The sequence below is a fragment of the Halichoerus grypus genome, chromosome 1, assembly GCF_964656455.1.
Source record: "Halichoerus grypus chromosome 1, mHalGry1.hap1.1, whole genome shotgun sequence".
Taxonomy (NCBI): Eukaryota; Metazoa; Chordata; class Mammalia; order Carnivora; family Phocidae; genus Halichoerus; species Halichoerus grypus.
Window position 1 is genome coordinate 135,711,197 of NC_135712.1, and position 576,716 is coordinate 136,287,912.

Consider the following 576,716-nt stretch of genomic DNA (forward strand, 5'->3'; position numbering starts at 1 on the left):
AGTATTTTATAGGTTTTATTATTGTAATTAGAATCATTACATTTTCTCTCTGGTTATTATCAGTTTGTGGGAAAATTATTGATTTTTTATGATTCTCTTGATTTTTAAAAGATTTTTGGTTGATTCTTTGGGAACAGTAATCAAATCATTATCAAAGAATAATCTGGCCTATGCTTCTTATTTCTTTTTCAACTCTAGTGGCATTGGCTAAATATTCCAGAAGAATGTTAAATGAAAATGGTGCTAGTGAGGATCCTTTTTTTTTACTCTGATTTTGACAGCAATGCCCTGTGTGGTAGCCATTAAATATCACACAAACCAGGGCGCCTGGGTGGCTCAGTTGGTTGAGCGACTGCCTTCGGCTCAGGTCATGATCCTGGAGTCCCGGGATCGAGTCCCGCATCGGGCTCCCTGCTCGGCGGGGGGTCTGCTTCTCCCTCTGACCCTCCTCCCTCTCATGTGCTCTCTCTCTCTCTCAAATAAATAAATAAAATCTTTAAAAAAAAAAAAAAAATCACACAAACCAGTAGTTTGAAATAAGCATTCCAAGATGTTGATAAGGAAAGTTTTCTATCCCAATTTTGATAAAAGTCTTTAAAAAAATAGATGTTGAGTTTCACCAAGTCCTTTTTAGCATTTGATTGTTTTTCTCCCTCCAACTACTAATATGATTAATTCCATCAATATACTTTCTCATATCAAGTCATCTCTGAATTCTTGTAAGTTATTAGCTAATTATATATTGTTATTTTAATATAATGCTGTATTTGATTTGCTACTGTTTTATTCAAAAATTCTACATCTGTGTTTATAGGAGAAATTAGCCCATGGTCTTTGAGTTTTAATACTTTGTTAGGTTTTGGTATTAATGTTACATTAGCTTCATAAAATGATTTAGGAAGTTAAATCTAATATCATGATTTTAATAAAGCATATGCTCCCAGGGTAAATTGCAAACACAGTTCATAATCAGCAAATGATGAAATATTCCATTTACATCGATGAAACATGGTTTCCCTGGGAAGGTTCAGCAATAAGAGATCTTACAATGTTGGTAAAGACTTTGAATACAGCCAATGGAGAAACTTACAGGTGACTTCTACCATTAAAAACAAATATTGAATTCCAGTATTCAGTGCTCGAGTTGATACAATTTGCAGGGCTAGCATGCTTAAAAGAGTCATAGTGGTAAGACCCTTTAAAACAGACAAATAGAGTTCCCTGAAAATATAAAAACACAAATCACTGTAAAACAAAATAACAAAATGGAAATAAACAAATTAAATTCCATTCAGCAAATATTTATTGAGTATGAGTACAGCTGTTTTACTAGACACTCTCCTAAATGCTATAGGATATTCTCAAAATCCCACTTAGGATGTTTGTTAAAAGTAAAACTCCTAAAAAAAAAAAAAAAAGTAAAACTCCTGAGCCCCCACCCCCAGACTCACTGAATCCAAATTATAGGAGAGGCATCAAACTTGTTTGTTTTTTAATAAGCATTCAGGTTATTCTTATCATCAGGAAAGCTTAGGAGACGCAAAAATCAGTGGGTGTTCCAGTGGCCTCATTAATTGTACTGCTGAGCCCTGGTCCCTGGGACATGTGGTGAGCACCCAAGAACGAGAGACTCAAAAGTCTCAGCCTCCATATAGGCCGGAGGGGACATCCCTAAGCCACAGACAGGTCAGTAGCAGCTCCCAAATTTCTCCCTAAAAGGACTTAGGGATGCAGTCTGGTTATAAGTTGGGGCAAAAGAATTTGTCTTAAAACTTTTTTGGGTAGCAAGCTCACTCTATGTACTTGATTGTATGTTTAAGTGGGTGGCTTTGGGAGGCTGATGGAAATTACAAAGAAGCTAAAGCCATCCTAAGTCATCATTTGGCACCCTCCCTACTGGAGGAGTTGGACTTGTCTCCCAGAACAGAATTAGATGAAAACAGTCAGATCCTTGCTGTCATGAAAAAAAAACAAAGAAAAGAAAGTAAGCCTTCCCCATGGGACAATTTTGATGGAAACAGGAAGATGCAAGTGAAAGCAATAGCTTGAGAGGTTCACAGGGAATTTGATTATTTCGGATGGGAGGATTGAACGTGTGCCTAGGTAGAGGAGGGGGTGAGGGAGGCCAGTCAAGAGAGCAAATGTTTAAAGCTGTGAAAGTGGGAGGAAGAATACGAGGTTGAGCAGAGGAACCAGGAAAAGAGTGAAGGTAGCCATTGTTAGGAGCAGGGGTAGGTGAAAGCTAGCAAGACAGGAGGGTTGAAGTATAAGTGTGGTCAAGCTGCTCTGACCCTTCTCAGCAATGGAGACTTTGCTCACTCTCTTTTCTAATCACCTGACCTAATCCCAACTGAGCGCTGAAGAGTATTAACAACTTTAGATCCAATCAGGATGCCTAGAGCTACTCGTTTGGATGTAGTTCTGCTCTGCAGTATGCCCCGTGTGAATACTAGATATCCAAATGACCACCAAGCTGTAACCTTCCATTAACCAGACTGACTAACCAGTCTCATGCTCATCCTGGCAAGTCCAAATGAGGAAGCAGCTATTTACACTTGATTGGGGGAGGGATAACCAACGACATCTTCTGGAGGTTTCAGCTGCTCTCCATAAGGCATCATCCTTAAGAACACACTTAGAACTGAGCAGAGCTTCCAGAGTGTTGTACTGAGGTCGGTGGCACCAATATCACCTGGGGACTTGTTAGAAATGCAAATAGTTGACCCTATCCTAGAACTACCGAATTAGGAATTCTGCCGAGGGGGGGAGTCATAGCAATATGGGGTCAACAAAGCCTTCAGGTGATTTTGATGTGCACTGAAGTTTGAGAACCAGTGTCCTATAGGAAGGCCAGACTGTTGCTAGGTTGTTCTTTCTCTGGCCCTTTGGGGTATCGTCTTGAGGTAATCACCCTTGTGTCCCACTGATTCACTTGGTCCTGCTCACCCCATTCCTATTCACTGGTTCTGTTTCCTCCTCTGAAGGAAGCAGTGCTCTAGTCCTCCACAGTCAAGCAAGAATGCCCTTACTTGTCTCGAGCCTTCATCAGCAGGGTCAGATGGGAACTCCTGGACCCTGTGTATTCCTGGCAAGATTCCTCCCTCAAAATTCACAGCCTCAAACTATTATCTTCACTGTGACTGTCGATGCTAACTTTATGCCTTTATTCCTTCAAACCAATGACTTTAGTCCCGATGCAGACCTGCAAACCCCATTTTCTGACACTACCTTCCACCACACCCAACTCCTGACAACACCTCTGCAAGGCCCTCTGGAATTCATGATTTATCAGCAAAATCCCCTGAAACCTCAGTCTCCTCTCTCAACATTTGCTTCACCTTGTTGTTGCAATTGAAGGCTCTAGCTTTAGGATTTTTAGGTGGGGAGCCAGGTATCACTGGCCTGAAGTTGGAATAGGTGTCCTTCGTGCTCCTCATTGCCACTTCCAGCCCATTCTCTTGCCTTCCTCCTGAAAACTCCCAGCTTTGGATCTCATTGCACTCCAGCATCCACTTTCTCTCCACATCCTAGTCATCTACCACCTCCAAATTATGCCTACCCACTCCTTGAAGATTTTAGCTTTTTTTCACAGTACAACTGTTATAGTTCTTCAGGACCTTTGCAATAACCTGATCTCTCAGTTCTTTGACCTCTTTTCTGCTGTTGATCTTTTCATCCACCTTACACTGACCATTCACATCCACGGTCATAGCCTAGATCTTGTGATTGCCCACAACTTCTCCCCACTGTGATCTTAGTTCCAAGCATCCCACTCTGGTCATTTTTAGTCTATCTTTCCAAAGCTCACTTTTAGTCCAGTTCAAACAGGGCTTTGACTCCACCAGAACACCATCTGCCTCATGCTGTCATTCTTTAACCAGTCCAAGATTCATGGTCTGTCATCTTAAGCACTCCTTTGAATATACCCTTAACTCTCTTGTCCCTCTCACGTCAGGCTTGCAGTGGGGAAAACTGCAACACTGTTTAAACCCAGCTCTCTACACCCATGGTAACTAATCTCACTAGAAATACATGGGCTCTGAGAAACAAACTGAGGGTTCTAGAGGGGAGGGGGGTGGGGGGATGGGTTAGCCTGGTGATGGGTATTAAAGAGGGCACGTACTGAATGGAGCACTGGGTGTTATACGCACACGATGAATCATGGAACACTACATCAAAAACTAATGATGTAAGGTATGGTGATTAACATAACATAATAAAAAAAAAGAAAAGGAAAAAAGAAATACATGGCCTCTTAATGCTACCCATAAGTTCTATTGTATGTCTCCTGTTTCTTCTCTCCTCCACCCTCCCATGAACCTGTTTCACACTTTATTATCACTCTTCAAATCTCCAGCACTTCTGCCATCTTCCTCACTCTCAGTCAATGCCGTTGCTTCCCATTTCATAGAAAAACAGAAGCAGGGGCGCCTGGGTGGCTCAGTTGGTTAAGCATCTGCTTTCGGCTCAGGTCATGATCCCGGGATCCTGGGATCCAGTCCCGCATCGGGCTCCCTGCTCAGTGAGGAGTCTGCTTCTCCCTCTCCCTCTGCCTGCCGCTCCCCCTGCTTGTGCTCTCTCTCTCTCTGTCAAATAAATATATAAAATCTTACAAAAAAAAAAAAAAAAGCTGAGGTAAAATATTAACAAAAAAAAGAAAAAGAAAGAAAAACAGAAGCAGTCAGAAGAGAATTTCTGAAGCCCCCCACCACCACATCTACTTGCCTTCTTGCGTCTGTGTGCATATGTTCAACATTCTCTCTCATTGCTTTGGAGAGGGACTACTGGTGCTCCAGGGGAAGGCTCTTCCCACCATGTGCACAGTAGATCCTATCTCCTCGCACTAATCAAGCACACTCCCTCCTCTCTATCCACATCCGCAGCTTTTCTCCGTCTCCTGGATTTTTCCCATTAGCATTCCAAAACACTCTCATTTTTTCAAAACCTGCTCTTAACTCTACTCACCCTTCTAGCCACTGCTCTATTTCTTTCCTGCTCCTTACAGCTAACCTGTTTAGAAGAGTTACCCATCCTCATTGTGCCCAATTCTTCCATTTCCTGTCCAATTCACTCCAGCCATACTTCTACCTTGATTGCTCTACTAAAAATGCTCCTGTCAACGTCCACATCGATCTATCTGCCCTCCTTTTACCCAGCTGGTCAGGCTTTCCTCACTAAAACACTTTCTTCCCTTGGCTCTAGAACATTCTCCCTCTTGGATTTCATTCTACCTCACTGGTATTTCTTTTTGGTCTCTGTTACTAGTTCCACCTAAGACTCAATCCATGGCTTGGTCTACAGATTCACCCCTAGCTACTCATCAAATGCCTAGCTAAGGCAGGTCTCAGTTTCCCACACCCACCATGTCTCTTGATTATTCAAGGGCAGGCAACCTTCCTCAGTAGATTCTGCATCCAAGTGGTTCCTACAAACTCTGTCCTGCCCGATAGGTTAGTCTTTCTCTGATTTTCTAAGATCCTAAACTGTTGAGGTCCCAGAATGCCTGGAGGCTCCTTCACCCATGGTATGACAAGAAGAGGGAAGGAATACTGTGCAAGTGTAAAGTGAGGATGTTAGCCAAATGTCAAAAGGCCAAAGAAGATAGAAAAGACCACTTACTTGGTTTTTGTAATTATACAGACAAATTGGCATCTTTGTGACTTCTTCCATACCTACCGATGAGCCAAAGTCAGTAAAGTTTAAGTCAATAAAGACTTAACATCTCTCCCACAAAATACCCAAGGCTGCCTAAAGAGAACATAGTCTTTGTTTGGGGAATTAAGTCCAGGTTGTCTCCCATTTGTCCATCCCTTGTCTAATTTCCAGTCGCGCTGTTCTCAATGGTCAGTTATGGACAGCCTCCTCTCTCGTCTAATGCTGATGACCCCTTTCTCTTCATTCTCTTGAGCATCTCTCCTCATTTCAGACACCTGGGGCAAACACACTGACCTTGGACTCTGGCTGGGCCTTTGCCTTTTCCACACCTCCAGTTCTCCCTCGGCCAGTTTTAATAATAACACAAATCTCGTCCTGTGGAATGACACCAGAAACTGTCCCACTAAATACCTACCACTCATCATGGCATCCTCAGTTTTTTTTAATGCCCTCCCTTTATTTAAAGTGTGTCTTCTCGTGGGGCGCCTGGGTAGTGCAGTCAGTTAAGCATCAAACTCTTGATTTCAGCTCAGGTCATGATCTCAGGGTTGGGGGATACAGCCGCATGTTAGGCTCCGTGCTGAGCAAGGAGACTGCTTGAGATTCTCTCTCTCCCTCTGCCCTTTCCCCTCGCCCCCACCCCATGCGCTCTCTCTCTCGAAAGTAAATAAATAAATCTTTAAAAAAAAAATAAAGTTTGTCTTCTCTTTAGTAGTGAATGTTCGTTAAAGATTAAGGATCCAGAGAATTGTTTAAATGCTGTTTGAATTAAGAATCACAGGACCGTTTGCCTGGAGGCCAGACTGGAGAACAGCAGTTGGAAAAGGAAAACAAAATGAGGAAATGTGTATCTACAAATATATTTTAAAACTATGTAGCAATGTAATAGCTATGAAATTGAATCTTCTTCCTTAGGGTAAGTAGGGAACACAGTATCAGGAGGCCTTGGCAGGCAGAATAACCCCCTTATCCAAGTTGGAAGATACCGTCCTTTGATCAAAAACGTAAGATCCTTTCATTTTCCCCACTACAGTCAGTGTTTCAATTTCAAAGGCCACTCGCTGTTTCTGATCTGTTATCAGTCAGGCAAACTGAACACACAGAGAGAAAGCCACTTTAGTATAAGCTGCTGTCTCCTTTATCACAAATGCAGACTTAAGGGTCCTGTTCTGCTAAAACTGTGCAGCTCAAGACGGAAAGTGGAAGTAAGGGCAGAGGCGGGCCAGCTTCGTGATGGGAAGTCGTAGACTCGAGAGAAGTAGACGGTCAAATGTAGGTGAAATATGGCAAGTTACCTACGTGGCTAGATAAGTCCCTTTGTTTCTGAGCTAGTTGCACTCCTAAGATCAGAATTGCCAAAAGAAAAATATCGGGCTGTTGCTGGGCAGGTATAAATATGACCGTGCAACTAGAAAAGAAGGCACATTAATCTGTTCGAGTACCTAATACGTGCCAGGCACTGCGCTGTCTTTTTAAATACAGCAAACTTCACGGTCACCTCTGATGAGGAAAGAGAGACGCAGAGGAGTTAGATGCTTGTCTGTCAGCATGCTTTTAAGTGAAGGAGCCATTATTCAAACCCCTGCCTCTCTTACCGTAAAGCCTGAGCTCTTTCTTTTATTTTCTTTCTTTGTTTCTTTCTTCCTTTTTTAAAATTCTCTTTCTCCTACAGCACGCTGCCCCCACGGAAACAGAGAGAGGCTTGGATGTGTTGGTCTGTGGACTGGTTTAGCCAGAAGGACAAGCCTGACCGCACAAACATTTGTTTTCATTTTGTCCATTCTGTGTACATCATAATTGTGCATCCCTCAAAAAAAGGTTTGGTCAAATAAATACAAGACACATGAAAACATCTCTGCCTCATCCCCACAACATAAATCGTTATTGGCCAAAAGTTGTCAAATTTGCTAACTTGGTGGTTCACCAGTCTAACCAGTCTGCTGATTCACTCACATGCTTAACCTCAATGGGAACACAACTTAATGTTCTCTGATTTCTTTTACTGGAGCTCTTTATATCACTTATTCATATTATTCATTCAACAGTGTTATTCAACAAAAGACATTTGGACAAAGGACAGAAAGGCAAATGACAGCTGGGATGGAATGACAACTGGAATTGAGCCAAACATGACCTATGTCTTCAGCCCCAACTAGTTTTATTTCTTATATATTTACTTCTGTTTCCTTGCATATATTTTTGTGACTGAACTCACTTTGGTGTTTTTTGGTTTTGGGTTTTTTTTTTTAGTTATAAAAATACGTACAAACAGCAGAAACACATACTAGTTTCTCTGTGTTAAATCTGGTGTGGATTCTTTTATACCTTTCTCCATATGCTCCATAAACATTTATAATTATGTGAAAGTTTTTCCTACTTTTATAAAAATAATGTACTATACACTCTATTCAACAATTTGTATTTTGTTAAAAATATGTCATGCACATCCCTCCAGATTAGTACATTTAGATTGTACTTATTTTTTAAGTAGTTACTTCATTTTTATTTATACCTATATCAAAATATATTTATTCCTTTAGAGACAAACATTTAGGATGTTTCCAAGTTTTTGGTTGTTTTTGGTTTTTGCTGTGTTACTATAATAAATACCATTACAACAAACTTCCTTGTGAACATACCCTTACATATATGTGCTTCTTTTGTAATAAAATGTAGCTCCAAAACAGAGCAATTAGCTCCAGGGCTATGCACATTTTTTAAATTAACAAAATAATTGAGACACAGACCTTAAGTGTATGGTTCAATCAATTTTTTTACAAGTGCATATACCCACGGAACTGACACGCCTATCAAGATAAAGAACATTTCCATCATCCTAGAAAGTTCCCTGTGCCCCTTCCTAGTCCAACCTGCCCTCCCCATGCCAATAAACCATGATATGATTTTGCCTGTTTCATAATTTCCTATAATCAAATCCAAAAGTTTGCACCCTTTTGTGTTTGGTTTCTTTTGTTCAGCATAGTAGCTATGCCTTCATTCCATTTTACTGTATGGATGTTCCAAAATGTTCATTCCTTTTTGATTGTACGCATATTCCATAATCAACTATTCTTCTGCGGAGGAACATTTAAATTGTTTCTGGTATTTTTTTAATTACAATAAATAGTGTCCAATAAACTTCCCTGCACTCATGACTTTATGTACTAGTCCTTGGTTTATCACAAGATATAGCCCCCAAAATAGGACTTTTTAAACTTAAATTTTTAATTTTGCTAGATACTGCCCGATTACCTTCCCATGAGGCCATAGCAATTCACACGCCTACCAGACAACCCATGTCCTCACACTTCTATTAATATGAGGAGCTCTTTGGATATCAGGGGCATTGACCCCTAAATGTTAAACACTCATTCGTGGGAGCACACCTATTAAAATATCAAAAATACACATACTGAGCACAAACTTCGTGTTGAGTGCTTTTCTGGCCACTGGTGATAAAAAGTTAATGTCTTATCCTCATCCTTGAGTGGCTTACAAATCAAATAAGAACAGCAGTGTGATTAATGCAAGAATGAAGGTTTTCATATGGTGCAACAGGGGAGGAGATTTGGGGAAATCAGATTGGGCGGTCATGTAAAACATGTCTGGGCAAGTGCTGGTAAGTGCTAGTTTGACGAAGTAAGAGTCTGTTGGGTAATGAGGGAAAGAGTATTCTAGAAAGACCGATGAGACTGGAAGCAGCTGCAGATGCATAAGAAACTGCCACATTGAAGAAGACTACAGGGACAGGGCAGTTACATGCAAAGAGTGGCCCCGAGAAGGACAAAACAAAAGTGCTATAAAAGTTGGTGAAATGTTATCTTGTACACGTGAAACTAATCTTGACATTGTGTGTTGACTATACTTCAAAAAAATTTTTTAACAATTGGCAAAGTTTGAACGAGGTCTATAGATTAGGTGATTCTATTTTGTTGATGTTAAACTTCTTGAATTTGATAACTGCCCTGTGTTTCTGCAAGTGAATGCCTTTGTACTTAGGAAATACACACTTGGATAAAAGGAGCTTAAGGTCTACAATTTACTCTCAAATGACTCAGAAAACAATACTATGTAGATAGGTAGATTAGAGAAAGAGAGAGAGATGATAGAATGATAAAGCAAATGTGTTAAAATGTTAACAATTGGTGAACCTAGGTAAAGAATATATGGGAGGTTTTTGTTCTAGTCTTGCATTTTTTTCTCTGTTTGAAGCTACTTCAAAATGAAGAGGTTTTTGTATTAATATTTAAAATACAATAGTGCCTCAGTGACCTTCAGTTGGTTCTACATGACTAGAGTGAACGATATAAAATGGAAAGTGGTGAGCTCTGAGGGCAGAGAGGCAAGCAAAGGCAAATTCTTGAAGGGCCCAGTTCTTGGCTGAGAAATTTTAATTTTATTCTGAAAGCCATGTGGAGTAAAGCCATGAAATCCAATTTGCATTTTTAAAAGAGTACTTTAGCAGCTTTACGGCGATGGGTCCACAGTGGGACCAAATGAGGCAGGAAGACCAGCTGGGAGGCCACCATGATGATTCAGATGAGTCAGGGCCCAGCAGAGACCATGGCTGAGGGAACAGAGAGAAGGGCACAGCAACTAAATCTATTCAGATTCTGCATGACCTAGGAAGTGAAGGCTGCGGGAGGATTCCAGCTTAGGAAACTGGATAGATGGTAGCGTTAGTCACCAAAACAGAAAATAGAGGCACAGAGGAGAGCTTGGGAAGAAAGATGATGGGCTCTGCATTGACTATGACAAGCTTGAAGTATGTATGGAAGATTCTGAGACCTCCAGAGCTCAGAGAAATCTGGACATGAGATACTGACTTCAAAGTCATCCGCACGTAGGCATTTTGGGCTCTTAAAAAGGACTGGTTCTTAAAGCCTTTGCTTATTTCACCACTACCAAATTAACATCTTCTGAGGGCATACTATTTTTAAAAGGAGGCTAAAAGCGGTAAGTTGTTATCCTACTATACCCGGAATGTCTTCTTCCAAGTACCTGTGGAAATAGACCCACTCAAAAAATATATTAACAACTGCTCTAGATTGAAAGATTATGTGTCACCATCTAGAGATATTTCCATGCAATGGGGCTGTGGTGAGCTATTATGCAAAAGACAGTCATTGTTCGTTGCACCATCTGAGCTAGAAGAGCACGGCAGCTCTGAAAAAGGGAAAAAATCTGACTCCTCTATACTCTTACCCCTCACTTGGTCAGGGGTTTCAAAGACACAAGATGCATCCAGCCATGCCCCCAACACCCTTCACCGCCACCATCAGGCAAAATGCTTCAGGAAGCTGCCTGTGTTATACCATACTCTCTGATAGCAATTAGGAGGGAAAGTGAGAACCTGGGAACTTCCTAGAAATGCAAATTACTGGGCCCCACATCAGCCCTACTGAACCAGAAATTTCAGGTGATCCCAGTCATCTGTGTTTTAACAAGCGCCCCAGGTGATTCTGGCGCACACCAAAGGATGAGAAATCCCCTAACAGAGGGAAGTGAGGAAGACAAGCCCATTATCATGTCAATCCAGTGAGTGATACCCTCCCACAATTTGGAAATTATGAGCTTCTCAAGGATGCAAGCCCTGTCTTTTAATCTTTTAAGTCCCTGTACATCCAAAGTCTAATGTATTAATTCAATAAACATTTACTGAGTACGAGTCTGGCTCTTAATTAATGTCAGGGAAGGAAGGAAGGAAGGAAGGAAGGAAGGAAGGAAGGAAGGAAGGAAGGAAGGAAGGAAAGAAGGAAGGATGGAGGCAAGGAGGGGAGTTTGGTTATACATCTGTGGTTTCAAAGTTATCCCGAACTTTTAAAAGTCCATATTTTTCTCTCATTCTTCCAACATTAGCCAAGATAAAATACGCACATGGGAGTGCACGAAAATGAGCCAAGATTCTGTGGGTGGTAAAGGAAAGGAGAAGGGGGGGCTACAAAAAAAGTATTTCTCTATGTTCTCAAGTACTTCTCTTCCTTCATATCCTTAATTCCTTGTTTTTCTCCCCTCTCATGATCTTCTGTTTCCTGACACATGGAGAAATTTCACTTAAACAGACGGCATTCTTACACTACCAGGGGCACACACACACCAACACCCAAAGTGAATCCTATTAGATTTTTCATCCTCCTCCTTTCCCATTGGCCTCTCATCTCCATCCACTTGGCTGTCTCTCTCTGCAGCTTCTCCCCATGGGTACGTTGTATTGCTTACCGTCTAGGGTAAGCTCTGTTAACACTATGCAGCCTGGAACCAGGTGTATCACAGGCCAGATAAAATCCCATGACTTAGCCTCTAACTTAGGATTCACTCTCCTTTCTTCAAAATCAGCATTTCAAGGAGAAACCAGGTGGCCAGAGAGAAAATAATAGCTAGGATTTATTGAGCACGATTTGCAGGTCTATGTGTTAAGTGCTTTCATAACACAAATCATATTTTTTTTTTTACAAAAACCCTAGGAAGCAACTGTACCCACTAAATCTGTAAAGTTATATGCCACATAACTGTGCCTGTTTCATAGACGAAATTACGATTAAGGAAATACTTAAGAAATTAAAGATTAAAGTGATTCAGTGATTTACCTAAGATCCAACTGTTGTAAGGAAAAAGCAGCTAATTCCAGAGTTTGTACTCATAACTAGTACAGAATAAGAAATCTCAATATCGGGGCGCCTGGGTGGCTCAGTCATTTGGGCATCTGCCTTCGGCTCAGGTCATGATCCCGGGGTCCTGGGATCGAGCCCCACATCAGATTCCCTGCTCGGAGGGAGGCCTGCTTCTCTCTCTCCCACTTCTCCTGCTTGTGTTCCCTCTTTCTGTCAAATAAATGAATCAAATCTTTAAAAACAAAATCTCAGTATCAGAATATTAAGATGTTTTTTAAATTTATTTATTTAGTTAGAAAGAGCAAGCAAGTGGGGGGAGGGGCAAAGGGGGAGGGAAAGAGAGAATCTCAAGCAGACTCCATGCTTAGTGCAGAGCCTGACGCAGGGCTCCATCTCATGACCCTGAGATCATGACCTGAGCCAAAATCAAGAGTGGACACCCAGTTGACTGAGCCACCAGGTGCCCCTCAATATCATATAATATTAGATGGAAGGTATCTTAAAAATCATGTAGGCCAGTGGTTTTTAACCTTGGGTGCACATTAGCATCATGGGTAGTTTTTTAAGATCCTGAAAACCAGGTCATACCCTGGATCAATTAAATAATCGTCTCTGGGGGGATGACCCAGATGTCTGTAGTTTTTTAAGCTTCATGGTGATTCCAGTGTACAGAAAATGTTGAGATCCACTGATTTAAGTTCAGTTCTTATATTTTGTTGGTAAGACAGTTAGTAGCAATAGGAGCAAAAATTACAGTAGTAGGGAAAGTGCCTGCTACCCTCTGACTCACAATGAACAAGGGAAGTCTTCCACCCACCATGGGGCAAGCATGGAGTGCATTGCTATTCTCCTACAAAGATTTCATGTTCAAATCATCCATGTCTAAGATTGATAGGAAGAGGTATAATTGTTTTCCTTTGAATTTTTAGGCTGGGTGTGATATCCTAAAAAAGAACAGGGTTAGTGGTCACATGATCTAGAACCAGCTCTGACACTTACTAACCACAATCTTGGGACACTCACCCTCTCTTGAGACTCAATTCCTTATCTGCAAAATTAGTGTAATAATAGTCAATGCCTTACTGACTTCACAGATACGCCTAAAAATCAAATGAGACAATTTATACAATGTATACCTCTGAAGCAGTAAGAGTGATGTAACATTGTTTTTTAACAGGTAGTAAACATAAAGAAAGTGCACAATTGATGACACACAGAACAGGATCTGAGTCCCACTCTTGCTGTTCATTAACTATTCTTAGGGAAAGAAGATAAGCTCCCCCCGAGCCACCCCAGCCCTCCCACCCCCCACCACTCTAGCAACCCTCAGTTTGTTTCCTGAGATTAAGAATTCCTGTGTAAGACTGTTGAATCACAGACCTGTACCTCTGAAACAGATAATACATTATATGTTTAAAAAAAAAGAAGAAGAAGATAGTAGGAAGGGAAAAATGAAGGGGGGGAACTCGGAAGGGGAGACGAACCATGAGAGACTACGGACTCTGAGAAACAAACTGAAGGTTCTAGAGGGGCGAGGGTGGGGGGATGGGTTAGCCTGGTGATGGGTATTAAAGAGGGCATGTATTGAATGGAGCACTGGGCGTTATACACAAACAATGAATCATGGAACACTACATCAAAAACTAATGATGTAATGTATGGGGATTAACATAACATAATAAAATAAAAAAAAAAGAAAGAGTACTCCCCTAAACAATATGTAAAAAGCAAAATCAGTAACATCATGATTGTTTTGAGAATTAAATAACATTTTGTAAAGTGTGTCGCACCTAGAAGGTATGCAAAGTGTTACTTTCCCTTTCCCACAGACATTTAAATTTCTTATTTATTCTATCATATATTTTAGTTTGAAGCATACTAGAAAAAAAATTAGTACCTAACATCATTATTCACTTTGATTAGGAATGGGCTGTCCAATTGTGGAAATTAGAATACGAACAGGATGTTAGATAAAATGTCCATAGGTTTTTGGACACAAAAAGTTGGAGATTGTTAACTGAAAAAAACAACTAACCAGCCAAAATGGACAGTATGATCTCCTAGATAAAAGGTTTGGAAGAATATACACTAAGAATTTAATAGTTATCATGAATGGGCGATGGAATGGTATCTTTTAATAGTTTTATTTTTGGCTTCTCTGCATTTTCTAATTTTCTACAATGTACACATACTGCTTTTGTTACAATAAAAGCTTATTTTTTTAAGAGTGGGGAGAAAAGAATGGGCTGTCCAAAGGAGATGAGCAAATGCAAAGACATCTCTTATTCTTAGGACATCTCAACATCATCAATGTACCAGTTCTAAGTGAATTTATCAATTTAATGGGATTCCAATTGAAATACCAACAAGCTACTTATGGAGTTAGACAAATTCATCCTAAAATTCACATAGGGGGAAAAAACATAAAGAACAGCTAGAAAACACTAAAAGGGAAGAATTTTAAGAAGGACTGCTCTCTCAGCTGTTAATTAAAGCCTTGATAATTAAAACAGGGCAATACTGGTGCATGAATAGACAGGCATACCAGAAGAATAAAACAGAGTTCAGAAATATGCCCAACAAAATGCAGAAGTCTAGTATATGATCAAAGTGGCATCTCAGATCACTGAGGCGAAGTTAGTCTTCTTAATAAATAATGTTGGGGCGCCTGGGTGGCTCAGTCAGTTAAGCATCTGCCTTTGGCTCAGGTCATAGTCTCGGGATCCTGGGATCGAGCCCGACGTCAGGCTCGCTGCTCAGCAGGGAGTCTACTTCTCGCTCTCCCTCTGCTCCCTCCCTGCTCATGCTCTCCCGCTCTCTCCCTCCCAAATAAAGAAATAAAATCTTTAAATAAATAAATAAATAAATAGTATTGAGATAACTGGATGACCATTTGGAAAAAGAAAAAGATAAAATTAGATTAATTCCTCAAAATATACACAAGCATACACTCCAAATGTATCTGAGAACTTAATATAAAAAATAATATTATACAGGGGCACCTAGGTGGCTCAGTTGGTTAAGCAACTGCTTTCGGCTCAGGTCATGGTCCCAGGGTCCTGGGATCGAGCCCCTGGTTGGGCTCCCTATTCAGCGGGGAGCCTGCCTCTCCCTCTCCCTCTCCCCCTGCTTGTGCACGCTCTCTCTCTGTCAAATAAATAAATAAAATCTTTTTTAAAAGTAAAAAATAATAATATTATACAAATACTAGAGGAAAACAAGTGAATTCCTCTTTTACCTGGGTGGAGGGAGAGGCTTCTATGACTAAAAACAGTAAGTAAATACAAGAAAATAAGCCTGATAAATGTGACTGTATAAAAATAAAGAATGTTTGCATGGCCAATAAAAAGACAACCATAAATAAAGTCAAAAGACAAATGATAAACTGGGAGAAAACAATTGCCACATATTACGTTGATAAGAAGCTAATAAACCTACTCTCCAAAAAATGCTTTAAAACTGAGAGGAAAAAGACCATAAATCCTAAAGAAAAATTGATAAAGACATAGACAAAAATGTTTAGGATATAAAAGTGGCTTTTATATAAATGAAAGATGTACAGTATTACTCACAATAAGGAAAATGCAAATTAAAACCATAGCGAGATACTATTTCTCATCTGTTAGATTGGCAAACATTAAAAAGCTTGACAACATACTCCATTGGCTGGTGAGGCTGTGGGGAAACAGGCATGTTCCTACACAGCTGCTGGAAATGCAAAATGAAGGAGAGTTCCCATTTGGAGGTGATGGCAATATTTCACAAAAACTACATATGCAACCCCACTTCTAGAAATTTATCCTGAAGATTATACCTCCAATAATATGAAAACACACATGCACAAGTTTAATCATTGCAACATTATTTGTAATTGCAAAATATCAGAAATTACCTAAAGGCCCAAGCATAGAAGATTGGTTTATTACCACAAATGAGTACCATGAAGCTGTAAAAAGAAAGAAAATGGTATCTACGAACTGATATAAATTTATTTCCAGGGGCGCCTGGGTGGCTCAGTCAGTTAAGCAGGTGACTCATGGTTTCGGCTCAGGTCATGATCTCAGGGTCTTGGGATCAAGCCCCGCTTCTGGCTCCCCTCTCAGTGGGGAGTCTGCTTGAGATTCCCTCTCCCTCTCTCTCTGCCCCTCCCCCTGCTCTCCAGCGCAGGCGTGCTCTCTCTCTCAAATAAATAAAATCTATAAATAAATAAATAAATAAATTTATTTCCAGGAGACAATTAAGTAAAGAAAAAAAATTTTAAGTAAAATGCAATAAAGTAGATAGATAGATAGATAAGGAAAAAGGAAGGGGAAATAAGATAGCATACATTTATCTGTTATCTTTACCAAAGAAACACAGGAAGAATAAGAGCACAAAACAAGGGTAGGAGGGGGTGAGGTAGAAGGGATGTAGGAGAGAATGACGCTTCTATTTTTTCATATAGTTTTGAACTTTGGAAGTATGTTACTGTTCTAGACATTCAAAAAATTAAATAAAATTCAATCAACAAAGATGGGAAGGGAAAAATTTTTAAATCTAAAACTGAAAGCAAACCAAAATAATGAATCCAATTATATTTCAAGTGTATCCTGTATTCGTAGTAAATAGGGAAAGAAAAAAATTTAATCTCAGAAACATATGAGCAGAATATCTGACTTCAAATCTATATCTTCAGCCTTATGCAGTTTGTGGAGCGGGGGTGAAACTGCACACACAACCTAAGTTTTTTTTTTGTTCATTGCACTGGTATGGGCTACATACTTCCGAAACCAACTAGGATAAACTATAGCAATGAAGGAATAAATGTGTCATTATTGTTGGGAGCCAGGTTCTCACTATGAAAAAAGAAACATACAAATAGAGAATGGAGGAAGGTGAGAAAAACCCCTTTGGTGATAGATTGGACTTGGAGGAATGGGTGAATCTATGATTTTTAAAATATGTATGTGTCGGGGCATCTGGATGGCCAGTTGGTGAAGTGTCTGACTCTTGGTTTTGACTCAGGTTGTGATCTCAGGGTCATGAGATCAAGCCTCACATTGAGTTCTGCACTCAGTGCAGAGTCTGCTTGAGATTCTCTCTCTCCCTCTGCCCCTCCCTGCACCCCCCACCTGCTTGCGTTCTCTCTCTTTCTAAAATAAAATAAATAACATCTTTTTAAAAAATAAAATATGTAGGTGTCTCTGCATGTATCCACATGTGTGTATGTATATATGTGTGTGTTTGCACATGTATACATACATGCAGGTATTTATCAGCTTTGTCTGCTGAAAAGCCACAGAAACAAAGATACCTCAGCAGCAATGAACACGCCTAACACCCAGATCTTCCGTTTTAAATGCCATTCCCAACTACCAGGAAATAAGTTTCTCAGAAAAAAAAGAAAAAGAAAGAAAAAAAAGGCCAAGTCTGGGGCTGGAAGGATAAACAAAAGATGGGCTTGGAACATAAGACAAGGAAATCCTCACAAAAAGAAGTCAAGTCATAAAGACATGGCAGTCACTTTGAAGGGGTTCCACTGGCCAAATCTGGGACAATTTGAGCACAAAATCCTTAAGGGCAGTAATGAATTATAAACCATTGAGAGAAAAACGGAATCCATAAGTCCTCACCACTAATAAATACTTAAAGAGGGAAAAAGGAGGGATCTTACCGTGGTAGAATGTCAAGTGCCAACTGATAAATGTGGAATACAGGAGTTTTGCACATTTTACAACCACCACAGAGAAAATTAGTTCAAGCAAGAATTGTCAATGGATGTTAAATCTAGGAGAAAGTTTGATGAGGGGCAGAATACTTGCATGATCTTAATATGCTTCCCACAGTTTGCTTACTAGTTGCAAGAGAAAAAAATATAACTCTGCAGTGGAAACATAGAACAACACTGGACTTGATGATGAAAATTAACATCAGGGGGGCCTGGGTGGCTCAGTTGGTTAAGCGACTGCCTTCGGCGCAGGTCATGATCCTGGAGTCCCGGAATGGAGACCCGCATCAGGCTCCCTGCTCAGCAGGGAGTCTGCTTCTCCCTCTGACCTCCCCCCCCCCATGCTCTCTCTCTCTCATTCTCTCTCTCTCAAATAAATAAATAAAATTAAAAAAAAAAAAGAAAATTAACATCACTAATGTGGAGCAGACCAACACTGTGTGCTTCCACGTGACACCCTAAGAAGGTATCCAGTATCACTTATGTAATATTCCAGCCAGGAATGCATAACCTGACTCTAAGCCCCAGGAAACATCAAGCAAACCAAAAACGAGAAACTTTTGTCATAAAAGACAAAGACTGGCTATAAAAATGTTCCAGATTAAAGGAGATTAAAGAGACATCACCACAAGATGCTGTATCCTATCCTAGACAAGAGTCTGTACTGGAAGCCGGGCACTATACCGTACAGGAGCCCGTGAGGCAGGGACATTACTAGGTCTACAGACAAAATGAGAAAGCAGATTAAGTAAAAGTGTATCTAGGGGCGCCTGGGTGGCTCAGTCAGTTGAGCATCGGCCTTCAGCTCAGATCATGATCCCGGGATCCTGGAATGGAGCCCTAAAACAGGCTCCCCGCTTGCAGGGGAGTCTGCTTCTCTCTCTCCCTCCGTACCACCCCCACCGCCGCTCGTTCTCTCTCTGTCTCAAATAAATAAAATCTTTTTCAAAAAGTGTATTAACACATTTACTGACGTTTTGACTGTACTGTGTTTAGGTAAGAGACTATCCCTATTCTTAGAAAATACACATCATGTATTTAGGGGTAAAGGGGCCACGGTGTATGCAACCGACCCTGATTCAGAAAAAATGTATGTACTTATAGCTATATATACACATACACACATACACACAGAGAGAGCATGCATAAGGAACAATGCAAATTGGATAAAATGTTAACAATAGATGAACCTGGGTAACAGATACACAGATCTTCCTTGTACCATTCTTATTCTTAAAACTTTTCAGTACCCTTTAAATTATTTCCAAGTTAAAAAATGTTTTTTTTTAGGAGTGTGTTATCAACTGGATTTAAGAAAGCCAGGGAAAAAAATGGTTTAGGTTAGCACAAAATCATACAGGTTAATATCAAAATAAACTCGATGTTTATTTTAATCCAGATTTATTTTAATGCAGATCTGAAAAATGCTAGAAGCTAATTTTGATTAAACAGCTTCATTATTTAATATTTATAAGGCCGTCTACTGCAGTAGTTTTAATGCAATAGCTCACAAACTATACTACAACCAGTAAAGTAGAGTATATTTAATAAATAGCAATGACGTAGCAATGTGCCATTGATTCGCCGGGTATCCTCCTGAGAGCCTTACAAGGAAGACCTACTTAGTGATCAGAAAAATTGGGAGATGTCTTATCAGCAGCCTTTTTAGGTTTGAAATAAATGTTTTGGTAACCTTACTGTTAAAATTATGTCGCATTCTTTTCCTTATTTCAAAATTATGTCTTGAGACTTAACAATAGTATTTTGTTAATTTTAGTGTTTACCTTTACTTAGGTACTAATAATGCAATTCTGAGGGGAAAGGATACTAAGTTAAATATTTCATGACCTGTAAAAACTTAGTGTCCTTTAGCTCACATGGAGATACAGAGGCTGATAGAAGAATGTTTTTTTTTTAATATTTGCTTCCTAAGGACTAATGTAAACAGAATATAACCTATTGCTTTCTCAGTCTTCAGACAGCTTACGTTTGCAGGCCAGTTATTCCTTTTCTCGATGAGCTGAGGCTTTTAGACCAGGTGGATCCCAGGGTAGTTTGTATAATATGAACTCCTGCCTTGTTTTTCTGCATTTGTTTTGCTTTAAAGAAAACAATTTTTTTAATTTTTATTTATTTATTTATTTATTTATTTGAGAAGAGAGAGAGAGCGAGAGAGCACAAGAGGGGGTAGGGTCAGAGGGAGAAGCAGACTCCCTGCCAAGCAGGGAGCCCGATGCGGGACTCGATCCTGGGACTCCGGGATCATGACCTGAGCTGAAGGCAGACGCTTAACCAACTGAGCCACACAGGTGCCCAGAAGACAATTTTATTATAGATCTGAGGTGTTATTCCTTTAAAAGCTTCCTGTTAATATACAAAGCAAAAAGTATAATTTACTTATTCATGAATTATCTCCTACTTATACTGAAATGAGTTCATTGTTTGCTTGTTTACTTAATAGGCTAAATCTAAATAGCCATTAGTGAACCTTAGTAAATGAAATAATATTGGTTTTTTAAAAAGTTTTTTAATTCCGCTCTGCATCTCACATGTAGTGGTTTCCTATAAATACTCCTCTGATTAAGGCATGACTTTAAGATGTTAACATTGAATTTCTTGTAATTGCCAGTATAAACAAAAAAAAAATCACAAATATCAATTTTTCTGTGGCTGACATTGAGGGGGGTCCTAGCAGATGCCATTTATTTGGCTCTATTAGCCTGTAATTACTTCAACACAGGAAGGGAGACAAAAGGAGAATTGAAAGTATGGTGGAAAGAAAGTAAATGCAAGAAGGGAGAAAAAGAATAAAGAGGAAAGGGGCGCCTGGGTGGCTCAGTCAGTTAAGCGACTGCTTTCGGTTCAGGTCATGATCTCAGGGTCCTGGGATCGAGCCCCACATCGGGCTCCCCGCCCAGCGGGGAGACTACTTCTCCCCCTGCTTGTGCTCTCTCTCTCTCTGTTAAATAAAATCTATTAAAAAGGAAAAAAAGAAGAGGAAACAACGGTGGAAGGAGAAGTAGGATGTCAGTGGGAAAGCAAATAGAAGCAATGTTAAAGAAAGGGAAGGAAGTGAAAATGAGAATAAGGCACAGAAGGAAAAGCAGGAGGGGAAAAGCCTGTCTCACCTGGAGGGTCATGGAAAAGACTGGGAGGTGGGGCCACCCCATTCATATTTTGGTCAAAGGGAGTGCTAAGTCTTCATTAGAGAGAGCAATGTTTTCTATTTCACATTGCTTCTGTTTACTTAATATAAATTTTTTTATGTCAGGTAAAAACTAGCTTGCGCGAGAGTGGTCCTTAATACTTAACGCAAAATGTACACAGTTGTGTTAATGGGGGACGTTAACTCTAACCGGTCACTGGGCTGAGCAGAGTCTATGCGGCATGCCTGCAATGGGTAGGAATTGCCAACTATGAATAAAGCAGTTTTCTTCCAGTTGTCACTGTGTGCCGTTCTTTGAAACATTCCCTGAGGAATATTTTTAAACCAGCTTAGATAGAACTTGTCATGGTATCACATAACTGCTATTGAACTGTTCTGAGCTTTGAATCAGCCATGTATTCTTTGTGTGAAAAAGAAAAACAATCTGTCATAAAAGTGCATGAAAGTTGACAAGACTTTCTCTAATAGCTATATCCTGGGAATACATATTTATGAAGGTTTTTTAACACTAGCCTGGTAAACACATACTACAGACTCAAATTGTTTAAAATTGAACCACTGACCTTAGCAATCACTACAACCGCCTTTGCAGATAAACCAGCAGTTTTCTGACCATCAAGCAGCCAATAATGTTTTCCATGAAAGAAAGAACCCATGTTTGCATTTCTTTTCAGTATTTTAATTTACAATTAAGTGTAGACATCATTCAAAATAACTGTCTCACTTGTCTTAATGTTTATATGATTTCCTTTCAGCATTTAAATTTATGATTAGATACAGACATTAGTCAAAATAACTGTCTCAACTTGTCCTAATGTTTATAAAATTTTCCAAACTATATTAATTATTCTCTAATATTCTATCATTATACAATGAAATCAATGGGATTTTTCTTTAAGGCAATAATGGAGCAAAAAGTCAAGTAATGAGATGATTTTTCCCCTCGCATCTAAAAATTATTTTTCTCTTTCAAATCTTACAATTAATCCATATAATTTTTTAAGTGGAAATTAGTCCTGGTTTTAAAGACACTGAAGAGTTGAATGGCAATAGCGCTACAGAGAGACCTATGAATGTTCTTAGGACACATAAAATGTTAAATGAGACAAAGTGATGACTATGTTGGGGTTTACAAAAGCCCCTAGAATAAATGGTATTCTTGCTTTTAATTTATGATGGAGTTTATTTCAGGATTCCCACTACAAGCACAGACAGAACTTCTAGTAAAACACCCCAACTATGTTTTATCCTAAGCAAGAGGCAATACAATTCCAAGAGTAGTTTTCATGTAATAGTCAATCATACATGTTGCCATTGTCCTTGTATTATCTATTTGTATGGCATTCTTAATTACATCCCCCAGTATTCTTCCAAGTAATACTATTTGCCTTTTATACAGGAGTCATCTGAAGCAAAATGAAATAAAGGTATGTTTACCACCAAATAACTTAAGATTCATTGTAATTCATGAGCTTCTAATTCCTGTACTTAAGACACCACGATACTATTTCTTCCCATCTCTGCCTGTGACATTTATCTCAAAGGAGAGCTAAATATCAAGATTAGCTTAAAAATTAAGGCCAGAGTCAAATGCACTAAAACATAGAAGCATAGATAAGAAACTATAGAATTTCTGAGCTGACGAAGATCTTAAAGATAATGTACCTATAATTTTAAAAGAAAATGAAATCCAAGGATAAGAAAAGACCTTCTAAATCTTGCATAGCTAGTTGGGGGCATAAAGCTGATGTGGAAACAAATAGAAAGGAGACTCAGTGCATTTGATAAGTACATAAGAAAGGGGAAGAAAATAAAGTCTTGGCAGCATAGGTAACTAGATAGTATTCCACAATATTCTCTTGGGGCACAATTGCCTGTGGAACTCTGCCCAGGGAATACCCTCTCACATGGTTGTGAGCTGTGAAGCTAATCTGCTGAAGTCCCTCCTTCACCATGAGCAATACCCAACAGGCTTTTCACCATCACTTTGTACATGTGGATGTGTCCCTAAATATACTCCATAAGCAGCATCTACACTGGACTGCAACAGTCCTAAATATTTTTGTCAACAGAAAATACCAGTCTTTGGATGCCTGGGTGGCTCAGTTGGTTAAGCGACTGCCTTCGGCTCACGTCGTGATTCTGGAGTCCTGGGATCGAGTCCCACATTGGGATCCCTGATCAGGGGGAGTCTGCTTCTCCCTCTGACCCTCCCCCTTCTCATGCTCTCTCTGTGTCTCATTCTTTCTCTCTCAAATAAATAAATAAAATCTTTAAAAAAAAAAAAGAAAAAGAAAATACCTGTCTTTAATCAAATGCATGAAGAAAATGTTTTAAGTAATGGAGGGTATTCCGTGGTATTTTTTTAATGAGTCAGGAGGCAGAACGGGAAGGAAGGATGTGTCAGGGACAGCACAACCTCCATGACTAAGGATAAGAAGGGAAAATCTTCTTGCCCTCAAAGTGAAAATCCCCTTCTATTTTAAGGAACACTCTCTTACTTTAATCTCCAAATGAGTAATTAGTGTTAAATAATATTCTCTTGGGACACCTACTTTCCAAAGAATAAGCTTTTAATGCATCAGTAAGAAAGTAAAAATACAATCTGACAACTAAGAAGGAAAATCATCCATTTCCAAATGCCCTGTCTGTTCTGTTCTCACCAGTCTACAGAACCCAAACGACTATGGCAGGCAACAAAGATCTCAACTTTGTAGAGGAAAAAAGACTCAAACATGAGTTCTCTAGTCCCAGAGCTTTATGTGGCTGCTTTTCTGTAGCTATGGGCCTCACAAAGCCTCTATTTTGTCTTAACATGATGTTTCTCAGGAGCAGAGAAGTGGACAATATGGTGCTTTGAAAACCTACCAGCTTTCAGGGTGAAATCATAACTGTGCACTTTAAGTCAGGCTGGATAAAGACATATATGAATAGCTGCTGTTTTATTGCTCATCCATTTAAAATGCAAATGATAATACCAAAAATTACCAAAGTTTACACTCCAGATGTTCTTATTATTCACTACAGCTTTTTTTTTTTTTTTCTGGCTACACTTAGCCTCTCCTACATATCTTAATATATTCTACCACATAACCCTCCTTGCAAAAACTCCTACTTGTTTCTTAAATAATTTTGTTTTATATATTTAAAGAGTTGGAATCAAAAAATAAACTCTCATTTTCCCAAGTAATGAGGAAAACAGATCTTCATTTCCATATCCCAAAAGTCAACTGTATAGAAACAAACTAACAATAACATAAAGCGGCAGACAACCTATTTATGAAGCTCCATTGATTGCTCTGTGAAAACAAAAGTGACCTAGTTTCCTCCGAAACATGAGAGAAGAAGTCTATGTTAAGAGCCTGAGAAAGTTCTTTGATTGGTACCCAATTCCCTGTCATGAGATTGCTTAATTCAGTCTTGAACCTGGGGGAAACACAAACACGCACGCACACACGCACACACGCATGCACGCACACACTCACTCAAGAAAGCCCACCCTCTTTCTGCATAAAGGAAAAGCCCTGTTGCTGGCCACAGACCATACGATGTGATTCCAAGAAGAGCAGGAGAGAACAAGTCCCTTCTTCCCCCTCCAGACTCATGGTCTCCCTCTGGTGCCCCTGGTTAGCACAACCTGTGTATCCCTGAGTTAGCTATTTAAGTTCCTTAATCCTCAATTTCCTTGTCTGCTAAGCGGGACCTCACATTAGTCCTACTTTATGGAGTTTTAGGGAGAAGTCAGTGAAATGATATATGCACTGTGGCACATGTAGTGAGCATTCAAGCAAATAACTTTCTCTAATATTAAAATAAGGAACCTAGGAGGAGAGAGGGAAGTTGGAGTTGTTTGTCTTACAGTTTTTGGTTTTGGGTCATTTTTTTCTTTTGAAGGGACAGGGTATCTTGCCCCTTGAGTTTGAGTGTCTTCTAGAATAGCTTTATTTAATATAGAGAAAATTGGAAGTATAAGTCTGGACTCAATAGAATGAATGCGTAGTAAAGCCATTTAACTTGGTCAATATGAGTTTTTCTGACAACAGCGACACAGGGCCATGAGCAGAGAGAGACGGGTGTACTCAGGGGTCACATGGAAGCTTGTGAATGGACACTAAAGCTGTGGTTCTCAAATTCTAGAATCTACTAGAATCACCTGGAGGACTCGTTCAAACACAGATTGCTGGGTCCCAGCCTGGAATTTTGATTCAGTAGGCTGGGATGATGGGGCTTGAGAATTTGCTTTTCTTTTTTTTTTTAAGGATTTTTTTTATTTATTTGACAGTGAGTGAAACAGCGTGAGAGGGAACACAAGCAGGGAGAGAGGGAGAGGGAGAAGCAGACTTCCCGCGGAGCAGGGAGCCCGATGCGGGGCTCGATCCCAGGACCCTGGGACCATGACCCAAGCCGAAGGCAGACGCTTAACCGCTGAGCCACCCAGGCGCCCCAAGAATTTGCTTTTCTACCAAGCTCCCAGGTGATGCTGATGCTACTATTCAGTGACCCTACTTTGGGTACAGCTGGTCCAGGGAAGTAGAACAGGGCAGCAATCATTGGTAAGCATCTATACTAGATTTAAAAAAATGGTGGGTAGGAACTTAATTCTTGAGTACCTACTATGTGCCAGGAGTTTCACAGGCATTATTTAATTTCATGAGTTTCAACTATCCTAAAAAGTAGGTGTTACTCAATTTTTCGGATAAGAAAATTGAGATAAGGTGCTTGCCCAAAGTCACACGACTAGTAAGGTAGCATCACTATTATCCTGATCTAGATCTGTCCCACTCCAAAACCTATATTTTTTCCCAATGTGTCATACTCTCAACTCTCACTGTGAGTCAGATCAGGAAGGTAATAGGAAGCTTGTTTGATAAGAAGGACCTACAGTTCACAATGAGTTGTTTGGGTTTTTTTAAAGATTTTATTTGTTTGACAGAGAGAGACACAGCGAGAGAAGGAACACAAGCAGGGGGAGTGGGAGAGGGAGAAGCAGGCTTCCCACGGAGCAGGGAGCCTGATGCAGGGCTCGATCTCAGGACCCTGGGATCATGACCCGAGCCGAAGGCAGACACCTAACGACTGAGCCACCCAGGCGCCCCTCACAATGAGGTTTTAAGTGCCATCTAGATGGTAACAATTCCCAAGTTTATCTCTCTACACCAGGCCTACCTCCTGAAACCCAGTACGCAGCTGCCTACCCAGCATCGCTCACTTCCCCCTCAGCTGTCCTAAATTGAACCGTTCCTATCCCTGCACAGGTGCGTCCCCTTCAGTTTTCCCCTTCCCAGCTGATGATAACTCTATCCTCGAAAAGGCTCAAGGCAAATATCTTCCTCTGCTCCTCTCACAAGCTCCCCATCAGATCTGTCAGCAAGTCCTGATGGCTTGGTCTTCAGAAAAAACCCAGCCACTTCTCACCACCTCTCCTGCGTCCACCATCGTCTCTGGGATCTATTATGTACTCCTCCTCTGAAGCTTGTTTTCAACTCTGCAGCCAGGGTAATCGTTTTAAAATCCGAGTCAGATCATGTCCCTTTCTACTTGAACTCTCCAGTAAGTCCTCATTTTACTCAAAAACCCAAGTCCCCCAAGACACCGATCCCATTACCTCCTCTCCCACTGCTCCCCCTCCTCTGTCTCCGCCCCAGTGACAGTGACCTCCACCATCCTATGAACACTGCCAGGCGCACCGTTGTAGGGGGACTTGGTACCAGCTCTTCCCTCTCTTGGAAACTTCTCCCCCAAATCTAACAGCTCACTCCCTCCCTCCATGTCTTTACTAACATTTCACCTTCTCAGCATGGCCTGTAACACTGCAACCATTCCCACTCCCAAGAATCCCGATCCCCATACTCTTTTTTTCTGCTTTTTTTTTTCATCTTTTTTCCTCATGACTCTTGGATGACTATGTAATTGACCTGTTTGTAATTTCATTATCACCCTCCTTCCCTACCCACCCCCTACACACACACACACACACACACACACACACACTCTAAAATGCAAGCTCTGTGAGAACAGGAATCTTTGAGTTTTGTTCACTGATGTATCTGAAGTGTCTAAAACTGTCACATAGTAGCTGCTCAATAAATATTTGTGGCCTAAATGAGGACAGAACTGAGTTCGGTGCAAACAAGAAAGTGGGAGAGATGTAAAGTTGGAACAACGATGTCGGAACTATCTCCAAACGGGAGCTGTTGGCATTGATGCGGCCCCTGGTGCTGAGGCTGTTGAAGGCACGACTGTGGTGAGGCTGGAGGTAGGGGAGGAGGGAGAGGCTGGAAGGAAGGACAAATAGAAAACCCAAGATTCAAAGTAGAAGAGCTTTTCTTATCGCTGACCTCAGAAAAGAAAAAGAGAGTGAGGGAAAAATGGAAAATTAATTTCCTTTTCGAAAGTATTCAAAATGTCATAGTAGCCTTAAAAATACATATCATGTCTCAAATCAATATTTCTTTACCTTACATATCTACCTAAGAAGAAGAATAAATAGGACAAGCTTCTGTCCTAAGAACTCCTGTCCTTTTCCATAGTTTGGGCCTCTGTAATGTTCCTGTGTGAACCAAAGGGCATATATATGAAGTACCTCCTAGACAGCAATAGAAAAGACTCTATCCACTCTAAGCAGAATTCCAGGGTCTTAGAATGTCAGAAATTTTGGAGTAGACAGTAATAGAAAACCCAACGAAGACTGCCTTAAACAAGATAGTAGAGGAAATTTATTGACTTTTGGAACATAAAAAATCCAGAGTTATGTTGGTTACAGGTCTGGCTTGATCTAGGCATACACACAATGTTATCAGGAATCTGATTTTTCTCCATCAGTAAGCTCTGCTTTCCTCTGACTTGGCATCATTTCCAGGCAGGCTTTCCCCAAATATGGCTTCCAGCATTTCTCATATTAGCCACCCCAATAGAAAGAGCTTCTTTGGGGCCCCTGGGTGGCTCAGTCGGTTAAGTCTCCAACTCTTGATTTCGGTTCAAGTCACGATCTCAGAGTTATGAAATCAAGCCCTGCGACAGGCTACATGCTCAGCGCAGAGTCTGTTTAAGATTCTCTCTCTCCCTTCAAGGGACGCCTGGGTGGCTCAGTTGGTTAAGCACCTGCCTTCAGCTCAGGTCATGATCTTCAGGTCCTGGGACTGAGCTCCGTGTCAGGCTTCCTGCTCAGCAGGGAGTCTGCTTCTCTCTCTCTCTCTTCCTCTGCCTCTCCCCCCACTCGTTTTCTCTCTCTCTCTCTCAAATAAATAAATAAAATCTTAAAAAAAAAGGGGGGGTGCCTGGGTGGCTCAGCCGTTAAGCGTCTGCCTTCGGCGCAGGTCATGATCCCAGGGTCCTGGGATCGAGCCCCGCATCGGGCTCCCCGATCGGTGGGAAGCCTGCTTCTTCCTCTCCCACTCCCCCTGCTTGTGTTCCTGCTCTCGCTAACTCTCTCTGTCGAATAAATAAATAAAATCTTAAAAAAAAATTTTTTTTAATTTAAAAAAAAAAAGATTCCCTCTCTCCCTCTACCCCCATCTGTCTCTCTCCCTCTCTCCCACTCAAGAAAGAAAAGAATGAAAGAAAAAAGAAAGAAAGAAAGACAAGAAAGAGCCTTTTTGATAATCATTCCAAGATAAGAGAGAAGCCCGTATCTCCTAGGCCTGAGTCTTGTCCTCTCCCCTAGACACATCACTGTGGCTGGGGGATTGTACCCTTTTATTGTCTAGTCTTGGGTCTTAGACATGTCCGTTCCTGGAACCAAAAGAGGACAGATCCCACATGGACTAATTACAGAGAAGGATGATTCCCCAGAAGAAAAAGTGGGGCTCTTTTATCAGAAAAAGGGGAAATGGATGCTGAGCAGGCTGCAAAAGCATATTGGTGTTTCTTCAGAGTTTTATAGGAGAGAATCTTACTGCTTATATAACAATGATCTTAGGAATATGCAAGAACTGAAGGCCGAAACAACTTCTCTTAATTTAGAAAGTCCATACTTTTTCAAGAGTAGGTTATTTTCAGTGACTGCCATGGTTTAGGACAAGTTTATTTGTTTTTTTTTTAAATAATCCTAGACATTGCTGAGTCCTGTGTCACCTTCCCCCCTTAGCAGATGTCTGCTATTTCCCAGATTCAGCTCTAGACACTAGGTAAATACAGACAGAGGCAAAATGTGCCATCAGGGCCACCATGTTCCTGCCTTTCTCTACCTCCCCGCAGGCTGCTATTTAGGCGCCCCCTCAAATGGCAGCTTCTTGAATACTCTGTCTCTAGCTTTCCCACCCATCCTGGTCCCAGGTTCTCATGACTGCCTGTCATCCTGTCCGTTCCTATTCTACCTTCCTATTGGCGACTGCAGTCATGAAAAGTCTGAAGATTCTTTGTAAGGATTGGGACCATCAGACTACCTTGGAAATCTAGAAGCATTTCAGAAACACCCCTCTCTGACTACTCAAACTCTGACCCCGCCCACTGCATGCCTGGAATCCGATGGAGAAAACCCACAAGCACCAGCTCCGTTGTTTGTTTTGTTTTCTAAAACCAGGCAAACCATCATGATCCCCCGAGGCAAGGAATCTTTGTGCTTACAAGCAAAAGGAATGATCATCTACTCTGGCCTTGTCTTTTCTTAAGTAGGAAAAAAAGACATGCAGAGGGGTGGTGGGAGCCCAGATGGCTCCCCCAGTGCTGTTGAGAAAGCCCGCTCTGTGATGACTCAGAATCGCTGCAGAAACAACAAAGGGGAAAGAAGGAGTCGAATCATCTTTTCCAACCTGATCTCCTGCCCTCGGTTATCCTAAACCCTTATTTTATTCTTCCATTTTTTCATTTGTTCCTTCAGCAAATACTTATTTAGTGACTATCATGTGCCAGCACAAGGGAAGTCAAGTCAAAAAGACACTGTTCTTCCTCCCAGATGCTCAGTCTGATGGGGGAGACAGATACACACATACTGGAACGTGCACAAGTGACAGAAGAGCCTAGAGAGGGATGAAGAGGGGCTCCTCACCCAGCTCAGGGGCTGTGGGAGTGCAGGTGGAAGTGAGGTCACAGGGACAATTCCCTGGAGGAGGGTCCTTACGCAGGGTAGTAATACGATTCAATTTTCATTTTTGATGATCATTCCGGCAGCTGTGTGGAGGGTAGGTTTTAAGAGGACAAGGTAAGTTAGAAAGAAAAATAGATAAAAGATTGAACGAGGAAAATGGCAGCAAGGGAAGAGGGGAAAAATCCATTTGAGAAATATTTAGGAGGTAAAATCAGAATAACTTGGGGATTGATTGGATGAAGGAAAGGGTGAATATGGAGATTCAGATCCATTTACCAGCTAGTGGCAACAGAAAGCGGGAGACTAGGGAGAGCCATCAGCCATTGAAGGCAAGGGGAGAGCAGCAACTGAAGCAGTCCTTTGGGGGCCAAGGATGTAGGTGCTTCCCATGGACACGTGGATGCATGTTCAAGCCACCGTGACGGGACCGGCCCAAGAAAGTAACCCATGGGGACAAGGAACCCGAGGAGTTAGGGTCTGTGGGACAGACTGCCAAAGACAAGCGCTGAAGGAACTGGACCCAGGAGTCAGTAGGTGAATGTATCACCCTCATCACTCCCCCAGGAGTACATTCCAAACAACACACAAATGTCCGTGAAAGAGGCAGACAGTGTTAATCAAGATAGAACAATAGCGGCACCAGTCACAAAAGACTGTTGCTTCTCTCCATTTAACTGAAAGGTTGAGAAAAAGGGAGAGACCCTTCTGGCACTGTAGGTCCCCTGGATGTGAGACTGCGGTCTTAGTATTAGGCTGAGCTAAATCCTCTAACACCTGAAAATGATGTGTAATTCCTTACATGAGACTTTTTAAATAACTAACAGTGACTAGAATAAAATTAACCCGGTATCTTGTTCAACAATGGGGGGGCGCATATCGTGGCTATGGTCTGAATGCGGCCCCCCAAAATTCATATGTTAAAATCTTAATGTCCGGGGCACCTGGGTGGCTCAGTCGTTAAGCGTCTGCCTTCGGCTCAGGTCATGATCCCAGGGTCCTGGGATCGAGTCCCACATAGGGCTCTCTGCTCAGTGGGAAGCCTGCTTCTCCCTCTCCCACTCCCCCTGCTTGTGTTCCCTCTCTCGCTGTCTCTCTCTGTCAAATAAATAAATAAAATCTTAAGAAAAAAAAAATCTTTAAAAAAAAAAAAAAAATCTTAATGTCCAATATGAACTACTAGGCAGTGGGGCCTATGGGAGGTCATTAGGCCATAAGCGTGGAGCCCACATGAATGGGATTAGTACTCTTAAAAGAGACCCCTGAGGGCGCCTGGGTGGCTCAGTCATTAGGCGTCTGCCTTTGGCTCAGGTCATGATCCCAGGGTCCTAGGATTGAGCCCCATGTCGGGCTCCCTTCTCGGCAGGAAGCCTGCTTCTCCCTCTCCCACTCCCCCTGCTTGTGTTCCCTCTCTCGCTGTGTCTCTTTCTGTCAAATAAATAAATAAAATCTTTAAAAAAATAAAAATAAAAAATAAAAGTGACATCAGCTCTGTTGCTTTCTTATTGTTTGCTTATGCTTGCATTTAGTTTAGTCTTCAGTTTCCTGGTAGGAATCTGCCTAATCCCCTTGTTCATCTTGCAAGGGTTAGTCCAAGTAGATATAATTATTTGTAAATGCAATTAGTATGGCACAAGTAACCTAGAACACATCAACCACAGTGCTCGGAAACGTCCAAATAAGTGCAGGTGCCAAGGTCAAGCCTCCCCCTGCACACCACACATAATGGAGCTCCCACCTTTGCCTCAAGACGCCTCGAAGACTGTAGCATGCACCATCTCACATTCACTAAAGGCACCAGTGGCGATATGCATATTCATTATTACTAAAGCTTAATGTTAGATGAGAAAAAAAAGCCCAGGAGCGCTGACATTTTTTGCACACCTCCCAGGGAGTCATCTCTCCCACCTCCCTGGGAGCGTGCCTGCGCCTGGAGACCACTTTGTGGCCCAGTCTCTGCTGTGCAGACCCGCCCCAGCATCGGTCAGCTCAGGCTCAGGAGGCCCACCAGTACTGCGGCTGCCTTCTCTTTATTCTGCCCCTTCAAGGTCCCGCCGCCTCCTCTCTTTACGTCTTCAGAAACCCCTGGATGTGCTGAGGGAGCCCACATTGCATGACAGTTCCCCCTTTTTAACCCCCAAACACAAAATTCGTATTACTTTCCCTGGCAGTAGCAGTGAGAAGTGAGAGAGGATACAAAGGATCTCTCGATGAAGTCAGGACCAGAGAGCAAGGCTAACCCCTGAGCTGGCATCTGTGACATGCAGAGGAAGCCGTCTAGAAGGACTGGTCTTGGTGAGGGCCCAGGGCACCAAGGTGAGTCAAGGCTCCAGTTCTGGGAAAGGATTGTTATTTATCAAGCAAGTAACAAGGCGGCTCCTGGGTGGCTTAGTCGTTAAGCATCGTATTCTTAATTTGGGCTCAGGTCATGATCTCAGGGTTGTGAGGTGGAGCCCCTCATTGGGCTCTGTGCTGGGTGTGGAGCCTGCTTAAGATTCCCTCTCTGGGTTGCCTGGGTGGCTCAGTCGTTAAGCATCTGCCTTCGGTTCAGGTCATGATCCCAGAGTCCTGGGATCGAGCCCCGCATCGGGCTCCCTGCTTGGCAGGAAGCCTGCTTCTCCCTCTCCTGCTCCCTCCTTTTTGTGTTCTCTCTCTCGCTGTCTCTCTCTGTCAAATAAATAAATAAAATCTTAAAAAAAAAAAAAGATTCCCTCTCTCCCACTGCCCCTATCCGCTCCCTCTCTTAAAAAAAAAAAAAAAGGCAAGCAAGAAGGATTCTGGTTAGTTAGTAAATTACAGGACTTGGTGCGGTGAGTGGCAACGCGGGCTTTCTCCTGAACCCGCTTAAACTCCATCCCCTTCAAGGTTTCTGAACTCTTTCCCACTTCCTGAGTCTCCTTGAGGCCCTAGGCTTCCAGCTTTCCTATTGACACTCCCTTTTGATCAGGGCACTTTGCTAATTCCCTGAGGTTATCTCACATGTTCTGGTTACTCTTGAAAAACCCACCATCTTTTTGACCTTTTCTAAATTACCTTTATGCTGGGATACTTGGAAACACTTTACACTCCCCAGCTGACCTTCAAAATCTCCCAACTTCCCTCTTCCCCATCCTTGTAGTTGTTTTTGTAGTTCTCACAGGGAAACGTATCTGGGTCCATATATATGCCTGTCTGTATTTTTCCACAGGCATACGATATTTTGGATTACAGTATACATACTTAATGATCTTTTGTTTGTTTGGTTCATATAGCTCTCTCATACCTTTTTGTACACATATGTCAAAAAAATTATAGGGGGTGCCTGGCTGGCTCAGTGTGTAGAGCATATGACTCTTGATCTCAGATTGTGAGGGGGTTTTGGGGTTTTGTTTTGTTTTGTTTTGTTTTTTATTTTGACAGAGAGAGAATGAGAGCACAAGTAAGGGGACCCACAAGCAGAGGGGAAGGGAGAAGTAGGCACCCCACTGAGCAGGGAGCCAGACATGGGGCTCAATCCCAGGACCCTGGGACCATGACCTAAGCCAAAGGCAGCCACTTAACCAACTGAGCCACCCAGGTGCCCCTCAGGTTGTGAGTTTGACCTCCACTTTGGGGGTAGAGTTTACTTAAATAAATTAAATTAAATTAAAAAAAAAGAATTGTAGAATAAAAAATAATTAGTGAAAGAATAAAAAGTTTTAAAAAAGCAATAAACAACACATTTAGAGATAGCATAAATTATTGACTTATTTTTACAAATTAGAAAGAAGTAAGAAGGGAAGAGACAATGAGTAATTTTGACAAATTTCATCACATTATCATACGCAAAATGTTGTATGAATTTTAATCTATTTCTCCCTTAACCCAATTTGGGTAACACATGCTATTTCCATTTTGGTGCTAGCAGTGAAATGGAGATGAAATGATGCTCTACACTGGGTATTATATAAGACTGATGAATCACTGACCTCTACCTCAGAAATCAATAATACATTATAAGTTAATTAATTGAATTTAAATTTTAAAAATGGAAAAGAAAAAGAAAAGAAATGATGCTCTATGGAGAAATACATATTCCTATAGAACACATATATTCTCTATTTAGCTATACATTTACTATATATATGTAAAATATACAGAGAGAGAATATATATAGAATATGTATATATATAGAATACATATTCTATATTTAGCTATAGGAACATGTACCAAATCCAAACCATCATTCTCACAGTCCTATCTCATTCTCACCAACATCCCTCCCCCCACACACATACTGAAATAATTGTCACTAACTGTAGTCAAGTAAGAAGTTTCATAGACATTTGTCTACTCAGGGTGGTAGAATTTCCTAGTTAGACACTTAATAATATTTGTCTTATTGATGTTGGTAAAAATTTTCTCTATATGCATCTTGTGAGCTGCTACTTAATTATCATCCTTTATCTAACAAATAAATCAAGGATTATTTTTAAATTTGAAAGTTTTGTTTTTTAATATGAACTAAAAAATTGAATTAACAAATGCAAGTTGCCATATCTATCTATGTACACATCACAAGTGCTATTAGTTTCTACAATTTCTTTGCAGAATAGTACTTTAAGCAATAATCTTTAGTGTAGTCAATTCTTCCACATTCATCAATTTCTTTTTTTTAAGAAAAGCTAAAGAATGAGAGGTTAAAAATATTATTTCTGGATTATTTTAACCAAACAAAATGCGTGTAGAACAGAAATTCCTTTAGAGACAGGAAATGCTATGTTACCTGAGCCTCCCGAACCCCTTTCTCCTTCATATGATTTTTCATTAGTCAAGTAAAAGGACTACAAAACTCACTGAGCTTTCAAACTCCTTTTACCATTTAAAAGGAGCCACATAGTATATGCTGTCTGTGCCCCCTGGGATCAGGCTGAAGCCAGTCTCCAGCTGAGACCACATCCGTGCTTAGCTCCTTTCCTTACTCTCTCCAGCTTCCGTGCTCCTATTCTTCCGGGAACACTTCCCCAATAAATCATTCAAACAAGAATCCCCATCCCAGGCTCTGATTCTAACCAACCCAACTTAAGGCAAGTCTTAAGCAATAAATTTCTCAAAAAGAGCCATTACTGTCTGGGTCACCTGCGTTAAACTTCAGAAACAAACGCTATCCTGCTCAGTATTTTTTTTTTTTTTGCATATTCAATTTACACACCTGTCAAATCATTTTTTTATTGAGGCATAACTGGCATATAACATTATAATAGTTTCAGGTGTACAACATAATGATTCAGTATTCATAGTTATGGGAAATCATCACCACAATAAGTCTAGTTAACATCCGTCACCATAGTTATAAGATTTTTTTTCTTGTGATGAGAATTTTTATATCTACTTTCTTAGCAACTTTCAAATATGCAGTACAGTATTATTAACTATAGTCACCATATTGTACATGACACCCTCATGACTTGGTCAGTATTTTGTATAAAATATATGCATATTTATTTAATAGCTAAAATATTATTTAATACCGATAATATTATTCAATATCTAAGACATCAAAGAATCTTAGTGCTACAATGGCCTTCTCGAGAAACCTCTTATTCTTTTTTTTAAGCAGCAAACACTTTTACTCATGCATTTAGGAGTGGGCAAGGTAGAAAGGATGCACCAATTAAAAATATACTCTGCTTTGGGCGCCTGGGTGGCTCAGTTGGTTAAGCGACTGCCTTCGGCTCAGGTCATGATCCTGGAGTCCCGGGATCGAGTCCCGCATCGGGCTCCCTGCTCGGCGGGGAGTCTGCTTCTCCCTCTGACCCTCCCCCCTCTCATGTGCTTTCTCTCTCATTCTCTCTCTGTCAAATAAAAAAAAAAAAAAAAAAAAAAAAAAAATATATATACTCTGCTTTGAGTGGCAATTAGACTGAATACAAGAGCAGGAATTCAGTTGCTAACAGAGGATCAAAAATACATCTCCACAAAATGTTTAGACAATAGTAGTTTCCAAGGCTGTCAGCGGCTTCTCGCTGAATGCTAGCTGTGCAGAACATCTAAAAGTAGTTATGGTATCTGGCCAAGCCAGAGAAAACAGGATGATCATTAATCACCTCAAACCTGGACTGAATTCTCAATGTTGTTTTAATGGCTCAACCCTCCTCTGAGCTATCAAAGTCCTCGCACAGAAGGAAAGAAATATGTGTAGCCAACTCTCAATTTTCAGCCTTAATGGAAGGACTATTCATTCCACAAATATTTACTGAGTTCTTGCTACGTGCATAGCACTTTGTCAGGTACCGTTTAGAACCAAGAGAAGTAAATAGGCTGGGAAGATGCCAGAGTTATGCACAAAACCAAGAAACTGCATTTGGCTTTGGAATGTCATGCTATGGGTGACCCCAAACCATGTGTATCTGAAAGCACATCTACCTTCTCTGTGTTCCTCACTCCGCCCTTCTCAGTTCTGTTTTCTATTACACATTACTTTGTATTTGTTTTACCTTCCCTCTGCCAAATTATAGAGGGATACCGCTTGCTAAAAGAAGCGTATGGCCGCGTGAATTCCTGCACCTCCTTTCATTCTACGCTGCTTCTCCGTGACACATCCAGCTCCCTTCCTAGAGACAAGAGAATAAATGGGAAGTAAGCTATTTGGTCTAAAAAGACAATATGCACTGTCTAGCCAGGGATGAAGAAGGTGCAACAGCTTAAATTCAGTGTAAATCATCCATCCGCAAGAAAGCCAAATGCTTCTTTTAACGTTCCTGAACTTGGCAACTGTCAAAGATGGCTCTAGTTCATTGGCAGAATGAATGAGCCTCAGTAATGACCCCTTACAGTCACCTAGTATTATGAGTTTATAAAATTCTTTCAGATCCACTACTCCATTTAATCTTCACAACAACCTTGTGAAGTTAGGCTGCTACATCAGAGGCAGCTGAAATTCACAAAGGTTAAGCGGCTTTTCCTAAGTCACATTGTCATAAGAGAAAAGCCAGGGCTCACACCAAGTATTTCAGCTCCAAGCCTTTCTGCTACTCTAGCATTACCTCCCTTAGCCTTGTGAGAACCCTAGATTCCTTAAAGTGTTTTTCCCAACCATTTCCCTCCCACTTCTCAACTTCAACCGCTACGAAATCAGCAATATAATAGTCCTTCAGAGAAGCTAGTGTTTGGAATATTACAATACTCCACCCTCTGCACCACCCAGTTCTTTAGAAGATTAGACATAATATATGGACCATCACTGTAGGGACAGTGATTACATTAACTACCTTCTTTTCTCTCTCCACTTGGCAGGTAATGATGCTGCAAGACACAATATTTTACTGACCGATATGGTCTGTAGGAACTACCAGAATTGAGATAGAGAAAACTGATGCAACGCACATCTTGCTAGGATTCATATACCATTTTGTTTTGTTTTAAACACTCTAGTACACGGTGAGAGGGCAGAAAGAACTCACATGATGAAACACATCTGGGTCTCTGAGGGGGTACCTTCTTTTGGTATCTGTTCCATGACTTAACTGTTTTCTCATATGAATAATGAGGGGGAGGGAGGTTAATGTTCTCAACTTGGTCCAGTCATTGGAATCACCTAGGCGTATTTTTTTTTAGGACGGTAGCTTAAACCATTCATCATTCAAAGTCTTGCACATTATGTCAATATTCTTATGTATTATTCTTTGATGACCAATGCCCAGCTCTATTGCTATTGATAACCATTGCCTACAACCATTGACTCATCAGGAGTTACAAAATGATGATATTCTAATTCTAATACTCCTTCTAACATTATTCAAAAAGCTGGAAAAAAAAATAAAAACACACACATAAGGAATGGTACGTATAACAATGACCAAACAAAAAATGAGTACTCAATTCTGTTTCCAGTTTACAACTTCTTCTCCGTTAGGAGGTGACAAAGATTTTCTGAAAAGGGCCAGATGGCAAATATTTTAGGCTTTATGGGGCCACACAGTGTCTATAGCAACTGCTCAGCTCTGCCATTCAAGCAGCTGTAGACAATAGGCAAATAAGTAGGTGTAGTTTATCGTATTCTAATAAAATTTTATTAACAAAAACAGGTGGCAGGGGCGCCTGGGTGGCTCAGTCGGTTAAGCGACTGCCTTCGGCTCAGGTCATGATCCTGGAGTCCCAGGATCGAGTCCTGCGTCGGGCTCCCTGCTCAGCGGGGAGTCTGCTTCTCCCTCTGGCCCTCCCCCTCTCATGTGCTCTCTCTATCTCATTCTCTCTCAAATAAATAAATAAAATCTTTAAAAAAAAAAAAAAAACAGGTGGCAGACTGGATTTAACCTGAGCACTGTAGTTTGCTGGCCCCTGTGATAAGCCACAGCCTTTGCATTTTGGGACACAATTTTTATTTTCAAGTTTTTCTGATTGGCAATTTCAATCATATCCAAAACGTACAAGAATAGTATAGTGACTTCTCAGTGTCCATCACCTAGCTTCAACAGTTGTCAACTTAGGACTGTTCTTGTTTCATAGAACTCTTGACCTACCTCCCTTCTCTGAAATATTTTAAAGTAAATCTTTTTATTTTATTTGTAAATATTCATTTCATCCATAAATATTACAGTAACACTAAAAATATATCTACAACATAATTATCACACCTAACAAAATTAACAATATGTATTTTTAAGTGTGGGATCAAATCAAGAGCCTAACAAGATCCATTTTCAATTGATTGATTTGTCTCTTAAGTCTCTTTCACTCCAGGGATTTTCCCTCTATTTTTTTTCCCCCTTTCAATGTATTTGATGAAGAAACTGGATTATTTGACCTATAGATGTTCTCAGAGTCTGAGGTTTTTTTTTTTTAATTTTTTTAATTTTTAAAGATTTTCTTTATTTGTGAGAGAGAGAGCTAGAGCACAAGCAGGGGGAGTGGCAGGTGGAAGGAAAAGCAGGTTCCCCACTGAGAAAGGAGCCCGATGTAGGACTTGATCCTAGGACCCTGGGATCATGACCTGAGCCGAAGGTAGACGCTTAACTGACTAAGCCACCCAGGTGTCCCTCACAGTCTAGATTTTGATTATTGAATCCTAGTAGTGTTATTTAGCATGTTCCTCTGTCCTCTATATCTCCTATAAACAGAAAGCGAGATATAGAAATTTGATGAGATTCCAGTTTAAGTTTTTGGTGAAAACACTTTATATGTGGTGTTATGTACCTTCATCAGGATGTCCATTTTGTGTTATTTACAGCTATTGATGATCATTGCCTTGATTCATTGATTCATTAGGATTTACAGAATGATGATATTTTACCATTCTTTCTTTACTTACTAGCTGCAATTTTCTGTAAAGAAAAATTTTCCCTAAATAGCTATTCAATTTTCCTGTTAGTATTGGTAAATGAAAAGCAGGATGAGTGCATGATTTTCCCCTTAATTTGGCAGATTTTAAAATAATGAATTATTTCTCTAACAACTTCCAAATATGGCAAATGAATTTCTTTCTTTCTTTTTTTTCTTTTTAAAGATTTTATCTATTTATTTGACAGAGAGAGAGACACAGCGAGAGAGGGAACACAAGCAGGGGGAGTGGGAGAGGGAGAAGCAGGCTTCCCGCGGAGCAGGGAGCCCGATGCGGGGCTTGATCCCAGGACCTGGAATCATGACCTGAGCCGAAGGCAGACGCTTAATGACTGAGCCACCCAGGCGCCCCTCTTTTTTTTTTTTTAAGATTTTATTCATTTATTTGACAGAGAGAGCCCCACAGCGAGAGAGGGAATGCAAGCAGGGGGAGTGGGAGAGGGAGAAGCAGGCTTCCCGTGGAGCAGGGAGCCCGATGTGGGGCTCTATCCCAGGACCCTGCGATCATGACCTGAGCCAAAGGCAGACACTTAACGACTGAGCCACCCAGGCGCCCCACAAATGAATTTCTTTTTAATGGGCATCTCCTTAAAGTACAGATGTCCAGATCCTACCACAGATCTATGGAACCAGAGTCTCCAAGGGTAGGATCTGGCTTCTGAGTATTTAAAAGTCTTCCTGAATGATTCTGAAACATTGCCTACAGCCCAGCCATTGAGAATGTCTGGACCAGATGACATCCCAGCACTACCCATCCCAGCACTACCATTCTACAGGATTATGATATGCAATTAATTATAGATCACTTATATCTCTACTCCTTGTTCTCCTGTAACATGGCTGGTGAAATTATGCCAACCAGGTATTCAGTGAATATGCAGACATTCTCAATAGCTTGGCAGCTAGTGCCTTCAGAGAGCTGCACAGTTGGTCAGGGATACTTTTATTTTTCCACCCTAAGGGTAGAGGTTGGCACCTTCAGAGTTACAAAGTGTTCAAGATGTCTCTGATGTTCTTCAGTATTCCAATTCCACACTCCCAGAGATGATAGGCACATAAATTAATGTCTTAAATTCACCTGCAGAGCTGACTCTTCTTGCAATGAGGCATCCATGAAGGCAACACACAAGGGCGACATAAGACACTTCAGTTATCTGCCTATTGAAACACAAGAAAGACATTGTGTTGGCCTCTGGGGAAAAATTCATTCAAATCCTGCCTCTCTCACTATGGGCCTCATGGCAAGTTACCTAGTCTCTTGTGCTTTGGATTCATTGCCTTTAGAATGGGGAGAATGTTATCTCATTGAGTCACTCTGAGGAGTAAATGAGTTTAATACATATAAAATGCTTAAAACAGTGTTTTGCACTTAGATTGCTAACCACTATTATTAATTACAGCCAGGAATATCACCTGTGTGGTGACTCAAAATCAATAACAGGATGGATAAATATAAACTTACCACAAATTGCAGCTTTCAAGAAAGCTTGATAAATGTTTTAAAGACTATGAGATCAACAATAGAGTAGAACATAATTCCCCTTTTCACATTATAAGAATGGTCATATGAATACTGTCAGCTGAAGGGATGAGGGTCACAGTATCCACAAATCTTAGTGAAAATTGGTTTGAACCATCATCACTCCCCTAATTCCACAGTTTATGGGAATTCAAGCCCCCATCCTACCCCAAGAATACCTTTTACAACTTTATGTGACCACCTTAGACTCCAGCCTCTTGCCTTTGAAGCATATCCCCTATACCATGTCATATTGCCCTTGGCAAGAAATATAGCCCTTTCTTCAATTTATATTTATTCCTATGAGCATTCATGAAATTAATGGGCTTTGCTGGTAATTTGGGGGGAAGATGAAAGAGAGGTTTACCTTATATCAGTGAAAACCACCTCCCAGGTCAATAGATACAGTCATCCTGAACTATCCTGCGACTCAGTCCTGTCCAATAAAACTTTCTACGATGATGGAAATGCCCTACTTCTGCACCATCTCTACAGTCAGTACTAGCCACATGTGGCCTTTGAACACTTGAAATGTGGCCAGTATGACTGAGAAAGTGAATTTTGGATTTATTTAATTTTAATGTCTTTAAATTTAAATAGGCCTAGGTGGCTGGTGGCTACCATATTTATAACACAGCTCTAGTCCCTTCCTTGCAACCTCATGAGCTTTTCACCTCACAGAGCCCCAGACTCTCTCCATCTTTCTCACTCTTCTCACCATCTTTTCAGACCTTCCCTGAATTCCTGCCAAGCAATTCGTCCTTCTGCCACGATGCTGCAGCTTCTGCTGTGCCCGCTGACACTCCTGCCTTTGGATCTCTTCTTATTATGTGACTCTTGGCAAGTAACTTAATGTCTTTGAACCTCAGATTCGTTGCCTCTAAAATGGGGATAATAGTCACCATCTCGTTGAGTTGAACCGGGAATTAAATAAGCCAATACATATAAAGTGGAATATATACCCCAAATGGGCTTAGCACAGGTCATCCCAAAGGAAGCCATTTTTAGGGGTGCCTGGGTGGCTCAGTCAGTTAAGCGTCTGCCTTCCACTCGGTTTATGATCTCAGGGTCCTGGGATGGAGCCTCACATCGGGCTCCCAGCTCAGTGGGAGTCTGCTTCTCCCTCTCCCCCTGCTCATGCTCTCTCTCTCTGTCACTCGCTCTCTTTCTCAAAAAAGTAAATAAAATCTTAAAAAAAAAGAAAGCCGTATTTATACCTAAAAGGAATCCTGATGATAAAGGTTAAGAACTAAAAATTTTGCCTTTTTCATTACATAATTGTAGGCGGCACTGGCCACATGTAGCTATTTAAATTTAAATTTTAATTAATGAAAATTAATATTCAGTTCCACAGTTGCACTTAGTCACATTTCAAGTACTTGATAGCCCCATGTGGCTAGTGACTATCATATTGAAACATGCAAGATACCGGAAAATTCTACTGGACAGCAACAGAACATCATTATTATCTCCTAGTACATAAACTCAAGAGAGAAATATCCAAGATAGGTTAGAAAACCAGTTACATTGGGGATTCCGATCAACAGCAGATATGTCCTGTTTATCATTCTCACTCTCTCATTCTTGCCAGCCAACCTGGATTCCCACATTTCATTTTTCCCTTTTACCCCTTGCTCTCCCATCTCGACAGTGCTAATGAAATGTATTCAATAAATATCAATAAAATATTGTAGACTTAATTTCCAATGTTATCAAGAATACTTTCTTTAGAATTTATTTTCTTCTAAAGCTTCACAGCAGATGAGATTATGTCTTTCTTTTTATTAATACTAGGTCATATCTGGCAAAACACCAGGCATAATCCTATTCATTTTCCGCAGCCATAGCACAGCTAGGCACAATAGATAATTTAATGAACATTTTTTATTTAGTCCTGTTTGCTCACAGGTTGACAGAGCCTGACATAAGATGGTGAAGGGGAGAGAGGATCCAGCATGGGTGAGTATATGTGACACAGTGTTCAGATCCATATATATCTTTTGTTATTAATTGTAGTTGACAGAAGCTTGTCTGGGCAGTTAATGAACGTTCTCTCATTAAGCTGCTATTCTTTTGGGCATCTGCTCCAAAGGGAAATGTTATCATTAGTACAAGATGGAAACTTTCTTCCAACGTACAGAAACTTATCCTTAGAGCACACAGTATTGCCCTGGGTGTTTTTCTGAGTACTGAGTGCCAGAAAACTCCTGTTTTAATCTTGGTGAGAGTACAAATAAGTGTACTTGGTAGAGAAAAGGTTAACATGGCCCATCATCCTGAAGAAAATGTAGTTAGTACTTGTTTTCACGAGAAGAAAACAAAAACAAGTAAAGGAAGTCTTTTAATATACTATTAAAATAAATAATGAAAATAAAAACAAGTAACTATCAATCTTCAAAGATAAAATTTAGCCACACATTTTGGGTGTTTTATGTGCAAATGGAAAGGTATCCAGATGCAAACCCAGATGGTTTCAGTCAGATTCTGTCAATCCTTACAAACGATGTGGCCTCGGGCAAGCTACTTCTCTGAGCCTTTGTTTTCAGACATCTCTCCGTGTCAGAGTTCGATCAGGCACTCTTCCCTCTCCAGGTTGAAGAATATCTTGGGGTCAGTTTCCCCAGGAGACAGACACTGAGAGAGAGATTTATTGGCAAGAGTTTTATGGAAGAATGCCCTTCAGAATACCTGTGGGGACTAAAAAAGTAGGGCTGGGTAGAAGGAGAAATTGGGTTACAACGAATGGCAACAGTCTTCAGTTGATGCCACGGAAGCTCTAGAGTTGGGATAGCACTTCAAAATTGTCCCAGATGGAGACAAGAGGGCCTGGCCTTGAACCCCACATTGAACAGTCATGCTATGAGGGCTGCCCTTTGGCTAATGGCAATTCACAGAGAAGGATGTGAGCTGCCAGTGTTTCCAGCAGCTGGGGAAACGAGTGCCTAGGTCCTGAAGGAGAGATCCGGACAGCATCGACTATATAGAAGGAAGCCCATCTCATTTCCTGCTGCAGGGTAGTAGCCATTTCATTCAGGTGTGTGGGCTGACCTCTGTGACCCAGGCAAGGCAATCACAAGCATCAATCACAAGTGAGTGATTAGGAAACATTCCCAGAACAAACCAGTAGATAGGTGAAACCAGGGAAGGAAGGAGGCCAGCAACGTTATCAAGCAAAATCCTACAGCTGGTCACTGGCTCAATTCTACAGGGAAGCTCTGACAATAGTTAGTATAGGTCCTTCCTCAGAGTTACCCCCATTAGGGGCCCAGGGAGTAGCATAATATACCCCTGCACCTATTAGCCATTGGTTAAGGACTGTGTCTGGGAGAACTTAAATTCCTAAGTACTCCCAACCCCCCAAGTGTAAGCAAATTGGGATTCCAGGCACTTGGGGCAACCCTTCAACAAAGACACAGATGCTGGGAATGAAAGCATGCGGGTAGCCTGTGTGCATTAACATGGCAAAGGGGTTGGAGAGGCTGTGGATGGAGAAAGCCTGGGTTCGTCAGTGGTTCTTAACCCCAGGTGTGGTATTACTCGGGCAGCAGCTGAGCTCAATTGTTCTACTTCTGTGTCACTGTCTACGCTCCAAAGTAGAAGAGGAGATAATCAAATTTGTTAATCACTCCTTTTTTAGCATGATAACACATTCTCCTATAAGCAAATGCTTACAGAAGAACACACACATTTACATTTCTCCCAAGGACAAGCAATAATTTTTAGATCAGGGAATCCTGATGGAAACTAACAAAATACAGCATCATTATCACGACCGGAACTAATCTTGGATTCATCCCAGTTTTTCACAATACATCATCTTCACGTCCAAGTAGGTTTTTGAAATAGAGCACTTTTTAAATCCATATACGCTATTAGAGAATTTATCCTAAATCACATATGCTTATTTGCATAATATCGGGAAAGTTTCTTTGTAGTTTAACCTGTGAACAATAACTTTCTGAATTGTTTCAAAAGTAATTTTAAAGAGCTTTTTGCAATGATATTCCATACAAGTATTTATGGGATCATATTCCCTATAATAATAATTATAGCTGTGTTAAATTTCTTTGCCTCCTTTTAAAACTCGTACCCTATTTCATCAGGTGACTTCTATTAACAGCTAAGGCTCATGTTAAGGCTAATACCTCATTCCCAAGTAGTACTCTGTTGTTCAAAACTTAAAAATCAAGAGAGCCCCGCAATAGGAGAAACATCGTAAGGACTTGAATATTAGGCAACTCCCTCTTTTATGGGGGACAATTTGAGGGTACAACCCTAACTCTAAAATGATAAACAAAATGAAAGGAAGCCCACATTAACCACACCTAAATGTTGGTGCCCATGTGCAGGTGGGAAAAGGGGGCTATTAGACAAGCATACAAGCTTTATTAGACCTGCCGTGAATTGGCTTTTTTTCTCCACCTTTTTCTTAGAGTCTCCTATAACTTTATTGATTTTCTCTACAAATATAATACTAAACAGATTTCTATGCAAAGGCTGAGGAATAAGGTTTATTCTCTTTCACCACATGGCCATTTTGAAGAAATGCCTTAGGTATGCTATCCAGTAGCAATGTGATCTCATACTTGAAAAATCTTTCACTTATAAGTGAAAAAAATGTAGGATGTATGTAATAAACACATAATTTTCTAAGTGTCCAGATGAGATATATATATTTGTTAAAAACATGATTTATTAAAAAAAATCATAGATAATTTAGAAAACATTTGCAAAGACTGCTCTGTGGAGCCATCAGGCTAGAAATTACTAATAAACTAGCTTTTTGTTTATCTTGCTCAATAGGTAAAGCATGGAAAGTATAAATATATTTATATTTGGTCAAGTACATACAATTTAATAGTATTCAGGGATTTTAAAAAAGATTACAATCTAAATTGGAAGGTATACAGAATTACTTGTAATTCGTGGAAAATTAAAATTTTTGCTCAGTTTGCTCAACATTCTATTGTTGAAATATTTGCTTTGTTTCTAAATACCTTATGGTTAAGTGTATAAATTACTATGAAACACAAAAAACTTCTAATCACTAAAAAAAACCTGCAGTGAGCTTAGACAAATTGGCCCAGTTATAACTCAGATTTCTTATCTGCAGAAAGGAGAGACACAATGTCTTATCGCCTGCATTTTATCTGATTTTGATTGGGAATTCGAGCTATGTTTCTTATTCTGTTGAAGACATAGTGAAACTAGACAAAGGATCTCAAGGTAAAGAACAGGAAACGGGTATTGATTTCCTTTATCCACCTCAGTCTCTTCGTATCTTTTTGTATTGTACTATGATGGATTAGGTGGACAGGCCAGCAAATGTTTAACATTTGCTACCAATCTGATGGGCTTTGGGAAAAAAGGATTTGAGGCATAGGCTAGTAGAGTCCTTAAAATCAGGTCTGGGTCAGGCTGATAAGTAGCAAAGCATATGTTCCCTATATCAGAAGGCTCTAAACCTCCTACCTAATCTCTTACTTGGCTCTCTGTAGCGTGTGCACACGTGCACACACACACACATCCCTCACTGAAATAAATACTGATGTTTTCTTTTTTTTTTAGATTTTATTTATTTATTTGAGAGAGAGAGAGAGCAGGAGAGGGGGGAAGGGCAGAGGGAGAGGGAGAAGCAGACTTCCCGCTGAGCAGGGAGCCCGATGTGGGGCTCAATCCCAGGACCCTGAGATCATGACCTGAGCCAAAGGCAGACACTTAACCAAAGAGCCACCCAGGTGTCCCTGATGCTTTTCTTAATATAAGATATCTTTTGATCACTTCTGTCTTTCTTTTCTCTGGAGTAAATATGATCATCAAATTATGCTGTCTCATTCTCACCTATAATCTTCCAGGTCAGTTTTTCTCAAAGTGTAGTCCATGAAGACAGTGTATCCAAACCATATAGGATAAAATGCAGATACTGAAGGAACTGAAGCAGAGCCTCAGGGAAGGGGCTCAGGAACCTGCATTTGCCCCACAAGAGTCTTGGGCACATTTAAGTTTGAAAATCACCACTACAGCTTGTTATATGGGATTTAAATGCTAAAGTAGATAAAACGACCATACAGCTCTTCCAAGAGCTATCCCACACCCGTAAAAAAAAAAAAAAAGCAAGATTAAGTCAAGGTAGTGCACAAGCTTCCCCAGCCTCTGGAACAGCCCAGCCCGCTCCTCCTTACTTCTTTAAGGGCTTTGCCATTCTTTCTCAGCAGTAAATTATTTACGACATAATTAAGCAGTCATTGTCTGAATGTTTCCAGTCCCTCATCCTATCCCATTCCACCTTTCTATTTTCTCCTGATAGTCTTTGTCACTCCTTTTAGGAGAGTGACGTTCAACAAACTGAAAAACTAAAGACAAAATAATTCCAGTAGAAATGTCACAGTAGAGTGAATGGCTTTGTACCAGATAGCATCTAGGCAGTTGTGCGGCAGGAAGTCTGTTCTAGCCTCCTTCCATTCCCACCCGCCCCCCACTGCCCCGAGTCCCTCTCCTTCCAGCCATCCAGCCACCCGAAGGATGTCACCAAAATAGCAAGTCACCCAAACTTCCTTCTGGAACAGTGCATCTCAGGAACCACATCTTCTGTGTTTCCCTTCTTCCCATGAAAACTGTTCTGCCTTCTAGGTGAAACAAATAAACAACAAATCAAACACCAAAAAATTTTTCTATTTCGGTGTTTTTCATCATGCATATAATTTTTCTTCTTAGATCAACTTTTTTTAAAAAAGATTTTATTTATTTATTTGACAGAGAGAGACAGTGAGACAGGGAACACAAGCAGGCAGAGTGGGAGAGGGAGAAGCAGGCTTCCCGCCGAGCAGGGAGCCCGATGCAGGGCTCGATCCCAGGACCCTGGGATCATGACCTGAGTGAGAGGCAGACGCTTAACAACTGAGCCACCCAGACACCCCTCCTCTGTTCTGTCTTTATAGCACTTTTGTACTGCCTCACTTGGTACACATAGTATTTGTTAACATGATTGAGCTTTTTTTTTTTTTTTAAGATTTTATTTATTTATTTGACAGAGAGAGACACAGTGAGAGAGGGAACACAAGCAGGGGGAGTGGGAGAGGGAGAAGCAGGCTTCCCGCCAAGCAGGGAGCCCCTTGCGGGGCTCGATCCCAGGACCCTGGGATCATGACCTGAGCCGAAGGCAGATGCTTAACGACTGAGCCACCCAGGCGCCCCTAGATCAACTTTTTTGAAGTATAATTACATAGAATAAAAGTCAGCTCTCTTAAGCGTACAGTGCAAAGGATTTTAACAATATACACCTGTGGAACTGTCTCCACACTCAGACTATTTAATATTACTCATCCCCCTAAGAGTTATCCTCTTGCCCCTTTGCAGTTAATCTCACCCCACACCTGACCTCCCAGCCCCAGGCAACCACTGGTCTGTTTTCCATCACTGCAGATGAATTTGTCTGCTCTAGAGTTCATATAGATGGAATCATACTATGGATACATTTGTGTCGAACATTTTGTCTCCCAGCATAATGCTTTGGAGGTCCATTCATGTTGTTGTATGGATGGATATACAAGCTTGTTTATCCATTCTCATGTGTATGGACATTTGGGCTATTTCCACTTTAGAACTATTATGAGCAAAGCTGGTATCACCATTGTATACAATTCTTTCTGGGACATAGATTGTCATTTCTCTTGAGTAAATACTTTGGAGCAGAATGTATGTGTCATATGGTAAGTTTATATTTGGCTTTATAAAAAAAACTTGCCAAACAATTGTCTAAAGTGGTGGTATAAGTTGTTGAATCACTATATTGTACACCTGAAACTAATATAACAGTATGTTAACTATACTGGAACTTAAATTAAATTAAATTAAATATACGAGAGTTCCAGTTTTCCCACATCCTCATGAACACTTAGTATTGTCAACCTTTTTACATTTTAGCCATCTGGAAAGGTGTATAGTAGTATCTCACTGTGATTTTAGTTTGCATTTCTCTGATGACTTAATGATGATGAGCATCTTTTCATGTTCTTTTTATTCCCATTCATATAGTTTTTTTCCCTAAGGTATCTGTTAAAATCTTTTGCCCATTTAAAATGGGTTATTTGTCTTATTACACACACAATACTTTTTTTTTTTTTTTTAAAGATTTTGTTTATTTATTTGACAGAGAGAGATACACAGCGCGAGAGAGAACACAAGCAGGGGGAGTGGGAGAGGGAGAAGCAGGCTTCCCGCAGAGCAGGGAGCCCGATGCGGGGCTCGATCCCAGGACTCCGGGATCATGACCTGAGCCGAAGGCAGACGCTTAACGACTGAGCCACCCAGGCGCCACACACACAATACTTTTGATACTGAACTCAAAGGACCAATTCTGATGGTAGGCATCAGACATAGTGGTAAAGAGTGGAGTCTTTTTTTGTATATAAGACATGGGATTTTACTCCATAGAAACTATAAATTACTGGAACCTAGGCTTAAATTGCCCCTGCTTTGTTTTGGTATAACACAGTGGTAGGCACACAGACTGGAGTTGTTCAGCCCAGGCTCACATGCATGACATCAAGCAAGATGCCCAATCAATCCGTGTCTCAGTTTCCTCTGCTGCAAAATGGGACAATGCTTAGCTCATGGGTTTCCTGTGATATATAAATGAGGTCATTTAAAGCACTTTGAATAGTCCAAATATGGAGTAGCACTCAGCAAATGTTTGCTGTTATCAGGAGGAAGCATCTGAGTTTTGTTAATTTAAGTGTTCACTAAACAATATTTCTTTCCAGAATCCTTGTCTATATATATATATATATAATCATCTCTCTCCTCCAGTCCTCAATTCTGTTTCTACAACTTTTTCTAGATAAACAGTGTCTGGAGGTTTATTTTCCTCTGGCTCTTGGGTGATTTCAAAAGCAATGGCAGAGAGGGTAGGTTTTACCTGAATGGGTTTAAATTTTATATCAGTTTGTATCTATTTGCTCCTTGGAAGCCTAATTTTTTTTTTTTTAAGATTTTATTTATTTATCCGACAGAGAAAGACACAGCGAGAGAGGGAACACAAGCAGGGGGAGTGGGAGAGGGAGAAGCAGGCCTCCCGCTGAGCAGGGAGCCCGATGCGGGGCTCTATCCCAGGACCCTGGGATCATGACCTGGGCCGAAGGCAGACGCTTACCAACTGAACCACCCAGGCTCCCCAAGCCTAATTCTTTTTAGAATTATTTCAACAAAGTCCTGAGATGACTTAAAACTCAAGAGAGGGAAGAAAAACTAGACTCATCCCAGCAGGAAGCTGGGAATAACACTTGACAATCAGATTGTTTTATGTCAGGGCAGAAAATCAGTTGCCTCCAAGATAAATGGAGGAAGTGAAACTTAACAGCTTTTGGCTTTGAACTTCAGGAAGCCCTAAAAATTCCTGAAAACACATATTAAATGAAAAAGAAAGAATTAAGATGTAGTCGATTAATAGAATAAAAGACAACCACAGGATCATCTCAAAAGACACAGAAAAACCACATGATCATTTCAATAGACACAGAAAAAGCATTTGAAAAAATCCAACATTCATTCATAATAAAAACTCTCAAACTAAGAATAGAAGAGAACTTCCTCAACCTGATAAAGGGCATCTATAAAAAACCCACAGCTAACATCATACTTAATGCTTGAAATATTGAATGCTTTCCTTCTAAGATCATGAACAAGGCAAAGATGTCTGCTTTCACCAATTTTATTCAACTTTGCACTGGAGTTTCTATAGCTAGTACAATGAAAAAAAGTTCTTTCTAAATTAAGGGCATCCAGAATGGAAAAAAAGAAGTAAAACTGCCGTTAACCATAGATGACGTGATCCTATATGAAAATCCAAAGGAATCCACAAAAAAATTTCCAGAACTAATAAAGGACTTTAGCAAGATTACAGAATCAATATACATAATTAATTGTATCTCTCTGTATGTTAGCAATGTAAATTAAGAAATTAAAGTTAAAAAAACTGATTCCTTCACAATAACAACAAAGAGAATAAATACTTATTGAATAAATTTAATGGAAGAAATGTAAGACTTGTATGCTGAAAACTATGAAACGTCATTGAAAGAAATTAAAGAAGACCTAAATAAATGGAAAGACATTTCATGTTCCTGGACTGGAAGACTAACTATTGTCAAGATGGCCACTCTCCTCATATTGATCTATAAATTCAATGTAATCCCTATCAAAATCCCACCAGCGAGGCTGGAAAAATGAGTATCCTTGTTAGCTTGCTCCTAACTATTGTTGCTGCCCAAAGCAAAAACAAATGGGAAGCGCCAGCCACAACATGCCCTCTTCTCTTCTCAGTCCCTGGCTCTGCCTTACACCACGAGGGACTTTATGGGCAGGTGGGGTGTGTGTGTGTGTGTGTGTGTGTGTGTGTGTGTGTGTGTGTGTGTGGCCACCCTTCCAACCTAGGGTTCTGCACGATGGAAACATAGTCCCTGTTCAGGACAGACCCAGGGCAGAGATCCAAGCAGTTGCTACGAAGAAGAGCCATTTGGGCAGATAATCCCACGGTTCTGTTTACCAGAGGCATGGTCTAGAAGCAGAGGCATGGGCTCCAGATGGACACATTCCCTTGGCCCCACAGACTTATTCATAAGGGAACCAGAGCTTTTCTCAAAAGCAACGCTTCTCAGAACTTTCATATGCAAACAAGTCACTGGGATCTTATTAAAATGTAGATTTAGTAGGTCTGAGGTAAGGTGTGATGGTCTGCGCTTCTAACAAGTTCCTGGGAGAGGCTCTGCTTCTGGTTTGTGGACCACACTTCCAGTAGCAAAGCTGTAAATCAGTGGCCCGGATTAGGGACCTTACTGAGCTGTGGAATGGGAGTAACATCTATGGGAGTGAAGGGTTGCTTCAGTATCATCAAACCTCCGCCACCTAGGTGATGACCGACGGTGAGCCAGTAGTGTTTGCAGTTCTGGCTCTTGAGGTTCACAGGGTACTGGCAAGTTAGATATCAACAAGTGCAAGTCATTGTATAAAAAGGAATAGAGAAATATATGAGGCACACGTGTGAAGCAGCAGAAGCGAGTGATGTCTGAGCAGAGCATTGAAGGATGCAGTGGGCTTCATAGAGAACAATGAGGGAAAGGGGATTCCAGGCAAAGGGAATGATGTATCTGTAGCAGACTATATTTTCCAAAAATGGCTGCCCCAGTATCTCTAGTCCCATAAAACCTTCTAGAAACTTGTCACTCCCCTATCAAGAGGTGAAGTTTAATTCCCTTCTCCTTGAATCTGGGTGGATGTATGATGTCTTCCATGAATACAAGGCGGAGGGATGACACTATGTGATTTATGAGGCTATATTAGGAAAGAGTATGTAGTTTTGTCTGGTTTTCTTGGGATGCTCGCTTTTGGAACCCTGCCACCATACTGTGAAGAAGTCAAGAAATCCATGGAAAGTCCCTGTGGGGAGGAACTGAGGTCCCCACCCAGGAGTGCTGTGGAGCTCATAGCCAGCAGCCAGCACCAGCTTGCCTGCCATGTGAATGAGCCATCGGGAAAGCAGGACTTCCAGCTTTCAAGGAAACTGCTCCCAGTGACACGGTGTCATGAGGAGATAAGCCATTCCTACCAAGCCCTGACCACAGATTCATGAGTGAAATAAATGATTGCTGTTGTTGAAACTACCAACTTTGGTTTGTTATGTACCAGTAGATTCCAGGAATAGCATCTAAAGGTAAAGAGGTATGGAACAGTCTGGTGTTTTAAAACATGACATCAATAAGAGCGTGTTTATGTATAAGTCAGCTATTAGAAATAAAAACATAAACATTTGGGAAATGTTGGGAATGTTAAAGTTGTAGTATGAAAGGAAAAAAAGTTTAGTAAATAAACCATTAATAATGTAAATGTAATGAAGTTGTACTGTGTAGTTAGCCATGTTTGGATTAATTATTATGCATGGCTCTGTCAGAAAATATTCTACATATAAATGTAAATGTATTTCTTTAACAAAGTTTTCTTGTGGGAAAAAAGTACATTCTTATTGAAAAGAAAATACCAATAATTTGCTGTTGTGTGTGCTCTGTAGATGAAGCCCAAGTTGATAATTTCCAAAAGAAATCAATTTATAGTGTTCACTACCAAAATGAAAGCATAATATCATTTCAAAAGCAATTGAAAAACCTACCTGACTTCTTTTATCCCTATTCTTGGGATAAAAGTACGTAATTCTGACCTGCCGTCCATACCTTCTTTTTTTTCCCCAAAAAAACACATCTCTAAGAGAACCAAAGGTTTCTGGAAGAGGTAAAATTTGTGACTATTCTTTAATGCTGACAACCTTATTTTCTAGAGGCCTGAGGAGCGGTGTGGGTGTATGCTAATTTGAGAGATAAAGATTTAGAATGTACTGAATAGATATGCCAAGATTATTTCCTAAATGGTGGGTGTCCTAAAAAAAAAATTATTATTCTTTGACCCTAATCTAATGTTAAGTTGAAAAGCTATATCCCCATGCAACGTGGGAATTTATATTACATTTAGGAGTTCAGAATCAGAGATTCTTGGGCTGGAGATAGCAGGTGACAAACAGCTTCCTTCTGCTCTGGGCTAAGCTGACTCCTCCTGGAAGATTGTGTTCAGTTCCTGACTTTTTTTTTAAGAGAAACATAGACAAATTCAAGTGCATTTAGAAGAGAGTTATTCAAATGGTGAGGGAACACAAACCTGTGTCAGAGGAGGGACAAATGAAGAAAAAGGGGATGTTTACTTTAGGGAGGAGACAACTCACGGGGCATGTTAGACATTTTTTAAATAAAGAACAGAGCTTTCTTGCAGAAGAGCTGTTAGTATTATTGGATAGCCCAAAAGCATAATGAGGAAAGGATCAGGAGAGAGTGTAGGGGCGAAGAAGGTCAAAACTGTTCAAAGATGGAGTCACCTTTGGTGGGGGGAGAGGTCCCATTACTGGAGATCTCCAAGAACATTATTTTGAAAGAATTCTAAATCAGATAGTGGTTGGGCTAGACATCCTGCCAAATCCTTTCCACTGTTGCCAAGAGGTTTGAACTCCTTCAGAATCCCCTGTACCATTTCTCTGGGAGTCACCAGGTGAGCTCCCACATGTGCTTATAACACAGTCCCTTCTTTCCTGCCAATGCCTCCCTGGGCCAGAGTTGCCCCTCTGTGCAGAGACATCACACTGCTGGCTCGCACACTCTTCCACCATACTGTCGACACCCTCAACTTGGGTGACTTCCTCCCTTTCTTGTGTTATACTGTGCAATTGTTGGCAATCCAGAACCCCATCATGTCAAATGTATTTTATGTGCAAATAAATAGCTCTTAGTTCTTAGTCATGGACATTTCCCCGCCTTGGACTTAACTAACAGTCTACAGGGACTTGAGTTGGAATAATCAGGGAGCAACAGATTTTATGTCTTGCTTACAATCAGCTTTATTCAGAGTGATGTGCTCGTTGTCCGTAAATAAATATTCTAGGTCTCCAATCCTTTTTTTCCGTTTGGTCTGTTCTTCTCGGGAAGCTCCTTGCTTGGCCCCTCATTTAAATATCCCCTCCCTAAGGGCATACCTGACCTTCTGAATCCCAGATTAGACTCAAGCTGTGGTCTTGTCTTCTTCTTCTTCTTTTTTTTTTTGAAGATTTTATTTATTTACTTGACAGAGCGAGAGAGCACAAGCAGGGGGAACAGTAGAGGGAGAGGGAGAAGCAGGCTCCCTGCTTGGCAGGGAGCCTGATGCGGGGCTCGATCCCAGGACCCTGAGATCATGACCTAAGCTGAAGGCAGACACTTAACCATCTGAGCCACCCAGGTGCCCCTGGCCTTGTCTTCTTATCTGCCCCCACCCTACATGAGTCCACGATGGACAAGTGAGAACAAAAAATGAGGAAAATAAAGATAACAGATGAAAAAAGATTTCATAGAAGGGGGAGGGAAAAGAACAATGTGGCATGGATGGCTTAATTAAAAATTGTAAGTGAATTAAAAAACTACAATATGATGTTTATACTACTAAATAGTGTGACTGAAAGAAGTACTCATGTAATTTATTGGTAACAATGTAATTGGTCATCCTCCACAAGATTGCACTGATAAAAACCTAGCCTATATATCAGAAAAAAATATCCAGCAGGTTGCTAGAAGTATTTGCAAAACAATTTTTATTACTCATTCAATGCTAATTATACATTTTGAGAGTCAAATTAAGAATAAATTATGTATACATGATATAAAGATATTTACACACACACCATGTGTATCCATTGATATTCTCCAACTCATGAGTTAAGAAGCAGCTTGTTGTGCGTGTCCTTGGCAAAGTTAGGCTGAGGGTAGATGGAGGAGACAGCATATGTTTGCCCGTTACCCTGAACAAGCAGAAAGATAACTCTATTTAGCTCTGTCATCTGAACCTTCCTCAGTGGCCCGTAACTCCTTAGGGATGCAGTTTTGGAACAAGTTTGGCAGGAGTGGGGGGTGGGGCAAAAAAAGCCAACTCTGAATTATGTATTCTTCAGAGCATCCTTCAGCGGGGCTCTTTCTCTTACCTCTAAAAGAGAGAAGAATGATGAGCATTAATAAGAAAGTTAATACTCTATTCACTCTACCTGAAAACCTCCAAAGAAGTCAGGCATTTGTTTTGATTCTTGAGGCCAATCTAATGCATGTCGAGCACAGCACAAGATTGAATATACCAACTATTAAGCAAATGCAAATGGAAGAACCAGGGGCAGTGTATCAGCTATCATCAAAAGTCCAAGGCTTACAACCTGGGTTAACATGGGGACGGTGAGCAATAGCATGAGTGAAGGAGGTCATCCAAGTTAGTAAGTCCAAGACAGGTGGACAAACAGAAGTCTAGTATCAAACTATATTCATGAATGTGGAGTTCTGCTGACAAAGATGCAAGGCCAATGTGCAGCTGTGGGGATACATGGCTTGGATCCCTCTTCAAGAAAGAACTCGCCTATCAGATGCAAGGAGTTTAGTCAGCTGACAGCTTCCAGCTGTAAGTGCCTTCAGGACCCATCTTACCCATGGAGCCAAGGACATGCTCTTCCTGGGCAGTCTTAGCACATGACTAAGCATGATGGAAGCATCAGGATCTGGCCATTTCTGCCCAACGGGGAACTGCTTTGTGGGCAACGTTTGCACTGGGGTTTTTGTTAGGCTGGACAGGCCTTTCTCAGAGCTGCTCTGTAGGCTGAGGCTCCTCCCACCCAATCTTCTCTCTTTCCTTCCTCCTTTCACAAGCGTCAGACAAACCTGCATGGTAGCCTGAAGGATGTCCCTGCCTACTCCTGCTACTTTCCCCTATTTCTTTCATAGATAAATAGGTAAGTCTTTTGCATTTCTAACTACATCTTGGTGTCTGCTTTCTGGAAAACTCAGCTGATATGGGGGGATGCCAGTGTTCCAAGACACAGCATGAATAGGACCACGCTAGTAAGAGAAATGACCGACTGGGGACTCTGACACTTGGCTTCTCTCATGATATTACCTTGGTTTGAATATTAATCCCAGAGAGCCCAAGGAAATTGTTCGCCTGTAGGGTACTTGTGGTAAATCCTGGTCAATAGAAAAATATAATGGAACAGAAAGAAAGTGAAAGGAGTGGAAGAATCTTCATTCTTTTCCATTCGCAAAAATTGTGCCCTCCCATGAATTTGTGAATATACTAAACAACCATCATTAGGCATTTTAATTTGGTAAATTGTATGGCCTATGAATTATATCTTGATAAAGGTGTTATTAAAAAACCTGTGCATTTCTAAGTAGACAAGGGAATACTGAGATGACTGAAGAGGAAAATAAAAGGAGTAAGATAAAGACAGAAAATTGTATCTTTTTTTTCATTTTGGCCATATATAAAGAGATTTCAGTTTTTCTTCATGGAATCTGCAGAGAGGGCCAGAGGGTTCATAAAGCTCTGGAAAATATTCATTAATACACTTTCTGAATGTAAAAGAAATAGTAAAGAGCATTCTTTGAAATGGCTGTTAAAATGAATGACGTGAAACAATTACATCTACTTCCCCAAATTCCATAATTTGGGGAAATGGCAGTTGAAAAAGCAGTTATATTTATTCATTTGGCCAACATTTAGGAGGTTCCTATCTTTATTCTAAGCATGGTCTCTGCCCTTGAGCAGCTCACAGCAAACTAGGGGACATAGTCTTTTAAACCGTATAGGATGCAGGGGAGACAGGTTGCTATGACGAACTGGGAGACTGCAAGAAAAAGTGGCAAAGTCAAGACAGATCATAGGCCCCAGACTTGAGGGTGACATGACCTCCTACTTAACAAAGCACTAGGAAGACTAGTATCTCATGCTTGTATGACAGTCGTTTTGTTTCGAGCTCTTTTAAGTTGCTTATATGTATTAACTCATTTAATCTTCTCTCTTACCCTATGTAAGTATCAGCTATTAAAATAAGCCCCATTGGTAGACAAGGAATCTGAGCCAATGAGATGATAAGTACCTTGTCCATGATCAAGGAAGAAGCAGAGTCAGGATCATGAATCCAGACAGTCCACTTCCAAAGCATCTCTGTACTGCATAAGAAAGGCAAAATCAGGGCAAGGCTTTCCTTTGTTCTGTCTTTGTCTCCTTCAGAGGTTTGCTAAGTTTCAAATATTTTTTTACTTATTGTACTAATAGCAGTGTAATAACTTTAACAAAGAGAACCTTATCTATAATCTCATTGCTCAACAAATCCCTGACACTTAGATATCATTATTCTTTCCTTTGTTCCGATGATAGTCTTTTTCAGAGCTGACTCTCTCTTACTCCTATGGTGTCTAAAGATGGCTCCTCCGAACCACCTTTCCTTTTTCCCATTCCTGGCCTATGCTCTCTCTTGATACCCTTTACCCATATCTTAGCCCCTGCTTAAACCCCACTATATTTCTGGGAAGTTGGAGGTAATAGCCCATTTCAGCAGTGAGTGGGACTCCTTGCCCTGCAGAAACTACCACAGCAGTAGCATCCTTGATATATAGAGGATTTGAGGAGGGAACAGCATCATCAGCGGGGCAGAGAGCATGTGTGTTAATTATCTATTGCTGCTTGAGAAATTACCCTCAAAACTTAGTGGCTGAAAACTACAAACATTATTATCTCAAGGTTCAAGAGTGGTTTAGCTGGATGTTTCTGTCTCAGGGTCTTTCATGAGTTTGCACTGCCTATGTTGAGCAAGGTTGCAGCATCTGAAGGCTTGACTAAGGTGGAAGAATCTCCTTCTGAGTTTGCTCCTGTGGATGTCTGTAGGAGACCTCAGTTTCTAGTCACATGGGCCCTTGCATAGGGCTGTTTCCAAATGTCAGCTAGCTTCCCCCAGAGTGAATGATGAGAGTGAGAGAACCAGCAAGCAGCCAAGATGGAAGTCCTAATATCTTTTATATACTAATCTCAGAAGTGAGGTACTATCACTTCTTATCATTTATTAGCCAGCCCTAGTATGAAGTGGGAGGGAACTGCACAAGGATGTGAAGACCAGGGGCGGGGATCATTGGGGACATCTTAGAGACTAACTACCATACTTGGGCAGGGACCAGGGGTGGGAGAAGCAGCCACACTTCTGTGTTGGCATCTTAATTTATGTGAATGATGAAATGGTAGTTGAAAAAGCAAGTATATTTATTCATTTGACTAACATTTGAGGGGTGCCTACTCTTTGCACATTGCAAAACTGATGCTTTGCAATGTGCAATATGTATAAATTGTACATGGCAGCCCAGGTGGCAGTCCCTCACCAGGGGCATTTGTCCTCAGCACTCTTCCATTACCTGTTAGGAATTCATTTATTCATGCATTCAACAAACTTTTTTTTTTAAATTAAGTTTATTAAGTTTTAAATGTTAATTCCAGTACAGTTAACATACAATATTATATTAGTTTCAGGTGTACAATATAGTGATTCAACAATTCTATACATTACTCAGTGCTCATCATGATAAGTGTGCTCTTAATCCCCATCACCTTTTTTACCTATCCCCCCACCTACTGCCCTCTGGTAACCCTCTGTTGCATCAAACATTTTTTAAACACCGGGTACATGCCTCTGTGTTGGTACGGTACTAAGTAATGGGGTCCTAGGGTCTCAGCTCTAACGGAGCTTCAATTTTCCCACATCAGTGTTTTTCCTCTTAAGTATTCAAGACATTCAGAGTGACCACAGAGTGCCCTATAGCCCCTTTCAAGCCAGACTGTAAGCAAAAGATTGTTGTCTTTCATTCAATTCTCACAGGGTCCTAATCTTTGGTAAACTTATGCTAATAATGATATTTCCTCCAGGGAGTACAATCCAAATATTTAACAATCCTTGACCATTGGGTGCCTAACAAGAATGGGAGCAGCCTAAACAAGGAGCAGCTCTAGCAGTATGATGCATTTTACTGAAACCAGTCCAGTTACCCCCAGAGAGGTCTTTTCTAGCACAAGTCATTGCTAGAAAACTAATGTGACTCTACCTACTCATGAAGTTGACAGTAACAAAAATTATAAGAAGGGCCCTACAAAAACTCTTCTTATTTGCCAATTCTAGGGGAAAAAATGTAGGCTATATATTAAGGCCCAGAAATAAGAAGTGTAGGAAAGGAGTGAGTTCATGATGATGGATTGACAGACCAGAGCAGAAAATACAAGGCAGGTAAGCTATTTGTTTTGGAGACCAAGTTTGAGTCTTAGGGGAGAGGACTTGAGAAAATCAAGTGAGATCTGTTTGTAACACTGGGCTCAAGTTAATGTGTCCTGAATTTCATCAACTCCAGAGCGAAACTGCTGATTTCAAATCCCAGCTCTGCTACTCACTAACTGTGTGACTGTGGGCAAGTGACTTAATCTCTCTGTACTTCAGTGTTCTCATCTATACAGTGGGGTTGATTGAATGAAACCAAACTTATGGGGTGTTTGTGAGCTAGTATATGTAAAGTGCTTGAACTTTGCCTGGTACAGATCAAGAACACACTAAGTGCTAATTATTACTGAAGAAATTAAAACAATGTCTGCTGTGTCCTTAACAGCAAGAGGTCAATTTCATTCACTGCACTAATATTTATTGAATATATATATATATATATATGGCAATGAACCTCAGCCAACAAAATCCTTGTTCCCAAGATACTTATATGTAGAGGAGGGAGGAGGGAGGACCAGGGGAGAAACAGAAAACTAAAATAAACAAATAAGTAAAAAAAATATATTATTTTAGATTTATTATGATGATCATGAAAAAAATAAAGCAGAGTAAGGGTTATAGGAAGTGCTGGGGGGAAGAGGTGAAGGGAAGAATGTTCTAGAGATAGGAAATTGTTAAGTCAGAAGTATTTAGAGAAATGTTTGGTATGTTCCATAATAGCAAGGAGGCTAATGTGGCTGGAGGGAAATGAGAATGGGGTGAAGTTTTACAGTGTGAGGTCAGAGGGGTCCTGGTTGAGGGTGGGGGGCAGATCATGGGCCATGAAGCCATTGTAAGAATTTTGGGTGTTGCTCTAGGATGGGTAGCCACTGAAAGTTTTTTTTTTTTTTTTTAAGATTTTATTTATTTATTTGACAGAGAGATAGAGAGAGCCAGAGAGCACAAGTGGGGGGAATTGCAGAGGGAGAAGGAGAAGCAGGCTTCCTGCTGAGCAGGGAGCCCAGTGCAGGGCTTGATCCCAGGACCCTGGGATCATGACCTGAGCCAAAGGTAGATGCCCAACCGACTGAGCCACCCAGGCGCCCCACCACTGAAGGTTTTGAGAAGAGGAGAGACCTATATTTTATTTTATTTATTTTTTAAAAGATTTTATTTATTTATTTGAGAGAGAGAGACACAGTGAGAGAGGGAACACAAGCAGCGGGAGTGGGAGAGGGAGAAGCAGGCCTCCTGTGGAGCAAGGAGCCCGATGAGGGACTTGATCCCAGGACCCTGGGACCATGACCTGAGCCGAAGGCAGACACTTAACAACTGAGCCACCCAGGCGCCCCGAGACCTATATTTTAAAGGATAAAATAGACTATTGTGTGTTGGGATGGGGGGGAAATGGAGGGATAGTAGGTAAAGGAAGTAGCAAGATCAGGTAGGAGGCTATAGTTGAGGGATGATGGTAGCTTAGACTAGGGTCTGAGCTGTGGGGAGAGAGGTGGGAAGAAGTGGATCCTTTCAGGATGTATTTTTGAAGGTAGCATGGACAGAATTTGCTGATGAATTGGATGTAGATTGTAAAACAAAGAGAAAGGTCAGAAATAGGGAAGCTCTGTGAGGACAGGGATCTCTCTCTCTCTCTCTCTCTCTCTTTTTTTTTTAACATTTTTATTTATTTGAGAGAGAGAGATAGAGAGAGAGAGAGAGAGAGAGAGAGAGCATGAGTGGGGAGGAGGAGCTAAGCAGGGAGCTCCACACGGGGCTCCATCCCAGGACTCCAGGATCATGACGGGAGCGAGAGGCAGATGCTTAACAAACTGAGCCACCCAGGCGCCCGGGATTTTTCTCTTTTATTCAATGTCATATCCCAACCAACTAGACAGTGCCTAGTACTCAACAGACATTCTTTGTTGTTGTTGTTTTTTTTTTCAGACATTCTTTGAATTAATGAAAAGGCAATTCTGATTCGTATTATACCCTTAATTTCTTAAATTCAGTAAATAGTACACAGCAGTTAAGACATCTGCAGATAAATGAAGTATCACAGCAATCATAGTTTCAGCAGTTAAGCAGTGAAAACCTTTCCAATTCTTTCACGAAGTTAAAAGCAGACATTGCTGCATTCCTAGCCACCAGCTGCCAATGACCAGGACTAAAAAACAACTTTGATACTTTCTGTAACAGAAGAGAACTTTGTTACAAAATACTCAAACAAACAAAACCCAACAGGATATATACCTGAGTATATGCGAGTAGTCTATTGGAGAAAAGCATAGAGACCTAGAAAACGGGAATTCTGTCATCTATCCTCACCAAATCATTATAAAACACAATCAGGAAAATGAAAATATTAAAACATGGAGATTTAATGAGGTAAAATAAATTATGCAGACATTTAAGGCAATCTATGAAATGTTCTATTTTGGTCATATTCTAAAATTAAAAAGCAAATTTTATGCATTATATGTATAAAATATTGCACCATGTGAGAGGTATAGGTGGCTATATAATTGATAATCTCAGGACATGCTAATTTGTAATCCTCCAGTACATGTTTTTGAGTTTTAGGGTAACAGGGCCTGTTGATATCCTTGAGTGCTGCATAGAAACGATCCCCAGAACACACCCACTTTTTACTCAATAGCGATTTCTGGAGCCTGGAAGCCAATACCTGCTTTTGCCAATTTTCAGGGATGTTATTAAGTAATGTTCCTCAAAAAGGCATTTAGTAAAAGGATTTTCAGTTCTAGACATATGTATGTATCTTGACTTGTTCCTGTCCTCTGGGGTCTTACTGCACTGATTTCTTTCGGCTGCTTGAATTGTGCGGGACTCTGTGGGGGCTATCTTCAGCCCTTTGTAGGCTGGACACTTTTGCCACAAAAAGTGACAGCTCTAGGGTATGTCACATATAGAGTGACAGCTCGCGTATATAGAAGGGCTCTAGCAGCAGCAACAGCAATCAGTAAGAGGAGCTAGGGGTGGAGGTGGGGGAGATTTTGTAGAAGCTGAGTTTGCATAGCAGGCATAGCGGTTTTTGTTTTGTTTTTTAATGATTATTTGGGGTGAAGATTATAGGGGAACCTAATGTTCCCTTGAGTTACCCACAGCACTGTCACTGTTCCCATTGCCTTTGACTGGGCATTAATGCAGCTCCTACTCGCTCTGATAGCTCCTCCTCCTTTCACCTCTCTCCCCAATATCCCAGGGCTAAATGGCGTGGAGCTCCTGGCTACCCGTGTACGTTCTAGGCCAGGGCGAACCAAAACGCAGAAGGATATTCGTGTTGCAGCGTAGCGTAGGGAGTCTGGGTTAGCCTTTGCGAACTTTCCAGGATAGTGCGAAGTTTTCTCATCTTGGGTGCAGGTGGGCACCATGCGCCCGAGTTCTGGCTGGTATGTCAGCAGGGTCAGTCCCAGTAGCGTACTTTGCGAACGCTTTGAGAGAAGTGTGAAGTCCAGGGCTGCCCTGGATGGGCGTAAAACGCCGCACCCAGTTTCGTCTTAGGGCAACTCCCACCCCCCAGCCAGCATTTCCCTTTAATGCGCGTGCCCGTCAAGGTCCCCGCGTCCCTTCCCTTCAGGTCGCCTCGCCAGCCTCTGTTTCCCTAACCTCCCTGGTCCCTGCTTTCCCTTCTCCGTGGGACGGCCCTCGCCCACCCCCGCCGCTGCTCACTCGCGGGACTCGGCTGTCACTTTACTTTTCCGCGCCGCCTCCCCGCCCCCTCGCCAGGCCGACAGGGCAGCCCGCCCGTGCGCGCGCCCGCCCCCGCCCCCTCGCGGCCACGCGCCGGGAGGAGGCGGGGCGGAGCGGGCTTGGGGTGCAGGGAGGCGCGCGGCGCGGCACGGCCGACGTGGGGTTCGCGCTCTCGCGGTCTCTCCCGGGCGGGCACGCGGGCACGCGCACTCGCGGGCGCGCGCGCGGACGGCCGGGCGGCGGCAGCGTCTCACGGAGGCGGTGGCTTCACTTTCCAGGACTCAGGGGCGGCCACAGCAGCAGCCGCGGGCAGCAGCCTCGGGAGCCGGAGCTGGAACGGCCGCGGGCGGCGGTGGCGGCGCTGAGGGTGAGTCCGGGCGGGCGCGAGCCCGGCGGGGACAGGCGTGGCCGGGCGGCCGGGTGCGTGGTGCGCGGGTCCGGCTTTCGGTGACTAGACGGTCTGCGGGGACACCCCGTCCTCGGGGCCTCCCAGACCCCCCCCCCCCCGTCGTCTCCGCAGCCCTCTCTCCCCGCGCTTGGGCTGGAGCCCGGGACCTGCGCGGACGCCCCTCCCTCAGGTATTCGCCCGGGCCTCGCCGGTGCCCCCCCCCCCCCACCATTCCTCCCTGTCTCCGGCGTCCTCCCTCAGGCGGGCGTCCCCCCCAACCTCGCCTCCACGTCGCAGGTCTCTGCTTACACCGCTTGCGCCCTAGTTCTCTCCCCTGTTCCCCGGCGTGCCCCATTCCCTGCGCCCCCTCCCGCGAGCCTCCTTGCCCCGGTTTCTCGCCCTTTCCACCCCTCCCCCCTTCCTATCTCCCCCCGCCTCGTCCCTGCCTGCCCATCTTCTACCCCCTTCCGTTCTCAGTTCCCCATCCTTCGCCACCCTCCCAGCCCCTTTCCTCTCCCAGCCGCATCCTGGAACTAAGTCTTTGCAAAAGTACTGGATAAATGTCACGGTGGAAAGTGCCCGGCTTGATCTTTTGCTATTTTCCCTAATTGCATAATTGCTGCACATGGTGTCTCTCCTGGTGAGTGCCGGGTCTGGCTCCCCCGCCGCCGCACCCCCGTGGCCCTCCTGGGGAAGACCTTGTGGGGTGTGTTTGTGTATACCCTGGTGTGAAGTGTGTGTTGTATTGGTCTTTTGTGAAGCCTAGCGCTTGTCACAGTTTGGAGCCGAAGCCCATTTTTCTCTGGTCTCTTCTCTGCAGCCCCCACTGGCCTGGTTTGAAACTGGATTCCCTCTGCCCTCCTCCTTCCACTTCTCCCCCTCTCTTCTCTCATAATGTTTTGATCCTTTTGCCCTTTACCATTTCTAATGAAGATGAAGCATAGCTTCTTGTGGCTTTTTTTTTTTTTTTTCCCACGACCAACCAGAAATGTCCAATCCATCTTCCCTTAAGGAAATTAAGGCCGCTTTAGAAAGACATCATCCTGTGCTCGGTGGCTGTTAGACCTATTTGCATGTTTTCAAGATTCGTCGTTTTGTATTGTGTATTCTTGAGAGTCAACTCAAATATTTTTATTTAAAAGTACAAAAGGAAGTCCTAGGGTTTACCTTCAGATTATCTAGCGCTTTGGAAAGATTTTAAGCTCTTCTTAGTTTTTTTTATCGCCTGTTCTTTAAAAAGTGTGTTTCTGAATATGTGATAATAATTCAGTCTGGACCTTGGAATTTAAATAATTGTCTCAGCGATTTGGATGCTCTGGCTCTTTAGCGTTTTGTATGTGGGTTGATGCTGATGATGGAGTGTTTTCATATAATGTCATACCCCATTTTATCTCCCCCGGAACATAGCACCTTTTCCTCAAAAATTGTGTTTTATTTTACATTTTAGAAAAGTTTAGAAATGTGAGTAGGAAGACAAATAACAAGATATTAAATGACAGAATTAAGCATTTTCCTGTTGCAAAAGCTCAAATGAACATTGCTTTTGCAGTTTTATAACATGAGAAACAGTTATAAGGCTTATCTGAGCAGTAATTGAATTTATGAAGTGACTATAGTTGCTTTTACATTATCAGTTTATAACCGAATCATTTCATTTTTATGGAACATGTGAATTTCATTTACTATATTGCTGATTTCTAGGACTGTAATTACCACATAGAGTACATAGGTAGTACAGGCTTAATTTGTGTGTTGAAGAAGGAACAATATCTAAACTCTAAATTTAACACATGTTTGAGGAAAGTCTGTCTTTCTATTTTATGTTTAGAAGCCAAGTTTTACTTTGAGTCTATATTTAAAAATATAGATTTAAATATCTTATTAGGTTTTTTTTTAAAGATTTTATTTATTTATCTGAGAGAGAGAATGGGAGACAGAGAGCATGAGAGGGGGAGGGTCAGAGGGAGGAGACTCCCCGCTGAGCAGGGAGCCCGATGTGGGACTCGATCCCGGGACTCCAGGATCATGACCTGAACCGAAGGCAGTTGCTTAACCAACTGAGCCACCCAGGCGCCCTAAATGTCTTATTAGCTTTAAAATGATAATTGAAGATGAGCTCTATGTTTATAACCTTGGAATTTAAGTTTATCTTCCTTCTAGATTAGATGATTTGATCAAATTAGCTAATTAGGAATTGATATTAAAGATAATTTTAAAATACTGATTTAGAAGATAACTTTAAAGTTTTATTCATTTATACTTTTTATTCATTTATACTTTGGAAAGAGAAAACACCAATTTTATATTTATACCTAATTAAAATGCTTGTGGACTTTTTCTTCATAAAAATTAGTTACCACCTGAGTGGTGCAATAATTTTTTTCCAATACTTCTTTCTGTAATTAGGCATTTAAAAACCAAAATCAGGGTAAATTTGCCTTTTTCTTGATATTTGAAAAAGATATGGAAACTTTGTTTCTAACAGTTTCTGTAGTGGTTATTAGTGGTGTCAGATGAATTTATCATCTATAGGTTAAGATTTGGATGAAATAAAGTATCTGAGGTCAAAAGTGGAAATAAAATTTTTTCCTCTATGGTGAAATTATAGAAATTATACCTCTATTTGGGTTTCTCTTTTTATGGAAAGGAACAAAACTTAAGAGTATATCATCATATAATTTATTTATGTAAAGTTCAAAGATGGGCAAGAAGTGGTATTAGAGGTTAGGGTAGTGACAGGAGAGGCAGATATGCTGTTTTTTGGCCTGGATACTGGTAACACAGGTGTGTTCAGTACATGACAACTCATTGGCCAACACTCACTGTGTACTGTTCTGTATGTATGTTACACTTCAAGAATTTTTCTTCAGTTAAGAATTTCTTTTAATGCTTACCCTCTATTGGCCTTCTTTTAGTATCCACATACTCAGTACTTCTCCATTCATTTCTTGATCTGTCAGTTTTCTAAACTCCATCAGCCAAACACACTGAGACCCAAACCCATTTGTTAATAACCGCTTTGTGGAGCTATAATCCACATAATGCAAAACTCACCCTTTCAAAATATATAGTATACTAAGTGGTCTTAGTATATATTCACAAGGTTGTGCAACCATCACAACTATCTGATTTTAGAACATTTTCAGCACCTTAAAAAGAAACACCATCCCTATTAGCACTCACTCCCTATTTGGATATTTTTAATCGTTTTTTAAAATTAATTAATTAATTTAGTTAGTAATCTCTACACCCAACATTAGGCTTGAACTCACAACCCCGAGATCAAGAGTTGGCATGCTCTGAGTCAGCCAGGTTCCACATTGTAGTATTTTTTAATAGTTCTCTAGAGAGACTAGTTTCAGTTTTCTGATATTCTGAAGCAATTTTTGAAATTTGGGCTTCAGATTATGGCTCAGATTGAATCATTGAGTAATCTTTAAAGTAATTATATGCTCATTGCATTATTAGTATGCAAATGTACATAAATAAGAACATTAAAAAGTGTGTGTGTGTATATATATATATACCTATAACTATATAAATGTATATATAAAAATATATATAACTAGTATAATATATAACTGAAACTGTAGGCATAGTTTATTAAGCTGAGGCTCCATGTTCAGTAAAAAAGAATTTCATTTCATTTAGGTTTCCGTATATTTGTCATGTAATGGATTTCTTCTGGTTTAGGATGTTTAAAATGAATTCTCACTCATTTCACATTTCTTAAAATATTGCCAACAGCATTTTGCTGTATCCAAGGACCTTTCCCTGAGAATTGTTCTCTTTCTTACTTCCATGCACATCTGCTCTAACATGCTCTTATATATACATACTTACTAGATTTTAAACTTCTGATATATTTTAACTGAAAGAAGTAAGCTGGAAAAAAAATCAATGTTAAATCCAAGGGTAAGAATTAAAGTGAAATAAAAATGAAAAAAAAGCAAGAAATATGTTAAGACTGTTAGAGCTAGATGTGAAACATACTGATATAAAATTTCAGTATTCTATTAAGTGACTTTAGTGCTCATAAAAGGTGTCACAGCTGTGGAGACTGATGCTCTCCATTTACAGAATAGGTAGAAGAGCAGTCAGATTTCTCTGTCAATGTCTTTCAGAGTGGCTTGTGCAGATCTGTTTTGTTTGGCATGGGGGATGGGAGCTGATGGAGTTGAGAGGGGTGGTGGTGTGTTTGTGTGATGTCTCATGGAAGGCATACAGTATTTTCTGTTGACTCTTAACCTCTCTGTGCTTCCTGATTCTTTCATTCTGTTACGTTGCATTTTGGTTTGTCTTACGATAAAAATTTAAATCCATTAAAGATTTGTATTATGAAATCACTTAGATTTGAGCAAGCTGTAAGTTAAATCTTCGATGATGATGAATTTTCATCATTGTCAAGTAGCTATATATTTAGACTAATTATAGTAATAAAAAACAGTGCTTTATTTGAGGTATCTTTCTTTTACAAAGTGGTTATTAGGTGACGGTAACATGGTGAGCACAAGGCCCGTTAGAGTCTGGGCATTGATTTGTCAGTTTTGTTTTGAATTTGTCAGTACACTCTAAGCTAGTTTGGTCATAAGGGGTGTATTCATAGAAATCAAACTCAGAAATTGATTATGATGGGATGATAGTTGAGAAGGGATGTCCCTTTTCACTTACTAGAATTTTTTTGTATCTGCTATCCAGGTTATTGCAGCTACTATGTGTCAAGGTATTGAGGAAGTTGAGTTGATAATCAGAGCTGCTTGGGGAGCATGAACTCAGAGCAAAGGGAATTTTGAAAGCCTTCAGCGATATTTTATCCAAGACTGGAAAAAAAATAAAAAAGAGCCCTTCAGCCTCTCAAGACAGTCTCCATTTCTTGTGAAACACAGTTGCTTGGTATATTGCTCGATCAGTGCTGACACCATCATGTGGTTCAGTTTTTATTTAGAATCATGTGGGCCTCTGCGTTCTTTTGTGTTCTTCTGTTATCAGAAGATAACAATTGACTAGTTTGGAGGATTTTAATTTAGTAGTTTTCAGAATTTTTAGAGTTGTACAACATCACCATTACCTAATTTAAGAACATTTGCATCACCCCAAAAGGATACTTCATACCTATTAGCAGTCCTTCCCCATTTTTCCCTCATTCCTAGTCCCTGGCAACCACTTATCGACTTCTCTGTCTCTGTGGATTTGCCTATTCTGGACAGTTCATGTAAATGGAATCATACAGTTTGTTGTCTTTTGTGACTGGCTTCTTTCACTTAGCATAATGTTTTCAAAGTTCATTCATGTTGTAGTGTGTACATATTGTGCCTCATTCCTTTATATGGCTGAATAATATTCCATTGTATGGCTGTATCACATTTGGTTTATCCATTTATCAGTTAGTGGACATTTGAGTTGTTTCCTCTTTTTGGCCTTATGAATAATGTGACTGTGAACATTTTGTATATATATTCTGTGTGTTTTCATTTTCTTTCTCAGGGCATTTTGAGAGAAAAGTTTTGGCAACTCGCAAAGCTGATTTGTAAGTGACCACTGTATTCATTGTGTATTAGTTTTACTTCTTCTACTTTGAGGCTCACTTTCTCTCTATTCTAAAGGTAGTCCTCCCATAACTAAATAAATGATCTTTGATTTTTAATCCAGGATCTAAAATGTCCACTGAGGCACAAAGAGTTGATGACAGTCCAAGCACTAGTGGAGGAAGTTCTGATGGAGACCAACGTGAAAGTGTTCAGCAAGAACCAGAAAGAGAACAAGTTCAGCCCAAGAAAAAGGAGGGAAAAATATCCAGCAAAACAGCTGCTAAATTGTCGACTAGTGCTAAAAGGTACCTCAATTATTATCCCTTTTTAGTTTTAGTATCAATTTATTGTCTTTAGTTCTATCTTTCTGTTGTATTTAATTATTTTTCTGGGATGTGGACCATGAAATTCATGGATTTTTCTTTCTTCTTCAAGATTATTTCTTTTACATTGTTTTAATTGTAGGCAATATGAACTTTTTAGTATTTATTTATTTTTAAGATTTTATTTATTTATTTGAGTGAGAGAATGAGATAGAGAGAGCATGAGCGGGGGAGGGTCAGAGGGAGAAGCAAACTCCCTGCTGAGCAGGGAGCCCAATGCAGGACTCGATCTTCGGCTCAGGTCAGGATCATGACCTGAGCCGAAGGCAGTCACTTAACCAACTGAGCCACCCAAGCGTCCCTAACTTTTTAGTATTTAAAGTCAGTTAAACAGTATGGCAGATTCATAAAGATATATATCCATAGTGTGTTTGTATGTGTTTATGTATTATTAATTTAAGCATATATAGGAAAATGTGTGTAAAAGTGTGATAGTTTGATTTACTTGACCATAAATATTTTACTCTCTTCTGTAACACAGGACAGTGAGTAGGATTCTATTAAAATAGTTGTTGAATGATGTGTATTTTCTACTACTCCCTGTTAGTGAAGTTAGAAATGCCGAAGTTCAACAGATACATCTTGGTTTCATTATATAAGGCAGTGGATCCATCTTGAAACAGATTTTTTTTTTTCTCTAGACAATAGATCTGGAAGGTAGATAGTTGAATGATTCTCTTTTGCCACATCAGTTGCTTATGATGAGAGAAATATGCTTTAATATGGTTTAATTATAGAAAATCTCTTGGAAAATAATTTAAAAGTAGACTAAATTGAGTACAGTTTTTCCTGATTTTGTGGTTTAATGTTCTAATACCTTTTAAAAGATACCATAGTTTTAGCATAGTGGAATGTCTGAATGTTGAATGGTAGTTTTATATTTTATTGGGTAGTATGGATTAGGGGGTCCTTTCCTGAAGAACAAAAACCATTATGGTCTAGCAGACCTTGTTTCCCTCTGGCCTAGTCAATTCACAGGATCAGGAAGAACCATCTCAGGCCTCCATGTGGCATGAGTTTCTAGAGGGAGATGTTGCAGTGATAGTGAGTGGTCAGCAACTCATTCCAAGGGGTAGTCGACTGTGGTAGTCGTCCCCTTCCCAAAAGCGTGTTGCTGATCCCTGACTTCTGTTGAAGGAGTTGTGTGGAAGTCAGATTGCCTCAAGCTTTAAGACTTTATGCTCAAACATGCCAGTGTGGGGAAAAGGTTTCCATTTGTTTTTGCTGTCACACCACACAAGTCTGGAGGCCTTAGCTGGCTGACCTGACCCCTCTGCTGCCAAAACACAGAATGACCTGCTGCTGGGAAATGGGGGGTTGAGTTAGTGTGGATAAGAAAGGTAAGAATGGAGAAAATGTGGCATCCAGATGAAAGAAAGGAGCTTCGGGTGGGTGGGTAAGAGACACTCAGGTACAGAATGTGGCTGCATATACACGAGGAAACTATAATTCAGTCCTCAGCTTCTGATCGTAAGGGTTTCCATGTGGCATCTTCAGCTTGTCAGAAAAAGGAGAGGATGGGCTGGCCAGGTCTGTGGGCAGTAGGGTCTAGATAGTGCTTCTCCTGGCTCTGTGCTAAGTTCTCCCATGATTGCTAGTTAGCAAAGACTCCTGTCTGCTTCTTGAAGTCTGCCTTTTCCCCTGTTTGGGAGTACCACCATAAAATCCCTCAAAATCATATTTGTTGAGTGATGTATCAAAAGACCAAATTCTGCTTATGAGAGATTATTAAATGTACCATGTGTGAAAGTGAGGATTGCATGAATTTTTTCAAGTACATGGATCATCTTTTACTTCATTTTACTACAGTGTGTAAAACAAAGTATAGTTTATGTATTTAAACCTAGTCCTCCCCACCCTTTTAAGTAGGGGAAAAGATGTAGTATTGAGATGGTGTGTGTGTAAAGAATCCAAGAAGTGCCTGATTGGCACATAATAGAAATCAGTATTATTGCATTGGTTAAAGTAGGAAATATTGTGTGTAGGAAGAGTTGCTTCTTTGCTGAAGGAATCCCTCCACTGACAGATTCATTCTTGTGAATGTGTGATTTTTTTTTTTTAAAGATTTTATTTGAGAGAGAGAGAGAGACATGAGTGGGAGGGAAGGACAGAGGGAGAGGCAGAGGGAGAAGCAGACTCCCTGCTGAGCAGGGAGCCTGATGCAGGGCTCGATCCCAGGACCCCGAGATCATCACCTGAGCTGAAGGCAGATGCATAAATGAGATTTTTTTTTTTTAAGAAAACATGTTTCTACACAAAATCTTTAGTTCTTCAATGATAGCACATTTCATGCAATTCAGCACCTATGTGCATAGTGCTTTTCTTGAGTTACTACAAAATGCATGTAATCACAGCATCTGAGTATTTCTAGTTTAACAACAGCACTGTGTCCTCAAAGGCTAACATATGTCTCATTTTCCTAAAGTTTATCAAGTGAACTTGAAAAATATCTACAGGGGCACCTGGGTGGCTCAGTTGTTAAGCGTCTGCATTTGGCTTAGGTCATGGTTCCAGGGTCCTGGGATGGAGCCTCGCATCAGGCTCCCTGCTCCACTGGAGGCCTGCTTCTCCCTCTCCCACTCCCCTGCTTGTGTTCCCTCTCTCGCTGTGTTTCTCTCTGTCAAATAAATAAATAAAATCTTAAAAAAAAAAAATATCTACAAGACTTTAACTGGCACAGGGTCTATAAATGACAGCATCAGTGTATGAGACAGTACTAGATGCCAAATAAATGTTTTATCACATTTAGTCCTCACAACAGCCCTATGAAGATGGTACCATTATTATCTCCATTTTACAGAAAAGGAAATCCAGGATTAGAAATGTTAAATTACGTATCTAAGATCACAAGGCTATTAAATGCCAGAACCTATAATCAAACCCAGACCCCACCTCCAGAGTTCAAGCTCTGCACTGCTTCTGATAAATATCTCTTATAAAATGACACCATATGGAAAAGACTTCTCATCTGAATAAAAACCAATTAACGATAATCAGAATTTTATTTTGAAACTACCTCAAACTTTGAATCTTCTGATAAATACTGGGATCTTTTTTTTTTTGAAGATTTTATTTATTTATTTGACAGAGAGAGAGAGAGAGAGCGCACAAGTAGGCAGAGTGGCAGGCAGATGGAGAGGGAGAAACAGGCTCTCTGCTGAGCAGGGAGCCAGATGTGGGGCTTGATCCCAAGACCCCAGGATCATAACCTGAGCCTAAGGCAGCCGCTTAACGGACTGAGCCACCCAGGCGCCCCAATACTGGGATCTTAATATCCATGGAAGATCCAATCCCTATAATAAACTCAAGATTCTAAGGCAGCCAGTAAGTAAATAATGTGACCCTCCTATGGTAGGCACTGTAGATATAATGATGAATTTAAAAGACGTGGGTGGGGGCGCCTGGGTGGCTCAGTCATTGGACGTCTGCCTTCGGCTCAGGTCATGATCCCAGGCTCCTGGGATCGAGCCCCGCATCGGGCTCCCTGCTCTGCGGGAAGCCTGCTTCTCCCTCTCCCATTCCCCCTGCTTGTGTTCCCTCTCTCGCTGTCTCTCTCTGTCAAATAAATAAATGAAATCTTTAAAATAAATAAATAAATAAATAAATAAATAAATAAAAGACGTGGGTGTCTGCCCTCATGATTCTCAATTTTTTTTCTCAGTTGTTAGAACTTAAGCAAAGATGACAAAAATAAAATAACTCCACTATCAACTAAATTGGGGGAAAGGAAGAGTCAAGAATTAAGCTTTTTCTTTTAACTTAAAAAATCAGAGGGAAGCAGCATTTTTATACTTAAAATCCGTAATAAATGATTAAGTCACTTCAGATATATTCAGATAAATCACCTACAGATCTTCTAGAGGAAGGTCATGAATCACAATTTTAAAATCACAGATTCAGGGGCGCTTGGGTGGCTCAGTCAGTTAAGCATCTGCCTTCAGCTCAGGTCATTGATCCCAGGGTCCTGGGATTGAGTCCCGTGATGGGCTCCCTGCTCCGTGGAGAGCCTGCTCCTCCCTCTCCCTCTGCCCCTCCCCCGTGTCAAATAAATGATTAAGTCACTTCAGATACTGTCACCCATATACCACTTGGAGATCTTCTAGAGGAAGGTTCTGGCATTTAGTAGCATTGTACAACATGTAGAAAACATGTAGAAACATGTTTTCTTAAAAAAAATCTCAGTTTTCAAGTATTACAGAAAAGTAATGTAGGGTAGGATACAGGAAACATTTAAGTAGGTATTTTATTTAAATAATGGTATAAATTAATTTCATCTATTTTGAGTGAAGAGGAAGATTATAGTTACATCTTTGATCAAGTTTTGCTCTTTGGCAAGAATTTGTTTCTTAAGACATTGGCATACTCTTATCATAGTCTGTTCTCTTGATAATGTCTGTATCACTCCTGTTCACAAGTATGTAGTTGGACTATGTCTGGCAGTGACAAATTTTGATGATTTTATTAAATTGACTAGTCAGTTCAATAAAATAACTATTTTGAGCTTGTCATTGAATTGACTGCACTGCTTTCAAGTGTTGATACATCTGTAAATGTGAATTTTATTTTATTTTTTTAAAGATTTTTTATTCATTTGAGAGAGAGAGCACAAGTAGGGGGAGCGGCAGAGGGAGGGGAGAAGCAGACTCCGCTGAGCAGGGTACCCTATGCGGGACTTGATCCCAGGACCCTGGGATCATGATCTGAGCCGAAGGTAGACGCTTAACCAACTGAGCCACCCAGGTGCCCTGTAAATGTGAATTTTAAATCACATTTATTCCAAATTAACTTTGGAGTAGACATTGTGATTTTACTGGACATAATAGAATGTTTTAGGAATGAATGCTATTTGGTTTTAGACTAAATTTTTGTTAGGTTGAAAGGTGAATTCCTGTGTGTTCCAGTGTAAACCTTTATTATATCGGCTCTTAGTTTTCTACATTAGAATGAAGTAGAACTCTTCATAAATATCTTTTGTACTGACTTAACCTTCTTGGTTCTAAATGTACATATAGAAGCTTCTTAATGTTTCTGAAATCAGGATGCATCTTACAGTTGATGTGCAAAATCATTTAATTGATGGTATCTTAAAAATCACAGATACATGGTTTATATCACCATTCAGAATTAAACTTTAGGCTTATTATTTGCAATGACTCTGTTTTCTAGGTTAATTCAGATACTACTTTGACATTTATATATTTATTTATTTATTTTTAAAGATTTTATTTATTTGAGAGAGAGAGAGAGAGAGCGTGAGTGCATGAGCAAGGGGAGGGGGAGAAGCAGGCTCCCCAATGAGCAGGGAGCCCAGCACGGGGCTCAATGCCAGGACCCTGGGATCATGACCTGAGCCAAAGGCAGACACTTAACTGGCTGAGCCACCCAGGCGCCCACTACTTTGAAGTTCAAAATATTTTAGTAATTAATGGTGTGATGTTTTTCTTCCTGAGAATAATTTCATTTTCGAAGATTTTGACCAGTTGATTCAGTTGGTTAGAATAGAAATTCTCAGGTGACCAAGGAATACAGTCTGTAGAGTATAGAAAGTCATTTTGGTGGGATGAAGTTTTTTTGTTTTTGTTTTTGTTTTTAAATAACTGCTAAGAAAATATCTTTGTGAATCACTATGTCCAAATATTCTTGTTCTACTTGGACCTGAGTGAGTTACTGAATTTTCTTTAGCCTGAAATATGTGTGTGTTTTATTACCTTTTTTTATGTGTGTGTGTTTTAAACATGTCAGTACTTACGTACTGCTTCATTTTTCTGAACCATTAATCCAATGTGTTGATGTTAAAATGAGTGCTTCATATCTTCTCCATTTTGTGTAATTTTGATACTATATTCTTCATTTAAGTCTAAATGAATCATGATTGTTATTTCTCTTCCCCTCCCCCCACTCCATTTTTTTTAGCAAATGACAGTCACATGCAGTACTCTTAACCATTCCTGGAACAGTTAAGGTATTAGGTTAAGTCTTACAAACTGAAATTTAGTTTGTATTTTGCTTCTGACTTGTCTCAGTAACTATGTGCAATTACTGACTTCTGTATCATAATAACCAAAGAAGTGGCATTGCTGGATGGAAATTGGGAATTTAGGCAATTGTCTAGTTGATTTATGTCTAAAGAAATAATTTTGTCTTACAAGTTCTGATAAGAGAGAGGCTCTTTGTTTGTTTGACTTAGCAAGATAATTACCTGTCTTTAACCTTACCAGTGTACAATAACTAGCCTTAGTTTCCTTATCTTTTAAATGGGAAATGATAAAACAGTAGTACTTAGAGAATTCTGTGAGGTTTATTTAGTTCACTTTTAATAGACTAAAATCATCATGTGAAAAGTATGCTGTAAGTGTGAATTATTGATACTTTTTCATTTTTCCTCACCCTAAGAGACAGTGCCTGAAATAGCTACCTTCCTTACCCCACATGTCAAGACTGAGAAACTTAATACATACCATGATCACAACTTTTGAGAAAGAATTGAATTGCTGTCGTTAAAAGCAGCGGGACATCTTGCAACTGTTTAAATAGCAATTCTTAATATAATCTTTTCTGTCGAGAAATATAACCATTCTTAGGTGTGGCACAAAATACGTTTTAATATATTGACTCACTGCTTAGAGTTGTCAAGTTTATCAGTAAATTGATTTTTATACTGAATAATTAGATCTGGAATTATAGACATCCAGGGGGGTTCAAGTTCCATTATAGAATCATTTGATAGAAAATTATGAATATAGATTTTTTTTTTTAAAGTAGGCTCCACGCCCAGCATGGAGCCCAATGTAGAGCCAAACTCATGACTGTGAGATCGAGACGTGAGCTGAGATCAGGAGTCTGACGCTTAACCTACTGAGCGACCAAGGTGCCCCTGATTTATTAATTTTTTAAACCAAAAGGGACAGTGTAAGCATGGAGCAAGATGAGTTATTTGAAAATCCCAAAGAAATTCTGTTAAAAAGCTTTCTTTGACAGTTTAAGCTTGCTCTTTTGAATGGCTATTTTTTTGGTCCTCTTGGTTTAAAAACAATTCATAGATGTTGTTCATGTTTCTAGTAACTAATTAAGCACTACAGAGACATTTTTAATGGAAAGCAACATTTTTCTGTCCAAATACCTTCCCTATTCCAGTTTTATTCCCTTGAAGCAAACTCCTTTACCCATCTCTGATTTTAGTCCTTCTGTTGGTGTTTCTGCATAACTCTAAATTATATACAGTACTTACACCTATTTGTTGAATTGTTTTTGTTTTTGAAGATTTTATTTATTTGACAGAGAGAGCGAGCGAGAGCAGGAACACAAGCAGGGGGAGTGGGAGAGGGAGAAGCAGGCTTCCTGCCGAGCAGGGAGCCGGATGTGGGGCTCGATCCCAGGACCCTGGGATCATGACCTGAGCTGAAGGCAGACACTTAACGACTGAGCCACCCAGGCACCCTATTTGTTGAATTGTTAACTTAAATAATATCTTTTGACTCTCTGCTATGAAATTTGAGGATGTAGCTTGTTTACCTATTCTTCCTTCCGTTTCCCTCCTCCCAGTTAACGATAGTTACATTAAAAAAAGAGTAGTGGTTGTCTTTCATAACTAAATAATATATTTAAGCCACTATTTCTTATTCTTTCAATTTTTTTTCTTTCTTCTTCTTTTCAAAGATTTTATTTATTTATTTGACAGAGAGACACAGCCAGAGAGGGAGTGGGAGAGGGAGAAGCAGGCTTCCCGCCGAGCAGGTAGCCTGATGCAGGGCTCGATCCCAGGGCCCTGGGATCATGACCTGAGCTGAAGGCAGAGGCTTAACGACTGAGCCACCCAGGCGTCCCCTTATTCTTTCAATTTTCAACAGTATTTCTTGGTTCCCTACTTTGTAAAATGGGGATATTAATACCTTCATTCTGCCTCCATCTTCTCAAACTGGTTTCAGTTAGGTACACTTAATTTTACACCTTGAAGGTTAGTAATATTTACATTGCATAGCACAACTACAATGCATCTTCTTTGTGTAAAAGACCAATAAATTGCCAGTGCATTTACTATAACTAAATATTCAGTGCCAGATCAAACAGAATTTTAGGATTAGATTTCCTACAAGTCTTGATCTCTAGAATACCCAACGAGTCATAACATTAGGCCAAATAGATCAAATCTCTCTTTTTTTCCCCTTAACATTTGCTACTTGATTAAAAAAGTTTTACATTTTAGTTTCCTTCATATTTGGTCTATGGTTTTCTTACACAGGTGTTTTTCTTCTGGGATTTCTGGTTGTCTTTTTCTCCCCACCACCCTTCAATAATGTGTCTTTATTATATTCTTAAGCACTCTGCAGTCCCCTCTTGTCTGTCTCAACCTGTTTAATTTACACCTGTCTGCTTTGTCTTCCAGAAGTACACTGAAATTCTCATTTCCTTCTCTTTGCTGTTTATTCCCTTTTGCACTTTCAGTATTTTGCCTCCCTGCTCCTTCCTGCCTGCCCGAAGTGGGATCTTGAAGGAGGGGGAGGTGAATGTGTGTGTGCTCAGTTTGCTATCATTAATCTGACTTACTCGGTTAGTTTTGAAGTACCTGTTTTAGACTTCTGTATGAAATTCATAAAGGGTGTTTGCCAGTATCAGATCTTTGAGATTTCTCATTTAATTATGGGCTGTATATACTTTTAAAAAAAGATCTATTTATTTGAGAGAGAGAGAGAGACCGTATACCTTACCCCGTGTGCGGTTGGGGGGAGGGGCAGCAGGAAAGAATCTTGAAGCAGACTCCCCACCGAGCATGGAGCCCTACACGGGCTTGATCCCAAGACCCATGAGATCATGACCTGAGCCGAAACCAAGAGTCTGACGTTTAACTGACTGAGCTACCCAGTCGGCCCTGGGCTGTATATACTTTATGTGCATGTGAACACATCACAGAATCTGTATTAGAAGGAATCATGTTTTAAAGATAAAACAAATCCGGGCGCCTGGGTGGCTCAGTTGGTTAAGCAACTGCCTTCGGCTCAGGTCATGATCCTGGAGTCCCGGGATCGAGTCCCCGCATCGGGCTTCCTGCTCAGCAGGGAGTCTGCTTCTCCCTCTGACCCTCCTCCCTCTCATATGCTCTCTCTCTCTCTCTCATTCTCGCTCTCTCAAATAAATAAATAAAATCTTTAAAAAAAAAAAGATAAAACAAATCCTAGTTAACCTCTTCATTTTATAGGATGGGGAATAAACCTCTTCATTTTATGGGACAGAAAATTGAGGCTGAGGGAGAGGATGCAGATGTGAGCAGTCTTTTTATCAAGAACTCTCAATTAAAATGGTATAGCAGAATTAAAATGAAAGTTTTTTTGGTTTTGAACTTATTAGTCTTGCTCAGCTTTGTAATGCGTCCCCAACCTTGAATCACATGGCTTAGAAAAGTGAAAATTATGTTAGTAGCATTCAATTCCTTTAGGAAATTGAAGCCAGTCCTCTTGGAGGAGTCATGTCTATTTCTGTATTTTTGTTCGTTGTATTGAAAAAGATGTGGAATGAAATTGTTTGAGAGTAAATGTTTTTGTTCAGGTTCTTATTTTTTAAGGTACTTTAGTCACCTGTCATCCATTTACCATCGCAATAATTACCAGATAGCAGGTGTCCAGTTAGCAAATCCTCATATTTAAAAAGCAAAGGAGAAGTGGTTTTGAGGATTTTTTTTGTATTTGCTTTAACAAAGCCTGTGTTTAATAATGCATGAATGATAGTTAAGAGATTGCTTAGTCTCATAAAACAATGTAGCCTTTGTATATGTATATAAGGGGTTGGGTGCAGTTAAAAGTCAAAGTAAAAAAATAACACGAGGACAAAAGCAGATTTTTAAAAAAGTTCTTTTTGCAATGCAATGACATTAAGATGATTATCCACATATTATTAGGATAGTTCTTGCAAAAGGAATAGTGTCAGATTGGAAAGTCTCAATCTGCTCCAACCTAGAGGCTTCAGGGAGGAATACCATGTATATTTGGATAGCAGTTTCAGGTGTTGGAATGAGATCCTGATAATTCTTTCTTCACCAGTTGATTGGATCACTCAGAATGCTTGGATTCAACTTAATAATCATCTTTCTGTCTTATGTGGAGGTGTTCTAGTGCAAATCATGATCCATAAATAATGTGACAAAGGTATCTAATTTACACTAGAAATTTTGGTTATTATCAGTGGTTCAGAGAAGTATTTTTTAAAAGATTTATTTATTTGAGAGAGAGAGAGAACGTGGGCAAGCGGTGCGGAGGGGCAGAGGGAGAGAGAGAGAAGCAGACTCCCTGCTGAGCACAGAGCTGGGCATGGGGCTTGAGCTCACAACCCTGAGATCATGACTCGAGCCAAGAGTTCGAATATTAACCGACTGAGCCACCCAGGTGTCCTGGTTAGATGAAGTTTTTAGTGTTGTTTCTACAGGCTGCATGTACTGATAATGGGCAATCTTCTTTTTACCCTTTGTAGGTGCATTGCCAAAATCAAGGCAGAAGTTATGGCTTGGTTATTATTATATATGATTATATAGTATTAGTATTTCAAAAAAAAGAATACAAATGGGAAATATTTGTGTAAAAGTATAACATTTTAGTGAACTACTAAGACAGTGAAGACATTTTAACATAACTCTGTCTTTATTTTAAAGAATTCAAAAGGAACTTGCAGAGATTACGTTGGACCCTCCTCCCAACTGTAGGTAAGTACTTACGGATTTTTATTTATTTGTATCTTTTGCGCAAGGTATAATTGAACCGTTGGTCTGATGTACAACTGTTGTAATTTGATTAGTAAAATATCATTGTAGTTTGAATTTAAATGACTGTGGAGGACGGTTATTGTTTCTGTGCAGAAATGGAATACTTATCAAGTCTGTTTGTAGAGGTATAGTGGGGTTGCCAAACAGTAATGCAATAACAATAAGATAATGAAATTATAGAGTAACAAATACAATTATTTTTCAGTGGAATAGGTGTTGGGGCCTTAAATGATTTCTTTAATGGTAGAATAATAGTGTGGCTAAAATATTTGCTATTTGATAATTCACTTGTTACCTTGTTGGAAATTGAATTTTAAAAGTACTGGAACATTGAACTGTTTTTTCATGGTTTACATTATTTCTCGGCTGTAGCTAAGTAAGAATGGGTGATTTGAGGCAATGATGTTAAATTTAAAACTCTCTCCTTTATGACCGCATTCTTCAATTTTCTGGTCAGAGTTTATAAGAAGTAATAGTGCTTGCCTGGAAATGATTAATGATATACAGGTAGGTAGAGGAAGAGGAGAAAAATGACCTCCTACCTTATACTAGATCTTGGGTCTGATGCAATAGTTGGAAGATTGGCTCTTGGTCTCATATAAAACATTTCTTTCTGTTTTGATATGAGGTCAGTGTTGGAACCAGGCCATCATGGCGTTTTCATAGTTTAAACTGGTAGTCTTGTGGATTGAAGGTGAGAGGGCAGATTACAGCAATATGTTGCTAATATTGAATGAAGGTAGAATTTATTGTTTGGTATGATTTCTGATTTTACTGATCTTATTTTTATGTGAAAGCAAAGATAGCAACTCTACATATTAATGAAAGTGAGAATTTTGCACATGGCTATTTGATACTTGGCTAGTTGGAAACTGTTGTGTAGGAAAAGTTCTAATAAGGCTTTTTATGTTTGTGGTGAATTAATGTTCTTTACATGAGAGTCATATACAGTATATACCCTTGCAATAATAATCAAAGAATGTTTTATTCAAATAGAACAAATATTTCTTTGTTAAGTAAAACTGTTTAACAGTAAGACTTTTTATCACACTTAAGACTGTTACATCAAAGACATTTTCAGATGGCAAATCATTGGTCACTTTGGTCACCAATTCTTGGAAATGGATTGATTGTGGAAAAACTCCAGTTTGAATGAAACCTAAAATCTCTTGTTTCTTATGACAGTATTCATTTTAATGGTTTGAATCTTTTAAAAAAATAGTTTAACCACATATATTATTTTTGTAATCTTTTTACAACTAAATTGGTAAATATATGAACTTAGTTTATATACTTATTTGCTTAAATTTTGACAACAAATTACTGGCAAAATAAACTACTTTGTTTTAATGAGCTTGTTTAAGGCTCATTTTTTTTTTTTTTTTTTTTTTTTTAAAGATTTTTTTTTTATTTATTTATTTGACAGAGAGAGATAGCGAGAGCAGGAACACAAGCAGGGGGAGTGGGAGAGGGAGAAGCAGGCTTCTCGCTGAGCAGGGAGCCCGATGTGGGACTCGATCCCAAGACCCTGGGATCATGACCTGAGCCGAAGGCAGACGCTTAACGACTGAGCCACCCAGGCGCCCTAAGGCTCATTTTTAATAAATGAAATCCACGTACAATATTATGTGATGGTTAGACTGCAACTTCGTTATAAGATGTATTATTTTCTAATACATTAGTCTAATTTAGTTTTGACTTACTACAGATAATAATTTAGCTTGATTAAACCAGTGTATTATAAACATGCATGAAAACAAGTGTGAGGAAAGGAATTACATAATGGCAATTATTTAAATAAACTAAAATAATTAAACCAATTCTATTTAAAGTTAAAAAGAAAAGTTTATAATGTCTGAAATTTGGAGTTTTACTTTTTCATTAAGCCACAGTTAATGGTATCATTACTGGTCATGTAAACTCTTTATAAATGAAGCGTTTTAAAACATGGATGTGACACATAATAAGCCCTTTGGTAAGTTTTAGGAAAGATACCTAATTCGTTGTTTTTTTTCCCCAGTTTTATTGAGATATAATTGATATATAACATTGTAGAAAGATATCTACTTTGGTTAATTTGCCTGCTTGTGGGAATTTGCAAGGAAATTCATTTAATGGTATGAAGATTGGATAGTTAACAAGTTTGCTTTAGAAGCCAGGTTTGTGATTCAGTCGCTTTGGCTCCTTTTCTTGATCCCAGAATAATTGATTGAACCGGATGAGGCAGAGATAAAGATTATATCCATCTTCATGTATGTGGTGCTCCCCTTTGGCAAGCAAAGGATCCTCTACGTTGTGGCTGATTGGGAAGTGGTGATTAGTTCTACAAGTCCTATGTACTTGTGCTACTTAATATAGATGTCAGTGTGATTGTTAAGTGGATTACTGTGGCCTTTGGATTGTTTGGTGTCAAATATTTGATTGTGGTTTATAGTAAATCTGCCCATCTTTATTTCAGTGGGAATGCGGTTACTATCTTCAGAAAGAGAAGTTAGAGCATAATTTTTGTTTGACTTATTTTTGGCACAAAGTTAATAGTGCTTTTGTGGTTGATTTTTAAAAGTTCTGTGCTGCCTTCATCTGTGTCCTAATGACTTAATTTATAGAAATTAATGAATTAATTTATAGAAATATACTAAATTAAAGTTATCTGCCTAGTAGAGGGAGTCAAAATCACATTCCCCTAGTACTCTCTTTGTTATTACCTTTACCAGCACACAGGCCTCTCTAAATCCTGCCTTTTGGTTGCCTGGGTAGTTGTTAGCTCACTATCACAGATAAGATTATGTATGAGGGAACATCTATGGGTTTACCTGTTTAGACAGATTGGAACAGGTATTTTATCTGTTATTGTCTCAATGGGGATGGTTGTGTGTCACATTCCACTTAGAGTGTGGTTTACTCTTATTTTCTGGAAACTTAACAGACTAGTACAGGCCAGTTGTGTGTATTTGTCAGGTTAGAGATGGCATCTCTGAATTTTGGTGCATCTCTTATGTGATGCCCGGTTAAGCAATTCTTGGAATTATATGGGAGGAACTAGTATGTGTGTAAGTATTCTGTGAGTCTGTCATTTAGACATGGTGGGAACATAAAGTCTTTCTGGATTATATCATTCAGTGTAGATGGATATGTTTACGTAAGGCATTTTTAGGGGAACTGCTGTGGTATTGTTTAATTTTTTCTTTCAGGTTTTGAATGAATCTAAATTTTTTTTTCTTGAATCTAAATATTTTTAAAGCATCCACAAAATACTTTGATAATAGGTTGAATTATTTCTTCTTATGGGAAACATGCCTATATATCTTTCAATTTTCACTTTTTCTGTTGTCTTTAAGGTAAAAATGCAATAATACAGTTTTTTAAAAACTGGATTCAGTTATCTTTGGGTTTTTTTCCGATTAAAGCCTGAGTTAATGTTTAAAAACAAAACTTTATGATACACCTAAGAAAAAAGTTTCTGTTCGTAAAATGATAGGGTCTGTAGGGTATTGGCATAGAAAATTATATATAGTTTGGGTGAAATTGGTTGTATATTTAGAATATTTCCTGTAAGTAGTAGAATATATTTTGCTTGGTTTCAACTCTTATGGTGGATAACATAATTGACCCATGACATTTGCAAAGGCTCTCTTCTGAGGTCTCTTCAGATCCGTAAATGTTTTCGTATTGCCAGCTGAGTTGGAGTTATTGGTCTAGAATTGCTCACTATTTCAGTTCCTTGCACACCAGCTTAGCTGGATGGAGCCAGGAAAATTCATGTTACATCCTTACAGAGCCCTAATAGGTAAAATTGCTGCCGCTTGTAAATGACTGTATGTCGTGACTATCACGATTCTTCACCAATTGTCAAAAGCACAGATCTTGAATCTGTAAATGTGCTGATATGTTCATTTCCCTTTCCTTGATGCTAGTGGGAAACTGGGAGTTAGCTAGAAAAATCTCCAAATTAAAATGAAAACTTTTGTCATCCAAAGGGTAACTTGTTCTTTTGTACTGTAGGGAAACTAAATGCAAATTCTGTCATGATCTGTGTCCAAGTTTGTATTAACTGCATGAGAATGGAAATGACAGAGATCCTTACTACTTTTTGGAAGTAGAGACTATGATAAAATGACTCATTTGGCTTTTGATTTTTGATTTAGTCATTGAGAAGTGTAAGGAGGAAATACTAAAAAAAGAGGATGTAGTTCAGTTATAAGAGCAGTTTTCACTTTTTATTGCTATGTTTCAATGATCTACTCATTGAACACAGGCTCTGCTTTACTTTAAAAAAAACTAATTGGCTTTATTGAGATGTAATTTAAAGCGTAAAATTCAGTGGCTTTTACTATATTCACAGAGTTGTGTAACTAGATTCACAGAGTTGTCTAACCATCACAGTCAATTTTACAACATTTTGATCACCCCAGAAAGATACATCAAACCTTTTAACAGTCACTCCTTCCCCATTTCCTCCCAGCACTCTCAACTCCAAGCCCTAGGTATCCGTTTTTTCGGTCTCTTATAGATTTGCCTGTTCTGGACATTTTGTATTAATGGAATCATATAAAATGTAGTCTTTTATGACTAGCTTCTTTCATGAAGCATAATGTTTTCAAGGTTCATCCATGTTGTAGTGTGCATCAGTACTTTTATCTTTTTGTCTCTGAATAATATTCCATTGCGTGGATATACTGTATTTTATTTATCCATTCATCAGTTGATGCACATTTGGATTGTTTCCACTTTTTGGCTGTTATGAATAATGCTGCTGTGAACATTCGTGTACAAGATTTTGTGTGGACATATGTTTTCATTTTTGGGGGTTTATACGAATTGTTGAGTCATAGAGTAACTATGTTTAACCTTCTGGGGAACTGCCAGACTTATTACAAAGTGGCTGTACCATTTTACCTTCCTACCAGCAGTGTTTGAGAGTTCCAGTTTCTCCACAACCTTGGCAGTTGTTCTTGTCTGTCTTTTTGACGATAACCATCTTAGTAGGTATGGAGTGATATGTCATTGTAGTTTTGATTTGCATTATCTTGATGAATATACTGATGATGTTGACCATCTTTTCATATGCTTTTTGGCCACTTTTATATCTTCTTTGGAGAAACGTCTACTCAAATCTTTTGTCCATTTTTAAATTGAGTTATTTGTCTTTATTGCTGAGTTGTAAGTGTTCTTTATTTATTTTGGATACAAGTCCTGTATAGGTATGTGATTTGCAAATATTTTCTCCTAATCTGTGAGTAGGTTTTTTTTTTTTTTTACTTTCTTAATAGTGATCTTTGAAGCGAAAGTTTAAATTTCGTTGTAGTCTAGTTTACCTGTTTTTTTCTTTTTGTTGTTTGTGTGTGTGGTGTTACTTCTAAGAAACCATTGCCTAATCCAGTACTACAAAGATGTACACTTATATTTTTCTTCTCAGGGTTTTTTAATTTTAGCTAAAATTTTTATTTTGATCCTTATCCATTTTGTATATGGCGTGAGGTAAAGGTCCACATTCATTTTTTGTGTGTCTGGATACCCAGTTATGTCAGCACCATCTGCTGAAAACACCACTGAATAGTCTTGACATCTTTGTTGAAAAATCAATGAATTATAAATGTGAAGGTTTATTTCTGAGCTCTAAATTTTATTCCATTGATCTGTATGCCTATACTTATGCCTGCCAGTACCATATAGTCTTTCTTTTCTTTTTATTGACACAGAATCTTGATTATTGTAGCTTTGCAGTAAGTTTTGAATCAGAAACTTGAAGTTCTCAGATTTATTTTTCGTTGTTTTCACTCATTATCTAAGGTGTTCCCAGTATAGGAGAGGCCATGACTGGACATAAATCTAACCACTGTCTCACCTACTGTTGATGAGAGCCATTTAGTAGTGGAAATTGTATTTTCCAGATCATAGTAACTGAAGCATTATGTAGGGAAAATGTGTTTGTGTGGGTTAACATTTTTCAAAACTATATGACAGAATGGGAAGGCATTGAAATAGAAATTGGGGATAGCGTTTATATAGGAGTGAACTCTGTAAAGAACCTCCAGTACAAAAATCCAATCATTGCCACTAATTGTTTTCCTTTTTTGGTTATTGTGGTAATATTTTTTATGGCATTTTTAGCTTTTCAAGGATTTTCATATATTATTGTCATTTAGTCTTGTCAATTGCTCTGTGAGAATCCTGGGGTTAAGTAACTTGCTCAGAGTTGCACAACTAGTTGATTTGGATATAAATCCAGGTTTTCTACTCTTTCATCCTTTATTATTTTACATGTATGACTAGATAGAAAAATACATTTAAAATTACATTTGTGGCTAGTCATTTATGGCTCAGTAAAGAAAAAAAAATCAACATGCAAGGCAATCCAAAATATCATTTGTATTATGTTTGATTTATATTTCTGAATTCCATGAGACAGTTTTTTGCCAAAACATTTTGAAAAGGAATTTTTTGAGTAGAGTGATTTCTACCACTCTCCCTTGTGTGTGTGTTTGTGGGTATACATGTCTTAGTGTTAGTATTATTATTACTGGCACTTTTTCAGGTAAAGAATTTCTTTACATTTGACAGTTCTTAACTCAGTGTTTGCAGATGTCTGCACTTTTAATGCCAAATTGTTTTTTCCCAGTTAGCCTGATTCTAGGTCACCTTCCCCTACAGTTTATTTTAGTATTTATTGAGGGCTTAATATTAGGTCTGTGCTAGGGCAAGTGTAGGCTACAATAAGATATGCTGGTATAGTTCCTAATCCTAAAAATTGGCTAAAACTAATTGAGAGATAAGACATATAGATGTTTGGAGAACCAAGACTAAGGGAATGATGATACTCTTGGCAGAAACTGCCAATATCTGTGGCTTCTGCAAATCTTAAGATTGATAATGCTTTCCTCTTTACTTTGGTTGCCCAGAAGCTAATAGGCTTCTTTACTTTTTGACTTTAGTAGTTAACTGTGTTTTGTGTAGAAATCTCAACTCTGATTGTATTTTATTTTCTTACTCTTTCCCCCCAACTGTTTTTGAAGTGTATCTTCATTTTGTACTTTTATACTACATAAATTTTTTAAGCCCCATCAGTCTTTTTGGAGTGAGGCTGATGATTAATAAATAAACACTATGAATAACTGAAAGGTGAGGTCAATGTGTATTGGTTAGCAGAAGGCTGGAATGCCTCTTTTGAGGAGTCATTAACATGATAAAATTTAAATATACATTGAGGACCTGTCTTATATAGGATACTGAATTATTCATATTCCTCTTTCCTTTCTTTAGTACAGATAATTGAGGAATATTTTTTATTTACTCCTAGGAGTTCTTGACTCCATTGCTGCAGTGTTGAGTGGTTTTGCATAGACTTTATGAAGACAAAAGTCTTTAATATTTGAGATGCATTAAATGGTTAGAAAAGCTAAAGAATTGTTTGGAATAGTACCTGTGGGTTGGATAGCCATAGAGTTGGAGTACGTGTACAGTGTGACAGAGAATGAGAAAACATGGTCTTACCTTATATTCCATTGGCATTAAGAGTTTCAAGCTTGTTTATATTTTCATCTCTGTACTTTTTATGATTTTAAAGGTGTTCTCCTTCCTTACTGCCAAAAATATATGTATGTTTTCTTTTTGCCTTTACCTTGAGGCTGACTTCACCTGGGGCATAGCCAACATAGAGCCTTAAGGTGCTGTTACTTCAGGTGTAATTGTTTGCTGTCATGTACCTTTACTTCAGAACTGGGGAAGACATAACTATCTCCATAAAATCACCAGAAATTTTTTTACTTTATTTTTTTTTTACTTTTTTATTTCAAAATGTTAATTTTTAAAATATCTGCCTTTAACTATAGATTTTAAAATGTTTATTTCATAATAAAGAAAAATGTTGAGTGATAAAGTGAATTTACTGCCCATTACTTGCTGTCTTTGATATTTTATTTCCTTTTTTAAAATTCTTTGCTGTTTTAAGAGCAGTACAAGAATGTGTCTGAAAAAACATGTGTTAAATGATCACACTGGGATTATATTATAATTTATAAAAGGAACAGAACATTTTATCACTTATTTTATTTTGCCCAGTTTTAAGCTGGTTATTATTTCAGATTTATTACTTAAGCACTTTGATAGAAGGTGTCATATTACTTTCTAACATGTGATATTTTAATTCACATTGCTGTTTTATCTTTTAAGTTGTCCTGAAAACTGTATTCTTTAGTGCACTCAATGCATTTCTTTACAGTGATTATTACATTCATGAACTTAAATATTTTTTATCAACTGTTATTGCAAATAATAAGTAAAATAGTTTTGTTGGTGTATTTTATTTTGAGAACAATGGAAATTTTGATTTTTAAATTTATGTTGTCAAAGTGTGTTTTTTGACTTTTTTGTTCATTTAGAATTTTTTATTAAGAATGTCTGCATAGTTTAGAGACTTACTGGGATGCTTTAAAGGTATATCTAAATCCCCATTTGTGTAAAAGCAGCACATTGTGCTAAAATGTATAATAGAATTAGGCAAAGCTGTAAGCTCAAATTCATTTTCTTTTTTTTAAAAAAGATATGTATAAGATATTTATTTATTTACTTACTTATTTGACAGAGAGAGTGACAGAGAGAGAGAGAGAGAGAGGGAACACAAGCAGGGGGAGTGGGAGAGGGAGAAGCAGCCTTCCCGCTGAGCAGGGAGCCCAACGCGGGGGTTCGATCCCAGGACCCTGGGATCATGACCCGAGCCGAAGGCAGACGCTTAATGACTGAGCCGCCCAGGTGCCCCTCAAATTCATTTTCTATTCCAATACATAGAGTGTAGAGACTCCCTCCCCTCTGACCTGTATGGAAGACGAAGCCTAGTAATAGTGTGAAATGACCAAAAGGAGAGGCATAGCTCGCACATCAGAGCCAAGGTTCCTGCCTTGGCACCTGCTGTTCCCTCCAACTAGAATCTAGCACTTTCCACTTCTCCTACACCCACCGCACTGTTTTCAGTTCTCCTGAGTTGTAAAATGTTACAACTATTTTATCTATTTTACCCACTTGGGTGAGAATGCTCTCTTCAGTCTCTATATTTCAAATCCTAGCATTTAGTTGATGTTCATTGTACCTATATGTGAATAATTATACTAGGGAGCTAACAACTATTGAATGCTTCCAGTGTTTGAGGCTGTGTGCGGAATGCTTTACCTGCATTATCTCTTTTCATCTTTATGACTAACTTTGAGGTATCTACTACCTAGTATCTATTAGCTTTATAAATGGGAAGAAAGGCTTAGAGGGATTAAGTAACTTGTCCAAGGTCACAAAATAAGTAAGTGGCAGAATCAGGATTTCAGTTTTGGCGTTTCTGACTTTAGAGGCCAACTGTTTTGAGACTTTGCTAGGCAGGTCTTTCATTTGCAAATTAGATAGAGGTGAATCTGTCTAGAATAGCACTGCTCCAGTAGAACTTCTTCTGTGATATAAGTGTTTTGTATCTGTGTTGTTCAGTACAGTGGCTACTAGCCGTATATGGCTGTTTAGTACTTGAAAGGTGGCTAATCTCACTTAGTAAATGAACTTCTAATTTTGCTTAATTTAAATTTAGATAGCCATATGTGATGAGTAACTATTGTATTACACAGCACAGATCTAGAAAGACTAGAACTTCTCAAGCTTAAATTTTTGCTTAATTTCCATTTTAGGTAAATTTTGACCTTTTTAAATTGTGCTTGTAGTTATGTAATTATACCACGTAAGTACTTGTCCCCCTTCTCTCCTTTCTTCCCACCAGCCACCATTGTATTCTAAGTGTCAAGGATTTTTAAATACTGCTATTTTTAGATCATCACATGTAGTTCCCATAGTTACGTAAAAGGTCTTTATGAATATATTATAAAGTATTGGGTAAATATTTATTTTTAACTTTTTAACAAAATAAAAGCAATATTGCAAATTATTGTTTTTAGATGGATTCATAATATATTGAAACTGGAAAGCATATGGTCTGGCACTCTCAAGCCCAGAGAGAAGGTGGCACTTCCCATGTGCAGTTTAACGAGAAAGCTGGGACTAGCATTCAGTTCTGAGAGTTCAGTGTGTTGCTTATTTCATTGATAGGATGGATGTGTCTTATGGGCTCAGAAAATTTAGTTATAATTAATGCAGACAAAGAAAATGGAGAATTTTTATCCATGATTATGAAGTCCATTGGAAAGGTATTGGAGTTATTTTGTCTGGAGAAGTGAGGGGGCCACCATAGCTGTGTTTTAACTGTTTTCAGAGCCATAAAATCGGGGAGAGATTAATTTTATTCTGTGTGATTATAGGGAGTAGAACTAGCACTGCTGTGTTAAATTAGAAGGAAACCATTTTCTTCTTGATAAAAAGGCTTCATCTTCAGTCAGAGCTGTCCAGAGAAATAACGGACGACTTTAGGAGGTAATACCTGCTTCATCTTCGGAGGAATTAAAAATGAATCTGTTTGCTTATTTCAGAGGGATTTTCAGGTATCAGATGTGAAGTAGTATTAGAATGGTATTTCTCAGCTGCTGGACCCTAGCCAAATGAAGTATATTTTTATCACCTTTATCCTTTTCACCTATGGATTGTGACTCATTTTCTCTCTCATTTTTGTCCTTTTGGAATATGTAGTATGTGATTTACACCGTTTATTGACATATTTAAAGCAGCTTATTTATTTGTTATCAGTTCCATATCTAAATTAGTAAGTGAGGCTTTTATTTTCTTCTTTACTCATAACTTTTAAATTTATACAAAAAGGACAACATACGAAGAACATGAGGAAATAAGAGCCTGGCATGGGGCTTAGGGACATAAGTTAATATCCATTAGTTTGATAGGTCCCAGATTATTACATGTTGTTTCATAAACACCACTTCTCAGACATAGTTAAATAAAAATATTACTGTTAATAAAATTCTAATAAAAATTAAGTTAATCGTCTGATGCAAATTTCTTGAATAATTATTTGGTCAGTATACATACCTTCAAGACTATCAAACTGTGTAACAAACTGGGATCCTCATGGTTTCCCCCTCTTCCCTTTGGTTCTGGAAAAATATTATTTTCATCCTTAGAAATTGAAAAAGGATTAATGAAGAAAATTTGTGGGTTTTTTGGGATGTGTTTTTCTAAAGTAACTATTCTATAAGCTAGTAAATCTTAGGATTAAAAGAAAATTCAAAGTTTTAAAGATTTCAAATGACAGAGTACACTAAAGATATATATATATCTCTTTATATATACATGTGGACTGCCTGTTTCATTTATGACCACTGACTGAGACATTTATTTTAAAACTTTGGTCCAATAGTATGAAAAGATGACTGTCATGTCTGTAGGTAGGGCAAAATTCTGTGGCCTAATGCATCAGAGCAGAATGCGCTGAGACCTGCATCCAAGTGGTGAACTGAAAGAAGGTGACATCCAAGTGGTGAACTGAATTCAACTGCAAGTGCTGGAGGATAATCCTTGCCTGAAGCTAGGACAAAGTTTCTGAGGAGTGGCAAAACTGCTTATTGTTTTCAGCAATTGACATTTCGGTATTAGGCTCAAGTTAGCAGGCAAATGGAGCAGTTTTTGGATTTCAGGTGGCTAAGTAGTGAGTAAGGGGTTCTGCAGGAGGGGGACTGGTATTAATCTGAGGCTGCCACGGCAGGGTAAGATGGCCTAAAATCTGGGAAAGTAGAACCGTAGGAGCTTGGGAGTTAACCGCCTTGAGTAGGGTTTGGCTGTTACAATAGGAATAGTCTCTCTCAGTTCTTTTTGAGTTGACGTATTCTCCAATCTAAGATTAAAGATTTGCCCTTCCTGGCCAAGCCCTTGTGTATCACTTAAGTAAATATCTGGCAACAGCCTGGTTTATAAATGATATTAAGCAGTGTTATGATCCTACTTTGCCAATAATTGGGATTTGAGGTAGGAGAAGGGACAGACAAGTTTTTTTTTTTAAAGAAATATTTTATTACCTTACAGAAATACAGTAATAGTAATTTTTTTTTTTTTTTAAGATTTTATTTATTTATTTGACAGAGAGAGAGACACAGCGAGAGAGGGAACACAAGCGGGAGTAGGAGAGGGAGAAGCAGGCTTTCCACTGTGCAGGGAGCCCAATGCGGGGCTCGATCCCAGGACCCTGGGATCATGACCTGAACTGAAGGCAGACGCTTAACGACCGAACCACCCAGGTGCCCCAGTAATAGTAATTTTTAATTCTAACAATGCATCCTTGATTTAATGACTAAAGAAGGTTCATTTTTATTTTATTTTTTTATAATATATATTTTTTAAATTTAAATTCAATTAATTAACATATATTCTTAGTTTCAGAGGTAGAGGTCAGTGATTCATCAGTCTTATATAATACCCAGTGCTTATTATATTATGTGCCCTCCTTAATGTCCAGCACCCAGTTACCTCACCCCTTCACCCCCCTCCCCTGCAGCAACCCTCAGTTTGTTTCCTATGATTAAGAGTCTTTGTCTCCTTCTCTGGTTTCATCTTGTTTTGTTTTTTCCTCTCTTCCTCTGTTTTGTTTCTTAAATTCCACATATCAGTGAGATTATATGATTTTCTCTGATTGACTTATTTCTCTTAGCATAATACCCTCTAGTTCCATCCATGTCTTTGCAAATGGCAGGATTTCATTCCTTTTGATGGCTGAGTAATATTCTGTTGTATATATAGACCACATCTTCTTTATCCATTCATTGGGACAGACAAGTTTTACGAGAGGACAAAATAATTATCTTTTACTATCTGTTGCATTGTTGTCAGATCCTTTAGAAATTTTTAGAGTTCTCATAATAGATATTTTGCCTTGGATGATTTCTTAATACACTGAAACAAATGCTTATGCACTTTGTTCTAAATTTGAGTGGGTGTAAGGCACTTCTGGCAGTATCCAAATGGCTTGGACTATCTCCAGGTAGCTTTTGTTATTGTAGTACCAAAAGAACCTCATTGTAAGTTAGCTTTGCTTGAAAGGTAAAATGGACTCCAAACCAGCATTGGAAATAGTTTCTAATATTTATGTAGCAGACTTATTCTGTTCTTAATCCGTATTAATGGAAAATCAGTAAGTCACTATGTAGAATGAGGTGAAAATAACATAGTATTTAAAAACCATGGAATATGAATCACATAGTATTCTGAATATATTATAATGGACAAAATGTTTTAAGTACTAAATTCAGGGTAGCCTCCTCAAATATGTAAATAAAGGTGTAATAAAACACAGTAAATATTTATCAAAATTATCGTGTGATCAGCATTGTGCTGGATAATGGCGTTGCAGTTATAAACAAGACAAAATGGATCTCCAGCCTTTGTGGAGTTTATGTTTCACCTGTGAAGATAGACAGGAACTTGTACTTTAAGAAAACCCAAAACTGCCTTACAGAAAGGAGAAACAGATATAGAGACATACAGATAGTAATTGCTATGAAGAAAACAAACAAGGGATGAGTTTTAGAGCAGGGTTCTACTTGTACCTTGGGTTTGGAAGGCTTTTCTAAGGAGGTGACATCTAAACTGAGAAGTAAATGAATAAAAGGTGCTAACTACGTAAGATGTGCAGGACTTTTGGCATACCAAGCTGCATGTGCAGAGACTCTAAAGCAGGTGTGTGCTCTTGTGTTCAGGGAACTGGAGGAAGTCTGGTGGGGCTGGATTGAAGGGCAGTGGGGAGTGGGCAGAGGAATACTGTCGCACAAGATAAGGTTGAAAAATGAGGCTGGGGCCAAATCCACTAGAGTTTGGCTGTTACGAAGATTGTTCTGGCTGTTAGACTGGAGGAGCAAGGTATAAGATTGGAGGTTGATAGTCATCCAGGTAAGAGAGGATGGTAATCTGGTTTAGGGTGGTAGCAGTAAGGATGGAACAAGGGAAATTGGAGGTGTATTTTTTGAAGGAGAATTGACAAGCTGATAGATAGATGGCAGAGTTGAGGGGGGGAATGTTAGAGGAAAGGGAGAAATTATCAGGTTAGAGTCTGTTGGGGGAGTGGTGGTGCCTGTTCTGAAATGGGGAAGATTCATGGTGGGAAGTGGTTTGGCAGACAAGATTAAGAGTCTGAAGTGGGAGCAACATGATCTGCAGATGCTGCTGTGTCACCAGGGCAGTGTGACTATAATACCATGCCCAGAGCTGGCTCTTCGGAGGGACTATGTATCGATAGCACTGTGAAGATTTGGACTTGCTGATAGGGAGTCTAGACTAGGTATTGGCTTCTTCTGGGGCAGGTGGCCACATGAATAGTCCTTGGGGTCTCTGCCTGCTTTGTAGGGACAGGCGGACAGGCTCAGCCTGCCAGGCAGTGCCCTTCCTGCCCTACACTCAGCAAGCCTCCTTCTGCTTGGTCCTGCTGCCAAGACAATGCCCAGCCCTTCTCTCGAGGTGCCATGTTGGATGCTCTCCTTGCCCCACTTTCGTCCCCACCCGAGGTGGACTGAGGGCCTTTTTACTGTTTTTAGACTGGTATAGATTTGATTAGTTCCTGATTGGAATAAAAGCTTCATGGAATATGAAAAAAAGTACTAAACTTAATCTGAGCAAAAGATACAGAGTTGGCTTTAGTTAGGCAAAGCATCTATCAAGGTTGATCAAACCACAAATTAGTATTTATAATATTCTCTTGAACTGTTTGCCTGGGCATGGAGAAAAAATAAAATGAAATAGATGAGTTGCTGATTTATGGGAGAGATAATTTTAGTCTGAAAATTTAAAGTAATTTTTTAGTCTTTAATATAGCAAAGATACGTATCTACAAATATGAGAGTTACAAATATACCATGGTAATTTTTACTTAAAAAAAAAAAAGAGTTCTGTTTTGGATATGTTAATTGTAAAATGTGAGACATCCAAATGAAGGTGCCAGACAGGCATGCATTGGAAAGCTGAAACTATCAATTTGAAGTCGTCATCATAAAGATACTTAAGTCCACAGAAATTGATGAATATATGTACAGAAAGGGTATAGAAAAAGAAGAAGACACAAGACCAAGCCTTCTGAAACCATAGCAATTAGAGACGAATAAAGAGGAAGGAGACAGAAAGAGTTCCTCATCTAGGGAGTAGGAGGAAAACAAGGAGAAAGGGGAGAGGACTCAGTTCTTAGTAGGTCTGAAATTGATCATGAGTGAAATTTTCAAGTGAATAAAAAAGTAGAATAAGATTGTAATTACTTACTCTCCTCACCAGGACAGTAATAAGTGAATAAAGATTATCAAGTTGCATTGAAATTTCAAGAGCACAGTTACTCTCGAATAATGCAGGGGTTAGGGTCATCAGATGCCCCCCAACGCCCCCCCACTGTTGAAACTCTGCATACAACTTTTGACTCCCCCCAAACTTTACTAATAGCCTACTGTTGACCAGAAGCCTTACTGATAGCATAAACAGTTGATACATATTTTTTTGTTATATGTATTATATTCTGTATTACAATAAACTAGAGAAAAGAAAATGTTAAGAAAATAAAAAACAAGGGGCACCTGGTGGCTCAGTTGGTTAAGTGACTGCCTTCGGCTCAGGTCATGATCCTGGAGTCCCAGGATCGAGTTCCGCATCAGGCTCCCTGCTCAGCAGGGAGTCTGCTTCTCCGTCTGACCCTCACCCCTCTCATTCTCTCTCTCTGTCATTCTCTCTCTCTCAAAAATAAATAAAATAAAAAAAAGAAAAAGAAAATAAAAAACAAAATGCTGTATTTATAGAAAAAAATTTGTGTTATAAGTGGACTTGCACAGTTCAAACCTGTACTGTTCAAGGGTCAACTGTAATTTCTTTTGTAATTTTCCAAGATTGTTCATATTACCTATTCAACCAGACTCTGTAATTGAGCTCAAGAGGGAAGGCTTGGGGAGCAGGGTTCTGCCCATCTGAATATTGTCCAGTCAGGCTCAGGGGCCAGGTTAATTAGGAACACTTTTGAGAACTCACGGGTGGACTATGACGGTGGACTGAGCACAACCAGTTGTGCGTGTGTCATTATTCTCTTTCTCTTCATCTAGTGTATCTCATTAGAGAATTCATTGCTGAGAGCATGTCAGTTTATGTGTGTCTAGCTCCTATCTCTCAGGACACAAAAGTGTGATCAGCATACACTGTTCATTTTTGCCTGGGAGAAAGAGCCGTCAGGCATATTATACTTGGAGAACAGCAAAGGCTACTCTTAAAACCAGGGTTGACTGAAGTGTGCTCTCAAACATTTCCTGTGGATATATGGACCACCTGTCTGTCACCAGTCCTGCCTGTGTCCTTTGTGTGCAAAGGCCAAAGAGAAGTAGTAGACTTGGAGAACCTTTCCCTACACATGTGCTTAAGCATAGCCTTCTCTCCATATCATTTGGACTTAAAGGCCTAGCTCAAATATCACCTCCGTCCTGTAATTTTCTCTGCTCTCAGTGTACCCACAGCAGCTGTTACTTTGAGTTAGAGAGGCAGTATTGCACAGTGGTTTCTTCTGGAGAGACTGCCTAGATTACATATATATATACACATATGACTTTTATCTTTCATTCTATAGTGTGTCACTTTTATTGATTTGAGTATGTTGAACAGTATTGCATCCCAGGGTTAAGTCCCACTTGGTCATGGTGTATATAAACTTCTTAATGTGTTGTCTTTAGGATGTATCTACACACACACACAGACGCACACACACCTTTTCGTCTAGTTATATAACTTCTTTGTGCCTTACTTTCTTCATCTGTAAAATCACAGAGGTTGGTGTGAGGATTAGGAGTTAACATATGCAAAACACTCAAAAGTAGTGCCTGGTGCATAAGGGCTCAATTGTTAGTTGTTGATGCAATTACTATATTTATAAGGGTTATATGCATTTACTTTCTTCAGTTGTTTTGAGGATGGTGAAGGTATATGGCAGACATAATTTATTATCTTCTCAATATGGTATATTGCATATAATAGGCATTCAAATATATTTATGCAGTTACTAAGGCAGAGAACTTATGAATGTGTTATTTTTCTTTAAAAAGCTAAGCATACAGGTAAATATCTTGTGTATGACCCTAGATTGCTGTTGTGAATATCTCTTGATTTCCATTTTCACCAGTATGTAGAAATCTCATCAGCTAATGGGCTAATGTCAATAAAAGGAAGACAGAAAATTCATTAGGAGGTTGCATTGACTATTTTATCACTAAATTAACCCAGTTTTTCATGTTTGCAAAGCTAATTAATTGGGGTTGTGCTTATTGTCAGCTAAAATATCTTTTTTTCTTAAAATGTAATCTCTAGTTTTTTATATTAAATACACTCAGTACTTTGCTTCATTCTCACAGGTCTGTAAATTGTCTTGGGTCTTATATCTTGCAACAGGGCCTACCACCATAAATAGTTTAGGAGAGAGTAATCAGTTTTGAAAGGTATGAGCTCCTGCTTAAGCTAAAAAAAATTTTTATACAATGTATTTATTAATTATTTGTTCATAACATGAGCTTAAGTTTGGTTGTAAACTCTCATACAGTCTTCCTGGGGGAGGATTATTTTAAGATTAAAATTTTGGGGGGATTGTTTTCCAGGTTAGTTTGTCTTTTCTGATGATACAGATCAACAACCATGAATATATTTAGTGTTCATGGATAATTTGGTATTTTAGTCAATTCATCTATAGGTGATCAGTGCTATGGGACATAGAATAAGTATAAGGTATGGCCTCTTGACTAGGAGCTTAAAAATCTTAATTGTTGAAGTAAGGCTGACTCAATTAGATAATTAGAGAAAAATATCAGATGGTATACAAAGGAAGTATGATATAAGTAGTAGATAATTCATACAGCAGTCTTCCTTATTCACTAGAACCCGCTGAGCACCTTTTTTTTTTTTTTTTTTAAGATTTATTTATTTATTTGAGAAACAGAATGCGTGAACGCGAAAGCAGGGGGCGGGGGGTGCAGAAGGAGTTAGAGAAAATCCTGAAGTGGACTCCTGGCTGAGCACAGAGCCCTATGCAGGGCTCGATCCGAGGATCCTGAGATCATGACCTGAGCCAAAATCAAGAATCGGCCACTTAACTGACTGAGCCACCCATGCGCCCCTGCTGAGGACCTTTTCATTAGAGTCAGAACCTCTGAATTTTAGTCCCAAGATCTACTGAGAAACTGAACAAGTCCCTTATCTTTACTGAATTTACTCCACCTACTTCATAGGATGATAAAAGGATCAAATATGGTAATGTGTATGAAAGCTCCTAGAATGCTAAAGCATAGTGTAAATATAAGGAGTTACATAATGTTAAATTGTTAGGGGCAGACCATATCAGGGGGAAAGACTGTTTTTAAAAGCTAATACACAGGATTAATGAAGTACTTGGAAAAAGAAGACATTTTCAGTAAGATGAGGAAATTATCCAATTGTATGTTTTTTGGAAGATGAAGTGTTCTGCATGAGTGAATTCATTGAACACCTGAAATGTATCCCTTCACATTCACAAATTTTGTATTTTATCATTTAAGATAAAATGTGTCTCTAAAATGTGTTTCTGAAACAGAGTATAACAGAGTTTAACATTTTCTTGTTAGTTTAGGATCTCATCTTGAACTTCATTTATGATACTCTGATACAGCGATTAATAAAGAATTATTGAATTATTGAAGTGTGTAGGAAGTGCTTTTACCTCATGCACTATAAAAGACTGTAGGCCTCTTTCAGAGATATGATTAAAATACTATAAAATAGATCCTTTTAAAGTGTGTAAATCAGTGGTTTTAGTATATTTACAGAGGTGTGCAACCATCACCACTGTTATTTCCAGAACATTTTCATCACTCCAAAAAGAAACCCTATACTTGGTAGCAGTCATTTCCCAATCTCTTTTACCACCAGATCCTGACAACTACTGATTGACTTTGTGTCTCCATTGATGTGCCTATTCTGGACATTTCATATAAATGGAATCAAACAAGGTGTGGCCTTTTTGTCTGGCTCCTTTCACTTAGCAAAATGAAAACAGTTTTATAATAAAAAATGCTAGTCAAATAAATTGAGTGGGGTGTGGGGAGGTTTAAGAGATCCCATGAAAGAAGGAAGGTGAAATAAGAGTGAGAGGGATGAGATCAGAAGAAATTCAGATTTAGCAAACATTGACTGTCTGTAAGACTGGCACTGTACTAAGTTATTGAGTGATAAAGCAGAATAGGTTCTAAATTGTATACTGGTATTTCATCTTTTGACTGATGATAATGGGATTTTGAATATTAAGGAAAGTTATATTCTTTTAATGTATAGAATTGCAGAATAAGCTCTTTGAAAAGGGTTTGGAAAGCAGAGTATCATACTCAACTTTTGACTAGTACAATTTTTACTTTTATTCTTCTTTTAAAGTATAATTCCCATTTCTTTCCAATTTGCATTTCTTGAGGTATGTAGGGCTCTTGATCCATGATGCCAGCCTTGTCCTTTGTTATAGTTTTTGTTTATTATGGAGCAGCCAGTTGAATTTGGAAATATTATTGGCTGGGAAAGTAGGCATCTCAATAATTTCCCTACATACCTTATTACTTAATATTTAAAGTTAGGATAATTGTCTGAACATTCACATTTCATTAACTGGTAATTCACATTTTTTATTTATTCCATTGACAGTCTTACCTCACTCATTTCACTTGTTTATCTAAGTTTTAATTCTTTAGCTTAGCAGTTCTTTAGGGCTTAATTAATTTTTTTTAAAGCTGTGCTCATACAGTAGCCAAGTAAAAATTTTTTAAAAATCTTCCTAGGTAAACAGCTGACTTGGGTAATATTTGGTATATGGCAGTGTGTAGCTGCATAGCAGTGTGCTAACATTAACTGTAAATACTCTGTTCCAGTTTTACCATGTTATCCTTAATAAATGGTAATGATCCCATTATTTTGTTTAGAGAGAAAACCTGTCGTTAAATATTTTGTTTTTGTTTTTGTGGTGCACAATACAATATTTACAATGCCATTATGAACCCGCAGGGTTTACTATGTCTGCAGTGAAAGCTACAGATGGAATTTGACAGAATCTTTTGGCATTTTCACCTCTAAGCATTACACATTTGCTATAGGGGTGAGTTAAGCCCTCTGTGTTGTTAAGCTGTGATTAATTAAGCTTACTGGCTAGCCTAAGTATTTTATGTTTGCCCATATTCACTTTTAACTGACTATTGGATGGAATTATAATTCTGTTGGAGTATCTTAGTATTTAGTGAGTTTTTTTGTAGAGTTTTATGACCTTTAAATGATGGAGCATTATATAGATGTATTATTTTTTTTAAAGATTTTTATTTATTTGAGAGAGAGAGAGAAAAGCACGAACAGGGGGGAGGGGCAGAGCGAGAAGCAGGCTCCCCGCCAAGCAGGGAGCCGGAAGCGGGGCTCAATCCCAGGACCCTGGGATCATGACCTGAGCCAAAGGCAGATGCTTAACTGGCTGAGCCACCCAGGCGCCCCTATATAGATGTATTACATGAAGATTAATAATAGTAAAAATTTATTATAATGATTTGTCAAGTAGATATTAACAGTTAAGATTTAATTTTATTGTTTAAATTTTATTTTTGATTAGCTGTCTGTAAAATAAACCCTATTATTGAAATATGTTCAGCTGCCTACTGAACATTCTATTTGAATATTTAATTGACACCTCACAAGTAACAAATCCCAAAACTGAACTCCTTGTTCCCTCTAACAAATCTACTTCATCCACAGTCTTTACTGTTCAGTTAATAGTAAATTCATCTCTCCATTTAGGCTCAAGATCTTGGAGTCATCCTTGATTCCTTTCTTTCTCTCTCACTCTATATCCATTTTATCAGCGAAGCCTTTTAACCTACCTTCAGAATATGCATAGAGGCTAACCACTTCTCACTTCCTCCATTGTTACTATTCTGGTCCAAGCCATCTTCGTTTCTTGCCTGAATGAATTGCCACAGCTTCCCAGTGGGTCTTCCTGCTTCTGTCCTTCCTTCTCTATAGTCTTTTCTTAATATGACAGAATGATCCTTTTAAAATGAAAGTCAGTTCATATTACTCCTTGGATTCCCATTATAATGACCTTTGAAACAGCAAGTGATCAGGTCCCTCTTTATCTCCCTGACCTCAGCTCATATTCTCTTGATTATTCTGCTCCTGCTACATTGGGCTCTTTTCCTGTTCTTCTAACATACCAGACATGCTTTCACCTCAGGGTCTCTATAGTGGCGATTTCCTCTGCTTGGATTGCTCTTCCTTTGAGTAGCTGCATGACTTAGTCCCTGACCTGAAATGTCACCTCAGTGAGCCTACTCTGACCACCCTACCTCAGCACGTCAATCATTTTTACTCTCTTCCCACAGGACTAACCACCTAACATTTATGTGTTTTTGTGTATTGTCTATTCTCTCCCATTAGATTGTTGGTATCCTAAAGGCACTGATAATCTAAGTGTTTAATATATTGCACTTTATTGACAGCAGGACATTACTAGTACTCTTTAAGCCTCCCTCATTTTCTCTTTCATTCATGCCTCTCCCCAAGTCTGATGGTTTTTAAAACTGTTTTTTAAAAAATATGATTGGATATTATTCTCATACAAATAAAGATTTGTTGTAGAGCCTTAGTCTACATCAAGCTTTATTCTTCAGGTGAGGTTAGAGTAACAACATCCTTTTACCTTGTATTTTCAAGTACAGTCTTGAGCAGCCCACCAAGCCAGATGTACATTTGAACAGAAAGACTATTTGTTGAGTTTATGGAAATGTGTTTTAAATTGTTTCTACAGTCTTTGCTTGTGAATACAAATGTCACGGGATGACAGCCTTCACCATTTTACTAGATTCTTTATGATTTAGAAGGTGGTCATTTTATTCTATTGACAATATGGAGCACTTTGCAGGTGGATATCAAGGTTAATTATATTGAAGAGTGAAGCAGTACATTCTACTAACTTGCAAATCTTTCTGAGAAAAATTGAATTATTGCCATTAAAGTGTTATTACGTTAATAAATTGGTTAATAAAAGCAATTAAAACCTCCAAGTTTCTTATAACTTGCCATAACTGCTCTGCTTGAAAATAGTTATCACCGAATAGAAATATGAGGAAGATCAAATAACTATTGAAGTTTAAACAAAGGGAACTGCAAAGAAAACCTTCAAAGGACACTCTCCTAGTTGTTTGGTTTTTGGTGAACAAAATTCTTTGTTGTTCTAGAGACAGTAATATGGATAGTTTTAAAATATCATCCTTTGTTGAGTGCTTATTTTGTATCAGGTCTCATGCTTCATCTTTTTAGGCTCCCAGCAGTTCTGTAATGGCAGGTATTACAGTGTCATTTTTCTGAATATGTTTATTCAATCTCTGAGCCTCAGATTTCCTATCAGACTTCAAATATTGGGCCCTTTACCCTGCATATTGACCCCCATCCCACAGCTTTTCTCTGACTTTTTATTTCATATTTGATATTCTGAATTTTCTCTGAAAAGCATCATATGCTCATTTTGACATTATGGCTTTAGGAGAATAATTTATTTAACGTTCAAAATAATACCATTTTGTGGCACAGCAAAAAATTATTCTGTCATCAGTTTAGGCATAATCATTTTGGCAAATTCACAGCCTTTTTTCAAGCATTGGTTAGATTGAACTTCTGAATAGCTCTGTGATATTTTAAAATTTTAAAATCAATTGTCTACAATTAGTATTTCTTTTTCTTCACCTTAGGGCTTTAATAATGAATTTTTTTTTTCACCAAATAGTCCTCTTTAAAATTCTTAAAAAGGGTATAGCAAATTTTGTTCCACCTAATGCCAATTTAGAGAATATTTACATTAAAAAATATTTTATTGATTGAGAGAGCCCAAGTCAGGGCAGGGGCAGAGGGAGCCTGAGAGAGAGTATCTCAAGCCAACTCAGCACTGAGCACCTAGCTGTAAGCACCGACTCAGGGCTCTATCTCAAGACCCTGGTCATGACCTGAGCCGAATCAAGAGTCTGACACATAACTGAATGAGACACCCAGGCGTCCCGATATTTCACCTTTTATATGAAAATTATGATGCTTCAGGATTTTTTTAACCTGCATATTCATTCATTTTCACTTGATATTTTAGCTGCCCCTGCGTATCAATGACACATCCCTGATTATTTTTCTCTTCTCCAACTAAAGAGGGTTTTTTTTCCCTTAAACCTCTGCAGCATTTAATCTCTTATTATATCCATTAAGGGAGACTTTTTTTTTTTTTTTTTTAAAGATTTTATTTATTTATTTGAGAGAGAGAGAATGAGAGACAGAGAGCACGAGAAGGAAGAGGGCAGAGGGAGAAGCAGACTCCCTGCTGAGCAGGGAGCCTGATGTGGGACTCGATCCCAGGACTCCAGGATCATGACCTGAGCCGAAGGCAGTCGCTTAACCAACTGAGCCACCCAGGCGCCCTATTAAGGGAGACTTTAATAGAAAAAACATATACCCTGAGTTTTAAATGGAAAAAAAAAGTGAATTGTTACATGGGAGACATTTTAAACATGCTTAAGTTTTTTTTTTAACATAGAAACTTTGAAGATAAATATGCCTTGTGCAGAAATTTTAACCAAGAAAGATTCAGTGATCCTTAGTAATTGTCACCATATGTTACCAAGTTTATATTTGCATAATTTATTTGTATATAAAGACTGATTAGTGTCTAGCTTTCTGTATATTTTCTAATATAATTTCCTTTTAATAAGTTACATATCTCTGTCAGTGGACTTTTCAGTATTAGTGTTCATTAGCCTCCTTAATGAAGATTTTTACAGTCAACGTGGAAGAGGGCCAACTTTTTATTGTTTGTGCAGCAGCATAATTAACTATACAAGGTTTGTTTATTATAGCCGAGTACTAGAACAATGCTTCCAAGAGGAAAACATACAGAGAAGATTAGTAAATAACATAGCAATGTGTGAGGCAGGCCAATGGTAACAATGCTTTCAATGGGTAGTTCTTGAATTTGTAAGCGCATGCTTACATTTTTCAGATAATAGGAACTAAAATGCCTAATTTTTTTAAAAAATATTTTTTTTAAAAGATTTTTATTTATTTGACACAGAGAGAGAGTGAGCACAAGCAGGGGGAGAGGCAGATGGAGAAGCACGCTCCTCGCTGAGCAGGGAGCCCGATGTGGGACTCGATCCCAGGACCCTAGGATCATGACCTGAGTCAAAGGCAGACTCTTAACCAATTGAGCCACCCAGGCGCCCCTAAAAAGGTTTTTTTATTTTATTTTATTTTTTTAAGTAAGCTCTGCAGCCAGCCTGGGGCTCAAAATCACAACCCCAAGATCAAGAGTTGCATGCTCTACCAACTGAGCCAGCCAGGTGCCCCCAAAATGCCTTAAGTTTAATTGCCATTTCTATTGCACTATTATAAGAAAATAACGGAGATTCCAGTTGGAGAAATGATTGTATATGGATACTTTGGTTCTGAAAGACTTTGAGCTCTTTTGTACAACTAAATAATGTTAGAAAGGTAATGAAAATTTACTTTAAGGTACATTTTTTTTTGTTTCTGATTTTGCCGAATTAGACATAAAGAAAAATGATACATTTGAATAATTACTTTAATAATAGGATAAAATAGAATAAGAATTTGCAGTAGGGCCAATACTGTGCAGGCTTTGTCCATCCCACATTTTCTGGGAAAGTCCTATTTCAGATACTACTCTTTGTTTTCCTTTTATATAAATAAATTTGTAAGTGAAAATACCCTTTGGACCTATTCATTATGGTCTAGAAAAAGTGCTTACCCAGTGTTTCAGGCACTTTGGGGACACACAAGGGGAGAAGATAGTGAAAATATGGAGATTGCAGTTAGTTTACATAAAAGTGGAGGGTCATAAATGAAAAGGAAAAAACCAAAAGACGATTTATTGTCTGGTAAAGGAGGATATGGATATGTAACTGATAAATAGGTTATACATTGTTTGAAAGAAGGTAAAAAGGAAATATTGTGTTCTCATATATGATAGACATTTTGCTGAATATTGTCATATTCTTATTTATTTAATCTTCACAACATCTGTTCCAGGTGGGTATCACCTTCATTGTACAGATGGGGAGACTGAATCTCAAAGAGTTTACATTGTTGAAGGTCACATAAAGCTAAACCTCAAACCCTAAATCCCTAAACTCTTTATTTTTATTTATTTATTTTTTAAAATTTTATTTATTTGAGAGAGAGAGAGTGCACGAGCGGGGTGGAGGGGCAGAGGAAGAGGGAGAAGCAGACTCCCCTCTGAGAGGGAGCCTGAGATCATGACCTGATATGACCTGAGCCAAAAGCAGCTGCTTAACTATGCCACCCATGCGCCCCTCCCTAAACCCTTTAAATCCCATTTTCTTTTTACTAAATCATAATAAATGACTAGAAAGCTTCTAAGGATATAATTTTTTGAAACTTGACTGAATTGGCACAGAGTATTGAATATCTTTAAATGCTACAACAAAAATTATCAAAAAAAAAAAAAAAGTATTACAGGCCTTAGGTGTTTCTTAAATGTACCAATTCAGGTTAGCAGGGGACTCTTGATATTCATCATAATAACATGAATTATTTAAGTCATCAGAGTAATCAAGCAATTTTGTTTAGTAATTATGTATTACATAGAATGGGGTTTTACTGTTTTAAAGGACACTTTCATATCTGTTATCTAAGCACCTTAAACCTTTCATTAGATCTACCATATAATTGGTTTTGTTCTGGGCACCTGGGTGGCTCAGTCGGTTAAGCGTCTGCCTTCAGCTCAGGTCATGATCCCAGGGTCCTGGGATCGAGCCCCACATCAGGCTCCCTGTTCCTTGGGAAGCCTGCTTCTCCCTCTCCCACTCCCCCTGCTTGTGTTCCTGCTCTCGCTGTGTCTCTCTCTGTCAAATAAATAAATAAAATCTTTAAAAAAAAAAAAATTGGTTTTGTTCTTTCTTGACCTTTCTAAAGTGAGGAAAAACCTTGCCTCTTTAAATTCAGGAACTGTCTTTGCATATTTACATAGGTACATCTTTCATTCTACTCCCCAACTGTTATATGCATGGTTGGGCGATTATAGTTAAATGAATGGATGAATGGATAAATAAAAGGCAGATTTCAAAAGGAGGAGCAAGAAGCTTCAGGTAAATGTCTACCCACAAGTTGTTGAAAATAGGCCATAAAGTCAATTTGGAGCATAGATTACCTGGTTATAATCAATTAAAATGAAACATTTTATTAAATGTTTTCTTCTTTTTAAGCCATAGTGGTATATGTGTGTCTTCCCCAAGAATTACGTGAGAGTGCATAACAAAGCACCTGGATCATTGCCTGCCACTTACTAGGCATTGAGTCACTACTTATTTATTTTTTTTAAGATTTTATGTATATGAGAGAGAGAGAAAGAGAAAGAGAGAACAGTGGGGGAAGGGCAGAGGGAGAAGGAGAAGGAGCCCGATGCGGGGCTGGATCCCGCGACTTGGGAATCATGACCTGAGCTGAAGGCGGATGCTTAACCAACTGAGCCACCCAGGTGCCCCGAGTCACTACTTATTAAGTGAAAACCACAGAGGAGACCTTCTAGACTCTTTACTCTTTCCTCCTTTTTTCAAAAAACCAGTTCCCAAAGAATATAAAAAGTAAAATAATTTATTTGCTGAAATATTATGAAACTTGACTGGCTTTGTATTATTGTTCTGTTACTGTAATATCTAATTCTTTATTATCTGATACTTAAATCAGAATATAATTTGGTTACATATTACTTATATCAATGAATATATAATTTTTTAAGCAGAGATATTTGGGCCTAAAGAAGAATTCTTTCACAGAGTATTGAAAAGGGATTTTGTTGAAGGTGAATTTAGAGGCTTATTTGCAAAGGCTCTTCTTACTGCACATCTCCCCCAGAAATTAATTTATAAAATAATTCTACTGACATTTACTCCTTCCTTCCCTCCCCCTTTTACTAAAGAGAAACAATAACTTGTAAAAAGTCACTTGTAAGTTCATTTTGGTTTTTTGTCTTTTACCAAATAGCAACTCTAAGTTGTAAAAATCTTAGTGTTGTATTTTAAAAGGACAGTATTGCCATGTAAAAATTTTGATTAACATAAAGCTTTAGTAGAATCCATTGCAAATGCCAAGCAAGTATATTTTTGCCTCCAGTTCCCAGTTCTAATACTTTTTATCCTCATTTCTCTTTATTGCAGAAGTATAGACCGTGTTGCCCTTTTTTTTGTAGTTGAATACATTTTTTTATCAAAAGAGCAATTATTGATTGGCCTGATGCACCCCAGCTTCACACATTTCTGTAGATGCTTCCATCAGCTGTGATTGCCTTAATGACAGACATCTGAATCTCTTTGAATATGGGAATACTCATATTACCCCATATCCTCACTGGTGTTCCTCTTTATTTTATAGATGGGAAAGGAATTTCTCTAAGACTACAATTTAATTCCCTAGTATAATCCCTGATAGAAGGAATTAAGGGGGACAGGTGAACTTTCAAATTGTTCCACAGAATATGAGTTCTGCCAGCTAAATGGAATATTAAAAATTTAGAGCATTCATCACAAAAACATCTTCTGATCACCTTACATATGGAAATCTCAGAAAAGATTGTGTCACATTATACAGTTAATATGTAAGACATAAACATTGAAGTTGCATGGCATCAGAACCACTTTTAGAATTTTTAGTGCAAACATTATCTCACATGCATTGCATTTTGTTTTAACTTCTGTAATTCAACTATGTATACTTAATGTCCCTTACAGAAGGAAGGGAACATGCCTGGGAGAAATAAAGTTTAAAGAGTATAGGGGAGTCATTCAGCCATTCCTGTCTTTCTGATCATGAATGTGTGTTTCTCAGTGAGAGTTGGAAATTGTTCTTTCAGTTCTTGATTGTGTCTGGTCTTTCTTGCATGGATCAGCTACTTCATCTAGTATTCAGCTGAATGGATAGGTATCTGAACAGTGCTAGAGGAAAACCTGCTGTTTTGGCCTTACTGAACAATAATGCTTTATAGGCTGACTTGAGAGGTATTCAGAGGTAATTTTAATTTTGACTGTGCAATTTTTGCCTTTTATAATGACTTTAGAACCTAATTCTGGAGTAAGATGTGACATTGCTTTACTTTCACATGAATTAAAGATTAACTAGATCAACAGAGCTGAAGCAAATGGAAACATTTGAGAACAAATGGCTTTGAAAAATACTGAACATTCAGGGACGCCTGGATGGAGCTGTTGGTTAAGCATCTCAGGGTTGTGGGATCAAGCTCGATGTCGGGCTCTGTGCTCTGTGTGGCGTCAGCTTGAGTTTCTCTCTCCCTTTCCCTTTGCTCCTCTCCCTGCTCTCTCTCTCTCAAATAATCTTTAAAAAAAAAAATACTGAACATTTAGTGAGATAGGTATAGAGAAATAATTCTTTAATCAACCAGTTTTCTATAAAATGCATAATGTATTTTCCAACTTCTTAAAATTTTGGCCACATAGAACAAATGGGAGGCAAGGAATTGATTTAAGATCGTTGTAGGTAAATTAGCCAAGATGAGGGATTCTAGTGATCTTGATAATAAGTATCTACATTAAGTAAAAAGCTGGTCATTTTAATTAAATCTGGTAGTTAAAAAGGCTTTAATATTAACCTAGAGTTTTAAAAATATACATTCTTGAGGGATTGCCTAGTAGCTAATAAATTACATGTCAGACCCTGTTTAATGCTATTTAATCTCCACAATTGTAGGTGGGTCAATAAACACTGTTCTAGGTGCTTTATATAAACTCATTTGATTCTCAACAGCTCTTTTGAGAGTAAGGACTGTTGTTATGACAACCTTACAGATGAGAACCTGCATTATAGTCACAATTAAAAAGGCACACAGCTATTAAAGTAGATGAGTCAGGATTCAAATTCAGACTGGCTCCATTTCCTATACTCATAACCTGCTTCCATTCTGATTCTTGATTCTCTCTTAAATTCTTGTGTCACATATAAAGGTTTCAAATGCCCGTTCCAGTTTATGGAAAGTTGCTGCTTTGAGGATTCTGAGACTAGGTCAGCAAAAATTTTCTCATTTTTACCAGAGGCTGTTATAAGCATGAAATTGGAGAATGGGCATAACCTCATTTCTAACCTTATATCAGATTAGATCATCAGAAAACTAGTTAGTCCTATATTTTAGGACAGGTATCCTCCCCACCATTTGAAAGTTTGCATTATGCCACTTCACTTTTATGAAAGACCTACATAAGTACCTGTTTTCACTAACAGAAATCTGAATAGGATTTTTGCTTTTATGAAAAAAGGTGAAAAGCAAAAATGGCCTTCAGTGTTTGTTTGGCTTGGAGCCCTTATAGAGGGAGCATGTACCCCAAGTAGTGATAGATGCACCACCAAACGCCTTCCCAGAGAACTATACTCAGTATCAAGTTGCCATAGCTTCCAGCTGTGTCTGTGAGTATCTGTGTTTTATTTCAATTTATTTTGTGCATCTGTTAGCAAGATATGTCATAAGGTATCAGAAAAACCTAGGAGAGGTTTTTTTGGGGGGGTCTAGGAACACTCAACAATTTTTCTATATAAATTAATGGTAATTGCTCTTTACACCATTTCAGCTTGCAAAAGTTTTCATAGGAATGCTCTGCTTTTAGGTAATGGAGGAAACCTGTATCATTCCCTCATGTTTTATCAGTCTTTATAAGATGCAGTTATATGAAAAATATTTCTTCATCTATAATATTTTTAAATATGTTGTCTTATATAATGTTCAGTGTTCCCTTTATAAGAATTCATATGACAAATTCTTTAAGGATTTAGTTTCAGACAAAAGTTTCCTTATGATCTGGCACACTTCCTTCTATTAGCCATTGAGAATTATTTAGCCCATTGTGCTTTTTATTTGCTTTGGCTGCAAGGAAGTTTGGAGTTATATTTCATTTTAATTATAGTAACTTTATTAGCCTCGACTTTTGAATGGATAATTTCTTTTCTAGTTCTCTGGGGCAGGAGTTTTTAATCCATTCTCAATGTATCAGTTTCACCCTCTGAAATGATAGGTAAAATGGTTTATGTGCACATGGCAATCTGGGGAAGGATCTTTGGCTTTTACCAAATTTTTAGTGACCTCCACCCTTTGCCTCTAAGGTAAAGAACCATTGTTCTCTGGGTTTACTGTTCATTTTTATATTTTAATGGTCTAATTGTGTAAGGTCTCTTATAAGCCGCTGATACCCTTTTTGGCAATAGTTGGGCAATAAATCATACCTTTACATTTAAATAATGATCCTATTTCTTAAATTTGTCAGAAAGTTAAAAAGCATCCTCTCTGTAATTTTAAAAGCACTCAGACTTGGCAACTTAAAGAAGAGTTGATATTAGAGAGCAGGGCAATGGCAGAGTAGGAGGATCCTGAGCTCACCTCCTCCCGCAGATACACCATGAGGCAACAGTTATATGTAATGCACCTCGTTCTGCAGAAGACCTGAAGACCAGCAGAACAGATCTTCCACAGCTAAAGACATAAAGTGGAAGCCACACTGAGAACGGTAGAAGAAGCAGAGATGTGTTTGGGGACCAGACCCCCACTGTGGTGACCCACAAGTGGGAGGGATATCACAGGGACTCTTGGAGGTCCTCCCTGAGATGGTCAGGGATCAAGCCCCACATCAGGTACCCCTGGCCCTAGGGATCTGCATTGGCAAGATGAGCCCTCATAATGTCTGGCTTTAAAATTCAGTGACTTAACCCCAGGATAGCTGGAGGGCTGTAGGAAACCAAGACTTAAAGGGCCAGTGCCCTATATCCCTTAGTGGAGACCCAGCTCAGAAATAGTTTGAAAAGTGCCTGGGTTATATGTGAAGGAGATTTACTAATTTTTGTGTGTTTGCTAGAGGTACAAGGATCTGTAGGAGCTTTCCCTAGGAACAGAAGTGCTGGCAGGTGCTATTTTTCTTGCCTTCCTTCATCCTAGCTGCCTGGACACTGGTGGGGTTAGTTGTAACAATCTCCATCTATCTTGCTGGCACTGCTCGCCCCACCCTGGTGTTCCCCTGCAGATGTGTCCCACCCAGCCCTTCTGTCACAGCAGACACCCCACCAGAGCAGCTCAGCTGGCAGGTGGCCTCCATGGGGATTGATATCCCCTCAAAGCAAATACTACCCTGCCACACCTGGTGGGTGGTTCCAGCTAGGACTGGCACCCCTCCAAACCACCTCCTGCCTAGGGTGGTGGGGGAGCCAGCACCATGCTCCAACACGCCTCAGCTCCTGCACTGGGGGCTGGCCCTATAGGCCATCATGTGTGCAGCAGCTATAGCTGGGCCTCTCAGCCAGCCGTGCCTGCTCACAAGGCACCCATAACAGTTTTGGCTGGTCATTGCAGACAGCCAGGCTGAGGGCCAACCCACCCCACCAAGTGCCCGTGGCAGTCACAGCACAATCAGAACAGGAGGGTGTGATGCAGACCACACAGGGGATACCCTGGAGTGCCTGGTTCTGGTGACAAGGGGGAGATTGTGCTCGTGAGCACCACAGGACACCTTCTACACAGAGCCACTACTTTTTTTTTTTTTTAATTTTTTTTTAATTAATTTTTTTTTTTTTGATGTAGCGTTCCATGATTCATTGTTTGCGTATAACACCTTACTTTTAAGATCAGGAGATGTAGCTGACCTACCTAATATATAGAAACAGAGAGTCAAAGTGAGACAGAGGAATATGTTCCAAATGAAAAAACAGTACATAAGTGAAAGAGAGGAAAGCAATCTACCTGAAAAAGAGTTCAAAGTAATGGTCATAAAGTTGCTTACCAGACTTGAGAGAAGAGTGGATAAACTCAGAGAGAAAAATATATATATATATAAAAAAATCAAAGCTGAAGAATACAGTAACTAAAATGAGAAATACACTAGAGGGAATCAATAGCAGATTAGAGCATGCAAAAGAACAGATCAGCAGGGGCGCCTGGGTGGCTTAGTTGTTAAGCATCTGCCTTCGGCTCAGGTCATGATCCCAGGGTCCTGCGATCAAGCCCCGCATCAGGCTCCCTGCTCAGTGGGAAGCCTGCTTCTCCCTCTCCCACTCCCCCTGCTTGTATTCCCTCTCTTCCTGTCTCTCTCTCTGTCAAATAAATAAATAAAATCTTTAAAAAAAATAAAAAAAGAACAGATCAGCAATCTGGAAGACAGGGTAGTGGGAAGCACCCAAGCTGAACAGCAAAAAAGAAGAAATAATGAAAATTTTGAGGTTAGGTTAAGGGGCTTTTGGGACAACATCAGCATACTAACATTTACATTATAGGGGCCTCAGAGGGAGAAGAGACAGAGAAAGAGGTAGAAAACTTATTTGAAGAAATAATAGCTGAAAACTTAGCTAACCTGGAGAGGGAAGCAGGCATGCATGTCCAGAAAGCACAGAGAGTTCTAAATAAGATGAACCAAAGAAGGCCTACACCAAGACATGTGAAAACTAAAACATCAAAAATTAAAGATAATGAGAGAATCTTAAATGCAGCAAGAGAAAAGCAAGTACTTAGGTATAAAGGAAACCCAATAAGGCTGTCAGTTTTTTTTTTTACAAAAACTTTGCAGGCCAGAATGGAGTGACATGATATATTCTAAAGTGAAAGGAAAAAATCTACAACCAGGAATACTCTACCCAGAAAGGATATCATTCAGAATTGAAGGAAAGAGAGTTTCCAGGCAAAAATTAAAGGAGTTCATCACCACTAAATTTAAACTACAACAACAACAACATAACCTAAACTTAAAGAAATATATAAGGGACTTCTTTAAGCAGAAAAGAAAAGGCCATAACTAGAAGTAAGGAAATTATGAAAGGATAAATTTCACTGGTAATTATAGTAAACATATAGTAAAGGTATCACTTTTACAATCACTTCTAAAGCTAGTATGAAGGTTAAAGGACAAAAGTAGTAAAATCAACACAAATATAAGGGGATACACAAAATAAAAGATGTAAAATATGATAATATACACAAAAGATGTGGAGGGGGTAGTAAAAATCTAGTGCTTTTAGAATGTGTTTGAACTTAAGCAACCACCAACTTAATATAGACTGCTATATACATGGGATGTTATATATGAACCTCCTGGTAACCAAAATCCTATAATAGATACACAAAAAATAAAGAGAAGGGAATCCAAGCATAACATTAAGAAAACTCATCAAATCACAAGGAAAGAGAGCAAGAGAAGAAGAAAGGAACAGAGAAGATCTTATACAAACAACCATAAAATAATTAACATAAGGGCAATAAAGACCTACCTGTCAATATTTACTTTAAATGTAAATGGAGTAAGTGCTTCATTCAAAAGACACAGGGTGACTGAATGGATTAAAAAAAATCTTGGTCTGGACACAGTCTGCAGGAGACGCACTTCAGATCTAGAGACACAGACCAATTGAAGAGGTGGGAAAAGATATTTCATGTAAAAGAAAGTGAAAAAAAAAGGGTAGAGAAACTTGTGTAAGGCCAAAAAACCTTTAAAACAAATACTGTAAAAAGAGACAAGGGTATTACATAATGATAAAGGGATCAATCCAGTAAGAACATATAATGTAAATATGCACCCAACTTAGGAGCACCTTAAATATATAGAACAAATTATTAACAGACATAAAAGGAGAAATTGGCAGTAAAACAATAATAGTAGGTGACGTTAACACCCAACTTACATGAATGAATAGAACATCCAGACAGAAAATCAATAAGGAAACAATTGCTTTGGATGACACATTTGACCAGGTGGATTTAATAGATATGTACAGAACATTCCACCCAAATACAGCAGAATACACATTCTTTTCAAGTGCACATGGAACATTCTCTAGGATAGATCAGATGTTAGGCCACAAAACAGGTACTGAATAAATTTAAGAAGATTGAAATCCTATCAAGCATCTTTTCTAATGGCAACGGTATGAAAATAGAAATCAGTTACAAGAAAAAAAACGAAAAAATACAAACACATGGAGACTAAACAACATGCTACTAAAGAGCTGGTAGGCCAACAAAGAAATCAAAGAGGAAATAAAAAAATACCTGGAGGCAAATGAAGACGGAAACACAGCAGTTCAAAAAACCTTTGGGATACAGCAAAAACTGTTGTAAGTTTATAGTGATACAGGCCTCAAGATACATGAACCCCTATGTTTATTGCAGCATTATTTCAATAACCAAGATGTGGGAACAACGTAAGTGTTTATCGATAGATGAATAGATAATGAAAAAGTGGTATATATATATAATAGAATATTACTCAGCCTTAAAAAAAGAGGAAATCTTGCCTTTTCTGACAACATGGATAGACCTCGAGTGTATTATGCTAAGTGAAGTGTGTCAGAGAAAAATACCATATGATTTCACATGTATGTGTGAAATTTAAAAAACAAATTAACAAAAGAAACAGACTCATAAAAACAAAACATTGGTGTTTGCCAGAGGGGAGACCTGTGGGGGGCATCGGTGAAATAGGTAAAGGGGATTAAGAGATACAAACTTGCGGTTATATACTCAAGTCCCTGGTTTGAAAAGTACAGCATAGAGAATAAAGTCAATAATGTAATAATTTCGTATGGTGACAGATGGTAACTATACTTATTGTGCATTTTGTAATGTATATAGGTGTCAAATCACTGTTGTAGCCTGAAACTAATACAATAATGTATGTTAACTATATTTCATTAAAAGAAAAAGTTGGGGGCGCCTGGGTGGCTCAGTGGTTAAGCGTCTGCCTTAGGCTCAGGTCATGATCCCAGAGTCCTGGGATTGAGCCCCGCATGGGGCTACCTGCTCGGCGGGAAGCCTGCTTCTCTCTCTCCCACTCCCCCTGCTTGTGCTGTGTTTCTCTCTGTGAAGTAAATAAATAAAATCTTAAAAAAAAAAAAGAAAGAAAAAGTTGATGACTTCATGCAAATCATGTACCTACTACATTTATTTTTTGTTAAGGGAACTTACCGCTCTTAAATTTTTTTTGTTTAAAGATTTTATTTATTTGAGTGCGTGAGTGTGTGAGCGGGGGATGGGGGAGTGGTGGGGAGCAGAGGGAGAGGGAGAGAATCTCCAGCAGACTCTGCTGATCAGGGAGCCCGACATGGGGCTCGATCCCAAGACCCCAAGATCAAGACATGAGCTGAAACCAGGAGTCTGGAGCTCAACCAACTAAGCCATCCAGGCATCCCTCTTAAATTTATTTTCTTAAATAGGTAATAGTAAATTATTTGTGAAGTGATTAATTATTAACTTAATTTAGCATTAACATAGATAAACCCTAAAATCCACATAGTGGAAAATTGAACAACATGGGAGATTAGGGATGCCAACCCCCCATGCAGTTGAAAATCTATGTAATTTTTGACTCCCCCAAAACTACTGATACCCTTTTGTTGACTGGAAGCCTTACCAATAACATAGTCAAGTAATACATGTTTTGTTTGTTATATGTATTCTATACTGTATTCTTGCAATAAAGGAAGCTAGAGAAAAATGTTATTAAGTAAATCATAAGGAAAAGAAAATACATTTACAGTACTGCACTGTATTTACTGAAAAAAAAAAATCCATGTTATAAGTGGACCTGCACAGTTCAAATCTGTGTCAGCTAAGGGTCGATATATGAAAACAGTATTCTACATGTTTTCCATTATCTCTCTGGACTATTTATATATTAGAAGGTACAACTTTCCCAAAATACATAGGATAGGGTTACCAGTAATTATTTGCCGTACCCATACATTTATAGGTAAAAGCTGTAACCATTAGAGTGAAATAAAGCCTGTGCTGCCAACCTCACTACTCAGATTAATTTCCACAGCTGTCATTTTAACAATGTTTTTGTAGGTTTTCAAATGCAAATTATATTGACAGGTACTCTGCATAAATGTGCTATAATCCAAGGGGGCACATGTATTATGTTTTTGATTGTAGTAGGCCTTTTGGCCTGATGGACTGTTTCTCTGCAACAAAATAAAATTATAATTACTCAAGCTGGAAAAGAGGAATAAAGCTTGTTTGCTTTTCACTAGGCAATATTTTGGTTGTTAAATCTATAAATTGTATAGACATAATGTATTTTTCTGTTGAAGAGTTGATGACTGACAAAAAACCCCAAACTACCAAGGTATCATTATAATAAAAGTGGTTGTGTTGTGCCTGTGAATTATTATATAGCAGTGTTATGGTGTGAATTGTAATAAATTATTCAGTAATGCTTCTTTCCACAGTATAGAACTCTGTAACAGATCTGAGGACTATGACTTAGGAAAATGAATAACACAGTATTATCCAGCTTGCTACTCTGCAGGTTATGTATGCAAAAAAAGAATTTGTATGACTTAACCATGGACATTAAAATTGGGTTTGCCAACAAAACCAGATTTTCTTAAACATTATGATTTATATTCTCCTAATAGAAAGAAACAGACCAATTCTGCACCATTGTCTTCTCCTTCATTATAGAGTATTATTTCACTTTTGTATCTATATTGATTGGCTGAATAGCCTATAAAGAGACTAGTAAAATTACAGTAATGGATAGTATTTTTTACAATTTATCTCTCAATAAGGAATATTTAAGAAACATTTATTGAATGCTTAAAGAGAAAGGTTCTGTGGAGGCATGCAGAGATGACATATTCCTTACCCATGAGTTAGAGGGTTAAATATAAAAGAAAAATAAAACTAGGAGTAAAAAGATTTTGGGGATGCCTTATAGAAGTGATAGAAGAAATTGCAAAGAAAAAACAAGTAATTTGACTAGATAAAATTGCAAACTACAGTGCTTAAAAAAGTGTGTATTGGTGGAGAGGGAGGAAAGAATACTCCCAAGGGGGCAAACAACAACTCGAAAATGTATTCACAGTAAACAAGACAGGCAACGGATGACAAACCAGTAAGAAAACCATGATGACTGTGTTAGGTAATTGGCATACATAGTACAAAAACAGGGTTCACAAAGGAAATAGGTTTAGTAACTAGGCATATGGAAATGTTTAAACTTGCTAGGAATCTAGGAAAGGTGATTTTAAACAAGAAGGAATCATACACAGTGCTGATGAAACGATGTTGCAGGAGGACGAAAGATACAGCTCCCATTGAGGCGTCTTGTCGGCACTGTGCTTCAGTAGCAATAGAAGTGTTGGCCATAACCTTTAATTCAGTCATTTAACACAAGTGGCTCTAGCTTATGGAAAATAATTAAAAGTAAAGACTAATACATGTCACAGTGAAAATGTGAATGTAGACAATATTCTATGAAGAGAAATAGTTGAATTATGGTTAATCCTTTCATTGGATGGTTATGTATCCTATAAAAATAAGTGGACAAAGTATATAGAAATATGAAGAGATGTATATAAAAAGAGTAAGCTATATTATATGTAATATATTATTATAAGCTTATAAAATATAAATATTAAAAATTTGAGGGGCACCTGGGTGGCTCAGTCGATAAAGCGCCTGACTTCGGCTCCAGTCATGTTCTCAGGGTCCTGGGATCCAGCCCCGCATTGGGCTCTGTGCTTGGCGGGGAATCTGCTTCTCCCTCTTCCTCCTCCCTCCCCGACCCCAATGCGCACCTTCTCTTTCTCTCTCTCAAATAAATAAAATCTTTAAAAAATTTGAAAAGAAAAAAAATTATAATCCTTGCATTAGAGTAATGAGGTTATAGATAGCTTCCTTTCCTCTTTTCTGGTCTCTTTGAAATAGTGTTGTACTAATTTTAAAATTTAAATGTAGAATGTATTTTTTTTTTTTAAGATTTTATTTATTTATTTGACGAGACACAGTGAGAAAGGAAACAAGCAGAGGGAGTGGGGGAGAGGGAGAAGCAGGCTTCCCACTGAGCAGGGAGCCCGAAGCGGGGCTCCATCCCAGGACGCTGGGACCATGACTTGAGCCGAAGGCAGACACTTGATGACTGAGCCACCCAGACGCCCCTAGAATGTATGTTTTTAAGATCTTGTTCTCAAGAAAGTGCCAGTCTGGTGGGATAGAACTAAATAAAAAGTAATATTTAATTGTCATGAGAAGAGAGACATAAACAAATGCTCTGGAAGGACTCTTGAAGTTCAGTTTACTACATAGTGTGTTTTTATAAAGTCAGGTGAACCTTAAAAGTTACTGTTTCTTTTTTTTAAGTTATTGTTTCTTAATGAAATAAGCTGATTTTTAAAGACACTGGAAAGTATTTATGAATTTAGAACTGTCAAGATGCTGTTCTGTTTATTCACATTTTGATTGTAGAACCATTACTTTACATTTTATACTATTATGCTATGGAATGGTTAGCTAGGCATTTATTTTAAATACATTCATGGAGTGCTTATAAAATTTTCTGGAGGGGGGAGGGGAGACAGGTAATGAATGAAGATGAATAATTGGTCCAAGGGACCTTTGCTTTAGTTGAGGACACTCATCTTTGCCTGTGATTAGATCCTGATATGAGTTGCATTTTATTAAACACTTCAACTGATGTTTCCATCAAGAATGACTTGAAATTGTGGGGAAGAGAGGTAATTTTGATGGAAGCAAGCTGGGCAGACATTACAGAAGTTGTGACAGGTTGCTGAGTCTTGAAGGATGATAAAAGGTCATGAAATAAGCAGTGTTTTTTCAGGTGGGGGGCTTTGAAGGCAACAGAGGATCTATGAAGTAAATAATAGGAAGATGAAACAAGATTCCATATAATAGGGAATAGCATGAGCAGAGTCACAGAGATATTAATCCTGGATTTAGGGATTATCTGGTTGCCCTGTGTTTCTAGAGGTATAAGTAAGTACGTGTTTGTGGGGGTACTGATATAGGAGTCATAGCCAGTGTTTGAGATGCTAGTCTGTGCTGGTTAATGCAAGTGACTAGGGATCCATAAATCAGAGAGCCTCTATTCTCAAGAAACATGTGGTCCAGGGACACCTGGGTGGCTCAGTCAGTTAAACGACTGCCTTCGGCTCAGGTCATGATCCCGGAGTCCCAGGATCGAGTCCCACATCGGGCTCCCTACTCAGCAGGGAGTCTGCTTCTCCCTCTGACCCTCCCTCCTCTCGTGCTCTCTCACTTTCTCTCCAATAAATAAGTAAAATCTTAAAAAAAAAAAAAAATGTGGTCCAGTGTGGGGAGTAATGATTAACTAAAATCTAGTATATTGGCTTAAATTTATATGTTAAGTTTTACTTGACCTCATTTAAAATTCCTGTTCACAGGGCACCTGGGTGGCTTAGTTGGTTAAGCAGTCGACTCTTGATTTCGGCTCAGGTTGTGATCCTAGGGTCGTGAGATCCAGCCCCTGCACCGGGCCTGGGTGTGGACCTTGCTTGACTGCGTGGGATTCTTTTCCCCTTCCTCTGATTCAAGACATTATGTTGTTCTAAAGGAAATCATAGGCTGTTATGAGATTACATAGGATTGAAGGGGAGTGTTTGATCCTGGCTGGAAAGGAATGACCAGGGAGAATTTGCTGTAGGAGGCCGTATGTGACCTGGGTTTTGAAGGGTAAGTGGAAATTAGAGGAGAGAATGGGAGTAAGAAAAAGAGCAGTTTGAAAAGGCAAGGTATAGCCAGATTATTCTCTAAGTAGTTTTACAAAGTCTTAAAGGGAGTTAGTGACTCTGTTAGTTTCTTTCAGACATTTTTTCTTAGGCCTCGTGATGTGTCAGTAAATAAATGACAATTTTTTTTTCTTCAAGATTTATTTATTTATTTTAGAGAGAGAACACAAGTGGGCGGAGGGGCAGAGGGAGAGGAAGAGAGAGAAACCTCAGACTCCCCGCTGAGCGTGGAGCCAGACATGGGGCCTGATCCCAGGACCCCAAGATCATGACCTGAGCTGAAATCAAGAGTCAGTTGCCCAACCAATCGAGCCACCCAGGTGCCCCTAAATGGTCATGTTTAAAAGAAATTTGTTAATGAAAAGGATAAGCCAGCACTGCCTAAGTGGTTTATGATTTCATACAACTTGGCCACCGTCAACACATCTTATTTAAAAACAATTTGTTGTGAGATAGTGAAGGACAATTTAAGGGGTAGGTTTTATTTAACTTCAAAATAGTGCAATTTAAAAGAGGTAAAATGTAGAGGTTTACTATTTATTAAGGATACACTATATGAACAGAAAGCAAAAGTTCAGGGATTTAGTGAGACAGCTAAAGGGAATTGAGAAAGAGAGGTACAGAAAGAGTTAAAATAGGGAGAAATGGCATTTCCAGATAACTGACACTGGTCTGGTGGGAAGTGGTTATAGGTTTAAGCGCTTTCCTTTTTTCTGTTTTACAAAAGTATTAGCTTCTGAACATGTTACTTTTGATCACATTTAGTGTCTTCATCTTGAGTTTTAGCAGACTTAGCTTAATTTAAACTATTTTATTGTTGGATAAGTTTCCCAGTAGCTGGGAATGAAATACAGCACTCAGCTTCTGAGAGAATTTATTAGTAAACTTGCTTCCCCACACAAGCCTTTGAAGTTAATTCAGGAAACAGTACTGTTAGAAAAGCCAACGATGCTGCCCTTCATAAGCCTCTGTGGCAGCTGTGGGGATCATTCTGTTTGCCTGCTCTTTAGAAATAAAGTTGGCATGTGAGTCTTGGCCCCATAATTTTTCTTTTGTTCTTATAAAGTTCTCATTACAAAGTTCTTTTTAGTATACACATGTTTTTATGTATATGGGAAAGTCTTCACTGAAGTTAGTATTGTATTTATACAATCATGATATTTCTGATGAAAATAATTTTTTAGCTATTTGTATGTCTAGGTAAGATATTGATACTGCTGTGTCATATTGAATGGGGATTTACATTACTGTTTTTTTATTACTATTTTTGTAAAATATTTTATTTATTTATTTGGGAGAGAGCGAGAGAGCGCACATGAGTGGGATTGGGGGAAGGCAGAGGGAGAGGAAGAAGTAGACTCCTGGCTGAGCTGGGAGCCCGATGCGGGGCTCTATCCCAGGACCCCGGGATCATGACCTGAGCCGAAGGCAGACTGAGCTACCCAGGCACCCCTGCTTCCTGTTTTTATTATTTTATCTTAAAGGATATTCCATAACAAGCTGTGTGTGCGTGCACATGCATGTGCATGTTTATTAGTAATGTAAAGTAAATACATTTCTGTGTTTTAATCTCAAACTGTATTCCTGTGGGTGTGTTACTTTATCAAGAGCATTTTAATTCTTAGTTCTAAATTATAAAAAGGGAGAATAGTGTGATTTGTTGAGGTTATGTTAGTTTCTTTGAAAGCAGTTAATAAAGTCCCTTTGAAATTATTAGGTTATATAAATTCTTCTTTATAATACTGAATGAGGTCAGTAGCATTGCTGCATTTTTTGTCTGAGTTTTTTCTATATTTTAATGCAGTGCATTAGATATTGCTTTGATATTTAGTTGTTTCCCTAGGAGCTTTATCTATGTTCTAAGGCACACATATACTCTCACCCACACAGAAAATCACTTTCTTCTTATTACTGTCCATTTCTATTGTTTTCCCAGAGGTTGCCAGAGTGGCATCTGGTCTAGCTTGAGTAATATGCAGGCTATTTTAGTTCCTCCTACCCATCTGTATTGTTTGATAGAACATCAGGCATTTAAAAAAGAATAGAAATCTATTTATTTGGGTGTTGCGAGTCAAGAAGGAAGTGGCACCAACTTAGTCATTTCCCTGTTTTCCCATGTCAGGTCTTGGGGTAGGGAGCATTTATGGAACACGTATTCCTTTCCTCTAGATGGATGTGGCTTATGGGAGTAACTCTTTTCATAACTCCTGAACCATGGCTCCTCTGTGTGGGTCTCCATCTTTCAGGAAAGGCCAAGCCAGAGCTGTAATGGTCTCAGGTTGTCATCTAAATGGGATAGATGTAATGACAATGACAGCACATGGCTCAGGCTAAGATCTTTCTTGGTGATCTTCTCCTACCCAGCATTTCTCCATCAGAGCTAGACTAGCCCTTTACTGGGCCCATGTCTCCAAATGGGACCATGAGCTGACCTTTTATTTTTACATTTCTGTCTAAGAGCCAGTCTCATGAGTGAAGATCTGCAACAGAATAACTCTCCTGTGTTTGCTTCACTGCTTTATCTTACTTAAGGGAAGAAAAGTTTAATATATTAGGACTTTCTTCTGGCTTTTTTTTTTTTCATGGTACATTTGAAGCCAAAAAATATCCAGTATCTAGTCTTAGACATGTCAACATCACTTTCATCTCTTTTTTAATTTGAACAAATACAGAAGTATTTTGTGGAAAAATTTATAGTATACAGATTGACATTTGCTTTATCTTTCTGTATCTTCCAGGATTATAAAATTAATAATTAGAAAGGTATCTCCTATACTTGGTATAATTCCTTATGTTACATAGTTTTGCTTTTCTTCATTTAGTTCTGCTTCTTTCATCTGTTCAGCCATTGCCATTAAAAAGAATTCTCTTCCTGGGAGAAATGAGTATTAGAAATGGATTTAAAAAGAGAAGGTTAATGAGAAGAGATGACAGTACATATATAACCATGTGATTGCTCTGTAAAGTATGAATTAATTATATTGATAATGGAGGCTAAGCCTAGCACAGCAATGGGATTGGAATGCTAGCAGGATGGAGTGGCAACTGCATGTGCATGATTAGAGCATGTAATTGAACATACTGAAGATAAGACTAAGAACTTATATTTTATTAGAAAGGTAAGAGGCAAAACAGTAGATGCTTCACAAGGGGAGTAAAGATGGTGACTAGTACATGTTTTTGGTATGACACAAAGGAAGAGATGTCACCAGCAGTTTAGTGTAGAATATGAGAGGGTGAGTCAGCATTGGAAATGATTTTGATATAAGTAGGTTGGTAGTGATAATAAAAGTAGAAAAACAACTTAAACGTGTATGTAGCAGTTGACTAATGGCCTACTGAAAACTCACCTTAAGGTACTGCTTTTGAATGGGCTGCTTTTAAGTAGTTTGCCTTTCTATATTAGTTTTATTAATAACAACAGTAAGATGAGCTACCAAGGGGCGCCTGGGTGGCTCAGTTGGTTAAACAGCTGCCTTCAGCTCAGGTCATGATCCCAGAGTCCTGGGATCAAGTCCCGCATTGGGCTCCCTGCTCCGCGGGAAGCCTGCTTCTCCCTCTCCCACTCCCCCTGCTTGTGTTCCCTCTCTCGCTGTGTCTCTCTCTGTCAAATAAATAAATAAAGTCTTAAAAAAAGATGAGCTACCAAAAATCAGATCATTACATTGATTATAATAAACATGTTTCTTTTGGTAGTGATCTTCTAAGGATGAGTCTAACCTCAAGAAAGGAAAAGGTAGGGGCGCCTAGGTGGCTCAGTCAGTTAGGCTTCTGACTCTTGATTTTGGCTCAGGTCATGATCTCGGGGTTGTGATTTTGAGCCCCACTTTGAGCTCTGTGTTGGGTGTGGAGCCTGCTTAAGGGTCTCTCCCTCTCCCCCTCACCATCCTGCCCTCTCTAAAAAAAAGGAAGGAAAAGGTATTTGTCATAATGTTTTGACTTGTGTGAAATAAAAGACTTTTTCTAAAACACAGAAAATCCTTGGCAGTTGTTTAAGTTGCATTTTTATGTAAGTAAAAGCTATTTTTAATTTTTTTGTATATGTAATATTTTTTTTAAATACACCAATTTTTTTTTTTTTTAAGATTTTATTTATTTGACAGAGAGAGACACAGTGAGAGAGGGAACACAAGCAGGGGGAGTGGGAGAGGGAGAAGCAGGCTTCCCACCGAGCAGGGAGCCCAATGTGGGACTCGATCCCAGGATCCTGAGATGATGACCTGAGTCGAAGGCAGACGCTTAAAGACTGAGCCACCCAGGTGCCCAAAACTACACCTATTTTTTAGAGCAGTTTTAGGTCCCCAGAAAAATTGAGCAGAAGGTATGGATTTCCCATAAAACTCCTCACACATAGGCATACTCTCCCCCATTATCAAACATCCCCCACCAGAGTGTTATGTTTGTTACAATTGATGAACCTATATTGACATATCACTATCACTCAGAGTCCATAGTTTAGATGAGGGTTCACTCTTGGTGGTATACCTTCTCTGCGTTTGGAAAATTTATGACATGTATCCACCATTATATCGTATGGAGTAGTTTCACTGCCATAAAAAATCATCTGTGCTCTGTCTATTTAGCTCTCCCTTCCCCCAACCCCTCATCTTTTTACTGTCTCCATAGTTTTGCCTTTTCCAGAATGTCATATAGTTGGAATCATACAGTATGTAGCCTTTTCAGGTGGGCTTCTTTCGCTTGGTAATATGCCCTTAAAGTTCCTCCATGTCTTTTCAGGGCTTGATAGCTCATTTGTCTTTAACATTGAGTAATATTTCATTGTCTGGATATGCTACAATTTATTTATCCATCCACCTACTGAAGGATATCTTGGTTACTTCCAAGTTTTGGGGTAAAGCTGTTGTAAACATCTGTGTGCAGGTTTTTCTGTGGACATACGGTTTCAATTCCTTTGGCTAAATGCCAAGCGGTATGACTACTGGATTCTATAGTAAGAGTATAATTTGCAAGAGACTGCCAAACTGTCTTCCAGGGTGGCTATACCATTTTGCACTCCTACCAGCAATGTAAAAGAGTTCCTATTGCTCTACCTTCTCACTGGGATTTGGGTTGTTGATTTTGGCTCTTCTTATAGGTGGGTAATGGTATCTCATTGTTTTAATTTGCATTTCCCTGATTACATACGATATGGAGCATCTTTATTTTTTTTAAGGATTTATTTATTTGAGAGAGAGAGAGAGAGAGAGCACACGGTGGGGGGGGCAGAGGAAGAGGGAGAGAGAATCTTAAGCAGACTCCACGCAGAGCTCGGAGCCTGACGTGGGGCTCAATCCTACAACCCTGAGATCAGGACCTGAGCTGAAATGAAGAGTTGGACACTCAACTGACTGAGCCACCCAGGTGCCCGAGCATCTTTTCATATGCTTATTTGCCATATGTGTATCTTTCTAGTGAGGTATCTCTTAAGGCTTTTGGTCCATTTTTTTTTTCATACCCATATTACAATTAATTTATTATACTAGCAAAAATATATAAAATATTTTATCAAATATTTGATTAATGACTAAGTATTTTTTGAGTGGACACAGTAGTCATTTAGCATGTTCTTGTTCATAAAACTGAGCATTTCACTTTGCTTTCTTTTTTTTTTTTTTTACAGGAGCAATATATTTTTTTTTGTTTCAAGTTTTTATTCTAGTTAGTTAACATATACTGTAATATTGGTTTCAGGAGTAGAATTTAGTGACTCATCACTTACATATAACACCCAGTGCTCATCACTAGTGCCCTCCTTAATCCCCATCACCCATTTAGCCTATCCCCCACCCACCTCCCTCCAATAACCCTTAGTTTGTTCTCTATAGTTAAGAGTCTCTTATGGTTTGCCTCCCTCTCTTTTTTTCCCTCTTCCCGTGTTCATCTGTTTTGTTTCTTAAATTACACGAGTGAAATCACGTGGTATTTGTCTTTCTCACTGACTTGTTTCACTTAGCACAGTATACTCTATGTCCATCCATTTTACTGCAAATGGCAAGATTTATTCTTTTTGTTCGCTTTGTAATATTCCGTGTGTGCGCACACGTGTGTGTATGTATGTATATACCAAATCTTCTGTATCCCTTCATCATTCAATGGACAGTTGGGCTCTTTCCATAACTTGACTGTTGTTGATAATGCTGCTGTAAACATTGGGGTGCATGTGGCCCTTCAAATCAGTATTTTTGTATCCTTTGGGTAAATAGTAGTACAATTGCTGGGTCATAGGGTAGTTCTATTTTTAACTTTTTTTTAAAGATTTTATTCATTTATTTATTTGAGAGAAAGAAAAAGAGCACGCACGAACAAGCAGGGGGCATGGCAGAGGGAGAGGGAAAAGAGTCTCCTTGCTGAGCAGGGAGCCCCACATGGGGCTCCATCCAGGACCCTGAGAGCATTACCTGAGCTGAAGGCAGATGCTTAACTGACTGAGCCACCCAGGCGCTCCTCTATTTTTAACTTTTTGAGGAACCTCCACACTGTTTTCCAGAGTGGCTGCATCAGTTTGCATTTCCTCCAATAGTGTAAGAGGGTTCTCCTCTCTCTACATCCTTGCCGACATCTGTTGTTTCCTGTGTTGTTAATTTTAGCCATTCTGACAGGTGTCAGGTGATATCTAATTGTGGTTTTGATTTGTATTTCCCTGGCAATGAGGGACGTTGAGCATCTTTTCATGTGTCTTTTGGCTATCTGTATGTCTTCTTTGGAAAAATGTCTATTCATGTCTTCTGCCCATTTCTTAATTGTTTTTTGAGTGTTGAGTTTGGTAAGTTCTTTATAGATTTTGGGTACTAACCCTTTATAGGATATGTCATTTGCGAATATCTTCTCCCATTCAGTGGGCTGTCTTTTAGTTTTGTTGATTGTTTTCTTTGCTGTGCAGAAGCTTTTTATAATGATGAAGTCCCAATAGTTCATTTTTGCTTTTGTTTCCCTTGCCTCCAGTGACGTTTCTAGTAAGAAGTTGCTATGGCCAGTGTCAAAGAGGTTGCTGTCTGTGTTCTCCTCCAGGATTTTGATGGTTTCCTGTCTGACATTGAGGTCTTTCATCCATTTTGAATTTATTTTTGTGTATGGTGTAAGAAAGTGGTCCAGTTTCATTCTTTTGCATGTGGCTGTCCAGTTTTCCCAACACCATTTGTGGAAGAGACTGTCTTTTTCCATTGGATATTGTTTCCTGCTTTGTTGAAGATTAGTTGACCATATAGTTGTGGGCCCATTTCTGGCCCATTTCTTAATTCAGTTGTTTATTTTCTTATTGTTGAGTTTAAAGCATTCTTTTATATTTTGGATAGCAGTCTTTATCACATGTATCTTTTACAAATATTTTCTCCCAATCTGTGGCTTGTCTTTTCAGTCTTGACAGTGTCTTTTGTGGAGCAGAAAGTTTTAATTTTAAGGAAATCCCGCTTATCAGTTCTTTTTTTCATAGATCATACCTTGGTGTTGTATCTAAAAAAATCAGTAATCCCAAGGTCATTTAGATTTGCTCCTATGTTGTCTTCTAGGAATTTTGTAGTTTTGCATTTTTACATTTGGATCTGTGTTCCATCTTGAGTTAATTTTTGAAAAGTTCGTAAGGTTTGTATCTAGATTCGTTGTCGTCGTTGTTGTTTTGCATGTGGATGTCAGTTATTTAAGCACCATTTGTTGAAAAACTACCTTTGTTCCATTGTATTACCTTTGTTCCTTCATCAGAGATCAGGTTGATTCTGTGGGGGTATTTCTGGGCTTTCTGTTGTGTTCCATTGATTTGTCTGTCTCACCAGTATTGCACTGTCTTGATTATTGTAGCTTTATAGTAAGTCTTGAAGTTGGGTAGTCCTTAAACTTTTTTCTTATCCTCAATGTTGTGTTGGCTCTTCTGGGTCTTTTCCCTCTCCTTGTAAACTTTAGAATCAAGAACTAACATCTTGACAATATTGAATCTTCCTATCCATGGATATAGAATATATCTCCAGGTCTTTAATTCTTTGATTCCTTTCATCAGAGTTTTCTCAGTTTTCCTCATATAGAGCTTGTACATATTTTGTTAGATTTATAACTAAGTATTTCATTTTGGGGGTGTTCCTAATGTAAATGGGATTGTATTTTTCATTTCAAATTTCACTTGTTCATTACTGGTATATAGGAAGGCAGTTAACTTTTGTGTATTGACCTTGTATCATACAACCTTGCCATAATTGCTTATTAGTTTCAGGAATGTTTTTGTTGATTTTTTTAGATTTTTCAGAAGACAATCATGTCATCTGAAATGTTGAGTTTTTTGTTTGTTTTTAGGGAACAAGTGAATTTTTATTGAGGACAGTATAGAGTAGGTGGAGGAAAGCCTTCATGACACACTGCGTGAATCATTGCAGTGTCATCTCTTCCCATTGAGGATGTTGCCCCCTCCCTGTTTTCTCTGCAGAGTATCTTGGGCCCCACAGATTACCTGAGGCTGCACTTCTCTCTTCTACCCCTTTGCAGGGCTCAGGTGCTGGGTACCTCTTCTCCCTAGTTTGCTACCTGCCTGTCTCATACTTAAAACTCTCCTCCCTTTTTAAAATTAATTAATAAATTAAGTTCTATTGCAGGTATAATTAACATACAATGTTATATTAGTTTCAGGTGTACAGCATAATGATTTGATACTTGAGTCTTTTTTTTTAATCTGTGTTTTTAAATTGCAGTGGAAAAGAAGTCACAAAAAGTGACTTTAGGTTATGGGAAATGTATGCAACAGGGACATGAAATTACCAGCCAGTATCTCTGTGGGATTTCTTGAGTAACTACAGAAGAGCTGCAGAAGGGCCATCCCCTCTCTCCTAAAATAGACAAGTCAGCCTTTCCGTGTCTCTTGGGCACCCCTACATCACTACTTCCTAGTGACCCTTGGAAGTGTGTGTGTGTGTGTGTGTGTGTGTGTGTGTGTATAAAGTTATTTAAGTTATTTGGGGGGACATAGTTCCATAAGATGCTAGGGTTTTTTCCCTTTTATCTGAGTATCTGCTGAAAATGTTGCATTTTTGTTACCATATTATTTCTTCTCATAAAAAACAGTATTTAAAAAAATCAAATACAGCAATTTTTCTTAGAGTTGAATTCAGTGACCAGAGCCTACATTGCATGTGTATATGTTAACATGTAGAAAGATTGCTTTAGGGGCACCTGTGTATATGTTAACATGTAGAAAGATTGCTTTAGGGGCGCCTGGGTGGCTCAGTGGGTTAAGAGCCTGCCTTCAGCTCAGGTCATGATCCCAGGGTCCTGGGATGGAGCCCCGCATCGGGCTCCCTGCTCAGCAGGAAGTCTGCTTCTCCCTCTCTCACTCCCCCTGCTTGTGTTCCCTCTCTTGCTGTGTCTCTCTCTGTCAAATAAATAAATAAAATCTTAAAAAAAAAAAAAAGAGGGGCGCCTGGGTAGCTCAGTCGTTAAGCGTCTGCCTTCGGCTCAGGTCATGATCCCAGGGTCCTAGGATTGAGCCCCGCATCAGGCTCCCCGCTCAGCGGGAAGCCTGCTTCTCCCTCTCCCACTCCCCCTGCTTGTGTTCCCTCTCTCGCTGTGTCTCTCTCTGTCAAATAAATAAAATCTTTAATAAAAAAAGAAAAAAGAAAAAAGAAAGATTGCTTTATATCGTGTCTACTGTGTGGAAATTGTTTGCATGATTTAACATACTCGAAGATCTTTATGGTGTTTCATTTCCTTAAGTGAAAGATTTCTGTAGAAGATTTCAGGGTGGAAGGGGTCTGCAGAACCTTCCCATTTTATAAACAAAAGAAATTCACTCATTTTCCTTACTAAGAGTCATGGGCAGAAAATACATGAAATTAGATTAATAGACTGCAAAATCTAACTTAAATTCATTAAATATAATAGTTGGTCTGGAATTCTCTTTTCACACAGAAGTACTCTGTGTGTAGACTTCTCGTTATAGAAGCAAGTTGTGAAAAGGATGGGAGAACCAGAACCTAAGAGGACCTGAGGTTGAAGGGGGATTTTGTTTAATGACTTTATCAAAAGCAATTTACTTTCTCACAAAAGTAAATATCTTTAAAAAATAAAATAAAATTTTATTCTTTCCTTTGTGTCATTGAAAGTAGTATCTTAGTGTTAAATTTCCCTTTTTTAATTTGTCACAGTGTTGTCCTAGATATGTGTGTAACATTGCAGGGTTAAAAATTAGTGATCTGGGGGGTAGTGAGTCAGTTGGGCATCCAGCTCTTGGTTTCAGCTTGGGTCGTGATCTCGGGTTCGTGGGATTGAGCCCCATGTTGGGCTTCTTGCTCAGTGCAGAATCTGCTTGAGATTCTCTCTCCCACTCCCTCTGCCTTTCCCATTCGTGAGCGTGCTCTCTCTTTCTCTCAAATAAATAAATAAATAAATAATTCTTTAAAAATATTACTGACCTGTATGTCTTCGAAAGCGTCTGACTTACAAAGGAGATTTTTAATATATTAGGTTTTTTTTGGAGTTATTGTACATATGGTAAGCATGATGGATATATTATTCAATTTAAAAACACCATTTATTATATACGTTTACAATACTTTTTTTTTTTTAGAATGGAGAGCTGTTGTAAATTATAAGCCTATATCAAATTGTACTTGAATTATTTTCAGTGCCAAGAATATTTCAGGATTGTTTTAATTAAAGAAAATAAATCAGAAAACATAAAATTTAAAATGTGAAAATGAGTTCTTTAATCCTATTATGTATAAAAACATTTTTTTAAAAGTAAGAACATGATCTCCTATGTAATAAATCCCTATAATTCAGTGGAATATTTGGTATTTTAGTAAGCAGTGCAAGGGTGTGGTAGAATTCAAGACCTTAGAAATTAGTTTGAAAGTCCTTATTAAAGTATGATAGCCTGTGTTAGAGAGGCAAGACTGTTTGGAATGCTTTGGTCTTCAAAAAACCTTTTACCTATGTAGAAGTTAAGGCAAACCACCAAGACTGCATAATGTTTAAATCTTACTTAAGTCTTAAATTTTGGTATAAAAGTCTTTAGCTTCAGAAGACATAAAACTCTTGGAATTGTGCTAGCTTGCTTTCTAAATGTACGAAGGAAAATAACTTTGTGATGAGGAAAAGCTAGTGTAACGTTGGTGATACAAAACTGATAAGTACCTCCTGGACTCCTGTCTTTACCTTCTGTAATGAGGATGAGAGAAGGAACTGTTAACCTTTAGCTGAGAGGTAGGTGGAGGTATGTTCTTAGCTGAGGAAAAACATGGGATACAGCAGTTTATTAATTCTATATTTAATAAACTACTTGACACATTGGGACAGCTGGGAGATTTTGACATCTTAATTGAGTTAGGTGAGCAAGCAACCATGGGTTTCTATCTTTTATTTATTTATATCTTTTTGTCAGGTATTAGCTATAAAGTCTGATATCTGTATGTGAGAGCCATATAGAAAGATACTATGTTTAACCATTTACATAAAGTTCTTGTGTGCGGCTAGGTTGTACTTCTTAACTAATAAAATGAGTTAACTTTTTGAATAGAATTTGTGAAGAACATCTGCTAATAGCAATGGTTTCAGCTTTGGCAAAATTGATATTTAGTTTTGACAGTAATAAGCTAACAGATTCAGCTGCTTCTTGAGTGCCTTTTTGGAACAAGATAATAGGGTTATGACAGCATAGTGGAGGATGCTTTTCTTTGTTTTTTATTACTATAGTTGGGGAAGGGTCTCTCATTTAAGAGCTATAATTTGTGAGGTATACGTTTTTTAAAAAAAGGATGGTTGGAACATAACTGTCTTTAATTTCAAGGAGCATAATTGCTTTACTAAAAGAACATTTTGGTCATTTTGATATTTATAGTATTTTTGGTAAGACTTAAAAGGAATATTAAAAGACTTTTTATTATAGAGCTTGGTTCATAGATAGTTTATATCTTGGACTCAGTGTAAGATTTTATAAAAACATATACACCACAAAAGTCATAGTGTTCTTACCCTTTTTTATTAGTGTAAAATTTTGGTGAAGCAGCAGGTTAGTGGTGCCTTAGAATAGATAGCCCTAAGCCTCCCTGGGTTTTTGTTTTATTTTGTTTTGTTTTTAAAGTTTCTAGAATGGATGATCCAGACTACAATGTATTTGTACTCCGTCTCATTCCACAGAGGATTTATGGATTTATGGTGACTACTACTGCTACTACTAATAGTATTAAGTGCACGCTTACTCTGAGCTAGGCACGTGATCTTGTCTAATTCTTAGCACAAGTCATATGATGTATATACTGCTGTTATCTGTGTTTGCACTTGAGAAAATGATGCTTAGGAGGAGTTAAATAACTTGCCAAAATTTAACATTTTGGGAGATGGGGCTAGAATGCAAATCTAAGAGATCTAACATTTGCTCCGAATCTCTATAGGGGGAAATGCAAACCAGAATTAAATGTCCAAACTAGGAAGAAAGAAACAGTGGATGTTCATGTCTTTAGGTCCCACAGCTGTTATGACTGGATCATGAATTTGACTCTAAATATAACAAAAGAGAAAAAAGTAGAGGTGAGTGAAATTTGTATGTGAGAATACCACATGAAACCCTTTTTTTAGGACTTAATTCTCAAATAGAGTCCCTCTGTGGGAGCCTCAAGAAGAGTCTTTTTGGAAAATGTTGGGAATGGTTTCTTCAGTAACATTCCCTATAATATATGTAGTGATAGGTTTAATAGGACGGCTTCTTTTTGATCTCACAATGAAACTCAAGGCCATAGGGGTGCCTGGGTGGCTCATTCAGTTAAGCGTCTGCCTTCAGCTCAGGTCATAATCCCAGGGTCCTGGGATCGAGTCCTGTATCGGGCTTCCTGCTCAGTGGGGAGTCTGCTTCTCCCTCTCCCTCTGCTTCCCCCCCCCCCGCCTCCCGCTCGTGCTCTCTCTCTCTCTCAAATAAATAAATAAAATCTTAAAAAAAAAAAAAAGAAACTCAAGGCCATAATGTTAAAGCATGATTTGATAAGAAGAGTTATGTGAGATACCATGATTGTATGGACCAAGCATGCATGGTTTGGTATGATCCACATATGAAATCTGGAGTACTGAGAGGGATGGAATGATGGTCTGTACATTTGCCAGTCAATCCTGAGCTTCGTATATACTTCAGAAATCAAATGAACGCATGGTAGAGTTAATGTCTTTGTCCTGAAAATTGAGAAGTGTAGACAAGGGATATAGTGACAGTTAATGATATTGAGCTCACAGTTGAATGGGTAATTTTCCCAGGCTACAGGACTATTATAGAAGCCAAGAAAGTAAATTTTCAGTAAGAAGATATTTTTCAGTCCTGTGAAATACAGCAGAGAGATGGATGCCATGTTATATAAGGATTAAAAAGTGTCCATTACATTTCAGAGACAGGTCTTGGGTATCTTAGCAGGTACAGCATCAGTGGAGTGTTGCAGAGTAGAAATCCCATTGTAATGGGTTCAGGATTGAGTGCAAGATGAGGAAGGGGCAACTTTGTATGTAGACTTACCTTGTAGTTGAAGGTGTATTGGGAAGAAGGAGAGAACCAGAATCTTGGGGCCCCAGTGTTGAAGGAGGAGTTTTGTTGAAGGACCTAAAGAGGCTTGAGATTGTATGCTAAGGATGACGAATCAAGGGAGATGGAAAAATTGAAGATAAAAAGCAGAATGATGGGGTGCCTGCGTGGCTCAGTCGGTTAAGTGTCTGCCTTTGGCTCAGGTCATGATTCCAGAGTCCTGGGATCGAGCCCCGCATTGGACTCCCTGTTCAGTGGAGAGTCTGCTACTTCCTCAGCCTCTGCCTCTGCTCCTGCTTGTGTGTCCCCCCCCCAATAAATAAGTACATAGAAAAACAGAATGAGGATTAATATTGCAAGGTGCTTGTGATTGGGGGTTGGAATTCAGGTCATTGAAGGTGGCAAATGGATCAGCTCTACTGAGCTCAGCTCTACTGAGCTCAGCTCTGCTGAGAAGTAAGAGTACCCATCTCATTCTACTTCCCTGCCCTCCCCAAGTCATACAGAGAAGTACAGACATGGATAAAGGGGTTTAGTCTAGAAAAGGTGGATGAAATCAGGATATGAATCAAGATCGGGGCTTCTGGGTGGCTCAGTTGGTTGAGCATCTGGCTCTTGATTTCGGCACAGGTCATGATCTCACGCTCAGTGGGGAGTCTGCTTAAGGATTTCTCTCCCTCTCCCCCTTCTCTTGCGTGCATGCTCTCTCTCTCTCAGGTAAATATGTCTTTAAAAAAAAAAAAAGACATGCATGACTCAACTGAGTGCATGACTCAACTGAAGAGGTGACTGAGACCAGCAGCAGTTCTCTCCTAAACTTTGAAAATGAGAGCTGTCGTGGGAGCTGTAAATAAGGGGACCTGGGCGTGGAACATGGATTAAGTGGACAGAGAAACCAAGAAGCCCAGCAAAAATAAAAATGTATTCCATTTTGCCACTTCTTCCAGTAGATGATTTTGTTTTTGTGTACCTAGTGGCTCCTTCTACCCCCGGGACTTTCTCACCCAGGAAGGAACACGTGTGGTGGAGGCAACAGGGATCTGGATAGTAAGGAAGCTGGATTTGCACGTCTCATATAGGAAGTTTGTTTTAGGTGGACATTTGAAACCCACTTATAGTTAGCATGTAGAGTTAAAGGCTGAAGACCGAAGGCCTTAGGAACTGTGTTTGCTGTTGGGACACATTGAAATAAAGAAAAGTAGATGACACTCAGTGACCGAACTGTATTTATTGGCCTGGAAAGGCACATGGCCTACTCAGATCAGTTCTCACCATCCAAAGGGAGCAGATTTCAGGGCTGAGTCAAGGGTAAGGGAGAAAAACGAAGATGCTTTTCTGTCAGGTAAAGGGCTGGTTAAGAAGATGTCATCTACTTTGGGCACCAAAGAACAGCCTTTAGTTGATAACTGCAGCAGGAGCAGCAACAGCTGAATAGATTGTGCCGGAGCTTTTGTCGGCGGAGAGCAGAAAGCCCATGGTGGTGGAAGCAGTAGTTGAGAGAAATCGTGGAGGAAGGAAAATAATGTGCAGCTTACTTAATGTGGTAAAAGGCCTGGTAGAAAAGGGGAGAAATTGTTTTATTCTATTTATAAGGAACCAACATGTTTTCCAAGGCCTGAGCAGCTCTGAATCAAGAAATAGGAGTCACAGTAACATTAGGAACTAGGAATTTCGTGAAAGTCTTGGTTTGAGCTTCTCTTTTTAACGGAGGACTGCAGAAATGCCTAGTCCAAGTGCAGACCTTGAGTGGCTCATGCATTTATTCTCTGGCTACTATCCCAGCAGCCATGGGCCAGAGAGGTCCCTACTTTTGGGGCCCTTGACTTGTGGTCAAGAATCCTTTCCTTTTTGCCATTTTTATTTCAGTGGACGATTTTGTTTCTTTTATCTAGAGGGCTCCCCCGACCACAAGGTCATCCAGGGTGTGAGGATCAGGAATCCTCTTCTGCTGCCACCCTCAGTCTACTGTGGGTGCAGGGCATGTGCTGGAATGGCGGATTTGTGTAAATAGGACTTGGCTGCGCTCGTCTCTTGCTGTCCCTGTACTTCTTTCAGCAAGAGCCCCATGGGCTTGGGTTACTCCGCACCTACAGGAGGAGCCTGAAACCAAGGCGTGGGAGTCATGGGAACCACTCAGGCTGGTTTGCAGACACACTGGGGGCTTAACCCACCTCTCTGCAGGGCTGATTCTGTTTTCCTCCTAGACAAGATTTTGTGTGGTTCAGGTATTCTGGCCCCCAGGAACTGCGGAGTACATACAGATACGCAGAGAGGATAGGCTCTGATACAAGTACCAACCCAGTATTTTTGTCTTTTGAGCTTTTCCTCGCTATACCTTGGCAAAAGAAATAAGGAGGAAATGGTTTGAGTGAACACATCATTACTGGCTTCTGATAGCTCTAGCTCTCTCTGTCAGAAAGTCATTTGTGTGGATATTTGTTACTAGTTATAATGCTTAGTAACAGTTTCAGGAACTCATCTAATAGTTTCTCCTAGGTGTGCAGTTGTTTTTCTTGAGCAGATTTGGTTTTTAATCACACATCCTGGATTAAGAATGACAGTTATCTAACATTTATGAAATTATCCTGACAACTGAATTTATACTCCATTTAACAGGCTGTTGCTAATTCGATCTATTTGCATCTTCTCTAACCTGTGAGCAATTTGGAGGGAACCAGATTTATTTTATTCATTCCTCTGTTCCTTGTGCTTACCATGTAGTAGGCATGCAAAAGTAGAGATAATAGCAATAATGAAGGGAAACATGGACCTTGAGTTTCTGGAGCTTGTATTCTGATGGGTCTTCAAAGGATATTGAATGTGAGTATATTGGAGTGTGTGTGTGGAGTGGGAAAGTTTTGAAATGGGTGTGATGTATTAGGGTTCTCCAGAGAAACAGAACCAACAGGATGTATTTATGGAGAGAGAAAGAGATTTATTATAAGGGATTGTCTCATGTGATTATGGAGGCTCAGAAGTCCCAAGATATGTGCTATACACACTGGAGATCCAGGAGAGCCGATGGTGTGGTTCCAATCTGAGTCCAGAGGCCTAAGAGTCATGAGAGCTGATGGCAGGTGGTTCAGTCCAAAAGCTGACAAACTTAAGACTCAAGAAAAGCTGATGTTTCAGTTTGAGTTGACTGGGACCCCAAAGTTGGCATGAAAAGACTGATGTCTTGGCTCAAGCACTCAGACATGAGGACTTCCCTCTTATTCCAGGGAAGACCAGCCTTTTCGTTCTATTTGGACCTTGAACTGATTGGTTGAGGGCCACCCACATTACGGAGGGCAATCTGCTTTACTCAGTCTTTGATGCAAATGTTAATTTCATTCAGAAACACCGCAAGACACGCTCAGAGTACTGTTTGACCAGATGTCAGGTAACCTCTCCCCACCAGCCTAGTCAAGCTGTGACACATAAAATTAACTATCAAGGATAGATAATACAACAATTTTATAATATAAACATCAGTATAATAATTTTAAAGCATCATGGAATAAGTGACTGAACTTTTAAAATTGTTGAATTAGGAATCATTCTCCCACTTTTCCAGGACTATTTGCATTTGAAGTTGATGTAGTATATGTTATTAAAAAATTACTCAGATGTTAACAAACTTGACTCTTCTTAATAATTGAATCATTCTTGTGCAGAAACCCTTTGCTGCAATGGAAAAAAAAAGTGCTATTGGTAAAAGAAGGGGTGTCAAATATATAGTACAGGACTGTTGTTTTAAAAATTATTTTTTTAAAAGTATAGTAGTAGCAAATTGCTATGATGCTGTATTATCTCTTCCTGTATCTGGTGCTGATTTCTGATCATTCTGGATTATGTTTAAAACCAAAGGCAGTCTGTGAATACAAAAAATTAGTATTTTGTATTTAAGTTATAAAAACTCTTTGTTGAGAAAATACCTAGATTCATAAAGAATGATTTTCACTGTCCACATAGTTCTTTATCTGTATGTTCTATCATTTATCCTTTATTACTAGAATTCTTCACTTTTTAAATTGATGCACTAAATTTTTTTTAAATTTTATTTTATTATGTTATGTTAATCACCATACATTACATCATTAGTTTTTGATGTAGTGTTCCATGATTCATTGTTTGCATAAAACACCCAGTGCTCCATTCAATACGTGCCCTCTTTAATACTCATCACCTGGCTAACCCATCCCCCCACCTCCCTCCCCTCTAGAACCCTCAGTTTGTTTCTCAGAGTCCATAGTCTCTCATGGTTTGTCTCCCCCTCTGATTCCCCCCCTTCATTTTTCCCTTCCTACTATCTTTTTTTTTTTTTTTTTTTTTAACATAGAATGTATTATTTGTTTCAGAGGTACAGGTCTGTGATTCATCAGTCTTACACAATTCACAGCGCTCACCATAGCACATACCCTCCCCAATGTCTATCACCCAGTCACCCCATCCCTCCCACCCCCCACCGCTTCAGCAACCCTCAGTTTGTTTCCTGAGATTAAGAATTCCTCGTATCAGTGAGATCATATGATACATGTCTTTTCTCTGGCTGACTTATTTCGCTTAGCATAATACCCTCTAGTTCCATCCACGTCATTGCAAATGGCAAGATTTTTTTTTTTTTGATGGCTGCATAATATTCCATTGTATATGTACACCACATCTTCTTTATCCATTCATCTGTTGATGGACATCTTGGCTCTTTCCATAGTTTGACTATTGTGGACATTGCTGAAATAAACATTGGGGTGCACGTATCCCTTCGGAACACTACATTTGTATCTTGAGGTAAATACCCAGTAGTGCAATTGCTGGGTTGTACAGTAGCTCTATTTTCAACTTTATGAGGAACCTCCATACTGTTTTCCAGAGTGTGGCTGCACCAGCTTGCATTCCCACCAACAGTGTAGGAGGATTCCCCTTCCTCTGCATCCTCGCCAACCTCTGTCATTTCCTGACTTGTTAATTTTAGCCATTCTGACTGGTGTGAGGTGGTATCTCATTGAGGTTTTGATTTGGATTTCCCTGATGCCGAGCGATGTTGAGGACTTTTTCATATATCTGTTGGCCATTTGCATGTCTTCTTTGGAAAAATGTCTGTTCATGTCTTCTGCCCATTTCTTGATTGGGTTATTTGTTCTTTGGGTGTTGAGTTTGATAAGTTCTTTATAGATTTTGGATACTAGCCCTTTATCAGATATGTCATTTGCAAATATCTTCTCCCACTTTGTCGGTTGTCTTTTGGTTTTGTTAACTGTTTCCTTTGCTGGATGCACTGAATATTTTTGTTTATAAGTTTCCTGCATAGCTCCCCTCCCTCCCTCTCTCTCTCTTTTTTACAATAAATGCTGTGGAGTTAATAAATGGAGTGGAGCTGTGTCAGTGTCTAGTTTTTGGACAGTTTTAATAAATATTGCCTAATTGCTCTTATTTTATAAGCTCTTATATAAAATATTAATAATTGATAACTTGTATTGAGTGCTAGGTAGAACCTGAGCTTTATGTGGATTGTTTCATCTGATCCTCAAAATAACCTTGTGAGGAAGATGTTAATATCGCCCTTTAGGCAACAGCTGAGTGCCTACAGTGTGCAAAGCACTGTGCCAGGCAAGGGAACTATAGGAATGAACAGTGCAACCATTGTTGATGCCCACATTCTAAAGGACAAGGACAACAACTACTCTCAGTTTATTTAATTGTCATAGTGAGAAAGACTCTGAAAGAAATATTTAGGCTACTTTGAAAGTACTATCACACAGGGTATAAGGAGGAGTGGCAAGAAAGAAATTATCTTTGAATAAACACCTTTGCAGCTTACGTTCAGTAGGCCACATGGGGGAAGGAAGTGTGTTAGGCTGAGAAGGCAGCATGTGTGACTCCTAGTCTCTTCTGTCACAGTGTCTGGAAGACTAAGTTTGTATTTGAGAAGAGTATGTTGCCCAGCAGATCTGGTTTTATGAAAAATCTGAATTTGAGCCGTTTTCTGTTCAGAATGCTTACTTCTGGGGCGCCTGGGTAGCTCAGTCAGTTAAGCATCTGCCTTCGGCTCAGGTCATGATCCCAGGGTCCTGGGATTGAGCCCCGCATCAGGCTCCCTGCTCGGCGGGAAGCCTGTTTCTCCCTCTTCCACTACCCCCCTGCTTGTTTTCCCTCTCTCGCTGTCTCTCTCTCTGTCAAATAAATAAATAAAATCTTAAAAAAAAAAAAAAGGATGCTTTCCTTCATCCCATCTGGTCTCCACAGACCACATCAGAGAGGATGTCACTTAAGGGACTTACTAAAAGATTCTGTGGGCTTTGTAGATTGATAAGACATGGTATGGGGGAGAAAAGTAGAGATAAGCTTATTTTTGTTCTATTGTACAATTTCTGTCTCTTTTTATCTGCCTTGTGATGCCAATGAAAGTAAGACTGCTGTCCGGCATGTGCGTAGGTTGGTGGAGAGGCTCTATGATTTTCAATTACTTTCTCTAGACAGCTTCTCCGGTAAGTTACCTACCTCCTACTTTTTTCCCCTAAGATTCATACAGTAAATTACAACCCATTTCTTAGAATTGTAGTTCCATGAAAGGTTGCTTTGGAGTAAGCTAAAAATAATTTTTTAAAAAAGATTTTATTTATTTGACAGAGCAAGAGAGCACAAGTGAGGGGAGCGGCAGGCAGAGGGTGAGGGAGAAGCAGGCTCCCCACTGAGCAGGGAGCCTGACATGGGGCTCCATCCCAGGACCCTGAGATCAACCCCAGCCAAACGCAGATGCTTAACTGACTGAGCCACCCAGGCACCCTGTTAAAAATAATTTTTAACTGAAAAAATTTAATATATAAACTAAGGAGAGGTTAATTGTCCTTAGCGTAGAACTCCCTTCCATTACCTTCTTTGAATCTTTTTGTGACCTCAGAAGGAAAAAAAGAAGGTGGAAAGTCTGTAAAAATAATAATGTATTTCATAATGCTTTCTGCCTTCTAAAATGTATGAATCTTGTTTCTAGTGGAATTATGATACGATCCTGTGTGTTCAAATGATCATGCTGCTTTTTCGTTTTGATTGCTCAGAATTAAGCTTGAGTGCAGCAAAGCTATAAAAATCACAAGTAGAGTGGGTTGTGTTGTGAGGTCTTTAATCATTATGAACAAAAATAAAATAGAAAGTTACCTCAAGATACTATTTTGGAATACGATATTACCTTGTGGACATTTATGCTTTTGTTTGTTTTTATTTCTAATCATGATTGTGATTTTGGGATTATTTCATTATATAAACAAGGATTGATAAGGCAAAAGAAATAGTTCATCATAGTATTAATATTTTAACAATAATCTTTTGTACCTGCCTAAGAAAGAGATAAAAAAAGGTTTTTTTTTTTTTTTTTTCTTCTTTAAAACAAAACAAAATAAAACTGAGCTAATTTAAGCGGTTGCAATTTCTGGGAAACAAAGGCTTTGGTGTACATGCTTTTGATAGTAGACATTGTGACCATATCATGTATGCTTTCTTAATAATGTCTGACATTATCAGATTGATTAACTCAGCATGAGGCCTAATCATATTTAACTATGGTTGGCAGCTGTACACTAGAAGAATAGTAATACAGAGGGGGAATAAAATTAGTTTTTTAATAAGCTGTATTAAATACAAAACTAAAAAATGTATCAGAAGCATTCATTATTTCACATTGACATGTAAAACTATTGTATTCACACAGTATCCTTTTCAAATTCATGCTGACTTATATTTTCAAAGATTGGCTACTGCCAGAAGCTAGACCTGCTGATAATAAGATTTTCATTTGATAATTGATGGTGTAGGTTTCAGGGAGTTATGATTTCCTGCAGGCTTCAAAGGTCAACATTTGTATCTACATATTGGTGTTCACTGTGTAAACGTCATAGATTATCCAACCCATCTAAGAACTGGAACCAGAAGTAACCTCTGCTTACTTTTCCCAGAATCAGCATATTTCTTTAAAAAATTAGTCATTGCAAAAGTAATTGTTTTCCCCATTGCTTTTTGAAAAATATTTATTTATTTGAGAGAGAGAGTGTGAGTGAGTGAGTGCCTGTGAGTGGGGGGGAGGGGACAGAGGGAGAGAATCTCAAGCAGACTCACTGCTGAGCATGGAGCCCCACATGGCCTGATCCCCAGGACCCATGAGATCATGATCTGAGCTGAAACCAAGATTCAAGAGTTAGATACTCAACCGACTAAGCCACCAGGTGCCCTTCCTCATTGCTTTTTAAAAATATAATCGTAAAAAGTTAATAAATGATACATATGAAAGAGTCCTAAATTAAGGAGGTGTGATTAATTCTGATTCTGCCTGTTAACTTTAACTGGGGCCTTGGAGTTTAATTAGATCTATTCACCAAATGTTTAGTGAATGCCTATCATGTGCAGACCGTTCAGGGCTCTATGGTTTTGACCAAAACTGCAAAGATTTTGGCCTCAATCAAAGCACTATTTTGGTGTGCTGAGATTCCCTATTAAGGATAACAGCCATTAATTACACTTTGAGGACTAATTTTCAAATATCTGAGAAATAGGCATAACAAAAACAGTCAGTTTCTGAGTTGTGTTGCATAAAATGTTTGCATAGAATTTTCTCCTCCACTAGCTGACACCCAGCTTTTTAGTAAGTTTTCTAAAGCTATTGAGCTAATAAAACTTTTAGTGAATATTCAAATTTTAGTCAGATGTTATCATTCAGAATTAAAGTAACAAAATAGCTAAGTGAGTGGAAAAGTTTGCAAACTATATGGAGCAATTTTCACCTTCTAGGAAAAGAATAACTGTATTTCAGAGAGCAGTTTTCCAAATAAACATGCATTAAAGTGTACTTAGATGCCTCATATATTAACACATAATCATGTTATATGTATAAGAAATAATATATATTCAATTTCTCATGTTGCTTAAGATTTCTAATTTAATTAGTACAGTGTCATGACTAGTTTGAATCCCAAAAATTAAATATATTTTTAATTTAGGAAAAGAAGCAATTTCTTTCATTTTAAGGTAGAGTGGCCCCTAACAGGTCCTCGCTGTAAGATCATATAATGTTTAAAGGTTTGATAAGTCCCTGAAATGTGAAATTAGATAACTTACTGAAACTTAACCTTAACTATAATCTTGCAGATGAGAAGAGAGTAAAAATATTCCAGATCCAAGAGGAGTTATTTTGAGGAGCTTTAAGTGCCAGTAAATGGAAGCTTATAATTAACATGGCTATTTAGCTGTCAGTGTAGCTTTATTTTAATGTATAATGTATCTAAGACATGTTGTAGGCACACAGAAGCATTTGTGGAATTGAATTAAATGTATGCTTCCTAGATGTAGCTTCCAAAAGATATTGAGCAGTTGTTGAACTACACTAAATTATAAACAATAACCAAATGATCAATATTAATTTATGAAATCAGTAACTAATTTACAATAAAAAGAATTGATTTGTGGTAGAATTCAGCTGTAAATTTTGTGTAAATATACTATTAAAACCTAAATTGCCAAAACCCTGGCAGTATAGAACCAAGCATAGCAATATTAGATATAACTTACAACTTACTGATAGTTTATTTAAACAGATATTCACATGTTCATTTTGTAATTGTTTTTTGGGTCATGTGGTGATAAATCATTCAGTATACTAAATTGTCACTTTTTAGTGTTATTGAATTTTACATACACTTTACTAATCAAACCTTGAATCATTGTGTAAGTTTTTAAAGTGTAGGAGGTTGGGTAGACTAAGCACACCATTTAATTTATTTTCCGTTATAAATACGTCTTTAAAACAACTGTCATTTAAAAAAATTATACCATCTTTAATTTTCAGGTAATAAATTGACAGATTCTGTTCAGTAGTAATTTCAGGAAATATTAACTCTTCTCTCTTGGATACCTCTGTCAACACTCATTCACTGATGCTTAAAATCAGTTAATAGTCAACAGTGCCTTTCATTTACCCGTTAGAAGGCCATAAATGTAAATAAGCCTGGAAGAGAACATGTTTGACTTATTACTACATTAAGATTCAAATCACTGATACCAAATTCTTTTCTTAGAGGCTTTGATAGGGAAGAGAACACAGTGGGATAGGCTGGGGCTTGTAGCAAAGGTGGGCTGTGGGTACCAAAGATAAATAACCTATCATAACCTATTTTTAAATTTTGCCAAGGCAATCCCTGTGATTAAGTCCCTTAAACAGTTTTGGGATGTCTTTTTATTAACCCTCTCATTTGCAGCCCTGTCTGGTATTCAGAATTGCACCCTGAGGATATTTTGTTAATGCAGAAAATTTTGATAGTGCTAATATTCTTTGGGAAGTATAATGTTGTACATATACTCTAGTCCTCCCCCCCACCCCCCTTACCCTTACAGTGAAAAGCTGATATGGGTCAGGATCACATTGGTCCCACTTTTAACGGCGAAGTTTTGAGGGGTTATGAATGGGACTAGACATGGGTATGCAATCTCTTTGAAACTTCTTTGTTCACATTTTGCATTCTTTTTTCCCATCTGTAGTTGGAAGTTGACAAGTATTGAGGTTGCTGTTTACTTGGGAAGCCTGTTGACCTGACAGCAGTCCTGATGCCCCATTTATCTTATTCATTTAGAAATGGTGCCTTCTCTTAGTGGCACTTGCTGTAATTGTCCTAACACACTGGCATGTAACCCACTGCTTGTGTTTAGTAAATATTTGTTGAATAAAGAAGGGAATACTGGAGACTCAGCTTCTCTGTGTCTGTTTCTTACTCTCCTTCTCTGTTTTTACTGATTCTGTTTTTCTTCACTCATGTTAGCTTCTCTCTTATTTCACATTCAGAATTCCCATAGTGGATCAAATTGGTCAGTTCCCATTCAATCTGGGGTGACCAGAAAGCAGAGTTCTCACACTAATTATCACTGAGACCCTTAGTTTATCTTCTGTTCAACCTTTAATGGGTTGCTTTTCACTAGGGTGTGGTGTCATATTCTATTGGCTGTAGCTTGGGTAAATGGCTTGCCAGACCCAGAGCTTGAGGAATCAGTCACTCATAGGTAGGCAGAGATTATAGTGATTGGCTGTTAGTAGAGTGTAAATGGAGAAATGTATTTTATCATCTAAACATACTATTTATACATTAACTCAGGAAGTTTTTTGTTGTTGTTGTTTTTAAAGATTTTATTTATTTGTCAGAGAGAGACCACAAGTGGGGAGAGGGGCAGGCAGAGCAGGCAGAGGGAGAAGCAGGCTCCCTGCTGAGCAAGGAGCCCGACGCGGGACTCCATCCCTGGACCCTGGGATCATGACCTGAGCCGAAGGCAGATGCTTAACCGACTGAGCCACCCGGGTGCCTCTCAGATACAGTTTTTATGGGGGATATATTATATAGAAAGCATATATACTTGTATTATGACTTATTTTTGTCTATAAGAAGAGTTTCTAAGATTTCATCGTTATTTTAGGTAAATCTACTTATATCCACTTATGTTTTAGATACCCCCATATATCCATATGTAGGTTCATGTACTTATGGGTATATACTTGCTTAATATCCTAATAAGTATATTTCCTTATATCCATCATTAGATGTCTTTGTGATATTAAAAAATACAATTATGGTCTAACATTGATAAAACTAAACACAGTATAAAGAAGTAACATCTATTTTTCTTAAATTTTCTACAATTTATTTTTATGTATTTATTTTTTGAAGATTTTATTTATTTATTTGAGAGAGAGAGAGAAAGAGCATGCACGAGCACATGAGCAGGAGGAGAGGGAAAGCAGACTCTCCGCTGAGCAGGGAGCCCGATGTAGGGCTCGATCCCGGGACTCTGGGATCATGACCCAAGCCGAAGACAGACACTCAACCGACTGAGCCACCCAGGCGCCCCCTACAATTTATTTTTAATGATAAAAATAACCACAAAATCTTGTGAATTGAAAACTCTTTCTGAAAATTCTGTTAGGAGTAACGTCAGAGAGGGCGCCTGGGTGGCTCAGTTGGTTAAGCGACTGCCTTCGGCTCAGGTCATGATCCTGGAGACCCAGGATCGAGTCCCGCATCGGGCTCCCTGCTCAGCAGGGAGTCTGCTTCCCCCTCTGACCCTCCCCCCTCTCATGTGCTCTCTCTCTCTCTCAAATAAATAAATAAAATCTTTAAAAAAAAAAAAAAAAAAAAAAAGGAGTAACGTCAGAGATGTATTAAATCCTTTAGAAATCTATGAGATACAAATAGTTTGAATTATTTTTATTGAAGTAGATTCAGGGCAGATTTTCAAAAGTTAGCTTTATTGTTTATTAATGGAGTAAATATTAACTACCACTTACTGAGTACTTTCTTTGTGCCACAGATAAGTTTCAATGTAATTTTAATTCAGTCTCCAAAATGATCCAAAAGATTGGGGGAATTATCTAAATTTTGCAAATTAAACTTGGGTTTTGGGATTTGGCCACTTGCTCTCAAAGTTGTATAACTGACAAAGAAAAACAGCTGAGGCTTGAACCCATTTCCATCATATTCCAAAGCTCAGCCCTTTCTCTTGTGCTGTATGTAATTTCTACTGTCCTTTACAAATGACTACATTGCACTGAATGAAATAAAAAAAAAAAGGGGTGCCTGGGTGGCTCAGTCGATTAAGCATCCGACCCTTGATTTCGGCTCAGGTCATGATCTCAGGGTCCTGGGATTGAGCCCTGCATCTGGATCTGTGCACAGTGGGGAGTCTGCTTGAGATTCCCACCCACCCCCCCGCCCCCCGCACGCATGGGCACTCTCTCTCTTTAAAAGAAATAAATCTGTTTTTAAAATAGTAGCATTTTTGGTCCCACTGAGAAGTTTTTTTATTATTGCAATTTGTGAGCTTTCATCTAGGTCCTTCTGGCATCAATGTATAGTTGGAAGCAGATTAATGTTCACTGTAATGAAGTAATAAGTACGTATAACCATTACTCTAATGACACAGGCTTACCTTCTAATGTAGTTATATGTATCAGCTTCTGTACTGTTGTGAGCAGTTTTCTTTGCTGTTTTCCCACCAGATTATGTTTAATAAGCAATGCAAACACATAAAATTCTCATATTTGATAGCTAATAAATTTCTTCGGCCTTTTAGGAGATAATACATACCCCAGCAAGTTTGAGTTCACTCTATCTAAAATTTGCTTTGAATGTTCTACAGTAATATTGTATTTGATTATCCCAAGACTAGTATTCTGTGATGTGAAATCTAGACTCTCTCCTAGAGTTTTATATTCTTTTAGGATAAAAATTCTACTTTTATCTCTCTCCCTCTACCCCTCCTGCTCATGCCCCCCCTTTCTCTCTCTCTCTCTCTGAAATAAATAAATCTTTAAAATAAAAAGTAAGGAATGTGAAATTAACTGGGTTCAGCTTGTTATACTAAATACATATTACGTATTCATTCATAGAAGCCATGATTTAAAAAAGTGCAACAGTGAATTAACTTGGTAATGAACTGGGTTAATTTGTAGAGAAAAGTCTCAGACCAAGATAAATTGAGGTTTGGAACTGTAAAATAGTGACATAAGTATATCAGAAAAGGCGGAACTTGGAGAGTGCTAAGGTTCATGTTTCATCAGATTGAATGTCAGAAGCCAAGTGAGTCCAGAGATAGCTTCCAACTATTGGGGACAGCTAGGACAGGCTGATTTTTGTCATAAAACTCTTATGCAAAGAGAAGTTAATAAATGTCACCCTCCTACACTAAACCCTGACTGCAGATTAATAGGTGATATTCCAAAGTGCCCTGAAGGCAACCAATAAAAAAGTTTCTTCTTACTGGAAAGGTTGGAACTTAGTTACTTTGTAGATGAAATTCAGGTTTTAAAAATGCTCACTTACCCCCCAAAATTTGTAACTAGCAAGGGGGAAGAGCTGAGACTTGAACCCACCCCCATCTTATTCCAAAATCCGTGTTCTTTGTTTTGTGGGGATTAACAGATGGCAAATCATACAGATGTGCAAGATTTCAAAAATTTAGATCAGTGATTCTCAAATTGTGGTCTTCAAACCAGCAGCATTGTCACCTGGGAACTTGTTACAAATCTAAATTATCAGGCTCTTACCCATGCCCACTAAAACAGAAACTCTGGGAGTAGGGCCAGCAATCTGTTTTAACAGGCCCTCCTGGTAATTCTGATGCAAGCTAGGTTTGAGAATCACTGCCTTAGGATCTTTGTAATTTGAGACCTTAAGAACACAGATAAGAGGGGTTCTGTATGATGTAAGGCTTTTCCTACTTAGAATGGTGTTAGGGATAAACCCATTTTGTGACTAGTTGATTGTAATTCAGGTACAGTCTGAGTTAACAACAGTTTCCTCCATTTTCAATCCCCTATAGGGAAAATTTTAAAAAAACAATCCAGATATTAAATTTGGTCAAATTTGGTTTATCTGGTTTACTGTTTTTTAAAATAGCCATCAGGGGCACCTGGCTGGCACAGTCAGTGGAGCGCATGACTCTTGATCTCAGGGTTGTGAGTTCAAGCCCCACTTGGGCATGGAGCCTACTTAAAAAAATAAAAGAGCCATCAGCCATAATGTTTCTACTCTAGACTTAGCCATGTTGAGGGAATTAGAATTTGGGTAAGAACTACGTAATATTTATATTACTCAAAGAGACAATTTTTTAAAAATAAAAGAGAAGTAACTTTAATTTTAGTGTATTATATGTAATTTAAAAAATGTAAATAAGCTCTTATTGGCCTTATTTGTGCTTATAAAATACTTGGACAGTTTAATCAAGAGATTTTGCTAAAATATTATAAGGTGATTTCATTCTTTCAGTGTTTCAGTAAAGAACTTTGAACTGACTGGATATTTGATTGTATTAAGGAATTATTATTCAATTATGTGTGTAAGACAGTGGATGATACTTTGGGTATGTTTAATAGAGGAGTATTTGTCTTTTAAAGATGTATAATTTTGTCTTAAATAGTTGAGCGTGTATCTCAGATTTGCTCTAAAATAACTGGAATGGGGGTAATGAGAGTTAATACATGGGGTAGAATGGAGACATGGTCAGTCATGAGTTGATAATTGTTGAAGTTGAGCGATGGGTGCTATGGTCTGAATGTTTGTTTCTTCCCTCTCCTTCATTCATATGTTGAAATTCTAATATCTGAAGTGAGGTATTAGGAGATGAGGCTTTTGGGAGGTGCTTTGGTATGAGGGTGGAGCCCTCATGAATGGGATTAATGGTTTTTTAAAAGAGACCTCATACATCTTCCTAACCCCTTCCATGCTGTGAGAACACAGTGGCTGCCCTGTGAGACTCTGGCAATGAACTAGGAAGAAAGCATTCACCAGAACAGCACCATCATGGTGCTTGGATCTTGGATTTCACAGTCTCCAGAACTGTGAAAAATAAATTTCTATTGTTGATAAGCTACCCAGTCTGTGGTATTTGTTACAGCAGCCTGAAGACCAAGACAAGGGATATATAAGGGTATATTTTCTTGAAAAGTATTTTTGTGTAATGTTTTACAATATGAAGTTGGAAAGGAGAAAACAGTGATACTGGGTCAGCACCTTCCTCACACAATGAAGGCTTGAGTTTTTGGCTAACATTCCTGGCACACATACCTTATAATGTTAAAAGAAAATTTTTCTTAGCAAAAAGCAGAGTTTTCTGTTTGTTTGTTTTGTTTTTTTTTTTTTTTTAAGGAGGTTTCACACCCAGTGTGGAGCCCAACGCAGGGCTTGAACTCACGACCCTGAGATCGAGACCTGAGCTGAGATCAAGAGTCCAGTGCTTAACCAACTGAGTCACCCAGGCACCCCCAAAAAGCAGTTTGACACACTGCTACTGGTAGATACAAATCTTCAAATGTAATGTATAATTAGGAAATAACAAAAGCAAATCAAGAGGAAAAACTATTAAAATTGTTACTTAAAATACCATACTATGGGTACTAAATTAATATACAGAAATCTGTTGCTTTTCTATATGCTAATAATAAAGTAGCAGAAAGAAAAATGAAGAAAACAATTCCATTGAACAAAATAAATAAACAAAAACAGAAACAGACCCATAAATACAGAGGACAAACTGATGGTTGCTAGAGGGGAGGAGGTAGGAGGATGGGCAAAATGGATGAAGGGTAGGGGAGAGATACAGGCTTCCAGTTATGGAATAAGTAGGTCGTGGGTATAAAAAGTACAACTTAGGAAATATGGTCAATGGTATAGTAGTGTTGTATGGTGACAGATAGTAGCTACCTTTGTAAGTATGGCATAATGTATAGACTTGCTGAGTCACTGTGTACAGTACATCTGAAACCATGTAACATTGTGTGTCACCCATACTTCAATTAAAAAATATATTTTAAAAATTTCATTTAGAGTTGCACCAAAAAAGAATGAAATACCTAGGAATAAACTTAACTGAGGAGGTGAAAGACCTTTACTCTGGAAACTATAAGATATTGATGAAAGAAATTGAAGGTGACAAAAACAAATGGAAAGATATACCATGCTCATGGATTAGAAGAATTAAGAAATAAAAGGCATCTAGACTGGTAAGAAAGAAGTAAAACTGTCACTATTTGCAGATGACATGATGATACATATATAGAAAACCCTAAAGACTCCACCAAAAAGCTACTAGAACTGATAAATGAATTCAGTAAAGTAGCAGGATACAAAATTAATGTATAGGAGTCTGTTGCATTTCTATACACTAATAATGAAGTAGCAGAAAGAGAAATTAAGAAAACAGTCCCATTTACAATTGTACCAAAAAGAATAAAATACCTGGGAATAAATTCATCCAACGAGGTGAAAGGCTTATATTCTGAAAACTGTAAGACATTGGTAAAAGAAATTGAAAACGACACAAATGGAAAGATATACCATGTTCATGGATTGGAAGAATTAATATCATTTAAATGTCCATACTACCAAAAGCAATCTACAGATTCAACATAGTCTCTACCAATAGCATTTCATGGAACTAGAACACATAGTCCTAAAATTTATATGGAGCCACAAAGACCTTGAAGAGCCACAGCAATCTTGAGAAAGATCAAAGCTGGAGGTGTCACAATCCCAGAAGTCAAGAGATATATACAACAAAGCTATAGTAATCAAAACAGTATGGTACTTGGACAAAAATAGGCAGATAGATCAATGGAATAGGGTAAAGACCCTAGAAATAAACCCATGTTTATATGGTCAGTCTACAAAAAGGAGGCAGGAATATATAATGAGGAAAAGAAATTCTTGTCAGTAAATGGTGTTGGGAAAACCAGACAGCTACATGTGAAAGAATGAAACTGGTCTGCTTTCTTAAACCATACACAAAAGTAAACTCAAAGTGGATTAAAGACCTGAACGTGAGAACTGAAACCATAAAACTCTTAGAAGAAAACATAGGTATTATAATCTCTTGGACATCAGCCTTAGCAACATATTTATGGATAGGTATCCTCAGGTAAGGAAAAGAAAAGCAAAAATGAACTATTGGGACTACAGCAAAGTAAAAAGCTTTTGTACAATGAAGAAAACCTTCAACAAGATAAAGGCAACCTAGTGAATGGAAGAAGGCATTTGCAAAAGATATATCCAATAAGGGGTTAATATCCAAAATATATGAAGAATTTATACAACTGAATACCAAACAAAACAAATAATCTGATTTAAAAATGAGCAGAAGACTTGAATAGACATTTTCCAAAGAAGACGTACAGATGACCAACAGACACATGAAAAGATGCTCAGTATCTTTAATCATCAGGGAAATGCAAGTCAAAAACCACAGTGGTTATCACCTCACACCTGTTAGAATGGCTGGTATTCAAAAGACAAATAACAAGTGTTGGCAAGGATGTGGAGAAAAGGGAACCCTTGTGCACTGTTGGTGGGAAGGTACAATCACTGTGGAAAACAGTATGGAATTTCTTTAAAAAGTAAAAACAAATACCATATGATCCAGTAATTTCACTACTGGCTGTTTATCCAAAGAAAATGAATTATTTTATTGTAGCATTATTTACAATAGCCAAGATACAGAAGCACCCAAGTGCCCATTGGTAGATGAATGGATAAAGAAGATGTACTGTGTATGTGTATGCATGCATGCATGAAAACACACATGGAATATTACTAATCTATAAAAATGAATGAAATCTTGCCAGTTGCAACAACATGGATGGACCTAGAGGTATTAATTGTGCTTAGTGAAATAAGTCAGAAGACAAATACTATGTGATTTCAATTATATGTGGAATCTTAAAACAACAACAGTAAACAACAACATAAACAGACTTGTGAATATAGAAAACAAACTGATGGTTGCCAGCGGGGAGGTTGGAAGGGGGGTTGGTGAAGTAGATGAAGAGGATTAAGAGGTACAAACTTCCAGTTATAAAATAAATTAGTCATAGACATGAAAAGAACAACATAGAGAGTATATCAATAAAATTGTAATAACGTTGTATGGTGACGGATGGTAACTACACTTATTGTGGTGAACATTGAGTGATGTAAAGACTTGTTGAATCACTAGGTTGTGCACCTGAAACTAATATAACGTATGTGTATTATATTTCAATAATAAAGAGATACTATAGTATGTTACCATAAATGATAAAATAGGGTACATTTTTAAACCCCATAGTTAAAATATCTTTTTGATTATTTTTAAATAGACACATTAGCTGAATATTCTGGTATTTTAAATGTTTGCTATTGGGGTGCCTGGGTGGCTCAGCTGGTTGCTCGTCTGCCTTCGGCTCGGGTCATGATGCTGGGGTCCTGGGATCGAGCCCCGCATCGGGCTCCCTGCTCCGCAGGAAGCCTGCTTCTCCCTCTCCCACTCTCCCTGCTTGTGTTCCCTCTCTCGCTGTGTCTCTCTCTGTCAAATAAATAAATAAAATCTTAAAAAAAAAAAATGCTTGCTATTTAGTTTTAAAATGTCCAAGTATTTTTAGTGTTTAGTTAAACTTAAGTTAGGAAACTAAAAAGAAACTAAAAAACTAAACACCTGCCAATGATACTACAATTAAAGCCTTTCATTATCAAATTGTAATATTTTATTTTAAATTTCTATTTTAGGAACATAATCCTTCTATAAAAGTGATTTTTCCTTCATGTGATAAAATTTTTCCTTAAAGTACTACTATGCTTTTGGGTAAAGATGATTGATAGACTGTTAATTTCTCGTGTGTGTGTGTGTATGTGTGTATTCAAAATAGACTAAAGAGGACTCATCTGAAATATTTCTAAAGGAAAATTTGAGTTCACTAAAGAGTGAATATAAAAGACATTTTAAGTCAGTAATTAGGCCATCTAGTGCATGATTGGATTTAGAACATATGCATAAAAATTATTTGTCACAACAAAATCCAAGTATGTATTTACTATGCTAAGGAGTTAAGATTGGTAACTACAGGGTAGTAGCTGCTGTATCTAGTAGGTCAGTATAATAAATCAGGGAGCACTTAAATTAGATTGTCGGCTGTTTCTTGAAGCTCTCCAGGCCACATGGGGCCCAAGGATTGCTGTCTGTACTAGTCTAGGTCACGGTTTCTCAGACTTGAATGTATGTAAGAATCACCTGGAGATCTTGTTAAAAATGCAGACTTTATTTTTAGTAGGTCTGGGATGGGACCTAAGAAACTGCATTTCTCACAGTTTCCCAGATGATTCCAGTGTCTACCGTTTGAATAGCAAAGGACAGGATTGTCATAGTTATGATTTAGAATTTAAAATCTTGAATAAAATGTGACTATAGATAACATATTTCCACTGACTTTAAAATATTTCAAATTTTAGTCTTTTCTTGGGTTTAAAAAATGTTATTAGGGCTGCTGCTACTGTAATGCCTTTTACTGACTAGATACAAATGCTCCTTAAAGGAGGTGCATAGTTTGGCCAGCTGAAAGACCTTTGTGAGTTAGGAAAAGATAACCTTCCCTAAGTATATCCGGTCCTGCGTGCAGAGCTTGAACTTGAGCCCTCACTTATCCCTAGGCGGGAAGCCTTTGTGCACTATACAGTCTCACAAATTGCTGGTTAATTCTGCCTTTTTTAACCTCTTAGTATAGAGTTATAGAATAGTATGAAAAGGCATTTAAAATGATTATTACAGTGATAACAAAATCAACTGCTCAAAAAAGTATATAAACAAAGCAAGAAATCTTGTCTTTTTGTGTCTTATAATAATACGACTTTTCTCCACAATTTTAGTATACTTGCTTTAAAAAAATATTGCTGCTGTATACTCATAGGCTAACTAAAATGCAGAGAACATATACGAGTAACATATTACTGATGATGTTCACTTAAAAAGTAACCACATCCACAGATTACCACTTCTAGGGAAATGGTTCCCAAATTTTTGGTATCAGGCAAAGTGAGGGGAAAAAAAAAAAAACGGCTATGTAGTGAGGTTTTCTTATTTTTTTTTTAGAGGGGGGAGGGGCAGAAAGACAGGAAGAGAGAATCTTAAGCAGACTCTTTGCCCAGTGTGTTAGCCTGATGCAGGGCTCCATCTCACAACCCTGAGATCATGATCTGAGCCGAAATCAAGAGTTGGACACTTAACCGACTGAGCCACCCAGGTGCCCCTGAGGTTTTCATATTTATAAATTTATAGTATTTAAGGGACTATTCATTATTTATTATTTTTTGGTGTTATGGTGTCTTCTTTGTGAAACAATGTTGGTGATATATAGGGGTATATTTTTGAGTGTGTGCTTGTGTGTATGCATGCATACGCATGCTACTTTTCATTCCTGGCCTTTTTTTTTTCAAAGTGAGAAACAATTTCTTTTCCTGGTCTTTAAAAAAGAAGAAAAATACCAAGGCTGAGCCTGGTAAAATTTGGAGGGCGACAAAATAGTAGCATTCTTTTACTTCCTTTAGCTTAGAGACCCTCTCATCTGTCTGCTGGGTGCCTCATAAATAGTTACCAGAACTCTTGCTAATACTTTATGAAAATTCACCTCCTCCTCGGAGCAGTCCAGGCCTTCAGAATAACCTTCTGTGCGCTAGAGTTGCATGATGGTTAAGAGCTTGAATTAGACTGTGCTCTACCACTTAATGGCAGTGTAGACATTATGTACCCTTGACAAAGCTTCGTAACCTATTTGTGCCTCTTTTTATTCATATTTTAAAATCAGGATAGTAGTACATCCTTCATGTGGTGGTTGTGATTATTAAATGTCCGGCATAGTCACATAATAAGCAGTCAGCTGCTTTTTTATCCTCATCCTAATTTCAGTTATTGGGTGGAAAGCTACAGGTTAAACTGAATAAAAATTCACATATCCATCTCAAGTTTGTTTCAGTCCCCCTATGTTTGATGAGATTTCTAGGTGATTCTTATATTTAAGGCATTATCCTGTGTTGCATTTAATACAGTACCATAAAGCTCCTCTCACTGTGAACTTCATCTTGGACCTATCTTAGCCACTAAGAATGATTATATGTACTCATACATATAAAAGGGTAGATATCTTTTTATTTTGTCTAGTGCTTTAACCTAGTGCCTTGAATGTGTGGTCAAACCTCATAGTTTTATGAGAGAACATAGACTTTAAAAAAAATAAGAGCAAACATTGGTTCTGGATATGTTACAGAGACCCTAATGGCAAATTCACTGAACTATAAGAATTCAGTCATCTGTGAGTATTTTTCCTATGGCTTATTAGAAAAAGGTTGAATGAACTATATTAAAATCATAATATATATCTTATTTCTGGAGTAAGACTAACAGCTGTCATGGCATCTTCTCTCCATTTTTTTTTTTTTTTTTTGGCTTTAAAAGAGTTTTTTTTTTTAGTTTTATTTTAGAAGTAGCAAATATACTTTTATTTTTCCTATTTTCTGGTACAAATTTTCTTTTTTAAAATTCAATTTGGGAAATCATGAAATAATGTTTCTTTCGAATTAAGAAACAGTTCTTACGCAGTGAGGATGCTCATAAATAAAACCTGTAATGTAGAAACATGTTTTGTTTACCTTGAATAATTTATTAGGGCACTCAATAAAAATGCTAAGAAACTAACAGTTCCACAAGAATAATTGTGCAGTGATCTAATTTCTGAGGAAAGCATTTTCAACTTGATATTTTTAGAAGAAAAAATTTAAATGTCCTTGGTAGAACTTAAATTATCCACAGTTTACTGAACCATAAGGATAAATCAGTGTCTGGTTAAACTAGGAGAAACACTAATATTTAGTATAGACTTTTTCCTGAATTTGTATATGTGGTCAACTAGTTTTATAAGAATAGATTATATGACGTAAGTTCATTGAGGAGAAATCTTGATTTCCAACTGGTATGATGTTATCTGCTACCTCCCTTGATTACTGTCTTAGATTACTCTACCAGAATTGAAAAGAAAATTGAGAAATGACTTATCTGCTTTCCATTTCTCGTCATCATCTTTGTATCAAGTTCAGAATTTAGGCAATTTGTTATATCTTTTTATTTTATCATTATTTGCTCTAAAGATAATTATTCATATTTGTTATAACCAAAAATATATTCAGGTAGGTAATTATTGTCTTATTCTAAAAAATTACTCTCTAATGCTGTTCACTCTGCTGAAACTTCATTGTTTCTGTCTTGAAACTTTTCCCAATTTCCTCCTCTTACTGTTTTTCATTTAAATATATCTAAATATCTGCAGTTAAATAATTTTCTTATAAACCTATTTACATATAAAATCCATATCTTTTTTTGTTTTGCCATTTTCCCTTTCTCTCCCAAACTGCTCTTCCTGCCACAGTTGTTGGAAGCTAATCCATCCTTCCTTCCTTCCTTTTCTTTTTTAAAACAGTGTAGTTCAGGGGTGCCTGGCTGGTTCAGTCAGTAGAACATGTGACTCTTGATCTTGGGGTTGTGAGTTTGAGCCCCACGTTGGGCGTAGAGCTTACTTAAAAGTAAAATCTTAAAAACAAACAAAAAATTATAGTTCAAACAAACATGACTATGGAATTTTAATTTGTGACTTCTGCTCTGAATCTTGTAGAGTTCATATAGTCTCATAGCCTCTAACATTTCTAAATAGAAAGTAGAGAACTAAATTCTGGTTCCTTTTCAAGAAAAGTTTTAGCTGGTGATTTGGGAGTCACAATTCTTTGGCTGTCAGTTAGCTCATCTTTGAATTGGAGGCAAATACTTACCTACCTCAAAACAATAGTCAGGGGCAATGCAGCTCAAGGGCCTTTCCACTTCTAAAATTTATGACTCTTACTCTAGATCTCTGTTTCTTGTGGTGATTTCTCACACTAGTTTTCACTGTGATGTTTCCAACTACTTCTGGAATACCTTACTACTTTAGTATTTCTTTTCCTCACTAGCATAAAATTAGCTTGTGTTAAATTGAATTCATCTTGGGGAGGGGGGTGGGAGGATGGGTTAGCCTGGTGATGGGTATTGAGGAGGGCACGTTCTGCATGGAGCACTGGGTGTTATGCACAAACAATGAATCATGGAACACTATATCTAAAACTAATGATGTAATGTATGGGGATTAACATAACAATAAAAAATTAAAAAAATAAAATAAAATAAAATGCTAAAAAAAAAAAATTGAATTCATCTTTATTCCCAATCTAGTTCCTTTGTCTTTAATCATTGTCACGATAATTCCAACTTGTAAAAAGTTGCTGATGCATGTTCATTCATCCTCCTGGCCTCTGGTCTAGGACTTCCTGAGGTCTGCCAGCCAAATTTATTCTCTAGCTTATCTCCATGACTCTAGTCTGTGTCCCTTCCAACCATTTCCAGTCTACTGTAAACAAAACTCTGACCACTCTGCTTTTCTTTTCAAAAAAGCCAGTGGTTTTGATTAATATAACTAGAGTCACCAGAGAAGATTCCTGGAGGGCATGAAATTGAGCTGTTAAGGTTGTACGGGGTTTTTGCTAGAGGAGTAAAAGACAGAGATATTTTAGTGGTGGAGAAACAAGAAACAAAAGCAGGAGGTGTAATTGGTAATAAAGCATCTTCCTAATCTGGGATAATAACTATTGGATAGTGGAAAATAGGGTTGGACAGGGTAAGGGCAAGATTGTAGGATCTTTGAAAATTCAAAAGAGAAACATATTTAGCATATAATTCTAAATCACTTAAATCTTAGATACTTTTAGAGATAGAAAGGATCTTAAAGATCAGATAGTCATTTGTGCATTTTATAAATGATAGCAAATTTATGACTTGCCCTTGATCATATTAGTTAATAGCAAGATCCAAAGTAGACTTCTCACCTAACTTCCTGTATAGCTTGGCAAGGTAGTATGAAAGCAGCCAGATAATACTTAATGAGTGTGGCTGTATTCCAAAAAAACTACCAAAACAGACTGCATGTCTGATTTGGCTTGTGGGCAATCATTTGCCAACCCGTTCTAGAGTATTACTAACAAGTGTCCTAGTATATTTTTCTCCTTTTGTGTTAGTTTTAGAACTAAGACATTTAAAAGAACAAAAACATTAAAAAAAACACCTTTATTTAGAAGCATCATCAGATAAAGAAGGAAAGTGCAATTTATTTTTTATTATCAGGTATAAATTTTCATATTTAATTCAACTTTAGAAGTTATACAATAGTGTTTCTTTTCAATTGAGAGATATTGCTCTTAGGTAATAAGCTTTTAAATATAATCTGTAAAGTAGACACAAGTGCTTCATGTGTCTTAAAAGTAATTAGATTATATCAGTATTTTCTATGTTAGAAATGAAAACAAATTTAAAATACATTTATTAATTAGTTTAAAATAGCAACAGTAGGGATACTGGCTCAGTTGGTGGGGCATGTGACTCTTTGGTCTTGGGGTTGTGAGTTTGAGTCCCATGTTAGGTATAGAGAGTACTTAAAATTAAATAATAAAATAGCAATAGTAAACCTATTTTATGTTAACATTAATGTGTTATGAAAAATATATATTAGTTTATATATATTCTGAAAAATTCTTGGAATAACATCATTTTACATTTTTGCAAATCTCTTTAATGTCTGACTTACTAGACCACAGCTGAATTCTGCTTCCGTAGTCTCTTGTGATGTGTTGTTGGAAATATATGACACATACATGTAGTTGGAAAAGGAAGTATGCTTTAATAGCCTTTTCAGATAATTGTGGCAATTTCTATAATACACCAAAAATTGACAAGTAGTGATCTTATCAGTGAAGTGAGTTTATCAGTGAACTTTTCATACTTTGTTACATTAAAATCCATTGTCTGTCTTACACTTTGTATGCATGTATTCATTCACTTACTGTTTGAGGGTCTGAGGGTTCCTTGTTCTTTGAATGAATCTTTTACCCATGCGTGATATTGTATTATCAGGTATTGGTCATTTGGAAATTATTGGCTCTGTGAATTATGTAAACCTTCCATATGTTTATATATTTCATTATGTAGTATCAAAAAAATACCAATTTTTAAATACCACCACTGATCTCATGAGAAAAAGATATTTTATTGAGATAGTATTGGTTTATAACATTATGTAACTTTCAGGTGTACAGTATTATAATTTGATATATACACTACAAAGTGATAATCACCATACAGTTAGTTGAGCACCTAACCTCCTTCCCCTTTGGTAACCAAAATCTGTTTTTTGTATCTATGAGTTTGTTTTGTTTTATTTGTTGGTTTGTTTTGTTTTTTAGATTCCACATGTAAGTAAAATCATATGGTATTTGTTGCAAATGGCAAGACTTTTCTCCTTTCTTATGCCTCACTGTGTGTGTGTGTGTGTGTACATATGTATACTTACCACATCTTTTTTTTTTAATTGTAGTTGATGTACAATGTTGAAATAGTTTCAGATATACAACATAGTGATTCGACAGTTCTCTACATTATTCAGTGCTCACCATGTATAATCACCATCAGTCACATACAACATTACAGTAGTAATGACTATATTCCTAATGTGGTACTTCTTGTTTGTAAATTATTTATTTTATAACTCGAAGTTTTATCTCTTAGTCCTCTTTCACCTCTTTCAGTCATTCTCTTCCCTGCTAACCGGGCAAACACCAGTTCTCTGTATTTATGAGTCTATTTCTGTTCTGTTGTTTGTTTTGGTTTTTGGATTTCACATACACATGAAATCATGTAGTATTTGTCTTTCTGTGACTGATCCATTTCACTTAGCACAATACCCCCTAGGTTCGTTCATGTTGTTATAAATGGCAAGATCTCATTCATTTTAATGGCTCAGTAATACTCTGTTGTATACATACAGCATATCTTCTTTATCTATTTATCTATCATTGGGCACTTAGGTTGTTTCCATGTGTGGGCTTTTGTAAATAATGCTGCAATGAACATAATTCTTTTTGAATTAGTGTTTTCCTGTTGTTCACATAAATACCCAGAAATGGAATTGCTGGATTACATAGTAGCTCGATTTTTTAATTTTTTGTGGAATCTCTATATACTGTTTTCCACAGTGCTGCACCAGTTGACATTCTCACCAAGAGTGTTACTGGGGTTCCCCTTTCTCTACATCCTTCTGAACACTTGTTATTTTTTGTCTTTTGGACACTAGCCATTATAATAGATGTGAGGTAATATCTCGTTGTGGTTATAATTTGCATTTCCTTGATGATGAGTGATGTTGAACAACTTTTTATGTGCCTCTTGGTTGTCTATTTGTCTTTTTGCAAAAATGCTTATTCATATGCTCTGCTCTTTTTTTTTTTTTAAGATTTTATTTTTTTATTTATTCATTTGAGAGAGCGAGAATGAGAGAGAGAGAGAGAGCCCATGAGAGGGGGGAGGGTCAGAGGGAGAAGCAGACTCCCTGCTGAGCAGGGAGCCCGATGCGGGACTCGATCCCGGGACTCCAGGATCATGACCTGAGCCGAAGGCAGTCGCTTAACCAACTCAGCCACCCAGGCGCCCCTGCTCTGCTCATTTTTAAAAAAGATTTTATTTGAGAGAGTGAGTGCATGGGGGGTGGGGTACAGAGGGAGAAGGAGAGAGAGAATTTCAAGCAGACTCCTTGCTGAGTGAGGAGCCTGACGTGGGGCTCGATCTCACAACTCTGAGATCATGACCTGAGCCAAAATCTACAGCCGGATGCTTAACTGACTGAGCCACCCAGGTGTCCCCCTCTGCTCACTTTTCAATTGAGTTGTTTGCTTTTTTGGTGTCAAGTGGTATGAATTCTTTATATATTTTGAATATTAATCCCTTATCAGATACATCATTTGCAAATATCTTAACCCACTCAGTAGGTTGTGTTTTCATTTTGTTGATGGCTTCCTTCACTGTGCAGAAGCCTTTTAGTTTGATGTAGTCTTATTTATTTAGTTTTGCTTTTGTTTCCCTTTGGAGACAGATTTACAAACACATTGCTAAGACTAATGTCAAGGAGCTTACCACCTATGTTTTCTTCTAGAAATTTTATAGTTTTGGGTCTTACATTCAAGTCTTTAATCCATTTTGAGTTGATTTTTGTGTAGGTGTAAGATAGTACTAGTTTCATTTTTTGTATGTGGCTGTTCAGTTTTCCCAGCATCATTAGTTGAAGAGACTGTCCTTTCCCTATTATGTATTCTTGGCTCCTGTGTTGTAAATTAATTGACCATATATGTGTGGTTTTATTTCTGGAGAAAAATCTTTTAAGTATTGGTGGCAGATACAAGTTTTCCAAAATTTTGATCTTTGCTTAGAAGGTCAAATTTCATCATTGGCAACAAATACTTTCTGTTGTTGTTGTTGTTGTTTTATATGACAGGCTCATTCAGTTATTATTTTCAGAAAATACATGCTGTATGCCCAAGTCTGAATTAGAATAGTTTATGTGTCAGTCATTCTTTCAAGAAAAAAATGACATTCTATGAAAAAAGCAGCTAATTTAGCTTGCAACTCTAACAGATATGCAAGTGCTTTACTTCAACACAGCCATCGTATTTTGGTATGCAGTAAAAATGCTTTATGCATACTTAAGGGTCGATATTTAATACTACTAGTAATTTTTACTACATTAGTCAGGAGCAAGTGAAGCTGCCTCTCTTTTTTAGCTGCAGGTGTAGTTTGGTCCCATTTCATTGATTTGAGGTAAGGCACCAGCAGTTTTACCAACTGTTGTGTTTGCATCGTCAGTACGAGTGTCAACCCAGCGAAAAAGGCAAATGAAGTCTTGGTATCGTTACAAAAATAATTTTTACTTTATTGACTCTGAAAGATCTCTGGGATGCTCAGAAGTCTGTGTGGATACTTTGAGAACTCCATTTATAACCCTTGAGAAACCAGTATTTAATGTTCTCTTTTCTTTTGATGATATAAAATCATAACCATTACCTTATCACCCATTTTATTTTAGTATTCTCCAGGAACATTACTATGAAACCACTGTTCATTTTTCTAACACGAAGTTTTTGCTACGGGGTTTATTATTTTGTTTAAGTGATGATATGACCCTACTAACAATTACCTTTGATGGACCTTCAGAAATCAATGATAGATAAAAAAGCAAGAGCCTGAAAACAAAGTGTTTAGGCAAATGTGTACTAGAAACCTACCTGGCCATTGAAGTAGTTAAAATAAACTAAGTTTTGAAGTATCTTTTCATTTTGTAATAGTGATTGAGAGTTAACCACTTGGTTGCCCAAATCTAATTACAAATCTAATTGTTTTGTTATCCCGAGCAAGTCAGTTGACCTGTCTATGCCTGAATTCCCTTGACAGCTGACATTGCTATAATTCTGGGAAGTATATCGAAGAACTGAAGCAGACCTCCACTGAAAGAAACATAATCTTTTACCTAAAACCCACTAACAGTATTTTAGTTGTGTGTTAGACCTAAAGTGCGATGTTAGTTCAGTATCCATTCCCCCTGCCCTCAGAGGACATGTATTCACTGTATCTTCAGAAATGAGTGCTATATGAATGCTAAACAACTGTATCTATTAAAAAAGATTAAAATGTTCCGGTTCAGATTATAGGTATCAGTAAGATTTCAATCAAAACAAATCAAAGAGATGAATAAATCATCATTTCATTTATACTGTAAATATAACTATTGCTTAGTAGCACCAATTTATGATTTATGGCCAGACACATGCACATTTTTTTCACATTGCTACTCCCAGTTGGCTTTCTTATAGTACCGTCATTCTATCTGGAATGACAAGCAAATGAACCAGTGGGTACGTACAGCACAAGAACCACCACTGAACCATGGACACTGATTTTAAAATGAACCTGCTTCAACTGTTTAGTGCGTAATGTGGGACAGTTTTGAGTATTTTCCTACTAATCCAGAAAAATGTTTGTGATCATTTTTAGATATTTTAAAAACTAAATTCTGTTATTAAATGTTAATTCAGCAAGTAAATCAAGCAAATCTTAACCAGTTGACTTAACTAAGGAAGATTGACATGTTTCCTTAATATGTTCATAAGAATCCTTTGGTTTAATGGAGACATTATAGGCTTTATAATGCAAGAAAAGCAGCAGAGAAACTGACGTCTGGAATACTGTATTCTTTATAATTCAAAGAAATTTAAAGGGAGTATGCTAATTTGGAGATATTTTGGGTTAAAGTGGTGCCCATATTTGATTAAAATTTGCTTTGTAAATAAGACATAACTTCCCGTGCCCTCTTTCCATTTTATGATTTTTTTTTAAGATTTTATTTGAGAGAGAGAGCATGAGCACGAGTAAGGAGAGGGGCAGAGGGAAAGGGAGAAGCAGACTCTCCCCTGAGCAGGGAGCCGGATGCGGGGCTCGATCCCAGGACCCTGAGATCATGACCCGAGCTGGAGGCAGACACTTAACCAACTGAGCCACCCAGGTGCCCCATGTTGTGATTTTTTTTTTAAGTAGTATAGTTATAGTTTTATAGTTGTGAATATATCTTTGAGTATGTTAATAAGTTATTTTTTTCCTCTGTATAGTCTTTCTTTAAGTTGCTCTTTTTTTTTTTTTTTGATTCTTTCATGTCCAATAATCCTCTGATACTCTTATGAATTTATTTATGGGCCAGGTTTCTTGAATCTGCTGAATCATTATTACTTGGTTATGTGCTTTCCAGCTCTCAAAATTTATTATTTTACCTCTTCTCCCTTTACCTTCACACTGACGTATTTTTTTTTAGACTTTTTTTTTTTTTTTTTTACAAATTTTATACTGTCATTTTAGTAGGGCTTTGAAAGGGAACAGATGTCAATGTGTTTGTTTCCATTTTTGAACATTTGCTTATTTAAATGAAAGCATCTATACTGTTCTTATTTCAGACCAGAAGTTGAGTTCTAAAGTAAGTAAGTTCTAAAGCAAGTAAGTACTAAAGTCAACACAATAGTTTAAAAAATTGTTTTAGCGATCTTACGTTTAGATTGTGCAGATACCATAAAATAATCCTATGGTTTCAGTAATGTTGCTTATGAAATAATCACGTTATTTTTGTTAAAAGGTTATAGGATTTTAAAATTAAGTTATGAATTATTTTTAAAAGCATATTTACTTTAATGTGTTAGGTAGTTCTCATTAAGTAAATTAAAAGGAGGTGTACATTTTAATGCTCTACAACATAAGTAGTAATTCACAACTAAGAAAGATTTATAGGAGCACAGAATTAGTTTGGTTTTAAATATGTTAATTTTCCATATATATACTTTCCTCCTGACCTACTGATCAAGTAGCCCCTTCTAGGGAAATGAGTTTCAAGAATGTTAGCCTTGAGATTTTACAAACTCCCCGAAATACTTAAACAAGTGCCCTTGAGCTGAATAGTGGAATGTTTGCAGATTTTTTTAAAAAGATTTTATATATTTATTTGAGAGAGAGAGAGAACACAAGCAGGGAATGGCAGAGGGATAGGGAAAAGTAGACTTCCTGCTGAGCAGGGAGCCTGACATGGTGCTCAATCCCAGGACTCCAGGATCACGACCTGAGCCAAAGGCAGCCGCTTAACTGTCTGAGCCACCCAGGCGCCCCTGTTTGCAGATTTTGAAATCAGATATACCTAGCATTAGATACTAGTTCCATTACCTATTAGCTGTGTTTACTTAAGAAGGACAAAATGGAAATAATACTTTTAGACTTTTTGTAAGGATTAAAGGAGATGAAATATGTACAGTACTTAGAGCAATGCCAGGAATTTAGATATTAGTTTCCTTCCCTTATAAGACTTCTTCCCAGTTTTCTTTCTTTTGGATGACAGATGTTAATTTTCCCATCATTTTCCTATGGTTTATTATTACTGTGATCATCCTTCAGTATGAAGATTCCACTGTGGTGCTCTATTTTGTTCAGTTGAATTAATAATAAAATGATTTTATACAAAGAGGATATTGTTTTTACACTAGTAAATGTTAATGTAATGAAAATGGTTTTGCTATCATTGATAATCATTACAAAATTTTTAACTATGCCTTGAATTTAAAAAAGTTGAATTTTTATCATTTTAGGACAGTGATTCCTGTTGGACACATGACATCTAGTAAGCTCTCTATTTGCAATGATTTGGATAGATCACAAGAATAGCTCAGGAAAATGAACACAGTTATGATAGCTTAGGTGCTGGGTATTATTTCAAATATCTTGATTCATTCTATGTCATCAGTACTGGTACTAGGTGCTAGAGCTATAATGGTGAAATAATATATCAGTTACTTATTGCTGCATAACAAACGGCCCCAAAATGTAGTGACTTAAACATTTGTTATCTCATTTCTCAGGACTGTGAGTGCAGCCTTACCAGGCTGTTCTGGCTAGGGGGTCTCTCCTGAGGTTGCTGTCCAGATGACTACTGAATAACAATCTGTAGTCATCTAAAGGCTTGACTGGGGCTTGAGGATCTACTTTCAAGGTGGCTCAGTCATGGGCCAGCCATGTTGGTACTGGTTGTTGGTAGGAGGCATCATTACTTCCACATGTGGGCACCTTCACAGGTTGCTTGAGTCCGCTCAAGACATGATGGTTGGCTTTCCCCAGAGCAAGTATTCAAGAGGAGGTAGGGGAAAGTGAAGGGGAGACATAGAAGCTATCTAAAAATAACCCTTCAAAAGTCACATAGCATCAGTTCTATCCCATTCTTTTTATCAGAAAGAAATCACTAAGTCTGGCCCACATTCAACAAGAGAGGAATTAGACTCTACCTCTTGAAGGGTGGGTGTCAAAGAATTTGTGACATATTTTAAAATTTCTAGAGTAAAACATATTTCATATTTCCAGGTAGGCAATTTCATAGATCCCTTGAGAATATAGTTACATTGGTAATCATAACTTAGTATTACATAACAGTGGATTGTAGTTACTAATGTAAATACCAAAATGCAATGAGATAAGTGCTGTAAGAGTAATATGTGCAAAATCCATGCCTTCTTTGACAACTGCTAATTGGGGCATTTTTGACTTGGATGTCCTACCATTTTCTTAAATTGAAAAGATCTATAATCTGACTCACCAACCACATCCCCAGACCAGCTCTCTTTACTTCCTGTTTGTCATTGTTACAGTTTTTCTGCCAGTTACCTTGATTTGAGGCTTAGCCATCTTTTAAACACCACACTGCAAGCAGTTCTCTAGTGGCTCACATTCACCTTTTCAGTTTCCATATCTTGTTCCATTTCTAGTTGTATCCCTTCTCCCCACTGCCATGTTACCCCCCAAAAACCCCCCAAAACAAAAAAACACCACCTCATTTTCTCAACTATTTAAAGTTCTGCACTCTGCTCCCAGCTTCTCCTTCTATTTTTTCTTTTCTTCTCTTTTTTTTTAAAAAGACCTACTTCATTAGTCCTTCCCACCAAAATTGGAGAGATTCAACCAGAGGGAGATACTACTAAAGGTTCTCAATATTGAGTTTCTAAAGTTGTTTTTTTATGGGATTAAAAAATAAAATACTATAGCTAAAGAATATCAGAGACCTAAATGTAGAGAGGGAAAAGATGTTACCAAGTTTACTCCATGCAGAGAAGCTGTTGGAAGGGAAATGGGATGGAAAGGAAAGAGACAAGATGTCTTTGGATGAGGCAGAGGGGACAAGTTGAAGGATTCAAATTGAAAGGTGATCTCAGTTGACAGAATGAGTGTGAAAGCACTTAAAGTATGTAGCATCAGTAAGACAGTGATGATGTCATTATTCATTAGACTATGTAGCATGATTCTCAGTAGGAAAGAATATAGCTCTCTGTGGTGAGTGAGTAGGAAAGGATGGAGAACCTTTAGTGTAATCAGAAAGACTTGGGTTATCAGTAGCTGCTTGTACAGCCTTTGTCAAGTTGCTTACTTTCTCTGGACTTTGGTTTCTTAACCTGGGAAAATAAATGAGTTGGACTAGATTTCCATGCTGATATATTATGCCTTTGGAAAGGAACTTTTCGAACTTAGAATAATTGAAACAATTGAGTTTTTTTAAAAGCAAATTTCCCCGTTTATTTTTTAATTCCATAAAAAAGAACTTCAGAAACATTGAGAATGTTTACTAATATATATCTCCCTTTGGTTGAAGTTCTCCAATTTCCATTAATTAGATGGAAGCCAGTATCAAATCAGATCCTACTACTCTAACTGAAGTTAATATTCAGTTAATATATATTTTAAAAAATACATTCTCAGTGGGTTTTAACTTGAAAATGTTTATTAGAGAAAAACTGTCCAAAATTTATAGGCAAGAAAGAGTTAAAATTGCCAGTAAATCTGTGTAAATAGCAATCTGCTTATAAACAGTCTGCTTGTAAATTAATTTTTCTTTATAGAGTTTTGAGTATTATTTTAAGATTATATCTGTTCCCATGGTCCACTTGTTAAAAAATATTTTCATAACAAAGGAGAGTTGTGCTAATTCTAAGAACTCAGTGAACATTAATTGGGGAGAAATTGATAATCTGTTAATTTATAGAGAGTAAAGGATTTATTTATTTATTTATTTATTTAAAGATTTTATTTATTTATTTGACAGAGAGAGAGATAGTGAGAGCAGGAACACAAGCAGGGGGAGTGGGAGAGGGAGAAGCAGGCTTCCCACCGAGCAGGGAGCCCGATGTGGGACTCGATCCCAGGACCCTGGGATCATGACCTGAGCTGAAGGCAGATGCCTAACGACTGAGCCACCCAGGTGCCCGAGAGTAAAGGATTTATAAACCATGACTTCTTATTTAAAACTGTAAACCAATTTTATATTATAATTAAATTGATCGTGTTAACCAAAGTTGATTAAAGCCTGGTTTTATAAACTTTTTCATCTTCCCAAAGTAAAGAGGACGGAGCTGGGTTTATTGTTTTCTTGCTCTTTTCTTGCCTAACCCCTGACAATCTCTTTGGTCTGAAATGAGCCTGGCTGTTCTGCCAAAACCTGCATTCTTGGTGAGAAGAGTTATAGGTGAGCACAATCTTCTTAAAGGCTGTAATCTTTATCTTACTAGAAGTGTTTGTATGTTGACGTTGGTAATACACTATAATTCTCTTCATTTTATAGCTAACACTTATATGGTGCTGACCCTGTACCAGACACTATTCTGAACTCTTTTATGTATATTAACACAATTTAATTCTCAGAACAACCCTGTGGCAAAAAAAACTATCTTTCCCTTTTTTACAGATTGTCCTTTTCTTTTGGTATCAAGGCTGATAGCTGGTTATAGAACTTAGCTGAAATCTCCAGGATCTGGCCAGCCCTGGTAGTTTGTACTCAATGGGTACAATCTTCTTTCAAGAAGCAAATTTGGGGGCGCCTGGGTGGCTCAGTCATTAAGCATCTGCCTTCACCTCAGGTCATGATCTCAGGGTCCTGGGATCGAGCCCCGCATCAGGCTCCCTGCTCAGCGCGGGGGGCTGCTTCTCCCTGTCCCACTCTGCCTGCTTGTGTTCCCTCCTTCGCTGTCTGTCTGTCTCTCACTCTATCAAATAAATAAATAATCTTAAAAAAAAAAAAAAGCAGCAAATTTGTCACACAGCCTTAGCAGTAGCCATATATGAAAGCACCCTTCCCAGGAGAAAGCTGGGTTTTGCCTGGGTTGACACAGTGCCTAATACAAAGGTACCCAGTGCAGAAACCTGAAAGTTGTCCTAGCCGTCTTTCTCCCCTTAATTCCTCACATCCAGTCTTAAGTACTGTTTGTTGTACCTACTCAGTGTTTCCCTTCATTAGTCCCCTCTTCCCTCTGCCCATTGGCTAGGTTCAAGGTGTCCTCTTCTTTGGGCTGACCTGTTTTCGGTCATAGCCCCACACTGTTCTTCATACCTTTTTAGATATTATTTTGTTGTAATTTTTTGCAAGTTGTAGGCTTTAGTAGGTTTTTTTATTAACAGTTTTATTAAGATATAATCCACACACTATACAATTCCCTTATTTTTAAAGTATACAATTCAGTCAGAATATTTTGAATTGTGCAGCCATCACTCCTAAAAGAAATTCTGTACTCATTAGCAGTCATTCCCCATTTCCCCATACCGCCAGATCTGGGCATCTACTAATCCACATTTCAACTCTAGAGACAAATACAGTGTCTTTTGGATATTTCATATAAATAGAATCCTACAACATGTTTTTTGTGACTGAGGTCTTTTGCTTGACATAATGTTCTCAGTGTTCATAGAGGTTACGTGTTTGTCCTGTGTTCAACCAGAGACTTATTAGCACAAATTGCCCTTCTCAAGTTGTTCCTCAGAAGGCACAGCCTTGGACATGTGTATAGTGTTCAGGACTACCGGGGTTATTGTGGTTTTAGCTGTGTTTTCTTCGGCTGTCCCTCAACCCCCCGCCCCCCAATCTCCTGTTAAGCTTCTGATTATCCTGTGTGTATCAGTATCACAACCAGCTGTTGGCCTTCACTAATTCCTAGCTGTGATTAGTTTCCTAGGGTTACTATAACAAATTACCACAAACTGGGTGGCTTAAGACAAATGAAGTTTATTGTCTCACAGTTCTGAAGGCCAGAAGTCCAAAATCAAGATAGCAGCCAGGCCATGCTGCCTCTGAAACCTATGGGGGAAAATCCTTCTTGCCTCTGCTAATTTCTGGTGTTTGCTAACAATCATTGGCATTCGATGGCTTGTAAATGTATCACTCCAAGTTCTATCTCCATCTTCACATGGCCATCTTCTCTCATGTGTCTGTATCTTCACATGGTGTTCTCTGTGTGTGTGTCCAAATTTCTCTCTTCTTATAAGGATACCAGTGATATTGGATTAGGGTCCACTCTGTGACCTTATCTTTAACTTGATTACCTCTGCAAAGATCCTGTTTCCAAATGAGGTCAAATTCACAGATGGGAGTTGATTAGGACTTAAACTTTTTAGAGGAAACAATTCAACCCTTAACATTAGCTGATTGCTCATTTGTTTTCATTAATGTGGGGCATAAATTTCTCCACATTCTGATCCAAAGTCTGGCTCCTTGGGCCACGTAGGGTGCTGCCAGTCTTTGAGGCTTGGTTAGATAGACTCTCTTCTAGGCTTAACTTTTGTACTGTGGATCAGGAGCTGGAGGGTGATGAGGAACTTGCTCTTTACCAGCTGTCTACCTGTATCTTCCCTGTGGAGCAGAAGGTGTATGTATTTGTTTGTGAAGAGGCTAGAAAGTGATCCTGCTATCTAGCAGAGATTATCCACAGCCCAGATCTAGTAATAGGATTTGGGAATAGCAAAACAGGTGCTTCCTTGCTGCTACCACCTTCTTGGTGTAGGTCTTCTGCAGCTTAGTGCTGTGGGAAATGATCTCTGCTGCTGTTTACCTGCTGTCAAATTCTCAAGGAATAGCTCTTGTACTCTAGGTATCTGTGGGAGATGTGAACTGCTACTCCACTGATGATCCTACTAGAACAGTTCTTCTGTAACAGAGTTGTTGGGGGGATTGATGCGTGCAAGCTTTAGCTGGAATGCCATGGCCTCCCACTATTATTACCCAGTGTCTGTAGATTTTATTTAATAATGCTTTGCAATTTGTTGCAAGCCCTTTGATCAGTCTCCAGAGTGTGAATCATTGTCTCTGCTAATTTTTGCAAGTTTAATAAATGTTGGGGTAGGGTGAGGGAGTTCTTTGAGCTCCTCATACAGCCATTCTAGAAAGTCTTACCCCTTGAATGGTTTTTAAAGCACCATCTTCGAGGGTACAATAGTGAGACAAATACAGGATTGGAATGCCATAAAACTCTTTAGGGAATTTAGGCCATAGGAATATGATTTCCATTGGTGCTGATGTTATTTTTCAACATATTCAAGTATTGAAAAGTTTTAAAACCGATTGTTAAAGTGATTAAAATTATTCCTCATTTGATTTAATAGCCCTCTTTTTTGCACCTCACGCAAAACACAGAAGAAAACATTTAAAGATAAATGATTAGAGAAGAATGTTAATAAAATCTCATTTCAGTAACTAAAATGATTCTTGGAATATTTAATGGACTAATTATGTAAGCTAAGTCTTCATTTTTTTGGAAGCTGGAATTTTTCATAATGAACTTATAGCACGTCTCTTTCATGGGTATTTATTTGATGTAAATGTCACCATCTGGGCTGTAAAATTTTTTAATTTTTTTCAGTTAGTTGAAAAGGCCAGCAAGATATCTTGAAAGCTTTTTAAAACTCTAAATGTATTTATATAGGGTTAGCATGCTTGTAGTGATTAGTTTTAACTAAGCTGAGCTCTACAGTTAGAGACTGGTAAAACTAGAAGTTGTTATAACCTCTGTAATTTTCCCAAACCAGAGTATTGCTTTTTAGACTGGGAAATCACTCTGAGACTTCATTAATAGGGTTTTTTAGGGTTTTGTGTAAAACTTTGTAGGTTTTGTATCTTATTTTGTAGGACTATAACTGCCTTTCTGTATATGTTCACTAATGCTTTTAATTAGAATTTTAAAGATGGTTGAACCTTAGATTTTACTTAGTCCCACCCCACCAATTTTGTGAAATAATTGAAGTCCTTAGAGATTATGTAACTTTCTAAGCCTTAGAATTTAAGATTACACATATATAACTGTAAAGGCAAGAACAAAATGATAACACTTCCAAAAATCCATGAAGCGATGTGTAGTCTCCTTTTTTCAGAAAGCTTTAGAAATACCATATATTTTCTCCTATAATTTAATATTGTAATAATTATTTTGTTTAGCATTAATTTGGCATTTACATCAAATAACTTGATTTTAGGTTTAACTAAGCCACAGAGACCTGAGAATTTTGTATTTTTTTCTAGTAGAAAGCATTTCTTCTCCTTTCTCAACATTTATGTTTCAGTACAGCTAAAATAACTGTCATTAGTATTAATATAAATACATAAAATCTTATCTGTATACCTCACTTAAATATTTTGAAACCATGAATCTCAGAAATTAACATCAAAATTAATTAGGTCTTAAGAAGTTATGATTTGCTTCCTTGTTGTTGTATAGTAAAATAAGCTTTCTATATATTATATTTGATCCTCATAGCCTCCTTATGAAGGTAGGTTAGACAACTTTTATTATTTCCATTTTATAGATGGAGAAACTGAGGTTTGGAGTTTAAGTTACTGGCCTAAATTTTATGACCTTAATAATTTACACCTATAGTTACCCATTTCTTTGCCCATCACCAGTCAGCATGGTAGTAGCTATTACCTTGTTTCTTCCAGGGAATGCAGATGTCTTGACGATTTTTACTCTAGAAAATTTAAGAGGAATAATTTGTGTCATTTGGCATGACTCCAAAGCTATCACAAATGTAAGGAATGTAAGTTAAACTCTGAATGCCAGCATTTCTTTTTTTTTTCTTTAACATCAGGAAATTTTATTTCATTTTTTCTTTTTTTAAAATTTTTTATTGTTATGTTAGTCACCATACATTACATCATTAGTTTTTGATGTAGTGTTCCATGATTCATTGTTTGTGCATAACACCCAGTGCTCCATGCAGAACGTGCCCTCTTTAATACCCATCACCAGGCTAACCCATCCTCCCACCCCCCTCCCCTCTAGAACCCTCAGTTTGTTTTTCAGAGTCCATCGTCTATCATGGTTTGTCTCCCCCTCCAATTTCCCCCCCCCTTCATTGTTCCCCTCCTGCTATCTTTTTCTTTTTTTTTTTCTTAACATATATTGCATTATTTGTTTCAGAGGTACAGATCTGTGACTCAACAGTCTTGCACAATTCACAGCGCTCACCATAGCACATACCCTCCCCAGTGTCTGTCACCCAGCCACCCCATCCCTCCCACCCCCCACCACTCCAGCAACCCTCAGTTTGTTTCCTGAGATTAAGAATTCCTCATATCAGTGAGGTCATACGATACATGTCTTTCTCTGATTGACTTATTTCGCTCAGCATTGAATGCCAGCATTTCTTTCTTCTCCCTTTTAGCAAACTCTTGTCTTCCTCTCAGTTCTGGCTCAAATGTCACCTTCTCCGGGAAGTCTGCCTTTTTTTCAGAGGAGACAAAAATCAGTCCTTCCTTCCTTCCTTCCTTCCTTTCTATTTATTTATTTATTTGTTTGAGAGAGAGCGAGCGAGCGCACAAGCAGAGGGAGCAGGAGAGGGAGAAGCAGGCCCCCCGCTGAGCAGGGAGCCCGATGTGGGATCCCAGGACCCTGGGAACATGACCTGAGCTGAAGGCAGACGCTTAACAACTGAGCCACCCAGACACCCCTCCTCCGTTCTGTCTTTAGAGCACTTTTGTACTGCCTCACTTGGTACACATAGTATTTGTTAACATGATTGAGCTTCTTTTTTTTTAAGATTTTATTTATTTATTTGACAGAGAGAGACACAACGAGAGAGGGAACACAAGCAGGGGGAGTGGGAGAGGGAGAAGCAGGCTTCCCGCGGAGCAGGGATCTTGATGCGGGGCTCAATCCCAGGACCCTGGGATCATGACCTGAGCCGAAGGCAGACGCTCAACGACTGAGCCACCCAGGCGACCCATGATTGAGCTTCTTGAAGGCAAAAATTGTGATCTACCTTTTCACTTCTCCAGGGCCTTGAATGAACCAGAATGAAGCTTAGTAAATATTTTAAAAATAAGTGGATGAATGAATGTTACATGCTTAATATGTTTGTAAGCTGTATAAGCCAACCAGTATGTACTGTCTGATCCTGGAGTAACTGTGCAACGTTAAATGTTTGACTACTTACTACATGATGTTTTGCTGGTTTTTGCTGCTTAAATATTCTGGAGTCTTCAGTTGGTACTGGGCCATTTTATTTCTGTTCCACTTCATCACTTACAGTTATTTGGGACCTGGATTGAATAGTTTCATTGTAATGTTGCATTAGTTGAATCTGTGATTTCATTTTTTTAAAAAGTACAAATTAAAAAAAGTACCATACAAAAAGTATGGTTCAGTACATTTAATTTTTTACAAAAATGAAGTTTTATTGCTTGAGGTCTGTCATATTTGTCTATATTTGTTTAAAAATAAAAATCTTGGCCCAGCTCCTGACTGTCCCATAAGTGAATTTAAAAAAGACTAAACTTCCTTCTAAATTAGGAAGGGAGTTTAAAAGGTGGATATATCTTAGAAAATCTGGGTAGGGTCTGATGAACCAGTTCCTGTGTTTTCAGTGCTTCTCTCCTCTCCTGGAGGCCACTTCTGACCATTTCACTGTTTATTAGCAGTAATACCAGATAGTGGAATAGGAAATGAAATTCATATCCTTCACTTTTGTTGCTTGTTAGTAGATTCCTTAAGTTTTAGGTGTGAAGAAGAATGAAAATAGTTATCCCTATTATTTCTGCCTCCCGTTATCACAGATAATGATGACTTGTCTACAATTGACAAAAATTGCAGGAAAGAAAAGTAGTTAAATGTTTCCTTAAGATTTTTTCACACCTTTTGTTTGGGAAAAGTATTAAAAAGAAAAAAGACCTAAATGGATTCCAATTATTTTCTTTATGCTGTTTTGTTTTGTTAAGCTTTGTGTTATATAATGAATAGTGGAATTGGGCTCGGTTGTGAATTACAAGAAATGGCACATATGATAAAGACTGTAGTTTTTTGTCTGTTCAACAAACCAAGGTGGAATTGAAATGAAACTATAAATATTTTAACAACATCAATTGCTTCTGTCACCAACCAGGACTAGTCCTAATGAAAACTAGATCTGCTGATAAAAAGTTAATAGGAAGCAGAGCAGGATAGGTCCTTATTTAGTATAGGCAAACTTTAACAATTTTGAGTCAGCTAGGCACACAGTCATTTTGTTCACTGAGAATACAAATATTAGAATACTTTTACTCAATTGAATTAGCCATACAATAGCACTGTCCTTTATTTTCTTTTCTTTGGGACAAGGATTTAGATTTAATAATAAAATGTGTATCTTGTATAATAAATATGCATGAAACAATAATATATTGGAAAGCAAAAAGTATGTAGTGAAAAGCAAATAAAAATATTCAGTTTGTATGCTCTTTCTACAATTTATATACCAGTCTGGACTTGAGGAAGTAGATAAATTCTCTAGATTATTCAGCTGCTAGGGGTATACTGTATTTTCAGAAGCTTTTTTTTGAATAGTGGTACTAAGATTTTACTGTTAGAATTTGAACAATCTAGGTCCTTTAATATTATATAGAGAACATTAAAATATGTTTAACAGGATAGCCCATTCTCTTTCTTTTCTTGGATTTTTAAGTCCAAAGCAATAGATATAACCTTTATCCAAAGGTGTCTGAATGTTACACATATTTGTGCTTCCCAAACCAGCAGTGAAAGCCCTCTTGAGTTTTGTTTGTTCATTTTCCAGCACGTAAGACTTGAATGCTTAGTTTGTGCAAGATAATGTGCTGCTCTGATAAATATAATAATGCATTTCCAATTCCCCCCATATCATTGAGCTTTGAGTCCAGTAGAGCAGAAAGAATGATGAGAATGACTAGGGAGCCCATATGTCTTGTTTTATGCCTCTCGTGGTGGCATAATTATTAGTAGAATCCCCTTTCACTTCCAAGTGTCCTGGTTTGGATGACAAGTTATACGGTCATACTGTGAACAACTGTATAAATATCAGGATGAGTTTAAGCATTAGGCTACTTCATATAAAGCATTATGGAAATTTAGAAGAAGGAAGATTGATTTAAGTTGGGGTGGGGAAAGAAAAAATATCTTAAATTTGACACTTTTTCTTAACTCATGTTTAGGTGGCAAGGGACTGCCATTTGGTTCTTGGAAATTCCCTAATGTAAAAGTAAGAATTTCCTCTCCCATTTTTACTTTTTATAGATATATGTTTTGTAAACTGTAATCTAAAACAAGAGAAGGACACCGATTTCAGTGCTTTTTCTGTATTAGTTTTCTTTTTGAGACTATCCCTTTGAGCAGCTGCTGAGATTTTTGTGTTAAGTTGTTTAGATTAAAAGAGGAACATTTAAGATGTTTTTCTCCTTTGATTTTTCTAAATGACTTAATCTTACTAGGAATATTGATTATTAAGTGAGAGAAAGGTTATAATTAATGTCTGGTATCTTCTAAAAAACAGTTGGAGGTTGTATGTACATCAGAAATTTCCTAGAAGTCTCAAAATGACACATAACATTTAATTTGCAATACAAAATCTAATCTATTGCTACTGTTTTCCTCCCACCATTGTCCACTCCATTTCACTAATGAGAAACTCTTTAAGTAGCCTTATAACTGGAGAAATGCTTGTAAAGGCCAATACAGATAAGATTACTTCTTGTACTTATAGCCAGGTTTATTTGTGGTTGTGATTGGTATTGGAGACTGTCAGTCAGGAATTTATTCTGGAATTGCTTTTCCTATGCTTTCAGACAATGAAGATTATATGACTTCATTCTCCTCCTTTTTTCCTCTTGGCAAGACAAATACGAGTGCCTAGTAAAACGCTTATTGTCTCTTGCCCATACATACCAGAAAAACAATCACTAGAGAATACTTGAGCAAGCAACGTTTTATAGAATTGTTGGGTGGGCATCAGGTGGGATGGTAGGTTGGGGACCATGCTGCAGGTAGAGTCAGTCTTGCGGAAGTCTTGAAAAACGAGTGAAGACCTAAATTAAGAGGATGTATTCTGATGAAATAAGCCAAACTTCAGCTTTGTTTCATTGCATCAACCCTGGGAAGACTGTACAAAATTTTATAGACCAATGAAACCTTATACAGGTCTGAAAAAAAAGCATTGTAAGGTTCAGATAAAACTTTTTTTTTTAAAGATGTTATTTATTCATTTGAGAGAGAGAGAGAAAACAAGCGGGGGTGGGGGTTGGAGGGGGAGAGGCAGAGGGAGAGGGAGAAGCTGACTACCCGCTGAGCAGGGAGCTTGACATGGAGCCTGATCCCAGGATCCCTGGATCATGACCTGAACTGAAGGTAGATGGTTAACTGACTGAGCCACCCAGGCACCCCAGTTTAGATAAAACTTGTGTGTGCAAATTAGGAATTGGTGTGGTCTGGGAGCTTGTGAAGATGAAGTGTTTCAGGTTCTGATTTCATGAAATGTCATTCCATATTTCTTTTAATCTTAGTGTAGGATTACAGGATATGCACATTTCTTATTTAACAATGATTACTGTATATAATAATTAACTCATCTCATACTCATTACATAAATATGGAACAGTGGTTATAATATACATATTGAGCAGATAAGGTGTTTTTTTTTTTTTTTTAAAGAAAAGATCTGCTGTATAAAGTAATGTAACAGGGGCGCCTGAGTGACTCAGTTGGTTAAGCTGCTGTCTTTGGCTCAGGTTGTGATCCCAGACTCCTTGGATCGAGCCTCGCGTCGGGTTCCATGCTCAGCGGGAGAGCCTGCTTCTCCCTCTCCCTCTGCCTGCTCTGCCTACTTGTGCTCTCTATCTTCCTATCAAATAAATAAATAAAATCTTAAAAAAAAAAAAGAAAACCTAAATTAAAAAAAAAAGTAACGTAACAGTTCAGAATAATTTGGTACAATAAGAAAGAAAAAAAAATGAAGCATGCCAGTAATCTTGACAGGCAAATTTTGTAATTTGTGAAACGAAAAGATCAGATTCATTCATTCTTTTTTTTTTTTAAGATTTTATTTATTTATTTGACAGAGAGAGACACAGCAAGAGAGGGAACACAAGCAGGGAGAGTGGGAGAGGGAGAAGCAGTATCTCCGCCGAGCAGGGAGCCCGATGCAGGACTCAATCCCAGGACCCTGGGATCATGACCTGAGCTGAAAGCAGACGCTTAATGACTGAGCCACCCAGGCGCCCCAGATTCATTATTTCTAAAAGTATCTTCTATTTCTGTGTCTTTGAGTCTATAGCATAGACTCTTGTGATTTAACTAACATGTCTTGGTCTCAGTCTTTTGCACATGTGCTCTTTAAACTGAGTAAGACATTCATACTTAGGCTGTTGCCCTCTTATCCCAGCATCATACTTGCTATAGCAGATGTTGGTTTCCCTTGAGAAATAACAAAATAATAACTTTTGATTAACATTTTAGTGTTTAATGATATGAAAATTAAGGTAGGAATTCAAAGATATATGAATTTTATATCGGATAATAGGAAATTCTAGTTATAGTTAGAAGTCAAAATTTCATTATTATATTGAAAAGTCAGACCAAGTAGACATATATGGGGCTACTAACATGAGTATGGTTTCTCAAATTGGGCATCAAGAAATGTTCATTGAATAAATGGTGGATGCATTTTACCAGTTGCTTTGGGGGGTGAAATTGCATATTTTCTCTTTGTAGTTTGCTTTGCATTTATTAAAAACCGTTAAAAGCAAATGCAGTGCTTATATTTTGCCAAAGTATGAGACAGAATAGTAGGCAGAAAATTGGTACGTAGGCGGGCAAAAGGGCAGATTCACTGCCAAATGGCTTTAGATGAGTTGATGCAAGGAATTTAAATATTAGGCTTTGATGAGAGATTGTTGAATTTCCTCAATGTTGTTTCCTTTGGTATGCAAGCTAATTAGACAACAACAACTAATTGGAGCCAGTGGCTCAGACAGCCTGCTTCTGTTGGCACAAATGCTGTAGGGTGGCACAGTTGGCTTTGTTGCTGAGTAGGAAGACTTGCATCAAGGCTCAGCTGTGATCATGTCTGCAGATCCCTCCTGGCTCTCTCTTGGAGAGCCTTGACTTAAATGGGCTTTTGGTAACAAGGGGTGTTCCAGGAGATGCTCATAACTTTATTTGTGGTGTTGATGCAATTTGTATTCACCCCTCCTAATGTATTTTGTCAGTCTCAAAGCTCTTCCACTCTAGAAAAATGGAGAGATCCCTTATTTGGCAAGAATAAAAATTATTACAAAACGTCTTGCTTCTGCATTAAGTGATAACTTACAAGAGAGCAGCTGATCTTAATCTTAATCATGCATAAAAACACCCAGGTATCTTGTTAAAAATTTATATTCCCGTGGCACTACTCCATAAATTCTAATGTAATAGGTGTGGAATGAAGCACTGTAGAAGTTGGCCTTTCCCCAGCTTAACTAGAATGGAGACTGTCTCCTAAAATATTCAGAAGTCAGAAATGATTTTAATACCCTAAGTGTTGATAAACAAATTTGGTCTGTAAACATGTACTTCAGCGCTGAACTTAGTACCCCCCTTTCACAGCTCTAAATGTCATACTTTCAGTTACATGAGCTCATTATCTCTGTTAGTACACTTCTAGGCTTTTAGTAACAGGACTTTGAAAGAGCCTTTTCCTTACTATGTAAAATTAAACACTGAAAATAAGGAATCCTCAAAAGTAAATTTACTCTATGTTGCCGGCTAGGATACATTTATCCTATAGGGTATAACTGTCTTTCTTTAAAACTGATACAGGGACGCGTGGGCGGCTCAGTCGGTTAAGCATCTGCCTTCAGCTCAGGTCAGGATCCCAGGGTCCTGGGATTGAGTTCTGCATTGGGCTCCTTGCTCAGCGGGGAGCCTGCTTCTCCCTCTGCCTGCCACTCTCCCTGCTTGTGCTCTCTCTCTCTCTCTGACCAAAAAAAAAAAAGAATATAAGTACATGAAAGATTATGTAGATACAGCCCTGTAGTCCTTATTTATATATTGAATAGTGTATAGATTACAAGGAATTGGGATTTGGGTATCTCCTAGTAGAACCTTTTGGATTGGGATGAGGCAGAGTACCTTCCCTGCATATGTAGGGAAAGAATCCTGATGATCCCTTCATTGTCCAGCAGCTTTATGCATTGTGATTGGACTAGATACGGGATAAATGATTTAGGATTCTAAAATGCTCTAAACTATTTGGATGCATCTGCTTACATAGTTGCTTCTAAGATCAGACCAAATTAGCATCCTAGCCTCAGAAAATATAAACAAGGTTACATAGTTTTGCTCAAAGAACTAATTTATTCTTCCTCAATAAGAAAACATAAGACAAGAAAGGATTTACTGTTACTGCAAAAGTTTAGAACAGCATTGTTATACCACTTATTTCTAATTATCTTTTTATGATTCTGTAACGCCTAGGCAGTTTATTCATATGTTGGTTGGCCACCATGTAATCTGGTTAGTACTTACTTGTGATTTTCAAAATAGAACATGTTAATTTAAGGAGATTTTTGGCAAATATGTTTAGACATTAATTTTTTTTTTATTTTTCATATCCACTTTATCCTTTGATACTTGGGTATCCTACACAAGCATTGAACATCTTAATAATTTTGTTTTGTTAAGAATAAAAAAAGAATAAAAAAAAAGAAAGAAAATCAGTGCAATTGAAAAGTCCTTTCAAAACCTGTTTAAATAATGCCTATTTAAAGGAAAACTGTTTTCTCTTTAGTTTTTTCAAATAATAGTGATAGAACTTGCTAACATTTATTGGTTACTTTGTGCCAGTCACTGTGCTAAGCTCTCATTCGGTCCTTAACACTGATTCATTATTAAAGAAGTTAACAATCCTTTAGATATGTACCTTTCTATTTCATTGTATTGGCTTTTTATTTATTTTTATTTTTAATTTATTTTTAAAGATTTTATTTATTTGACACAGAGAGAGCACAAGCAGGGGGAGCAGCAGGCAGAGGGAGAGGGAGAAGCAGGCTCCCCACTGAGCAGAGAGCCCCCCCTCCCCCCGTGGGGCTCGGGGCTCTATCCCAGGACCCCGGGATCATGACCCGAGAGGAAGGCAGACGCTTAACTGATTGAGCCACCCAGGAGCCCCTATATTGGCTTTTTAAATTAAGCTTTCTAGGGCACCTGGGTGGCTCAGTTGGTTAAGCAACTGCCTTCCGCTCAGGTCATGATCCTGGAGTCCTGGGCTCAAGTCCTGCATCAGGCTCCCTTCTCCGCAGGGAGTCTGCTTCTCCCTCTGACCCTACCCCCTCTTGTGCTCTCTCACTCTCAAATAAATAAATAAAATAAATAAAGCTTTCTAGTTTCAGATAATTATAGATTCAAATGCAGCCACAGGGAAAAAAGTAGAGAGTCCTTGAACCCTTCACTCAATTTTCCCCCTTTGTAACATCTTGCATATCTATAGAGCAGTTACCACAATTGTGATGTTGATAAAGCCACCAACTGTATCTAGACTTCATAAATTTAATGTGCACTTATTTATGTATTTAGTTCTATCAAGTTTTAGCACATGTGTAAACATCACAGTAAAATTATGGAACTGTTCGTCATCATGGGAATCTCTCGTAATACCCTCTTATAAGCTGCAGCCATTATCATTTTGTTATTTCAAGGATGTTATATGAATGAAATTATACAGTATATTACCTTTTAAGATTGGCTGTTTTTTACTCAGCATAATAATTTCCTGGATGTATATCTAAATGCATGTATTAATAGTTTGTCTTTTTTATTGCTTAGTGGTATTTCATGTTGTGGTTGTAGCACAGTCTGTTTACCCATTCACCTATTGAAGGACATTTGAGTTGTTTTCTCTTTGGGGCTATTACAAATAAATCTGCTATGAACATTCATGTGTATGTTTTTTGTAAACATAAGTTTTCATTTATCTGAGTTGTATGCTTGAGAGAGAGGTATTATGGTAAGTACATGTTCAGCTTTATAAGAAGCTGCCAAACTCTTTTCTAAAGTGGCTCTACCATTTTATATTTCTACCAGCTATGTATCCAGTTGCTCTGCATCCTCACCAGCATTTGATCTTATCACCATTTTTTCTTTTATACATTTTGATAGGTGTGTAGTGATATTGCATGATGAGTATAATTTGCATTTCATTTTGCTAATGAAGTTGAACATCTTTTCTTATGTTTATTTGCCATCTGTACATCCTCTTTGGTGAAGTGTCTCATTATGATTTTGCCCATTTTCTGATTGGGTTCTTTGCTTGTCTACTATTCAGTTGTGGGAGTTCTTTATATATTCTAGATACAGGGCCTTTTGTTGGATATATGATTTTCAAATATTTTCCCCAGTCTTATCATCCTCTGAATAGAATCTTTCATAGAGCAAAAGTTTTAAATTTTGATGAGGATATGCTTATCAGTTTTGCCTTTAATGGATGATGCTTTGGGTGCCAAGTCAAAGAATCCTTTGCCTAGGCTTAGGTCCCCAAGATTTGGCAGGAGAAGGGGGTATTAAATTTCGAATTTAAATTTTTATTCTAGTATGATACATTTGTAACAACCAATAAACCAACATTGATACATTGTTGAGTCCACATTTTATTTATTTTTCCTTAGTTTTTATCTTGCATTTTTTTTTTCCTGTTCCAGAATCTGATCCTGGATATCATATTACATTCATTCTTGTCTCCTTAGGCTCCACTAGACTGTGACAGTTTCTCAGACTCTCTTTGTTTTGAAGACCTTGACAGTTCTGAGGAGTGCTGGTCAAATATTTGTAGAGTGTCCCTCAACTGGGATTTGTCTGATTTTTTTTTTCATTTTTTTTTTAAATGATCAGAATAGGGTTTATGTTCTTGGCAGGAAGACCACAGAGGTAAATTGCCATTTCATCATATCTCGTCAGGGGTGCATGTAATAGCATGAGTTACCACTGATGTTCAGTTTGATCACATGACATAGGTAGTGTTTGCCAGGTTTCTCCACTGTAAAGTTGCCCTCTCTACCTTTGCTGTAATCTTTGGAAGGAATTCACTATGTGCAGCTCACATGTAAGGGATGAGGAGTTATGCCCCGTTACATACATTTTGATATGGTATATTTACATTCAGTTCTATGTATTTTTCTTTCTTTTTTTTTTTTTAAAGATTTTATTCATTTATTTGACAGAGAGAGACCCAGCGAGAGAGGGAACACAAGCAGGGGGAGTGGGAGAGGGAGAAGCAGGCTCCCCGCTGAGCAGGGAGCCCGATGTGGGGCTCAATCCCAGGACCCTGGGATCATGACCTGAGCCGAAGGCAGACCTTAACAACTGAGCCACCCAGGTGCCCCTATGTATTTTTCTTTATTTCCTTTGAGACTTCCTGTTTGGCACGTGGATTATTTATAAGTATGTTGCTTGATTGGAGATTTTCCTGTTGTCTCTTGTTCATTTTTAGTTTCATTACATTATGGTGGAGAAAATACTTTGTATGTTTTCAATTTTTTAAAATTTTTTTGAAGTTTGTTCTATGACCCAGCATATGGTCTACATTGGTGACCATTCCATGGGCTCTTTTTTTAAAAATTTTATTTTTTTTTCATCATGATAAATGTACTCCCTATCACCTATATCACCCATACTCCCATCCATTTCCTCTCTGGTAACCATCAGTTTGTTCTCCATAGTTAAGAGTCTGTTTCTTGGTTTGTCTCTCTCTTTTTTTTTCCTTTGCTCGTTTGTTTTGTTTCTTAAATTCCACATATCAGTGAGATCATTTGGTATTTGTCTTTTTCTGCCTGACTGATTTTGCTTTGCACTATATTCTCTAGCTCTGTTCATATGGTTGCACATGGCAAGATTTCATTCCATTTTATGGCTGAATAATATTCCATGATGCACGCGTGCACACACACACACACACCTGCATCTTCTTTATCCATTTATCAGTTGATGGACATTTGAGCTGTTTCCATAATTTGGCTATTGTAAATAATGCTGCTATAAACAGAGGGGTGCATGTGTCCCTTTGAATTAGTGTTTTTGTATTTTGGGGGTAAATATCCAGTAGTGTGATAACTGAATCATAAGGTAGTTCTAGTTTTAATTTTTTGAGGAACCTCCATACTGTTTTCCAGAGTGGCTATACCAGTTTGCATTCCCACCAACAGTGCAAGAGGGTTCCTTTTCGCCACATCCTTACCAATACTTGATGTTTCTTGTGTTTTTGATTTTAGCCATTCTGACAAATGTGAGGTGATATCTCATTGTACTTTTTTGATTTGCATTTCCCTGATATTGGGTGATGTTGAACATCTTTTTCATGTATCTGTTGACCATCTGTACGTCTTCTTTGGAGAAATGTCTGTTCATGTCTTCTGTCCATTTTTAAATTACATTATTTGTTTTTTGTGTGTGTGTTGAGTTGATAAGTTCTTTATATATTTTGTATACTAACCCTTTATTGGATATGTTGCTTGCAAATATCTTCTCCCTTGCAGTAGGTTGCCATTTAGTTTTGTTGATTGTCTCCTTCGTGATTGAAACTTTTTATTTTTTAAGTAGTCCCAATAGTTCATTTTTTGTTTCATTTCCCTTGCCTCTGGAGACACATCTAGACAAATGTTGCTACAGCCAGTGTCAGAGACATTACTGCCTGTGCTCTCTTCTAGGATTTTTATGGCTTCAGGTCTCACATTTAGGTCTTTAATCCATTGAGTTTATTTTTGTGTATGCTGAAAGAAAGTGGTCCATTCTTTTGCATATAGCTGTCCAGTTTTCCCAGCACCATTTGTTGAAGAGACTTTTTCCTATTGTATATTCTTTCCTGCTTTGTTGAAGATCAATTGACCATGTAACTGTGGGTTTATTTCTGGGTTATATATTCTAGTCTTTGTGTCTGTTTTTTTAAAGATTTTATTTATTTATTTATTTGAGACCGAGAGAGAAGGAGAGATGTGTATGTGCATGGTGGGGGAGGGGCAAAGGGAGAAGCAGACTCCCCGCTGAGCAGGGAGCCAGACTTGGTGCTCCATCCCAGGACCCCGGCATCATGACCTGAGCCGAACGCAGACGCTTAGCTGACTGGGCCATCCACGTGCCCCTAAGATTTTATTTATCTGTTTGAGAGGGAGAGGGAGAAAGAGTGAGAGTGTGTGTGCAAGTGGGAGAGGGAGAAGGACAAGCAGATTTCCCATTGAGTGTGGAGCTAGACTTAGGGCTCCATCTCACAACTCATGACCTGAGCTGAAATCAAGACTCGGACGCTTAACAAACTCAGCCACCCAAGCGCCCCAATCTTTTTGTTTATTTTATGCCCTACCATACAGTGTCTATTTTTATACCATACCATACACAAATTTTAATTACTACCGCTTTGTAATATAACTTTAGGTCTCTAATTATGATACCTCTAGTTTTGCTTTTCTTTTTCAAGATTGTTTTGGCTCTTTAGAGTCTTTTGTGGGCCCATACACATTTTAGGATTGTTTGTTCTAGTTCTGTGAAAAATGCTGTTGGTATTTTGATAGGGATTGCATTAGATGTGTAGATTCCTTTGGGTAGTATAGACATTTTGACAGTATTTGTTCTTCCAACCCTTGAGCATGAAATGTCTTTCCATTTCTTTGCATCATCTTGAATTTCTCTCATCAGTGTTTTGTAGTTTTCAGAGTATAGGTCTTATGCCTCTTTGATTAAGTTTATTCCAAGACATTTTATTGTTTTTGATGCAGTTGTAAAAGGGACTGTTTTCTTAATTTCACTTTCTGCTGCTTCATTATTAGTGTATAGGAATGCAACAGATTTCTGTACATTGGTTTTGTATCCTATGACTTTACTGAATTCATTTATCAGTTTTAGTAGTTTTTTGGTGGAGTCTTTAGGGTTTTCTGTATATAGTATCATGTCATCTGCAGTACTCAGAGTTTTACTTCTTCTTGCTTACCAGTTTAGATGCCCAAGATATGGTCTATCTTGTTGACCGTTCCATGGGCTCTTGAAAAGAATGTGAAATTTGCTGTTGTTGGGTGGAGTGATCTATGTATGTAAGTTATATCCTGATAGTTGATTATTTGTTCAATTCTTCTTTGCCTTCCTGATTTTCTATCTCATAGTTTTCTCAGTTACTGGCAGTGGGGTATTGAAGTTCCCAACTGTAATTGTGGATTGATCTGTTTCTTCTTTCCGTTAGTTTTTTCTTGATGTATTTTAAGCTTTTCTCGTTTCATGCGTTCACATTTAGGATTATATCTTTCTGATGGAGTGATCCTTTTATCATTATGTAGTGTCCTTGTTTGTCTTTAGTAGCTTTCTTGCTTTGAAGTCTCCTTTATCTGATGTTCGTATAGCTATTCCTGCTTTTTAAAAAATTAATGTTTGCATGATACGTCCTTTCTATCTTTTCAGTTTCAACCTACTTATGCATTACACTGGTTTTTAAAAGTAAATCAAAGCCAAGTTCAGGTTTTAAATGTTGTCATGAAGTTATTTTGAATTCTTTCAATTAAGGTCAGGTTACATATGTGGGTAAATGGTATAAATCACTTTTAGAAACTAGAAAATGGAATATTGGTACAAAGCAGAGTATAGACAAAGCCTTGTTTATTAAGTCAGTTTTGGTCATTAAATATGTGTTGAATACCTCATGTATTTGAGGTATTGATAATTTCTGTGTACTTGCTGGTCTGTTGAATAAAAGAAGAAAGGTGGGAATTAAATGCATTTGATTTTTAAAATATTTTTTTAAAAGGAAAAGGTAGAGTAGGTAATTCCACAGGGTTTTTTCCACTTCTGAAACCTTTCACTTCTTTACCTATAATGGATCTAAAGTAATTGACTTTTTTAATTTAAAAAGTATGGGGAGGGTGCCTGGGTGGCTCAGTCGTTAAACGTCTGCCTTCGGCTCGGGTCATGATCCCAGGGTTCTGGGATCGAGTCCCACATCGGGCTCCCTCCTCGAGGGGAAGCCTGCTTCTCCCTCTCCCACTCCCGCTGCTTGTGTTCCTGCTCTCGCTATCTCTGTCTCTGTCAAATAAATAAATAAAATCTTTAAAAAATAAAAAATAAAAATAAAAAAAACAGTATGAGGAGTATTGTGGAATAATTCTCGATGTGACCCTACTAGTAGCATTAGGGGGAAAAAAAAGTCTAATTTTGTCAATTTCCATTGAACAGTTTGACAGGCCATTTTAAAGGTCTAAAGGAATTCACCAGAGGCGCAGATGGTATCATATCAGAAATAACAAAGACTGGAACTTCTGCCACAACTATAATTTATCTTGGTTTATTTTTAGTAGACTGTCAGGCACTTCATACCACTACAACAGCTGAGTGCTTAAAACAATATACCTAATAGCAAGAGCAAATACAAATAATTAGGGATGGTAAAGAAAGAAGAAATATAAGCCATTGATAACAAAGCCATTGATAACAGAAACTAGCTTTGCACAATTTTCAAATTGCTAGGGACTTGTCATAATTTTTTCTGTTGATCATTTCACTTAAAAAATTTCAATGGGATGAGGACAAGAAAAAATATGAGAAAATTGTGTCTTATGGATAAAGAAGGAAATCACAATCGCAGTACTTAATGGATACAGGAAATGCACAACGATTGTTTTTTTACATACACCATAAAAAAGATTTTGCAGAGGTTGAAAGTGGAGGATTTATCTGAAGTGTGATCAAAATCTAATCCAGTTCACCTTTTGGAAAGAACTAAAGAGTAAATACAAAGAATGAAATAGTACTTTGAACCTTTTGTGATGATCTCATAACCTGTTAGAATTTTTTTTTTTTAAAGGATACATATCCTTCTTTTTTTTTTCTTAGATTTTATTTATTTGTCAGAGAGAGAGAATACAAGCCGGGGGGGGGGGGGGTGCGCAGATGGAGGGAGAAGCAGGCTCCCCACGGAGCAGGGAGCCTGATGCTGGGCTCTATCCCAGGACCCTGGGATCATGACATGAGCTGAAGGCAGACGCTTAACTGACTGAGCCACCCAGGCGTCCCCTGTTAGAATTTCTGACCTGCACCCAGAGTAATAACCATAATCTACTTAAACCATCATGAACATTATGTTTAAATCTCCCCACAATTAAAAGCCCTTCTAAAGGTATTTGCATATGCATGTCTTACACTTCTCTTCATTTTAAACCCTACCTCTACCCCTAACCCAAGAAGTCTTTGTAAATATTAGCCTCCAAGGGATTACTTTTTCATCATCCTTCATAGATGTTTTTCAAAAAGCAAGTATTCTACAAAGCTTTCTGATTTAATAACTTGGGTAAATTGTAACTGATGAGAAGGTCAGGCAGTAGGACCATTACTAATAAGAATTATACTTTCTGATTCACATATCAAAATAACAGGATCTGACAACAATTCGGAATCTATGAAAATTGACCTGAAAATCTAAGATATAAATTCTTTGTATCTACATAGGAAAATACTTTTATTTCAAAATAAAAATCATACTTCCTAATCTGAGTATGTAAAATACTTGACTAAAATGCACTGATCAGCCTACTTCCAGAAGTACTATCTGTGTCAAAACTAAATTTGACACTGGTTCTTAGTATGTGAAAACTCAAATATACCTACCTCATATTAAAAAATCATGATACATTTAAATAAATCTGTGGAAATAAGTGCAGTAGCTGAATAGTTCTGGTCTTATAATACCAATTAGACAAATATTTTTATTATTTATCTATAGGATAAACTCTTAAAGAATCAAACCATGTACTCATTTTTATTTCTTTATGGGCACGACACTTATTAAAAACAACTACTTATTTCATATAACGTCAGAGAGAGAAGTAGCCTGAGCATTCAGCCCTGACCCAGAGAAATAAATATGTTTGTAATTCTGTCACTTTAGTGAACTAACTTTGTACCAAATGAGTTGAAAATATTCAGTTTATCCTAACACACAAACCAGTTTCCTTCACAAGTTTTCCAATTCTGACAGTAATAATAAAATAATGATGATGATGGTAGTGATAGAGCTACCACTTATTTGTGCCAGGTTAAGCTGTTACTTGGAATGTCCTTCTTTGTCAGAGAAATTCCTAACCATCCAGCATACAGAGATTTACGGTATGCTCAAGTTCCAAAATCTTCAGGAAACCCCTTGACAGTGTTAAGTCCATGCTGTTGGTTTCTCTGAATTGCTATGATCAGGTTTGTGTCTACAACATAATCAAACATTTCATGATGTAGGACTTATGAAGTTTTCTATTTTCTAAATATAAATATACTCACCTCTAAAAATAAGCTTCATTAGGGGTTATTACCATGTTTTCCTTCCCATGCCTTCATTCATATAGTGCAACTCTGGAAAACATACACATGTAAAAAACAGCTACTGACTCCCCCATTTTGCTTTTAATATTAATTAGGAATCTGTTTAATTTACAAAAATTTTCCCAGATATCATCCTCTTCCTTCTTGATCTCAACATGCTATCGGTAAGTTCCCCAAAAAGGCCTACTTCACCAGACACAAAGTTGAGGCTGACCTTGAAGAAAGAACAGAATATCTTTAAGTGCTAGTAAATGTGCAGTAATAAAATTCCTGATACAGTTCATCCAGGTTTTCAGTATAATTGTAACATTTTATGTAACTTTTTAAATAGTGAGCTCTCCGATTAGCTCCAATAGCTCCGTTATTTTGAAGGTCACGCTGACCAGGATAACACTTCTCTGAATCCAGCTAGAGCTCCCAAGATACTTTAAGAAATCATCATTTTATAGCCAGGAAAGGTCTGGAGGAGGAGTCATTTAATCCATTTTACAGATATGGTTTCTAAAGTCCAGAAAGGCACACAATACTTTTTAGATCTTGTGGTTCACCAAAGTGAAAGTGCTAGGTAAATTGATAAAAAGAGTCAAGATTGAAGTTGGATCATCCTGACACCCTAATTTAAAGTACCTTCATTTAAGGAAAGCCAAAATGCAACTACCAGATGAACACCTACACAACAAACCAAGTAAGGATGTGCTCTCTTGTAAACCTTGGCACAAATGATAACAGTCTTCTCTTTTTAAAACTGTTTTCAATCCCCATTCAAGTCATCTCTTCTACCACAAAATTTAACTATTTTGTGCCTTCAGTACTAATCATGAGAAGTACATACTAAAGCTCATTAATATAAAACCTAAATGATTTGGGAAATTTGGTTTGGATTACCTGCTACTTATTAAGGAATAGAACATTTAATCTCTGTAAAGACAGAAGTCTGTTTTGTTTTTCCCAAAGTAACCAGTTGAATAACAATTTTGGATTGTGATTTTAAACCAGAATTCTGTAAGTAATCATTTAATGAAGTGACTATGGCAGCATCCTTTAATGGACTGCTCTCATCTATTAGAAAGTTACTAATGAGAAACACTTAGAAACTGAATGGATTAATTAGGCAACAGTGTTGATGTTGACCTGGGGTGGGAATCATTTTAAGGATAGAGTCAACTCAAATATTCAGGGCAGGCATCTACAATTTGTAGATTATCCATCCCCTTGGTTTTCTTTTTATCCTCTTTGCTGACTGCTTGTGCTTTATAATCATCCATTCTACCTCAAAAGAGTACAGATAAAACGTAATAAAATAAAATGAAAAAAGCGCCTGCAAGAAGTTTTTAAAATTCCCCCCAAAAAGTTTTTGTGATTTCACTAAATAAAAAAGGCAAGACTTTTCTGTTACTTATAATGCTATTTCTAATATGTGTAAGTATTGGCTAAATAGTAACCAGAGTCAAGCAACCATTAAAATTATTATTGTGGCATCTTAGCTGTGTTATAGTTTGTAAATTGAAGTAACATTGATAGACCTAATTTCTTTCTTTTTAGCGTTTTGAGATGTTTGTACCAGTTTCCTGTAAGCAGGTCTTAATTAGCAAAATTTTTCAAGTCCCTGTTCCTATCAAGACTTGTCAGGATGCCAGACAGAAATCAGTGTGACTGGCAGGTAAACCGACTACAATATTGAGAAGATTTAAAAAAAAAATGTTAAAATGTCAGACCTATACTTTTTTTTTCAGATCTGCACATTTTGATGTGAATAACAATACGTGCAGACAGAACAGAGTTTGTGAGTTAAATCATATACCAGTTAAATTCAGTTTGTTTTGAGGCTACAGATAGCACTCAAATACAGATCAGTAAATGTATCTTAGGAATCAAAAATATGCGAGAATGGACTGTTGAATGGAAAAGATATATTAGACATTGAAGAATGATGCAGTTTTTTGAAATAGTATTTGCCCTGGTGTTGATCAAAACAGAACCTAACCCTGCATATGAAAGTGAGATTTGGCTCTGCTAAAGATCATATCTGATTTCTTAAGCAGTTTCATCAGTGTCAGCTGTGAGATACACTTAACATTAAATGACAAGGCAGGATTACAGTGCAAGCCCTGGCGTCCAGCCAGTTTATCGTCCTTGAAGCTATGTGGGATGCTGTATAACACTATTGAAAATAGATGACAGAAGGCTGTCCAAGCAGCTGCTGCACGGCTGATCTAAAATAGGGAGACCACAAACCAGGGTAACAAGAAATTCTTTAAAGGCACACTGGATCACGGCATCAAATGATAAAACACAGCTCAGGGCAGCCAAGACACAATTGTTTCTGTGAATACAGTATTCAGAAATGAAGTGATTCCTTCATAGCAAAGCCACTGAAAGTAACATGATTCTAAAACAGTGGTTTGCAAACAGGGACAGAATGTATAAATAATAGTTGCAACTCAAATCAAAGGACAATTTAATACAAACATCATGAGAAGGATTAATTAGATCCTTTCTCTAAAGCAATTCACAAACCATTAGAGACATCTTTCATTATCAAGATGTCAACAGCCTTAACTACTTACCTAAGACAGAATTTTAAGTTATGTTACTTTGGTTTAAAAAATAATATCAAGTATCCAAAGGGCTAATTTTCTAGTGTAGAAATGTGCCTCCCTCCTCTAATATAAGACCTCATTTTGAGCATGTTAAGTGCTTTTAAATTGTGGAGCCAATTTATTAATAGTTTTTTTATGACACACTGAAGTCTTTTTATTAGAAGTAAGTCATTTTATTGATGGGGATGTATAGACTATTTGCCTGTGAGTTCATTTGCCTATGAGGAAATCATATTGGCACAATATATAGAAGGATTTAGTTAAAAAGTCCTATAACATAAGAGTATACGATCAAATTTTAGGAAATTAGGAAAGACTGGGCCATTTTTCCATATAGCCTGGCTCCTAACTTAAGGCAAGTTACATCCCCAAATTTCTTTAAAATAAATAATAGAAACTCAGAATGTACTTTCCCAAAGAAATGATAAATAACAGGTTCATAGACTGGCCCACAGATGCCAATTTAACACATAATGTACCTAAAATATACATTTGCACTAAAAAAGGATGATAACTGCTGCAGATATATACCAGTAATTAAGCAAAATGGAAACAAATTGAAGAAATAAGGGGATAAAATAGAAAGTAAGCAATCCCTTTGCATTGAAAGGAACATGATTCTAAAACAATAGCTTGCAAACCAGGGACAGAGAGTACAAATAATGGCTACAACTAAAGTCAAAGGATATTTGATATAAACAGCAAGAAAGGAAAGAACTAATTAGAGCAGATGAGGAGTTGGTTAAAAACTTTTGAGTCTATTTTGAAATCTATACTGGAACAGGGCAGGTATTTTAGAATTTATGATTAATGTCCTTTTAAAATGGTTTTCTTTTCACTGATAAGGGAAAATTAGAAGCCCTCACTTTTTCCTCTGCTCATCTCTTAAAAGCCAGTTGACTTCTTTCTCATTTTGTATACAAGTGGTGATTTCATCTACATCCCTGTGTATTTCATCCTCCTATTTGCTGGACTTCCAAATCTGTGCTCTTAATCTAGATCTTTCTTCTTAAATTTGCTACGTTCCACTGTTTACTGAACATTTTCACTTGGATGTCTCGAAGATACCTTAAATTCAGTATGCCCAAAACTGAATTTATCACACTATCCCCCCTCAAAAAACCCCCAAAATGTATGCATATCCACTCATGGCTCAAATCAAAACTCTGAGTTCCTAACCTCCTCACCTTTATATCGATATCCAGTCAGTTCTCACCCGTATTAATGCAATAATATCCTAACTGCTGTTCCTACTTTGAATTTTCTTTCTTCATGTCCATTCTTCAAATTCTGCTTGTACTTCTAAAACTCCAACCTGAAAATGTTACTCTATTTAAAATTAAAAATTTTCAACTGCTCTTATTTGCTTTAGGTAAAGTATATACTCTTTAACTTGAATTACAGTGCCCTTTATGATTTACAGGTGTTTATTCCAATTACCTCTTACCTTCTAGGCTGACCTAGCAATTCAGTGAAAAACATGCCATTCCTTTTCATGTGTGGTCCTTTGTACAGGCTTTTAAATATATAAAAAAAGTAATTATAGAACACTTGGTTAGTAGTAAGTATAGAATAATTAATTATGTGTAATAAATAATATTTCTCCCAAAATAAAAATTTGGAGTCATTTTAAATATGAATATCAACTTCTCTCCCAAATATGCCATTCATATGCTCACAGTAAAATCAGTGGTTGAGATTTTAAAGTACTAGTACTTATGAATAATACCATAACTTCAATTATCTTGTTGACATTTCATAAACGATAGACAATAATATTAATCCTGGTGAGTTACCAATGATAAGTAAAATTAATAATCTCTCAGTTACCGCCATTTCAAAAAATGGGTTGTTAGAGTAAGTTATCTCCAGGATGGGAAAGGAGTAGAAAGAGAGAGTGATCTATGATCTAAGCATAGAGAACTACCAGCATAATTTTGTGAGATGCCTGTGGTCAGCAGCTGCCCTTCCCCTCACCTTTTTAGTCTATATCTTCTTTCACCTCTAGGTCACAATGGGAAGTTGGCATCTAAAAAAGTTAACATAACCAACACCACACCAAAAGAAAACTTTATTTTCATCTAAAAGTAAATCACATAGATGAAACAAGACTTTGTGAAATCATGTTCCTAAAAAGAATAAACTGAGTGTGAACTGCATTCTCACTGGTAGAAAAAAGTATTGGGATGTACTTCTAAGTGATACTTGGAAGGTATTGTGTGGTTTCTTTTAATAAGTAATTCGTCCCTTTCTGACTGAGGTAAGTATAATTTATGAGGGCAGGAGATGCTCTATAAACCAGAAATCTGGCCACCCAGGGTACTGGCAGGAAGGCCCTGTGGAGCGATGCAGGACTCTAAAAAGAATGACTGACACACACTCATCACCTTAGAGATTTTTTTCTAAACAAATCTGATCTTATACATGAAAAAATAGCTTACCCTTTCTGAGATATTTGCATAAACTAATGGCTTATGATCATTTGACATTTTCTGTTCACAGACATAGAAATTTATGGATTTATTAGGATATTGGATAGCTTTTCTCATTTTTCTACACATTTTCCCACATTTACATAGAAAGAAGTCATATCTGACCATCTGATTTGAATCCAGTGCTAATCTACACCATAACCTTACTCTGAACCTATAAACGTGTGCTGAAAATACAGTCTTTGGGTTGTTTTTAATGTGGGAAATAGAAACAAAAGAGAACAGACAATAGGGAGATTATCTAAAAGTCTTCATTTAGAGAATAGGAATTGAAGTGTGCTTCCAGTGAGGATAGCAGGAAGCATGAAGGCTTTATTTACTAACACTAACACTAAAATATCAATGACAACACTGTGGACTCTCACAGTGAGTCACAGAACAAGATTATCGAAATGAAAATATAGTTCAGTTCAAGTAGTTCATAACTTTGGAACCAGTCATATTTCAAAACTTGGTCTGTCCACCTTAGTGCTTAGTGTCTGGAATTCATTTAGTTAAAGTATTTTGTATACAGTTCTTAAAATTTCATGATTGTTCATTTTTTTAAAAAGTTACAGTGTACCTGAAATAAAGAGTATCACTAGCAAATTCAATTCTGAATCTGGGGAAAGCATACTCAAAGGTGTAATAAAAGAACTAATATCTATACCATTTAAAGAACCCCCAAGATCAGGACACCTGGGTGGCTCAGCTGGTTAAGTGGCTGCTTTCAGCTCAGGTCATGATCCTAAAGTCCTGGGATCAAGTCCCACATTGGGCTCCTTGCTCAGCGGGGAGCCTGCTTCTCCCTCTGCCTGCCACCCCCTTTGCTTGTGCTCATTCACTCTCTCTCTCTCTGATTAAAAAAAAAAAGAACCCCCAAGATCAAAGTCATTGATAGTTGGTGCATAAGCCCTCTAACAGAGCTGAGCAGGAAACAAGAAATGTGAAAATGGGACTATAGAGGATAAAGGTTAGGGAGATCAATTCTCAGGAAGATTTTTATCTGACTGTAGAGTTTGTGCATGAAATATGAAGAGATGGCATAAGGCAGGGAGCCCTGCTAGAGAGAAAATGGGAGAAGGCTGTCCTCACATAGCCCTCCATCCCTCCCTCTTCTTTATACTGTCACCAGGAACCCAATTCTGTATTTCCTTCTTAGATTCAAGGGGAAACATGGGAGGTGTGACGCAGTAGCTACAAGTAGCAGCTGGCTAAAGGGAAACAGAGGGAAACTGAACTGAAGGGAATTCCTGTGGCACTTCCCAAGTGGCCATTTGCCTGTAGTAACCTAAGTGAGTTTAGCAATTAGAGATGCAATTTATAGAAATTTCAACAAAATGATGTCCTGGTGGTGGTTGTTTTTTTTATCCCCAGTAAAGAAGTTTAGCAATTTTATGGATCTTTTTTCATGTTACTCAAATCTTCTCAATATTTATATTCAAGGTAAAGTAATAATTTTAGCTGTGTTGAGTTTCACTGGGAGAAGAACTGACACGGTGACTCCTGCCTATCTCCAAGTTCATCTCTTACTATGCTTCCCCTTACATAAGCTTTCACTGCACAGACTTCTTTTGAGTTTGTCTAATAAACCAAACTCCTTTCTGCCTCCCAGTCTTTGCATATTTTCCTTCTGCTTGGACCTTACCTGTTCTACCCCCTTCACATTTTCAACTTAAGTGTCATGTTCTCACAGGGTCCAGTAGTTGAATGGTTCAGGAGGGTGGGAACCATGTCTATTTTGTTTTCCACACTGTACTCAAAATTTAGCACCATGCCCAAGATATAATTAGAACCTAGTAAATATACGATCTTGAAGGAACATAGGAGAATCTCTGTGGAATATTTCTTCAGGTGTGAAGGACTACTTTATGTATTTGAAAATTTCCAATGTGTTACTGATCCACAGATATTCAGTCTTCTAACAAGATAGTCAATCAGTATCAATACATTTTTGAAAGGGATCCCCTCTCCCAAAAAAAATATATAAATATATAGCAGTGCCAGTTTTGAAGAAAACACTTGGACATTTGAGAGGTATCTGGACCACAACATGGGATTTGCACAAAAGTTAGCAAATCACTGCTACTAAATATGTAATAGTTACAGGGAGTCAGAGATTTGTCAAACAAGATTGGTATTAATGTTGTTCTTCTCTCAGGTAAAATTAAGGTCTGTCAAGTAATATTTTAGGTTAAAATGTTATTGGTTATCCACTTCTGTTTGTTTAGTTCAATCTCCACAACGTTAGCCAATTGAGTGTAACTTTTGTACATTTTGCCCTATCCTCATACTAATTTTCTTAAGGAATTTTTAAATCAACACACTTTTTTTTTTTAAAAAACCTAAGTAAGTGTGCATAAGGAAACTATCAATTCAAAAACAAAAGCCAATTCACTTGTAATTAATAGAAGATCATGGTATTTGATACACATTAATAAAGAAAAATTGGGAGCTACCCACACAATCTTTGTCACCAACAGCTCACACACCGAAGTCTGAGAAGCAGGAGTTTGACTTGCTGGTCCCTGCAAAGGATAGGTTGGTTACAAAGCATACATGTTAATAAGGTTTGGAAGGACAAAACAGCAACTCCTATTCAGCTTTAGCATCATATGTGTGTTTTAGCGTATAATCACTACCACAGAATTATCAGGTGAGACACACATAGCTTTGAAATTTTTTAAAAAAGCATCTTACAATGAAATTCCTATACATACTAATGAAAGTAAAATATGTGTGATTTTAAAGTAAACTGTGGTATTTTTTTTAACTCATTTGTGGTTAGCTTTGAGTATATTCTGCTTACTGACTATATTTCCTTATTAGATAGGTATATAAACATCATGTGTGTGAGACTTTGTATTGTTATTTTAAGAAACTTGTGGTTTCCTGTTCTGCTTTTAATACCTTCCAGTTATAGTCATAGATCTCACATTATAGAAGATTAAGAAAATATTGTGAAAGGAATAATTAACTTTAAGACACCAAAAATAGGTGTTGCAATGGTGATTATGTGTGTCTTCATTAGCATATATGTATAGATAAATATCTTGTTGTTTCTAGGGAGAATAATCAAATTAACCACAGGTTGTCACCTCATACAGGTACACATATAAGAGATGTATAAAAGTTGTTGAAAACTTGAAATTCCAAGCACTGTGGGGCACCTGGGTGGCTCAGTTGGTTAAGCAACTGCCTTCAGCTCAGGTCATGATCCTGGAATCCCGGGATCGAGTCCCGCATCGGGCTACCTGCTCAGCAGGGAGTCTGCTTCTCCCTCTGACCCTCCCCCCTCTCATGTGCTCTCTCTCTCTTTCTCAAATAAATAAATAAAATCTTTAAAAAAAAAAAAAAAAAGAAATTCCAAGCACTGTAATCAAAATTTAAAAATACATAATATTTATTAAACTCTAATCATATACCAGGGACTGTGCTAAGCACTTTATCTATTTCATTTAATTGTCTAAAGAACCCTAAGGGAGGAGTGTCTGGCTGGCTCAGTCGGTAGAGCATGCGACTCTCAGTCTTGGTTGTTCAAGCCCCACATTGGGCATGGAGCCTACTTAAAAAAAAAAAAAAACAAAACCCAAACCCTAAGGGAGTTAATTAAGGAACTGAGCTTTGAAAAGTTTAAAGTAACTTGCTAGAAGCTGGTGCAGCCACTCTGGAAAACAGTATGGAGGTTCCTCAAAAAGTTGAAAATAGAGCTACCATATGATCCAGCAATTGCACTACTGGGTATTTACCCCAAAGATACAAAAGTAGGGACCCGAAAGGCTACGTGCACCCCGATGTTTATAGCAGCAATGTCCACAATAGCCAAACTGTGGAAAGAGCCAAGATGTCCATCAACAGATGAATGGATAAAGAAGATGTGGTATATATATACAATGGAATATTATGCAGCCATCAAAAGGAATAAGATCTTGCCATTTGCAACGACGTGGATGGAACTGGAGGGTATTATGCTGAGCGAAATAAGTCAAACAGAGAAAGACATGTATCATATGACCTCACTGATATGAGGAATTCTTAATCTCAGGAAACAAACTGAGGGTTGCTGGAGTGGGGGGTGGGATGGGAGGGACGGGGTGACTGGGTGATGGACACTGGGGAGGGTATGTGTTCTGGTAAGCGCTGTGAATTGTGCAAGACTGTTGAATCTCAGATCTGTACCTCTGAAACAAATAATGCAATATATGTTAAGAAAGAAAAAAAGAAGAAGAATGTAGCAGGAGGGGAAGAATGAAGGGGGGGAAATCGGAGGGGGAGAAGAACCATGAGAGACAATGGACTCTGAAAAACAAACTGAGGGTTCTAGAGGGGAGGGGGTTGGGAGGATGGGTTAGCCTGGTGATGGGTATTGAGGAGGGCACGTTCTGCATAGAGCACTGGGTGTTATACACAAACAATGAATCATGGAACACTATATCTAAAACTAATGATGTAATGTATGGGGATTAACATAACAATAAAAAAATTAAAAAATAAAGTAACTTGCTAGAGGTCACCTAGCCAGCAAGTGGAACAGGTGAAATTCACACACTATTGGATTCCAGAGCCTTAGCTCTACACACTTTCAATTCCAGATTCTAAAAATCATCTTTCACGAAGTCCTCCCAATATTCTGCATAATGGCTATGATCTAATAAATGACCACTGGCTGATCTAGTAGATGGGGGAAACCGTTGTTCTGGTTCTTACCCTTGCTTTCAAATCAGGGCTTTTGCATATCATAGAAATAATATCATTAATGATTGCCAAAAATTATTATAATGAGCAAAGTCACATGGTAACACACTTCAGATGCAGGCTGAAACATGTATACACAGCTACTCCTACTTCAGTTTGCTTGCTAAATGAGACTGTTTTATCATTTCAGGTATACAGGTACTGAGGCTCAGCTGACTGAGTGCATTGCAAATAATGGATGGTCAGGGGTTTGACTTCCTTCCTTTGACTTCCTTGTAGATGGTTAGCTATCTGTGGTCAGAGCAGGAGTATGGGCTCAATGCCACCAGGTGCATGGTATGTTGGGTGAATACAGTAAGTAGGCAAAAGCAGACTAACATCCAAATCTAGGAGAGATGCCTGAGACCGAAGCTAATAATCCACATAAAATATCTAAATTAAGCTGGCTGTAGGAAACCTCCTCAAGGCAGCACAGTCTATCTTGTGATTTAAAGATAAGTTATTTCAATATCTATTGTTAGGTAGTGGCCTATTTAAAATCTATTCAGTGGGAGAAATCTACAAATATGGGTACCATAAAGGATATGCATGATACATACATTTAATTTGTATAAATTCTTTTACATAAATACTCCTTTAAGTGAAAATAGTATAATTAAAATACTTTAAAATTATATTTGGATATGTATTCTTTATATAATGTTTTACTAAACATTATACATTTATGTTACTCAATATTATTTTACAGAACTTATGTTTACTCATATATAGTCTATTTATGGAATTTTTATGGACATTTTGACTATATATAATTTTTGCCGTATACACTAACTTTGGAATCAACCTACAAGTTAGTTGTGACACTAGAGTATAGAAGTAAAGAGATTGTTGTTGTAATAGTAACTGCAGTAAGAAGACTCTTCATGGATCTGAATGTGTTATAGTTTAAAAATTTTTTGTAGAGTGTCTAGAATGTATCCAAGAGCAAAGATGTACTAATTACAGACAGCTGGTTATGGTTCTTTATACAGAAATACGCAGGGAAACGGGAAAGATAATTTATTAACCAGCAATGATTTGAGAGAAATCTACCTTAAAATGTATTCACTAGAAATCCATCTGAAGTATAATTTGGTTTCCTATCTATAAGATTCTACCTAGCAGAAAGAATTGGACCTCTTCTATACATTTAACCACTACATACCACTCACGCATTAATTGTAGTCCGGCTTGTATTTTATGTATTGTTGTCTAAGCCCTCTCACCAGATTATAAACTCATTGAGGATGGGGATTATTTTTCACCTTTGTATTCATTGTAGTGCCAGCACTGAGAGGTAAGAACTCAAAAACATCAGGTAAATTTTTCGGGTTCTTGGATCAGGTAGCATTCCCATGGTAAATTAAAAAGTGATTTACTAGTTTATAAATCAATCTCTTGTGAGTTTGGTTAACACAAATGAATTCCTCTGAGTTTCATTCCCATGGGTGGACTGATAAAATTAGATTTCAGTAGAATGGTACATGTATTGGGAGGGTACCGGGGACTAAGTTTCTAATAAATTCCTATAAATGAACTGCACATTTCTCCAGTGCATATCAGTGGGATTTTATGATAAGCTAACCCTCTTCTTGCACCACATTCTCTGATGTTTTGTTACATCTTACGATGTCCAAATAGGAATAAGGGTATAGATTTCTTTTAATGTTTGCCCTTTATTATTGTAGAATAACACAACTCTCCACTTCTTGAATGGCTTTTAAAGTATATAAACATATTGAAGAAATGAGTTACAATCTTTATATAATCTAGAGATTTTAAAAATTAGAATGAAAAATGGATAGAAATAATAATTTAATTTAGCAATCCCTTAAAGGCAAGAGGCAGCAAGTTCCATCTTGAAAGTCCCAGTAGATCTGTGATCTGTATACTGTGGGTATAGTTAGCAGGCTGGTGTTTTGAGTAGGAAGAGAATGGTTTTTAATTGGCTCATCACTGAAGTTTCATCCTGAAAGGAGAGAAATGAACTTAGAGCCAATATTAACAGGTGATAATTAAATTATGGGTTCTACATGCTTAATGTCCTACACTAAGGCAAGATGAGGCAACTGGAGGCCATTAACTTTAATAATTGGAGTCAGTATCTCTCTTAAGTAGGATTTTATAGCACATTAGCAATGGTTGATTAGTATTAAATCGGAAAATAAACTTTTCTTACTAGAGCATGTTTTACTAATTCCAACTTCATACCTATGCATTTAAATGTATAGAATAATTTATATAAAGTAATATGTCTTCAAAGGTAAACAAAAAGATAAATATACAACATTTGTCAAATCCTAAAATCAATATTTCTATTTCTAAGCATTATTTGTTTTCTACATTTATCATGCGTTAAAAGCAATGTTCAAAATGAAGGCCCATGATTATTTAACTTTAATTATGAAGAACTGATTTAAACATTTAATTTTATGATTAAAGCTGAAAAATCCCTGATTGAAATGTTCAAGTATTCTTTTGTAAAGATTTTATGCCACTATGTTTGACTTAATGTTTTAAATATTAGGTGATTATTCTACATAAATTGTATGGACATTGCTATAGACATCCTGTAGGAATTATATCACAGTAATGACAATCCTCTTTCAAAGAGTGTTTTGTTTTGAAAAACATTTAATGAGCATCTGTGTTTACAATATTTTTAAATATCGCTGCTACCACATCAACTTTAAAATACTTAATGTCATATGTTTATATTTGGGGCTTTTGTTAAACAATCTCTACCCGTCTTGAGAAGTTCATTTTTCTTATGACTTAGAGTGACCATATAAGTTACCATCCAGACTTGTGGCGGAGTGAAAGGGTATGCTTTTTTAAAAAATGAATATGCCAGGACAATAGGTGCAAACCAGGAAGTATATGGCCCCAGTATAATAGTAGACCAGTATTATAGCGCAATGCCTGGGTTAATACAATCCCATTCTGGAGAAATGCTTTCAGAATCCATGCTTGGAAGGACAGGAGTGCATGTCTCCTCCTTGCTATATACAGTGTAAGATCTGGGTCTGCCTCAACTTCAAGCCGCTGGAGGTGCTTATGTTGTTGTTTTCACTTTGGTGTCTCTGGCACCCAGCAGGGTGCCCTGTACATGAAGATGAAACAAGCAGAATCCTGGGCTCCAGACTAGGAGAAGAGTGTGCTGGAGTTGTGCAAAATGGTGGTTTGGGAATGAAGGAAATTGGAGGTGGAGGAAAAGGGAAACAGGACTCTCCTTCCTGCTTAAACTCCGTGGGAGGGTATTCCATTATTACTGTTCTTACAAAATAGCCAGAATTTGAGGTGGCATTCCTTCTTTTCCATTTTCATTAATCTAGTCTTATACTTGGTATCTACTCAGAGCAAGACAAGGACCACTCATAAGCATAGTAGGTTCACCAGCGTTCAGTGAGGACGGTTGCAGATCTGGGGTTTAGACACCTCTCTTCAATTCACCTGTTCCTCTCTATCCTGCTGCTGAAGACTGTGCTTTGACTGTGAAGGGCTCAGCATTTACAGGATAGAAAGGCCAGGGAGAGGACGAGGGAGGTGAGGTGAGAGTAGAGAGAGGGGAATTGGGAAAGTAGTAGAGGATGTGGCCCCAGGCCATGATAGGTTTTATGATTTTAATGTGGGAGAGAGAGGAATTGCTTCTGATGTGATGTTCATGGCTAGCTACAACTAGAATAGTTATTGTCGTATAGGTCATAGTCCATTTATCTGGACATATAACCTGTAATTAATCCATGCCTATACAATTCTTACATATTTTAAACAAGTCTATAATCTCAAAAAAATAATAGCATGAGTAGGCTTACAAAGTTTTTCTCTTGTTGCAGTGATTTTCACAGCAAAGCCTCTGTGCTCCCGGAAAAAAAAAAAGAAAAAGAAAGGTCTTGGAGCTTCACATTATCTTTAAATGTGCTTTTATTGTGTGCTTATCTGCACTTACAGTCCTTCAGTGTATAGACCCCATGGTGCATGCACGATCCTTAAAATGGGGAATCCATGTAAGGAAGTTAAATGTGGAAAAAAGAAAAAAAATTCAAAACAGAGTACAAATAGCAAGGTTAAATTGAATGCTGTTAACCCCCTGCTGACACCAACTAATAGTGCAGAAGCAACAGCAGGAATCTGAAACAGAGGTTCGTGTTGGGAAATTTCTGTTCATGACAGTTATAAATGAAATATACTGGCTAGTTTTTCTTCCTACGGTATCACTTCAAAGAACATTTTAAAAGTAGCATCGAAGATGATACCTAAGTGTATATCCAGTAGAAAGAATAAAAAAAAATTGAAAACAATATCTTAGTATGAAACACCCATTAGAATTCAGGTGAGTTTTTTCTTACTTTTAAAAAATTGATACAGTTTACATACAGCAAAATGTGTAAATATTAAGATTACATTATGCAGCTCAGTGACTTTTAAGATAGAAAGAAACCCATGTAATCAGCAATCAGATCAAAGTACTAAACATTATTACCACCTTAGAAAGTTTCCTCATGCCTCTCAAAACCATGTCTATTATTATTTAGAAGTTTTGGTTCTCTAGTTATTCTCAATTCACCTCCAATTCTATATAAACTACCATGTCTGTTTCAAAATTACAGGCTTGTTGAGTGCCTCCTGCTGCCACCTTCTCTCCCCAATATATTTCCAGAACAATGTCTTCTGCTTTTGGCCTTTTTCCCTCATATCTTGTTAAATGAAAAGCAGCTCTTATTTTATGGATAAGTAAATAATTAGATAACAAGGACCATAGTTGCCTGGGTAGAAAACTTGCTGTTATGAGAATGTATTTAGTTGAGAAAATATAAAGAACCAGTTAATGACATTGAATGAAAAATATAAAATATCCATAATGCTACTTGTTAGGGTATTTATATTTAACAAGTCAAAAAACATTCATTAAAAATATGCTTACAGCTGGTTGTAGATTTCATTATATACATTAAACGCTCATCACTCACACTAATTTAATCACTAATCTGTCTATAAAAACACTTAAAATTCTATAAGCAATAGCCTCATTTATTTTTCTTTTCTGCTTTCACTTCCATTTCCTTCCCTCTTTCTGAGAAAACTATACTCAAGGACAGTTTTCATTTGCCTATTCATCTTCCTCCTGCTATTTTCCACTGGTATATTCTTTGATTGTCTTTCTTCATCTCCTTTTCCTCCCATTTCTAGAACTCAACACATTCATTCTCTTTATATTCAGATGAATCCAGTAGTTCTACCTCCACCACTGGTGAAGCTAGTGACTTCTTTTATCTCCATCCCAGGTCCTTAAATATTAAAATGCCATTCTCAGCAGTTCCCTGTTTTCTCACCATTTCACAGAACACATCCATCCATCCTTCCTTTTACAACATTCCTATGAAAATACAGTAAAATTCATTTAGAAAGCTTTAAACTATGATGAATTTGATTTTTTTTTAAAGATTTTATTTGTCAGAGAGAGAGCACAAGCAGTGGGAGCGGCAGGCAGAGGGAGAAGCAAGCAGGCTCCCCACTGCGCAAGGAGCCCTGTGTGGGACTTGATCCTAGGACCTTGGGATCATGACCTGAGCCAAAGGCAGAGGCTTAACCGACTAACCACCCAGTGGCTCAATTTGATTTTGTTCTATTTCCTAGAATACTTCATATAGAGAGGCTATGTATACAATACCAGGGTATTCCCTTTCTTGATTCCCTTTATATAATTTACTTTGTTTTAAATTTACTCAGTGTTTCTTTAATTATCTAAATTACCACTATTATCTTTAGTTAATCCTTTTCAGTGTTTTCTGTTTTGACTTTAAGCTGCTTGGTAGCAGGGATAGGTGCCTACTGAACTCGTGTTGAACACCTCACTGGGGCACCACAGGAAACATTTAGATAGTGATTCAGAACAGGGACAAACAACACAAAGACAAAAAAAGCAAATCTGGTAGAAAAGTAATACAGAACTGAGAAAAGACAAAGTTTTACAAAGAATGTGGATAGGTTAATAGAAAAAAAATTCAAGAAGCAGGGTCATTAGAGCTACTAAAACAAAATGAAACAAAAAGTTCCCATCCCCTGCTATTAGTAAAAAAGTTGGGGAAACAAAACGTGGAACAGAGCAGAAATGTGTTCTGGTGATTGAGCTGATAATAGCTTTTGAGAAATTTTCACAGCTCTAAAGCAGTGATTAACAATGGGAAGAGCTTACATTTGCCATTTCCACATGAGGCTATTAGTATCTGAAGAGGCAACAGATATAAAATATGTGAGATTTGAGAGGATGAGATTTGAGAAGATTTAATGACTCTCAAGTCTGTGATAGATTTTTGGTCAAGTTGTTTCCCTTAAGTACTGATTTAAAAAACTGGTAACTTAAAACTGCCCCCTTCCCCCCACAAATGGTCCACAAAACATTCCTCTTTCCTACTGAAGGTTTTATGATGCATTGTTATTAACCACTCTTCTGCTATTAAACTGAAATGACCTATTAAGACAAACAGTTCTGAGACCGTTCTTCTACCACTGATTAAGACTGGGTTCCCAGATATTAGGAGTAATTCATTTAGTTTTGAGCTTTCTGAGGCGACTTGGTGACTTTCCTAGCTCCAGCAACCTACTTGTCCACTGCTTTGATGACAAACACAGCAACTGCCCATCACATGTCATTAATAGCAGAACAGCCCAGAGGAGGATAGAGAAGCTCTTAACATATATGGGCTTGCCAGGAATGATATCAATGATGGCAGCGTCACCAGATTTCAAGAATTTGAGGCCATCTTCCAGCTTCTTCCCAGAATGGTGATCAATCTTCTCCTTCAGCTGAGCAAACTTGTGAGTAATTGTGAGCTGTGTGACAATCTAGCACAGGTGCATAGTCAGCACTGATTTGGACTGGATGGTTCAGGATAATCACCTGAGCTGTGAAGCCAGCTGCTTCTATCAGTGCATTTTTGCTGTTACCAGCCACACTGCCACAATGAACATTTTGGGACACATGCTTGACATTGAAGCCCACATTGTCACCAGGAAGAGCTTCACTTAAAGCTTCATGCTGCATTTCAACAGACTTTATTTCAGTTGTAATGTTGACTGGAGTAAAGATGACCACCATGCCAGGTTTGAAAACATCAGTCTTCACAGGGACAGTACCAGTACCGCCAATTTTGTAGATGTCCTGGAGAGGAAGATGCAAGGGCTTGTCCGTTGGATACATTGGTGGCAGGATGTAATCCAGAGCTTCAAGCAGTGGGTTCCACTTGCATTGCCATCTTTACAGGTGACTTTCCATCCCTTGAATCAAGGCATCTTAGTACTTGGCTCTGGCAGGTTGTCACCATTCCAACCAGAAATTGGCACAAATGCTACTGTGTCAGGGTTGTAGCCAATTTTCTTAATGTAGGTGTTGACTTCCTTAATTATTTCCTTGTATCTCTTCTGGCTATGGGGTGGCTCAGTGGAATCCATTTTGTTAACACTAAAAATTAGTTGTTTCATACCAAGTATGTAAACCAGAAGGGCATGCTTCGGGTCTGCCCATTCTTGGAGATACCTGCTTCAAATTCACCAACCCCAGCAGCAACAATTGGGACAGAAGAGTCAACGTGAGCTATGCTTATAATCATGTTTTTTTTTTTTTTTTTAATGATTTTATTTGAAATACTCTCTACACCCAACATGGAGTTTGAACTTAAAACCCCCGGATCAAGAGTTGCATGTTTTACTCACTGAGCCAGCCAGGCACCCCTATTATCATGTTTTTTATTAAGTTCCTGTATCCTGAGGCATCAGTGATGAAAACATAATACTTACTGTTCTCAAATTTCTCCATGGAGATATCAGTGGTGATACCTTGCATACATTCACCTTTCAGTTTATCCAAGACCCAGGGCTACTTGATGAAGCCCTTTCCCAACTCAGCAACCTCCTTTAAAAATCTTTTGCTGGTTCTTTTGTCAGTCAGACCGCATTTATAGATCAGATGGCCAGTAGTAGTGGTAAACTTGGCCACATCTGTATATCTGGTGATGATGTGCTCAATCTTTTCCTTTCCCATTATGGCTTAGATTTAGTGGCGGTTTTTGTGACTCCTGTGTTCTGGACGCACACCTGTTGCAAAAAAGCAAGTGGATGTTTTTAAAGATTATATAAAATAAACTAGAATTCCCAGTGTAGAAGCTTGGTTTAAGGATTAGGGACCTATATAAATATGAATATAACTGCAATTACACTTACTAGGCTAGAATTACAAAAGATCAGTATTAATGCCTCAGGGCATAAAAAGATTGCCAGATGCAATCAAAATGAAATGTCTTCCTTCTGTATGTTACTGCCCAGGTAGGCAACTCATGGGACCTTGATGCCTGCCTCTAATGCAAGACAGAAATGTTTTCAATGCAGAAAACCAGACATGATGGCTGGATGGCTAGCTTCAATATGGTAATTCCCATATTCCTAAGAGCATATCCAAAAAGTATGCTTAATGCCTCAGCAGGTTTGGTGGTTTTGAGACATGCTGAATAAGAAATAACAATAGAGCAAGCCTCAGGGGACAGATACCAAAAATATGATGATGTATATGTGAAATAATAACTTGCAAGAAAGTGGCAGCTTTAAAGAGTGTAACCTCATTATTTTTCTTAGGAGAGAATACAAGAAATCAAAAGATCCAAGCCTAAAAGACAGTTCACTAACACCCTGTACATAAGAAAGACATAGTAAATGTTTCATTATTTAATTATATGTGTCAGAGAACAACAGTGAAGAAGAAGAAGGAAGAGGAGGAGGAGGGAAGGAAGGAAGGAAGGAAGGAAGGAAAACATGCAAAAACCCAAATCAATAAAGCAATAACTTCTGAAGTTTTACCTTATCTTAAGAGGCATTTTTCCAGGAAGGCCATTATTCCTGGGACCACAAAGTTCTGTGTGCCTGACTAATGGGTGAATTTTAGACTCCTTCCTCATATACTGTTTGATGTGGAAGAGATTTTTTTTAACAATACAAACAGCATCTTTGACCAAAGGCCATGATCAGATCTGCTCTTTGAATGAGAAATAAAACTTTCAAATAACTGAAAATTTGCTATAGGCTGAATGGAGACTAGTATCTGAAATTCCTGATTTCACAGTTACGAAAACTGTAAAATATCTGTATTTCCTCCATTCAACTCATTGTATATCAAAGCTGAATCCTGGTGTTTTAAAGTAATGGGTTGTTTCTGCATGGAGCACTGGGTGTTATATGCAAACATTGAATCATGGAACACTACACCAAAAACTAAAAAAAAAAAGTAATGGGTTGGAGAAAAGTAGATGTTGTTAAATAACTGCAATTCCAGTGGCAATCACACGTCTCCATTAGACATCGGCAAACAGTATACCATTCTCTTTGAAAATGATAATAAGCTGTTAGAATTGGATGTGCTTCATTTTTTAAAACATTACTATATTTTATGAGGCTTTTTAAAAAAAATCAATTTCATTAATTCCACATGTTCCATTCCATTTTGACTCTTGAATCTCCTAAAGCAAGGGTGTGTATTTGTGGAATATCTTTCAGTAACAAACAAGAGGAAGATACATAGTTTTTACAAGATTTTTAATAGCCAGTGTATATAAACCTAGAAACCTATTCCTACAACTGTTGGCTAAATCAAATTTTTGTGTATTTTATATGTACCCAAAGATACAATTTTTAAGAACAAATTCTGAAGTAAATGCTTCTTTACAACAAAGAAAGACATAATGTACTGCAAAGAACACAAACTTGAGAATTAGAATGTCTTGTCTTTAGCTCCTAAGACACTCACCACCTGTATGAATTCCTTCAGTTTCCTTACCCACGAAATCAGGGTGATTAGCACTGACCTTGCTAGGTTGTAGGAAGGATTATAAAAACTGCCTAGTAGAGCAACTGGCACAGAGTAGGAGCTTCACAAATGGCAGGCACCATCATCGCCATCATTATCATCTTGTTATTTCATTATCCAACTGGTTTCTTTTTTTTTTTTTTTAAAGATTTTATTTATTTGACAGAGAGAGAGATAGCGAGAGCAGGAACATAAGCAGGGGGAGTGGGAGAAGGAGAAGCAGGCTTCCCGCCGAGCAGGGAGCCTGATGTGGGACTCGATCCTGGGCCTCCGGGATCATGACCTGAGCCGAAGGCAGACGCTTAACGACTGAGCCACCCAGGCGCCCCTATCCAACTGGTTTCTACGTCCATATTATAGTTTTGATAATGCGAGCTCCACACATGATATACATAATTAAAAGAGATTAAATACAATGTTCTATGTTAAGAAATAGTAATCCATACCAGTTCCTACAGTTAAAAAACAGTACATAGGGAAACTAAAGCTATCACAGAATGAAAATACTGCAGAAGCAACCACTTACAAAATTAGTCATAAACATTATTTCTCTGTTTAATACAGTGTCTATATATATACACATACACACACACACTCATCAAAGACATTGGTTTCTCAGTAAATACAAGGCAAATTCAATTCAGTTATAAAGTGAAACTGGAAATCATTCAAAAAACATCCTGAAATCGGGGTGCCTGGGTGGCTCAGTCGTTAAGCATCTGCCTTTGGCTCAGGTTCTGATCCCAGGGTCCTGGGATGGAGCCCCACATTGGGCTCCCTGCTCAGCAGAGAGTCTGCTTCTCCCTCTCCCACTCCCCCTGCTTGTGTTCCTTCTCTCGCTGTGTCTCTCTCTGTCAAATAAATAAATAAAATCTTTTTTAAAAATGTCTTGAAATGAATTAAAGTAGTGATGAAGAACTGCTGGGATCACAGTCTAAGCCACTGATAAATGAGAAAACCAACAAGGATGATGACAGAGTTAAGTTCTTCAGAATGACTTGATTACCAGAGGACTAACAGAGGCCCTTGGGAAAACTGAAGTACTTTCATATTTTGTTTTGTTGGCTTTTTTTTTTTAAACGATGTGTTACCATAATATAAAAGTCAAATATGCAGTTAAAAAGTCTGATAATATGCTATCATGCATATAAAAAATTATGCCAATAAAATAAACATTCAATTTTCACAATCCTACTAAGTAGAACAAATTTTCTAATGTTATAACTTTTCTTAATTGAGTAAATATCAACTTATTTTTCTCATTTTTAGTTTAACTTCTCACAATTTACTCTGAAAGCTGGAAAATTTACCCTGCATCTAAGGCTGATCCTGATAGGTCTTTCCCATACCTTCTCAGGAATATTTCATTATTCTCTCTTCTGTGCTACCCAGTAGTATTTAGAACACAACCAACAAAATACTATATTGTATTTGAATTATTTGTTTATATGTCTGTTTGAACCATTACATAGCAAACTCTTTGAGGACAAAGAACATGTTTTATTCATCTTTGCATCCACAGCATTCAGTACAGGTCTAGCACATAGTAGAAATGCAATTAATCTTTGTCACATAGAGGAAAGAAGGAGGTTGGGAGAAAGGGCTTAGACTTTTTAATTTTTAACACTGACTTTTTTTTTGGTAACAAATCTTTCTAAATTATAGCACTCTTTTCTTTTTCTTAATATATAGCATGAACTAAACATGCTTATTAGACTTTTTTTTGGATGACTAAGGGTCATAGTTTAGAACATTAATTATCACTTTGTGCTATAATAATCATGTCTTCTAGTGTTGTTCAAATGCTTAGGTTGATCTTTCCAAGAATTCATTACTGTTGGGCTTTCCAATTGGGGATACCTTTTCTAATCTGTGGGAAGAACTGAAAATTGACCAGGAAAACCAGTTAGACAAGTACTTTAAACCAGTAGCCTTTACACTGAGGACAGTCAGAGATATAAGTGGGGGTGGTGGCTGGTTCTATGGCAGCTCAGAGGTCTCCATATTCCTAAGGATTCAGAGATTTACTTCTACATTCAGAATTTAGAAAGCTAGCTCATATTTAATTCCATTATCTGTGTTTCATAAATTTTCTCCTTCAAAGTACGCTGGAATTCTAAATTTTCAAAATGTCCTCCAGGTGCAACTGTAATTTTTAAGTGATTAAAATGTTTAATTACATAAAAAACAAAAACATCTTAGTGCTCAGCTAAGAAGTATCCAAAGATAAAAACATATTTTTCAATGGCCACAGAAAGACGAAAAGGGAGTTCTGTATCTTAAACATTGGTTTTTTAACATGCTACAAATATTTATTTTGTAGATCAAGGTTCATTTCAAATGTGCTACCATCAAAGCAGTTTCCAAAGTCCACAGATACCAGTTACAGAGGTCATGAGAAGTTATTCAGAAGTTATTTTTCATTTAATTCCAACAGGAGGAACCAGTAGATAGAGCTGTGTTTAGAAAAGAAGCTTGCACAATGAGCTAACCCCAGCCCATTCATATCTGACTTGTGCCTCAGGAACTGAGGTGATCTCTCAAGGACCCACTGCCTGGTACTATATAGACCTATCTGTATCAGTCCACACACTGAAAACCTGCCAGAACTTTTCCCAAAGCAGAGGCTACTCTAGAGCTGACACCAGTGCTCTGCCACCCTATCAACACCACAGTCCTGAAAGAGTGCAAGAAACATGAGTGCAAATACACAAAAGTAGTAATTTGTCCAGAGTTACGAAAAGCAACAAAGAAAGAACCCTGAAAAAAATGTAAGGCTTACGATGTTGAAAAGTTGAAAAGAGGGCTTAATGTAGAGTGGGATGCTGTCATGGCTCCTTCATGATCAATCCCCTTGTTCCTGCACTCTAACACACACTCTTATCTGAGACAGCAGAGTATGGTGAAAAGAATATACATGAGGGTTTGAATTTTGCTTCTAACGCTTAGCACTATGTGCTCTTGGGCAATTTATTAAAAGTATCTGCATCTCAACTCTTACAGGGTTACAGTCAGATTAAATGAGACACGCTGTATAAGAAATAGGTCACTATGCCTTGACATAGATAGAGATATAAGCAAAATAGAAAGCATGATTGTCTTTAACCATATAATTTAATAAGCTACTTTGTAATTTATGGTTGCACAACACTTGTATCAATTTGATTCTGACAGAATCAAATTCTTAAAAAAATTAGTTATTGATATCTTTGATGGAGCTTTTTGAAACTCATTTTCTCCACCTCTTTTAAAGAGGTTTGTTATATATCGTGACAAACAGATGTTTGTAGACTAATTTTGTTGGCAGGCCTGATCAATTTTATGAACCATTACATGTAAAACTACTTTTTTAAAACAGTTCACTGTATTTATTTTGCTGTAAGCCACTTCAACAAGGCAGAGTACACTATTGTATACTATATGGACATTTTAACAGAACCTTTGTGTAAAAAAAATTAATAGCTGATTCAAAACCCTGACAGAACAACAAAAGGCTACCTGGAGTATATAAATATTTTTTTCAAGTGGTTTTGCCATCAATTTTCTTCCCCTTTTAAAAATAGATTTCCTTCTGTCTTTGAAGATACTACAATTTCAGATGGAAGATTTTCTACCAAAATGTAGATGATACATGTTTAGGAATCCTTAAGAGTCAGACAGTGTTGCTAGACTCACATCACCCCCTCAGAGATATACCTTGGTTTCTCTAGTTCTTTTTAGTTATCTGTCCTTTCAATACGTTTATTTTCTTAAAATAATACTCTCATTTGAGAGCTCTCATGTTGAATTAATGGAAAGGCTATGCTCCTAGACTCCTGAAATCCTCTTTAGAATACAATTTCATGTATACAATTAAGACAGATTTTGAAAATCCTAAATCTGCCTGTTATACTGGGTACTATTGGGAATTGAAAAGGAATCAAATACTTAAATATATTTAGTAGATATGTTTGCAGTCTCATTTATGTGTGTGTGTATAATATAACTGAAATTTTGATGTTGTTTGTTATACAGCATAACCTAGCTGTTCCTGATTGATAATAGATATTTAATGTTTGTTTTTTTTACCAAAGGCTAGTTCCCAAAGCTACTTGGAGTTTGTATGAAGTTTTCTCAAAGAGGAGAATAGTCTCAGGCAAAAATTTTACAGAGTGAAGGATACTGATGAGGAATAGAGGAAAACTGTTGGAGGATCTTTAAAACAAGGATGAGGAAGTAAAATCAAATACACTTGGGTGTAGGAAGAGATGAAATAATCATTGGAAGTAAATTCTGGTGTAGAGTTTTCAGGGAACATACGAAAGTGAAGAATTTGTCTGTAGTTAGTGTCAGAATATACCACCATAAAGCTGACATCAGGATGAAGCCTTAATCCTAATCTCACAGCCCTCTCTCACAACTTTAACAGTGCCCAACTGCAAGTTTAGTCTGTACAACACTGGGGTTTGTTTTTGAACAAGCATGAAATACTTGTCTACTCCACAACCAAGATTTCTTTGTTACCAGTGCCTCATTCTTGCTCCCTCAGTTACTTTCTTGTTTAAACTCTTGATCATCTAAATGCACTGGGTATATAACTATCCTGTTTCCTGACCTTCTTCTTAGTTTCTGACTCACTACTTTACCTTGGTCCTGAGGACAGTTCAGGGACTACCTCTGCTGCTCAAAACTGGAAGCTTCATATGCAAAATAAAAACTTTAAGAGGCGGCAGACTATCTAATAGTACAATTCAGAAAGTCGTAGATCATTTAAATGAGAGCTAAAATTTTCTTAATGTAGTTATAGAGGGTGTGTACATACTTTATATATTGCTTTTATAGGGTCAGTGAACAGAGAGACATGAATGATGGCATGATTTTTTTTTTATCCTTTAAGGGTAATACTATAGGAAACGGAGTCAGTATTACTTATGCAATACAGGTTTTATGGATTAAGAATCTTAATTTCTATGGGAACTGCGACAGTATTACAATTTGACATTTTTTAGCATAAGAGGTATATATTGGCCAATCCCAATCTAGAATGTGCAGAAAAAGTAACTTCATTGTCTAAACTGATCCTTTCTAGTTATAGGCAGCCATTGCAAATCATGCTATAAAATACACAACTCATCTTGGTATAAAAAATTCAGCCTTGCCTTTTCAGAAGGATCTCAGTATCTTCTTTTTAAAAATACTCTCTTTTGACTAATTACTGCGTCTAAAAAAATTTCTGCTCTTCTCTAAGGTTCTCCCTTCCCTTCTTAAGCAAGTTGGCATTTGAGTGAAGGGAGAAGCGTTGCTCCTGTTGCTGTCCTTCCAGAGAGGCATTTCATGGGCTTGACTTCTGGGCCTTAAGCCTTGTTCTTACTATATCTGCTTGGTCAGTAGGCAAGCTGTGCCAGGATTTGCAGAGCTTTACATTTTTGTTTGTTCACAGGAAATCTGCACCCAGCTACCTTCTCACTCTTGAACCAAGTCAGTTTCAGTCCTGCAGTTCCATCAACACTTCCAAACTCTTTAGGGGAACCTCGAAATTCTCGATTGCTTTCTCTGTGCTACCCTGGAGTCAGAAATCTGTGAAAACTGCCCTCTGGCCCATTAACTGGGGAAACCCCACTCATACTTCATTCCTCTTTCCATTACTACTGTGCCGTGAGGGACACAGCACTTTGTCCCAAACAGGACTTTCTGGAAAGTTTGTGTTTTTTGCAGACTCTTCTTCCCCCTCTCTCCTCCGAGAAGCCAAGCTCCAGCCTGAAGGTTTAAGGATTACCTTTTAGCTTTTCTTGGGTTTTATCTTCTTCTACCTTTATTGTGAAAGCCAGGGAGAATGAAGGGAACTCGATCTTTTCTCAGGACCCAGGCAGTGTCCTCACACTAGGCTCATCCATTCTGAATCTCTGTGTATCTCAACTTTCCTAGACCTGAAAAGGATGCAATTTCCTTTCCAAGATATCTGGAATTATACTTCTCACTATGATTATAATATAGTTAATCCTTCAAATTTGTTTTTTTCTATGTAAAAACTCAGCTTTGGAAGTTCTCAGAAAACCTTTTAACCACTTGAAAGCCTGCTTGCAAGCTTTGGACTTAAAAAAGAAATCTACTTTCAGAGTTAAAGTTCAGCTTCCCTGTCCTAGGTAACATTCTTAGTAATAAGCTCCAGGCTTATGGCTGAATTAAGAATAGTTGTAATGGCAGGAGGAGGTGTTAGGAGTGTGGGTAGGGTTTGAGGTGGAGTAAAGAAAAGAGAATGGCATGATTTTTGAAAGGGGGGCACTGGATAACATTTAAGAAGCTAATATATTACCCTAAGTACTAATTGGCCATCAGAGAATGGTACCACTTCAAGGGAGAGGAGTCTCTGGTTATTATCTTTTAGCACCAACAGTACCCAACAGTTCATAAATAACTTAATTTTCTTCTTCAAAAAGCAGGTTAATCAGAAGTTTTCAGGAATGAACAGAGTTTTCAAGGCTGTAATAAGGAAATAATAGTGTTTTCTCAGTAATTGTTCATGACTCTATGATGAGTAAAAAAGTAAAAATTAAGCATGCTGAAAACATGGACCTATTCCATATTTTTTAGTGTGAATAAAATTTTATTGATGCTAAAGAAAACACCACTAAATATAGCGTAGGGATAGTATTTATACAAGAGAACATCTTTTTAATTAATGTACAGTGTATTACAGTCTGGTGAAATAGTGAATGCCTTTATAATTGTGTACACTTTATAGCTAAAATTTCACTAGTGAGAAGGCAAAATAACCTCATATCTCACTAGTGGACTGCTTGTGGATCTTTGACAACTAAATACATTTCACTGAAAGTTATGCTTGATAGTTGGGAAAATACCATTTTCAGCCTATGTGTGATAATGCAATGGTAGTATCTGAAAGCAAAATCTGGACCAAATAGGTTAATTATAAATGAAAGATACTAATCTTCTACTACTCTAGGATATTAACAACTCAGCTGAAGGCATTTATAAATGTAGGACACACTTTCAAATAGCTGAGTATTTTATTTTAAAGAATATTTTTCTATGGGCTAAAGACTTTTGTTGAAACTCAACAAGCTGCCAGTTTTCTTTCACTATTAATTATTAGCTTTAAAAGAAACACACTGTTAGAAACTACCTTTTAAGGGAAGGGAAACCCAGAGTTAGTGAGGCTTAAAATAACAAAGGAGTAGAATGTGTTCCAGTAGAACAACATATGAATCACACAGAACAGCTTTCCGTTATAGCACCATGATCAATTATATCAGCAACAGGTGAAAACCATTAGTTGTTGTAGCTGCTCTTGGTGAGATGTTTTTCTTCCTCCTAGGTGTTCTAATATCAGTTTATCACTTTGGTACCCAGTGTCTGAGCCTCTCCTAACCTTCAATGCAGAATTGAAAAGAATGAAAGCAAATAAGAACGTAATCAAAATGAGAATATCAGTATTTTGCCAAATATATAGCAGCAACTGCTCAAAAAAGGCTTGTGAAGAGTACTTTCTAAAGGTAATTTAAATGCTTAATATGACAGTAAACAGAACAATTTATCAATTTAGTGGTTTCTAATTTTTGATGTCTATAATTTAAATTTTTTAAAATTTCAGGGACTTACTCTTCCTATACCTGTTTTCTTCTATGACTATTAATTTTGTGAGTAATTAGTTAATGTTGTTAAGATGGAACTCAAGGGGTGTCTGGGTGGCTCAGTCAGTTAAGTGTCTGCCTTCGGCTGGGGTCATGATCCTGGGGTCCTGGGAGGGAGCCCCACATTCGGGCTCCCTGCTCACTGGGGGGCTTGCTTCTCCTTTTCCCTCTGCTGCTGCCCCTGCTTATGCTCCCTTGCTCTCTTTCTCTGTCAAATAAATAAGTAAAGTCTTTCAAGAAAAAGGTGGAGGGGCGCCGGGGTGGCTCAGTCGTTAAGCGTCTGCCTTCGGCTCAGGTCATGGTCCCAGGGTCCTGGGATCGAGCCCCGCATCGGGCTCCCTGCTCCAAGGGAAGCCTGCTTCTCCCTCTCCCAGTCCCCCTGCTTTTGTTCCTTCTCTCGCTGTGTCTCTGTCAAATAAATAAAATAAAAAGTGGAATTCAAGTTCATTTTAGTTACACAATAACAAAAATGTGCTGGTATTGTGATAATTATTGTGATCAAAATTCTGAAGAATGTTTTGCTGTGTTATTTTTTAAACTACATAAAATAAATGATATGCAACAAAATGATGAAGACAAAAAAAAATGTATTGGCTCTATTGTGCTGAGAACTGCTGAGCCTTGTAAAATATTGTCTTCATTAACCTGCTCTAAATTTTAATAGCCAGTAGGAGTTTAATACAGGGTGTCCAGAGGACAAACAACTTGCAGTCGTCCATACTGTGGTGATGTAACCCTTTCCAGTGTGTAGCTATATCATTCAGTTTTCTGTTCGCTACAACCACAGTTATACTCAAGCCTACAAAGGTTGCAATTTAAGTGCACTTTTAGGCAGGTGGCCTCCAAATTCAAATTAATTGTAGTTGGTTAGTCTCTAGTCAGGGGCAGAAGTAGGCCTGTGCAAATGAGTGCAGCTGCACTGGCAGCCCTGTTAAAGGACAAAACTTTTCTCCTCTTCCAGGATCTCTTGGGGATGTTTTCACCACTCAAGATTGAGGACTTGGGTGTACAGTTGAATTCAGAACAGTAATACCTTACATATGCAACATTTTTTTCTCTCCCCACAAACTTTTTCTTTTTCAAAAAATTATTTTCTCAACGAATTCATTCTCTCATTCACCGAACATTTATTAAGTGCTAGATGCTAGATATCTAAAGTTTAATATTAAAATACCTACCCTCAAAGGAGCTCAGTCTAGAGGAAGAGACACATTAACAAACAATCATAGAACAATGTGATAAGTGTACAAGACTTGGGAAATAAAGATAGAATTAGATTTTTTTCTTTAAAGAGGTATCTTTGAGAAGTATCTTTTAACTATGCTTAAGTCACATTTTAGTAATTTGCTTAGGATCTCTACTGTGAAGACTGTCTCCATTCCAGTAAAGGATGTATATATAGGTAGTCGTCCTTACTTGGTGTTCCTTACGCTTTGTCACTTAACTTACCCCATGCTGTCTCATTAGCATCCGCACTTTATTCTCAGTTCTTATCCATTTACTCATTTCTTGCATCAGGATCCTGCAAGAAAGCAACTCAGTGAGACAGTGGGAAATGAAAACAGGAATGGAGGTGATTATACTCACTTATGTTAAACAAAAAAGTTCTAAGACATTATCTTGCTTCATAAAATGTGCCTGAAATTACATTATGACTAAGGTATGGGATTTTATGGTCCTGAGGCTTTTTAAAAATGAGCTTTTGGTTTTTTTATTATAGACAGCAGGAGTTGCTCAATATGTGACCTGTGGGAAAGTTTTTTGGAATGTTTTTTGACAGATTTTTAAGTGTCTCCGAGGTCTATAAAGGGAGAGTGAGCTAGCTGCCTCTGCTGTGAAATGATGACCACCATTGGAGGGAGTGAAAATCTCTGAACCAGGTAGATCAGGTACTTAGGGCTGAAGAAAAAGAAGTCGAGCATAATCAATAACACGGTTGGACATCCCCCTATCCATAGCCAGAACTAGTGATGGGGGTAGAACGTAAGAAAGTAAAAAATCATGTGGAGTAGTTAGCATGGTAAATCATTTGCCAATGATTTAAGGTTGTTTATTTGAAAACTTGATTTTGTTGATATTTTTGGTTTTCAGATCCATTTTTTAATTTTTATTTATTTATTTTTAAAGATTTATTTATTTGACAGAGACACAGCGAGAGAGGGAACACAAGCAGGGGGAGCGGGAGAGGGAGAAGCAGGATTCCTGCGGAGCAGGGAGCCCGATGCGGGACTCAATCCCAGGACCCTGGGATCACGACCTGAGCCGAAGGCAGACACTTAACGACTGAGCCACCCAGGCGCCCCTAGATCCATTTTTTAAAAAAATTTATTTGTGTTAGAGAGAGAGAGTGCATGCAAGTGTGGGGGGAGGGGGAGAGGGAAAGAGAGAATCTCAAGCAGCCTTCCCCCTGTGCGTGAAACCCGATGCGGGGCTTGATCCCACAACCCCAAGATCATGACCTGAGCCGAAATCAAGTTAAACACTTAACCGACTGAGCCACCCAGGTGCCCCTCAAATCCGTTTTTAAGTTAATACATGTTATAAGTCCAAACTTGAAACTACTCAAGTGCTCCTAACTATAGAATGGATAAATTATGATATATTCACACAATAGAGTAATACTTAGCAATAAAAATGAGTAAATTTCAACTGCACAAACATGGATGAATCTCACAATATTGAACAAAAACAAGTCATACACAAAAGAGTACATCCTGGGGGCGTCTGGGTGGCTCAGTCGGTTAAAGTGTCTGCCTTTGACACAGAGAGAGAGGGAGCGAGAGAGCACAAGCAGGGGAAGCAGCAGAGGGAGAGAGAGAAGCAGACTCCCCACTGAGCAGGGAGCCTGATGCAGGACTCGATCCCAGGACCCTGGGATCATGACCTGAGCTGAAGGCAGCTGCTCAACCCACTGAGTCACCGAGGCGTCCTGGATTATACACTGTTCTGTATGCCACACTTCACAAAAGTTTACTTAAGAAGTAATATACAGGGCGCCTGGGTGGCTCAGTCGTTAAGCGTCTGCCCTTGGCTCAGGTCATGATCCCAGGGTCCTGGGATCGAGCCCTGCGTTGGGCTCCCTGCTCGGCGGAAAGCCTGCTTCTCCCTCTCCCACTCCCCCTGCTTGTGTTCCTGCTCTCGCTGTGTCTGTCTGTCAAATAAATAAATAAAATCTTAAAAAAAAAAAAAGAAGTAATATACATGTTCACCTCAGAAGATATTTTTGAAAAATTAGAATATATTGCATATTCAGTCTTTTGCTTTTCATTTTACACTAAGTCATAAGCATATTCTCATGTTATTTAATGTGTTTCGTTGACAGGAATGTTAATATATTCATTATCTTTATTAAGGTGTTATGAAAATAAGGAAATATTTATTGTGTATATATATATAGTATATGTGTGTGTGTGTATCTGTATATACACACACACTAATATGTAGAGTTGTAACATAAAAACCAGAATTCAAAACCCAATATAGGGTAACTTTTTAATATTTTTTTATGTTAGACCACTAGGCTTATGCTACCAAAAGCATACAACACCCTTCCTCCAGCACAGTAACAGTAACAGTAATGATGGGGGAAAAGTTCCCCAAAGGAAGTGCTTCTCTTTATAATTTGTCCTGAAATAACAATTCTTTTAACTGTAAGGCCTGTGTTGCTATAGTTTCCCACATTTGTGAAGTAGGAAAAATAATATAAAAATGTATTCTTGGCTTTAAGGTTATTAAAGGAAGTTTCTTTTTGTAGCAAATTCATCTCTTCAATCAGGCTGATGCTAATTATTAATTTACATTCGATAATATCTCCAGTGAAAATACAAATATGTATTCCTGAAGTCAGAAATTTTAAAATATACATCTATGAATAAATAATACAGTTGACTATAAATAAATACACTGGTGCACTACAGAATATACTGCATTCTATTACCAGATGCATGGTTTATGTAATGTTAAAATTTAGTCTGTGATCACAGGATCATTCACATAATCTCACAGAGATTAAAGTAAATGTTTATAAAGCAGTGAAGAACATTATGCCCCCTGTGTTAAATAAACTACATAATCAAATTAGCTAAGACAAGTACCCCATAATGTCTAAGTTTTCCTTTCAATCTGGAGAGAAGTAAATAGTGTCTCCATCAACACCTTTTCCAACACCTTTTCACCCCTACTAACCTAACTAAATTTGGCATTTCAAATTCAAAGTCTCCATTATAAACAATATGTTTTATAAAACATCTAATTCTTACTTAGGCAGGAAGTCAACAAATGTTCATTCTCTTTCATTTCCCTTAATTATTAAGTTTGTTTTATGGAACTATAAACACATAGTCTTTAAAGGCTTTTGGTTTCTTCATAATTTTTATATTATCTCATTGATTCCTTTCGAGAATTCAAGTAAAATGATATACAGCTGAGTGTTGTTTACTTTTCATAAAGAGGAAAAATTGGCCAGATGTTTCTGCAAATAGTTTCATCAGTGACTATGTTAATGAAAATTATTAGGGCATTTTTAGGAAAAAAGAAAAGAGGGAAGGTAAGGAGGCCGTGAAAGGGAAAAAAGATGATTTAGAACACAGCTTATGCAGATAAGAGTAGCTATAGGAGACAGGCTTTAAAATACTATCCTTAATTCCTTTTCACAGCTTTCAGCTTAAGGTTTAGGTGATAAACTGGATCAGTTTACCGATGCTTAAACGTTTAGCTTGTGGTCTTTTAGATTTAAGCTGAAGGACACAATTAGAAAATTATGAATATCGTAAACTACCAGGGTTCATAAATCCACAATGTGACTTACAGTGCCCTGTAAGTAGAATATCAACAGTGTGGCTTTAAGTAAATTATACCTCGGTTTCCTCATCCATAAAATGCGGATAAGGGTATCAGTACCTAAGATTATAAGTATTAAATCAGTTCATACCTGTCAGTCACTTAAAATAGTATCTGGCATGGGAGGTGCTCTATAAAAGTTCACCAGTATTACTGCGACTAACATTGCCACCAATAAGATAATTTGTGGCTTCCCAGTCTGGTGTCTATGTCTTTAGCCCACCTCCAATATTTAATGCTGCAGTAGGATAGAAAATGGAATTTTAGGCTATCAGCAAGACTCATATCCGCATCTATAATGCAGGACCTTTGACTCTGTGATCATACTCTTTGGAATCATGGTCTGTATTTCAGAAGAAACACTCATCATTTTTATGGACAAAGATATTGACCTACTCACTTGTATAGCCAGAAGGCTTTCCAAAGAAAGAAATAAAGCTCTCCCTCTGGTGTTGATGTCTTCTTCCTGGTTGGGGCAGGGGGCAGGGATTGGTAAAAGAAAAGAGCATACAGAAAGAAGTGGAGGAAAGGGAAAATAAAATAGGAGGGGAAAGTGCATTGCCTGGATAGAAGATAAACAAGTGATTTAAATATCTGCCCTAAAGATCCCATTAACCTAATCATCCTTTTCTCAAGTTTTTGGCTCACAGTTATTAACAGAGTTACCAAGGACATGCGTTGTTTATAGCCCTCATTCTCCCCTGTTTTGACTTATTTATAGGCCACATGAGGAAATTTATGTCCAATACCTACCAAGAAGGGTTTCTAGGAGTAGAGATTTCGTTTGTTTTTTTTTTTTAAATTCCATCTTATATCTTTCCCTCAAAATACAGTATTGTTCATGACTTCTTTTTACTCTATTTAACATTTTAAAACATGTATTTTAGTGTAAAGTATATTTGTTCTTAAGAGGATATTAGGTATGATTGTGTGCCTCCTAATGGCAACCTATAATTATTTTTATAACCATCAGCTGTTTAGATTCCATATTTATGTTTCAGTGGCATAACCAGCATTTGCAGTTGCTTCACAAGAGGAAAAGAATATGGTACATAGTAAATGCAAATTATTTTTCCTCACTTGTCCAAAATGAACTTACAAATACTTTATATTTTAGCTAAAAACTTAATGTAAGTGAATGTTCACAGTTTTGAACTCTGAAAACCTGATTACCAAATAGACAAAAAGAATTTTTTTAAAAAGAGTCATGAATCTTCAGAAATTCAGCACACTGTCCTTTATTCATTACAGCATTGTGGGAAAATTTGGAACGTAACAGGCGGGACCATTAAGCTTGTAGGTTTCTGCTTATCCACATGTTAAATGAAGGTTAACAACTGAAAATTCACAATATTATCCAAATATTTGAAGATTTTAAGTGGTTTCTTTCTTTTCATCCTAATTCCTTTTGTTTCAAAATTCAGTATTTTCCAGTTATTCCCAATAGTTAAAAATAAACTAAAGCAAACATGAAATTAATCACTTTGTTATTGCTTATTTTAAGTCAAGTTAAAATGAAACCATTTCAGGAAGTACAAATTATATATATATAATTTTATATATATAATTTTTAGGTGGGTAGGGACAGAGGGAGAAGGAGACAGAGAATCTTAAGCAGGGTCTACGCCCAGCGCAGAACCTGATGCAGGGCTCAGTCTCACAGCCCTGAGATCATGACCTGAGCTGAAATCAAGTCAGACGCTTAACTGACTGAACCACCCAGGTGCTCCACAAATATATTTTATGGATGTATTTTAAAGATACGTACTGCTAACATAATAAAAATATACGTGTTCCCAAGATAATGTTTAAGAAGAGGATGGGAAGACTGAAATAATCTTCAAATGAGGTAAATATTCAGGAACAGAGCCGAGAAAAACAAGCATGTATCAAAAGCATAGAGAAATTGACACTAGCATAGAGAATTTTTGCAATAAATAATTCCAGAATTTTCTAACGTTTTGGTCAGTGTTTATTTATAATCATGATAACTGAAATAGAGGATATAAATATAAAGTTAAATTTAACAAAACCATCCCCACTGTATTTTTCTCTACTCTGCATTAAATTGAAGAAAACATTTAAATTGGGAGCTTTGTATGTCTTTTTTGTTTTTCAGTTTTTTAATTGTGAAATAATTTCAGACTTTGAAAAGTTACAAAAATAGTACAAAGTATTCCCACAAAGAATTCCCATATGCCCTTCATTTAGTTTCCCCAGTTGTTATGTAAGTATAAAAATCAGAAAATTAACATTAATATTATCTTATTAACCAATCTACAGACCTTTATTCAAATTTTAATTGCCCTACTAATGTCCTTCTGGTCTAGGGTCCAATCCAGTATTCCCAATTTTATTTAGTTAATTTTCCTTAGCTTCCTTTAATCTGGCATAATTCCTCTGTTTGTCTTTCACAATCTTGACACTTTTGAAGACCACTGGCCAGTAAATTTGTACTGGTGCTTTCAATTTGAATTTGATGTTTTCTATGATTAAATTCAGGGCATGCCTTTTTTTTCCAAGAAAAGTGATATTGTGTCCTTCCCAGTACATCATATCAAGAAGTACAAAATATCCATTTGTCTTATTACTGATGATGTCTACTTTGATCACTTGGTTAAGGAGAGGTCTACTTTCTCTTACTATGAAATTGCTATGTTTCACCTTGTAATTAGTATCTTGTAGTGAGATACTATGTAAATATCTTATTTATAATCATACCATACCCACTAACTGGTGATTCCTCCCTGAAATGGTTATTACTGTACTGTTTCTCAAATGGTGATTTCCTATTTCCATCATTCTTTCTACAAGTATAATTGAAGTTCTGTGGCAAGGAAGAACTTTCCCTTCTCACTTATATACTTATTTGTATCTGTATATTTTTATTCTGTGGATTATAATCCATTATTATCATTGTTCCATTTGTCCCCAGTTTGGCCACTGAGAGCTCCTTAAAGTTGTTTCCTCTCTTCTTTGACATGCTTCCATCACTTTTTGAACATCCCCTTACTTTCTAGCATGCAAGATCTTCCAGGCTTATTCTGTACTTCCCCTGCTCCAGTCCTGAAGTTTCCTCTTTATCCAAGGAGCCCTGATTCTTTTTTTTTTTTTTAATGTCTGTCACTTAGAAACCAAATGGCACTGGGTGAACTCATTGGGGCTATGATACCATTGCTTCTAGGCCCTTTCATAAACTGAGCTAGAAAATACATAATGTGTGTGTATATATATATATATATATATGTGTATATATATATACACACACACACACACACACACACAGTCTTTTATTTCTATATCTATCTAAAACCATGAGTTCATAATGATATCTCTAACTACAGTCCAACACCACAAGATTAACCACAGCTTTCTCCTACAAATAAGAAGTTATTTGTAGCTCTTTTCTTTGGTATAATAAACTTGATTTTTTATATCCACAATATATTTATTTACTCAATCTTAGATACATATCAAGTAGTTTCAGAATTGCTCACTCACACTTTGGATTTTGCTGAGTTTTCAATCAGTCTAGTTAGATTGCACATTTTCATTCTAAAATGCACAAATGACATGCTCACACACACATTCAGTTATTGGAAGTATACCAACAAACATTTTCAGTCTTAACCATCTTTTAAGATATGGCACAACCACAAAGAAATACGGGGTCATCTTTTCTCACAGTTAACAAGTTTTGTTCATTGTATCTCCTAGTAGCTCTCAAACTGCTTTGCTTCTCTTTTCCCCAACCTACATCCCTCAGCTAAACCACTGTCATAGTCTTCTAGTAAATCTCTCCACATCTGGTTTTGCTCCCTTCCAATCCAGAGACTCAGTCAGTGATCCTTTAAATATGCAGATGTGATCATTTAAGCCTTACTCCCTTTGATGGCATTCGTTATATTTCAGATAAAGTTTAAAATCCTCAACATAGCTTGAAACACCCAGCATGCTCTGACTTCTACCAGTCTTTCTAGCTTCAAAGCATACAGTATTCCCTCCCCATTTACATTAATCTTTTTTGACCCTCCCCATCTACATTAACCTTTTTTGAGTTCCTCTTTTACACCCCAGGTCTTGCACATGCTGTTCCCCGTACCCTAAGGGTGCTCCTCCTCTTTCCTAAATCCCCCTTAGTCCTCCTAACTTCTAAATGTCATTCAGATCTCAAATATCATTTTCCCAGTATAGTTCCTGAACTGCCTATTCTGGGTTAGACTCCCATGTCAAATCATCCCAAGGCATTTGGCATTTCTCAATGACAGTTTATACTAAACATATTTGTAATTACTTCTTCAACGTCAGCTTTTCCAGCTGTGTTACAGACTTCTTAAAGGAAGGGATTTTGTCTGTTGCACACTGGTCTACTTACAGTGTGTAAAACAGTGTACAGCACAAAAACAGGGCTCAACTAATAGCAAATGAATGCCGAAATAAGTGAATAAAGGAGCCAAAAGTATAGTAAAAAAATGTTAAGTAGATGCTGGAACCATGTCATAATTGATAACTACCAGCAACATATGCAAACTAACCTTTATACCATTTTTATGGATACAGAGACTTCTGGATCTTTTCTGGTGCATTATATTACCTTACAATATTGGAAATATCTCTAGAAGATAGTAAACAGCCCTTCTCTTACCCAGCAAATGGAGAAAGTTAAAGTGGATTTGAACAATGAGTCTAGAGGCATAAAAACAAATTTTCTAAAAAGCCTAAAATTCAAACATGTAATAAAAAATGCTCATCAACTATTCTTCTTTCACAGGTTCATTATTAGATTTTGCTTATCATTTACTTTAAATCCAGCTGCGTTGAGCTGTGCATAATCTAGGTTATGTTGAGTTAAACACTAATAGACCAGTCTGTTTAAATGAGATGGTGATTGGAAATATTGAGATGTTTTGTCATGCTGTTGATTTTGTATTCCCCATTCAGTAGACTTTCTGACAGAAGTTTTCCTCCATGTGACTGCAGAAAACTGACCAAGAAAAATTGGCCTTTAAATGTGTTTGCCCATCAAAATAATTTATCTATAGGAATTTTGGAAAGATTGTGGTTTTTATTCTTGTAGATATTTATAAAATCAGAATCTTATTTTATTTCTCAAGAAGTGACATATGAGAAGGGCTATAATTCATTGCACATTTTTTTTTTCTTTTCCTTCTCCTTTCTTTTTTCTTTTTCCTTTTTGGTACAATTATTTCCCTGAATCTTGGGACACCTAAATCAACATATTAGCAAACCTAGTGATTTTAAAGCCATAATATAAAAGCTAAGCAATATTAATTCTTAGAGAAATAAATATTTCTTGCTCACTTTTACTAATAAGTGAAAATGAGACAGTCTTACTCAAGAGCATTACATGTATCAGAAGAGGATGAACTGATCCTGCTCTAATACTGATGACTGAGAATGATGAAGACAGTATTTGATATTTTGAGGCATCTAGGAGGCTTATATTATTATAATAATATTACGTCTCCAATTTTTGAACAAAGAAAAGCTGAGTCAAACTGTACATTTTACCCTCTTCATATTAATTGTTGTGACTTTTGAATGAAACATTCATTTATTAAGTTTGCTAATTTCACTAAATGGTAACTATATTGTATAAAGTTAAAAATGCATTAGTAAATACTTTGTTAGAAATAAGTAAACTACATGTTCACTGTTATTTCACTCAAATGTAAAAACAAAAAAAATAATGAGCTTCAAGTGATAAAGTTTTACTGTAAATGATATTACTAAAGATATTTACTGGGTATTAAAGTTAAGTATAAAATATAAGTTAAAAGCAAGCCTAGTGAACTCTCAATATTTGTTAAAATCCTGAAAGATTATTTTAAATCTATAAAATATATGCATAATCATTAAGACAAGTAAAATTAAAACTGAAAGTCTAGATTATATCAGGTTGTTCAGAGTGGTTATCTTCTTGAGTTTTTACTGTTTTAAATTTTCTGGGGCGCCTGGGTGGCTCAGTCGTTAAGCATCTGCCTTCGGCTCAGGTCATGATCCCAGGGTCCTGGGATCGAGCCCCGCTTTGGGCTCCCTCCTCGGCAGGAAGCCTGCTTCTACCTCGCCCACTCCCCCTGTTTGTGTTCCCTCTCTCACTGTGTCTCTCTCTGTCAAATAAATAAAAAAAACTTAAAAAAATAAAATAAATTTTCTATAAGAAAAATTAACTTTTATAATTAGATACTTTTAAATCTATTCTTTAAATTGTGGTAAAATATACATAACATTTACCATTTTAATAATTTTTAAGTGTATAGTTGGCATTAAGTACATTCACATTGTTGTGCTGCTATCACCACCATCCAACTCTAGAATCAGATAATTTTTTTAAATGGGCGTTATTTTCTTTTTAAAGGGTCTAAAATTTTATTCAAAACTAATCATGTTTCCTAGGTAGCTGTAGAATACTTAGGACAAAACTGACTTGGCTTCTATTAAATGAAATAAAATATCAAGTCACAACAGTGTTAAAGATAATTAAAAGGGTCCATAAACAAAATCTATCAGTAGTGTTTTGCGAAGAAGCTGTATTTCAAATATATGTGACTACTACATATGGACATTTGTTTAAGTAAAAAAAAAAAAAATTAAATGTTCATTTCATTGAAAATAATTTGCCTTCCAAGCCAATGTTTTGAATAAAATTATCAGCAGATCCACCTGGTTTAAAATAAAAATATTTCCTATACATTGAAAAGTAAAATGATTTGTTAAATCTATAAAGTTTTTCAACTTTTCCCCCTCTGTGGTATTTTATTCATTTGCACCACACACACGCACACACACACACACACACACATACTGTAAACTGTGGAAATGTTTTTACTTTTGTTATTTTTGGTTAAATTTATTGATTATAGGCCATGGATAAGTGGATTAATGATTTTTTAAAGATTTATTTATTTGAGAGAGAGAGCAGGGGTGGTGTGGGCAGAGGGAGAGGGAGAAAATCTCAAGCAGACTCCATGCTGAGCACGAAGCCCCACATGGGGCTTGGTATCACCACCCGGAGATCATGACCTGAGTCTAAATCAAGAGTTGGATGTTTAACTGACTGAGCCACCCAGGTGCCCCTGGATTAATGATTTTTAATACACACACTGCTTTTCACAAAGCATTGTATGAAATACGTAGACAGTTGACCCTTGAACAACATGGATTTGAACTGTGCAGGTTCACTTATATGCAGATTTGGTTGGCATATATGTTTAGAGTACGATAAGTGTATTTTCTCTTCCTTATGATTTTCTTAATAACATTTCTCTAGCTTACTTTGTTGTGAGAATACAAGATATAATACACATGACATACCAAATATATGTTAATTGGCTGTTTATGTTATCAGTAAGGCTTCTAGACAACAGTAGGTATTAGTAGTTTTGGGGGAGTCAGATGTTATGCACGGATTTTCAACTGTATAGGTGGTTAGTACCCCTAACCCCTGGATTGTTCAAGGGTCAACTGTATGTACACAATGTTGGCTTTTGTATTTTTGGCCTCATTTGTAAACCTTATGTCAAATCTTTTCTTAATGTTTAGATATATTCTATCTGCCAGTTTACCAGTGGTCTGACATTGGTAAACTGGCAAGTATAAACTGTTCTTTAATCCTCAAACATGAAGTTTACAAATTTGAGATTGACTCAGTGATTTATATTTCAAATAATTGGCGTTTTATAGCATTGTTGGTTTTTTAAATTGGTTTAAAAGTCCTTTTCCTAGTCTATGAGAGATTAATAGGTATTCCATAAAAAGGGGTTCCATGGTGGAGTGAATTTTTAGAAAATGCTCTATACTGTGTCCCTGTTAGTAAACATTAGCATATATGCTTTTTAAAAAGTCCAGTAGTAAAGACATCTGTGTCCATTTAACTCCCTGCATCTCAACTTTTCAAAGATGGAACCATATTTGTGTATGGCATCTGCTAACACTCTATGAAATGATGGTCTGTCTTAGTCTGATTGAAGAAATAATTAGTATAGTTACTTCAGAAACCTACCTCCTCAAAAAAGCCTAGATTTGTTCAAAAAAATCTGTCTTTTTCTGTTTTTATTTAAATCAGTAAAAAGGCAAACATAGACTAGACCTGGAAAGCCAGCGTCATTCTCTTCGATTTTTATTTCCTTCTTGATTGATAATAAAATTCTTCTCTCCTGAAACTCTAAGGGTTTATCAAGCCCATAAGGAAATATATTTGGGGATCACAAAATGACCCATTGATTGAAAGCACAGTAAAGGAGGAAGAAAGATGCCTGGATAATCCATAAAGTTGGAAAACAAATCCTTGTATTTAGGAATGATACTCATTTATGTACATATTTAATGTGATGTTTGCTAGAGCTTTTAATGCCCCAAAGCCTTACTTTTCTCAAATTTGCATATAGTATAAGTCCTGATTGCATCATAAATGTTAAGATCTCTATAGAAAGTCAAAGAAAAATCTCACAAATTAGCTGAATTTTAAGCAGAAGAGACCGCTAATCTGGATAATTCACATCTCAATAGCAGATCTCCTGGCTTAATCATACAGCTAATTGCCTCATTCCAGAGCCTGTGGCTGTATGTGCTCTCACCCAGAAAAATACATTAGAAGGACTGTTCTTGGAGATTTTGAAAATATCACCTTAGCAGAAAGAGAAACATAATGTACTTGATTTTTATTTAGCACAAAAATATGCTAATATAGCTTATTGAATGTTTGCCATTATTTTCTTGTTTGCATTTTTATTGGAAATGTGTCCTTGTTCAAAAATCATTCTAGATACTTTAAAAGATACTCAAGAGTTATAATTTCTTCAGTTACCATGTTTTGTTTTGAGATTTTGGTCATTGAAAAAGGGTGAGACATATTTTGATCTGTTTTTGTACACTGAAATCTTCCTATAATTAATTATGATTCATAGTCAGGTGTAGGATATTTACATACTAGTGGCTATGCTCCCATCGTTAGTGATGGAGAAAGAGTTTTGAGGGCTCAGAAGACATAGCAATATAAAGAGATTTCCCTTCTTCATAACCTCAAAAAACCCAAAAATAATAAAAATAATCACTACAAAAATATTAGTAAGTTTTACTAGAGTAAAAATGGAGAAACTTTTAAAACCTATTTTTAGACGATAAATCACATACTGCTTTATTACTAAAATGGTTGTTAACTGATAGTGCACATTTTAATTTAAGCCTTGGGTAGAGCTAGACCTTGTTTCTTTTCTAAATAATATGAACAATGTTGATCTTTCTGAGTGGGCAAAGTGCACCAGCATCTGAATCTTATAATTTAATAAATGTTACAGTTGAAAGAACATGAGATTTGATGTCATATGACTTTAACTTGGGTCTTGTGTGTTATCTTAGGCTAGTTACTTAACCTCTATAAGCCTTGATTCATTCATCTGTTAAATAGGGTGAACAAATATACCTATATGTTTCAGAGTTTTTATGAGTATTAAATGACATTATACATACACACATGCATACAGAGTAAGCTGTACACGTTTCATAAATTGCAAACTATCTTCCACCAGATGCTACTGCTTCTACCGTTACTCAGTAATATTACTGACAATAATAACATACGGGATTATAAATAGTTCCAAATTATTTTAATACTGTCATTGACCACTCTGCTCTAATCAAAACGGATGAGTGCTAGGGGAAACTTTATAGAGTCCTCCTAATTTTTTTCTCTTGAAGTGAAAAAAACCGAGTCAAATGGGCAGGTGCTGTGTTTTTATGCCAGAAAACCTGTCCTAAGGTTCCCCCTCCCCATCACTGATTGGGAACATCAAAATCTCTTTTTAGCCCTAATAACTTTCACGGCTCCTGAGAAAAAAATATGCAATGCTGGTTACTCAAATGTCTTACAACATAACATATTCCCTGAGGGTTTTAGCCTTCCAAAGGGACAAAAATAAATATCATATTTGATTCATTTCTAAGAGAGCTATTAGGTATGGAAATTAAAAAATAGTTAAATTGAGAAAGAACTTTTTCTTCAGAGCTCTAGAAGCCCTGGACCCTTTGCATTTGGTATCCATCCAAGATACCCTGGACCAGTTTGAAAACCACTAGTTTCAGAGAGCCTTCCAGGGCTGTCACCTACTTCAGATTAAGGCTGAAACTATGATCTATTCAATATTCAAGAACAGCACCCACACAGAGTTAACATTGGGACTTGCTGATGGGGGTGGGGAAGAAATAGGAATAAAGCACCAGCATCACACTCTTCCTGATCTTTTTCACATATCTCTGCTTCAGAATAAATGCTTTTATCACCTGTATAACAAAATGCATAGCTGTATTTTCCAGAGCTAACAGCATGTATACCTGTCATCACTTTTAAAATGTGCCAAAGGAGTCTTTATAAAAAGTATTGGTTTTCTCTAAAATTATCAAAGTGATTTCAGGCTTTAGTGAAATACATTTGGTTGGCACCTGGAAATGGTCCCCTTGGGTACCTAAGAACTACCCCTTCCTGCAAATGAAAACATCACCTGATATAGTTTCTAAATAGAGGTATCCATATCTGCAAAAATCACTGGCTGCCAGGAAGCTCAAAGCTAAGTTTTGTGTCCAAATGCAACTATTTTCCTTAGCCCAATTTTCTCTCACAGCGCTTGTTCTTCCTTTCATTACATAGTCCTGTTTTCTATCTTTAAATTGTTTTATTACATATGGTTTTAAACTTGTAATGGTAGCATGATTTTAACAGTTTTCAGTATTTATCTTTGTTTTAATTACTGTCGTGTATGCATTTCCTTTTCACAGAAGTAACAAAATATAAATTACACAGAACAGACATTTGAACAAAAAGCCGTGTATTTTCTTTAGAATGACTGCTAATGGGAGGAATATTTAACAGAGAGGACAAAGAATAGTTAAATTCCTGAAAAACTGAAACTGAGTTTCAAGTAAGTGGAATGTGACCTTATACTTACCTATTCCAAACCACTAGGTAATCCTTAACTACCTAAGAATAATTACCACACATTTTTCAAAGAAATTAAAGCAGTACAAGTCTGCGCTTCATTACCATTCTTTGTAATCTTGATTCACAATCATTTATGGAGTAAATACTGTAAAACTATTAGTAAATAAGGACTGCTTACATTGTTTAAACGATATTTCTCAATACTTGCCTGGTTCTGTAATTACATTGTAATTATTTTTTATTGTTGACAGTATAATACGTAGCATGTTTGATAGGTGGAATTCTCAACTGCTGGTCTATTTTAAAATATTGGTGTTTGAGGGATATTCTGTATGCCAATGAATAGTTTTTTCCTCATAGATTTCTAGTCATAGAGAACGCTGTTAATTTTAGGATATTAGAGGACAAAAGGTATCCTACATAAAAACCTTATTTACAGATACATTTTTACTAAAATGTAAACTAATCTTAAAGAAAAATGTCTGAGGAATTGTAAAGCTTTTAATAATACCTTAAAAATACTTGTAATATTTCTTCATTTTATTGAAAGTCTATATGTTAATACTGTAATACTAATGAAATATTTCATATTACTTTATATATTAGAAAGTACGGTATTTTGACATTATCAACTCCCATTCTATTTATTGAAATACTGAGCTAGTATTCTTGAAAGAAAATGGACATACACTAAGAAGGCAAAGATCAGAAGTGGTAGATTATTTTCATCATTGGATTTTGGTGTCTGTTATTTTATTGCCAATATTAAATTGACTCCTAAAACTTACAAAACTTTTTAGAGAATATGTGACATTCCCTTGTTACAGTCATTTTGTTAGTTCCTTTATGCCATTTAGTAACACCAAACAGTGTTATCTCTATTAACCCAAAAAAACAAATCACTGCTTTAGGAAAAAGGGAAAAATTATTCAAGAGATACCAATTGAGTTTATCTCAGATGTTTGTTTATTCAGGTACTCCTTGTAGTCAGCTTACTTTAAAAGCTCTATGTATTTTATTTTAAACTGTGCTCCAGGGCAACAGCAAAAGCAAAATTTCTTCTTTTGGGACACCTAAATATTTTTTATCTGATCTTTGATTTTTTTTATTGAATGTTTTTAATTGAATGTACACATTTTTATTTCACAGAACTGAAATTTTGGGTATAAAATCCCAAATTGAATTAGGTGCCTAATTCATGCTTTTCTCATTTTTAAGTCCTCTTAAATAAGTCTTTTTTTCTTTGAAACTTTTATACCAAAACTCAAAGTTCTAAGCATGTTCCTTTGCCAGAGTATGAATTGGAAAATGATTGAAAGAACAAATGAAAGGAAAAAATACAAACCCTTAGAGGCTTTTTGATCTATAAATATGTCACTGTTCCCCACATTCAACTAATTAGAGATTCATTTAACTTATCACATATCCATTAAAATTCAGTTACTCCTGGGCAGTTAGAAGAGTGAATCAGAATAGATCCGAATATAAAAGCCTTAGAAATACACAGAAGAACATATGGAAATTTGCTATAATAAAAAAGGTGGGAAGGGGCGCCTGGGTGGCTCAGTTGGTTAAGCAACTGCCTTCGGCTCAGGTCATGATCCTGGAGTCCCGGGATCGAGTCCCGCATCGGACTCCCCGCTCAGCGGGGAGTCTGCTTCTCCCTCTGACCCTCTCCCTCTCATGCTCTCTGTCTCCCATTCTCTCTCTCAGATAAATAAATAAAAAATCTTTAAAAAAAAAAAAAAGGTGGGAAATCCTTAGTGAGTTATATTTTAAGGACATAAAACTGCAAGAAAACCTTGAACTTTTGTCAGTAATTTTATTGTTAGTAATAATGCTAGTATTGGGATTTAAATTTTTTAAATGTTTATGTATAAAAGTAAATAAGCATGTTATTAGAATCCAGGATACTCAGTGTACTAGAAAGTTGCAAATATAAAATTGACCTCACTGATATGAGGAATTCTTAATCTCAGGAAACAAACTGAGGATTGCTGGAGTGGTGGGGGGTGGGAGGGATGGGGTGGCTGGGTGATAGACATTGGGGAGGGTTTGTGCCATGGTGAGCGCTGTGAATTGTGCAAGACTGTTGAATCATAGATCTGTACCTCCGAAACAAATAATACATTATATGTTTAAAAAAAAAAGAAGAAGAAGATAGCAGGAGGGGAAGAATGAAGGGGGGGAAATCGGAGGGGGAGATGAACCATGAGAGACGATGTACTCTGAAAAACAAACTGAGGGTTCTAGAGGGAATGGGGGTGGGAGGATGGGTTAGCCTGGTGATGGGTATTAAAGAGGGCACGTTCTGCATGGAGCACTGGGTGTTATGCACAAATAATGAATCATGGAACACTACATCAAAAACTAATGATGTATGGTGATTAACATAACATAAAAAAATATATAAAATTAAAGAAATTAAGGAAAAAACTCTGTCAAATTTGAATTGGCACTATCAATATGAGCTTATATTTTAAAAATGTATTTCCTGTTCTGCCCGTAGAAAAGGGCCAGAAGCAGGTCCATCCTAGTGGAGTTTACCTAATGCCCAGATCTTGCCCTCTACCACTACCCCCCCAAAAAAAAAATGAAAGAAAGAAAAAGAAAAGAAACAAACAATAACAACAACAGAAGCCCACAAGATTCCTTGGAGAAACAGCTGATTCCAGATGTGGAGAGGAAAAGTATAAGATGAACCTGGGATAATCTTGTGCTAAAAAGCAAGGACCAACTGAATAGTGTGCTAAAAGGGCCCAGGAGACCCACTGTCTAAATATGGGATAATTTGGAATTGAAAGGTACAATGACAAAATTAGAAGAGATAGTTAAATGTAATTGATTTAACATTGGGCAAACAAAAAAATCCATGAGTCCTTTGTAATACTGAGATAGAGCTGTCCCCAAATTTATATGCTGGCATTGGAGGTTACAATTATATCAGTTCCTTATTTGAAAATTGGTATAAGAAGGGGGAAAATTAGCTTTTAACCCTGTCTTTTCAGGTTGATGAGGGGAAACTCTTTATATAAGAATATCAGCTAATAAATGTAAATAGTATGATAGAATGGAAAAATCACACTTTTTCAAGTACCATACCCTATGAGTGGTACAGATCAGGTATTTTTATATCTTCACAGGTGATCTCTCTTCCTTTAGATCCCAATCCTGTGAGTGTTTTCTAGTGTTCTCCTAAGAGACAGAGCAGCTCTTGGAAGTTCTCAACTTTAAGGGGAGGTCTCAATTTCAACCTCTCCACCTTTTGTGGTCTGGAGGACACAACTTAGAGATGAGTATCAAGACCTTTCCAAGCCTCTTTGAAACATCAGCAGCCCCATAGGTTTGCCATACCTGGCAATTTTCTGTTGAGATCCTTTTGTGTCTTTTATTAAGCATTTCTATTCTCTGTTTATTCTCCTGTGTTAACAGAAGTCCTTCTGGCAGGACAGTACTTAGTCATACTTTACACTGTGATGCCTGTGGGGATCACTGAAGTAAGCGAAGCAAGTAGGTGTGAACAGTAGGGAAGTCTGGGTTTGGTGAAGATGAGAGTACAAACACTATCGAAATGCCATTATGCGGGGTGCCTGGGTGGCTCAGTCGGTTAAGTGTCTACCTTTGGCTCAGGTCATGGTCCCAGGGTCATGATCCCTGCTAAGAGAGGAGCCTGCTTCTTTCTCTTTTTCCTTCTGCTATCTCTGTTTCTCTCTCTCTCAAATAAATAAAATCTTAAAAAAAAAAAAAATGCCACTATGTAACTCAACCAATTTTTGCTAAATAGAAACCCTGGTGTAATTTTTCCAGTTATTCTTGTTTTTTAAAAAGAAGCTAGATATGTACGTCTTTGTGAGAAGTCTTCTGATTTTTAACTTTTGGCAACTCATACAATTAAAAAAAAACACACATAAAAACCTTAACACTGATTATAATAAGACAGTCTGTGGGCCAGATCTGCCAAATTTTTACCATCTTTATAAACCAACACTTGTATTCATATTTCCAGCTCCTGGCACAGGATCTGAAATACCATTAGGCAGCAAAAAAATTCATTGTGTTTTGATAAATTTTAAATTTTAAAACAATTCATTGTGTTTTGTATCTTTCACTTCTTTACAAACTTAAAAAATATTAGCTGCCTTTCTAGCTTTGTAACATATGTAAATATATAACTTTTGTTCTTTCATGAAAATTATTTGAGAAGTGTTAAAGGGACAAGGTTCAAGGTGTAGAAACTGCCTTAGAAACCTTAGAAGCTATAAGTTAATCTCAAATCATTGATTAGCACTGTTTGGATTTGATCCTTCAATTAATTAAGAATCCACATATTTCTCTGTCTTGAATATTATATGACAGCTTAGTGAATGTCTTGCAAATCTTGGTATACCGTGTTCTTAGAACTCCTTTACCTGTCAGTCTGGTAACCCAATTAAAAGAAGAAAATCAGGATCTTTTAGTATGAGTTCTTTGAAAATATACCTGGGTTCTAGAAACTGCTATAACAGTTTACTGAAGCCTAGGTTTTTGGCTATAGGTAAGTGAGTGTTATGGTTGGAACAATCTAATATTCTAGTAATCTGATTGTACCAGATGATATAATCAGGTAAGATTAATATGAGTTGTCACTGTTCACTAAGATTAAGTAGAACTGGTGTCGCCTACCTGGCTCAGTCAGTAGAGCATGTGACTCCTGATCTTAGGGTTGTGAGTTTAAGCCCCACGTTGGATATAGAGATTACTTAAAAATCTTTAAAAAAAGAAAAAGTAAATAGAACTGGAAACAGTCCTAAGAGTAAATAAAAAGGACAGGGGCATCTGGATGGCTCAGTCAGTTAAATGGCCAATTCTTGATTTTGGCTCAGGTTCTGATTTCAGGGTCCTGAGATTGAGCCTCATGTTGGGTGTGGAGCCTGCTTGGTATTCTCTCTTTCTCTCTCCCTCTCCCCCCTGCTTTCTCTCTCCCCCCCTCAAAAAAAAAGGAAAAAAAGAGAAAATGAAAAGGACAGATATTGTTATGATTCCACTTGTATGAGGTAAAAAAAAAATCATTAAAATGGTAGATTTTGTTATGTATGTTTCACCACAATGAAAAACTTCCTCAGTTACTCACAATAGAAAAACCAGGCCATTTGAGGAAATCATTGGCAAGATACCAAACCCAGTACACCAAATGAGAGCAAAGCCACTGTGGCTCAGAGCCATATGGCAGGGCTGTACAGGTTTAAATGCCCACCCGGTATAGGATGAGAGTTGAGCAACCAAGACACAAGAATGTAGTCCAAGGCACACCTGCCCTGGCAGGGTGAGGTCTCCACACTTGGTATTTAAGAGTGCACCTTATTGAAGCCAGGTCACAGAATTCTGAATTCCCTCATTAATGAAGTGTTTGCACTATTACACATTTGGGGGTTTAGTTGACCCATTAAAATATACTTTTCTAAATAAATAATCGTTTTATTACAGTTCTAATCATAGAATTTTTCTTGTGTGAAATTTGTGAAAGTATTAAATGATTCTCTAACTTTTCAGTGTTTGTTTTGGTATTTTCAGCTGTTAGCAGGTCCTGATTCTCAGTCTAGAGGTTCTATAAGATAGCTCTTGTGGGAATAGTCTCTGGTGCTCCTTGTATTCATTTTTGGAGAAATAGTTCTTATGAAAATGATTCAGTATTATTTATTTGGTACAGAATTTGTTCACATGGATATATTTTTCTTTAGCTGACATAGTTTTGTTGGCTTTTTTTTGGTGGGGGGGGGACTGTGTGATTTAGCAGACTTCCAACAAGATTATTTGTTTTAAAACATGTCTTTTGGGCACCTGGGTGGCTCAGTCGTTAAGCGTCTGCCTTCGGCTCAGGTCATGATCCCGGGGTCCTGGGATCGAGTCCCACATCGGGTTCCCTGCTGAGCAGGGAGCCTGCTTCTCCCTCTCCCTCTGTCTGCCACTCCCCCTGCTTGTGCTCTCTCTCTCTGTGTCAAATAAGTAAATAAAATTAAAAAAAAAAAATGTCTTTTAAAAAACACTTTATGGTTTATCTTTGTAGATATTTTTCTACTTTGAACAGCCTACCCAATGAAAGGGTATGTGAAATACAGATTTACTGTTACTGTGGTTTTTCAGTTGTTATATATTAACAAATAACATCATTATGTGTTTGCTTTTGGCATTCACACTTACTTACATCTAAATCACAGTAGTCATCTTGTTTTAATAAATTGATAAGTAATAATGTAATATACAAGTTTATATTTGAATATATAGCAGTAGTGATATAGGAACTAATACTTGATGCTTATTTATTGTTTACTTATTTATGGAATGCTATTTGCTTTACATACTTTGGAAGCATTTAATCCTCACAATAACCCAATGTGGTATATATATTATCACCATTTTGCAGATTAGGAATCTAAAGTGTTGGCATGATTGGTTACTTACCCAAAGTCATATAGCTAGCCAGTAGCTAGCTTTATCACATTCCATAGGCAGGGTTCTTTTTTACTATAAGTTAATTAATTGGTAATTACTAGAAATCAACCTGAGTTGCCAGTTAGGTTAACTGTTAGTTAAGCTGTTAATTATTTTAAAATCCTACTTCTGTAATAATCGTAAGTTTGAAATAAATTTAGAATGTATATGTAAACCATATTTCGGGAATGTGGGTACTCTGTTGCCTATATATGAACATGTAAAGCACTCATCAGCAACAGGGATGATGCAAAAATTTAGAAATATGATCACTGTCCCCAGGAAGCTTAAAATCTAGTTAGATGTATCTCAAACCACCCCCCCCTTTTTTAAACCTATGCCTCTCTTGGGCAACCAACCAAACTGCCATGCCTTCCTTAAATTAAAATCTCAAAATAAATTAAATTCTGGTATGTCTTACAATCTAATTCCGTTTGGTTTCTGAGTTTGTAATGGTGAAGGATAACTCATTATCCAAATATTTTTGGTCTCTAAGTTTTGGGTAGTGAGTAGTAATGAAAGTTTTAATAGCAAAGGAAAACATTTCTATCTGAAAAAGTTTGTCTGTTCATTTCCTGAGTCAGCATAGTGTGAGTTCAGGTAGGGATAGTGTGGATTGTGAGGAATATGTGTATCACATCTTAAAATAATAAAACAATAATAAATAGAATGAAGTGGTGATTTAAGACATTTACTCCTGCATCATTGTTCTATTGTGTAATCTTTGAACATAAAGGTATTCAACAAGAATACCTATTTCACTCTAAAAATAATTATTACAGAAATTTAGTAACTAGGGACGCTTGGGTGGCTCAGTCAGTTAAGCGGATGCCTTCGGCTCAGGTCATGATCCCAGGTCACGATCCTGGGATCGAGTCTCGGATTGGGCTCCTTGCTCGGTGGGGAGCCTGCTTCTCCCTCTGCCTGTTCTGCCTGCCGCTCTCCCTGCTTGTGCTCTCTCTCTCTCTGTCTCTGAAAAATAAATAAAAATTTTTTAATTAACATATAATGTATTATTTGTTTCAGGGGTACAGGTCTGTGATTCATCAGTCTTACACAATTCACAGTGCTCACCATAGCACATACCCTCCCCAGTGTCCATCACCCAGCCACCCCAACCCTCCCACCCCCCTCCACTCCAGCAACCCTGAGTTTGTTTCCTGAGATTAAGAGTCTCTTATGGCTTGTCTCCCTCTCTGGTTTCATCTTGTTTCATTTTCCCCTCCCTTCCCCTATGATCCTCTGTCTTGTTTCTCAAATTCCTCGTATCAGTGAGATCATATGATAATTGTCTTTCTCTGATTGACTTATTTCACTTTGCATAATACCCTCTAGTTCCATCCACAGAAAAATAAATAAAATCTTAAAAAAAATTTAGTAACTAGATTTTGGTAATATCTTAATGTTCTGTTTGTGCTTGCTTACATTTATATATAAATAGGTAAAATAATTTAGCATATAGATACAAGTGTTGGGTATGAACAGATTTAAAGGACTTGATCCACATTACAGTACAGTTGTTTGGAGTATGTTATGGATTATGCTAAGACCAATGATAGGGTGGAAAGCCCTTTTTTGAAATAAACTTTAATATTGTGGCCTAGTGAATAATATATAATATTCTGCTAAGAATAGAATCAATTCATTCAACAAATTGAGTACCTAATATGTGCAAGACTGTGTGACTCCATCTGCAGGGTGCCTGGCCACATGAAAATTAAAATTTAGTGAAGTTTTCTACTATTCAAGAGGCATTATTTATGGTCCAGAGGCAGATGGCTTGGATTTGCACTCTGGCTCTTCCACTTACTAGCTATTCGAACTTGGGTGAACTATTTATAACATCCTTATGCCTCAGTTCCCTCATGTAGTTAATAAAAGAGAGAAGGAGGAGGAAGAGAGAGTAGAATTCTAATAGCATCTACCTTATGGGATTTTATGAAGATTAAATAAACAAATTGCATGAAGGACTTAGCACAGTGCCTAGTATAATAAATGTTAGTTATTTTTATTATTTTAATGTGGAGACAGATTGTTAGAATAAATTGTACATTGTGGGGATCTTGGCCTGGTCTGGGAGGGTCAAGGATGACTTTCCTGGAGATGTGATTTGGGTCTGAGAAGTGAAGGATGAGTAGTATTGACTGAATGAATAGGGAGAGGAGTGGAGTAAGGATAAGGAGTAAGTGGAGTAAGGAGTAAGGCTGTCAACAGCAAATATGAATGAAGTCCAGGAAAGAACATGATCAGAGTGCCTTGAGGACAACTAAAAGCCAGAAGAACTACGTAAAGATGAACCATAAGAGATGATAGGGGCCAAATTTTGTAGGGCCTTAGAAAACCTTGGAAGGGTGGTTTTAAGCAAAGAAGTGACATGATCAGATTTTCATCTTGCAAATATTACTCTGCATGTATTCTGCAAAAATGTTTTGGAATGAGGCAGGGTAGATGTGAGAAGCACAATCAGAAGGCTATTAAAAGTAAAAGATGATGGTAGCTTGGTGTAAGGTGGGAGATTTTAGAAATGGATAGATCAAAATACATTTAGAAGATAAAATAATCCAGGCATGTTTTCTTGGATATGAAGGATGAGGGAGAGGAAATGTCGATGAGAACTCCCAAGGTATCAGATAGAACACAAATACATTGCAGGTAAGTCAAGAGAGTATGTTGGAATATTCTAAGAAATAGTTACGGTATAGTAGAGTTTGCTCATAATAATGAGGAAGTTCTAGAAAGGTGATTCCCAAGCTTTGGTCCCTGGACCAGCAGCCTCAGCATTACCTGGACACTTGTTAAAAATGTAAATTATCAAGTACTACTCTAGACCTACTGAGTCAGGAACTTTGGGTTGTGATACCCTCCAATCTGTGTTTTAACAGACCCTCAATTGACTTTGATGTGTACTAAAGCTTGAGAACCACTCTCAGAGGCACAGTGGAAAAGTTTAGGAGGAGGGACAAATGAATGGTGTCATCAGAGCCAAGGACTTGATTAGTTTTATGAGTTTTTATTAGTTTTGAGCAGGGGTCAGTAGCCAGTGCGCCAAATATGGCCCACTGCCTGTTTTTGTATAGCCCACTAAGAATGATTTTTACAATTTTTTTAAGGTGTGAAAAAAAATCAAAAGAAGAATAATATTGACAAATGAAAATGACATTAAATTCAAATTTCAGAGTCCATAAATAAAATTTTATTGGAATACACATAGATTTATACATTGTCAGTGGCTCCTTTTGCACAATGGAAGAATTGAGTATTTGTGACAGAAACCAGACAAAGCCAAAAATTCTTACTATCTGGCCCTTTACAGAAAGATTTGCTGATCCCTGCCTTAGAACATTAAAATGCACTGTATTTGGTGGCTGGTAAATGCACTATATTTGGTGACAGAAAAGAGCAGCATGGGGAGTTTAATGCTCTGGGTAGAAAGTGGCTTCTGAGTCTAATGGAGGGAAATCTCAGTTTGCTTGATTTGGAGAGATGAGTGCAAACAACATGATCTTTGTTTTGTGCTGTATAGGAGCCTGCAATCCCAGAACCCACAGTTTTGCCTGAGGTAGTAACTTTCCTGGTATTCTTTGTAATCATTTTTGGAGAAATAGTTTTATTAAAATGATTCCATATTGTTTATTTTGTACAGAGATGTTACTTGGTATTGAATGTACTGTACATAAAAATATTGTATATTTTCATTTAAATGTGTAAGTGATTTTCTGAAGCCCTCAAGCATGTTCACCATGATTATGCCTTTATGGCTTATTTAGAACTGCTTAAGAATCAGTTTTATCATGGGCAAAAGTCAAATTTTGGAAATTTTTGCTTTTATTAATGGTGGATAAGCTCATTGTAAACCAACCTTTTTGCTAAGAACAACTAGAAAAACTGGGCAAAACAAAATCTATTTGCAGGCATTGGACAACTAGTAAGTTAGTAAGTGCTTGAGGGGCCAGGAACCCAGAAAATGGGTTGAGGGAGGAGCTCGACATTTGGTACAATTCCTTACCCTTGGTCATTTGCCTAATTCTCAGCAGAGCTAAGAATCTGAGCCGAGCTTCTGGTACTCTTTTGGGGCCAGAGGTTAAAAATTGGAATCCAGAGATTGTCAAGAAGGAGAGGTCCAGGCAAATACCCAAGGCTTTCATTTGAGACTACAGGGTAGAATAGCACTTGGAAGGTCTATAGTCCAGTCTCCAGTCAACCCAATCCTTTATTGGATTAAGGTTATCTGCCATAGAATTGCTTTGATCTTACTGTTATTACACTGGACTCTTAATCAGATAAAGCAGTTGAGCCCAACTGTTAGGGCCTTGGTTATCTGGGAATAATAATCAAACCCATGGAAGGAAAGCCCCCCACTTCTTAAATAACAGGAGAGGAGAGAAAGACCGTTTATGTGAGTAAACCTGCTTCTTCTGGTGACATGAGGGTTAAGGGTGGACAATCTCTAAGAAACCTAAGAATGGTCAGGAGGGACTGCTGGTTTTTTAGATGATGTGTTTGAGCATTGCCTTGATCCCTCACAACTTTCCCCTTAGGAACAAACCAAACAACAGAAAATGGGGGGCCAGGCAGCAGCTAAATCTGGATTCTAGTGAGGTCGTTTGTTCCTTTGAGGTAGAGTCCCAGTACCTAAGAATCCTCTGCCTTGGGGTATGAAGGGTAAGAAGAGAGGCAGTTGGTGTCTGTTTATCTCTGTAAAAGTGCTTGAGTTGTTTAAAGCATGTAAGTAGGTTATGTTTATAAATTATCCAGGCTATCTGAGAAGCATTTTACAACAGTAGTCACTATGTATTGGGTGAATGGGAGTAAAATTAATTTCTCTGACTAGGATTCTGAGTTTAGTTATTCTTCTGGTTTGTTGCATCCTCACCCAGATTCTCTCCATAGTCCACATTTAGAGAGTAATACCTCTTTTGTTTGTTTATTTTTAAGAGTGAATCCAAAATCTTCTTTAACGTCTAATGCCTAGAAGGAGATGGTCTAAGTTTTCTTTCTGTTAACTATGTTCTTTGGTGATAAAAAACTAGAAAGGAGAATCTGGGTGTTAGTGCTCTCTTCTGTCTATCCACATGACTAGTAACATAGGCAGGTGTGTGAGAATTATTTCAGAGCAAAGGGGAAAACTTTAAAGTAAAATTAGAGTGAATGTTTTCAATTTGATTATAGCTTCACTAAGTGCATAAGTGAATGTAATGAAACCAAGTTTCGTGCAATGCAATTTAATCACCTTATCTACTACCATATTTGTTATCCAAATTGTATTGGTAAATTTGGAAGATTTTCTTACATTGTTACGTTATGGATAATGTGTGTTTAAATTGATCATCACTTCTGTGTTTTGAGGAATAGTTCTTTTTTATTACTGTGCTTTTTAAAACTTTTCAGTGTATTTCCTATGCTTAGTCATTTCACAAATGAGTATAATGGCTATAATTGTAATAATTTCTTCTGGTGTATGGCAAAACTTAATCTTTGCCTATGAATTTATAGACAAACATTTCCAGAAGGTAGAATATCTCAAGATTTGGCTTACAACTTGGAATTTGGGCCCAAATCAAGCTTCTTGCCTTCATATTTTCAGGCATTTATAAAACAGAAAAATCTCAATTAGACTTTATCCTGACGTCTCATGGCATAATAGAATAGCAGAACTTAATGGAAAGAGTGTGGTTTTAGGAATCCAGGAGATCCTTATACCTGAGTTAGGGTCCTAGATCTGCTCTTTTCTATCTGTATGACCTCAGGGAAGTTACTTACTCTTTCTGTGCCTCAGTTTCTCTATAAAATGAAGATAATAGTAACTTCTTCATAGGAGGAGTAAATAAGATAATACTATATGTAAGGTACTTTGAACAATGCTTGGCACACAGTAAGCACTCAGTAAATGATAGTTGCCACTATTCCCGATAATAATTAAAAAATGCCATTTTTATTACTTCATCCGTGCTATAGGCAGGCATTTTGCGGGAGATATGGTCACAGCCCAGTTTGGGTGGATGAGTGGGAGGTAGAACAGTAAGAAATACAGTGTGATATTTGCAGTAAGTAGAGGTTTGTGCAATGTGCTGTGGCACCTCATGTGAGAAGTGGCACATTACCTCATTTCATCTTACTGGCAGTTCTCCAAAGTATGATTGTTTCTACTTACAGACCCAGGGAAGGTAGTGATTGGAACCTGGGTCCTCACACCTCCAAACTTGTCATATATGATCTTGTAGTCCTATGATGAATGAATGCCAGGTAAAAGAAATTGTTTTTGCATGGTTACAGAGTATATAAAGCATTTTGTTACCCTTTGTAGGAGAATGCACAGGAAATGGAAGACCTAGTTGTCATCAAGAAGTTTACACGTATGGAATGGATAAATAATAAGAGGCAGTGTAGACTCTATAGCAAGGTGATGACTATAGTAACTATTAATAAACTATTATTGGTAAGTCTTTCTTTTTTAACTTTGGAAAAATATACAAACAACACATTTAGAAAAGTGAGGACAAATAAATGTATAGCATAATGAGTTACTATAAAGTGAATATCCATTAGCTACTACCCAGGTGGAGGAATAGAACACCGCCAGCCATCCCAGAAATCCTCTACATTCCCTTTCGTAGTCATAATCGTTTCTGTCTTCCCAAAGGCAACCACTGTCCTGACTCTTATGATAGCCACTTTCTGGTTTTTCATCATAGTTTTACCATCTCACTGTGCATTGTATCTGTTTTTGAGCTGTGTATGTGGAATCATTCACCATATTTGGGTATCTGGCTTCTTTGTTCAGTATTATTTTTAAGATTCATCCATGTTGTATGGAGCTGTGGTTTGTTTGTTTTCTTTATGTTGTATTCTATTTGTAAATGTAACACTTTTTGTTTATCCATTCTACTTTTGCTGAATATTTGAATGTAATGGTGTAGTGAAACTCATGATGATTGCAGGAGATGCCTTTTTTCTTTTGCATTCTCAGAGATTGTTACTTTCATTCATTTGGAGGATGTGTTTATCACACATATGTATTCTCTTGTGTGGTGTGAAAAGTATTCAGCTCATTTCTTCATAATTCTGTCTAGAATGATAAACACTATACATTTTTCTCCTGCATCTTCTTTTCTTTTTAACATCAGGGTTTGAAGTATTGTACAGCCACGTTATTAGATTATATTATTTAAATGGGCTCTGAAGAAACTTGGGAGGGTAGGATTCCTCAGCATCATCTTTTTTTTTTAACTCAAAATATTTATTTATTCTTTTTTTTTATTATTATTATGTAGCCACCATTTTTTGAAATTCTGATCTCATTGTCTTGATCTTTCTGCTCTTCCCAGCTTTGGAAATGGCTGAATATAAACAAGAACCTGAGCATTCAGGTCTTAGTTTCATAGGTCTTATGTGATAACATATCAAGTTATGTACTTTAAATATTGTTATATGTCACTTATGCCACAATAAAACTTTTTTTTTGTAAGATTTTATTTATTTATTTGACAGAGAGAGAGAGACAGCAAGAGAGGGAACACAAGCAGAGGGAGTGGGAGAGGGAGAAACAGGCTTCCCACCTAGCAGGCAGCCCCATGCAGGGCTCGATCCCAGAACCCTGGGATCATGACCTGAGCCGAAGGCAGATACTTAATGACTGAGCCACCCAGGCGCCCCGCCACAATAAAGCTTTAAAAGGTCAAAAAGAATTCAGGTCTTAGGGGAGACATAATAATGACAATTTGGCATTAGAAAAGTTTGAAGACAAATTTTACTTTTTCCATTCATACTAGTGAAGAACTTCATATAAGGATGTAAAAGTGTTGTGTGCTGAAGTGAACATTTTTGTCTCACCTCTATATTGGTGTCAAAGTGATATTTCACTAGTTTTATTTTTTATTTCTTTACCAGTAGAGTAAGTCTCCCGAAAACTATTAGAAATGCTGTCTTTCTTCCAGGAGATTTCAAGAAATTCTGAAGGCAAAGTGTTTTATAGCGGTGCATTAACATTGGTGGTACATCTTATTTCTTTAAAATAGTCTGAATTTGAATCTTGAAATCAAGCCCTAGAAACACAAACTTCATATCAAATACTTTGTTAAATACTAGCATAATTATGACAAAACTAGTAGAATACAAACCTTTTCTTCTTAGATATAAATTAAAACTGTATATGATGAACTTGGAAATAAAATGAAAATGAAAATTTTAACATGTAAAAACCAGTTCAGTTATTTACAAAGGTATGTGTACAGCTCAATTTTCTTCTGCCAAGGAGTACCTTTATATTATAATTCGCAGTTCACTATTTACCTTATGAAATATATTTATTTACACTTATGTAATGCTAGTGTGAGAGTGGAAGAAAAAACATAGAGACGATTTCTGGACTCTTACTCACTTTGCTGAAGTAATTGCATCCTTATTTGTCACTTGAGAATTACACTCTTTACTCTGCTGCACAGCAGGCTGCTTTTAATTACTCTCTTCTCTTGAACATTACAATACTTCAGAGCATGAAAAAGACAACACATCTCTGTCTGAACTATTACCATTCCATTGATAAAACACTGAAAGAAATATAACTGTCATATATAAGTCCAATAAAAATGCTGCTGATAAAGTCTTATGCAGCCCCATTAATATAGTTTTGCAGAGATTCTGAGCTTATATTTTGCAAAATAAAAAGATTTGTAAGAATACCCAAATTAGGGAATCATGTTCCTGTTAGGAAAAAAAAAACATAAACAGTCCTACAGATCAGAATTCTTGACTAATCTCTTTGTTTAATAAGCCATGTTCAGTCAAGAGAAAACAGACAAAAAGGAACAAAGTGAGCCATTTAATTTATATATGAGGAAAAATATTAGTGGATGAATTCTGTATCCTGTGGATAGAAGCATATGGCTAGCAGTTAACTCTCAAAATTCATCCTAAGATCTGCAAGTGGACAGAGAAGGGAAAAAATAAACCTGTGTATATATACATATAGATATATATTAATTTGTATACCTAAAACCCTGTTTACATGATTTCATGCCTTTTGGTAATATAATTTATCTACAGGAATTCATTTACTGTCCACTTAAATGGAAAACCAGATCCTCTGTTGAGTTATAGTAATCTTTAAAGCTCATGTTCATCTTTGTACAAAGACCTCTATCCTTCCCTCCTTTCATCACACTCCTTTCTCCTTCCTTCCTTCTTCTACTAGTACTTAGAACTAGTTCTGGGTGGTAGAGTTACAGCTGCAAGTAAGCCTCTGTTCTTACTCAATTTATATTCTAGTGTGGTAAGACAGGCAATAATCAAACAAATGAATAAGATATCAGATGTGAGTATATGCTCTGTGGATAATTAAAAGAGGTGGTTCTGCTGAAAAATGACTCCTATGTTCCCTTAGAATGGATGGTTAGGGAGGACCTCTCGCAGGAGGTGATAATAAGCTGTGGCTTGGTTGCCTTGGAATCATCATGTTAATATCTCTGGGAAGAACTAAGAGGAACTAGTGCAGAGACTCTCAGACAGGAATCAGCTTTGCTTATCAGGTTAACAGAAGACCAGATGGCTGGAATATGGTGAAAAGAATGGTATAAGATGAGCCTAGGGAGGTAAGCAGGGAATTATTGGATCATGAAATGCTTTTTAGGGTAGGTAAGAAGTAGAGATGAAAATAAAGTATAAAAATAAAGAATAATTATGGTAGTATTGTTTATTGACTCACTATATGCCAAGCACTGTGCTAAGCATATTACCTTATGTTATCTAATTTAATTCTCACATTCATGAGGTAAATATTATCATCTTCATTTTTCAGGTGAGAAAACAGGCTCAGAGAGAATCCATTTGCTTAAGATCACACATCTATGAAGTGGGTGGGGGGAAATGGGATTTTATTTGAGCTATGGTTTAATGGACTTCAAAACCTATGCTTTCAACTACAAAATTGTAAGGAATCTGTATTGTTCTTAACTTTTCCCTTCAGTCCCCTGTATCCATCAAAACAATTTCTTCTTCGTTATACTGGTACTAGGACATAGCCAGAGAAACCCAATATTTTGGAACTGGCTTCCAATTTTATTTTCTTTTTTTCTTAAAAAAGATTTTATTCATTTACTTAGAGAGAAGAGCAGGGGGAGAGGGAGAAAACAGGCTCTCCACAGAGCAGAGAGCCCGATGTGGGACTTGATCCCAGGACCCTGAGATCATGACCCGAGCCGAAGGCATGACCCGAGCCGAAGGCTTAACCGACTGAGCCACCCAGGCGCCCCTATTTTCATTTGTATTTTATTTTTCTCATTTGTCATTCTAGGTCCCTTACTTGATAACTTAATTACACTGTCTTTGTTTGCAAAGAATATGAACTGAAAATAAGACTAGGATATTATGAAACAACTTCCGAGTAATGTCAGGAATGATCCTACTTGATAATTACTAGTACTTTAGGGTAAGTTTGCCAAAAGAAGTACATCAACAATTTGCTAAAAAAACCATTTTGCCTGTGGGCACGTGGGTCGCTCACTCGTTGGGCATCTGCCTTCGGCTCAGGTCATGATCCCAGGGTCCTGGGATCGGGCTCCCTGCTCAGCAGGAGGCCTGCTTCTGCTTCTCCCACTCCCCCTGCCTGTGTTCCTTCTCTCGCTGTCTCTCTCTCTCTCTCAAATAAATAAATAAAATCTTAAAAAAAAATTTTTTTTTTGACTAGAATGGTTTTCAAATTTTCTAGTTTCACTAAGAATGTTGGGCACTCCACAAAAAAAGCAAGCATAAGTGTCAGGATTGATAATGTTTAGAAAATGTTTTAAGAACTTTAATCCAGGAGCTGATATTTTGTATTTCAAAAATACATTAGTATTTTAGCCACAATACCCTAAAGATTTTCAACCATCTTCAGTTTGGATACTCTTTACAGACAACGTATATGACCTCCTTTTATTAGATACAGAATGGAAAAAATAATTTTATTTGACATTTGTCTCTACATCTATAGTTATGATGTCATTAGTATTATAATCTATGAAATAAAGGAAATATTCTAGTTATGTGCTTTTAAATGGGAATATATTAGCTGTAGCACAGAGTCTCATTTTGGTTTCAGTAACTTTCCAAGAGGTCTACCATCTTATCCACCAAAAAGCCTTAGTGGTTGTGACACTGAGTTGAAGGCTCAAGATGAATCTATGGCTTATTCTGATGCCTATTTGGACACCAGACCATAGATGTGATTGAGCCTCAGCCAGAGTACAACCACAGCCCAGCCACCCTTGGCATACCTCAACCCTGATGGGTAAAGTAGCCTCAGGTATGATTGGATGCTTCTTTTGGAAGGCGAATGGCAGTGGCAGCCTGATTTGCCTGGGAAGTATTGGACCTTACTATGTAAATGGTTTATACTTACTCAGAATCAAATTAACAAAAAATTGTTTCATAAAATCAGGCAAAGAAAAAAGCTTAATGAAACTAAAATGAATTTAACTTCTTGAACAAATGTAATTATTTTTACATAGTTATCACTTAACTTGCACTTTGCAGTACTTGATCTAAACGTTCAGAGAAATAGCCATAGGCAAGATTTCATGGATGTTGTAGTGACTATGAAAAGCAGGTGTGAAAATTGCACATCTCTCAAACATCTTCAGTTTTACATTTTTGGGTTCTAGTAAAATTTGTCTTGTGCTGTTAATTGCCATTTTTAAATCTAACCTTGTGTTTTGTTCAATTGTTTAAAAATTGTCGATGTCAGATGATACAACACTGTATTGAAAAGTTCTTTGTTAGTTCTGAATACACAAATTTAGCTTTCCATAGAAAAACATTGCAGCCACAACAGAACTGTCATCAGCATATTAAATTCTCAGTGATTATATGTGATGAATGCTATAGTAGGATACTAGTGACTTTAAAAGTAAGCAAGGAGGGGGCGCCTGGGTGGCTCAGTCAGGTCATGGTCCCAGGGTCCTGAACTCGAGCCCTGCATCAGGTTCCCTGCTCAGCGGGAAGCCTGCTTCTCCCTCCCCCACTTCCCCTGCTTGTGTTCCCTTCTCTCTCTCGCTGTGTCTCTCTCTGTCAAATAAATAAAATCTTTAAAAAATAATAATAAAAGTAAGCAAGGAGAACAAACAAAAAACACTTTCTACTTCTAGCCAAGAGGAAGAATCACCCCTATCAGTAACCAAAAAGTGGACCATTGCTGCCTCTGTCATTATTACTTCTCTGTGTATCTCTTTCTTCCTGCCTTCTCTTATTGCTATCCCATTTTCTCTGAAGTCATGACCAAGAACTGGATGCAAAGTACTAATGACTATATTCTAGAAACAGAACTCCCTGCCTCTAATCTCTTGATTCCATTCAATTCCAATGATGTTAAGCATCATTTTCTGAGAATGGATTACACACACACACACACACGCACGCATGCAATAATTAGCTTATTTGTAAACTCAGTAGTAATGAAATCCTGCATGTTGGTATAACATATAATGAGGCATATCTATATTGGTATTTATCAAACATTGACTTTTATATTACTGCAATAGAATTTGATGCCAGTATTCTGAACTATTCTTCCTGCTGCTCCCTCCCCACTTAACTCTGCAATATGACATCCATTCATCAAAAATAAATGCCCAAATCAATGGAGTGTTTCTGTAACAGGTAGTAATTACCTTGGACTTATTACCCATAACCCATGGACTCTTATCATCATTCTTTATCAGATAACACAGTTGTTCCTACATTAGTAGAAATTGAGCTGTGGGTCCATTTTTCTTGTTATTTGATGAATAGATCAAATAGAGTGACTATTAGAAATATGGCATTTGAAATTGAACAAATGGATTAAGACTTTCTACTGGTTTTCTTTTTTAATTCTGTTTTATGAGTTTGTTTATAGCAGTCCCAACGATCTTCTTTTGCATAGATTTGTGTTGAAATTGGCATTTTTTTACAATTTAAAACATGATTTTTACGCTTCATGTTTAAGATAATTGCCAACTCTAGCACTCAGATATTTTCCAAGCCTAATATGTCTGTTTGTGCTCAGTACTCCTATGGCAACAGGCAGAGATAATTTGCCTATAAATTTCCATCAGTTTCTGCACTGTCAAATTATATTATGCGGTTGTGGATATATTGAATACAAGAGAATCTGTGATACGAGTAGTTTACCACAGCCTATTTCCCCCTGCTCTGTTTATTTCAGCCACTTTGTTAGTATTATGAAATCTGGTTTGTGTATTTTGACTCAGGTGTTTAGGTGTTTTTCTGATGCTGAAATAAAGTGTTCACAAAGGTGGCACTTAATTGACAATTGATGTTGCTATAATCAGTGCATTTTTGAGAAATATATTACAGCAACAGTTTCCTATACAATATTTTTGGGTTTGCTTTCATTTAAAAATTTTATAGATGGGAAATCACATGTGACAGTATAATGTGGTAGAGAAATTTAGGTTTGAATTCCAAATCTGTCTTTTTGCTTTGAAAACTTGGACAACACATCTAACCCGTTGAGCCTTTGTATTCTTATTTAAGAATGTGAATGATGTATCTACCTCATTGAATTATAAGAAAGAAATGAGGTCATGTAAAACATCTAACTCAGTGTCCAGTGCCTTTCTTTAGTCCTGAAGTCCCAGAGCTCCTTAATGGCAGAGTATCAGTCAAAAGTTGGGTCTTCTGACACACAGGATTTTCAGCCACTGCACATTGTCTGTTTTTAGTGGTCAGTAGGAAGTCTGGGTACTGGCAAATAGTTATGCAGAGTTATGACTTTTTCAGGTAATTTTTTCCCCATAAAATTCTCTTAAGGATTTTTCTCAAGAATTCTAAAAAATCAGTAAGAATTGAAAAAACTATGTCCAGGCTTTCACCTGGATGACTGATGACAATGGGGTCATCCAGTGATGGGCGGAGCAGCACAGAAGGAAGAAAAGCAGGTCTGAGTGACTTAGGTGGGTTTATTCATCAGATCTTTAACATTTTATTGGGTTTTAATCTTAGGAACTTTTATAGTCCTTAATGTTCATTTTAGGGCATTCATAAATTTGGATAATTTGCTGTTTGGAGATACCCTGTTTATCCCCAGTGCAGGTCCAAATCAAAATAACAGAAATTCCTTGGCAGTGCTCTGATGTCAGTCACTCAAAAGAGTTGACATTTCTATTGTTTTCCATAACTAGGGCCAACTTAAAATCTCAGCTTTTAATGACACTTTTCTCCATAAAGATCATCTTGGAAGAATCTAAATATATATTTGTTTAAAAAAATAAAAAAGACAACAACTTGAGTATAAAACTGGACCACTTAGAAGTACTGGTTTTATATTGACTGCCTGGAAGGTGGAACCAAGAAGTAAGACAGTGTGACAATCTGTCCAAGGTCATCCAGTTCACAAAGATTTGGTAACATATTTTCCATTGCCCTTCTTACTTTCTTTCTTTCTTTTGCTTCCTGCCTTTTTTGATGCCCTTTTTTGTTTTTCCCTCTTTGTAGCAATGATGCAGCATACTGGAAAGGGCAGGTCATGCAAACCTAGGCTCAGATCCTGGCTCTGTCACTTACTACTTTGTCATCTCTGACTGATGTATTTAACTCTCTGAGCATGCCTCCATCTCCCTATCTGTAAAATGGTGAGAATAGTGCTTAATTTATGAGGTTATTGGGAAAAAATGGGGAAAAAAAACCAGACTTAAAGAACTCATTTAGTAAGTAGGAGTTTTTAATATTGTTATGTATCCAGTTGAAACAGAGTAACAAAGCATAATAAAACTCAAATAAATAAATCTGATGATTTATGGTTGCTAGATAAAAGTTTTAGTTAAAGAGGAGATTGAAACTAACATTTAAAATGAGTTTTCTAAAAATTATCCATGGGATTATCCCTGCAAACCCTGTCTTCTGTGCCATGATAATTGAATTGACTGTAAGAAAGATGGAATGAGGAAACAATTCTCCTGCCAACTTAAAGAAAATTTGTATGCCCAGAGGCATGCATGTCCAGCCTTATTGGAGAAAGTGCTTTAAAATTCAGCCAGCAGTACTTGAGACTTCCCTCATGATGAATTGCCTGCTAAACTGTGCCACAGAGTATTCAATTTAATTCACTTATCTCTCTTGGCATAGCTTCTTTATAAAGTCAGGGCCCTCACAAGGGGGAGAAAGGTCATCAGGAAAGCCCATTCCAAATCTTAAAGTGACCATACTTACTGATATTTTGAATTCATGGCTATTTTTTCCCCAAATTCCCCCAACTGTTCTGGAGACCTTTTTTTCTTCAGGTTCACATGCTAAAGGTATTTTCTAAAGTAAGTCATCAAGGTGGTATATTCCACTCCCCCACCCCCACCCCCACCCCCGGAACCCTGGCTTTCAGACTGGCCTGAAAAAGAAGACCACTGTGCAAGTGGGCACCAAATTTCATACCCTCCTCCTTTACCCCCTCCTTTTCCTACCCCAAGAGCCCCTTATCCAAAACTAACCTGTCACATTTTTCTGTTTTTCTTTTGGAAAGAAGTTAAAGACTCGGGTGAGATCTGGGACAGCCTGGTATAATGGAAACAGCCCTAGTCGTGGCAGCTATGTGTATGTTTCCTGCTTCTGTGACTGTAGCTAGGATCCCAGTGATCACAGATGTAAAATTATGTCTTGACATCTTGATGTCTTGATTAGCTGGAGAGTTCTTTTTGAAAAATTTTAAACTTTTAATTGTAAAAATGCCCAAACATACACAAATGTAGAGAGTTAAACCTCCATGCACCTAATAGTTTCTACTACCACCGCCATTTGCCGTATTATTTCATCTCTGTCTTCTGCACTCCTCTTTCTACCTTTTGTGGGGGTTTTGTTTGGTTTTTTGTGTAGAGTATTGTAAAGAAAATCCCAGTCTTCGTGCCTTTTCATTTCTAAAATGCGCACATCTCACATAAAACCTAAAAATTTCAAGTCTTTGACCTATTCTGCCTCTCACCTCTCTTGGAAATAATTACCAATACCAGAGAAACACAAAAAATTCTGTTTCCCAAAGGTTTCTGATTCTATAATAATCGTATTCCAGCAGTTCTTAATTTGAAGTTTATAGAACCCCTGGTGGGTATGGGAAACCTTTTGATATTAATGCAGATATTTGCATGTATGTATATTTTTGCTTTAAAAAAAAAAGATTTTAGTTATTCATTTGAGAGAGAGCGAGCAGAGGGAAGAGCAGAGGGAGAGAAAGAATCTCCAGCAGACTCCAGCTGAGTGAGGAGCCCGACTCAGGGCTTGATGCCACGACCCTGAGATCATGACCTGAGCTGAAATTAGAGTTGGAAGCTTAATCCGCTGCACCAGCCAGGCGCCCCTCTGCTTTTTTTGATGAGAGGGTTGATTAAGAATCTATAAAAATACATTAGTACATCATGGTGGTGTCTTTGTAGCATAACAATGAACTAAATTCTGCTTATAATTCTGTATTCAGTGAGGCAAGGCCATTTAGAAACAAACTATAAATGCTTTAGACACATTTTTGGAAAAGGATTACTTAAAGCTAGATATGATAATGGCACCTGGGTGGCATATTTGGTTAAGCATCTGCCTTCAGCTCAGGTCATTATCCTGGAGTCCTGGAATCCATCTCCACATCGGGTTCTCTGCTTGGCAGGGAGCCTGCTTCTCCCTCTGCCCTACTTGTACTCTCTCTCTCTCGCAAATAAATAAATAAAGTACTTTTAAAAATAAAAATTTTAAAAAAAGAAAAGGATTGGGCGCCTGGGTGGCTCAGTTGGTTAAGCGACTGCCTTCGGCTCAGGTCATGATCCTGGAGTCCCGGGATCGAGTCCCGCATCGGGCTCCCTGCTCAGCGGGGGGTCTGCTTCTCCCTCTGACCCTCTTCCCGCTCGTGCTCTCTGTCTCTCATTCTCTCTCTCTCAAATAAATAAATAAAATCTTTAAAAAAAAAAAAAAAAAGAAAAGGATTATTTAGAGCTAGATATGATAGGGGCGTTCTCAGGGTCCTGAGATCAAGCCCTGTGTTGGGCTCACCGCTGAGTGTAGAGTCTGCTTCAGTTTCTCTTTCCCTCTCCCTCTGCCCCTCCCCACCGTGCACGTGCTCTCTCAAATGAATAAATAAATCTTAAAAAAAACTAAAGCTAGATATGATAAATATTTGTGGCCTTAAAATCAAGTTATCAGTCTCTTACCCTGACTGTAAAGAAATAAAGCTTTCTCTTTTTTGTGCTAATAATGTGTTTTCAAAGGAAGGCCATTTAGTATCAATTTGGGTTAGACACTTTGTCAAAAACTGGATATAATTTATCTGGAAAATCATTAAATCTGGGTCACACTGGACATCTAATCTTTAAATTAAAACACATGCTGCTACTTTGCTCCTGCCACAGTTTTTCCCCACCGAATTAGATGTAAGTTTAAAGCTGGTAAGTGTGCCAACCCTAGGTAAGGTTTTAGATCTGTTGAAGTGTATGACTTTATTGGCTGGCTCTTCTAGGTCATAAATCTTTATAGTAAGTTATATAGGGCCTGAATTAGAAATGAACTTTTTCCAATTTAACACCAGAGTTGGAAATCAGGAGCAGTTTTGATGACAACGAAAGCTGCTCACTGGAGCAGCACCCAGCTGGGCCTTGTGGCCTGTATCTAAGAGTCACAGTTCACAAAACAGCCAGAGTACACTTGTTACTTGGAGTATGCTTGTCAGTTTCTGTTCTTTTGCTTTACCTGGATGTAATATCAAACATGAGCAAATGCATAGGGTTGTATTAGCCCTTGATGAATTTCCCTTGGGGATTATAAATAATGCTGCCAGAAATCAGCAATGATTTTGTGTGACTCAGAGAACAGGCCTTTGTATTTCGAGTAATGCTTCATTTATACTTTTGTAGGAAGTTATTAGATCTAAGTAGCCACAGTACCCAAAGCAGATTAATGATTATTACACCATAATGAGTATGGTTCCATCATACTTCATAATTAAAGAGGATGATTCTGATAGTGTATTTGTTGGGCTACACTTGCAACCATTGGCTTTATTTTCTCAGGAGTAATGGAAAGTGGATGGTGCTGTGCTCTTGCTTCTCTCTCAGCCTTGTGAGAATTCGTGTAGGTAGATGACTATGAAAGGATCAGGGTAGTATGTTTCTAGGGTTGGACGTGTCACCTTTAAACATCCAACACAGCATCAGTAAACCAGAAAAAGCAGCACAGAAGAGAGAGTTCCATAGGTGGCCATTAGAAAATAGGTACTGGATTGCAGAATGAGAGATTTCTATGGCTGTGATAGAATGCCAAACCAAAATCTGTGTGGTTTACAAAACAATCAAGTGCTAATAGAATATAGATAGGACACAAGTACCCTTGGGTAGAATTTTCTAGAAGTAGTCTTTGGCTACTCCCTGATTAACCTGCTGTTATGTGGGTAGAAGATGAAAAGACAACACGTACGTAATCCTTCTGGTGAAATCTATCCCTCACATACCTTCTCACTAACTATAGATAAGGCAATTGAGAAAATGGATGCTGAAAAACTATTTATTTTGCAGTCTTGCTACTATAGCTAATATGTGCTCCTCTTTAAAAGGCTGTATTAATTTACTAGGACTGTTGTAAATTACCACAACTTTGGTGGCTTAAAACAAAAGAAATTTATTCTCTCACAGTTCCAGAAGCTAGTCTGAAATCAGGTGTCAGCAGGGTTGTGCTTCTTCTCAAGGCTCTAGGGAAGAATCCTTTCTTGCCTCTTCCTAGCTTCTGGAGGCTCCCAGCAATCCTTGGATTTCCTTGGTTGTTAGCTACATCCCTCCAATCTCTGCCTCCATTGTCACATAGCCTTCTTCCCTGTGTGTGTGTGTGTCTCTGTGTCTCTGTATGCCAATCTCTCCTTTCTTTTGTAGAGGCACCAGTCATTGGACGTAAGGTCCACTCTAATATTACATTATCTTAGCTTAATTACATCTCCAGAGACCCTATTTTAAAATGAGATCACATTCACAAATTTGAGGTTTAGAACTTGAACATATCTTTTTGGGGGAGACGGTACAACCCAGTACAGAGGCCATGGTCAGGGGTAAGCAGAAGTAGTTTTCAGTGTAGATTCATAATTATGGTTTTATTTCTTCTTGGTTTTATTATAGAATTGCTAATTACAGAATTTATAAGTGGGTATGAATTCTCTAACACATAAGGGAAGTTGTCTTGTAAAGTGAGAGATAATTCCACTTTGTTTAGAATGTTCGGTTCAAATATTTTTGGTGTTTCTCTCTGCAGCATTTAAACAACAGTTTTAACCTTTAGGATATGGTTTCTTTTTTCTTTTTAAAAATTGAAGTATAATTAACATACAGTGTTATATTAGTTTCAAGTGTACAACATATTGATTTGACAATTCTATCCATTACTCATTGCTCACCATGTGTAATCACCATCTGTCACCATAAATTATTACAGTATTCTTGACTATATTCTCTATGATATACTTTTCATCTCTATGACTTATTTATTTTATAACTGGTAGTTTGTATCTTTTAATCCCCTTTATCTATTTTGCTCCCCCCCCCCACACACACACCTTCCCCCTGGCAAACACCAATTTGTTCTCTGTACTGATGAGTGTGTTTTGGTTTTTTAATTTTTAACTGATGGTCTGTTCGTTTGTTTTTTAGAGTCCACACATAAGTGAAATCATATGGTATTTGTCTTTCTCTGCCTGACTTCTTCTACTTAGCATAATACCCTCTAGGTCCATCCATGTGATTGCAGATGGCAAGATCTCATTCTTTTTTATGGCTGAGTAATATTCCTGTGTGTGTGTGTGTGTGTCTCCTTTATTCATTCATCTATTGATGGACACTTAGGTTGCTTCTGTATTTTGGCTATTTTAAATAATGCTGCAGTAAATATTGGGGTGCATATATCTTTTCAAATTAATGTTTTCATTTTCTTTGGGTAAATACCCGGTAGTTTCTTTGGGGAATTACTGGATCATATGGTATTTCTATTTTTAATTTTTTTGAGGAATCTGTATACTGTTTTCCACAGTGGTTGCACCAGTTTACATTCCCACCAACAGGGCACAAGTGTTTCCTTTTTTCTTTTTTTTTTTTTTTTTAAGATTTTACTTATTAGAGGGAGAGAGAAAGCACAGGCAGGGGGAACGGCAGGAAGAGAGAGAAGCAGGCTCCCTGCTGAGCAAGGAGCCCAATGTGGGACTTGATCCCAGGACTTTGGGATCATGACCTGAGCCAAAGGCAGACACTTAACCGCCTGAGTCACCCAGGCGTCCCTCCTTTTTTGTACATAACAACAATTTCTTGATTTTTCCTTTTCTTTATTTTTCATTGCTCACATATTTTATACATATATCCAGAAATACTTGTCAAGAGAGTAAAGATAGGGTGGAAGATAACTGGCTGTCAACCTTATTGTTTAGCATGCTCATAAAGTTAATGAGGCATGTAATGAATGTTCTTTTTTTAAAGATTTTATTTATTTATTATTTGAGAGAGAGAGTACACAGGAGGGGGTAGGGTCAGAGAGAGAAGCAGACTCCCCACCGAGCAGGGAGCCCAATGTGGGACTCAGTCCTGGGACTCCAGGATCATGACCTGAGCCAAAGGCAGTTGCTCAACCAACTGAGCCACCCGGGTGCCCCGTTATGAATGTTCTGATAAACCTTGTAGTTTATTATGAGGACGAGGGCTGAAGAATACTATTAATTATGAAGTGTGTAGTACTTCAGTTTTTATTTTCTACTAATTTTAATCTGTGAAGTAAGTTAGAATATGTATTATCTTCAATTACAAGATGGAAAAGCTGAAGTATTATAGAGATAATATGAATCCTGTTCAGTGTACCAAGTGGAAATATGTGTCTATAACCTAAAAGCAGAAAATATCAAATGTCCCCTACTCTCAAGGCATTTATATCTAGTGTGGGGTATAGTCAAGTAACAAGCAATTATGTCTAATGTAATGGTGTAGATGTATATGTATTTGCTTTGATAGCAAATAGGTGAGTTTTGACAAAAAAAGGAATGAAAAATTTTGAGGAAAAACAGAATGAACAAAAACCGTTCCTTTTTTATCTCTTTCCCCTTTTTCCCCTGGAACTGGTATACAGTTTCTAAATTTAAAAAAAAAAAAAACAAAACCCAGGTAAATTAAAGAGAGGTGATCACTGCAGAATAATGTGCTCTGAAGGATCAGGTACAGATATTTCACATCACAGAGCAAAAACACGGGAAAGGACAAACTGTCCGTTCTAAGTCTAGGGAAATCCAAGAATCAGGTAGCAGACTGATTTGAGTTGAGGCCCTGGGAGGAGCTTTCTCTGTTTCTAAACCACACATGGCAGTCAAGGGCAACAAAGTCCAGCAGCAGTTAGGCTCATGAGGGAGAATTGCCTGGGGCTGGGAGGATTGAATCCTGTGGGGGTCCAGAAGTCTCTGTTCCAGATGTCCCCCAATCTGCTAGTCTTTGTTCCAGTTCCTCGACCTTGCAGAGCAAGGCAAGCCTTTTCCTTTACTGTTGGTTATTTGGCTCTTGCCTAATGATGAGGAAAGTGAACCTCCATTCCGGAGATTGCAGGATGATTCTGGGCCTCACCAGTTGTCTGTTGGTTGTTGAGGGTCTCCCAAGAAGAGTTGGAAGGAAAAGGGGATTGAGGTCAAATTTATATTTGCTAAATTAAACTTTCTAACTTTTCAGTATTTCAAGTTAGAAGTACTCCAGTAGTTTCTTCTATAATACTGTCTCAAAAGCATGATATAAATGTCCTAGCTGTCTACTTAATAGCTGTATCATGTTAGGCAAGTTACTTAAGTTTTTTTTAGTTCATTTCCTTAAACTAGAAGACAAGATTGAGAGTGTGAAGATGAAGTACTTAGTGCATTGCATGCTACCTTCTAAAGAATCAGTGAATGTTTTATCTGTTTATGAAAATTCTTAATACGCCTTTGTTAAAGATGCATTATTAAAATTAATAATACTAATTGGAATAAAAGTGAAATCACAATTGCTTGTCTGCTGTGTATACATATGTGTAGAGAGGAGTAAAGTTAATTAGCTGGTCATAAATTAGCTGCTGTAATAATTTGCTGCATAAACAACACATTTAGATGACAGTATGGATCCCATATGTAGCCATCTTGTGTTCAAAGAAGTGGCAAGCCCCCCAGAGATAATGCAGAATTAATTACCAATTATTATAATCACATATTTAACTAAACAATAACTTTTAATGTATGTAAATGTTGGCCTTAGTTGATTAAATGCATTATAATTATTTAAATTTTCACTATTGTAAAATTTATTTGCTGTGTTTTTAAGGGAGAAATTGTTATTCATGTTAAAAATCCTTTTGCCTTATAAAGGAGCTTGTTTGTACGCTAGATCAGTTTGGAAGCATGTGGGTTACATTTAGCAGTAGTGGCAGCAGCAAGCCTCAGTAGGTTTCAGAGAGATTTCAAAGGTGCTCTTGGCTAGTTTCTTACTGGACATTTTTAAAAAGCTTAAACTCTTTAACCACTCTTTGTGAAGTTATAGGTAGCGTGTTAGTAGCATGCCTACTGGTTCTTAGAACGGTAAATTCAAACAAGAAGATTGCAACGTCAGTTCCTCAAGATGTTTGAAAACTGTAACTCAGTAAGTTAAATTTGGACACCTGACTTTTGCTACCATAGTTTAAAGAGTTCAGAGACAACTCTTCTTTCCTCCTCCTCTCATTTGAGTATACTTACATGATACTGTAAAGCAGCGGTGCTCGAGGTCTCAGGACCCAACATCACATCATCTGCGAATTTCTTAGAAATATGGATGCTCCGACCCCACCCCATACTTGGAGAAGCAGAAACTCTGGGTTGGGATCTCAGAAACCTATGTTTTAACAAGCCTTCTAGGTAATTCTGATGCGGCTAAAGCTTGAATATCATTAGTTTTTATCAGGTTGGCTCTTAGCCAATTTGATGGAAATTTTAAGGAAAAACTGACAAACTATAGAGAAGCTATTATAGATAAGGAACCAAGATGCTTTTTGAAAAGTTACACTTCAGCACATCGTGTGGCTAACATTAATTAGGTAAACTTTTTCTTCAGCTTTGTAACAGAAACAAATGATAAATGTTTCAAACCATTAATATGTAATTTATGTCATATTTATTTCTATGGTAGTATGACTAATATCCCTTTGACCTTATTTTTTCCTAATGATATTTTAACTATAAACTTCCAGGAAAGAGAATGAAAGTATCAAACTTCAAATTACAGTTATAGTCATTAAGATCAATCCAGCCTTAATCATTTGGTCCTTCCCTCTGCCTTGCCTGCCAAAGACTCAATCAGCCTAAACTACTTTATTTCCCTCAACTTCTAATGTTCCTTCTTCACCTTTTGGTGCAGAAGATTTCGTTACCTCTGCCTGGAAACATCCTTCCCCCAACACTTCCCCTTGGCCTGCTCAGTCTCTAGATTTTAAGCCTAGATATTTCTTGATGTAAACTTCTCTTACCTTCTTTGTATTCCCACAGATCCTGTGCATACCACTAGAGTAATTGCTTGTGTATTGCTCTGTATCCCTTAGTACACTGTATGCTCTATAAAGTCAGATTTTCTCCAGCTACTGGGACAGTGCCTGGTACACATCAGCATTCAGTACATACCTAATGAATCGAATTAATAGTCATTCCATTAAATATCTAGTAACTAAGCATTCGACAAAGCAGTATGGATGTGTGAGTGTTTGTGTATATAACCTGTTATTACCATATATTTTGTATATCTTGTTTTTTACCTTCCTTTTTTTTAAAAAAAGATTTTATTTATTTATTTAATTGACAGAGCGAGAGTGAGAGAGGGAGAAGCAGGCTTCCTGCCAAGCAGGGAGCCCAATGTGGGGCTCGATCCCAGGACCCTGGGATCATGACCTGAGCCAAAAGCAGTCGCCCAACCAACTGAGCCACCAGGCGCGCCCCTCTTCCTTCTTTTTTATGTTTGAGAGTAAAATCCTTTGTAACTCATTGCCGCCTCCCCAGGAACTCTTCTAACATATGTCTCATCCCATTCATCCATGTTTTGAAAGAGAATAAACAGGACCCAAATGGTGCTTTATCCCAGTGTATAATTCAGCATGTGAAATTCCATTTTAATGACATTGTTACAGTATGAAAGAACCTTTTAAATCTGAGACTTGCTATTATAAATTCTGTAATGAACCTTGGAGAAAACCATACTGGTCTATTGCTTTTGGTTTTCAGGGGAGATCCCACTGGCTGGAGACACTCATTCTACCTGACCCCATTTCCAGTGAGTGAAAATATCTTTAATCTGTCTATATGAGCCAATGTACACTTGTAAAGCACCTCACACAGTGCCTGGTATACTACAAATGATAAATAAATGTGAATTGTTTACCTTCCCTTTTTTGAGCTTTCACAAACATAGCATACCATTTCTATGAGGTAGAGGCCATGGGAACATTGGAAAATGTGGAGGAGGGAGCGAATGAGTATATTAACTGTCAAGGAAGGTGCTTAAGTACAACCTTATCCTCAACTTCAAAATTATTAGTTAGATGTTGCTATGTATTTTCCAAATTAAATTTCATGATGTGTATTTCTCTTTATCATGTTTGGCAAAAGAAAGTTATGGGTTCAATGAATATTAATAGCTCAAGAAATAGTGTATTAGTCATTTTTTAAAAAAACCTACATCTAAGTATACTTCAGATCCCTGAAGGTATGTTTTTACAAATTATGATTATTGTGTGTATATATATATATATATATAACATATGTAAATATATACATTAAAATATATGTTTTTTAAATAGACCCATAGGAATTTGGTATTTAGTCGTGGAAGGAAAACACTTAGCCTCTGCTACTGCTATACCACAAATTTTGTTTTATTTATATTTTAAACCTGAAATATTTTTAATTAACCAAACCAAACAAAACAGGAGAACCCAAATACCTGTATTTGGCTAGTTAGGTTGACAAGGATTAAAACGATACAACGCAGCTTGTCAAGGATGTGGGTATATAGGCAGCATTGTATGCTGTAGGTGAAACCATGGATTGGTACAGTCTTTCCAGCTGCCAATTAAGCAGTATGTATCCTGTGACTCTGAAATTACAAAGGAAATAATTGGACAGGTGCTAAAAGATAACTGTCCATGGCTAGTCATGTAGCATTTTGTGTAGTAGTAGCCTGAATTTCTAGCCGTGAGAGCTTAGTGAGGTAAGTTATCTGTGTCTGTTCTACAGAATGAATAGGCAACCGTTAAAATGTTGATATATATATATGAACATGGAAAGATTTGCCTAATATGTTAAGTGCAGGGAGAGAGGTGGTTACATAGCTGTATTTGGCTTAAGAAAAAAATTCAGGGGCACCTGGGTGGCTCAGTCAGTTAAGCGTCTGCCTTCAGCTCAGGTCATGATCCCAAGGTCCTGGGATCAAGTCCCACATCAGGCTCCCTGCTCAGCAGGGAGTCTGCTTCTGCCTCTCCCACTCCCCCTGCTTGTGTTCTCTCCCTCTCTCTCTGTCAAATAAATAAATAAAATATTTTTTAAAAATTTTTTAAAAAGAAAAAAATTCATAAGGTAATATTCAGAAATAACAGTAGTTATTTCTGGGCAGCTTTCCTCCCCCTCTTCTTATCTGTATTTCTTAAAGTTTCCTTTATGGACATTTATTATTATTACTATTACTATTATTATTGTTGTTGTTGTTACTGTTATTACAGTTCTGTCCCAAGAAAAGGAAGCCATGCTAAAATAGCACCAGGTTCTGTCCTATTCTAGTAGGCGAGAATTGAATTTTAAGAAAGGTTTTTCCATGGGAAATTTATTTTAGTGATATCTACAAAAGGACATTTTAGGGGTACCTGATTCAGCCATCCTGCTAACTTAAACTTTATAGTTTTGAAATATAATCCTAAATTTTTCAGAGGGTAAAAGAATTTGTTTCAAGTCAAGCCTGCCCTTATGAATACATGAAATAGGAAGCCACTCACTAGGTCCGATTTCAGGGATCCTGAGCCTTCCTTCCAAATCCTCATTCCCTCATCGTCCATGCAGTCGGACTTGAGACGGAAACATTACAAGTATTTTCCTTAGGTTAAGCATTTCTTCCTGTGGTCTTTTATGAAAGGTTAATGAGGGGCAATATGTCAAATGTCACTTTGTTGTTTTTTTGTTTTTGGTGGATGAGGCCATCAGCGCAATCCACTCCAGGAGATATGGGGGGTTTGTCTCCTTTTTCTCCATTTTAATATGCCCCATGTTAGTGGAAAACCATATACCAAATAATTAGCTTAAACAAATAGATAATTGTGATAGCAGATTTCCAAGTGATTAATAGAGGGGGAGTGCCCAGGTATAGATTTCATTGTTAGTTATGTCTATTGCCAACTGATTTAGATAGGCTTAAGCAGATTTGAAAACCAAATACCTGAGATGACATCAATCACCTGCTTCAGAATCTCAAACTTTTTCTTTCTTCTGGCTTTTTATATGTTTTGACAAAAAACATTGTGTAATTCTGCTGATGTCTGGTCACCTGCAGCTTTAGAGTAATACTTTCAAATCTTTTTCTCCTTGATCTTTCTGTGCATTTGAACAATGGAGAACTCATTCTTTTTAAAAATTTTCTCTTTCCTTGGCTTCCATGATGCAGTTCTTTCTTTGTCCTTCTTATCCAACTGCTTCCTTTTTGACTTGATTTGGTTACTCTTCAATACCCTAACTGGATATTCACCACAGCTGAGCCACTGGCCTTTTACTCTTCTTGCATATGTTCTTCTCTTTGATGTTGGATGGCCCTTTTTTTTTTTTTAACAACTTAAACAATTACAACTTACTCTTATCTTTCACTCAGATCTTTCTCTTTGTGTATGTCCACGCAAGTCTCTCCTCAGAATTTACTGCTTGGGAATATCTCACATCTTCATTAAGTCAGAAACAAAGCCTTGTGAACTCTTTTTTCAAAGTTTATATCCAGTCACCCCTTTTTTTCCATCCTCATTGGCATCAACCTCCTTCAGGCACCTAGTACTTCTCATTCAGGTGATTGCTAACAGTTTTTAATTGATACTGCCAGCTAATCTTTTTAAAAGGTTGCTACTAAGTCGGCCTTACTGAAACACCTAATTTTTTTCTAGTGATGTCGTCTTACCTTCTTTACAATACGAGCTTTTTTACCAGCTTCTCCTCATTGGTTATCTCCTTCTTAACACTACTTTCTTAGAAATGATGATATAATATATCTCGTAGTTTTTATTTTTTTATTTTTTTAAAAAGATTTTTATTTATTTTAGAGAGAGAGCACAAGTTGGGGGAGGGAGAGGGACAAGCAGACTCTGCACTGAGCACGGAGCCCGATGTGGGGCTTGATCCCAGGACACAGATCATGACCTGAGCGGAAATCAGGTGTTGGCCACTTAACTAACTGAGCCACCCAGGCGCCCCTACTTCATAGTTTTTAGTACTTAATCATACCACACCTTGTACTGAACTATTCTATTAGGGATTTGCTTGTATCCCCACTTAAATTTCAAGAACCTGTTTAATTGAATTGAGCACCACCATTGCATTTTTTCCTTGCAAGTAGTTTTGTGGAGTGGTATAAAATTGTTTCAAATGTGTATGTTTTCCACAGACTTCTAACTTACTGTTTTTCAAACTTGACTAACTCATTAACTTCTCAGATTTCTTGTTAAGTATGTTAATTACCAGTCACAAACTCAGCAAACCTAATTTAGTATTAAGTCTGAAAACCACACTTGGAGCAATACTGCTGAGATGTTCTTCTCATAGTATCTATCACTTCCCCCTAACATCTGTATGTGGTACAATTAGAAAATATTTTAATAGCACTGTTATTACATATGGTTGTTTTGTATTACTGGGTTTTAATTTTACACACACATAAGCAATAGCAACAATATTCAAACCTAGCCTCAGAAAGCTAGGACTCACTGGATGCTTTAGGAATGCCACAATGAATTAACTGTTTGCTGCCAAACAGATTTAAACTGCTAGGAACTCAATCCTGGCATTTAGTCCCTTAAAATAAGGACTTCTGGTATCCCCTCCAAAAAAGTTTGAACACAACAGAGTAATAAACAAAAGGTAATGAGAAGTGTACATTCTGTTTAATTATATGAGGTGAAACAGATTTTTAAAGTAATACCTCATTTTAATAATCCACATTTTAATGTTATAAAGGATGCATCTGTTTCATGTTATAAAACAAGTATTAAACTTTGAATTAATAAATTGGGAGCTATTTAGGACTCAAATTTATTACATTCCCTGTTGAGATTAGTTTGGGTTTTTTTTCCCCCTTGATAGAGTTAAGCTTTCCCTGACTTTTTAAACATAGGCTATTGTCTTCCATTCTTTTTTTCCTATTGTCTATGCCTAATTTTAGTTCACTACAGCATCTGACCTCTGTAGTTTAAAAAACAAAATTTGTATGAAGTTGTTTTAGAATATAGTAAGGTCATTCACTGAAGAGAAACTGAGATAGTAATTATTTCAGGACCTAAAAAATTATTTGCTAATGATTTCTTTCTGCAATTTAAAACATGTTTCAAAGAAGTTAAGTATTTGATGAAACAATACTGATTTGTATATTATATGAGAATTATATTGGCAACAAGTAAAATAGACCTTTCTGTTGCAGATTTATCCAAGCTAGTTTCGTTATTCATATTTTTTCAGGGTTTTTTTGGGTCATAGCTTTGCTTCAGATGAACTGAAATCTCAGACCAAATTTTGCCCCATCTACAAATCTTTATTAGCATGCAGACACAAAAATAATAAAAAATAAATCCCTATTTGTAGGCAAGTAAATTTCCCATTTTGTTTTTTTAAACGTACTCAGGCAAGCACCAAAGCAAGTAAATAATATTTTGTTGGTGGGATTAGCTCACTTTTTAGTCTGATCAGGCCCGAGAATCTTCTCCTAAGTGGAGGAAGGGTGTTTGGTGCAGGAACAAGAGCTGAAGACTTTAATGACCTTGGATGCAACTCAAAAGGTGTTAGGCTGCTGGACTTGTTGGAGAATCCTATTCCATTCATGCAAAGGTGGAGGAGTTTGTATGCTATTCCTCAATAGTCTCATATTTTGAACCGTGTTCCCCCAATAAAATTTATTACTAACATCCTTTGTGCTTAAAGATGAACACTTCATTGGAGATGCGGGTAAAGATTATGGATACAGGTGAAGATATTGAATCCAGCTTCCTTTGGAGTTAAAATCCTGAATAAAATCTTTAGTAAGCTAACCATCCACTATCTGAGAGGTGATCCCTGATTTGGTCCTTCAAATGCCAACTTGCATATCGAGATACATCATACGGTCTGTATCGACATTTTTTTCAAGTTTGAAATCTGATCAGTTAGTGGTTTGTGAAAAATCAGTGGGACCAATGTCTTTGGCTTATTATAGTTTAGGATGGGATGGGATAGGAGTACACTGTATGTAATAAGTATTGTTTTGTGAACCTTTACTTTCAGTTATATATGAATATATCACTGGATAATGACGTGAAATATATATCTTACTGTGAGCCATTGACAGAAAAAATATTTGAAATCAGTATTTTAAAGTAAATTACAGATGAGGTACACTTATAAATTTAGTCAATTCTAGATTTATAATAGAAGAGAATTTACTGACTTCTTGAGGATCATTTAGTAAATAAAAATCTAAACCTTTCCCATACTTCTTTTTTTTATTATTTTTTTTAAAGATTATTTATTTATTTGAGAGAGAGAGAGAGCACATGGGAGGGGGGAGGGTCAGAGGGAGAAGCAGACTCCCTGCTGAGCAGGGAGCCCAATGTGGGACTTGATCCCGGGACTCCAGGATCATGACCTGAGCCAAAGGCAGTCGCTTAACCAACTGAGCCACCCAGGCGCCCCTCCCATACTTCTAAAATTACATTACTCTTATATAGAATTGTTAGTTAAGATAGTAACTGTTTCAGAAAAAGTAACTGAAAGATAGTAACTGAAAAATATTGTTTGTTGTAAAGCAGATCTTAAGATAGGCATTCTATCAACAACAGACTACTTTCTGAAGGTCTTAAAAATCACTGTTATGATAGATCTTTCATGTTAGATATAGACTCCTTGAATCGTCAGAACAACAGTAGAAGGAGAAGATGTGTTGTGATGATTACAGCAGTAATGCAATCTAAGTGCCAGATTTAGCAGGATTTAAGTCATGCTGTTACTTTGCAAATGAGACTTTAATATGGTTAAAATACCCTTGGCAGTAGGGATGTTAGATTAAAGGCCTTGGCACCTGTTCTAGACTTCCTGATTTTCTTTCACAAATGTTACTTTTCAAATGTACTAGTCATAACCCTTGAGCTTCACTGTCTCTGGCTATTGAGGATGCTTCACATGTAGAGAAGAGTTACCACTCCTTCACCCTCAGAATGTGCTCTTTTTGTTGTTTCATCTCTCAAGTGATAGGTTCTCAACATGTGACACACTTTCTCTTACCAGGTCTCCCTTAGGTCCAACATGGCAAAGGCCTAGTGTACAAGCCACTCAGGACTTGAAATAGTATGAGAAAGTACTTTATCAGAATCACCTGGGAAGTTGTGGGTGTTGCTTGAGAATTTGTATTGTTTTGTAGTGAGTGACTTTGCAGCAGTTATTCCCACTTGCTTGCTGTGCATAGTCTTGAGAGAGAAACCCAGACTAGATAGACTCTGAGCTATGTGGTAGCAGAGACACGCTCTGTTTTCCTTAACATTGTGGCCTTTGTGCCTGGTATGGCATCTGACACGTAGTAGGCACTGAATAAATATTTGTTAAATGAATGAATGAATCGTTGATTTCACTGACATTTTCTTCTCTCAAGGCACCTGCTCAGCTGATTTGAATTGCATGATACAACATGCAATGGGGGAAACTCTCCCTCTACCTCCTCCTTGCTCAGAGCTACAGAATCCTGAGATCTTCTGTCTCATTCCTCAAATAAGAGATTTCAAAACCAGCAGTCAGACTTGCGTGGATGCTGACAAAAAGCCCACCTACTGGTAGACTACACTAAGTCTTGGCATGCAAACACAAGAACAAATGAACAAAATACTTTCTAGGCATTTAGAAGGAGACAAGCAGATGTTTAAAAGAGGGAGTGCTTGATGAGACATTGGAACAAGTGGTCCTCATTTACTGTAGAACTTACAAATGATTCCCAAACCTGAATTATTATTTACGTTAGTTTCAGTTGTCTGCTAAATATAAGTTCATTGAGGGCATGATTCTATGTTCACATTTTTTATCATCTATTAGTTTGATACTTACTTATTAATGAAGTACAACTCCATAACAGGAATGCTAGTGACATTCTAAATAAAATTTTTCCTTTGATTGTGAAAGGAAATCAGTCTTCTTACAGAGAATTTGGACATAAAAAAGTGCAAAAAGATGATAAAAACCATCTATCATCTTATCATCCAGAGAAGATCGGTATCAACATGTTGATATCTTTCCAGGTTTCTAGGCTGTGTGTATGTGTATCCAATTTTCATAGAAATCGGATAAATTAATTTTGTATTTTACTTTTTCACTGAGTATTCCCCTATACCATTAAAGAATAGCCAAATATATACTTTTTAATGACTTGATATTATTCTATTGTATGAATGTATTATTTATTTAACCATTTTTCTATTTTTAGATATTTAAATTCTAAATTTAAATTCTGTGACTTAGAAAGATAATTTTAATTGACAGTCCTCTAGTTGTATCATGTTTTTAAGGTGTACATACAATTTAAAGTCCAAATGCGGCTCTTTTATGACTGTTGGATATGAAACCTAAAGTAATTGGAAGTACTAGAGAATAATGCAGGAGATAGGCACTTCTGATTAACAATGACGCATAATCTGTCAGTGACTTTTCCTTTTATCTGTAGTGTAGGGACAAATGATGTTCATAGTTGTAACTTCCAAGACATGCATTTACAATATTCTTCATCATCGACACCAGAATTACTTGTAAAGAGGCAAGAATATTCACTAAGCGTTAAATCATGATATATCTATTAATATGTATACTTACAGTTTAGTGAAAACCTGCTTATTATATGAAGTCTTCTCCATAAACTCCTCTTCTCTCCAGGAAAAGAGTAGTCTTTGCATGAATATTTTTCTGCCTTTCTGATTAGGCCTACAAAATCCCAGACTAGGGATTGCCTAGTCAGGAACAGAGTAAACCTGAGGAAAATAATAACTGTCATTTGACATATGAAAAGAAGGTCATGTGGCTCATTTAGAAGAGGTAGCATCCTTATTCCTTTTACTTTCAAATGAGTAAGGGCAAAAGTTATAGGAAGCAAGATTTGAGTTTTAGTATTAAGGGTAACTTTTGGGGGGAAAGATTTATTTATGTGTGTGTGTGTGTGAGAGAGAGAGAGAGAGAGAGAGAGGTGGGGAGGGGCAGCGGCAGATGGAGTCTTAGGCAGACTCTGGGCTGAGCACAGAGTCCAACACGGGGTTATATCTCATGACCCTGAGATCACGACTTGAGCTGAAACCAAGAGTGGACTCTTAACTGACTGCACCACCCAGGTGTTCTAAGACTAACTTTTCTGAAAGTGAAAACTCTTCTAAAGGGGCATGATCTACCTTATTTGTGTGAACTGAAAGTGTTTAAACACCTCACAAGGTTTGTTATGTAGGTATTTCTCTATTAGCTTGGAGGTCAACTAAATGATCTGAGTATCTGTAATTACAGATTCTCAGATCATTTGAACAAATGCAACAGAAAATATTTTAGTACATGATTGTGGTAGACATAAACTCTTACATAATTAGGTAATGACTGATCTCTATTACAGTCTAGCATTACCTGGCTTAGGAGATGGTCTTATGCTGATCCAAAAGATGATCTTAACAGGAATAAATGGAAGACACCAAGTTTGGCTTTTCCAAGTAGTGGCACAGTTACTGAATGAGATAAATGAGGTATCATGATAGCAGGAAATTTGTTGATCAGTAAGTCAGAACATTAATGGTGGTGCCAAAAATAACCAATTAGATGTTATGTGATATTGAATGAGTAAATGAATAATTTTTAAAATTATATATATACATTCCAAATGAAGGGAGTTAAGAAGTTGGTATTTGATGGTGATCAGATCGCACTAGAATAATAGGTTCTTTAAGAAATTTTTTTAAAGGTTTATTTGAGAAAGAGCGTGAGCAAGAGAGTGCAAGCTGAGGGAGGGGCAGAGGGAGAAGAAGGAGCAGACCCACGCCAAGCATGGAGCCCGACGCGGGACTCAATGCCAGGACTCTGGGATCATGACCTGAGCTGACGGCAGACGCTTAACCAACTGAACCACCAAGGGGCCCCAAAAATTTTTTTAAAAGAGATAATTTTCTTAGATACTTAAGAGGAACATCAACAAAAGATTGGGATGGTGGATAAAATAAATGGCCATTTTATTTATTTTTAAAGATTTTATTTATTTATTTGTCAGAGGGAGAGAGAGAGTACAAGAAGGGGGAGCGGCAGGCAGAGCAGGCAGAGGAACAGGCTCTCCCCTGAGCCCGGAGCCTGATGCGGGACTCGATCCCAGGACCCTGGGATCATGACCTGAGCTGAAGGCGAACGCTTAACTGACTGAGCCACCCTAAGTGACCATTTAGATAGAATTGTTAGGTCAATTCTTTCTGAGAGATGACACTTGAATGGTGGGGAGACAGTGGTTTGCTGGAGTTGAATACCCCATCTCTATTGCCACTACTCAGCTGCAGTTCAGTGTCACCAATCCAGTGTTGCCAGATCTACCATTTTTCAAGAGAAGCCAAGAATCCAGGCATCTTTATAAAATTTTTTAAAATACTGAGCAGGTAAACAAGCATGTCTGAAGATGAGGTGTTCGATTATTAGCTTGTGACCCCTGCAAGGGGATCTGCCAGGACCTCAGCCATAAGTAGGAATAAAGAAAAAGTAAGTCTTTGAGGCAACCAGGATTGTTTGACATAGAGAAGGAACAGAGAGTTATTTCAAATACCTGTGGGTTGTCAGATGGAAGAGAGATATGGCTTATTCTCTTTCCAGAAATCAGAACGGGAACCAGTGGGTAAAAAGTGCAAGAAGGCAGATTTTTACTCAATTTAAGCAGACTAGAAATAGTGTAGGCTGTATGACTGGAAAATCCGTTTCTAGAAGGTGGTGTACAAGCCACTGGTAGATGATGAGTAGTGAGGAAGGTATAATGAAGGTCTCAGGCAAGATGACATTGCAAGTTCTTCCTATCCTGAGATTCTTGAATCACCCACCAAGTTCTAGATCCCTGTTTAGCTTTTCTACAAATGCTAGCCCTTAGGTTCAAAAGTGAGTGAATACCCTCCCAGTACATTCTTAAAGACTGGTTTTTTTCTTTGTGTCTACTCACAGTATATGATGAAGATTCTTTTGGTTTGCAGTTCTTGTTTAAAAGGTCCCTTCTGTTTTAAGGAATCGCAACATTCAAAGCCAAAGCTTTAAGGTCTCTGAAACTGTTACTGTTTTTTTTCACCTAATTGCGTATAGAACAGTTTTATAGCTAGTGCTTCAATAAAGCCAGTTTCTTCCAACTGGTATCTTGGAGGTGTAGTACATTAGCAATGCATTGTGAAGTGAACTAAAGATGATCATTTTTTAAAAAATCCTTCACTGGAATTGTCTCACATTTTCATTATTATTTATCTTATAATAAGGATATGAAAATAGAACCCTGATATTTCATCTTTCTTTTCTCAATATACATAACATTTTCTCAAGATTTAATATGGGAGTGTATCTCTATTTCTGTCATAACTTGTTTTAATGGTTAACTATTGTTTATCTCTTATCAGGATGACAGTTAATATTTTGCCAGCTTAGATAAGAGTTCTTGGTTTTCTTTTACTTATAACTGCTTTTAATTACTTTATAACAGACTAAAGCTATAATCTGTATAGTGCTTGCATGGCCAGTATATTCATTTCTAAACCAGTTATTGTAATAGGTACCAGGTGCTTAAAACATACCTTAAACTGAAATATGGGCAATTACGATTTTGCAAAATGTATAAAGTTTTTATTAGGATATTCATGAATGTTATCGGTGAGATAATATATGGTCATAAATCCTACATCTCTTCTTGAATCTTAAGATCAGTAGTACATTGGACTAGTGCTACCTGTCTATGAGTGAAGACCATGTCTTAGCAGTGGAATACTGAAAACAGAATCCGCATACCCTTCTTCAATCCATATGCTCAGGAAGGCCCATTTTGCCTGACTTATTACTGAGTCTGGTGGTAGACCTCTTGAATAGCGGCACACTACTGAGAATTTTGAGAGTGCTGAGAGTGAGTGGATATTTTAAGAGTTTTCCTTCAAACTTTTCTTCCCTGATTTGGAAAGATAAGTACTGCTTGATAATTTTATTTATTCAGTAGTTACTTACTGTGCCAAGCTCTATAGAAAATGCCAAATTAAGTAAGACATAAATCTTTAAGGAGCTTCTTTCCTATAATCAACCAGATATGTCTAAGAAATAAAGCAGAAACTATATAATTTGTAATATAATATTAATGAAAAGATAGCAAAGGCTTCCTGTTATCAGATTAAGGTACAAATGATTTCCTAACTGAATTCATTTATCTACAATCAGGCACTAAAGAAGTAGTCAACTGACATATCTCTTCTAGTAGGGAATTCGGTAGCCTTCCTTATTGGAGAGCAAATATTAATAGATTTTAATACCTTTGATTTTCCTCTGTTTGCCTTAATTGATAACTGAACTTGATGACTTTTTTCCTGGCTTAAAAGAGTAAAATATAGAAAATTAAATCCTATTGCTTGGATTTACGAGCAATTCTTTTACTCCCTTGTGCAAGGGAGTACCATTAATGAAAATTCCTCTGCAGCAGACAGAATATTTCAATTGAGAATGAAAAAGCAAATTGAGTTAACCTATTGTGCAAGAGATTCGTAGCTAAGTATTGTGTCAGTTTGATCTCAGCTGGGGCTAAGGTACTCTGATAGCTATGAGATATTAAAATGATGGAGAAGTTTAGAGAAGTATGACTGTGAATTTTATATAAATAAAGCAATTTGATTTATAAGTGGTACAGTTTATTTTACCTTTATGATTTGGTAGATGTATTAAGCCAACTAATTCTTAAGTTGGTATCAACTTTAGATGCATGTTTACTTACAAGCCTTTTAATAATAGCATCAATTCTTTTAGCAGTATGAATGGATAATTTAAGTCAAAATAAACATTTGTTTCATTCTTTTCTACTTTTACTACGTATTTACCATTTGACTATGAAAAATTTCAGTCCTATACAAAGTAAATTATTATAATGAACCCTATTTTCTCATCACATTTATCAACACATGACCATTCATCTTTTAACTGTCCCCCTAACAACCCCCATCTCACTTCAGATTTCAAAGCAAATCCCAGGCATCACGTTATTCCTTGTAAATATTTCAGTACATGTCTTTATAAGTAAGGATTCTTTTTTTTTTTTTTCTTTAAATATAACTATAATACTATTAAAACAGCTGCTTTTTACAGGGAACCTGGGTGGCTTGGTCGGTTGGGTGTCTGCCTTCAGCTCAGGTCATGATCCCAGGACCCTGGGATTGAGCACTACATCAGGCTCTTTGCTCAGTGGGGAGCCTGCTTTTCCCTCTCCCTCTGCCCCTCCCCCTGCTCGTGCACGCACACGCGTGCTCTCTCTCTCTCTCTCAAATAAATAAATATATAGAGGGGGGCGGAGCAAGATGGCGGAGGAGTAGGAGACCTGGATTTCGTCTCCTCTCAGGAATTCAGCTGGATAGGGATCAAACCATTCTGAACACCTACAAACTCAACAGGAGATCGAAGAAAAGAATAGCAACAACTCTCTGAACGGAAAAGCGGCCACTTTCTGGAAGGTAGGACGTGCGGAGAAGTGAATCCGACGCGATATTCGGGAGGATAGATGGTGGGGGAGGGGCCTCCGTCGGCCGCTTCTGGCAAGTGATAGAGCCACGGAGCACAAAATCGGAACTTTTAGAAGTCTGCTCCGCTGAGGGACGTCACTCTGGTGGCGAAGTGGGGGGTGGAACCCTCGCGGGACAGTGTGGTCTCAGGACCCTCGGGGTCACAGAAAGACCGGGGGTGCCTGAGTGCGGCAGAGCTCCCAGGTATGGGAGCAGGGAAGCCGGCTGCAGAGACGGAGCCCAGGCGCGGGCTCTCAGCTCGGGGTTGTCATAAACCGTGATCCGCGGCACAGTCGGGCCACTGCTCCTCCAGCAGGGACCCAACAAGCGGCAGATCGGGGGAGACTCACCTTCTTCCCCCGGGAGGAGAGGTGCGGGAGTGCACCGCAGGGATCTGCTGGGTTTGGAGACTCCACCCGGGGTCGGGTGCCGGATAGAAAGGCGCGGTCACAGGCCGGGTGAGCGCGGAGTGTGGCCGGAGACCGGGGAGACGGGAGTGACTGACTGCTTTTCTCTGGGGCCTCGCTGAGGAGCGGGACCCCGAGTTCTCGGCTCCGCCGGCGCGGAGACTGGGAGGCCGCCATTTTCACTCTCCGCCTCCAAAGCTGTACGGAAAGCTTGCAGGGAACAAAAGCTCCAGAGAGCAAACCCCAGCAGATTACTTAGCCCGGACCGGGCAAGGGCGGGGCAATTCCGCCTCCGGCAAAGACATTTGGGAACCACGGCAACAGGCCCCTCCCCTAGAAGATCAGCGAGAACAGCCAGCCAAGACCAAGTTTACCGATCAATGAGAACGGCAGAACTCCAGCGCTAGGGGAATACTGCACATAGAATTCATGGCTTTTTTACCATGATTCTTTAGTCTTTCAAAGTTAATTATTTTTTTTTAACTGTCTTTTTTTCTTTTTTCCTTTTTTCTTTTTTTTTGAATTTTTCTTTTTCCCTTTTTCAACCAACATCTTATCAATCCCTTTTTAAAAAAAAAAAAAACATTTTTATTTTTCATTTTTAAAGTCATATTCTATCCCTTCATAGTAGTTACCCGTATTTTTGGCGTATATATATAAGTTGTTCTCTCTTTAAAATCTTGAGATAGTTTATTCTAATAGATCAAAATATACTCTAAATCTCTAGTGTATGGTTTTTTTCTACTCCCCTGCCTGATCACATTCTCTCCCTTTTTTCTTTCTTCTTTTTTTTTTTAATCCTCTTCTTTCTTTTTTCAAACAACTTATCAAATCCTTTTTTAAAATTTTTTATAATTTCCATCTTTACAGTCATATTCCATCCCTTCATCATATCAACCCTTATTTTTGTACATATATAAGTTTTTCTTTCTTTAAAATATTGGGAGGGACTTTCTTTTAACAGACCAAAATACACCCAAAATCTAGTGTGTGGCACTGATCTATAATCCAGCCTGATCATATTTGATCACATTCTGTTTTTGTTTTGTTTTGTTTTGTTCTGCTTTTGTTTGTTTTTATCTTTTTCTTTTTCTTTTTTCTTTTTTTCTTTCCTTTTCTTTTTTCTCTCTTTCCCTTTCTTTTCCCACTGCTTCAGGTCTTTTCTGATTTGTTTAGAGTATATTTTCTGGGGACGTTGTTACCCTGCTAGCATTTTGTTCTCTCATTAATCTATTCTCCTCTGCACAAAATGACAAGACGGAAAAAATCACCTCAACAAAAAGAACAAGAGGTAGTACCGACTGCCAGGGACCTACTCAATACGGACATTAGTACGATGTCAGATCTAGAGTTCAGAATCATCACTTTAAAGATACTAGCTGGGCTTGAAAAAAACATGGAAGTTATTAGAGAAACCCTTTCTGGAGAAGTAAAAGAACTAAAATCTAACCAAGTCGAAATCAAAAAGGCTATCAATGAGGTGCAATCAAATATGGGGGCGCTAACTGCTAGGATAAATGAGGCAGAAGAAAGAATCAGTGAGATAGAAGACCAAATGATGGAAAATAAAGAAGCTGAGAAAAAGAGAGATAAACAACTACTGGATCACGAGGGCAGAATTCGAGAGATAAACGATACCATAAGACGAAACAACATTAGAATAATTGGGATCCCAGAAGAAGAAGAAAGAGAGAGAGGGGCAGAAGGTATAATGGAGCAAATTATAGCAGAGAACTTCCCTAATTTGGGGAAGGAAACAGGCATCAAAATCCAGGAAGCACAGAGAACCCCTCTCAAAATCAATAAAAATAGGTCAACACCCCGACATCTAATAGTAAAACTTACGAGTCTCAGAGACAAAGAGAAAATCCTGAAAGCAGCTCGGGAGAAGAGATATGTAACCTACAATGGTAGAAACATTAGATTGGCAACAGACTTATCCACAGAGACCTGGCAGGCCAGAAAGGACTGGCAGGACATATTCAGAGCACTAAATGAGAAAAATATGCAGCCAAGAATACTATATCCAGCTAGGCTGTCATTGAAAATTGAAGGAGAGATAAAAAGCTTCCAGGACAAACAAAAACTAAAGGAATTTACAAACACGAAACCAGCCCTACAAGAAATATTGAAAGGGGTCCTCTAAGCAAAGAGAGAGCCTAAAAGTAACATAGACCAGAAAGGAACACAAACAATATACAGTAACAGTCACTTTACAGGCAATACAATGGCACTGAATTCCTATCTTTCAGTAGTTACCCTGAATGTAAACGGGCTAAATGCCCCAATCAAAAGACACAGGCTATCAGATTGGATTAAAAAACAAGACCCATCGATATGCTGTCTGCAAGAGACTCATTTTAGACCCAAAGACACCCCGAGATTGAAAGTGAGGGGGTGGAAAACCATTTACCATGCTAATGGACACCAAAAGAAAGCTGGGGTGGCAATCCTTATATCAGACAAATTAGATTTTAAACCAAAGACTGTAATTAGAGATGAGGAAGGACACTATATCATACTTAAAGGGTCTATCCAACAAGAAGATCTAACAATTGTAAATATCTATGCCCCTAACATGGGAGCAGCCAATTATATAAGGCAATTAATAACAAAAGCAAAGAAACACATCGACAACAATACAATAATAGTGGGGGACTTTAACACCCCCCTCACTGAAATGGACAGATCGTCCAAGCAAAAGATCAACAAGGAAATAAAGACTTTAAATGACACACTGGACCAAATGGACTTCACAGACATATTCAGAACATTCCATCCCAAAGCAACGGAATACACGTTCTTCTCTAGTGCCCATGGAACATTCTCCAGAATAGATCACATCCTAGGTCATAAATCAGGTCTCAACCGGTACCAGAAGATTGGGATCATCCCCTGCCTATTTTCAGACCACAATGCTTTGAAACTAGAACTCAATCACAAGAGGAAAGTCGGAAAGAACTCAAATACATGGAGGCTAAAGAGCATCCTACTGAAGAATGAATGGGTCAACCAGGAAATTAAAGAAGAATTAAAAAAATTCATGGAAACCAATGAAAATGAAAACACAACTATTCAAAATCTTTGGGATACAGCAAAGGCAGTCCTAAGAGGAAAGTATATAGCAATACAAGCCTTTCTCAAGAAACAAGAAAGGTCTCAAGTACACAACCTAACCCTACACCTAAAGGAGCTGGAGAAAGAACAGCAAATAAAGCCTAAACCCAGCAGGAGAAGAGAAATAATAAAGATCAGAGCAGAAATCAATGAAATAGAAACCAAAAGAACAGTCGAACAGATCAACGAAACTAGGAGCTGGTTCTTTGAAAGAATTAACAAGATTGATAAGCCCCTGGCCAGACTTATCAAAAAGAAAAGAGAAATGACCCAAATCAACAAAATCATGAATGAAAGAGGAGAGATCACAACCAACACCAAAGAAATACAAACAATTATAAGAACGTATTATGAGCAACTCTATGCCAGCAAATTAGATAACCTGGAAGTAATGGATGCATTCCTAGAGATGTATCAACTACCAAAACTGAACCAGGAAGAAATAGAAAACCTGAACAGACCTATAACCACTAAGGAAATTGAAGCAGTCATCAAAAATCTCCCAAAACACAAAAGCCCAGGGCCAGATGGCTTCCCAGGGGAATTCTACCAAACATTTAAAGAAGAATTAATACCTATCCTTCTGAAACTGTTCCAAAAAATAGAAATGGAAGGAAAACTTCCAAACTCATTTTATGAGGCCAACATTACCTTGATCCCCAAACCAGACAAAGACCCCATCAAAAAGAATTACAGACCAATATCCCTGATGAACATGGATGCAAAAATTCTCACCAAAATACTAGCCAATAGGATCCAACAGTACATTAAAAGGATCATTCACCACGACCAAGTCGGATTTATCCCTGGGCTGCAAGGTTGGTTCAACATCCGCAAATCAATCAACGTGATACAATACATTAACAAAAGAAAGAACAAGAATCATATGATCCTCTCAATAGATGCAGAAAAAGCATTTGACAAAGTACAGCATCCTTTCTTGATCAAAACTCTTCAGAGTATAGGGATAGAGGGTACATACCTCAATATCATAAAAGCCATCTATGAAAAACCTACAGCGAATATCATTCTCAATGGGGAAAAACTGAGAGCTTTCCCCCTAAGGTCAGGAACGCGGCAGGGATGTCCACTATCACCACTGCTATTCAACATAGTATTGGAAGTCCTAGCCACAGCAATCAGACAACAAAAAGAAATCAAAGGCATCCAAATTGGCAAAGAAGAAGTCAAACTCTCACTCTTTGCAGATGATATGATACTTTATGTGGAAAATCCCAAAGACTTCACCCCAAAACTGCTAGAACTCATACAGGAATTCAGTCAAGTGGCAGGATATAAAATCAATGCACAGAAGTCAGTGGCATTCCTATACACCAACAACAAGTCAGAAGAAAGAGAAATTAAGGAGTCGATCCCATTTACAATTGCACCCAAAACCATAAGATACCTAGGAATAAATCTAACCAAAGAGGCAAAGAATCTGTACTCAGAAAACTATAAAATACTCATGAAAGAAATTGAGGAAGACACAAAGAAATGGAAAAATGTTCCATGCTCATGGATTGGAAGAACAAATATTGTGAAGATGTCAATCCTACCTAGAGCAATCTACACATTCAATGCAATCCCCATCAAAATACCATCCACTTTCTTCAAAGAAATGGAACAAATAATCCTAAAATTTGTATGGAACCAGAAAAGACCCCGCATAGCCAGAAGAATGTTGAAAAAGAAAAGCAAAGCTGGCGGCATCACAATTCCAGACTTCCAGCTCTACTACAAAGCTGTCATCATCAAGACAGTATGGTACTGGCACAAAAACAGACACATAGATCAATGGAACAGAATAGAGAGCCCAGAAATGGACCCTCAACTATATGGTCAACTCATCTTTGACAAAGCAGGAAAGAATGTCCAATGGAAAAAAGACAGTCTCTTCAACAAATGGTGTTGGGAAAATTGGACAGCCACAGGCAGAAGAATGAAACTGGACCATTTCCTTACACCACACACAAAAATAGACTCCAAATGGTTGAAAGACCTCAATGTGAGACAGGAGTCCATCAACATCCTAAAGGAGAACACAGGCAGCAACCTCTTCGACCTCAGCCGCAGCAACTTCTTCCTAGAAACATCGCCAAAGGCAAGGGAAGCAAGGGCAAAAATGAACTATTGGGACTTCATCAAGATAAAAAGCTTTTGCAAAGCAAAGGAAACAGTCAACAAAACCAAAAGACAACTGACAGAATGGGAGAAGATATTTGCAAATGACATATCAGATAAAGGGCTAGTATCCAAAATCTATAAAGAACTCATCAAACTCAACACCAAAAGAACAAAGAATCCAATCAAGAAATGGGCAGAAGACATGAACAGACATTTTTCCAAAGAAGACATCCAAATGGCCAACAGACACATGAAAAAGTGTTCAATATCACTCGGCATCAGGGAAATCCAAATCAAAACCTCAATGAGATACCACCTCACACCAGTCAGAATGGCTAAAATTAACAAGTCAGGAAATGACAGATGTTGGCGGGGATGCGGAGAAAGGGGAACCCTCCTACACTGTTGGTGGGAATGCAAGGTGGTGCAACCACTCTGGAAAACAGTATGGAGGTTCCTCAAAAAGTTGAAAATAGAGCTACCATATGATCCAGCAATTGCACTCCTGGGTATTTACCCCAAAGATACAAAAGTAGGGACCCGAAAGGCTACGTGCACCCCGATGTTTATAGCAGCAATGTCCACAATAGCCAAACTGTGGAAAGAGCCAAGATGTCCATCAACAGATGAATGGATAAAGAAGATATGGTATATATATACAATGGAATATTATGCAGCCATCAAAAGGAATAAGATCTTGCCATTTGCAACGACGTGGATGGAACTGGAGGGTATTATGCTGAGCGAAATAAGTCAAACAGAGAAAGACATGTATCATATGACCTCACTGATATGAGGAATTCTTAATCTCAGGAAACAAACTGAGGGTTGCTGGAGTGGGGGGTGGGGTGGGAGGGACGGGGTGACTGGGTGATGGACACTGGGGAGGGTATGTGTTTTGGTAAGTGCTGTGAATTGTGCAAGACTGTTGAATCTCAGATCTGTACCTCTGAAACAAATAATGCAATATATGTTAAGAAAGAAAAAAAGAAGAAGAATGTAGCAGGAGGGGAAGAATGAAGGGGGGGAAATCGGAGGGGGAGAAGAACCATGAGAGACAATGGACTCTGAAAAACAAACTGAGGGTTCTAGAGGGGAGGGGGTTGGGAGGATGGGTTAGCCTGGTGATGGGTATTGAGGAGGGCACGTTCTGCATGGAGCACTGGGTGTTATGCACAAACAATGAATCATGGAACACTATATCTAAAACTAATGATGTAATGTATGGGGATTAACATAACAATAAAAAAAATTTAAAAAAAAATACGGCCAAAGAAGTGAAGGCAAAATAAAATAAAAAATTTTAAAAACCAACTTTTGCCAAATTAAAACTGAAAAAAAAAATCAGCTCTGCATGTATTTTAAAAAAATGCTTAAATCAGTTTATGCAGAATGTAAATATCTTAGAAAAATGATAATGAAAGAAAAAATTAAGTATAATAGAAAGGGTCAATATCTGGCTAAGTGTAAACAAAAATTAACTGTGTAAGCAATAACAAGAATGTCTTGTGGGGCGCCTGGGTGGCTCAGTTGGTTAAGCATCTGCCTTTGGCTCAGGTCATGATCTCAGGGTCCTGGGATGGAGCTCCACACGGGCTCCCTGCTCAGCAGGGAGTCTGCTTCTCCCTCTGCCCCTCACCCCATTCATGCTCACACACTCTCTCTCTCTCTCAAATAAATTAATAAAATCTTTAAAAAAAAAAAAAAATATATATATATATATAAATATATAAATAAAATCTTAAAAGAAAACAGAGCTGCTTTTTAATTGCAGGTAGGAAGTAAGGAACACTGGGGTCTAACCAAGTTCTGATGACGTTAAATAGCTCTAGGTACATAGCCCTTGGTACTTGGGCAAGTCATTTAACTTTACTCTCTCCATGTTTTCTTGTCTTTGTAAAGAGGTAATTCAGCAAGATAGTATCTAAAATCCCATTTGTCTCTAAACTTTATAATTTAAAAAATGAAGAGACTTCCGGTTTCTGGTCCAGCATTTAAGGAGCTTATAAGTTGTCACTCTGTCCTAACAAGAAAAAGCTGAAGAAACTGAAAAACCAATAACTGTCCTTAGATCTGTCAGAAAAGTGAGGTTACAGGGCAAACCGTTGCCCCCAAAACTGGAGTAACAGATGGACAAATACAGAGAATCACAACTTACTAAAGTAGAAATGTCTGTGAGAACCAGTACTGGAGTAGGAAAGCCTAAACTATAATCCATGAATTTCTAGAGGTTCAGGGTAGACAAGTCTGAGAGTTAAAAACTCCAGTGGGGGCCAGTCATAGGGGGTCTCTACACTTTCGTAGTTTTACCGCCAGGAGCTTGACTAGGTTCTCACATACCCCTTCTGCTTCTGGCATGGGGAGAGGAAAAGAACCATTTTGAAATGCTCCAGAACATCCTGTCCTTCATAACAAGGGCTGTCCTCAAGAGAAACTGTTTTACCAGAGCCTAAACTATTTGGGATTTATCAGAGCCTAAATGACCTGGAGAAAGGAAATACCCAGCTCCAGCCCACTGTAGCTATCCTATCCCACCTAGGTTGGGGGGAAAACTGAGAAGCCCTTACAAAGTTCACAGTTCAGAGGCAAAGGCTCACTAAAAGATTGAGATCTAGTCATAATAGAACTGTAGAATGTTTTCCCTATCTCTTTACCTTAACCACTGCATTACTAAAGGCCTATTTATTGAAGCAGCTCCCTTTACCTAGTACATCACATTACAGCTATGAAGAAAAAATCGCAAGGCATAGTAAAAACACAGGTTGATGGGACAGAGCAAGCAAAAGAACTAGACTCCAATATGGCAAGGATGTTGGAATTATCAGACTGGGAATTTAAAACAAACTATGATTAAAATGCTAAGGATTCCAACCGCTAAAGTAAGACGGGATGCAAAAACATGGGCATTGTAAGCAGAGAGATGGAAATTCTAAGAAAGAATCAAAAAGAAGTACTAAACAAACTATAGAAATGATCCGTGAAAGTATAGTCTTGTATGGTGATTAACATAATAAAAGGAAAAAAAAGAAGTACTAAAGATCAAAAACAGTGTAACAGAAATGAAGAATGCTTTTAGTGGTCTCATTAGTAGACTGGACATGGTGAGGAAAGATCTTTGAGCTTGATGATACGTCAATAAAAACTTCCAAAAAGGAAAAGCAAAGAGAACAAAGACTGAAGAAACAGAACACAATATCCAAGAATTGTTACCACAAGTGTAACATTTATGTAATGGTAATACTGTAGGAGAAAAAGAGATAAAAGAACAGAAGAAATATTTGAAAGAATAATGACTGAGAATTTTCCCAGACTAATGTCAGATACCAAACTACAGATCCAGTAAACTCAGAGAATGCCAGACAGGATAAATGCCAAAAAAGCTACATCTAAGCATATCATCTTCAAATTGCATACCGTGATTGCCATAGTAGAATTTCTTTATGCTGATGACTTCTGAATATATGTGTGTGTGTATTGTGTGTGTGTCCAACTCCATTCTCTCTTCTGAACTCCAGACCCACCTGTACAACTTCCTACTTCACATTTCATTTGGATGTCTCACAAACATCTCAAATTTTACATGCTCAAGGGAAGTAGTTGATTTTACTCTCCAAATTTGTTTGCAACCTTCTCATCCCCAGCCCCAGTCTGTTCGTAACTGATAAAAGCACATCATTCACCTAGTAGCTCAAGCCAGAACTCTAGAAATCAATTTTTACCTCTCCTTCATCCCCCTAAGCTGTTCACCATGGAGTTCTATCCGTTGTGCCTACAGAATAAAACCATTAGTTTGTTTCCTCTTATAACATTCTGTTCTCCTTGCTTTCATTCTTGCCCTCCCCAACCCCTGCTTAGTTCATCATCTACAGAGAGTAGCCTGAATGATCTTAATAAGATGTAAATGGGATTTTATGTCTCTATTGACTTCCCATAATGCTCAAAATAAAATCTAACTCTAAACTACTTACCATGCCTTCAAAGACTCTACATAATCCACATCTCAGCCTTCATCCTCCCACTCTTCTTACTGAATTTGAGGACCTCTTTCAGATCCTCAAAGCAAGTTCCTTCCCATCTTGGGGACCTTGCACATTCTGATTTCCTCCCACCTCTTATATGGTTCCTTCTTATTCTATAGATCTTAGCTTAAATATCACTATAAAATGAAGCTTTCTTTACAACCGTATAGCTAAAATAGCTCCCTCTCCTGCTGTTGGTTGCCTTTATAATTTATAACTCTTATTGTAGCCTGCAAGTGCTACTCTTACTTGGTCTGTTTTTGTGACTTTTGTCTGTTACCATGCCAGAACATAAGCTCCATGAGGACAGGGACTGTGTCTGTCTACCTTGACATTATATATACAAGTCTTCAGTAGTGTTTGGATCATTCTTGACACTCAGCAAACATATTGGATGGAGGGAGGAAAGAAGGGTGAGGTTGGAAAACATGGCTAAGTTCAGAAAAATGGAGACAATAGAAGAAAGACGTGGAGAGGGGAAAATGTTCTAGACAGGATTGCAGTATCAACCCCAGTGTAGAAAAATGAGTATAGTGGTCCTAACAGTTGATCCTGACATCCATTCCACCCTAGTAATTAGTCTAAGCCATTAATAATAATCATCTTTCCTGTTTGTGGATCGGCCTGAGCAGTGAGACATGAGAGGCAGTCTACTATATGGGGTCTAGAAATGTTTTCCTCACTTCCATGAAAGAGAACATGGGAAGTGGTACTCTCTCATCCTCCTCTGGATTAGAGATCCTTTGGATTGGTTTGGAGATCTTAGAACCGTCTTGCTACCAGCTGGAAGAGGAAGGGTAGTTGTAGGAATTCATTCTGGAAAGGTTGTTCAGACTCAGGGTCCTTGAATGATAGCCTGTGGCAGTCTGTTTAGTGCTTAAAAACATAGACCCTGGGTGAAGACTGCCTGAAATCTAATTTTATTTCCACCACTTTCTAGCTGTGTGACCTAGGGCAAGTTACTTAACTTTTCCTCTTCCTTGTTCTTCATTTGTCAAGTGCCAATAGTAATAATACCTACCTCATAGGGTTGTCATGAAGATTAAATGAGTTTATCGTTATAAAGCTCTTAGAACACTGCTCAAACCACATTAAGCATTTAATATGTTGGCTGTTATTCTTAGTGGTGGCGATATTTATTATTTTATAGTTAGCTGTTCACAAGCTTCTGTGTACATAAAAACCGCATAGGAAGTTTGTGAAACACTGCATCCCCTTGCCAGAACATTTTATTGGGTGGGTATAGGTTTGGCCAGTGCATCTTCTGCTACAGGTAGCCCACAGAGAAACTGCAAAAGATAGTAAAGAGTCAGTGGAGGCTTTACAGCAGTGGAGTGAGATAGGACCAATGGTCTGTAATTCCTTACAGACCTTCCTTAATCCATTTGGTATCTTTACAGGGACTTGGGGGTTGGAGAATGAAAATGAAAAGGTTTTGAAATGGTTGCTTGATATATGACAAAGGAAATCTTGGTAGGCTTTGACATAAGAAAACACTTTGAGATTTTGAGCCTATACGGCTCAAAGAATGTTGGTACCACTGAAAAGATGAGAAAATGTCAGAAAGGTGAGTCTATTTGCTTTGTTTTGTTTAATATGATGGAGGTCTGCTTGGGGCCATGCCCAGTTGGCATTAAAAGATGCTGGCCTGAAAGTTCCTCTAAAGGGAGAGCTGGAGAAGCAGCGAGCTAAGAGAATGGTCTCCACCAGCTAGCCTTCAAGTTTCTCAGCTAAACTCACGTGTCAAGAACCCATCATTTACAATTTCTCTAAAACTAACACTGGGATTGCATTGCTTGAAATTCTATGTCATGGTGTAATTATCTTTTCTAATGTTTTCTGAAGTTATGATAACTTTTCCATAGTTTGTGGTACTCTTATTTTTCCTATTATTTATAGAAGAATTGGTTAACTGAAGATTTTTAATTTTGTTTAAGACCCTATTACCTGTATTCTGCTGGATATTTTATACACATTATTTATAATCCTCACAACAGTCTTGCAGGATAAGCACACCTTACATATGTGAGAAAAATAAAGACTCAAAGAGGTTAAATTACTTATCTAAAGTCATAGCTAAGCTAGAATTCAAACTGAGGTCTGTCCTAGAAGTTCTTGCTCTTACTAGGTTTTCACTAATGTAGCCAGTTGTTAACTAACAGAGAATGCTTAACTATGCTTAACATTTCTTTGAAATCTGTGAAGAAACTCTTCATTAAGATGCTGTCATTCTATTTTCATGTTACACATAGCATGTAGGTATTACTGATGAGTAGCAGAGAACAAATAGGTCCTGAGGTGCCTATTTTATCTTTTAATGAAAAAAAGTAATCATTAGTTGACAATTTTAATTCTCACATCCATATATTATATTCTCACATGAGACATTAAATCCACTTATTCCACTTTAGTAAATGATGTATCTTTTTCTCCAGATTATTGCTATCTCTCCTTCCTTTGTCTCTGCCCTCACAAATAAATTACCTTGAGAATAAACCTTTTCTTTGTGTAAAGATAGAAAAGCTAAATCTGGTATTAAAACAAACAAACAAAAAATAAGTTGTCTTCATGTCTGAAAAAGAATCTCACTTGTGGGGCAGGGGGATGGTAGGAAAAATCCCTGAATGTAGAGTTTATGAATTATCTAGAAAATTTCTAGCTGAATTCCAAGTATTCAAAAGATGTTTTGATATATTAGCCAATATATTTTTTGAATCATTATAAGAATTAAACATATTGTCTAAATACTGTGCAAAGGATGTTTAATAGAGCCTTGTGAATTAATTGGAGAGTTTTACATGCTAGTAGAGTTTTCATATATTTCCAGGAACTTTTGAGGCATTGAAGAAGCAATTTTGAGAACATTGTCTATTCTTTTATTTTACTGCATTAATGGAATTGGGTTTTCTTTAAGGTTTTTTGAAAGAAAATAATCTATAAAGATAGGATTTTTTTCTGTTATTCCCATCAGCAACAATGGATATATGAACAGAGAAAATGGCAGTATTTACCTGGCTTTCTAGAAACTCTAGTGTCCTCCCTGTCACTGTTAGCATTACCACTCTATTGATAAGCAGAAACAGAGTACATGTGTTAGTGCAGCCCCTCAAGTATTGAAGTGACACTGATATTTATATATGGCTCTTGAAAACAGATTTTGTTCATATAGAGTCTTACCTCTTAATCATCTCAAACATATTAAGAGTCCATGCATATTCAGCTTGGGTAGAATGATAACATTTAACATTAGTTTCAAAGTGATGCTATCTCTTCTTTTTTTTTCCTCAACCTTCCTCACCTCCCAGCCCCAATCTTTCACTGATTCTGTGGTACTGTTAGGTGTCTGAAGTGTAGGGAATGTGTGTATGTAAGGGGCGGCGAGTCAGGGGAAAATAGAAGAAAGGAGAAGGTAATTGGTTTGTAAATTGGTTTACATGTATTTTGGTTTGGGATTTTTTTTTTTTTTTAAGCTATGGACCCTTTGTTTAAACAAAATTTGATCCCAAACTATGGAATATGTAAAAGCTGGACTATTCTGTTTGGAGTAGGAATACAAAGCTGAACCTCACTAATACATCCCCTACTTCTCTCAGTGAAGGAGGAGACACAGGAGAAGTCTTTTAAATAACTTGTAGGAGCAACAGTTGAAAACCATTGCTCTGCACTGAAGATTCATGTTTTATTGTAGTATATTGAGTTCACTATGGAGGAAGATGGATTTTTACTGTTTGAAGTTAGCAGATTTTGTTCGTGAGCTCAATATGTGCAAGGTATTAGCGTAACATAGATTTAAAAATTTGGTTGTCTAGGCTAGTATTAGTTTACTTTTTCATGTTATTTATCTGTTAAAATTGCCTCTTAATAAGAGATGTAAGTCTCCCATTTTTTTACTCTTGCAAAGAGGCGTGAGTACAGTATAGTTTACTTATATATGGATAGATTATAATCATTGAAAATTCCCTGATTTCTCTTGATCTGTGGTATATATCAGCTATTAATTTTCTTGTCCTTTTCTTAGATAACATATTTTAGTAGAGCTATATTAAGAGTTGTATAATGGAATTTACACATTTATCATTACTTATGACATATCTTTGAATCTCCTCTTAAAAACAGAACAGAGCTTTGCAAATTTTTAGTCTTTGAAAACAACTTTATTTGCATTAACCACTGTATATTGAAAAACCTTCCTTTTCTTAGGCTGTATCCATTTAAATTACTTAAACCCTGCAAGCTGAAGGTTAAGGGCCTGAGTTTGGTTGTTTTGTATCATAAATTATAACATTATGGAAATGCAGTTAGTGTGATACTTATCGAAAATAAAGCCTTAATGTTTAGGGATATAAATTAGTTCAAAATATTTTTAATAAGAACCTGGCCAAGTTGGCCCACATATTGCATTCAGGCTGATAAATAGTAATCAGGAGAAGATGATGTACATTACTAATTAAGCGCTAACAAACAATTCATGTAAAACCATCTTTAAATCTGATAACTGAAAAACATGTAGGTAACCCCTACTAATCATGATCATATAGTAATGTATAACGTTCAATCCAGAAGATTTGGATAAATGTTCTATGGCGATACCCAGAAATCAGCTTTTAGGTAATTTCTGTAAAGTATTTCCTATTTTATCAAATATAGTAATTACATCACAAGCAGTTTCAAATTTCAAAATGGTATGTATAGAGAAAAAAAGCAACAGTCTTTGTCTTTCTCAATTCTGATTACCCTAATTTAGGAGAAATAGTTTTTCTTAATTAATTAATGCTTTAAGATTGTGGGCTGAAAAGTGCCATAAAGTGCAAATTACTGTTTATTTGAATGAACAGTCTTAATGTTTAATAATTAAAAAGTGGAATAAAAGGAAAAGCCAAAAGTTGTAACAAATAGTTGTCATTTAAACTCAAATCTCTAAAAATGAATACTGCATTAGACTTTAAGCAGATTTTTTTACATCTGAAGAGATTATTTATAATATTTAGAAGGCTTTTATTATGTAACTGCATGTAACAGTGCACCACTTACACCTTTTTGTTGACAAATTGCCACTGTAAACCTCTACAGCTCTAATAGGCTCTTTTTTCTCTACTTTCTTTTTCCAACAAGTTTAATACTTGAGTATAATGCTTCCTGTTATTATGTCCCAATGCAGTAGTAGTTTTCTCAATTTTGAATATTTCATTTTCAATTAAGGTGGACTTAAATACTTTAAAAACTCCTCCCACCCCAACCCTATAGAGATATGTTTACGTATATTCATTTGGATTCATCTGGATTCATTTCCAGATAGCAATAACATTTAGATTTCTGCTTTTTTCTTGAAGTTCATAATGAAATTAATAAATGTGTGATCCTATAAGAATAGACATTTGTTTGCTATCCTGATAAAAAGACTCTTAAATATTCTGCAACTAAAAATATTAAACATGACATTTTCAGCTTTTGATGTCTTTTAACAAGTACTGTATTCCTATACTCATATATATTCAACATTTATGTGATGTTAATGGGAGCAAAAAAATAAATACGACTTTTTGGTAGAAGACTTGTACCTAGGGCTCCTGGATGGCTCAGTCAGTTAAGCGTCTGCCTTCAGATGAGGTCATGATCCTGGGGTCCTGGGATAGAGCCCTGCATCGGGCTCCCCACTCAGCAGGGAGTCTGCTTCTCCCTCTGCCTTCCCCCCCCACTTGTGCTCTCATTCTCTCTCTCTCAAATAGAATCTTTTTAAAGAAAAATTTAAAAAACTTGTACCTACATGTTACTCATTCAACAAATAATTATTGAATGTCATTTCCTATATGCCAGGCACTGTTCCAGGCACCTGAGATTCTGCAGCATACCAAACAAAATTGCATTCTCACGAATATACCTGCAAGTAAAATGCTTTATTATTGATTTACTCTTCTATAAAGAACTAGTCTAGCTTTACGACAATAAACAAAAACATCGTGGGTTTATACCTTAAAAAAAGAAAAACTGGTGAAAGTCAGCTGATTGAATCCTATCATATGTGAAGCTGGAGTCCTATTTGATGTATGATTTAGAACTGTTTTAATGCAAATGAATGTTCTGGACTAATGTCAACAGTAAATGTATATGATTTTTTAGCATTGTTTAACACTATATATTGGTTGTTTAAAAAAATTTAAAAACAAATTGATCGGACCTATATATTATATAGGCTAATGACAGCTTATTGGCTGTAATTAACCACAGTATGTGATCTCTTAATGTTGAAAATACCTTGCAATTTTAAGGAATCAAGAAATTGGCTTGTCTTCCTGGCTTTAAAAAAAAAAATTAAACACTGAGCTAAGTTATGTATTTGGTTAATACTCCCAAACTATTTGGCTCAAGGGAAAAATAGACTTGACAGAATTAGAGTAAATGAAAAATCTGGGCCATTGGTGGTCTCCTTTTATAAATTTATATCCCTTAAAAAAAGTTAATCATAGCAAATCATGTCTTGCTTTTTTTCAAAATCTAAAGTGTGGGAATACATATAGACTACAATGATAAATTTTTTAAGCTCCCTTGTTTGTAAGAGTAAAAGAGAAATTTTTCTTTTTTTCCTCATTTGTGTTTAAGATAAATCCTCAGGGTTATCTATTTATAATATTGTGAAAACCATTTTCTTTGAGCATACAAACATAAAGATTTCCAATAGCCTGCAGCTGGTATGCACTGTCTGAAGCTAATAGATTGGACAGAATACTGCTGCTGTTTGAGTAAAAGTTAATGCTTTGGCGACCAGCTAATACACTTAACTATAGTGTATGAGCAGTGGGTGTCCTGCTTATTTTTATTACAAGCTTTGTCACTGTGCAATTTTCTTACAACATGCTAACAGTAATCCACTTTAAGCTCATGCTTAAATATTTATTGAATGTGGTAGCCAAGGAACTATGTTTAAAAAGTACATTAAAAAATATCTCAATCTGGCATTCAGTTGCTTACCAAGCAACATAACCTGAATTATGGTTTATCTCAGACTTTATAATAATAAGTAATAGTTCAATATCAAATAGAACTCTGAAGAGAATAAAGTTTGCATCCCCCAAATGAGATAATTATGCATCAGCTTTACTAAACTAGCCAAAAGATAAAGTCAGAAAATTCTTAGTACAAAAAACATACTCCAAAATGATCACCCTATGTGTGTCCAAAAGGGTCTCCAGTATCCTGTGTCTCACCTCCCACTCTTTTATTACAATTCTAAAATTTCATTTTAATATGAATATATATAAGATAGATATTTTATATTCTTCCTCCTCTCCAAATACACAAATATGCAGACTTGTATAAATTATGTAATTACATAAAAATCAAAAGGCATAAGGATGTACTACTGAATTTAGGAAACATGGGTACACTGGGGTGTGTGTTTACACACACTGAAATGTGGTAAAGAAGAAAAATCCGAAGAAAAGGATGTTCTGCCAGGGTAAAGCTTTATTAGCTGTACTTTCCCCCTGTCTCATATCAGAAGCAACCAGTTTTTTCATTTGTTTAAAAATAAAGCATTTTCACACTGAATGTTAGCTTATTAAAAGGCCTTTTATCACTGTAAATTTTACTACATTATTTGCATATCAAGATTCACAAAGCACAATTGAACCTACTATTCGGTATCTTGAAAGCAGCCTTGGTTTCATGTCTACTTTCATTATTTGCCAAAAACTTGAAAAATTCTCTTTGTAGTTCTTATTGTGGTAGCTGGGATTGAAATATTATTTCTAATAAATAAGCCAGATTGCTTTTAAGCCAAATCTGGCCAATCTGTCATTTATATCCCCATCTATTAATTTTAAACTCAGTTGTTATTAATTTTAACTTCCAAGTTTTAAATGCGTAGTAAGAGTCATGGGGGTACAGAGGAGGTGATGGATTGGGGATGGCATTAGAATCAGCTATGGGTCTAGCACTGTACTGCTAGACACAGTGCTCACAATAAGCTTCAAGGTAAATATTGTTAATCCTATGTTACAAAATAAAAAGCTCGGAGATGAACGTTAAATGGCTTGGCCTAAGGCTCCAGTCACACATCCAGTAAATGGCTGTCTTGATCACCTCTTCATCCCTTCGATGAGGAAAAGATTCCTGACACAGGGTTGTGGGGATGGTTGAACACACAACACCCAATACTTGTCAGATGAGATTGGCAGCTGTTTATTAGTCACATATACTCACAGCTTCAGGGAGGAAGACCCTGCACTCCATGCAGGTCACATGGGAATTGCACTTGTGAGTAGAGTGAACAGCCAGAGGCTATGGGAGGCAGGCTTTATAGTATTAAGAGAATGGTGTCTCCCCTGGTTTCCACAGAACAATGTGATTGGTTGTTTTGAATAATTCTGCAAACTGACAGGGAACTGAAATCTGCTACTCAGGGATAAGCAGGAACTACATCTGAGCCCTTTGATAAGGAGTGTTACAGGCCCTTATTCACAGAAGCAGAGTGGAGAGGGCAACTTATGGTTAGGCTATTCAAGGCTTTCCTGATTTTACCAGATGTCAAGGCGTCACATAATTTTGAACCTTAATTTTAGGTCTTACCCAACAGTGACTGAACTGGGATTCTAATTGTGGACCTTCTGATTTCAGTGACCATATTCATTCCACTGTTCAATGGTATTTCTTCCCCTTGCTAGGATCACATGTTAACATTTTATAAGTAACTAAGTACTTTCCTTTTCTCTGGGCATTTCTTTTCTTTTCTTTTTATTAACATATAATGTATTACTTGTTTCAGGGGTACAGGTCTGTGATTCATCAGTCTTACACAATTCATAGTGCTCACCATAGTACATACCCTCCCCAATGTCCATCACCCAGCCACCCCATCCCTCCCACGCCCTCCACTCCAGCAACCCTTAGTTTGTTTCCTGAGATTAAGAGTCTCTTATGGCTTGTCTCCCTCTCTGGTTTCATCTTGTTTCATTTTCCCCTCCCTTCCCCTATGATCCTCTTGTCTTGTTTCTCAAATTCCACATATCAGTGGGGTCATATGATAATTGTCTTTCTCTGACTTACTTCACTTAGCATAATACCCTCTAGTTCCATCCACATTGTTGCAAGTGGCAAGATTTCATTTTTTTTGATGGCTCCATAATATTCCATTGTATATATATACCACATCTTCTTTATCCATTCATCTGTCGATGGACATCTAGGCTCTTTCCATAGTTTGGCTATTGACGTTGCTGCTATAAACATTGGGGTGCACGTGCCCCTTCAGATCACTGCATTTGTATCTTTGGGGTAAATACCCAGTAGTGCAATTGCTGGGTCGTAGGGTAGCTCTATTTTCAACTTTCTGAGGAACCTCCATACTGTTTTCCAGAGTGTGGTTGCACCAGCTTGCATTCCCACCAACAGTGTAGGAGGGTTCCCCTTTCTCCGCATCCTTGCCAACATCTGTCATTTCCTGACTTGTTAATTTTAGCCATTCTGACTGGTGTGAGGTGGTATCTCATTGAGGTTTTGATTTGGATTTCCCTGATGCCGAGTGATTCTCTGGGCATTTCTTAGTCTTGTTTTCGTATGAGTTCACATGCTGTAGTATCTGTTTATTCTCATACAAAAACTAGAGCACTCTCATTTGGGAAAGAATTTGAGAACTTGTTTTTCTTTTAAAGGAAATCTGAGTATAAGTCCTAATTGTATGTTGATTTAGAGTTTTCTTCCTTACACAGAAATTTTTTTCTTTCACGAACTCTACCTCCCCTTCCCAAAACAAAATCATTTCTCCATATTCCGTGTTGTTGTTGTTACAAGAACTTTTTGACTTTCCCTCCACAGTCATGCAACTGTATACCGCAAGTCTGGAATGCCCTGTTTCTCCAACATTAGACCTTTTCAACCATTCCTGCACATGGTGACACACACCCCATTCTTTATCTTAATTGGGTGATTCTTCACAGGGGACTTCACACAATACCTTGGGCTGGCTGCTGCAGGAGATAAAAAAAATAAGAGATGGTTTCTGCCATTGAGGCTCTTGCTATGGAAAGTAAGAGAAGGACTGTAAAATGTAAAGGTAAATTAATACACATGGAACTTCTTATTCAGACCCACAGTCTGTCCATGAGCTGGCCTCTGCCTACCTGTGCAGCCTCATCTTCTGCGATTTTCCTGTCTTCACTTGGCTTAAGCCAACATTGGCCTTATTTCTACTTCTCCACTATGCCAGGTTTTTTCCATCTTGAGGCCTTTCTCCTTGCTATTACTTGCCCTGAAACACTCTTCCTTCATGTCTGGCTCTTTCTCTTTCAGGTTTCTTCCCAAGTGTAATCTATAAGGAGAGGACTTCTTTGACCATGGTACCTAAAACTTACTTTTATGACTATTCATGCATAGTGGCTCCCAGGTCATCCTCTTACTACCTGTGTGACTTTTCCAAGATACTTAATTTCTCTGTGCCATAGTTTAGTAATCCATAACATGGGAATATGATGATAGATTGGGTTGTTTTGAGAGCTAAGTGCAGTAGTACATGTAAAGTGCTAATTATAATTGTAAGAGTCCCTGGCATGTAGTGAACACTCAGTAAACACAGTCCATTTTTAATCATCATCATTATCATTAAGGGTAAAAGAAATAGCATAATCCATAAATGCTATAGTTGATCAATATAAGAAAAACTCAGAGACATGCCATGAAATCAACAAGTTTAACTGTCAGAGTGGGCAGTGGATGCAGCATGAGCACAGTGACTCCAAAGATCAGTTACTGAAATGGTCCAGTTGGAACAAGGGGGGGGGGCAGACTATTAATGGAGTCTTAAGTTGGTTATAGTCTATTTAGTTCAACAGAAATTTAAAGAACATCATTTCATGCCAGTCAGTCTCTGAGTTAAGATTGTGGGAGCACAAACGTGAACCAATATAGGTTCCCTTAAAGCATCTAAAATTGATTTGGATGGGACTTGAATGAGTGGAAAGAAGCAAGAAAGGTGTTCCATGCAGGCTTCAGAAAGAACATAGGTAGAAGGGCGCCTGGGTGGCATAGTTGGTAGAGCATGTGACTCTTAATCTTGGAGTTGTGAGTTCAAGCCCCAGATTGGGAAGAAAGAAAGAGCGCAAGAAAAGGAGGGAGGGAGGGAAAGAAAGAGAGGAGGAGAGAGAGAGAGAGAGAAAGAAAGAAGATTAAGAGGAAAGAAAGAGCGAGAAAGGGAGGGAGGGAAAGAAAGAGGAGGAGAGAGAGGAAGGAAGGAAGGAAGGGAAAAAAAGAAAACAGGTAGAGGTACAGAGTTAGTAAGGTTCAGGAATTCACATTGAAGGAGAACAGGTCCCCTCATTCCAGAGCAAGAGGAAATGAGACTGAAGTGAGGGCTCCCAAATTATGGAGGATTTAGGGTACCACAGCTAGAACATGGGCCTTATTCTGTAGACGTTTAGGAGTCCATGGAAGGTTTAAACAAAAGATTGGCAGAAGTAGTACTCAAAATTAGATAACACATTTCTATCTTTTCTCTGGTATTCCTTGACTCTAAGTATGAAAAGGTTTGAATTAAAAGGGACAAATCTTCTCGACTTTATGTACCAGACACTTTTTTGTAGTTGTACAATTGTGATCTTTTATTAGTTGGTACTAAGTAAATTTTATAGCAGAGTGATAGGCAGTTGGTGACAGGTAGTCATTCAGTTCTTAGTCGACTATGTACTCTTTACTTGAGTAATAATTAAAGTATTAAATTTTTCCTTTTCCTTTTCCTTTTATTTTATGTATCATGAACCTGATATATTCTTGAGATACTTATTAAGTTAGATAATTGTGCATGTGGCCTATCCCACATGTAAATGGAAAGAAGAAATTTAACATAGTTCATAAATTGAAATATTTGGTCTCACTTGTGCTCAGATTGAAACCATAAAAGAATCAGAATGACTGTAGGTTTATATTGTAAGATTTACCACCATAGTTAGAAATTTCCTAACAACCACATCTCAGTATTTTTATAAGGTTTGTAGCTCCTTGCAAGCATGTTTGAATACTCACCATACCACATAATGGTTAGCTATTTTTGTCTTCATTTTAAGGAAAACATGAATATTATTAGATTTGTCCCCAAATACTTGATTGTCAGATTATTTTTATCAACAAGGAAATCTAAGTAGTATATGAGATTTGGAATAGGAATCAGTAACACTTATAAATAGGCTGATCAAAAGAAATAATTTTTTATTTCTTGACATTGAATTTGTGATGTTTTGGGTTTTTTGTATGTGATTTTATTTATTTTTTTTTATTTTTTTTTTTAAAGATTTTATTTATTTATTTGACAGAGAGACAGTGAGAGAGGGAACACAGCAGAGGGAGTGGGAGAGGGAGAAGCAAGCTTCCCGCTGAGCAGAGAGCCCGATGTGGGGCTCGATCCCAGGACTCTGGGATCATGACCTGAGCCGAAGGCAGACGCTTAACAACTGAGCCACCCAGGTGCCCCTTGTATGTGATTTTAAAAAGAGAAAAAACAACCTGTTATTTTTATGGGATACTTCTGTGGAAAACAGGAGACTCTGTCCCCTCATGTACACTGCAGAAGGAAGCCATGCAACTGAATTCCTTACTGACTGGTCATCATCATATATTGTTACTTGACAGATGCCAGGAATCCAAGAACTAAAAGGATACAGAGTGTATGTCATAGCCAGGAGGTTCTGTGCCAGGAGATACTGCCAAACCTCAGGGACACCCCTCCCTTCCAAGTCTGAACCCTGGAATTATGCTAGGGATTCTCATGGATAAATGTTTGGATTAGAGTAGATCTGGGAAATGAAATTGGAATTTTCAGTGAGCCCTAGTGTTGGCTAGCTCCCCAAAGCCTGTAATTCCCCAGAGATTTTGAGAGGGAATCTCAGGAGATCTGGAATGAATTATACTCACTCTTAAAATGAATATTCTCCATCCTAGCCTCTTAGCAGCTGTCTCCACCCCTCTCCTCAAGCAGTCTGAGAACCCCGATCATGAAACCACTTTTTTTTTTTAAGATTTATTTATTTATTTTAGAGAGTGCGCGTGGTGAGGAGGGGCAGAGGGAGAGGGAGAGAATCTCAGAATCCCTGCTGAGCGTGGAGCTCGATTTCACAACCCTGAGATCATGACCCGAGTTGAAATCAAGAGTAAGATGCTTAACCGACTGAGCCACCTGAGTACTCCAACACCTTTTTTTTTTTTTTTAAGATTTTATTTATTTAACAGAGAGAGACACAGCAAAAGAGGGAACACAAGCAGGGGGAGTGGGAGAGAGAGAAACAGGCTTCCCGCTGAGCAGGGAGCCCGATGTGGGGCTGGATCCCAGGACCCTGGGATCATGACCTGAGCCGAAGGCAGACGCTTAACGACTGAGCCACCCAGGCGCCCCTCCAACACCACCTTTTAAAAATGGGAAGGTACACTTTCATTTTAATGTGTTTTAGTAGAGTAACACTTTCAGCCAGATGTATTGTATGCTCACCTCATTCCAAAATCCAGATATATAACTCAAGTACCATAGCTCTCTCAGTGATTAGTCCAATTTGTGTTAAACCTGCACAGTCTAAGCTTCCATGGCCTTGAAACCTACCTGATCTCAACATTTTATCTGAATGAGCCTCCAATGGAACCAGAAAAGCTATATTTATTAATACTAGAAATTGTTATAGTTTTTAAAATAAATATATGTAAAATAATGACCTGCATTATCTTTATGATAGCATTTGCACCTCAAAGTCTGAACAAACCAAGGATCATGCCTTGTGAACAGAAATATTTAGCATCAAATGAGAAAACTGGGGGCACTTGGCTGGCTCAGTCTGTAGAGCTTGTGACTCTTGATCTTAGGGTCGTGAGTTCAAGCCCCATGTTGGGGGTAGAGCTTACTTTAAAATAATAATAGTAACAATAATACTAATTTTTTAAAAAGGAGAAAAGTATTTTTTGTTAGAAAAGAAGTGGTCACAGATCATACCAGCCATATAATTCTGTCAGAGCTTTGAAATATAGAACCATTAGGCAAGATACTGAGATAAAGGATAAAATAAAGATCAATGTAAACGTTTCAGTCTAGTTAAGTTGAAGTATACTAATAAATTTTAAGTAAATTTTACTAGTAGAATAGTTTCCAGATTTTAAGTAACCATGAGGAGTTGAGTTATTGCTTGATTTAGATTTTTTAAAAGGGGAGGGAAGTGTTCTGAAGACATTTCCTACCTCTTTGTCCCCCCAAGTTCCTTTCCTACTCTTCCTAGAACTGGCTCTTACTGACTCCCAGCAGTATAGCTGGGTATTTAGATCCTCAGTGACTTACTTATTGTTAGGCAGTTCAGTAGTCTGCTGAAACAAGCACAGGAAATTTGAAACACCTAGAGGCTATTTTAAAAACTCTTTGCTGCTGACATTTTAGTTAGAATTCTAAAGAGAGAATGGACTATTTGGATACTGAACTCTAGTGTACAGATGCTGGGGTTTTTAGGCCGACTTTAAAATCTATGAAGTTATTTGACCTCGTATTTTATCAGTTGGGTATTCTGAAGCATCAAATGAAAACTAAATCCGCCCTGGTGTTGGCAGGCAGCTGTTGTGCCTGTCAATGTATTAGAATTGTTGGAATACCATCCATGTACTTGAGCATGAGTCAGAAAATTGGAGAAGGAAAGTCTGATGCCACTGTTTCTGAGTAGGGAGACAAATGACTGTGTTACTACAAAGAAGCAGATCTCATTAGAAGAGCCCACTGGCTTGATTCTAATGCTCATGTGGCTAGAGCAGGTCCCCCACCATTGCCGATAGGTATCATTGATTCTGTCTTATTTTGAAGTTATAATGTGTTCAGTGTAGCTTTATGCTATTATTTTTGAAAGGCAGTTGTTAACTGTATAATGCTTGAGGCATTATTATGAGCTTAAGATTTTAAATGTCATGTTTTTTAATTACCAAAAGCAGTGACAGAAAATAAAACTCTCCACTTGGGTCCTTTGAAACACTTATATTTACAATTGCTATGACACTTATGTTCAAGAACATTTCATATTTATTGAAGAACTTAAAGAATGTTATTATAAAGCATTGCTTTGTGATTTAAATTGAAGCTCCTCAGTGTTCATATTGTTGTAAACTTAGATTTTAGTTCCCTGACTTTTATATTGTTAATTATAACTTTAGATTTATATGTGGTCTATGTAATGCTATGAGAATAAAACCTGTCTGGAAATTGAAAGAACAACATAAGTGTATTTTAATAAAACCTGGAGTATCATTACATTCATTAGACCTTAATTTCAATAAGACTAGGAATACTGAATGAAACAGGAAATCAAAGTGAAATCAGACAGAATGAATCTTTTTTTACATTGAACTTAATAAACTAAGAGAGAAATTCAAATGAGCTAAAGAATACCAAAACATTTCTAAATTTTCAAAAATTCAATTCTGTAACTGATATATACAATTAATTTTTAAAAATATGTAAGGACCATGTAGCTTCTTATAACAGAGGATGACATTATTCTATACCTTTTAGCCTTGTGATAAATTCTAACTATTAAGGGAGATTTGTTTTCTGATCCTAAGTGTTCATAAAGATATATAAAGCATTTTTATGAACTATTATAAGCTCCTGTAAACTGAAGTACCTTACTCAGGGTACTGAGCTTTCTGTGTTTTTTCTATATCTCCTTACAAAAAGCTTGTTTTATGAGCCTTTTTTCCTTTATTTTTTTATGTCTGAGCTTTTTTTTTTGTCCAAACAAATCTTTAAAAGGTAAAATTTTATAAATTAATAGCTTAGCCACCAGATCATCCTCTCTTCAGTCTATAGCTACCACCCAAGTTTGCCTTCAGGGAAGCACAGAGGAGGAGGTCTGGTTACTGGTTACAGATTACTCCACTCTTGCTCAGTTTGCCTGGGATTTCCCCTCAGAGGAATGTGGTTTGAAAAAACTTCCTCCACCACACTCCTGTTTGCACATTATTTAATTTTCTTTGATAATGCATCATATCAAATATCCATAGCAGTCAGGATCTAACCAAATTTAGTAATAAAAAAGCAACGGTTCCTTAGATGTGTATTATCTGTGTGCTTTGCTAAACTCCCTCGCAATAATAATACTTTCTAGTTTTCTACCACCTTTCCCACCTATCTGCAGTCTTCTTTTCTAGCCATTATCTTCCTCGTGGCCATTCATGGGTCAGTTCGTAGGTCCTCTTCTCTCACTCTGTCTCCCTCTCTGAGTGATCTCATCTTTGCCTGTGGTTACCACTTACCACCTCTGAGCACTAGAGGAATGACCTCCTGGACATCATAAGGACACCACGTACTTTGAGGTTTATCTTAGCTTAGCTTTTCCAGAAAGAAGAGTCTGAAGCAGAGGGCTATGTGCTATTACTTTGTTAGGGGCCATAATCCTAAGAAGTACAGGGACAAGAAGAATATAGTTTGGTAGGAGGGAGAACCAATACATGGATAAGCTATTGAGTTGCCTTCCACTGCCCAATCCTGTAGGATCATACCCTGCAAAATTATATAAACTGTGTCTTAACACTGTGTATTGTGATAGGGGAAAGGAAGAAGAATTTTTCCACTGGTTCTTGTTGGTCAAGATTTTCCTTACAATATATTAACTTCCCTACATCCCCCAGTAGTTAATGGGTGGTGTGCAAGTGGGGATCCAAATCTATGTCAACTGAGATGCTTTGGAGTGAGAGGCCAGAGGTGCCGACAGGCATGAAACAAGGCACTGTCAGATTATACCTTTGTGAAGTTAGTACTGATGAAACAGCTGAAATAAGACACAAGTGAGCTTTAGACAATCTAAAGTGGTACAGAAAAGGTGACCAGTGTAATATACTCCTTTTACCACTCAGATCACTCATGCCCTACATTACACCTAGCTTCCATACTACAACATAGGGCCTCACTTCTGCCCTGAGATTGGAAATAAAGTGCAATCAAAAACTGAGTCCCTTCTAAGGTGAAGCCTTGCTTTAATCATATGGCAAAAAACTTAAGGCAAGAGAATTAGAGAAGCTAGTTGCAGTTCCTGCTGCTGCAGCTGACCCTGAAACTGTGATACTCATCATCTCCTTCTCTTACCCTAAGTCTATATTTTCCTCATCAGTGGCAAATTTTTTGCCTGATTTGAGTTGCTTGCCTGCTGAAGTGACCCAGACCTTCTTCCCTCAAATATCTGAGCCCTTAGTTGCCTTGTTCTTGTTGAGCCATGCTGGAATATTCCATTTACTGTTACTGCTAGCCATGGAAGCACCAAGAGATATTTTGATGAAATTCCCCAAGTTCTGGCCATATTTTTCCCTTCCTCGCCTTATAGTCATAGTCTTTGCTTCTCATGATTATCAGTATTTAATATTCCCGACAGTAACCTGACTCCTTTTTTTCTACTGGTGTGCAGACATGAGAAGCCCACAGTGACCAGAAGGTAGTGAGAGCTTTATATTTAATGTAACTCTTATGTGTCCCGTGGATGAAACAATCACCTCCCCAAACCTGCCTGGGAATCAGGACTTCTAACTTCGCAAATACTGAAATTGCATGGATGGGAAACACAAATTCTGCAAGTGGGTCACTGGGAATGATAATGACAGAGGCTAATCCTACTTTCATCCTTTGGTTCCCAGATCTAAGTATCCTAGCTATTGGTAACAGACCATACGTTGAAAGCATTGCTTCAATGCATGTACCACATTCTGGAGTTGGAAGTTATCTTTAAGATCTCTCTTTAGCTGACTTTTTAATAGGCTACTCCACCTGCCTGTGGGGCCCGCTGTTTCTTTGTGGATGGAGTCGTGGTTAGACCAGTGGATTCTAAGGTTGTGTACCCATTGTCACATTTCTTTATTATAAAATGGGTCATTGGCCTAAAATAGTGTTTTGTGGGATATCATATTGATAGATCGGTTGTTTTATAAGCCTGGGGTTAGTGGTGGTAGCAGAAGTATTGGGAGCTAGAAACAAAACTCATATCCAGAGTAGGTATTAATTTTGGTAAAAACAAATCATTGCCCCCTTCCATGTACTCAATCTTATACCAAGTGATTGGTCTTGAATAATTGTGTCATTTTGAGAGCTTGACATCAGTATCTTTTGCTGGCAGGTTAAAGCATTTAGCAATAACATTAACTTTTGTTAGCATTGGTGAGCAGAAGCACCTTAGCTACTCTATTTGTGGGCCCATTGTGTCAACTCTTTGGTGGCCTAGGTGGGGGGCTGGCTGACAGCCATAGAATGACTCATCCTGTCCACCTTTTGTTGACATTTGACAACACACATACTGACATTTTGGTGGATGCTTCCTGGTGGGCATTAATGTGAGATATAAAAATGCACCTGATTTGTGCCCAGCCCATTTTTCCCAGACTTCCTTATCATATCATCTTTTACTGTTGTTTTCTAGGCCCCTGATCAACAGTTAAGCCATTTGCTACTGCTCATGAGTCCAGATGTATCTAGTTCAGGCCATTTCTCCCTCCATTTGAAAAGGATGACCAAATGTACTGCTGCAGCTGTTCCCAGTGGCCAGACTTCCTTTACAACAGTCCTTTTATGTCCACTCCTGAATAAGACTGCAGTGTAGCAGTAGTCCATTTTTGGCTACTTCTGAATTCCTTTTTTTCCCATCAGTTGGTCATGAAAGAAAGAGACATTCATCCTTTGGGAGTCTGGATTACCTGTGAATGTACTTTACTCATGCTTTCTGAGTGTACTTGGGCCTAATCCCAGGTAAGTCATTTCCATCCTATGGCAGGTTGTTTCTGTGCCCATCTAACTTTATGTCTCAGTGAGTACTTCCAGTCACGGGGTCATTTGTGGACCCATGGTCAGACGTGAAAATTCTGTTAGGGCCCTATAACATACTGTGAGCTGTTTTTAAACAGAAGGTTGTTTTCTGCCACAGAACCCCCAGGGTTCTGTATTGTGACTTCTCTTTTGGCACTTGCCAGAGACTCCACAGCCTCCTTATTTATCAAGGATAGATCTTGCACCCTCAGATCCACTGGCACTGATGCATCGTAGCCTGGACCTGCTACAAAAGTCTTTCCTATGACTCTTGGTCACTCTTGAAACTGGCATCCACCGAGTCTCTGATAAACAAGTCAAAACAGTATTTTAAAGTGTGGAATATGCTGTCTCCAGAATCCAAAGAGCTCTACCTTTTTCTTAACAGCATGTGTTGAGAAAAGCAACATGTTCTTTACCTCGAGAGGATGTTCTCAGCATACCCCAGAGCCCTAGACTTCTTAAAAACATAAGCAGTGTGTGCTATCTCTTAAATTTTGTGAAGTGCTTGGTGTGTGTGGTTTATTAGGTCAACCAGGATTCTTTCCATTTCTTGCTCACCAGATCCAGTTAGTATGCTGTCATCAGTATAACGGATTAGAATCACGTTCTGTGGAATGTGAAGATGATCCAGGTCCATGCAAACTAAATTTTGAGGGAGATCCGAGACTTATCATTACCCTGGGGCACGGCAGTATCCTGTCTGTCTCTACCAGGAATCTGCTTTTGATCCTCTTCCTCCTACTGATGGGTTCTGAGAAGAAAGCATTCACCACATAAATAGCTGAGTACCAAATGCCAGAAGCTGCATAATGTAATATTTAACATGACAGCTGTTACTGGGACATCCACCAGTTTAAGCTTACAATGATCCACCATCTGTTTTTTTCTGCAGGGTCATTTTAAGTATAGAAAGGGGATATGATTAAGGATCACCATTCCTCCGTCTTTATGTCTTTGACAGTGTTGCTAATCTCTGCAATTCTTCCCAGTACAAGGTATTGCTTTTGATTTACTATGTAGACTGCAGATAGAGTTGTGGGAGAAAGTTTCAAAGGTTTACTCAGCTCTGTTCTAACCATTCTAATCAGAGAAACATAGTAGCATTTCAGATTCCCCAATATTCGTATAGTTTGGAACTCTGATATGATAGTCCTCAAAAAGTCTGGAATTTTCCTTCCCTAGTACAATTATCCATGTAAAAAATTTCCTTGCTCTCTCCTGCTTTACACTTGCTCTTTTCTCTGCATGACCTATTTCTCTCTCCTCTCTTTGCCTAGGTATTATCTGACCTCCTTGACAAGGTCAGGTTAGTCATACCTTATTTTTGCACCATGTGCCTCTTCTATGTAATATTACAATAATTGTACTTTTATATAAATTTTCTATGTTTTTAAATGAATGCTAGCCTTTTCATAAGTTCCTTAAGGGTAGTATCATTACCTGCTTTGTACACAGCTCTATCCCTAGCTTGGTACCTACCTCATATAATAGGAGATTAATTACTATTTGAGGAATGAATTGTTGGCTGGATATAGAAGGTGAAAGAGAAGCATTTACCCTGACTTTTTAGGAGCACTATTACTCTAGCTCAGCAATTCTAGAAAGCTCCCCCACCCCATATTTTAACATTTCCCATATGTTTCTTTTGGCCATCTAGCTGTTGTGAGTTAGTTGTTATTGCCTGTGCACAAAAACACTTGTAAAAAGAGTCAGCAGCTTGGAAGAAAATTCCAGAGGCAGAAGTGGAGCAACATTTCAAGATACACCACATCAACAATGCTCTTGATGACACACAAGACTGTGTTTTGTGGGAAAAAAGTCATCTCTGAGCTGAAAAGTGATGCAGAATACTTGAAATCTGAATGTGAAGAAGCTTTAGTAATAATTTTTTTGCTCACATAGTCTTTTTATTTGTGTTCCAGTGATATTATCATATATTACCATTGTAGTTATCATGAGAGCCCATTCAATAAGTATAAGATAATTTTTATGTTTTAAGAAATGACTTATAGGGGCGCCTGGGTGGCTCAGTTGGTTAAGCGACTGCCTTCGGCTCAGGTCATGATCCCAGGGTCCTGGGATCGAGCCCCGCATCGGGCTCCCTGCTCAGCTGGAAGCCTGCTTCTCCCTCTCCCACTCCCCCTACTTGTGTTCCCCCTCACGCTGTCTCTCTCTCTCTCTGTCAATTAAATAAATAAATAAAATCTTTAAAAAAAAAAAAAAAGAAATCACTTATAGTTTAATTTGGCAGTTTTTTTCTTAATGGTCCATAAAATAATAGTGCATCATCATTTTACAGTGTATGAAATAGGGTATTACACAGTATAATATACATGGCCTCCATTAACATACATGGCATTTTGTGTGAATTAGAAAGAGGCATTCCAAAACAGCCTTGCACATATGGATATGAGGTGTGGTGAGGAGAGCCCCTCTCCGCCATATGCCTTTGGAGTGGGGGAAACCTCCACCACAACCACATGTGACAGATTCAGCTATCCTTGTGGTAACATGTTTTATAATTTTATCTTAGAATTTAGAACAGAGCATTATATATATAGTTTTAGACATTGCTGTTCTTGAACCTTATGACTCGAAAGAAAGGTTATAGAAAAACTTTGATTATATAGTAAAGTGAATATTAAATCAATATTCAGAAGAATAAGTTTCTGTTTTTAAAGATCATTCTCTTTAAGGCAGTCTTTTTTTAATGGATAAGCCATTATTAAGAAGTTTTTATCTATGAATATTAGGGTGTTTCTGGAGAGACAGGAAGGCTAGTCGAATTTAATTTGATTGAGTCCGTCCGGTTCAGTGACCTCATAATCTTTTCAGAATGAAGCTCTAGTCATGAAGCACTGCAGTTCCCTTCCTAGAAACTTTGGTCAGCTCCTGAAAAGCATGCCTACCTTTGATATTTAACGTAGATCTTCATATTTGTATCTTTGGCAATGTTTCTGTTTGACCATATAGTCTGGAACTGCTTTTCACACTGATTGTGTCAAAATTTTAATTTTTACAATCTTACTTTGTCCCATAGCAGCTAAACCTAATTTACCCACTATAATTAAGATTTTGAATGCAATTAGGAATAGTTTACTAAATTAATATTTTTTATGCGTGGCCTCCCATACAGATTCTGATGGAAAACTAATCAAGAACAGTATTAGTTCTCTTGTGGAAAATATTCAGACTTACAGGTGACTTAAGTAGTTGGATTCAGGGTATCTCTAACTATCTGAAATGCATTTCTGTTATGAATTTCAGGGTTTATAATTTATATTCAAATATATCATCTAATTTTGTACAAATTATCTTTTCCTGCTGCTGCTTCCTTTCTCCATCCCCCATCCTCAGTATAGTATAAACAGAGAAGTGTGATTTGTAATAACCTGACCTCTAAATTATTGTCTGGGAGCACAGGTAACTATAAGGGATTAGAAGCGAAAGCTGCAACTCAAGAGATTAGGAAAGTAAGTCCAGCAGAACCAGGATCTGTGGTATCTGGTGGGAAAATAGTGTCTTTCAGTGCACAACCCCTTGGGTTTACTTCCTCCTGCATCTTCTCAAGAGTTCACCGCAAACTTGCATTTTCCAGTCTTTTCAGTGCTTTTTAGAAGTGTGATGTTACCCATCTTCCAGGAGAATCCATAGTGTTGTATTGAATTGGGCCCATTACCTTCCTGCCCAAAGGTATGCCATTATACAATATACTGGCAAAAAGAGTTTAAACTGGAGGAATGTAGGGTAATGATTACAGACTTCGAAATGTCAGCAAAAATATTCTGTTACAATTGTGTATGTTGTCACTAAAACAATGAAAGTGCTCATCTTCAACAAGTAGAAAACATTTGTGAATGAAAGGGTTCATGGGGGATTTTTATTGTTAGCCACATTTTTAGATATCCACAAACTGCTTACATGGATTTCTTAAAATTTGTTTGGAAAAAAAAAAAAAAAACAGATCCCTGGTTCTTTTGACCATTTCAAAGACCATTAATCACCGTTGACTATTTATCACCATTAAATAATACCAAATCACAGAATGGTTAGGAGAAGTAAGTGGATGGAATTCAAACATTTGCTTCCTGTTTTCAACTCTTAATTTTAAGTTTGGATGAGGTGAAAATGAGGAGCTGTAGAACTTTGTAAGGTTTATGTTACATCTGATTATATTTGCTCTTTTCACCACTGCCCATTACTGATAATTAAAAGACAATTTTTTAACCTTGATTGGGAAAACCATTAGCTGGTTCAATCTAATCTTCTCAGTATGCGACTAGATGTCGGTAAGATTCTAGTAGTTCCAATAATGCTGCAGGTCGTGTTTCCTGGGAGACTGAGGGGCAGGTAGAATCAGTCACTTATCATGGTTAATCAGTTCTAAGAGTTTATCTCATATAACCCTGTTTTGAATTAACTAAATAATCCAGTAAGCAGTGTTTTTAATATCTCAAAAAGGGATAGATTCAAAGTTGGCTAACAATGAAATTTCCCATTTTTCACTGGCAGGAACCCCAGCCCCATAATGGGGAAGGTCCCACCAGTGCGAAGGCCCCACATGGGGACCCCTCCCCTAGTGAGGAAATGTACCCCTGAAGAGGAGTCCTCCTGGCCACTGGGCCACTGCTACCCTGCCACGTGAGTACAGCAATGGCTTTGAGGACCTCAGCAATTTTTCCATTTCTTGGGTGGCCATTCGTCTGTGGGAATTGGCCAGAACCTCCTCCTGTTTCTCTTAAACATTCAGAAAAGGGGATATAAGCCTCCTTTTACTTTTTCACTTCATTTTTGCAAGTTTAATAAGAAGAACTTGTTTGGATAAGCGATTAAGGCTATTGGTTAGGACTCAGGTGTGCAGTTTGTTCCTTGTATAGAGCAAGCAGTCCTGTTCAACAGAACTTTCTGCAGTGGTGGACATGTTTTATATACACTTACCAGTACAGTAACCACTAACCACATGTTGGTACTGAGTACTTGAAAAATAGTGCAACCGAAGAGTTTAATTTTTAATTTTATTTAATTTTAATTAATTTAAATTTAAATCTCCACATATGACTAGTGGCTACTAAAGTGGGCAGTGAATGCCTACACTTAATGCTTTGTGCCTCAGATGTGTAACCTCTTTGAACATTTCTACAGATGTACCTCTTTACCTCTGTTTCTTTAATAACCTACAAAATTTTTCCTTGCATTATATTGATTATTGTAAATATGATTCTCTAATAGTAAGAAAATACTTTAATTAAAAATTCTCACCTCAAAATTTATTCACTCATATTGCCCTTCAGTAGCTTTAATTACTTTATGATATTAAGAAAATTTATTCAATCTTAAAATTACGAAGTAATATCAATTTAAATATTCCAGTTTTATTTTCTTCTTTACATGTTTTAATTTGCAACTTCGCTATATATGTAGAAGTAATTATACACATTAAAATAACTTTTCCATTTTATTATTCCTTTTTAATGAGACTAAAATATCTTACATTAGTATAGTGCCTGTAGAGCTATTACCAAAACATTAAATTTAGCACTTACTCATTATAATGCAGTACTTATAAGTTTTAAAGTTTGGTTCTGGTAGGTAGGTTATTGAAATTACTAATTAACTATATGTGTAGTTTTACTACTGAGAGTAGATGTCCTTCCACTATTGGGCTATCATTAAAAATTGCTTATATCATGAGATGTTAGTAAGGGAAATTGTTGGGGGGTGGTATATGGGAACTCTCTGTACTGTCTTTGCAGTTTTTCTGTAAATCTAAAATGATTCTAAAATTTTTTGAAGTTTATTTTTAAAAATTGTTTCCTTCAAATTTAGTCATAGTATCCATTTATATTCATTAATTTAGCTGTATATGCATGCAAAATAAGAATTATCAGATCAGTAATGGGTAGTACTTACATAAGTATCACTATATGTCATCTTCAAAATATCCCTTAGAGATACTATTATAATTTTACAGATGAGAAAGCTGAGGCATGGAATAAAGAACTATTCAGCCAGGGTTACTTACCTGGTCAGTGGTAGAACCAGGATTTGAACCCAGCAAGTCAGTGCTTTTAACCACTACACTATGTTACCTTTTAAGGAATCTTGATTATGCCATGGAAGATTTAGTCTTTCTGCTATCAGTGTAGCAATAAAACTTTCCACTGTAAGAAATCTAAAATAAAGTAATACCCTGGTGATAAACTACTTTTACAACTTGAAAAATATGCAAATATGTTTTATTCTGTTACAGTGATTCAGACTTTATTTCATACAGTGGTTAATTATTTTGGTAAGTGAGGAATATGTTCATATTCTCTTGACAAGAAGCATCTATATTAGTGGGGTTTTAAAAAAGGTTTATTCCTACTTTGTTAAGATGGTGACAAAGAATGAAAAAAAGAAGCAATGCATAAAAGATAGGGGAGATGGATGTGGTTGGTTATGTCATAAAGGCAAAGTTTTAATGAGAATTAAAAATTACTACAGTGTTTTGTTTTGCCATATGCCTGTCAATGTTGTTCTTCCTGGATATTAAATTATGGATAAATGATTGTTAAAATTGAAATATAGGAAAGGTTGATGGTGAATTTTCAACATTTCTTTGAGGTGTTTTTGTGGAGTTTGGAAAGTATTTCTTTGGCTAAAAGCAGGGAAGAAAAAAGAGTTTGTTGTATAGTTCAAAAATTGTTACAAATGGAATACAGTGGTTTGTCTACTCATTTTTTAATATTATATACCCATTGATGGATTAACACAGTCAACAACATGATATATCTACCTGCTGCATGTATTTAAGGTCATGTATTTACTTGTCAACAAGAGACATAATTGAAATGCTTTAAGGAAATTTGAAGCATAGACAGGTATAATTCTTAGAGAATCATTCTTTTTCTGTTAGTATATATACTTGTGAACCAATTGACAATCCTCTGTTGACTCTTGCAAATTATTTGGATTTGGATTCTTGCTAAGAATGTGTATTTTTAAATTGCTGTGAAGATTTTTGTGAAACTGTAGAAATTTCAGAGTAAAGGTCATGTTTACAAAGCAAGGGAATTTTAAATTTTAGTACACATTGACCAATTAAAATTTAGGTTTAGATTATTGGTTTAGAATGACATCCTAACTTGATCTAGTTATAATCTTTATTAGGCCAGGCAATTCATGTTACCTAAGGCGATTGAATTGCTACTATGTAATTCTGTGTTAGGCAAAAGAGAACTGAGGTTTCTCTCTTTGATGGGAAAGATGACATCATTGCTGTCATTTTTTAAAGGGCAGTATATGGCTAGAGATCTGGTGAGGGCAATAGGAGGGAAAAAACTTTTAGAGGACTATAATTTATTCCAAAATGCCTGTGATCCAACAGATAGCCTTAAGGTGGACAAGTTCTTTTCATGACAATGGGTTCTGTTCTCTACAGCACATAGTATATACCCCTTTACTCAAGTAACAACTGTATGTCTTGGATTTCCCGGAGCAAGCCAACTTTTTGGTATTCTATCCTGTTTTTCCTGTAAGTGCACTTGTACTGCTTAAACCATATGTCCCATTTTTTAAAGTAGCATATTTAGAAAAATAACTACTATAACAATAAATGATAGGTAAAATAATTTTGGAACATTTCACATTGGGAAAGTAACTGGAGTATACAGAAGACTTAAGTAAGTTTAAATCTGCCTTTCTGTAACTGTAAGTACTACCTTTAGTAGAGTATCCTGCTTTACCATGTACATTTTAAATGTGTCAGTTAAATTAACCTGGTTGTGGTATTTTCAACATGTTATTAAAAATAATGAATTTTTTTAAGATGAGCACAGACTATAATTCATCCATTTCTGTTGGAAATAATATGTTCTCAAGCTCTCAATTTGTTTCTGCTTTCCATGGTGAGCAAGAAGAGAAAATGCTCTATATTGTTAACCTGTTTTTAAAAAGAGGGTTGGTATACGGGCGCCTGGGTGGCTCAGTCGTTAAGCGTCTGCCTTCGGCTCAGGTCATGATCCCAGGGTCCTGGGATCGAGTCCCACATCGGGCTCCCTGCTGGCAGGAAGCCTGCTTCTCCCTCTCCCACTCCCCCTGCTTGTGTTCCTGCTCTCGCTGTGTCTCTCTCTGTCAAATAAATAAATAAAATCTTTAAAAAAAAAAAAAGGGGGGTTGGTATGAATATGGTTTAAAGGGTTAAACAGAACAAATATCCAAAGTATTAACAAAAGAAAAACCAAGACTAAAGTTTTGGCACACTTTCTCTTTATATATATTCACTCCTCATGTGAAAATGGTACAAATTTTAGAAGACTAGAACTGAGGTACACAGAACTATATAGTTTGGGGATTTTAAAAATCTATGTGCTTTTCTGAGTTTAGAAAGGGAGTCACTGAAGATCCTAATAAAGTATAAATCAAGATATTGCATATTTAAAAAGTACATTGTAAAGCAAACAATAAATTTTTCATTATAGATTTTCCTAATCCTCTGCAACCAACAGAACTCTCTTCTAGGGCAAAATGTTACAGCTTTCTTTTCAGGATATATTTGCACATTGGCACCAGAAGTATCAGTACCGGAAGTATCTCTTGAGTGTTAAGATGTTAATACCTTGAACAGGGAGGAACCCCTTCCTGAGCTTATTACAGAGTTGCTGGTCACTTTTTAAAGACGATAAACACCTGAGAATAAATAGCTACAATGTCTGCTATATAATAACCTGAAAGTACAGTTTTCTGTACTCTTTAGTTTCATAGTGGGTAGACAGAAATTCTGAGATATTTGCAAATTGTGTAAAATTAATAATGCTAAGTTCAGGTTCCTGTTAGAATCATAAGCTACTAGAACTTAAAGGGAAGAATAAGAGAGAGACATGTTTTACCTTTCTCAATTTAGTTCTCTTTGGATTTTTTATAAGAAATGAATTTTTTAGATAGTCATTAGCTGTTCTTTGCTTTTAATACTTTGTAACTGATTTTTAAAATTTTTATAGGCCTTAATGTAGTAATTTCCTTCTCTCATACCTTCTGTTTATTAGTTACTAATTTATAGCAGAATCTCTGTTAGAAAGAGCTTATTATTTTAGGAGAATAAAAACTTTGAAAAAGAATGGCTTATTTTAAGTGGTGCTACCCATGAAGGGAGTCCCTGTTTTAAAAGCTAAGAGCTGGGTTGGACCTTTATAGGAATCTCAGGTCTGAGTGCTTTCCATCTGCCCTCTGAAATCTGATTTAAGTCTCATGTTCTACCTTGTGTCTTCTTTAGTCTCATAAATAACTTAAAGACAGAAATTATCAAATAAACTGTCAGAAAGCCTAAAACAACAGAGTTGTGGGCTAGAGGGAATTAGCAAGAAGATGTAATGGGAATGAGCATTCATAGTGCTTCACTTACAGGACAAAGACTGTCAGCTCACAAACCAGAAAGCATAGCCTAAAAATAGGATAATCTAATAGCTCTCTTTCTATGTACAGGTGACGAGTGGATGTGAAATAATGCTGTGCAGATACACCTAGAATGAAAACTCTTGTAAAGCTGTATTTGAACTATGTGTATGTCATAAGATGCCAAGCTTTTAAAACTGCATACAAATGCAAACACTAAAATAAAATACTGTCTCCTTTTAAGTTGCTATACAATGTACTTACTAATTTAGCTGCAGTGCAGCTGAACTCAGATTCTGAACATTGCATAGAAAATATTAGAAATGTGGGGCGCTCAGTTGGTTAAGCGACTGCCTTCGGCTCAGGTCATGATCCTGGAGTCCCGGGATCGAGTCCTGCATCGGGCTCCCTGCTCAGCAGGGAGTCTGCTTCTCCCTCTGACCCTCCTCCCTCTCATGCTCTCTGTCTCTCATTCTCTCTCTCTCTCAAATAAATAAATAAAATCTTAAAAAAAGAAAAAAGAAAATGTTAGAAATGTTTTTTGTCTGCTTGACTTAACATTTTGCAGTGTGCTCTACTCCTTTATGGGTGTGTCAGAGATTCTCATCACTGAGGCCAAGTGGGGAGACTTGATTCCAAAGAACTCACTAGGATTGTCCTATCTTTCTGCCATACTAAGGCCTTTGCCTGCCTAGAACAGCTTAATGCAGGTTTTGCTCTCTCCCCTTTCTGGGAGAAGACCTGAAAGTTAGGTTTACAGAGGCTTCACAGCATACAAAGTAGATGGAGCAGAACTGTTAACAGAGCCATAATTAAGCAAGTTGACTACCTAACCTGTCCATAGCTAACTTAACTGCCAATAGGAAGTGCACTTCGTGTCTCCCAAACAAGTAAATATCAGTAAATCAAGAAGTAAGAGAATTATTAATTGCCTATATTTTATGTTCATTCTGATTTAATTAAGATTCCATCTCAGTTTTTGCAAATATTAGTTTGAACTAGATCTCTCTTTGGATTCAGTTTTCTGCCTTAATTATGGGGCCACAAACATTTAAACTAAACACAGATCCCCCTTGGGGCCTCCCCCTTGACCATGCAGGCCACCTGAGTCCTGGACCCTCTCTAGAGTTTGCCTCCCCTAACTCCCTCCCCAGCAATAAAACTGTTTACCACCACCTGCAAATAATAATAAGTAAACTAAACACAGATCTTTTGTGCTCACAAATTATTGACTTCTGTTACGATTTCAAAGGCCTGACAAATGCTTTTTTTGTTTTTTAAGTATGCAAATCTACCCATGGGAAATTTCAGAAGGGCCATCCTTGGCTCCTGAGAGTATTGTTCTTGAAATTTCTTTTTCATTGTTCAGTTATTTTGTAGCTAGTAGAACAAAATGAATTTTTTTGTAATTCATAAGCGTTCTGCTGGTTGACAAGGCAAATTTGGCTAAGAGAGATGAGAAATACAAAGAGCAAAACTTGTAACTGATACACATAGTTGAAGTACACCACAAATTAGTTCAATAATCATTAAAGACTGCTTAATTGGTAACTTTTAGTTGTTCTCCAGCTTCTAATCATGAGAAGATAAGTGAGAACCATAAAATTTTTATAAATGCAAACACATTATGAAACAGCATTTAAACTAACCAAGATATGAGGAGAAAAAGTAAGCAAATGTTGTTTTATAGTAGGGAAGCTATATAAACACCCCCCAGGACCTCTGCAATAACCTTTTAATTGCTCTGAAGTCTGCCACACAAACTCATCATTGTGAGCAAATTATTCAGGCCTTGAGCGTTTTTAAGTTGTGAGGGAAGTTTCTGGACAAGTTCCACCAGCTGTTGTAAGAGAGAGCTATTTTGCCTATTTTAATTCCGTATTCTTTAAAACTTTTATGATCTGTAAAAACCACAGACCAGAATGAAGTCCCCTTTCTCAGTATACTTTCTATATGAAGTCAAATATTTGTGTTAGTTTTAAACATTGAAAAGGAAAAGAAAACATAAAATTTGCTTTGTGCTGGACAGTTTTATTCTGAATAACTAAAAGGGTTTTTCCCCCCTTAATTTCAAATCCTGCGAGTTTAGGTAGTGGTCAAGTGCCTATCTCTGTTTTCCAGATGAAGACTCCCTGGCAAGGAAGTTCGGCGACGGAGCTAGCTGTCTCAGTATGTGAGACTGGTAGGCAGCAGCAACTCAGCGGATGGCCCTTACCTCAGGGGTTATTTTTATGATTTGGACTACATGCGACTGGTTGGCACTTTGAGTCATTGAACTGCCTCCCAAAAGTCCATAGGCACACAGTTGGAGTTAGTGTGAAAGTTAGAGATACAAGATAAAACACTAGAATTGAATTCCGAAGACCTGGGTTCAAGTCTCTGCTAATTTAACGACCTCACTGACCCTGTGGAAATCATGCCTTTTTGGCCTACCATACAGAATACCTACTGCAGAGGTGGTTTAGCTTAGCACTCAGGCTCAAATCCCGGCTCTACCATCCCTGTTTTCTGTTTTCTCATCTCTGTATAAAGCGATAATGGTGCCTGCCACATAGGTTATATTGAAGGCTCCCAAAGAATCTATGAGTACTGGTGTATAATAAACCCTCTAGCTGGGATCGGCAGAGCCGCAGGGAATGCTACTGCTGCTGCTTGTTATTGTTATTATTACTGCTATTATTAGGATCAGTGAGGTGTGTTTATAGTATAAACCGTATGTTGATATATAATCACAGGAGATAAAATAGGTACATAAATACCTATAAGGTATTTATGGATGAAGACCAGCTAAACTGCTTTGATAATTACAGAAAGAAGAGATTATTTCCATTTGGATTGTCATGGGAATGTTCTTAGAAGAGGCAGTTTTTGAGCTTGATCTTAAAGGATAGTAAAGATTTGGAAATGCCAAGGCAGGAGGAATTGAAAGTGGTCAGGGGCATCTGAGGAGAAGCAAAAGCATGAACAAAATTAAGTACTTATTACTAAATTACTATATTGATTTCAAGGAATCATTACATTTCATTCATCTTTTGGCCATGTCTCTATGTCTATATGAACATAGCCTACTGTTTTAAGTACTGGAAATTCTTTATTTTATTTGTTTTTTTAAGTCATCTCTACACCGAACGTGGTGCTTGAACTCACAACCCCGAGATCAGGAGTTACATGCTCTACTGACTGAGCCAGCGAGGTGCCCCGGTACTGGAAATTCTTAAGCTACTTTGTAATTCACAGAATACCCTTAATTTTCACAGAAAACTATTAAAATCTGTTTTGTTATTTCCATTTTATAGGTAACGGAACTGTGGTTCTCACAGCAGTGGTTGGTAAAACAGGAGAACCATTGTGCAGGCACTAAATTTCATCTATTTCTACAGCAATATGCTGCCTCTATTGGTCTAAGTAGAGACAGTCTCAAAGCTATCAACCATATAGTTGGCCCAGGTCACTTTCTGAAAATGTGTGTCATATTCAGAAGGGCTGGAAAAACAGTTGAGATGACCCCATGTAAGTCCAGCACCACTACTGTAACCTCAACCCCACGGGTTGCTAGTGATAGTACCTGGAAGGCAGCCCAAAAGCAGGTGTTAGTAATACTATGTGGGATCTGTGCTCCATTTTGCCACAGTTCGCTTAAGTTTGCTAGGTAGCTTTGATTCAAGTATTGTTGTCTTTATTAAATTGAAACTGACCAATAAATTAATATCAGGTCTTAAAGCTGTGCTGCAGTATGATAGAGGAATCCTGTTCTTGATTCTTGATTCAAAGATACTTGGAAAATAAGAAATAAGAATTTTTATACATTGATACCAGGAAATTATAAATTCATAATAGTCAAATAGTCATTTCTTCATACATCATAGTACTCTGAATGATCCTTTAGTTACCATTGGTATGATTTCCTTTTTAAAGGATTCTTAGTGTAAATAAAATGTCACAACTTGTATTTATTATTTATTTTAGTTGATTTAATAAGCCACAAAAATGTGTGTGTGTGTGTGTGTGTGTGTGTGTGTGATTATCAAATCTCCAAGACAGATATTTCTGGTATTAGAATACTGTCTACTTCCCATGATTATGCTATTGCACATTTGTTTCCTTTTAAATATGAAGTTAACATATTTCTACTTGAAGTGTCTTGATTACATTGCATATTCTGAAAACTCACACTACTCCAATAAAACTGTTACTTCAAAAGTAATATGACTATATGATGTGACATTTATATTAAATGTGATTTTCATGTACTGTGTAGGGTTTTCTGAAATTATAACAAACTAATTTCATCCAGTTCTGGTTCTATTGTAAAGTCGGGAGTGAACTGAAGTGATTTGTCATAAATATTCCACTAAGGGATTTATTTGGAATACATTGTAACATGTTTTTCATTTTTAATAATACAAGATTAGCATCATTCAGTATGAAATATTATATTGTTACACAGCATAATTCAAAAATGTCTCCCTGATGCTGTCACTGTATTGTATTGATTTTATGAGACTGACATGCTACCTACTGCGCTAACGAGGCACCTTATTGTATTGATTTTAACTTGAGGTCTTCATTGTCTAACACTTTCTCTATATGCTGCCTATTCTTAATATTGCTAAAAATTGTGTGTGAATATAGGCCTTTGTTACCAATGTGTAACTAGCATCAAGAACATGTTACCATTTTAGACATGAAGTAGTACCTTCAAGCTTTCAAACTGCCAGTCTTAAGCAGGACACGATATTAAAATGCTAATTCTCATTAGGTGGTAACAAATTCCAGAGATTCTTAATTTTATTTTAAAAGACAAATGACTATCCTCCATTGATAGTCTTTATCTGTCTATGCAGGTGTAGGATAATGTGTGATGAAAGACTACAGCTTCTCACAAATTTTATTTGCTGTACATGACCAGCCCGGAGTCCTCGAGTTTTTCCACCCCAGCTCAGAGAACTTTTGTGGTTTTCCCCTACTCCTGTTTCCTAGGCACACAGCAGCGTAGGCAGGCAGGAGGAAGTGAGTAGGATTAGGGACAGGACAAGTGTTAAGTGATACCTGAGCAGTTTAGGTTAAGGAAAGGACCAGACCAATTCTAGACCAAGAAATCGATTTTAATTCTCTCCCACCTCATCTTTTGCATGCCTCATTATCTGTTATACTCTTGATCATCTCTCTATAGCTGATAGAAGAGTTCTTTTATAGCAATAGGGTAACTGTTATAATCAGGGACTCTGGAACCACTTGGCAAGTGTGAGCTTGAGGAAATTACTTAACCTCTCTATGCCTCAGTTTCCTTGTCTGTAAAACTGGGATGGTGTGTAATGGTAATCTACCCCAATCGGGATGTAAAGTATATAAAACAGTGCCTAGCACCTGGTAGACACTACAGAAGTGTTAGCGGTAGTGATATTATAGTAAATTATTCTTACTGCATGTTAGATGGTTGAAGCTATGTACAGGGGAGACCTAATATACTCAATAAATGGGGGTCAATAAATGTTGCATTTCCTGATATTCCATTACTGAAAGACCTGCCTTTTCTTATAAATGCATCTTGCTTGAAATTAATTCTCAGTCTGTTTCCCATAATTCCTGCACTGTACACCCTTTTAAGGGTACAAAGAGAGAAAAGATGATAGTCAACTAACCCAAATCATACTAGGCAGGTATGACTATTGGCCCCACCCTAGCAATGTTTTCTATTTAAATGGTATTAATTGGCAGAATTGTAGGAAACTTGGGATTAGGAAGGAGAATCTGAGCCTGTCACCTGGAGAGCCAAATCTGTTTTACCTCTCACATCAGAGAGGATATTGCCTTATTGTAAACCGTAAGAGATCCTAGATTCAGTTTTTATCATATATTTCTAGTAACCAGTAGTTATAACCTGATGGTTATGGAACGTTAGGCCATGGGACTCTCTTGCCAGTGACTTGAGATAGCTGACCTCCTGGGTCCCTAGATGCCAGATGTCTGCAGAGAAGGCCTCAGAGTGGCTTCTAGACCTGATGAATTACTCTCTCTCCTCTACATTGTTTCTTTACAATTTTTTGCTTGGGTTTGGGGAGGTGCCTGGGTGGCCCAGTCAGTTAAGGATCTGACTTCAGCTCAGGTCATGATCTCGGGGTCCTGGAATTGAGCCCCATCAGGCTCCATGCTCAGTGGGGAGTCTCTTTGTCCCTTTCCCTCCATCCCTCCCACTCTCTCTCTCTCAAATAAATGAATAAAAATTTTTTAAAAAGTAAAATAAAATTTTTTGCTGACTTTTTAAAAATAGTACATAAATTGCTTATTATTTGTCTTTAATTAATACTATCTAGCATAATGTAGTAGTCATTGACTACATCATTTTGCTTCAGATTAAACCCGTTTTAAGTTTATTCCAGTATAGTTACAAACTCCTTCATGTTTAGTGATTGTCATTTATTGTATTATAGAATGGTCCTCTGCTTTTAACTCAAAAGAAAGAGGGCTTCGTGCTAGCCATTTTCATTAAGCCAATATTAATATTTTAAAGATCATAATGTTCTTGATAAATTAGAATGTACAAAATATATGAACTGTGACATTGGACTTGATTTTAAAATAGCATGTTTGCATATCACTGTTGTGGCTGTTTCATACCTCTAATGGCCATCAAGCCCTGGCTTACATTTAATAGAAAGTCAACAACTATCGCAGAGGAGCTCTGCCTGGTAACTGCATAAGTGAACAGTCATCTAGTAATGAAGTTGCTCTTTGAAGGATAAACCAGAACCTGACCTGCAATGTCAACGGTATTATCAAAGTATTTTGTATCATTTATGATAGATTGGTGTTTAATTCATTATTTAAATGGACTTACTACTTTTTTCCAAGGAGACAAAATAAAAGCCAGGAACATCAACTATTTACATAAATTTTTACATTTATTTTTAGGGCCTCTCAAACATAGGCTACTTTTCTAGAACCCTAATAAGGAGATATGTGAAATTTTATTGTGCTGAAAAATACTTTGTCAGTTCTATTTAAATCCAAAGCAAAGCAAATAAACAATAATCTTAAATCAGAATTTAATTATGTAATACCCAATTTTTTATCCTAAACTGTGAAACAAGTAAAAGTTATGAGAGGCAGAGGTGATGTACTAAGAAAGTACTTCTCCAGTTACTGTAACTGGAAATTAAATAGCTGTTCTGAACTTCAGTTTCCTCATCTACAAAATGTGAGTTATACTTTTGCTGCTTACTTCCTAGGCTTTGTGGTGGGAATCAAATGACATAATATGTGAGAAAATGCTTCATTAATTACCAAGTGTTTTTCAAATGTATGTGAAATCTTAAATACAAATAATGCAATTAGCAATATGGACTCTAAGACTATGGCTGCACTTCTGTATCTTAGAAAATAATTTGCTTAACATCCTCCAAAAAGCAATTGTGTTGGAACCTGAGCTTTCATGGATACTTACATTTTCACTTCCATTTTTATTCATTAAAGGGGAAGCTGCTTTACATAACTGATAGCAATATTGACTTCTTACTATTATTCTACGTACTATTTTTACTCTTCAACTATTATTTCTACATGTCATACCATTTAATCCTCACAGTAATCCTATAATGTAGGTAATGTTATCACCATTGAAGGAACTGAAACAAAATTGCTTAAAGAATTTCCAAGGTCACACAGCTAATGAGTGACAGCTAAGATAGAACTTAGATCTGTGTGAACCCAGAATCCAGGCAGCTCTACCTGCCCCTGCAATAAGCAGTTTGAATCACACTAGGTATAGTATAGTTCATCTCATATTAAAGACCCCAAAAGTCATAAATTTCTAAAAGACCATTATCACGAAGTAGTTTTAGAATAGTTTATCATAACTTTTCCCCACAAAAGGTCCTATTAGCTCTTGCTAATAACTAAGAGTATCTGACAAATTCATTACCTGACTTTAAGATGAAGTGGATGATCCTCTGGCTTCTCAGAGACCACCAGTGGTTATGCAGTGGCTGAATTGGAAATCCTTTAGCCAGAACAGAAATGTGGGCAGAAGGAATCTTCACTTTTGCTGTTCCCCAGGCCAGGTCTATAGAACTCTGCACTTCGCATCTCCAAACCCCACTTACCCTTCAGCCTCCCAGCTCTAGCACAACTGGCATTTTTCCTTAACTAATGACAAGTATTGTGACCTATTTATAGAATTATAAGCCATTTCAATTGATTGCCTATAAATGCCCTCTTGAACAGTAGCTATCAAAGGAAAAATGCATGTTTAACTGTAACTGAGAGTTATGTAATATGCCTCACTTTTTACAAAATTTCTATTTTGACTGAGTTTCTAGTCTCAGAGCATAGTGTGCATTTATGAGTATAGACACACATTCTTTAGAGTTGGACAAATTCCTGTAACAGTTGACACAGTAATAGTAGAATACTTTTTAACTGCCCCTCCCCCCCACCTTAGGAGAGTTCCTATTAAGGTGGCTTCCAAAGTATGATGCTTTATACCTGAAGTGTGCAGAATGATTACAGGGAGTACAGAGTAAACATTTTAAGATGTGTAATTACCTGTATTAATTTTAGTTTATATTGGGAAAGATATTATAACTAGTAATCAGAACTGTGATTTCATGGTTTTTTAATCAAGGCTAAACTAGGTATTTTATTTTTTAAAAGGGCTTAAATAGGCATTTTGCTTCTTTAAAAAATTTTTTAATTTAAAGAAAATATTAAATGAAGGATACTACAGTTAGTACCTAAGTAGATAGATACACATATAAATGATATATGGAAAACATTGGCCCCTTATATGTACAATTAGCTCACAGCTAGTTTTCTACAGCATACTATCCTGTATAACAAAGTCTTTATGATCCTTGCCTATGTGACAGTCGGTAATGATAACTTTGGATTGGTTATTTTTTGTATTATAGTAAATTCTTCACAGAATATTTTGTCCTGTTGCAAAATAATGATTAATCTCTGAGACTTGTTTCTTTATTTCCCTTATAACAGTATATTTTTTATTTGCTTCTTCCTTCACAGTAGGAGAAGCTCCATAGAGTTTAGTATGTGTTTGCAAAATGAATGCAAAACAGCAATTATTTTTCTTGGTAATTTAAGTGAGATCTAACTATGGAAAGGTCTGAGATAAAATTTCAAAGCAGTTTTTCCCTCAAAAAATAAGATACTCAATTAAGTGAAGTTGGCTAAAAGGAATATGTAATGGCTCTATTAAATATGAAATGTGTGCTCCATTGAGATTTCAGAGTCACTGTTGTCATAAAATATACTTTATTGCGTGTGTTTATATATTTTGCATTCGGCTGCATGAGAAACCTCAGGCTTAAAGGTTTTCTTTTCTTGGCTTTTTATCTTTTAAGTATGTTTTTCCCTTTGTGGTTATACTTGAATATGGTTTAAGTTGAAGACCTAAGATTCGTGCTTTGGGCAAGTTTTTTTTTGTTTTATTTGTTGGTTTTAATGGAGAAACAACTGTCAGACAGTAGTGTGGGTTTTGCAATCCAAATGACATGGTTTAGAATACTGATCCTCTACTTACTTTTCCAGTGACTTTTAAGCAAATTGCCTCACCAAGCCTTAGTTATACCAACTGAAAATGAACCTAATAATCTTTACTTTATGGAGTTACAATCAAGATTAATGTGAAATACTAAAAGGGTTTAGTGCAGCATAGGGACAGAGTAAATAGATGGTAACTATTAGTTTTATTTTCAGCAATCAACAATGACTCCATAAATCATGATCAGGTAAGCCTCATATTCAAAGCCTCACTATACTGGGCAGCCTTCTTTCCTTGAATTTCTCTTACAGAGCCCACTTCCTCTTACTCCACATAGACCATTCTGGATTTTGCTGCTCACCTACTGTCTATTTTCAAGCCATGCTTTCTGCCTTCCCTCAAGGCCAGTCTTTCTTGCCAGTCCTACATGTCATTTGCCCCTCTTATTTCATTCTTTACTACTTTTTTATCTGGACTTCCAGTTGATAACACACAAATTAGCAGTTGTTTTTGCCTCTACTTCCTCTATTCAAATTTTAATTTCGACGAACTATTTATGGACAAAGAAGACTATCCTATATTTTTCCCATATTACACACAGTTGTTAGGCTTAATGCCAAAAACAAACAAAAAGACATGGAAGCAGATCCATGGAGAAAAGGGAAAGGTGGTGGTCATAAAGTAAAAATAAGAGTGTGACACATTCTGATAGTTCAGGGATGGTTATGATACATTCAGCATCTACCATTGTACTTTACTCATTGCAGTCACTAGGAAGTAGTCAAAGTCTAAAGTTAAAGTCACTTGGGGGAGATACCTAGCACTGCATAATGGAAATACACTAAATCTCTTATGTCAGAAGACCTGGATTCAAATTTTATTACTCTAGTTCATGACCTTGGATAAGTCACTTAACATTAGGTGTAAAATTAGAGGGCTAGAGAGAGTTGGGAACCAAACCAAACAACTAATAAAAAATTAAAATAGACTTGGACTCTGAAGATTAATCTTGGCTCTGGAACTAATTGTTTATGTGTTCTTGATCAAGTCACGCATCTCTTGTTTCCTCATCTTTCCACATCTCTTTCCACATCTTTGTGAGATGTGAAATCCATCTCACAAAACTATTAGGATTAAATTGGAACACGTGTGTGTTGATGCCTGGTATATGATGCCTGTGGGCACATAATAAATTTTGTGTTTATTTTTTTTAAAGATTTATCTATCCATTCGAAAGAGAGAGTGAGCACAAGAGCAACGAGGGGCAGAGGGAGAGGGAGAGAAGCAGGTTCCCGCTGAGCGTGGAGCCGGATGCGGGGCTTGATCTCACCACCCTGAGATCACAACCTGAGCCTTAGTCAAGAGTTGGACACTTAACAGACTGAACCACACAAGCGCCCCTGTTGTGTTTATTTTTAAATAAACATCAGTGGATCTACATTGACTTAATTGTAAAATGAGGGACTTGAGTTAGAGGAGCACCAAAATCTCTGAGTTTTGACATTCTGCATCATTTACCTCAGGGAGAAGATGATGGGTAAAGGATGGATATTGTTACTTTTAAGCTCATCAGAGGATGATGAGGTTAACTTAACCTAAAAAAAACAATTGCAGCAAAAAATGGATATATCTAAATTACATAAGGCACTCATAAAATATATTTTCTTATTCACATTATGACTTTACCTTTATAGTCACATCAGTGGACATCTGTGGCATCTGCTCCATGGGTTTTGACATTCCATTCTGCCCAGTAAGAACTTTTGTATATTGCAATCTTAGGATGATCAAGTACCTCAGTAATAACGTAAAGCAGAGTTGAACCTGTCAAGTTGACAGATAATTCACTGGCAGAAGAAGAGCTATACTTTATAATATATATGTCAGTTTGACTTCTCCTTAATATTATACATGATTAAACAAGTTCCAAGGGAATGTATCATTGATTCACTCTATTTTTCAGTGAAGGATTCTGCCTATTGCAGAGAAAAATGTAATCTATTGCCAATTTGTGTGTGTGTGTGTGTGTGTGTGTGTGTATGTGTATGTTTTACTTGACCTTTGATTTCTAAAATAAACACAAAATCAGTTTTCTTTTCCCTCATCTTCACAAATTTTCTGTACAGTCAATCCTTGAATACTGTTTCAGTCTGGCAAGTTTCTGAATAAGGATTTACAGTGCCTTGTTTATCTGATATGCAACCATGTAGGCACATGTTACAAGGCCCAAGTAGTACTAATCTGAATCTTCTAGTAAAAGAAGCTGGTATCTGTCAGGCAGGTTGGAAACTTTAAAAGCATTACAGTAATAAGAGGTTTCCTGGGAAGGTCCTGTTTACCAGAGATCAAATGTGGAGATCTCAAGTAATGCATTAGAATCTACCAATAGATCTTAAAATTGGGCCTTATAGATCTCTGAAAAAGTTACTGCTTCTGTGCCCCATTCTTTCTTTTCTGGTTTGCCAGAATTCCAAGATGGCACTACCCTCCTTGCTTCCTGGGGATCTCCCCACCTAGGGAAATGAAAATTTCTTTGCTTACCAGAAGGTTATGGATCTTGATCTCTTGGATCCAGGGGGCTGACAGGTAGATCCATGAGGTCCAATTTCATGGGTATGTAGTATACTGTAGTATATACCAGCATGATTGGCCTTCAAGGAATCATGTGTTCCTCCACAAACACTTACATTTAGGGTTCTGTTTTTATTTTTTCTAAAGTTGTTCTTTTAAGCATTTCATTCATAACACCTCTAAGGGAAATTGAAATTTTAAATAGATAGGACAAAGTGGAAAAATTGAATTTGGTTGATCATTTTTGTGATTAAGCATATGTAACTTAAATTTTCATATTTGTTCTAAGTAAATAGTTGGACAACTTAAGAATTATATTTGATACCACAGTTGAAACTGTTAACAGAAATATAAAGAAATATAATAAATACATACTTTTTCCTCAAGCCTTTGAAAAAACATGAGGGATTATTAAAAGATACTTTTTTTTTTTGCTTGAATTCTCGTTGTAGTTCTTGGCTCAAATTATTTCTCTGAATACTAAATCTGTTTTATGAATGTCAGTTCACTTTACTTAGGTTTTAAATGCTGATTTTGAAAGATGACTCCTGAACAGTGGTATTCAGACAGTTTTAACCATGTAATCGTTCTTCAAACAGAATATTTCATGGAGGTTCAATATCTATAGCAGATCCCCTCTGTTGAAAATGGGGTGAAGAAAGGAAAGCAGAAGTGCATGTACACACACGGGCATGCATACACATATACATAAATCTCCCACAGTTCCAAGACTACAAGTTTGAAAATCACTGATGTTTTACTCACTTTTTGTTAGAATGACTGATAGCCCTAATTCATACTATTCTGAAGTAGACTTTGAACAATAATTATTTTAAATTAAAAAACACAAAGTTCAGGAAGATTCCTGAAAGATAGGCAGCAGTGGCATTGTTTTTTAATTTCTTCATAAAAACAGGTAGAGCAACTAGGATATCAGAATCAAAACCTATGTCTAGCAGCTAAATCAAAACCAGGTACCCCCTCCAACCCCCAAATACTAGCAGGTAAGGACCAATTACCAACAACTACAAGATTCAGATGGGCCCAGTAACTGTGTGGTAGGAAGCAGAGGAAAAGACACAGGGCAGCTGAAAGCCCTGAGAATAGGAAATCCCTCAAATTGTCAGCAGCTACTCACTGGCAAGCACATTAAGCCAATCAGAGTAGATGCTGAGATTAGATGGATGTTTTTGCAGGATCTAATTCATAGGTGAATACAAGGGGACCAGAAGCAATTCATTTTGATGGTGTTGGGTCATTCTGGTTCTTATATACTGTTGAAGCAAGCACCCAAAGCTCCCTTCCAAAACAAATCTTCTTATGGAGAAAAGCTGCTTGAAGTAGAATCCAAATTGAGCAGGACGGGACAATAGGGGAGGAGAAAGAAAAAGTTCAGATAAAAAGCAGGTGATAGCACAGTGACACAATAAGATATCACCTTAACACCTGTCAGAACAGCTAGTATCAAAAAAGACAAGAAATAATCAGTGTTGGCAAGGATGTAGAGAAAAGGGAATCCTTGTGCACTGCTGATGAGAATGTAAGTTGGTGTAGCCACTGTGGAAAGCAGTATGGAGGTTCCTCGGACATTTAAAATAGAAATACCATGTAATCCAGTAATTCTACTACTGGGTGTTTTACCAAAGAAAATGAAAACGCTAATTTGATAAGATACATGCACCACTGTGTTTATTGTAGCATTATTTACAAAAGCCAAAATATGGAAGCAACCCATGTGTCCATTGGTTGATGAATGAATAAAGAAGATGTGAGATATGTATATGGATATATATAAAAGTAGATTCATGTAATATTCCATTCTATATATATAATAGAGATTACGTATATATTGGAGATTATTATGCTAAGTGAAATAAGTCAGAGGAAAAACAAATACCGTATGACTTCCCTTATATGTGGAATCTAAAAAACAAAACAAACAAACAAAAAAAACAGAAATAGACCCATAAATACAGAGAACAAATTGGTGGTTGCCAGAGGGGAGTGGGGTAGGGGAATGGGCAAAGTAGATAAAGGAGAATGGGAGTTAACAGGCTTCCAGTTATGGACTGAATAAGTCATGGGGATGAAGGTACAGCACAGGGAACATAGTCAATGGTATTGCAATAGTGTTGTATGGTGACAGATGGTAGCTACACTTGTGAGCATAGCATAATGTATAGAGTTATGAAATCACTGTGTTGTACACCCGAAACTAATGTAATATTGTGTCAACTATACTCCAATAATATATATACATACATATATAAAACTCTTAAAAATGATAAACCATAAAAAATGCTTTCTTTTTGTAAGAAGATTCAGTATAAATGAAAAAGAGCAGTAAATGAGTAAATAGATAAACAGATAAATAGGGGCGCCTGGGTGGCTCAGTCTGTTAAGCATCTGCCTTGGGCTCAGGCCATGATCCCAGGGTCCTGGGATCAAGCCCTCATGGGGCTCCCTGCTCAGCAGGGAGCCTGCTTCTCCCTCTCCCTCTGCAGCTCCCCCTGCTTGTGCTCACTTTCTCTCTCTCTCTCAAATAAATAAATACAATCTTTAAAAAAAAACATAAATAAAGCAGATGATGACAACATAGGCAATCCCACAAAGTGAAAGTCCATTTTTAAAAAATCACTTTGTGAAAACAAGAAGAGAGAGAATTCTAGAATCATGAAGTTGGAAAAACTATCCTGGGCTATTCTTTTCAAAGTACAGGAAAACTTATTTCATTTTTTTTTTTAAAGGCAAAATTAAGCAAAGATTTTTAAGGAAAAAAATAAAATAATGTCCCAACAATGCAAACATGCCCCCAAAAGTCTACAAAGTAGATGGAAACTATTATTTTAAAGTGAAAAAAATGTTTAATGCTATAGGATAAGAAAGAAAACATAAATCAGAATTTGAAAAGATTGAAAAATTAGTTGATTGGAGAAAAATCCATGAAGTACCATATTTAAGAAACTCAAGGATGGAAAACATGAGCTACTGATTTGCTATCCAGCCAAACTTACCTTCAAGTATAACTACCACAGATAAATAGTTATGAATATTCCAAGAATTGAAGTGTTGTTCTCATGAGCTCTTGCTGAAGAATCTACTAGAGAACGAGTTTCAGACAAAAGCCCTCCCCCCCTACCCCCCAAAAAACAAAATGAAACAATTGGAGAGATTTCAGAGTAAGAGCTGGTGAAATTCTGTTTCCTGGCACTAGGTAGTGGTCCATGTGACTCAGTTCTGGCCCCTGAGGTGGGGTGGCAGAAATACAAAGTACTTCCAGGCACCATCCACATTCTCTTCACTAATTGGCCTGCTGGGTGCAAAGGGTCTTGCACAGTATTTCTTGACACCAGTGGAAATCATATTATTTTTATTTCAGATATCTCAAAATAATATCTATGCCTCACTGCTTCAAGATTACAATAATTATTGGATTCACTAGTTTAAATTTTGTCATTGAATCTAATAAGCACATCTGTAGCACCAAATTTTAAACTACTTTGACAACCATATTTCAATATATTTCTTTTGTAATACTATGCATTTTATTTTATTTTATTTAAAGATTTTATTTATTTGAGAGAGGGAGAGCACAGCTGGGGAGAGAGGCAGAGGGAGAAGTGGACTTCCCACTGAGCAGGGAGCCCAATGCGGAACTCGATCCCAGGACCCCGGGATCATGACCTGAGTTGAAGGCAGATGCTTAACCAACTGAGCCACCCAGGCACCCCAATACTATGCATTTTATATAATACATTTAAAAACATTATTCTGAGAAGAGGTCCATATGCTTCACCCAACTGCCAAATGAGTCATGGAACAAAAAGAGATTAAGAACTTCTGATTTAAATGGAAAGAGATGGGGTCTCTAAATTAGTAAGAACAGAGTGCCTTTTCCCTACTCTGTCAGCATACATTGAAAATGGTTTGAGCAAGAAATTAACTTTTGTTGCATTTAAATGAAAATGATAAAAAAAAAAAAGAAATTTTAAAAACTTATAATGGAGGTAAGATCTTACTTGATTTCATTCAAATACTTTTATAGAAAGAACTTTATAGTTTTCTGAATGTTTCGGTAGCTTTCTGTTATTCAAAATCAATTTACGTGGTCTTCCCTGATTATCTCCAGGAGTCAAAAGAAACACCAACCCGTCTTCAATTTTTGTGGTTGGGCAGACTAGGCCAGACTGAATATTTATGTTACATGCCTGAGCCACACAGTGATTCCGGTTTTTACTTTACAATGTAAGTCTGGTTCAAAGTGCTCTTTCGACTGTGTGGATATCAGACAGAAGTAAGTCCATTTCTGTACATTTTAGCACATTTTTTTATAGTCTTCTATCACACACAAAAAAATCCCTCATGAGATTATGATCTAATTGTAGTTATGAACTTTATTACTGAAGGGCACTTTAGAGGGTATCTAACCTACCATCCTCATCTTTATAAGAGTAAACTGAGGACCAGAAAAGTTTCGATTTGTACATGGTCAGATTTACCGATGGTCACACAACCAAGGTGGCAGTCTTGGCTCAAACTGTGCTGTTTCCACACATGTGATGCTAACATTGTGCTAAACCTCAGTCTTCCATCACCCTTCCTTCTCTCCTACTGCCTTCCTGTCACAGTAGAAGTTTCGATGCTTCTGTCTGTGATTTCATCCTCCCTCTTGCCTGCGTACTTTGTATTCCATCCCCTCTGGCCTCCTCTTCAAGCCACATTCCTTTCTGCCCCTTCCCATCCAGACTTCCAGAAAGAGAAACACATTGTCTCTCTTTTAATCTTGTTTATTGTGCATTCCTTCCTTAATCCACAACCCACAATGCCAGACATTTCACTTAAACTGCTCTTCTCAAAGTCACGAACATCAGTTTTCACTGAAACTGATGGCCCATTCTCAATGTTATTTTCTCTGCCATTCTGCAGTATGTTACACTGTTGACTTCTTTTTTTCCCCTTCAAGTGCTTTCCTCTCAGGCTCTGTAATACCATGCTCTCCTGACTTTCCTCATTTGGTTCCTCATCTTAGGCCATACTTTTAAATGTCCATGAGTGTTTCTCATAAGAACATCCTCCTAATGTCTCCCTGTTTTCACTGCTGATTTTCTCATAACCTGATGTACTCCTGGGGCTCTGAAGACGCACTGTGTACTGTTTTCTCACAAATCTAGTCTGCAACAGCTCTTTCACCTATTAAATTTCGTACTTGGCTGGGCATCAGCACCTGGGCGTACTATAGGCCCTTCAAATTCAGCATGTTCCTTTTGTGTCTTGGCTCCAGAATTCAGACTTGTTCCAGGGCCCTGTCATTACCACCATCATCTTCTACCTTGAGTACTGTATAGCCTCCTAACTGGTCTTACGTCCCCAGTCTAGCCCCTTCCTCACTGCTGTCAGAGTGGTCTTTCTAAAATGAAAATATGTTCATATTCACTTCTCTTTCTAAAAGCTATTCGTGATTCCATTGCCCTCAGGGTAAGTCCAGTGTAGCCGTGCATCAGAGGTGCTTTCGTGATCTGGCCCTGCTTACCTTTCCTGCCTCACCCTTTGCCATATAGCACCATACAGTGCCTAGTTTTCTGCAAGAAACTTCCTCTTGTCTGCTGCCTCCTGCACTTGGCCTATGCTCTTCCCCTCCCTGCCTTTCTCTCCCTGCCTTTCCTTCCACTCTCCCCTACTCTTGGATAACTTCTTTGAATCTCTCAGATCTCATCTCTCAAAAGCTGGTTGGGGAACCTTTTCTCTCTGCTTCCATAAGCACTCTGTACTTATTCCTATTACACAGCATTTATCATAGTACATTGTAATTGTTCCTTAACGTGTCTGTCTTCTCCCCTTATTTGGTAAGACTCGAGAAGAGCAGCTGTGTCTTACCACCATGCCCCCAGGATCTAGCATTGCATTTTCTTTTAATGGATGAATTAATATACCCTTGGTTATAATAAAGACATTTTGTTTTCTTCACTTCAGTGGAACTAAAGCTAGGCTACAACTAGCCTTTGGGATCCACACCATATTTGGGATCCATACCTTATTGGTGAGACTTCAGCCCTCTGAAAAACTAAATAATTATATAAGCTCTGTTGGATCTTTGAAATAAATAAAATAGTCCTTTTCCAGGCTAGTGAGTTGTAATAAGGAAACACAGATTTTCCAAAGTGTTAAATGTTTGAAAAGAACCTTACCTTCAGTAATTCTGTGAGAATTCCTAGGAAAATTTTCCAAGTTCTCTTTTTTCCCTTTAGGGCCTGGGAAAAGATTTTCTTTCTTTCTTAAGGCTGTGTGTGTAATTCTTTTCTTTACCTCATGCATCTGGTTACAGTGACTTTGAATTAATTATAATGAATAAATGAGAAACAAAAGAATCAAATGACCTTTATTATACAAATACATCTGTACTTAAATGTTACCTAAGAACAGGTGGCTAAACCTCAGAAGACCCACAAATTTATCTGGTGAGCAAATTGTGAATATAAAACATTATCTTACTATTTTTTGTTTTCTAGATGTAATGCCTAAAATTCCAATTAACATAGTTGTTAATTATCCAGCCACTGAGACAAATAGCTTTTAAATCTACCTTTGTTACTTATATGCAGAGGAACATAGCATTTTAATGTTCATGAATGCTGTCAATGAGTTTAAAGAAGGGTAGTAGTAATACACTTAAAAACCTCTCTAATACAACCCAGTGTATGTATTCTATAGGTGTTCTCTTTCACCTTCTTGGTTACCACCCGGGACCTGGGTTCTCTTGCTCAGTGTCTTTTTCTCTGTTTGGCCCCTTTCTGGTCCACACCAGCCTCTGGTATCTTCTTCCCATAAGTTTCCTTCTTAGGAGTAAGCCTGTGATAATTATCTTTGTTTCCTTGCCTTTACATTATCATCATGGGAGGTATATTTTTATCTGGTCATCATTGCTTTGCTCAGAGAACTGATGTTTTTCAAGCTCTCTTGATATCTCTGTTAGAGTATCAGAAAGGCCAATCAAACCTAACAGGATCTCATCTCGATTTTTCTGTTCTTGGTATGCTTCTTAGTTTCACTGTTCTTACTTCCTGAAAGTAAGCATTCTCAGAGCTTCTATCTCTGAAACCATTTTTCTAAGTGAAGTCTTTTAGCAGCATTGTTAGGAAGAGTAATCACCCATTCTCTTTTCAGTTCTCCCTTAATATATTTCTCTTGGTCTCTATTTGTAACTTCATTATAGTTAAATTGAATAAAATGAATTTCTTAAAATTCTAATCAATAAATCAAAACTTAAATCAGTTAGGGTTTATGTTGGAGCAGGAACCTGCCAAGATATGAGTGTGGGCTTTCTCAAGAGTTTATTTTTAAAGCATGATTAACCATGAAAGGGAAACAGATCTCAATTGTTTTGTGCTGGATTTTTTCAGTTAGACATGCAACTCTCTTTGAAATCCATGTGAGCCAAGTTTACAAACATAGTAGCAGGTCTTTAATATTTTCCTGGCATTGAGACTATTCTAGTAAAAGGAAGAACACATTTATATATGTTTATTCTAAGAGAAATATGCTTATATGTGATATCATAACTACCAAAACATAGACCCTTCTCCTCAACTTCTGCTTACCTTAATTGCTGTACAAGGCCACTAAGTTGGCAAGCTGAGCATTAGAGGTGAACCTGTGAATACTTTTTTTTTTTTTTTAAAGATTTTATTTATTTATTTGAGAGAGAGAGAGAGCACAAGAGGGGGGAGCGGGAGAGGGAGAAGCAGACTCCTTGCTGAGCAGGGAGCCCGATGTGGGACTCAATCCCGGGACTCCAGGATCATGACCTGAGCCGAAGGCAGTCACTTAACCAACTGAGCCACCCAGGCGCCCAGAGGTGAACCTGTGAATACTTTTAATGTGTCTACAACAAATTGAGTCTTTTTGAACAAGCATGAGTTGATTTGTCATTTGCCATCTAAATAAGAGTCTAAATTTAAACTTAGAGGATTACTTTCCCTGTGTGACTTTTTGGGCTTTCAGAATGAACTGCCAACCCAAGCAGAAGCATGGAATACCCAAGGATTCCCATTCACTATATGAGTTATCTATTTTATAGTATTTGAAGTTCACATGCTTCTTCCTTCCCTTTCCATATTGTTTTCTGCATTCCCTAAATAACCCAGCAAACAGATTTTCTTTGTAAAGTCGATTTTTGTTCCTTTTCCAACATATTTTTTTCGATATTGGTTTGTTTTTCTGTCTGCTACCTGGTGGGATTATTACCTGTCTTCTGAGGTTCTTGTTTGTTGCTGTTGTTTTTGAAATTTAAGAAATAGTGTTGGTGTTTTGACAGTTCAAATATTTTCTTAATACTGATAGTACTTCTATGGGCAAAGACATTGAATGTATTTATTATGCTTGATACTGTAAGATTTATGAAACTGGCAGTAGAAAACCACTAAAAGATACTGACCCACAATTTAAATTCAATGAATCTAAAATCATTTGATTTTTCATTCTGCTATGTTCAATGTTTAATAAACTTTTGTTATAATACATCTATGTATACTATAAAAGCTGCTACCTACATCATACATAAAGTTATAGGAATAATCAAATTGGAATGTTCTGACATTAACTGATAAGTTCCCGAGTTTATTATTTCCAACTGTGTTGATTTAACTCTGGAAGTTTGTGTGTTAAATTCCTTATTATTTCTTTTACTAAAAACATTTTCTGTCTAGTGCAGCTGAAGAGGTGTAATCTTTAACAGAATTGTAATTTAAGAAATTACATTGTGAATATATAGCATGCTCTGGTCCTAACCAGTGTAATTGTGTTTGCAGTGAATAAATTGTTAACCTAAAATAGAAAGAACTCTTACATGGATTAGGATAGTTTTTCTCGATATTTTGCAAATCCTTAGCCAGCTATAAACATACAACTAAATATGATTACAGTTCACAGAGAAAACAGTCTATCATGTGCTAATATATTTTTAGGAGCTTTTACATAATTGTTTTTGGAGTGGGAAAATACAACTTATAGAAGTAGATAAATTTCGTAAAGTAATACCTAAATGTTCCATATATGTGTGTTAGGTTTTGTTTTGTTTTGTTTTTAAAAATAATTTGGAGGGCGCCTGGGTGGCTCAGTTGGTTAAGCGACTGCCTTCGGCTCAGGTCATGATCCTGGAGTCCCGGGATCGAGTCCCACATCAGGCTCCCTGCTCAGCAGGGAGTCTGCTTCTCCCTCTGACCCTCCTCCCTCTCATGCTCTCTGTCTCTCATTCTCTCTCTCACAAATAAATAAAATCTTAAAAAAAAAATAAAAATAAAAATAATTTGGAATCACTGCCTTTACCAAACCTATTTTATTGCTCCCCATTAGTTCTCACCATCAGACTGGGTGTTTATTTGCTTAGTGTTATCTTCTCATAAATTCCATGAACATAAGAGTTTGGTTTTGTTTGATGCTAAATCTGCATTACCTATGTGACCGACACATAGAAGAAGCTTAGAATATATTTGTTGAATACATGAATAAATAAACAAGTAAATTGATTTCATTTACATCATTTTTTTCTTTTTATTTAACATATTTTAAGCATTTCTTTATGTTATTAAAGAGTAAAACACCTTTTTTAAGAAGAAATCATGGTACGCTAAAGCAATTAAATGTAAATCAAATCTGATGGAGATGTTTTAGTTACTGGGGGAGGGCAGAGGGAGAGAGAATCTTAAGCAGACTCCCTGCTGAGCACAGAGCCAGAAGGGGACTCCGTCCCCGGACCCTGAGATCATGACCTGAGCCGAAACCAAGAGTTGGCTGCTTAACCGACTGTGCCACCCAGGCGCCCCTGCTCTGCTTTTTACATATTAAAGAATATATTTTATCTAAACAAAATTAGATTTTATATTCATCAGGGCTTGAACTGGAATAGGACAAGAAAATTCAATTCTGCTAGCTTTTAAAAATATAATAGTAAATTGTAAGTCTATTCTGTCACATTTTAGTGGTCTCAGACCTAGTTTTTACTCCTACTCTCTTACCTTTCTTTTATCTCCTACTGCCTTGTTTCTCTCTTTTTTCTTTTCTTCCTTCTTCTCATATATATATTTATATATGCCCAAGAGTAAGTGAGAGGATAAATGGTCAGATGTGCAGGTATCCTGGAGTAACTAACTGTTGCTCAGTCAATCCCACTTCTTTCTCAGGTCTCTCAGACATTCTCCTTCTTATCAGTTTCCATTCTTATCAAAACAGACATTTGATAGGCAGGTATAACAAGGAAAGTTTGGGACTACAATATTAAAAAGTAGCTTTACTATCTGTCAGTAGTTATATTGGAGCTATGGTGCTGTCAGCGATGCATTCTCCCCTGCTTACTTACAGGACGTTACAGGAATGGATATCTGCACAGTTTTGATAAGTCACCATTGAGCAAATCTTAACTATTTCTAGGGGGTTGTTTCATTTCTCTTGAATTCAACTGACATATTTGCTTCAAACAAAATCTTGAATGACACAGCCTGTCTATAGTCTTCAGATAAAGGGGAGAGGGGTTTGAGAAGGTACTTTGGATTCCTAAAATGTCATGATCTCATTCACTGGAAAGTAGCCATTGGCATCCCAGCTAACTTTTCTTTTACTGTATGTCCACTTTCCCTGAGCTTAGTAACATGAATAAATAACTAATATACCATGAAGGGGTTGAGGGTCTGGGGAGCAAAGGATCAAGCAAACTGAATTCGTACACGTAGAGCACATCTAGTTGAAATATCCCCACGCTCACCTCTCCCTATGCCCCTCCTCCCCAGAAAGCAAGTAATTTTAATGTTGGTATTCTACTGATATTTTTGGTGAGTGATTAATAGAACTGGAATGTAGCTAATGGAAAGCGTTTGGCAGTATTTTGGGGAAACTTCCATGTAGAGAGATGAGTAGTCATATTTAACATTTAAAACTTAAACATATTGTGCAAGATGAACATTTGTACGTATAGAAGGTTTTTTAAAGGAAACTTGAGAAAGACATTGCTTTTGTCGTTTTGCGTGTCAGTTTTTAGATTAACTTTTTTTTTTTTTTAAATATGGAACGCCTCACAAATTTGTGTGGCATCGTTGTGCAGAGGCCATGCTAATCGCTGTATAGTTCCAATTTTAGTATATGTGATGCCAGAGTGAGCACAAATTAACTTTTATTTTGGAATAATTTTAGATTTACAGCAAAGTTGCAAAGATAGTACCAAATATTTCCATAACACCTCACTTTCTCTACTTAAATTTTTGTTTTATTACAAGCGTAGGTCAAAGATACTGTGGGTTTGATTCCAGACCACTGTAGTAAAGCAAATATCGTAATAGAGTGAGTCAAATTAATTTTTTAATTTCCTAGTGCATATACAAGTAATGTTTACACTATGCTATAGCCTATTAAGTGTGCAATAACATTATGTCTAAAAAAAACAATGTACATACTTTAATTAAAAGATATTTTATTGCTTAAAAAATGCTAACCATCATCTGAACTTTCAGGGAATTGATCTTTTTGCTGGTGGAGGGTCTTGCCTTTTCTTGATGGCTGCTGACTAATGGGTGGCAGTTATTGAAGGTTGGGGTGGCTGTGGCAGTTTCTTAAAATAAGATGACAGTGAAGTTTGCTGCATCTGTTGACTCTTCCTTTCACGAACAATTTCTCTGTAGCACACAATGCTGCCTGATAGCATTTTACTCACAGTAGAACTTCTTTCAAAATTGGAGTCAGTTCTCTCAAACCCTGCCACTGCTTTATCAACTCAGTTTATGTAGGATTCTAAATTCTTTGTTGTCATTTCAACAGTCTTCCCAGCATCTTCACCAGAGGTAAATTCATCTCAAGAAACCACTTTCTTTGCTCATCCATAAGAAATAACTCCTTATCTGTTAAAAGTTTTAACATGAGAATGCAGCAATTCAGTCCCGTCTTCAGGCTCCACTTCTAATTCTAGTTCTCTTGCTGTTTCCACCATATCTGCCGTGACTTCCCCCATTGAAGTCTTGAATCCCTCAAAGTCATCCATGAGGGTTGTCTTGTTCATGTTGATATTTTGACCTCTTCCCATGAATCATGAATGTTCTTAATGACATTTAGAATCATGAATTCTTTCTAGAAGGTTTTCAATTTACTTTGCCCAGATCCATCAGAGGAATCATTATCTATGGCAGGGGTAACCTTACAAAATGTATTTCTTAAGTAATAAGACTTGAAAGTCAAAATGACTCCTGATTCATGGGCTGCAGAATGGATGTTGTGTTAGCAGATCTGAAAACAACATTAATCTTATTGGAAATCTCCATCAAGCTCTTAGGTGACCAGGTGCATTGTCAGTGAGCAATAATAATTTGAAAGGAATCATTTTTTTCTGAACAGTAGGTCTCAACAGTGGAACTTAAAATATTCAGTAAAACATGTTGTAAATAGATGAGCTGTCATGTAAGCTTTGTTGTTCCATTTATACAGCACAGGCAGAGTAGGTTTAACATAAATGTGTAAAAGCCCTAGGACCTTTAGAATGGTCAGTGAGTGGGCGCTTGGGTGGCTCAGTCATTAAGCATCTGCCTTCGGCTCAGGTCATGATTCCAGGGTCCTGAGATCGAGCCCCACATTGGGCTCCCTGCTCCACGGGAAGCCTGCTTCTCCCTCTCCCACTCCCCCTGCTTGTGTTCCATCTCTCGTACTGTCTCTCTCTGTCAAATAAATAAATAAATAAAATCTTTAAAAAAAAAAAAAAGAATGGTCAGTGAGTATTGGCTTCAACTTAAAGTCACCAACTGCATTAGCCTGGACCAAGAGAGCCAGCCTATCTTTTAAATCTTTGAAGTCAAGCCATTGACTTTTTCTCTCCAACTATGAAAGTTTTACATGACATCTTTTTCCAATATAAGGCTGTTTCATCTACATTGAAAATCTGTTGTTTAATGTAGCCATCTTTATCAATTATCTTATCTAGATCTGGATCACTTGCTGCAGCTTCTGCATGAGCATTTGCTGATTCACCTTGCTCTTTTATGTTATAGAGACGGCTTCTTCAACCTCCTGAACCAACCTCTGCTAGCGTCCAACTTTTCTTCTGCAGCTTCCTCCCCTCTCTCAACTGAAGAGAGTTACAGCCTTGCTCTGGACTAGGCTTTGGCTTAACAGAAGGTTGTGGCTGGTTTGATCCTCTATCTGGACCACTAAATTTTCTCCATATCAGCAATTGGGCTGTTTCGCTTTGTCATCATTCGTGTGTTCACTGGACCAGCACTTTTAATTTTCTTTAAGAACTTTCCCTTTGCACTCAAAACTTGGCTGCTTTCTGCAGGAGGCCTAGCTTTCAACCTGTCTCAGCTTTTGACACGCCTTCCTCACTAAATTTAATCATTTCTAGCTTTTAATTTAAAGTGAGAGATGTGCAACTCTTCCTTTTATGTGAACACATAGAGGCCATTGTAGGGTTATTAATTGGCCTAATTTTATTACTGTTGTGTCTCAGGGAATAGGGAGGCCCACAGAGAGGGAGAGAGAAAATGGCCAGTCAATAGACCAGTCAGAACACACAGTTTTGGGGCGCCTGGGTGGCTCAGTTGGTTAAGCGGCTGCCTTCGGCTCAGGTCATGATCCTGGGGTCCTGGGATCGAGCCCCGCGTCCAGCTCCCTGCTCAGCGGAGAGCCTGCTTCTCCCTCTGCCTGCCACGCTGCCTACTTGTGCTCTCTCAGTATCTCTCTGTCAAATAAATAAAATCTTTAAAAAAAAAAAGAACACACACAATTTTTATTGATTAAGTGTGTTGTCTCATATGGGTGTGGTCATGGTGCTCCCAAAACAACTAAAATAGTAATATCAAAGAGCACTGATCACTATAACAAATATAATAATAATGGGAAAGTTTGAAATATTGGGAAAATTACCAAAATGTGACTCAGACACAAAGTGAGCACATGCCGTTGGAAAAAATGGTGCTGACTAACTTGAGACCTTAAATTTATAAAAAATGTAGTATCTGCAAAGTGCTATAAAGCAAAGCATAATAAAATGAGATATGCCTGTATTTAAAAAAAAAAAAGAATGGAGCATAAAAAGGCACAACTACTAAACAATATGGTATCCTGGATGGAATCCTGGAACAGAAAAAGGACATTAGATAAAAACTAAGGAAATCTAAATAAACTAAGGACTTTAATAATAATAATATATCAATCTTGACTCATTACTTTTGACAAATGTACTATACTAATGTAAAATGTTAATAAGAGAGGAAACTGGCTATAAGGTATATGAGGACTATGTACTATTTACCTTTGCAATGTTACTATAAATTTAAAATTTATTTAAAATTAAAAGATTTAAAATAAAATATAATCCCATCCCCCCCCAAAAGTTAACTATATGTTTATTAAGTATCTATTCTGCCCTCAACACTTCTTGGTCACTGTTAAAAGTGTCAATTCCTTGGTGAGCGCTATGAATTGTGTAAGACTGATGAATCACAGACTTGGACCCCTGAAACAAATAATACATTATATGTTAATTTAAATTTTTTTTTCCTTTTCATTTTTTTTTGTTTTTTTAAAAAAAAAGAAAGAAAACACAAAGTCCTTCTTGGAGAAATTTAAAAAAAAAAAAGTGTCAATTCTTTGTGAAATCACATTGAATCCAAAAATGCTCTTTTAGGTACTGGGTTCCAGATACCATTGTAGCTGACAAGGATGCAAAGAAGAGTAAGACATAGTACCTGCCCCCAAGGGACTCCAGTCTGCTGAAGGCTGAGAACAACATAGCCTAGGTTAGTGCTGTCACGGAGACAGAAGTCATGGCCTATGGGAAACCAGGGATAGGGATCATTTATTTTGCTGGGGCTGGAATGAAACCAAGTGTTAGAAAATGGCTAACTCTGAGAAAAATACAATAGACTGAATACCGAAGGAAATTTAAACAAATATCTGACAATTTGAGGGTGGTAGCAAGAATATAGGGACATTCAGAAGAAACCAGAGTAGTGAGAACTGTTTTCCAGTGGTGACTACAAATAGAACTGTAAAATTTTTGGGCGCCTGGGTGGCTCAGTTGGTTAAGCGACTGCCTTCGGCTCAGGTCATGATCCTGGAGTCCCGGGATCGAGTCCCGCATCGGGCTCCCTGCTCAGCAGGGAGTCTGCTTCTCCCTCTGACCCTCCCCCCTCTCATGTGCTCTCTCTCTCTCTCTCAAATAAATAAATAAAAAATAAATAAAAATAAAAAAAGAACTGTAAAATTTTTAATCCCAGCAGGAAACAAGTTCAGTATAAGCCAACACTTTTCTTATATCAAAAATTGATGTGATACAGGAAAATATTAAGAATATAACCTACAAGGGGCGCCTGGGTGGCTCAGCCGTTAAGCGTCTGCCTTCGGCTCAGGTCATGGTCCCAGGGTCCTGGGATCGAGCCCCGCATCGGTCTCCCTGCTCCGCGGGAGGCCTGCTTCTCCCTCTCCCACTCCCCCTGCTTGTGCTCCCTCTCTCGCTGTGTCTCTCTCTGTCAAATAAATAAATAAAATCTTTAAAAAAAAAAAAAAAGAATATAACCTACAAGAACAAAAAAATAGTATTCTTGTTCTCCCAAATGAGAAGCTGGTCTATACCAAAATAGCAAATCCAATTCTGTTCTCATTTGGTCACCCTTTTACCTGTTATGTACAAAAAGTCATCTTTAGTTAGATAGACCAAAAATTAGAGAAGATTCAGAGAACCAAAAGAAGCATAAATGAAACTAAAGCCATTTTAAAAGCCACAAAATTGCTTCTACCTTCCTAATTCCCAGTAATTAAAAGGTCTATAGGAGAAGGGCACTGACAATAATGGTTTTTTGAACAGAGGTAAAGGAAAAGACCTTAAATTTAGCAAAATATAATTAAGTGCAAGAAAAATTTCCTAACTTGAAGAATTAAACATACATACTTTAAAGTCAGTAATGGGAGGAAACTGCCCTCCTTGATTTAGGGAGATGTCCTGCCCTTTGGTGGAGGTCTAGAAACAGAGATAATTGTTTATAGCTAAAGAGGGTACTCTTTGGTTCAAATATGATACTAGATATTAACAGTGTATTAGCAAGTATATAAAATAGTAACGACTATCGCTTCTCGGCCTTTTGGCTAAGATCAAGTGTAGTATCTGTTCTTATCAGCTTAAAATAGTAACGACTGTTTAGTGATCTTAACACATAAATATGACAGCTACATTAGATTTGGGTTCCCAACGGAAAATCAAATCCATCAAAAGCAAAGAATCCCAGCTGTCATAAGCACTTGACAGATTCAAAGAAGATAGGGATTTCCTGTAATCTATTCTATTCTCAATCTTTTGTTTCAGCTGTAACATGTCTATCCCTTCAAATGCTATTCCAGCCAGTCCACCTGTATCAGATGTATAATAACTTTTTATAAGTAGTAGCAGTTTTTTCTGTATATAGACAATACGAGTGACCATCTTTAGGAGTAATTGTTTTTCTTTAGAATCAGACTACTCTTACTTTTTTCATTTGAATTGATTACTGGGTGCTTTCAGAGCTTTGCTTTTCATATACTACATATATTATAGTCACACTATGTCCTTAGCATTTGTTTCAGTTTATAAAGAATACAATTAGCCTTTTTAATGCTTCAGTCACAATTAAATCTCCCCAAATGTTAGGAATTGGTCTTTCCAAGGCTGAAGAGGTGTTTTTAATTATTCATTCCTGGGTTTGTTTCTTACAGCAGCCTCAGCTGTGCTTTATTATTCAAAGGTTAATGCAAGCTGAGAAGTGGGTAAATTAAATCTGCTTGGCAGCCAACAACCCTACGTATTAGCAGACACTGTAAGATGGGGATGGGCAGTATAAGTTATTTCCACCATTGTAGCACTACAAAAAGCAAAAACCACTAAATCCCTCAAAGATAGCCTACACTGACAGGAATTATTACGGGATACTACAAATGGGTGGTTCTTAAATAACAGATCTTCAGTAAAATCTGTGTTTTGCTTACAGAGAGAGAAGGCAATGGCTGAAATCAGAAAGGTAATAGCTTTTGTAGAAAATTGATGTAGATACCATGACTAATGAACTTTGTATAATATTAAATCACTAAGTTGAGTGCTGGGAGTCACTTCTATAAGTGTTTTACAGGGGCAGACTGCAAAATCTCTCATGAAAGCAAGGGCATAATGTTCTTAGACAACTAGGCAATATGAAAGTGCTGTCATAGCTCCACCCCTCCAGTTACTGTGAGGAACGAAATGTTGCTAGAGCCTTTCATTTGCTTCCCTTTTATTTTATTTTTTTTAAGATTTCATTTATTTATTTGAGATATCTAGAGATACAGCGAGAGAGGAAACACAAGCAGGGGGAGTGGGAGAGGGAGAAGCAGGCTTCCCGCGGAGCAGGGAGCCCGATGCGGGGCTCAATCCCAGGACCCTGGGACCATGACCTGAGCTGAAGGCAGACGCTTAACGACTGAGCCACCCAGGTGCCTCTAGAGAATGAATTTTAAAGCCACTATTATACAGCATCTGAGAATTTGGACTTGGTGTAGTCTCAAGATGTTGTTATAGGATGGAACATGTAAAACTGAAGTTATTCTTTACTGAATTATTAACCAAGAAAGATGGGACTTAGCAGTCACTTGTCACTTTCTTTCATGAGCTCAGTATTGAGTAGGGAGAAGCATGAGAGACAGACATTAGTATACAAGGTGTCATACAGCAGGTCCAGAAAAGGGAAGTCAGACCCCCTAAATTTATTTCCATGTCTTGGGTCCAGGAGTAAAGGATGAGGTGAGCTTCAGGACCCTGATTCAGCTCTACTAGTTTCTCACCTCCCTGATAATATTAATAGCATAAATTTCATAACCCTTACTATGGGCCAGGCACTATTTTAAGCTGTTTATATGTATTAATTCATTTAATGCTCACATCAACTCTATGAGGGAGCCATCCTTTCAAAAGCAAAGGAACAATAGGAGACTAAATAACTTGCTTTCATTCACACAGTTAGTGGCAGAGCCAGGACAACCCCTGGCTGTCTTGATCTGAAGCCCACTGTCTTTACTATTATACTAATAGACTAGTGTTTTACTAAAGATGGTTATTTATTATTTTTCAGCAGACATTTACTGTGTATCTGTGTGTGCAGTTTGCTTTTGCCATTGACCTTTTAGTTGACCTGCTGGAAGAGAACGGTGATGGTGGGTCTTGGAGCCAGATAGCAATGTCGGGGATACAAAGAAAAATGCAGGTTGTAGGATACCACAGCCAGTATTTTGGGGAATAAATTAGACATAGGAAGAAATTATTGTTTACCATTTTCCTATACAAAAACAAAAGATGTTCTCAGCCAATGAAAAGTGTATTGAGTATATTGGAGGTATTTAATCTACTTGGAAAACAAATTGCCTTGATAATAACTCTATACAAATAAACAGATAAACCTTAACTATACTAGGAATAGTTAACTGTCACTAAGATCTGCCCCCTGGTAACTTTCAAATGGAATTTTTACTTTGACACAGTATTATAAATGTTAGAAAACAATAAAGCTGCATTTGGAATGATACCAGGGAACTTTACATTCTGTCCTCTGTGAATAGTAACATTTTTGAGAACTAAAGAATTTGGGGAAGGATTTGGCTTCCTCAGAACTGTGTAGGGCAACAGTGGCTTGCACTCTTGTCAAAAGCTCATTTAACCTGCAGGTAAGATCAATAGACATGTTAAAGCTGTACAGCCTTCCTATCTAACATGTGCATGGGGCGAAATTTTAAATAATAAAGAAATATTACCTGCTACATTGGCTAGCTCACATGCCGGTATTGTTCTTACAGTGCAGATAAGAGAGGCTAGCCCTGGAAATCCTGAGTACCTTGCGACCTTTCATCTCTTACGCAGAATAGAGAAAAGGCACAAGCATCAGGGTGGGAGGTGGGCAACAAAAGCAGTGTTGCAAGAAGTGGTATGCTTGCTAAAGAAATGGAAAGAGTAGCATAAGATCAGTATTTCTAGTTTGAAAAGCTAAAAAAAAAAAAAAGAAGAAGAATTGGGTAGCTAAAATAAAAATGGCTTTTCACCAAACCTAAATCTAGTCCTTGAAACGTGCCCAGGATAAAAAGATAAAAGAATGGGGCGCCTGGGTGGCTCAGTCGTTAAGCGGCTGCCTTCGGCTCAGGTCATGATCCCAGTGTCCTGGGATCGAGCCCCGCATCGGGCTCCCTGCTCGGCGGAGAGCCTGCTTCTCCCTCTCCCACTCCCCCTGCTTGTGTTCCCTCTCTCGCTGTCTCTCTCTCCATCAAATAAATAAATAAATAAAATCTTTAAAAAAAAAAAAAAAAGATAAAAGAAAACCCAAGTGTTAGTGTCGATCTCTGGTCTCCTGTCTTACACCGGGCAGTTCATCATAATGGTAACTATATAGTTTTTCCAGTTGAGTCTTCCTTTCTAAGTTGACAGTGGTTGTAAAACAGTAAGAGCCTCTCCTTAGGATCAGAGGGCTCAGGTTTTCTTCTATGGGTGTGGTCTTGAGCAAAGCACTTCACTTTGTAGAAACTTATCAGTTTTGAAATGAAGGCTTTGATAGAAATGATTTTCATTGGGAGAGGAGCTTTTTCATTTTTTGGAATTATCATCCCCCACCAAATACATGCCAAGAATCACTTCTGAAGGAGGTAATTTTTTCTAAAAGAAGAGGAGATGTTGAAAAGGAAAAAAAAAAAAAAAGGCTGCAAACAACTTGATTAACTTATTTCTAGAATCCTTTCAGCTAACTAAAGGATTAAAAATCCTATAATTCAGTATTTTAAGTAATAATTCAGTAATTTAAGTATTTTAAGATTGATTTTATGCCTAGTTGTCTAACTCAGTGAAATTCCAGTCCAGTTCTAATGCTTCTGCTTCTTCTGTGTTACGAAGAAAAGTTGAACTAGATGGTCTCCCAAGTCTTTATAATTGTAACCTTATTTCTAACAACCCACATATATAAAATAAGATTTGGTTCTTTTTGACTGTGACTGTCTTTGTCCTTATAATAAGTGAATGTGTCTTGTAAAAATGCAGCTTGAGAGGAAAAGGAACCATAGGCAGTTTTTCCCTATGGTCTTCCTTCCTGCTTCCCAATTTCTCTGTTTCTCCTTGCTCATTATTTCATACAGTTATGTCTTAAAATTTTAAGTCTGTTGCGCAGTTGCATACTCACTGCAATATATCACACATTGGGAAAATAAAATACACACAGCCACCCACCCACATACCATACACATAATATAGAAAGAAGCCTAAGGTGTCATCAGACAGTCACTGTGTCAGTCGTTGTTTCTCAGTAACTTACAGAGGGCTAGTTTTACTCACTAAGGACGCTATCTTATTAGCTACTGCCTTCCCTGGGAAAAGGAAGTATTGTGGTTATTAAGCTAATTTTATTTTGTTTAAAAACCTGTTTTTCTCCAGTTTTTTCGTCTCTGCTAGGTTGTTGACCCTCTTAACATAGGATACAAATTATAAAACAGTAGTGACTTTAAAGTACGATTTGGTAAAAGATATCTACAGTCAACTGAAATCTTGTTTTGTTTTTCACATCTCAAATCTGGAAAGTGTGATTGAGGACAGAGATCCTTCTCCTTAATTAAGCACTCATTGATAAAAAGTATAAAATAATTCTTTTTCTTGAAATACGTCAAGAATGAGGACCAGACTGCTAAGAACTGGAAAGAAAAATATATGAAGGAGAAAATATTAATCATTCAGTTCTGCTTAGAACTTAGTATACAAAATGGATCTTTTCTATCACCACTGTTGTATCCTAATCTCCTAAAATGTGGTGGACTTTGGTGTTACTGGTCTTCAAAAAAAAAAAAAAAATTACTGCATACAAATATAGGAAACCTCAGGAGTTTATGAAATACCATTCTTCATTTGCCCTCTCAAGAGCTATAATCCTGTCCTGTTTTCTCAATACCCTCTTAGCTATAGGGGATTTTTTTTTTTTTTTTTTCACTATCAGAATGAATTCTTTTTTTCCTATGACCCAAATAATGCTGTTTCTTAAGATTTCTTCTTTTCCAAGTATTAAAGGTCCCATAAATGACTTTATAATGCTGTGTTTACATAGGATGTTACCACTTCCAAAGGAGTACTTAGCCTTTGAGGGTAAAGGAGATGTCCCCAAGGAGAATGTAGCTAAATTGAGGCCTAAAGGACAAATAGAATGGTCAGACCTACAGAGAATCTTATCCAAAGCCAGGAGGCAAAAAAAAGTCCAGCTCCCTTGAAAGTTTTATAAGTAGGTCCAATATGACTGGAGAATGGAGCTGGAGGAAAGGGGAGTGGCAAGGGATGAGGCCAGAGAGGTCAGCTGGAGGCAGATCTTTTTGAAAGACTTTGTATGCTTCAAAGGAATTTGGGCCTGATCTTGAAGGTATTAAGAAGTCAGAGAAAGCAGGAAAACAGAAGATCCCATTTAAAGGATTTTCTGGAAATTGCCGTATCTGCAGTTTGGTGGATGGATTGAAGGAAAGCAAGACTGGAGGTAGGGAAATAGCATGTTGGTGCCATCATCTAAGTGAGAGCTAATGCAGCCAGTAGACAGATGATAGAGATAGCTTCTGTAGGCTTTGGGGAATTAAGAGAAGAGAAGGAGGAAGGAAGCATAGTCAAGGATGACTCTTGGGTTTCCTGCCCGGTTAGAGGTTCCATCAGTGTTAGATAGGTTGTCAGAGGCAGATAATAACATACCTAGAATGAAGATGAAGAAACAAGGTAACTGAGGGTAGAACCCCTAGGAAAGGAGACATTGAAGAGATGTTACTGAAGAGGACAAAAGAATTGGAGAAGTTACCCTAAAGTGTAGAGAGAGACTCTTGGAGAGATACCTGGGGAAGAGAGTTTTTTAGGAATCGGAGTAGAAGCTACAGTTTCAATAAAATGAAAACAAAAGGCACTGTTGGATTTAGCAACAATTAGGTCAGCTCATGGCCTTGAGAAAAGTCTGAAAACATTTTCCCCCTTGAATCTCCCCATTTCCACATGTTTTTTCTCATTTCATTCATACAGTGGTGGTATTTCCCCTCTTTAGCTGCTTTTCCTACTGTCCTTATCTGTAACTGGTCTGGGCCTTGCTTTCGTATTTTTTTAAAGGATGGGACTATTCTTTCCTTCCAGTTTGACATTAGAGAAACATACATTATTGTGTTATAAGCAGAAAGCTCAAGATTCCTGCAGCTGTTTACTCTCAAAGGGACTTTGGACATATGTGCAGCATGTCATTTGCCTGTGAACATTGTGCTCATCACCGAAAGGGATGAATTCAGCTATGTGGAATCTGACATATAAGCAGAGATTTCCAGAGCTCCTGAGAAATCCCTCGTACTGTCTTCTCTTCACCATTCTGTCCCCATCAATTTCAGGTTATTGTTGGCACATCAGAGATTCTCTACAAAGGCAAGTTTCTTCTCCTTTGGAGCCAAGATCCCTACATTGCCTGGGCTGCCTTACTCTTTTTCTATCTTAGAGTCGATGTTAAATGAAAAGGCAGCAGGCACAGCCAAAAACTCTTGGTCTTAGAGTCACAGCTGTGGCACAGCACACTGAAAGTATTCAGATGTATGTAAAACATCTTAGGATCTTAAATAAAGACACAGTGAGTGCTGAGTCCTTTTCAGCATTTTTATTGTACATGTGTAATATTTCATATGTGTAGAAGGGCTCATCCACTGTAGGCAGCAGCATAGAAAGCTGAACACAGGGGCGCCTGGGTGGCTCAGTCATTAAGCGTCTGCCTCTGGCTCAGGTCATGATCCCAGGGTCCTGGGATCCAGCCCCACATCGGGCTCCCTGCTCTGCGGGAAGCCTGCTTCTCCCTCTCCCACTCCCCCTGCTTGTGTTCCCTCTCTCGCTGTCTCTCTCTCTGTCAAATAAATAAAATCTTTAAAAAAAAAAAAAAAAAAAAGCTGAACACAGTTTACAAGGTTGATTCTCTAACAGAATTTCTCCAAGTGGCAACTTTGGTTACAACTAATTTGTAATTTGCTAACTGATATTTGCATTTTAATAGATTTATCTAATTGCATTTTATTTTGAAATGTAACTCTGTTAGCTGTGTTTATCTTTCTTCTTTAAAAAATAAAATCTGAAAATAAAATTAAGGGTATTGATCATTAAGAATACTGCAAGTGAGAAAACATTGCTAAATAACCACATACCTAAAAATCCTGACGTTAAATAAACATTCCATTCAACGCAAAATTGGATTTCCTGGAAGTGGCAGCTTTGATTTCTGATGGTTTCCAAAGTTCTGCCCTATCTAAATACACACCCTAAGATTAGATTGCAGGATGATGATGGTGATAATGGTGGTAGTGAAAATGATTATTAATGTCTGGGTCTTGGTAGCCTGTTTTCTAGTCCGGGGATCTTGAAACCCTTCTTTTAAAATCACCAGGCAATTAATCTTTTGAGTGTGGTGGTAAATTCTGTATGATCCACAAAGCATAACAACACCTAGAATAGCAGCAAACATTTGGAAGCATACTATTTGAGCCACTACAGGCCCCATTTTCCAAGCTCTACTAAAACTTCACTTACTCCACAAGGTTCGTGCTGTAATTGCCTCATTTTGTAGATGAGGAAACTAAGACACTGAAAGATTATATGGGGAGATTACATATTCACCCAGGGCTCTTACAGGCCTTACATGCTAGGACTAGGATTCAGAAAAGCAAGTCTGACTGAGAGTCCAGTCATGTTCTTCATCATCATTCTATAGTGCCGTTGGCTGCGGCACTAACTTTTATTTGGTCAGCTTGAGGGGGAAGTGATCATTGAAAATATAAGATGGTCTGCAGCTTCTGCTTCTCACTTTTTTGGTCCAAAGTATATAAAAGCTCATTCTTCTGTTTTATATAAATCCAAATAATTCTGACATATTAAAAAAAAAAACTCATTTGGTCAGTATGGGCTACTGGAGCTACTAGATCTGTATTGCCCAATATATGTGACCACTAGCTACATGGAGCTATTTAGATTTAAATTCATTAAAATCAAATGAAATTGAAAATCCACTTCCTCATTCTCACCAGCTCCATTTCAAGTGCCTGAAGGCCACGTGTGGCTAGTGATTACCATACCAGATAAGGATAAGGACTAAAACATGTTCATTATCACAGAAAGTTTTATTAGACAGCACTGCTCTAGAACAGTATTGTCTAATAGAAATACAATATGAGCCACTTGTGTAATTTTAAATTTTCTAGGAGCCACATTAAAAAATAAAAAGAAATAGGTGGTAAGTTTTAATATCTTTTTAATTCAGTGTATCTCAAATATTATTATTTCAACATGTAATTAACAAGAAGTAGTGATGTATTTTACTTTCCTTTGCATTGTCGTTGAAATTCGGTATATATTGTACAGTTACAGCATATGTGAATAAGTAGCCACATTTCAAGTGCTCAGTAGCCACATGGCTACCGTATTGTACAACACAATTCTGTACTTTTATTCCAGGATTTCTCAACTGAAACATATCAAAATGGGAGTGGGACAGAGGGCTGTGTAGTTCAGGAACCACTGCTCTAAGCTTTGGAACCGCAAGTGGTGTAGACATGCCCCTTGTAAGATGATAGAGGAGGCCAGACTGCTGAGACTTAATCTGTATATATTAGAGAAGTATTATAAGTTTTAGATGCATTTTAAAACACCAGTCTGTGTTCAAGATAGTTTGTTACTACTAGTATTTTTTTTTAAAGGCACATTTGGACAGTATAAACCAACTCAGAGGGGCGCCTGGGTGGCTCAGTCGTTAAGTGTCTGCCTTCGGCTCAGGTCGTGATCCCAGGGTCCTGGGATCGAGCCCCACATCGGGCTCCCTGCTCCGTGCAAAGCCTGCTTCTCCCTCTCCCACTCCCCCTGCTTGTGTTCCCTCTCTCGCTGTCTCTCTCTCTGTCAAATAAATAAATAAAATCTTTAAAAAAAATAAAAAATAAAAAATAAACCAACTCAGAGTGATAATGTTAGCTGTGTTATTTAATCCATTGTTGATAACAAGATAGATAGGTGACTGATTTCAGAGAACTAATAAAATATGGTTTTCTCACTGAGAGCCAAATAAAATTTAAAACGAGCACTAATTGAATGTAAATAATTTACAGGCATTGCCTGCTTTTGTGAGATATCTCTTGACTTCTATTTCTGAGTCCCTTCCTTGGTGGCACTATTTGGTGACTTCTCAGCCTAAATTATATAATTAACTGTGATGACCATTCTTGGAAGGTCATCTTAAAATTTCTCAAAGTGACTCAGAGAAATTATATCTTGGTATTTGGGAAACATGTCTATGCACATTGTTTCATAGCCGTGTTCTCACTGTGTGTATTTTTTAAATTAAATTTCTTCATCTACCTTGAAGTAATGTTGTAACTACAAACCTATAATTTACTCTACTTTTAAGTTCTTCCTTCTGATAAACTTATCTATTCATATTGGGTCTAATTATAGCTCAGGGCATAACCATGTGTATTATTCATCTGAATAAGTGAGCTTGTCTGGCAACAAGGGGCTATTGTTGCCAAAGCTTTGTTGTCATCTGACTGTATTCTGTCTGTACCTCACTGTCAGCTTCAGGAAAGATTAGGTCAAGAGAAACATGCAGCAGGAGTGTTATACTCTCGCCCCTTGCTCTGCTTCTCAGCACTTTGCAATAAACTTGGCTATGATTTTTTTTTACTTCATCCTTTTTAAATAAGAGAGATCAAAACTGGAGATAAAATTGAACTTTTCTTCGTTCCCTATCTTCAGAGCTATCCCATCACCCTATTCCTCTTTTCTCCTTTTCCCTGCACAACCACTGTCATGAATTTAGGCCTATCTTTCCAGTTCATTTCTTCAAAGACTTTGACATAGATATGTATCCATAAACAATATAAAATACTATTTTATATTTCTAGTTTATATAATAAGATCACACTGTACATATGCTGCAAACTTGCTTTCCTCATATAGCATTTTAGTAGACTTTTGGGACATCATTGTTCTTAATGTGAAAACTTGGTACATATATAAGAACATATCTAACACATAAATAAGTTATGAGACCTATAGTAAAACAGGTAACTCCTGAATCCACCATATATACTGAAAAGTAGAACATCACCAGAACCATTGAAGCTCCTGTGTGCTACTCCTCCACCATCTGATTCTACCCAGGAAACCACTCTTTTGAGCTTTGTTCTCATTCATTTTCTTGCTTATCATATATGTTTGTGTCTTCAACAATGTATTTTCTTGTTTGCTTGTTTTCAGACTTGGTGAAAATAGTATCACACTGTATATATTCCTTTAGACTTGCTTTTTTATTCAATATGACACTTTTAAGATTTATCCATGTTAATCAGTATGTTTTCACTGTTGTGTTGTATTCCTTTGGGTAAATTTATTCCTTTTTCTGTCAGTAGACATTTGTATTGTTTCCAATTTTGCTATTAAAAATAGTGCTTCCATGAACATTCTTGTATATGTTTTCTGGTGTACAGGTGTAAAAGTTTCTCTGGGGTATGTACCTAGGAGTGCAATTGAAATGTTGTAATATAGGAGTGTATAGATTCAGCTTAACTAAATAAGTCCACATTCTTATCCAAAGTGATTGAACACTCTTCAGCAATGTATAGTTCTTGTTTTTCCACATCCTCATCAGCACTTGGTTTTGTCACGCATTTATCTTTGCCTGTACATTGTGTAAAATAATATTGAACTGTAATTTTAAGTTTCATTTCCCTGATTTTAATGAGATTGGATATTTTTCATACGCCTTTTGGCCATTTATGTTTCTTCTTTCTGGAAATGCCTATTTATGTCTTTTCTAAGGGATTGCTAGTCTTTTTCTTATTGATTCATAGGAATTCGTATACTCTGGACACTAGAATTGTGTCAGTTTTATGTGATCCAAATATCTTCCCTGGTTTGTGGCTTGTCAGTCTCTTTAGGCAACCTCTAAAACTTCCGACTTTTGCATTGACGTGCTTAATCCATCTACAACAAAGGTTTGTATGTTTATTGAAGTAGAAATCCCGTTTCTCTATTTGCCATATACAAAAACTGTTTTCTTAGCCCCATTACTTCTGACATATATCAGATTCGTGTTAAGTATGTGGAAAAGTTTGAGGGATTTCTTTGAGCTTCCAAACACATTTCAGAATCAAGTTGTCAAGTTTCATTTTTTACGTAACTGTTAGACTTTTGATTGGAATTGCATTGGATCAGTTTGGGGAAAATTGACATCTGTAGGATGCTGGGTCTCCCTACTCATCAACTTGGTATCTCTCTCCATTTATTTAATTCTCTTTGTATTTCAATAAGTTTTATAATTTCCTCCATTAAAATCTTATATATTTTTATGAAATTTATTCATAGGTTTTTTGTTATTTTTAATACTATAAAAATATTTTAAAATATGTTTTCTAATTTTGTTGGTGTGTTGAAATGCAGTTGATTTTTCATATTGATCTTAAATCTAACCACTTTGTAAACTCTTTTAAGTTTAATAAATTGTGTATAGATTTTTCTGTGTACATAAATTCTGCAAATGCTCACAGTTTTATTTTTTCCATCCCAATCTATACCTTTTGTTTTTTCCTTCCTTGTGTCTTTCATACCTTGATGAATATGATTGCTAGTGCACGAATGATTAGAAGTAGATATAGTGGGCATCCTTATATTGTTCTTCAATTTTAAAGGGTGTGCTTTTGATATTTTGTCACTGAATATATTAGTTGCTGGTAGGTTTTTGGTAAATGCTATTTATCAGGTTAAAAAAGTTTCCATCTATTCCAGTTTGCTAAAAAAAATTTTTTATCATGAATGGCTATTATTAAGCCTATGGAGTACTTTTCCTGCACCCATTGAGATTATCCATTTTTTTCAACTTTAATCTCTTAGGTAAATTACATTAATAATTTTCTATTATTAAACTATCCTTGCATTCCCAGAATATATCCCAACTTAGTTAAGATGCATGCTTTTTTGATATACTGCTTAACAGTGAGGTTTTTGTAGATATAAACTAATTTCAAAATAAGAAAGAGTAGTAGCTAAATTTTTGTTGGCAATAAAATCTTCCCCAAAGGGCTGCCCACTTTGCTATAGGGTATGAGGGTAATTTATGGCTATTAGATGCAGGTATTAGCTTGATGTAGCAAAAAAACACTGAAAAGCTAAATTATAATCTCATTTGCCCTTCTGTTCACTTGAGAGATTATAATTCAGTTGACTCATGTGGGCCTTATTTTCCTCAGTGAGTTTGTCTGAGACTCAGAGACAGATGTTTACTACTAGTAGTCATGTGGCTTCACTTGCTTTCCTCTTAATCCATCATCATCAAACAAACATGTACTTACTAGGCCCTAAGACAAAGCAAAAATCTATTCCTCAGGGAACTTCTAGGGAGGGACAGAAAAGTAAACACTTTAAAAACAGTTATAGGGGATTCCTGGCTGGCTCAGTTGGTAGAGCATGTGATTCTTGATCTTGGGGTTGTGAGTTCAAGCCCCATATTGGGCAAAGATCTTACTCTAAAAAAATTTTTTAATTAAAAACATGGTTATAAAATGAAATAATACATCTTGTTTTCTATAGACCACACTATTTATGATACATGGGGGTTGAGGGGACAGAGATTCTTTGGCTGGAAAGAGAGAAAAGGGGAAGCTTGAGATGGGATATGATACTTGAGCTGAGTTTTATGAATGATGAGCATTTACTGATATCCATGAGCCTCATTTGTATTCTCAGTTGTTAACAAAGGAATTAGACTACTTTTTATTACACTTTTTTTCTCTAATGGCCCCTCTGTCTTCGAAAATTTGTCTCTTTCACCCTATGACTGTATCATCTTTTTCAGGATCTCACAAATAATTTCATGCTTTATTAAATATTTGTGCTCCTTCCTCTGGTCTTTGGTCCTAGGAATCTTTTGTTCAGTAGGTACAGAGTTGTGAATGGCAAGACAGAATCTTCCTTGTTCTGTTTTTTAAGTAATACCAACATCTTTTCTTTATAGAGTATTGATGATATTGACAAATGAATCATCATATAGAATTACCTGATTTGTTATGTTTTTGTGGAATTGCTCAATTTATTGTTACCATAAATAGAATTTTTTAAATTCCAGGGTTTACATAATCTCTAAGCACATTTCATTTGTATGTCTTATTTCAGTGCTGGACCCAAAGGAGACAACATTTATGAATGGAGGTCAACTATATTGGGACCCCCAGGATCTGTCTATGAAGGAGGGGTGTTCTTTCTTGACATTACCTTTTCACCAGACTATCCGTTTAAACCCCCTAAGGTCAGTATGAAGTGTTCATCCATTTTTAGCAATATGTATTGTTGTATATGTATATACATATACATATTCTTAAATATACATATCTAGGAATGCATGTCTATTCTGTTAACATAGACAACTTCCCAGGGCTAATTGTATGTAAAAGGAAACAGAATGTGAAAAATTATAGGCTATTTCCCTACCCCGTCCCCTTACTCATATTTCATTGCTTTTTCTCATCCTTTCTCAGTGTCTCCTTTCTGTGGTTTATGTTGTAATGTAACATAAAACAGCACAGTATGGGTGGAGCTAGGTGAGGGAGAATGGGCCTGCACCAGCCCTGCAACCCAGAAAACCAGACATAGCCTGAAGCTGGAGCCAGAGCCAAGCCCAGGAGCCAGACTAAATGCGGAGGGAGCCCCACTAAGGCAGGTCTCAGGGCACCAGCCATGGAGTGTTGATGCCTCCACGGTTCGGCTGTTCACATGAAGTATACATGCACTAGGAGGGAAAGTGTGACCTACAGAGACTTAAGAGTGATGCCAAGAAGATTTAGTGAAAAAGTATTTGTAAAAGTTGATTACTATAAATGACTGATTAATGAACCATAGGGGAATTTACACTTATTTAAGACAAGATTATATACTTTAAGAATTCTTCGCATTCCTTTCTACTGCCTGTAATTCAGTCATTTAATGAGTTTAAATTTATTCTCCACTTTGGAAGGGAAAAGACCCTAAGGACAGTGACTCTCTGCATTGGCCACCAAGAAAAAATTCTCATTTGGCCTGACTTTAACCTCGCAGTGCAGAGGGAAATAAAACTTGCTTGGGTTGTAGGTTGGAAGGGACAGTTTTAGAAAAGCAAAAATAGGACTATACCTTTAGCATGAATTTCTGTAATTCCCCTCCCTCCCTCTTACCCTTTCTCTCTTTTGTCCCCCTCTCTTCCGTTCTTCCTTCCTTTCCATTGACGCTTGGATATTGTTTTGTTACGAAAGCAAAAGCAATAACTATAATTTTACCAAAGAAGAAAGCAAGGCGCGGAGAAACTAAGTAACTTTCCCAGCATTACACAGCAAGCAAATAGTAGTGTCAGTATTTGAACCCAGGAAGTCTGACTCCAAAGCCCATGTTCATTTCTACATTACATGGTACATTTTACCCAAGCTGACAGAGCTGGTGGCACTGGTGATCACCCATACCTGCATTAAGTTGGTTTTCAGGGATGAAGCCATAGTACATCTAATATTTATTTTCTCCTTTCACTGGATGGGAATCTTTTGTCTTTCATTCTACTTGGGACCAGCCCATAAATCACCTGGAGTACTGACTGCACTGCTAGTGATGTGAGGACCTACCTCTGACAGCCTCTTCAGTAAAGGAAATACAGAGTGGGGAAGGGGAGGGACAATTCAGATCAGGCAGTTGGTGCTGCTTGTGAGTTTGGAATAGGCTGCTCTGTACATCTGAAATACACATCTCAGAAAATGTGTGGGCTTATCCAAGTTCTGCATGACAGAAATGTGTAGATTAAAACTAGAAGGGAGATCTAACAGATTAGATAGAATAACTCAGTTTCCAAAAAGGCCTCAATGGACTGAAAGGATAGTCCAAAACAAGATGGAATTTAACACAGCTAAATGTGTTCAGTGACAATCAGAAAGAAATCATGATGCATGAAGGAAAAACCTACTTTATTTTCATATAAATAAAATTTGTGGGCTTTTGGCTGACTACAATTCTGTGGGAACTTAAGGTTCTTGAAGCCTTAAGGAGACATTTTTAGGAGTACAATCCTCGGAACTCCGAACCATTCGCACTATATCTGGAGTGCCTCAGTCACCCCTAAGTTCTTCGTTTTGAGAACAAACAAGAATAAGCTGGGGAGAGAGAGTCATCTACATTCTTGAACTTCTTCACTGGGTAAAACACTACAGTGGGTATCAGTTGTGCCAACTCATTTCTTTTCTAAAACACCCTACTAAGGCTTGGGTTTTCCCTTTCACAGATGAGAAAACTTAGATGAGGCTTAGAGAGGTTTCCAATAATAGAGAACCAAGAATTTACTGATTTCCGACTTCACAGACCATGTACCTTCCACTGAATTATACACCGCTAACCTGGAGATGTTCGCTAGTAAGAATAGGATGTAGGAGGAATGTGATATCTGTCCTCGGATGTTTTAGGAACTATGATGTGGGTTAGGATTTAGGCCTTATTTTGGATGGCTGGATGGAACAAAAATAGAAGTAGGAGGGTGTCAGTTACTGGGAAGTAGTTGTTAATTCTTATGAGGAAAATCTGACCCACAGAGGCATAGTCTGCTTTTGAATAGCTCTATGTATGAGACAGTGGGCTTCCTTTTACTCAGAGTAAATACTGGCCAATATTTCTGTTTAAAAAAAAAGCAGAATTAGTACGTGTCAGGAATAGTACCAGAAAAAAATAAGTTCCTCCACTGAATGAATTTGAATAAACAATCTCTTAGGACAAAGGAAAAATTTAATTTTGGTAACTCAAATCACAATTTAACTGCACATTTATTAGAAACCTGTGGGAAGTTTTTGAAAGCAAATAATCACCACCTAATTTATCAATTTGAGAAGCCAAATTTTGTAGGCAGATATGCTATTCTAAGTGGGGGAAAGTTTGTGGGTGTCTTGGAAGCTGTTAACTAAAACAAAGGCATTTTTTATTAATACTTTTGAAGTACCATGTCTGTGCCTTTCTAATCTCCTATTATTCTAAATAGGCTGCATTTAGAATTGTCCTGTTTTTGTTTTGTTTTTTTCTGTCACCCTCGTCCTTTTCCTCAACCTTAGCCACATATTTTAATGAAACATTTCCCAGTGCTCTGAAGAATGAATCTGGATAGCAGTAGGTGTTAGAATTATTGGTGAGACCAGAGGTTCACAAATACATTTGATTGGCTATCTAATGGTTATCAGATATCCATACCATAAAATTAGTGTATAGCATAATGGGATCCATGAGATGACTTTTCCCAAACTCTTACACTTGGAATCCTTAGTGAGGATTTTAAATGCTTTCATGCTCAGATTAAATAATTTAACATAGAAACCATTTCACCACATTTATCAGTTTAAAAATATCAATAAATAAACCTCTATGACTTAAAATGTGAAAAAGTAAATAAATATGTAGTGCTCCAATATATCACGTAAATGTCAGTGAAGTGATTTGGATGTCTCTTCAAGCCATACGAACTTTTTGGGAATAGGACTTCATTAGTTTGAATATCCCACACTCCACTAGCTAATTTTTCAAAATCAGATGAGCTATTCCAATAATTTCTTCCAAAATTCATCTAAATTTTAGTAAGGCAAGGAAAACAATTTTTAATTGATTATGTAATGTTCACTAAATTTAGTATACTAGTTTTAAATAGGTCAAGTACTTGTTATGCTTGCAAGTGCTATATCTTAGTACAATTCTTAGCACATTGATTTTCTTATATAATCAATATATTTATGCCTCTTTTTACTAAATCTACAGGAGTTGTATTTGTATGACATTGTTAACTGTGTTTAAAGTATCTGATGCCAGGTCTTCAGGTGAATATTTAACCATCAATGATAATATTATTTCTCAGGGAAAATATTCATTTAATGAAACTGTCTAGGAGTAACATATTATGGCCAAAAAACAAAAGCATAATAAATTACTGGTATATCCCAAAGTTTTTTGATACTGTATTTCTTTCAGTATTGATAGATATTTTAGTGTTCTAATTCAAATATCTATTTATTTGTAAAGTAGAAATTGCTTTATATCTTTTTGGGGATTACATATTCTTATTCATATTACAGATAATTACTCCTGTGCTCAAAACCTACACTTTTTTGTAAGTTTAATGTGTAAATATTTTAATTTTTTTTTTTTTTTTTTAAGATTTATTTATTTGACAGAGGAAGACACAAGCAGGGGGAGAGGGAGAAGCAGGCTTCCTGCTGAGCAGGGAGCCCTATGCGGAGCTTAATCCCAGGACCCTGGGGCCACGACCTGATCCAAAGGCAGATGCTTAACAACTGAGCCACCCAGGCACCCCAGTACTTTAATGTTTTTAACTCTACAAAATCTACAAATTTGTGATAGAATAAAAAGTAATTGGAGATAAACAAAAAGGAAGAATTTTAATTACTTATAATCCTAACCCCAAAATTAATTATTCATGCCATTTTGTCTATCTCTTTTGAGATTTTTTTTTTTTAAGATTTTATTTATTTATCTGAGAGAGAGAATGAAAGAGAGCATGAGAGGGAGGAGGGTCAGAGGGAGAAGCAGACTCCCCGCCAAGCAGGGAGCCTGATGCGGGACTAGATCCTGGGACTCCAGGATCATGACCTGAGCCAAAGGCAGTCACTTAACCAACTGAGCCACAGGCGCCCCTCTTTTGAGATTTTGTTCTCTGTGTTAAAATATACTGTATGCATACACACGAATAATATACATAAATACTGGGCCATATTCCCCCTGGTTTTAGAATTACTTTTTACCTAATATTCTATTTTCGCCCAACACTACTCTTTATTTTCCAATAAACATATAATTACATTAGAATTATTGAGGTTCCATAGTATTCCATTGTGTAAATATACCAAATTTAATTTCCTATTATTGGACATAAGCTATTGCCAATATTTTTGTTATCAGTGATGTGATGAACATCCTTTTAATTACATATTTTGTATACTTGGCATAATTATTTCCTGAGGCTAAATGTGTTGACATGGAACTTCTGGGTAGATGGGTTTATACATACTTGTAGAGTGTTGTTAAAGGTTGACAAGTTGCCCTCAAGAAAAATTTATCAGTTGACATCATGGCCATCAACATAGTGATAATACAGTACTTCCCTTCACTCTGCTCAGCTCTGAGGATTCCTAGTCCTTTTTAATCTTTGCCAACCCAGTAGATGAAAAGTAATATTTCATGGTTGCTTTAATTTATATTTATATGACTACCAACAAGATGTGGAAGTTTTCACATATACCATTGTCCCAGTTATTTCTCTTCTTGTGAATAATATGAAACTGTTTTTTCTTAGAAAGTTACACACCAAATAAAATTAATAAGCATACTTGAAAAAAATCAGAAGCAAAATAATAGAATATGTTTTATTTATATGTTATATTTTTCTACTAAAAACACTTTGAAAATATTGTGACACCGGGATCTGCTGTTTTGTGTCTCAGAGATTCTAATGACGTACATGCAAACTAAGTCACATTAGGTAACAGGTAGATCTTTGTTTTTACAGTAGAAATGCATAAGGTAGCCTATTCATAATTCGGCTTTTTCTGTCTGTGGATCTAGATAGTTTATAAACAAATTAGTGGGCTTTTTTTTTTTTTTTTTAAGATTTTATTCACTTATTTGAGGAGGGGGAGAAGAGAGCCTGCGTGCACGAGCTGGGGAGAGGGATAGAGGGAGGGGGAGAAGCAGGCTCCGCACTGAGCAGGGAGCCCGACGTGGGGATCGATCCCAGGACCCCAGGATCATGATGTGAGCCAAGGCAGATACTTAACCGACTGAGCCACCCAGGCGCCCATTAAGTGCGCATTTTAAACAGATTTAAGAGTAGTTAGGTAGGAAAATGAAGTATGTTTGTTATTTTAGTATTTCAGGCAGCCCATGTACAAGTCAAACCTGCTCTCATTGTTCATATCTATTACTGGAAAACATTATTTTCTTTGGTAGTGACAAGATGGTATCTGCCAGTAGGCATTTTCCAAAAAGGAATAATAAAATTTGTGCCTAAAATGTTTAAAAACTTAACATACATATGTAGAAGTATTTGTGTGAGAAAAAGAAAGCTCTAATATTAATATCCAAAAGCTTATTTAATATAGTTTGTTTTTTCATTACAAATTTTATTAGATAGATTTAAAAATAAATCTTAGAGATCACTTCAGAATACTATATTTTATGTTTTATGGTTTTGTTTTATTTTTTTATAAAATCTAACCGTGAATTGCTTACTAATGAAATGTCATTAAATAGGAAAGGTCTTAACTGCTTTCAGATGGTGAAATAGGTAATTTAGGTCCATCAGATTTTCAAAATCTTTATTTTATTATCCTCATTAGATTTTAACCTTAAATTGACAGGTCAAGGCTAATCATGAATAAAAAAGCTAATTACAGTAAGCAGTGATATTCAGCATTTAAATGCCAGAGAGACATCTGTAACTAAAGTTCAACAAGGAGTTCTTTTTATTCGAATTAGGTTGTTATTATTTACTTGTTTTTATTGTTGTTGCTATTTCTGCTGTTGCTCAAACATGAAAGTTGATGACATGTCTTAGGATTTTCAGAAAGAGCAGTGGTTTGCATGTGTAAACGCAACTTCTCAGTCATTTGCTCTGCCTTGGGGGTAGAGTACACAGTTGTCCTGGAGTAACATGAATTAACTTGTTTAACCTGAGTTCATACGTTCATATGAAGCCTGGCTGTAGATTAAGTGCTTTCATACTTATTGAATTGCCTTTTTGGCATCTCCATTTTAACACCCAACAGTCACCTCAAACTTAATTGGTCCAAAACTGAACTGTTGATTGTGCAACCCCATCCCACTCCTGCCAGACCAGTTCCTGCAGGCTTCCCCCTCTCAATAAATGAGAATTCCATTTTTCTAGTGGCTAAAGTTAAAAACTTGCACAGCCTAGCCAGATCCAGGTTCACTGGCTCAAGATAAATATTCAAAATGAACCTAGAATCTAACCATTTCTCATCACCCCTCCCTAGTAACAAACACTCTGGCCCAAGCCACCATCAACTGCTCCCTTTCCCCAAATTATTATGGAAGTCTCCTGTCTTGTCTTCTGCTTCTGCCTTATCCATTCTGCAGTGTACACCCCTATACCAAATGGTCCTTTTATAATGTAAGTCAGATATGTCCATTCTTTGCCTAAAGCTTTTCGACGATTCCCAGCTCACTGAATAAAAACACGCAAAACCCTGTTCACAATATATTTTCAAAATCACTGTCACTCTTGACTCAAGTACTCTAAGCATGTTCCTTCCACAGAGACTTTCCATTTGCTCTTCCTTCTGCTTTCATTGTTTTCCTCTGCCTAAAATTCTCGTGGCTCACTCCATTTTTCCCTTCAGGTGTGTCTGCTCAAATGTTACGTTTTTAGAGAAGCTCTGGTGTGACAACTGCTAACCACCTTCTGCTCCCCATAAAGTTCCCCATCACAGCCACCATACTTGATTTTTCTCCATAGCACTTCTCCCTCCTGGCATAATATATTTCTTTGTCTAAGGGTTTATTATGTTTCACTTTCTTCGGTTAGCATGTAAACTCTGTGAGAACAGGGATTTTGTCTATCTTGATGTCACTCCTAAATTCCTGGCACCTATAACAGTGCCTGGCAATTCAGTAGGCATTCAGTAAAAAGATGTTGAATTAATTTAATCCATACGACTTTGACATAAAGACAGTATTCATTACTACCATCACCCCCCATTTGTAGACTAGAAAACTGAGGCTCATGGAGGTTAAGTGGTCCACGGGTCACATAGAAGGTAGGTAGCAAAACTGGAAACCAAACCCAGTTCTAAATTGAACCATTCGTTCCTCAATTGTGGAGAAGATTTAAGTTGCTCATGTCCCTGAAGAAGGAGCACTTGTACTTAGATTTTACACTCTGGTATAAGTTAATTATATCAGATCATTCTCTAAACCAGGCTTTTTGGGAGGGAGATGAAATTGATGATACAAGGAGAAAAGAATGTCAGGGGGAGATTTCAAGTGCCTATCTTTCAGATTTGGCAAGGATCCTCTTTCCAAAGGCACCTGGCGCTTTTCTCCAACGTATTCCTACTTCACAGATACTGAGGTATTAATTCTGTGTTGAACAGTAAATAACTGATTTCTGGATTTTGTTAGCCCTAAACAAAAGAGAAGTTACTTCCCATTTCACAGGTCACTTTCACACTTAATTACTGTCAAAACAGCCTTGCATCCTCAGTGTCATGACTGGGCTACAGTATTACTTGTATCTCATGAGTCAGTAAGATTTCTTTTTTAGTCTATTCTCCTTTGTGATAAACCATTTTAAAATACCCTGCTATAATTTAATGTTGTGTGAAATTTCAAAATGAATGTGATCAGTAAAAATAGATCACATTGTATCCATTTGTGTATCCAACCACAATCCCCAACTATCACCAATTTAAGAATTACGAAGAAGAAGGACTGTATTTTATTTGTTTGTTTTCAAGGCAAGGAATACCAACTTTATTTGTTCTAAGCCAAACTAAATATGCCGATAAGCTAAAAGGGAATCAGCCATTTGGCTGACAGGAAGTTCAATTTGATCATATTTTATGAAGATCCCTCTCTCTAGTTTTCTGTAGTCTAATGCAGTCCCAGACTTTGGAGAAAGACCTTTAATTTATCATTGTTTTCCCTGAAATGTTTATTGCTCAAGAGACATCTTAATCTATTTGGGTTGGATCAACCTTTGCCCAAGCTTTGATGGAGTTGGTATATAATCAACCTCTCTGATAATCTATTCACACACCCCTCTCAGAGTCTTGCGGTAGAAGTGGGGATCTCAAACAAGTGTTTTACAGTGTTCCTTCATACTCTGGAGTTCCTTTCTCTGTGACCTCACTCCAAATGGGAGTTGGTATTTGTTGATATTACTGTCAGCATAACTGAAAGGATTGGGCAGATGTAAATTACTTCACAACGGATGTTTTTCTACGGGGTGGGGGGGGGGGTCAATGAACAAAGGAAATTGGAGTGAGACATTCAGATGTTTAGAAAATGAAGAGCTTTCTTACTGTCACAGCCAGGGGAAGATGGCAACTCACTTCTCAGAGAGAGGTGAATTCTCCAAAGAAAGGTTCCCAGATTTAGACAAGTGACGCTCTCCCCTCACAAGGGTTTTCTGAAGAGAAAAGGGTCAGGTGGCTTCAAAATGAAATCTTCAGGATCCCAACCAAACATCGAAGGACAAGGATCCACTATTTCCAGAAAACAGGGAACAGTAGGAACTCTGAGAGAAATACCATGAGTCACAGAAAGTTCAGGGATAATAAAGCAGTTAAAGGGATAGTCTTGTGAAGAGGGAAACTTCTGCACAGCTGAGCCAGAAGATGCTTCAAATTTGCAATTTTCTTAACCTTGTAGAAAAGAGCCCCTGATGAGAATAGATCAAGACATAGAACAGACAGCTTGTGTTGATTAAGTGTCTGTAAATTTTAAAACAAATTATTTTCTATCATCCACTTGAGACATGAGGTGGGGAAATGGTATTCTACATGTAAGAGAAAATTATGATATTCTCTACTTTATTTAAAGGTATTACTTGTTTGGATAGCTACATGTAATGCTGTTTTGTTCAAGGTTGCATAGAATGGGGAGGTCTGAGTTAATTTTTAAGACTACCTGCCAAGTATCAACTCCTTTATGGCAAATGATCAAGTTTCCTTGATTTTTTTTTTTTTTCCATGAAGTTGGATCTGGATCTCTTGATAAGATAGTAGCCTCTTAGAGATTTGCTTAAGCAGGTCCAAGGAAAAATTAGGCAGGAAGAAAGGAATGTTCTCAGTTGGCCAGGATCATAGTCAGTATGTAATCATGGCTTGTCACTGCGTTAGGGGAAAGATATTATCAGCTGGCCTTTTGCAAGTATTGTGTAGGTCTTCCCCTGTAGAAAATAAGGAGGAAGAAAGTCATACAAAAGTTGAAGATTATGAACAAAATAGACCTAGCATCAGATAGCTACACTAATTCATACAGTTATAATTATTCTAAGCAATCAGATACATTTTTCTTATGGTATTAGTATGTTAGCAGAAACTGCCAAAAATTCCTTTAAGTTCTTAGTTGCTTTTTAAAATGTCTGTGTTGGGGCACCTGGGTGGCTCAGTCATTAAGCATCTGCCTTCGGCTCAGGTCATGATCCCAGGGTCCTGGGATCGAGCCCCACGTCAGGCTCCCGCTCAGTGAGAAACCTGCTTCTCCCTCTGCCTCTCCCCCTGCTTGTGTTCCCTCTCTTGCTGTCTCTCTCTCTCTCTGTCAAATAAATAAATAAAATCTTTTAAAAAAATCAAATAAAATGTCTATGTTAAGGCTAATTTTTAAAGCAAAAATTTGTTGAGCCCTTACTGCTCTCTAGGCCTTGATATATAAAGATCTATAAGATACAGCCCCAGGGACTGTGTAGACAAGGAGAACAGGCAAGGGCTAATACAATAGTCCAAGCTAGAAAAGAATGAAGACTTTGCTTTGGGGATAAAGACAAGGGGAATGGTATATGAATTCTTTTTTTTTATTCCTTTATTCAGTAAATATGTGTGTACCATGCACCGTCCAGATACTGAACGTATAGAAATGCCTCTTCTTGTAGAATTTACGTTCAAGAAATGATAGAACAAGATTTCTCAGTCTCAGCCTGATTGATATTTTGGGCAAGATAATTCACTCTTGTGGAGGGATATTCTTTGCAATGTAGGCAGCATCCCTGGCCTCTACTCACTAAGTGCCAATAGTAGGCTTTCTCCCCCACTCTCAGCCCCCCAATTTGTGACAAACAGAAATGTCTCCAGATATTGTCAGATGTCCTCTTGAGGCCCTAAGGAGGTCACCTGTGGTTGAAAAGCAGTATTTTTTTTTTATTTGAGTATAGTTGACACACAATGTTATGTTAGTTTCAGGTGTACAGTATAGTGATTCAGCTTCTTTATACAGGATGGTATGCTCACCACAAGTGTAGCTACCATCTGTCACCATACAATGCTCTTACATTCCCTGTGCTGTGCCGTTATTCCCGTGGCTTACTCATTTCATAACTGGAACCCTGCATCTTAATCTCCCCTTCACCCATCTTGCCTAGCCCCCAGACCTCTTCCCTCTGCAAACCATCAGTTTGTTTTCTGTATCTAGAAGTCTGATTCTGCTTTTTGTTTGTTTAGAGAAGCACTATTTTAGCAGTAGTATTGGTATCCACTGGCAACTGATTAGAGACATCTGTAAGAATTCTCCAGTTTCTGCTCTGAGTAACCAAGGCCAGAACAGGTGGGGGGGACATTTGAATGGGAAATGTTCATTGAGCAGCTTTACAGATCTAGAATTCAAGTGAGTGATGTGAACTAAAGATACAGGTTTGGGGATTAAAACTCTAGAATAAATGACCTCACCCACAGAAATATGCAATTTTAAACTAAAACTGAGGTTTTGGAGCTAGAAATTTCCAGAATGGGTTTCCCAAGGGAAAGACTGATAATTGAAAAGATTAACAAAACTCACATTTTCTCTTTTCCATTATGTGCTCGGTGTTTGGGGATTGGAGGTTATTTTCCATGCAAGAGTACACAATAATGCCTCACAAACTATCATATTCTTATTTTTAAAAGACTCATCTGTTAATCATAAAAGCATGAACAATTATACCAAGTCAAATAAATTACTCTTCCCACAAGTGCCTAAATAAGGACTGAAATAAATCAAAATAATTACTCCTGCAAGGGAATGGACTAAATGACCTTCTTCAAGCTCTCCTTGAGCCTTTTGTTTCAGCTTCAAATTCTACTGATATTTTGGTGGTTATGGAGAGCTGTATATTAGACATCATACTATATTTTTTAATGCCTAGTATTTTATGCTAACATTATACTATAATTTTACATTATCTCACTTGATCTCTCACTTTGAGAGGTAGGTTTCAATATCAAGGAAACTGAAACTTTTAAGTAATGTGATTAGGATCACATAGCTAATAAGTGCCAGGGTCAGGATTAGAACTCCTGGCCTCCTGATTTCCATTTCAGCTGCCCCAACCCTTTATAGCTGTAGTAGCTAAGCTGTTTATTTCCAACAGCCATACTTTAAATGAACCCTTGCATTCTTTTCCGTAGTTGATGGGAAACATCCATTTTTGCTTTTGTTTTTGTAGAGAATTAGGTTAAATAAGGTTTTTTGTTTTGGCATTTGCAAAATTATAAACCTATATATGTATGGTATATTATGTATTTATATTTCTCCTATACACGGCCGTTAATTTATTTTAAACTCTATCCCTATAGAATATATAAAACAATAGTTTATACAAAAAGGAAATAATACATAAAGCAATATGTTTATTTCAAGTTTTTGCAACTATTTTCTTCATTTCCACATTTTTTCTTCATTTCTCACTTTAAAATATCATCTCTTCTATATGGTTTGCTTTAAAACCAACTGTTTCTTTTTTTATTGAATAATACTCGACATACAATATTAGTGTCAGGTGTACACCATAGTGATTCAACATTTATATATATTACAAAATTCTCACCATAAATGTAGTCACCATCTGTCACCGTATAAACATATTATAGTATTATTGACTATATTCCCTATGCTGTATCTTTCATCCCACTGACTTATTTATTTTATACCTGGAAGTTTTTACTTCTTAAATCCCTTTGCGTATTTTGCCCATCTGCGCACTTCCCACCCCTCTGGCAACCACCAGGTTTTGTTTTGTTTTTTCTGTATTTAAGAGTTCATTCATTCATGTGCTTTGTTTTTAAGATTTCACATATAAGCGAAATCATATGGTAATTGTCTTTGTCAGTCTAACTTATTTCACTTTACTGTAATACCCCCTGCATCCATTCATGTTGTCACAAATGGCAAAATTTCATTCCTTTTAGTGGCTGAGTAATATTCCATTCCGTGTGTGTGTGTGTGTGTGTGTGTGTGTGTGTGTGTGTGTGTATCTCACATCTTATTTGTCCATTCATGTGTTGATGGGTTGATTCCATATCTTGGCTATTCTAAGTAATGCTGCAGTAAATATAGTGGTGCATATATCTTTTTGAATTAGTGTTTTCATTTTCTTTGAGTAAATACTTAGTAGTGAAATTACTGGATCATATGGTATTTCTATTTTTAATTTTTTGAAAAACTAAATGGTTTCCTTCATGTGCAAAAAGCTTTTTATTTTGAAGTAGTCCCAATTGTTTATTTTTGCATTTGTTTCCCTTGCCTTAGGAAGCATGTCCATAAATAAGGTGCTAAGGCCAATATCCAAGAGATTATTGCTTGTTTTTTTTTAGCATTTTTGTGGTTTCAGGTGTCACGTTTAGGTCTTTAATCCATTCTGAGTTTATTTTTGTGTATAGAATAAGAAAGTGGCCCAGTTTCATTCTTTTGTATGTAGCTGTCCAGTTTTCCCAACACCATTTACTGAAGAGACTTTCTTTTCCCCGTTGTATATTCTTGCCTTCTTTGTTGCAGGGTAGTTGACTTTATGAGCATGGGTTTATTCGTGGGCTCTTTGTCTCCTCCCATTGGTATGTGTCTATTCTGGTGCCAGTGCTCTAACACTTCGATTACTACAGCTTTGTAGTATATCTTAAAATATGGGATTGTGGTACCTCCTGCTTTGTTCTTTTTTCTCAAGATTGCTTTGGCTATTCAGGGTCTTTTGTGGTTCCATACACATTTTAGAATTTTTTTCTAGTCTGTAAAAAATACTATTGGTATTTTTGATAGGGATTGTGTTGAATCTGTAGATTGCTTTGGGCAGTATGGACATATTAACAGTATTCTTTTCAGTTCACGGTCATGGTATGTCTTTTCCATTTGTTTGTGTCATCTTCAGTTTCTTTTATCAGTGTCTTATAGTTTTCAGAATACAAGTTTTTCACCTTCTTGGTTAAATTTATTCTTAGGTATTTTATTTTTTGATGCGATTATAAATAGGATTGATTTCTTAATATCTCTTTCTGCTACTCTGTTATTAGCCAGAAATTTAACTGACTGAGCCACCCAGGTACTCCCAGACTGTTTTATTTTTAAATAGTTTTAAATCGGTGATATTTAAATACACACAGTAAAAAATTCAAACAGCACAAAAGGTATACAGTAAAATTAAGTCTTCCTTCTTATTGCCTGGCATTTTAATTACCCTCCAAAGACATTCTTTTTTCTTTTTTTTTTTTTTAAGATTTTACTTATTTATTTGACAGAGTAGAGGCAGGGGACAGTGGGAGAGGGAAAAGCAGGCTCCCCACTGAGCAAGGAGCCCAGTGCAGGACTCGATCCCAGGACCCTGGGATAATGCCCTGAGCCAGAGGCAGATGCTCAACTGACTGAGCCACTCAGGTGCCCCAAGACATTCTTTTTTCTACAATTGCCCTTTTCATTTAGCATCTTTAAGATTGTCCTCTATTCGTATATGTAGGTCAGCTTCATTATAACTATATAATATTTTATTGGGTGAATATAACATAATCATTGAACCAGGTATCCTACAATGGTTGTATAAGTTATTTCCAATCTTTTGCCATCATAAATAGTGCTTCACTGAGAATATTTGTACATATACTGTCTTTGTGAATTTGTGTAATGGATAATTTCCCAGAACTAGATTGCTAGAAAAAAAGGCTATATGCCTCTTCCAGTTTTAATAGATTTTTCCCAGACTCCTCTGTTTTGAAAGAAGTTGTACCAAGTTATACTCCCAACTTAGATGCACCTGCCTTTTCCCTACTTCCACACCAGTGTTGTGTGGCACATGAAATATTTGACCTTTAACAATCTAATAGGAAAGATTGTTTATTTGGATTTCTCTTATTCTGAGTAAGAATAACACCTTTTCCTGTGTCTGAAGGTTAGCCTTTTTCTTATTGAAAAGAAACCTTATAGAAACTTACGCTCTTTATACTTTCCAACCATGTAACTTTTGATGACGCTAAACTCTCTGGAATTTAGCATCTATACCTATAGAAAGAGGAAGTTTAACAGTCTCCATGATTGCCTTAATTTTGCACAGTCAGTGATTGGCCACTGCCCACTTAAAATCTTTAGTGGCTTCCCATTGCACCTAGAATAAAATCCAAACTTCTTAAGGCCTACAAGGCCCTCATGGTCTCTCCACCAGCCTCACCACACTGCAGCTCTCTTGGGTCTCCTTTTTATCTTCAGGACCTTAGGATTTTCTGTTCCCTTTGCCTGGGACGCGTTTGTTCCAGTTCTTCACGTGGCCAACACCTCATTCTTTAGGCCTCATCTTTAGTATTATCTAATGAGAGGTGCATTTTCTGACCACCTTTTATAGATAGTTCGACACTGGTTATTTTCTATCACATCAGATAATTTCTTTCATGAAACTTTTCAAAGTCTGACATTTGTACTTATTTGTTGGTTGGTTGATTTTCTACTTACCACACTAGACTCTAAGCTCTATAAGAACAAAGACCTTATCTGTCTTGTAATACCTGACAAATAGTAGGTTTGATGAAGCAAGTGAATATTCATTTATCTTGTCATATCTTTAACACTTCTGAAATCTTGTTTCTTTGCTGTTGTAGTATTGAAAAGTTGTTCAAAATGAGTGAGAGAGAGGGAGTGTGTATGCACATGTATGTGCATGCACATTCTCATTCTCTCCCACAGAATTAAATATACCTGGAGGGTAGGGTCATCCTTTTCCTTTCTTTCTTTTTCTTAAAAAATTGATTATTTATTTATTTACTTTAGAGAAAGAGAGAGAGTGCAGCAGGGAGGGGCAGAGGGAGAGGGAGAGAGAATCTCAAGCAGACTCCTCCAGGGAGCCTGACGTGGGGCTCGTCTCACAACCCTGAGATCATGACCTGAGCCAAAACCAAGAGTCTGACGCTCAACTGTGCCACCCAGGTGCCCCTAGGGTTGTCCTTTTTTATGAAGATATTTATCATAAGGGCATTTAATAGACCCAGTAGAAAGTAATACATTTTTGTTAAAACAGTGAATGGTAATACAGTTGATCTTAAAATGCTTAAAATTAATTTAAGCTGCATATATTGGCATGAAATGTAATGGCAAGAAATGAATCTGTGTTAAAGAAAAAACTTGAGTTTTTATTTTCATCTTGTTTGAAATAGTATATTCTTGATTTTATAAAGTATTGAGGCTGTGTTTTATGCAGACCATCTGTTGACACAAATTATAAGCAAATAATTTTCATCTTTAAGTATAGTTTCAAATAATGCTAAGTACATGGGCCAATTTTTGCAAAACATGAAAATACTATAATCCAAGAACTAAGTACCTTTTCCTGTAGATATCTACCTTCAGTAGTATAGTATGAACATATTCACTTTTCTGTGCCATTTTTAGAGCATCAGAATTTGAAGTCACATCATGAAAGCCAATTCAATGCATGTGCTTGTTTTCCCAAGGCACACTTAGGCAAAGAAAGTATGTAGACTCTGTCTTTGCTGCCACTTAGTCATACTGCACAACTATTACTTCTTAAGCTGTATTTAAACACAAGATTCCTGGGGGGGGAAAGTTCATGTGCAAGAGAATGGATAAATTGGTGGTGTATTCATACAGTGGAATATTATATATTAGTGAAATAAAAAATAGAACAATGAGCTATACATAGGAATCTCACAAACATGATATTAAAAGAAGACAAAAAAGAGCATATACTGTATGATTCCATTTATGTACTGTATGATTCCATTTTATATAAGTTACAAACAGAAAAAACTATTATGTAGAAGTAGAAGTCAGAATAGTGGTTACATTTGGGAGGATGGTTGTGACTGGGAAGAAACAGAAGTGAGGTTTCTGGGGTTCTGGCAATATCCTGTATCTTGTTCTAGGTGGTTATTACTTGAGCTTGTTGACTTTTAAAAAACTCATCAAGCTGTGCACTGATGATCTGTGTACTTTTCTTTATATATATTTCATTTTTCCAATAGTTTCCATTCAAAAAGCACTGTATTGCTACATTTAGGCCAGGTCTTCTCCATCTTGTGAAAATTATATGCTTTGAGCCTAAATGTTGGTTGTTCTTTTTTCCTGATAAATTTGTATTATTTGTTTTAACATACAGTTTGACCTGTTTAGATCTTTTTATTATTAGTTTCTGACTTGTGTGTAAACTGTCCAGCTTTATGTTACCTGCAGCTTGGATAAGCATGTCTTTTATGTCTCCATTTAAGTCATTGATAAAATGTTGAAAAAGATAGGACTAATCACACATTAACCCACTAAAGAGCTTTTTCGTGCCTACTTAACTTTTTTGGTCTTACAGCAAAATCTGCTAAAATTTGCTTATTGAGCTTGTTGCACATCTACCAAACTGAGTTATCATCCAGCCTGGAATTCTCCCTCTTGCCCACAAGGAGACACTCAAAGTGAGGTCTTCCATAGTGCAGTTTGCTTTTAGACCCTACTTTCTACAATCTCATTGGTCATAAAAATACTTCCCCAAATACATAAAAGTCAATTTTATAACTGCCAGCCTGCTGCGTTTATTTTAGCACTGGGCCAGGGCCAGTGACAGTAATAAAGGAAGAAGACTTCCTAGAGTTTTGATTGTGTATATGCCTGAGCAGAATGGGAAGAAGTTGTTAATGGGGGTAAACAAAGAATGATGTGGTCACCTCAGAGATATAATTGGTTGGTACAGCACCAGCATTCAAAGACAATCTGCATATGACCCTCAATTTACGCCTTGACTTTGTAAGTTTTTTGAACGACTTTTAAAAGACCTCATCATAAACCATGCTGGAGTTCAAATATGTCTGCTTTATTCCCTTAATCTGAAATTTAATAGCCGTATTGAAAAGGAAATGGAGTGACCCATGGCACAGTTTGGTTTTGGTATATCCATGCTTAATCCCATTGATCACCACCACATCATTATCTAAATACTAACAAATCATCTGTTTAATAATCCTTTCTAGAGGTTGTTAAAAATTCTATCATTTTCTTTGTTAACAAAAGAAATAAAATTTAATATAATTGAATAGAATTGAAAATGTTGTCTCCACTCTGCCATCTGTTACAGTTCACCTTTATCTACTCCAAGGAGTGATTCTCTTTCTTAATTTGCTACATTCTTGCTTGGATAAACCTTATTTTCTTGAGTTGTAGTTTGGTTTGGTTTTGTTTTGGTGATGGTGGTTTTTTGCTTTATATGTCTAAATCCATGAATTGGTTTTAATGGTAGGATTTTAAGACAATTAAAAGATAAAGATAGGAAATAGTACCCACCCTGGAATAAAAGAAACACCCACCCCCCCACCCCCCCAAAAAAGGGCGAAACCCAGCCCTGGCCTTCATGGAGCTTACAGACCAGTACAGAGGACAGACATACCAATAACTATGCTAAGGGTAACAATACAGTGGGAACATTGGAGAAAGAGCACTTGAAGGATGGTAGCAGTAGCCCCCAGAGAAAAGAAACTGTATTTCTGACAAAAAGAATAGCATACACAGAGGACTGCAAGTGTGTGACCTTTTCAAGGGAGTGTGGTCCATAGAGAACCAGGATAGACAGATGTTCCACCCTAAGGGATTTATCCTGGAGGCAATAGACAATTGAACATGTTTGCATGCTAGACAGATTACCCTTGAAGCGATATGGTGCATGGTGGTGGGAAGGAGAGACCAAAGAGAAATAGTGTCATGAAAGAGGCTGTTGTAATAATTTCATCTAGTGATGATAAATGCCTAAACTAGAGTGGTGACAAGGAGAATGAAGAGATAGAGAAATTGAGGAGGTAGTGTCTACTCATATATTTCTCTCATGTCCATGCTCCACATTTCTTGCAGGATGCATTAATATCACTGTGTATTTTTTCTGAAGATCTGAGCTTTTGTGCACAATCATTGCTATGCAGCTGAGAGTATATGAAGTCAATAACTGCAGGTCAGTATGTCATGACATAGCAAGAATTTTTGGTGTAGACACATTTGAAGTTGTCTATCTTCTTCTTGGTGAACAATTCAGGGAAGGAAAAATAAAGATAGTCATCGAACCCTCGTAAGGGTTCTGAACCCCAGTCCTTCAGAATTCAGTCTGTACCTACCTCTTCTCTGATACTTTCCGGGATTTTTCCCAACCAGGTACCATCTGTTCTGATCTGAACCCTAGAGCCCTGTGTCCTCTCATGTGACATGTCTTCATAGTTATCTGTATGATTCTCTTCTCTCTACTAGATGGTCAGGACCTAAACTTGTACATCTTAGCTTCCTCTCCCACCCATTAGCCCCATACTCCTCAAGTGAAGGTAGCAGCCAACAGATACCTTCTGAATAAATGAAAATTTATCCCTTGTGTTCTTTGTTCTAAACCAAAACCTTTTTTTATAATTGGCAGCAAACATTCCTCAGAACCAGTATTTATACTTCCCTAGAACCTAACATAGACCTATTTAGACTACAGGCATCAATAAATACCTTCTTGGTTTATTATTTTTAGAATTGATTATTTTGAAATTCTTGACAGGAAAAAGATGAAAGGAATAAAATTCATGACATATTTATTAATGCATCTTCTCAGAAAAAGATTCTCACCTACTAGGTAGTATTTACTTGTATAAATGCTGACAAGTGAGTTGAGTTATATTTGAGCAAGTATTGGGGGACTAGAGGAGTACTCGTAACTATCTAAAATAGTTGACTCTAACCAATACCAAAAACCACTGTCTGGTCATCTCAAGCATATTCCTGAGAGTAAATATCCTAAAATTTCCAAATTAAATTAAAATTTAAATACAAATCAAATAGAAAATCAGTAAATTTATTCAGAAAACTTTTCTTCTTCCACACTTACTCCTACTTCCTATTTGGGGATTGAGGAGGAAACACAAACATTTGATAGCTGAAAGCTTTTTATAGAAAATCACTGTTTATTCATTCACTCATTAAATATATATCCACGCCCTATTAGATGTGTGGCAGTGCTGGATATCGTGGAGATTACAAAGAATCTCCCACATGCCTTGCCCTCAGATTCCCTTCAGTCTAGGTAGGAAGAAAGAAATATATATACACACAAAAGAGTAAGCCTAAATGTAAAGAAGTTTAGAAAAAGGATTGAGTACTATGATTGGAAATGGCAGGGGAATGCTTCATAAAAGAACTGTCCATGAAAGATGGATAGCATTTCCATAGGTAAAAGAAAATGTCAAGTTTTTAAGATGGAGGATGGCAGAACTTTGAAGTGTGGAAAAAACAAGCTTATTCTACCAACCATGTTCTAAGCTTAGCAATCTATTACATATATGGAACTTGAATTTAGAGAAATACCACATTTAGAGCAATATACTTGGGTATCATTTGAAACTTTGAAAATAGGAAAAATCTCAGCATTAACAGTTAGTGAATCTGAACACTGTAAGTTTGAATTTTTTTTTAAGATTTTATTTATTTATTAGAGAAAGAGAGAGCACAAGCAGGGGGACGGGCAAAGGGAGAGGGACAAGCAGACTCCCCGCAGAGGGGTTAGCCCATAGCAGGGAGTCCCACACAGGGCTCCATCCCAGGACTCCCAAGATCATGACCTGAGCCAAAGGCAGATGCTTAACCATCTGAGCTACCCAGGTTCCCCATAGGTTTGAATTTTTTTAATAAAAAGTTGAAAAGAATGATCTAAAACTAAATGAGCTAGGTAAATTTCCTCATAAAGGCACATACAACATGTACACACCTATTATTTTGGAACACTATTATTGGAAAAATTGGGAATAGTGAGGGAAAACTTCCTAAAAGAAATATTATTTAACTAGTCCATGATATCTTAACATCTTTCATGAATTGATTCTTATGGTCAGTGAAAAAAACAGTTACTCCTAACCAGGCCAAAAATAATCCATTATGTGGTTATAAAGTAGTGATACAGTTTTTAAATACATGCCTGAGAAATGAATCTTTTTAATTTATAGTTTTATGACATCCAAGAAGGTCAAACCATCTATCTGTTAGAGTTGTGGGGCCTCTGAATACATACATCTTTGAAGACCTTAGAACTTGTCACGGTGATGGTCAGCATAACTACCTTACTGTGATGATACATTAGTTTCTGCTGCAAACAAGAGGTTGTTGTCTTAGTCCTTTAATCTACATATCATTATTTCTGACCAAAAAAAGGAAAAAAGTCATGAAAAACTGACCCATTCAGGCCTTTGAAGAAAAGTAAGTTATCCTAATATTGTCAGGACAAAAGTACATGAATATTCTTATAAGGGGGAAAAAAGACAGTTTGTTAGTCACTTTTACTCAGCTCAAATTTTTAAATTCTTTGTACTATCTATTTGAAGTAGATACAATGTAGGGCTATGTGTCATACTTTTAGAATGTCTGTCAGTTCTATTTTCTAATCTGAAGAATCTATGAAATATTCTTAATCCCAACTCTACAGTTAATGTTTGATATTTATAATCACTGTTGACTAAAATATTAGTTACAAGACTTTGAAAGTTGCCCTACAGCAAAATTTGAATAACAAAATAACACATTTTTTTTTTAATATTTTATTTATTTATTTATTTGAAAGAGAGAGGGAGAACACAAGCAGGGGGAGCGGCAGAGGGAGAGGGAGAGGGAGAAGCAGGCTCCCCGCTGAACAGGGAGCCCGCCATGAGACATGGGACTCCATTCCAGGACCCTGGGATCATGACCTGAGCCGAAGGCAGACACTTAACCGAGTAAGCCAGTCAGGCACCCCCAAAATAACACATTTCTTTATCAACTTTATACATTGGGCAATTATTCCCTCCTACCCCCGCCCCCCCACAGTAAAAGTCACTTAAACCCAACTGTTGAAACATCAAAGTTCTCAATTGGTTATCATTTTTAATTGCCGTATGTATGCCTCTTTTCAAATGTAAATATTCTGTATTTTTCCAGTTCATTGTTTACTGAACACATGCATGTTGACATCCTACTCTCCCCTCTAGGGGATTTAAATCAGTATCAGATAAAATCCTTGTTCTTAAGGACTTTATATAAATTTGTTCCCTTTATAAATATTCATTGCTAGCTTGTCTACAGAAAATTCATTTCTAAAATCTTTATTTAGCTATATGTACAGTTATCAGTTTTGTAAAATTAAGTTGGCACTATTTATAAAAAAGCCTTCCACTCAGGATTGAGTTCCACATTGGGCTCCCTCCTCAGTGGGGAGTCCGCTTCTCCCTCTGCCTCTGCCCCTCCGCCCACTCATGCTCTCTCTCTTTCTCTCAAATAAATAAAATCTTAAAAAAAAAAAAAAGAAATCCCTCTTAATATCAGATATTCCTTCAGCAAAACAAACAAGTAATTCTTGAATACTTTCCTGGAGGACAAAAACAAATATATTGGCGGTAGTTCTTGATATGAGGTAAAAGTCTACATACCTCTTTTTTGCGATGAGAGAAACATATTCATCCTTATAAGGATGCCTCAATCCAAAGAATCAAGATAAGAGTGGCTACCTTGGACTGTCAATTATATATTTACCGTTTACCTTTTCCTCTCTCTGCTCTTCTCAGCAAGGTGGGTTCCAGGAGGTGATTAGGGCCTTGGTCAGAAATGGTTCTTCAGCCATTTCTGGTGGTTCTTTGCCTGAAGCATCTGATTCCTCCTTTCCTGCATACCTGCTTCAGATTGTGGTTTGAGTTGCCCATCTTTTCTCCATTCCCCCCCTTTTTTTTGTCTGTTTGTTTGTTTATTTCACCTGTATTCATTTATCTCTTGGTTTGGTCACTATTAAAATCGTGTACAAAAAAAAACTCCCATGGTGTTGACCATAGAAAAGCCATTCTGTGAACTTAGGAATAAGTAGTGTCATCAGCCATAAAGGATTCATTCCATGCATGAGGTGTTAGTTTAAGAAGGAACACTGTGTAGGGGCACGTGGGTGGATCAGTCAGTTGAGTGTCTGGCTCCTCATTTCTGCTCCGGTGTGATCTCAGAGTTGTGAGATGGAGCCTGTGTGGGGGCTCCATGCTCAGTGGGGAGTCTCCTTGAAGATTCTCTCTCTCCCTCTCCCTGTGTGCCCCCACCCCCTGCTTGCGCACAGGCAACACACTCTCCCTCTCTTTTTAAAATAAATAAAATCTTTAAAAAAAAAAGGAATGCTATGTAACAACCCTATTACAGATTCCTAAATACCCCTTTCATCATTGCACTCCCATGATCAAAAACTACAGAGTAACAGACAACTTATTTTATCGTTCAACACCCACTCCTTCATTCTCTCAGTCAGACTTCGACCTTATTTTACTTTTTTAATAAGCTACCTGGTTAGCTATCCATTAATAGTGTACAGTATCATTCATTACATCTGTTCTCCACAGATGTCTAAAGATTATTCACTAGGATATTCTAAATGCTGAGATTTAAATTATTCAAAGATAGATAAATCTTAAGTGACAATTTTCAAGTCATGTTAAAATATTATTTGTTTACTTTTTTTAACTGACTTGGTTTTTCTTGCCTTCGGTAATCTCAGAAATGACAGGTCATTTGGCATAAGAACAATGATAATAATAGTGAATGTCATTATTTCTTCTCTTTGCTTAACACTTTACATGAATTCTCATTTTACTAGAACTTGATCTGAAGAAGCTACTAAATCCCTACAACATTAGCTTTTCTGTGTGAAGTCAACTGTTAGATCTAAAAATCATATAAATTTCTTTATTCTCTTCCCAGTTTCTAAAAACTCTCTCTGGGGTTATGGGGTGTGTGTGTGTGTGTGTGTGTGTGTGTTTGTGTGCGTGTGTGTGTTTATTTTGTTTCCTTCCTTCTTATAACTTCTTTATTTACTATTGAAATTGCCTCAACTACGCACATTTGAATTCCTATCAACTTGTGTCTCAGTTTCTTTATCCATAAATGAGGAATATAATAGTACCTACCTCACAGGGTCATTGTGAATATTAGGTTATGTAATAAATGCAGATCACTTAGAACAGTGCCGAGCATATAAACATTACATAATTGTTAGCCATTTTTAATTTTTATTATTATTTTTTTGGTTACAATGTTCTATGATATACATGCTGTATTTTTTTATTTCATGGTATAAACAGAAAAACCAGTACCTTTCCCTCTCTAGCATACATACGTGCAAAGTTTGGAAACTTTTGAACACTGCCACTTTCAAAGAATGTCTCTTTTGTGTGTAATATAGCACTTACTGAGAGAGTGGGCATTCAGCCAACTCTGTAATTGCTGTTAATTTACTGTATCATTAACAGAATTAGTCATTGTTTCATTTTCTACTGTGTTAAAATATAGTTTACTTCAACACTGTTGTGGGCTATATGAAAAATCAAATTGTCATTTCCAGCAAGTTATGATGAATACTTTGTATTGTGTTGTATGTATATTGAATTATTAATCTCTTAAGTAACTGCCACTTCATATGTCTACAAACATAAAATGTAGTACTTCTTTCCCAAAGGATAAAGGAAGCCTGTATATTATTTCCATTTTACATTTAGGAAGTCTGTAAATATGCTACATTTTATATAATTGCCTTGGGTAGTGTGAGACCTATAAAAAATGTGAACAAAATAAAAAGGAGGGCATTCTCCTTATGTTTATGTTTATCTCACTGTCTCTAATTTAATAGCAAGTGTCATATGGTTGGCCATTTATTATCCATTAATCCATTAAGTATCTCAGCTGTTGTGCTTCGTAATTAATTGTCATTATGTATGAGACACTTTTGCAGTTATAAAGCAGAAATGAATCATCTTGTCTTAGAAATGTAGGTTCATTGGACATCTGTTAAATTATGTTTTCTCTTTGCAGTACTAATTAATAAGTAAGTGATGTTGGATCAACACAGCCCCACATAATGGTTTTAAGTTCAGTGTTCAAGAGCAGCTGTTCTAGTATTTTATGGGGATGGGGGTTGGGGAGTGATGCCTCTGGTGGAAATATTAAACTCAGAGAGCTTTGGGTTTTAGTTTTGATGGACCCCCAGGCATTGATTGTGTATATGCTCAATGGAACTAAAATAATGGGAATGTTTAAGTGATATTTTGTGTACACGTTTAAGTTCAGATACCAGATCATCCTTTCTCCCTCAATTGCTGGGGATTCAGCAGTTTTTGAATCCATATATAATTATGTTACTGGAAAAATTGGCCAAGCCATGAAAACCCATTTGTAGAAAACTCATACAACCAGCTTTAAAAAAAAAAAATCCTTAGTTGTTTTAAAGTACCATGTTACTTTTTTAAGTGGCCTTTAAAAGGCCGTTAAAATCCAAGCCTTCAAATGGTAAAGTACTCCTAGGAGTGTGCCACTTCTAGAGCTTTGTAAAGTTTCTTTTCTTTCTTTTTTAACTGATTGAGGAAGGAAACCTCTGTATGCATGCCAAACAAGCATTGATTGAGCTAGTTTCAAGTTAGTGTCTTTAACAGATAGTATAAAGTAAAGTAAATTAAAGTATAAAGTAAAGTAAAATAAAGTAATTGAGACATCATCTATAAGAGATTTTTATACAGATTTAAATATAAATCAACTCTTCCTAAGGGATGACTCTATATTGCCTTATATTTTGGCATATATGATACAATCTGGTCTCAAAGTAGTGTTGTCCTTGAGGCCCATGAAGAAGCAAATGCAGAATACCACAGTTTAACGTACATGAGACTTCTACAGAAAAATAAATAATATGCACTGAGGATGAACTCATATTCAGATTACAGTCCACCCTATGGATCCTACCATAAAAGAGAATCAGCTGGAGTACCATTTCTGGAACTTGAGTCAGTAGAACAAGTCAAAAAAGGTGAGATAATTTTTTAAAGAGAAAAAGATAGAGGGGGACCTGGGTGGCTCAGTCATTTAAGTGTCCAACTCTTGATTTCAGGTCAGGTCATGATCTCAGCGTTGTGAGATCCAGCCCCTCATTGTGCATGGAGCTACTAAAGATTCACTCTTCCTTCTCTCTCTGCCCCTCCTTCCCCAAAAAAGAGAAAAAAATGGAATAGGAAATAATAAAAAACACACAAATTTGGACAAAGAATCAAATTGAGTCTCATTCAATACAGATATATTCCTGAAACATTCTATGTAAATTAATTTTTATAAGTTAGATAAGAAGGAATCTAATTATTGGTCCCTAATAAAGTCATACCAAGTATCTTCCCTTGCAGGGCTTGGGTGTAATCAGGTGCTGCACGGTAGGAAAGTGCCCTGGGGATTGAATATGATGTTCTGTCTTCAAGAGAGGAAATTTTCTAGTTGCATGTTTTTCTTCATCTGTACTTAAAAGGAACTGAGAAAGACTTTTTAAATTTAAATATCTATGCGCTAAAGTTTTTTTTATTATTCATCATTTAAATAGTATTTGAAATCTTTTTTAAAAAACGGCTCTGTCCTATAGTTAAACATAGCATACCCTACAGTCAGGTGTAGCAGGATGGGCATCACCATTACACATGATAGTTTCTAAGTAATGTTTAATTTTAATTCCTTTACTGCCAGTTATGAGAGAAGAAATATATTTCCAGGTTTTTTTTTTTAATTTGGGAAGGGGTTTGGTCTGGTTTTGCTAATGTTGTGACAAAGAAACTCTTAGAGTTTCTTTAAGATTTGTGATTTCTTCTCACTTATGATGGGTTATTCCAGTTTTTATTTTGTCTTAGGATGTGGTGGTTATTGATGTAGTGCTCTTAAGTCCATTTTAAGAAAAGAGCACTCGAAATCTCAAAAAGGGTAGTAGTACTGACATTTTTAAAATGTGTACTAACAAATTATTCAAATAAGCTAGTTTCATGGTGAGCCTTCAGCCAAGATCCATTTGAATGATGTGAACCCTGCTATTTTTGGACCTTTGTTACATGATTCACTGATTTATGTCACAGGAGCTCCAAATATTTCCTCTCTGGGTCTCCACGGAAAAGTATTTTTAAGAGGAATGTATTTCTCACTTATCTCATACTTCCTCAGTAAAATCACTGTGTCATTTATCTCCTGATGAAACATTTTTTGAAAAATGGAATCTATGTGCAAAATAGAGGTTATTTCTGAAATATTATTTTAAATGATCATTTTTTTTAAAGATTTTATTTATTTATTTGACAGAGAGAGACACAGCAAGAGAGGGAACACAAGCAGGGGGAGTGGGAGAGGGAGAAGCAGGATCCCCATGGAGCGGGGAGCCCGATGTGGGGCTCGATCCCAGGACCCTGGGATCATGACCTGAGCCGAAGGCAGACGCTTAACCAACTGAGCCACCCAGGCGCCCCTTAAATGATCATTTTTAATGTCGTTATCAACTTTTCAGCTTGGAGGTGTTTCTTTACTTTAAAACATTTTCCTAAATTGTCTAGAATCAGTTTGGCAGCAATACTTTATTAAAATATTTTCTTCTCTATTTGTGCTCATACCTTACGTGATTTCTCTGCCTTTACAAAACCACTTTTTGTCTGTATGTGGAATGTTGTCCTTACCCTAGAGCAAAGGAGTGGTACAAAGAAAATACATTTAAAACTCAGGTGATAGGGGAATTATTACATGAACACATGGGTTTTGAAATAGCCTTGTAAAACTGGGAGACGTGAAGAGGGGAAGAGAGACTAGCACTGCTTGAATTTCTGCTGAGTGCCAGCCATGGTATTAGAATTTCTTGTGTACTTCAGTCTTCACAGCCACTGTGGGAATAGCTAGTATTTTTCCCTATGTTAAGATGAGGAAACTGAATCTCAAACAGGCTACGTTGATTCATCCAAAGTCAGAATTCCAGCTCAAGTCCATTGAGCTCCCAAAGCCACATATTCTTTTCATAATATAACTCTTGGATCTTGGAACTAGAATGGGCCTGAGAATAATCTAATTTAAATCTCATTTTGTCAGGAAATAGGGGCTCAGAGTAGCAAAGTGACTTCTAGATCATTCACAACTTAGTAGCATTGTTTTATGTTATAGTCAACATAAAGAATTCTGTTAACTCTTTCTAAAATTATTTTTAAGGAGAAGTGATTCTGTGAAGTATAGAAATAGCACAGCTACATTTTAAGTTACCTTTTAAGGTAAAGTAATAGTGCAGCTGGAAAATATACATACATGTATTGTTTCCTATTACAGCTGTAACAAATTGACACAAACTCGGAGGCTTAAAACAATATGAATTTCTTGTCCTACAGTTCTGGATGTCAGAAAACTCAAAGTGTCAGCAAGGCTGCGTTCCTTTTTGAGGTTTTAAGGGGAAATTCATTTCTTTGCCTCTTCCAGCTTCTTGAGGCCAACTGCGTTGCTTGGATCATGGCCCCATCACTCTGGCTTCTTGCTTCCTCACCTCACTTTGACTCCTTGACATCCCCTACTTACCTTCCTGCTTCCCTCTCACAAAGCTCTTGTGATTTATATCCAGCCCACCTATATAATCCCAGAGTAATCACCCCATCTCAGGAGCCTTAACTTATTCACACCTGCAAAGTCCCTTTTACCATGTAAGGGTAACATTATTCACAGGTTCCAGGGATTAGGATGTGGACATCTTTGGGGTAATAAAGCATTATCCTGTCTACCACATACATACACACCCACATGCCTCTGTTGTATGTTTATATATCACACATCAATTAAAACGCTTCTCATCCAGAGTCATCTAGGAATTAGATATTCTGGATAAACAAGTTTTCTGTATTACTATATCCAAATCATTTTTTAAATTTCCTTAATATATGGAAAATGTTCTGAAATGTGCTGTCTTCCCTGCCTTTGAAAACAGTATAATATAATTTTACCTCTCCTTGAGGAATGATAGCTATCATAAACATCAGTATTGAGCTGTGCTTCAAACACAGCAATAAATGCAAATGCAGGTGTAGGTGTGATATACAGAACTCAGTGAGTATTAAGCGCTGCATGGAACTGGAATTTTCTTTACGGTCATTTTTTATCATTTGTTTTTTTGTCGAAGGATGAAATGAAGGATGTACTGCCATCCAGCCCCCTGAACAAGATAACATGATGGTCTTTCTATAAAATTGAGTCAGATATGAGCAGTCTTCTGTAGAGTGATGGTGGCCTCTCAGCCTCTAAAAATCTCCTTCTAACATGTACAAATCCCTTGATATTTGTCAATATTCAAAACATCATTTTCTATTTCTATATCACTAATGTCTAAAAGGACTACAGACAATTCCTTATCAATTTGCATATATTCTTTCATTTCCCCTTTTTGTTGATAGGGTCTGGAAGAGAATCCTGGCTGTTTCAAGAGCTGTTATTAGCAAGTTTTTACCTTGATTGTGGAACACTTTTGCTGATCTGACCAGGCCACATGTTTTTTTTAATTTTCTTTATTATTTAAATAGGCAATAGTAACAAATATGTCTTGCTTTCTCAGGTTATTCTCCCCTGTTTTCAGTCTGCTATAAGTTGTGGTTCTAAAATGTTCTTTGAATTGTGTAAGACTGTTGAATCACAGACCTGTACCTCTGAAACAAATAATACATTATATGTTAAAAAAAAAAAAAAAAAAAGATAGTAGGAAGGGAGAAATGAAGGGGGGGAATCGGTGGGGGAGACGACCCATGGGGGACTATGGACTCTGAGAAACAAACTGAGGGTTCTAGAGGGGAGGGGGGTGGGAGGATGGGTTAGCCTGGTGATGGGTATTAAAGAGGGCACGTTCTTCATGAGCACTGGGTGTTATATGCAAACAATTAATCATGGAACACTACATCAAAAACTAATGATGTAATGTATGGTGATTAACATAACATAATAAAATAAATAATAAATAAATAAAATGTTCTTTTACCTAAAGAACAATAAGATGTTACGACCCCTCAGAAAGATACTTGTCTGTTTGAGCACTAGCCTGTGATTTGTTAGCATTTGTTCAGCAAACAATGGGCTCTTTCGATGTGCCAAGCACTGCATTAGACATCAGTTGAAAGAAAATACTTTCATGGGTAATTCACCGTTTCATGAGGAGGTCCTGTGGCAAGTGTGATACTAGAAATAAGAGTGTGATAAGGGAACTCTGAAGAGGTCATAACTTACATTACAATAGGTAAATGTGTGACACTTCTTAAAACTCCGATCATCAACTTTTTTTCCGGTTCAAATGGTGGTATTTGTGGAAAATAAACTCAAAATGGATTAAAGACCCAAATGTAAGACCTGAAACCATGAAACTCCTAGAAGAGAACACAAGCAGTAATTTCACTGACATTGACCTTAGCAACATTTTTCTAAGTATGTCTCCTAAAGCAAGGGAAACAAAAACAAACTGTTGGGACTACACCAAAATAAAAAGCTTCTGCACAACAAAGGAAACCATCAACAACAACAACAACAAAAAAAGGCAGCTCACTGAATGGAAGAAGATATTTGCAAATGATATATCTCATAAAGGGTTAATATCCAAAATATATCAACCACTTATACAACTCAACACCAAAAAAATCAGACAATATGATTAAAATATGGGCGGAGGACCTGAATAAACAGTTTTCCCAAAGAAGACATACAGATGGCCAACAGACACGTGGAAAGATGTTCAACATCACTAATCATCAGCCAATGTGGAAAACAGTATGGAGGTTCCTCAAAAAATTAAAAATGGAAACACCATATGATTTAATAACCACTACTGGGTATTTACCCAAAGAAAATGAAAACACTAATTCGAAAAGACATAAGCAACCCAAGAGCCCTTCAATAGATGAATGGATAAAGAAGATGTAGTATGTATATATACAGTAGAATATTAACCATAAAAAAAGGATGAGATCTTGCCATTTGCCACAATGTGGATGGACCTAGAGGGTATTATGTTTAGTGAAGTAAGTTAAAGAAAGACAAATACCATATGATTTCACTTATGTGTGGAATCTAAAAAAATCTATACAAATGAATAAACAAACAAAAAGCAGAATCAGACCTTTAGAGAACAAACTGATGGTAACAGAGGGAAAGGGGTTGGGAATAGGCAAAATGGGTGGAGGGAAGTGGGAGATACAGACTCCACTTATGGAATGAATAAGTCACAGGAATTAAAGGTACAGCATAGAGAATATAGTCAATGATACTTTAATAGTGTTGTATGGTGACAGTTGTAATAGCATTGTATGGTGGCTACACTTGTGGTGAGCAGAGCATAACGTATAGAGATGTTGAATGTCTGTGTTGTGCACCTGAAAGAAATGTAACATTGTGTGTCAACCATACACAAATTAAAAATATATATAAGTACTATTTGTGGGAGCCTAGAACATTAAAATATAGGAATAATCGAACTACCGGTTTGATTCAGTATGGTTTATTTATTTTGTACCTGTTGGGACAAAAGTTAACAAACATCACCAAAGTAGATCCTTTAATCAGTATTATAAAACATTAAAGTGTAAAGCCTTCTCTGTCCAAAAAATCCACAAGATTCTTTGCAAACTCATGCTTTATTTTTCATCCAACTATACTTCACTTTTAATGAAGTATCTCCACTTAAAATAGTCAACAGTAAAAAAACAGTCTAATTAGAAAATGGGCAAAAGACATGAACATCCTTTTTTAAGAAAGAGGGTATCCAGATAGCAAATAAGCACATGAAAAAGTGTTCAACATCATTAGCAATTAGGAAAATGCAAATTAAAACCACAATGTGTTACCAACCACTACATCCAATCAGAATGGCTAAAATAAAGCATAGTAAACTAAATGCTGGCAAGGATGCAGAGAAACTGATCACTCTGCTGGTGGCAATGTAAAATAGTTCAGTTGCTCTGGAAAAAATTATGGCAATTTCTTATAAAACTAAATATAAGCTTATCATACAACCCAACAATTGCATTTTTGGGCATTTATCTCAGAAATGAAAACTAAAGTTCACACACACACACACACACACACACACACGTTCATGGCAGCTTTATTTGTGATAGCTAAAAACTGGAAACAGTCCATTTGCCCTTCAACAGTAAATGGTTCAACAAACTGGTACATCATACCATGGAATACTACCCAGCAATAAGAAGGAACAAACTTTTGATAATGCAACAACTTAGATGGATCTCAAGGGAATTGTGCAAGTAAAAAGAGCCAATTTCAAAAAATTACATTCTATATGATTCCATTTATATAACATTCTTGAAATGACAAAATCATAGAGATGAAGTGGAGAGTAGTGGTTGTCAAGAATCAAGGGAGGAAAGTGGGAAGGTGACTGCACCAGTTAAATGGTAGCACAGAGGATGTTTGTGAAGGAACTGTTCTGTATCTTGGCTGTAATTGTGATCATACAGATCTACATCTGATAAAATTGCATAGAAACAGGTGTACATGAGTGCATATAAAACTGGTGATAAGTGGAAAAGGTCAGCGGACTGTATCAGTATGAGTTTCCTGTGATACCATATTACAGTTCTGCAGGATGTTACCACTGGGGGAAAGTGGATGGAGGAACATATATGATCCATCGGTATTATTCTTACAACACAGTATGCATCTATAATTATCTCAAAATTAAAAGTAAAAAAAAAAAAACAGGCATTGAGGCTAAGTAGGAGAGTATGAGGCTTTGGGTCAACAAAGCTGTGTTCAAATTCTGGCTCCTCCACTTACCAACTGTGCAACCACATGCCAGTTCTTTAACCCCTCGGTGCCTTCATTCATTTTTTTTCTGCCATTTTATTGAGATATAATTGGCATAGAACACTGTATTTATTTTAGGTACGCAACATAATGATTTATGTATGTATTGCAAAATGATTACCACAATAAGTTTAGTTAACATCCATCACCTCACAGAGTTACAGTTTCTTTATTTTAAAAGTAGGTACAATAATACTACTTACCTCTGAGTTATTTTGAGGATTAACTAGCTCCGAATAGCCAATCAGTATCTGATAGGTTTTTAAAACATTGTATATAAAAGCCACTCATCATTTACATTGGGTCATAAAATATTTTGTCTTTTCATCTAGCACTTAAAGGAACAGGCACTCAGACTTCTCTGCAGAATTTTAATATTACTAGGTATTCTCCATTTCATTAAATTCTGCTCATGTATTTCTACTTTTATGGGATTAACTCTGTTCTTTTTCTTTACTTAAACACTCATTAAATGTCTTTCCTCCTTTCTACTTTATGTATTTGAAACTATAGATTTCTTTTTGACAACTGTTTTAGCCAAATCACAAAGTTTGGTATTGGCAATTGTCATTCAGTTGTAAATGTAGCTGATTTTTTTTTCTTTGATCCAAGAATTATTTGAAAAATGTGTTTTTCAGTTTCCCAAACACTTGATGGAGAATCTTTGTGGTCTTAATAATTCTTTGAAATATGTTAAGCTTCCTCTGTGGCATAGCATGTGATCAGTTTTTTATAAACATTTCTTATGTGCTTGGAAAAGAATATATATTCTTTGTTGAGTGTGGAATTTCATCTTCGTTCAATCCCTTCATTTTGTTAATTTGGTTGTTCCTATTTTCAGTATCCTTATTACGTTTTGGTCTGCATGACTTCAGTTACTGCAGCAAAATGTCCCTCTGATTGTAGATGTGTCATTTTCTCCTTATAATTCTGCTAAGTTTCACTTTTTATATTTTTGGCTGTCTTGTTAAGTACAACAGATTCAGAATTGTTGTATTTTTCTGATGAATTGTTCATTTTATCATAATGCAGCAATCATCTTTATTCATTTTGCCTTAAACATATATATATATTGATCTGATAGTAATATAGCCATTTAAGCTCCTTTTCAATTGGTACTTGCATAGTATATATGCCCGGGATTTAGAATTCAGGGGAAACATTTTTCTCCTCACTTCAGAGCCTAGGCTTTCTCTAGCAAGTGTCTTCGCTGTCTCTCCCAGAAGGCATTATCTTTTCAAGTCCCTCCATTTACTAAAAGACTAGCTGCTCAAGTGTCCTAATCTATGTAAGGGCTCTCAATTCCAGCCTCTTGCCACATGTAGACCTAAGGTTTCACCTTTCTCCATGAGGGCATCAAAACCCAAGCTTCCATTTTATCCAGACTGGCTACTATCCTTCCCCCCCCCCTCTTCCGTAGGTCCCCCCCGGTAGCTACACTGTCAGCTCACGTACTTACTGTAATTTGGGGTTTTCAATTCTGCCCTCTGGGGATTCTCTGTGCAAATTCAGCTATGCTTTTTTTTTTTAATGTTATATTTTCTTCATCATTGCTAGGTGTTTGGAATGTCTTTGTGTAGAAGGAATGTTGAAGTTATCTGTAAGGTCTGGCATGTTCCTAAAAGGGCACTTTTTTTTGTTTTTTAGATTTTATTTATTTACTTGAGAGAGAGAGAATGAGCATGAGCATGAGTGGGGGGAGGGGCAGAGGAAGAAGCAGACTCCCCGCTGACCTGCTGAGTAGGGAGCCAGACATGGGCTCAATCCCAGGACCCTGAGATCATGACCTGAGTTGAAGACAGACACTTAACCGACTGAGCCACCCAGGTGCCCTAGAAGGGCAGTTCTTATTAGGAGTATTAATCTAGCCTGAGAATGGTACTGTGTTGTTCACTAATTGTAGAAGACGAGATCTGTCCTTTCTGAGTCTTGATTTTACAAATTCAGTAAATCTGATGTTTGAGTGGATGCTGGATGCCCTGGAGAGGTGGCAACAAAATCTGCCATGTATTTTTTGGCTCATCGCCATTTTAAACTTAGGGAACCAGAAGACTGTTCTTTAACACACCAAGATTTTTTTTATATTTCAACTTAAATTTTGAGAATACTTATAAACATGATATTAATAAATAGCGTTAAGATCTTATTATTGCTTGCCTCAGACTTTTATAAAACAGAGTTTTACCAGAGTTATAAAACTGATTGAGACTTAACTTTTGAATTGAAGTTCTTTAAAAATGTTATAAACATGTTTCAAAATTATACCTAAACAAAGTGCAGTGGTGATCTAGCTATCATAGGACAGAGATAGGTTATGCTAATATTATATTCAAGATACAGAATTTAAGGAGGAAAAGGTTCATAAACTGTAACTAATATTTTTATAAACTATGTATATTATTTACATACATGCCTAATTTATGTTTTTAAACCATGACAAATAATATTTATGTCCTTTTTATAGTATTCCCATGCTGTTTTCAACTTTAAAATATACAAAATCCTTAAAACAAATGGACTCCAACAAGTTTCCTTTGAAATTTTTAATTTTGAAACTTTTTCTTTGAAATGTTTTTGGAAGTCACAGTTTTTCTCTTACAAACATTCCTACAGTTGCACTAAGAGCAAATTCAGTCCCCAGAACATTAGTTAAGTAATCGGACTCTTCATCAAAAGCAAAAGGACATGATTTCATTATTGGGGTTTAGTTCTTTGTGTCCAGAATAACAAATTCTAAAATAATGATTTTGTTTATTGATTCTTTTCATGTGCCTGAGGAAAATTTAAGTATATGGTTCAACCAGCGACCCTTGGATTATTTTGTCTAATAAAAAGTATGTCTGTTCATAACAACTTTACATTTTCTTCTAGGTTACCTTCCGAACAAGAATCTATCACTGTAATATTAACAGCCAGGGCGTCATCTGTCTGGACATCCTAAAGGACAACTGGAGTCCAGCCCTAACCATTTCTAAAGTTCTCCTCTCCATCTGCTCACTTCTTACAGATTGCAACCCTGGTAAGAGACTTTAAGTCCAATACTGAATTCAAGTCTATTCAAGACTTAAATGTCAGACCTTAGTGAATTGTTTACTGCCACCACCACTACTACTGCTACTATAACTATTATTATTATTGATTTTAAATTTCCATGGTGTGTAACTGCTTTCTTTTTAAGTGGGTCTTCTCATTAGTCTTTTTAAGACCTATTATTTGCCAAGAAGGAAAAAGCATAGTGTGGTAAAAAGTAATGAAAAATCATTTAGGATTGGGAAATGCATTTAAAGAATGCATTACATTCTGCTGCCAAATAATAATAAAAATTCAAATTGAATGGCTTAATCTTTAATTAGATGCCTACCAGAAGATGTTAATTTGAGAAATGTAGGCTATTAAAATCTGATAACAACCAGGCAGCACCGTGCAGACGTGACCTTGTTGGCATTTTAATAACCATGCGTCCTTTCAAGCTAATAGAACAGGAAAGCTGAATGGTCCTCAACTAGGAAATACAACTTCCCAGGAAAACTAAAGAGAGTTTATGGCCACGCCTTTGTGGCTTTTGCTGGTGTGCTTAGTGCTGAAAGTTCTTACTTTCTGTGTTGTCCTAGATGTATGGTTATGTGTCTTTGACCAGCTTCTTTTAACCAGAAGACCAGCTGCCAATTTTTTACATATTTCGGTTTATTTTGGAAACTACAAAAATCCAAAGGTCACTACAGAGTTTTCATTGATGTTTTCAATGAGAAACTCTTCGAGTATTTAATTAGTAGTGTTAATACTTCGTGAGGTTCTATCTTCCACGTTCAGGAATAAACTCTGTTCACGGGGGGTAAGTGAAGTTTTAGACAAGAGAGAAATGACAAAGGGGAATCAGGGTCTCTTTTAGGCTCCTGGCTTGTTTATAAAATATAAATTATAATTATAAATTATCCGTTCAAATTCTGTGTGTTATTTTTCAATAGTAGAAACTTTTTAAAATAAGGATATATAAAAATACTTCAACCAAAAGGAAAATTAAATGTAATTGTGCAAGATCATTATGTTTTTTAAATTATTTCTTACTTTTACCCCAGATAGTGAAGTTCAGTAATGCTGCACTAATTTAAAACTGAATGACAAATACTGTGTTCTGTCTCATTCCTATTTCAATCCCATTTGTCTATATGACTGTGTAAAACTTCATTTAGAGGTAATGTCATCAAAAGACATTTTTTGTGTGATATGAGGCCTAAACCAGGTAGTCCTCCTGGAAATGGTGGACATGGAACTGCATCTGCCTCCCCACTCCCAAAAGAATACTTCTGGGCTTTGCTGAAATTTAGAGGGGAGTGGTATTTTCAGAGAAAATTTTATTTTGAGAAGTAAGTCACTTATTCAAGAAACTTTTGACATGAGGTCATCATGCTTTACACCTTAAACTTAGTGGTGTTTTATGTCAAATATATCTCAATAAAACTAGGGGGAGAAAAGAAAGAAACTTTTGAGACCGTAGTATTTATGAGGCACTTCTGAGCACTAGATGAATATCCTCACTTCTTACACATGGAAGAAGGTATAACTTCACACTTAGAGAAAAAGCTCCATGCTGAGAGGCATTCCTTATCCCAGTGGTAGCCAGGCCTGCTTGGTCTCCCAATCAGCTGAAATGGGCCTATCTCTCTGAATCAGCTCATATGTGGGAAACTGTTCTCTATACAGGTAATCCCCGCTTAATACATTCATCCCACCAAAGCCTTCTCTCAGCAATCAAAAAGATTTCTATTCAGTAAATTAGAGTTTTCTTTTGCTGTGTCTCAGAAAATTACAGATACATTCTGCAAAACAATAAAAATAAAATCACCATGGCTAAAGCAAAATCAAATAAATAAATAGATTTTTAAAATAATGCTGTTGATAGTAAGAATAAGCCTAAAGGATAAAGAAAAAGTAAAGAATAAGCCTAAAGATAAAACCTTAAGTTTTACCAATTAGTTATAGCCCATCTGATAAAAAAATAGAATATTGTTTGTAAAATACATGCCAACGGACTAAATGTTTTAAACACATATAAGAACGTTTCCTAATTGGCACATCATCTATATGTGTGTTCACACTTTTAGAGTCTTGAAAAGACTTGTTTATGTTAAACAAGTTAAAATGTCCATTCTTTTCAATGGATTTACTTCACACTCTTTTCTGGGTCACTTCCGATCTGCAGATTTTCCCCCCCGGATTTAAGTTAAACTTCAATCTAACCTTATCTTCAATGATCACACATATAAGTTGGATAGAATACAAATAAATAAGATTTTCCTATACTGAATCTGTAGAGCTATTTTAACGTGAGAGTGCTATTAGTTCCGAAGTAGGCTTTGCATAAGGATATAAATTTAACCAATTTTAAAAGGGTTTTCTCACTCTTCTCCCCACATAAACTGATTTTTTAATCAATTTTCATACTTTTCTCATAATTTACATTTGTCTCTTTTAAGAATTTTTGGTCTATTCATAGATGTTAAATGTTTGAGGGTGAGGCTGCACATCCTTACTGCTTGGTGTTTATAGTCAGCAGTTACAGATTTTAGTATCAGCTCCACTGTTAGTTGTGTGACTTGTACTGGTCACTTAACTTTCCTCAGACTCAGTTTCTTATACAAAACAGAGATAACCATCAGCCCTACCTAAATCATGGCATTCCTGTGAGGCACACGTGCAAGCCCTTTGTAAACAGTCATGGACTGCTGTTGATGTCATTTCCCAGAGTTTTTAGGACTCCAAATAGCCATACATTCAATGGCTGATAAATCCCTACTCAGTTGAATTTAATTGAGAGAAGAGAGTATTGAATAATCTCTAAACACCACCACCTCAGCACTGACACTCTTGGATTTAAACTCTGGAAAAAGCCTAACCTTCAATTAGTAGTCCCTATTGCATTATTTCCTAGGAAGGATTATCTCTCGGGTGGCAAAATGTCCAACAGTTACCAGCCAGTGGACGGGTGCACTGGTGATAGTCATTCTGTTCCCAGTGCAGCGGCCTAGGTAGGTCTAACTGCTGCCTTTATAGGCCTGTTCACACTTCACAGTGATGTTGATTGAGCCTGCCAGGGCACTCCTGTTTGTCAGACATCACCTGGCTACCAGTTTGGCTGTGTCACACCGCTGAGGAACAGAGTGGCAGCAGAAAGGAGTAGAGGATGATAAGCTCAGAAGGCCAGGACCAACCTTCCAGGCTCTGGGAATTTAGTCCTCCTTGGTGAACATGATTTAATCCGTGAATTGCTGAAGTTTAAAAGTACTAATCAGATTTCCATTTTTCATGGAATGCTCTTATTTGTCAATACTCTCTTTCCAAGCATATACAAAATTTAAGCTCTGTCCTATTTGATTTTATCTTTTGAAGCTTGTTTTTGCTCTTTTGTGGTTAATTTTTTTTTTTAAGATTTTATTTATTTGACAGAGAGAGACACAGCGAGAGAGGGAACACAAGCAGGGGGAGTGGGAGAGGGAGAAGCAGGCTCCCTGCTGAGCAGGGAGCCCGATGCGGGGCTCGATCCCAGGACCCTGGGACCGTGACCTGAGCCGAAGGCAGATGTTTAACGACTGAGCCACCCAGGCGCCCCTGTGGTTACTTTTTTAAACTCTCAGATATTTATCACATTCTTTGTATGAAGTCTCTTTATTATTTAAAATATGCTTATCTTCCGGTCTTCAGACCTAAAAATAATGGGTATTTTGCCTCATACAAAATGAACTATCCTGAGAACACTTGACAATTATGAGATAAAACAAGCAGGTCAACAGTTTCCCTATTTCAGATGCTTTATTTACAGAGTAATTTTCAGAAATACTTCTAATCTTTTTTTCTCTTCTTTTTCTGAAAAGTATATAAATCTGGATGTCATCGGGCATTCTTTTATTTATCTCAGTTCTACTTTTCTACTCCACTGCTGTTGCTATCTGAAGTGTTAGAAGCTTCTTTTATTCTGAATGTAATTCTGATACTGTATCATTAAAAAATTATGCCCCAAATGTATGACTTTTATGAGATAATTGGAAATTTGAAAACTGAGCACTTGATACTAAGGAATTACTGCCAGAAATTTTTAGGCATAATAAAACAGAAATTTGATTATGAATTTTTTTACATGTCCTTACCTTTTAGAAAAATGAACTATTTGCAAATAGAGTTCTTTGATATCTAGAATTTGCTTCAAAATAATCCAGAAAGATCAGAAGTAGATAGCGATGTGGAAGATATGAGATTGACCATTGTAAGTGTTGAATGATGAGTGATGGGTACATTGTGGGGGGGGTTCATTATACTAGTCTACCTTTGAATATGTTTGAAATTTTCCATAATAAGGATTTCTTTTTAACTGCCAAAGATGAGCAGCAGTGTAATCTGTAAAAGGTGTGTAATTTGACTCTTTTGTTCTGTGAGGGAAGCATTTGGGCTCTGACCTTTGCCCTGTGTATTTCATTTCCCTGTCATCTGCCTTTAAACTAAAAGCTGCCTCATGGTTCAGCCTGGGCCATCAGGGTCCTACTTTCATACAACCATGAAGTCTTTGTTGGCCACTCTTCAAATAGGCAGAACTGTACAGACCAGGTCAAATGAAAATGCTCTGAACATACCCACAAACATCAACACTCAAGATGGATGAGCTCTTCCCCCTACCCCCCAGCACCTTCCAAATGAAAATCAAGTATTGGTTACTCCCAGTCTTAGATTTATGCATATCTTTATTAGAACAACAAATAGAACTAAGAATGGCAGCTAATTAACCCTCAGCCTTACACAATGATTAAGCCGAGGGTGAGCACAGCTGCAGCTTCATTGGTAAGAGTTTTATTCTTCTCAAATGGACTGAGCAAATGGAAAGAGGAATTTGCTCCCAATGGCTCTTTTATAGTGTTCTGGAAAAGGTCAGAGAATGGCCTCTTCCTCATTCTCCAACGTCCCAGCCCTTTGTTTCATATCACTTATTGCCTGTTTTTTAACCAACTGATACAATCCTTATCCATAAATTGTCTCAGATACCTAACTTTGATTGTTATTAATTGTTTGTCTTTGACCTGGTTATGATTGTATAATAAATTGTGTTACTAAACATGAAAATTTTATAATTGATAGTGACTACTAGGTGATGGGGACCATAAAGTAGAATTAATTATTTCAACACAGGCATATTTGTGTAGATTATTTACACTAAACTTGTGAGCTGTTAGACTGATGAAAGGTACATAAATGGACTTTGAAGAGGATTCTACTGCCTGCTTCTTCTACACATCCTATTCTACTACACTTGAGAACTGGCAAAGAACAATTTCTTTAACTGAAATTCAGATAAAGCTGTAAAAACGATAAGCCTACCTGTTTTCAAAGCTGGCTATCTTAGCAGGAATGCAAAAAAAATTTTTTCTAAAAAAGACATTTAATATGGGTGCATAGACATAAGGTTTCTCCTAATGCCTATGACTTTTTTTTAAAGTGAGAAAATTATGAAGTAGAAATATATGGTACAACATAAAGCTAACTTCAAGCTGTTCTCTTTGTGAAGAATTGGCTCTCTTCTAAAATGTCACATTGATAAATTCCAGAAGTCATTCTAATCAGTACTTCCAAATATGGATGTGGATAGGCTATAATTCATAGTCTTTTAACTTCTCTGACACCTTATGTAAAGAAAAGCTATATTTATGTGGAGGTAGTCAATCTACCCGGTATTTTAAAAACCAGGAGAATAAGTAAAGTCCAAAAAAATGTAAAGGACTTTGGGTTCTAACTCAGTATTATCTGGAGAATCCTGGCACACTGCCCCCTCTGGCACCACATGTTCCCATAGGCTCATTCAGATCTCCTTGGAATATGTCATCTATGGTGTGGAGGCCCTAGAAGAACTCAAGATTCATTAAAAGGATGAATAAAATCAGGGAATACACATCATTAAGGAGAAGAACATTTCTCTTTTGTGAATTAAAGAAGTTTCACAGAAGTGATTCTGTACCATCATACATTTGGTTTGAAAAAAACAAAGTATCAGAGCGCCTGGGTGGCCCAGTCAGTTGAGCATCCAACTCTGGATTTCGGCTGGGGTCATGATCTCACGGTCATGGGATTAAGCCCACATTGGGCTCCAGGCTCAGTGCGGAGTCTGCTTAACCCTCTCCCTCCCCCTCTGCTCCTCCCCCTGTTTGCTAATGGGTCTCTCCCCCCTCCCCCACGTCTAAAATAAATAAATAAATGATACCTTTTTTTTTTTAAGATTTTAATTCTGGTTACCTATATATTTATAAATGTGTTTCCCTACCTTGTCATTCTGTAGAAAGGAACTCTTTAGTTGTCTTACAAGGGATACTAGTATATAATAATGTAAACTAAAAGATCCAGTTTTATGGTACTTTACCAAAGTATCATGATTTTCTAGAAAACACAGAATGAGAAAAGAAAGCTAAAATTATCTAACTATGGGTTTAGGTTTTGGATTGCCAGGTAGTGAAACAAGTAAAAAGTTGAGTCAGAGTTGCCAGGAAGGGATTGGTGGCTTCCGGATGTAGGGGAGAGATGACTCCATGACAAAGCAGGTGTCCTAATCAACCTTGATATTTCTTTTGTAGGCAAGTCTTTATTTAACATAACAATCAGTTTGATATCTTTCCTGAACATCCAATTTGTCTAGGTTAAAAAGAATATTAGCTATTTATTATTTTTTTGATATATCATTGTCCAAAAATGCTGACCTACAAAAACTTTGTTACTTTCTTAGTTAAATATATCTCCTTGGTAGCTTGATTCTTTTAAAAATGGTAAAAACTATACCTTATTTGCTGTTATATGGGTTGCATTCAAAATGTGCCTGTTAGGGGCGCCTGGGCGGCTCAGTCGTTAAGCATCTGCCGTCAGCTCAGGTCATGATCCCGGGGTCCTGGGATGGAGCCCCACATCGGTCTCCCTGCTCAGCGGGGAGCCTGCTTCTCCCTCTGCCTCTGCTGCTCCCCCTCCTTTTGAGTGTGCACGCTCTCTCTCTCACACACACACACATGCTTTCTCTCTCAAATAAATAAAATCTTAAAAGGGGGGGAGGGGCATTGGAGAAATTGCTCCCTTTTGGTAAAGAAGAAAATACAACTTTGTGTTTATCATGCTTATGTTTATTTTTCTCGTTTCCTTACCTCTGACCCAGGAAATAGCTCTGAACCAGGTAATAGCTATGCTACCAGCATTCTTAAAGCAGGAAGATGAATCCCTAGGGTGGCGATACAATATCTTTTCTGGGTTTGTTTTGTTTTGTTTTGCTTTTTATCACTATAGAGTTGTCCACTCATCCTTTGTAGGATTCTGATTGGTGTGTCCTATAACAGCACTAAAATCTCACCAATTCAGTATAATTAGGATGTCAACCAGGTTAGTAATTTTTTAATGAGTTGTAGGAAATTTTAAGTAAGTGAAGACCTAATATGTTTAAGCACATGTAGGAAATACTACTAAAATGTTTACACTAGATGGCTTTAGACTCTGCTTTACCAAAGACAGAGAGGAAGTGGGCTTTTCACATTCATAAAATAGAGAAAATGGTTATAATGAACCCTAATATATTCCTCAGTCAGCTTCAAAACTTACCTTTATTTAAGGTTTGGGTATTTTTATAGGTTATCAAGGACTTTTTTCAGACAGACTGAATATTCTTAGATAATATTGCTTCATACTACTAACTTTCATGGTAACCCTTTTTAAAAGAGATAATACAGTAAACTTCAGAATAGGTTGCTGCATTAGAATTACTATTAATATTTGTTACTGAACGGTGCAGAATGTGTTGCTGTGGAAAGTAGGCTACTGGTAGTCTTGGTTTTCTTTTTAAGGAGAAATGAAAATAAATTATTTAAACAACGCATTTAAATAATATATATTTGAAATCATAACAATGCACTATAGTGTTTTAATATGGAAATTTGAGAGTTCTAAAGCAACATAATAAAAATCGTCTAATTGTCCAGGGATTTACTTGTGTGGAGAAAACACCTGGATGATTGAATAACATGTTGCCTTTTTAATTTGGGTATTTGAGATCATATTGTGTCTTGGGAGAAATATTATAATTATGGAAATATGAAGAATTAATGTAACCCTACCAGTGTCTGAGTCTGAGACCCTTAATTACCAAGCAGTTATCTTTACATTTCCTTACTTTCTAAAAGCCTTCCATTCAGTATCTGGCCTGGGCAGGGTGCTTCCAGTAACAACAGTCACAATAATTCTTATTTTAAAAAGAAGATGCTTTTGACATGTCAGACTAATTATCCCTACACAACAGCAATAACTTCTTTCTTTTTTCCTACTCCTTATATTTGTCCTGTAAGAGATCCTGGAGTTTAATACTCCTTATAGGTGTTGAACTTTTGGTCATGTCGTATTGGTGAGGAATTTGCATAATAAGCAGCACTGGAGTTCCTTTAAACTACAGGCATATTTCTTTGCACGACAGGTTGTGTTCCTGGAAAAAACATAAATCAAAATGCCTTAGATATATTTGAAGAACTTCCTGCTTAAGTATCCTGTGGAGAAACCTATTGCCAAATAAAGCACTTATAAGCTTGAATATTGAATGCCCCAATTTATCTTTTCTTGAAAATATAAGGATATTTTCCCCCTAATTCAGAACTGCCTTTCCTCTGAGAGCATTTCCCCAAATAAGTCATATTTTTTTGTGATACTCAAGTGCTGAGGGCAGCCTACAAAAACCTATATAGCTGGGCGCCTGGGTGGCTTAGTTGGTTAAGCAACTGCCTTCGGCTCAGGTCATGATCCTGGAGTCCCGGGATCGAGTCCCGCATCGGGCTCCCTGCTCAGCGGGGAGTCTGCTTCTCCCTCTGACCCTCCCCTCCCCTCATGCTCTCTCTATCTCATTCTCTCTCTCAAATAAATAAATAAAATCTTTAAAAAGAAAAAAAAACCTATATAGCTGAGTGCCTATAGGCAGGTATAGGTAGTACCTTATGGGGCAACTGCTCACATCAGTGAGGTGCACAACCTTTTATTCAGAGCATCGTGGCCACACTTGTACTCCAGTGACTGACTTTCTGTCTAGACTGTCTCCCATGATGAAAACATGTTCATATACAGTCTAATTCAAATAAGGGAAGTTAGGACAAATGGAGACCTAGAGGAGATGCCTTTATGGTTTATCTAGCTTTGAGTTAGATTTTTATAAGAAAGGCTCTCCAAAAGATCACTCAGCTACAGTGCATGAATAATAAATAATCCTGTTTCACGGGGGGAAAGGCACATAAAAGTGCCAGCCACCCTGGTCTTCTCTAGGAGGATTCATCTATCTGAGAAATGTATACATTTTTATCTAGGCAAGGGTCTGATAGGGCTGGTATATTTTAATATTAGCCTTATTCAGAATGGTTCCATTCCTGCAGAAAATGGATCCTTTCAGTGGATTCACATTCAGAGTATTGTGGATAGCTTCAAGTTGGGATTTATCACATCTGAGTTAAAAATAGTCTGTGTCCAACTTGGTGAAAGTTTATAAGTGACAGGTTACTGTTTGGGGGAGGTTTTCATTTGCTTGTTTGTTTAATTCTCTGGAAAGGTGATTTAAAGTTGCAGTTATCATACTAGACAAAGAAGCCATTGATTTATATATGGGAGTTGCATTTGGGGAACTTTGGCTATGTTGCATATTCATAGTTTTCATGGTGGAGCAAGGATATCTTAAAGGTGAAAAAAGGGTCTAGATGTACTACTCCTTGATAATGTCTCAGTATTGAGTTTTCTTTTTTTCAAAATGGAAATAACTCCAGTTTTTCTCATAAAAATAATACGTGCTTATTAAATTTCTCTTAAATCAACTGTCCTTTAAAGATTAAGTATTTAATTTTCATTTGAGACTCTTTGCTCTGCAAACTCAAATTTGATGGGACTCATCAGAGTGTATTTGTCAGTTAAGTTTGTCTCATTATAATCTTGGTGTAAATTTAGACACACTGACCTCAATGTTTAGCCCTGGCTTTGACCCGCTTCTCCTTAGCATTTCCCTATGCATATTTATGGCCCCTTAATTAATATAAATCTAGACATGGGGATTAGCCATTGCTACAGGTTTTCTGTTAAAAACTCTATTGCTGTCCCTGCAACAATAACCTCTAATTTATTGGTTTGGAAGTTGATCTCATTATAAAGCTGCTGTATATATTAATTTATGATGAAAATTCTCTTCAATTTACCTTTTTAGAAAATGTCATTTTGGGGTTTTCCTTTTTAGAAATCACCAATGATCTCTTTTTTGTTTAGAGAAACACTAATAAGGAAATGGATGGACTAGATCAGTACTTACCAATTTCTACATTCTCCCAAAACTGCCCTCTTCCTCCACTAAAATCAATTAATGATTGTCTTTCTTGGTTTAAAATACAGCAAATTGTATTAGAGATGTTTTTCTCCCGTGAAGTATCTTCAAGTCTTTGGCATCTGATGCTATTTAGGGGACTGGATAAAGCTGTTGAAGCTACCTGTTTCTTCTGTTGTTGTCAATGGAAGGCTCTGAAAGCACGAATAAGAAATTGAAAAGTGAAGCCGACCCTCAATATAAATAGGAACCATTCTTTCCTCACATGGGAATGTGTATTTCACTCAAAATTGTTTTCCCAAAGAGTGATTCAAAGACTATCTTTCTTTCCTTTACTTGAGGAATTTCTGAAGAGCCAAAAACATTTAGTCTAGATTTTAATTAACTTTTTCTTTATTATTTCTTAAATGGAAATGATTAAAAGATAAAAATTACAATGGTGAAAAAGGACCAAAAGATTACTTTTTCTCATTCTAGAATAAAAAGAGGGTTGTTTTTTTTTTTAATGATAGGGATAGAATTATGCAAAAACTGTATATTTTAGGTCAAGGTCTTTCCTATTCCCCTAAATGACCTATCCCAATGTTTTGGTGTTGTTTTTTTTTCCTTTCATTTTTTACAGAAGCTTAGGACCACTAGTAAGTTTGTCACCTTTTAAAATTCGTCCTCTTTCCTTCTATAGTATTTTTTTTTACCATAGCACTCCCTATTTGGGTTTATTTACAGCTTCTGTCAGGAGAGACATAACTGTGTCAGGCTCCGCTAAGCGGTTCAGTTCCAACAAGGAGACTTATTTTTCCTGTGTCTGTTGTCCAGCTATTCTGTAGTCTCTTGCTCTCCATACAAACAGAAAGGTTTCAGGTGTTATTCCCAGGTAGGCATTTACCACATGTGTCTTATCTATCACTTAAAATATGTAGAAGTGATGAGATTATTAAGTAGCTGAGTATGGTTCATGTAATTCTCTTAGATCCTCACTTTCCACTTTCGAAACTCTAAATGCTATTTCTTTGATGGTTAATTTATTTTGCAATTTAGACTTCTGTCCTCATTTACTCTATGTCTATAATGTGGTGGTTTGTTAATATAATAGGTTTGTTATTGGTAAATTGAATTGTTCTAATAATATTATCTGGTTTATAAATGACATAGCATGGACTTTATGTAAATTTTTAAATTGAATACATTTTTAAAAATTTCTAATAGCATACTGTTTTCCAGAGTAGCTATACCAGCTTGCATTCCCACCAACAGTGTAAGAGGGTTCCCCTTTTTCCACATCCTCACCAACATTTGTTGTTTCCTGTCTTGTTAATTTTTGCCATTCTAACTGATGTAAGGTGGTATCTTGTTGTGGTTTTGATTTGTGTTTCCCTGATGGGAGATTTCTCAAGATGTTAAAAAACCAGCAATTGCACTACTAGGTATTTACCCCAAAGATACAGATGTAGTGAAAAGAAGGGGCACATGCACCCCAGTGTTCATAGCAGAAATGTCCACAATAGCCAAACTGTGGAAGGAGCCGAGATGCCCTTCAACAGATGAATGGATAAAGAAGATGTGGTCCATATATACGATGGAATATTATTCAGCCATCAGAAAGGATGAATACCCACTATTTGCATCGACATGGATGGAACTGGGAGGGGATTGTGCTAAGTGAAGTAAGTCAAGCAGAGAAAGTCAGTTATCATATAGTTTCACTCATATGTGGAGCATAAGCAATAGCACGGAGGATCATAGGAGAAGGAAAGGAAAACTGAAGGGGGAGAAATCAGAGAGGGAGACAAACTATGAGAGACTATGGATCCTGGGAAACAAACTGAGGGTTTCAGAGGGGAGGAGGGTAGGGAGATGGGGTAACAGGGTGATGGGTACTATGGAATGCAAGTGTTGTGATGAGGACTGGTTGTTATATGCAACTAATGAATCATTGAATACTACATCAGAAACTAATGATGTACTATACAGTGGCTAACTAAACATAATAAAAAAAATTGCTAACAGCATAAAACACTGTACAGGATGCCGACTGCCCATTGTGCACTGAGAGGGATCCCTCAGCCTAGAGGCCGTGGTGCCCTGATCTCCTATCTGTCTTAGTACAATTCGCCAGGTGGCTGTCACATTCCCTCTTCAGGTGACCTTTCAGGGAGTACCACCTTCTAAGACCACTGACACCACCCATGTAGCACTGAGGAGATCCCTCTGTGATCACACTGACTTTTAAAGAATCTTTATGTAGAGAGGAATTGCTTTTTTTTATTTTATGTTATGTTAATCACCATACATTACATCATTAGTTTTTGATGTAGTGTTCCATGATTCATTGTTTGCATATAACACCCAGTGCTCCATTCAGTATGTGCCCTCTTTAACACCCATCACCAGGCTAACCCATCCCCCCACCCCTCCCCTCTAGAACCCTCAGTTTATTTCTCAGAGTCCATAGTCTCTCATGGTTCGTCTCCCCCTCCGATCCCCCCCCCTTTATTTTTCCCTTCCTACTATCTTTTTTTTTTTAAACATAGAATTTATTATTTGTTTCAGAGGTACAGGTCTGTGATTCATCAGTCTTACACAATTCACAGCGCTCACCATAGCACATACCCTCCCCAATGTTTATCACTCAGTCACCCCATCCCTCCCACCCCCCACCACTCCAGCAACCCTCAGTTTGTTTCCTGAGATTAAGAATTTCTCATATCGGGCGCCTGAGTGGCTCAGTTGTTAAGCGTCTGCCTTCGGCTCAGGTCATGATCCCAGGGTCCTGGGATTGAGTCCCGCATCGGGCTCCCTGCTCAGCAGGAAGCCTGCTTCTCCCTCTCCCACTCCCCCTGCTTGTGTTCCTGCTCTCGCTGTCTCTCTCTCTGTCAAATAAATAAATAAAATCTTTAAAAAAAAAAAAAAAAAAAAAGAATTTCTCATATCAGTGAGATCATATGATACATGTCTTTGTCTGATTGACTTACTTCGCTTAGCATAATACCCTCTAGTTCTATCCACGTCAGTGCAAATGGCAAGATTTCAGGGTTTTTTGATGGCTGCATAATATTCCATTGTATATATATACCACATCTTCTTTATCCGTTCATCTATTGATGGACATCTTGGCTCTTTCCATAGTTTGGCTATTGTGGACATTGCTGCTCTAAACATTGGCGTGACGTACCCCTTTGGATCACTACATTTGTATCTTTGGGGTAAATACGCAGTAGTGCAGTTGCTGGGTCGTATGGTAGCTCCATTATCAACTTTTTGAGGAACCTCCATACTGGTTTCCAGAGTGGCTGCACCAGCTTGCATTCCCACCAACAGTGTAGGAGGGTTCCCGTTTCTCTGCAGCCCTGCCAACATCTGTCATTTCCTGACTTGTTAATTTTAGCCATTCTGACTGGTGTGAGGTGGTATCTCACTGAGGTTTTGATTTGGATTTCCCTGATGCCGAGCGATGTTAAGCACTTTTTCATGTGTCTGTTGGCCATTTGGATGTCTTCTTTGGAAAAATGTCTGTTCATGTCTTCTGCCCATTTCTTGATTGGATCATTTGTTCTTTGGGTGTTGAGTTTGATAAGTTCTTTATAGATTTTGTATACTAGCCCTTTATTTGATATGTCATTTGCCAATATCTTCTCCCATTCTGTTGGTTGTCTTATGGTTTTGTTGACTATTTCCTTTGCTGTGCAAAAGCTTTTTATCTTGATGAAGTGCCAATAGTTCATTTTTGCCCTTGCTTCCCTTGCCTTTGGTGATGTTTCTAGGAAGAAGTTGCTGCGGCTGAGGTCGAAGAGGTTGCTGCCTGTGTTCTCCTCTAGGATTTTGATGGAGTCCTGTCTCACATTTAGGTCTTTCATCCATTTTGAGTCTATTTTTGTGTGTGGTGTAAGGAAATGGTCCAGTTTCATTCTTCTGCATGTGGCTGTCCGATCTTCCCAACACCATTTGTTGAAGAGACTGTCTTTTTTCCAGTGGACATTCTTTCCTGCTTTGTCGAAGATTAGTTGACCATAGAGTTGAGGGTCCATTTCTGGGCTCTCTATTCTGTTCCATTGATCTATGTGTCTGTTTTTGTGCCAGTACCATACTGTCTTGATGATGACAGCTTTGTAATAAAGCTTGAAGTCCAGAATTGTGATGCCACCAGCTTTGTTTTTCTTTTTCAACATTCCTCTGGCTATTCGGGGTCTTTTCTGGTTCCATACACATTTTAGGATTATTTGCTCCATTTCTTTGAAAAAAGTGGATGGTATTTTGAGAGGGACTGCATTAAATGTGTAGATTGCTCTAGGTAGCATTGACATCTTCACAGTATTTGTTCTTCCAGTCCACGAGCATGAAACGTTTTTCCATTTCTTTGTGTCTTCCTCAATTTCTTTCATGAGTATTTTATAGTTTTCTGAGTACAGATTCTTTGCCTCTTTGGTTAGATTTATTCCTAGGTGTCTTATGGTTTTGGGTGCAATTGTAAATGGGATCGACTCTTTAATTTCTCTTTCTTCTGTCTTGTTGTTGGTGTATAGGAATGCCACTGATTTCTGTGCATTGATTTTATATCCTGCCACTTTACTGAATTCCTGTATGAGTTCTAGCAGTTTTGGGGTGGAGTCTTTTGGGTTTTCCACATAAAGTATCATATCATCTGCAAAGAGTGAGTTTGACTTCTTCTTTGCCGATTCAGATGCCTTTTATTTCTTTTTGTTGTCTGATTGCTGTGGCTAGGGCTTCTAGTACTATGTTGAATAGCAGTGGTGATAGTGGACTTCCCTGCCGTGTTCCTGACCTTAGGGGGGAAGCTCTCAGTTTTTCCCCATTGAGAATGATATTCGCTGTGGGTTTTTCATAGATGGCTTTTATGATATTGAGGTATGTACCCTCTATCCCTACACTCTGAAGAGTTTTAATCAAGAAAGGATGCTATACTTTGTCAAATGCTTTTTCTGAGCATCTACTCAGAGGATCTACTGAGAGGATCATATGGTTCTTGTTCTTTCTTTTATTAATGTATTGTATCACATTGATTGATATGTGGATGTTGAATCAACCTTGCAGCCCAGGAATAAATCCCACTTGGTCGTGGTGAATAATCCTTTTAATGTACTCTTATATCCTGTTGGCTAGTATTTTGGTGAGAATTTTTGCATCCATGTTCATCAAGGATATTGGTCTGTAATTCTCCTTTTTGATGGGGTCTTTGGGTTTGGGATCAAGGTAATGGTGGCCTCATAAAACGAGTTTGGAAGTTTTCCTTCCATTTCTATTTTTTGGAACAGTTTCAGAAGAATAGGTATTAATTCTTCTTGAAATGTTTGGTAGAATTCCCCTGGGAAGCCATCTGGCCCTGGGCTTTTGTTTGTTGGGAGATTTTTGATGACTGCTTCAATTTCCTTAGTGGTTATAGGTCTGTTCAGGTTTTCTATTTCTTCCTGGTTCAGTTTTTATAGTTTATACATCTCTAGGAATGCAACCATTTCGTCCAGATTGTCTAATTTGCTGGCATATAGTTGCTCATAATATGTTCTTATAATTGTTTGTATTTCTTTGGTGTTGGTTGTGATCTCTCCTCTTTCATTCATGATTTTATTTATTTGGGTCATTTTTCTTTTTGATAAGTCTGGCCAGGGGTTTATCAATCTTATTAATTCTTTCAAAGAACCAGCTCCTAGTTCCGTTGCTCTGTTCTAGTGTTCTTTTGGTTTCTATTTCATTGATTTCTGCTCTGATCTTTATTATTTCTCTTCTCCTGCTGGGTTTAGGTTTTATTTGCTGTTCTTTCTCCAGCTCCTTTAGGTGTAGGGTTAGGTTGTGTATTTGAGACCTTTCTTGTTTCTTGAGAAACGCTTGTAATGCTATATACTTTCCTCTTAGGACCGCCTTTGCTGTATCGCAAAGATTTTGAACAGTTGTGTTTTCATTTTCATTTGCTTCCGTGTATTTTTTAAATTCTTCTTTAATTTCCTGGTTGACCCATTCATTCTTTAGTAGGATGCTCTTTAGCCTCCATGTATTTGAGTTCTTTCCGACTTTCCTCTTGTGACTGAGCTCTAGTTTCAAAGCACTGTGGTCCGAAAATATGCAGGGGATGATCCCAGTCTTTTGGTACCAGTTGAGACCTGATTTGTGACCTAGGATGTGATCTATTCTGGAGAATGTTCCATGGGCACTGGAGAAGAATGTGTATTCTGTTGCTTTGGGATGGAATGTTCTGAATATATCTGTGAAGTCCATTTGGTCCAGTGTGTCATTTAAAGTCTTTATTTCCTTGTTGATCTTTTGCTTAGATGATCTGTCCATTTCATTGAGGGAGGTGTTAAAGTCCCCTACTATTATTGTATTGTTGTCAATGTGTTTATTTGCTTTTGTTATTAATTGGCTTATATAATTGGCTGCTCCCATGTTAGGGGCATAGATATTTACAATTGTTAGATCTTCTTGTCGGATAGACCCTTTAAGTATGACATAGTGTCCTTCCTCATCTCTTATTATAGTCTTTGGTTTAAAATCTAATTTGTCTGATATAAGGATTGCCACCCCAGCTTTCTTTTGATGTCCATTAGCATGCTAAATGGTTTTCCACCCCCTCACTTTCAATCTGGAGGTGTCTTTGCATCTAAAATGAGTCTCTTGCAGGCAACATATCGATGGGTCTTGCTTTTTATTCAATCCTGATACCCTGTGTCTTTTGATTGGGACATTTAGCCCATTTACATTCAGGGTAACTATTGAAAGATATGAATTTAGTGCCATTGTATTGCCTGCACAGAGGAATTGTTAATGAAACTGCTCTGTATTTTGTTAGTAGTTGTCTAATATCCTCGGGGACCAGGTGTAGAGACTGGAAGGAATAGTGATACTCTTAAGGTGAAGCATTAGATTTTTCCTTCTGACTGCAAATAGAAATAGCCAAAGCAGTGTGAACCACTGGACTTTTGCTTACATTCTCACATCAGCTTGTTCATTACTGCCTTTTCCAGACTGCCTCCTTCACAAATTCCAAGAGAAGAAGCAATTGAGAGAAAGAGAATGAACCACATCAGAGGTCATCTAAGAAGGAATGTAATTCCACATCATTTTTTGAAAGAGATAGAGACTAGACCTTCTTATATATAGCTGTTTCCCAGCCTTTGTGACCCTGCAGTGCTTTCTTACTCATCTTTGGCCTGTCCACATTAGCCCAGGGACTCTTTTGTGCTTTACTTCCTGTAGTGTGTAATATAAAAACAATTGATCTACTGTATGTGTTTTCAGAGTACATTCGTACAAACTCCAGCTTCACCCCAGGCTCTGATTTGACTCCTCCCTCAAGCCTGAAGTGTATCCTTATCCTCCGTAAGAGTCACTGAGCTGGAGCTAATGGCACAGTGAAATGGACCAGCACATATTTATTTCCTTAGGACAGAGCTTTGTGGTGTATCTATCCTTGGTTAGTCTTTCTCCTTTCTTCCTTTTCCTATTAGCCAGTCTCCTCTTTTTCTGTATTTTCAGCCTCTTTGTTTTTCTGCTGTTGCTTCTCTTTTTCTTTTCTTTTTTTAATCCTAATTGGTCACCTCCTGCTCTCCCTCTTCTTTTAAGCTTTCTTTCACCCAGAAAAATGTTTTCAAAAAAAGAAAAAAAAGAAGGATATCCAGACTATTTTTTTATTTGTTTTTATTTTAAGAGAGCTTTATTTAGTATTCTCTCTGTAACCATATGACTTAGCTTGTAGTGTCTGTTGGCCTAGTATAACCTTGGAATATTCCGTTTCATTTCACGTGCCAAGCAATGGCTTCTGTCCATCTGGTGTGCCAGGGCAGGAATGGCCATCACCTCTCAAAAGCGTATGGTGTCAACTCTGAAAATGTGGCTGAACCCTGTGAGTAATGTTGGAGTTGTTGCCATTCTTAGCCAGTACATACCTTCCTAATGCCATGGCTTCTTCCTCCAGTTAAACAGTTGCTTTTCTATTTATTTTTTTTAAACAGCTGCTTTTTAAAATCTAATTTGGAAACTATATTAAAGTCCTGTGCTCTGTAAGTAGCATTGCCAAAGCAGTATCACATGCATAGGACAATAATTTCATTTTGATGTTCTGAACTTCTCTGTCCTGTGTATGGATGGCAAGGCTTTAAATGAAAACACTGGCAGAGCACCTGGGTGGTTCAATCGGTTAAGCATCTGCCTTCGGCTCAGGTCATGATCGTGTGGTCCTGGGATCGAGTCCCAACGGTGGGCTCCCTGCTTAGTGGGGAGTCTGCTTCTCCCTCTGCTCATGCTCACTCACTCTCTTCTCTCTCTCAAATAAATAAAATATTTTTTAGAATAAATAAATAAAACCCTGGAGTTAGTCTATAGTGTAAGATGGTTTATGTTGTATAGCTCTAAACTGTTACCCCTCATTGCATTTATGCCTGACTTCTCTGAGTAGTAGTGACATACCTTTGCCTGTATACGTCTTTTCAGCAAACCTTATGATGCCCCTTGCTAGACTGACCAATATCAGATAGATCATGAGCACAATGAAGGTTGTACCTTGCCATGTTAAAAAAGATTAAGTCAAAGGAGCTAAATTATACTGAATTTTGAAGATGTCAAGAAACCTAGAGTGTTGCCCAGCCCTCTCACTCACTAGATAAATTGGTGCCCTCATTTGTGAATTGAAAATAGTACTTCTGACCCTGACTATCTTGCAACATTATTGTAAAGATAAAGTGGTGTGTATAGACCTCTGTAAACATTTTGAAGTCTAGGAGTATCCTTGTATGGATGTATTGAACTGAAGGTCTGTATTAGCTCTGCAAGTGGCAGTGAACCTGGCCTCTGAGATGTCTTTAAAAAAAAAAAAAAAAAGCCATTTTGTTTCTTGTACAAAATCTTTTAAACGAGTTATTCATAGTTTTGTGAGTTTGGAGTTTCTTTTTTTTTTTTTTAAGATTTTTTTTCTTTTTATTTGATAGAGAAAGACACAGCGAGAGAGGGAACACAAGCAGGGAGTGGGAGAGGGAGAAGCAGACTTCCTACTGAGCAGGGAGCCCGATGCGGGACTCGATCCCAGGACCCTGGGATCATGACCTGAGCCGAAGGCAGACGCTTAAGGACTGAGCCACCCAAGTGCCCCTGGAGTTTCATATATGATGGAATTTATCTTCTAGAAGGAAAACTAATAGGAAAAATGAATTATAATTCAAATTTGACTTAGTGATTTCAATTTGCTTTAGGCTCCTGTCTTTATAATCTAAAAAATTTTAATATTTAATGTTACCTTCTGTCATCTATAAAATGAAGCCTGCTTCTTTATTCACAGTCCACACCATGCACAAACTGTATGCAACCCCATCTGGCCAAAGAACTTCCCAAGAAACTTTGCCTTATTTCAGGTCAACCAAGCCTTTTTAAACCTCTACTCCCACTCTTGTTGTTCCTTTGCTTTTACCCTGTATAAAATACGTCTCAGACCCCAAAACAGCTTAAGATTTGTCAGGATATTATATCGGATGACAGACTCCTGAAGTTCAGAGACTATGTGTGACTAAGGTAGAAGTGAAACCTAGCTATTTTTAGCCAGGTTTAAGTAAATTTAATTACTGAACCTAGATATACTTTATTATCTGGATTGTTTGTAATGTTTTTAAAATACAGCAGAGTGGACTTCGGCTTCTGGCCACGAAGAAATAACAGGAATTAGATTTATACTCTTACCTTAACCAACTAGAAAACCAGACACTGAACTGTTGTTCAGCCCAAGACCAAGATCCCTGAGAGAGGAGAAACAGATGTGAACCCCACACTTGCCCCAGCTCACTGCCTAGGGGTAGTTTCCAGGCTGCAGTACAGGGAGGGAGAAACCAAAGAGAACACCCAGCAGTCTCACTGAGTTGAGGAGACAGAGATAGGGGTTTGGGAAAACCCAAGTGGCTTGTGTTTGTGGGGCAGAGACTCAGAGAAGAGAGACTGCACAGAGAGAATGCTCCAGAAACTGAAAAAGGAGCCCCTCGAGTCTTTGGCTAAGTTTAGATCTCTGCATATGTCAGAAGAAGCCACTTGGGGCCATGGAAGGAATCTGCACAAAGGAGTAGGCCGAATAATTCCTAGAGCTCACACAAGTCTGTGAGGGAAAGACCTCCCAATAAGCAGGAGGAATTTATGTAATCCGCAGAAAATATTGTGTTAATAGGGATAAATTATCTCTGCACTAAAGGCTGCTCTGTACCTACCCTAACAAACTTTAAGAGCAAGCTTGAAAGGATCAAACTTTGCCTGAATAAATACATGCTAGATCAAAGTACACATTCTTTAAGGGAATACAACAAATTCCAACACCCAACAATGTAAAATTCAGTGTTGTACATCCAATAAAATATTACTGGGCATTTGAAAAGCAGGAAAAATAGAATCTGTACCGGGAGAAAAATTAATCCTTAGTACCAGACCCAGAAATGACAGAGATGATGGAATTAGTAGGCAAGAATGCTAAAACAGTTATTATAAATAAATTCCATATGCTTAAGAAGGTAGGGGGAAACACAAACATGGTGAGGAGAAAAACAAAATATGAAGAAGATGGAAATGAAACTTCTAGAGATTAAAAATATAGTATCATGTTAAAAGTTCATTGGATAGAATTAACAGCAGATTGCATAAAGTAGAAGAAAGGTGAACATAGTGATAGAAACTATCAATAATGAAGCAGGAGAAATAAAAGCCTAAAAAATAAAATGAACAGAGCCTCAATGAGCTGTGAGATGACATCAGGTTATATAACATACTTGTAACTGGAGTCCCAGAAAAGGAAGTTAGGAAAGAAAAAATATTTTAAAAAATAAAGGGAGGAACTTCCAGTTCCAGTAACAGGGACAACCATATTTACCCTCCCTCCTGAAACAACCAAAAGAGACAAAATATATAAAACAATGGTTTTCAAGACACAGGGCTCAGGCAGGAAAGGTCAGTGATCCCTGATACATGGTAGGAAACAAAGTGGGCCCTAGACTACTGCCCTGTGAGAGTTTCCATCCATAGTTCTAGAAAGGGAGCCAGGGTGGACTCCAGCAGACTCTCTAAGTTGAGCAAACAGAACTGAGTCCAAGAAAATTGAGGCAGTGAGAGTTCAAAAGACAGAGTACAGAGAGGAGAGAGCTGCACGCACAGAGGGAACCCCAAATATCTGCAGAAGGTACCCCTCAAGTATTGTCGAGAGTATGGATCACATGCATACAAGGAAACCACCCAAGTTCAGGGAACTGATTTGTTTCCCTCTTTGCCACTTGGTGAGGGATGGATTCCCATCCTAGGGTTATGGGGTTTGACCAAACACACAACACCCAACACTGGACAGATGAGATTGACAACAGTTTATTAGTCACTTACATTCTTAGCCTTGTGGGGCAGGACATCACACATCTTGCAGGGCCACATGGGGATTGCACTCCAAAACAGAGCGAGCAACCAAGGGCTGTGGGAGGCAGGCTTTGTAGTCTCAAGAGTGCAGAGCACTCCCTGGTTCCTGCAGGAGGATGTGATTGGTTTGTTTGAATAATGCCATAGGCTGGCAGGAAATTGAATTCCACTATTCAGTGATAAGCAGGAACTATTCCCGGTGTCCATGATAAAGAGAGTTATTCAAGTAGGGGCCTTTATCCTGGAAACAGTTAGGAAGAGAATGTGTGGTTATGCCATTTGAAGCCTTCCTGGTTTGCCTGACATGTTGAGCCAGCACGTAATGCTGGACCTTAATTTTAGGTCTTATACTATAAGAACCATCCTAAAGGATTAAAGGAAATAGTGCCTTTTTCCATCAGCCAGACTAGAAAAATTCATAATTCATGGGACATTTGGATATACAGGAAGAAGTTGCCTTAGATTATGGAAAATAATTAGCCCTAGACTAAGTATGCACTGCTTCAGCCTACCTACCTCGTCATAAAAGCAAAACTAGACAGGGCTAAAATGTCTCCAAGAACAAAGCTCAAGAATGTCTATAAGAATACAAAAATAAAGGGCACCTGGGTGGCTCAATTGGTTAAGCATCTGACTCTTGATTTCTGCTCAGGTCATGATCTCAGGGTCATGAGATTGAGCCCAGTGTTGGGCTCCATGCTGGGCATGGAACCCATTTAAGATTCTCTCTCTCTCTCAGAAAAAAAAAAAAGAATTCAAAAATAAAAAACTTAATAACTAATTTTAAAGAATATACAAAAATATCTAGCACCCAACAGGGTAAAATCCACAATGTCTGGAATCCAAAGATGATCATCATGCAAAGAAGCAGGAAAAGATGACGCATGGTAAAGAGCATAACCACTTACTAGAAACTGACCCAGAACTGACCCAGATGTTAGAATTAGATTAAATAATGGTTGATAATTTTCCAAATTTGATGAGAACTTTAAACACACATATCAAAGAAGTTTGATGAACCTCAAGCAGAAGAAACATGAAGAGAACCACACCCAGGCACATTATATCAAATTGCTGAAGAGTGATAAAGTGAAATTCTTAAAAGCAGCCCCCCCCCAAAAAATGGTCATTTTATTAAAAAGAAGCAAAGATAATAATGACAGCAAATGTCTATTGAAAAACTGTTCAAACCAGAAGATGGTCAAACTACATCTTTAAAGTACTAAAGGAAAAACTGTCAACCTAGAATTCTATACCCGGTGGAAATACATTTCAAAAAAGATATTTTCAATAAAACATACCAAAGCCTATGCACATTCTAAAGTAAAATTTGGCATTGGAGAAAGACCTTTATAATAAGCAAGATAAAAACCCAAAAAAGCATAAAGAAAAAGATCAACAGATTTGACTATGTGAAAATTGTTTAATTCTATATGTCAAAAATACCGTCAGTTAGCATCAAGTCTTGCAATATATATAATGAGCAGACAGTTAATATGCCCCAAGAGGAAGAACTATAAATCAACAAGGGAAGACCAGCAACTTGGTAAAAGACTGGGAAAATGATCTAAGCAAGCAATGCATAGAACCCAAAATATAACCAAGAAACATAGCAAAAGATCTTCAGACTCTAGTAAATACCAACTGAAATGAGATTTCTTTTTTTAATCACTGGATTGACAAAAATCAAAAGATTAATAACATCCTATTTGGGGAGGGTGCTGGGAAAGGCAGGTTTATACACTTTTTAGGAACATAAATTGGTACTACCTTTTTAAAGATAATTTGGTGGCACCTGTCAAAATGTAAAATGCATGTAACCTCTGACCAGCAATCTCACTTCTGGGAATCCATCCTGTAAAAATACAAGTGCTCTAGGATATAGGCACAAGGAATACTCCACAACATTATTTATAATAGCAACAAACTGGGGAAGTTCTTACTGTGCATCATTAGGGAATGGTCAAATAGATGCTCTGTAACCCTGAAAAAGAGAGAAGGTAAATCCACAATAGTATGCAGTTTGATCTATTAAAAAATAAAACTGGTCATACAACATAAACACCCTCACACACGTATTTGACTATAAAATGCATAGAAAATTTTTAGAAGTATACATACAAAACTGTTAAAAAGCAGTTACCGTCTGGGGAATTGGAATTTGAAGGTGTAAGGTAAGAGAGGATTTTCATGATTTACTTGATATTTTCATGATATTTGTTTTATTGTTTGAATTTTTAAGGGTTAGTAAATAATTTAAAATTTTTATATAATTAAAAATTGTTTTAAATAATATTAATAAATTAAAATGAGAAAGCCTAAAGTTAGATTTTAGCTGATGAAAGGGCAAGCTTTTAAGTTAGCTTCTGAAGGATTTGTAATTTTTAATATGTTCAAATTTATCCAGGTCTTAAACTTCATGTAAAGTAAATGCTTGAGAATTGACTAGTATGTCTTTTGCTTAATAAGAACCAAAATACCATGTGTTAAACCAGGCAAAAACTTATGTTGTGGTAGAAAGGTGTAAATAACTATTCTATTCAAACTTGCAGTAAGTTGTTACCAGGACTGTACTTTGTGAATGTTCTCTGTACCTCTTTATAGTTTCAAAGCATCAGCTTTTTCCATTCACTCAAGTTGTCGATTCATTCCTAAAATTATGAAGTTTCCCCTCTGTGTCTTGAGGAATTACTTTTTTAATGAATAATTAGTGATGTGTATATTTACTGCTTACTTGTATTGTGTTAATTTACAGAGCCTTAGAAACTCATTGGGAAATAAAAACACATTTCAGAATTAAAGAATTAATTTCCACTTTTTTCAAGGGGTTTTAGTAAAGAAGTGTTGCTTCAGCTCCTCTTTGATGTCAGCAAAGTGATTCCTAGAGCTGTACCCTCTTGAGAACAAGGGAGCATAGAACAGGCATCATCTTTCATCTACTAGGCATCAGGGAAAAATGTAGCCCTCTTATTTCTTCTATGGTCTTCCTAATAGAAATTAGAATGCTTTTTGAGAAATTTTAATTTTTACTTTTAAAATAAATGTGTATTGTATGTTTATTTTAATATATCATTTCAGTGACATACATTGCCTTTGTAGTAATCAACCAAAAGATAGGATGGAAAAAAATTTTTAACACCAAGAAGGAAATTCTTAAATGGCTGTGACGTTTTCTTCTTTAAATGTTCTCTAGTCTAACATTCTTTAAATAGTTATAGAGGCAGTAGGTGTTATGCAATTTAAGTAGTCAAATAAGTGATAACATTATTATCCCCCATGCTGTCATCCCACCCCCAGACAATCTATTTACAGTGTAGATTTTCTATTTGTGGCCCAGGAGATAAAAATTAGGTCTGACTTCATGTCTTAATTATGAATCCACATGACCACAGTTGGGTTCTCACCAGCCACCATTTAATGATTTCACTGCCCATGAAAACAAATATTTTTATGATGGGAAAAAACTTAGACCAAGATCTGAGTATATCTCGGTTAGTACCAAGGCATGGAGACTGCATGTGGGGCAGTGCCTGAACTGAAGCAGATCCTTAGGCATCACCCAGGCGGCCCTTGGTCGTTGTCAGGGTCATCACTGGACTCGAGGGGGAAGGAAAATGTCCTATAGGTTGTCCCTGGGGAAGCCATAAAATATTGCCTTTCAAGAATCACCATCCAGGGGCCCCTGGGTGGCTCAGTCAGTTAAGCATCTGCCTTCAGCTCAGGTCATGATTTCGGGATCCTGGGATTGAGCCCTATGTCGCTTCCCTGCTCAGCAGGGAGCCTGCTTCTCCCTCTCCCTCTGCCCATCCCCCTGCTTGTGTGCACACACCTACCGAGTACCAGGCACTATATTCAGTGCTTCTCATTAGTTTTCTCATTTAATCCTCTCAACCACCTTATGAGGTAGACACTAATGTTATCTGCTTTTTATAGATGAGAAAACAGGCTCAGAGAGTTCAAGTGATTTGTCTAGGTAAGGATGGTCAGAACGTACTTATGAGTAAGGAGTTTGATTCTGGATCCTAAGCTCTTAATAGCCTGGTTACATGGCCCCAACCATGATCTCTGTGTGACACGTCTGAGATGTGGCTTCTGTGCATGGACACCACATTGATGCCTTAAGCTCAGTCACTTGGTTGTTCAACAAACATTTACCAAACTCTGGTTTAGGCTCAAGGCCAGGGAAAGAAAGAGGGAGTAGTTAAAATACTCAGGTTAAAGTCCCTCTGCTTTTTTTTTCTTTTTTTTTTAATTAACATATAATATATTATTTGTTTCAGGGGTACAGGTCTGTGATTCATCAGTCTTACACAATTCACAGCGCTCACCATAGCACATACCCTCCCCAATGTCCATCACTCAGCCACCCCATCTCTCCCACCTCCCTCCACTCCAGCAACCCTCAGTTTGTTTCCTGAGATTAAGAGTCTCTTATTACGGTTTGTCTCCCTCTCTGGTTTCATCTTGTTTCATTTTTCCCCTCCCTTCCCCTATGATCCTCTGCCTTGTTTCTCAAATTCCACATATCAGTGAGATCATACGATAATTGTCTTTCTCTGATCGACTTATCTCACTTAGCATAATATCCTCTAGTTCTATCCATGTCCTTGCAAATGGCAAGATTTCATTTTTTTTTATTTTTTATTTATTTATTTGAGAGAGAGAGAGAGAGAGTGAGAGAGAGCGCAAGAGGGGGTAGGGTTAGAGGGAGAAGCAGACTCCCCGCCGAGCAGGGAGCCCGATGTGGGACCCGATCCCGGGACTCCGGGATCATGACCTGAGCCGAAGGCAGTCGCTTAACCAACTGAGCCACCCAGGCGCCCAAGATTTCATTTTTTGATGGCTGCATAATATTCCATTGTATATATATATATACCACATATTCTTTATCCATTCATCTGTTGATGGACATCTAGGCTCTTTCCATAGTTTGGCTATTGTGAAAGTCCCTCTGCTTTCGAGAAGATTAAAATACAAGAGTGTGACAGTACTCAAATTATCACAAAACCAGAAGTTGTGGCCAGAACATGTATTCACCATGAGGGCCACGGTGACCAATGATGGAAGCCCTCTGCCTTGGGGATGCCTGCTCCACCAGGATATCCTGCAGTAGAAACCACTCCACCCACACAATCCTGAGGCTAGAGTACATGGTGCTCCTTATAGGGAGTCCAGAATGCTTTTATCAACATTTCTGCAGTGTCCAGCCGTTTGGCTGGGTAGGACACTCAACACCGTTAATTCAAGGGGTAGAAGCATGGAATGGGGCATGATATAACTTAACTCCACTCTTTCTTAGTCATCAGACTCCCTTACCAGTGTGGGTCCTTAATAGCCGAACACATTAGACCCAAGAGGTGAACCCAGCACATTCCACTGCCCTTCCATCTGCCCCAAACAAAGGTGACTTGTCTCCTTGAACCCCCCCTATTCAGAGGACCCTAGCAATCTGTACAAAGAGTTCATGAAGAGAAAGAGGAGAACTCTGCATGGGCAAGATTCCAGAAGCTGGTTTAAGACAAATCACCCTCAAACATGGCATTGTTCTTAACTGATTTATTCATCACCAAAATCCATTGTAGCACACTCACATTCACATTTTATAATGTACACATCACTCAAAATCTCCTCTGGGAACACAGTTTAAATTGTGGGCTCAGGATTGCCTGGCTTAGGGTAAGGTAGAAGAAACTACCTTTGTAGTTCTGAAGGACTTCAGAACCTTTATACAAACAGGAGTGGTGTGGAAGTGCTCCCTGCATATATTCTGTGTAGCTTCCATTTTCTTCTGTGTTTAGTAGTACATCTGCCAATATTGACATCTGGTGATTATAAGGTTCTAATATCTTTTCCAAGGTACCTCTAGCTACAGGATATCTTGCTGTTGGCATTGTAACAGCACTCTGCAAGTCTGTCTTGAATGAATGTCCAGGGGTTAGCAATCTTTTCAAATTATTTTTCATCTACCCCAATGTTTTCACAGTATTTTATTTACATACTTGCCTTCACACAAATTATTCTCACAGATTTCTGAATGTAAAATAATTTTCCTATTCACTATAAAAGTAGTCATTTAAAATTGGCCCATTAATAAATAGCCATTGCAATTATTATTAATTACTATAATTTTAGAGAATCCTCACGCACTCAATTCAACACATTTATTTTTAGCGCCAAAACTTGGAAGGAACTATACTAGACACTACAGGAGTTTCTGTGAGGGCTATGATCACTACTACTATGGGAAATATTCTTCTAGCTATTACAATGTAATGGAGGGTGGGTCGGGAATAAGGGAAGTACATAAATAGCATATTGTCTCATTGGAGCTTGGAGAGGGTGTGGTTAGCAAGGATGGGGGCAGCTGGAGAGGATTATCCTGAAGGAGTATAGGACAAAAAAATGTGTGGATAAGAATGTGAGAAGGATGGCTGACCAGAGAGGACTTGCATGTCAGGAAAAGAGGATGGAGGTGTGAAACATGGCTTCCTACAATTGGCCCCCAGGCCCAGGAAAAGCAGCTTCTGAGGGTGTGCTATTCACTGAACTGTGTCCTTTTAAAATTCATATGTTAAAGCCCTAACCTCCAATGTGACTGTATTAGGAGATAAGGACAATAGGAGGTAATTAAGGTTAAACAAGGTCATAGGGGTGAAGCCTTTACTAGTAGGATTAGTGTCCTTACATGAGGAGACACCAGAAAGCCCTCTCTTCTCCCTGCCTTGTGAGCACACAGGGAGAAAGTGGCTGTCTACAAGGCAGGGAGAGAGTCCTCACTAGAAACGGAATTGACCCACATCTTGATCTTGGACTTCCAAGCCTCCAGAATTCTTAGAAATAAGTTTTTGTTGTACAAGCCACCCAGTCTATGGTATTTTGTTATGACGGACTGAGAACACTAATACAGGGTGTATATGAAGTTTCAGTCAGAATGTTGGTAAAAATATTCTGCATTGTATACCAATTCCAAAGGACTGTGGGTGTTGACTAGACCTGGATTTCCTCAATTTATTTAAGACGCAGCACTACCCACTGGTCTTGAAGGAGGACCTGGTGTTTATTTTATCCCAAATTTTAGACATAAGGGCAGGAATTGATCTTCCTCCTCATCTTACTTACTCTTAGCAAGATGTCCTGCATTATAGAAGGCTCCTGGTAAATATCTGCTTGACTGAATTAAGATGTCGCTATTATTGAGGCACAAGGGAAAGAGGGCCTAAACAAGGAAGTCACCAAGGAGAGGTTTGGGGTTTGAGCATTTCTGCAGTCTCAAGAACTGAGTAGTTAGGAGGTAGCACAGAAAAGATGTACGTTCATGCATGCATTCCTACCCTGCGGCTCAGTGTCTGCACAATCAGGAATCCTGGTTCTCTTCTTTATGAATAGTCTAGATCACTGTTTCTTATTTTGTGACGACTTTTTTACAAATTGTAATTTTGAACTTTTAAGAATATAAGGTTTTGTGACATCTCTACTAGCTAACTTCATCTCTCCATCAGTTTTTACCACATGAATGAAGCGCAGACTGGAATGCTCTTGAGTTACCATTCAAGGCTTTGAACATGTAGCCATGGCCATAAATCATCCAGAAAAACACTGACCTCTAGGATGACTAAAATTCTAGAAGCCTGTTTTCCTCCACTTCCTGCTATTTTCAGGCAGTCCTCTTAACTACTAACACATTTACATGTTACCATAGGAGCTATTCATTTTATAACAAAATGAATTTTCCAAAATATGTTAATAGTATTTACCATATAAAATTATTCATGTTTAAAAAGTCCTTTATTTTATGAATTTATAATAAACATTTTCTTATTGATTCTTAATCACCTTGATTATATCCACCCTAAGGTCTTCATATCAAATTTGAAGATGATTTTGGGGGGGGGCGTTCTTTTGTATAAATCATAAAATTAATCTAAGTTTAATAAGTAAGGTAGCAAAATCAGTAAGTTACTTGACAGGCTTCCATTGTTAACATAGCCCAAAATGCTCTGCATTTTCTTTTTTATGGAATGATAGAAACCTTTGGTCACATGTTAGTAAAACAAAATGCTAGAATAGGAATCAGTGCAATTATAAAGTTTATAACCTTTTGAGACAAAAAGAGGATAACTACAAAGAAGCATCACTTGTGGGCATGGAGTGAAGCAGTTTCCCATCACAGTGTCTTAAGTTTTTTTAATGTCTTGTCACAGTACTTCAGTATGCTTGTAGCCATAACTATGGTGCTTTTGTTTTGGTCAATGATTTTTAACCTCCCATTCACGTGAATAAACTGACACAGCTCTTAAAATGGATTGTACGTAACCATCCAAAATTGGACATCTGTTTCCGGAGGAAATGGTTTGGTTTTCTATATGCCTCTGTCCCATTCTTATTTTTTTTCCAATCACCAACAATAGTTCTTTGGATTTTTGAGACATGAGAAGGCTTTCTCAAAAGCAGTACCTGACAAAACCTCAGAAATAAACATGAAAAGAAAGCAGATTAGAATTGTTGATATTGTATCAGTGTTAAAAACCACCTGATCCTCGATTTAAGATGAAATTAGTGTTAGACAAAATTCAGCTGAATAAATTTAAAGTTCAAATTGGCTTTATTCAATGATTCATGGATTGAGCAGCATCCCATCTAGCAAATAGAAAGGAGCTCCAAGGAGCTGAACAAAAGAGAAGGCTCTCATAGGCAGAAGGGGGCAGGGATAAGGAAAAAGCAGATTACCCCATCTTTCTTTGGGGGAAGAAATCCTGTCAGGTGGATTATACCTCACTAGAACTGACCAGGAAATTCCAGACTGACCAGTTAAGATTCCATTCCTGGGAAGGACTGAAATGACAGTTAGGTTAGGTATTCAGTCTTGGTTTGCTGACTTGGGCTTAGCACAAGAGACTCCATTTTGGGCCTGTTGTGTCTTTTTTAACAGCAGTATTATGTACATTCATTAAGTTTATATGAAGTTAAAGATTCATCCTTAAAATATATAATAGAAACTTAGGGTTTAGAATTTTATCCCTTATGCCACTCAAGTGGCTAAACTCTATATATCTTAGGAATCCAGCATTTCTTCCTCAATGCCATCAAAATTTATACACACACACACACATACACACACACATTTTTTTTTAAGATTTTATTTTTAAGTAATCTCTACACCCAACTTGGGGCTCAAACTCATGACCCTGAGATCAAGAGTCACAAACTGAGCTAGCCAGCCAGGTGCCCCCAAAATTTATATTTTAAATTAACTCATTAAAGTTCTACACGGGGCGCCCAGGTGGCTCAGTCAGTTAAGCATCTGCCTTCGGCTCAGGTCATGATCCCAGGGTCCTCAAAATTTATATTTTAAATTAACTCATTAAAGTCCTACACAGGGGGCGCCTGGGTGGCTCAGTCAGTTAAGCATCTGCCTTCGGCTCAGGTCATGATCCCGGGGTCCTGGGATCAAGCCCCATGTCGGGCTCTCTGCTCGGCGGGAGCCTCCTTCTCCCTCTCCCTACCACTCCCCCTGCTTGTGCTCTCTCTCTCACTGTCAAATGAATAAATAAAATCTTTTTTAAAAAATTAAATAAAATAAAATCCTACACAGTTTTAAAACAAATACTAACATTTTGTGATTCTGGAATATTGCACACAGAATCAGTATGTTCTGTAACATTATTCCTTTCTTTACCTATCAGTAATGTATTTCATACAATTGATGAGATTCAACTTCCTAGTCATTTACTCAGTTTTCCAAAAATAAGGATCCTAGCAGACCTCATCCATAACTTTTTTCAAAGGTAAATTCTCAGTTCTTTATTAGCAAGTTAGTCTGTCATTGTATTTCTCTACCCTCTTGTCCACAAACGAGGCTTAAGTAGCCTTCCTTGGAGTTTATAGGGATGTGACAAATTCCATTAGAAAGTCAATCTAGTTTTTTGTGTCTCTTGACATCAATACACTAGGTCAGCCTATGTCTGAGAGGAGCATGTCAAAATGGCTGTCTTACTGCATTTCTCATTGTTATACTCTGGGTTGATATCCCTTGAAGGTTATATTATAGATCATTTTATCAAAGGCACGCCAACAATAGTAGCTGCGCAAGGGTTGGTTCCGCCTAATGAGATATGTCCTCCAAAGCCACTAACGGTTTGATGCCCCAACAAAACCTGGTTGCCTAAATACTTCACCATGACTTCGGGCTAGTATCAGACTTACCATGTCCGATCTGCACATTTCATTCTCAGACCTCAGAAGTACACTGCCTAGTATCTTCTATTCTGTAAGTATAGGGTGAAAGCCCAAATAAATTCAAGTATACAAAAACCGTACTTTATTATTGCTTCTCCTCTGCCCCTGATTTGTATGCACTGCAGCAAACACATACACAGACTTATCTATAAGTATGCATATATATGTTTTCAGTTTGATGCTTGAATCTCAGACTCATTTAAAAATAGTATGGGTGCGCCTGGGTGGCTCAGTCAGTTGAACATCCAACTCTTGGTTTTGGCTCAGGTCATGGTCTCAGGGTTGTGGGATCGAGACCCATGTCAGGCTCTGCGCTTGGCACAGAGTCTGCTTGAGTTTCTCTCCCTCTGCCGCTCCCTCTGCTTGTGCGTGTGTGCTCGCTCACTCTCTCTAAGATAAATAAATCTTAAAAAAATAAAAATAAATAATAAAAGTAATATGATGTTTGGACCATCCCGAAATCAGTCTCCTGGAAAAGGAGGTTCAAGGTACCATCTCATCAGCAGATTTTCTCAAAAGTGGACTCACCTTGTGGCTGTTCAGAGAATTTCATCCTTACTCTAACTTGTGGTATATTGTAGGTGAATGGGAGGGATGATGTGTACCAACTTTTTTAATATGACATAGTTTCTTAGGATCCATTAGTTGGATAATTCCATGCCTGTTCAGGATGAGCGTATTGGTTTGCCTGTTTCCACATTTCTGTTCACTAAAATCTGCTCATCTGAATGTTATTTATTGACTAGTTCAAAGTCTAAAACCGAATTTTTACAACATCTTCATTCCCATGATAAATTAAGTACCATTTCCTAAGAAATTCTAATGAGATCAGTCAAATCATCAGAAAACTGAAGTCTCAACACAAGTGTAATGTAATGATTTGGTGTAGGTATGGGCTAAACATATTGCAACTCATGGACTTTAGTTTTGATGGATTAAAAATAACCAGCTAATGAAATTAAGCACTAAAGTTCTGTGTTGTCCCTGGGGAAACAATGACTCATTTTTGTTTTGGTTTATAACTTGATTATAAATCTGAAGGTTGGCTTGTTAGTACAGCCAAGTATCTTTTAAGGAATCCAACTGCGTTTCATTAAGCATTTAACATCACTCCCAGGGACAGGCAATTCTAAAGAGCCATTGAGCATGGAAGACATTAAACATTCATTTTTCTGCCCTGCAATCAGCCTTAACCATGACCTGTCACCCCCACACTAGATTACCTGAGGGTCTTTCTGTGTCAGATATTATATACTAGAGACTTGAACTTAGTACAAATGAGAATTAGACTTAAATTACTAAGCTAATTTTCATTTCCGATTTTAAACAAAACTTAAATACCTGCCTCCAGAAATAAGATGTAGTCATGTTTAATACCAGCAGCCTGGTCTGTCCTGCCATGAGCAGTTTATACATCCTTCCTTCCTTCCTTTTTTTTTTTTCTTCTTTTTTTTTGTTACGTTGCTGAATAAAAGACACAAACATCTGCTTGTCCCTCCGATAACAATTTTAAAGTTTGGTTAAAATACTTCACATGAGTTGACACCGCAGTGGTTTGGTTGCATGTACAAGTAGAAATAATCTCTGATCAAGTAAAATGCTGATGCTTAATTCTTTTGTTATCTTTATAAGAATAGTTCTCTAATATTATTTTGATTTATTACTAATTCTTATGATTATCCTGGACTGAGTAGTTTAAATATGGAAAGCCCTATAGGTCCTGGCTGGACCTAATTTGCAAGTGAAAATATAGTCATTGTTCACGCAAATAGTGGGTATATTCTCCTTTAGAGGCCAAAAGGCTATTCAGTATCCCTCTGTATCAGTTTATTAATATGGAGCTGGAAGTCTCTCCTAGTGTGCTGAGCAGGTCATATTATTTTCTGTAATGATTTTCTTTTTGAAGCTTTTAACTTAGTGTTTTATCTGAATAAAAAAATTTTTGAAGAATTCAGTAAATTTCAAATTGATAATTTAGGGATGTAAACAAGAACCCTCACTAAAAGTACTCTATAAGCAAGTAGATAAAATTAAAAGGAACATCCACGCTATTAATTTTTTCATCATAAATAGTCCTTTAGGTATATATTTTCCAGAGGGTTGTATTTGTGGGGGTTTTGGCTTTTGAGTGGTTTTTTTGTTTTGGTTTGGTTTGGGTTTTTTGGTTTTGTTTTTCTGGTTTGATTTGGGGGTATTTTTGTGTGTGTTATGTTTTGTTTTGTTTTTTTTTAGACCTAAGTAAGACAGTATAGCATGTTGTCAGTACCAAAAATTTGTTCTCATGACCTCTGACAAAATGGAGCAAAACTATCAGGTCTAGAGGGCTGATTTAACCTTGCAAAAAAAACATGTATATTTTTAAAGTCATCATCCCTAAGAATAATCACTATGTGTGTGTCTGAAGAATGGCTGTTTAAACTAGGAAAACCTTATAGATACAAATGGTACCTAATTTGCAAGTGAAAATATAATTGTTTATGCAGATGTGAGTTCATTCTCATTTAGGGGCAGTAGGTCTATTCATTGCCTTCCCCCCACCACCACCACCAAAAAATACAGCTCTAGACATATAATCACTATGCAAATCTAGTCAGCATGTTTATACTGGAAACAAATGTAGCCAATTACAGAAAAATAGGTGGAGTTGTTTTAAGCATTCATTAAATCTCTCAGGGCAAGGGGGTAAATTAAACTTTATAAGGCTGCTGTAAAAATAACTATTTTAGAATTTAAATATGGTTGTATAATTTAGTGGTGGTTACCAGATTCAATTTTAACACCAAAATTTAGTTTCAAAAAAATACTCCCAATGAAGCCTTGCATCTGGGGACCTGTGGCTGTGCCCACCACACAGCAGTTAAAACTTAGGGCCTCAGCATGTCCCATTTCATGCTGACTCAGGAGTGGCTTTTGAATTTCCAACAAGAATCCCATGTTTTGACCTGTCTTGAATAAATATAGTTGTGGGGTGGGTTAAAACCCCTGTCGGTGAACTCCTGTCAGCATCATCCACAGAGTAAAAAGCATGGTCCCTCCCACCCATTAAATGGTCTGCATAATCACAGCCAAGAAGCCAGCTTTCTGCAACCTGTTTTCTCACTTTTAGTGATGTATCTTGGAGAAAGAATTAAAGTAGTAGAATATGAATGTTAAAATGTCATTTGAAAAGCTAAACCATCAGTGCAGGTCAGATATCCATGAAGAATGACTAGCACAGCTAGCTACATAAAAAGTAGTCATCAAAAACCAGGCTTCTGGGAAGGGGGTGGAAAAGATAGAGTTGTGTGTCAGACACTGTGCTGGGCCCCTTCGTGGCAGAATGGATGGTGGCTTTCAGCTCTGTGATCTGAAGAACCCCACACTCCTTTTAGTCAAAACACAGAGTGAAATCATGCACATACTCTTTGGTTCCAATTATATTTTGTTAGTTTCATTTCTTTGTGCTAAATGTGGTCTCTCTAGTTCTCTTTGAAAATGTGCATACCTGTGGAAAAGATGATACCTTAGATGACAGTCACATTATGATCAGGTATTCGAACGTTTCCTCTGGGAGAGAAAGGTCTTTTCGGGTCAGGAGGGGAAAATATGCCAGGAAATCAGCCAAATGTGGAGGGAGCCAACCAGATACAAGTTGGATTTCCCCTACTTTACAAAGGTGCTATACAGTCAGTTAAAGAGAGGCCCAACTTTGAATTACTACACTGTGGTGAAGAGAGGGAAAGTCGGAGAGTTTTGATGTATGTCCTTGTCGCAAAGTAGGCCAGGTGTTTTTTTTTAAAAAAGAGGCTTGCAGCTCGACTGAGAAGTGTTAAGGTAAAGAAAGGTCAGCAGGTTAGAGAGGCCAGTGCAACAGGGCTTGTTAGGGGTAATCAAAGACCTACTTAGGGAAGCCGCAGGAAGCAGAGTTGGGATTTCCATCCTAGGGAAGTTACAGGGGCCATCTGGCGAGAGAGAAATTGGCTTAAGTCTGAAAAGGTTTAAAATCCAGTTTAAAATGCTGATTAGAAAAATCCCACAATGAGCAGTTTGATCTTTTTTTTTTCCCCTTTCTCACATATGGGACAAGGTGATTGTGCCCAAATAATTCAGCATTATTGGAGCACCTGGCAGGCTCAGTAGAGCATGCAACTCTTGATCCTCAGGGGTTGTAAGTCCAAGCGCCACATAAAGTAGAAATTACTTTAAAATAAAATCTTAAAAAAAAAAATAAAAAATAGTTCAGCATTATTTTTAAGGAGTTAATGTGTAGACAGATAACTTTGATAAGTGCTTTTTGTCTCACCTCTTTTCTTTCCTCCTTTCTATGTTTTAAAACACAACCCCACCCCCCGCACCATGAGATCAGTGGTTTGTATTTTCTTCTTCAGCAGAGATTGATTTCCCTAGGGAAAACAAGGACACTATAGACCAACCAAACTGTTGTTAGGAGTTGTTGTTCTAAGCCATTAAGATGGAAACCACTTTGCACTGATGCATTGTTTTAATATATAGGCCAGCACTTTACACTTAGCACAAAGTTTTTTACCATGAATTATTCTTTTGGGGCAATGATTTCACAGTAATTTATGTTATAGTGTTCTCTTACATTAATATGTTTACTTCTTTTGAAAACATATTTCCTCCAGAAACGGCAAAAACTAAATAGGAAGGAAAATATTAGAACAACCCCTATTGAAGAAAAAAGTATGACTAAGATATTGAAAAAAAAATTTAATGTGTAGAAACAATCTGGGACATCAGACAGGTTATGGCAAAAGTGCATCTTTGTGTATAGTTAGCCTTGCTACTGGGGTGGGAGGGTGGGTGTGGTGAAGGGAGCAAAGTTGGACAGGAATAGAAAGCTTTGAAAGAGGGACCTTGCATGACCAGGTTTGTGCCTTTAAAGACTAAAGTTTAGTTCATCTGAGAGTGGAGAGACTGAAGACAGATGTTCAAGAACGTATTTTGATGGTCCAGGTAAGAGATGACAGAGGCCATGAAGAGGAAGAGGAGGGGAAGGGCCAGGAGATATTTGGGAATCAGAATCCCCAGGACGTGGTTTCCTAGCCATGTGTGAACTTGGCTATGCCTGGTCTCCCAAAGATTTCTAAGCCAATCTTGGTGAACAAGAAGGATGCGTTCTAAGACCAGTGAATATTATTTAGTCAGTTTCTGGTAGCCAGTGGGTTACCAGAAAAATGGAAAATAATTTACCACTTATGATATATTAGAATTTGTTTGGACGTGGTTCTTTACCTATATTAGAAGGATACAGTAAGAGTTTGAGTCCTAGAAAAAGACCTGCCCACTTGGCTGAAGCAGAAGTAGGGGAGAACATGTTGCCCAAGGGGTTAAAACAACAACAGGTTCAAGTTCAGACAAGATGTCAATAAAATGGGAAACTACTGAATACAGACTAAATATAGGAATCTTTATGAATTAAAAGAATTGAAACCTTCAAGGACTAAAAGAAGGAGATAGGGAAGCTTGAAGAAAGCAAGAGAACAATTATAAGAAATAGAGCATATTGCCTGCTTTAGACTCGAAGCAGAGATAACTAAATATTAAACCACAAAAAAATGACACCAGGGCTGCCCAAATGTTTACTGTCTTAAGTCAGCAACTTGGAGAGCCACTGATCCTATAGGCATAAAATGTCATTTAGACTTAAGCATGAGGAGGAAGATGCCAGGAACTTGATACCATCTACAAACCAAATTTCGTCCTGATCACTGGGTCTAATTACCCATTAATTCACTTATTAAATATTTATTGACTGGTCATCCACCGTGCCCCAGACACTGCTGGTTTTGTGGTAGAAGACTGAGAAAGAAATACTGCCTACCCTCACCGAGAGAGGGGAGTTGGCAAGCACAGTGAGAGACAGAGGTAATGGTTGGGTTCTAACTTTAGCAGAGAATTCAACAACATCCCTTTTGGAGGAGAGGATAAGAGCAGCCTCAGCCCAAATCAAAGCCTACACCCTCAGTGTCATTCCTCAGCAGGGACATCATCCATGTGGCTGCCTCAACTACAGATTTCCGGCACTCGAAGGCAAGCAGGATGATCTGGTAAACTGAAACCCCTGAGAGTCTTGTCCAGCTCTGGCTCTGTGCTGGGTTATTTATATCCCTGGACTCAAGTCCAGATTCCCAGATGCAGTGGAGATTGTGGACCTCTGTGATAGTATCCAGGGCATGATTGCAGTACTCACACTCATCTGAAAGCCATCTCCTGTCCCACTCTTAGCTACTGAATAGTGTAAACAGAAAAGACTATTTGAGGGAAAAATTGATCAATTAGAATATTTATTTGTAGTCAGTAGACTACATTTAGGACTATGGAATAAAAATGTATCTTTTTATTTTGAAGAAAAGGTGTGCATTGCAAACAAGTTTTATTAGATTATTGTCATTTTTACTTCCATCAGGGTTAGAAGTAGAAGACAGGATCAGGATAATCTTCAGTCTCTCACAGCCAGAGACCATGAGAAAAATACTCTAAAATAATTTGTTTTCCATGCTTGGCAGGAAAGAATATATATTTTTGAATAACTGGATGCCTGTGCAGGGGGCAGCTGAATGGCTTAGTCGGTTGAGCATCCAACTCTTGGTTTCAGCTCAATGTCATGATCTCAGGGTCCTGGGATCAAGCCCCATGTCAGGCTCCCCGTTCAGCGAGGAGTCTGTTTGTCTCCCTCTCCCTCTGCCCCCCACCCGCCCTGCTTGCACATGCTTGTGCTCTCTCTCTCTCTCAAATAAATCTTTTTTAAAAAATAACTGGATACCTGGTACATATAGGCCAATAAGCTAGTTTCTCATTAAAATCTACAAGTGTTGATGATGATGTGGAGAATTGGAACCCTGACACATTGCTAGTAGGGATATACAATGATGCAATCTCTTTGGATAGCAGTTTGGCAGTTCCTATAATGGTTACACATAGGGTTACATCTGACCAAGCTGCTCCACACCTAGGTATATACCAAGAGGAATGAAAACATGTTCAAGCAAAACTTGTACACAAATGTTCATAGTAGCATTATTTATAATAGCCAAAAGTGCAAATAGCCCACGTGTCCATCAACTAATGAATGGATAAATACAATGTACTCTACTCATACAATAGAATATTATTTGACAATAAAAATGAATGAGTCTGATGCATGCTACAACATGGATGAACCTTGAAAATATTATGTCTTGTGAAAGAAGCCAATCACAAAAGATGATCATGTGTATGATTCCATTTCTATGAAATGTCCAGAACAGACAAATATATAGAGACAGAAAGTAGATTACTGGATACCAAGAGCTAGAAGATTTGGGCAGATGAGGAGTGACCGCCAGTGGGTACAAGGTTTCTTTTTGAGGTGATGAAAATAATTCTAAAATGGATTGTGGTAATAGTTGCATAACTGTGAATGTACTAAAAACCATTGAAGTGTATACTTTAATTGGGTAAACTATATGAATTATATCTCAGTGAAGCTGCTTTTTTTAAAAAAAACCCAGCTTTAACATGTTGGCATCTTTGACTCTTTCCTGCTTGCTGCAACAACAGCTCTTTACAGCGGTATTTTGGGGAAAGCAATGTGTGAATCTCTGGTATCTTAAACAAGTCCTCCACTCTAAGGATATTTTCTTAGAGTTCATTAGAAATTATTGCTTAACTAAGCCTGGAATTGTAACCCAATAACTTCTCAGTAGGAATGCCGCATCTGTACCATTCTTTAGAGGAGTCTATTCTAATAGAACGCTTATATTTCAAAACACACATTGATTTAATGTACATAGCACTGCTATGTAGACTTAGAGGATGAGGTTTTAAATTTTTAAAGATATTTTATCAAGAGTATACTTTAGATTATAGCCAGTGTATTTTGTATTGTTTATTGAGCAGTCTCAATTCAGTGGGTATTAATATGGAATGGTTTTAATTTTCTCCTGTCACTGCCTTAGGCCCTGTTTTGTTGAATCTTGTTTTTCCATTCCTTAATAATATTTAGCAGATCTCATAGCATCCAGGTCACTTTCAGTTATTAGAAGGTGAATCTGGTCCATTTTTAAACTCCCCTCTCATACCTGATTTAAATTTAATTTCCTCCTCCATTCCCATCAGGGTGGATGGAACATGGTCTGGTTCTCAGATACTGCCTTCTCCTCCCTTTTCAAGGCCTAACTCCTAAGCAGTTGGAGGCTAGGTAATGAATGAGAACAGTGTCCCTTTACCTAATTTCCTGTGGTTATTATTTTCCTTGCTTCTTTGGCAAGCATCGTCTTGCCATCCATGCCTTCTGGGTGACAGGTGTGAAAATGCTGCTTCACATGGGTAATTTGGAGAGCTCACTGCCCAGTTCCCTGATGTGGAAGACCCAGCCCTAGCTCAGCCTCCTAATAAACCCCTTCTCCTGTGGTGTCCCAGTAAATATTTAACAACTGGCTAGGGGTTGGAGTCGAGTGATGGTATGTGGCATGTGTATATGCACATACATAAGTTTATTATACATTTTACTGATGTAAAGAATGTATACAATTTACAGATAATAAAATATACAATACTCTTTAATGTAAATTTCATATAGTCATTTGATTGTCCTAGAAGAGATTCCGTGATTTTTACTAAAATCTATAGCCATCCTATGGTTGCAACTGACAGGTAAGTATAGTTCTAACATGAATATTGGATATTTTCATTTAAGAACTAAGACAAAAATGAAATAAAGAAGGATGTTGGAATTTCACTTGTTAGTGTCATGAGCAACTTCTTTGCTGAATTAGGTTCAAATGCTGGAAGAATATATCCTCCAATTTTTATGCTATTCACAATGTAAGGACTCTAGACATGCTACACTTTTAGGTTTCATCTGCATTATTAGCATTTTATCCGTCACTTTCTTAGCTCCAGACAATCAACAAAACAATAAATCCAAGTCCTAAATTGTAGCATTTGCCAATTTCAGGCTACATGCATGACCTTAAACTGAATGCATAATTGGGACAAGGTGCACGATAGCACATTGGTTTTTTTTTTTTTTTTTTTTTTTTGCACCATACGGATAGAGTAGGCATAAAAATAAATTATGAGAATAATAATCATAGCAGTAAAATAATTAAGAAATGAGTTTTAAGTATTACCCTTGTTTGTAAATAATTTATTTAATTGTAACTTTAATTTTTAATAATGGCTGTGTTTAAATTCCTAAAAATTTAAAAATTGGTTGCAAGCTGGTTCCAGATAGCATTCTCCTAAGAGCCTCTTAGTTACTAGGGGAGCTGCCTTCTTGATAGGACCCTGATGAGATAGCAGGGACAGTATAGACCACTTCCTTGGTGCTCCCTCTCTCTAATCAGATAGTCAAGGGGCAAATCACCTCATACCTGGTTTAAATCTCTGGCCAGGGATGACACTCCAGTCTGCTTCTCGAAGACACCCCAGTCTTTACTCGGTGGGTCTCTTGTTACCCTCCTTGCATGGCTTTGAGAAGAAAAAGTCATCCTCTCCCTGTTCTTGTGGTGCTGAGGAGGAGGAAGACAGAGGCGCTCCACGACCACACACCACACTCCCAAGGTGGTAGCTCAGTAATCCCACAAACCTTCTTTCTCTCCTTTCCCATGTTTTATGATAGATACCTGGGGTTGTCAGAGCCAGCTCATCTTCTCTTAATAAGTCCTATGGAAGGTACTGATGGTCTCTTTAGAATTTGGGATACTCAGTACCTCTTTTAACATCACTAGTTATTAATTCTGGAGTAACAGCACATCTTGCTAGACTTATATGCAGTTCTGTTTAGCATTTTCAAATTTATATCTAGTTTGGTAATATCCACCATTTCGTTTAAATCACAGACATGATAATTTTCCTCCTAAATCACTTCAAGTCACACATGCACGCGCGTGTGTGTGTTCTCAGGGTACCTAACAATCTTTCTGGTTTGGGCTAGGCCTATAATTAGTAGTCTGGTTCCCCAACATTCCAGAATACAAAAACCTTAACTCCGTCCTACTCACTTGATTTTTAATTAGTAGACCCAGAGGAATTCAGGAATTCAGATATTCCTAAATCTTGATAACATTCTTCAAAAGAAACATAAGATTCCTATACCTGTGGGGTGGAATAGCTTTAAATGCTCCAAGTCTTAACCTCATCAAGATGAGGATTCTTCAGTACGCCTGGGTGGCTCAGTCATTAAGCGTCTGCCTTCGGCTCAGGTCATGGTCCCAGGGTCCTGGGATCGAGTCCTGCATCCGGCTCCCTGCTTGGCGGGAAGCCTGCTTCTCCCTCTCCCACTCCCCCTGCTTGTGTTCCTACTCTCACTGTCTCTCTCTCTGTCAAATAAATAAATAAATAAATCTTTAAAAAAAAAAAAAAGATTAGGATTCTTCAAATAAAATTTTAGTGAAGGAAAAAAAATGGGAAAGGGTAAGAACTTACCCTACCCAATACCAAAACATACTATAAACCTATAGTGAGAAAAGCAGGAGGAACAAATAAAGCAAAAGACAAATTCATCTATTGAAAGAACATCAGTACAGAATCCGATCCAGATATGTATAGGAACTTTGTGTATGATAAAGCTAGCATTGCACTAAAAGTTACTGTATGTAAATATAGGGGAATACTTCTAAAATGCTGGAGTGAATGAAGAGGGCCTTTGTACGTAAGCATGACATCAAACCAGAAAATGTTAAGGAAAGATTGACTTACTAAAAATTTAAACTTGTGTATGGCAAGGGCATTATAAACTCAGTTAAAGGACAAATGATACACTGAGAGAAAGTATTTCCTCCGCGCATAATGGATAAATACTGTTATTCTTAGAGGTGCACTGAATTGATTTTGGCTGAATACTGAACAGCCAGTGTTAAAATCAATGAGCAACCTAAGGCAAGGCTGATTATTCCTATCATAAAACGATCCTCTTCCATACAACAGTAAATATGAAATTTTATTTTAAGAATATAAGTAATATTATAATTTTAATATTAAAAATTCAGGATATTTGGATTTTGTCATTATGATGTAGCAATATGATTTCTGAGCACTGCCAGCTACTAGATGGCTCCTGTGCGTATTTGCAGAGTACTTAACTGGGTGTTTCACTGGATGAAAAGCATGAATCAGGAGGGGGAGGCTTATTTATCCAGTGTAGGTTACCGTTCATGGAGATTCTGCTGTCGGATCAGTGAATTTTCCTTTTCCTCTAACACTTATAAAAAGGGGAAGACTTACCTTCTCAGCCCCCAGACTTAAAGATCTGGCTGGCGGTGGTGGTGCATGTCACTGAAGTGCTGCATGAACTGAAGCTGTGTGCAGTGCTTAAAAGAAAACACTTCCTAAGTATCTAAGAAACAAACATAAGGTTTTTTTCCCCTCACGTTTTAATTTCTAATATTTTTACATTGGCTTGCTGCTTCCCACAGTCACTGGACGTGCTACTTTCCCAGCAGCCATTGGTGGTTACCTTTCCCATCCGTCATAGTTTATGACAGTACTAAGACCCGTTTTGTTCCAGCAGCTTTTTCACACGGTAGCTACTCTTCCATCTCACTTTGAACATTTGTCTGAATACCTGAGACAGCAGTTCCAAATTATTCCCTTGTACGCCATAGTGTTTATCTTTGGCTGAAAGAGATTTTCAGTCCCAAGTTACATTCATAATGCTTACCAATACTTTTTAAACCAGTGTTCAGATAGTAGCATTGAGTACAAATGATGGTATCGTGCCTATTAAATATGATGGCAACTTACATGATCTTTGATCTCCACAAGTTAAGTAAAGCTGGAAATGACATCAAAGGAGGCATCTGTCTGTTCAGTCTTCCAAAGACTAAAGCAGATTTTGGCTGAATACTGAGGCCAAAGCTAAACTTCAGTGCATGCTTGATAGTTATAATGTATAAAATGTTCCTTCATATTAGTAGGGAAAAAATGGACAAAAGACATGAACAAACGAATCACAGAGAAAGAAATATAAATAGTGAACAAACAGGAGAAAATGTTAAACCTTAGTAAGGCATCAAGTTAAATGCAGTTACAACAATGACAGATTTTTTTTTGTTAATCTAACAAAAAAATTAAAAAGATAGGTAATGCAGTGTTGTTGAGAATGCTCAGAAACAGGGTAAATTGTACATCCTTTGAGTGAAGGCAGTTTGGCAGTATTTACCAAAGTTTAAAATGTGTGTTCTCTGGTCCAGCACTGTTACTTAGAGGAATCTACCCCCAGAAGTATTTAACCATGTGCTCAAAGATTTATACAAGACTGTAATACTAGTTGTAATAACAAAAAATCAGATCAAATTTACGTGTGCATCAGGAGAGGAATGACAGACTGCTGAATAACCACAAAGGAATGCCCTGTGATTATTAAATATAATGAGCTAGGTCTATTTGTACTGCCTTAGAAATGCAACTGCAGTGTATTGTTACAGAGGAAAATGCAAGTTGCAGGATGTTTTTTTATGTGATTCCCATTTGATTTAAGCATAAATAAAGAAAAAAGTATGGAGGGATGAGTATCAAACCGTTAACAGGGTTACCTTGAGATGGAAGGGGTTTGGGGATGAAGGAAATTAGAGGGAAGAAGGTAATGTTTTTTACGTCATATGTACTTCTTTATTATTTGAGTTTATTATATGTGAGCATCTGTTACTTTTTCGTTTTATAAAAGATTAAAGAAAACTAAGCTAGACCAAATCACCAACAAAAAATTTCATGAAAGACAGAAATGAGCTACTTCACCTCATTACAAGGCAGATGCACAGAAGGCCTCCAGGGACTTGATGGGAAGCTAAAAGAATGGTGTTAATCACAGGCATAACGGAACGGCTGGCAAAGCGGTCACTTACAGCCTTGAGGAATCCAAGAAATGGCAAAGTGCAGAGCACAAATTTCAACAATAAAATAATTTTTTGAAAAATAATGGGAGAAAGTGAAAGAAAGCTCTCACAATCACTATCAGGTCCCTTTCTCTGATTTGCTGATAATTCACATCTAGAGAAGAAACTTCTGTGATGAACCAACTTAAAATGCTCGTGCTACACAGGGACACATGCATATGGAGTAGCTGCTATTTATGGTTACTGTTTTGTGTGTGTTCCTTACTTACTTGTCTTACGTTCTTCTGTCCGTACTTAGATCCACGCAGTAAACAGAGTTAACAAGAGGGAAACAGAGTGACAGGCAGAGTCCCATGAGGCAGGATTTTGTTTAGCACTAGTTCTCCAGTACCTAGAACAGAGTACGGACTCGGTAAATATTTGTCAAATGAATGAATGTGTAGGCTGCAGCCCAGTGGGAAATAGGGATAAGTAAACAGACAACTAAAAGGCAGTATTCTCAGTGCAGTGATAGAGGTAAGAACAGACAAAACAGAAATGGGACGCATAAGACTGCTAGGAAGCTCCTAGAAGACATCCTCAAGGATGTTGTGCTTGAGCTAAATGTTGAGAAATGAGTAGAAGCCTTCAAGCAAAGGAAGCAGCAGAAGTAAAAGTGCAGACCTATGAAAGAGCAGGGCTTGTTGAAGAAGCTGCAAGTTGTTTTTTCTGGCTGCAAGCATGGGGACGGGAGGCTAGAAAGATTAGGTCTAGACCAAAGATCTTGGGAGCCATACTAAGGACTTTTGGATTTTATCTGAAGAGAATGTCTTCATGAAGACAATCAGATTTATATTTTAAAATAAAATATGATGCATAAGAACACTTAGTTGCCAGTCTTTATTTTGAAAATAATAGCAGCAATTTTGTATGTGCATTACAAGAATTAATTCATTTAACTCTTACAGCATTCTAGGGAGTAGTTATTGTCTCTATTTTGTAGTTGAGGAAACTGAGGCACAGAGAAGTTAAGTAATTTGCCCAAGGTGACTCCGTTACTAGCGGAACTGAGGTACGCACCCATGCAGTCTGTATCCAAAGCCCATGCCCTTGTCCACTGTTCTGTACTATTTTTTGTTTGTGGTTTTTTTAAGAATATATATGTTTTCTTAAGAAAAGAGAATCCAGGGGCGCCCGGGTGGCTCAGTCGGTTAAGCCCGTCTGCCTTTGGCTCAGGTCATGATCCCAGGGTCAAGCCCCATGTAGGGCTTCCCATTGAGCAGGGAGTCGGCTTCTCCCTCTCCCTCTGCCCCTCCCCCGTTTGTGCTTTCTCTCTCACTCGCTCTCTCTCAAATAAGTAAATAAAAATATTTTTTTTTAATAGAAGGGAATCCAATTTTTTTCCATGTAATTTTTCCCGTATCACCTACCAACCAAGATAGAATGTTCTTTGACCTTGCAAATAGAATAACTCCGCAGTTCAGTAGTCTGCCTGTCTTTTCCACGCCCTTCTTGCCATATAGCTGCTGCTTATCCCCTTTAGTACTGATTCCTCTCTCCCCCCTTTTCTGGACAAGCTTTAAGCCATTTGGCTTCCAGGGTACCCAGTGTAGCCCCAGCCAGGAGAGAGGCAAGCCTAGAGGTGAAGTTGCAGGAGTCGTCTGAGCCTTTCTTTTCCAGAATCAAAGGTGCACAGACCACAGATCTTAAAAAAATGGGAGAGGGAGCAGAGTACTCGGTATGATCACCTTTTACTCACTTGCAAATAATCATGATGGTTATTCAGTCAACAAGCACTTACTAACCAGCTTCTCTTTGCACCTGGAACTGTGTAAGGAGGCAGAGGTGAGACAAGGAAGGAGAGAGTGGTGTGCTGCCCCTTGTCGATGGTCTTTCAGTCTTACACTTCCATTCAGGCTAGTATTTCATAGCTAGTATTGTGTCAACAAAAATGAAGGCATTTTTGTTAAACAGGTGAGGTGACGTGGTTTAGAGGTCTAGTTAATGAAGAGCATTATATACCAACTCTCACTCCCATGATTTTCCATTGCCCATGCTGTAAATCCTATTCCTCAGCTTCAGGGAATCTCTAATATATGCAGCATTGGTATTTGGGAGAATGAAGCGCTTAAAATCATCCAACCCTGTGCTGTAAGCATAAACATGCTCCTCTTTTCAAAAATTCATATAATTGCTGTGAACAAGGCAAAAAATGCAGAAGACTTAAATTTTAATTTACTTATCCACTGATAAATTTTGTGGGTTTTCTTTAGTAAAGAAGAAGAAGACTGATAGAGGATAATATCGAAGATCAGTAAAGATTTGGGAAAGTAGTAATAATGTGGAAACCCAAAGTAATAATGTGGAAGCCAAAAGGAATTTTTTCCTTCTTTTTTAGAAAGAAATTGTTAGAGAAATAAGCAAGTAATTTATGTTTAGAGACTGTTATTACATCCCTGGCGTAACTGTCCATGAAATATGAAACCTGTGTAAGAAGATTCATCTTTACTTAGCTTCGTAATTATAAATACACTACAAAAAGTGTGTCTTATTCCATTAAATTCACTGTGATAGTCATTCGCTACATATATATTGCATAGTTTTGTTTTTGGTTTTCTAATGGTATTTTGCTTTCCTTTTTTTTTTTTTTTTAAGATGTATTTATTTACTTATTTATATGAGAAGGAGAGAGAGAACACGAGTCAGGGGGAGGGGCAGAGGGAGAGAGAGAATCCTCAAGCAGAACTGAGCACAGAGCCCAATGCAGGGCTCGATCCCAGGATCCCGAGATCATGACCTGAGCCAAAATCAAGAGTTGGCCACTCAACTGACTGAGCCACCCAGGGGCCCCTATATTACATAGTTTTGGTTGACTAACTGACAATCTTAACTTTTATTCAGCAACACATTTTAGCACTGAGACATACTTGGTTAATAACATGTGATTTTTAAATTCCTTCATTTTATACTTTTATGTTTTTCATTTATACTTTAAAAAATTTCAGATTTGCATAAATTTGTGAAAGTGTATGCACAGTAATGTTCCTCACAGCACTGTTTATAAAGCCAAAAATTGGAAGAAACTTAAATGTCTCTAAACAAGAAGTTGGTTATTCAGGTGAATACTAAAAATGATGAAGTAGATTTGTAATTATTGATATAAAAAGTTATTTGCCATATAGTGAGTTTTTAACATTACAGAAGTAGACCATAAATTAATCTTTTTTTAATTGTGTGTTTAGAGAAGAATTCCAGGAAGATATAAGGCAAATGTTAACAGTACTTCTCTCTGAGTAAATTTACAGATGGTCTTCATTTACAGTTTTCTGTCTTGTGTATTGTTTGAGGCAGTTTTTATTAGTAATATTGCTTTTATAGTTAGCATGTATAATTTTACAGGTGGAAAAATATTCTTTTTAAAATCAAACTTGAAAAGGTAAAAGGAATCTAATGAAAGAAATCTAATCTTAATTGTTTAAGCATACAAAAAAACTTTGCACAATGCGTGTTAATTTTATCAGTGTTCTAACTTGTTTTGAGATTTTCCTCCCTTCTTCCCCTACTGAAATAATATTAACACTTGATTGTAACACCTTTTCCCACCCACAGCTTCCTGTTCCTTTTCCTTCATCTGTCCCCTTCTTCCTCCTTTGAGCTGAAATGACAGACCTGTCTTGTTCCCTATCTGCCCACACTGTGAGGATACGATTTAAGGCAGAGCATGAACATCACTGGTCATTCTGACATTAAGCCTATCCTTTACCTCAATCAGTGAGTTAGAAAGCACAGATGGATCTTTAGTGCATTTCATTAATACAGATACTGTTCAATTAAACACCTGTCTTGAGTGACGTAGATTCCAGCTTTTGAGGATACCTATTTTTTACTCAAACTTTTGCATTCTAGACTGCCAAAAATTGGAATAAGATGATTTTTTTTTCAAAGGTGGAGAAATGTGACTCAGACCTCTCTTTGGCCCTTTAGACTAAAGTCATTACTTAATCTGAACTGAAAAACCACATTTTTTTTAAGTATCTTAATCAGATTCCAGGCATTTGGTATTACTAGTTTAAATCTTCTTGAACCTGGTTGATTTATGTGATGGTGTCAGTTTCAGCATTTGGGCAAGTGAAGGAGAAGCACAGAGTGAGCAGAGAGGCAAAAGTTCTGAACAAACCCATACACTGGGTAGTCTGTTTAAATTGTGTGTGATATAAGTGAATGTAAGAAACTGGCCTCTCCCTAGAATAAATGTAACAAGCTTAGCACAAGTCCAAGAACACATGAGCAAGGTGTGTTAAAATGTGAGCAGCATCTTGTCAGTCAGAGAGAGGGCTTGGAAAAGCTTCAGCAGTACCAGCCTCAGCAAATGGTTAAAAGGTGGTGTTTCTGTTGCACCTCTAATACTGAGAAGGTATGACCATGAGTATCTTACCAGGTTAGTCTCAGAATCTTCCCACGTTATAGGTTGTATTAGACCACAGGCACACTTACTTACTTTTTTCATCTTTAACATATTGTTTGCTAATTTTGGTTCCTTCTTATCCACTAGATCTAATACACTCAAATTCTCAACACCAAAAGCAGAGGAAATAAAAATCAGGGAAGGAGTGAAGGTAGAGAATGAAGGGAAAGGGATGCGTTCTGGGACCCCCAGAAACCTAAAAAAAAAAAAAAAAAAACTTTATTTTTAATTGCTCTCATTTTTTTTTTCAGTCCTATCTGGGTGGAAAGCAATCTCCCAAGCAGCACATGGTGGGCCCTAGGCTCAGTGTGTGTGGGCTCCTGGCTCTACCGCTTACTCTGTCTTAGGCGGGTGACTTACTACCTGCCCCTAGTGTTTCAGTTTCCTGATGTGTCAGTTCCTCAGAGTTTTATGGAGTTAGTATGTTAAACTTTCAGGATGTGACTATTAGCTATTTAATATCTACCGGTATTTTTATAATAAAGAGCTATATGGATCTTGATATTTCCAAGTTTGGAGGAAGAAGTAGACCATCTTCCCCATTGTCAGTGGTTCTCACTAAGGTTGATGTGTTCAGCTGAGGCTCTTGAAGCCTCCCCCAATGTAGGCAGTGAGGGGTGGGAGTGCCACCACCTAGGGTCTAAGCCCCAGGGTAAAGGAGTTGGCCAGGCCATCGGAACCACTTCCCAAAGAGTTCTCCGTGAAACAGCTACCTGAAAACAAGCGGAGGGGGGTGAGAAGTGTGCAGTGGGAACAGGGAGAGAGAGTACGACCTGTCAAGAAATGACCAGAGCCATCAGTAAAAGGGCAAGTAGATGACTCTGTGGGCAGCCGGTGTGAAAAGTGATGTGTCACTGGCAGGTCATTTACAGGTCTTTGCTGAAGTGACACTGTTCCAGGTTAGAACAGCAGCTTCCTGCCACCTCTGCATCTACTCCTTGATCTAGGGCTAGCTTTCCAACACTCCTTTCCCCCAGCTTTGAAAGAGGAAGTGCTGCTGGTGTTTACTGACTCCTGACTCTGCTTCCCTTCCAGCTGACCCTCTGGTGGGCAGCATTGCCACACAGTACATGACCAACAGAGCAGAGCACGACCGGATGGCCAGACAGTGGACCAAGCGGTATGCCACATAGGGGCCTGCTGCTTGCTGCCCCCGCCGGACCTGTGCAAGCACATTCACCAAGTGCATCAATAGCCCTACCCACCCCTCCGGACCTCGGTTCTTATTTTCTTATTTTTATTAAATTCTGAATCTTTTTCTGATGGTATGTCATCCATCCCCCACTCCTTTCTCCCTCCCTCCTCTTCCTCCTTTCCCTTCTCTCTTCCCTCCACCCCCCCCCCAACCCCTGCCTTCTCAGTTTATTCCCTTTTTTGATTTCTATTAACTTGAAAGATTTGGGGTTTTTTTTCCCATCTTAACATGGAATGGGAACTTTTGTTTTCAGTGCAAACAATGTTGGATCTGTAATAGTAAGAGCTTTCTTACAAAGCTTTGTATTACTGTGTGGTTTTGTTTTTTGTTGTTTTATTTTGATTTTTTTCCTTTTATGTGATCTTTGGGAAAACACGAATTCAGAATTATATCTCATTTCTACTTAAATGTAGTGCTTAGGGTTAATTTTTTGTACTGAAGTCTTTATTGGTGGGTGCATGCTACTGGGAACAAGTTTTTTGTACAAAAGCTTCAATCAGAATCACTGTGCATTACTGAGACTCTGTTTATCACTAGCCTTCTGTCCCCCACACAGAAGACTGTTGGATTGAACAAAATAATATGTATTTTGATTTACTTAAAGTGCTTGTAAATTTCTTAGGGACCTGCCACTTTTGACTGTGGATCAGTTGATGTACACTTGTATTATTAAAGCACTCAATAAATCACTGTGGCTGATAAATGCACTTCTGGTAACCCAGCGTTTGCTCTGTATCCTGGTGACCAGCGTAGCCCTATGTGCAGCAGGGCTTGTCTAATTCAATTACAGATTCAAGTTTATTTTTCATCTGAAACCTCTAATATTTTGTAGCTGAGTTGCTTAGCATGTGGAATTTCTCCAGCTGTCAATAACCTGACGATTTTACAGTTCTTTCAGATCACAAATACTTTACATATTAGCTGGACATTACTTTCTCATAGACATCCTTTCTGTTACAACCTTCTTTACTCAACAGTTAAAATATGGGACTCCAAAAATACCTTCTAGTGAAAGTCAAGTCTGAGCTGACCATTGTGTTTGAACACTTTCGAATTTATTTCTCTCCTTTTTTCCTTTTAAGATTGTTATAGTGATTACCCTTGAGTTTTGATTTGGGTTTTTTCCCATAATTTTGGTGGAAGAAGTAAACTCAGTTGCGTCAATCATGGTCAACACATTCACTGACGAGGGTACGTCTGTCTGGCTTTGACCTTCAGACTATTTTAGGTATGTAGCTATAGGAGGCAGAGGAAACTTGTATGTGGTGCAGTTTGAAAAACATACTGATATGCTGATCGAAATTCAGGGTTCTTTGTGTTACAGGGCATATTGGAAACTACTGCTTTCACTAATTACAGTTACAAGCCCACCATACCAGTTGCTCTCATTTAAGGAACATCTTTACTACTAAATAGTGGAATTTACAAATGGAAATCATTCACCTCTAAATATTTCTGATTCAAATTTAAAATCTTTATTTGAAACATTTTAAATATCTGAGTCAAAAGATGCAGGTTTTTGTGGTTAAAGAGAAGTCCTAAAGAAAATATTGTTCAAATATTGAAAAGGTAACTTTTAAACCAGAGTACCTAGGGGTATTTTTTCTCTTTTTAATAATGATTTTACTATTCATTTTATTTGCAGACATTTTCCAGCATACCAGAGCACCATATGGTCTCTGTTCCAACTACTCAACTCTATGCTCGTAGCAAAGGGAACTACAGACCCTACGTGTGAATGGGCATAGCTGTGTTCCAATAAAACTGTTTATCAAAACAATCAATAGCCAGATTTGGCCTGTGAGTGGTAGTTTGCCAGTCCCTGATACGTAGAACACTATAGACGGGGGGGGGGTCAGATGTGTGTTTAACATCTCTTTCTTTTAAAATAAAATTAATATAATACAAGAGTCATTTTTAGGAAATTACCCAGAATGTGTTATTGTCTATAGACTTTCAGACCACAAAGGTTTATATTTACTTTAATACCTTAGATTTAAAATTTTAATCCTAAAAGCACTGAGCCATATTAATATGCAATCTTATTAAACTGATTTTTTTTGCTTTTGACTGATTAAACCAGACTTACGATATTAATACTGACTTTTATTGACAATGTTTAAATTCAGTTTGCTTTTCTTCTTTTAAAATGTCAACTCCAGGGGTGCCTGGGTGGCTCAGTTGTTAAGTGTCTGCCTTCAGCTCGGGTCATGATCCCAGGGTCCTGGGATCAAGCCCCGCATCGGGCTCCCTGCTCAGCCAGGAGCCTGCTTTTCCCTCTCCCACTCCCCCTGCTTGTGTTCCCTCTCTAGCTGTCTCTCTCTCTGTGTCAAATAAGTAAATAAAATCTTTTAAAAAAAAACAAAAAAGTCAACTCCAGTTGGACACATTTTAAGTGATATATCCAGTATATTACATCTACATCTCATAAATGGGTATACTTCAGATCATTTAAAAATGTGTGTTATTTGGGAGCCAGAGATCATAACAGTTCTCATAGGAAATCCTGTCACAAATCTATGTTTGCTTTCCCATGAGCCATCTTTAGATTTTATGTCAATTTGATAGGAAGTCTATAACATTTCTTTCCCCGTGTTTATGAACTCTAAATACTTAATGACAAACAAATGTACCCTCCCCTCAAAATGTGAAAGCTAGAGAAACTCCAGAGAGAGCAACAAATCCTTAGTTGAGTCAATCAACTGTTAAGCCTGTTAAGTCTAGATTCCAGATAACATGGTAATTTTACTTGGAATCTGTAACTGTAGCAGGCAATACAATTCCAGCTAAGTTTTCAAAAATGTTTGTAAAGTAAGATTTGGGAGTAGTTTAGCACTCAGAAAGCATAAGTCATTTCACTAATGATCATGGGGATAGCATTTCTAAAATTCAGGAGCGATTTTGTACCTTAATATTTGACTTTCCATGCCAGTTATTGCTAGTTATAGTATTTTATAAATTTGTTAAATAAAATGTTGGCAGATCCTTGACAGAGGCAGGACCACTGGTCATTGAGAAAGTAGTTTGAAATGATATTTATTGATCTTAAATAATTCAGAAGGTTTGGCCTTAATTTGTCATAAAACTACAAATAAATACAACATTCTTCATCTCTTCTACAGGAATCCACTGAAGATAGCAAGTGCAGAAGTAGTCGATCTTTTCTTATTCCAAGATTAGAGAGTCAACCTAGAAGTTCATCCTACAACACTGGTTTGGGAATTAGGAAGAAAGGAAATATTTATTCAGAATATACTGTGTATCACGCCATAAGTTACCTAATAAAACCTCAGCATAGCCCTTTGATGTGTAGGCTGCTATGGTCTGAAAATTTGTATCCCTCCCCACCCCCCAACCCTCGTAATTCATATGTTGAAATCTTAATCCCAAGGTGATGGTATTAGGAGGTGATTAGGTTATAATAGCAGAGCTCTCTGGTTGGGATTAATATCTTATAAAAGACTTATAGTCTTACAAAAGAGACCCCAGAGGGCTCCCTGTCTCCTTTCCATCATGTGGGGACATAGTGAGAAGTCGGCAGTCTGCAAACAGGAAGAGGGCCTTCGTTGGAACCCAACCATTCTGACACCCTGATCTTGGACTTCCAGCCTCCAGAACCATGAAAAGTAAATTTCTATGGTTTATAAGCCACCTAGTCTGTGGTGTTTTGTTACAACATTCTGGACAGACTGACAGTGGCCCTCGTTTATGCACAATGATCAGGGTACCAAAGTGAGATTTCCACCAAGCATGTGACACCAGAGCCTTGCTATACAAAACCACATGCACCTTTCTTCTAACTATGAGATCATACTATAGAAACAAATTGTCATAATTCAGCCTTAGAGTCAAGGTGCCATACAATTTCTAGGTAGTAAGAATTTTGCCATCTTCAATAATTGGGAAAAAAATGTTGAAGGAAATGTGGACCTGGTATTACGTGGAAGACCAAACAGCACTTCTAACCTTAGAGGTGCCACATTAAGACTTGACCAGCTATGGGAAACATGTCCCTTAGAAGACCCCCAAACTTCTCTGTATCTCAGTACTGCAGTAAAAGGGGCCATTAATTATTGCCAGGCATGGCAATTTTTAAATGTCTCTATAATAAGTTGTGGGGTTTTTTTTTAAAGATTTTATTTATTTATTTGAGAGAGAGAGCACATGAGACAGGGGAGGGTCAGAGGGAGAAGCAGACTACCTGCTGAGCAGGGAGCTTGATGCGGGACTCGATCCAGGGACTCCAGGATCATGACCTGAGCCAAAGGCAGTCGCTTAACCAACTGAGCCACCCAGGCGACCAATAAGTTGTGTTTTTAAAAAAAGGTATGTCCATAGTTGACACCAAAAACAGTTGCACAAAAAGCCCTCCCAGAGAATCCTGACCTACCTATGCATTTTATTTCAAGGTGGCTTTATAACACTGTCAAGATGTCCCTTCTGTATGGGTCTCTGGTATGTGGGGCGGAACCTCTTGTGCCATAGGGGCACACCCCGTGTCCTGAGTCCTGCAGCTGTCCTCAGAGGAAATCTGGAGCAGAGTATAGGATAACTATATTCTGAACCATAGCACTGAAAGCTACATCAGATCTGGAATGTCTTGGAGTTGACGCTCTCAGGGACTCAGGGCAGCTTGGCCTCTGAGGACCTGCTTTAGTAGTACACCCATATACCTGTGGGGAGCTAACCCACTCCTTGAGCCTGAAACATGCCCTCTCCACAAGGCACCTTTCACTCTCACATTCTACCGTGTGCACTGGTAATGTGGGTTAGGGTGAGCAGCTCATCCCAGTTTGGCCAGGACTTACTCTGGTTTTATTTAATTTTTTTTTTTAAGATTTATTTATTAGAGAGAGAGCACCAGTGGGGTGGGGAGGGGGAGGACAGAGGGAGAAGCAGACTCCCTGCTGAGCTGGGAGCCCGATGCAGGGCTCGATCCCAGGACCCCGGGATCATGACCTGAGCCAAAGGCAGATGCTTAACCAACTGAGCCACACAAGCACTCCCCGCCTTTTTTTTTTTTTTAAAGATTTTATTTATACCTGTTTTAAAACAGAGTTTGTCTCAGGAACCCCCTCAGTCTGGGACAAACCAGGGCTGTTGGTCATTCGAGCTTTTGTGCTAATACTAAATTTTAGCGTAAGTCTCAGGCATTGCACAGGGCCAGTTTGGAGGAGTGTCTTCCCTGATATACAGTTATCCTTTTAAAAGAGACGCACACTCTACAGTCTGAAGAATCCTCGCCACTCTCTATGGCTCTCACAGCCGGCCACCTTCACTCATTCCCTGGTTCGGATGCATATGAGTGATTTAAGCCAACTGCAATCTTCCTTTACATCTTCAAACATGACTCAAGGTATGTGTGCCCTTCTCTGAGGTAATCTTATGCACAATACACTTTTTGAGAGGATTTTCTTTACAGGGAAATTCCTGAATTTTATTTTATTTTTTTTTAAAGATTTTATTTATTTATTTGTCAGAGAGAGAGAGAGCACAAGCTGGGGGAGCGACAGAGGCAGAGGGAGAAGCAGGCTGCCTGCTAAGCAGGGAGCCTGATGCGGGGCTCGATCCCAGGACCCTGGGAGACCATGACCTGAGCCGAAGGCAACTGCTTAACCAACTGAGCCACCCAGGCGTCCTGAAATTCCTGAATTTTAAAATCTCTTAATGTATCAGAGCCGCACAGGAAAATGGAGGAGATAATGTGATCATGTCTCTCTCTTCCCCGTTTGTGAATCCACATCGTCAAAGTGGGGACAAACCCCAGCTGCTCCGGATCTCCTGGTGTCAGTCCTGGTTACAGAAAAAAACCTTACCCGGTCACCTGAGCATCTTTTGGAGCTGGTAAGAATCCTAACCCCACCTTTACATTATCCCCTTCTCCCACACAACATTAGGCTCTCATCCATCTTTTTTTTAAAAATTGGATGGGAGGTCAGAGTTCAGGATGACAATCACGTCCTGGTTTGTAGGAAATTTAGATCTCCTGAGAAATTCTGTCAAGCTCTGCAATAGAAAAGGAACAGATGCTTTACAGTTGGTACTACTGAGCACACAGAAACACCCAGCCAGACTCTTCTGTTTAATCTGTAGTGCAAGAGCAGTACAAAGGGGTAGAGAGAGGTCACGCTCGCCTGGTACAGCCTGCCTCTGCTGAGCTTGTCTAGAAACAACATGATAACATTCTTCATTGTTCAGTCTCCCCCTTGAAACTACTGGCAAACAAATAAATGAAGATGGCCACCGCCATGCAATTGGACAGTTTGAGCCTCTGTCCTTCAGATGGACGGCTCGTGACTACTGCATGTGCGCCAGGCAGCTTCCAACTACCATGACTTAAAAATCAGAGTAGCTATGGACAGTTATTCAAAACCTATGATGAGAAACTCCAGAAGCTGTTATTAATCCCCAGGAGACCCCATTCACTTTAAACAATAATGAGGAAATTACTTTAAATTCAAGCATGACTATGCATTTTTACTTAAATGTAAAACATCTGTCCCTATTAAAGAATCCCCAAATTCTTCTGTGTTCTTAGTGGTACGTAATAAAATACTAGGATGTACTTGTCAATCCAGATTTGGTCTGTTGGACTTTGGAGGAATGGTAATGTTATTGTTTGGGATTTTTTAAATAGTGCAGTAAAATAGAGAAAAAGTAGGTTTTAGATAAAAATACTGCTCTCTTGGGCACTGCAGAATTAGCCTAAAGACTAGATGTATTAAACTCCAAAATGTTTGTAAGCACCTTAACTTGATTTGTTTTATGGATTAAGAGGTCAAGGAGTAAGTTGCTGGGTCACCAGAGTCAAGAGAAATCAAAAATTTGTGCACTGGTTAAGAACAGAAATTTTGTCAGAATGATGATATTATTATGTATAGCAAGAGATTGAGAGTGTAGCTTCCATTTAGGGAAGATGAATAGGGAACTATAATTCCTTCTGAGGCAGAGTCTATAAATTATCCCTCATACACATTCTCCCTTTCTTCGTTTTATAAGTGGAACCGTCAAGTTTTTGCGGGACACATGACCACCTTAGCCAGGTCTTCCTGTAAGAGGTTCATTATAAAAAATGGTCCCAAATCTCAGTCCTTCCAGTATCCACATTTTTGCAGCTTCTTCCGTGAAAAAAAGGAGTCTTTCTTTTTCTTCACCCCCTGAATCAGAGCTGGCCTCACAACTTGATTTGGCCAGTGGACTGCAGGGGAAGTGGTCTTGCACCGGTTTCAAGCCTGGGTCTCCAGAGGTAATGTGCACTTCCCACCTCTCTTGGAACCCTTCCATGCCTTGAAAATAAGTCCCAGGCTAGGCTGTCAGAAGATGAGAGACCATGTGGAGATGAGCTGAGACAGTCCTAGACCAACCCATCCCCCACTATCCCAGATAGCCCAGCCAAGATCAGCAGAACCAAGTAACCTAGTGCTGACAAGCAGTTGCATGCATCAACCCAACTAAGACCAGACAGGCTGTCCACCTGATCCTTATGTTTGTGAGCAGTAATAAATGTATCGATTTCAGCCACAAAGTTTTGAAGTGCCCCACTACACAGCAATAACTAATACCAGTGCCAAAGGAAGTGAACAAAAGCGACGGCCGCAAATTCCAGATCTCATTCTGTAAGAGGAAGTCGCTGGCCTCACACTCCCTCTTTGCACTTTCCATGGCCTGGAATGTAGGTGTGGTGCTGGCGAGCCGGCTGGGACCAGGTCGACAAGGGCCGCACCCAAGAATATGGAGCAACAACGAGCAGAAAAAGTTCAGTTTTGAACATGTTGAGATTGAAGTGCCTCGGATACATCCAACTAGAGATGTCTGGCCACTGGACATACTGGCCGCACCGTCAGGAAAGCTTAGTATCCAGAATGTAGCTGTGAAGTTGGGAATCCATGTATGGGAAGAGATGTGATTTAGGAGAGGATGATGCCACTCAGAGTGAGTGTAAAACGGGTAAAATGGGAAGAGAAAGAAGAGCAGGAACAAGCCTTGTGGATGAACCACATGGCTTACCAACCGTCCCAACTCAAATATCCAGAGATGACATTTTAATACATTGACTTTAAAACATTTGTTTTAAAAATAATATAATCTATACTATTGGTGGGGAAAAAAATGCCATTGGCAGAGGAAATATTCTGAGGAATGACGAGGTTGACAGAGCAGCTAGAATTATCGATGGACCATAAGCAGAAGTGTGGGCAAAGTAGAGCTCACACAAGGGAAAACTCTCCGGGGTAAGAGCCCTTCCAGGGTTCACCTTCCTTCCTGCTTCTGAACTACAAGAACTGGGCCTGCTACCTTAGACAGCGAGATGATGGGGCTCCAAGACAGAGGAGCCTGGGTCCCCAATACCACAGAGTCCTGAGGAACTGTGACGTCCTGCCCAGACTTCCATACAGAAAGAAGTCCATTTCTCTCTTCTTTAAGCCCTGCTGTGTTGGGGTTCCTGTGAAGTTGGGAATCCGTGTATGGGAAGGCCTGATCATGCTGGAGAAAGTCATTCAAGCTGGATGACTAGTTTCAGTTTCTTTTAGCTCAGAGCCCCCATCTCCACATGGGCGTTCCACACTGGTCACTTTCCCCTGAGATGACCATTTCCATGATCTGGGCCTGATAAACATGCACACGAACCTCATGCTGATGGCTGCCTTTGGGGAGGGGAGGGACCAACGCTAGGGAGACAGACAAGATTTCAGTTTTACCTCTAATGATACGTTTCTTTTTTTAAGGAGCTATAAAGCCAATAACTATGACAAATGTTAACACATTTTGGGTGGTTGAAAACACAGGATGTCTGTTACATCATCATCTGGACTTTTCTATATGTAAATATTTTTCCAAATTAAAAAAAAACCTAATGTAAAAAACAGATAGTAAGCCTTACATAAGAGGGGATGAGGGTTTAGTTTCTGTGTGATATATTTTGGTAAGCTTAAGTTTTTTTATGATGAGTGTGGATTACTTTTGAAATCAGAAGGAAAATAAAGACATAACAAAGGAGATAAAACTTGAATGGATATAGGCAGCCTCGGTAGAAAATTCTTTCAATAAGAATTGTTTTAGGGGCCCCTGGTTGGCTCAGTCAGTTAAGTGTGGGACTCTTGATCTCAGCTCAGGTCTCGATCTCAGGGTCGTGAGTTCAAGCCCTGCGTTGGGCTCCATGCTGGGTGTGGAGCCTACTTAAAAAACAAAAAAACAACAACTCCCTTTGGGGCACCTGGGTGGCTCAGTCGGTTAAGCGGTTAAGCATCCAACTCTTGATTTCGGCTCAGGTCATGATCTCAGGGTCTTGAGATCAAGCCCCGTGTCGGGTTCCGAGCTCAGAGCGTAGTCTGCTTGTCCCTCTCCCTCTGCTCTTCCCCCAGCACACTCACACACTCACTCTCTCTTTCTCAAATAAATAAAAAAATTTTTAAAAAAAGAATTGTTTTGAAAGGAGATATAGAAAATGGGGTCGTAGTGTGAGAGATTTGATCAAAAGAGGGGTTTTAAAAATGAAACATGCTAGAGCCTCCTTATGATGATGAGAATGACCAGAAAAAGAATGAAGGGATAAGAATCTAGTCTTGCTATTCAAAGCATTGGCATCACCTGGGAGCTTGTTAGATATGCAAAATCTCAGGCCCAGACCTGTTGGATCCGACTCTGCATTTAACAAGCTCCTCAGGTGACTCATGTGCACACTGAAGTTGAAGCAGCACTTAGATGGAGCACATGGGGACAGGGCTGTGGTAGGAAGAGTGCTTTGTCATAGCGGGAAGGAGGAGCCCGGGGGCTGGTGCAGATGCAGGAAGACCATTGATTTGGCACCATCTGACAGCTTCTATTTTCTGAGTAAAGAATGAAGCAGAATCACCTTCTAGGAGGCAGAAAGGGAATGTGGGAGGTTTGAGAGGAGAGAAAACATGGAATGGTCATCTCAGGGGAAAGTGACCAGTGTGGAACGCCCATGTGGAGATGGGGGCTCTGAGCTAAAAGAAACTGAAACTAGTCATCCAGCTTGAATGACTTTCTCCAGCATGTTCAGCTGCTCAGGCGCAGGAAGAGAAGACAGACAGCAACCAAGAATGGACTGTGCTGGGCCACATAGTCAGGAGGCCGAGGGAAAGGCCGGAGAATTAAGGGCTCTCACAAGGAACTGATTAAATGATGGCCCTGAAATCCATCCTGGCAGTGGGGATCCAAAGGCAAGGGAAGGGAAAAACCGGTGATTACGGATTAGTGAGAGGCAGTGGGGCACTGATAAATTTCACTGTATGATTAGCCTTTGAGGTTAGTTAACAACATAGTCAAGTTACTAGAATTGGAACGGATCTCCTATTTTGAATGCAAGAGTTTGATTCAGGTGTTGCATGCAGTTTGGATATGGGTGTCACTGTCTCTGTCTGCTAGTGTTGAAAACTGCAGTTACCTGTATTCTGAATTACTGGTAAAGGTAGCACCAGGTGCCCTGAGAAGGGGAAGTGAGGACTCGCCAATGCGCTGTCTCCCTGCCAGGTTCCTTACATATGTGTCCTTCTCTCACCTCTATCCCTAGGATAAGCCCTGTAGGAGAGACATAATCAGCCCCAGTTTACAGGTGAGGCAACAGACACAGAAAGGTTCAGTGACTTGCCCAAGGTCACCCGCGAGGGAGTGACCTCGTCAGGGTTCTGAACCCTTCCTCTACACCTTCCTGCCACTCCCTGTAAGATGAGTGACTTCATTGACGATCACGTGTGCAAACAGGTGCACGTGGGCCAGCACACACATTCCAGGGTTCTTGCCACATTTTGTTTAACTAACAAAGTAACAAGACACCCTGAGCAGTACATTCTTGGGTGATGATGTGACTTGCCAAAGGTGGGGGTTCTCAAGCATATGGTAGCATTTCTTATCTGTAGATTTTTTTTTTTAAGTTGACATTCCAAATGGGGGTAAAATTCTTTTAGAAGTACTAATGTCAAAGGCTTGAAATTCTAGGAAGCTGAAAACTATGTACATTTGGGCAACAATAGTAGAATTCTGTGGCAGAACATTTAGGGCTTCTTTTTCTCCTTTGTTGGCTTATTTGTTTAGTGAATAAAAAGGGTAATCTACTAGGACAAGATTCTGTATTACTATTATCATCATTGTAATCATCATCATTATCCCCACAATCACCACCACAATCACTACTCTGTAAATATTCGGCACAGGGCATGGAACACACTTATGAAAATATATGTATGTATATGTATACATACAATCTCATTTAACCCTTTCTAAAATCCCCTGAGATATGTATTATCTTCATCATATGGGTGTGGAAACTGAGACCCAGAGGTTTTAATAGATCCAAACTCATGTAACTGCTACATAGCTGAGCTGGGTCTCAAACCCAGATCTGTGTGGCTGCAAAGCTCATGGGCTAAACCACTGTGTGATCCGACCTCCCAGTCCAAGGAAACTTGATATACATAATTGTGAATTTACCAGTTGATGATGTAGGAAATTACTGGGTTAATACAACCAATACCCAGGTAAAGCAAAATATTGCATGCAGCTCTACTGGATTTAATAGCCCCTCAAATGGAAAACAAGGAGAACAAAGCAGGAGGAAATGTGAGTGAGCCTAACAGGCTGGGGTATGTGGAAGAAAGCAACACAGATCAGTCCCAGAGAGCACAGAGTCACCTCTGTACTTCACAAGCCCACCAAAGTCAGCTCCGTGCCCATTTCTTCTCTTCCCTCTGGCAGCAAGTTTCTGCTTTTTTCTCTTTTCTTTCTTTTTTTTTCCCCCCCAATCCCTGTGGGAAGATTTCTAGTCATTTTATAGCTGAATTCAGTAGAAAAGTAATGTTTATTCACTTCACAGCCAGTTTGGGCAGAACACATCTCTATTCCATAAAATAATGCATTGATACATTTGTGATTCAGAATTGCAGGCACATTCCTTGCATTTCAGGCTGGATAAAATTAAAATATCACTTTGCTTTTTCTTTCCCGTGGATTCACTTGAGTTGCCCTCATTAGGCAGAACTGGTGCTCTTGGGAGAAATGCCAGGCTTCAGAATAGAGGCTGGTAAATCTAACCTCATAAAGTTGCGGTAGACCAAAAACAAGACACCAGGTGAACATGAACATTAAGTGGACTTCTGTCTCCCTCTTTTTCTCTCTGCCCCCCCTTCCTGCCTTACACACACACACACACACACACACACACACACACACACACAAGTCTGGCTTCCTTTCTGCCACTTCACTGAACCCAATCACCCAAATATCACTATCATCAAAGCCAATAGTGTCCTCTAGAAGCTCATCTTCAGACTCTAGAGCACTCCATGCCATAACCCTCCTTCCTGAATTTTTCTCCCTTGGCTCAGGTTTGAATCCCACAGACCCCCAGGGCAGCCTTTCACACCCACTGAATGAATCGGATCCCTGGTTTTCTGTCCTGTCTTCTCACCTCCCCTCGTTTGACAATCTCAGCTCATGTTTTCTGATGACTTCGGAATCACAAACGTCGGCTCTAAATTCCCCACTTCCCACGAAAACTGGTTGTCTGGGAATCCCACCAGCATAGCCAGCTCTGTATGTTTCTGAGTTGAATTCACGCACTCAAGATGGGTTTATCACATCCCTGGATCACCTACAGCTGCAGGAGGACCACGGAGATCAAGACAAAGCACATCCCGCAGGGAACCAGATCTGCCCCAGACCATGTTCATCTGTCCCCTCGCTGGTGGAATCCCAGGCCTGGCCCGCCGCAGTTCCCACTCCAGGAGGAAGCACGTTCGAGAGAGCTTGGGAAGCAGACAAGCCGGGACTTAGGCAAGTTACATAACCTCCCTCGCTGCTGTGTGCCTGTCTACAAACGAAATAAAACACCCACCTGATGAGGTTAGATTTTCCAGTGCCTGTCGAATAGTACCTGCTGAATAAATGCTATTGCCCACCTTCTCTCCCTTCCCGAGTGAATCACTGAATGTGTGCAGCCAGAACCTCCTTCATGAGCCCCTGGTAGCGGCTGAAGCTGCCTGCCTTGTCCCTCTCCTGAATTGTGAACCCAGAAATACAAAAGGGTTAAAACTTAATTAAAAGGGGATGAGAAAAGGAAGAACGTGAGTACATAAGGGGCAGGGGAGAAACACGGGATCAGTGAAGATTGAGTGGTTTTTCCCAAAGTTACTAATTCTAGTGAAATTTCTTTCAGATAGTTCACTGGTGCTACCCCTCCACCTCCACATCCCTAGAAGGATACATAAGAAACAGTAACAGCAGTTACCGCTCGGGACGACAGGATTGGGGGTATTATAAGTTAGAATTAGGAAGACAACTTTTTATCACATACTTTTAGCATTATGTGAATTTTAACCATCTGTAACTACTACTAGTTTCACCGAGAAAAAAAAGTTACCAACATAACAACACAGAATTCTCTCCAGCACACAGTCTGAGGGCAATTAAGAGAACTTCCTTCATCCAAGACATACCTTTCTCTTGATAACAATAAATCAAAATTAGTTCATAAAGATGCATGATGGCCAAAGAGTTTGAAACGCCTGGTGCATCCTCATCACCCACAAGACAGAGCGCAGCTGCAATACAAACGCATTTTTAATCTAAAGCAGGTTGCAAAGAAACAGGCTCTAGGCCTGGGCGATGGAGGCTCCAGAGTACCAAGGGGTTAACTAAACTGAAGAGGCCCTGGGAAGACAGAGGATCAGGTTCCAGCCCTGGCCCTGGTACTGACTGCCTTTCACCTCTCTGCATCTCCTTTTTCTCTTCTATAAAATGTGATTTGTGAGGTCGCTCTGATCTGTGGTACTGGGTCAGCAGAGTAGTTAGACCTCTGTTACTCCCGCCCAAACCCCAGTAGACCGTGGCGGCTCTCTGCTCCCACCCTATCAAAGGGCCTGAAATCCTCATGCTGAGAGTGCCTTCTGGGCTTGCGATGTTATTTCTAGAAACGCTTCCCAGCCCCCATCCAGATTAGATGTATGTGCTTTCCAAACGGCATTCTCAGCCAGAGGGATACCAAAATGATTTGGGGCAGTATATTGACAAACCCTTATTTTAATACTTATGTACTTATGTTTCTTATGCTAGCTATGATTATATTTATGTATTCCATGTATTATGCTCACCATTAACTCCCTTATGCCATTTGACACTAGGTTTCCATTTAAGCTACAGTTTATTATGATCTTAGGTAAAGACGCAAGAGCTAATAGCAAGTAAATAACAGTATAGGTGGCATATTATTCATGAGAACAGTCACAAAGGTGGTTTAAAAAATGACTAACATGGGGCGCCTGGGTGGCTCAGTCGGTTGGGCGTCTGCTTTCAGCTCAGGCCATGATCCCAGGGTCCTGGGATTGAGCCCCGCGTTGGGCTGAGCAGGGAGCCTACTTTTCCCTCTGTCTGCCGCTCCCGTGGTCGTGCTTGCTCTCTCTCTGTCTGTCAAATAAAACCTTTAAAAAAAAAAAAAGTGACTAACATTTGAGGAACACTGACTGTACCCCCAAAATTAATATGTTAAAGTCCTAACCAGTACCTCAGAATGGGGCCTTATTTGGAAATAAGTTGCAGATGCAGTTTGTTAAAATGAGGTCATACTGGGAGCAGGGCGGGCCCCTTGTCCAGTATGACTGGCGTCCCTATAAAAATGACACGCACACAGGGAGAACACAGAGTGACACAGCCACAAGCCCAAGAACCACCAGCAGTGAGGAGACAGGCCTGGAACAGAGCCTCCGCCAGAACCTTCAGAGGGAGCCCTGCCCTGCTGACAGCTTGCTCTCAGACTTGGAGCCACCTAAACTGTGAGACACTACATTTCTGCTGTGCATGTTCTGCTCTTCCATTTGTGGCACTTAGTCCTGGCAGCCCGAGGAAAGGAACACCCTCATGTAGGGCACTGCACTGCCCCCGAGAAATGGAACCAAAGGAACGTGCAAGTTGAACCGACTCCAGGAAGTAGGGAGCTCTGTAGGGCTTGGAGCTATCCCCAAACTGCCAGGCGGCCTATCTGCCTTGATGTCGGTGGCCCCAAGGGGGGTGTCTGTGTCCGGGACTAGGGGAAGCAGCTGACTCAAAGGGCCTGAGAAGACGTTGCTCCTCCTCTGGGTTTGATTTCAGGACCATGCCTCTCCAGGTGAACTCACTCCCGCCCTGGAGAGGCTTTCTCGAGTCTCCTTGCCAGGAGCTGGTGTGGTAGGCCTAAAGTGGGGTTCTTGGGAAACTTTGTGGCCTCATCCCTCACTTTGCCAGGACCTCACATCAAGGATTATTAACCATTTTTAAAAGCATTTTATTTTATTTTGTATTTTGTTTTATTTTGATAGAGAGCATGGGACTAGGGAGAGGGAGAGAGAGAATCTCATGCAGACTCCCCACTGAGTGCAGAGCCTGATGCAGGGCTTGCTCTCACCATCCTGAGATCAAGACCTGAGCCAAAATCATGAGTGGGACACTTAACTGCCTGAAACACCCCAGTACCCCTAAAAGCATTTTAATAAGCTAACTACAACCATCAATAGACGTGAGGTTTGTAACCATGCTCTTTTCTCACAGTGGTAAGTTTTAGATACCATTAACCTCGGCGCTGCCTTGCCCAGTCTGAGTTACTACGGAACACCAGGGCAGCATCCTGGCTCATTAGTGCCCGGATGATGGAGAGAGGGTAGCGCGAGTTAGAAAGCCCGGCTGGGGGCTCGGGCTAGCTGTGTGACTTTGCACAATCCTCCCTCTCTGTGCTCCAGCTCCTCATTCATCACAAGCAGGTCAGGTGCCTTTAGTGCCTCAAAGTGTTGCTGTGAGGATCTCTGGAGATTGTCTTCATGAAAGGGGCTTTGAAATTTTAAAAAACAGTAAGAGACCTTCACCAAACATTTGTTGAGGACTTCCTAAGTGGATGGCAGTGAGGAGAACACGGGAGTGCTTCAAATCCTTTCCCTCGTGGAACATTTCCTCTGCGAAGATAGCATTTGTCAAGAACAACCACCCAAGATTCATGTATGCTGAACAAAGTAAAGTTGAATTAAATAAAGAGCTAGAATGTCCCGGCAAGGAAGGAGTCACCGTAGGCCAGAGGGTCAGGGAAGGCTTCCCAGCCCTTGCGACATGGAAGGAGTGGGAAAGCATGTTTCATATAAAGAGACTACTGTGAACAAAGATGCAGGGCTGGGGACGGCCAGGCATGAGCCAGACCCACAAGAATTCCAGGTCAGCATGAACCGGGAAGAAACCGGACTGGGAAGAAGCCTCGATAGCAGCAGGAGGGTTCTAAACACAACAGATTCGGAGGCGGTTGGACCATGGGCACCATCACTTTCAGGCAGCGGAACCCAGGGGGAAACACTGAAGACGTTCAGGGGAGAGATTGCAGGGTCTGACCTCCGCAGTGCTGGAAGGTGCAGGCACCTGGAGAGACCAGGGAGCGGGGCCTCTGAGGGGGATGGGCGGACGAGGTGAGGTCACCGGGAAATGTGAATGGGGACGCCACCAAGTACATGGGAGTTTCAGTGAGGGACCTTAAAACTGCTCAGGGAGGAAGCGGAACATTATACCTGCTCACCAGTTGCTGGGAGCTTTGCGGGCATTAGCCCATTTACCACACGACGCTTGTGAGGTGAGTGCTGTTTTCACCGTTGGTGAGAAAACAGAGTCTAAGGGAGGTGAATTAACTTGCCCTGTGTCCTCCAGCTGGGACTGAGCTGTGGAGTCGGGATTCGAACCCAGGCCCTCCAACCCCAGAGCATGTGAAGTTGATTCAAACTCATTTAATAACAGTTTAATGTAAGGGACTCCTGAATCCTTTTTTGTTTTTCTACTTAGTTCAAACTTTTTTAAACGTACAATTAAAATGCACAGATCTTGGATGTTGAGGTTGATGAATTTTGACAGCTGCAAACATCTGTAGAACCGCCATCCGAAACAAGAGAAAGAACGTTGCATTCATCCCACAAAATTCCTTTATGCTTCTTTCCTGTCAATTCCCTCCCCAACCCCCAGGGAACACATTCTGATTTCTGTCTCCGTGGATTGGTCTGCCTGTTCTAAATTCCATATAAATGGAGTATGTGTTCTGTTGTGTCTGGCTCCTTTCACTCAGCATCTTTTGAGCATTCATCCATGTTATTGTGTGTATCAATAATTCAAAGCACTATTTAGCTCGGGTCCCCTGAGAAGCAGGTGAGTACTATGTTGGTAATAACATTTCAAGCCTATTGAAAGTATCGATAGGCTGTTCTCTTTTGGCTTTCTGAGAACCTAACCTCTCTAGTCCACCTGAAGCATCCACTTGCCTGAAAGGAAAGTAGAGCATCAACTGCTGAAGAAAAGCCAAGAGAAAGACCAAGGTAATAGGAGACTGTCCTTACGTAATGGCTGTGGAATTAGCTTTTCAACCTAAAACCACAGTTTTGGACAATGGCTTCTTTTTTTTTTCTCTCCCAGTACAATAACCTTTTATACAAAAGCGCACTAAATAAATACGTTAAAAGCTGTGATATCTTGACACCCAGGCAGGCAAAAACACACTCAGCAATTTAGTCAACACAACAGTGTCTTGTCAAAGAGTACCACCTGGAACAGATTTGAATTGCACACCATGTCTGCATGGACCCAGCTAGCTTACCAGAGTAAACCAGGCAAGAAAGGGGGACAAGTACATTCCCTACGCCTTCAGCTTGTTGTGGCCTTGTAGTGTTCCCACGCTTCCAAGAACTCTTGTGCTCAATCCTTTATTTTTCCCTAACGACGTTTATCTGCCTATACTTTAAGCACAGCATGAGAGCAAAATATTGATGAGCCCAAAGGTTGAAAACTTAAGAAAACACGAAGAAAGAAGGAGCGCTCTCTCCCAGCCCTCTTCCATCAATCACTCTTGCCCCTTTGGTGAGTTCAAAAAAACCTCTGTTACATTCCATTTTACGTATAAACTAGATTTATCTATCGTCATGTTGTTTATTACTTGTATAAACTTGTTTTCATTGTTCAATTGATAGAGTTTTCTATCTGTGAACATTACCAAGGTATCTTGGGTTGGGAGAAAACACATCATCATTTTTTCCCACCGCAATTTGGGAGAAAAAAAAAAGTTATCATTAAATGCTTATCCTTTAGTAGCAAAATTTTCAGGATTGAATTAGGTGGTTAAGCAGGGATAGGTGGGTTCAGACTTCTGCATTTCAAAACGGGTTTTTCAGCAAGACAGCAATCTTGAATCATCTGCACCCCTTTATCACTCCTGTGGTGTATCAGTGGGTGGAGATTCACATAAAAGCAATCCAGACAGAAAGGGGAACTAGAAGAACAGCTGGTCCCTCCGCCGGCCCACAGGTGGGAAGGAAACAGGGAGACAAGAAAGATGAAGATGTACAAACACTGCGATTTCCTCTCACGGGCTTTTGCTTAGAGAAGGGACCGTGACTCCGGGAAGAGCAGCCAAGCTGGGCCTTAGCTCGATGGGAGAAAACCAGGCCAGGCCAGAATGAAGGTGGTGAGCCTCCCCAGTCACCTCGGATGCCATCGCCGGAGCCCGTGGGCCTGGCCAGTGCCCGTGTTGGCCGGACCGAGGAGTTTGCTGCCCCATGCAGGGCCACTGCTGGGCCCCAAAGGTTTGGGACACTCAGTCACAGTGGCCACAGACCTCTGAGGACATTTCCTCAGAGACCCAGAAGAGAATGCCCTCCCCCTGAGGACCCTGCCTCCAGGGCAAGCCTCCAGATGCTCTTCAAAGAGCCGCAACCCGGCTGGGCCCTTCCTCTCTCGGCCCCCAGTCAAAGCCCCTTGAAGCCGTGAGGACAACCAGCCCCACAGGGTACCTGCTGACTCTGACTCCGGGAGCGCCAGGGCCGAGGGAGATGAGAGGAGAGCAAGCGGATGTGACCAGCCAACTACAGGCTTGGAAGCCCGCCAGCCCAGTGACCCAGGTTCTTCAACAGAAGAGACTAGGGAAGGGGTGGGGCAGCTATAAATTCAGAGCAGCCGAGTTAACAAATCCATTATCTGCAATGTTTGGACCTTATCTGGATTCTCATTTTAAACAATCTGTATTGGGCGCCTGGGTGGCTCAGTTGGTTAAGCGTCTGCCTTCGGCTCAGGTCATGGTCCCAGGGTCCTGGGATCGAGCCCCGCATCGGGCTCCCTGCTCCGCAGGAAGCCTGCTTCTCCCTCTCCCACTCCCCCTGCTTGTGTTCCCTCTCTCGCTGTGTCTCTCTCTGTCAAATAAACAAATAAAATCTTTAAAAAAATAAAAAATAAATGAACAATCCGTAACAAAAACATTTCTTAGACATTGAGGGAAATTGAATGATGTAAGGAAGCATTCATTGCCTTTGGTATGCTAATAGTATTATGGTTTGTGGGTTGGTTGGTTTGTTTTTAAAGAATCCTCAGAGATACATCCTGAAACATTCATGGACGAAATCTGGGATTTGCTGTGAAATGATCTGAGGGAGAGGAGTCGATAGATGGAACTCCTGTGGCCGGGGGCTCATACCGTCGAACCCGGGCAACTGGAACACAAGGGTTCCTTGTACCATTTTGTCCACTTTTGAATATGTTTGAGGTTTCCCATAATAAAATATTAAAGAAAGGCAGGAAGGAGGGTGGGTGGGAGGGGATGGAAACCGGAAGTGGGAGAGATGTCATTAGGACGGGGCGGGGGCGGGGGAGGCCATGAGGGAGCCGGTATCTGCTGGGCAGGATCCTGACCACATGGGAAGGGAGAAAGGGCAGGCTTTTAGGAAGGGGGTGCCGCGCAAGGCCTGGAGAGGTGCCCCGAGAGCGCTGCATGCGTGAGGGGAGGGAGCCCAGGTTGCAAGCAGCTCTGGGCCCTTGCCCTCGGGGTTGATTGTGTGAGCCGCCTGACGGCTGGCAGCGGTTTGGGGCTGGGCACTTAGCTCACCCAGCAACCTGGGGACGGGCAGTGCTGTCCCTTGTCTGTCCCCTACCTGAATCCATGCGGCAGTTTGGTCTGAATTACCCGTATTATGACCTGTAGCTGCTGATGCCCCCACAGCAGAACAGCTGTAGCCAAAGAAATAAAACGGAGATAAAGATGTACAAGGCCTGAAGGAAACTTAGGTAAAAGGACACAGGATTCGTGGCCTGGAGAGGTGGGGGGGGGGAGGAGGGCAGGGAGGAGGGGAGGGGGAGCAGCAGAAAGCTGGTTAGTTTTACAATCCAGAGGGGAAGAAGCTACAGCTGAGCAGAGCTCACCTCACTATGGTGGAAGCACAGCGCCTGGAAGTCAGGGTGTGTGCCGAAAACTCCCGAGAGGAAACCCTCCATCTGCATCTGTGTAAAGTCTGACGAGGGCCTGTCCTGTTTTGGTTTCTCCTATTTGGAGATTTAGGATTCATTCACTAAGTGTTTCTGTTAATAGAACAGAATATTAATGTTAATGATGACAATGTTCACAAATACATGAATCGTTTAGGCTCCGTGGAGTGTTTTAAATAGCAAGATAATAGAGACAAAGAAATTAAGGGAGAAATTGCTTTTCCACCCAAATTGTTCACAGCCTGAAAATCTACAGCTCAAGAACTGGAGACTGACAGTGGGAGAAAAGACGCCTGGGAAACACTTCCCTTCCAGGGACAGCACAGGCATCCACTGAGCGCAAGGGAAGAATCCTTGCTTGGAGTTCCGAAAGCAATTTTGAGTATCTACTATGGGAAAGGCAGACTTTGCTTTCCTCTGATACCAATTTCCCAACTGATTTTCTAACATTTGAGAGAAAGGGACATTTCCCTTAACCTTTGACCTGAAGAGGTGGGCACAGGGCTTTGCCATTTCTCTGCACCTAGGACTTCGCTAACAATGACAGCCCTCCGGTGACCCAGGGCCTGGGGTGGAACAGCCTTTGTAAGTTCAGTCCTCTGGGGATTTGAAAGTGCAGGGCTCCAAGGCCCTTATTCTTAGGGCCCCAAGCCACATGTCTGAGAGAGAGAGAGTCCTCAGTGGGTTTTGAATTCCAGCAAAGCTTCCTAGCTCGCATGGGTTTGGAGTGGTTATTTAACCTCTATGAGTTTATGAGGATTAAATGAGAAAATTTAGGGTAAACATTTAGCCCAGTGTTGGGCTCATGCTAAGTGCTGAGTAAATGAGATCTACTGTTGTTGTTAGTATTCGTTATTATTGCTAGCATTATTATTTTACGGGCAGAAAGGATGAGCTGGCAACACGAGTACAAACTCTAGCCAGAATTTGAGAAGGACGAAATAAAACCAGGCCCAGTCACCCCATGAAGGAGCTGTGCTTGACAGGCCTTAAGAATTCATTGCCCGGCTCCTGCAGGCCAGCCCGCCCTGCTCCTCTCAGCGGCCTTTAGCTGAACGTTTCTTTGAAGCCAGGAGCTCACTCTTGTGCTTCAATGGAGCCACAGCCTCTGGCCAAAGGTGGTGTGTCCTAAACTGCTGGTGAGGGCCGCCCGGGGGGCTCAGTGGGTTAAGCGTCTGCCTTTGGCTCGGGTCGTGATCCTGGGGCCCTGGGATCGAGCTTGCTTCTCCCTCTCATCCCTGCTCCTGCTCTCTCTGCCATCTCTCTCTCTCTCTCCAATAAATAAACAAAATCTTTAAAAATAAAAAACTGCTTATGGACAGTCTGCAAAACACAGATCAGCCAAACTAGGAATTTTTTCCTTTCCCAGCTTGCCAAGGAGGGCCTGGTGAAGTCCTGTTAAGGACTGAGGTGGTCTTGCATTTAAGAAGGGGCAGCATGTTTCAAGGGCAAGCAGGTGAGTGTGGAACTTTCTGCCAAGGTGGGGAAGGAGCAATTTCTGGAGCTTTGACACACGCTGCCAATTGTGTAACATAGAAAGGAGAATCCGGGCAAACCAGAGCAAATGAATTGGGGTTGGAGAGGGTCAGGAGGAGGTGCAGCTGGATCGAGAGGAAAAAATCTGCCCCTCCTCTTATCCCCGGGTGGGTTCAAAGCCAGCGTGGACGTCAGCACTGCTGCGAATCTCCGGGTGTGGCTGGTGCAAAGTGACAGGGAGCCCGAGGCGTTCAGGAAGGGGTGGGGAGTCTGTGTGAAAGGACCCAGGCCAAGGGTCCCCCCTCACCTGGTCAGAGGAGACTCCTGTGTCCCTCAGGCCACAGACATCGCCCGGCTTATTTCGGAAGAGCCCAGCCCCAAAGGAACGCGTGGGCAGAGCCCACTCCAAGCTGGAGACCGCTCAGAGAAAATTCCAGGGCCCTAAACCCTGAACTGGCTACCTCTCCTCAGAGCCAGAGGGAAAGGCAAGGAGAACTCCGTCTTTCTGTTTCAGAGTGTTTTGAGAAAGCCATGTTTCCAGTAATTTGGTTCTGTTTAAAAAAGAGAGGCAGAGGGAAAGGGAGAAAAGCCTGAACTCAATTCATGCTGGGAAAGCAAGCTCACGCTTAGCTTGTTTTAAAAAGTATGTAAATACGACTTCTCAAGCAGATGTTTAGAATTTAAAAAAAAGAAAAGAAAGCTTCTGGCTGCGGAGTGGGGGGGGGGGGGCACCAGGTATGAACATACGGGTGTAACAACCGGTGTCCTCTCACAAGGCTCCAACTGTCCTTCTCATAGCATCCGACAGCTCTTCACCTCCTTACCGGGGAGTGAGCTGATTTCATTTCAAGCTCTCACAAATGAAAAGAAACAGGGCTACAACCCTTTTATGCAGTGAGTGAAAAATGTTTTGTGTAGAGTAATTTGAGCACCAACTGGAATTGACCAGGTGATTTAATATCATTTCCATAAACTTTTATTGAATTAAGATAATAGTGTCTTGGGTTTACATGTCACGTCTCTTTAGAGGGAGCAAAGCACATTCCCATGTATTTCCTTGATTTCCAAAAATCCCTGTGAAGTAAGATCTAGCAGACACTATCATTCCTCTAAAATAAAATCTACATGCAAAATGTTTTTGCCTTTCCCTTTAGTCCACCAAGATATGGTTGAGCCCTTTAAGAAATTCTTTCATGCACAAAACAATCTCCTCCTAACAGTTACAGACACTTTAATTTTATTTTGTGATACTGCTTTATAACTCCCATACAGCTTCAGGAACTCCGGCTTTGAAGCCGCAACTTCTGAAATCCTCCTCTCTCCATTTAAACATCAGTTTCAAAAATAATCTTTTTGAATATTTAAAAGATCAGAGGAACTGTTTAAACCCTCTTTAAGACAGGAATATGATTGACAATCACCCTCTTCAACGGATGCCCCAAACTCTAAAAGAAGCTTCTTGCCTTTTCATTATAAAAAAGAATTTATTATACGCCATTCCAGTTACTCCAGTGAGCAATTTAGAAGGTATAGTATTTTTCTCCTTTCAGGTTTTGCCAGAGAGGGGGAAAATGTATTATGGAAGACGCTACTCTCACAGTCATCAAAGAGTATGGAGCGGGGTGTAAGTTTGAGTGCAGATGTGTTCTTAAAGAGAGTGCCTTATTTTTTTTTTTTCCAAGATTTATTTATTTATTTTAGAGAGAGAGAGTGAGAGCGGTGGGGAGGGGCAGAGGGAAAGGGAGAGAATCTCAAGCCAACTCCGCACTTGGAGCCCCACGTCCCGGCTCTCTGCTCAGCGAGGAGTCTGCTTCTCCCTCTCCCTCTGTGCTCTCTCTCTCTCTCTAGTAAATAAATAAAATCTTAAAAAAAAATTAACTGAGCTCTTAACCCCTCATTTGTGCTGAGTGGAAAACTCAATCTCACCAATCCAAAGCAACTAGTCAATTCCAATTTAAAAATCATGCCTTTTGCGGGCATCTGGGTGGCTCGGTCAGTTGAGCGTCTGACTCTTGATTTCGGCTCAGGTCATGATCTCAGGCTCGTGAGATCGAGCCCCACATCAGGCTCCACGCTCAGTGCAGAATCTGCTTGAGAGTCTCTCTCTGCCTCTGCCCCTCCCCCCGCTCACGTGCACAACCTCTCCCCCCCTCTCTCTCAAATAAATAAATCTTTAAAAAATAAATAAATAAAAATAAAAATCATGCCCTTTTGGGTAACCTCGGGTGAGCAACCTTGGATCCTCAGGTGAGCCAAGTGCCGGGAGGCTGCCTAAAATGTGCGTCTCTCCCGGCCTCTGTGAGTGGGGCCTGTGCGGCCATGTGAGCATCTCTTCTGATATCCTGGCAGCTGTCAGGCGCATGCCTTCCTTATCCTCCTCTTCCCAACCACAGGCCCCGGCTGGCCCACTGGGCCTCTCCCTGAGGAGTGGGAGTTCTGAGCTGCCCTCCGAGGGCCACACCCACGTCCCCTAGGCCTCTGAGGCTTCACCTGAGCTCAGCCCTCAGGACACTACCAGGCTCCAGGCTTCCCCAGGAGGGTTAGTATCCCAGGCCACACCTGGAAGAGGCAGGCAGTTGCAGTTTGCTCTCCAGTCCCCTGACCTCTCTGAGGCATCCACCCTCCACTTCCACCGGCCGTTTGGAATTTCTCTGAGGCAGAATCACAGAACACTGGGCATCCCGTGGGGACCCCCTCCCTCCAAGCTCTGGTCCTGTCCACTGCAAGTCTTCCTCCTTTCCCCTCAAGTTTGCTTCTCTTCTGAGGCAGGAGAGTTGTGTTTTCTTCCTCACTCATTCTATACTCTAGACCAGTGTTCTTTTCTCTGGACCGACACCCGCAGTAACATCTCCTGAGGACTTATTAGCCCCCAGGTGCTCCCAGCCAGAGTTTGAGCGAAACTCTAGTTCCAGAGTCCCTCACCCTCCACATCCAGCACCTGGGAGTTTAAACCAAGTCTGGGATACAGAAGCCTCTTTCCCTTCTGAAGCACTAGGCTTTCAGAACTTATCTCGGCTTTAAATATTCATAGGCCCACCTGAGAACCAACTCAAAAACCATGCTTTACTTTTTAACAGCCTGATTGAGAGATAATTGGCTACAATCAACTGCACATATGTAAAGTGTACCGTTTGATAAGTTTTGACTTATGTATACATCTGGGAAACCATCGCCACAATCAAGATAATGATCACCACAAAAAGTTTCATGTTGTCAGGATTTGTTTCTGGTTTTGATGGGTTTCTCCTGCCATGGCGGGACCGGCCTCAGCTTCTCTTGTTTTCATGGTGAAGGGGGAGGGGGGCGGGGCAGGGAGAGGGAGGAGTTGCCAGGAAAGAGATGCCACTGGGTGAGAATTTAAAACATTATCTCCCTGTAGAGTCACTCTGCCCCTCCTATTTCGGCAGGAAGACTAGATTCTGAGCGCCATGCTGGGAACCAGAGGTACCGCAACGAACAAGACAGACGCGCGCCTGAGCCCTGAGCTCAGGGCTAGCGAGGAATCCGTGCGTTTGTTAAGCCCTGGGAAGGGCCCCCGCAGGGAGTGTGCTGGAGAGGGAATAACAAGAGAGCCAGCCTGGAACCTGGGGAGAGAGCGGAGCATTTAACCTGAGACCTGAAGGGTGGGTCTGAACTGACAAGGTGAGTTCCAAGCAGAAGAAAGTGTGTGTGTGTGCGTGCCAAGGACAGGGCTCGAGCCGGAGTTGGGCCCGAGAAACTGAGCAACGAGGCCACTCTCCCCTCCTCACCCGACGCCGAATCTGCCGGGGCCTCGGTCTGACTTCAAGCCTCCACAACTGTGAGAGATAACTGTTTGTTGTTTGAACCCCCAAGTGTATGGAACGTGGCTATAGCAGCCCTCCTGGACTGAGACAGGGACAGTGACTCATGAACTCACTGTCAAGGTCAAGATGGTCCTTGACTTTCGGAGGGCTCTGTTACTCCTGGGCCAAGCTTGGACACAGGGTCTTTGTAGACTGGGAGTCCCAGAGCCTTGGATCCAGCCTTCTTGGCTGCACCCCAGAGCCTCTACGCGGGGGCGCTGTGGTGCGGAACTGTGGATCCTTCTAAAACATGACCCACTCCCAAGCTCTCCTACTCCCTCCCCGGGGCTGGCCTTTCCCACCATCCCTCCATCCCCTTTCCCTCTGAGCGGGTTCTTCATGACTTCTCCCTCTGTTGGCCTCCCCGGGCTGAGGGCAGAGGAAAACGCTAATGTGTTTCCTGAGGAACTCCTTCTGTCATCTGGCCCTCCGCCAGTGCGGTGTTCTGCCCCTCACATGTCCTGAGAGAGGTGGGGTCCAGCTAGCCTCTCACCGCGGCACCCTGGGCTCTGTCCTAGGTTGCTTCCCCAGGACAGGAACTCCTACGAACCAAGAGATAAGCCCGGGGAAAAGGTGAATCTTCCACTTCAGAAGGTGGCAACCTTCCCGCCCAGGCCCGGCGTTCCTGGAGGCTCCACGTAACCAGGGGAGAAGCTCTTGTCTTCAGCTGAAAAAGCCCTTGAAGGGGGATTTAGCGGGACACTGCTCTTTATACTTTCAGAGCCCCACATGGAGTGGGAACTGGAAAAGTTCCTTGTTATTCGTTTGAATCAGAGTATTTGTTTTTTGGGTTTTTTAAAGATTTTATGTATTTGAGACAGAGAGAGTGAGAGAGAGAGCATGGGGGGGGTGGAGGAGCACAAATGGGGGAGCGGGGAGGAGGGAGAGGGAGAAGCAGACTCCCTGCTGACCTGGGAGCCTGATGCGGGGCTCGATCCCAGGACCCTGGGATCATGACCTGAGCCGAAGGCAGACGCTTAACCGACTGAGCCACCCAGGCGCCCCTGAATCAGAGTATTTGTTGAATTGAAACTCCTACCTGACTTGTATTCAGAGCCGATCTCTGTATTACTTTACATCAATGCATTCAGCTATCTGTTTTTAGAGAGTAAAAACCTCGTGTGATCCTAGGAGGATTTTCAGTGTCCACACTGAGGCGCGGTAACAGCAGTGTTGGCAAGCATTGCCCGGGACGGGGGGGGGGGGGGGGGGGGGGGCGCGGCTGTCCCCCCCCCACGCCCTGCACTCTCCCACAGCAGCTGTCCGCCTCTCCCTCCGGTTGATTCAGAGTCTCCACTTTTTTATTTTTTGCCTCTTTCAGAGTCCTCCCCTTTTATCTTTCTAACTCATCACCTTCCAATGCACCACTATCGCTCACACACCCCCACCCACCACTCACTTTCTAAAGGTTATTTCCAAGCATGCTTTACCCGTCACAAGTTTATATTTGCGGTAACTCACCACAGTCACGTGAAGCAAGGCTGATGATTCCTCACCTGACTCACAGAGTCCTTTAATGGGATCTTTCAGATAATCTGGTTTCCGCCTCCCTAAAAAGAAAGTGCCCCCCACCCCAGCAAAGAAAAAGAAAGGGCCCAGGAAGACAAAAGGGCAGATGGGTTCAGCGCGAGGAGCACTTCCCCACCTGGGGCTCCTGCACACCCACAGATGTGGCTGAGTCTGCAGCTCAGTCAACAGAAGGGTATTGAGCACCACCTTAACTGGGGTCCCACAGCCAGTGAGAGCAGGCTCGTGGACAAGGGATGTACTACACAAGTGCTCCCAGGTGATGCTGGAAGGGATGGGGGACCGGGACAGGGAAGGTGAGGAGGCCACAGAACGGGCCGTCGCAGGCAGGCCTGGGAGCATAAGCTGCTCTCAGTGTCTCCCACCCTGGGGCCAAGGAGCCAGCCCTCGCTCTCCCACACCTGTGGGTTATTGGGAACAGACCCCCCCCCCCCAGGGGACAGAAACTCCTCCCAGGTGGAGGCATGGATGGGTACATCCATTTTCTCTACTCTGTGGTATGTCCCACTATGAATAGAAAAGGGGCACTGTCAGCTCTGTGTACTTGGCGATGGGCTCCGGTGGCCTCGGGGCAGTCCCCTGAGGGTCACAGCTGGCTGCCGTTAGCAGCGACTCACACAGAACCCGGACATGGTGCACAGTCAGTCGCCGGGGTCCAAGGTGCCTGGGTGGGTCACCAGCGGGATCAGTGTGGTCACACCGTGGCCATCCCTGTTCCAGGTGCTTCCAGGCCCTGGCCATTGAAGCCACACAACAATCACAGAAACGAGGGCACTGAGGAGTTAAATCACTTGCCTAAAACGCTCGGCTAGTAAGTGTCAGGAGGGTTTCCAACCAGACACTCCACTCTAGACTCTCGTCAGCCTCTGGCGACCCAGCCAGTCTCAGGGCTGTGCAGAGCATGACCCTTTGGTAAAAGAAAGCAAACACATCTACTTATTTGTGTGGCGGGGGGAGGGGAGGGGATAACCAACAGCACTATCTTATACAAAAGAGTGTGTGTAAATGAAGCTCTAGAACAGGCAAAAATCATCTAATATATGGTGTGAAAATATCAGGACAAAGGTTGCCTGAAAAGGAAGGTAGGTACTTTGTGGGTTTGATATTCGTGTTTGGTTTCTTCTCTCAAAACCACTTAAAAATGGTGCACGTCATTGCATATAGAGTTTACCTCAACAGACAAAAAAATGTAAACAAATATTAAACTCTAGATAATGATTTGCCTGCTAAAGGATTGGAGGGAGGTACTGAAGAGGAAAGAGGAGGGGGAATGCACTTTAATCTGAAATACATACTCAAAAGAAAAAAGATGGATTGACGGGTGGGGAGAGGCGGGGGAAGGCGGGCAGATGTGTGATAAAGCAGACTAGTAAATGTGAGCCGTAGGATCTAGGTTGAGTATACAGGTACTCACTGCAGAACTGTTATTTCTGTATATTTGAAATTCTTCACAAAAACATGGTGGGGGGGGAAATGTAGTTACCTCTAGAGAAGCCATGGGGGAGATGATGAGTGGATGAAAGGAGACCTTATTTTACTCTGTATGCTTCTTAATTGTTTCATTAAGCATATACTATTTTTGTAACAGTGTGTTTTAATTTAAGAACTTAAGAAAAAGTGCCACAAAATATGATCTTTCCCTTGTGGACTTTATGGGAAATTTAAGACACACACACACACACACACGCACGCATGCACGCACACCTTTCATTATATGGTTGTTGCCAATAAAAATGGCATTAACAATGCACATGAATTGGTGACCCACAATGGAAGGTCAAATGTGCTTTGGTCCTGCTCTGTCATCAACTGGCATTGTGACCTGGGCCTCAGATCTGCAGGGTGGAGAACAAGGGGGTTGATTTGGGTATTCTGGGGTCCCTTCCAAAACTGCTGGAGGCATTCCTAGGAGATGTTTGTATGAATGGTGTCAGTATCGTTTGAAGAGATCAGAGGAGGAAAACCACTGAATCCAGGAGATTTATAGACTTACACTTGAAAAATAAACGTAGTGTTTGGAAGCCAAGACCTAGGGAGGATTTTGCTCTGGGATTAGTGTGCAAAGGGATTCTTTGTGTTCTGCCAGCAGAGGAAATCTTACAACACTCTGTGTTCCCATGTGATTGAGTCTCGGTGCAATTCTGTAAGTGGGGTGGGTAAACTAGGACCCACCTCCTGTCTGCTAAATAAAGTTTTATTGGAACACAACTGTGCTCACTTGCTTCTGGATCGTCTCTGTCTGCTTCTGGATGGCAATGGCCGAACTGAACAGTCGTGACAGAAATAGCCTGGCCTGTAAAGCCTAAGATATTTACACACCGGCCTTTTACAGAAAAACGTTGCCCAACTGTGCTCTACACCTTCCCTTCTCTTCCAGTGTAATGAGCACCGGGTTTACGTTTCCTTCTTAGCGGGTGAGAGGGGGAGGCCGGCCGCTTCTTTCCAGTCCATTCTTTCCCTTTCTCCATTTCAAGACCTTTCTCCAGTTGGCTGCTTTCATGGTGAGCAGGGCTTTGACGGCCCCGGAAATTTTTCCGAGGCTGGTAATTCCATTGGTGACCGACGGCCCGGTGCGTCAGCAGAGGCTAGGGAGTCAGAGGGCAGGACGCGGGGAGCTGTGGGCCACACGGGACGCCGCCGCCAAGGGCCCAGGCAGAGCCCGGCCCGAGGAGGAGCGGCGGGCCCTGAGGATGGTCGCCGCCCCTGAAATCCCCCCCCCCACGCCCCCGCACGGAGACACTGGCCCGCGACGACAGGGGCTCCTTGGGCCCGGCGTTCTTCATTTGGTTTCCATTTTTGACTGTCCGATTTCCTCTAACTTCTTCAGCCCCCGTAGGCAGTGGGAAGCCGCGGAGAGGGGTTTGTGTGCACGCACCGCTGGGGATGCGAGTGCAGCTCGCCGGCCGGGCCTGGCTGCTTCAGGCCTCAATCTCAGGTGCTCCCACGGCCTTGGCAGAATCTTCTCGCAGGGGTAATAAACAAAGGAGCTTATCGACTGCAGGAAACACACATTCAGCTAAACAAACGGTGCTCTTCCGCGGCGGCTCTCCGTTCTCTTTCTTGACGCTGGTGACATCGACCACTGGTGTCTCGTCCAAGCCTCCAGAGACAGAGCCACATCAGACTGGAGTTCCGCGAAGATTTATTGAGTAGAGTGCAAGGCAGAGGACAACGCAGGGCACAGAGGTGGCTGAGATGTAACTCCTGTCCTCGAGCAGGGCACAGCCAAATACGGGTGTGGGACAGCCACGACAGGGGTCTGACAGGAGCTGTAAGAGAAGTGCCTGGTGCTGAGGGGTCCAAAGAAGGAAAGAGTCACAACCAAGGCCATGAGACGGTCTGGGGCAGAGGGCAGAAAAGGCTAGGGGGAATGGGCTTCAGGGCCAGGCTGGTTAGTTAGCTATTGTCACGATAATGCCACCCTGCATACCCCCAGAATTCGTTCACGTGTCTGCAGGTCTGCTTGAGGTGGGCTGATCTGGGATGGCTTGTTTGGGCCGCTCTGCGGAGGGCTCTGCGGGGCTTGGCTCGGTCTGTTCCACATTTGTTCAATCTGGAGCACCACTTACGCACTGCTGGAACTTAATAACGAATAAGTGACTACATGAAGTGTTGGATGATGACTAACAATACTCTTGGAGACTGTTTCTTTTAGTGTGTAACGTGCTGTCAGAACTCTGACATGCATGGACCTCCTTCTTCAATGCTTCACGTTACAGTTCAGATGTCCAAGGAAAGCTACCTCGATTGGCTTCATTGGGTATGAGGATGTGAGTATGTAAAGGCTCCTAGGAAACCTTTTGCTTTCCTGATAAAAGGGTTGGATGCCTTTCTTTCTTTGCCCTTTTAGTTGTGGATGTGAATGGGATGGCAGGAGCTCTGGTCCCCTTTTTGCAACCATGGGGAAAACCCAAAGGAATCTCAGAGTCACCGATTGTGTTAGGCTTGGTCCTTCAAGAAACAGATACCTATATGGGATTAAATGTATAAGGATCTTCTTTAGGGAAAATGTGTGTGTGAGAGAAAATAGGGAGGGAGCTGAAGAAGGCTGGGAGAACCATCAAATTATGATCAAGTCTGACACCAGGTGAAGAAGAAAAGGAGAGAAGGTTCTGCAGTCTAAAGAAAGTTCAGCAAAGCCATCAGGAGGTCTTCAAACTAAAGCTGGTTGTCAGAGGAGTCCCAAATCTCCCAGGAGTGCACCTGCGTTGGTTTCCCTGCTGTACTGTCACTGGTCGGGAGCTGTCCATGGAAGGCATAGCTTTGGCCCAAACACCGTGATGGATTTTAAAGAGAAACAGCTAGAGCCCTTGGTCAGTTATGCTCCCCGTAGCTGGAGGACTATGAGGTATAGCCCCAACACCAATCTTTGCACTATTGAACCATAGCCAAAAACTAACTTCCTCTGGAGTACTTGCTATCAGAGAAAAATAAACTCCTATTTGCCTCTAGGCCCTTGTCCCATTTTCTGTAACTTGCTGCTGAATGCATTCCTAACAGATATGCCCTTAAAGCCCAGCTTCCCACCCCTTCAGAGCTCCCCTCTTTGCTCCTTCCTTTTCCTCCTTCTTGTCTCCTCTCTCCCCTTTCCTCCCTTTAGTTCCTCATGTAGAGCAGCCTAATTCAGTCTCCTTCATCCTTGAACTTGTGCCAGCACCCAGTCCTCAAGATCCCACCTTCAACCCCAAGTTGAAGTGGCTTATCAAGTTGTTTTTCCAAAACAAACACGTTCTTTCTCTAAAAGGAATTCTGGATCCAGGCGGTAAGATAAAGATTTTAGCTCCTCGTGCACACATATGTGCATACACGTGCATCCGCATGCACACACACACTATGACTAGGATAGGTTATCTCTCTTCCTCCCTAACATGTGAACTACTCTAGAACTGAGACCCTATCTTTTTATGTGTAATTTAATTAAATTATAAATTATTTAAAAATGCAATCAAGACTAATACAACACTCACAAAAACATCCCATGCATTTAACAAATGTTAACACTGCCATATTTGCTTTAAGTCTCATTTTATGCAACAAATTATTAAAGAAAATAATTATAATACTAACACTTTCCTAGTGCCAGGCCCTCTTCTAAATACTTCATATGCATTAACCCCTTTAATCCCCATACGAATCTGTGAGGTAGATATGAATGTTGTCCTTATTTACAGACAAGGAACCTGGGGCACAGAGATGCTGAGTGACTTGCTAATAAATGTAACAGCCACAATTTGAATGCAGGCAGACTAGACTAGATGTAGTTTTTGGATCATATGTGATTTATTCTCATGCTTAGAATATAATTACCCAACAGGTATTTGTTGAAAGAAACTCATTCATTTAGTGTATAAATAAATACCTGACTGACTTGCATTCTGGGAAGATCAAGCTCCAGATGACGACCAAATCCTTTCTGTGGAACAACCCGAGCCATGATATCATACATTCCCTGTTGAGATACTGTTATCTTGAGTTCTAAGATGTTTTTAATTTCCCTCGCCCACTGGCTTCCTACTGGGAAGAGGCATAGCTCTTCTATTAGTTACGTATTGCTGCATATCGACTTACCCAACACAAAATGGCTTTAAAGATGACTCTCTTATTATCCCACACAGTTGCTGTGGTTCGGGAATTTGGGGCACGCCTGGGGATGGCTTGTGCCTGCTCCACTAGATGGGGGGGGGGGGCAGCTCGGCGACAGAACTGGAAGCCCAGAGCTGGGATCATCAGCTCGAGGAACATTCCCTCGCATGTCCGGCAGTTGGTGCTGGGTGTTGCCCGGAGGACTGTCAGCCTGGGCATGCTCACAACACGCTAGCGGCGATCCCGGGGCGAATAACCCCCGCAGAGAGTCAGGGGGAAGCCATATTGCCTCATATGACCTCAGAAGTCACGTAGTGTCACTTCCTTCATCCTGTAGGTCAAGGCAGTGATAAAGGTTGGCCTGGGTTCCAGGGGAGGAAATAGCCTCCCTTTCCATGGGGGCATGTCAGTGACCTATTGCAAGGAAACCAAGTGGCAGGGGGTACATGTCTAATCTACCACAGATCCTGAGAAACAGTGTGTGAGGCTGCCTGGGTGGCTCAGTTGGTTAAGCAACTGCCTTCAGCTCAGGTCATGATCCTGAAGTCGCAGGACGAGTCCCGCATCGGGCTCCAGCTCAGCGGGGAGTCTGCCTCTCCCTCTCCCACTCCCCTCTCATGCTCTCTCTCTCAAATAAATAAATAAAATCTTTAGAAAAAAAAGAAAGAAAGAAACAGTGTGATAAGTATTCTTTCTATCATGGAAGGAAGTTGATTCTCTTGAACCAGCTGGATCCCACTAAAATGTAGGGGAAGATAAAAAAAAAAAAGAAATTAAAATGTAGGGGAAGGGACTCGACCCGCGCGCATCCACTATGAAAGCAGAGCGAGCACTGCAGTCACTATGCGTTTCAACTACTGTACCACGACTACCATGCTCTTCTCTCTACCCGTTCGAATGTCATCAGCCCTTGAAACACTGAATACGCGGGCCGTCTTACAAATCCAGCCAAGTCTCATTTTCTAAAATTCTGCAGTGTTTTTCTCTCCGGGGAGATGGGTCAGCTCCTCCCTGTGCTTCACTTTGCCTCCTGAACCCAGCACGTCCAGGCGAGCAAGGGGCCGCGGCTCGGTCCACAGCAGCACCAGCTCAGTGGGGAGCTGTAGCTGCCTAATTCAGAGCCCGGCGGGCAAAGGGGAGGGGGCGCTGTGTTACTCTTGCATCCGCGCAGGGAGAACCCGTCTGGCTGGTTTACATTCCTGCAGTGAGGCAGATGTAATTCATATCGCGAAGAAATAAAGCCCACATCCTATTTGACAGTTCAAATGACTTATTCTCCTTGTCCTGATGGGAAATATCTACTTCTGCAACTGAGTAAGAAAATGTAATAAAGTGAAAAAGGCTCTTGAAGAAGAGGTTATGGCATCTTTGCTCTGAAAAGAGAATGGTAGGTCGCTATTAATGGTCACATCACACACGACACATGGCGTTCTCCTGAGGGTGGCGGTAAATCGAGCAAGCCCTTAATGTTTTCTTCAGTTGTAACAGGAGAAAGTGTGAATGTGCTGACTTGAGGCTCATCCCCTGTGTGTGTACCAAACACCAGGGCTGTGGGCGATTCCTGCCGTATCCGGACTGCTCCGAGAGTGAGGGGCGACGTGGCTGAGTCTACCGGGACGTGGTTGCTCCTTCTTTGTTATTAAAGAAAATCAGCCTTTTCCCTGTCCTGTGACCACTCAATTTCTACTGTCACTACACAAATAGCTCCCTGATTTGGGCCATATTTTTTCTAAAGAATGAGTTATTGAAGTTATCTAATTTAATCATCGGGAGATTATCTTCCTACACCGATTTAATAAAGGAAATTAAAATGTGTTTTCTTTTTGTTAGTATCCTCAACTGCCATCTGCTTTAAAAATGTGGATGTAATCAGCCACTGGAAAGTATAAGAAACAGATCATGTTTACAAAGGAGTTTCTCTCCTTTTAAAAAGCGTGTGAATAAAATTTTGAAATCCCCATGAGGAAAAAAAAATCTGCCAGAATTTTTAGTCGAAAGATATTTCATTTCATAGCAAGAACTGGTCATGTAAAATGATCCCTCCAAATAGGAACACATAGCTTCCTGGTAATTGTGTTATTTTTAAGACAAATGAGGTATTTTTCTTCTAATTTATTGTTATCCAGAAACCCTTTCTGCAGGTCCCTCTGGTAACACTCAGTGGGACTAAATCAGGCCACTTGTTCCCGTTGGTTTTCAATCTTACATATCTGGAAAATCTCTCTAGTCATCTTTCCCCAGTAAGGATCATTCTGGAAAAATAAATACTGTTTTGACATTCATATGAGTGTGTTTTGAGTAAGGGATATTAACATTAAGATTTTTTAACTGCTTGGAAGATTGACATTAGTTCTCCATCTTCATCAAGGAAAACATACATTGATTTTTTTAAGCAGATTTATTGAAATATAATTAACATGCCATGCAATGTGCTCATTTAATATATACAATTCAATTTTTTTTAGTACATTCACATGGTTGTATATCCATCATCACAATCTACTTTTAGAACATTTTTGTCTCTTACAAAAAAAAAACCTACAAAAAACCCTGTTCGCTTTAGTAGCCATTCCTCATTCCCTGCCCTCAGCCCATGCAGCACCGGGACCCATTAATCTATTTTCTTTCTCTATTGAGCTGCCTTCTCTGGACATTTCCTATAAAAGGATTCATACAACATGTAGTCTTTGGTGACCGGCTTCTTACCATAGTGTTTCTGAGGTTCATCCAGGTTATAATAGGTATCAGCCCCTTTTTCCTTTTTATTGATGAAGAACACCATGTTTTACTTCTCCATTCATCAGTTGATAGACATTTGGGTTGTTTCCAATTTTTAGTTATTATGAATAATGCTGCTGTGAGTATTCATATACAAGTGTTTTTGTGAATATATGTTTCAGTTCTCCTGGGCATATACCTAGGAGGGGAATGGCTGGGTTGTATGATAATTCTATATTTAACTTTTTGAGGAATGGCCAAAACCATTTTAGGCTTCCACTAGCAATATGTGAGGTTTCCAATTTTTCCATATACTTACTACACTTGTTATTGCCTGCATTTTTCACTACAGCCATCCTAGTGGGTATGAAGTGGTGTCTCATTGTGGCTTCCCTAATGACTGATGATATTGATCATGTTTCCCTGGGCTTGTTGGCCATTCATACATCTTCTTTGGAAAGAAGCCTACTCAAATACTTTTTAATTGGGTTATTTGTCTCTTAATTATCGAATTGCAAGAGTTCTTTATTTGCTCTGGAAACAAGTCCTTTACCAGATATAGGATTTGCAAGCATTTTCTCCCACTCTGTAGGTTGCTTTTTCACCTCTGTGATAATACTACTCCATGCAGAAATGTCTTTAATTTTGATGGAGTCCAATTTATCTATTCTTTCTTTTGTTTCTTGTGCTTTGGGTGTCACTTCTAAGAAATCACTACAAAATTACCTCTAAGAGTTTTCTAATTTTAGCTCTTACATTTAGACCTACGATCCATTTTCCGTTAATTTTTGTGTATGGTTCTAAAATTTTTGTGTAGGGTTCTAAATTCCTCCTTTTGCGTGAAGATATCCAGTTACTTCAACAGTATTTGTTGAAGACTCTCCTTTCCTCATTAATTATACTGGATCCCTTGTTGGAAATCAGTTGACGATAAATATAAGGATTTACTTAGGGATTCTCAATGCTATTCCATTGATTTATGTGACTATCCTTATGATAACTGGTAGATTACTGTAGCTTTGTAGCAAGCTTTTAAATCCAGAAATGTGAGTCCTCCAACTTGCTCTTCTTCTCCAAGATTGCTTTGTTTATTCTGGGTCCCTTGCATCTTCATATGAATTTTAGGGTCATCTTACCAACTTTTGCAAAAAGCAGCCGGGATTTTGATAGGGATTGCACTGAGTTTGTAAATCAATTTGGGGATCATAGCCACCTTAATGATATTAAATCTTCCAGTCCATGATGTAGACCATTCTGATCCATTAATTTAGGTCTTCGATTTCTTTCAACAATGTCTTGTAGTTTTCAGTGTGCAAGTTGTGCATTTCTTTTACATATTTTACTCTTTTTGATGCCATTGTAACTGGAATTGCTTTCTTAATTTCAGTTTTGGAGGGTTATTTTTAGTGTATAGAAATAACATTGACTTTATCTGATGTTTGTCTTGTATCCTGTAACCTTGCTGAGCTTGTTTTTCAGGTCTAATAGTGTTTTAGTGAATTCCTTAAGATCTTCTATCTGTAAGATCATGTCATCTGCAAATAGAGATAGTTTTAATTCTTCCTTTATAATATGGATGTTTTTTCTATTAACAGTGTGTATTTCATTAATAGATGTTAGCCAGTCTTATATTGTTGGTATAAATCCCACTTCTTCATGGTGTATAATCCTCTTTATGTGTTGCTATATTCTGTCTGCTAGTATTTTGTTGTCTACTTTCATAAGGGATATTGAGCTTTCATTTTCTTGTGATGTTTTTCTCTAGTTTTGGTATCAAGGAAATACTGACCTCAGAGAATGACTTAGAAAGTCTTCCCACCTCTTCTGGTTTTTGGAAGAGTTTGTGAAGGATTGGTATTTCTTCTTCTCTGAATGTTTGGTAGAATTCATCAGTAAAGCCAACTGCACGTGGGTTTCCCTTTCTGGGAATTTTTTAAATGACTCATTTGATTTCTTTGCTTGATATAGGTCCATTCAGATTTTCTACTTCTTTTTTTTTTTTTTAGGATTTATTTTTTTGAGAGAGAGAGAGAGAGAATGTCAGGCAGACTCTGTGCGGAGTGCAGAGCCCAGTGCGGGGCTCGATCCCACGACCCTGAGACCATGACCTGAGCCAAAATCAAGAGCCAAACACTCAACCCACTGAACCACCCAGGTGCCCCCCCACCACTTCTTCTTTAATTGGTTTTGATAGTTTGTGTCTTCCTGGGAATTTTTCCATTTCATCTAAGTTATCTAATTTTTTGCCATACTATTTTCAAGGTATTCTCAGAATCCTTTGTAAGATCAATAGTAATGCTCCTTCTTTCACTCCTAATTCTGGTAATCTGAGTCTTCTTTTTTTTTTTTTTCTTTTGGTCAATTTAAGATAGGAGTTTGTCAATTTTGTTAGTCTTTTCAAATAACGAGGTTCTGGTCTCATTGATTTTTCTCTGTTGTGTTTCTATTTTATAAATCCCCACTCTACTCTTTATTGTTTTCTTCTTTCTGCTTGCTTTAGGTTTTGTTTGCTCTTCTTTTCCCAGTGTCTTAAGGTAGAAGGTTAGGTTATTGATTTGAGATCTTTCTTCTTTCTTCATATAGGCACTTACAGATATAAAATTTCCTCTAAGCACTGCCTTAGATGCTTCCAATGAGTTTTAGTATGTTGTACCTTCATTTTCGTTCATCTCAAAGTATTTCATTCATCTCAAAGGATTTTCCTTTTGATTTCTCTGCCCACTTGAGCTGGCAGAGGTTCACTGTTGAACCCCTCTGTGAATTTCTCATTTGGGTTTGTACTTTTTAGTCCAGGATTTCTATTTGGTTCTTTTTTCTTGATTGGCTTTTTTTTTTTTTTTGATGAGACAGTATCATCATACCTTCCTTTAGTGCTTTAAGCATGGTTATCTTTAGTTCTTTGAACATATTTATAATAGCTGTCTTGAAGTCTTTGTCTGCTAGGTCCACTATTTGGACCCTTCCAAAGTCAGTTTCTACTGTTTGGGTTTTTTTCTTGTGTATGGTTCACAGGTTCCTGTTTCTCTGCATGTCTTGTAATTTTTTTGTGCAAACTGAACATTTTAGATAATGGATACTGACACTACTCCCAGGGGTGGTGGTGGTGGTTACTGTTTGCTGGGTTGTTTCTTTCTTTGTTTAGGGACTTGGCTAAAATAATCCTGGGAAGTCTAGTTCCCCTGCAGGGCACAGTCCCTGATGATGGTGCTCCGATTTCTCTCACGTTGTTCTTCTCTTCTAGCCTGGCCACCTAGGAATCACTTCCAGTGGGTATAAGCCATTTATTGGTCAAAGGTTGTGCTTAAGCCCCCTTAGCCAGTTAGGTTTTGACCCTTTTCGGTGGTTTATGTGTATGGCTTGGAATTCAGAGTGTTTACTTTTTTGTCCTATGTTCTAGCATCTTCGAGTCCTCTGACTGCTCCTCTCTGAATGCTCCCTGGCTGGGTGCAGCCTTGGACATGCACACAGTCTTCCAGATTGCCACGAATGACTATGACAACTGTCTTAAAGCCTGATTCCTCAGATGTCTCTGTGTCAGAGGGACTTAGTTTTCGGTCACTGCTTGATCAGAGGTTGTATTTAAGCCCCTCAAGTCAGTGAGGCCTCCCTGTGTTGTTGGGTCTCTTTGAGACTTGTGGGATGCTTTCAAGTCAGGCCTACCGCCTGCTCTGATTGCTCCGTTGGGGGCCGTGATGGGGGCAGGGCGAGGGGAGGCTCTAGGCAGCGCCCCGCATACGCACAGCCTTCCCAACCCCTGAATTGACTGTGATCCCAGGAGGGCTCTCCTTGGTGGTCTCTTTCCTACTTCTCTCTATTAAACTTCTGGCTGCTCTGCTGCTTTTCTTTTATCAGAATTACCAGCCTCTTAATTTCCACCAAGACCTCCACTGCTTTTTATTGTTGTTTTTTGTTTTTTAAGACCTCCATTGTTTGGGGTGTCTGGGTGGCTCCGTCGGTGACGCGTCAGCTCTTGGTTTTGGCTGAGGTCCTGATCTCATGGGTCATGGGATCGAGCCCTGAGGTGGGCTCCGTGCTCAGCGGGGAGTTGGCCTGAAGAATCCCTCCCTCTGCCCCTCCCACACTCGTGCTTGCATTCTCTCTCTCAAATAAATAAATCTAAAAAAAAAGAGAAAAAAAAAGACCCACACTATTTCTGACATGGAGTTCTCCACTCTGTTCCAAATAGTTGCCTCAGCTGAGCTGCAGAGCTTGTTGTCTTTATGACCCGCTGCCTCCCTCCACCCCCCAGCAGAACTCCTCACCACTGCACAGCACTGGGGGCAGAGACCCACTCTTCCCAAAATTATAAATGTCCCCCTCTACAAGTGTGCCCTGGGGGGGGGGGGGCTGTGGCAGCCCCTGGTCTTCTTATCTCTTGCACCATGAAATGTCCACCCTCCTAGCCCGTGCACTGGGCCAGGGATGCGAGTGACAGAGACCCCAGTACTCTCATCTGGAGTAGAGTTTCTACCTCAGGAGCAAGATGGCTGTACCGTTCAGAAGACAACTTCTGCAACATTGGTGGTGGGGGGGGCAGCGGGGGAGCTTGTTGTGTTGTTGAACTTGCCCTTCCAAGGGTGAAACCATAGCCTCAGCTTGGTTGCTGGGGCAAGAAGTAAGCCCCATCTTCTTGGCCACACCTGCCCAGAGCAGAAGCCCAGTAGCACTTCCCTAATTTGGAGCTGGGGTGAAGGAGGGTCAGGAAGCAGGATGTGGCTCAAACGCCACAGACTCTGACTGTTCTTACTAAGGTTGAATAGATTTTCCCAAATGACTTTTCCCCCATTTGCTGCCCTTCAAACAATTTCCAGAGACTTTAAATTATTGCTTTTTAAATAATTTTTACCAGTTAAACTATTGTTTTGCTAGAGAGAGGGTCTGCTGAGTTCCTACTTCACAATTCTGGAAGTTCTGGCCTACATTGACTTTTTTTTTTTTTTTAACGTCTCTATTTAATTGGATTGATGAGCCCTTGACCTCTCCATTTGAGAGGACTGAGAGCTAAGGAAGTCATCAAGGACTGAGAGGATGGGAAATGATGACTTGCGAACGTTCCCTATAAACAGCAGTTGCTTCATGCAAACTCTGGTTGCCTTTTAAAATTTCATATGATATCATATATTTCCCCCTCCTCCCCCTCAAAGTTATCAAAACAGAATGCTGGTAGCTCACGACATTTTCAAGTTGGAAGCAGACATCAAATAAATGAGGATATAAGTCCCAAGAGAACAGAAGTCGCTATTCTAGTTTTCCAATTTTTGTATGAAATAGGAAATGGTAGTCAAACAACAAATGATGTCTTTAAAATGGTATTTTCAAACTGAGTACTGTTTCTGGATGGCACAAATTATTCATAACTCAGCAGGGTCATAGCAAGCTTTATATTCTCCAAAGAATGCATTTTGTTTCCCGAGACACAGGGCCCAACAGACAAAGAGCTGAATTAAGACATTTCCTTACATCAGCAACAATTGTGAAGTTTCAGTTTGAAGAAGAATACAATTTGAAATCTAAGGGCACTCACATGTAACAGGTTAAAATAGAAAGATCGTTCTCTACTTAAACAGTTGTCATGTCAGTTCTGTTAAAAAAGAAAGTAATCATATTTAGGAAATATTTTGGGGGGAAATCAAAACCACAATATTTAATAATCTATGCCATACTTGTTCCACTGGGATAGTAGTGCTTGATTCTGATAAGTTGCGAATTAACTATTTTAAAATATTGAAATAACTCTAATGGTGTACTTTAATATATTTCCATTTGCAAGAGCTTCCAATTTTTTTTTTACCTATATGAGAGTGTGGTATATAAATATGCTTGTAATTTATTGAAGATAATTTTAATAATTTTGCCCATTTTTGCAGCCCAGTGGCTGTCAGCCCCAAGCGATTGTGCAGCTATTCTCTGATGGCCTAGCAGCATTCTGTCAATCACTGGAAATAACAGTGTCGTAGGAAATCATAGGATCCTAAGATTCTGACCTCGGGGGAAAGTGACACAAAGAAATTAAGTGATTTTTCCCAAGACCCAGAGTCAATAACTGGTAAAGATAAAATGAAAACCTGTCTCTCAACTCCCTATGAATGTCCTTTTCCCTGTCTTAAGTGAGGCACATTATATTCTGAAATGACAAGGAGAATGCAAAGTGGACAACAGGACATTTAATAATAACAAAGTTATTTTTGGTCTTTTCAGTTTACAGGGTATTCACATTCCTTTTCTAAATTTTATCTTAACAATCCTTTGAAGTAGAAAGTAGTAGTAGTAGGTGCAGCAGTAAGACTATTGATAGTCTCATTTTGAAGAAGAGGAAATGGAGACTTCCTTTAGTGATCTGACGGCCATTACCCAGCCAAGGAGTAGGAGAACCAGGGCATGAACCCAGATCTTCTCATACAAATTAGTGTTTTTAGACACCGAGGGGAAGTCAGTGGAACTTCACACAAACTGAGGAGTTGCAGGAGCCATGAAGAGGAGCAAGACAAGGCCTTGCCCTCTGGGCATTTGCATGCCAAATGGTGGCCCCTCACATTCTTTCCTATTACACACGTCTACACCACAAAGGACTGACTCAATATTGACACCAAGGATCTAGGAGCCTCCTTGAAGTCTGCCCATGTTTTGCCTTTGAGTAAGTTATTCAGTCTCTCTGTGCCTTGGTTTTCACTTTAAAAAACAAAACAAAACACCTCCGAACCTCAATATGATGCAATAAAGACCAGCTGACTGCCTAATAAATAAGAAACTTTTTTTTTTAAAGTATAGAGGGACTGCTATTTTATTTTATTTTTTCATTTTTTTAGAGAGGAGCAGGAGGGGGGAGGAACAGAGGGAGAGGAAGAGAGAATCTTAAGCAGGCTCCACGTCCATCGCAGAGCCCGACTCGGGGCTCAGTCTCACAACCCTGAGATCATGACCTGAGCTGAAATTAAGAGTCGGACGCTTAATTGACTGAGCCACCCAGGTGCCCCTAAATATGAAACTTCAAAAGCAAAAGTAATATATGGTACTTCCAGTGGCACCCTTTCTCCCTAGCATCTCTCTGTAGCAATGATTTCCATGGCCTCACAGGTGGACTAAGATAGCAGTACATTGTGAGTCTAGTTACAAAAATGTCCCACCCAGTTAAAGGCCTTAACTCTTGGGGATGGTTTTTTATGCAGCAATACTGAAACACCTCTTCCCAGTGATAATCCTGCCGTTCTTTCTACTATTTTTACCAGTATTTCAATCACTGTGCTCAGTTCAATGTTAGGAAAGGGAATGATGACCTTCACGTGAAAGAGAGTGAATCGAATTGCAGAACAGAGTTGCATGGGAAATTTCTTACAGTTCACATCTTCTCTTGCCCTCTTACGTCTTCCAGAAATATTCTTCTCTGGCAACTGAACAGATAAGGCATGCCCATATTCCCACTCCCCTCTCCTTTGGGAAGAAATTGGGAATTGGGACGGGGCTCACTGAGGTAGAAGGACTACGGGCTGAATTACATCCATCTCAGAAGTCGTATGTCAGAATGCGACTGTATTTGGAGATAGGCCTTTAAAGGGGTAATTACATAAAAAGAGCCCCTTTAGGGTGGGCCCTCATCCAATCTGACAGGTGTCCTTACAGAAAGAGGAGATAAGGACACAGGAGAGGCACCAGCCCCCGCGCAGCCCACCCTGCCCAGAAGGACGACCATGTCTAAAGAAGCAGCAAGCGGACACCCCCTTGCAAACCAAGGAGAGAGGCCTCAGGGACGACCCATTCTGTGGACACCTTGATCTCGGGCTTCCAGCCTCCACTATTGTGAGAAAATAAGTTTCTGTTGTTGAAGCCCCCAGGTGTGTGGGATTTTAAATGGCAGCCCGAGCAAACAACTATAAAGGGAGCAACCCAAAGCCTGCCGAGCTAGTGAGACCCAAACCGCAGAGCTACCTGGGGGCTTCGGACGCCAGGAGGGGCACTCGGAGGCTCACCAGATCCGAGGGGCCGGCCTCGGTTCAGACGTGGTTCTGGGGACCAGAAGGCAGAGAACCAACCAGAAGCCTGCAGACTGAGGTGGCACACTGGACCCTCAGCCCCAGGTACGTCTTGTCGAACCCACCGTATCCCCGTAGATGTTGTATTTAGTTGCCAACATGTAAAAATCTAGAGATTTTCCTTCAGAAAAATTAGGGTTTCCAGATTCTCTGGAGACGTTAGAAGCCCTGGCGGTGCGAACCCCACTGGCGTTCACAGTTCGAGGACAGGGGGCTAGCTTTTCCGTTCGAATCCGGGTTGTCTAAGTGCGTTTCCAAAACGGAGTTTCGTGAATAACAAGTGAGAAAAGAGACAAGCACATTCTCTCAAATTGCAGCACTTGGAAATGTGGGGATTGAAAGTCTTTATGGTAATTTATGTCTTGTCATTACTGTAAAAAAGAGTGTGATTCACCTGCTCAGCTCTGTTCGTTGTGATTTACGGTGGAGGAAGTTCTATAATTGGCCATAGCCAGAAGAGGCGGAAACTTCTAATATCCCAGGTAGGGCTTTTAAAGGGTTTTTGTGATCTTAAACTGAGTTTTTATAGGTGTTTCTATTTCCGGAAGACATTGGAAATAGCTTTAAGTGTACGTGTGTGTTCAAATTGCTTCTCACTTGACACTCTTAGATACGCGTTGGCAGCTTGTAAATTCCTACTTCGGTGTAATGAAAAATCTCGTTATAATTTGCACATCAAACAAGAGGGGCTGGTTACTCTAGCTGGGGGAGCCTTGATTGAATTTCTAGGCTTTTAAGAAACTCACAACACTCCCAGTTGTTAATGTTCTTTATACATAATATCTGAGACAGAATTAGCAACAGGATTACTGCTCAGATCTGGGCTGCTTCTCTTTCTTGTAAGGCACTTTGCATATTTTAGAGGATTCTCCCTGTTCCTGTGTTAAATTAGGCACTCAGAGAGGCTGCAGTCTCTTTCCAGGGTGCTGGCACTTTATCTCCACTTGGAGCATCTGATTCTGGAACAGGGATGATGCCTGGCTGTTCACACCTGAGCCTCATTAGGGCTTGAAGGTAGAGCCTCCCGATGGGAATGCATGAAGAACAGCCCCAAGTGTCTGGCATCCTCATGCCCCCCCCAAATCCTCTTTTAATGACCTCCCCTTGCACCCACCACCTCCACAGATTCTCCCCCACCCTACAGCTTTTCAGCTGTTTGAGGGAACATTGTGCCCTTCTGGAAAAATAGCCTTGATCCAAACTTTCCCTGAGTCCCTGTAGTCATTCTCTCAAGACTGGCTTTTCTCCTCTGGCCAGTCTAGTCCAAGATCCATCAGTGAGGTTCCCTTGATCCATCAGTAATTATTGCCCATGCGTCACCTTGTGGAAGGTCTGCCTTACTCCCCTGTGGCAGGAATACGTGGGGCACAGACACCAGGGTGTGTCTGCTATGATAAAAACCATAACTAGCCTCTGTAGAGGGCTCACTGTGCTAAGGGTTTTCCATGAGCTAGCTAACTGAACCCTCACCTCTACGCACTGGGGTAACAGACTTGGGTAAAGCCACACAGTGGGAAATAACAAAGCTGTTGAACCCAGGCCGCCTGACCCCTAAAACCCCACTCATATTTACATAAATAGCTTATGTATTATACAACCCACACCTTGTTCCGGAAAGAATTTATGAGGCTGTGCAGAAGTGCATAAAGATAAAATTTAAAATCCACAGGGGGTTACGTCAGGGCCGTAGGAAAATAAGAACAGGAAAAAGCAGAGGGAGCTAGTAACGCCTCTGTACACAGAATCAGAGGCTGTCAAGTCAGGACCGGTCATCAAAGTCCTTTTGGAGCACATCTTGTCTGCACCACCGAGCGGGTGGCTACTTGAGGGCGGAACAACCACAGTGACATGATTGTGGTGGATGACATGATTGCAGTTGTTTTTGATTGATGGCATGATTGTGATAATGGAGGATGCACCTTCACCCTTTCTCCCTTCAACCCTCCTAGTTCACGAAACAAGCTTTTCTACTTCTCCGAGGCCCTGGAGAAGTTGCTCTCATGTACCTTCCCCTGGATCCACCCTGGGGAAAGGACGTGGTTCTGCTGACCACGGAGGTGGTGGAGGTGCCCTGTTTGCCCACATTGCTCTGCAGGGGGGTGTCCATGCTTTCAAGGGTCTCTGCTCCCGCCCCCCCCCCATGCATTGTCTTGCCCTCCTTGGGCTCTTCTCTTGGTGTTGATGGCTGCAAGGCTCTCCTCCCCACGGGCCCTAGTCCTGGGGGTGACGCTGGGGTGTTGGGAGTGGTGGAGGAGGTTGGAGCCTGAAGTTCTCCAGCTGTTCTGAGTGAGCTTCAGTGAGTTCCATCAACTCAGTGGAAAGTCCTGGCACAACCATTTTGGCTTCAGCTCCAGCTTTTGCAGGAATAACGTGGATATTTGGATCCCTGACTGACTTACATAGCTGTTTCCCAAATTGTTGAGAATCTGGAAGGAAGGGGTGATTTTTTTTTTTTTTTAAACCCTTTAAAATCTCAACTAATACTTTACTTTGTCATACACATTTCTGTCCCTAACAGAGATCTTCCAAGAGTCTGTCAGGAAAGCCTGTCTTTGGAAAAGACTATAATGGCTGCATGTGGGGGGTCTTCTGAGGAGCAGGTGCCAAGACAGGAGTAGAGATCTAAGAGCTGCCTTGGAACAGTGCTGGTGGAGGATGAAGAGGGGAAGGCCTCAGGGCCGGAGAAGGGGGAGAAAGACTGCAGGGCAGGTGTGATCTCTGGGAAGGTGAGAGTGGGTAGGGCAGGGGAGGAGGAGGATGAGTGGACAGTCTCAGACTGCAGTGCGGGTCGGGTTCCTGGGGGAGGCCCCCATCGCCCAGGAATGAGCCTATGCTGATTCGGCGGCCTCTATTCAGTCACTGGCCAGGAGCAGCCTGTGGGAAGCGTGGCCTCCCATAAATGTGTTGGTGGATCCAGAAGAGAAGCAGCAAAGCCTTCCACTGTGCTCTCTGCGGCACGAGATCTGTGCAGGGCTGTTTCATGGCATCATGGTGGCTTAACCTGATAGGGGTTTGAATTAACTGGGCACCTGCTGGCATCTGGGCTGGTGTCGCTGCTACACCTTGGGTCTGCCATGGTAGTTTGGGGAGAAGCATGGCCCCCGCCGGTCCCACACCCACAGTCATCGTGGGGGGGTGGGGGGGAGGGGGCGGAGGCTGAGTAGCAGCTCCTCTAGGAAGAAAGCCAGATCTTTCCCAGGAGCCTGACAGCAGCCTTCTGCCTCCTTGACCAGGGCTGGGGCATGTGGCCAGGTGGCCTAGAGGGAAAGTCGGGTCAGCCACCACTGTTGGGTGGCTGCCACAGAAGGCCTACCGCTGAGCCCCAGTGGAAGACCCTAAAGCTGGTGCTTGAGTCCCGTGCAGACCCTTTGTCGGGCAGTTCAGCCCAGACCCTGCTGTGCCTCCCACGGCCGCTCCCAGCGCTTCCGGCTCCCGAGTCATGGCTCCATGTACTCCCTGGGGGTGACCCGGGATGCTTTCTAATAGCTCATCCTGGTGAGACCTACCATCCCAACGATGGGGTTCAGTTCCCCCCTCCCAGGAAAGGAGTTCACTTCTCCTTGGAAGGCTGAAACAATAACTGGAAAGGAAATGACTTTTGTTGTCTGGCCACCACCCCAGGTACATTTACATGTGGCCTCTTGTTCTCTCCCAGTGAACTTGTGTGCGAGGTAGATGTTGTTTCAGGCCGGGGGCATGTCTCCTTCTGTCTACTCCGCCTCTCCTGTTGGGTGGCGGCCATGGGGTTTGGTACATGGATGCCAGATCCGTGGGGTGGTCTGGATTAATCTAAGCCCATCAGAGCAATCTCCTCCCCTTGTGATTGGTTCAGAAATGGGTTCATGACCAGTTTGGCTCTGTGAGATTCAGGGCAAAGTTGCTGGGACTTCTGGATCTTTTTCCCCCCACCCTTTGGGGTAGAGAGAAAGCCACAGGCGACCAGTTTCTAGCTTCAGTTAGCTGTGAACAAGAAAACCAGATTACTTCTGGCCGTCATCCTGTTGACCCTGAGGGAAACCCTATTAGAACGAGTCCAACACTGAACAGCAGGGAGGCAGAAAGAGCGGGAGTCCTTGAGGACCTCACCGAGAGGCTGGACCAACTGCCCTGAAAACCCCAGTCTGTAGACCCCCCGGCTATAGGAGCCCATACATTTCCTTATTGCTGAAGCCAATCTGGTTATGCTGAAAACAACCTAACTGCTCCGGATGTTATGCCCATTTTGGAGAGGGGGAAACTTCTATCCAGAGGGGTTAAGTAACTTCCCCAATGTTGCACAGCCAGTGTGGCAGGACTGGGCTTGGAACCAAGGTCTGACTCTTGGCTCCACACCCTGCAATTAACCTGGCTTTTCACTGGGAGAGCTGATTCACATATTTCAAAGGTTCTAAGAACAGCTCAGACATGCTGAACTTACTAAAAAAAACTGGTCTTTGACTTTTTGTACTTACTCAATGAGTCCAGAGGTGGGCCATTTCCTGTGTAACAGGGATCTCCAGAACATCAAAAGACTTTACAAATCACACTAATGCCAAATCGAGCAGATTTATTACCAGTTTTGGGGGTGACCTCAGTACTCTTCCTCTATTTGTTAAAATAGGCCATAATAATGAAAGAGTATAAAACAAATATATATGGTAGTGGCTTCCAATCCTCTTATCACAGTTGACAAATGTCCACACCTGTGGGAAGGGTGTGGGTGGAGAGTAGGCCCTGAGTCTTCACTGAAACTTCATACTGTGGGGAAAAGGATTGTGAATGCAGCAGTATAATTGACAAGAGCCTAAGACCTTTTTTCTAAAGCAACTTAAAATCTTAGAATTGGGTGGAATTGGGAAGGCAGCTGGTCTAGTCTCCCACCCATAGAAGGCAGGAATCCCTTCCAGAATGCCCCTGATGGGCTTTCCCTTGAAAATGTTCCAGGGTAGGAAGGCATCCTATTCCCCTTGCTAGGAAGTTCCTAATACTGTGCTGATGTCACCCTTACATTTCATTACAGTCACTCTTCTTCAGAGCATAATGGATAGCAGCTCATTAAAAGACAAATGGTGACCGATCATCTTTGTCACTGTGTTTTACTCCCAGAAAGATGCTGAGCCACCAGTAATAGATATCCCCCAACAGGGAGACCAAACCCACTTATCCCTTTATCCCCTAACTTTAGGTAGAAATAGAACACCCATCCTATCTATGAACTTGATGTAGCCCAAGAGAAAGATGAGGGATAACTTCAAGGTTTTAGGTAGTGAAAAGGGGAGGGGGGATGGAGCGAGGGGTGGCTTTGTTTTTATTTTTATTGTTTTCAAAGCCTACATTTGTTGAGTTTTGAGTTAAATCGTACCACAAAACTACTGAAACAGAGCAATCTCCCATCATACCCTCCCTATCTTTAAATATTGCTCTCCAGAGACACTTTGAAAGCTTGTAGCAATTTCTTATGGTGTTTATACTTTAATGTGCTCATACTGTTATTTCTGGATTTTTCCATTTTAAGTATCATTTAGTTCTATTGCAGAAAATGAGGATTTAGCATGGTCACACCTTCCCTTCCCCTCCTGGTGCTGGCCCCCACCACCATGTACACACAAACTCTTCCTCTCCTGTCTTCCCAGTATGGTTATATCACAATTTTTGGTTGAGTCAACATTCAGTATTTACATTTTTATGACGATGTAAATCTTGTTCACAGCTGAGCCATGCAATGAAATCCAGAAAGAATAAGGAAGCATAACTTAACCTCACTAACAGAACTTGAGTATGTGTGACCTAGGGGTGCCAAAGCCCTCCCTGGAGTATTCTAGAGCAAATAACCCAGACTGGGGGCAAAGTATTGGTGGGGGTTATTTGTCCTGTGTCTGCATAGGTGGAGTCAAGACCAACTCCTGAGGTGGCAGATGAGCTCTTCCTTCCTAAGCAGGGTGGAAGTCCGGAGATTTTGTACAGAGGCCGAATACAGAGACGAAAAGAAGAGTGAATCCGAGCCAGTAGAGCGAAGCTATAAACTAGCCTGTACCCAAGTGGGAACCTTTCTGAAGAGGCTTTTTTCTTCTGCTGCTTCTTTTGGACTCTGGAAACAGTCCTATTAGGCACCCTATTGAAATGCTTTTCTTCTTCGAGGCAATTCTTTCCAGTTATTCATAACCATTCAGTGATTCAAAAGCCACCTTGTGGGCCCCTGGGTGGCTCAGTCGTTAAGCGTCTGCCTTCAGCTCAGGTCATGATCCCAGGGTCCTGGGATCGAGCCCCGCATCGGGCTCCCTGCTCCACGGGAAGCCTGCTTCTCCCTCCCCCACTCCCCCTGCTTGTGTTCCCTCTCTCGCTGTGTCTCTCTCTGTCAAATAAATAAATAAATAAAATAAAATCTTAAAAAAAAAAAAACCACCTTGTGATGTTACAGCATGAGGAAGGGACGAGGCAGTGAGGGAAGCCCCATGTCCCCACTCTAAAAGTTTCTAGTTTTCTCTGACTGTGGCAGTTACATCGCCATGGTGGGGGTCACTTTGCCTCTGTCCTCCCCCAGGGCAGAGTCCAGCTGGTCCAGGAGCACCGGGGAGTGTCATTGCCTGAGGGGAAGGAGACACATGTTTGCCCTCACTCAAAAAAAAGTCAAACGGAGTCTGTTTTTAAAATAAATGTTTCTACTTTTTCAAGGATTGGGAATTGAAATTCAAACTTAAATTTCTCCCAAATACAATGGAACCAATCTTTCAGAAGTTCCTACTTAACTTCCATATATGTATTTACATAATGAGACAGTCTATAGGTCCATCATTTTTATTTCCGCCCTAAGAAATTATCCCTATTGTCACTGAGTTTTTAGTCTCCAGTTGCTCAACGGGAAAGAATAAATCTATAGGGACTGAATTATAAGTCTTCTTCTAGGGGTTATTTTTCAATATCTGTGGAGAGGAGCTGGGCCCAGGAAAACCTCACTGCATTTTTTTTGTTTTGTTTTCTTCTTCTTCTTCTGAATGGAAAAGTTCAGATTACTTACACAAAATCAAATCAACAAGTACCTAAGTGTCCCTTTACTTTTTCAAATGTTAAGCTTCAGTTTCTAATCCACAGAAAGTCCTCCCCTTCTGAAACTCCCACAGTTACTTTTCTAAAGAGCTTCATTTGAATGGTTCCTTTTAGCTGCTTGCTTTTATGGGGTCTGTAAACTTTTGAAGATTCAGTTATGCAAAAGAGGTTTCAAGTGCTGTCTTCAAAGGAGGGGAAAGCCAGAAATGGATGTGAAAGAAAATCATTTGCACCACTGGGGCGGTTTCTGGAGAAAGACGACCTTCCTCTTGTCTTCGAGATTAATATAACTCCATTTAGTCATGATCTGTCAGACTTAGAGCTTGTCCTTTGCGATTAATTGGGCTCAACCAAAACTCTGCCGGCCACAGAGGTGACCAAAGAATCGATTTTCAGATTTCATTTTAGACCATGTGATAATCATAGCTAACCGTGGGATTTTGCAGGCTGCAGGCTGCTAAAGGGCTTTTACCCTTTTATTGGGAATATTGAGAAATTTGATCATTAAAACAACTGGCTGGTGATAAGAATAGTAGCAAATATATACTGAATGGTTACTCTGCGTCAAGTCCTGGTTTCAAGTTTTACATGTATTGACTCTTGATCCACACAGTGGTCCTCTGAGGTCTGTATTGGGATCTCTTCTAATCCCCTTACTCAAGAAAACTGAGGTCCTATGGCTAAGAGATGGCTGAGCAGGTATTTGAACCCAGGGAACAAGTTTCCAGGGTCTACACCTTTAACCACTACAGGACAATCTTACTCCCTCGCCACCCCGGTGGGTGATTGTCCTGCCCATTTCACAGTTGGGAAAGCAGAGACCCACACCTGTCTCCTGAGGCTCACACAGCTAGTAGGGAGTGCAGAATAAAGAGTTAAAACTCAGATGATCATTTCTAAGTCCTGCACACACCTACACGTTAGACCACCTCCCTTTGCTTGTCCTTCTGACCCAAGCAACTCTGGGATGAAAGGTTTGTCTTTTTGGAGGGCTCTAGGCCAAGGGTGCACTCACCTCAGGCACAAAATTTAAGGGGTCTCCAAAACCCTCAGTAATCAAAATAAATAATAGCCATGAAATATTTTTTAAGTAAAAATGAACACAAAAATCCATGGTGAATAAGATATTAAAAATGAAGTACAGGTTAGTCCCTCTCGATTCCTTTTCAAGCCCTTTCCCCAATTCTAGCAATTTTCCCAATTCCTTCATGCCTTGCTCTTGAAGAAATACTTGAAAGTCTTGAAATAGAACTCATTTATTCTGGGGGTATTTACATTTAATACCTCAGGTGTGTAAAGGCATTAGATTCAGTGCAAATTGCCAGAACTGGGGAAAGGGCTTGACAAGAACTTGGGAGGGACAGAGCTTGTCTCTATTTCCTGTTGTTCATCATGGATTTTTATATTTTAGATGTTTTTAAAATATGATTTATCTGATTACTGAGGTTTTTTTGGCAACCCCTTAAATTTTGTTGCATTTAGTACACGATCTGGAAACCGGTGGAGATGAACCACTTTCAAAACCAGAGGAACAACCAAATAGGAAGTTTCAAATGGTGGGGCAGGAAGGCAGCAAGACACTGGTGGGGGGGTGGGGGTGCGGGTAGAGACAGGTGTCTGAGGTTTGAGCAGCGCTCTGGCAGGCTCCCAGGAAGGGCTCGACACACACTTGCACGACAATTCTGTGAGGTAGGACATGTCTCCTAGAAATTCAATAAGTTGCCCAAAGCCAGGCAGCTAGCAAGTGGTGAGCCAAGATTTGAATCTGATTTTTCTCTCAGTTGCAAAGCCCTGAGCAGCAGTCTCTTTCTGCCATGAATCAGGAGTAAACAGAAGAGAGCATGGGAGTGGTGTACCAACTACTCAGTATGTGTAATGAATTGCCATTTTATGGCTTTCAAATACAGAGAACACCCAAGAGAGACAACTGCATTCTTTAGGAATAAATAATACATAAAATAATTTTGAATCTCCATCTTCATTCTTTCAACTTGATTGAAGTATCATTGAGGAACATAAAGTGCACATATTCAAGTATAAAATTTGGTATATGTAAATGCCTGGGAAAGGAGACCCACATGAAGGTAAAGCTTTCATCACCTCCCAAAGTTTCCTTGTGTCCTTTTGTAGCCCATCTCTCTTCCGGTCCCTGTCTCCGAGCAACCACTGCTGTGCCGTCACTGTGGATTTGCTTGCATTTCCCAGTATTCCATATAAATGGATTCATCTGGTAGGACTCCCTTTCACTGGGCTTCTTTCACTCAGCATAACTCTCTGAAGATTTAGCCCTGCTCTTGTGTATCTTAGATGTCCTCTCCTTTTCACTGCCGAGTAGTATTCTGTTGTGCGGATAGATGACAATTTGTTTATCCATTTACCGGCTGGTGGTGGTTTTCAGTATCTTAATTTTCTTATGTACATAAATAGATTTGAAGATACTCGAACCTGTTTAAAAATGATGTGTTCTCCCTGAACTATTACCCTGATATGACAGGGACAAGACTGTGTGTTCACCTGCTGCCTTGTGTTTCCTCCTGGGAACATGGACCATACACTTGTCATGCCTCTACATGCAGATAGGGCCCTCTGGCTAATTTTGGCCAAAACAGTGTGAGCGGAGGCCATGAGGAGCTGGTGCTGGAACTACCCAATAGGAACAGGGGGAGCCAGGGGCGCCTGGGTGGCTCAGTCGTTAAGCATCTGCTTAACGGGTCATGATCTCGGGGTCCTGGGATCGAGCCCCGCATCGGGCTCCCTGCTCAGCAGGAAGCCTGCTTCTCCCTCTCCTGCTCCCCCTGCTTGTGTTCCCTCTCTCGCTGTCTCTCTGTCAAATAAATAAAATCTTAAAAAAAAAACAAAAAAAAAACAGCAGGGCCCACTGAGTCACAGGATGGAAGCAGCTGCCGTGGGGAGCCCCTCGTCCTATGGTGCACTACCCACCCACCATGAGAAATAACCTCTTCTGTGACTCGGGGTTTTTACCACCGCAGAAGCCTGGCCTGGCCTTACTAATGCACTTGAACTCAGCAACCTGCCCTTTATAGATCTAAAAAGACTAAATTTCTGCCAAGGCTAAATGAGAGTTTTACTCTTTAGAGTTGTATAAGAAATCAACTAATGTGGTGCAGCCGCAGACCGCGTTTCCCTCCGCTGCCTGGGAAAGAGCTCTCCATATGCAGAAGGGGAGCATGGGTGGAGGGGGGGCAATAAAGAAGAGAAAGGAAAAAAAAAACATTTCTCTTGATCATGTACCAGCAACACACCTACATTAACTTATTTAATTGTCACAGCCCTAAGGAGGTATTTATAGTCTCATTTATACAAAGAAAAAAACTTTACAAGACACAGAGGTTCCCAAGGACACACAGCTGGTAGGTAGCAGTTGGGGAATTAAAATCTAGGTCTGCCTCATTCCCAACTGCCTCAGGCTAGTGCCATCGACTTGGGAAACACAGGAAGATGGGAGGGAAAGAGCTCCTGCCCGGCGTCCCGGCCCCCGCTCGCTACGGGCTAGCTAGTGCTGGGTGAAAAGTGGGTGGTCAAGCAGGAATGTTCCACAGCCCCGGTGATAGACGGCCGGCCATAGCACAGAGCCAAAGGCCCCCAGCCCCAGCCATGCTGTTGCAGGCAAGTGAGGAGGTGGGGTGTGGACAGAGCAGGCCTGGAGTCCCCATTCTGGATCTGAGACCACCTGCTGTTGCTGAGGGTGCTATGACCTCAGGCAAAGTCAGCCTGCTCAAGCCTTGACTTCCCCAATGTAGAGTAGGGGTGACCTATGGAAGGCACATGGAGAACCCTGCTGGACTATGTCAGTGTGGGCTTGTCCAGGTCTCTACTGACACTCGTCCTGGGTGACCTAGCACATGACCATACAAGGCCTGTAGTGTGGATAAAGTAGGCCTGAGAGATGGTCTCCAGGCTCCCCATCAAAGAGCCATACTGACATGATGTTGCTATTGAAGGAAACCCTGTTCTCTGTTCCCATCACTTGTTAAGTTCACCTTGGGCAAAGGTCAGGTCTCCCGCTGTTACTGGTAAGAAAATACTTGTGGGAATCCTAGTGGCTCAAGCCCCTCGGAGCCTGAGAACCACTTCATCCCAATGCTCAGACAAGTTGTGTCTCCTGGCTAAACTTCTCTCCCAAACACTGTGGGAGTGGCAGGCGGGCCAGGCACAAAGGCCCTTCCGTGCTCTCCCAGACTGTGAGGATTTGTCCATTTTTGGAGAATGAGGCACCCCTTAGAGCTTGGGAGGGAGCACTGTTTTTTTGTTTGTTTGTTTGTTTTTTTAAAGATTTTATTTATTTATTTGACAGAGCGAGCACAAGCAGGGGGAGAGGCAGAGGGAGAAGCAGGCTTCCCGCTGAGCAGAGGACCTGACGTGGGGCTCGATCCCAGGACCCTGGGATCATGATCTGAGCCGAAGGCAGACGCTTAACGACTGAGCCACCCAGGTGCCCCGGGAGCACTGTTTTTGTCAGCCGTGAAACGGTCCCCACTCTTCTGCTCTGGGAGGATCCGCAGCCCAGGGTAGAGGAGCCGAGCGAAATAGGTTACAATTAGCAATTAAACATGGTCCATTTATGGAAATCGAGCCATGGCTATATTACATAATATTAAATATATGAAAGTGCTGCCTTAGGTTAAAACGGTTCAATCTATTATATTTTATCACTTGACACATTCCAGGAAGGAGAGTGTTCTCTCGGTATTTTAACATTTCTTTGCCTGTCCTTCCCTGCTTTTTTCTTTAAAAGCATCTGGTATGAGCAAAAAGATAGATGCAATAAAAATACACCCTTTAAATAAAGCTTCACCTTCTTAAACAATAAATACAGTGTATTTTTTTCATATTAGACATATGGAACTTGCTAGGAGCTGGTTGGGAAAAGGTGTACATCCATAGCACTTACCCTTTTCTCAGGGAGAAAAGGCATACAAAGAAGATGGGTAGGCTGCTTATTAAATAATCTGAAAAAAATTAGGAGAAACTAAAATTAAGGATCGCCGCCTCCCCCCCACCCCAGAACCTATTCTGAACTGTCCGTATATTAGAACTAAAGATATTTAATTACGTGATAAAGGTCCTAGTCTTTGGATGTTATTATTGGGTGTTACCCCATAGAAAGAAATCATTGTTAAATTACAAATGCATCGAAGCATAAACTGCTTTATTAAGGCTGTGATTACTCAAGTGTGGTTTCTGACAATGCTGGCAACTTGATCGGTTCATTTTCACTGCCTCTAACTCCGGCCTCTGTGGTGCCTCTCAGCCATGCAAGTAGTTAGCATGTCCACAAACTTAATAACAAATTATTAGATCTATTATATACTTAAGTGCTCGCGATGACCATGTAGTTAGATCCCTGGGTCCTTTTTTTTTTTTTTTTAACGATTTTATTTATTTATTTGACAGAGAGAGACACAGCGAGAGAGGGAACACAAGCAGGGGAAGTGGGAGAGGGAGAAGCAGGCTTCCCTCTGAGCAGGGATGTGGGGCTCGATCCCAGGACCCCAGGATCATGACCTGAGCCGAAGGCAGACGCCTAACGACTGAGCCACCCAGGGACCCCGATCCCTGGGTCCTTTAAAGGAAAGGCGCCTCTTATAAGTAGAGCTACGGCAATAGAAGAGCGTTGGTGGACCAGCCGGCAGGGTGTACATTTATAGCCCGTGTCCCGGTGCTCAGCGGGCCCTCGAGAGATGCCGGTGTTGATGATGAGGCATGACTGCATTCGCCCAGCCTTGCTGTAAATTGGCATAAAGGGATTTTAAGTATAAATTGATGACATTTTAAGAAACTCTGAGGCAAAATAACAGGATATTTTTATACGCACTGCTACAGAAAAGCCCTGATCACAGTGTCCTAGGGGTAAGGAAAAGGGGGCACAGGCTTGGACCCAAATGCTAAATAGGAAGGAAGGGAGAAAGTGGGTGAAAGCTTCAGCTGACAACAGGCTGGAGGAAGCGAAGCTCTGGGTGACCTGGGTGAACAAATGTCGATTAAGTACATGAGGTTGGAGCATAGACGCAGAGAGGGGGGCCTTTGGGCTCTGGGGCCCTGCTGTGGCCTTGTCACTCCCAGCATCGGGCAGTGTTGTCAGAACATGCCCCCCACCTCATTCAGCTTCTCATCTTCTTACCCTTCTCCCCTCTCATTCCTTTCCTTCCATTTCCCCCTCCAACCCAATTTCTTAATAATTTAAGATCCCGTAACTGTTGTACACTCACTTCCATCTGGCAAAGCTCAAACTTGATCTTCATCATCCATTTGCAAAGTTCCATAGTTCTAAGTAATACTTTCTATTTGCTTGAAGACCATTTTTAAATGAAACCGAGTGAAAATGTTAATATGCCTACCACCTAGAGTGAATGAGCGAATGTTGACATTTTGTCATTAAAAAAATAAAAACAAAAGAACACATATTACAGATCCAAGGAAACCCTGCTTTCTCTCCCTCCCTCCCCCAGGCGTGCTCAATCCTGAACCTGTGTCCCTCTTGTTCCTGTAGACTGCGTGGCTATGTGTGATAACCAGGGTTCAGTACTGCTAGGTTATCATTTTACATGAATGGACCTCCTTCCAGGGGCTGCTGTGTTCACTCCGCTGGGAGCTAGACCCACACAGGCACAAACAGGCTTTGCTCATTCCTGGGATTGCCCTGTGGGGTTTCACCGTGTGAGCATTCCTCCGTGTATTTATTCCCAACTTGATGGCGGATCAGGCGGTTTCCAATGTGTAGCTATTTCCGACAAGGCTGTGATTTCCTAGAGCGCAGGTGGATTCACCCTTTTTAGGTCTTGGCAAATGGCTCTGCAGAGCGGCGTGGACCCGCACGCCTGCATGCGCCTGAGCTCTCCCGTTTTCCGGCATCCTCTCACTTGGTTTTCTCCGACTTTTTGATTCCCGCTCATCTGATGGGAGGTCTTCGGGGTTTTAAATCTCCTTTGGTTCCCTGATGATCAAGGAGGTTGAGTACCTCCTCAACTGGGATTGTTGGCCATCCAGACGTCCTCTTCTGTGCACTGCCTGTCCCTGTTTTTTGCTGTTTTTCTGTTGGTTTGTCTTTGTCTTATTTTTAATTCTTTGCATATCCTGAATGTGATCCTTCGTCTGTCTTATTCGTTGCAAATATCTCCTTCTGGTCTGCCATTAGTCTTTTAACACTTTTGTGGTGCTGCTCGAGTACAAAGGGTTTTCATTCTGATGAACTTGGATGTATCCACCTTTTAATTTGAGTTCTGCTTTTTTGTGTCATCACTAAGAGATTTTTGCCTGTCCCTAAGGTTATAAAAATATGTTAAAGTTTTGCTTTTCATATATAGGTGTTCAGTTACATCAGGATGGGTAATTTTATGTTTTTCTATTTCCATTTTTCTCGTTGGGATCGCCAGCCGTCTGGGCATCGCTGATTCATAGGGACGTTGTTGCCCCATCCTGAGCCCCCCGTGTATCTAGGATGGTTTTCCAGCTCTCTATTTAGTATCAGTTTTTGTGTCTTTTCCCTACCCTTTCCACCCAGCTTATCTACATGGCTGCCAGGATATATTAAGTCTATGAAATGGTTATTTGGTTTTATTAAAATTTACATGGAAAGCTGTAAGGAATTTTTTTGGCCTAAGGAAAGCGCAGTGATGAAAGCCGGGGCTGACTTTCTCCGTGGATGGGGTTTAGTAAACATGAAATACAACAAAGCACTAGATTAGGAGGGGTTAGGAGTGGGAGAGAGGAAGGCAAGTTTGTCAAGCCCCTAAAATGTGCCGGCTGTATTCTGGGGCTTAGCTTATTAACTCATTTCAGATTGTCAAGAGCCCTTTGACTTAAGTTTGTTTTTGTTTTTTTTTTTTTGTACTTACTTTATAGATGAGGAAAACAGGAGACCCAGAGCAGTTTCATAACTTGCTCAAAGTCACATAATGAGTGAGCAGCAGAATTGGAACTGACCCTTTAGCCTGTCTGTCTCCAAAGACCTTGACCTCCCTACTTGGCCAGAAAGGTTAAAGAATGGGCTGCTAGGCCAGCACCTCAGTTAGGAGGAGTCCCAACACCCCATCTCACGCTACCATGTGAGCTCAGGGCTGGGACTAAACCATACTCTTTTTGCTGAGCTTCTGTTACTATGTATCAGGCCGTTTGCATACATTATCTTATTACCTTACATCAATCCTACACAGTAGGACTTATTCTACAATTGCAGAGGAGAAGCCTGAGCTGCAGAGATGTGAGCATTTTCCTAAATGCTACTAAGATATACTACCAGGGCTGCAGACGGCCTATATGCCTTTATGTACGTGAGCTAAAACACACAAACAGCTCCGACCCCCACCCCCTCCCCCAGTGTAGATACAGCCCAACGTAAGAGGCCTGGCTGGCAGAGTACAGACGGGTTCGACCCCAGGAGCCCCTCCCCACCATGGCCTTGTGCAACGGCAGCCTGCAGATTAGAACAGAGGCCCTGACGAGGGCTTGCCCTTAGGTTGGTCTGACTCCAACCAGCGATTCTAGTTTTCCTGCAGCCCATTGTTTTAGACCAGCGCCTCACAAACTTGCCTGGTTCCAGACCATTTGGCTGAGACAAAAGACTCCAACGGCCCACCCATTTCAACCTCCCAGTGAAACAGCAACCAGGTTAGAGGAAGAAATTGTTATTTACATGTAGATGTATATGTTTTATTTAGCTGTAGCTGTGGTTCATTCATATTTGAAGCACAATGCATGCGACATATAAAATCTATTCATTAGAAAAAAAAAAATAGCGGGGCACCTAGGTGGCTCCATCAGTTGAGCTTCCGACTCTTGATTTTGGCTCAGGTCGTGATCTCAGGGTCGTGAGAGCAGCTCCGTGTCTGGGGCTCTGCACTCAGTGGGGAGTCTGTTTCTTTCCCTCTTCCTTTCCCTCTGCCCCCCTACTCCTGTGCAGTGGCATGAGAGTTCTCTCTCTCTAAAAATAAATAAAATCTAAAAAAAAAAAAAAAAAATTAGTCAAATTAGTGATGCCAAATGTTGTCATAGCTGGAACTCTTAGGAGAAGACAAAGAGTTTTCTGCATACTCCAGTATGGTTCTAATTTTAAGATTATAGATTACTGGTAAGTGGGGCTGAGTGCTACATAAAAATAGAAATCAGTGAAAGGAGTTGAATTTTTGGATTAACTCACAGACACGGAAGATCTGACTTGGAGAATCACTTCTTTAAACAAAAGAAAAGTCCGATTGTGTTGGGTGTCTCCAAATTTCCAGTAGAAATCCTAGTTTGGGAATATTCTGGAGCATTTACTACCAACTGCGTACCTGAACAATTCCCCATTCATCTTCTCTGAACTGTCAACAAGGCCGTAGTTTATCTAGGCTCACACACTGCACACACCAGTCCGAAATAACCACAGCCCACTCACATATTTCAAAAGAGATAATCTGAACCGAGAACTGGAAGGGGCAAGGAGGACCAGAATCAAATTATCCAAGAAGGAATGATAAAAACAGTTGTTATAATTGTGCCAGAAATATGATAAGCTAGAAGGAGTGGAGACGAATGACTTTATTGAAGTTCTCAAAGGAAAAGTGGATTCCACATGTCCTAAATCCAGATATTGTTCTCAAAAGACCATGTTTAATAGCTGAATGAAACAAAGAACAAAATAATACCCTTTATGGAGAAATAGAGAAGCTGAAACCAGTAACTGACTACTCTACATTTATGACTTTTCCCAACTGAGCAGTCATTGGCTCAAACTTTAAGTTAAGACGGTTGCTTCCACATTTGCTTTTTACCTGGCCTCATGTCAGTGTCCTTAGCTGATTTCTTCAGGTCAGTACCTGTCCTTGAGGCCATCCCTTAATGAAAAGGGCAGCAAAATGACAAACTGCTTTATCCAAAGAAGTGACAATTTCATTTTATTTATTATATATATATTTGAGGGGGAGAGAGCACATGAGCAGGAGGTGAGGAGCAGAGGGAGAGGGAGAAACAGACTCCCCGCCGAGCAGGGAGCCCGATGAAGGGCTCGATCCCAGGACCCCGAGACCATGACCTGAGCTGAAGGCAGATGCTTAACCAACTGAGCCACCCAGGCGTCCCCTCATTTGCTTTTTAAAGAGGGGACTCACATCCTACTTTTCTTCGGTCCCCACTGTGACCGGGACGAAAGCAAAGCATACACCACCTGAGTTGGGTGATTCAGATGTCCTGTGATGCTAAATTCAGTCCTCAATGATTCCCTTCTTTTTGGACTGAGCGCCACCAATTTCGTTCTCTGGAACAAATGTCCCCTTTCCTGGTTCTCTTTTTGCTGCTGCTGGTTTTCCTCTGGTTGCATTTTCCAACTCTGTCTATGTCCCAGCTGTGTTCTCAACAATACCTCAACTTGATGGGACTTGGCACTTATTTCTTTTAGTCACTGGTGTGTTGTGAATCAAGCTTGTGAAAACCGCTTCCTTGGAAATTGTTAATACCGTCTCATTCCACAGACAGAATTTTGCAGCCCCTTGCTATCCTCATCCGTAGTAAAACAACCAAAGTTCCAAATGGGCTTCTATTACAGAGTCTGGAATAGGTTCCCGGCAATGAGGGCTAAAATTTGGTGTTTCTATTAAGCAGAAGAGATGAGAAAATAGTTCTTCTTTTATCTTGCCCCTACTCTGGAACCCCTAACTCACCAAAGGTACAAAAGAAGTAAAATCTAATTCATTTCAATTAATGTAAGCAGCTAGGAGTTTTACTGTTTTGGCTTACTAAAGAAATCCTCCCATTAAATAGTAAACAGGCCAAATAAGGAAAGGATTCATCTTGCCAAGTTCACAGACCATAATTTTGTTGGCAAGTGTTATGTGACACGGAATAATAGAATTTCAACATTGGAAGAGATTTGAAAAGTCATATAGTCGAACCATCCAATGGATGCTCAAATGTCCTTTATGCACCACTGGCCTCAAAACCTGGCCGCACGTCAGAATAATTGAAGGCACTTGTTCAAAATAAAACTCATTTGGCCTCACCCCAGTGAAATTCCGATTCAATAGGCCTGCGTGGACCTGTTTAACTTGAATAACACCCAGGTGATCCTGACGCAGCCACTCCACAGAACAATGTTCCAGAACCACCACACAGCCTCGCAGTGCTTGGAGTCTGCAGAGTGTCAGCCTCTGCTTGGTCCTCTCCCGCACCTGGCCCTCTCTGCCTTCCAAAGCAACCGAATTGGGCCACTCTGTTGAAAATTCTTCCTTTGTCTCGGGAAATCCTTCTCACAGCTTCTTCTTCCTACACTCTCCTCCTACCCCTTGGAGCTACACAGAGGCCATCTGACCACCGCTGAGCCTTCAGATAATTTGAAAATGGTGTTCCGTGGTCCGTCCTGAGATCTCTTCTCCAAACTAAACACCTCTCACTCCTGTAACACCTGCTGTGTGGCTTGGTTCTGACCTTCTCCCCAGTGGGTTTCCTCTCTTGGGGGGCCCTACCTTTGGGCTTTAGAATTCAGCAGGCAGAAATTCTAATATGAGCTCTTCTCTCACCAGCTGAGTGGTTTGGGCACTTCGTGATATTTAGCCTTTGTTTTTTTTTTTTGTTTTTGTTTTTTTTTAAAGATTTTATTTATTCATTTGAGACACAGAGATACAGAGAGAGAGAGCATGAGCAGGGAGAGAGGCAGAGGGAGAAGGAGAAGCAGGCTCCCTGCTGAGCCAGGAGCCCGATGTGGGGCTCGATCCCAGGACCCTGGAATCATGACCTGAGCCAAAGGCAGATGCTTAACATCTGAGCCACCCAGGCGCCCCTATATTTAGCCTTTGTGAACCTGCGCCTAGTCATCCACAAAGTGGTGATACAGCTCATTGTTCAGGGGGTTGTGGGGTCCAGCACAGAGCCTGTCACCCAGTTGGCCTCAAAGGCAGCCCCCTTCTACCTCCTGGTGTGTCCGTCTTTCTCTCGGAGGGCAGTGTTGACAGTAGAGCCATTAAATAGAGATGGAATGTGAGCCACCTATGTAATTTTAAACTTTGTGGTCACGACATTGAAAGAGTAAACCAATGGGTGACATTCATTTTAATATATCCTAGTTAATCCAATTTACCTAAAAATATGTCAACATATGATCTATAATGAGATATTTTACAACTTTTTTCCACCTTAAATCTTCAACGTCTGGTGTTATTTTTACATCTTAATTCGGGCTAGCTTCATTTCAAGCGCTCAAGAGTGACCTGTGTGTCGGACAGTATAGGTTTAGGGGTGTGTCTGTCCCACGCTAGGCTTGCGACCCTCCCACTAACAAGAACCTCACTCCTTCTGCTCCTACCCTTGAAAAGTTTTCCTGTCTCAAGATTAATCTCTGGTCCAAAGCCTGTCCCTCTCACACATCTGTTTTTAAATCCTGAGCTATTAATTCAGTTTTTCAGGAGTCACTAGTTGAGCACCAATATAGGCTAAGAACTGGGGACACCGGTTCTTACCCTCAGAGCATTTGAATCTAGTTAAGAAACATACCCATAGAACTATAAAATCAAGGCAGAATTATCAGGTACATAAAAACATAAATATATTGAAACATTTTATTGTCTTAACCACTGACAAAATAATCCCTCTTAGAGGGTGTTTGCTGTGCGCCCATGTAGACTCCTCCCCTGCTTCACCGCTGTTCCCAGATCTTCGGTGTACCACACCCACAGAGGTCACATGCGAATCAAAGTTTACTTTGGCCGGTGGGGGTTGGGATTCCAAGAACTGGCTAAGCCGATGCAGTGCCAGCGTAAGCTGTGAGGAAGGACCCCAGAGGAAGAGGTGATGGTGAGAATATGCCCACGTCCCCACCACTCCCCAAGACAGTTGCAGAACAGAAATCTTATGGAAGGTCTTGGAAATTCATAGGGCATGGGACAGGGATTGAGTGATCATGCTAGGCCGGTGGTTCTCAAACTTCGCTGTGCATTCCAATCACTTGGGAAGTTTATAGAAATCCACAATGTCAAGATGGCACCTCAGATTATTTCATCTAAATCCCTAGGGGCGGGACCCTGGCATCAGTACGTTCTAAAACTCCCCCAAGAGATTCTAGGGCAACTGGAGTTGGGGACTAATGATCTTAAGAAGTGCTACTCAAACTTTCACATCTAATACAAGTCATCTGGGAATCTCCGAATGCAGATTTTGATGCAGCAGGTCTGGGGCGGGGCTGAGACTCAGCATCTCTAACCTGCCGTCAGGTGGGGTCTATGTTCTGATCTAGAAAGTAGCAAGGTCTCAATTTCAAGGGGCTGGGAGACCCGGCTTGTTACTGGGTTATGTGAAACTCTCTGGGTCTTTGGAGGCTGGAAGGTTGACAGCCAGCTGGGAGGGCGAGAGGAGGCGGGTCTCAGGGAAAAGAAGCAATAAAGCAGAAACATGAGGGACAGGTGGGGTTTTAAAGATGAGAAGGGAAGGGGCGCCTGGGTGGCTCAGTTGGTTGGGCGACTGCCTTCGGCTCAGGTCATGATCCTGGAGTCCCTGGATCGAGTCCCGCATCGGGCTCCCTGCTCGGCAGGGAGCCTGCTTCTCCCTCTGACGCTCCCCCCTCTCATGTGCTCTGTCTCTCTCATTCTCTCTGTCTCAAATAAATAAATAAAATATTTAAAAAAAAAAAAATATTAAAGATGAGAAGGGAAGAAAGTGCATTTCAGCAGGAAAACAACCACATCTTGTTCCCACAGAGTCCAAACACAAGGCACATGTTTGGGACAAGTCGCTCCCTGTGGAGGCTGGAGGCTGGCAGGGCAACCAGGAGAAAGCACGGGGCTGGGATGGCAGGTGTGGAACTCTGGCTTCCAGTGCCCTGGAAAGCCTAGCAGGCTTTTGACTTGAAGCACAGCTTTCTGAAAATATCTAGGGACTTCTCCCTTTGCAAACAAGGGACATAGGGGTGTGACAACAGATTGAATAAGTAGAGCCAGATGGGTTTTGAAAAATACTGAAGTTCTGGGGTGCCTGGGTGGCTCAGGCATTAAGCGTCTGCCTTTGGCTCAGGTCATGATCCCAGGGTCCTGGTATTGAGTCCCTCATCGGGCTCCCTGCTCAGCGGGAAGCCTGCTTCTCCCTCTCCCACTCCCCCTGCTTATGTTCTCTCTGTGTCTCTCTGTCAAACAAATAAAATCTTTAAAAAAAAAAAAAAACAAAAAACCAAAGTTCTGACTTGAGCTGCTGCTCCTGGCGTCGGGTAAAGGGGAAACTGTGACAAACCCAAAGGAGCAAGCATACTAACACTTTTCTTGGAAAGAAAAAAATGTAAGTTCTCCCCTCTTATCTAATGTGTCCAAGCAATTTGGCAGTCCCTGAGTTAAAGGGGAAGATCTTGTAATTTTCCCCTACGTCCCCTGAATATCAATGCCCCTGCCTTCAAGCCTTGGAGCATTTTGGGATTAGAGCACACCATCTTGTTCCGACCCTGTCTGCCACCAGTCCTCCATTGCTGGCTGCCCGTTCTCATTCAAACAGATCCTGAGCACACAGACCACATCCCAGTCCCTCCTCATGGGCACCCCCCGCCCCAAAAATTGTAAGGCAGGTGTTGGCTCTTTATAAACCTGCTCTGGCGAACCGTGACACACATAGCTTGCCTTCCACTCTCAGCCCCACCTGTTCATGCTTGATGCATGTATAATATAAACTCTTCTTTTTTTTCTTTTTTTAAGATTTACTTATTTTAGAGAGCTTGAGTGGGGGAGGGGCAAAGGGAGAAGGAGAGAGAGAGAATCCCAAGCAGACTTCCCACTGAGTGCGGAGCCCAACCTGGGGCTCCATCCCATGACCCTGAGATCACGACCTAAGCAAACCAAGACTCAGACATTCAACCGACTAAGCCCCCCAGGCACCCCTACAACATAAACTCTTAACCTTTGACTTCATGGTTTTGTTGGCAGTCATCTGAACCCCATTCCCAAGTTTGGGGAATTCCTCACTGTATGCGGCTGGAGATCCACAGAGCCCACCTCCCATCACAGCCAAAAAGGGCAAATTCTAGCTGCATTCCTGTCCCAACTGTGCGTTTGTTGACCTGTGGCTCAGTGTAGCACATCAGATGCTCTTACCCAAGTTTTTCAAATCTCAAAGTAAGAGACAAGCAAAGGAAAATACTCTTTCAAAAAAATTCCTTTTTTGCATTAGTTGGTCAGAGTCAGTTTCCCCTGCTTGGAAGGTCAGGATGTTCCAGATCGTGCCAGGAAGGCAGGCAGGGGTGCAGTCCCCAAGTCCTGTGCTTGTGAAGTCCACACCACTCTATGCCTCCTCTTAGAGCCCACACCAGGGTCGCTAACCACCCTGGTTCTCCTGGGACTGAGGGGGTTTCCCGGGAGGTGGGACTTTCGGAGCTAAAACTGGGACAAGCAGAGCTGAAGGGCTGGCCAACGTGGTCTGAGCCCCGTGGCTCGGACTTAAAGAGTTTGGTGTCGCAGTTGGCTGTGAGTAACTGAGGGTTCATCAATATGTCCCGGAGAAAAGAAGGATAAGGATCCCAGGAATGCACTCCCCAGAGACAGCCTGCTCAAATCAGAGGCTCTCTGCAGGAAATGCTCAGGGATCTTATGGAGTGACTCAAAATATTTGATGGGAGCAGAGTTGGATCTGCCAGGAAGCTATGGAAGCTTGAGCTCTTGAGCTCTGAAGGCCCTCATTTGCCCCTGGAGGCCCTGGGAGGGGCCCAGTGAATATTCACAGGATCGCAGGTTTTGTTGTGGGTAAAGGTAAGATTTATTTTTACTGTTGGAGGTTAAGGTGCCTATCTCTTTCCTTTCTGACTTGCCCTCCTGTCACGTGGGGGGTGTTAGAGTGTCCCCGGGTATTTCTGGAAATTCTGCTAAGGGGATGTTAAGCTTGAGACAGATTAAATCTGAGTTTAATGGCTGTATTTCTGTAGTCGGCGTCACTCCTTGTGTGGTTGAGCTTTGCTGGCCGAGCCACCGTGCAAAATGCACACACCCGATCTGGAGAGTTTTATCTGATGCCGCACACAGGGTACTACTCGTACAGGGAGGAAGTGTCGGATTATCCATACGTTCAAAGCCTGCGAGTGGGTGTGGGGAAGGAGTTAATAGAATATCCTGGAAAAGATGGGAACTGCCTTGAGAGACACGTGTGGGTCTCATGAAAGAGGAGGGAGCTGAGCAATAAATGATTTCTGTCTACACAAAGAGGGGCTTGGGGAGCAGGTGCATTCCTGTCTTGGATGTTTTATTTTGGACCCGAATTGGTTGAACTTGAAACTGCCTGTTAGTTGGGAGAAAGAGCAAGTTTGGGAGCTTGAGAGTATAAAAGGCAGGAATTACATGTGAGATGAAAGTTTGAGGAGTGTACATCACAGGGTGCTAGATTCATGATGTCAGAAATTATACTGAGAGAGAAGGCATGCTGCAGGGAAGGCAGGGTGCCTTCCCCCGGAGGAGGAGATCCTATTTCTAGCGCCATGCCCAGTTTCCCCTGGCACGGCTGGTAAAAACAGCACTTTTAACGGTTTTGGTTTTTGCCACCTGGGAACTCTTCAAGGGCAAGGTCTTATTGATGTTTGTATCAGCCGCACCTGGCAGGGTGCCTGGACACCGCCCCCCCCAAAGTAGGCTCTCAAGAAATGTTTGCTGAATTTAATTAAAACACCATCCAAGATCTATGACCACAGCACCAGCCAGTGCCCTGCTAGTTAACAAAGTTTAATAACAATAAGGTGCTCTTAGAATAAAAGGCTTACCTAGAAAACCAGCTAAGGGGCTTCTGGGACCACAGATCCTTTCGTCTCCACTCCCAATGCCAGGGAAGGTGGACAGACACCTGGATGTGACCAACGTGGGGGGCTCTGTGGTCACAATAGAAGCAAACGTAGCAGGACTTGCTGCACCCTGGGTAGAAGCCAAAAGAAGAGACAAAGGTGTTGCAGGGAGGACAAGCAAAAGAGGAAAAAGAAAACAATGGCACTGAAATTAAATCCACGCGTACCATTGCATTGGCACATTTAAGTATAATTGTACATAAAGATGTAAACACCAATTTTAAAAAGGTCTTAGAGGGCACCTGGGTGGCTCAGTTGGTTAAGCGTCTGCCTTCGGCTTAGGTCGTGATCCTGGGGTCATGGTATTGAGCCCCACATCGGGCTCCCTGCTCAGCGGGGAGCCTGCTTCTCCCTCTCCCTCTGCCCCTGCTTGTGTTCTCTTGTTCTCTCTCTCTTTCTCACTCTCGCAAATAAAGTCTTTTTTAAAAAAATAAAAAGCTCTTAGAGCAGTGATCCTTTAGATGGGTAGGTCATGACAGCCCCGTGCCAAGAAGCCCTCTGGGGTGCACTGCCCAGTTTTAATCAACGTATAAAAACAATGTGGGAAAGAAACAACACACACACACACACACAAACCAATGTGGGCTACAGCTGCGGACTGCTGTTATGCTAGGCTCTTCCCAGTGGAACATGAGCAGTGAGGGTCAGAGGACGGTCTACAGCAAGAAGACATGTAACATGATGATGATGTCAACCGGGAAACCAGAAAGGAGTTTACTCGAACTGGGGACCCTTTGCCCAGTGAGCGTGTAAGAAGGCACCACGAGGGAACGGAGAAGTTCTGAAGGGCTACGGAGGGCACAGGGGGTAACTCTGTATGCAGTGAAGCCCCCTGAAATATGCCGTGACATAGGACACCACCACCCACAGCTGAGGACCACCACTTGCTTCATGGAGTCAACTTTATAACTTTCTTGACTTCCCTGCAGTACTTATTGTTTCTCCATTTTTTCCCTTTTAACTCTTACTTTTGAAATCATTTCAGATTTTCAGAAAAGTTGCAAGAATAGCACCCAGATTCACCAGTTGTTAGTGTTTTTGCTACATTTGCTTTATCATTCTAGGTGGTTTTTTTGTGTGGTTTTTTTTGCGTTATTTTGAGAAGTTGCAGATGTCCTATCTCCTTTACCCCTATATATTTCCACATGTTCGTCCAGAGATTAAAAACATTCTTTCATGGGGCGCCTGGGTGGCTCAGGTTGGTTAAGTGTCCAACTCTTGATTTCGGCTCAGGTCATGATCTCAGGGTCATGAGATCAAGCCCCGCATCGGGCTCTGTGCTGGGTATGAAGCCTACTTAAGATTCTCTCTCTCCCTCTGTCCCCCCACCCTCAAAAAATAAAAACAAAAACATTCTTTTATATAACTATGTTATACAGTGGTCAAAATTAGGAAATTTAATATGGATACAAATTATTACCAAATATATTCAAATTTTGCCAATTGTTCCAATATATGCTATATACTTTTTTTTTTTTAAGATTTTATTTATTTGTCAGAGAAAACACAAGGAGCGGGGGCAACAGGCAGAGGGAGAAGCAGGCTCCCCTCTGAGCAAGGAGCCTGATGTGGGACTCGATCTCAGGACCCTGGGATCATGACTTGAGCCGAAGGCAGATACTTAACCAACTGAGCCACCCAGGTGCTCCCCCAATATATTCTATATACTTAATAGCACTGTCCAGTGGAACTTTCTGCCATGATGGAAAAGGCCGTTGAGCACTTAAAATATGCTCAGTGTGACTGAGGAAGTCAACTTTTAATTATATTTAATTTAAATTAATTTTAATTTTAATAAAATTAATTTTAATTTAAATAGCTGCATGTCCCAGTGGCTCCTGGTTATCATGCAGGTTCCATCTTCCTGGGTTTTATTTTTTTTATTTTTATTTTTATTTTTTTTAAGATTTATTTATTTATTTATTTATTTGACAGAGAGAGAGAGCACAAGTAGGCAGAGTGGTAGACAGAGGGAGAAGGAGAAGCAGACTCCCCGCTGAGCAGGGAGCCCGATGTGGGGCTCGATCCCAGGACTCTGGGATCATGACCTGAGCCGAAGGCAGACACTTAACGACGGAGCCACCCAGGCGCCCCTCTTCCTGGGTTTTAAATGAATAATTTTGAAACTTGGGCACTGTCAGGAGAGTTCCCCTTTCTCAGAGGTCACAGACCGGGGCTCCCCCAGCTGAGTACCACTGTCAGAGGTGTTTTGTTTAGCCAGCACAGTGTTTTCTCAAAAAGGAGTTGAATGAGTTGCCTACAGTTAAAAGTTCTGCAGTTGCACATGACATTTTGAATGCCTGGCTTTTCATGAAAAGTCGGAAGGCCTGGCAACACGGCACCTCCTTCCCACGGGCCCTCTCCTCTACAGGGGCCTTGGGGGCTTCAAGGAACCTCCCAGACCCACCGCAACACCGCGTTTAGATTCACCTCCCCAGTGTATCCACAGGTGCCTTCACTGGGGCCTCATTACTCGCTCCAGAGTCCCACCTGAGGGGCGAAAGTGGGTGACGGTTCTGTCAGCCTAACAGAAAGTGGTGCTCGGTGGTGCTGGTTTCCCCCAGAGAAGAGTTGCACGGTGGGGACAACACCGGATTCCACTTAATTAACCAAAATTATTTTCTCCGAGGAGTTTCTTCTACTCCCTTGGGCTAAATTCCAAGAATTCCCTGCTGCATGGATTCCCCCACTGGAAACTGGTGAGAAGTCTAGGCTTGACCTCTTGGGACGATGAGAGTAGCACCTCTTTTCTGAACCGCTGCGAGGTGGTCTAAATTCTGCCCTTACAGATGCTGCTCAGAGCCCCAGCTACTCCAAGTGTTTGCCTGATAGGCTTGCAAAATCCCCCTTCTGAAACACAAGCCCATGCTCTGGAGGAGTGTGTATGTGAAATGAACTTTTAATTTTTTTTTAAAGATTTTATTTATTTATTAGAGGGAGAAAGAGAAAGCACGAGCAGGGGAGGGGCAGAGGGAGAAGCAGGCTTCCTGCTGAGCAGGGAGCCCGATGTGGGGCTCGATCCCAGGACGCTGGGATCATGACCTGTGTTGAAGGCAGATGCTTAACTGACTGAGCCACCCAGGCACTGCTGAAATTTTAATTTTAAATCATATAGAATGATTATGATGGTAATACAGAGTTCCCACGTACCTGGTACTAATACCCCTAACATTTTACAACAGTAGGGTGCATTGGTTACGATTACTGAATCAATATTGATACATCCTTACTATCAAAAGTTCATACTTGGGGCGCCTGGTTGGCTCAGGTCATGATTCCAGGGTCCTGGGATCGAGCCCTGCATCGGGCTCCCTGCTCCGCGGGAAGCCTGCTTCTCCCTCTCCCACTCCCCCTGCTTGTGTTCCCTCTCTCGCTATCTCTCTTTCTGTCAAAATAAATAAATAAAATCTTAAAAAAAAAAAAGTTCATACTTGACTCAGATTTCCTTTATTTTTACCTACTGTCCTTTTTCTGTCCCGGGATTCCATCCAGGATACCCCATTACATCTAGTTGTCTCTTTAGGTTCCTCTTGGCTGTAACAGTTTCTCTGACTTTGTTTTTGATAACCTCGAGAGATTGGAGAATTCCTGGTCAGGGATCCTGCAGAATGTCCCTCAATTTGGATTTGTCTGATGCTTTTCCCATGATTGGCCTGGGGTTATGCGTATTGGGCATGAAGACCACAGAGGGGAAGTGCCATTTTCATCACATTTCAAGTATGTATTGTCAACATGACATCACTTGTTATTGGGATACCTGGCCTGAAGCCGTGTTTGTCAGGTTCCCCCATAGTAGAGTTACTTTTTTCCTTCCTTTCCATACTGTACTTTTTGGAAGGAAGCCCACACTTAAGGAATAAGAAGCTATGCTCCACACCTTGAGGGTAGAGTATTTACATAAAATGTTTGGAATTCCTTCACATGAGAGATTTCTCTGTTCTCTATTTATTTATTTATTCAGTCATTTATGTATGCCAGTAGCCTCATGGGTATATATTTTATGCTTTGAGTTATAATCCAATAATACTACTTCATCGTGTTGCTCAAATTATTCCAACTTTGGCCATTGAGAGCTCTTTCAGTTGGCTCCTATGTCCCTCTAACATACCCTCATCATCGTGGGATTGTTTTGTGTTAGCCCTTCCTTACTTTCTGGCATTCTAGATGCTCCAAGTTCATCTTATATATTTCCAGCCCCAGTCCTAGAAGAACCAAAGGGCTCTGGTTCCTTTTATTAGAGAATGGTATTAGAGATCAAGATTTGGGTGCTTGGTGTGCTTGTTGCGACTGGGTATCTTTGCTTATAGGTCCTCTCAGTTGACAGGGCAAGGAACATATATACTAACCTGCTTATATATACATATCTTTAAATATTTCCACATGTAACTACCTGTATCTATATTAAGCTAAACATGAGCTCATGCTGTTGTTTTTAGCTCTAATCCATCACCACATGGAATATTCCAACCTCCCACTCCAATGGATGGTTCGCTTCACCCACTATCCCTTTACCTAATTGTTCAATTCCAACAATGTATACATATTAACCCATGGCTAACCCATACCCACCCCATAGAAACAACTTTATTAATTAGAGACAGTGCTTATGTGCAGGTTCTTTTGCCTTTAGTCTTGTAGACTCCACTCATTTCCAAAGTTACTTAGGTCCCTCACTCCTTCAGTGAGGTTTTCCATATATTTGTAACATGATTTGTTTTGTTGCATTCTATCCTAGGATTTCCCAACTTACTAAAGGACCTGTTTGCAGCATATATTAAGATTCATTCTCTGTGCTGGAAATTTCTATGGGTTTTGACAAATACGTAGTGTCCTGTATCCACCACTACAACATCATATGGAATGCTTTCACTCCCTTAAAAATCCCCTGCACTCCACCCATTCAGTGCTCTGTTCCTCCCTCTGGCCCCGGCAACCAGTAATCTTTTTTTATTTCTCTATTTTTGCCTTTTCCAGAATTTCATATAATTGGAGTCATAAACTGTGTAGTCTTTTCAAACTGGCTTCTTTCGTTTAGCAATATGTATTTAAGATTTTTGTGGCTTGATTGCTCATTTCTTTTTATCACTGAACAACATACATATACCACAATTTTTTCATCCATTCTCACATTGAAGGACATCTTGGTTGTTTCCAATTCTTGGAAATTATGAATAAAGCATCAATAAACATTCACATGCAATGCAGATATTAGTTTTCAAATCAGTTGGGTAAATACCTGGAAGCACAATTTCTGGATTATATGGTAAGCCTATGTTTAGCTTTGTAAGAAACTGTCACTGTCTTCCAAGGTGGCTGTACTATTTTGCATTCCCACCATGAGACTTCCATTGAGACTTCCATTGCTGTACATCCTTACCAGCAATTGGTGGTATTGTCAGTTTTTTGGATTTTAGTCATTTTTAAAAATTTTTTTCATCATGATAAATATACTCTTTAATCCCCATCCCCTGTTTCACCCGCCCCCCCATCCACCTCCGCTCTGGTAACCAGCAGTTTGTGCTCTATAGTGAAGAGTCCGTTTCTTGGTTTGTCTCTCTCTTTTTTCCTTTACTCATTTGTTTTGTTTCCTAAATTCCATATATGAGTGGTATTTGTCTTTCTCTGACTTATTTCACTTAGCATTAAACTCTCTAGCTCTATGTTGTTGCAAATGGCAAGATTTCATTCTTTTTATGGCCTAATAATATTTAAGTGTGTGTGTGTGTATACACACCACCTCTTTATTCATCTATCACTTGGGCTGCTTCCATAGTTTGGCTATTGTAAATAATGCTGCAATAAACATAGGGGTGCATATATCCCTTTGAATTAGTATTTTTGTATTTGGGGGATAAATACCCAGTAGTATCATTGCTGGATTGTAGGATAATTCTATTTTTAATTTTTTAAGGAACCTCCATACTGTTTTCCACAGGGGCTGCACCGGTTTGCTTTCCCACCAACAGCGCAAGAGGGTTCCTTTTTCTCCTCCCTGCCAAAACTTGTTGTTTCTTGTGGTTTTGATTCTAGCCATTCTCTGACAGGTGTGAGGTGATATCGCATCGTACTTTTGATTTTCATTTCCCTGATGATAAGTGATGTTGAACATCTTTTCATGTGTCTGTTGGCGATCTGTATGTCTTCTTTGGAGAAATGTCTGTTCATGTCTTCAGCCCATTTTTTGATTGGATTATTTGTTTTTTGGGTGTTGAGTTGTATCAGTTCTTTATATATTTTGGATACTAACCCTTTATTGGATATGTTGCTTGCAAATATCTTCTCCCTTGCAGTAGGTTGCCATTTAGTTGTGTTGATTGTTTCCTTCACTGTGCAGAAATTTTTAATTTTGAAGTAATCCCAAGAGCTTATTTTCACTTTTATTTCCCCTGTCTCCTCTGGAGACATACCTAGAAAAATGTTGCTATGGCCAATGTCAGAGACATTAGTGCCTATACTCTCTTCTAGGATTTTTATGGTTTCAGGTCTCACATTTAGGTCTTTAAGCCATTTTGAGTTTATTTTTGTGTATGGTGAAAGAAAGTGGTCCAGTTTCATTCTTTTACATGGAGCTGTCCAGTTTTCCCAGCACCATTTGTTGAAGAGAATTTTTCCCACTGTGTAGTCATCCCTCCTTTGAAAAAGATTAATTGACCATATCATTGTGGGTTTATTCCTGGGTTTTCTAGTCTATTCTTTTGATCTATGTGTCTATTTTTATGCCAGTAACCATATTGTTTTAATTACTACTGCTTTGTAATATAACTTGAAGTCTGCAATTGTGATACCTCCAGTTTTGTTTTTCTTTAAGATTGCTTAGGCTATTCAGGGTCTCTTGTGGTTCCATACCAATTTTAGAACTGCTTGTTCTAGTTGTGTGAAAAATGCTGTTGGCATTTTTATAGGGATTGCATTAAATATGTAGATTGCTTTGGGTAATATAGACATTTTAACAACATTCTTCTAGTCCATGAGCATGGAATGTTTTTCCATTTCTTTGTGTCATCTTCAATTTCTTTCATCAATGTTTTATAGTTTTCAGTACAGGTCTTCTGCCTCTTTGGTTAAGTTTATTCCTAGATATTTTATTGGTTTTGGTGCAATTGTAAATGGGAATTTTTTCTTAATTTCTTTTTCTGCTGCTTCATTATTAGTGTATAGAAATGCAACAAATTTCTATATACTGATTTTGTATCCTGTGACTTTACTGAATTCATTTATCAGTTCTAGTAGTTTTTTGATGGAGTCTTTAGGGTTTTCTATATAGAGTACCATGTCATCTGCAAATAGTGAGAATTTTACTTCTTCCTTACCAATTAGGATGCCTTTTATTTCTTTTTCTTGTATAATTGCTGTGGCTAGGACTTCCAGTACTGTGCTGAGTAAAAGGGGTGAGCATGGACATTCTTGTCTTGTTCCTGACCTTACAGGAAAAGCTTTCTGTTTTTCCCCATTGAATATGATATTGGCTGTGGGTTTTTCATATAAGGCCTTTATTATATTGAGGTATGTTCCACCTAGACCTACTTTGCAGAGGGTTTTTATCATGAATGGATGTTGTACTTTGTTGAATGCTTTTTCTGCATCTATTGAAATGGTCATACAGTTTTTATCTTGTCTCCTATTGATGTGATGTATCATGTTGTTTTATGAATATGGAACCACCCTTGTATCCCAAGAATAAATCCCACTTGATTGTGGTGTATGCTTTTTTTAATGTATTATTGGATTTGGTTTGTTAATATCCTCAACAAAATATTGATGTTCTCTTTTTTTGTGGTGTCTTTATTTGGTTTTGGAATCAGGGTAATCCTGGCCTCATAGGATGAATTTGGAAGTTTTCCTTCCTCTTCTATTTTTTGGAATAGTTTGAGAAGAATAGATATTAACTCTTCTTTAAATGTTTGGTAGAAAATAAATATTTGGTAGAATTTGCCTGTGAAGCTGCCTGGACTTTTGGTTTTGGGGAGTTTTTTGATTATTGATTCAATTTCATTGCTGGTAATTGGTCTGTTCAAATTTTCTATTTCTTCCTGCATCAGTTTTGGTGGGTTATATGTTTCTAGGAATTTATCCATTTCTTCTAAGTTGTCTAATTTGTTGGCATATAAGTTTTCAAAATATTCTGTTACAATTGTTTGTATTTCTGTGGCACTGGTTTTTATTTCTCTTCTTTCATTAGTTATTTTGTTTATTTGGGTCCTCTTTCTCTTTCTCTCTCTCTCTCTCTTTTTTTTTTTTTTTTTTTTTTTGGTTGATGAGTCTGGATAAAGGTTTATCAATTTTGTTGATCTTTTCAAAGAACCAGCTCCTGGTTTCATTGATCTGTTCTATTGGTTTTTTAGTTTCGATATCATTTTTTCTGCTCTAATCTTTATTATTTCCCTCCCTTTGCTGGGTTTGGGTTTTGTTTGTTCTTTTTCTAGCTCATTTAGGTGTAGGGTTAGGTTGCTTATTTGAGATTTTTCGTTTCTTGAAGTAGGCCTGTATTACTATAAATTTCCCTCTTAGAGCTTTTGTTGGGGTGCCTGGGTGGCTCAGCCATTAAGCGTCTGCCTTTGGCTCAGGTCATGATCCCAGGATCCTGGGATTGAGCCCCACATCGGGCTCTCTGCTCAGCAGGAAGCCTGCTTCTCCCTCTCCCACTCCCCCTGCTTGTGTTCCCTCTCTCGCTGTCTCTCTCTGTCAAAAAATAAAAAAAATATTTAAAAAAAAAAACTGCTTTTGTTGCATCCCAAAGATTTTGGACCTTTGTGTTTTCATTTTCATTTTTTTCCGTGTAATTTTTTGTTTCTTCCTTGATTTCTTGGTTGACCTATTCATTGTTTAATAGAATATTATTTAACCTCCATATTCTAAGCGAAATAAGTCAATCAGAGAAAGACAAGTATCATATGATCTCACTGATATGAGGAATTTGAGAAACAAGACAGAGGATCATAGGGGAAGGGAGGGGAAAATGAAACAAGACAAAACCAGAGAGGGAGACAAAGTATAAGAGACTCTTAATCTCAGAAAACAAACTGAGGTTTGCTGGAGTGGAGGGGGTGGGAGGGATGGGGTGGCTGAGTGATGGACATTGGGGAGGGTATGTGCTACGGTGAGCACTGTGAATTATGTAAGACTGATGAATCACAGACCTGTACCCCTGAAACAAATAATACATTATATGTTAATTTTAAAAAATAGAATATTATTTAACTTCCATATATTTTTGTTCTTTCCAGATTTTTCTTGTGGTTGATTTCTAGTTTCATGGCATTATGGTCAGAAAAGATGCCAGTTTTAGTCATCTAATAGGTGTGTGGTGGTAACTTGTTTTAATTGGAGTAATTTTTTAAGTAAAGTACTCTATGCCCAAAAGGGGGGGGATGGCTCATGATATTAAATCACATGAAAATACCTTATAAAAATAATAAGAAAACAAGGGTGCCTGGGTGGCTCCGTCAGTTAAGCATCCAGCTTCAGCTCAGGTCATGATCCCAGGGTCCTGGGATCGAGCCCCATGTCAGGCTCTCTGCTCAGCAGGGAATCTGCTTCTCCCTCTCCCTCTGCCCCTTCCCCCAATTCTGCTCGCTGTCTCTCAAATAAATAAAATCTTTAAGAAAAATAATAAGAAAACAAGTTTAAATAAAATGAACAAAAAATAGGCATTGCCAAATAGCTGGAGTAGTTTATTATTGCACTTCTATAGTAAGTTTAGCTTTATGTTGCAAACACAGTTTCTTTTATACATGAAAAGGAAGCATATGAGATTACATGGAAAGACAAAATTTTTCCTGCCCCAAATTTAAATAGAAATTTATCTTGTAAACTCGCTTTTTGTTGTTGGGTTTTTTTTTGTGTGTGTGTTTTTTTAATCTTACGAACTTTGAACTCCTCGGAATTGGATACCATAAGAGATGGTGTTAGCAACCCGTTTTACAACTATAGCAACATGCTTCCAGCAGAAGTGCCTTTCATCTTCCTTCTGTGGAAGCTGCCCTGCCATCCCTTCCAAGAGTTACAGTTTGCTGAAATGTGTGACTGAGAGCATCGTGTATTTTTCTCTAAAGAATTTTAGAACAACAGGCATGATGATCTGGACATATTAAACTCTGCTAAAAACTTGTGAATTAAATTGAATGGAGATGGAGTAGACACCATGCTATTTGGTGATAGGGGGCTGGCCTGTTGGGTTTCTCCTAGTGGTTCCCAAATCTGTGATGATTCTCTTCTAGTGGCCACTATGAGAAAACAACAACAACAACAACAACAACAACACCTACTCACCCAGACCCTAGTAGGTTTCTCTCCATTCTAGCTCTTAACTTGGAATTTCTTGCTTTTCATTTTGCTATTTTTTAGAGAAGAGTCTGACTTTTAGTACATTTTCTTAAAGTGTAGTGGTGCATCTTCCCTGGATGGAAACTCCTAGATTTGAAGGAATCTCTGAAATTGAGATCTCCTTACACTGGTTTTATTTTGCAGTAGCTATGTGCAAAAGAGTTATTGCTAGGCAGTTACTCTTCATCTGACAGCTGGAATGGAGCCAGGTGTTTGAAATGAGTCAGTACAATGAGGCATAACTCCCGTACCTGGAATTAAAAGGAGCAAAAATGTTCTTGATAATATTTCAAGTTAATTTTCCACAGTATCACTTGAAGACAGAGCAGTGGAAGGAAATGCAGTGGTCTGACAGCCTATTTGTCTACCCCAGCTGCAAGATGGAAAGAAGGTGAACTAATACCACCACACACTCCTTTTATAAAGCTGCTGTGCAGAGTGCACTGTCCAAAAAGAAAAAGAAGGGAAGAACAAAGAGTGTCAGTAGCTATTTAGACAGAAAGACAATAATGCTCTTTCTAGAGTGTCCATTAATGCCAATTTGCTGTGAAACTTTCCAAAGCTAATGAGATATTAAATGTGTTTTGTCAAGGGAAGAAGCTGATTAGTCTTTGGTTTGATTTTTAGTGTAATTGGCAAGGAAAAGTACGTGGCTTAAATTTTGGAAGTAACTTTCACTCAGAGCCCTGTGGAAACATGATTGGACTTGTGAAGGACATGAAGACCGCTTGGCCGGGAACTTAACAGCAGTTATGAAACATGACTTCTCCTCTGGATTGGGTTGATTGTATGGCTTTTCCTGGTATTTGTAGGGAGCCTTGAGCCCCTTCTGTAGATACCTAACATCTTCTTTTCTACACATCACTATCATGGCTTTCAAAGGCAGTTTCATTCTGAGAAGTGTTTTAGAACTTGGGGCTTTCCAGATACCCTTCCCACATGAATTAAGCCAGTAATCAATCATTAACCTATATCAAACCTATAGAGAGCTAGTATGGAACTATATGTTATGTAATATACAGAGAATGGTCTACTTGATGTAAGGCACTTGGTATTATGGAAGCAGAAGATCTTTGAACTTGAGTTGGTTGGTTGGTTATTTATTTATTTATTTAAAGACTTTATTTATTCATTTGCCAGAGAGAGAGAGAGTGTGAGAGCACAAGCAGGGGGAGCGGCAGGCAGAAGGAGAACCAGGCCCCCTGCTGAGCAGGGAGCCCGATGTAGGACTCGATCCCAGGACCCTGGGATCATGACCTGTGCCAAAGGCAGATGCTTAACTGACTGAGCCACCCAGGTGTCCCGAGGAGTTGTTTATTTTTAAGCCACACCAAACCAAACTCTTTTGTTCCCCTTTGGGGTGGGTTGGGGGACAGTTTGAACAGTCCCAGCTTGTGGGCTTGAAAAGACAGCTCCGTGAACTTAAAAAGTAGTTTCACACCAGTTTCCCAATATCAAGCCATATTTAAGACTGTTATATAAGGTATGTTAACCTTAAAAATAAAACTGTCAGTTATCTCACCAGCAAAAATGGGTTTATTTGGAAATAGCAGAGAATTGCTATTTGGAACATGCAAGCTATGGCAAAACCATAGGCAAGTCCAGGAAGCAAAGGAGAGGAACGCTCTTTTATAGAAAAAGGAGGGGGAGCCTCTTATAAACAAAAGTGCCTTGGAGTAAACTGGGAGTTCTAAGTCTAGTGGCTTTTCATTGGCTGAGTTGTGACAGTCTCTCATTGGCTGGGCTGTTGCCAGACAGGGAGAAAACCTTTGTTCCTCCTGCTGGAGTAGTGAAGTATAGATAGGCTTCTTCCTGTGGGGAACGCAAGGTCCTTCTCTCCCTGCCTGGTCCTCATTTGAGGGCTTGTGGTGGGCTTGTGAGAGCTCCCCCCTTCTAGCCTCCTGAATCCACTCTAAATGAGGTTCCCTTTTATTCATTTTCACAGGTTACATATTTTTGTATGTAAAAGTCCCACTTGTGTGGGATACTAGCTACTTAATCCAAACATTATCCCCCAAGTTCCTGTCCTGTCCTGTCCTTTAAAATCTAGCTAGATAAGTAGATGGTTCTATGACAGATTATTCAGATTAAAAATAGGCATGGCATCTGTGACAAAATGAAAATGCCTTCTCATCAGTGAACATATCTATAAATCAGGAGTGGCTATAACTATAGTGATTATAGTTGTCACAAATTTACAGAATTCAAGTGGAAATATGTAGTGCTTCACATTCAACAAGGCCTTGAAATAAACAGGAGAAAAAACAGAGGAAAAAACCATTAAACTCTTGCATTAGCATGTAAGAGTAGACAGAGGCAAAATCAGATGTACTCCTGAGTGAAGCATAAATGTGTAACAGTATAAGAAAATAGGAATTAGAATGAACTAGAAGGGGCTGCATCAGTTGGTAGAGCATGGGACTCTTGATCTCAGGGTTATACATTCAAGCCCCACATTGGGTGTGGAGAATACTTTAAAAATCTTTTTTTTTTTTTTTTTTAAGATTTACTTATTTATTTTAGAGAGTGAGAGCACAAGTGGGGGAAGGAGCAGAGAGAGAGAATCTTCTTCAAGCAGACTCCCTGCTGAGCACTGAGCCCAACTCAGGACTTGATCTCACAACCCATGAGATCATGACCTGAGCCGAAATCAAGAGTCGGATGCTTAACTGACTGAGCCACCCAGACAACCTTAAAAATCTTTTAATAAATGAACCAGAAGGTAAAAAGCTTGCCAAAAATTATTCAAATTAAAAAAAATTCCACTGCCCAACACTCCTCTACTGAATGGGCTAGGTCCGTGAGCCACCAGTTGAGACGTTGGGCATAGAGGAAGTGGCAGTAAAGTCAAATGATTAGGTCAGGAATAAAGTCCTATAAGCCTGTGTTCAAATGCCAGTTTTACCACTCACTGGCCGGGTGACCATCAGCAAATGACAGCTCTAACTCAGTTTCCTGTCTGTAATTGTGGCTAATACTGATAGCCAAATGACAGTCATTGTGAGGATTATGTGAAATAATTATATATAAAGTATTTAGGTTAACATCAACCAAAAACAAACTTGGTTTGTGATATGGAAAAAGAAAACTTTATTTTACGCTCTAATAAAACTGTTTAAGCCGACTGAAGATGAGTTTTTAAAAAGATACTAAAAATCTCCTCCTCAGATAGATGACCTTAAGGCCATGAGGGAGAGCTAGAAGCAGAGTACATACTACCCAGGAGTAAACAGACAAAACTGTTGCTCCCTCTCAGAAGGGAAGGAAACTTTGAGGCATCTTTCTACTGTTTAGTTTCCAGCCAAGGCCTTAGGGGTTTACAGTGAACATGGCTCCGGGCTAATTAGCAATCCCAGACCTGGCTGGTGCCGCATCGAATCACTTACAATGCTGATTCAGAAACAAGAGGACAATTTGCTCAGTGACAGACTAAAATTGCAAAGACTTTGTTTTGATATTCATTAAAGTGAAGTTCAGCTAAAATAGGGATCAATTACAATTGTTATCAGAAGTCCACATTTATTTTTTTTTAAGATTTTTATTTAAGACAGCACGAGAGCATGAACAGGGGGGAGGAGCAGAGGGAGAGGGAGAAGCAGACTCTCCGCTGAGCAGGGAGCCCCATGCAGGGCTCCATCCCAGGACCCTGGGATCATGACCCAAGCCAAAGGCAGCCGCTTAACCAACTGAACCACCCAAGCATCCCAGAAGTCCACCTTTTAGACATTGTTGAGTCAAGTAAGTTATATGATGTTCTGAGTCCCTAAATGATTATATTTCTGTTGTTTTTAAACAATGATTTCTGGAGAATGGTAAATGTGTCCCTAAATATGGGGTATGATTTTACCTAAAAAGTTGGTAAGTTATGTGGTGGGCTAAATTGTGTGCCCCAAAAAGATATGTTCAAGTCCTAACCTAGTGCTTGTGAATATGATCTCTTACGGAAGTAGGGTCCTTACAGGTATAATCCAGTTAAGATGCTGAAGTAGAATGAACCCTAATCCAGTATGACTTGTGTCCTTCTAAGAACAGATGAGACAAAGACACACAGGGAGGATGCCATATGAAAGAGCAATAGAGACTGGAGTGATGTATGTGCAAACCAGCTAAGGAATAAAAGGATTGCCAGCAATTCCAGAAACTAAAAGAAAGGCATGGCTTGGATTCTTCTCTAGAGCTTTCAGAGTGAGCATGGCCCCGCCAACAGGATTTCTATGTTAAAGTCATGAGACAGAAAACCTCAGTTTCTTTTCCAGAAAACCTCAGTTTTTGCTCTTAAGGCCTTCAACTGATTGGATGAGGCCCACCTATGTTATGGAGGGTAATCTACTTTACTCTGACTCTACTGATTGTAAATGTTAATCACATCTACAAATTCTCCCACAGCAACATCTCGACTAGTGTTTGGCCACACAAACTGGCCATTCTAGCCTAACCAAGGTGACACAAAAAATTGCCTGACACACTTACTTCATGTGCCCTCCCTGCCTAACCTTTCTCTCCATCTCTGGCACCTCAGGACCTAGGTCCATTCTATTCCCTTTGCCTGCAAAGCTCTCCCCCCTTTCTATTCACATGATGTCTCAACATAAACAGAAAAGCCCTGATTCTTCCAACTTAGTTAGGACCCCTGACTGGTATGACCCTACCCAGCTTCCTATATTTTTCTTTCCCATTTGTTGGTGTGTGTGTGTGTGTGTGTGTGTGTGTGTGTATATATATATAATTTAAATTGCATCACTATGTCATTAATAGCTACATGTTTTCCCTCTTGGACTGGAAGCTCCATATGGACTCCTTGGTGTTCCCACAGTGGCAGGTACATAGTAGGTGCTCATGAAAACCATGTCAACACTCTAACTGATGTAAGAGAACTGAAAAGGTTCCCAGAGAGCTTTGTGTAGAGGTGAGGAATCTGAGGCCCAGAGAAGATAAGAATCTCATTAGGGTCAAACAGCAGGAGTTAGAGCAAGTCTTCTGCTACTGAGTCAGATATTCTTCTTTGCACCTGAACCCATGCCTTCCCGTTTCAAGGCAGAACTTCAAGTGTCCATTCTGAGCTGGCTGACTTATTCTGCCTTACGAAGAAAGTCGGCCTCTCTGACTGCAGTTTCCAAATTTGCAAATGAAATCGTTGTGAGGAGGGTGGTGCTTCTCACTGGTTAATATGGGGGGACTAATGGGTTGAAGATGGATAGCAAGAGCAACACTCTCATGCCCCGCTCTCCCCCACCCCTCCCTGTCTGTCTCTTGATGTTAAGAGAAACTGTGAAGAGTAGATAATAAGGCGACTATGTATTAAACGCCTACTCTGTGTCAGCCACTGCTCTACGTGCTTCGAGTCCGTCTTACTGAAGCTTCACCTGCCTGTATGCTAGCAGCAGCCGCATTCTAGACGTGGGGAAACTGAAGCATGGGGACTTCATCTGACTTAACCAAACCTTGCAGCCAGATAATGGCAGATTGGGGATTTCGGCCTAAACAGTCAGGGTCCAGAGCCCGTGTTCTTCATCGCTCTGCCTTAGGAGAGATGAGACTTGAATGTGTCTAAAGCAGTGAGTCCTTCCAAGAAAACAAAACGTGAGCCACAGATATGAGTCACATACATAATTTTAACTTTTCTAGTAGCCACATTAAAAACAGGAAAGAAAAACGAAATTATGTTTAATAATTAACTCCGTATATCCAAAAATATATCCTTTCAGCCTGTATCAACACAATTGTGAAACTGTTTTTTCATACTAAGTCTTTGCAACCTGGCGAGTCTCAGCTGGGACGAGCCATAGTTCACGTGCTCCAACACTGCTGGTGGCTGGCGGCTACCATGCCATACAGCTCAGGTCTAAAGCATCTCCCTGTCACCCTTCGTCACAGAGATACCCTGGCCACGCTCTTATTTCCTACGCACAATAAACGCCCCCGATCGGGAACAGCTGAGCTATACCCACTTCAGGACGCCACTCAGTTATCAGAATGCATGGGCTCCCTCTCAACTCAGCCTTGGAGGGTAGGGAGGGGGCTCACCACCAGCCTCATAAACCGCACAGATCTTTTGCTCTGTGGACAGAAATCCAGATTCCACAGGCCCTGTTGTCTAGATTGGGCTCTGGGTTTGCCCCTGGCTGGGCGGCCAGTTCTACGGGCTCACCCTGAGCTGCTCACTCCCTCTGCCTGGAGCGCATCCAGCCTGGTGAGTCAGGGCATGAGTTATGAGTAACCCAGAAGGCCCTGGAACAATTGTCTTCCTGACTAGCTTTTGAATCACCCGATCCTCTCTGGGATCAGATCAAGTTGGGAAAATTGATTCTGCCCAACCAACCAGGGCTCCCTGCCAAGATTTCTCACATCTGGTCCCTCCTTTCCTTCTTGGCTCCCAGACTAGTCCAGGCATTTGGCAGAGAGAGCTTGAATTTTCTGGAATTGCTTTTGCAGGGAATTTGGCATAAGCTAATCAGCCCCTTCACGTGGCTTCCATTCTCCCAAGGTTTAGTTCATTGGTTTGTTGGTTTTTTCCTCCCTCTCTTTCTTTTAAAGAAAAAGTCTTAGCCATTAAAATATAAGCTAACTGAGGAAGCTGAAGAATGGTTTAAATAGAATGAAAAATTGAAAGAAGATTCTGGTTACGGTGGTTATCAACTTCTCACTTGATTGAAACCAGTCTCCACCCAAATCTTCACCCAGAAAATTCTGCAGTCTCTACTTCCAGGCCCCTCTGCCCAAGATATTGGCATAGACTTTTGTACACAGGAGCAAGATTTAAAATTCTTGCAAGAGAAAGAAGTGCTCCAATACTAGAGGGACTCTAATGTTGAAAACAAAATATAACAATGGAGTTAATTAGCATTGCATGGCTCACAAACCCCCCTCCAGGGGCTCCTCCTCGGATTTAAATCAGGGCTGTGCGAGATGGAACAGCTCCCACAGAGAGACCCCTTCCACCAACAGTTCTGCCCGCTGTTTTTCATCCTTCAACCTCGGCTCTGGGAGGAGTAACAGCTGAGCCTGGATCGGGGGGCAGCATTTACCAGCTGCATGCTAATAGTGCCCAGCCCCAGCCCAGGCCAGCCCACCTCCCTCCTGGCCTTCCCCTCTGCCCTTTGAGTCTGAATTCAGACCTTAACCCTTTAGATTCAGCCCAGGCCCTAGGAGGCTTCAGGCATTTCCCCCCTCCCCACCCCCAATCCCGCCCCGGCAGCCTTTGGGAGAGCCGGGACTGTTTGGCCCAAGCCCTCCTCCCAGCTTGGTCAAAGGAAGGGCATTTCCTAACTGACCCTGCCATTATTTCACTCTGATCATGACCTAGAGGCTTCGTAGATTCCCTGCATGCTTACAACAACCCCACTGGTAGGTATTATAATCCCCATGTTTACAAATCAGGAAACAGACTCCAAGAGATTGCTGTTAATAAGGTTGAACCAGTCTCTGGGGTCATCCTGAGATTCCAACCCAGATCTGTCTTTATCCAAAGGCCGATGCCAGGAATACTGTTCCTCATCCCTCCCTGGGCTCCTCCGATGATAGTAGTGATAATAGGAGCACTGATACTTGGTGACCGATTGCATTTTGCAAAAATGGATAAACTATGTAAATATAAGACACAAGGCTCTGATCAGAACCGATCAGTGCTGGTGGAAGGGGCTGCTCTGTGGGAGCTGTTCATCTTGCACACAGACCCTGATTGTAATCTGAAGAGTTCCTCAGAGGGGTTTAGAGCCATGCAGTGATATAGACATGTGTATGTGTATACATATATTTATACACATAAGTATACATATACACACACACATATACATCCCATCCCAAATACTCTTACAATGAGACCGACACTCCTCCTAGTGAGAGGTAGGACCTGTTTGCCTCCCCTTGACCCACTGGCTTCCGGACTGCTCCAAACCGTGGGACCCAGTGGAAGTGATGCTGTGTGGCTTTTGAGTTTAGGTGCCACACGGGACTCAGGCTCTCTCACATGACTGCAGTCACCTCCAGGCTTGACTGGGGAGTGGCCGTGGTCGGGCTCACCCCTATGACTTAGGACCTTGCCCCATGTGCCTCCCACAGGACCACTCACAACGTGGAAGCTTGCTTTCCTCACAACGAGGGCTCTGAGAAACAGAGATAGAAGTCAGTCCTCTTGTAACCTAACCTCAGAAGTGACATCCCATCACTCTGCCATGTTCTCTTCGTCAGAAGCTGGTCATCAGGTCCAGCAGAGGCTCGAGGGGCGGAAACCAGGGCCTGAACAAAAGCGAGGACCCCGGGGCCGTCTTAGAGGCTGCCTGCACTGCGGGGCCCCCCTCGCTGACCTTCTGCGGCCAAGCCCATTGCACAGATGCACACGCTTAGGCACGTACGGCAGCGTGCCCTGAATGGCGTCAGACGTAACAGACAGGGTGGAACATACTTCCAGCTGAATATTCTGGCTGCTCTGCATCCTCAGGAATTTCAATTCCAGGACTGATTTGCTGCAAAGGACACAGATCCCATTCAAGTATTTTAAACTCTTAATAACATTTCCAAATTAACTTTGCATTTAGTGTTAAGGGTCTGTGTTTACAGAGTCCTAGGCCCCACCCTCCTCTCTTCATTTTGAGGCCATGGAGAACGCTGGTAGAATTGCTGGACTTCATACCACTTCTCCACCCTGGCTGCCCTGGGGAATCATCTGGGGAGGTTTAAAGAGTCCCGTTGCCCCTCCCACATGCCAAACCCAACAGATCAGAACTTGTAGAGGTGGGACCCAGGCACTGAGATGTTTTCTTGAAAGCTCCCCAAGCGATTCCAATGTGCAGTCAGTATGATAGCCGTCATACTTGGTAGTGGGATCTTGGTAAAATGCAGATTCTTGGGACGCCTGGGTGGCTCAGTCGGTTAAGCATCTGCCTCCGGCTCAGGTCATGATCTCAGGGTCCTGGGATCGAGCCCCGCATCGGGATCCCTGCTCGGTGGGGAGCCTGCTTCTCCCTCTGTCTCTGCCTGCAGCTCCCACTGCTTGTGCTCACTCGCTCTCCCTCTCTGAAAAATAAAATCTTTTTAAAAAATAATAAAATATAGATTCTGATTCAGCAGGCCTGAAGTGGGGGGACCTGACCAGCTCCCAGGTGATGGCAATGCTGCGGGTCCACGGACCACACTTTGAGGATCACGGGTTGAGGGCGGTGGTTCTCAATCTTGGCTGCATGTCGGAATCCTCGTGGAAGCCTGAAAAAGGCTGATGCCCGGCTCTGTCCTAAAAATGTTTATCTAGTTGGTCTGGGCTGGGGTGTCGGCATCAGGCATTCCCCCAGCGAGCCCCGTGTACGGCTGGTTGGGCACCACTGCCCAAGACACTCCCAGGGTCTCCGTCCATGTTTCTCTGGCCCCCCCGCCTGGCAGTCTCCACTCCTATCTGTTGTCCTCCCCACCCCCTCTCCTCACTGCTGTTCTTCCCAATGGAAACAGGGTCTCCGGTGTGGTTTCAGCCGCAGGGAGGGTGGCCAGGCTGGCAAACGTCTCTCCGGGTGCACAGGATGCCATCGTGAGGGGCTCCTCTCTTCGTGGAGCATCACTCTCGCCTTGGGGTCCTTTTAAAAATACAACATTTGTGGAAATGGTAGCACCTTCAACCTCTAACAAGTCTCTCAAAACCTCTCCTGGATTTATTTCCTCCTTCTGAATGGCCTCTATCCCATTCCGTCTCCAAGACACAAGCAGAAGGCTCTTTCTGAAATGCAAAATCTAATTCTGTCCTTGAGTAAACCCTCCCATTCTTCCCTCTGCTTTCTCTAGGACCTGAGGCCTCCACAGCCACCCCAGCCCCTGCCTTTACCTGCTCCATTCCAAACTACTGGATTCTGTGCAGTCCCCGAATCTGCCCCGGCCCCCCTCCCACCAGCTGTGCTCCTGCCCCCCTCCCTCTGCAATGCTCAGCCACTTGGCCCCTCCCAACCCAGTGGTCCAGTGAGAACACCCTAGCTGGCAGTTCTGTGTTCCCCACAAATCTGACCCCGTGTGCCCACAGCATCTAGCGACATAACTACTCACAAAATAGGAAGGAACTAACCTCGCATTTGAATGGGTTGGGTGGGATGGGAGTGGGGCCGGGAATGACTAAAGGAAGAGGGAAAAGGGAAATGAGCCACCCACCCTAGACATACCTTAGGGTGGAGGGTCAGAGCTTTATAGGGCAATTCCATTCTGGGTCTTCAGGATGGCAATTCTTTCTTTGCAAGACACCCTACGGTAGCTCTGGCCTAGGCTCCTGGAGTGGTTGAAGGGTCACTAGAAAATGAAAGGATGATACAACAAGCTTTCTTAACCAAACACATCCTTTCCGTCTGGTAACTCTCAAAAGCCCCTAGTGCTAATTCAAAAATAATGACTCTGTGTCATAAAGATTGGAAAAGGGCTGGGGTGCCCAGGTGGCTCGGTTGGTTGAGCGTCTGCCTTCAGCTTGGGTCATAGTCCCAGGGTCCTGGGATCGAGGCCCGCGTCGGGCTCCAGGCTCGGCGGGAAGCCTGCTTCTCCCTCTCCCCCCTGCTCTTGCTCTCTCTCACTTCTTTCTCTCTCAAATGAATAAATAAAATCTTAAAAAAAAAATTGGAAAAGGGCGCCTGGCTGGCTCAGTCAGTGGAGCATGTGACTCTTGATCTCGGGGTCATAAGTTAGAGCCCCATGTTGGGTGTAGGGACTACTTAAAAGATTGGAAACATTTTTCACTGGACATGAATATGCACATACCCCACTATGAAGGGGAGACCATTGAACCCCGACCTTTGGGGGCTGTCTCTAGAAGGTGGCTTTTCTGCCAATATGGAGTTCAATCCCAAAGGAAGATGAAACAGACATTATTTCCACCGTGACCTTTCTCTGTCCCCTCCTCCTCTCCGCTCTCCCCCTTCTCTTCTCACTCACTCCCCCTTTCCTCTCCATTCTGCTGGCTGCTTTTCAAAGTTTCTTGGTGTAACTTGACTAAATCAGAGCCCTAGCCCTGCTTTTACACATGACCACAAGCCCAACTTTGAGAGCCCTCACCTGGAACACACCCTTGTCCCTTCCAGGTCAGCTTGGCCTAGGCCTGTTCTTCTGTCCAAACCACCCATGATGGATGAGAGTCTCAATCTTGCCCTCCCACGAGTGCACTCAGGGCTGTGGGCTGTCCCCAGGGAGCATGCCATAGATATATATATATAGATATATATATATAGATATATATATATAGATACAGATATAGACATATATATATACATACATACACACATATACATATATATATGTGTGTATATATATATATATATATAAGATTTTATTTGACAGAGAGAGACACAGTGAGAAAGGGAACACAAGCAGGGGGAGTGGGAGCAGGGAGCCGGATGCAGGGCTCGATCCCAGGACCCTGAGATCATGACCTGAGCTGGAGGCAGATGCTTAATGACTGAGCCACCCAGGGCCCAACTTGTTACTTTAAAACAACAACAACAACAACAACAACAACGAATCAAAATGCATCCAAGTACTCTAAACCAGAGCCCCCTTAAACTTTAACCTGAATCCGGAACACCTTTAAAAATGTAATTCTGTGCTTCCTTCAGTGAAGATGATGTTCAGGGACTTCATGGGGATAGACATGCCTTTAAAAATATAAAAATTTTCAAGGTTTTAGTACAAGTTAAGTCGATGGTGTGCTTCCTTATTGCGGAGCTCGACGGAGACCAGGGCCTTCAGTAATGATTTATTTAATAAAACAATTAATGAATCATTGCCATCTGTTGGGTTCCTGTCTCACCTGTGAGCTCCTTAGAAGGCAGCGGAGTGCCTGACACACAGTAGGGGCTCAATAAATGTTTATTGAACTGAATTGCTTGTCTGATGGCTGAGTCGGTGAAGCAGATGTAAAAAGAAATTGCCCAGCTCTGAAAGCTCCCTTTGGATTTTAGCCAAAACACTATTTCAGCAAATACTATTAGGATTAAAGATACACTTACAGGGAAAAATAAAATGGGAAGTCACCCTCTCTTTTTTCTCATCGTGTTAAAAAAAAGATCTTTTGAAATTATCCTCTGCCATTTCTTATCCATCAGCATTACATTAACATGATCTGTTGCTGTGAAAATGCTTCCCTTAAACACATCAAATGGATTAATGCTGGCACTTTATCAGGTACAATTTGTTTCCATAAAACATCTTTAGACATATAAAAAGTACTTAAATGAGAAGGAGAAAATCCTTCCCTTCTCACATCATCCAGTCTACTCTGTGGAAAAAGCTGACATTTCTAGAGGCTCGGGCTTTGGGCTTCGTTCCCTCCCGGGGGAGCTGTGGCTTTGGGAAGGGACCAGCCCCTCCCTGTGAACCTGTCTTCTCCTTGAGCCTATAGCAACCTGGGGAGCGCTGCTGGGGCTGCCTCCAGCGCGGACCAGGGGGAGGAAGGGACCCAGACAGCAAAGGAGGGCACCGAAGCTAAGCCAGGTTAACTTCTTGCAAAGTGCTTGGAAAATCTTCCTCAGTCCTGTCCTTGGGGGACAGTGGAGACATAGGGCATAGACCTGGGGTCATCATGAGGGATATCTCAGAATACAGCCCAGGACACCTAGGTAAGGCATTATTTATTGCCTGGAGCCTTCCCTCCCTCTCTCCTCATCCCCACCCATTGTTAGTAATCCATAGCTTCTGATGCACAAGGAATATTCTAGCTTGCGGTTCTCAACATGTCCGCCCAACACCCACCAGCAGCAGCACCTGGGAACTTGTTGGAAATGCCCATCCTCGGTCTAAGACCTACTGACTCCACACTCCCGGTGTTGATAAGCCCTCCAGAGGATTCAGATGCATGTTTGAGTTGGAGGACCACTAGTTTGGCAAGCCCTGGAAAGGGACACTTGTCTTTTCCAGCTGGCAAGGATTCCCATCAGTCCTCCAAATTCCCTTCTAATGGTTGCCCCCAGCTGAGGACCAAACTCATCATTTGGTACAATTTTGAAGGGTTTTCAAGAGGACGGAAAGAAAGTAGCATTTCTTGAGCGCCTATTGTGGGCAGACACTGGCCCAAACCTGCCCTGTGCCTCGTTTCCTTAATCTTCAAAGCAATCCTTGTGAGTTGATGTTACGCCATTGTTATGGGCTGAACTGTGTCCCTCCCCAAGTCACATGCGGAAGCCTTCACCCTCAGTACCTCAGAATATGACTGCTTTTGGAGACCAGGTCTTTAAAACAAAACAAAACAAAAACAAGTAGTTAAAATAAGGCCTTTAGGGTGGTCCCTAATCCAATCTGATTGGTGTCTTTATAAGAGGAGATGAGGACACACAGCGGGGACGTGTGCACCCAGAGGAAAGACCATGTGAGGAGAAGGTCATCACCGACAAGCCAAGGAGAGAGGCTCAGGAGAAATCAAACCTGACAACACCTTGATCTTGGGACTTCCAGCCTCCAGACTGTGAGAAATGAATTTCTGTTGTTGAAGCCCCCCAGTCTTACCTCCCAGTCTGGGGTATTTTGTTAGGCAGCCCAAGCAAACTACTCCAGCGGGTCGTGGAGGGTCTCCCTGGAGCACCCTTACTGACACAAGCATTAAAAACAAAATCCAGGGGCGCCTGGGTGGCTCAGTCGTTAAGCGTCTGCCTTCGGCTCAGGTCATGATCCCAGGGTCCTGGGATCGAGCCCCGCATCGGGCTCCCTGCTCAGCGGGAAGCCTGCTTCTCCCTCTCCCACTCCCCCTGCTTTGTGTTCCCTCTCTCGCTGTGTCTCTCTGTCAAATAAATAAAATCTGTAAAAAAACAAAAACAAAATCCAGACAACAAAGATAGCCATGCCTGACTCTCCTCCGTACTGGTAGGCACCCTGCAGATGTATCTCATTTCACTATTTCAGTGTCCTCATGGGAGGTCCCATCAAGAGCCCCATTCTACAGATGAGGCACTGAGGCTTAGAAGTGGTTTGCCCGACTTGGCCCAGCTAGTGGATGGTAGAGGCAGGTGTTGAAACCGAGCATTAAGTCTCTAGTGTTTATGTGTTTACCTCCCCTCTCCACAGCCTCCCTGCTCCAGGCCCCATGCTGAGGGCTTCAAGGTCATTATTCAATGTTCACAACAGTCCACGAGGCCTCGGCAACATGCTTAGTATCCCACTTTCTCAGGTGAGAAAACTGAGGCTTACTGAAGACGAAGAGGGTTGCCCAAGGCCACAGAAATTCAGCCTCGGGCCTGGCTCCCTTCAGGGAACTCACTCCCACCAGGGATCCTTTCTTTTTCCCCAGGCATGTTTCATCCGAGAACCCTCAAAGCCTTTAAGGCTCAAGAGAATACACCTCTGATGAAGAATTTTAACAAGCGGGAGAATGTGGCTCTCAGAAATAATATAAGAACATTAATTGTAATATATCTCGTGTCTTCTGTGTGCCCCTCGTGGTGCCCGCGGTCTGGTTCTCTTGTGCAACGTTACTTAGACACAAAACAAGCCGCTCCTGCAGTCTCTCTCTTTTTTTTTTTTTTAAGATTTTATTTATTTGACAGAGAGACACAGCGAGAGAGGGAACACAAGCAGGGGGAGGGGGAGAGGGAGAAGCAGGCTTCCCACAGAGCAGGGAGCCTGATACAGGGCTCGATCCCAGGACCCTGGGATCATGTCCTGAGCCGAAGGCAGACGCTTAACAACTGAGCCACCCAGGCGCCCCTGCAGTCTCTTTAATGAGGTAAAGGAGCTTGACTCCCAGGCAAAAATGCTGGCTTCCTGCCTCACTAGCTGGAAGACCTCGGACAAGCTGTAGAGCCTCTGTATGCCTCAGTTTCTTCCTCTGCAATATGGGGTGGTTGTGACAGTAACAGCCCAGGCTTGTCGTAAGGAGCAACTGAGCTACTATGTGTAAAGAGCTTAGAGTCATGCCTGGCGTGTGGCAAAAACTTGCAAGTATTTCCTGTTGGCTATTCTAAAACAGACTGAAAAACGCCCCTGGTCCCTTGTCAGACAGGTTCTCAGGAGTCTTCATTTCAGCCTTGGGTTATCTAGGAGAACTGTTCCAGTAACTAAGGATAAGTTTTATGCAAGCCCATGTAAGTTCATCTCTAAGTGCAGGGGGATTGGAAGTGGAGAGAAATGGGCTTTACAACCTGCATGATGTGTCCATGATTATTTCTTGCCAAACCCAGCCTCGACAACTAGTAGACAATTAGTGTTCTATTGAAACTAAGCCACAAATATCCCCCAATTTGTCCCTGCTGCTTTCCTGCCAAGCCACTGTCATAATGCTCAGTCTCAATAATAGTGGCGATAATAGTAATAACCTATGTTACCCAGTATATGTTAAAACCATAGGCCAAAAGCAACAGAACAATGTGGAGATCTATTTTGCAAGCATCATGCACGTGTTGGTTTGTGAGGGATGATACTGATATAACTGAGGAACAGATCCAATCTCCCAGGAAAGGGATAGGGACAAGAAGAGAAACAGAGCAATATTTGGACATGCACCAAGACCCAAGTCCAAGGGTATTATCATGGGAGTGCTGGAGGCAAACATAATGCCTGGCAATATGGGAGTAAATAAATAAAATCATGGTACATCCATACAGTGGAATGAGATGCAGTCATAGAAAAGAATGAGCCAGATGTAATCATGCTGATGTGGAACTATCTGAGATAACTGATAGATAAGAAAGCAAGGCACACTTCAAATGAGTGACTTGTGTGGTATGTGAATTATATCTCAATAGAGCTGTGATTTTTTTTTGTAAGGCATAGTAGCATGATGTGTGCTACCATTTGTCTTTTTTAAAGTGCATGCAAATACAAATGTGTGTCTCTATTGACCATCTGGATGGATGCGCAAGAAACTGACATTCTCTGAGAGGGGAATGAGGGTTCGCGATAGGAAGGAGAGTTTCTTTTCACTGTACTCCATGCATGAGTTTAATTTTTTTAGGAGTTATGTTCCAGTATTTCCTACTCAATCCCTGACGATAGCCTTTTGCAAAACAGAGGAAAGGGAAAAGGGAGAAAGAAGTATTTTTTGAATGATACCATGCGCCAGGCACTGTTCCAAGAAATCAATCCTCATTCTACACTCACGAGAGGGCGTACTATTATTATTCCCATTTCACGCAGGGTTTAAAGTAGCTTCTCCCAAGGTCCCACAGGGAGCAGTTTCGACCAGTGAAATCTGCTGAACCTCACTAGCCCCCACCCCCAGCTTCCTTGGATTTCTGAAGTCTTAGAATTTGAGATTTCCCAGCGGAGTCCTGCAGTTTTGTCAAGATCAAACAGGCTGAAGTATTTTAAAAGGTAAAAAAAACAGCTCACAAATAATTCTAAAGCCCCAGGGCTAAAAGGTGGCCCATCTGCTCTAAGTTGCATTTGCTCAGGAGACAGTGCTCTTGGCCCCCAGTGGGCTGTCTGGGCAGCGTCCTCACAGGCATGAATCAGTCTGGGTCTCCCCAGAGCCCCAGGAACAATGGGTGGGGTGTCCTGACTCTTCAGAGGAATCTTGTCAGGCCCACCAAGAAGTTTGCTTGCAAACGGACTGCAGTGGCTCGGGGCTCAAGACTCACCCTTGCTTCCCCCAGGGCCATAAACGGGTGTTTAATTACAAAGCAGGTGGAAAAACTTCAGAATAAGGGGTCAGGCATTCCATTGTTTGTTTAACTTCTTTACGGGAGAACCACGAGATGACACCTCAGATTGGCTGCTTGCTGGGCGATTTACATTTCCTCTGCTGGAGCAGAGTTGCCACAATGTTGGGAAAGAAGAGACCATTTTGTTTTGTTTTGTTTCCTTGAAAAAGAGGAAATGCCACGGGGCCAAGAGCTGTCAGTAATTCTGAGAAAGTACAGTTTATCACTGAGTGGTAATGTTTAGAAATTTCTGAAGGAAAAATATGTACTGAGCCGGGATCTCGGAGTTTTAGGGTCGTTTCTAGTACAGACATACATGTAGGACCTGCTATGTGTCAGGTCCTTAATAGAGGACTTTTATATATACATTATGTCATTTGATCCTCAGACTTGTAAGGAAGTGTTGAGGAGATTGCTACTTTCTTCAGATGAACTACCTGGGAGCTCCCAGGTTGATTCAGGACAGAGGGGGCACCTCCAGCAGGATTCCTGGCTCCTTAGCTATTGCCACCAGGGTCCTGGCATCTTCGGAGGTGGGAGGTCCTCTGACCCTCAGCCTTTCGTTTATTACCCTGTGGCACTGCTGAGACCCAGTTGGAATGTTTAAAAAGAATGACTAAGGCCATGGGGACAACAAAAGGAAAACAAATAGAATACCAGGAACACAGAAAACGTGGCTCATAGGGTGCAGCCTATTTGCTAGAGCTGTCCCTTCCCTCCACATAAGAGGCCAGAAATAAAACGATCCCCATTGTGTGCTCTTCTGTTTCCCTCATGTGTCCCCATTTATTCATTCACGATTCATTTATTCAGTAGATATTTATTGAGCGGCTATGATGTGCCAGGCACTGAAAATACAGCCTTGAATAATTCAAGTAAGTTCCTGCTCTCCTGGAACTGTCTGTCATTCTGGTAAGGAAATAAAGGTATAAATGTATACATAAAATATAAAATAATTTCTCATGGTGATAGGTGGTGTGCAGAAAATAAGGTGATACTGTAGAAAGGAATCCCTGAAAGGCTTTATTAGGCAGCCATGTAAAGCCATGTGCTCACAAGTATATATAATTATACCCATTTTATAGATGTGGAAATCGAGGCTCAGGCTAAATGACTGGGCCGACGTCACAGTGGTAAGGCTGAATTCCTACTCAGTGGTCTCTCCAGAGCCCAGTTTTTCTCGCTACATCCTGCTGTCTTGTCAAGGGTGCATATGGACCCTTCCAGCTCTGTGGAGTGCACAGCCTGGGCTAGCATATGGTATCTGGTTCATCTGTTGTCTTAGTCTAAAAACTGGTATTCACAAATATTCTATGACATTCTGCTCCAGACCCCTAACGTCATGTTCTTTTGGCATGTGAAGTACATTCATTCCATCCCAACGGCCCCAAAAGCCTTAACTTGTTCCAGCATCAACTCCAAAGCCAAAGTCCAAAGTCTCCGCTAAATATCATCTAAACCAGATACAGCGGAGGCTTAAGTCCCAATTTGTCTTCAGGCAATTCCTCTCCAGCTGTGCACCTACGAAATCAAACAAGTTATGTGCTTCCAAAATACAATGGTGGGCAGTTACAGGATAGACATTCCCATTCCAAAGGGAGACCCCAGGTGGCCCTGCCCTCATGGCTTAGCCTAATGGCCCCTCCCCCAGCTTTGTGCCTGGGCATCCTTTGAAATCGGGTGGCGGCAGCCATAGTCCCCCAGCTCAAGCATTCTGCAGAAACAGTACCACACAGACTCCAGCGAAGTCTGCCGGTTCCCTCTGGAGGGGTGGCCATGGTGCTTTGGGTCCACGGGAGCCACACTTGGGGCAGCTCAGAAACACTGACATCTCCCCCCACTTCTACCGTAAATGTGGGAAACAGAGCTGCTGATGGGAAGACAGAGGTCCTGCAGGCACTAGAAGCCCCTTTTTTATAACCACTCTGCTGACCTCTGAGTTCCCTTAGGTGGTGGTTCTTCCATTGTCTTGGACAATAGCTCCGGGCTTCTGATGAGGTGGCTGATTCATACAATCTCCTGATCAAATGTCGTTAGGCCACACCCTTAGTGTTCTCTGCCCCAAACCCTTCCTCATTTTTTACAAAATAAATAGGCTAGAATTTTCCAAATCTTTAAGTTCTGCTTCCTTTCTGATGAAAAATTCCATCTTTAAGTCATTTCTCTCTTCTCGAATTTAACTATAAGCCATCAGGAGAACCCAGGCCATTCCTTCAACAGTTTGCTTAGAAATTGCTTCAGCTAAATATCCAAGCTCATCACTTGCAAGTTCTACCTTCCACAAAACACTAGAACCTGAGCACAATTCAGCCAAGTCCTTTGCCATTTGATAACAAGAATGGCCTTTCCTCCACTCTCCAGTAACATGTTCCTCATCTCCATCAGAGACCTCATTGGAATGGCCTTTAACCTGCATATTTCTATGAACATTCTGTTCAGGATCACTCAAGTATTCTCTAGGAAGATCGAGGCTTCTGCTCTGGCTCTCTTTCTGAGCTCTATCAGAATTGCCCTTAAAACTTCATTCACAACAGTGTAGGCTTTTCTAGCACACATCTCCAACCTCCTCCAGCCTCTGCCCATGACCCAGTTCCAAAGCTACCTTCACGTTTGAGGTGTGTTAGATCAGCACCCCACTTCTCAGTACCAGTTTCTGTCTGTGTGTTTGGGCTGCCATAACAAAGTATCATAGACTGAGTAACTTATCAACAGCAGAAATTTGTTTCTCACAGCTCTGGAGGCTGGGAAGTCCAAGATCAAAGTCATGACAGATTCATCACTGTCTGGCGAGAGCCATTTCTTGGCTCGTTGACAGGTGCCTTCTCATTGTGTCCTTCTGTAGCAGAAGAGGAAACTCTCTGGGGCCTCTTCTATAAGGACACTAATCACCTCCCAAAGGCCCCACTTCCTAATACCATCACACTGGGGATAAGGTTTCAACATATGAATTTGGGGGAGACACAAATACTTAATCTGTAGCATTTAGGCACAGGGACATAGAGCCTCTTGATGGTGGTAACACCTCCTGGAGACGTGTACTCTCTAAAGACTGAAAGACCTTCAGGGATACTGAAAACAGACACAGTAACACGGCTCAGTCCAGAGCCTTACCCACAATCCAGGTTCAGACAAAGTGGTAAAGCTGGTGTGTTCCCTACAGAAAGCCATCTACCTCATCCTTCCTCCCCCCTAATAACAAAGTAACAGATTGTGCTTTCTTGTTCTCACACTGAGCCCATCACTGGTACTTGCAGTCACGTCCAAGGGCAGAAACTCAACCCAACCTGACCTACCAGAAGCCCTCTCCTAGGAATCTGAAATGTGAGTGGTGGTGCCCACATTTCTGAAGTGGCTGGAATTGTGGGAGAAGGACTGAGAAGGTCTACAGTATCCATCATTCCTGCCCTTGTGGAGGCTGTGTCTTCTTTGAATCCTATAAGCTACTCCTCTTTTATAGTTTAATCAAGCCAGAGAGGATTTCTGTTGCTTGCCACCAAGAGAGTGCTGAATAATATATAAAGCTATATTCTAGTGGTCCAGCCAACAGACAGAGAAATCAATATATAATTACAGAATGTGATAAAATGCTAAGGGAAGAGTAAAAAGTGGAGACCAGCTTTAGACTGGGGAGTCAGAGAAAGGAGCTTTTGGGGAATTGTATTTAAGTTGAAACCTTAAGGATGGACTCAGCCATTTGAAGAGTGGAGGAAAGACTACTTCAAGCAGGAGGAAAGTTTATGAAAATGAAAATGCCCTAGAGCAGGGAGGGGCTTAGCACATTCCAGAGTCTTAAAGCAAATTAGGGAGGCTGGAGTGAGGGGAGAGAGATGAGATTTATTCTCTGAGTTGAGTCCAGTGCAGTTTTCTTCTTTGTTAGAGTGGTGAATATCTGTAGTTTCTTTCTCTTGAAAATGGGCAAAATATATGGTAACATTTAGCTCTGCAATTGTGTGTGCGCACGCGTGCACACGTGCCACAAATGGGATTCCATTTGGGAATGGGCAAGTTTATTCTCCGTATTGCATGATTTTAGCACCTGCCTACAAGATCCGCTAGGCTAAGAACTTGATTCCTTCAGGATTAATTTGGATAGATCAGATGATAGAAAGTGTGTCCTGGGCTTTGGTAGATCCTTTACAGTACCGGCATCTAGTGGTATGTGTGCCCTGGTGGTGGAGGAAGGTGGGGACCGAGTAGGGGCAGGACACTGGAGAGAACTCTGTCATACCTGCAGCCTCTCTGCCCCTCCAGGTCAGTTCTGTAACTGGGGTGTGTATCGGTGACCTTTGCTCTGTAACAAATTATCACATACCCAGCAGCTTAAAACAACACCCACTTATTAGCTTACAGGTCTGTAGATCAGAAGTCAGGCACAGAGTGGCTGGGTTCTTGCTTGCTCCAAGCATCACAGGGTCAAATCAAGGTATTGGCTGAGGCTGTGGTTCTCATCCAGGCCTCATGGTTCTCTTCTCAAGAACTGTTGGCAGAGTCTGTTTCCTTATGGCTCTAGGAGTAAGGTCTCCATTTTTCCTTGCTGTCACATGGGCATCATTCTCAGCTGCTAGAGCCCCTCCCCTCCCCCCCCTCCCTTCCCATCCCCTCCCCTCCTCTCCCCTCCCCTCCCCTCCCCTCCTCTCCCATCCCCTCCCCTCCCCTCCCCATCCCCTCCCCTCCCCTCCCCATCGCTTCCCCTCCCCTCCCCATCCCCTCCCTTCCCCTCCCCATCCCCTCCCCTCCTCCCCCATCCCCTCCCCTCCTCCCCCATCCCCTCCCCTCCTCCACCATCCCCTCCCCTCCCTTCCACCATCCCCTCCCCTCCCCTCCCCTCCACCATCCCCTCCCCACCCCTCCCCTCCCCTCCACCATCCCCTCCCTACCCCTCCCCTCCCTCCTCCCCCTCCCCTCCCTTCCCCTCCCCTCCTCCTCCTCCCCCTCCTCTCCCCCTCCCTCCCCTCTTCCTCCTCCCTCTCCCCTCCCTTCCCCTCCCTCCCCTCTTCCTCCTCCCTCTCCCCTCCCCTCCCCCCTCCTCCCCCCTCCCCCCTCCTCCCCTCTCCCCCTCCCCTCCCCTCCCCCTCCCTCTCCCCTCCCCTCCCCTCCACATCCCCTCCCCTCCCCTCCCCCATCCCCTCCCCTCCTCCACCATCCCCTCCCCTCCCTTCCACCATCCCCTCCCCTCCCCTCCCCCTCCCCTCCCCTGCCCACCCCTCCCCCTCCTTCTCCCGCCCACCCCTCCCCCTCCCTCTCCCCTCCCCTCCCCCTCCCTCTCCCCTCCCCTCCCCTCCTCTCCTCCCCTCCCCTCCCCTCCTTTCCCCCTCCTCCCCTCTCCCCCTCCCCTCCCCTCTTCCTTCTCCTCTCCTCTCCCCTCCCCCTCCCCCCTCCCCTCTCCCCTCCCTCTCCCCTCTCTTCTCCTCCATCCCCTCCCCTCTCCTCTCCCCTCTCTCTTCTCTCCTCTCCCCTCCCATCTCCCCTCTTCCCTCTCCCCTCTCCCTTCTCCCCTCTCCCCCTCCTCTCTCCTCTCTCCCCTCTCCTCTCTCCTCTATCCCCTCTCCTCTATCCCCTCTCCTCTCCTCTCTCCCCTCTCCTCTCTCCTCTCTCCCCTCTCCTCTCCCCTCCCTTCCCCTCTCCCTCCTCTCCTCCTCTCCTCTTTTTGATGTTCTCTTCTGTTACCAATTGGAGAAGACTCTCTGCATTCACAGTGCCTATGTGACTAGGTTGGAGCCTCAGGGAGAATCTGTTCTAAAACTAACTGATTAGTAATCTGAACTACAGCTGCAAAATCTCTAGGCCATGGGCAATGACAGCCACAGGAGAAACACCAGGGAGTGGAGATCATGGCCATGTTAGGATGCTGCTTGCCACAGGATGTTGTTGCTGTTTGCCAGCTCCCAGACTCCTTGCTCAGTGACTTAATAGAAGGTTCTAGCCTCCCTGAGTATGCAGCTAAGAAACAGTTTCCTTCTCTCTCCTCCGGCCATCCAAGATGCCAAAAGTGCCAATCCCCTGTTTGAGAAAAGGCCAAGCATTTTGGCATCAGACAGGACATCCAGTCCAAAAGGGACCTCAGCCGCTTTGTCAAATGGCCCCACTACATCTGGCTGCAACAGCAAAGGGCTCTTCTCTATAAAATTTTAAAATGCCTCCTGCGATTAACCAGGTCACCCAGGCCTTGGGCCGGCAAACAGCTACTCAGCTGCTTAAGCTGACCCACAAACACAGACCAGAGACAAAGCAAGAGAAGCAGCAGAGGTTGTTGTTCTGGGCTGAGAAAAAAGCTGCCAGCAAAGGGGATGTCCCCACTAAGAGGCCTCCTGTCCTTCAAGCTGGGATTAATACTGTCACCACCTTGGTGGAAAACAAGAAGGCTCAGATGGTACTGATTGCCCATGACGTGGATCCCACTGAGCTGGGTGTCTTCCTGCCTGCCCTGTGTTGTAAGATGGGGGTTCCCTACCGCATTATCAGGGGGAAGGCCAGGCTGGGGCACCTGTCCACAGGAAGACCTGCACCACTGTCGCCTTCACACAGCGTAACTTGGAAGACAAAGGAGCTCTGGCTAAGCTGGTGGAAGCTGTCAGGACCAATGACAATGACAAATATAATGAGATATTTTCTGTACATAATTTTCTGAATTTTCTGTATATAAAAGTAATAAGGGCACCTGGGTGGCTCAGTTGGTTAAATGTCTGACTCTTGATCTCAGCTCAGGTTTTGATCTCAGGGTCCTGGAATTGAGCCCTGTGTCGGGCTTCGCACTCATCAGGGAGTCTGCTTGAGATTCTCTCCCTCTCCCTCTGCCCTTCCCCTGCTCTCTCTCTCTCAAATAAATAAATCTTTTTTAAAAAGTTCTTTTTCAAAGAAAAAAATCCCTTTCCTTCTCCCCTCCCCCCGCCTGTTACCCATTGTGCTAGTTTTCTATGGCTTCTATAACAAATTACCACAAACTTAGTGTCTTGAAACAACAGAAATTTATTCTCTCACAGTTCTAGAGGCTGAAATCAAGGTGTCAACAGGGTTGAACTTCCTACCTAGACTTTGTGGAGATTCCTTGCCTCACCTGGTGGTGGCAAGCGATTCTTGGCTCGTGGCCACATTACTCTGGTCTCTGCCTCGTTTTCATATCACTTCATCTCTGTGTGGGTCTGTGTCAAAACTCCCGCCTCATTGTAAGAAGGATGCTTGCATTTAGAGTCTGCCTAGATAATCCAGGGTAGATTCCTCTTTTGAAGATCCTTAACTTAATCACATCTTTTGCCGTATAAGGTATTATGCACAGGTCTGGAGATTTGCATGTGGACAAATCTTTGGGAAACCACTTTTCAACCAAACACACCCCACTGTCTACATTCCCACGACCTGGGTACCAAGTATCCAATTGTCAGATGGCAGGTGTTTGTGACATCTTCACCCACTGCTCACACTGGGGTATGAAAGGTGATTTGTTTTGGTCTTTGCCATGAAATAAATAAATAAATAAATAAAACATTTAGCACCAGATATGAGGTGTATACTCAGGTCTGCAACTACCTGATCTTGCTGGCAATTCTGAAGACCATTTAGCTCAGGTTCTAGGTTCTCACCCCCTGGAGGCTTCCTGAATCCCCATCATATCTTTTGCAGACTTGTACCTGGACAGCAAACCAGGTGCCCCACGCGAGATCCTCACCAGGTGCCTATGTATAGGGAGTCTTGGGGATGGGACCCTTCTGCTTTTGAGTGTCCTTTTTGAAATGCAAAACTGGAGTTCGCTATAGGTCTCTCCTGCCCCCTTTTTTCACTTTGATACTTTTCTATTGAAAATATCTATTGTGGTTTAATTTAGTATATGTGCTGCCAAAGCGAACACTATTGTGGTTTAATTTAAAAGCTATTTCTTAAGAATAAAAAAGCCCTAACATTCAAATGATGCATACGGATTGCTTTTCAATTCATCTTACGATATGTGATTTGTAAGCCTCTGCTCATTCGCTCCCTCGGTATCACATCTTAAAATGTGATGATTCCTAGTTAAATTTGGGATCTGATGATCCTGCCCTACCAGCTAGAAAGTTTCTGTATAAAGAACTGGAAGAATAATGAAAGAAATGAGTCCACGTTGATTGATCATCATGCTCCGTAAAAGCAACAAACTCCTTTTGTAAAAGTGATCACTGCAAGGAATTCTGAAAAGGACGTAGGCATTACATGAAATGAGGACAGGGTGGTCTGTAGAAAGAATGTTCTCTGTCAGCAACTGCAGTTCACCTGACACCGTATCATTTTCAATGCTCAAGACATAGTTGTTTTTATTACAGACCTTAAAATATTGTTTGAGAAACATCATACAGAAGAGTGTATGTAATGTATATGTTTAACTTAAGATTAATAATAAAATGAACATAAAGCATTCTTTTCAAAGAAAGTAGCAGTAAGCGTAGAAAGGCTCAGTATCGGCCGGTTATGAAATATTTGACATTCTTTTTTTTTTTTTTTTAAGATTTTATTTATTTATTTGACAGAGAGAGAGAGACAGCTAGAGAGGGAACACAAGCAGGGGGAGAGGCAGAGGGAGAAGCAGGCTTCCCACCGAGCAGGGAACCCGATGTGGGGCTCGATCCCAGGACCCTGGGATCATGACCTGAGCTGAAGGCAGACGCTTAACGACTGAGCCACCCAGGCGCCCCAATATTTGACATTCTATTGTGGAAATGCCAACACACAAATTATCCTTGTTCGTTTTTTATTGCTGCAGCTCTCTATTTCCCCATATAATGCTGTGCAAACATTTTATCAGACACGGTGGAGGAGAGAAAACCCATTGTTAACCACAGCCAATAAAGTAATTTGGCTGCTGATATTACAGTCTTTGCAGTCGGATGGTTATGTTGTTTTCTACATTCAACAAGGGGCAAGAATAACACATCAAGGGTGGTTATAAAGAAGCAAAGTGGAAATTAAAAAGGCAATATGCCATAATATTTTCACCTCCCTGGTTTCTTCCATTTGAAGCCCATTATGAAAATATTACAGCGGCACAGCCTACTGCTAATCTGGGGCTTGAACGCAGTCTGCGAAGCACGGGGATCCCGCGGCGCTGGGGTGGGTCAGTCACACAGGGAGGCTCCAGACAGGGTTTGGCCCAAACATAAATCAGATCATGGTGCCCCGCTGCTTACAACCTGAGGCAGTGTGGGGAAATAAGAGAGCGGGACCGCCTGGACGTGAAGCCCCACTTTCTGCACACCCCCCGTGGCTCTGCGACCGTGGGAGTGTTCTCACACCTCCCTGGGCCTGGGTTTCTTCATTTGCAGCAAGAGGAGGTAATGATAGGAACGTACCTTTGTTGTGAGGATAGGATGAGTTAAAGTATGTAAAACCCCTGAGCGTTATCTGGGCCACAGAAATGCCAGGTTGCTCGCTGGATTTAGTATTGTTAGAGAACCCCGGGGTCTTACCGCGGCCTGCAGCGGGCTTCCCGACCATATCTTCTCCCTGCTCACTCCACTCCAGCTCCACTGGCCCGCTTTCTTTTCTTCAGACTTGCCAACTCTGTCCCTGTTCCCTCAACCCTCAGCACACGTCCCTGGCTCCTGGGGCCTCGGTTCAGAGAGGACCCCTTCACCCTGCTGTCAGCAGGAGCCTCCTCCTGCCCCCCAGCCTCTGCTCATTCGCTCCCTCGGTATCACATCACACTAGTCATTTCCTCCGTTGTAGTGATCGCTATTTGAACTGAAAGCATTCATTTGTGTCCGTCCCCCCGAGGAGATGACCAACTTGTCCCAATCTGCCCAGGCCTTTCACAGTTTTAGCTCTGTAAGTCCCACACCCTGGGGAGCTCTCTGAGGGCAGGGACTCTGTCTTCGACCTCCATCTCGCACCCCACAGCCCCTTGGGACGTATTTGCAAAGTAAACGAATGAATAACTAAGCACCTGGGTAAAGAGGAAGCTGAGCGGCCGCCGAGCCTCCCTCTAAAGTCACAGTCATCTGGCTGGATCAAAAAGAAGCCTGGGAACCCTGCTTTCATCATTTGCAACACAACCCTACAGAGCCAAATCAGCCCGCTGATGCTTTCACTCCTCAGACCGGCGCCTGCTTCCTGACATCCGCATTGATGTTTATGTTCCCGTCTCCATAGTTACCGAGACGCCTCAAAGGCCAGCAGCTGTTTTGCATCCCAAGATCAACACACATAAGTGTCTGGAGACCCTGGGTGATCAAGGCCAGGTGGAAGTTTTGGAAGCTGACACGGTTGCACATGTCACTTCCTCACGGACCAAATCCTTGGAGGGGGCTTGTCACAGAATGAGACTTAGCCTGTTGGGGCTCCGAGCTCTCCCGCAGCCTGCAAGCTGCAGAATCAGAAAGAACTTCCAAAGAATCGTTCTAAAGAGTAAGAGAGATGGGGAGGAATCGTCATGAAGGGAAGAAACAGAGGCTACTGATACTTAGGAATGAATGGGGGGGAAACTGTAAAACTGGATTTCCCTTTCCCTATAAGGATCAAGAAGATCTGGCATTTGGCTTTCTGGTCGGGAGAAATACACACATAGGGATGCAAAGGAAGGCTAAAATTCATGCTATACCTAAGCAAACTGTGCTAGGATGATCCTCTGTTGGGATGATCTGGTAAACACATTATTGGGCTAAAAGTGAGTATCTCTCTTGGGTAACTGTGAAAACTGTACTTCATTTCCTTCATTTACTAAGTGGAAATGGTCATCCCTACAATGACTTCCTCATAAAGATGTTACGTTATTATGTGATAATCAGGCCTCATCCTATGGGTTGAATGAAGTAAACTGCTCCCTCTCACGGGATGTGTTAAGTGGGTCAGGTCATTCCAGTTGAGTGAATAAATCCATGTCAGTTGACAGGTTGGTTTCCTGCTGCTCCAAAAGTTTTTGCAACAGGGAGAATTTACTTTATTAACAGAGAGAGGTGGAACTCAGGACTAAACTACTTGAGATCTTCTAAAGAAACCACCTAAGGAATCCTGATTGCAACGTAACATTGATATACATAGGATTCATTCTTTAAGCTATCGGGATAAACTGTTTTAGAATCTGGCTTTCCAAACAAGAAAGGAAAGGATGAGGTTCAGGCTGTGCCCTGGGAGATAGAGAACCCCCACTCTCTGGGGTCCAACTGGGGACACAAACCAAAGACCAGGTGCTCCTCTAAACAAGTGTTTCTGAGGTTCTGACTTCTCTTTCCTCTCTTTACCAACCCCATGCTTTGGGGCCACCCTCCCTCCACAGCTTTGTTCCTCCTGGTACCTAGACTTCCCTGAGCTCCTAGAGGCCATGACTGAAGCCCTTTATGGCCCAGCTCCAATGCTGCCTCCTCCACAAGACACCCCTGCCCACCCCCGGCCTTCCCTGCCAAGGAGCATCTCTCCACATCCCCTGCTCCAGTAGCCGCTAGGACCATGCAGGTCCTTCTTGGGCTCTACCCGCATGACAGCAATTCGTAGATCTCTTTTCCTTCTAAACAGCAAACTTGCTGAGGTGACACCCTGTGCATTATTAATTGTTGTAGTCCTCTGGAGCCTAGTATGGTGTGATGAGCACCATAGGGGCTTAATAATTATTAATTGAATTGAATTGAATCCAAGCGGAGAGAGGGTATGAAATCTACAAGCAACATGTGAGTGGGAGGCCGGGTCTGCAGAAAGCCAAGTAGTGGGTTCTGTCAGCGTTCAGAGGCAGTGGTTAGGTCGACCTTGGTCCTCAGATGAGCGGGCTATGGTTTATGTCAAGACTCTTCTGCACTGGGGCGCCTGGGTGGCTCAGTCGTTAAGCGTCTGCCTTCGGCTCAGGTCATGATCCCAGGGTCCTGGGATCGAGTCCCACATCTGGCTCCCTGCTCAGCGGGAAGCCTGCTTCTCCCTCTCCCACTCCCCCTGCTTGTGTTCCTGCTCTCGCTGTCTCTCTCTCTGTCAAATAAATAAATAAAATCTAAAAAAAAACAAAAAACAAAAAAGGATATATTATTAAAAAAAAAAAAAAAAGACTCTTCTGCACTGATGACCACATTATGCACATTTGACTTTCATGATGTCATTTATCAGGGGATGCAAACTTTTAGCTGGCCAGCGTCCCCTTCAGAAATCTCTCTTTGCCCAAGACCATGTGTGGGTGAGCCCGGTGCCCACATCCTGACAAGTGCTCTGGAGCAGGGCTGCCCAGGTCTGATTTCGATGTCAGGGGAAAGGGAACCAGGAATGAAAGTAAAGAGCCCTTAAGATTTGCTGGATCATGAGAAATCACATGCAGAAAAATCTCCTATCTCCATGGAAAAACTGACCCCCTTGTCCGGCCAGCTGTGAGTGGAGGAGAGACGGGGAAACTTGTGCTAATTGGCAGGTTTGCCCAGAGGATGGAGTTGTGTCATTTTTCCTGCCACAGTCTGCTGTTGGCTGACAGCATGGAATTTCCTCCTGGAATGAGTTGGTGATTATTCACAAAAATAGCCAGTTAGCCTGTGCAAAGCCAAAAACAGCGACTGGTCCGAATGTGCTGAAGAGAGAGATGGAGGTGGAGGGTGGACTGAGTCCCCCCATGTTGTGGCTTTTCTGCACTCTGACCTCTTCAGTGTTCAATTTCTACTTTCTGATTTCATCCAGCCCCCCTGGCTTCACTGGTTGCTCCCTACCAGCCTGATGTCTTCACGAACAGTCCTTAGACAGTCCCTTCCCAGGCCCGGGCTGCAGCCCTTCTCCCCTGCCCCCACCGTGCCTTTCCCTTGCAGGCACCTTGCAGACAGATGGTGCAGTAACCTGGGAAAGGCTTCCTGGATCCAGCAAAAGGGATGCAGGTTTCAGGTTGGGAGGGCTGCTTGCTGTGGTACCATGGGCTGCTGGAACCAGGCCTCCCCAGGAGCCCCAGTTTTAGAGTGGTTCAATAATAAGGCTGCAAGAGACTCTCCCCAACCACTGGCAAGCCCACCCTTCTTAACATTTCAGGCAGCTTTTTCCCTGACTCCATCCCACTAGGAAAGGCTACATCAGAGACTTAATGCCTGCCCTGAGCATGTACTTACTGCCTGATGGAGAGTAGAGGAGGTGACTTCTGATTTTCACCTCTCGTTTTCTAGCTCAGGCCCACATTTAAACACAGGTGTTTTCTACATAGTCTGACTCTTGTAAATCAGCCAGAATACGGTTGCCAGATAAAATATAGGATGCCCACGGGCGCCTGGGTGGCTCAGTCTTTAAGTGTCTGCCTTCGGCTCAGGTCGTGGTCCCAGGGTCCTGGGATCGAGCCCCACATCGGGCTCCCTGCTCCGCGGGAAGCCTGCTTCTCCCTCTCCCACTCCCCCTGCTTGTGTTCCCTCTCTCACTGTGTCTCTCCCTGTCAAATAAATAAATAAAATCTTTAAAAAAAAAAAATACAGGATGCCCAGCTAAACGTGTAATTTAAGTAAACAAGAATTTTTTTAGTGCAAGTATTTCCCAAATATTGCATGGGACATACCTATACTAAAAAATTATTTAATGTCTGTCTGAAATTTAAACGTCTCTAGGTCCTATATTTTTGCTAAATCAGGCAACCCTAGCCAGGCAGACCCTGAGCCTTTTCCTTACTCCCGTCAGTCATCTGTTTATTTCCCTTGATGGCAGGCATTTCTATCACGTGGTATATTAGTTCACTAATGCTGCAAAATGCTGCATAACCAACACCTCAAAATTCAGTGGCTTAAAATAACAATCATTTATTCCTCTGGATTTGTGGGTCAGCTGGGGGACAGCTGATGCCGGCTGGCTCAGCTGGGGCAATCTCTGCTCCATGTGTCTCTCATCCTCTTCTTGAGACCTGCAGACCGGTCCTCAGACGCTTGTCCTTATTGTCACCATGGCAGAGGTGCAGGAGAGCAAGACGCAATGCATAGGCAACTTCAAGCCTTTGGCCACATCACGCAAACTAATGTTCCATTAGCCAAAGCAGCCGTGGTCAAATGCAACACGAGGACGTAGAAGTGTAAAAAATGTGGCCACAAGGAAGGGTGAAGAACTGAATCAAACGATCTTTCATACTGAGAAAAGGCAGAGTCAAAAGCCAGGTGAGCCGAGGGTCTGACCTCATTTTACCACCTACTGGCTAGGAGATCTTGGGAAAGTCTCTGAACTGCTGTTTCTTTATCTATAAGATAGGCCTGTGGTGAAGATTGGGGCGATGCCCAGGGCAGTGAGCCAGGCCTTGTGCAAAGCTCATGCCGGCCGTCTCTGCCTCTCAGCCCTGTAACCCCCTCTCCACCAGGGCAGGCACTACAGACCGGCTCGTCCCATTCTCCCAGCTTTACCCTGCCTGCCGTATGGGCCCAGCTGAGTTTCTCACAGTTTAATCTGCTTCTGAAATCAGTGTTCTTTCCTTCTCTGGAAAGGGAACTGATTACAGCGTTTGAAGGCTTCTTTTCTAAGAGCTCTGGCTGTGGGTTCAACTCTAGACTTTTCTACTTATCAGCTGTGCAATAGAGAAATTATTTAATGCCTCTATAAAACATAGTAATCGAACCTACCTCCTGGGATGGTTGTTTTGAGGATTAAGTGAGTTAATACATGTACAGTCCTATTTAGAAGAGGGCCTGTCACATTGTATAGACTCCATAAGTGTTGGGGTGGGGTGGCAAGGGGATAGTGTCATTTTTGTTGTTATTTTTATTACCACTATTTTTATATCTGGTCTTCTTTCATGGTTATGATATCTTACTTTTTTCTCTCTGAAGACTTAGTTCCTTTTTTTTTTTTTTTAAGTTCCTTCTGTTTCCTGCCTATTGCTTTTTTGGGTTTTTTTTTTCTCTCTCTCTCTCTGAATTCTTTCATTTCTCTTTGCTTTGGTCTCTTTTTCATGTGAGAAGCTTTCCTGGTGATCTTTGTCTCTATGTTTATATTAAAAAGTGAGACACTTAAAGAGATGAAGGAGGTTTAGTGGCCAGCCTTCAAGATGGCACCCAGTGATTCGCAGTCCCGGGTATTTGCAACTCCTGTGTAGTTCCCTCCTGTATTGACTAGAGCAACCCGTGTCACCAAGATAATACTGCATTGCTGTCTGGGACCACTTGCTCTGGGGGAAGCCAGCAGCCATGTTGTGAGGTTACTCAAGCAGCAGTGTGCAGAAGTCCATGTGGTGAAGGACTGAGGCCTCTTGCCAACAAACACTAACTTGCCAGGCATGGGAGTGTGCCATCCAAGAGGTGGATCCTCTAACCCCAGTCAAGTCTTTGGATGACCATTGAAACTGTTTGCAACCAGCATATTGACTGCAACCTCGTGAGAGACCCTGAGCCAGAGCCACCCAGCTAAGCCATTCCAGAATTCTTGACTTAACAGAAACTGTGAGGGAATAAGTGTTTATTTTTGCCTGAGGCCACTAAATCATGAGGTCATGTATTATGTAGCAGTAGATAACTGATACAGGAGGGATACTTGGCTGACCCGGCTAGGGAAGGGAATCTGGGTCTAACTATTCATTAACTAAACTTTCAGCCAATCCCAGGGTTAGCCCCACCCCATACAGCAGTGTTTAGAGGTACGTGGTCCTCCAAATCCTGAGTTCAGCCAAGCAAATATGCCTCCTAATTTGTAAGAAGTAGGTTTCAGTTTCTTTGTTCTGTGAAGTCAGTTATCATTTTTCCATCTGCTTTCACTTTTCTAAAATTTTATTGATATTGCTCATCTGCTGCCAACTTCTCTTTTGTTCTCTTTTTCTTGTGGGTTTATATCCTTGTTTTTAATTTACTGTCACTTAATAGGAAGGGGGGGCAGAGGGCAGAGTTAATGTGTTTATTCAGTCTGTCACATTTAGTCAGAAGTCAGAAGTGATCTTTCACTATTTCCAAAACCTCCTTGGGGCTCCTGGGTGGCTCAGTTGGTTAAGTGGCCGATTCTTGGTTTCGACTCAGGTTCTGATCTCAGGGTCCTAGGATCAAGCCCTGTGGTGGGCTCCATGTTCAGCGGGGAGTCTGTTTCTCTCCTTCTCCCTCTGCCCCTCCCCACAAGTGCCCTCTCTCTCAAATAAATGAATAAATAAATCTTAAGAAAGAAAAGAAGGCGGGGCGCCTGGGTGGCTCAGTTGTTAAGCATCTGCCTTCGGCTCAGGTCATGATCGCAGGCTCCTGGGATCGAGCCCCGCATCGGGCTCCCTGCTCAGCAGGAAGCCTGCTTCTCCCTCTCCCTCTGCCACTCCCCCTGCTTGTGTTCCCTCTCTAGCTGTGTCTCTCTCTGTCAAATAAATAAAATCTTTAAAAAATAAAATAAAATATTTTTTTAAAAAGTTATTTAAGAAAGAAAAGAAGGAAGGAAACCTCCTTGCCTGCTGGAGACCACAACTATGGCCACTCTACTTTTAAAAGGTTGATTGTGTGGGCAAATAGAGCGGGAAAGTGTGTGAAGGACCCAGCAGACCCCAGGAACTTCTGTATGCCCTTGGAGCTATGATGGTGTAGGTGATGGCTCGGGGAAGGGAGAGGAGAAGGAGGTCTATCCCACCGCTTTGGGGAGGAAGAGCCACGTCAGACAACTGAAAGGAGAGGCCTGGGCAGATGCTAAGAATAAAGACCATGTAATCAGAAACAGGCTGAAATTTTAAGTGTAGGGACAGCATGTGGAATGAGGGTGTGCATGTGATAAAACTCAGAGCAATTCCATCCTCAGATACCATCCTCAGGATGTTAAAGACAAACCCATGGCTTCAGACCACATCATCCTCTACTTCTACAAAAGATAAGGAAGAAAAACTAACTACATATAAGACATTTTAAGAGTACAGTATTAAAAAGGAGTGATGAGAGGAAGATCTTTTTTCTTTAAGATCTATTTATTTATTTAGAGAAAGAGAGAGAGCACATGTGCATGAGTGGGTAGAGGGGCAGAGGGAGAGAATCCTCAAGCAGACCCACCACTGAGCATGGAGCTTGCCACTGGGCTTGATCCCACAACCCATGAGATCATGACCTGAGCAGAAACCAAGAGTGGAACGCCCAACTGACTGAGCCACCCAGTCACCCCAAGAGGAAGATCTTGATCTTAGCAGGAAAGCTTCTAGTTTCTCACCATTAAGTGTGATGTTGGTGTTATGTTTTTGTAGATAATCTTTATCAAGTTGATGAAGTTCCCCTCTATTCCTAGTTTACTGAGAGTTTTTATCATGAATGGGTGTTAGATTTTGTCAAATGCTTTTTCTGCATCTATTGATATGATCATGTGATTTTTCTTCCTTAGCCTGTTGATGCGATGGATTACACTAATTGATTTTCTAATGTTGAACCAGCCTGGCATACTTGGAATAAAGCCCACTTGGCTGTGGCGTATAATTTTTTTTATACATTCTTGGATATGATTTGCTTTAATTGAATTTTTTCTGCTCTAATTTTTATTATTTCTTTTCCTCTGCTTACCCTGGACTTGATTTGCTCTTCTTTTTCTAGTTTCCTAAGATGGAAGCTTAGGTGACTGATTTTAGACTTTTTTTTTTTAAGATTTTATTTATTTATTTGAGAGAGAGAGAGAGCATGTGCGCACACATAGAGAGAGGGAGAAGCAGGTTTCCTACTGAGCAGGGAGCCCTACATGGGGCTCAATCCCAGGACCCTGGGATCATGACCTGAGCCGAAGGCAGACACTTAACCAAATGAGCCACCCAGATGCCCCTCTTTTTTTTCTTTTTAATATATCCATTCACTGCTATAAATTTCCCTGTAAGCACTGTTTTTGCTGGATCCCCCAGATTTTGAGAAGTTGTATGTTCCTTTAGCTCACCATATTTTGAAATTTCTCTTGACATTTTTTCTTTGACCCATGTATTATTTGGAAGTGTGTTGTTTAATCTCCAAGTATTTGGGGATTTTCCAGCTCTCTCTCTGTTATTGATTTCTAGTTAATTTCACTGTGGTCTGAAAGCATACATCGTATAATTTCCATTCTTCTAAATTTGTTAAGGTGTGTTTTATAGCCCCAAAGGTGGTCTATCTTGTTGTATATGTCACGTGTGCTTAAGAAAAATGTCTATTCTGCTGTTGTTAGATGAAGGGATCTATAGATGTCAACTATATCCAGTTAAGTGATGGTGCTTTTGAGTTCAGACGTTTTAAATTTTTACAAAGGCAATATATTCATGCATTGCATGTATTGTTTCTGTAAAATAACAACACAACAAAACAAAAACAATGGATGAAGTTTTTTCAAAGCAATAATGAGCCAAGGCAGGAGGTGTTTGTGGGGAACAACCTTGTGATCATCACTGAGGGTGCATCTACTCATTCTGCCAGCCCTGCCAGTTCAGATGGCAACCCAGGGTTTGGATCCATTGCACTGACAAGAGTCAGCAGCACAGTTAGTGCCAGGGGATGGGCTTGGGCTGCGAAGAGGATGGTGCATCTATGATCCCCTCCCAAATGCAAGCACAAACTGCTGGTGATAAATGACTCAAGTCCAGCCAAGCCTGTTCAACTGTGATTATAATAAAAGGCATGAAGTTTATGTTCAGGCTCTGGACTTGTTTATTTGATTAAGCAATTGAAGGCTTACGTCACTTTTGCCTTGTGCTTTTGGCTGGGCATTAAGCATGCCAGCTCATGGAACCAGAGGTACCTACCGGAGAAAACGAAAATATCACAGATGAAATTATACTTCCAGGCTTTTCTCTGGCAATTGTCATCGAACATACTACACTTCTTTGTTACACCACTCCTTTCATAATGGACGTGAAATGCAGGAAATCTCAAGTTCAGAAAGAAACCATAGCAACCAAAAAATGTCTATTAAATGAATTTGGAGAGTTCAATGTAAATAACCTAATGTTGCTGCAAGTAATCTTACCCAGCATTCTGTCAAAAGTTCTCTCGTTTGTCGCTTTCTTTATGGCAACTCTCATTCTTCAAATCGAAGAAGTCCATGTATAAGGCAGGGCTCGGTGTCCTATGCAATCACACAGTGGGGGGCTGGGCAAGTCTGGGGTCTGTTTTCCGATTGTGAATATGTTCATCTGATTTTATCAAGGTATTCAAAATTAGTTTCTGGACATCTAGAGAGATGTCCTGGATTTTATAGAGATAGCAATTATGAGAGGGGCAGGGGCAAGGACACAGGCCTATGTGTTTGCATACATATATAAAGAATCATGATAAAATTTCCACTGTCTTACTCATAGGGAGTTAGAAGTCCTGTGAATTAAACAGTATCTCTTGATAATTAATTTTTTAAAGTTAGAATCATCTAGAATACTCGAAAACCTTTTTAGCCCAATATCAGACTGAATTTGTGAGAGAGTGAGCGATTGTGTGCATGTGGGTGTATGTGCACGCATGTATATATGTACCTTTTTGGAAATACATTCGTTTATGATGAAGGTGATGATGTCATTGGTAAGGATAAAGCTATTAAAAGAAAGCACAATTTATATACCTGTTTGTAATAAACTCATGGTTCATGGGGAGCAAAAATAGTTTCATAAATCAGTTACGGTGCCCACCTGTTATATACAAATTATAGTATTTGGAGGAATGATGGATTTTATTATAGTCGTATGACACTTCTCAGTGAATATATTTCTCTAATCATTTGTAAATCTTAGAGCTTTCAACTTCTATATTCAAAACCAATTTCTTTACTGATTCTGTAAAAAAAATTCAATTGTTTTAAAAGAAGAGTTCAAACTTACATGTAATTATTCTGCAGAAAACCAACATTTTTTTTTTAAGTGTTGGGATATGAGGAGTAGTTGTTTTGTGAACCTGCAGATAAGCTAAGGAATATAATATCCCTTTGAAAATGCTTTCCAAGGGCACCTGAGTGGCTCAATCAGTTAAGCATCTGACTCCTGGTTTCGGCTCAGGGTTGTGGGATCGACCCCCATGTCAGGCTCTGTGCTCAAGGGGGAGTCTGCTTAAGATTCTCTCTCTCCTTCTTCTTCTGCCCTCCCAAATAAATAAATATATCTTAAAAAAAAAAAATGCTTTCCAAAGGCTATGGAAACTTAACTTGCATAATGTTCCCCTCTAATAAGCCATTAATTTATAGCCTTTCCAAACACATTTGCCTGGATCTTAGAAGTAACAGTTCAGCTGTCATTGCTCCTCTCATAACTGTGTCCAAGTACCTCCATATGGCTGCCAAAAGCCAGAGGATGCACTTGATACATTCCCCAGAGTCCCTACATGTATCTAGATCTACGCAGAAGAGTTACAAGATTCTAAATTTTACTTCAACTCAGTGTCATAATGCTGCTTTTGGGTGAAGCATTGTGTTTTCTGGTATCCTTTTGTAAGTACAAATATGCCCATGAGAATGTATAATCAGATTGCTGTCCTACTAGCTTGCTTTCCTCAATGACTTCCAGGATGAAGGGTGGATAGGCCAATGCTGCTTTATGCATTATTGTCAGTGAAAGAAGGAGAAAAGAGAAACTTTGGCTTATGTATCAATCGGGATTAGATTTAGCCTATGAAACAGAAAAATCAAAGTATGGCTTAAACATGATAGAAGCCTATGTCTTCCTTCTATAAAGAAAGTGAGGAGGCAAGTGTCCAAGGACGATGGGATCTAAGCTCCGTATTTCTGGGGCTCCATCCTGTTTTATAGCTTCCATCCTCAAAGTTCCCTCAGGGTTCATGATGGGCTGCTGCAGACCAGAAGAAGTAAAGACAAAAAGGGGCTCCACCCTGCTGAGTCAGCTCCCTTCGGACTGCCTTCCTAGGAGTCCTGCAGAATTTATCTTATTGGCCAGAAACAAGTCACATAAACACATCTAGAGGCAAAGGAGCCTAGGAAATCAGTATTTTTTCTTAGTCACAATGTGCCCAGCTAAAAATAGGGGCAAGTAAAGAGGAAGTGAGGAGTAGAGAAGGAATCCTGGGGGTGACAACTAGCCATTTCTGCATTTGGCAAGACATGAAGGTCATGACTGGGCTTGGAACAACATCTGGGCTGACGCTGTTCTAGGCTCTCAAGAGAATGCCTGTTTTGTCTACACTTCCCTGCTTTGTCTAGGCTTTTCCTGGGTGCGAGACAATCCTAAGGGCTAGAGCAGCCTAGTCCTGGCAAGTGTATTTATTTGTCCAGAGGCATCAGGCCTAAAATCAATACCAATGCACAGAGATTCACTGAGTATACTCCAAGTGGGCCACATGGAAGCAGTAATAACCCTGGGGGTGCGGGGTCAGGTGGTGGGATGCCCTTCCCTGAGTGGCTTGTAAGCTAGGAAAACAGCTTAGAGCAGTGCTTCCAAAACTGCTTTTCCCCCAGTCCATAGCAGACCAATATGAACTCCTACTGTGATGACCACAGGGGTTCAGCAATACCCAACATAGTCTATTCCTTGTTGGAAGAGACTAATCCTCTGATCACACACTTGGAGGTCATAATGTCAACTTGCTATAAAAGTGTTCTACATGTTTATTCTGTTTCAGGGATGGAAGGTCATCCTGCTGATGCAGCCAGCCCCCTGAGACAAACTGCCTTCTGAGCATCCTAACTTCCTGCCCATTTTCCCCACCTCCAGGAATCCATCAATTCCAATAACTTCCCTTCTTGTTAATTTAGGCAGACTTGGTTTCTGTACTTGCGAACAGGCCAGTCCTGAATCACTGGATATTATCCCCATTGTACAGATAAGGAAACCAAGGCCCAGGTTCAGTGATGCTCCTGGGGTCACGCAGGAGAATAAGGATTAGAACTTAGTCTCAATCCATGCAAAGGGAGAGGCAACATCAAACCTGACTTTGGTAACACCAACATCACTCTTGCCTTGGGACTTTGTCTCCATCCTTGCAGCCAGGGGACAACATGGGCATGCGTCATGAGCAGAAATACACAGACCCTTCCACAGCCCTCGGCTTCTCTTGACAGCATCAACCAGGCAGCTTGAGATTGATCCACCTCAAACCCCTGCCCTCCTCCGACCTGCTGAATCCTATGTTTACCCCGCTCACTGAACCATTTCTTCAGATCAGAAGTGAAAACCCACCGCAGAACACAGTACAATCTTCCAGGCCTCTCGGCAGCTTAGTTGAGCATTGCTTTGAAACCCTTATTCTCATCTTTGTTTCATGCTTACAGAAATGGATTCCTTTTATTCCTTTACCCCCCCCCTCCCCAGGAATAATCCTTTTGGAATTTAAGCTTTTAAAGAGCAATTCCTTCGATTATTTGAAAGGCAGTCCTCCTCGGCCTTCAGGGAGAGGGTTCGGAGGCGGGCCCAGGGCTGTGTGGGGACACACAGACACACATCTCGATGCTGCATCGCATCAGGAGGGGAAAGCTCAGGCAGCCCGAAGGAAAGGGGCTCTGGCTCTCTGCTCAGATCTGGCCTCCCTTCCTCCATCTTCCCCTCCATTTCTATACTAGTCAGCACCAAGAACAATCTTGGAAAAAGAGGAGAGAGGGACTGGGTGGGTGGAAGAAAATGACACTGAAATGTCACCTGCAGTGGGGGAGGGGAAGGATGATGTCAGCACACCTGGGGCGGGGCCCCTCATTTTCCAGGGTTCATGAAGACATCCAAGAGGAGGGTTCCAGGGTGTGGTGGACACCGCAGTTCGCCGCCAGCTTCCTCTGCTGTCACCCGGCTGCTAGGAGGAGGACCGTCAGTGGGCAGCCTTGCCTGTCAGCCTCTTCAGGGATCACCTCCGCCGCAGAGAGCCACCTAGACCAGGGTAGCACTCCTCCAGAGGTGCCCCACATCCAGGGTCTGAGGGCGGCAGGAGTCTAAGGACCTGGCCATGTCAGCTCAACTCGGGATAATGCTGGAAGGTGTGGGCTCACAAAGCCTGCTGTTGGGTTGCGTCTCAGCACCACTGCTCCATGCCCTTTGCTCTCTTCCACAGGTGGTGGTCCCAAGGGTGAGGCCTGATAAACACCCCGCTCACAAACTCTCTCTGAGTCCACCTCCCAGGGAGCCCAGCCCAGGAACAGAGACTGTTGACTCACGAGCTAACGCTCCTAACACCAAAAAATACTGCGCGCTGGTGGTCATATTGGCAACACATATGCTAAAACTGGAACGATGCAGAGAAGATTCGCCTGGTCCCTGAGCAAATTCGTGAAGTGTCCCATATTTTTTAAAACACGACTACGCACTATAGTTTTATATTCACAGGACAATTATAAAATTAATTGTTAAAATGTTGATTCACTGCGTATGGCATCAGTAAATTCCTTCAGTCCTCAGTGCGCATCTTTATGTACATCGTGTGGAGATAAAAAGTCCTAAGAGGTAGTTACTATTATCCCACTTTACAGGTGAGGCAAGCAAGAATCAGTGAGGACAAGCAGTTTGCCCAACATGGCACAACGGATGGCAGAGCCAGAATTTGAACCCAGACAGGCTGGCTCCAGAATCTGTGCTCTCAGCACCACACTCACCTTCCTCTCAGTACTTTGTCTCCTGACTATTTCTTCCTATGGGGCTGGGGTGTGAGACTGTGTCCCAATCTCAAAAACTATCAGGCTCAGGAAAGTAAAAAATAATAGTAATAATAAGTATAGGAATAATACATATAAGAATATCAGAGAAAAGAATAGCACAAACTTGAATATAAATGGCAAATCTCAAAGTAAAATTTTTTAAACTTAAAAACATGATTCTCATGGGGGCACCTGGGTGGCTCAGTCAGTTAAGCATCTGCCGTCAGCCCAGGTCCGGGGATTGAGCCCCACGTCAGGCTTGCTGCTCGGCGGGTAGTTTGTTTCTCCCTCTGCTCCCCCCGCTGCTCCTGCTGTCTCTCTCAAACAAATAAATAAAATCTTAAAAAAAAAAATTAAAAAAAAACCATGATTCTCATAGAAATGTAAAATGAGCATATGCCAAACATATGTTTAACTGACTGTATTAGTGTCCTAGGGCTGCTATAACAAATTACCACAAACCAGATGGCTCAAACCAATAGAAGTTTATTTCTCTCACAGTTCTGGGGCCAGAAGCCCCAAATCACGGTGCCACCAAGGCTGCACTCCCCCAAAGGCTCTAAGGGAGCCTCCTTCCTTGCCTCTCAGCTTCTAGTGACTTTGGCATTTCCATGGCCTCCTCGGCTTGTGGCCATCTCTCTGCCCTCTGCCTCTGTCTTCATCCTGCGCCTGTTCCTCCTCTTCTTTTCCGTCTCCTATAAGGACACTTATCTTTGGATTTAAGGCTCACGCAGGGGTTTCAGGATGATCTCATCTCAAGATCCTTGATTTGATTACATTTGCAAAGATCCTTTTTCCAAATAAAGTGACATTTACAATTACAGGGATTCTGACAGAACGTGTGCTTCTGAGAGCCACCATTCAATCCACTACATGCATTAATGAGGGAACCAGGGTAAAGTAAATTTAAAGAAAAATTTGAGAAACAGGGGTTTATCTAGTCAGTCAGCAAAGGCACGCTAAGACAGCTTTGCTAAGTTGGAGACAAATCGAATGGTTAATGTCTCACAGGGCAATAAAAGTGTAACTGTAACCTGGTGTTATCTTTTTCCACAGAAATCTGTAAGTTAGCACATGACTTTACAAATTCCCTGATCGATAGTAAGTGGTAAATTAAGCAAAGTATATGTCTTAGACCAGCACTCTCTAATAAAACTTTCTACAGGGATGGAATCTTCTCTCTCTGGGCTGGCCAATCCAGGAGCCACAGGCCAGGTGTGACTAAGGAGCACTTGACATGTGGCTACTGTGGCTAAGAAACAGAATTTGGAATTTTATTTCATTGTTATTAGAGTTTAAATATCCACAGGTGGCTAGTGGCTACAATATTGGATGATAAGGCCCTGGAGAACAAAGTAACCCTTGACAGGGACTGAGAGACCATGTTCTAATGCAACATTGAAAGGATCTGCTATCACCTTATTTCCAAGTTTTCATAATTTTTCTTAAGACGTTGACTGCCGACCTTAGACTGGGAGACTGTGGAGAGTGGTGGGGTTCTGCACAACTGACCATTGTGTGTTTGTGTAGTCAGGAAAGCATGTCTATTTAGTTCCAATCAATCACTGCCCTGTGGCTAGAACTATTCATTTTTCAGGAGAGCCCAGGCATGTGGGTTTTAATGCAAAATCTTGGATCAACGAATATTTATGAAGCACCTGCTATGGCCAGGGACTGACAGGGAAGCAGGTCATTGTAAGAGTGAATAAGACACTGGTCCTGGGGACTCCTGGGTGGCTCAGTCGTTGAGCATCTGCCTTTGGCTCAGGTCATGATCCCAGGGTCCTGGGATGGAGTCCCGCATCGGGCTCCCTGCTCAGCGGGGAGCCTGCTTCTCCCTCTCCCACTCCCCCTGCTTGTGTTCCCTCTCTCTCTGTCTCTCTCTCTCTGTCAAATAAATAAATAAAATCTTTAAAAAAAAAAAAAAAAGAAGGAAAGAAAGGAAGAACATGTGGTCCTGGGCATAGTGTGGCATGTGAGGGAAACTTGGAGCAGTCAGAATCATTAGAGCTTAAAATCCGAGGCCGGAGGTGTGAGAAAGTAAAAGGAGAGAGGAGGCAAAAGTCAGATCACAGACGATATTACAGTCTACGACATGACGTGAAGGGCATTTTGTCACTGACTTATCAAGACGGTAGGATGAATGAGTGGGTGAATAGTTTTTTTTTTTTTTTTTTTTTTAAAGATTTTTTTTTTATTTATTTATTTGACAGAGAGAGACACAGCGAGAGAGGGAACACAAGCAGGGGGAGTGGCAGAGGGAGAAGCAGGCTTCCCGCGGAGCAGGGAGCCCGATGCGGGGCTCGATCCCAGGACGCTGGGATCATGACCTGAGCCGAAGGCAGACGCTTAACGACTGAGCCACCCAGGCGCCCCTACAGTTTTTTTTTTTTAAGATTTTTATTTATTTATTTGACAGAGCGAGAAAGCACAAGCAGGGGGAACAGCAGAGGGAGAGGGAGAAGCGGGCTTCCTGCTGAGCAGGGAGCCCGATGCGGGGCTCAATCCCAGGACCCTGGGATCATGACCTGAGCCGAAGGCAGATGCTTAAAGACTGAGCCACCCAGGGGCCTCAAAGTGTCTGACTCTTGATTTCAGCTCAGGTCGTGATCTCAGGGTCACGAGATCAAACCCTGCCTCGGCTCCATGCTGGGTGTGGAGCCTGCCTAAGATTCCCTCTCTCTGCCTCTGCCCCTTGCTCTCTCTTTCTAAAAAAATAAATAGAGGAAACAGAATATGGGGGAGAGTGGCCAGAAGCTAGGTAAGGGGGGTAATTAGGGGCTGCTCTAAGAATCGCTTGATAACATTTTTTATAGCCAAACTTTTTTTTTAATCTAAATAGGAAAACAAAGGGCATTTGAGAACAGAAGAGAGAAAAACCACCTGTAATCTTACTACATTAACATCACTTCTACTTTTGATTAGAGTGCATTTCACTCAGTCTGGGCCCACATACATATGTATTTTATATAATTGATCATAATCAACTGTATGTATGATTTTGTAGTCAGCTCTTTTCACTTAACTTTTAGAGCCATTTCTGTGATAATTATAGTCCTGACTATTATAATTTTCAATTTCTGCATTATTGTCCATCCAGTGGGCCTCACATACAGTATTTATCCTTTACACATTTGGGTTGTTTTATAAATTTTCAGGTTTATGAGCATAAACATCTTTACACATACACGTTTATCCTCTTCTTTTTTCAGATAACTTCCTTAGGATAAATCTCCTGAAGGGAGAGATTTCCTGTGTCAGAGGGAATACTTAGTCTTAGAGCTTGTGATAAAAGTCACCAAATTGGGGCCCCTGGGTGGCTCAGTCGGTTAAGTGTCTGCCTTCTGCTCAGATCATGATCCCGGGATCCTGGGATCGAGTCCCATGTCGGGCTCCCTGCTCAGCAGGGAGTCTGCTTCTCCCTTGCCCTCTGCGCCCCCGCCCATGCTCTCTCTCACTCTCAAAAATAAATAAATAAAATCTTTTTTAAAAAGTTGCCAGATTGGTTTCCAAAAGGAGTAAGGAGGGAGACAGTGGTAGGGAGAACGTGCATGCACGCGTGTGAGAACACGAGGAGGCACAGATAGCAGCCGTCATCTCTGCGAGGCCAGGAGCCTGGTCTGCTTTGCCCATTACTGTGTCCGCAGTGCCTGGCACACAGAAGAGCTCAGTAATGGAATGCGTGACTGACTTCCAAGCTCAAGGTTTGCAGCTCAAGGTTTGCAGCTGAATTAGTGGTTGTGCTCCCAAGGATAGAAACACCCCCGTCAGGAATGGATATTTTGCATCACTCTGCTTTTGTAGCTTTGGCTTTTGATGAACAAAACAAAAACTGGATAGATGTTTATGGAGATTGAGCTACAAAGACAAACTGAGCACAAATTCCAGGCTCCCCCTCCAAATTTCTAGAAAAGACTTAAAAGATATATATGCCTTATGTCAGATATCCGTGTGTGTGTGTGTGTGTTTACACGTCCCACTTAGCCCTCCCCGTCACTGCTCCCGGGCTGTGGTGAAGTACAATATTCACAGAGAGCCCCGCATAGCCTCCATGGGAAGATAGGCACAGTATTCCACTGGGTTCTTACAAGCAGCTTCTGAGACAGAGATCTGTGGGAAGCTGCTTTATTAGGAAATATTCCCAGGAGGAAAGGGCAGAAGAATGGGGACGCGTGACCAGGAAGGGAGAAGGCTGAGCACGAGTGTTCTAGCAAACAGAAGCCCTCAGAGGATAACCGGCTCAATGCAGGGAGCTCTGGAGACGACACAGGTCATACCTCAGAGCTGTCCCCATCAAGGAGGGAGGGACCTGGAGGATTTATATCCCCTGTACCCATCGGTACCCAAACGGTCCCCAGGGACATTAACGCCCAGGCAGTTCTGGCTCTTGGTACGTGCTGGCCAAGTGTGGTCCAGCAGTCTGCGGTCTGGCCTGAGCAGACGCTCAGGGGCTGGCTGTCGGGGCTTAAAGCACACAGTAGCCTGTTTCGACAAAAATGGCAGAGGGATTCCAGGGCAGGTGGGTGGAGCCCTGCCCGCCCCTGCTTCAAGCTCACAACAGTGATCACCATGAAAACTAACCCCATGAAAGGAGACATCAAATTTAACAAATAAAAGAACAAACAGAAAATGAAGCTAATCGAAAAAGACAGAAGAGGACTCTAGAAGATGTTTAATCGGTGTCTCCACGGGCACAGAAGCAGATAATACATCTGCTAAATCAAATGGAGGTCTTGAAGATCAAGTTTTTGATCACTGACATTAAAAAAAAAAGTAGATATATAAAGTCGCAGAATGGGAACAGGTGAAGAATGAATCACTGAAAAGAGATGAAAAGTATGAAAAAAAAGTTAGGGACATGGGAAATAATTTCATAAGCCTCCCACATCCAGCTAATAACATTTTCAGAATAAGAAGACAAAGAGTATAGATGGGTGAAAATACTGCCGTGATTAACAGGAGAAAATTTCCAAAGTTAATAAAATACACGAGTCCTCAGAACAAACGTACCCGAACAAGACCCAAGCAGGAAACATGAAAAGTGCCATGTGTGTCGTGCTGACATTACTGTAAAATTTCAGAACATCAAGGACAAAGAGAAAGTCCTAAATCTCCCTGAGAGAAAAGCAGATTATACACAGGATTAAAAAAAAAGAAAAGAATATCACACTGACCTCATACTTCACATCAGCAACAGCTGACGGCGGAAGACCCTAAAGCTCGATCTTTAAAATTCTGATGGAGAAAGGTTGTGAGCAGAGATCAAGTGAAAATGTCATTCACACGGGGAACAAATATAGGCATTTCAGATGAGCAAGAAAATGAAAACGTACCACTCACAAACCCTGTTTGAAAGGATTGTTAGAGAATGTCGTCGACAAAGCAACAGAACAGCAGAGAATGAGAAAATAAACTGGTACAATGTAATGTTAAGAAAAACAAGAATGAATCAGGATTCCCATTTATTGAACAGTTATTGTGCACTTATGATGTGCAGCCCATTGCAGCTTTGCTTACGATCAGCCTGGAAGAAAGCGTCAAGCAATGAACATTTCCAAATGAATAGGCTCTGTAACATCCTAAGGAACTTCTCTGAAAATTGGTAAATGCACAGAGAAGGGTCCAGCACAGTCATGACATGAAGACTCTGTTGATATGGAGGTGTGAAATGAGGGTCTGGATGGAGCCCTTTACCTGGGTATTTGCCAACGGGGACCAAGAGTCTTTGTCCACTGAAAGGACATCCTGGCTAATACACACTCCCACTGGTTTGTATTCCCTCTCCTCAAACCACAGGTTCTCAGAATGAATTTGTGTAATTTGCCCTTCTGGTCTTTCTATTAGAGCGCTTCAATTATTCCACTGAAACCTGCCAAAAGCTTTCAAACCTTGAGCATTGACTGGAAGTGAAATTGAGTAACAAATGAGCTCAAGTCATCAGGGGAGCTCTTGTTTGAGAAGAAAGGACGGAGCTGCCCTTAAATGGTTTTGCTCCAGACCCCCTCATTTATAACACCTCTTAGATGTTTAAAACTCTGTGCTTTTCTGTGACCGATTGGATCCTTTCGGAGTTAGCTCCCTCTTGCTGAGCAGACTGTGGCATGAGGGCGGCTGTCTGTTTCAGGAGTCCCGTCCGCCGAAGACCGCGCATTTTGTTTCCGGATCAGGCACTTCAGGGATATCCGTCCCCTTGAGGGATTCGACATTGTTAATTACTTTCCGTGAAAGAGGGAGCCTGCAGCACTGCAGCTTGGCAGGTTTGCTAAAAATAGAGGCTATAGGTTATTTTTAAAAACCCTCACCGTGAGAGATCATGACCATGAGTCACATTTCTCTCCGGAGCTTGCCAGCCAAAGGAAAACCACATGGCTCTGTGGATGTTTTAAACCTTCCCTGAAACACTGGCACCTCTGCAGAGCAAACAGTCACTCCAACCCACCCAGGAGGAAATGCAGAGGAACTTGAGCACGTGCAATTTTAAAGACCCAGTTTAGTCTAAAATAGATATTCCATCCCCAGAGGAGAAGCACTATGTTCTCAGCCCTAACTCTTAACTAATGTTTGTCACACCGCTGGATAGCTCGTTCTACTCATTGTTGGCTTTTTTTCTTTTCCTTTCCAAGGAATATTCATAATCTAATGAAGAAATATTCGCTGCAGAGGAGTTCCGTGGCATGGGAGGTATCAGTCTTCTCTGAGACATCAATTTCACTTGCTTACAGAACATTAAAAAGAAATTTTAAGTGATAAATGCATTAATCTACAGCTACTTATGATTAGGCTGTTCTGGCTAAAACGGAATACATTATCTGGAAGACATCTTTCATGCTCCCAAGGCACTTTAAAATAATGAAAACATATAAAATAATATCTAAGTAATTAAAGTAATGGCAAATAAAAACTTAGCATTATATAGAATTGCCTATTGGAGTAATAGATCTCTTTTTATAAGCCCTTTGTGATATTGCTATTAATTTTTAAGTAACAAAATATTGCTCTTGAACCAAAAATGGGATATTAACTAACACATACACTATTAATTGCTTTGCAAATGCAAAGTGCTAAATTCTGGTTTATAAAAATAAACCTTTGAGGTTATCTAATAAAACCTATATACACAGTGCCCACTTCCAAATCATGTAAGCAGTAGAGGAGACTCCCCATGTTGAAAGCATAGAAATTGCTTCTTAGACCCTGTATCTCTTCTGTGCTGATCCGCGCACATCCAGAAGCCTGCTATCATCTACCCTTTCTTCCCACCTCACGTGGTCATTCTGTCCCTTAGCCCAGCACCTTCCCTGATACTCAGGCATTTAGTTTCCCATTCCCTTTCAGCTAATGGGTTTTCTGAGCCACAGGTAGGGCACTTCTTGAAACGATGTCAATTCTTGGGGCGCCTGGCCGGCTCAGTTTGTGGAGCATGCAACTCTTGATAACAGGGTTATAGATTCGAGCCCCACATTGGGTGTAGAGATAACTTAAAAAAATAAAAATTAAAAAAAAAAAAAGCCTCAAAAAACAAAACCAATGGCAATTCTTGTAGATGATAGTCTGTCCCCTAGACCTGCCTGTTCTCTTGGCAACCTCCTGCCATCATGGTGTCGCTAGTGCCTCAGGTCCCATGCAATTGGCCTGATGACCTGATTTGTATTTATTCACCAGAGTGTGATTGATTCAGTCAGCACATCTGGAGTTACCCCATCCCAGGGGACTCATTTCTCTGGGGACCACACTCTACACCCCACTACATACCACTCATCCCAGGGGCAGGGCCAGGAACTTGGGATACATGACTTAAGGAAGTACTTACTCTTGGATTCCGGTAAGTGCGGGGTCGGCATTTGACAACGCCAAAAGGGAGTGCCTCCTTAAATTGTGTGCCCCAGTGCCCGCACTGCGAACGGGAGCCCTGACTTACTCACAGTCCAGCTTTTCCAGCCCCCAAGCTCCGAGTAGGATTCACTGAAAACAGCAAGCAGCTGTTAGCAGCTGATAGCAGAAAGGGAAGTTAAAGGGGAAGATCACTTAAAACTGGACACAAGTCCCCCTTTTCCTCAACTTCCCATACTTCCCAGCTCTCTGCATGAAAAATTATATCTCTGGAACTGACAGAAGGGGCTCCTCAGTTTGTAAAACAAATCATGGTTAACATAACAAACTATGTCTTGCCGGCCCTTCCATAAAGTCTCAGAGGGAAAACACAGGCTATGTATGTGTAAAATCATGAAATTTTCTAACATAAGATGACCTATTTTCCTCTTAGAGATTTTCAACGTACATGAATATATTAAAGGTCTGAGAGTTCTTGTAAGAGAAAAAAGCAGTCAGTTTAAATTTGTTGCAACCAGCCTTTGACCACAGAGTCTCATCTGGGAGGTGGGAGGCATCTGTTAGTATCATACAGAACTAATGTTCTGAGGAACTTGGCTTAAGAAACCATAAGGAAGGGGCGCCTGGTGGCTCAGTTGGTTAAGTGTCTGCCTTCGGCTCAGGTCCTGTCTCGGGGTCCTGGGATCCAGCCCTGCGTGGGGCTCCCTGCTTGGCCCCCCGCCCCCCCCACTCTTGTACTCTCTCTCTCCTCAAATAAATAAATAAAATCTTAAAACAAAACAAAACCATAATGAAGTAGATTGCACTTTGGATTTAATTCGGGACACATGGATTCAAAGCCTGCTCAAGAGTAAATGGGACCAAGCACTCTATTCACCCTGTTCCCAGATCAGTAAATCGAGGGGGCGGGAACAGATGAACCCTTCCAGCTGCAGGAGGCAAGAGCCCTGTAACTCATCACTTCCTGCCTTCACGGGTGATCACCGTCCCCTGGTGGGTCCCAGGGGAAAGGATCTTTATATAAAAACATGTGGGGCCCCAGGTTGGCATTCTCAGGTTCAGCTGCTGGTTGAAAACAACTTCGAAGTGGTATTCCAGGAGAATTCAGAAAAGCAGTCTCACCCAGGAAAATTTGCTTCCTTAAATACATCAGAAACATTTAGGGAAGATCTAATGGTGGAGTAACTGAGTAGGGCCATCCCCTGGGCTTGTTCAGAGGCTAAGAAGAAACCCAGTACGAACCAGAAAGACCTACTAATGCTGCAACCTCCTAAACCTTTCAATGATTTTCTTAGGGCTCCGGGATTTCCATCCTGCATCAGAGTTTAGGGACTTCAGTTAATTCCAGCTTCAAGCCAATTTTGGATGTTAACTGATTAATTGTCAGCCTAATCTTTATTCAAATATATCAATACTTTTCAGGCCGATATAAAAAGGCAAATATTTGCCCCTTGTGCTAAAGTAACCAACTTTTAAATAATAAATAGACTTTGCTTGAATCACTAATAATCATTCTTTATCAATTTTCTCCCACGTTTTGAGAGATCTTGTCTAGCAAACTATATTTACTAAGTAATTAATTTGTTTTCCCTTAAAAAATTAATCCAAAGTACATATCACTTTGGCTGTCTTCCCAGCCAAAAGCAAAGATCCTTGTTATAGGAGTTATATTTATTCGTTCAGCTTTAAAATTCGTGTTTGTTTTGTCTTACTGTAGTTTATATTTAAGTAACTGTACAGAACTTCTGTGATTCTTTTTTTTTTTTTTTTTAAAGATTTTATTTATTTGACAGAGAGAAAGACAGCCAGAGAGGGAACACAAGCAGGGGGAGTGGGAGAGGGAGAAGCAGGCTTCCCGCTGAGCAGGGAGCCCGATGTGGGACTCGATCCCAGGACCCTGGGACCATGACCTGAGCCGAAGGCAGACGCTTAACGACTGAGCCACCCAGGCGCCCCGAACCTCTGTGATTCTGTTTAACAAAATACGGAATGGATAGCAGCGGATGCTCGCAGTGCTGGCCCTCCAGCAGCTGCTCACAGGGGCTTTATGGAACGGAATTCCAGCACGTTTTAATTCATCCAGTCACTTGGTTTTCGGTGTACAACTGTGGGACCTTTCCTCAGGAGAGCTCGTGTCCCACTGAAATTTCCTATCCTCAGTGTAATAAACCTGTCACCAAGATCTTTAAAAATTGGTAGGGAGCGCTTATTAAATGCAGATCCGTGGTGCTCGGCAACAACCCTACCCCCCACCACTCCTTGCGCTGCGGAGGGGCGGAGCCCCCGGCTCTGCGCACCCAGCAGGCTCCATCCGAGGCTTTCAACTCGCACCAGGAGAGTGGCAGTGGGTTGGCAACTCCCCCAGAGATGAGGGACTCCCCTCATCCCGTTCCTTAAGGCAGTGGGGGACAATTTTGCCTTCTTTGGGATTCAGGGTTTCCTTTATCTGGGTCTGGTTTACTTTGTCCCAGAATTCCCTAAGGATTCATACAAAGATAAAGATGCTTGGTCCCTCTTTCCTAGGTGCCCTGCCTTGGGGAAGTGAATTTCAGTGCTATCAGATTGGGTTAATATTTCAGGGATAGCGCTCTTTACCCACCCACCCACCCCCCTCCTAGTCTAGTTTTCTGCCCATCCCACCCCTTCCCACCAATTCTGGCCTGTTCAGCAGCGTGAGCTCACTGTCCCAGGGGAGGGATGTGCCCGGGCAGAGCAGAGACAAAGGTATCTCACGAGTTAAACTCCAGGAGGCCAGAAGCCAACCAAATGTTTGTAGAAGCTAAATGTTAGAGAGACTTGATGTTTGAGGGAAATTTTCCTCAGGGCTAGAGAGAGGAAAGGCAGGGGTGAGTCTGGAGAGAGAAGCCTTCTGTCCTGCTTCCTAGCAGAACCCCAGGTAGGCAGCAAAACCTGGAAGAGGTTTGTAAACCCTGAGGGCTGGGGGTTCTGCTTCCACTCAAGCCCCACAAAGGTAACAAGACCCCACAGAGGAAATGGCTCTCCTGGTGTGTCCAGGCAGAGCCAGCTCCAGGGGGTTTCCGCTCCTTGAGGAGGCACAGAAACAGCAGAATGAGGCCTCTGCGCCAAGCACAAGACCCAGGGGGGCGATTTGGTGTCTTGGGGTGACCTGAATAAGAGATGACCAAGAACTCAATGACCCCCTCCAATGCCTTGACAATACATGAGTCCTGAGAGGAGAGGAGAGGTAAGCACTTGATTTAAATTAAGCTTCTGCCACTCTAGGAAGAATGGACTCTTAAAATAAAAATTAGTGAGTTCTTCTTTTTTTAAAGATTTTATTTATTTATTTGAGAGAGAAGTGGGGGGGGTGTGGGGGGTAAAGGCAGAGGGAGAAGCAGACTCCCCGCTGAGCAGGGAGCCTGATGTGGGGCTCAATCCCTGGACGCCGAGATCATGACCTGAGCCGAAGGCAGACGCTTAACCGACTGAGCCACCCAGGCGCCCCTTGCGAGTTGTTTTTAAAATAGTGTACCTCTAGGGACGCCTGGGTGGCTCAGTCGTTAATCATCTGCCTTCGGCTCAGGTCATGATCTCAGGGTCCTGGGATCCAGCCCCGTGGCGTCGCGCTCCCAGCTCGACAGAAGGCCTGCTTCTCCCTCTCCCACTCCCCCTGCCTGTATTCCCTCTCTCTCTGTGTCTCTCTCTGTCAAATAAATAAAATCTTTAAAAAAATAAATAAATAAAATAAAATAGTGTACCTCTGAAACAAATAATACATTATATGTTTAAAAAAAAGAAGAAGATAGCAGGAAGGGAAAAATGAAGGGGGGGAAATCAGAGGGGGAGACAAACCATGAGAGACTATGGACTCAGAAACAAACTGAGGGTTCTAGAGGGGAGGGGGGTGGGGGGATGGGTTAGCCTGGTGATGGGTATTAAAGAGGGCATGTACTGCATGGAGCACTGGGTGTTATACGCAAACAATGAATCATGGAACACTACATCAAAAACTAATGATGTAATGTAAGGTGATTAACATAACATAATAAAATAAAATAAAATAATTTTTTTTTAAATTGTGTTTATTTTCTATCAGAGTAACAGGCTGAGATTTCTATCCACAATTTGTCCTGGGTATAAGGGAAAAGCCGCTGAGCCCTCGGAGCACAGGTCCCCTGTCCAGAGTTTTCCGCCCCCTTCTCCCCACCCCTCCCACCTATCTCCTCACCAATCTTCCCAAATTGGTGAAACCCTTGCCCTCTGAGAAACCGAATGCTTCCTTCGCCAGAAACCAGGAGCCTACCTCTCAAGTGATCAGGGTGAACATCAACCTGGGGCTTAGGATAAAGGCAAGGTGGTCTGATGCCAAGGACTAAACTCCAAAGACCATTGGTAACTGACCATGAGGAAGGGCAAAGAGGAGGCTGGTTCTCCGAAAACTGGAGCAAGCTATTTGGATGTGAGTGTACATAGGGATAACTGAAGGTGAAGGCAGGTAAATGGGGAAATTTTGCCTTTTTCTATTTGCCCAGATTCCTAGTCTTTTTTTTTCCTTCAAGTTTCCTGTGGCAACAAATTGAAGATGACAAGACAAAAAAGGTTTAATTTGTCCCATCTTTGAACACATTATCCACCCCCCACATTTCCCCTACAAAGGTAATAAAAATTATGCACACACACCTATACCCTAACAAGATATCAAAATTAAAGAGGCCAACCTCATCTTTTTACAAAAATGGGAAACGGAATCCCAGAAGTAATACTATAATTTCACTAAAATCTAGTACTCATAGATTTTGGCAGACTGCTGTTTTTGGAAAGGAAAGAATGTTTTAAAACCTAGCAGTCTTAAATTTAAGATTTGGCTCACGTCATTCTCTATTGGTTATAGAGTCCCTGACTACCCACCTCTCTCTGTGAAACCCACCAATTGTTGAATGACTAAAGTGAAGACATGAAGAAAAATGGGGTAAAATTTGAGAGTTCTAGTGCAAATCTGCCATAAATTGTCAAACTGACCCAAGGCCTTGCAGTAGAAGTTGACCGGAAGGACCCAACATCAATTCTTCGAGGTTTTTTTATTGAATTATAATTAACATACAATATTGTACTAGTTCCAGGTGTACAACATGGTGATTTGATATTTTTATATATTGCAAAATGATTACTATGAAAGGTCTAGTTCCCATCTGTCACTAGACAAAGTTATTACAATATGATTGACTGTGTTCTCTGTACTGTACATTACATCCCTGGAACTTTGTACCTCTTGATCCCCTTCACTTGTTTCACTGGCCCCCCCACCCTGCTCCCCTCTGGCAACCACCAGTTTTTTCTCTTTATCTAAAGGTCTGTTTCTATTTTATTTTGTTCATTTTTATTTTTTTTTTTTTTTAGATTTCACAAATGAGTGAAATCATACGGTATTTGTCTTTCTCTATCTGACTCATTTCACTTAGCATAAACCCTCTAGGTCTGTCCTTACTGTTGCAAATGGAAAGATTCCATTCTTTTTTGTGGCTGAGTAATAGTCCATTGTGATATATAGATATATAGATAGATAGATAGATAGATAGATAGATAGATAGATAGAGATAGAGATATAGATATAGATATATCTCACATCTTCTTTATCCATTCATCTGTCCATGGACACTTAGGTTACTTTCCATATCTTGGCTATTGTAAATAATGCTGTAATAAACATAGGGGTACAGAATTAGTCTTTCCTTTTAAAATTAGTCTTTCCTTTTTCTTCAGATAAATACCCAGTAGTGGAATTGCCAAATTATATGGTAATTCTATTTTTAATTTTTTGAGATCCCTCCATACTGTTTTCCATAGTGGCTGTGCCAATATACATTCCTACCCACAGTGCATGAAGGTTCCCTTTTCTCTACATCCTTGCCAACACTTCTTATTTCTTGGCTTTTGTGGGGGGGCGGGGGGGGGGCGGCAGTAATAGCCATTCTGACTGATATAAGATGATATCTCATTGTGGTTTTGATTTGCATTTCCCTGATGATCAATGAAGTTGAGCACTCCTTCATATGTCTGTCAGCCATCTATGTCTTCTTTGGAAAAATATCTATTCAGATCCTCTGCCCATTTTTTAATCTGGTTGTTTCTTTGTTATTGAGTTATGAGTTCTGTATGTGTTTTGGATCTTAACCTCTTATCAGATTTATCACTTGTAAGTATCTTCTCCCATTTCATAAGTGGCCTTTTCGTTTTGCTGATGACTGCCTTCACAGTGCACCAACATCAATTCTTGTTCTCTGCCATTTCCACTCCTGACGCCAGCCTTCTCTTACCATGACCAGGTCCCACTTCTCTCAAGTCATTTAAAATAGGAAAACTCTCTTCATAAGATCCAACTCTCAATAACCCACCTAGCCAATAAAAAATGTATATGTGCAAACCTGAGATAATCCAAATAATTAATTCTGGCCATTAATTTTAGCCTTCTCCCTCCCTCCCTGGGAGATGCTGAAACACCAAGAAATAAATTACTGAATTGAGTTTCACTTCTCACAGCCCACCACCTGGTGAAGGTGCTAATGAGCAGTGACATGCCCCACAGGAAGGAAGAAATTAGGGGAAGTAGGAGTGGGACTCGAGTGCTACATGAGCTATAATCAAGCCCTTGGTGACTCAAAGTTGCCTGGACTTTTAAGCAACTCTGGTTTGGGTTTTACTTCTCCAGGTTTTATTAGCCATTAGAAATGAAAATTAGACTCCTCCAGAAAATATTTCCCTCCTTCCTTCCTTCCTTCCCTCCTTTCTTCCTTCCTTCTTCCCTCCTTCCTTCGTTCCTTCCTCCCTCCCTCCCTCCCTCGCTCCCTCCTTCCCTCCCTCCCATCTCTCTACCTGTTCAGCAGCATTGTTGAGTATTTATAGAGTACCCATCATCCCATCAGTTTTACATTGGAAAGCCAAGTGTCTGAGAATGGATGGGTAATTGCCAATGTTCCCATCAAGGATTAGAGCCCTGGACTCAAACTAGATTCCTGGAGGAGAAGACAACTCAAAAGTGGCATAATTTGGGACACCTGGGTGGCTCAGTCGGTTAAGCATCTGACTCTTGGTTTTGGCTCAGGTCATGATCTCAGGGTTGTGAGATCGAGTCCCATGTCAGGCTCCATGCTGGAAAGTCGCTCTCTCCCTCTCCATCTACTCCTCTGCCCTCTAAACAATGTGGCATAATTTATCTTTATTTGTAACTATTATTAATATGCAGATTTTAACAACCAGAATGCCTCTATGGTCTCCACTGAAATCTTGACCTTGTCTCTTTCAGTATGGTCGCTGAAGAATGAGCAAAGTGGGACTGCTTTTTCATTAAGTTGTTTTTTTTTTTTTTAAGTAAATTCTATTCCCAACATGGGGCTTGAACTCACAACCCCAAGACCAAGAGTCACATGCTCTACCAACTGAGCCAGTCAGGCGCCCCACAATAAGTATTTTCTTAAAAGCAAAGCTCAGTGAGCAAGAGAGAGGACCCTAAATGTAGATTTCTTCAGATGACACAAGTTGGAAGGATTCTTAAACCTAAGTAAGTTAGCAAGAGCAGAACTATATAATGCGTGTGATACAAGGGGCATTTGGCAGTTGTACTGCAGAGTTAATTATGCAGGATAATGAGAGCTTTACCTTGCTGTAGAAAAACCCATATTTTGCACTTCCAGATATCTATTTTGATTTCCACCCTAGCATTTTATTACCAGCATCTGTAACTCTGAAAATGTGTTAGAGTGATTTTTTTTGCTTCAATAGAATACAAACATTGCTTCACTGGAGCATGGGCGTAAGAAAAAAAAAATAATCCTGTCCAGTTTTATAAACTGAAGCTGTATTAAAGTGATTGATTAATACTCTGCATGTCTTTTTCTGGACCTCTTGTAACCCTAATAACATTTAAACCATTAACTATAAGATAATTGCTTTCTGAGAGGAAAGGAAAATGTGAGGACTGTTTGCCTGTCTACTTCAATTCAGTACCAAATCATAGTATTAGAACTAGGTTCTAGGAATTACAGCCCTAGAAATATAAAGCCGGCATTAGGCAAACCAGGAAATGTGTTTCTTCACCTCTCATTTTCGGTGCATCCCATTTGGTTTTCTACTTTACCTCCCAGTCCTTATTTATCATGAAGTACTAAATCAGATAAATACATAAAATATGTGCAAACTGGTTAAACATACAAAAATTAGTTGAGGTAAAAAGAGCATCAGACAGCAGAAGAGAAGACAATCAGCTTCGGAGTCCGTGAACCCGCATGAGAATCCTAGCTCTACATTGAAATATCTGTGTGGCCTTGGGCAGGTCCCTTAATCTCTCTGAGTCCAAATGTTCCCGTCTGAAGAAATGAAATTACCCCATTGGGTTTGTTGTAAGAATTAAATGAGACGATGGATATAAAACGCATGGTTCACCCTCAGTAAGTGGTTTTCTCTGGTGAGCCCACATAAGTGAAGGTTTAATAGTTCAGTGTGTCGTCACTTTTCGTAAGTAATTTTTGGCTTTTGCATTTTTATAAGACTTTCTGAGGCATTAACTCAAAAGAGGAAGCCCTGTGGGAATTTCCCACATTGTGACAGATCAATTGGGAAAGATGTGCTTGAGACTTCAGGGCCTTTGGGGAGTTTGTCCAGTCATGTCACCAAGATATTCTAAGATATAATCTTCTATAGTGTCCAGGGCTATATGTGTCACCAAAGAACTCCTGGCTTTTCTGTGCTGTTGGTAATACGGTTTGTGCCGTTATCTGGGCAAATGGTGGCCTGGGGCACGGCCCCAGAGAGAACGCTAGGGATGAGGTCCCTCCAGCCATGCGCTTCTCGTGACGTGACGTTCTCACAAGCAGGGCAGAGGGTTATGAATATCTGTCCAGGACAGGGCCAGCTTACCCCCATCGTGCCTGCAGGATTATTAATAGCACCGCCTCCCTTTTCACTCTTAGAATGATCCCAATTTGGATGGTAAAAAATTACATAGTTACCGCAATCGGAGTGAAGTGTATATGCACGAGGACAGTAAGTCACAGAAGGGACACTAATTCATAGACTCCAAGATGCTTAGATTGCATCAATGTTAAGACACACCACCATGTCGTGTTCCATTAAGAAAGAAAAAAAAACCCGCCGCATTAGTTTGCTAGGGCTGCCGTAACAAAGTACCACAGACTGGGTGGCTTACACCGCAGAGATTTATTGTCTCACAGTCCCAAAGCTAGGAGTTCAAGAGTAAGGCGGCAGCTGGGTTGGTCCCTGCTAGAGGCCACTCTTCTTGGTTGGTAGGTGGCTGTCTTCTCTCTGGGTCTTCACAAGCTCTTCCCTCCATGCTTGTCTTCGTCCTGCTCTCCTCCTCTTATAAGGACATCAGTCATACTGAATTAGGGTCCACAATGAAGATCTCATTTCACTCCATCACCCCTTTAAAGATGCTGTCTCCAAACACAGACACATTCTGACCTACTGGAGGTTAGGACTTCAACATGGGAATTTTGCGGGGACATAATCCAGCCCGTCGTACACAGCAATCCAACCCTGGCCCGCCATCAGTTGTCAGATGCATCCTGATGTCAGAGATGTTTCCATGTGAACACGTGTGTGTGTCCGAGCTACACGGTTCTAAAGCGTGGTCTGCTGGGAAGGGGGAGAACAAGTGCCATTCTGTATGCTTTGGCTCATGTGGGCATGGAAATTTATACACCTCTTCCTCTGAAACCGTTGCTTTCTCCCCTTCATCCTCCTGAGGGACCTGGGAGAGGAAGGGAGAGCGTTGCTGCCCAGATTGTGATCTTGATTGCTTCCCCTCCCTGGTGTCTCACTTCCTGTCAATTCTTCTGTAACAGTGCCAGTGACTGCCCCTTCCTTTCTCCCTACCCACATTGGCCCTTTGCTCCTACCTGGACAGTTTCCATAGCTTCTGAACAGGTCTTCCCAGAACCATCCCCTTCTTTTTCCTCCCCATCCACCCTGACACAAGCGTGGATCTGCAAGATGACGCTCACACTGCAGCCTTGGTCACGCCACACCCCTCATAGAAAGTCTTAACTGGCCCCTCGTTCCAAAATAATAAAACACAAAGGTGTCTTAGCCTGACACTTGGGTGAAGCCCTCCATGCTTAGCCTGGCCCCCAGCTCCCATCCCGCTGCATCTGGTGACCCTCCACCACGGCCAGCATGCCCACCTCCAGGCATCTGTAGACTCCGCGTCTGGAGTCTGGCAGGCTCATGCGACGGGCCTGTCGGAATGCTCCCGTGTAATTATTACACAGAGTTATTTGTGTCTGACTCTCCAACTAATAGCCATCCAAATTATCAAGACTGTAATGCACTCCATTAACCACATCGGTTGAGAAAGGATTTGTTTCTCCGTGGCTCCTCCAGAAAGAATGAAAAGTATTTCCCCCACCCCCTCCTGTCTCCCTCCCCTGAGAGAAGGTAGCTGGGCCTTTGTGTCCTAGAAGTCTGACTTCCCTTAGCCCCAGGGAGAGTTAACAAGCCTTTTTGTGTGTTTTCTGTGGGAAAAAGGGAAGCTGCCTGGTGGGATGGCCTCCCCCTTTGTTTTCTGAGGTCTAGGCCACAGGTTAAAATTGGTGGCTTGGGATATCTTTTTATTTGGCCTGGAAGTATTTTACATGAATTTTAAATATTAGTTGCAATTTTCAAAAAGGAGGAGATTTCCCATGAAAATCTAAATTTCTGGGGTTTTTAAAAAAACAACTCAGATTTAGCATCTCTGGGCCCCTTTTTTCACTTGGCAAGAACTGGCAGGATCCAAGTTAGACAGGTCATGTACTTTCCAGTTCGCCGCGATCCCCACCACTCCCCAAGACCTTACATGACACGCATCATTCATTTATGTTCCTGCCTATTCTTGTAAGCATCTGAGTTTCCGGCCACCGCCAAGGGTATTTATCTGAAGTGTTGAGGGGAAGAAGAGGGTGGCCATGAGCTTCAAAAATGAAAGGGATCGTGGACATTCTATAGGTCTTTAGAACCTGGGCCTCTTCTAACATACCTTCTTTTTTTTTTTTTTAATTCTATTAAATTTTTCATCTGAATTCCAGTATAGTTATATTCGTTTCAGGTATACAATATAGTGATTCAACAATTCTATACATTAGTCAGTGCTCATCATGATACGTGTTCTCTTTATCCCTGGTCCTGCTCCTCCTTCAAGAAGCTACGTTAGGGTGTGGGGGGGGATGGGTGAAATAGATGAGGGGGATTAGAGATGGCTGTGTGGGTACCTCTGAGGACTGGGCTTTAAGTATTTTCACCTTGACAGTGTCAAGAAAAATCCCCGTGGCTGAGCTGGGTCCAGAGGAATTGGAGCTATGGTGACAACCGCCCCCAAGGGTACCCACCTTCAGTGGACATGCGCAAGGAGCAATAACATCAGGGCGCACATCCACCAAAGAGGCCGCATAGCTCCATTCTCCTGCCT

At 39.3% G+C, this 576,716-nt stretch overlaps 1 protein-coding gene, 1 non-coding gene and 2 pseudogenes across 5 annotated transcripts; 3 read left to right on the forward strand and 1 right to left on the reverse strand.

The window, feature by feature from the left end:
• Nucleotides 1-63,417: 63,417 nt before the first annotated feature.
• On the forward strand, nucleotides 63,418-440,684 carry UBE2E2 (ubiquitin conjugating enzyme E2 E2). Of its 4 annotated transcripts, none has more exons than XM_078072299.1 (7): nucleotides 63,418-63,662; nucleotides 69,333-69,516; nucleotides 80,231-80,281; nucleotides 307,980-308,108; nucleotides 354,098-354,230; nucleotides 389,441-389,588; nucleotides 439,818-440,684. In XM_078072299.1, the coding sequence occupies exons 2-7, from the start codon at nucleotides 69,341-69,343 to the stop codon at nucleotides 439,913-439,915; spliced, it is 735 nt and encodes a 244-aa protein (XP_077928425.1). In that variant the 5' UTR covers nucleotides 63,418-63,662; nucleotides 69,333-69,340; the 3' UTR covers nucleotides 439,916-440,684. The 4 variants fall into 4 exon arrangements, with proteins under 4 accessions (XP_077928425.1, XP_077928434.1, XP_077928432.1 ...); XM_078072306.1 differs by lacking the exon at nucleotides 63,418-63,662 and adding an exon at nucleotides 63,851-63,873; XM_078072300.1 differs by lacking the exon at nucleotides 63,418-63,662 and adding an exon at nucleotides 64,214-64,323.
• LOC118547812 (U6 spliceosomal RNA) lies at nucleotides 335,954-336,057 on the reverse strand. Its single transcript, XR_004923281.1, has one exon. It is a non-coding gene; the product is annotated as a U6 spliceosomal RNA (small nuclear RNA).
• LOC144380270 (U2 spliceosomal RNA) lies at nucleotides 341,000-341,140 on the forward strand (annotated as a pseudogene).
• A 116,344-nt stretch (nucleotides 440,685-557,028) lies between the features above and the next one.
• On the forward strand, nucleotides 557,029-557,122 carry LOC118547816 (U6 spliceosomal RNA; annotated as a pseudogene).
• Nucleotides 557,123-576,716: the final 19,594 nt, after the last annotated feature.

Excerpts from the sequence above, each read along its gene's own strand:
- UBE2E2 (XM_078072299.1), top strand. The coding sequence starts at position 69,341 with ATGTCCACTGAGGCACAAAGAGTTGATGACAGTCCAAGCACTAGTGGA. Across the intron at positions 308,109-354,097 it reads GGCCACTGCTACCCTGCCAC|TGCTGGACCCAAAGGAGACA; the intron begins GTGAGTACAGCA and ends GTCTTATTTCAG. Across the intron at positions 354,231-389,440 it reads ATCCGTTTAAACCCCCTAAG|GTTACCTTCCGAACAAGAAT; the intron begins GTCAGTATGAAG and ends ATTTTCTTCTAG.